This window comes from Equus quagga, chromosome 12 (genome assembly GCF_021613505.1).
Source record: "Equus quagga isolate Etosha38 chromosome 12, UCLA_HA_Equagga_1.0, whole genome shotgun sequence".
NCBI lineage: Eukaryota > Metazoa > Chordata > Mammalia > Perissodactyla > Equidae > Equus > Equus quagga.
Window position 1 is genome coordinate 66,734,466 of NC_060278.1, and position 451,349 is coordinate 67,185,814.

General features: G+C 41.6%; 1 protein-coding gene across 6 annotated transcripts; it reads left to right on the plus strand.

Annotated features, from left to right (window-relative positions):
- The first annotated feature begins 111,017 nt into the window (after positions 1-111,017).
- RALGAPA2 (Ral GTPase activating protein catalytic subunit alpha 2) lies at positions 111,018-434,385 on the plus strand. 6 transcript variants are annotated; one of them, XM_046679547.1, is made up of 41 exons: positions 122,028-122,274; positions 145,331-145,441; positions 151,393-151,445; positions 171,400-171,457; positions 180,700-180,743; positions 182,349-182,526; positions 183,319-183,434; positions 186,575-186,713; positions 188,629-188,828; positions 195,964-196,191; positions 207,973-208,140; positions 209,235-209,372; positions 212,473-212,621; positions 216,029-216,140; positions 222,841-223,078; positions 226,145-226,309; positions 229,791-229,931; positions 236,491-236,625; positions 238,130-238,227; positions 242,975-243,065; positions 244,767-244,943; positions 256,662-256,855; positions 257,909-258,007; positions 258,240-258,395; positions 289,042-289,170; positions 294,274-294,402; positions 295,258-295,316; positions 300,981-301,089; positions 306,502-306,612; positions 307,970-308,038; positions 308,316-308,453; positions 311,388-311,571; positions 317,100-317,871; positions 318,708-318,779; positions 323,171-323,294; positions 324,543-324,698; positions 330,418-330,576; positions 352,255-352,382; positions 411,051-411,172; positions 427,767-427,806; positions 430,890-434,385. In XM_046679547.1, exons 1-40 carry the CDS (start codon positions 122,169-122,171, stop codon positions 427,769-427,771), a joined length of 5,760 nt encoding a protein of 1,919 aa, XP_046535503.1. In that variant the 5' UTR covers positions 122,028-122,168; the 3' UTR covers positions 427,772-427,806; positions 430,890-434,385. The 6 variants fall into 6 exon arrangements, with proteins under 6 accessions (XP_046535504.1, XP_046535503.1, XP_046535502.1 ...); XM_046679548.1 differs by lacking the exons at positions 122,028-122,274; positions 427,767-427,806 and adding an exon at positions 111,018-111,084; XM_046679546.1 differs by lacking the exon at positions 427,767-427,806.
- Positions 434,386-451,349: the final 16,964 nt, after the last annotated feature.

Consider the following 451,349-nt stretch of genomic DNA (forward strand, 5'->3'; position numbering starts at 1 on the left):
TAGCTCAGGGCCAGTCTTCCTCAGCAAAAAGAGGAGGATTGGCAGCAGATGTTAGCTCAGGGCTAATCCTCCTCTTTTTGCTGAGGAAGACTGGCCCTGAGCTAACATCCGTGCCCATCTTCCTCTGCTTTATATGTGGGACGCCTACCACAGCATGGCTTGCTAAACGGTACCATGTCTGCACCCAGGATCCGAACCGGTGAACCCCAGGCTGCCGAAGCGGAACATGCGAATTTAACTGCTTTGCCACCAGGCTGGTCCTCACAGTCTTAAAATTTTAAGAACTAGAGGCCAAAAATGGCACTTTTGTTTTTTAATGCTTCTTTTCCCTGCTTCCCTTTATCTTTCTATGTCAAAGACTAAAATATCTGCCCAAACTCTGCTGGCTCCCTCTTTTCCCTCCTCCGCAAAGACTTTCTCGAGGGAGTGGTGAGCCGAGTCTTCCAGAGCTTTCCGTTGCAAGTGTGGGTTAGGAGAAAACGCATAACATCACCCACACCGGTGGTGGGGAGGGGGCAAACAAGCTAATGAGGTGGGGCAATGGTATAGCCACAGCAATTTGTTTTAGATTTTCTTCGGTCTGTACGAATTGAGGCTGAAATAGAAAACTGTGTCATTTCCCTCGAATGGGGGTGGATATTAGAGACACGATCTCCTGATTGCATTGAGTGTCCTATAATTCGAGGACTGTCTCTTTATTCCCCCACTAGAAATTTCTTGGGATTTTCTGGAAGTGGAAGCCTGAAACCCGAGAGCCTTCCTCTTTCACTGGATGTGCCTCTGACCTTTTTAAGAAGTTGGCGGTACCAGAAATGGAGATGTGGGTAAAACGGTCAGACACAAATACTGTCCACTCAGTGACCGCACACGAACACGCTCATGGTGATTCCGCGCTCTTGTTTTCTGCTGTTGAACAATTCTGTTCTTGCCGTATTATGTTTCTACGCCTCTGTTATTAGACGCATCTGCTCAGACAAGTTTGCTATCATTTATCTCACTTACAGTAACATCGAGCACACCATTAGTGTTGCTGAGAATAACCCCGGCTCCATGAAGATGCCTTAATAGTTTTGAAGGAAAGCCACCCAAATTACAGTGTGTGGGGGAGAGAGTTCACACCAGTGTATAAATGTGAAGATCTTCAAGCATTGTGCTGCATTCTTTTTTATTCATTTCCCCTGGAGTAGGTTAAACCTCTTGAATTAAGATTCACACTCAGATGCCAATGGGAATGAAGTGTGTGTGGAAACCAATACTTTTACTCGAATGTGTTTATTGCTTAAGTGTCATTTCTGCCTTCATCTCTTTCATTGCCTTTTTGAGCTTTCAAAAAGGAATCTGATATTTACGATTATTTTATCATTTCTCCCAAACGTGTGGTATTTGAGCCTGCTGGCAGCCATGACAAGTTTTTTCTTTCTCTTTTAAAGCTATTGCTCTAGTTAATTTGTAAGATAATGGTTATGGAAGCTTTAGCTGATTTCTGATTTTTTTTTAACAATTAAGTGATGCTATATAATTGCCTTCAGTTCCAACAGTAAATAGAACTTACATTGCTTTTTAGAATTCTGCACACGTCTCTAAGCCTGTGACACCAAACCCCACTGTCATTCCCTCCTGAGTTGGTACCTTGCAGAGGCAGGAGAGCCTTGTGGCCAATGGTAGAACCGCAGGCTGGATTTCTACGTCCGCAATGACTCTGCGCTTGTGCGCCCCCTTCTGGCTCAGTTCGTGGTAACAGCTGTTGGGGAACTAGGTCTGAGGAAACGGGTGCTCTGATGGAAAGCAGAACAGAGTGAAGAGGGGAAAATGTCTCCTACCATCTAAGCACTACGGACCTTGACTCACCGCCAAACGGGCAAGAATAAACACTTTCATAGAAATTTCCTGACTTTCAGTTGACTGTCCCAGGAAGTTAGTTTCCTGTGCTTTGAAATCAACTGTTCATAGAGCTATTTTATCATTTATTGTAATAGAGGCTCCAAGCAGGACACTTGGGCCTGGGGGAGCTGTGTGTGTGTCTGTGTGTGTGATTTAGTCCTGTTTCCCCATTTCCATCAGATCTCCCATTTTTTAAAAATATGGGCAGCTGGCATTTCCCCAAACTTATATAAGATGTCATATAAATGTGCCTTTGGAGCCAGCCTGGTGGTGCAGCGGTTAAGTGCGTATGTTCTGCTTCGGTGGCCCGAGGTTCACTGGTTCAGATCCCGGGTGCGGACACGGTACCACTTGGCAAGCCATGCTGTGGTAGGCGTCCCACATATAAAGCAGAGGAAGATGGGCACGGATGCTAGCTCAGGGTCAATCTTCCTCAGCAAAAAGAGGAAGATTGACAGCAGATGTTAGCTCAGGGCTAAGCTTCCTCAAGAAAAAAAAATTTTTTTTTTAAAGTGCTTTCAAGGCCCCCACCTCCACTGCTGCCACCTCCAGTCAGATGACTGCTTCTACACAGAACTGCGGACTACCACCCTGTTTATAGAGTATTGAGATGTATCTGTTTATCTGTCTAGTTATGTATAATGAAAATATTACCAAATGGTGATGCTGGAATTTTCTTGTGTCTCCAAAACATGGCTCATTTTCCATGACAGCCACACCCTGGTAACCAGCCAATTCTCTAAGTATGAACCGCCCACCTGCAGGTAGCAGGCCGAAGCCCAAGTTGTGTTCAGCTCTGGATTCCAGTATCCCTGGATACATCTGGAGATGCGCAGGCCGACCCAGCAGGCACACATCGGCCGTGTAAGTCACTGTTCCTTTGGGGCTGAGACCTCAGACTGTCACGATAGGAAAAGAGGAAGAATCTCCTTGGATTGGGACAGAACCAATATGGTTTCTGGAGCTTGGTCAGCATGGGCTCCAGAGAAGCAGCAGTGCCCACTGCCCTGGCAGCGAGGGCCGTGCTGTGGTGGCCTTCTGCATCTACTCCACGGCCGCACTCAGTTCATGCCACCACTGTGTCCTCTGCACCCTAACAACAGTCTCCCAACTGCTCTGGCCCTTTGTCCTTCTCTCAGCCTGAAATACCACTCTGACTCAGAGTTCCTCCAAATCCCTCACTGATCATCTTATCTTTTGGATTACAACTTTTCAAAGGTTTCCATTGCTTTTGGAATAAAGACTAAAAGCCTCAACACAGCTTCCAAGGCTAGTGGGGCCTCTGATCTATCTTCCAATCAACCTCGAGTCCAAAGAGCCTCCTCCGTTCACACTGCTTACTTTGTGAGCGTGTCTAACATCGACTCTAAGCTCCCTAAGCGTCACTGCATCCACAGTGCCTCGCTCAGAGCCTGGTGTGGTATAGGTTATCAATGAGTGTAACTATTTACTGAAGAACTCAGTGAAGAACTCAGGTGGTGGCATGCACAGCTTCAGCAGCAGTGGGAGGCGGTGCCAAGAACGGGTAGCAACAGCCTCTTCGGGACTTCGAGGAAAGCGCTCCCTTGGCAGAAACACAGTGATAGCAGCCAGCTTGTCTACTCTCGTAGCTTCTTTGGCAGCAAAATAGTCAACCACAGCCATCGCCAAATGAGGTCAGAGCAGAGATGAAGGACGATGGCGGGCACCATGCTCTAACTGGGAGAATTTGATGGTGAGCAGAGCTGAGACGCTTCCCAGACTTGTGCTGAGAAATGTTGGGAGGACTGGAGTTCCAGAAATTTCCCTGGAAAAGGCTAGAGCTTCAAGAAATGTGTTTTCTCTTCTCATTATTACTCGCCAAGAGTTTAGGAGTAGGCACGTCAAGTTACCAAGCAACAGGTATCTTTTCGGTACTAGAACATGGGGAGAGGAGCACAGCAGGTCAAAGGATGCATAACAAAGACTCAATGAGCTTCAAGGGTTTTGCCACCACTGATCCCCGGGATGCCTCCACCAGGCCTGCTTTGAGCCCTTGAGATTTCGTCTCATCTGATTGCACTTCCTCTAAGCAAATACTAGAGGCATAAAAACACTCACCGCTTCAAAACATGGCTTAAATGTATCTTAACACTCTTTATAAATCTATGTTTCTAGGACATTACAGGATCTTTTAAATGTGTTTTCTTAGAGAACTTTCGTCATTTAAATGCCACGGTAACCTTGGGGGGAGTAGGGATATCTGTGGGTTTACTTCACATGCGTGTATCATGACAGCAGCAGTGAGTCATCTGAAGCCTCAGAAACCTTGCAAGAGTCAAGTGTACACCCTTATGTTACATCAACCTCATTCAGATTTCCTAGGGAGTTTAGTAAGATTCTCTGCGCCATAATCAGAGACAGCAGAAAGAGGGCAATATGGGTTCCTCCAATGGGTTTGCTCCAAACGCCACCAGTGTAGACACTGGAAAATACCATGTCACTGCTCCTAGAGCTGCCCTAGGTGAACCCCTGTGCATGGGGCCTGCTGGAGCTTCTCCTTCTCCCTGCAAACATGACAGCCTCAGCGGCGGCCCTGCACTTCCCGGAGCCTTGTAAGAAGAGGAGCCACCCCTGCTTCTCCTGCTGCCAGCTCCAGTCAATTCCAGAATCGCGCAGGTCACTACATGTGCCCTAGGCACCAAGAAAACCCTAGGCACCAGGTGTCTGCCCCCGAGAAAACCCGAGATGACCAGGAGGCTGTAATCTCTTACACCAATCTAACCAAACTATTTAAGAGAAAAACAGAAAGAGAAGCAAAAGATGAGCGATTTGAAGGCCTTTCCAATCTTAGGAAGGAAGTTTCTGTCTACTCTAAAGAGTCATATTGCTATTCTTTCTATTAACATGTAATAACATATAATACATGGAAAATATAACATACAATAACATATAATAATTTATAAACATTACAAATGCTTTATATATGTAAATTTATATGTCTTTATACATTTATATATATTTTATACAAATATAAAATGATTTATAAACATTATGACTATCCCCTTAGAACATCAAGCTCAACATGCCAAACACTCTCATGACCTTCCGCTTCTGAACACACACTCCACCCTCAACTGTCGGATTTCAGTGAATGGCATGACCCACGTCCCAGCAAGAGGCTTGGAAATTGCACTTGATTTGTTTCTTGCCTCTTTTATCCCATCTGTCCTGTGTATAAATCCTCCAGATCTCACTCATCCACCTGCTTTTTCCCATTCCCTCTGCCATCTCCTAGAAATGCACAGGAGGAGATGGATTTCAAACCTGATCCATTAAAAATGCATCCTAATGGATATTCCTGAATTCAGTCTTTCCCTCTTGTATATGTCTGCACAAAACCACCAGATTAATTTAGCATAGCTCCTCTGTGATTCGGTCAGGCTCCCCCTTCAAAAACTTTCAATAGCTTCTCATTGTCGACTCAATATTAACTCCAATCCCTTTGCAGATTGGGTTTGCAAGACTCTTTGCAGACTGGCCACAACCTGTCTTTCTAATCCCTACGCTCTAAACGAATCTCATTACTTCCCAGGTCTGAGCCTTTCCCTTTGCAGTCTTATCTCCCCCTGATGGTAGACACCACATTGTAACTGAGAGCGCTTATGGCTCACCACCTCTAGATACCTACTGGCCAGGAGGTTCTTTACGTTTAGCTAAAGTAACCATTCCTCCAAGCAACTCCCTTGATGTCTCAGCATGAACTGCTTCCTTTGAACTCCTCAGTGGTGCCCTCTGATGGTCTTTGCGTGCCTGCCTCTCTTCGTAGAGAAGAGTCACCTTCAAGGTTCAGGGCCACAGTTTTATGTTTCCAGCATCATTATCCCTAGATCTTACTCAGGAGGCACTCACTGTCTTAATAATTGTTTGCTGAAAGGAAGAATAGTCAGTAGGCAATGCTCTGTGGTTTGAGAATCTTCCTTTCATCCCAAGAGCCAACAAAAGGGCACACCTCCAAATGGCAATGCCATCCACACAAAGGCAGGTGAATATCCTAATCCACAAATGCCCTTATGCACTGAACTAAAATGACCTCACTGGGAAAGTGAAAAGCCACATTTCCTTTCTTAGTTTTCCCCCACCCAAGAAGCTAAGTGACAAAGGCCAAGGATAAGAATAAGCAGTTTTCTAAGCTCATGAAGAAAAGTTGTAGATTGCCATGTTCAGGAAGTTCAGATGGGAAAAATATTGACTACCTTTCTGTAATAATCATTCCCCACATTTCAGAAAGTTCTTATTCAAAATGGGTCTTGTGGACATTACCCTGCTTTTATTTCAAACAAATACTTGGGTTTTATTCCCTTTGGTTAAAAATAATGATAATAATGAACCAGAAATGATAATTCAGAGCAATTATTTTTGCAGTAGGAAATCTTTTTTCCTAACATAGTTCCATTGGGAAAAAATCTCTGTATGTATAGCAGTCTTTGCCTGCACTCTTAGTTTCCATTTCTGTTGCTGTTAACACTGATTTCCAGGAATTCTTTCACCAACTGGAGGACAGTCAGCCAGGATTCAACAGAACCCTACTTTAAATATGGTGCTTGGATCCACAACCACCCTTTCTTCATAAAGGTGATTATCCCACCAATCCGTCCTATGATGTCCTGGATGCACCTGGAAGGAGCGCTCTGGGCCCGTAATGTCAAGACCCCATTGGAGGGGTCAGCATTGATGTAGAAGCCATTCTTGTGGACGAATCATCTCTGCCTGCTGCCAACCCCTCCTGATATGAAGGTTGATGGACACTCAGATCAAACCCAAGGAAATGAGTTTTTGCTCTCTCCCCATCTCTCACTTCCTCCCTGGGTTTTCCTGCAATAGAAATCTCAACTGGGATTTCTATTAATTTAAAAACTCTCAAGACAAGATGAAAACTCAGAGATTTCTTAGTTCACTTCTTGCCTCTTGGTCCAACTGCTTTTAATCCATCTGAAAGGTGGCTCTACGGACAGCTGTGAGGGATCTCCATAGACACCAACAGTAACTTTCCCTTATGCTTTGTTTTGGTTTATTTCTGATCTGAGGGCTTTTTAAACCTTGTTACTTACTTGTTTGACTGTCTTCACCTTCTGGCACTTCAGTTCTATGAGAGCAGGACTTTGTCTCAGCCACTGCTGTGTCCCCAGCACCTAGAACAGTGCCTGGCATACAGTAGGTGCTTAATAAATACTTGCTGACTGATCATAGTCAAAGTAAAGAAGCATCAGTTTTTCCTGATATTTTTGCACAAGATATGGAACAGTGCAAAATGACTGAATTAAGTACAAAAGTGTGTGTGTGTGTATATATATATATATATATATGTATGTATGTATGTATGTAGGAAGAGAGAGAGAGGGAAAGGCCAGAAGAATATGACTTACAGACCTGTGCCAGTTGTGAGCAGTAAGCAAAGTCAGTCTGTGACAAAGAAACCCAACCACCCAGACAAAGCCTTTAGACCAGTGTTTGCCCAACTTCACGCACACTGGAATCCCTGCAGATCTTGTTGGGATGCAGATTCTGTAGGGGGAGTGCTCCAAATTCTGCATTTCTACCAGGGTCATAGGGGATGTCAGTGCCGCTGGTCTGTGGACCTCATTTTGAGTAGTGAGGCTATAGAAAACCAAAGGATGTTTAAAATAATTGAATCCCTCATTTTGCCTGGAGGACAGAACACTGACCAGATAACAAAGTTGGTATTTTTTTCTTTTTCTTTTTTGCCAGATATCCTAACGTCAGAAAGTACACAATCACATAATCATAACAGAAATTATTCAAAATATGGAAATAAGCAGCTCAGTAGTTGGCAGGCTGCTTAACACACCGGGAAAAAATTAGGGTTTGAAAAATTATATGGAAGTAATTTCATTCCCATTAGATGTTTCAGCCTATTTCTTTATGACCGCTGATGTAAAACAAATATACTCAGAGTCATCTGGAAGGGAATCTCGAATCTTCACACATAGTATTCCATTGCTTCAGAGATGTCTGGAAGAGGAAGAGAAAGGAATCACAGACCGAGAGCGACTCGCCGTCAAATCTGCTCCACACAGAGTTCTCCAGTTCCTTTGCTGGTGCAGCTCACGGCCAATTTGCCTCTTTGTGGGAAATATAAGATGTATTCATCCTTTAAGCTATTTACTGTAGCTAAAATGACGCTCGGCCCTCCAGATGTTCGGGTAACGGAGAGTTAGAGAGAGGGACAAAGGAGAACAGTCTGCAGCGGAGACACTGAGAGCTCCATTCATTGGAGAAGACCCGCCGACTTCCACGTCCAGCCCAGCGATTTATTCTCAGGTCACCAGACTGTTGAAGGCGGCTTCCCCACTGCTGGATGGTCCAGGCAGGAGAAAACAGAACAGAAGGGAGTGGGCACCTCTGGTAGCCTCTGTGGTGCTCATCCCTTGCCCGGCCACAGAAGGGACACTCTTGAGTATGAGGTCACTCAAAGCTGTGGCTTGCTTTCCAGCCCGACCCCTGTGATGGCCATGACCTTATTTCCTTCCCCTACCCAGCCCCCTTTTCTGAAGAATGGGGACCCTCACCCTCCTAGTGTCTTGAAAACTCAGGCAGAGGCCCCAGAGGATGAAAACAAATATAAAACCTCTTCTGGTTTCCCTCTCTGGAGCTCTCTGTCCGGGGAGAAGGAAGTTATTTTGTTAAAGCTCATCTATTGTTTGCCCATCTGACAGGTGAAAATGAAACACAGGCAGGTGACTCCGGAGAAAATGAAAGTGGGCTCCAATTCCTCTCTTGGTAAACACAGCCCACCATCAGACGTCACACATGGGGTTATTGTTCTCCATCTTCTGGTCACCTAAGAGGGTCGTCCAAACTGCTCCTTCACATGTTTACACACTCATAATCCTGCGGGCACAGACACACTCACATATACATATCTGCACACTCACGCCCCTGTACACACATTCCCTCACACACATTCACTTTGACACACATCCTACGCACACACACAGACTGTGGAATAACAACCACCCCCCAAAAAACCACCATACTCTCAAATCCAATAATGTCCAACCGGGGCCCCCAACACAAAAATGCCCCATCTAGTTCCCCACTTCCATAGTGGACTCTTTTCCTAGTTAGTACCATGCAGAAGGCTATTCTAGGATGGAAACTTAGAAAATCCTAAGAAAATTTTTAAACAACTTCACTGTTCTGCACCCCTTAAGCTACTTTGGATTCTGTTTGCCCTCAAGAGCCCTGCCTCACCTGGAGCACAAGTTCGCCTCCTCGTACCCCCATCTCTTCCCCTGCGCCCACCTCCTTCTTGGTAACTTTCACATTCCGGGAACATCATTGCGTTCTTGCTCTTCCCATGGACTGGCATCCTATCCTTGCAGCTGGCAGATGTCCCCAGTGCCAACCCAATGCCTGGATGTCTGAATAGTGCCTGCTTGCATGGCCTGCTCTGTGTGCACATCAGTCCCCATCATCTGGACCCACGGTCACCTCTTGATGGACGTCCCCAACCCCACTGGTTGCCTAGGTGACTGCAGGTTGCCTAGCACCATATTTTACCAGCCAGATGGGCTTCCTGTCATTGGCCGTACTGCGTCTATTACTACCCTTCAACACCTGGACCACCAGATTCCATCTCCCAGGCTACCCCTGCCTCCATTCTGGCATCCATCTATGTCAGGAGATAAAATTCTTAGATAAATAACAATAAGATAATCCATTCTAACAACTTATTCAGCTATGTATAATAACGCTGCTGTATTATTTGAACCAAGCGATGTCACCTACCAAGAAATGGATCACCAAAGGTGCCCCTCAATTTCCTTTTGCAAATTTTCATTCCTTTTCCTGACATTCGACTACAACAAAGCTCATAGGCTTCTCATGATAAAGCGGATGTGACAAAAGGCGCAAAGGCATTTCTAAGAAAAGGAAAAGAACTCTAACTTCTTAACTAAGCAAATTAAGAAGATATTTTAAATCAATCTAGTAGTTATTTCAAAGAAATAACACTCAATACTAAAATTGTCACATCGCAAAATAGGAACTAGCCACTAAAAATAAACTTTTAATTGAAGAAAAGTATATATATTTACAAAATAGAAAACAAAGCTATCAATTGCTTCTACTAGAAAATATATGGTTTGTTGATCTGTTTCTGTGAATCTGAGTTATTGTCTGAAGCTGAGTGCGTGAAGTTTTTACCTAACCCTTTTGAATCCACTCTTTGACTTTCACCGTGAAAATAACAAGTTCAGGTGCTCAGCAACGTAGGCACGTGTTTGGGCCAGTTGCATCAGAAAGGAAGTGACTTATTTGGAGAGAAGGAAGAAAGCCAGGTGAATATCAACAGTCCTAGACAGCAGGAACTTGGCGGAGAGGAAAACACGGCAGCGGGGAGGCAGACAAGGGACAGGGAGAGGCTTCACCACTTAATGACACTGGGGGCTTTCCACCCATGTCCTTCCTCCCCCTCAAGGCTGGGGGGCCACTGAATACATCTGCCATATAGCAAAGAATATCACCCCTCTGGGAGCAGGAGGTTCAAACTGTCCAGGAATTTTACGTTTAAAAAAATTATAGGGGCCGGCCCGGGGGCGCAGCGGTTAAGTGTGCACATTCTGCTTCTGCGGCCGGAGTTCACTAGTTCGGATCCCGGATGCGGACATGGCACCGCTTGGCACACCATGCTGTGGTAGGCATCCCACATATAAAGTAGAGGAAGATGGGCATGGATGTTAGCTCAGGGCCAGTCTTCCTCAGCAAAAAGAGGAGGATTGGCAGCAGATGTTAGCTCAGGGTTAATCTTCCTCAAAAAAATTAATTAATTAAATTAAATTAAAAAATAAAAAAATTATAAATGTACCTTCTGGTGTAAAATGCTTCCATATTTCTACAATGATTAGAGAGACTAGTGCACTGAAAATTGTTTGGGGTATTTAAACAAAAAACTCTAAACTCTCTGGTCCTGGCTGGCAGCTCTCGTGGACAAAAAGGCTGAGTGGAACTGCGTTGTCCCCTCCCCCTGGACGTCTGAGCAGAGTCCACTACCCTGTTCCTCGACCAGAGTTTATCAACCTGCCCAGTGCCTGGAATGGCTGCCTCCTCCAGAACTCAGGCACCATGACTAAACCATGTGTTTCTTCTCAGCTTCCTTTACCGGAGGCATGAAATGAGTGCCTCTTCTGCTCTTTCCAGCTTAATAGGGCGGGGTGATCTTGAACCTGCACAAAGCATCTGAGAACCTTCCAAAGGTATGGAGTTGTTAAACGGAAGCTCCCACCCATCAACCTCCCACTCCCACTTTCTGGGGCCTCTTACCCAGAAAGCCCCCTACTCGTTTCTGGGGGAGCACACCTGACATTACAAGCTGCCAAAGTGGCTAGAGGACGGCTGAAGCTATCTTCTTAACCTGCGAAATATGCCAAGTCCAGGCAGGAAGTTTTCCGCATGTATAGGAGTGATTCTTTTTCCTCCTTCTCCTTCTTCCAGCAGTGGTTCCGAATTTTTTGTCCATCGCCAATTCATTTGGATAACCTCATAAAGTTCCCAGGCCTCTCCCTAGAGATCGCGCCTGGGCAACACGCAGAGCGCGTGTTGCAGGCTCCATGATGCCCAGCCTTGGATCCCACAGGCCCCAGGTGGAGAGTCCCTGCTCTTTGTCATCACTGTTGGAAGATGTGGCACCTCTGTCAACCTGGTCTAGGGAGGCCGCCTTGGGACCAAGTAGAAGCTGTGTCATCCTGCCGTGCTGCCTCTGCTGGTTGTGATGGGGACCTTCTCAGACCAAAGGGGGAATTCTGGATTGATGGGGGAAATACAAACGTGATTACGTGGTGGCTATTTGGGGACAAGAAGGAACTTCAGCCAGAGAGGAAAGATCTCAGAACCTTTCAGAATTCCACTGTCTAGTACATTGCTTTTTCTTTTTTTATGAAGACACTTGACACCATCTAATGACAGAGAGACATGTCTGTGTCTATCCAGCACCTCTGCAAGCCAGGGCCCAGGGCAGCCCATCCCAGGTTGCATGATTACTTTGCTGCACACTTTGGGCAGGGGAGTCATTCTTTCCAGCACAACAAACGAGCAACTCCAGTTGCGAAAACAAGTAACGTTACAAACACAACCCATAAGTCAGGTCAGACAACGCGCGCAGAAATGGCCTCCTCGGGAGCTCTCCTTAGTGGAGGGGGGATTCTCAGAAACTTCCTATGGAGTACACAACAATGACGCCTCTTCCTTCCGTTGGCCCTCTTAGAGGGTCATTTGAGGAACATCAAGGATCCCAGTCGGGAGAGGACAGAGCTTTCCCAGCTGGGGAGGAGCCACCCAGCAGAAGAGACGGCTGTCCTGCGGCTGCAGGAGGCAGGGAGTCAAGAGCAAGCATGGAGGGGCTGTCAGGGAAAAGGAGTAATGACTCGAATAACATCTGCCACTTAGTAAATGTCCACCATGGGGCAGGCCTGCCACTGGCTCTAAAAGCCTTTGGACATAAAAGAAGGGGAGGTGAGGACAGTGAGACGCTGGAGGAAAGTCTGAGCTGACCACCGTGCGGGCCTCTGAGCTGGGAGTCCAGGCACAGCTCCTGCTCCTGACCTCTCCAGGAACAAGGGGAACATTCCGGCGCCTTCAAATAGGCGAGTCTGAGCAGGGAGGAGCCTTCCGCACCTTCACGAGGCCAGGCGGCACAAGAACATTTTTGCAGTTTTGGAAGGTGAATTATTCCCAGTTCCATGATATCTTTGAGAAATGTCTAAAATGAGAAGGCTAAAACCTTGCTAATTTTCAAAATTCATACTGATGGAATATTATCTTAATACCTTGTATCAGATCTTGCGAGGTTTGGGGCTGTAATAATAAAGTGACAGCCAAAGACTGAGGCAGCGCCAGGCGTGCCCAGGCCAGGCCTGCTCTGGGGACATGTGCTGTCCCCCCCCACCCCTAAACAAGGCCAGCATCACTGGGGACATGCCTGTAACTTTCTGTTCAGTCCAGGGGTCTGAGGCTTCCTCACCCTCCAGACAGTGCTCCTAACTCCCATGCGGTCTGGAAACCTTCATAGAATGACCCAGTGTTGATGGATGATGTTTTCTTCTAGTGGGGGAGGGGAAGCTCAAGAAATATTATGTCTAAACACGTATCTAAATGCACAACAAATGCTCCATTTAATCAAGATAAAGCACCTGAAATCAAAGCCCAGAAAATGGCAGAGGGAAGGGGCACATTTTTGCTCATCATAAAACAGAAACGAGATTTGGTTTTTTAAATCATTTCTTTAATGTGCAAAATGCACATGAAATGTAAGCTGTAACACAGACATCCTCAAATTCTTCTGAAGCCCCAGTTCTACAAGGAAACATCCTGGGTGAGCCCACCCATCTCTCTCCTCCCTGATGTATGACGCCATCCCCCGAGTGGGGCGTCATCTGCACGCTCCTTAGCTCAGTTTCCCGCTCCAGCTGCAGCATAAGCTCCTCAGGTAGAGGGGCTCTATTTCGTCTTTTCTCTTGTCTTTAGCAGTGTTAGACGTTGTTTTTCTTCTCTTGTAATATACTCTCCTTATAGTAATACATTCTTGCAAGACTTGTTTCACTCAAAAACTACAGTGCTCTAACGCGGCACCTCGTAAGCACGCCATCCCTGCAGATCGGCCTGAAGGGGGAAGAAGGAGTGTCTGGGATGGTGGGCTCTCTGACAGGGGTCTACATTCTCTCATTCAAGGAAGGCTGGGTTCGGAATCAAGAGATCCAGGTTCAGCTCCCAGATCTATCATTTACAAGTCATGTGACCTCATGCCTCAGTTTCCCTACCTGTAAGATGGAAATGTAATAACTGTCCTATGTGCCTCATAGGACTATCACAAAACTCAAATAATTTCCTGTGAAAAGTGCTCTGGGTATCATGACACTGCTCCAGGGGACTTATTGGAAAGTAGCACGTTATCCTGTTGGTATAGTTCATTCAGGGCACTGCGCCCAGCCATCACCTATTTTTAATTTACCAAGAAGAAATAAAGTGCCTGAGCTTTTAGAGCCTTATAGTGATGTGAACCAGCTGTTCTCCACCTTGTATGTTACAGCCTGGCAGCGTGGTGAAGTATTTCATATCCCGGAATTCCAGACATTAACTACTGAGAATCAGGGAGGAGAGAGGGGGGCGCCACCTGGAAAGAGGAATTCAGGGTCAGGAATCCAGCCAGACAGGAAGCAGGCAGGACTGGACTCCAACCCTGGAAGGAGTTGGATATGAAGCTGGAATTCAGGCCTAGTCCAATGGCTGCACTGACAGCGAGAAAGGAGACCTGTGATGGGGACAACAGTGTCCTGAACGTATCATTGGGAATTCTTGTTTCCGCTCTAACGTACTGAAGGGGCTCTGGGGACCAGGTGTGAAAGGGGAGAGGGGACTTAAGACAGAACTCAGGTTATTAAAGCAGGTTATTATAACTGCCTCCCACAGAGTTTGGTCTGGTGCCTAAGGCAGGGCTGAACCCTTTGACTGGGGGTGGGTTGAGAAGTAGACTTATTTAAGAAACTTGAATCCGTGCTTCTGACAAATTTTGTTAACGAGGAACTGTCTACTAGAAATTTCCAAGCAAGGGTGCATTTCCCAAGAGGATGCAATGATTTAAATATCAGTGGAACACAGAAACCAAATTCCAGGCTTATGTTGCAAAAGCTTTGATCCTGAAAGCTTCCGGGAAGTTAAAGATATCATGAAGCGTAAAGAAAATATTTCATTTGCATATGAATATAATTGTGCCAGTTAAAGCTTGTCTATAGCTAGCAGTAGAGTGGGCTGCGTATCCATCCACTAGAGCGATTTCCATTAGCAAGTTCTAGGTAAAGAAATCTCTCCCAGAACTGCAGGTCAGTCGCTTTATGCTTCTGCTGCTTAACAAATCACCCCTACCTTAGCGGCTTAAAAGAATAACCATTTAGGGGCCGGCCCGGTGGCACCGCGGTTAAGTTCGCATGTTCCGCTTCTCTGCGGCCCGGGATTTGCCAGTTCGGATCCTGGGTGCGGTCATGGCACTGCCTGGCAAAAGCCATCTGTGGTAGGCGTCCCACATATAAAGTAGAGGAAGATGGGCATGGATGCTAGCTCAGGGCCAGTCTTCCTCAGCAAAAAGAGGAGGGTTGGCAGTAGTTAGGTCAGGGTTAATCTTCCTCAAAAAAAAAAAAAACCCATTTATTTAGCACAGTATTCTCTGGATTGGTAATTTAGCTCAACTGAGTGGTTCCTAGGGTCTTAGCTGGACTCACTCATACATCCGTCTACACTCACTGCCATCAGCTGGGCACTCTGCAGCTGAGGGCTGACTGGCTGGTGACCAGAGCAATGGGGACACCTGGGCCACGTGTTCCTTGTCCTCCAGCAGGCTACCCCAGGCTTATTCATGTGGAAGTTGGGTGCGGTTCCAAGGGGAATAAGAGGGGCATTCAAAACTTCTTGAGACCTCGGCTCATAACAGGCACACGATTGTTCTGCCACAGTGTACTGACCAAAGCAAGTCACAAGATCAGTCAGAGTCGAGGGCGGGAAACAGATTCCACCTTTTGAAGGGAGGAGCAGTAAAGTCACACTGAAAAGGGCATGGATACAGGGAGGGGAACAAGAGCCACGGTTTCCGGAAGCAACTTACCAGAGCCTCAACCCACCACACATCCCAAGTTCCGGCTCAGACTCTGGACTCTGCTCCCAGGCCACGAGGAAGAACTCTACCTCAAAGCCTGGAAGCCCTCTCTCTACCTCCCTCAGTCCTCCAGGGGCTGGGTCGGAACACTTCTGGCCCACTAACCTTCCCGAGGCATTCAGAAGGTCACACCCCGTGCAGGGGGCCTTCTAGCTCTCCAGAGATGTTACTCTGCTAGAGGAGGAAACCACGGACTGGGGGCCTTACACTGCCCCCGTGCCGCACAAGTGGTCAGTACAGACAGGCCTAGCCTCACAGCCCAGGGCCCTGTGCTCTCTGCCACATTGTCGTGTGCAAAAAGTTTCTTGGCTGAATGTGAGAGAATATGGAAAGCGCCTACCCATCCCAAGCTCTATCTGTGCGTTCAGGAAATCCTCTCGGGAGGAAAAAAGTAGGGGTTATGATGGTTAATTCTATGCATCAACTTGGCCAAGCCACAATATCCAGATATTTGGTCAAACATCATTCTGATGTTTCTGAGAAGGTGTTTTGGGATGAGATTTACATGTAAATCAGTGTACTTTGAGTCAAGCAGACTGCCCTCCATAATGTGGGCGGGCCTCATCCAATAAACTGAAGGTGCTAAAGATTCACTTCCCCAGAAAAGAGAGAATTCTGCCAGCAGATCACCTTTGGACTAAAACTGCAAGTCCAGCCTGCTGGCCCACCCTGCAGATTTGGAACTTTCTAACCCTCCACAATCAAGTGAGCCAGTTTCTTAAAATCAGTCTCTCGAGCTCTCTCGCCACATCCTGTGGGCTCTGTTCCCAGAGCACCCGAAGACAGGGGTGGAAACGCTGCATGAAAGAGCCAGTTCCAGCATGGTACTCAAGATTCTGAATTAGGAAATCAGCAACTGAATCTAAAAAATGTTAACATCTGCAGTATCCTGGGTGAAATACTACTTTTTCAGTAAGTTAATGGGGGAGAGAAACAGAAAATGTGCACAAGGAGGGAAGAAGATAAGAAAAAGAGCACTTATAAATTCTGCTCTCATATATTATTCCAGTTGAATAACTGAAGCAAATAGAAGCTAGGGACATTTTATACTGATAGTCATGCTGATATGTCCTACTCGTATTTTCACTATTTTATGTTTGTTCCTTTATTACCAGAATGGTTGCTTAACTAGGATTCCTTATGACATCTTTCCCAAAGGACTCAATTGTCTTTTAGTTACGTCTAAGTCAGCTGTTTTGCCAAGAACAGGGAGTCGAAGAGGAATATTTTTAAAAATAATTTGACCTTATTTTCATTTAAACCATCCTGGGAACCAAGATTTAGAAACAAATGTTTAAAAAACAATAATGTAAACTGCCCTTAAATTGAAGATGTTTTTTCCCCGTTGGGTTGCAATAAAGTTGCTATAAATCTTTGGGTTGAAGCAAAGAACAGCAAGATTGTCACCAAGGGAGTGACAGAAACAGAAGCCAGAAGGACGTGGTTGAGCCGGATGAGCTACCTAAGTCCGAGGCCAAGGGAGCTAAGGGCGCGGAGGCCACCCTGGAACCTCGGGCCTCTGAGCAGCGCATCCCCGCGGAGCTGCTCTGCCGCGTGGTCCTCTCCAGACGGAAAGCCTGGCGGATGACGTGACTCTCTCAAACCCCTGATTAGAAGGCCTTCTGCATGGACGATTGAAAGGCCTTTTAATTCAAAAGCTCTTCAGGAGGAGTAAATAAACCTGGAGTGTCTTACCCCAGAAGCCTGATCTCTGGGAAGAAATTTTTATTTTCTGGTCCACACTGCCACCTGCTGGTTGGGCCATCTCTCTACATTAACCGTTTGCTCCGGTAGAGACGGTAGGTAATATTTCTTCTAAAATTCACATATTTGAACTGTTACTTCACTTTTTTTCAATAATATTAAGGAAAGCACTTGACAAACCAATTCACTGAACACAAGTTACGCATGTCGACTACAAGTGTGAAGCGAAATAACATTCAAGAAGCTAAACATAACTAGGTGACTCTAAACACCCCAAGTCTCATTTGGATAATTAGTACCTACACTTGTCGGCTGTTTGATTGCCCACTAATTATAGTTTAAGTTAAACAGGTAAATCTGATGGGTACGTGTTTGTTTGTTGACGGGGTTAACAACGCCGTCCATGAAGCATCGCCTCGTCATTCTTTTGGCGCTCCATGGTAATTAGTGAGCTGTTATGGGGTTTTTATATATGCAAATAAATATTTAATAGGAAAATGTCTCTAGCTGACAGACAACAGGTTCACGAGAAGTGGCAGTTTATCGTTAGCATGGACTGCTCCAGGGACGGTGGCTCGTATAGGTAGTCAGGAAACTGTCAACACGTGTTTGGAAAGCCACTGCAGAGGGTTTTCAGGACCAGGACGCTCATTTAGCTGCCACATACGTCATGAGTTTGCAAAGTCCTTCAAAGGTTAATCATTCCTGTCCTCCCCTTTTAGCCTTAATTTTACTCTCTTCATCACTTCTCACCACTAAATAAAGGAAAGGAAATAAGAAAGGATGAGGGACAGAAGAAGAGAGAAAAGGAAAAGAGGAAAAACACGAAGTTCCCAGGGGGGACTGTCGTACAGTTGCAGGCATTTGGGTAAGATCCCTCACCCTTCAATAGTATGTCCTGAGACACAGGGAGAACCCTGAATTTGCTCTTCTAAGAAAAAGAAAAATCACGGGAAATGCTTTCAATGAAGAGAGAGCTTCGGATATTCTCTGGTGAATAAACAGCATGACTAACACTAAGTGCAGGGGTTGCGGGGAGCAAGGATGGGGGTTTGACTGAGTCGCAGGCTCTCAAATGATCGGAAGTCAGATCTTAAGAGAGAGGACTGCTTCTTCACCAGCTGCCCCTCATTTTCTGTGCCCTGGTGATAGGATCGCTAATGGAGCCTCTCCAACCCCACCCAACTAACCTGAATCCTCCCCCACTTGCACCAGCAGGCTGTGAAATATGCACAGCAGCAGCGGCCACACCTGGCCATCCAAAACTCACAGCTCCTCTGGGCAGCAGGGCGCAGTGTGTGGAGATGGGCACAAGGCTCCAGGACGCTGGACTTCGCTCCTGGCTCTGACCGAGAGTGGTTCTGAACTGGCACCGGTGTGTAAGCCGATCAGTGGGAATTATTGCTGGGTCCTCTGCTCTTACGCAGAGGGAATAAAGTAGGCTAAGCAGCTTCACCGCTTTTTAAATGCCTAGAGCTTATCAAGAGGACCATATTAAAATTTTCCTTCCCCGAGGATAAAAGAAATGCACGACCATGGAAAAGGAAAGGAGAGAAGAAAAGAGAAAAAATCAGTGGAAATACAATGACTCCTCCCCCAGCTCCCCTTCGAGCGAAGGCAGCCTCCCTCTTGCCCCTTCAGCAGCTTGCCCTCGGGAAGAGCTGCCTCTGCTCTCAGTTTGCTCATTTTCTCATCACAACCCTCCATTCTTTCTTCCAGGCCCCTACTCCACGTGGCTCAGTCCAATGGACATTTTGCAAGCCTCATCCATCTTGACTTTCCAGCAGCATCTCCCCTCAGCTGCTGAGGCCCCACATGCCCCTGGCTTCCTCTTGCTTCTCTGGCCACCTCCTCATCCTTGTTTGGAAGGCTCCTCCTTCTTTACCTGACCGCAGTCTGGTAGATCCTTTTCTTCCCGCTTGAAACTCTCTCCCTAAGCCTGAAGTTGTAATCCTGTCTGTATTTAGATCCCCTAGGGGCTTTTACTGTCCTCTCATCCCTGGTCTCCATCCCAGGCCAAGTAAATTAGAATCTCTGAAGAAGGCATCTGGGGAACTCAATATTTTTGAAAGCTTTCCAAGTGATTCTTATGTTCAGCCAGTATGAACTCCTGATCCTTCCCCACTTAAACAAAAACAGTCAACAAGCCACTGTCAGTTTCTGAAATAAGCATAATTCAGCAGCAGCCACATTTTGGATGCAGCAGGGGTCCAAAACTCACGGCATCTTTGGGTAGGGACACTGCTTCTCGAAATTGACTGCACAGGTGGAGTCATCTGGGAACAGGTGAGAGCTCTTAAGGGCTGGATCTAGAGCAGCTGGGTCTGAGGCGGCTTCTGGGATGCAGGAGTTTCAGTGTAAAACTGGGAAAGTCCCAGACAATCTTGGGCAAACCAGGATGAGTTGGTCGCCCTACCTGGATCCTGGCCGCAGAGATTCCAATGTAATGGTTCAGGACGGGCATCGAGGATTTCAATAGCTCCCCAAGAAATTCTAGTATGCAGCAAAGTTTGAGCTTTCCTGGGCACTCAAATTCCCTGGAAGGCATGTTAAAATACAGACTGCTGGGGGCCAGCCCCAGGGTGTAGTGGTTAAGTTCAGTACTCTCCACTCTGGCAGCCCAGGTTCCTGGGTTCAGATCCTGGGAGCAGACCGACACCACTTGTCAGCCATGCTGTGGCAGCAACCCACATATAAAGCAGAGGAAGATTGGCAACAGAAGTTAGCTCAGGGCTAATCTTCCTCAGCAAAAAAATGAAATAAATAGAGTAAAATACAGACTGCTGGCCTCACCCCCAGAATTTCTGACTCAGGGGGTCTGGGATGGGGCCAGAGAATCTGCATTTCTAACAAGTTTCCAGATGCTGCTGATGCTGTTGTCCAGAGACCAACCTTGGGGAATCTCATCTCCAACTTCAGCTCAAATGATCTCCAGTCTAGCCCTTCTTCCAGCTCCACACTCATGTAACCTGCTGTGCATTTGACTTCTTCACTGGGATGTTTTCAAGCCACCTCATATTCAATGAAACCACAATGGAATTCATGATTGTCTTCTCCAAGCCTGGTTTCTTCTGATGATCTTTCTTGGCCATAACTCAGAAAACTAGGAGTAATTCTGGAACAGAAATCTTCCTCTGTGCCTCCCCAGACCCAAGTCATCACCAACTTTTGTTGGTTTTACTACTTAAGGGCATCCCAGATTCCATCTATTCTCTCCCTCTCTACCACATAACCCCCTGGTCCAAGCCCCATCATGGCTTACTCCCTCCAAGCGCAGTGGCTCCTAATTCATCTTCCCTCACAGTGGCCTCTCCACTCTGTTGTCCACAGCATCCTTCCAACATTCAAATCCAGTCGCACCCTCCCCTGCTCAGGTCCTTCAGAGGTTTTCTGTGCAGGCCCAGATTCTGCCGCCCCCAGGCACACTGTTTTCTCCAGGCCCTCTCCTGTGCACCCACACTCACTGCTTGTCTGGCGAGAGCACTGCCCTACATACACAGTCCTCCACTCCACTCCATCCTTCCTGGGTGCCATATTCCTCAAGGCCCCTGTCTGTGCTCTCCTCGTCTTTATACCTGTCCCTTCTCACTGATGTAAAGCCCTGGGCTGGGTGGTGTGAGTCAACCTGGCAGAGTTGGGAACTGCTTCCCCAGACCCCTCCCCTATGCGGCTCCAGGTCAGTGTCATCTGAGGAGGAACCTGCCTGAGGTCTGGGAGGCAGAGGTGAGGTGGCTCTTGAGGTGGTCGTGGTGGGAGACAGTGACAGACAGGTGCAGAGGGGTCCTCTGTTCCAGCCTGGCCTGGCCCTCCTCTGCTCTGCCCAGCGCATCCTCCGGATGCCCACCTGTTGACCAGCAGCCACCCGGCACCACCAAGGGGAGACCTGCCAGGACCACCACTCCCCACAACCTCCTCATGACCCCTCAGGGGCCTCCCCATGATGCCCATGACCTCCCACAACCCCCAAGGCTCCCACAACCCTTCTTACGGCCCCCCCCCCCACCCTCCTCCAAACCCCCCCCCCGAGCTCCCCTCAAACTCCCTTTGAGGGCTCCACTTTAGCAGGTGAATGTGCTTGTTCCCAGATCCCCCACGCCCCAACTTGCCCCCCTGCCCCAGGGCTTCATGTGAACCGGTCAGTCCTCCACTGGTCCTCCCACGGCACCTTCGGTTGTGAAGGTCTAACAGCCTATCCACCCCTTGTTCACCCTTGTGTTCACGGGGCTCTGCTTGCCTGCATGATCCCGACTAAGAAAATTCCCCCGGGGCTGGGGTGGTCAGAACCGCAGGCCTGGCAGCGTCTGCTACAACCTGCCTCCCCCTCCTCTCGCACCTTTGGCTCCCAACCTACTGAGCTTTTTTGCAAATGCCTGTCACTCACCACAAGAGGGATTAGACAGACGAGGACAGGTGGCTCCAGGTAAAACCACCCCCCCTCGCAGTGAAACAAGTCGGCAGTGAAACGCCGTCTCTACTTTTTCCACAGGTCAGCTAGGTAGACCTCATGTTATACAAATTAAGGGTCCTGAAATTTTTCTCTGTAAGCAAAATTTTTGCAAATCCAACTTTGCCCAGAGGTTTTGTTTACAGGATTCTCTTATGACAACTTTTGAAAAGTAAACAGTCCCTGCCAATTGTTCTGGGGAGCATTTGGAGTTCTCACAAAGGCATAGGCATATTGATTAAGTAAAAGTCCATTAACTTCAAAGAACGATGGGTGCAAAACAGAACGTGGGCTCTCAGAGGTTCAGCGGAGCAGGCACTGGAGAGAAGGGAGGCAGGGTGTAATGGGTGCGACGGTACTGAAGGGACACTTCCTAGGGACTCTGCGTGCCCGGCTGCGGTAAATGCCATCCCAGGCTCCGGGCAGAGCTGCAACTCAGCAGTCTACTTTCAGGGTCCTCTGACTCTGTTTTCCATGTCACCCTCTCACTTTTCAGTCACCTAATATTTGCTGAGTTCCAGTGGACGGCATTTTCTGGGGCTCCTCCACTGGACCCCAGCTCTTCAGGGAAACTCTCAAGTTCTCCTCTGTAGAGGCTTACCCAGCCTGAGAACCAGGGTGTCTAACAACAGTAGTCAGCATTTGTTCCTAACAGGAATGTGGAAATGTTTTCCCTAGGGGGCCCAGCCTCAGTAAACACCTTGTGAACAGGACGGTGCTTTATGTACAAAATGTCCTGCTTTATGTACAAAATATCCTTTTCCAACTTCCGTTTCCCCTGACCCCTGTCAAATTCCTAAGCTTTAATAAATCTCAGTGTTGGAGAGAAAACAATTCTGGTAACTAAGGAGGAGCCAGGATGCAGAGATGGGAAGAAAAGAGAAGAGGAGAGAAAAAAGAAGGAAGGTGTTCAGAATTGGCTGTGTGCCAAGAATGTCCCACACCCTGTCTTGTTTGTTTCTCACCACAGCCCTATGAAGGAAACTGCAGCTCAGAGGGGTTCCAAGACTTGCCCAAGGTCCCACAGTTGGAAAGTGGAGTTGAGCCAACCTGATAACACTGGTCTAATCAAAGTATAAACAACTGAAAAGCTTAACTCCACCAAGGGGTATTTGCATCTTAAAAACAGAACCGGGGGCCAGAGTTTCAGATAACAAAAGGAATCTCCAACCGGCTTAATTAGTTCAAGGTGACAGGCCAAATGGGCTAAGCACATGTTATCCTATTAATCCTCCAAATAATTCAAGGAGAAAGGCAGTTCACATGTGAATTTATACACATATTGACAAGAAACAAAGGGGAAACGTACTGGATCAGTGTTGTTAGGCTGCTGATTCATTAACTTAGGCAATGTGGCTGCTGTGACAATGTGCCTCGCTGGGGTCCTGCTGCCGGGAGCGGAACTGACCAGAGGCTCCAGGCACTGTGACCCAAGTGCGGACCTCACCCCTGGCTGTCTGCAGGACACAAGCTGCTCTCAGCCAAGGACTGAGTGCAGTGGGGCCACTGAGGCAGGGCTGTTTCTCGAGACCCAGGCAAGTTTGGCTTGAGGACTCCCCATCAGACTTGTCAAAGCTTTTTGAGAATAACAATGCCAAGAACTTTCCTATCCAACCTTCCTTCCTTCCTTCCCTCTTTCCTCCACAGGGGTCAGCCCTGTATTTTGGTCTGAGGGGTCTGTAAGCTGCCTCCAGCTCTCCTCATTTTCTTCAATAAATCTCTTAGAAATCTAATTTCAGCTTGGCGTCTGCTGCTCAGAGGCCCAGCCTTATGCAATCAATAAGAGGAAGTTATTAGAAGAATATGGGGTACTCTATAAACTTAAGGCCCACTAAGGCCGCCAGTAATGGAGGAAATCAGAGCTCCCCAAAGGAAAAGTGGAAAAGAATGAAAGGCATGCTGGATGGACAAAGACAGCAAATGTTCTTACAGTACCTGGTCCAGAATGTTCTTTGCTGAGTACTGAAGTGTCAACGTGGAACAAGGCTCTGGTGAGTCTGTAGCAGAGTCTGGTAGTACCCTGGCCAGATTTACTTTACCTCCTTGCCTGTTCGAGTTCCAACTGCCTTCACCTGCTTTTCTTTGTCTAAGAGCTTTGTCTGGAACCAGAGCTCGTCTGCCTGTCCCCCGGCAGGCAGGAAGAGCCCGGAATGAACACAGACAGCCCCTTGTCCAGCAGCCCTCAGACAAGGACTGAAGGGAGTTGGGGGATAAATACCCCAGCCCCCTCCTCCCTCTGGGGCGTCTCTACACCATCTCCCAGAGGTACCAGCAGGGCTAAGCTCCAGTGGCCCACAGTGGTAACTTACCTGATAACACACACACATTAATGGCTGCCTTCCTTTCCTTATCTCCCTTCCTCATTCACCTACCAGGGTTTCCATCATCGCTCAGATAAACCGCTTACACTCAGATCCTTGCTCAGGGGCTATTCTGGGAGAACCCAAAGGGTATCATAGTCCATTGAAACAATGGGACACTGTCTGCAATAATAATGAGTGATCTACAACTGCATACAGGTGCGTCTTATACACATGCTTTGGAGAGAATGAAGCCAGACCCAAAAGAGGCCATACTGCCACCAAGGGAGCATCTGCTGATGTCAGAGTCTCAACAAGAAGGAATAAGAAACTGTAAATATATAATAATTCTAAAACCGAAAAAAACAAACAAAAGCCCCCCCCCCCAAACTATATGATTCTGCTTTAAGTACCCAAGAAGGCCAAGCAAATCCATGCTGTTGGTGGTCACTTTGAGGGTGCATAGTGACTGGTGGGGGTACAAGGAGGGCATCTGGAAATGTGCTGTTTATGGAGGTGAGTTTAATTTGAGAAAATTCATCAAGCTGTTGTACAGTTATTATTTTTCCACATTTCTGTACATAAAGACTCAAAATGCTTTAAAAAGATACAACAAAAAAAGATTGTGTCGCTTATTTGTCTGTCCATCTGTCCATCCATCCATCCAATCATTCATTCATCAAGTAATCAAATCTGAGCTCCAGTGAGGTATAGGCATCCCTCCCTAGGAAACTTACAGTGTAAGAGAGTTGTATTGTAACATGGAGACATTTGTTCTGGGCAAAAGTTTCCATGTGCATAATATTGAGGGAAGAGCCTAGAGAATAACACTCCTTTGTCACTTGAGAAGACAGATATAAAAATAAATTCTGGATTTGATATTAACTTACTCAGCCCCTTCAATTTTAAGACTACTTTTCTTTACCATCCCATAGGCAAGACGGGAATGGAAAGGCAGAAACCCCAAGTGGAGCCTGCTTCTGTAATTAGTGCTAATTTACCACCTGATAACAGCTAAGCACCCGAGGCAGGGGCAGAGCTGTGCACCCGCCTCCCTCTCCTGTCTCGGTATCAGGCTGGGTGATTCTTATCTCGGGCCCCTCCTGAGACCAGACTGGAGGCAGAGTTCTCCTCCCTGCCTTCTAGAATGTCTCCTGACAGCCCATGGCCTTCCCCTTTGGGGAGGTGCTGGGCTTTGGAGAGAGCACTGTGAATTCACCAGCAGAAAAAGACCAAAAACTGAAAAACACTCGTTACACATCTTTAGTAAATCGTTCTAGTTGTCCTCCAGCAGAGGGCACCAGAGGAGAGCCAGCCAAGTCTGAGAAAGGTTGCCCAAGGTCAAATCGAACAAACCAACAGGGCAGTCTCACTCCCCCAAGGCTTTTCCCTACCAGCTCGGCCCCTCCCAACTTGCCCCTTCAGGACCGCAGACCTGCTTCTCACATGGGACAGAGCAGGAAACAGACTTTGGGGCATTTTCCTGGTTTAGAAAACGTAAGTTGTTTATAAATGCTGGCGGTTGTCTTGTGGGTAAGACTGAAATTTTCTGGGCGCTTAGAGCACTTTATGGTGACCCGTGGGGCGCCCCACAATCTTCCATGGGTCACACATGCCTCTGCCCACTTCACAGTGAACCTCCCTCCCTTACCAGCTCAGCCCTTCTTCTTGTTATTGTTTCTCCTTTGGGAAAAAGTAGGGGGTCGAAAGGGAAGGTAGTTATGCAAGACAACTCAAAATACTACCACTAGAAGGATTACTCAAATCTTCACTAGTAAAGTGAGTTGTTTGATATCTCCAGATAGGATGGATATATACTACTATTATCTCAAGTAGTAGTAGTCTTTGAATTCATCCCTTACCTGAAATGTATCCCAATAATTGATGATTTTAGCAAACATTTACAAAAGGAAGGAATTTTTAAGAAATTAGCACTGTTTTCTAATTTTATTTTTTCTAACTTGTCTTTTTCTCTCTGGTGGCCTGTAGAATCTTCTAATTTTGGTACTTGAAGGGAATGCTGGGGTACACCACCCAGATCCCCCTCCAGGAGTAAGGTACTCATTCCCCCAGCTGCTGGGAGAGTCCGCTGCTCCTCGCTCACAGCTGAGACTCTGGAAATTGACCTCAACCGAAGGGAGTTGCCTCGGGGCCACACTTAGTGGCAGCTTGCATCCAATCTCTGGACAATATGGAGGTAAAAGGCTCGGCGCCCTTGCCTCAATTTAGGACGATGCTGAAAGGACATCCCAGCTCCAGAGCTCCCTGTAGGATCACCTGAGGCTCTGCCTTGCCAGACAACACCTGTCCCCTGCTCCCATGATCTGTCCAGCCTCCCTGCTGGCTTCCAGGACAAGAACTAGGGTCGAGTCATAACAGAACCCAGTGCGGGGTGTGCTGGCTCTGCTAGAGGAGGAGACAGACTATTTCAAGCTGAGGACCTGGCCACCACCAGGAGGCCAGTCAGGGGACTGCAGCCTGAGGGTGCTGGACCAAGGAGAAGAGAACAGGGAGCACTCACTCATGATATGGGATTTCACACCCAGCAAGCATCCCAGAAGGAGGTCCTAACCTGCTGGTAGGGTAACATAGAAGCCTGTAAAAAGTGATGGCCCACATTAAATGCAGTAACAATGCAGGAACCAGGATCAAGAGGCTCGGTGAAGTGAGCACGCTGGCCTGTATATACTACGTAAAGCCAGAAACCCACTAGATGACCACAGGCTGTGGACCAGCCCAGAGGACATGCCATTTACCAAAGCAATGAAGACTGTGATGCTGAGAGGGTCACCAAATCTTTGAGAAGCTAAGTGATGGCTCCGTAGGGCAGGGCCGATGGTAAGAAACGGTGTTACAGAGCTGGGCTCCCTGGCAACAATGCGAATGCGAGGATCCAGAAATAATAGAGGCCAGGTGGCAGCACTTACCTGTTGAGAAGCTGGGTGGGCACAACTGTTACAATGAGTGGCAGAAGTGGAGAGGCAGCCAGGGTCCCTTGACCTGTAGAGAGCTAAGGAGATGGTCAGTGAAACATGGTATTCTGAGGAGAAAAACAGGTGGGCGGTTGTGTCAGCAGTCCGTAAGACCCCCCTCAGGTTCAATGATTCATTAGGACTCACGGAACTCAGAAGAGCTATCATACTCACAGTCACAAATTATTACAGCAAAAGGATAAGGCTTAAAATCAGCAAAGGCGAAAGTCACAGAGGACAGAGTGCAGGAGAGACCAGGTGCTAATTTCTAGTTGTCCTCTCCCAGTGGAGTCACGTGGGCAATACTTCTTAGTTCTCCCAGCAATAGTGTCACAACACGTATGGAATGTCACCAACCAGAGAGGCTTACCCAAGCCTTATATCGAGGATGTTTGTTGGGGTTGGTCATGTAGGCGTGGAGCGCCCATGTGGCTGATCTTAGTTTCTCCGTCTCCAGCCCTTCTAGAGGTCAACTGATTGGCGTGGCCGAAGTCCCCCACCGGAAGTCACATTATTTGCATAAAGTATCTGTGACCCAAGCCCCCAGGTATGAAGACACTCTTATCAGGCAGGATTTTCCAAGGGCTTAGAGGTTATCTCCTAGAAGTCAGTCAAGGGCCAATTTCTTCGGAGTGTATGTGGTTTGAGCACCCCAGACCTGCTGAGTTAACCATTACAGCACATCAGCCAACAGATGTCTTGCTTATTTTATGCAAGCAAAAAGAAATCAAGGATGGATGATCAGAGAGTGAGAACAGGTCCCCCGAGAAAGTTCACGATCCCTTGTGCTCAGGACTTGAGCCAGTCCTGAACCCTGAAACCCACTGAGCAAAGGAGAGAAGGGCCGCTGGGAGGAAGGGCCGACCCCGCCACACTATGGCAAGTGTATATGGTAATTATTTGCCCAGACTTTCCCTAAAGAGATCTATAGTCACGTACTCAGGTAACTCTGCACTGGGGAAAAGGGAATACCCAAACTTTTCAAGGACTATTAAATACAGGAACTGAGTTGGCATTGATATCCAGGCCCAAAACCTCATCGTGGTCCCTTGTTAGAGAGGGTGCACACAGGGGACAGGCAGCAGAGAGTCCTGGAGCAGGTCCAGCTCACAGTGCATCCACTGGGCCCAGTGACTCAGGTGGTGGTCATTTTCCCGTCCCTGAAACTATATTTGGAGTGCACGTACTTGATTGTTGGCAGACTCTCACACTCCTTCCTTGAACGGTAGAGTAAGAGCTATGTCAGTGAAGGCCAAGGAGAAGTTCTGAAAACTGCCCCCTCCCAGGCCAATAAAATACATTTCATAAAATATCATATTTCAGTGATAAAGGCAGAGATTCAAGCCATCCTTAGAAATCATAAGGGTACAGTGTTGGTGGTCCCCATGAAAACCCCATTGGGAGATCCCTTACAAAAGCAGACAGGTCCTGGGGGATGACTGTGGACTAATGTAAAATTAACTAAATAGTGAACGCAATGATAGCTCTGTGCCAGACACAGTATTTTTCCTAGAGCAAATTAATCCAGCCTAAGGTGCACGGTATGTGCCTTTGATGTGAAGAATGTGTTCTTCATTCCTATTCAAAGAGGGGACAGAAACTCTGCACTCACGTGGGACAATCACACACACATTTTTAGTCTTGCCCTGGGGCTATGTTAATTCTCCTGCTCTCTGCCATGACCATCCCCTGAAGGAGTCTGGGAAATCTGGACATTCTGCAGATGATCACATTTGTCCATTATATTGATAATTTCATATTAACCAGACCAGTCAAGCAAGAAGATGAAGGCACTGGTAAGACATGTACACTTGGGGCTGGCTCTGTGGCCGAGTGGTTAAGTTTGCGCGCTCAGCTGCGGCAGCCCAGGGTTCAGATCCTGGGCGCAGACACGGCAGCGCTTGTCAGGCCACTTTGAGGTGGCGTCCCACATCCCACAACTAGAAGGACCTACAACTAAGATATACAACTGTGTACGGGGGGGTTTGGGGAGATAAAGCAGAAAAAAAAAAACAGATTGGCAACAGTTGTCAGCCCAGGTGCCAGATAAAAAGTATGAAGTCAGGATTTTGCCATATCAGTAAAACTGTTAATGGCCCGCTGGTCTGGGGCATGCCTGGACAACCCCCCAAAATAAAAGACAAACTATTACAACTTACACCCACTACCACAAGATGAAATCACAACACCTTGTAGGCCTCTTTGGGTTCTGGAGGCAGCATATTCCACAACTGGTAATTTTCTCTGATCCATTTTTTGAGTGACATAAAAGAATGCCAACTCTGAATATGGCCTAGAACAGGACAGGACTTAGCAGCAGGTCCCATCTGCAATGCAAGCAACTCTGCAGCTTGCGCCATGCAGTCTAGCAAACCTCATTGTTCTAGAGGTATTGGTAATGGGAAAGGTGCTATGCAAAATTCATGCTAAGATCCAATAGGATGATCACAATGTAGACTCCTAAGGTTCTGGTGCAAGGCCACATCATCTGCAGCAGAGACCCAAACACCTTCAAGTGGAGATCCTGGTGTGCAAACTGACCCTGGTAGAAGTTGAGGGACATGTGGCCTGAGCCGCTTACTAAATCTTAAGGTAGAGTGGCCCCAAGAGCAATCCATTATAAGATGAGAGTGGTACATATGTGATGTTGCATGCATAGGAAAGAGGGCACAGGCAAACAGTACTAGTGTGGTGGCCCACGCTGTCATGTCATTCATCTCTGTTGCATCAGCACCCCTCTCTCAGCTCACACAAAATGAAAGAGCCCTTATGACCAGCTGACAGAGGAGGGAAAAGGCTGAGCTTGGTTCATGGATGGAAGGGCTTGGAATGTGGGTGCAAGACAAAAATTGGCTGCAGATGTATACAGCTCCATTCAGGGTGCTCTTGAAGGAAAGCAGTGAGGGGAAATTTTCCCAATGGGAAAAGCTTCAGGCAGTGTGGAAAGAGAAGTAGCCTGAGGTAAGAATAAACCATGGCAGTGTTGGATGACTTGGCTGATTGGTCAGGGCCTGGAAGGAGAAAGATTGGGAACAAGGAGGTCTGGGGACAAGAGACATGTAGATGGACCTATGGGAGCAGGCGCAAGTATGAAGATCTTTGCATCACATGTTAACATCACCACAGAACATCCAACCTAGAAAAGGCACTAAACGGCCACATAGATAGAAGGGCTTGGGCAGCTGATGTCACTTCTAGCCTGTCATTGGCCACACAGTGGACTCACGTGTGGAGGGGATATGGTGGCAGGGCTAGAAGGGTATGCATGGGCCCAACAGCAAGGGCTCGAACTCACCAAGGCTGATCTACTGCTACAGCAAGATGTCCAATTTACCAACCACAAAAATCAAACCTGAGTCCCCATTCTGGCACCATCCCTCAAAGTGACCAATGAGATACTTGGTGGCAAGTTGATTACATTGAACTCTTCACTCTCTAAGGGGCAGTGATTCATCCTGACTGGAAGCAACATATATTCTGGGTAGGAATTTCCTTTCCTGTCTGCAGAGCCCCTTGGTCAGCACCACTATCCATCTTACATTATTTAGTCCACCAACGTGAACACCACTTCAGACCAAGAGATCTACTTTGCACCACAGGAGGGACATGATCATGGGATCCAGTAGTCCTGTCTGTACCACTCAGAAGCTGCCGGCCAAGTGATGCAAGGGCCTTTGCAAGGATAGCTGAGGCTCCAGCTTGGAGTTGATGCCCTGCCACAATAGGATTCCTTTCTCTAGAAGGTAGTATACGTCTTGAGTCAAAGACCATTACATGGTGCTGTGTCCCCTGTGGATAAAGCTAAGGGATGGATGTCGGCATGGCCCCACTTACCATCACTTCCAGTGGCCAATTTGGGGATTTTGAGCTTTTAGCTTTGGGCTGTGGTGATCTACAGCTGCACTGTCCAACATGATAGCCATTATCCAAATGCAGCTATTTAAATTTAAATTAATTAAATTAAATTAAATTAAATTAAACATTCACTTTCTCAGTCATACTAGCCAGAATTCTAGTCCTTAATAGCCACATGAGGTTAGTGGCTACCATGTTGAACAGGGTAGATAGAGAACATTTTCATCATTGCAGAAAGTTCTATTAGACAGCGCTGGTTAGACCTTGTTCCCAGAGGGGCAGCACTTCTTCCAGGAGAAACAACAAGAGTTCCACTAAATTTAAGCTACAGTTGTTGCCTTGTCACTTTGAATTCTTTGTGCCAAGAGACCAGCAGGCAAGAAAAGGCATCACCATCCTGGCAGGTGAACCGTGCATGTTCATCAGGAGGACATAGGGCTACTGTCAGATCATAAGGCCAGGAAATAACATGTTTGGCACCCACGTGATCTGTTGGAGTATTTCTTGGTTATCCATATCCTGCCCAGTTTTGGTGGTAAATGAGCAAATGTAGCCATGCCTGAGAAAGACTCTCTGACCAGGGCTCAGACCCCTCAGAGATGAGGGTCTTCACCAGATAAACAATCTAGGCCAGCAGAGGCGCTAGAGGTAACAAGAGGAGACGGTATAAAACAGAGGAGGGAGATGATGAGAATCAGCGGTAGCTTCAAGACCAGCCACAATGGTGGGGATGACCATCCACCTCACTATCCTTCCTCTCCTGATTTCCCAGGAAAAACGTCCAACTAGAACCCTGGACAAGCTGTTCCCAGATGGGGTGACCATCTACTCAAAGCACCTGGCTTCGAGTGGCACAAGAGGAGAGCTGTAGTGGATGCTGTGGTACACCAACAGACCGCCTTTCAGAACACAGGCCCCTTTCCCTGCTGCTGGCAGCATTGGTTGCTGATGGCCAACAGCTAAGGCCTTCTCCAGGAGTTGGCCTTGGCAGAAGGGAGCCATTCATGCAAGGTTACACGCACCCCCTGAAGGCAGCACATGTTCAATGACTGGTCAATACTGGGGCACAAAGGTCTAGCCCTCTTGAAAACTTACATCTTTAACCCTGAAGCATTTTCATTTTTTTTTGTTTCAGTACGTTCTTCCTTCATTTTTTTTTTTTTTTTTCTTTTTTGGTCTCTCTCTCTCTCTGGGCTAATATTTCAGATTAAACTTCTATGACTCTTATCTATGGTCCCATAATTTCTGAGATTTTTGTCTCTGGATCTGGGAGACTTTTTCCACTTTATTTTCTAGCCCGTCCATTGGACTTTTTATTTCTATAATCATTTTTTTAATTTCTGAGAACTTCCTTGTTTATCTGATTGTTCCTTTTACTCATAACCCCCTGTTGTCATTGTATAAATGTTATTTTTCAAATTCTTTTCTGTTCTCTAAACTATCTTTGTTTCTTCCAGCATCAGTTTTTTCTCAGTTCGTTTTGGCCTTTCTCTCTCACGCAGCTGGTTTCTCTGCTAACTGCTGAGTGGGCTAGCCCCTCTCCTGAGTGAAAAGTGTGCCTGGACGCTGTGAATGTTAATTGACAGACTTTGTTCCAGGGTATCGTGAGGAACGTTTTCCATCTGTACCTTCCCCTCCCCCGCATCTCTGTCTTCTGGCTCCCAACTGTGTTTAGTCAAGGAGGCACCCTGGCAAGAGATAAGGGGGCATGGGCTGTGGTTTGGGTATTCACTTTCCTGGCTTCCTCCCTCATGTTGCTTCAGGTTGTCTGTGCCCCCCAGCAGAAGGTCTCAGATCTTTCCAGAATGATGCTCTCACCATCCAGCTTTTCCTGACTTTTCCCTGCCCTTCAAGGCAGGGGTTGGGACAGCCTCAGTGCTTCTGGCCTCAGGTCCAGCACCATCCCTGGTCTTCCCAACACCCCACACTCACTTTTCTTATTCTGACGGGTCTTAGCCTGACCTCCCTGGGAGGCAGAGCCTGAGGCAATGCTCTTAGATGGGGTGTAAGTAGGACAGTCTCTGTCTCCAGGGAGAAACAGGCAAGAATTTATCCACCACCTCCCATCTCCCATTTGTCAAAACGTAACTGCACAGGTGTTAACTCCCCCTGCACTTTCAGGTTGCACGTGGCAGGCTCTGCACTTGATCTCATGGTGTCCCATGACTCAGTTTGCTAATTAAGCCCCAGGACAGGAGGTAAAAGGTGTGCTGTGCAGGTATGAGGGGAGGGGCTGGCAGATTGTACCAGTGCAATGCTAATAAACGTTAACAACCGGCTCTCCTGTTTCTATGGTAAAACACTCTCCATGGCCAATGTCAGTGAGGACTTGGTTAGAGGTGCTTTACATGGTGTTTACATTATAAAGTTACAAAAGGTGTAAGTAAGCTCAAGACTATACATAGTAGTAGAATAGGTAGAAAGTGATGAGTTTTGAGTAGATACTACCTTTGCTTTTAATAAAATTTATTTAATTGTAAGTTTACATAATCTAATTTTTTAGTAATGGCTGTGTTTAACCCTCCCAAGCCGGTAAGGACCGGCTCCACGCATCACTGAACTGCACTTGCGAAAAGACCGTTGGAGCCCATCAAGTGGCCACTGCAGTGGTGGCTTGACCACGAGACAGGCGAGGCCCAAAGGACACCTGAAGGGGTGCATCAGAGGATGCTGGTACAGTCCCTTGTCAATGAACCCCCCTCCATGACTCTAGTTTGAGTGTTGGGACCTGATGACACAGTTGAGAAGGTTTGGGGCAACTGTCAAGCTACATACTCCGCAAAGGCCAGAACTAGGAAAGTTTTACCTGAGAGGCACCAACGTCCCCCACGAGAACACACCTCTCCCTGGACACTCAGCTTCTTCAGAGAACGCTCCCTGGGCTCTGGTGGGGATTCTGCACATGTGAGATAGGGGCCCGTGGGAGCCGTTGTTGTGTGAACGTTCTTTCACTCCCACTGTTTTCAGCCCCACTCCTCGCTGCCCCCCAACACCAGACCTGCCAATTGCAACTGGAGTCCCTGGGAATCCAGACAACCAGCCAGGCCCTGCCTTCCTGCGGCAGTCTCTCAGGGTAACCCCGACTGCAGCTTCTTCCACGCGGTTTGTGGGTAGGCACATTTCCTGTACTTGCCATTTGCCAGAAATTTGTTGGACTCTCCCATCTACTCATCAGTCACTCCCCAGGTCTCTTTATCTTTATGGGTTAATTTCTTTTTGCTTTACTAAACTTTTATCTCACTTGGGCACTAGAAAGCATATGAGACAAACATACGTGGTAGATCATTGTTTTTAAGTGAGAAAAGGCTTACATGTGATTAAGTAAAGCACACGAGTGAACGTCCACGTGTCATCCCCTCTGAGGAAGGGAAAGTGAGCAGAGGAATCAGTGACCACCTTTGAACTCCCGATGGCCTGTGTCTCAGCAGGGAGTGCTATGAAAAACTCGAGTCAGTGAAAACAGTTCAGTGCACTTGAAACCTCAAACGTTGACTTGATTTCTGATCTATGGCAACTCATTAAACTTGATGTTCATATTATCTCCCTGTTAAATGGGCTAGTGGTACTTATGAAAGTGATGTGAAACTCAATTACAGAGATTGTCCCCAAGGATTTATTGAATATTTATTGTATATAAAGCCCTAAATTAGGACCTGACAAATTAAAAAGAGAGAGAAAGAGAGGGAGAGATTGAAATCCTGTCTATAATATAAAATATGCCTATTTTGGGGCCAGCCCAGTGACATAGTGGTTAAGTTCACGTGCTTAACTGCTTCAGCAGCCCGGGGTATGTGGGTTTGGATCCCGGGCGCAGGCCTACATACCACTCATCGAGCCATGCTGTGGCAGCAACCCACTCACAAAATAGAGGGAGATTGGCACAGATGTTAGCTCAGGGCCAATCTTCCTCACCAAAAAACAAAAAGAGCCTATTTTGAATAAAGGGAGGTTATGTTAATTGACTGGTAGGTATTATGAAAGATAACAAAATGGCAAATTTGTAAAACTTTAAAGAAAACACTATGAAGAGCTATCACCAAAAGTTGAATTGCCTTGTGTTTTCATCCTATTTTTAAAATGTAGCCTATCTTTGGATTAGAGGGACTTTTAATTATCCATCTGAACGTCTTTTTTTCTTTTAGTTTTCTTAGGAAATACAGCATTGTAGCCAATCCCTTAGAGCGCCGAGTCAAGCAAGGACTCACTCTTCCTTCAGAGCGACTTTCGTCTATTGGTGAGGGATTCTCCTAGAAGGAGGGAGCTCAGACCAAAGTTAGCGGGCAGACCCTTCCTGGCAGAGTCACTCTGATCACTACACTGTTTGTGAAAGACCTTTCTCTTCCCGGGGACTGAGGTAATATCTTCGAATTTTCACATGTTTAAAATACAGGTTCATAAGTCTGGAAGGAAGCTGACAAGTCCACCTCACCTGGGTGCGCCATCGCCGTGGCTCAGGGCGGTGCAGGGACTAGCTGGCACCCAGCAGCAGCTGAGGGCAGACTACCTCCCACCTCAGCACGTGCCTGTCCATCTTCCCTGACTCCTGGGGTATATATTGTGAAGATCATTAAAGAGGTTTTTAAAAGCCACCAAATGAAAAATATATTACTGCCTCCTTGTTTATCTGCTCTTGTTTTAGGACAAATTGAGGAAATGAGTCTGGGCAGTTAAAAATGCAGTGAATTAGCTGGACACTGGCAACGTACACAAAGGTAGGAGTTACTGTTTCAGCACAGGCCGGAAGGAACAAGCTAGTCGTCTTCACAGGAAAACTCTGGGCTGGCCTGTGTGAAAGCACACAAGGGTGGGTTCTCTCACCAGCTCCTGCATGGTTTTCAGGGCTTTCATAACCGTGTATTCTCTTGGGCTGATTCAAACATTTTTAAAAATTAAAATACTCTCTTTTTCCTCCCATCATTCCCAAATCTTAATAAACCATTTGCCACTACTTTGTGGAAAGGAAACTTAAAGCAGAGAGAAATGGAGTGTGTCTCTTAAGATTGTTTCAAATGGAATATCAACATTTTGTAGAAATGGCGTTATCCAGTGCTGGGTCTGGATTTCTAAATTCAGACCGCTTTCTACTCTCCAAATTAGTGTAATCTGATTTCCTTCCTTGAGTGAGTTTGATACTGTCATTGCCCCCCTAAGTTGCCCAAGATCTCACAGGTAGGAAGAGGTAAAACCAAAAAGTCTAGCACCAGAACTCACTTCCTTAACTATTCGAAAAGGCTGAGTGGGAGGAGAAACCAGTCTTGATGGCAGACTCTCTCTAGCAGGAAGCAGAAGACACAGATCATTGGAACCAGCATTGGTAACCCGGATAGGAATCTGAGGTAAGTGCCTATTTTGGTAGGATCTCGAGTTAGGACTGAGAAATAAGTGACGCAGGGCCTGCCCCGTGGCCCAGTGGTTAAGTTCGTGTGCTCCACTTCAGTGGCCAAGGGTTTCACTGGGTCGGATCCTGGGCGCCCACCTAGCACCTTTCATTAGGCCATGCTGAGGCAGTGTCCCACATAGCACAACCAGAAGAACATACAACTAAAATACACAATTATATACTGGGGGGTTTGGAAAGATGAAGTAAAAAAAGAAAAGAAAAGGAAAGAGGATTGGCGACAGATGTTAGCTCAGGGCCAATCTTTAAAAACAAAAAAGGAAGAAATAAGTGACACAAAAGCTGGAAAGGAAGATGGCAGCCAAGTTTGGAGATCCTGCAATGCCAGCCATATCCATCAGCAGCTGGGTCAGCAGCTGTCATAACAGATAGCCAAAATCTGTGGCTTAAATATATTAGCTAGTAATTTGCTCATGAATAAGAAGTCAGAAGGTCAGCTCTCCAGGGCTGGCGTGACAGCTTCAGGGACCCAGACTCCATCTATCTTTCTGCTTCTCCCCCTCAAGGCCACCAGTTGGCAGCAGGAGCTTCAGCCATCTTGTCCATGTTCTAGATCCAGTCCTGAGAAGCAGAAGAGCAAAGGTGAAGAGCTCACACCCCACAACTGAGTCAGCTCCGCTCAAAGAGCTTTCTCATGGAAGTCCCAATGACCACGTACAGCCCAGAGGCCACCCCTGGCTGCAAGGGATGCTGGCAAATGTCATCTTTTCAGGGCCGTGGCTTCTAGGGATAAAATCAGTGTTCCAAGACATAAGTGAAAAATGGATATCGGGTAGGCATGTTGGGTGGCAGTCTCGATGTCCCCAGCGTAAGGGGTGCAGACCATTTTCTTAGGCTGCGGGAAGTCATTGGAAGATTCTAAGGTGAGAAGTGAGGCAGCTAGGTCAAGAAGACGAAATTGGCAGAACTGTGGGAGCAAACAGAGAAGGGCGAGCAGAGGGTTATGCTGTGTGGATGTGCGGGGAAAGGAAAGTGGACACACTCCAACCTTCTCAGCAGCCCCTGGGAAACTGAGGCAGTTGGATGGCGTTGCTTTAAGAAATACCTTCCCTGCAGCGCTCCAAGTAAGAGGCCTGACAGTTGACTGAATGCTTTTAGATTGAATATGCAAAGTAAGGTCAGCTTTCATGTGATTAGCGACTTTATCTCATTGTTATGCCGGATGTCACATTTCTGCTTTAAAACAAATAACGTTCCTTCTATAAAGCTACTCGAAAACATTTTGTCTTCTCCCCTTTGCTCTCCTTTGGACACCAACATAACATTTGTAGCTGAATAATATTTCAAACCTTGCTCCATTGAACTGTGTACAACTGGTCTTGGGAATTTTGTCGTGCTTAGCACGTTGGCACCAACTCGTATTGATTTTGTAGTCACAACTGAATAGGTGTTTGTGTCAATGAGGTGTTCATGAGTGCTATGACTCAAAAAACAAAGCCCAAATACACAAAATAAACACAGCAAGTATAAATAAAAAATATGAGCAAGTGTGCACGCATTTTACAGTAAATCATAGTAGAATCCTTTGTTGATCTGATGTGACTTTTGAATACAGTCATTACAATGTTTACTGACTTCTTTCAATGGTTTGCTATCTAGATTTGGAATATCGGGATTTCTGAGACGTTCCCGTGGTTTATCGGAACAAAGGGATGGAGTATTTGAAGCTAGGTTGTTCTGTAAATGGCAGTAGCTTCCTGCCTTGGATATCTGTACTATGAATATTCAACATTTTAGGGTTTATGTTTGAATTGCAGGAATTTTCTTTCATAAAGGGACACCTAAGTGATATGGTGTAGTTCATAGTCATCAGCACTAAAAGTCAAAAGACAGGCAGGATTCAAGGAGTGGCTTGAAACGGCCAGTGTTCAGGCCACAAAACTCTCTGAGGACTTTCAGGGACTGAGCTACATAAAAACAGGCAGCTCCATGTTGGCTGCTGAGAAACTACCAAAAATAACTCAATCCACGGGATTCCTCGTGTCTGCCCTGACGCTTGCCCTCACCTTAGTGAGACTTGTTTGCTTAAACTCCATAAAGATATATTATCCTTTGTGTTTTAAAACCTAGGGCTCTTGGAAAGAACATGATTCCACTTCCAAAACGCAGATGTAGAAATAGAAAAGGACGCTGATGTTCACGTCATCAGGTAGCATTTATCCTGTGGGGAAGAGTTTTTATACAGGCTGGGCACTTTGGCCTCTTTTTTATTTGCTAATTACCAATACTAAATGTTTCTCTTTGACAATGAATTTCTGGCAAAATGTCTGTTTTCATCCAGTGCACTACTGAGAATTATAAATTCCGCACCCTCCCCCGATGGGTTGATGCCGTGATAAACACGGCCCAGCAGTTAGACAGATGGAGACAGTTCTGCAGCACCAGCAGCGGGGGAGGCGAGGGGCTGGATTGTGGGGCCTGTTCAGGGGATTTATTAAAAATGATAACAGTAAAAACAACAGATCATCTGAGCTCAAGAGTGCTGGTTATTCTTCCTAACAGAGATATAGCCTGATTTGCCTACAAAAACACATGCATTATTAAAAACAAAACTAGCAGAGGTCAGGTGAATTTCTCGTGGCTGGAGGTCAAGGTCTCCTTCTCTGGTTTTGCTCTTCCCCTCCCCTATCATATTCCTACCAAATTCTATCTCAGGATATTTTGTTCATAAGGATTAAGGGGCCAAGTGATGGCAGCCTTGAGCTCCCTGTAATATCTACCAACCCCTCCATAAAGCATCCCAAATCAACCTACAACACACGTGATAGCAAGGGGCTTGCCATACTAAGTAAGCTCTAATGCTAGCCCCCTAATCCCCCTTCCAACCAGATGGCTGTCCCTAAGCCCCGCCTGTATGGAAATTTTGGATCACTCGCTGCTTAAGGGATTAAGTTTATCCCAAGCTGACAGCAGAGGCTTCTCTAGACATCACTACAAAGCTGGTGAGTGAACCTGCCTGAGGACCAGGCACCAGCCAGACATCTGGGCAGCAGCGAGTCTGCTCATCTTTGGAAATCTAAAGAGAACCAAGCAGCCTTTAAGACCCTTATGATGCGGAGAGGGAGAGCCCTTGACTGGAGCATAAGTGAGGATCCTGCCCGACTCTGGTGAGGTGTCTAAAGTAAAGGTTTGCTTCCTGGCAGGAGAGGGCGCGATACAAAATAATGGCACAGCCCAGCCACACGGGCCTTCTACCCCAGCATCCAGAGGGAAGGCCAAGAGTGGTTAGTGTGGGGACGCTGAATGGAATTCATTGCCAGCCCTCCCCGCGGTAAGTCGGGGCAGGGGAAACTGTCGTCTTATCTTTGGAGAACAGTTGGAGTAAAGTACACAAGGAGAACCCCCAAACAAGTATGGTGGCATCTGTTCATTTGGCAGATTCTCACTGGACACTGATCTGACCCAGGCATCATGCTAGGCTCGGGGATACAGCTGTGCACGGAAACAATCCCTGACCTCAAGGAGCTCCGAGGTGGAAAGAGAAGAGAGGCAACCGAACAGTGTGGTCAACCAAGATAAGTAAGTGTTCAGTGGGAGCTCTTAGTGGGGGCCCTGAAGAAGACACCGTGTGCCACGTGCTCTCAGCCCACCTCGTGCTCACCTGCAGCTGGTGGGCAGTTTCTGTGCACACTAACAGCTTCCTACCTCCAGCACTTGCCCACCTCGCCCTTTTTCTCTACCCGAGGGCTGCAGGGCAGCTAGGAAGTGTCAAGCACTTCATGCTGTTAGGGCAACATTCAACCAGTCAGTGGATAAATGCCCTGGCTTCCTCCTGCTCTGTGGGGCAATTCTGAGGCATGCCCCATGCAGCCTTCTGGGGACCCCGCAGAAGTGAGGCCCAGTTACCCACAGCAGTAGCTCACTCATTGACTTGTCCTTTATTGACTTCCTTGCCTCACCTCCCTACTCCCTCACAGCACCACCTGGGCCTCCTCCCAATTAGCCACTTGACTTAAGCCCTTGTTTCAAGCTCTGCCCTTAGGGGGACACAGGCTAAAGATTTGACCCAGGCCCATGGCACTTTTGTGTAAGTTAGAAGATGGCACCCTCCACTGGAGGAGGCAGCTGACCCCAGGGCATACTCTTGGCCAGTAGAGAGTAACCCAGCCTGGATGTTGCCCCACCTGCTCCCTTGACCAAGCAACTGTGCGCAGGTCACAATCTGACCAGTTTTACACAGCAGTCCTGCTGAGGTGACCTCTAGAGGCTTATAAAGGACTTGGAAAGTTTATATATCTAAAACCTTTAAGATGTCCCATCTTTTTCCCACTGTGCATGGGATGGCTACCTTTCAAGTAGTGCCTGTGAGGTCACCTGACACTTCCCTCCCCCAGGTCCAGGCCTCAGAAAACACATCCCCTCACTTCCTGGAGACACAAAGCACAGAGACACAGTCTCTTATGCAAAATCCTTGGGGCCAAATGTGCTTCAGAATTTGAATAGCTCAAACATTGGAAGAGTAAAACCCTACGTATACCATATATGACACATCACTCCTGGCAGAGTCTGGGACCAAATTCCCCAATGAAACAGTTTAAAATTTCTGAATCTCCTTGTTGAACATGAGTTTGTCCCAACCCTACAAAAGTTTTTGGTTCTCAGAATATTTTGGATTTCAAATTGCAGGTAAGAGATTACGGAGTTATTCGACATCCTGCTACCCGAGCAAATCCTGTCACCTCAAGGCCCTCCGCATGCCCCTCCTCTTTTGTGACCCTTCTCTGACTTCCAAAGGACTAATAGAACTCATAGTCTATAACATAAAATACAACACTTGATACCACTCTAGTTTAAATTGTTCTCTAATTGTTTTCCATGCATCAATCCTAACTTCCATTTCAATTGTAAAAATCCTTGAAGGCAGAAATCATGTATTATGCAGCATGCTGCATTTGGCAGGACTCTCTTGGTGGCAGGAAAAGTTAATTCAAATTTGACTTTTAAAAAGTGAATTTTTGCTCTCATAACTGAAAATTTCAGGAATAGTCTCTGATTCAGGTCCAGCTGGATCCAGGGGCTCCATCAGTCCATCAGGCTTCTATCTTATTGTTCTCTCTGTGTTTCTGGGTGCTGCTCCTTCGTAGTTGGTGTCATTCTTGACCAGGCTTTCTCTATCTGGTAGACCCTAGAGGCTCAAGGTTTACAACAGCTAGCTGAGCAATCCTCAGGGAGAGACAGCTTCTCTGTCCCGATATTTTCTCAAAAACTCCCACTGGTCACTCCTATTAGCCAGCTTGGTCCTGAACCAATTTCCATAGCTAAGGGCAGTGGTGTTCTCCTTGACCAACCTTGGGCACCTATTTCCCCATGGAACAAGTGCTTTCAGATGGTGTTGGTGGAATGCAAAATCATACAGCCCCTAGAGAATGCAATTGCCCTTTGACTCAGAAATCCCACCTCTTGAAAGTTGTCCCACCAATGCAGTGGCAAACAAATGTAACATGTGTGTGTGAGGCTTTCATTGCAGAGCTATTCACAATAGCAAAAGATCGGAAATAATCAAATAACTATCAACAGGAGACTGACTTAATAAACTAAGGCAGATCCATACAATGGAGCTGCCACAAGGAGTGAAGAATATTGTGATGGTTGATTTTATGTGTCAAGTTGATTGGGTCACAGGGTGCCCAGATATTTGGTCAAACATTTTTCTGGGCGTGTACATGAGGGTGTTTCTGGATGAGATTAACATCTAAATTGATAGAGGGAATGAAGCAGAGTGCCCTCCCCAATGTGGGTGGGTCACATCCAATCAGTTGAAGACCTGAATAGAATAAAAAGGCTGACTCTCCCCTAAGTAAGAAAGGATCCCTCCTGCCTGATGGCCTTTGAGCTGGGGTATTAGTTTTTTCCTGCCTTCAGACTGGGATGTTTGACATTGGGACAGTGCGAGTAAATATTGGGCTTTGAGGTTGCTGAGCCTCTGAATATTGGTCACACGGATACCTATCAATAGTGCTTCTTGAATAAATAAATGTTTCATCCAATTAACCTACATACGGAGGTTGATACTGCTGAGGTTATTTATAAATAAATGGTATAAATCCATACGGCAGATCGAAATAACTGCTGCTTACAAGCAGGAGAGGGGGCAAGCTGAGCAAAACAGTGCTGCTCAGCCTTGTGCGATGGCGGAAATCTGAAGCGCAGAAACGGGCGCAGGTCCAGGAACGTTCAGTTGGACGTTGAGAAAGAATCTCAGGATCTGGAGCAGGGACTGGTCACAACCCACTCTTCACTTTCAGAGCGGAGCAAGCTCAGAAGCCACGTGATGCAAGCTTTGACACAATATTTTTTGAGGAATTGGACCATTTTAAACTCTTCCTACTGTTAAGCCAGCTTGCATCTAACTGCTTAAATTCCTCTGTGGCCCTTGAAATCATGAGGCTGCAAGGGATTACTCTAATGTTCTGGAGTAATCCATCATTCCACGTAACAAAACATTTCACGATAAGTCACTGGAAATATCTGTTGCTTCATTAAGAGCAGCTCTCCACTGATGCGTGCACAGACTAAGGAGGGGTAGCTTATGATGGGCATCCCATCCTGCAGATCCTCGTCAGTCACAGGTGCAGCCAACGCCCTGACTGGCACCCCAGAGCCCTTAAATGCAAGAATCCAGCCCCCTTGACCCCTCAAAAGTGGCTTTCGATGATTATGCCCCAAGAGAAAACAGATCAGACTTGCTTCTGGTACTGTTTGAGTCCATTTGTATTCTGCGATTAGCCACCAAGTCCCTGGACACTGCAAACATCACCTGCTTGTAGTGGACGGAAAACAGGTAAATGGGAACCGAGCTGACTAGACTAAACCCAGCCTCAGGGGCCAGCAATTCCCTTGCAGTGAAGCCTTGAGGGGGAAACCTCAGAGGCAAAGCCTTGATGAAGGAGGAAAGTGGCTGACATAGCACTCACCCGGAAAGTCCTCAGTCCCAGCAAAGGCTCCATTCTTTGTCCCATGGATGGGACAATCCTGAGGGATGTCCCCAGTGGGACTGTGCCTCAATTTCTCACAGTGGTAGCCCCTTCATTAACACACAGCATATTGACTGCCTCCCCTTCCTTCTCTCCCTTCCCCACTTCTCGAATTCCTGGGATGAGCTGCTCACACTCAAATGCTTTTCTTAGGATCTACTGCTCAGGAAACACAAATCAAGACAGTCCCAGGTCTGCCCACCCCTCTGAGGCCAGCAGCATGTGATAGGGGCTCCAGGCTCTCCTCCAGAGAGGCGAGCTACAAGTGGTGTTAGTGATGCAACAAGTGGACCCAGAACCGTAGAGACAGAAACAGCAAGGCCAGGAGTAACATGGGGGCTGAATTCTGTTGAGCTGGTTGCAGACAGAGAGACTGGGATTCCACATGACTGCAGGTGTGTGAGCGAGCCAAGCGGAGATCATATCAGGCTGAGTTCTGCTGGCTCATATCAGCAGGACTGGAGACTCCTGAGAAATAATGAAGGGTGGTTGTACAGACCTGTAAGGTTTGGGACCATTTGTTATGCAGAAATAGTAACCGCTACATGATGCTTGATTTTTTTATTGAGGTATAATTGACAAATAAAATGGTGTATATTTAAAGCATACAGTGTGACGACTTGATATACAAGGAAAAGATTGCTCTTAGGTGTTACCAAATAAGGAAGAAAATTGTGGAAGGAGAGCACCGTTGCCTCAAATGAGGTAGAGAGTGAGTGTTGGAGACCACAGTGACCCCCAATTTTTCACTAGAGGACTCCATACACTTCCTTCTGTTATAATGTGGCGTTGGAATGTACTGGAAGAGGCTCAAGTGCAGGACCTCCTCTGTCCTCACTCCAAATATTTGTTCTGGGGCCCTGGGCTGTTCAGATAATTAAGTCACCCACTTTCAGGCCGAGGATGAGAAAGTGTGGGTAGTGCGTGTGGTATTCAGGTAATGCTTGCCACTGCGCCACGTGGCATCTAAAGGCCCTGAAACCCTTGCGGTGGAATTCAAGGGGCTCCATGTTTCCATCTCACCGTCATGAAAGAGCCGCAAAGGAAGCTCTGGCAAGAGAAGCAGCTCCTAGAACACCGGGGCCTCCAGGATGAAGCACGCCAGCCTAGTAGCACCATCTGCCCCCTCAGCTGTGACTTCTCCATTCTCGAAATGCCTCCTCAAGGCATAAAATGGGGGGAAATATTTGCAAAACATATATCTGAAGAGGATTTGTGTCTAGAATATAGAAACAGTTCTTGCAACTCACTATCAAGGCAAACAACTCAATTTTTTTTAAATGGGCAAAAGATTTCAACAGGTACTTCACCAAAGATTTAGAAGTGGCAAATATATGCGTGGGAAGATGTTCAACATCACCGGGCATTAGGGAAATGCAAATTGAAGTAGCACTGAGATACCACTACAAATCTGCCAAAATAGCTAAAATTAAAAGACTAACCACACCAAATGTTGGCAAGAATGTGAAGCAAGGGGAATTCTCCCTCTCCTGAGAGAGACGGGAACAGAACAGCCACTGCAGAAAAGAGTTTGGCCATTTCTTACAAAGTTACAGACTTCCCGTATGATCTAGGTGTTCCCTTCCTAGAGAAAGAAAAGCGTGTGTCCGTACAAAGACTTGAACACGAGTGTTCACAGCAGCTTTATTTGAAAAAGCCGCAGACTGGATAAAACCCAGATGCTCACCCACAGGTGAATGGATGAACAAATTGTAGTACATCCATACAATGAACACTACTCAACAATAACAAGGAACAAGGTATGGACCCACACAACAACAGGCCGAATCGTAACATCATTGTGGTGAGTGAAAGAAGGTACATTGTGTGTGCTGCACACTCTGCTTCCATGTATGTAACACTCTAGGGGACACGAAACTAGTGTAAAGTGATAGAAATCAGATCAGTGGTTACCTGGCGATGGGAGGGTTGGAGGAGGGAAAGATTATGAGGGCTTGAGGGAACTTTTGAGAATGACGTCTATGTTCATGATCATAATTGTGATGTTTCCATAGGTATACGCATGTGTCAGAACTCATCACATTGTATATGTTAAAACAAAAAACAAAAAACAAAAAAACTTCTCCTAAGCTGGATAAAGGGATGCAGCACCTGGCACATTTGGTGCTCCTGTTCCAGAAAATTCTAGTCGTTACTCGGCATTCTTAGGTATTCCACCAGGCCTCTAAACTGTCTCTTGTAGACAAAAAGAAATGAAGCAAGCATGGCTTTTGGGTTGCTGGGGGCCTGGCAACTTTGGAGCCTACAGTCAACCTCTGTCCCCAGCAGATGAGGAAAATGAAAGGCTACGTGACTGGTCCAAACTCACTTATCAAATCACCACCAACCCAGTGATTTGTTCCCCTAGATCCCACCTGTGGACCTGTGCTTGGTTTGCTGGGTCACCGGGCTTCTCAAGCCCTTCAACAGCTGCCCATTGTTTTTCTGGCGTTGTGTTTTCCCTCTGCGTGCCGGGTTGAGACCATTTCCTCTGAAGTTCAGAGTTCTTAAGGATGCTCTTGGAAACCAGTCCCAGTTTTCAATGAAATGGTATTTCTCATTCCATTGTATCCCCAGATCACAGATAAACAGCTCTTTAGTCCTCCTGAGTCGCTTTGATCATTGGTCCCTTTATCCCAGATCTATACCCGGCTGGCCTCACCCCTCTGGAGCCCACAAGAGCCCAGATTCTATAAGGGTAATCTGTAAAGCAGTCCAACACACATATGCTGAACTGGAGTCATAAATGCCTTCATTATCCCGGACCACCCAGCTAAGATTTTATCTTCAATATGAATGCCTGGCCCCACAATGACCCCGTTGTTCTGCACCTTTAGGCTGTGGCGAAGCCCCACCATAATCTCCCTGTTCATAAAGGACCCCCGGGCTCAGGTTATCCTTTCTACTTTTGTGAGCACTTGCAAAATCCTTTGGGAAACCAGAGTAGTTTACAGCAGTGTCTTATGCCACTTGTCTCCCAAGCCCCTCCTGGTCATTCATGGGGGATTTCCAAACGGCCGGCACACCACACACAGAGTGGCCTCCAGGGTCAGCCCATGCCCACGTGCCAGGACTGGCACGGGGGCTCACCCCGATGCTGTGGGAGGCCTCCCCATCTCCCCTTTCCCCCGGGCTCCCTCCCCGCTTCCTGCCTCTGCTATCTCTCTTGAAAGGAGTTTGTGCTCTGCTCACATAGCAGAAATACAGGAGGGCACGAGAAGGAAAAGCTGTTGGCCAAATGAAATTCATGCAGTATGGACCCTGCACCATCCTGCCTCTATATACCTGGAGGAAAACAAGAAGAGATGCCTGTCTGTGTGGACAAAAGCCCACCCTGGCTGTTTATTTTTCCAATGAATAAACAGTGCTCTTTGCTGCTTCCAAACTGTCAGTGAAAATCCTCAGTTTTAGGAGCTAACAGAGAAGACATTTTGTAGAATTGTCCGCTGGCGCCTTGATTCTCAGCGTGGCCTGTGGACCAGCAGCACCGCCACCACCCAGCTTGCTGGAAATGCAGAATCTCAGATCCCTTCCCAGTTTTACTGAATCAGAATCCATATTTTAACAAGATCCCCAGCTGATCAGAGCTGAGAAGATCTTCTCAAAAAATGACTGCTGAATATTCCAAAGAAAGTTCTTTGCCACCTTGATACAGACTGTCTTGAAACGGGGAGGGTCACTGTTTCCCAGACCTTTTGGGCAGTTTCTAACCTTCCAGAATTCTCTAAAAGAGTCAATTCCCCAGCCACCCTGGTGAGAATTGTTCTGGAAGAAAGTGTACTGGAAGAAAGTGTTCTGGAAGAAAGTGTTTCTGAAAGAAAGGGAGGAAGACTTTTCCTCTACCTAATGTGGGTTCGTCTGGCCGGAGAACGAATTACATTCACATGAGACAGAATAGCAAGAGAAAATTAAACAAAGCTTTATAACATGTATACATGGGAAAGGTCAGGCAAGCTGAGCAACTCGCCAAAATGGCCGAAACCACCGCTTAAATATCTAAAGACAAAGGAGGATGTTGGGGGTGGAGGGGGAGTCGATCATGGGAGGTCACCACACAAGTACAGTAAACAAAATGCGGATTTAAGTCCTTGCCTTTGGCATTGATTAAGAGTTTCTAGAGAGAAGGTCATCTCCCCTTCCTGGTACAGAGAGGGAGATACCTTTACAGATGGAGAGTTCCTTTACAATGTAAATGTCTCTTACAAAGGGTAGGTAAATTCTACTTTTCAGTTGCTTTCCTGTCTGCAAAGTAACTAGCCTCAAATAATCATCATGCCAAAGAGACATATCTTGGGGCGGCCAATTCCAGTCCCCACAAAAGTAAAGAACACAATCCAAGTTGGGACATAAACATGTGTTTGGGGTGGGGGCAGGGGGCATATGGGAAGCCACAGGTGACGTCCGCCCTGCACAACTTTGCTAAAAACCACTCGGGGTCAGCCGCTCATACAACTCCTGGTGACGACAGCTATTTTTACCATTCTTAACAAACCTCAACCACATGCCATGAAAAATTTCTATCTAAGATTTTTCCCTTTTGTAGAGGTATTATTTGTTCCTTCTCGTTTTAGACCAGTTTTTCCATAACACATATAGACATGTTCAGAAAAATAGAAGAGAAAGGTTTGATTCCCATGGCACTGTCTCTGCCGAGCTAAATCGCTCTCTAGGAAAAGAAAAGTTAATGTCGCTACTCTGGGATTTTCTCCTTTCATCTGCTACATTGGCTTCCTCAGTTTCCTCCAGACCAGGGGTTCTCAACTGAGGGAGGTTTTGTCCCCAGGGGACATTTGGCAATATATGGGGACATGTTAGGTTATCACAGCTGGAGACAGGGAAGTGTGGCTGGCATCTAACGGGTAGAGGACAGGGATGCTGCTAAACATCCTACAGCCCAGAACAACAACGGCCACACGACAAAGAAGCGTCTGTCTCCAGACGTCAGAGTGCTGTGGTCGAGATCCCTGCTCTAGACAACTCCTGGTCTAACCACATCCCGCGGCCGTCTTAATGTTTATTCTACGAGTGCCCTCAACCTGCCCTGCTCAAATACAGCCATCTCTCTCTTCTTCAGAGAGACAAAAGAGATTTCATAATAATCATAAATGATGCTTGTTAAATGCTTAATCTAGTCCAGGCATGGCTCTTGGTGCTTTCCATGTGCTTTCCAGCAACTCATTTAGCCTTTAAAACAAGCTTGAGGGCTGCTAGTATTATTATGTTATTATTATCATCCCCTATTCAACAGATGAGGAGCTGACGCCCAGGGAGGACTACCTTGCCTGAGGTCTCCTAGCTAGTCAGGGGTGGAAGCAGGATTTGCACACAAGAGGATTGTCTCCAGAATCCACCTGCTTAACTGCAGCATGATGCTTGCCAAGGAACCGGAGGTAATGGAACAGCCACAGGCCGAGAGTTTGTTACACCTCAGTCAGGACTTCAGGAGCCCCAGTGCTGTGGACGAGCCCCCCTTCTCAGGAAAACATGGTCCTTTACACACACTGCCTCACCCCAGGGGCCAGGCTGATCATAGGATGTGGGAGGAAAGGAGCCAGTGGGCACTATGGGAAACTCTGAGGTGAGGAAGTTTCGGTGTCTCTGCACAGAGGTGTGCCGGTTCCCTGAAGCTGCTTCTGCGGTAGCGGCGCACGGGTGGTGAGAATGACAGTCGGGGCCCCATGGTTTGTAATTGCTGATGGACAAGATAGAGAAATATCCCGAAATCCGGCAATCTGTCCTGTAAAAGTAGAGAAGGACAAGTGAGTTGTGTCAGTGCCCACTATTCGGCCTGAGGAGCTCCATTCTTTCTAGGAGAAAAGCTCATTTGCATTTGAGGAAAGGTTCAAGAAAAACAAAGGTTTTATTTTGGAGTAGTGATTTACAAAAATCGCAGCCCCATTGAGTGCTTCATCTGCCACATGGCTAAATGGGCCCTTCCTGACGGGCCCACTTGGACCCACATCCTCTCCCCACCGACACTGCCACCAGGACGGTGCCGGGTGCTGTACAGAAGACAATCAAAAACAGCGTATAGTAAGTACAGCCATCCACCAGCTTTGATGGAGGAAAACCGAAATTCAAATATTTAAGTGATTTAACACAATTATTTTGTTGGCATGGGCAGAATTTTTCAGACGAGGCATTCCTGAAAAGAATGTAAACCAGTACCAATGATAATATCAACCAGGCGTGGACCAATTTCTGCATGCCAGGCACTATCCTCACCGTTTTATACACACATCTCATCTAACTTCACAAGAACCTCCTCACTTTATGGATGAAGAAAATAAGGTTCAGAAAGGCAAAGTAACTTGCCCGAAGTCACACAGCCATCCAGTGGCAGAGCCAGAACTCCAGCCCCGATCCTAATCACCAGGCTTTCCTGTGGCCTCACTCAGTCAACTAAGCTGTCATTAAGATGTCTGCACCCATAGGCACCCATGATGCACTGCATCCAAGTTGTAGCTTCATTCTTCTCAAGGTCTCGCAGAGTTGTTCAGCAGCATCCCCACGTTACATTATCACAAGTTCTGGCCTGTGGAGAATGAAGTCACCTTCCCAAGAAGGTAGGTCCTGCTTCCCCTCCAGCTCCTCCTGGGGAACAGCTGGTGACTAAAGAGACCCAAGAGTCGGCCAGTGTGTTGGGTACACCACTGGAGTCAGTGCTCTCAGGGGACAAGGGACACTTTTGTTTCCTGGGAAAAAAGTGACAGCACAGACAAGACTGCCTTGCCTTCAGGCAAAAGGAGTTTAAAACAAGAGTACCAAGAAGAAACTTAGAGAGGAAAGACGTCACCGTCGCTATTTTGCCATTTCTTTCTTGGGTGCTTCACCTCTCTCTTAGTCCATTTGGGCACCTATAACAAAATACCCTCGACTAGGTGTCTAACAAACAACAGAAATTTATTTCTTACAGCTCTGGAGGCCGGAAGTCTGAGGTCAGAGAGCCGGCACAGCCAGGTGAGGGCTGTCTTCGTGTCACAGACTTCTTGTTGTGTCCTCACATGGTGGAACAAACGAGGGGGCTCTGTGGAGTCTCTTATAAGGCACTAATTCCACCCTGAGCGCTCTGCCTTCATGATCTAATCACCGCCCAAAGGCCCAGACTTCTAACTGAGAGTAGGTTTCAGCATATGAACTGGGCGGACGGGGGACACAGTCAGACCACAGCAACCTCTGTGTCATGTCAGTGGCTCTCAACCAGGAGATTGATAAGCATTTTTAGGCTGGTTAATTTTAAAACGGTTTATGATGAGTATTTTTAGGCTGGTTAATTTTAAAACTACAGATGAGAAGCAAGCTCCGAGGAGTGGAATTTGCTTGCCCCTTTGTTGGGAAACATTTACATTTCTAAGGGAAACCTCTCTCTGTAAAGATGCCTCCCTCTCTGTGCCAGGAAGAAGGGGGATGGCCTTATCTCTAGAAACTCTTAATCAATGCCAGCGGCAAGGACTTAAATTGTTTACTGTCTGGCAACCTCATGTAACTGACCCCCCTCCCCCAATCCTCCTTTGTCTTTAGCTGAGGATAATATTCAAGCTGTGACTTCTGCCATTTACTCAATCCGGTTTGATTCTTATCTAAAAGTTGTGGGACCACCAAATGGCTGGACCCTATGGGCACTGATACCATTTTAACTTTTTTACATATTCTTTCCTTTGTCTTGTAAAGAGATAACTCACATACCTATGCCTTAAATTTAGCCTTACTCTCCACCCAACTTTGCAGAAGCGGCAGCAGCAACATGCTGGCAGCAGCTCTGCCTCCCCATGGGTCCCGTCCCTATGACAGCGGCAGCAGCAGCAGCTCCCCATGCCAGCAGCATCTCTGACTGCCCGTGGGTCCTGTCCCCACACAGCAGAAGCTCTGACTGCCCGTGGATCCTGTCCCCATGCTATTCTATTCTCTAAATAAAAGAGCACTACTGCCAGATCTTAAGAGTCTACGAAATCTTTCTTTCGACTCCTCGGCTCACCGACCCTGCATCAAGATGACTTACCAACTAGGGAATGACTTATTAAGGGCTATTTGGCAAAGTCAGAGAACATTGGTCACTACTGGGGGTTGAGGGGTGGGGCTACTGGCATCTAGCCAGTAGAGGCCAGAGATGCTGCTAAACATCCTACAGCACACAGGACAGCCCCACTACTGTCGAAAATGTCGATCGTGCTGAGGTTGAGGAACCCTGCTCTGTGTAACAAATGTAGGACTTCACAGCACAGGCCACGCCAAGGTGTTTGGACCCAGACTGCAATCTATCATCAGCTTTGAAGAAAGAACTCTTCACTTTTATCTGGCCCCAAATTTATCTGTCAACAAATGAACAGGGATTCAGAAATGCACAGACCCTCTTTGTTCCTGACCTCTGAACCTGGACATAAAAGAAGAGCGATTCCCAATCCAAGACTGACATGCTCACGGCCCTGACGCGCCTTGATGATTATCCATGAGGCCATGACTCGTTTACTCTTCTTCTTTATAGAACAGGGGATCAAAAGAAAAAGTTAGCCTGGCAAACTGTGGGGAAAAAGGGAAATGGGAAGATTCCAGAAAGATTTTTCAGGGGAAACATCACTCTGAGGTAGCTAACTTAAATTGTACAATTTTTAAAAAGTAAAATAAAGCAAACACCTAATGAACAACGAAAGTCACAGGTGTTGTCTTCGCAACCTGGAACTTTACAAGCTGTCTTTGAGCGTTGGGAAAGAGCGCCACCGTGCCAGCCCAACCAGGAGCTCCGGAGCAAGGACTGGCCCTTAGAGGAGCCCCACTCTGGAAGGAAGGGCCCGCCCCGTACCCGCACCTTGCTCAGTCTTTGGCCAGGGGCCCCAGAAAAGCTGTCATCAGCCAACCACACCCCCGGGCAGCACTTATTTTCCTAAAGGAGGGGCCGAGTTGTGTCTCAGGCTGGATCCCCAGAAGCAGACGCCTCAGTATAGTAAGTACAGGGGTTTGTGCGGCAAGAGTTGATGAGGAAGTGCTCCCAGGAAGAACCTGGGGGTGGGACAGTGGGGAGAGAGGTAGGCTAAGCTGGGGGAGATCACAGGCAGAATCCCACCGAGGGCCACTTTGGCTCAGCCCTGGGGAAGGGCGCACTTGGAGGTGACCAATCAGGGCTGCGGGCTCCAGTCAATGCCCCTGCACCACCTGCCCCCACTCAGCAAGTCACAGGTCCTGGCTGCCCCTGAGGGGCAGTAAATTCCCAGGCACTTCTCTCCTCTGTGCTACAAAGAGAGTTCCAGTCCTTTAGGGGCAGCCTGGACGAAGGGATTCAGGGGCTGGCTAATGGCAATGAAAACACCTCAGGAGGGTTTCCTGAAATGCAAAGGGCCCCAGGGCCCCTGGGTGGAGCTCTGCCAGCACCCAAGTTTATAACTGATTGAGGCAGAGAAGGAAAATTGAAAATAGAACCAAAAAAAGTTTGTAAATCTGTCCATGTAAAAGTCAACTCTGACGTTCTTTTCCTTAAAAAACCATTTCAGGGTGTGGATAGTGGTGGGAGAAACAGGAAGAGGTTGGTCAAAGAGTATAAACTTTCAGCTGTAAGATGAATAAGTCTGAAGATCTAACGTAAAGTGTGGTGACTATAGTTGATATCACTATGTTAAATATTGGAAATTTCCTAAGAGAGTAGAACTTAAGTGTTCTAACCAAAAAGAAAAAAAAGATAAAGATAAATCTGTGAGGTGATGGATATGTTCATTAACTAAATGGTGGGAATCCTTTCACAATGTATATGTGTATCAAACCACCATGATATACACTTTAAATTTCTTACAATTTTATTTGTCAGTTACATCCCAATAAAGCTGAAAAAAAAAATCAGGGAACTATTATGAGTCGTGGAACTTGGGAAGCACCTCATCTTGCTTCCCCTTCTCCAGAGCTGGCCTATCCGTCATGCCACGAGGCTTCCAGCAGCTCTGCCTGAGCAGTTGGAGGCGCCGGGCGGACACAGTGACTGGGTCAGACTCCTTAGCAGAGTAATATCCATGGAGAGCCGTTCAAAGGAGGTGGGAAGCCATTTGCTTTACAGAACAGGTTAAATGTATTTCCTGGAGGCACAGTAAGGAACTTTGCCTCAGTAATGCCTCCAGATCAAGAAAAACAAAGTCCGTTGAGGACTTCAACATGCACTGAAGGATTTAGTTAAGGCAAATCGGAACTTAATCTCAAAATGCTTTATCCCAAAGTCATATTGCAGCAGCTTACTTACAGACTTATTTTTCTTCCTCTCAGTATTTTTTCTTTGGGTCTCCAGAGAGAAGTTTCCAGGAAGAACTCGTATTTCTCAGGTTCTTGTAGGGGTGGGAAGTGGGTCAAAGATGTCTCCTCACCACAACTTGAAGCTCAGATTCGGATTTCCTGCCGTTGATTTGATCACTGGCAAAAGTGGAACCAGATAACTGACCCAAGTACCGCCTTCCTTGAAATCCAAGGTAGCCATCCGAACGTCTTATGTTACTTTAGCCAGAAATTGTCAGACCTCCACAGAGTTCTATGTAAGAACACGTGGTGTAACTCCATTTGCTTATTATTGTATTTACTTATTTGTTTTTTGATTGTTCAGAACAGTTTTACATCTACAGAAAAATTCAGAAGATAGTACAGAGACTACCCATATAGTCCCCTGCCCACAGATTTTGATTATTGACATCTTACACTAGTATTGTACATTAACTACAATTAATGAACCAATATTGACACCTTATTTTTTTTTTTTTTTTAGGAAGATTAGCCCCGAGCTAATATCTGCTGCCAATCCTCCTCTTTTTTGCTGAGGAAGCCTCGCCTTGAGCTAACATCCGTGCCCATCTTCCTCTACTTTATATGTGGGATGCCTACCACAGCATGGTGTGCCAAGCGATGCCATGTCCAGACCAGGGATCCGAACCGGTGAACTCCAGGCCACTGAGAAGCGGAACGTGCGAACTTAACCGCTACACCACTGGGCCGGCACCATGACACCTTATTATTAAACACAGTTCAGTTTATTCACACTTCCTTAGTTTTTAGCCTAACATTCCTTTCGGTCCCAGGATCCCATCCAGGACACCACATTACATTTGATTATCATGTCTCCTTAGGCTCCTCTTGATTGTGACAGCTTTTCAGACTCTTTTTGTTTTGATGAATTTGACAGTCTTGAAAGTGATGTGGATTAAGGCTGCCCCATGTAGAGAAGCCCAAGGCGACCTGGCCTACATGCCAAACTATATGACCCAGTGGATTTTTATGGTATGAATTAGGGCTGCCCCAGGGAGAGAAACCCAGGGCATCCTCACCTACATACCGATCTATGTGGCCAGATTCGTATCTAAAGTTATATGACGGCACAATAACCAGACCCCATCTGCACTGAAATCATTTAATGACTTTTTACATCATCTTTTCTTTTTCCAGTAAAAATAAGTCATGTACCCATGCCTTATAAAATTAGCCCTAACCCTCAACTCAGAGCAGCAGCAGGAGCTCTGACTACCCATGGGTCCTGTCCCCATGCAGCAGCAGCAGCAGCTCTGACTGCCCGTGGGTCCTGTCCCCATGCAGCGGCAGCAGCAGGAGCTCTGACTGCCCATGTGTCCTGTCTCGATGCAGCAGCAGGAGCTCTGACTGCCCATGTGTCCTGTCTCGATGCAGCAGCAGGAGCTCTGACTGCCCATGGGTCCTCCCCATGCAGCAGCAACAGCAGCTCTTCACTGCCCATGTGTCCTGTCCCCATGCAGCAGCAGGAGCTCTGATTGCCCATGGGTCCTGTCCCCATGCAGCAGCAGCAACAGCTCTTCACTGCCCATGGGTCCTGTCCCCATGCTGTTCTGTACTATTCTCTAAATAAAAGAGCACCACTGCCAGACCTTGAGAGTCCAAGAAATCTTTCTTTCGACTCCTCGGCTCACCGACCCCGCATCAAAAGTACTGGCCAGGTATATTACAGAATGTTCCTCCATTGAGATTTGTCTGGTGTTTTTCTCGTGATTAGATTGAGATTATCGGTTTTTAGGAAGAAGATCACAGAGATAAAGTGCCATTTTCATCTCTTCATATCATGAGTACATACTGTCAACGTGATTACAGCTGTTGATGCTGCCTTTGATCACCTGGCTGAGGGAGTATTTGCCAGTTTCCTCCACTGTAAAGGTCCTTTTACTTCCCTTTTCCATCCTGTGCTTATGGAAGGAAGACACTATGTACAGCCCGCCCTTGCGGAGTGGGGCATTATGCTCCACCACCTTGAGGCTGGACTATCTACATAATTTTCTTGGAATTCTGCCTGGCAGATGTGTCTGTTCTCCTCCACTTATTAATTTATTCATCTTTTACTTATGTCAGTATGGGCTCATAGATATTCATTTTCGAGCTTACTATTACTTTATTTAATACTATTTTTATTTCTTTTCTTGCTCACATTGTTGTATCTTTGGCCATTGGGAGCACATTCAGTTGGCTCCCGTGGTCCTTTGACGAGCCGCTGTCAATGTGTGTGCTATGTATTTTAGTGCTTCCTGATTTTATAGCACTACAAAACGCCCCAGGCTCAGCTTGTATGTTTCCTGACCCAGCTGGGAAATGAGCTATTTCTCCAAAGAGCCCTGGTCTTTTTTATTGACAAATGGTGTTAGAATCCAAGATCTGCACACTAGGTATGCTTGCTGCTCCTGGGGTGTCATTGCTTCCAGGCCATCTCAGCTGACAGAGCAAAGAAATACATGTGTATATACACACATATCTTAAATATTTCTCTATGTAACTATCTGTATTTACATTGAGTTAAATATGAGTTCTCATTGATATCTCTAACTCTAATCCATTACCACATGCACCATTCTAGCCTCCTCCGCTTACTTACATGTAAATTCCCACCATCACCATCCATTAGCTTAATTGTTCAGTTCCATATACATGTATGGCAGTATCAGATTTGCTAACCCATAACCCTATGTGAAGCAAGTTTATCAACTAGAGTATAGTGGTTACGTGCAGTTCCTTTTGCCTTTAGATTTACAGACTTCATTCATTCTGAAGTTACTTAGATCAATACCTTGCCCCCCACTCCCTTCAGTGAAGTTATTTCACAGATTTGCAATACAGTTAGATTCTCTTGTCATAGTCTGCATTTTCTTCCCTGGGATTCTGCTTAATTTGCTTCAGATTTATAAAGTAATTTTTCTCTCCCCCTCAGATTGTATCAAATAGAAAACTTGAGTAGCAAAATCATTTTTATTAGTAATGCAGATACATTAAAAAAAGTTGCCATCAAGTGAGTGTTTGAAGTTACCAAGCCAGGTTCCAAGAAAAATAGCGAATTGTTTAATTCCTACATGTTTCAATTTCCCTTCCGTACCACAGGATAACAATAGTGGTTCCTACCTCCCAGGGTTTAATATATCAACATCCTCAGAACAGATCATAACATATAAAAAATGCTTCACAAATGACCCTGATATTATTACCACCAACAAGTTTTCAGTGGAAGAGCACGGTGGCATGATTAACATCTTAAAAGATCATTCTGGAAGCTGAGGCAGGAAATCTAGTAAGAGGCTATTGTAGAAGTCTGAATGAGGGATGGGGCAGCATGGGGGCAGGCAAGGAGAGAGGGAGAAGCTGATGGATATGATGGGATATGAGAGGGAAAGAGAAGAGTCAAGGATAATACCTAGTTTTTGTTTTTAACAACCAGGTGTCAGGATAGTAGTGCCGTTTACTGGGGAGAGAAGACTGGGAGCTTTGGTTTGAGTAATCATGGAAGCAGAGCCTGCAACAAGGACTTTGGTATCTGAAGTTTATTTGGGAGGTGATCCCAGGAAGCTGGAGTGAAGGATGGTGAGCTGAAAGGAGAAAAGCCAATAAAGGATGTGTCATTGGGTTGGTCACTACTATGGGCCACTGGGCTCAGTCCCACTTGGGACGCTCTGTGTAGAACACGCCTCAGAGTTGTTCCTCTGAAGGACAAGAGGTTGGGATGTTTACCCACCAGCCCCTACTCCCTTTGGTGGAGGGGTGCCCCTGGAGGAATGAGCTTCCCCGTACTCCCTGCCCTTCCAGCACTTGTCGTAGGCTATGGGGGCTTCTCTGGCTTTGGAGAAAGCCCTGGGGAAGAAAAGTAAAGAGATGTGTGGTGGCAGAGGAAGGATGCTCTCAGTGTGCACTGCAGCTATAAGAACATCAGAGGTGGGTGGAGGCACCCCAAAAAGTCAGCTCTGTGGAGAAAGAGCAGGTTTTCTAAAGATGAGATGGAGTATGAATGAAAGTCTTTTCATTTTCAATTCAGTACTTATTTATTGAGCGTGTATAATACGTTAGGGTATTCTGCCTAGATGCATGGGAGATGGACATGAAATAGACACCAAAGAGAGTAAAGACATGGTCCCTTCTCTCAGGAAATTACATCTAGTAATATAATATAACATGATATAATATAATATAAAATAATATAATATTATTATAATATAATATAAACATAAAGAGCACTGGCTTTGGAGCACTGGCTTTGGCGTCACACACGTAAGGTTTAAGTCTGCCATTTTCTACCTAAGCAAACTTAGGACATGGTGCTTAACCTTTCTGAGATGATGTAGTCTATTTCCCCATTTGTAAAATGGGGAAACATCTGCTCCCTCAGAAGTCTGTGTTGAGTGTTGCACGAAGCAATGCGCTTGAGGTGCCGAGCGCAGAGCCTGGTGTAAGGACTCAGTGACTACTAGCTACTATTGTGGTGGTTGTTGCTGTTGTTAAAAAGAGAGAGAAGACATTTGCTGCAATCATTATAGGGCAAAAAGATTTTCATAAGAAGGCAAAAATTTTGCCTTTCACTCCTCTCCTAGTACTTCTAGTTACTTCTAGAATTTTGGGGAAGACAAACTAAAGTAGGTCCAATACATCATTATCTCATAAATTCTTTATGGCCAAAGAATGAATAGCCACCCAAAAGGAATCGTTTAGGAATATTTCACACACATGCAGTCCTATCCCTTTCCAACTTCAGAATTTAGTCATGGTAACTTTAGAGTCTCCCATTTGTATCAAGAAGTGGCACATAGGACAATTTTTTTCACAGGAGCTGTAGCCCATACTACCATTATTTAATTGCCCTGATGTCCTCATAGCTTATCTCTGTCATTTTTAGTTCTTCCTCCATAGATTGAAGTCAGTGACTCTCAATTTGGAGAACGTACGTCTCTGTGTATCTATGTTTGTGTGTATGTTTAAATGAATGTGTTTAAGTGTGTGTATGTATGAGAGAGACAAAAGGGGGGAGAGATAGAAAGAGGGGAGCTGTGTCAGTTGTCTACTACTGTGACAATGCTGCATAACAAACTATCACAAAACTTAGTGCCTGAAAACAAGAAGCTCTTATTTAGCTCACAGGTCTGTGGGTCAGTGATTCGGGCTGGCTAGGATGGGCAGTGCTGATTTAGTGGGACCCGCTCACATGTCTGGGGGACAGTTGGCATTGGCTGATCAGAATGGACATGGACTTGGCTGGAATAACTGGAGCAGCTAGACTCGGCTGCACACTCCTCATCCTCCAGCAGGCTAGCCCCGGCGTCTTTTCATGGTGAAGGCAGAGGAGCAGGACAGGAAGAGCAAATGGGAAAGTGCTAGCTCACACCTCTGTGTGCATCATATCTGCTGATGTCCCCTGGCCAAAGCCAAATCAAAGCATGGGAACACAGACTCGCCTCTGTAGTGAAAAAGCTAAAAAGTCACATGGCAGAGGGCTTGGGCTCAGAGAGACATGGAGAACTGAGGCTGTTCATGCAATCTGTCGAAGAGTCGGCTTCAGAGCTACCTTGGGAATGTTCTCGAATTCCCCACGCATCCTCCTCCTGCCACAGGGACTCTGGTTCCCCCTCACCCCATCCTGCTGGGTGAGAATCACTTTCTCACATGCCCTTCGCAAACTCGGCTTCCACGTGGGTCATGAGAATGTTTGACTATATTTAATAAGGAAAACACATATTGGACAATGCGTTAGTTCTGGGGATCCAGAAATAGGTCAGGGCGCCTGACTGGTGGGAGGAATAGTGTGACAAACGATTCCAATGCAACATAGCAGGGGACACAACAGAGGAAAAAGCAAAGCACCACAGTGGCTGGGGGACTTGGAGGTGAGGCTCATCCATTCGTCTATGTGTTCTGCTTGTACTTCAAAATGCAATTAAAAAAATAAATCCTGGTTTCTTCAACAGATACAGTGAAGGAAAATAAAAAAAAAAGAGAGAGGGAGGGAAAACCTGTAGATTAAAATAGCCATAGATTTAAGAGACACAGACTAGCAAGCTAACCATAGTGTGAATATTTTTTGGATCTTGATTCAAACAAACTGAAAAAATTGTGTTGTTTATGAGATAATTGAAAATTTAAATGCTGACATTAAAAAATTACTCAATTTTTTCAGTCTGAAAATGGTATTATTGTGGTTATGTTAAAAAAAAAGTGCTTATTTTTAGAGCCACATAGCTGTTTATGAACAAAATCATATAATGTTTAAAATTTGCAACAAAATAATATGGGAGAGGACGTGAATGGGGCGGAACTGACCATAGGGTTGGGAGTTGGGCCTGGTGATCAGCATATGTGTCCTTTATATGGTTCTGTTGACTTTGTGTATGTTTCAAATTCTCCACAAAAGAAAGTTAAGTAAATAAACTCATCTTCCCTAGGAAGATTGACGGGATGAACCCACTTGATTCTGATGGTTTCCAGGACCCCCCACATTCACAGTTCAGTCCACACACAACCACTGCTGAGCAATGACTTAGTGTTTGTCATTAACGTGTTTCTCTCTCATCGGTCTGGTACCCAGTGATTCCATCTGTACAAAAGCAGTATGTGCCTGCGGTCCCTTCCGGGCCCTAGAGGAACTATGAACCTGGTTCATATCCTTCCTTTCTGGGGTCCCCTTGGGTGGTCCCTACCCTTACCAACTCCTGCCAATCAAGATCTTGTCAAGAATCCTGACCGGGGGCTGGCCCAGTGGTGTAGTGGTTAAGTTCGCATACTCCACTTCTGTGGCCCTGGATTCACAGGTTCGGATCCCGGGTGTAGACTTACCACCGCTCCTCAAGCCACGCTGCAGTGGCATCCCACATAAAGCAGAGGAGGACTGGCACAAATGTTAGCTCAGCGACAATCTTCCTCGAGCAAAAGGAGGAAGATTGGCAACAGATGTTAGCTCAGGGCCACTCTTCCTCACAAAAAACAAACAAACAGAACGAATCCTTATGACTGTGCTATGTTCTCTCTTCATGGTGGAGGGCCACAGGCTCTTAGACACATTCATGCAAACATGAAAAAACATAACCAAAAAATCAGCCCACCTGATAACTCCCCAAACAGCTTCCTGGGATAAAAAGCATTCCTTTGCAAATTATTATCTTAAGATTAAATGCCTGGACCATTTCATGTTCAAAAAATGCTAACAGTTTTCTGTCTTTTATCAAGAAAGTCTTGGATAATACAACCAAATCCTTTTAGCCCCTCAGGTGGTCATCAGGTTCTTAGCCTGAAACAATAAATATTAGTTGGAATTAAAGTTTTAATAAGAATAAGCAGGCAATTGCAGCACAGCTCCAGGATGCATGAAGCCAGAAGCTGGTGCCTCCTTGTAACTAACGTTGACACTTTTAATGCTCCGTTCCTTTCAGTGTCTTTGATATGTTGTCCCAGACCATCGGTCCTGAATAAACTGCCAACTCCATGGATGCAGCAACGCAGGGAACAATGAACCATCCTTTCCTGCAAGACGATCCCCTTACCCACTATTAGTTTCCTCTACGATGCTTCTTCCTGACAAACACATGAGTTCAGCTTTTGCTGCTGAAAAATCAGAGGCAGAAAGCTGAGGATGGCTTCATGTGGAATCCAATCTAGTAGCGAGGATCATCTCAAGAGAAGGCTGACAGGTATGGGGAGGTACCATAGTACCTTGTAAACCTATAATCTCATTACTATTATCCAAATGGCTTAGCTATGTAGGCCTTCAACAATGGCTTGACATGATTAGTATAGTACCTGGATGTAAGATTCTGGGGTGCAAACACAGGCATCTTCAGGAAACAGGCAGGTAATGTCTAGGAGTAAAGTGGCCAGAGCAACACATTTCATATTAAGTGGGCACGGCCTTTGCTTTTAAAAGAATCACGCATTCCCTCATTTTTCTTGAAATACATGGCTTTCTGTATCTATCATTTTCCTTCTTTAGGGCATAAAAATTATTTTATTTCTGTCTTCCCTGTAAGTGAAATAACAGAGCAAGTATGTTGATAACTGACAATTTATTTTCTGCGTAGACCCAGGGAAGGGGGTGGGGACTGGGGTAAACAGGGGACAGTGTATTGCACCTTGTAAATGATCAACAAAGCTGAACATTGGTTAAAGTGGTAAGGATGGATTTTAATCAGTAATAACTATTGCAATTGGGAAAAGAGTCCAGGGAAAGAATTCAACTTTGACTTGTACAGAGACAACTAGGAGTTTTAAAGGGAGAATGAGGGGATATGGAGGGGGGCGAGTGGGGTCTCAATAGAGTCAGGGAAGTGAAAAATTACAAAAGCAGGAAGAGGAGTGTTGGTCCATGTGAAACCCATCTGAGTTTGCTAACTGGTGCTTAGACGTGAGGCTCCTGCCCTCCCATAGAGGCTGGGAGACAGGGGCCCTATCCTTAGGTGTTGGCTGGAACAAATAGGACATTTTCTGGTAGCTTCGAGCTTCCTCAGGAAGGCACTTTAAGGGGGATCTAGGATTGCCCTAGAGATGTGGACTTGAGCTGTTAGAAACTGTTAGAATTTGTTCAAGTCTTTATAGGCCAAGCTGAGGCCTAGTTGAGAAGTGGGCTCAGAGGAGCCTGGCTAAACCGTGGTCAAGGAGAGAGTCTCTGTCAGTCTCAAAGCTGTGTCCACTGCTCAGCTCAAACAGGTCATTAACCTCTGGGACTGAACATTGCCAAGTCTTCCAGCTGCTGAAGGAAAGCCAGAAATGCAGACATTTGCACAAAATCTCCCAATTTGTACAATTTGGTAACTTATTCCAATATATGCATTTTTAACATAGTTCAGGACAAGCTAACAAAAGCTGCCCCTGGGTGAACCCTGGCCCTCAGACCACCAGTTTGCTGCCTCTGCGTAAACTAATGGGGAAAAAATTAACCCTTGACCTTCATTCTTTTCTCATAAAAATGTCACTCTTTGGCAATACCACTTTCCCAAATCTTTATTTTGTGTTCTGTTTGATTTACGAGGCATAAATAAAAATGTTTCCTGACACGTGGACTCTTGCCTCCCAGGCAAGACAGATAGGAGCACTTTGCTATTTCAGTGCTGGATTCTATGGTTTATGAATCCTTTTCCTTTAAGAACTTTCCTTTATCTCATTCCTTTGGGCAACAGGCTACTTTGCTGAGAAAGCTTGGCAAAAGATTATGTTTAGAAAAGTGTGGAGCCAAGCAGGTTCCTCCATGAGCTGTCCTGAAACCTGTGACCCCGCCGGCCTGGCGCGGAAGCCTGCGTCCTGCCGTTTCCGTCTGCCCTCCGGAGCCTTTCATTAAATGTATGGTTGGGCACTTCTCATTTGTATGCCCGAGAGAGGTTTATGAGCACAGATTCAAAAGGGTGTAATAAACGCTTTTGGAATCATTGAAATTGCCTGATTTTATTGTTACCTTGCATGCCAGAACACTAAACAGAAAGGTTTCCATGAGTAGTAGAAGGAAGAGTTCAGCTCCTTCTCTCCTCCCCCATCTAGGCCAGAAGCTCATTTCTTAGCCCTTCTCCCTGCAGCCACCTATTTGGAAGCAGACATCACATGCTATCGTTCAAAGTGCTTCAAACTTTTAGCTCTGAGGAAAAGCTACTGGGTTGCTTTATCATCGAATAATGGGGTTTACTCTGAGGAGAGATGAGAGACAAGGGCAGCAGGAATCTCTCGGACACTTGTGCGGAGTGAGGTCTCACAGGGCCTGAGATTCAGGATTCATGTCTACAACCAAGAGGGGTTCCTGATCCCAGGAGCTCAGCTCCATCAATGAGCCAATGACCCTCAGCCCATAGGAAGAGTTCACCCATCTCTTGCCTTGATGGGGTGTTATGGACTGAATTGTGTCCTCCCTAAAATTCATATGGTGAAGTCCTAATGCCTGGTACCTCAGAATGGGACCCTCTTTGGATGTAGGGCTTTTAAAAAGGTGATTTAGTTAGAATGAGGTCATTAGGAGGGGCCCTAGTCCAATGTGACCGTGTCCTTATTAGAAGAGGAGATTAAGACACAGACACACACACACACACACAGAGAAGATCATGTGAAGACACAGGGAGAGGAAGGCCATCTGTAAGCAAAGGAGAGAGGCCTCAGAAGAAACCAACCCTGCTGACACCTTGATCTTGGACTTCCAGCCTCCAGAACCGTGAGGAAATACGTCTCTGTTGTTCAAGCGGCAAATCTGTGGTACTCTGTTATGGCAGCCCTAGCAGACTCATGGATGGGGCTCAGCTGCTTTTGCTCCTGCTGCTGCTGCTGCCACCACCCACCATTTTATCCCCTGAATATCTCCAGGCCATGGCTTGTGCTGACCCAAAACTTCTGCTTAAGTAGAGTTGCTGTGTCTTCATGGCTCGTCCTGTTGGGCAGAGCACTCAAACCGACTCCCTCTTCAGGCTGCTGGGTCAGGTTTCCTGCTCTCTCCAACTCTGTCACCAGGAGGTCACACAACATGCCCTGAAGCTGCCTAAGGCTGTTCGCCTTGGCGTGAGGCTGTAGGAAGAGACCACCCCCCCCTTAGAAAGGAGTGTGTATGTGTGTGTGTGAAATGCTTAGATTTAACCCACTTCCACACTCATTTATTCAAAAGCCAGTTTACTCCAGAAAATGAAAATTAGTCTACAGTGACAATGAGGTGGGGGTGGACGGAGGAGTGGACTGCAATGGGATTTGAGAAAACCTGTGGATAAAGAAAATGGTTTGTGTTTTGATTATGGCCTTAATATCATGGACATATTTATCTTTCAAAAACTCATGAAATCCTATCCTTTACAACATGGATGCTGCTTATTGTATTAAATTAAACCTAAAAAACCCTTCAGAACAAAGTTTGCTTTTTAAGAGGTTAGTTTCCGGATATTTGGCACCTTGGGGTATGACGAAGGAGCCTGAAGGCGTAGGCTGTGCCTTAGAGATAGCTCAGAAACTCCGACGTGAAAGTGTGATTTCTTCACCTGATTTCTTCACCTTCCTTGTCGTGGCAAACAAAGAAGTCAGTAGGCAAGGGCTGGCTGTGCTGGGAAATGAATGAATGGGCAAGGTTGGATGGAGGCCCTGGGTGACCGTGAATGAAGAAGGCTCAGCTGATTACAGTGATTATTGTTTTCATAATGTTCTGGAACCCTCTGATTCAGGGAGCATAAGACAATACCCTCTGGTCTGAGTCCTACTTTTGTTCATCCCCACTTTGCTCTAGAACTAAGTTTTCTCAGAATTCTAATGCAAACACAGCCCAGTTTCTGCTTTAGAGTGCAGGCTTTGATACTCCCCATCAGCACAAGTATTTAAGGATGCAACGATTGCAACATACCCTGGAGTCAATCCTGCTGGCATCGAGAAAAGACCTGCAGAGAGCACACCCAAGGCTTTGCTTCGCTCTTGTTGGTTTTAGCATATGCTGACGTGGGCAAGGGTAGATGGAGCCATTATTATTGCTGCTAATTCAAAAACAAGGGCTCAAATATACAGCCCAATTTTTTTTTTTTAGGATTTTATTTTTCCTTTTTCTGCCCAAAGCCCCCTGGTACATAGTTGTATATTTTTAGTTGTGGGTGCTTCCAGCATGGCCTGACAAGTGGTGCCATGTCCGCGCCCAGGATCCGAACCGGTGAAACCCCGGGCCACCGAAGCAGAGCGCGCAAACCCAACCACTCAGCCATGGCCCCATGCCAAATTCTTTTTAAGTGCTTTAAAGACAGAAAGAGATTTCACCAGATACCCCTTTTTAGCAAATCTTGTGTTCAAATTTAGCATACATAGAGAAAAATGCATCTATTATATGGAAACAGCTTGATGAATCATCACAAATGGCATAGCCTTGGTGGGTATCCAGATCAAGAAAGGGAAGATTACTAGCATCCTAGAGGCCTCTTCATGCCACCTGCCAGCCACCGCCTCCCCCACCCAAAGATAACCATTATCCAGACCCATAACAGCATTATATAATTCTACCTCTTCTTGACTTTCACGTAAATAGATTCATACAAGATGAATTCCTTTGTGTCTGGCTTATTTTGTTCAAAATTATGTTTCTAAGATTTATCTGTATTTTTACTTCTAGTTGTAGGTGTTTACTCCTGTTGCTGTGTAATACTCTATGACTATCACACCATTTATTTATCCATCTACCCTTGCTGGGCGTTTGAATTGTTCCAGGTTTGGGGCTAATAATAATAGTGCTGCTATGAATATTTTAGTACTTTTCCTTAGATGAATATATGTCCAGAATTCTCCCAGAGTATGCATCTGGAAGCTGAAATGTTGGCTCAGATGTTTAGCTTTAGAACACTCTCCCAAATAATTTTCTAAAATGGCTGTAGCAACATTCACTTCTACCATTTGTGTATGAGAGTTCCTGTTGCTCCTCGTCCTTGCCAGCATTGGATTTTTTTCATCTTTTTCATTATTCCCATTCCAGTGGGTCAGAAATTCTTTTGAGGAAAAAAAATGATAGTCTAGGAAGGAATCATCACTATAAATATTTTCTCAACATTAGGCAAATTTTGTTTCTTCCAAATTAAGAATTAACTATGTAGTAAAGTTTTCTGGCCTCAGACAATCAATTGTACACTTAATATTAGAAGACCTCCAAATGTAACCACGCTTCAGGCTCAAGTGTGCTCTGTGAACGATATTGTGATGTGGTGGTGCGGCCACGTGGAGGGTGATTTGGAAGCATCTCCCAAAGTTTTAAACATGCATTGACGTAACAACATCGCCCCGGGAAGGATAATTCAGAAACACCTAAGTATACTAACATTTTTATGCAGGTATGCGTTAGCCCATTGTTTGTGTTAGTAAAAAACTGGAAACCACCTAAATGTTTGATTTTAAGTGGTCTAATCTGAATACGTTCGTACTGTGGAATACTGTGCAGCCATTAAAAAAAATGACATTTGTACTTCCATGGAAAAAATGTCCATGATGTATTGTTAAGTGAAAAAAGACAATTTAAGAACAATATGTGTGGTATGAACTCATGTTTGTTTGGAAACAACACACATTGAAAATAGTCTGGAAGAAGACACTAAAAACTGTTAACAAGAATTTACTTCTTGGGCCAGCCCCGTGGCCAAGTGGTTAGGCACTCTGCTGCGGCAGTCCAGGGTTTCGCCAGTTCAGATCCTGGGTGCGGACATGGCACGGCTCGTCAGGCCACGTTGAGGCAGCTCCCACTTGCCCCAACTAGAAGGACCTGCAACTAGGATATACAGCTATGTCCGGGGGGGATTGGGGGAGATAAAGCAGAAAAAAAAAAGAAAAAAGAAGATTGGCAACAGTTATTAGCTCAGGTGCCAATCTTTAAAAAAAAAAAAAGAATTTACTTCTTGGAAGTTGGATTAAAAAATTGGAATAAAGAGAGATGCACAATTTTAATCTTTTGTATTTTTGCTCTTTTTGAAGTTTTTGCTATGAGCAAATATTACTTTACAATTTTTAAAAAGTGGCCTTTCCAGTATAAGGTAACAACACTAATGAGGGTGTGGTCTCGACAGGCCTTCCTCACTACGGAGGCAGCTTAGATTATTGCTCAGCAAATAACCACTCCTCCACCTCCAACCTCCACGAGAGGAGCGTGCTTCCCCACCCACTGATGTGGTCGTGGCCACAGAACTTGCTTGGGCCAATGGAAAGTGGGCAGAAATGACAGTGTGCCAGTTCCAGGGGCTAGGCCTTAAAAGACACCATGTGTTTTCACACATCCCTCTGGGAACTTCCAATTTTGCCATGAGAAAAATGTCCCCCAGGTGGACCTGCCTCTCTAGCCTGGGAGACTCACAGTGAGAAATGTGGAGTGGGACTGCCCCAGCTGACCAGGGAGAGCGTGGGAAGGCTTGCCTATTGTTGTATGCCACTGAATTGGTTTTGTTTTGCAGTATTGATGTGTGGAAAGCCTACTGAGACATTCACTAACAACTCTCTTGGTTTTTGCCCCATTGACATTGTTGATTTTTCTTTTCTTTTTCTTTTTCTTTCTTTTCTTTTCTTTTCTTCTTTTTTTTTTTTTTTTTGAGGAAGATTAGCCCTGAGCTAACATCTGCCGCCAGTCCTCCTCTTTTTGCTGAGAAAGACTGGTCTTGAGCTAACGTCTGTGCCCATCTTCCTCTACTTTATATGTGGGACACTCACCACAGCATGGCTTGATGAGAGCTGCGTATGTCTGCACCCAGGATCTGAACCATTGAACCCTGGGCCGCCAAAGTGGAGTGTGTGAACTTTGCTACGCCACCGGGCTGGCCCTGACATTATTTGTTTTTAAATGGGCTTACTTTTAAAAACTTAATTTCCTATTTAGCTCTACCATAAGCTATAATGATCATGTAGTCATAGGGTTTACGTGGTAGTTATATATTAAATACACATTAGCATAAATATATAACTATTAAAAATTTTAAAGTTGATCTTAGATTTATCTGACCCACCATCAGTAGTATAAATACCACTTTTAGAAATACTAATGTAGTCTACAGATATATTCACTGTCTTCTCTTATTTAGTAGTCCTAGGCATTTGTGCCGTGCCGGGCAGCGTCTATGGCTCTAGAACTAAGCACATCTGAGTGTCGGATGTGGGGCTAAACCACTGTCCTTGGTGTTTTTAACACTGTGCAGTCAGTTACTGGGTTTACCAGCTCAAGCTATGGGCAGAGCAATATGCTGTAATGGGAGCCATTAGTTAATTGTCAGTACGCGGTATTTGCTCCCCACTTCTTTACACAATTAAGTTAGTCCCATAGATTGTATTAAGCTCAAGGTTTTGTTATGCTCCTGGGAGCAGTATGGAGACCCCCTGAAGAGAAATGAAACAACAACAAAAACTCAGCCAATTCAAAAGCAAAACTATCTGACACCTACCAATGGCAGGTGTCACTTTGTGGTAAATGATAACTGGGAAACGATCCACCATCCCAAAGAAATTTCTGACTAATTGCTCAGCTGAGCAAGTCAGCATTGACCTTCTGTTTTTGGTCAGTTTTACTCTTGCAGTTTGACATCTAGAATTATGTTACCCACCAACAGTAGTATGAATACAACACTCACAAATACTGTCCATAAATAATGTCTTCTTGATATCGTCAATTCTTTTATATCGTTACTCAAGGATGACCTGCTACAGCTGGCATTCTCTGTGATGGCAGAACGAATGAACTGAAACTCTCAACGCATGCTTGCTCTTAGCTGGGACTTCCTGAAGTCTAAGATTTGGATACTATGCTTTTCATTTAATTCTAAAGTCTTATGTGAATGCATCCAAATAGTAGGCAAAATTTGTATTCATTTTGGCTCCTAAAAAATATTATTCAATACGTAGAACATAGGCTGCCACAATAAACTCATAAATGAAGCCCATTCATAACCGGGTTCTGCCAGGAAAAAACCACCACTGACACTCTTCAGAGCTTACTATTAGAACATGGGCTTGTCTACTGAATTTTAAAGCTGGAGGAACCCTCGGTAGGTCACAGCCTCCAATCTCCTTTCCTCAAGATCCACCAGGTAACCTTGGAGAACACTCCACCTTGTCCAGTTGGTGGTGTTGACCATAGGCTCATTGTAATCCTAGAAGTCCCAAAAGGATTCAAGAACAGCAGATTACAGTGCTTGGGCTCCTCAGTGCATGTCTGGTTTCCACATAGAGGAAGCTTCTAGATGTCAAATATGTGAATTGCCTATAAAGTATATTTTGCAAACAAATTAAAAATCCATCTTGGGAACTTCCTCAACTTGATAAAGGGTGTCTACGAAAAATCAACAGCTAACATCATGCTTAATGGTGAAAGACTGAAAGCTCTTCCCAGAAAAAGACAAGGATCTCTGCTCTTGCCACTTCTATTCAACATTGTACTGAAAATTCTAACCAGAGCAATTAGGCAAGAAAAAGGGAGTAAATTATGTTTCAGTTTGGGAAGGAAGAAGTAAAATTCTCTCTCTGTATAGAGGACGTGATTTTGCATATAGAAAATCCTAAGGAGTACACACACATGCACACACACACGCACACACATTTACTAGAGCTAATAGATAAGTTCATTGTATACCAAAAACTATAAAACATTGTTGAAAGAAATTAAAGAAGACCTAAGTAAATGGAAAGAAATTCTATGTTTGTGAGTTGAAAGGGTTAATACTGTTAAGATGGCAGTAGTTTTCAAACTGATTTACAGATTCAATGCTTTTCCTATCAAAATCCCAGTTGGCTTTTTTGCAGCAACGGACAAGCTGATCTTAAACTTCCTATGAAAATGCAAGAGATCCAGAATGGCTAAAACAATCTTGAAAAAGAAGAATAAATTTAGAGGACACACTTCCTAATTTCAAAACTACAGTAATCAAGACTGTGTGCTGTGGGCATAAGAACACACATATAATCTATGTAGTAGAATTGAGAGTCTAGAAACAAACTCATACACTACAGCCAGCTGATATTTTTTGACAAAGGTGCCAGGATAATAGTCTTTTCAACAAATAGTGCTGGGACAACTGGATATCCACATGCAAAAGAATGAAGTTGGATCCTTACCCTACACCATATATATAAATTAACCAAAATGGATTAAAGATCTAAATATGAGATGAACTGTAAGAATCTTAGAAGAAAGCATAGATTCAAATCTTCATAACCTTGGATTGGACAATAATTTCTTAGATCTGACACCAAAAACACAACAAAAGAAAAAATAGATATATTAGACTTCATCAAAATAAAACGGTTTTGTATTTCAAAGGAACTCCCAAGAAAGTGAAACTACATCCCACAGAATGGGAGAAAATATTTGTAAGTCCTATATTTGATAAGGGACTTGCATTCAGAATATTTAAAGAGCTCCTGCAACTTAACAATAAAAAACAAATAACCCAATTTAAAAATAAGCAAAGAATTTGAATTGCTATTTCTCCAAAGAAAACATACAAATGGCCAACGAACACATGAAAAGACACTCTACATCTTTAGTTATAAAGAAATACAAATCAAAACCACAAAGAGATGCCACTTCACAACCACTAGGATAGCTATATTAAAAGACCTACGACAACAGGGATTGATGAGGATTTGAAGAAACTGGAACCCTCGTACATTGCTGATGGGAAAGTAAAATGGTGCAGCCACTCTGGAAAGCAGTTTGCCAGTTCCTTAAAAAGTTAAATATAGAGTTATCATAAGATTCAGCAATTCTACTCCTGGGTATATCCCCAAGATAACTGAAAACATATGACCACACAAAAACTTGTACATGAATGTTCAAAGAAACATTATTTGTAACAGCCAAAAAGGGTAAACAACCCAAATGTCCAGCTACTGATGAATGGATAAGCAGAATGTAGTATATCCATACAGTGGAATATTGTTCAGCCAAGTACTGATGTGTGCCACAACTTGGATGAGCCTTCAAAACATTATGCTAAGTAAAAGAAGCCAGACACCAAAGGTCACATATGGTATGATTCCATTTATATGAAATGACCAACTAGGCAAATTCGTTGGGAAAAAAGTAGATTAGTATTTTCCAGGGTTTGGGGGTAGGAGTGCAGTGGAGGAGTGACTGCTAGGATATAGGGTTTCTTTACAGGGTGATGGAAATGTTCTGGAATTAGATAGTGATGATAGTTTCACAACATGTGAATATGCTAAAAAACATTAAATTGTATTCTTTTAAAAAGTGAAGTTTGTGGTATTTGAATTATATCAATTTTTAAAAATCCACCTCTTCTTTACATTGTGTTTTGTACGTATGCATTGTGTTTATTGACCATTTCAGTGACAGACTCTTTTCCATTCTTTACATAAATTCTAGAAACTTCACATTCTTTCACCTTCCAGCTCTATTTAATCACAGTGCTTTAACTTTGGCACAAAGATATTATTCTGTTAAAAGTTCTGTTGTAGTTTAAAAACTAAATCAACTACAGTCATTGTGACTCAATTTGAATTCATGTAAACTGAATTTTTTTTTTTCTGTTAAGTAAAATCACGCGAGATGTTGCTCTTCATCTGTTACTAATCAAACTTCTTAGCTATCAAAAGTACAATCTTGGCCAGTTGTTCATGTCAACCCTCACTTCATAAAATACAAATTTACACATTTATTCAGTGTTGTTTCTGTTATCCTCTATCATGCCACACTTACATACTCTCAACTAACTAAACACACCCTCCGTTAACAGACAGGATCCTTTTAATAAATCATATATCTCATGCATGATAAACATTTTTTTTGAGGAAGATTAGCCCTGAGCTAACATCCACCACCAATCCTCCTCTTTTTGCTGAGGAAGATTGGCCCTGAGCTAACATCTGTGCCCATCTTCCTCTATTTTATCTACGGGACGCCTGCCACAGCATGGCTTGAAAAGCAGTGCATAAGTCCATGCCTGGGGTCCAAACCAGCAAACCCCAGGTCACCAAAGCGGAGTGCAAACTTAACTGCTATGCCACCAGGCCAGCCCTGAAAAACATTTTTAGATTAAATTGAAATCTGTTGAAAGATAATGCAATTGTGTTTTATAGCTTAATTGGAAATTTTTGAAAAAGGAAATTAAAGGGAAGCCTGGCCCTGGGAACACCTTGATTTTGGACTTCCAGCCTCCAGAATTGTACACAACAAATTGCTATTGTTCTAGCCACCCAGTTTGTGGTCCTTTGTTAGGGTAGCCCTAGGAGACGAATACAAACTAATTTCTTTAAGGATATTAAGTGTGTGTGCGTGTGTGTGTGTTTTAAACAAATCTGGACTATTTCACACTCAAATTCCCCTCTGCTGTTTTCAGTCCTATTACAAATACAAAGAACAACATGGCTAAGTTTGTTTGTCTCATGAGCAGAGTCAACAGCATCCTGTAGTAATGTAAATGATAAGAGACTACGTCTATCCATTAGCGTCACTAGAATTTTACACCATGGTTAAAATGACTCTTTGGGGGTAATGGCACTGTCTTTGTTTGAAATTGCCTCTGTACAAGGCATAAGGACCCTGGAGGGTGCCACATAATTCTTGTATCCTGAGAAAAAGACAGCAGGACGTCCTAACCTGGGCTCTCTAGGAAGCTGAATCGAGGCAAAACTTGCTGTGCCAAGGCTTTATTGGGAGGTGCAATCACAGGGCAGCAAGAACAAGGGGAACAAGAGGAGCAAGGCAGGGAGGGTGCCGCGCATCACTGAGCTGGCCACAGCTTCATAAGAAAACACAGCTGATGGCTCATATTGCCGGTGATCTCCCAGAGAGGCCAGTGAAGTACACTGAACCTTGGTACAGGCTGTCAAGGGAAGGAAAGCAGGAGCTTTCACTGCGAACCCTTTCCATTTCTTGTTTCTCACTGATCTGTTTCCCTCACAAGATTTTAATTTCCCCGCTCTTTTGGGTGGTATTACCTTGACCCTTGAGGTAGCCATTGAGAAATAAAAATTCCATGTCCAGTGGTATTTGAATCATCTATTGCTTCATAACAAACTACTCCAAAACTTGTACCTTAAAACAGCAGCAACTTGACATTTTTTACAGTTATAGGCTGATGAGCAGTCCTTCCGCTTGGCCTCACCTGGGCTTACTCATGCGGCCGCATTCAGCCAGCAGGTTGGTGGGGCAGGGCTCAGCTGGGACAGCTGGTTTGACTAGGGTTCCCTCAATGGTGTCTTTTTTCCCAAGCTTCTTCCCAGCCGGGTGGTCTCGGGGTGGAGGTCCAAGAGGGTGAGAACAGAAGCAGGCAAGGCTCTTGAGACTTGGGTTGGGAACTTGCACACATGGCTTCTGCCACATTCTACAGCCAAAGCAAGCCACAAGCCAGACTCAGAATCAAGGAGAGGGGAAATAGACCCTAGGTCTTGATAGATAAATAGATAGATATTTAACCTACTATATACGGTGTATACTTCTATGGAGTCCAGTAGTGGCGGGAGGAGCCAGGTCAGACTGGCCCTGGGTGCCAGCGCTGCTGTGGCTCCCGTCCTGGTGGGTGCACTGCAGCTCTGATGAAGACTGTCTCACCAGGGGGCACTGACAACCTGTAGGGAAACCAGGGAATGGCTGCTGTGGCCGAACCGCCCACGTCTCAAGGGTGGCAGGAGGGGATGAGTATCTGAGAGATTCATACATTATATCCTGTCCACAGGATTCACAGATAAAGGATGGTAAATGTTGATCGAGTCAGAGGGTGTGTTGAGAAGACCCAGAGTATGATCTAGGCACTAGAGAGAGGAGTCCAGGAAGGGAGGACAGCACCTGGAAGGGGGCTCAGGACAACCTGAGTGTTGCCAAATAGCAAGATGAGAACACTGGCTGCCTGGCATGCGAAAAGGAGGGCATGGACACCTGTAAAACAAATTTTTCCCCCTTCCTTGCATTTTTACCTGCTGCTGTCTCTGAACAGAACATATCTGCGCTCAGACCAAAGCACCAACTAGAGCATTCTGCAATTCATTCCACCAATAGCCTTTTACTTCTTAGCATAATTTCAGTGTTAAACACACTTTTGGGTTTTGTGTCAGCCATAGCCTCAGTTCTCCAAGAAGAAACTCTAAGACAAGAATGAGGGTGGAAGTGTTTACTTTTGAGGTGACTTTAGGAAACCCTGGTGGGGGGAGAGGAAGAGAGACAAGGAGCAGGAGAGAACAAGGGAAAAGGAGAGAGAAAGAAAGAAGGAGATTGAAAGCAATAAGCAAACACGTTTTACATGAAAGTGTACCTTGGCACCAGTAGCTTGGCACATGCAGATGCCCTTTTGAAATAGGTATTGTCTCAGTCTGGAGTCCCTCAGAAGGTGATCCTAGGATAAGCATTAGAGTGAAAAGAGCTTCTGTGAGAAGTGAAGGTAAGGGAGCAGACGATGCAGAACACGAGGGCTGCCAATCAAAGCTGTGTTCTCAAGCCAGCTCCCCCAGTGGGCAGCTAGAGCTTAGCCCTAGTGTGGAAGACCCACCTCCAAGTTATCCCACCCAAGGTGAAGGAGTTGGCCTACGTATATGCTAACTTAGAGTGATCGTTGTTTGAAAGCTGCTCCTGAGGGTCTTAATTCTCCAGTGCTTATGGCCTGTTGCAAGGAAGTGCTCAATGGAAATGCAGTGAGTGCCAACTGGAATGAGGTCATTGGGCATGAAGTAGGGAGGCCAAGAGAATGGCGGGCAGGGCAGGCAGTGTAGGCCACAGGTATCTGCCCAGATTTTTTTCAACCTTCTGCTCTTATAAACTCCTATTATTGGCATTTCAACGGAAAAAGATATCTCCACCTGACTTGAATTTGATTCCAGCACTTTGTTATAACGTCCCAGACCAAGGCGACCTTGTGAATCCTCTGGGAGAGCATAGCTGGGGTGAACACCTCTGGGGACACAGCCATGGAGTTGCCTCCTAACTTCTGGTAAATCGGCTTCAGTTTCAATTCTCCTAAAGAAAAGAAAAGCAGCGCCATGTGTTTCATATAAATGCCTTGCAGAAAAAATTCTCATTGCTTGAGATGACTCATGGCAGGCAGATACAGTTGTCCTAAGCAAATAAGAGCAGAGAACGGGAGCTTTAAAAAATTCAATTTGTTATAGAATAGGTTGTGGCTTATTGTGGTTGTGTTTCGGGTCATAGCCAATGGAGTTCTATTACTGCAATAATCAGAGAATCTCGTGTGGTAGCCTCCCTTAAAAGGTGTGAAATCCAACGGCGTGGATTTCGAAGGCAAGTTTAACGTGTCTCTAAGTAACATATGGTCCAATGGCAGTCTCGAAATGATGACTAAATCACTGTTTAAAACACTCATTCATTTAAAAAATACTTGTTGAGGGCTGGCCCCGTGGCCGAGTGGTTAAGTTCGCGCACTCCGCTGCAGGCGGCCCAGTGTTTCGTTGGTTCGAATCCTGGGCGCGGACATGGCACTGCTCATCAAACCATGCTGAGGCAGCATCCCACATGCCACAACTAGAAGAACCCACAACGAAGAATATACAACTATGTACCGGGGGCTTTGGGGAGAAAAAGGAGAAAATAAAATCTTTAAAAAAAAAAAAATACTTGTTGAGACTCTTGTAATAGCTGGGCTCTGTTCTCGATGCTGGGAGAACAGCAGTGAGCCACACCTACAAAGCCCCCATCCTGTGAAGCTTGTTGTCTAGGTGTGCAAAACAGACAAAAAATAAATAAGCAAAATACAGAGGACGTGAGATGGTGATAAGTGCAACGGAAAAGGACAAGGCAAGTCAAAGAGCGAGATGGAGTAAGGGTGGGAGCTGCAACTTTAAATAGAGTAGACAGCAGGTAACCCTTGAGCTGACTCTAGGAGGAGGGGAGAAGGGAGAAAAGACAGGAATAACTTCATCTCCATCCTTGGTGTGAATAACTGAGTGTGCGCATTTTAGGGGTAGTAGTAATGAAAGGAACTTCTGGCAGCTGGTCAGGGGAGCAATTTGGAAAGAGTCAGGGGCTCCTCCACACCCCAAACGCTCCCTTGTATTTGGTGATTCTGGTTCACATATAGGGCCAAAGAGCCTGAGACATTAACTGTAAAATGCAGGCTGAAACTAATTTAAAAATGAGCCAAAGACCTTAAGAGACACCTCACCAAAGAAGATACACAGATGGCAAATAAGCATACGAAATGATGCTCCACATTGAAACAACAATGAAATACCACTACACACCTTTTGGAATGGCAAAATCCAGAATACTGACAACAACAAAAGCTGGCAATGACGTGGAGCAACAGGAACTCTCATTCATTGCTGGTGGGAATGCAAAATGGTGCAGCCACTTTGGAAGACAGTTTGGGGGTTTCTTACAAAACTGAAATACTCTCACCATATGATCCAGCAATCATGCTCCTTGATATTTACCCAAAAGAACTGAAAATTCACATCTACACAAAAACTTGCACACAGATGTTTACAGAGGTTTTATTCATAGTTGCTAAAACTCGGAAGCATCCGAGATGTCCTTCAAGTAGGTGAATGGATAAACAAATGGTAGTACATCTAAATAATGGAATATTATTTAGTACTAAAACGAAATGAGCTATCAAGCCATGAAAAGATATACAGGAAGCTTAAATGCATATTACTAGGTGAAAGAAGCCAAACTGAAATGGCTAGATATGGCGTGATTGTAACAATATGACAACCTGGAAAACGCAAAACTATGGAGGCAGTAAAAAGATCAGTGATTGCCAGGGGTTAGGGGGAGAAAGGGCTGAATAGGCAGAGCACAGAGGATTCTTCGGGCAGTGAAACTACTCTGTATGATACTATAGGGCGGATACACATCATTATACATTTGTCCAAACCCATAGAAGGTACACTGCCAAGAGTGAACCCTGATGTGAACTGTAGACTCTGGGTGATGATGTGTCAGTGTAGGTTCATCGATTGTTAGAAATGCACCGCTCCACTGGGGAATGTTGATAATGGGGGAGGCTGTGCACATGTGGGGATATATGGGAAATCCCTGTACCTTCTGCTCAATTTTGGTGTGAACTTAAAACTTTTCTAAAAAATTAATTCTGTAAAATAAATAAAGAAATAAAAGTAGGCTGACTTGCATATAAAAGTTCTCATTAATTAGCATGAAGGGAGAAATTGGCATTTGATGAGCTGCTCCGGGCTGGGCTCTCACTGGTTGTTTCATTGTCACCAAAGCCTTTCAGGGGTGGGATATAATGCTTCCGGGTCCTCTGTGATTTATTTTCCACCTGCCCCAACCAGCGCTCACCAGCCCTCAGGGGAGGGGTAAATCCAGCTGGTTCCAATGAGAATTTTTCTTTGGACTTCATTTCCATAAGCTTGGCTGCTTCTGGCTGGCTATAGTCAAGTTCTCTGGCGGAGACAGAAAAAGATGCCCTGAATGAAGCACCTGTGCAACAAATTCTGGTAATCCACTTGATGGAGTTTTACACAGCCATTTAGAATAACGGCTATGATGACTGTGCAGCAATATAAGAAATGCTTTGGGGAAAAATCAAACAAAATACAAAATTGAATACATGCCACAATCACCAATATATATTTTAAGAAAATAGACAAGAAAAAAAGTAACAGGGAAAGCATGAGAGGCTGAAAGTGTTAGGGATCATTTTACAAAAATGTGATAGAGCTATTATCACTATGATTATACTTTTTTTCTAAATTGTTTTGAACTCCCAGCTGCGTGATTTCTTCTTTGCTACCAAAGAAAGACCGGTTTCTGAGAACTGACAGTTTTGGAGAGTTTGAATGTCAAACTCTGGACGGCTGAGTGGGTCCACTCCCTGCGCTCCTGTGTCTGGAAGCTGAGACTCAAGTCTTGTTTCAAAAGCTCCTGTGTCCCATGTGGGAGGCCAACATTTGAGTCAGCCTATTCCTCTCAAGGTTCCTGGGAACAATATAACAATTTCCCGGCAGTAATCACTAGTGGTCAGCAAATGAAACTGACAAAGATACCTAATATTGTCTTTCCTCCTTCCTTCCTTCTCTTCAGAAAGTTAGTCAAACAGGAATTTCATCAAGGAAAGGTCATCTTTCTTGCCATGTGATTTTAATACCCTTCTAACAACCTCAGAACTTCTCTGCAAAGTTAGCAAATGAACAATTCCTGCTAACAAATGTCAAGGGAGGGAATTAAAGTTTTGAGTTTTAGCTAGAAAGGACGGTAACAAATATGATTTGTAAAGAAGTCTGAGATGAAATTCAGAATAAAAGGTTTAAGATACTTAAGTCCACACGTTTATGCCTATGCAAGGGATGCCATTTACTTTCAAATAATTCAACGTATATTTTTTGGTGAAGCAATTTATATAATGACCCAGGATCTTACTTTTCCCTTCTATAAGAAATTTAAAAACTTGCTGTCCAAAAAGGCTGCTAGCAGATAGTACAAGAGTTGTTGAGTATTCATACTACCAAAGGATTTTTGATACACTAAACAAGTTGTCACAGTGTCCCAAATGCATTTAAAGAAGGATTGGATTTGTGAAATCTTTATTTTCTAGATAAACATCTAGTAAGATGCTCCCATATAATGATTATGGGTTTTTATAGCTATTTCTCTTTCCTCTCTCTCTCCCTTCTATCCTCTCTCCCTTTTTGCCTGACTAAAAATTAAAATAATCGTTAGTCACGTGTTCGTATTACTATATTTCTTATAAAACTTAAATTATCGAGAGTATTTGACAAGCAAGCTTTTTTCTTAATTTTTGGTAGGTAAAAATGCAATTAGTTACCCTCTCCGATCTATTTCCTCTTGTCCTCCTCTCCTGCTCTGTTTTTCATACTTTGCCTTTGTCCTCTTGCAACAGGAATGTGGGAAAGCTACACCAAGATCTGGGGGGAAATCTAATGAGGCTCCATCACTAATTAATGTTCTAATTAAAGTGGTTGTTGGAAGTGTTCTCCTAATGAACTGTTGTATCCCAGTTCCGTGGGTGTGACTTCACTCTTTGATGTAGCCGTTGTGTGGCTCTGCTTCCATCCTTACAAAAAGTAGCCCCCAATGTAGGTTGGCATATGTGTGCGGTTGCAGTAGTCTTCTGGCCTGCCCACAGAAGCTGCGTGCTGTCGTTCCTGCTCTGTTCTGAGCCAGGTTGGCTTGTCCTTTCTTTCTTCCTTCTCTGGTTCTGAGATTGGACATGGCTGGCATGTAGATGACTGTGATTTGGATGAAACATTTCTAAGAGTTGTCTTTGATGTCTCCGTGGCTACCCCTGTGCCCCGGCACTTAACCACTGCACTGTCGTAACCTCAGTCTGACCGCCCACCCTTCATCTGAGCCCAGCACAACCTCTCTCAGACTTCCTCCTGTCCAAATGATGACCCAACTCTGTGGCAGAAATATTCTAGATATTTAAACCAAAAACTCAACACTTCTTCAAAAAATATATACATAGGCTCACATCTTCATCAATTTGTGTACAATAAACACAGCAGAAATTCTACAAGCACATCCAATGTGTGAATGATTCCATTTATTCTGGCAGTGGACGTCCAGAATTTTTAAACAGTGCAAACACTTTGTAACTAGATCGGTTCTCATTAAAGTACTGGTTCCAGCATAGCCATTTACTGGGAACAACACTTACTGTAAGGTTTGAAATATCCAGATGTTTGTGAGAAAAACAATTTGATGCCTCTGTTTTTGAGTAATTTACCAGTGTAGAGAAGGAAAACGTCTTCCTAGACTATCTTAGGGTCCCTTGCTGTGTCTGAAAATTAACCTGACAAAGACAGATTAACAAGAGAAAAGCATACAAATATAAGTTTTGCACGACACAAGAACCTTCCTAAGGAAACGAAGACCCGAAGAAATAGTTAGACCTGTGTACTTTCATGCTGCATTTGGTGAAGCATGGACAGTCGTGGAGGAATGTGACAGGTCAAGGAATGGGAGGGAAGGGTAGTAAACTGGGCAGACTCAGCAAGGCCTGTTTGTCCAGATTTTTCTCGGGTCCCTTTTTCCTCAGAGATAAGGACGCTCCTTTCCGCCTGGTGTGGGAGGGCTCCTCTCAAGACTGTTTGATGGCCTGTTTCAGGGGAGAAGGTCAGAGAGACTTTCCTGCTTCTGCTGTTTTCTCAAACTCCTTCAGCTTAAAATATTCAAGATGCCAAGGTGCCATATATTGAGGTATCACGACCTGAACCAATCAGCAGTCAAAACGAATGTCTTAGTTTCAGGTGTCTGCTGGAGTTTAGATTTGAAAGGGAAGAGAAAATTTTATTGAAGTATAAAAAACAAGTAACATCAAGAGTATACAGTTTGCTGAATTTCTCAAGCTGAACATACTCTTGTAACCAGTGCCCAGACCAAGAATTAGAACACTCCCTGTTCCCAAAAGCCCCTCAAGCTGCCTCTCAGACACCACCCTTCAGCAAGGGTAACTGTATCCTGACTTCTAAGAGCACAGATTAATTTTTCTATTTTTGTACTTTTTGAGTATGGTTTCTTTCACTCAACATCATCTTTGTGATATTCACCTGGTTGCACGTATTTGTAGATAATTCATTTTTACTGCTGTAGATATTTGCATTTCCATAATGTGAACAGACCACAATTTATTATTCTATTGCTGGGAATTTGGTTGTTTTGCTTTGGCTGTGACAAATAGTTCTGCTGTGAATGAACATTTTGGCATATGTCTTTTGGTGTACATATGTGCTCATTTCTAATGAGGATACCTAGAGTGTGGTTGCTGGGTTATAGGAAATGTATATGTTCAGCTTTATTCGATATTGTCAAACCATTTTCTAAACGGGGTTGTGTCAATTTACACTCCCACCAGCAGTGTATGAAGAGTTCCAATTGTTCCACCTCTTCGCCAATACTTGGCATAATCTATGTTTTTAATTTTAGCCATTCTGATAGTAGCTGTAATTTGTATTTCCTTGATGACTAATTAAATTGTGTATATCTCATATGCTCATTGACCATTTGGATATACCCGGGGAGACAGATTTTTAAAATTTTCAAGGAGTATTTACTTGTGTGATGTAAAATGATGTAGAAGAAACATTTTCCATTAAAAAATAAAAATACAAAACTAACCTCATCCTCACTTTTGATCCAGGTGTACAAACACAAGTGTGCATCAGTTTCCTGGTGAAAAACAATCTCACTTAGATGGATTGATGAAGGAACTTCTACAGCAGTGCAGGCAGGATTAACAGGGGACCAGGAAGCACCCAGGACCAACAGCAATGGGGACCCAGTATCACCCTAGACCTGAGGAGGCAAAGAGAAGGAGCAGGGTGCCAGGAGCCCAGTGAGAAGGTTTCCAGGGAGGAGGACCTCCTGGCAGAAGCTGTAGTTGTGGAGGAATACTGCTACTGCCAGAAAACATAGTCCAGAGCAGAGAGAAGATGGGGAAGAGAGACCACAACTGCTCTCATCCCCTGCCCTCCACTCTCCTGCTGGTGCCTGCCATTGGCCAAATCCAACCAGAGCCCAGAGAGCAAGGGGATCCCAATGAGGCAACCCAGGGCACAGAGCAGGAGAGCAAGGAGAGTGGAATGGACCTGCAGGGGATAGAGGTGGGACAAACAGATTAATCAGCATGTTCAGGTACTGCAGTGTGGCGGAAGGAACACGGTACCAGAAGCCCTGGGCTCTGTCACTCACTAGCTCTGTGTCTTTGAGAAGAGAAATAACCATTCTGAACCTCACTGTGCTCATCTGTAAAGGGGAGTTTTGCCCAAATGGTCTGTAAGTTTCCTTTCAGTCTCAGAATTGTTTTTTTTCGAAAATTGTTGAGTTATTTATTGAGTCGCTCATGCCATTTTCATCACCATGGTCTATCCAAGTCCCCATAGGTCCCCAACCACTTCCTATTGTGCTATACAGCCCTCATAGGCCTTTGGGTTTGCAGACAATGGCCTTAAGTTTTCTGGGTAGAATAAGATCTCAATTAAAAACCTCTCCTAAGTAAACCTTATATTGCCACCTGTAAATATTTTCCTGCTTCATTAAAGAAGTGCCCCAATGCAGCTACTCTGGATTTCAGAAGCCCCATCTTTTTCCAGCAGATAGCAGTCTAGATGCAGTGCAGGCCCATTGGGGAAGATTGATGTGGCATAAAGCCTGGGGTGGCTCTGAAGTTACCAAGGACATGATAAGGCAGAGGTCCAGCTCTATATGCTAAACAAATATGAAGGAAGGAGGAGCAGAAGTACAAAAAACACCACTGCAAAATGTAACAAGAGCTATTAAAACCTCAAACATGCACACCCTACGACCCAGCAATTGCACTTCTAGATCTCTCCCATAAAGAAACCCTCATGTCTGTAAGTATGTTTTGCTTAAGCTAATTTGAATTAGGGTTCTACTTTCTTACCTACTCATTACTTCCCTGCTTATTACCTATTCAGTGTGATCCAGGTGGATTAGCTGATTAGTGATTTATTTTGGTGTTATATTCAAGTGACAGGCTTGATTTCTGCAGCCTATTGGAGTGTTTTTATTAAGAGTCATGCCATCCAAAGAAATTCAATGGCAGGAAGTGTGGACTAATAGATAGAAGGCTGAAGGGAAACCCTGAGGGCCAACTGTACCAGCCAATTCCTCTACAGACTGATGACTGACCTTGGGTAGCCTTGCTCACTGCTCTGCTTTCTCCTATCTGTGCATGCAGCTCTTCACCCCAGACCTTGAGGTCACTTTCATCTATAAAGACCCTCATGAGGACCTGAGTCTTTCTCTGCTTCACAACAGATGAATACTTTGCAATCATCTAAAGTGGGTGCCTTATCCTTTTATCAACTGCATTGGAGTTGTTGGTGTAAGAGAAACAGATGTTCAGACATCAGCTCATAGAAACTGTTTGTTAAATGAGGCTGAAGTTAAATTGGCATTTGTAGCCTCAGGCAAGTCAATGAATTTATGCAACGAAAATTTTACTTAGCCAAGCAGCTTTTCATCTGTCTTCTAGTTTGGAAGTGAAAATGCAATCTGATTTAATAATGGATGAATAGGGAACACTACTTGAAATTATAAGTAGAGTTATTCGAAATTATTATGGTATTGTAAAACATGTTTCCTTTGACAACTTGAGATGGTGGGATTTTTAGAGGAAGTCAATCAAGGCATGGAATTTCAGTTTAGTTTCAACTCTCCAATTTTATTTAACACAAAAGATGAGCCTTAATTATAAAAGTTTTTTGAATTCTTTAACAGGAAATTATATAGTTAAAGCAGTGAGAAACACAACAACGTGGATGGATTTCACTGACGTGATTTTGGGCATAATCACACACACAAGGCTATACGTTATAGGATTCCATGGGTATGAAGTCCAGTAACAGACAACACTCATGCACGCTGATAGGAGTCAGAATAGTGGCTACTTCTCGGGGTTAGAGGAGAGGACATGAGAGAGTCTTCTGGGTGCTAGATATATTCTGTATTTTGGTGGTTTCATGTGAGTAGGCATATGTAAAAATATATCAAGCTGTATACTTGCTATTTTTGCCCTTTGCTGTATATGTTGTAACTAAAAAATAAAGTAAAAAAATTTTGAAGAATTGAGCAAAAAACCACCTGGCACACAGTGGTAGTTTAAAACTACTATTTCACAAATAATCCAGCTATAATCTAGAATTATTCTGTAGTATTTTAAGGGATTATAAAAACAACGTCATAGTGAAAAATACTTCAGCCCTTTTGGAGAACCACAGTCAAACGTTCACTCGTAAGGAGGGATCCTGCGTTCACAATATTCCTTAACGTAGATGATTGATTGGCTACAAATTTGAGCTTTATTAAGCCCTGGCGACCTTATTTGACAATCTTGTTTGTCATTTCTAACATCAACAAGAATTCTTACCTTTGTAGTTACTTTTAAAATCTCCCTGGAATAACAGGGAGGAATAGTTGGATGTGTTAGTGTAAATAATTCAACTTCTCTTTTTGTCAGTATGTTTTTACGTAATTGACCAATCAGCTAATTGTTAAATCCCCGAGGTTAGAACGGATGTATCACGCCTAAAGACAGGACACAAAAACCGGGCCATTCTCCTCAACATAATACCTTTTTCTCACAGTTCAAGGATTAAAACAGAGCTAGTTAATTGGGTTATTAATCACTGTTACAAACTAGCTTTCTGAAGAATAAATTTTTGATAATTCATGGGCAGTTCTTATCCCCTATTCTCCAACCCTGGCCCTAAAAATAAGGCAACAGTGATGTCAAAGCACAGAAATGACTGACCCAGTAAGTGGCCCCTGGTTCTAGGTCTTTATGGAACCAGGTATCTACCCTAGGGCTTTGGACATACGGATTCAGCAATGGGTGGCAGAGTTCCACCATGGATCTCCTCAAGTTCTTTTCCTCTGTTGTACATGCCTTTTTTCAAGAGGGTGTCTGTGGCTTCTAGCAGATTCTCAAATGGATTCATACTCAGAATTTGGTTAAAAATCTCTGCAACAGAATGTCCCAGTTTGGCTCACACAGGATACAACCTTTGGTCCCTACCCTTGTCTAGCCTCTTGCTATGCCAGCCTCAAGACACAAGGTGAAGGATGCTGTTGTTCACGTTGCTACAAGTCATCACAGGCAGCTTAGGGACTGGAAAGGAGATGCAAATCAAGGCTATTGGAATAGTTCTGAAATGTATATACCATGCAGTCATGTTTTCCAAGTTATTCTCAACTTAACTGTTGAAATTATGGCAGAATTCACAGCAACAGCAAAGAGAGAGTCCTAGGATCAAATCAAAGACAGTTAGTAATTGTAAGAGGCAATATAGGTGGCTTGGACCAGTACAGTAGAAGTAAGATGTGAAAAGTAGTCAGATCCTGGATGTCAGGTCCTGGCTTTAAAGGCAAAGCCAAGTTTGCTAATGAATTGGTGGAGACTGTGACAGAAGAAGGGAAGTCAAAGATGGGGTTTGAGCATTATCAACTGGCAAGATAGAGTTGCCATCAACTGTGTGGGAAAAGCTGTGGGTGGAGCTCACTCGGGTGGGAAGATCTGGAGTTCTGTTTTTGACGTGCTAAGTTTGAGATGTCTATTAGACATTCAAGAACAGACATTGAGTAGGCAGTTCATGGGAGAGGTCTAGATATGTAAATTTGTATCATTAGAATCTAGGTGATGTGTAAAGCTATGAGACTCTTTGAGATCACCAAGAAAGAGAAGCAAACAAAAGAGAGAAGTCCAAGGACAGAGCTCCGGGGACTCCAAGTTTAAGGAGTGGAGAAGATGAAGAGGAATTGGTGAAGCAGGGTGAGAAGGAGTTGCCACCAAGACAGAAGAAATGCCCAGGAGAACGTAGTACCCTAAAAGCCAGGTGTGGTGGATTATATTTTCTAAAGATGGTCTCAGCACTGTCTCCCTTACAATGTTGTGTTAGTACTGCTCCATTGAGAGATGGGGTCTTTGACTACAGTAAAAGTGAAACTGTATGATTTCCAAGGTTGGATGGCAAAAGGCAAGGTGGTACAGCTTTTGTCTGGCTCCTTCTCTCTTGGGACACATGCCTTACAAGGCCTGAGAATGTAAGAAATCTGGGTACTCTGATGCTAATGCTGCCATGCTGGGGAGACCACAGACAGACAGAGACAGAGACAGAGACAGAGAGAGATGTCCAAGGTGCTCAAGTGTTCCAGCCCTCAGGTGTTTGGGTCTTCCCAGCCCAAGCACCAGGCATGTGAGTGAAGGCACCTCAGACGATTCCAGCCGCTGGCCCTTGAGCCTCCCTAGCTGACACAGAGTCAAGTAGAAATGAGTCGTCCCCACCAAGCCCTGGCCAGTTTGCAGATTCTTGAACGAAGTAAATGCATTTATTGTCTTAAGTTGTTAAGTTTTGAGGTAATTTGTTATGCTGTCCTAGTAACGGAACACCAAGTGAAGACAGACTTTCTAAGAAAAGCAAGATCTCACTTACGTCAAAGGCTGCTGTAGATAGAATAAGACGATGATTGAGAACTGACTGCTGGATTAATAATGTAAAAGGCACTGGAAACACTGAAAAGTGGTGAAGGAAGAGCTAAAATGGAGAGGGTTTAAGAAAGAATGGAATTGAATTGTAAACAGCCAATAATGACAACTCTTTGAAGGAGTTTTGCTAAAAAGTAGATTTGAGAAGTGGGGCAATAGTGAGACAGGAAAGTGGGGTCAGGAGAGAGGCTTTGGTTGATATGGGCGACGTAATAGCATGTGTGTCAATGGGAGCGATCCAGTGAAGAGGGGGAGATGGATGATGAAAAGAGAAAGGGAGAATTGTTGGAGCCACTTTCATGAGAGATAAGAGGGTCAGGGGTCTATGACTCTGTGACATAGGTGGAGGGAGTGGCTTTAGTGGAACATGGACAGTTTATTCATAGTCACAGAAGGGAAGGCAGAGTCTGCGGGCACAGATGCAGGTAAGTGTGTAAATGCAGTGGTGGGAAGATGAATAAGTTCTTGTCTGCTTGCTTCCATTTTCTTAGTGGGAGAGTAAATGGGCTGGGGCAATATGTGGCTTACCAAGTAGCATTAGGGGCCCACTTGAGGTTCCTAACCATGAATTTAAAGGGAGACCAGTTGGTGTGGTTATGCTGTTGTCCAGCCACATTCAGTGGCCTGAGTACAAGCACAAAGTAGGTGGGGCATTGTGCTTAACCAAGGTTATAGTGTTGCCAAGAGAAAATGAATAAGAGAGGGGGGCAAGGGAGCTGAGGGTCTATGCAAGGGAGTGATCATACAGATTGACTGTGGAATTTAAGCTGGGCTAAGAGGAAAGGAAAGATGTGTGGGGTTGAGGGACAGGAAAGAAGCAGTGGGATCTATGGGATTGTAGGTCCCACTAGAGTTTAAGAATCGCTTGAGCTCATACACTTTAATTATCCCCATTCCAAGGATGAGAAAATTCCACTTAGATAAGTTAAAGTACCTTGTAAATAAAGAAGTCAGGGAGTGGCAAAGCAGGAATTCAAACCTAGGGGGTCCAGCTCCTGTAATAGCAAGAACACCTCCTTTCACAACACCATGTCTGCTCAGAAGGAACAGAGAGTAAAAAGGGCAATCAGTGTTGATTGTCACCAAGTGCTCCAAACACCAGATCTGGAGAAATCTCAAGGGGGATTCCTTCATGTCCTGAAGGCTTGATTTTAAGTTCTGAGTGAAATTATGTGCCTTTTGAAAGAGTTGTGGTTATTTTTCTTGGAAACCTGTTTTTAAGCGAGATCTCTTTAGAACAAGGATGCAGCAAGAGTTGTCATACTGGTGCAGAAACTAAAACCGGTAGTTTCAGTCCACCTTGTGTGACTGGTGCCTGTACCCTTCCCCACTGAGGTATTTCCTGCATGCCATGGACGATTTCATCAAAGGAAGCCTGTACTGGAATTACATCATGAACCCGATTGTTCAAAGTCTCTATTACAGCCAATTAATTATAATGAGAACCAGGGGGCTCTCCAGCTTGGCCATGCTGAGAAGCTTTGGCTGATGGCATCACACCACAGTTATGAGAGGATGTTTGTAAGAGGAAGTTTTGTAAGAGGAATTGACAAGCCTCTCCTGTGTATTCTGCCCTCAATTGTATTTGCAATATCATTTCCTACTGTTGATTGTCCTGTAATTCTGGTTGTGCAGCAACTCTGACATTGGCAATGTGTTTATTTCCAGAGGAGGTGGTTTGGGTGGGGACGAAGGGAATGGCTAAGAGGCTGTTCCTTATGTGTTTGAAAAGGGCAGGTTAGCCTGAGAATAATTAGCTTCTCTTTCTTTTTGCTGCAGAGAGAGAGAGAAAATGGACAAATTCTGTAATTTAGGAGATGAGCATATTAAAATGATTTGAAGAAAATTAGGTCATTCAAAGCCAAAATAAGGTTGTAGGGAAGGAAGAATTTTCTCTATCTATTGCTCAGATCATATTTCTCCCACCTCACCCAACCATTCCACCCCTACCCCCACCCACACTGGGACTATTGGGACCTCCCATGACTGTATAGATTCTGACCCAAGGTATAGGAGAAAGAAATTAAGTTTTAATCTCAGAAAGACCTGAGTTTTTGTCTCAGTTCCATCTCCTAATGAGTAGCATTGAGCCAGATAAGGCTCTGGGAGCCTCAGTTTAGTCCTCCATAAAATGGGGATGATAATGCCTACTTCACAGGGTGGTTTCTGAAGCTTAAATGACAAAGTGTGAAGAGCATCTGGCTGCTCACAATTGACACATTCTGTCCCTCTCAGCCTGTCCTTTGACTCCTCCCACCATCTTATCCTTATCTTTATACATAGTGCTTGGAATGTCTCCTACCTTCCAGCTAATTTGATGTGCCATCCCTCCCTTCCTTTCATCTGTTCATCCTCCCTTCTTCCCTTCCTTCCTGCTTTCGTTCCTTTAGGTCCCCAAATTCCAGTTCTCCAATAAAGCCTTTCCAACTATTCAGAAGATATAGTTTACATATCAAGTTCCCCTTGAAATCATACATAAGTTTCCATCACTCACACGCTATACACTTACCATGATATCAATCACATAGGTATTTATTCATCCAGTCCTCTGATTTGCATGCTGGTTCAACGTTTCCCTTCTTGTTTATGCCTCTCCATGCTGGTATCATACCTGAAATCTTATATTTTTACAGTGTTTCACATTTTGCGTTCCACGTGTTTTATCATATATTATCTCAGTTGAGCTTTACAACATCCTGTGAGTTAAGCAGGACAGACACTATCACCATTTTCTATTTTATAAATGTGAAAACAGGCTCAGCAGAGTGGCTCACCTACCCACCCAAGATTGCAACACTGGTTTCGGGAAGCCTATTGTAGGCTATCTTGACCCAAAGCCTGCTTGTGATTTCAGGAGCCACTTCCTACCTTGTCCAATCTCTCTTATGCTGTGTGTGCCCCTATTTGCATCAGTGGAACTCTCTGGTTGCAGAACCCCAGGAATGTGGGTCTCCGTGTACTCCAGTCACTTTTTCCAGGTTACTCTAGGGCCTGTTTGAGGTGCCCTCAAAATCACATGAATCCCCATTTTCTTTAATCTGAGATCTTCTTAAGTGCTGAGGAACCATAGATATTGGTTTTGATTTTCCAATAGTTTAAGGCCATCAGGAGCAATACCTTAAATCTTATGCTGAAAAGAGAAGATCTCAAGCAAAGCATTAGGTTTTGGCTCAAAGAGTTGGCGAGTATTTGAACTAGTTCTTTGCTCAAACAGGTTCAGACATCCCTAATTATAATTCATAAGTTCAAAAGCATGCTGATTCCTATTGTAGCAGAACCTGCTTATCCCTTATCTCATAAATAGTTGCAGGATGTTTAGATTAAGTTGATCATTGCTCTTTAAGTCTCAATCCTTATCCTGCCCAATCACCACATCACATCTCCGTGAACCAAAAAGTTCTTACACTTCCATATTGGCAATATAATAACCTTCTAGTGATATTTTGATTCCAGAAAAGGCTGTGTCCCTGGGGATTTAAATGGCCTCAGACAAATCTGTTTAATCTTGATGACCTTATTTGTGTTGCACATGGCCCTATTTCAAATTTGAAACCCACCGTGAGTCACATGAACAAAAGAATACAATGCTGAAAACTACATTCAACCTTTGAAGCTCTTATTAATAAGTATGTTGGCATTATTAATAAGTGAAGATTCCTTTCTGTTTTTATTCTTTTTTTTGAGGAAGACTAGCCCTGAGCTAACATCTGCCAATCTTCCTCTTTTTTCTGAGGAAGACTGGCCCTGAGCTAACATCCATGCCCATCTTCCTCTGCTTTCTATGTGGGATGCCTACCACAGCATGGCTTTTGCTAAGCGGTGCCACGTCCGCACCCAGGATCCCAACCGGCGAACCCTGGGCTGCCGAAGCGGAACGTGCGCACTTAACCGCTGCACCACCAGGCTGGCCCCTCAAGATTCCTTTCTGAACTAGGATTTGACTCATATGTCACTGGCCATTAAACATTTTCATTCCTGTGAACCTCTAAATAAAAATTATCTTGTTTTCTTTCAAATTTATCTTGACAAATTTTTAATATTTCGAGTATGTATTTGTGGTTTTGTGTTTTATCTTCCAAGGAAGCTTTAAATGGCTAACCTATTAAACATAAGGCTGAATTAAGGTGGATGTTGTTTCTTGGTCACTTGAGCTGGATTTAAAAGACAATCCCAGGGGCTGGCCCAGTGGCACAGGGGTTAAGTTCGCACCTTTCGCTTCGGCAGCCCAGGGTTCACTGGTTCGGATCCTGGGTGCGGACATGGCACCACTTGGCAAGCCATGCTGTGGTAGGTGTCTCAAATATAAAGTGGAGGAAGATGGGCACAGATGTTAGCTCATGTCCAGTCTTCCTCCGCAAGAAGGGGAGGATTGGCAGCAGATGTTAGCTCAGGGCTAATCTTCCTCAGGAAAAAAAAAAAAAGGACAATCCCACATGCATGAAGAAACATTTGGAAATGAACTTTCAATTCAGCAATATGTGTTGCATATTTGCTTTGCAATAAGCAATGGAAGATAAAAATATGTGTATAAATATGGGCTTGTTTTGGTATACATGAGATTTGTTGATAAAAATAATTAAAGAAATATTAAATATAATTCAAAATAAAATGCTAAATGGAATATTACCAACTTGTAGAAGAGGTCATCTGTGTTACATCTAAAAGAAAAGAGAACTATCAATATGAACCCAAGTCGTTGAGGAATTGGTGCCCTACAAGGGCATGCCAGGCACATTGCCTTCGGGGTTCTCAGCATATTAGGTGTCATGAAAGACGGCTAAGGAAAATTCTCATTAGAAGCCAAGAAATTTATTGAGTCTGTCTTAGCTATAGATTGTAGGAAAACCACTCCAAAACTTAGTTCTTTAGAAACAACAATCATCTTATTATCTTTCCACTTCTATGGATTGACTTGGTTCAGCTGGGGGTTCTTCTGCTCCATGTGATGTAAGCTGGAACTCTAGTCAACTATGTGGAAGCTTGACTGAACTGAATGTTCACAATGGAGAATTCATATGGTTGGTGTTTGATGCTGGCTGTTGGCTGGGAGCTAAGCTGGGCCATAGACTTCTCGGTTCTCTTCCATGTGGCTTGGGCTTCTCACAGCATGGTCACTGTATTCCAAGAATAAGGAAGTGGAAGCTGCCAGGCTTCTTAAGGCTCACGCTCAGAAGTCCCAGAATATCACTTTCCATCATATTGACCAAAGCAGTATTGACCAAAGCAATCACAAGGCCAGGCCAGATGCAAGAGGTGGAAAAATAAAAGCCACCTTTCAATGGCAGAGTGGCATGTGCGTAAAGGTGAGGGAAGGAATTTATGGTGGCCATCATTGGAGACTATCTACCACAGAGCTTAAGCAAATGCACACGACTTGCATGGCTAATGCAAGGCCTTTCTGTTGGTCAGCCTACCAGAGCCATTGCTACCAGTTCTGCTAGAGTCTTCTGTCTTCATCTTCTTCCTACCTGTTTTTCCCTTGTGGGAAATGAGCCTATGACTTCTGAATGCATTCCAAACTCAGGATGCCTGCATCTTTCTGGAGATTGAAAGTCTTCTGTCGGGCTTGCTTCCCAGACTTGACTCTATGTCTTCTATCCCAGTCCCACAGAACCATCCTTAGTGTAATGCATCCTCTCAGGCCTATGTTTAGAGCCCTGATGCCCAGTTGCCTCTGTGGGCTTCAGACTCTTAGTCTCAGCTTGCCTATGTAGAATCTGATCTCTTGCTCCCAACACTAGTCCTAACATTGATAGAGCATGGGATGGGAGTAGATGGATAGCCATGAAAGATCCCATAGATCTTAACAAGTTAAACAGGTTTTGATTGAACAGAAGGTGAAGAGTCTGAGCAGAAATGTATGATTAGAACTAAGCTTATAGAACAAAGAGGGTGGAGGAAACTTGTTTTGGAAGAGAAAAAAGGTGGGGGTGGGTGGAAAAATTAGTGTATAGGGCCAGGTGATGACAGTCAGGAAAGGAAGTTTAGATTTGATGTGATAAGAAGTAGTAAGCCACTGTGCATTCTTAAGGTGTGGCCTGTTGAAAAGATGTTTAAGCAAGATTACTGAAGTCGTGGAATATAGGATAGAGTAGAGAAACTGAAATCAAGGAGGCCAGTGGTTGCTGCGTTCATGAATGATGAGTGCTAGGATTAAGGGGGCTGCAATGGAAATGATGAAAAAAGGATGAATACGAGATAATTCAAAGGAAAAAAACCTATAAGGCAGTGACTTCTTGGATATGGGAAATTAAACTAAAGAAGTAAATTAATGAGATGGACAGTGGGAGGCTGCTGTGGGCTCTGGGGAGGTGCTGGGGAAGAATTGGAATGATTGACAGCAGGATGCAGAAAGCAACGAACAGATCAAGACCACAGTGAAGGAAAGGTCAGTTAAACAGTAACGACTTCCTCATCAAGGCTAGTGGATGCTGAAATGAAGAAGGGATGACTCAGAGGAAATTTCAATGTAGGAAGAAATGGTCTTTAACGAAAGTTTCAATAGAGAAGAAAAGTAAAAAGGGTGAAGTAGAAGTGACTCATCTGCATTTTGAAAATTTGGAGCCATTGACAGAAAGGGGGACATGGTGAAGGAAGGTTGGCTTGGGAAGGAAGCCGAATACAATGCAGACTGAGTGTAAGGAAACACTTGACACTCTGGTAGGAATGTCTAAAAGGGCAAAGAGGTAGGGTGAGAAGTTAGGTAAGGCAACCTTAAAGAGTAACTTGTTCAGAGTTGAAATCCTGTGCCAGTGCAGATGTGGTACCCACCTGTATTCCTGGACCACCTTGGGTTTGCTCTTCACCATCACAACTCGAGGGTAAAACAGCAGGGTGAGCAGGCAGAAGGTACAGGGATGGTGCAAGAAGCCCCAAGATTTCAGCTCTTACCCTTAGTCTTCTGAGTTCTCCAATGGGTTCCTTTATTGCACACCTGACCTCCATCATCCAGCATGAACTGTTCTGGTCACTAGGTCTGAGGGAACAGAAAGAAGTGTTCAAAGACATAAGAAAAAAAAAGAGCCAAAGAAGCCATGGAAAGAACCCGCAAGCAGGAGATTGGGGAAGCAGGTATGCTTACATCTACGGATCCCTTGTTGTGTGCTGGGTTCTGTGCTAATAGCCTTGTATGCATATTCCACGTCATCTTCACAATTAACTTTATGAATTATTAACATGTCCATAACTCTGAAGCATGTTCTACACTGCTTCTCAGTATTCCCGGGGAAAGGGGAGATGTTAAGCTCCATTTGGCCACAGTGACAAATTGCTTGATAAATGCAAGCTTTAATGACTTCTCCTTTCCCTGTTTACTTCCTCACTCCCTACCACTGTTTCCCAGTGTCACCTCCTAAATGAACTACTTGCACTCACATACTCGTGTCAGGGTCTCAGCTGAGTCACCATGGTTAGCAGGGCTCTGAGGTGCAGCTTTCCCGGGCCCCTCAGGGGCCCTATGCATTGAGAGCTCTGAGTTAAGAACTACCTGGGGGCAGTAATGCCTTGGCAGAGGCCAGGGTGCATGTTCAGGCAGCAGGCTGCTGGAGGACTTGGAGTGCTTTGAGGGTCTGCCATCAGCGGGGAGCTAAGGCTGTGCTGACCAGCCAGAGGAAGATGGCAGACGTTCCCTGTGGGCATGAGACAGACCCTGAGTCCCCCCGCCACAGAGTGCCATCCCAAAGACCAGCAAGGTATTCAAGAACCAGGGGTGCCAAAGGCCATCACCCCAGGAAGGAGCCAGAGGATACCATCCCTAAGGACCCGAAATCTTCTTCCCAAACATCCAAAAAGCCATCTTACAAAGGATTCTGAGAAAGAAGCAGGAGAGAGCAATCTGAAAGACTGAGCATCACTTCATAAGACAGTGAAATGATCAGATTGGCAGAATTAAAAGTTAATTGTTTTCTCTTGCTCCTGGGTGCTCAGGATCAAAGTCAGACAATAAGAGGAGCCTCCTTTTCTGGGCACTGCTGAGCTGTGTTGTGAATTAAAATGTGCGATTCCAATGGAGCAGCCCGTGGGGCTGAGCTGCAGTTGTCCACACTGGGAGCCAGTTCCTTTAGGAATCAAGTATCTTAGAGAATTATCATACGCTGCACGGCATGGCTGATGGGGAGAGATAGCAAATGCTTCACAATATCTTCCGAACATGCTTGGATTTGAACTGGTCTCTTTTCGGTCCTAGCACACTTTCAGGAATGCTCTTTGTTTGTTCTAAAGTACCTCTCCACCCATGAATTCTGGCCCTCCAGGAATAGGATGTCACACAATTAGGCCAAATTTTCCACGGGCCTCTTCTTCCATGAGGGTATCAATGTTCAGGAAGCCACTTGTTGCCGCTCTGTTTTGTATGCCCTTGGAGTGGCTCTTTCTGCAGCCTGCTAAGACAGGAGCCGGCCTCACTCAGCTCCGTGGGACCTGTGCCAGCCCAGGTCTATGGGGGCCACTGGCTTCCCTGCAAGGCTGGCACACAATTGCTGTTGAGAAACTGCCCATGAGAGGAAAGGCAGCATTTAAACCTTAAAACTCGAGCCTCACATGGCAACATAGATATGATTATTTTGGGAGTTGGGAGATGCACTGTACAGAGAAAATAGGCGGCTGCTCTAAGGAATTTACACGGCACTTTGTCTTGGCAAGAGTTTAATTATTCATTCCCAGCCAGCCAGATCACAAATACTCAGCTGACAAAGCTTCAGCCCTTCTCTGCGACCATTAGAGGAAGCAGTCTGAACCCTCTCGCTTGAGTAAACACACAGTGAGCACTGGTTCCTATGTCCTGAACAATATCTGAGAACACGGCTCCAGGCCATTTCCTTTACTGGCAGAATAGTGACTTTTCACAAGGATAAACTCAAAATGTAAGGGTCAGAGGCCCGTCTGCGGCTAACGATGGGGAGGGAAGGCACGTAACCATAGCAGCAACATGAACACCACTAATCGTAGGGATTATGCATTGAGCCCCTTCTCATGCCCGGCAGCGTTAGGCATCCTCGCTGCACCCAGAGCAGCCCCTATTATCACTGTCCCCATGTTATATTTGAGGGAACTTAGGCAAAGAGAAGGAATTTGCCTCAAATTCTGATCCTACAATTGCTAAGTGACTAAACCAAGAAGCCAAAATTACAATCCCGGTCTACTCACCATCTTCATTCTCTCTCTTGTCTTTCTGTCTCTCTGGAACTATGTTCAAAACCTTTGGTTTTACAAATCAAAAATTGAGATATGTTGTTGACAATTTTTTCCCCAAAGGTCTAAAATCAAGTCACTTCATTAATGACTTTAATAAAATAAAAGAATATTCCAAAATTCTGTAACGTCTCCGAAAACTGGGTGTTTGTTATCTGCCATGGGTTTGTTTTCCACCTTGTCACAAGGTAAGTAGAGTAGGTGGGCTGGAATTTTTCACCTTTATTTAAATGATTTTTTCAGCGCCTTTGTGCACAGTCTCACTTTCCCCTCACGTTGGCAAACAAGCATGGTGACCTTTGTTTGAAGTCACGGACATGCTGACTCTTCCTTTGCAGAACTTCTCCTCTTACCTCTTGACACTGACTCTTGCTCCAGTTTCAGAAATGTGACGGAAGAACAAGGGCAAGGCAGAAAAGAGAGCTGCCACCATCTCTCCTCCTCCTAACTAAATAAAGCATGTTTTCAGAGGCGTTTCACTGAGTGCATTTTCTTCCCTCCACATCCCAGACAAGGTTAATGAATGCCAAACTGTCTGCATCCATATAGCATTTTTAAATTCGTGAATTCAAATTGTACTTCAGACTCCACAGTGGTACCTGTGGTTTGGTTTCAGTCATATCAACTTTATCTTACATGTCAATCATACTACAAATGTATGCACATTCCATACCAATTCCAAGGATTGAAAACAAGAGGCAGCAAGGTGACTGAATGTGACCTTGTTTTCTGTAGCCCATTATTCATTAAAGTATGCCATAGGATGGTCACTTTACACTTCTTATTTCTATGTGCCCAGTGTCACCAAGCCACAGGACCCCCTCTCAAAACTGGTTCTGGGGGACTAGGTTGATCCAGCAAGGTGTTACTAAAGCGTTTGTGTATTTTAGAGAACAGTAGCCACCACCTGATGGGTTTCTGCTGGAATTTCCTCTGCTCCACAGTAACAATACATACAAAATGACTCTCAAATGTTTGTTAAGAGGTGAATTTTTTAATCATCTCAGTTGGGCTTTTCTTCATAAATCAGGTTTTGTAATAGGACCATTGAGCCTCCCTAATCCGTGTCAATCTGTATTTGTGCTAATTGCTTTCGACCCAGTGCCTGGAGTACCAGGATAGAATTCCCTCCAGTGTCAACTTCACCCTGCAGTGCTTGGTTTTCTAGTTCTTATGTTTTGCCCCCATTTATATCAGGATGCTCCAGACGTCACCCTCCCTTGCTCCCTTCAAAAGGAACTCTGCATTTGTCACTAGCCAGTGCGGCTTCCAAGGGTAATGTGAAAAGCTATGATACAGCACCACGACTAACGTTTCTGAAGTGCTTCTGACATCCTGGGTGGCAGGCCAAGTGCTTTGGGGGGATATTCATTTGTTCCTCCCAGCAGCTCTGTGTGTCCGGCAAGTACCAGGTGGCACTCAAAAAGTTCAACGGAAGGCAGTTCAGTCAAGGGATATTTACAGAGGTACGGGCAGGGCTAGAGAACCAACAGGGGATGGTGAGGCACCCATGAAACAGCAATAATGGAAAGCCTTTAGCACCCGAGGCTTGAAGGATCAGGGGAGGAAATAGTCTGGTGAGAGCTGGAGTCGCAGAAGGGGGGCCATTTGCCAAGAACGCGGCCACATGTACAGCCTGGGCCTGATGGGAGTGTGTTTGGATGTGATGCAGGCTCACAGAGCCAAGGAGTCGAAGGAAAGATTCCTTGCACTCTCAAGTTCTGGCAGTAGTGCCCTTTTATTCAGAGAATAGCATGGAGTAGCATGGGGACAGGACTCATAGGCAGCTCTTCACTGCCCATGGATCCTGTCCCCATGTTGCAGCTCCTTACTGCCCATGGGTCCTATCCCCATGCTACTCCATGCTATTCTCTGAATAAAAGAGCACTACTGCCAGACCTTTTCTTTGGACTCCTCTGCTCACTGAGCCCACATGCGGGGTGGGGAGAAGGGAGGGGAGGCGGGAGAAAGGCATAAATGAAACCAGCAAAGAATTAGCCATTGATGATTAAGTAGCTGGGAACTGAAGGTTTTTTTCCTTTTCGTAATTACTGGTTATAGCTTTTAGCTGTTTAATCCACCCATTGTTAACTGTGCTGCTTAGGCAATATGCTATCTGACTCCCACTAGGTTCCCATAGATAACATCTCCCTGGAGCCTGGGTCACCAGGGTAATGGATGTTTGAGCTGTTTTTCAGGAATTAGAACCCCTTTGGCCACCCCAGGCTGGTTGAGACCACCGACTCATCAACGGGACGCATGCAGATGTCCCATAGATGATCTTTTGACGTCAAAAGGCTAGAAACTCTCCCCTCAGATCATGCTAACGCCACCATTTTTTGAACATGCGTCCTATGAAGATCCATGAAGTCTAACCATGCTTGCATGGATCATCAATTACCTCACCTCCAATCACCTCTCTCTACATTTCAAACCATCTTGCCCCCATCCCATAAATATCCCTGAGTCTCTATTTCCAGGAAATCAGATTTGAGGCTCACGCTCTTGCTTCCTCACATGGCTGCCTTGTGATTAAATTCTTTCTCTGCTGCAATCTTGTCGTCTGGGTGTTTGGCTTTCTGGGAGACAGGCAAAAACGAACCTGGCGCAGTAACGTAAATATCCCTGACCCTTCTCTCCTGCTACCTTCTAATCTCCTACAAATGGCTCCCATTGGTCACACCCAACTGGCAGGCCAGGCTCCTGGGGGATACTGCCTGGAGAGGCCAGCCTCCTGGGCACAGAGCAGGGCAGAGAAGGGTGGAGAGTGGATTGAGGGGAGGCAAGTGGAGAAAAGCCAGCATAACATAGTTATTAATGAATTCCAGTTAATAAATGTAGAAGGGGGGCTGGCCCTGTGGCCGAGTGGTTAAGTTCACACGCTTCACTTCAGTGGCATGGGGTTCCACCAGTTCGGATCCTGCGCTGGATCTAGCACCGCTCATCAAGCCATGTTGAGGTGATGTCCCACATAGAAGAACTAGAAGGACATACAACCAGAATATGCAATTATGTACTGGAGGGCTTTGGGGAGAAGAAGAGGAAAAAAGAAAAGATTGGCAACAGATGTTAGCTTAGGACCAATCTTTAAAAAATAAATAAATAAATGCAGAAGGAATGGTGGAATTAGAAAAATCGCTATTTGGCAAACATCACAGCAATAATTACTCCAGATAAGAAACATCAAGGAAAAAAAATTGGTGACTAAAGTATGACAAATTATTTATATAGTCTCAAAGTATCTTCCCACAAGATAATCATTAATTCCAAAAGACAAAGGTAATAACTTTACACTGCAGAAACCCCGCAGACACCACCTTAATGAAATGATCAAAGTTGCCATCACCATAATGAGATATATTGGCATCTTGTACTTTCTGATAAGATGCCCTGAGAAGGGCACATTATTTCTGTATATTCTTGCAAAAAGTGTGTGACCTGAATTTAATCATTCAGAAATATTAGACAATCCCAGATTGATGGACAGTCTCCAAAATAACTGCCTAGAACTCCTTAGAAGTGTCAAAGTCATGAAAGGTAAAGACTGAAATCTATCCCAGATTGGAGGAGACTAAGAAGACAGGGCAACTTAATGTGATGGGGAGTCTCTGATTGGGTCTTAGACCAGAAAAAAAGGACGTTAGTGGGACAATTGGCAAAATTTGAATAGGTTTATAGATTAGTTAACAGTATTGTATCAATGTTAATTTTCTGGTTTTAATAATTGAACCATGGTTATGTGAGATATTGATATTAGAGGAAGCTGAGTGAAAGGTATAGGAGAAATTCCAGTACTTACTGATTTTGTAACTTTTTGGTGATTATTTGAAAATGAAAAGTTAAGAAATTATTAACTAAAAAATTAACTATTCTACTAAATACTGTTTCCCTCTACATTTAAAACATGATAAGACTTAAAAAGTGGATTTACATACCTTAAAAACACTTCCACTGCATTTATTATGCATTTCTTTTTGTCCATTCTGTACGTGATTGGTCTCTTCATTCCAATCTGCTATATGGAGGCGGATTTCCAGACTACTCATATGATAATGTCTTGAAGACTCTTCTTCTCTGCTTCTCTATCCCCTTCAGAGATATGGCCTGCATTACTTTTTCCTTCCCATATCTCTCCCAACCTTCCCAACAAAATAGATGGATGGGTGAGTAGACGGATGGATGGATAAAGCCAAAGAACCATACTCAGCTGGCCCTCGGAGGCTGAGCTGAGGCCCAGACAGGGGAAACTAGGACAGGGGAAAGAAGCTGTTTGAGAGGAAGTCTCCAGAAGTCAAAGAGGAAGGCTGACAAGGATTCATCGCCATTTGGAAGCAAAGCAGGGCGATCTCAAGGAGTTCAGAATACACGATGTAGCTCTTGAGGGAAAAAACTAGAGGGATGGAGCCCACTGGAAGCGCTGTGAGGAGGCTGAGGTGTGGCCTGATGTAGCAGAGGCTGCATGTCTCCTCCAGGTGACCAGCAGACAGTTCCACCCAGAGCTTCCTGCATCTTTGTGCCCCAGGGCCTTTTCAGGCCAGCAGGGGGATTAGCCAGCACAGGGCAGTTTGCAAGTGCCAGGGAGTTGGAGTTAATGCCCAAGGCACACACTTTACTCATTGACAAATGGGAATTGGTGGACAAATAGCTCAGCTTCCCTGCCCTTCAGCAGGACAACAGCGAGTTGTGTTTCATACTACCTCAGGAGGCTCCAGTGGGATGGAGCTCCTGTTGCCCACACTGACAACCTGCTCAGTGACACACCTTATATCGGGCGTCCTACCTTCCTTGATTACTTTCCCATTTCGTGACTGAGCTTCCAGGAATCACCTTCCAAATCAACTGCTTGCATCCAAATCCTTGTCTCAGAGTCTGCCTTTAAAGAGAACCCCAGCTAAAGACACTGGGAAAAGGGGATTCTCTACCAACGCACGTAAACCGATGCCTTAGGTTCTCTCTGTCTCTGATGGAAAGGGCCACTTCTAATTCCTTCAGAGACCTTTGGGGAAGGCCTGTGGCCCTTGATCTTGCTTACCTCCCCAACACTCTAAATCTGAGAAACAGGAGTTTGGATTCTCCCTATGATTCTGGTCCTGCCTAGCTAAGCTGTCACAGGTATACACAGCTCAGATGCTAAATAGGTGCTCAGGTCATAAAACCCAGTTGAGGGAGACCTAAAGAGCCAGCCAGGAGAGCTTTCATCAGGGTGAATTCTTTAACTTCCCAAAACAAAGAGTGAACCCAGGACCCCAAGCATTAGCAGACCAGCCTAAACTGCAGGGGCAGTTAACAACATGGAGGAGATTCCAACTGCCCTGTTGGAAGTTAGGCACGACACCTCCTGTCAGCAGCGATTAATACAAACCTTACTATCCACTTAATTTCTCTATTAAGTTGTTGGAAATGTTTTGTTTTCTTTATGGACCTGTATAGGCTTGAAAAGGAAAACATTTTAACAAAGAAGTTGAATGATCCAGGTAGAAAGTTGCCAAGCTTTACTCTTATAATTATTTTGTTTCTTTAAGAGAATGCCATTCAAGTTCTCACCTGTTTTACTTTAAATGATTTTTTTTTCTGTCAAAAGTAATACATGCTCATGTAATGAATCTGAAAAGGCACAGCTTTAAAAATAAAAATCTTTGTCTGCATAAAATCCAGGTTAACATTTTGCGGTCTTGTGTTTCCTTTTTTTAATGCATTATGCAGAATTGTAGATGCATGCGTGCATTTACATAGAGTTATAAAATCTGTGAAATCTCCAGCCCTGGTAGTCTAGTGGTTAAGATTTGGTGCTTTCACTGTGGCGGCCAGTTTGTCTCCCGGTCAGGGAACCACGCCACCCATCTGTCAGTTGTCATACTGTGGCGGCTGCGTGTTGCTATGATGCTGAAAGCTATACCAACAGTATTTCAAATACCAGCAGGCTCACCCTGGGGGGACAGGTTTCAGCGGAGCTTCCAGACTAAGACAAACTAGGAAGAAGGACCTGGCCGCCCACTTCTGAAAAAATTGGCCATGAAAACCCTAAGAATAGCAGCAGAGCATTGTCTGCTGTAGCACTGGAAAGTGAGAGGATGGTGCAAAAAGGTCAGGCAGGGCTCTGCTCTGCTATATGCAGGGTCCCTAGGAGTCAGAATCCACTCCACAGCACTAACAAAAATAAAATCTGTATCATACAATTTCCCATTTTTCTTTTTTTATCTAGCATTACAATATTACCATTTTATCTTGTTATAATACATTTGTAAATTAATTTTAGTGGTTGCATACATGATATTCCACTGAATCATACACTATAATCTCTTTATTTTCCCATTGCACATTTAAGTAAACTATAATTTTTGGGTTTTTTAAACAGTGCTGTAATGCCTGTACATAAATGGTGCTGTGATGGGTATCCATGTACATATTTCGATTTTCCTGTTATTTCCTTAGGTTGGTTCCTCTATGGGGAATTACAGGCCCAAAGAGTACAGACTTATTTAAGGCCAAATTTCTCATTAGAAAGGCCATCCCAATTTATACTCAGACCAGTGGTGTATCAGTGTGTTCATTTCACTGTTCATTCCAAAACCACTTTGCCAACTTGATAGGAGAACAATGGCATCCCAATTTTGTTTAATTTGCATTTCTTTTCTTGGTAGTGAGGTTGATCTTTTCTACACTGAACTTTTTGTTTATGTCCTTTGCCCATTTTTCTACCGGAATTTTAGTGATTTTCTTATAAAGTTTACACATGACAGAAAAAGAGGGATTTGGTCAAGCACACCTATTGCAAATATTTTTCTAGTTTGTCATGAGACTTTAAACTTACTGTGTTTAAAATAAAATTTCCCACATGTATTTCTAGTTTTGAAAAATGATTTCAATTTTTACATTTAATTCCTTGCCATCTCCAGAACTTATTTTGAGACAATGGTCTACTATTATTTTATAAGCAAATTATTTTAAGTTTAACTACCATTTAGTTAAGCATTTTAGGTGAAGAGCACTAGAACTTTTCTTTTTCATACTTGTAGCTAAAGTTGTACCTTGTCCAAAACTGAAAAGGAGAGAATCTGCAAATGCTCTTTGCTTCCTTGAAACTGTTGATTCAGATTTCAGAAAATGAAAGACCAAAAAGTGTTTCAGAAGGCCTAAATGTTTCTAAAAAAAACTATCACGGGAGAGCGGAGAGTCTTGTTCGCCTCTTGGGGTGAGTAGAGACAACCCATGCTTTCACCTGGGGATTTTCTGTGAGTGCTTGAAAACTCGCAGGCCGGCATTCAGATGCCGCTTCCTCAGCATCCTTCCACAGGGCCTCACTCAGTTATGTTTCTACTGGGTCTTAGGGACTGGAGGAAGCCCTTTTATTCAGGCAATTGTCTAATACAGAAGTGTTTTCGCTTCCTGGAATGAAGTGATGATATATTTATGTGAAAGAGGAAGCATCAGGAACAATGATCTAATGTTTGTTACCCATCTCTAGCAGGTTTTAGATGTTTCAGCAAGAAAATAAAATTGAAAACATTCCTCACACAAAAAATTCCCCAGCCCACCGAATTGGAGTGAGTTAGCTGATGTCAGTACACTTATTTTCTTGGTAGGCGGTAGAGTGAGTGGTGGCGTTTAAGAAGTTCATGAGGAGCCAGACTTCCATCTGTCATTTTGTTCTAATTCTGTAGTGGTCTCTGTGGGGTTTTTTGCTTCCTTCCACAGTCATTCACTGGACTTTGCATGACTGCCTCCAATCTTCTTTTGGGGAGCTCTCGTCCCTCATCCTCTTGCGTGAGGTTTGGTTTTCCTCCACCCACCAGCCACAGTGATTGGGGGTGCCCAATCAGGTTCAGTCCAAGGCTTTTGCTTGAGCCCCGGCTCTGCTGTGGCCATTCTGCTACAGGAAGGGCCTGCAAATGAGCCAGCAGAGAGAGAAAACAGAACGGAGCTGAAAGCCAGGGAGGCCTGGTCATCTGTTAACCTCGAACTCTGAAGCCAAGGCCATGCCTGGACTTCTCCGTTGCATGAAATAACAAAGTCCCTTCTCTTCCTTCCACCAGCTTGAGCTGGGCTTCTTCAGAGCTCCACCAGAAAAAGTCTTATTGATGCCCTTACGCTGTTTTACCCCAAACACACTCTGCTGTTTTAATTCCTCCTTGTGATTAAAGACATGGCTTTGTCTGATTGTTTCACCTGGGGATTGTAGAGCATGGGCTTTTTAAAATAACTTTTTTCACATACAACAAGATAGACAGTTCTTCAATATTCAGTTCGATGATTTTTGACAAAAGTATGGGCCTGTGGAACAATACCCAAAACCAGATGTAGAATTTTTCCATCTCACGTGGAGAGCTCTCTCATTATCTTTCTAACCAGCCTCCATGCCCTATATGAAGAACTGTGTTCTGATTTCTATGACTAGAGATTAGCTTTGCCTGTTCTAAAACTTTTTATAAATGGAATCATACAATATGTGCTCTTTTGTGCCTGGCTTCTTTCACTCAGCATAATGTTTTTGAGATTCACCCACGTCACTGCGTGAATAGCGATCCTTTCCTCTTTATTTCTGAGTAGTGTTCTGTGGGGTTGATGGACAGTTTGTCCATCCTTTTTCCTGTTGGATATTTGCGTTATTTCGGAGATGAGATATTTTTTCATATTCATGTCACACAAAATTCTGGAGCCCAGTGTGACCCCCATAATGTCACAGACATGAAAACTCACATTCCAAGATCTCTTTTTTCAAATAGATGGTCATCAGAGGGGGTGGACCCAATAAATATATCACAAGGGAGCATGAACAAACTGTAGAGGTGACAGCCTTCTCTGTCTGGAATGGGCAGATGGAGTTTATTAACTCCACACACATCTATTAAATGCCTATTGTGCGCCAAGCAATCTTCACAGTAGTAAATAAAATGAAACCCTGGCCATAGCGGAGCTCACATTACAGAGGGGCTTTCGTTAGAGAGGATTGTCCACACATACTTAAACAAGATCATTTCAGATTGTGAAAAGTGCCCCAAGGAAAATAAAGCCAGCTGATATAGAGGGCGTGCTCCTTAGTCTGGGTGAGCTGGAAAGGCCCCCAGAGGTAGTGATGTTGGAGTGGAGGTGGGATGACCAGGTGTCAGCCATGTGCAGAGCTGGGATGGGTTTCCAGTCAAGGTGACAGCAAGTGTAAAACCATGAGGTGGGAACATTCAAGGGGAAGAAAGTCAGAGTGGACTGAATGGGACAGATGAGAGGAGATTGTAGGAAAAGAGGTCTGAGAGGTTAGGGCACACCAGAGGTGCAGGACTTTCAAGCCATAGTATGGTGTTTACTGCTTAGAAGTTCCTCCCGAGTAGAAGGAAGACGTCTCTGGATACGCAGTCCATCTGGTGGGCCTCTCCTCATTTTGAATGAACAGGAGATACTGGCAGTGCCTCGTCTGAATGCCCACACAGCACTCTCCAGAGCTGGCTCAGCTTTCTCTCTGGATCTGATCTGTTTATTCTGGTGACCTCAGGATGAGGACTTCAGGGAAACTGCTCTTTACCTGCACTCAGGAGTCAGACTTGGGAAAATTTATGCAGCCTCACTTCTGTGCCCGTCAGCATTTGCCACCTAAATCTTGGGTCCTAGGTGCCTCACCCAGGCCAATTTCCTATTTGTTGCCCCATATCACCCTTGGCCATGTTAAGAGAGCTGGTTATTTTCCTAGAGAAAAAGTATCATTTGGACTTAAGTTCTTAAAGCATCTTATTTATAGTGTTCACTCCAGTGGCCCCTCACTTAACTGTTTTTGTCTTTATGCTCTAAAGCAGAAGAAAAGTCTGAATCACTTCTAACTCCAAGCCACCCAAGAACAGCTGATAATTTTGTCTTTTTTGTTTTCTGGAATCATAAGGACATATTTTACTTCCTTCTTCTAACTTTTGATCTTTAAAGACTTTGTATATGTAAAATCCGTGCTCTATAATATTTGCATTTGAAACTGTTAGCTAGTATTTCAGAGGTGGCCTGGTAATTGGGAGAAATGCTATTCTTTTATGAATTACCAATAATCTAAAGAAACACCTTGAATAAGGGCTTAAGACTTACGGGTTTTTTCCTAGAAAAGTAGTGATTAACATCTTGGGCTTTGAAAGATGACCTGAGTTAAAACCTTGGCTCCACCATTCAATGGCTGTGTGACCATTTGCAAGTTGCCCAGCCCTTGTGAGCCTCAGTATGGCTGCAGAATCAAGAACATGAAGTGAGGAGCGAGGCTGCCTGAGTTCAAATCCCAGCTCTAGCATACACTAGCTGTGCAACTTTAGGTGTTTCTTAACCTCTCTGTACTTCAGCCCCCTCTTCTGGAGGGATAATAGCAATCTCTACCTCATAAAGATATTGTGTGGATTAAATGAGATAATGTAAAAAAAAAGCCTCATACATATTATGTGCTTTATGAATTTTAGCTTTTATATTTAAAGTATTATGTCTATTGAGTAGTTAAGATTAACTACTGATGGCTTGATTATCTGCTACCACAGAAGTGCTTTGAGGTCTAATTAATATTTTAAAACACTTTGAGATCTTTAAACTAAAGGGAACCCTCAAAGGGAGAATGATTTCCTTATTCAGGGTATCACCTCTAAATGGCAGAGCCTTGCTCCCTTGGTTAGGTAACCAGTGCCCGCAAACAGCTGAGTCATCGGCCGGGTTCCGCCTGATGGAAACTCACATGGCCATTTTGCTCACTTTCTATTTTTGAAATACACCTTCATGGCGGGAATTTTTGGTGAGGAAGTGAAGGAAAACTGGGCTATCAATTCAGAAATCTCGTGTGCCATCACATCAATTTGGTGAAAATAATTTTTTGCTCAGAGTTAACTGATTGGAAGTGGGACAGGAATAATAGCCATTCCATCTAATTTCTAGCAAGAATAAAGAGGTGAAAAGGAACGAAATAAGCCAAATAAACCTCCTATTATTTTAATCAGGTAAGACGGAGCAAGCCAAATCCTGAGTCACTTTCCTGGCCAACTATTTTTATTGACTTGAAATAACAAAGGATGCAAGCCTGAAACGACCCAGATCACTTTTCTTACAGAGCTACTTGTTTTCTGTGCCCAATGGATAAAGCAGATCCTGGAATTCCCCGAGAGGTGAGGACTGTTTACACAAGTCAATATTCTGAAAATAGATTCTTTTTAAAATTGGAGGAAAAAGAAAAAACTTAAAGTCAGAGAAAAGCTTTCCGTTAGTCACAGATTAAATAATTCCTATTTTCTATTGACAGTTTTGCTAACTTTCCACAGAACCGATTCTATATTTCTTTAGTATATGCTTCTTGGAGTCATCAGTAATTACAGTGTGCTTGAGAGAAACTTTTAAAAAGTAAAGGCAACAAAGTAAAGTCAGAAAAGGGTTGTATCTGGGCCAGTTCAAAGCCAGAGCAGATTTATGCAGAGTCAGGCACCGCATAACCACACTTCAGTCAACAATGGACCGCATACATGACGGTGGTCCCATAATGTTAGTACCATACAGCCCAGGTGTGTAGTAGGTTATACTATCTAGGTTTGTGTAAGTACACTCTATGATATTTGCACACTGACGAAATCGCCTAACAATGCATTTCTCAGAACATATTTCCATTGTTAAGCGGTGCATGACTGTATTTTAAAATTATGAACAATGTATTTCAGACATACAAAGAAGTACAGAAATGAGGTCAACACTCATTGGATGATTACACTCCTTCCAAGTACCCCACTATCACTATGCCCACCACCAGAGGTAATCTCTGTTGTGGATTTGGTGTTTTCCACCCAGCAAGCCCACTCCCACATAAATATCCTAGCAACCCTGTGCGCACGTATGCACGCACACATGCAGATGTACACATGCACTGGGGACAGGCACAGACAGGATTGATCGTCACAGAATGGGCTGCAATCATAAAACGTTAGGACAGTCTGAATATCCACCTACAGGAGAATGAATCAATAAATTTTGCCATATTCACACACGTGGACTACTTTGAAGCAATTAAAATGAGTGCATATATCAATATTGAAAAAAAATCTCAGACACGTAATATTGAGTAAGAAAAGCAAGTTGCAGGAGGAGCCATGGAGAATGATGTCATCTTTTATATACAGCGTTATGAGGTTTCAAGGAGTTAGGTAGTAAAGACTGGAGACTGTCTTTCCCCAAATTTCCAGTTTGTCTTCCTCTGACCCCCTGGCTAAGGCCCAGACTGATAGGTCACATAGATGGCTGAGTCATCCTTTCCTCTGTCTGTCTGTCTGTCTGTCACCCACTTAGAAGCCCTGGGATTTGTCTTGCTTGAATCTCGTCAACTCGATTCCCTTTCATTTAGCTTATCATATCAGTTCCTACTTGGCTGAATTCATCATTGACAAAGAAAAATTGAAAATCCTAGGTATTATTCTAGCAACCTCAGCTTACTATTTCGATTGTCTTCTCTTGTGAGACTGAATGCTCTCTTGGGTTGAAACACAGATTTGAGAACAGGCAGTTGATTTGGAAGGGGATCCCAGGAAACATTCGCAGGGGAGTGGGGAAGTGAGACAGGGCAGGTGAGGTGGCCCATGTGGGTTCATTATCAAGCAGGCAACCCCTGCAAGACTGTGGAGAACATATTCCTCAGAGTTATTGTAACCCAAAGGTGGAGGAGCTGGGATCTTTATCCATCAGCTTCCTGTGCATCATTGGTTGAGGACTGCTTTTGAGAGCATTAACTCTGGCATATGCAGATTGCCCTATGCATGGACCCAGTATGCTTCCACAGTGAGAAAAAACTTATTGCGTGGTCTACCAGAGCCAGTAAAATACAAGTAACTGTTTCCTAGGATTTCACTTTCCAAAGCAAGAAATATACAAACCATATAAATATTGTATTGAATGCCACGCTTTTTATTGGAAAAATTCCTTTGTGTCAGGACACTGAACATACTTCCAGGGGTCAGAGCTTCTAGAAGATGGGGGCTCTATCTTTAGGGACTCATCTAATGTAGTGTTCTGTGGCTAAAGAAATGTCACCTGGTGAGGGGTGCTGCTTTTCTAGAGTGCCTTACAAGGTCTGAATTTGTTGGTAGGGTCGCCATGAATTTGGTGTCTGGAGTTTGGTTATGCAGGTCCAGAAACTCAGTGTTATAATGTCTGCTTGTGTCTTTCAAGCTGTGGGTAACTAGCCCATGCCAAACAACCCAATTCATAAAGACTTTGTAAACTCAGGCAAAGTCAGAACAATGGGCACTCGTGGTTCTTGAATGCTACTTCCCACTCTGCAGCAGTTTTCCCCTCTCAGTAACCATTAGCGTTATGGCTGATAGGTGCACTGTTTCTCTCCCTTCGAAGTCCTGGATAAATATTGGCAATGTCTTACTATTTAATTTGCCTTTCAATCAATCATCCAGGTCACCTTTATTTTGTAATAGGAAAAGTGTAATATAATTGTCTGTTGTATCATTCTCATTTCAGCAATTCCTTCCTAAGCACATACCTGGGTCTCTTAACAGGGACTTAGAAAACCCACTAGTATCACAATTAACGCATTTATTCCCCATCTCTCAGGACAGCCACATTCCTCAGACTCCAAAGTCCAGTGGTCTACATGTGACTTCAAAAAGGCAGGGGATACTGAAGGGTGGTCACAAAAGGATAGGCGTGTGAATGACCAGGCAGAAATATGAGTTCCTTTAATGTGGATAATGGACTGAGGACTATGCAAAGCAGCAGGTACTTCTTGTTGAAGGTGCAAGTTTCCTTTGCTTCAAGTCCCCAGGGGCTAATAATGCTACCTAATCAGACAGAAGATCCTGATAGATCCTTCAAAAATCTCCTTTTGTCCATTTTCAAGGTTGATTTTTACAAAATAACTTCTGTGGTAGATTGATTAATGGTCACAATTCTTAACCCCTCTCTATGTCCATTCCCTTTGCCTTCCTCTTCTGACTCCCAGCTGAGCCACATGAGTTACTTTGGCCAGTAGAATAATAGCAAATCTGTCACAATGAGATGCTTAAAACTGCTTGTGCACTTGGGCTTGCTCACTCCTGCCCTTTGTCATTCTCAGGAGAACAACATGCTCAGACTAGTCCACTGGTCCAAGGAGGAAGATGAGAAAAATCTGGACCAAAGCCAAGTTACCCCAGTCACCCCAGCCAAGACCACCCTAGACCAACCAATAGCTAGTGAACACCTAGACATGGAAGTGATCTCAGCCGAGATCAGCCAAGCCCAACCCAGATCGGACGAACCCCATAGACACAGGAACTGAAAAAATGTTTATTGGTGTATGCCACTGAAGTTTTGTGGTTGGTTGCTATGCAGCATTTTAGTGGCATAGATATTTGATACACCTTCTTCCCAACTCTTCTGGAGACTCCATCTATGTTCCTGCCTGCTTACCAGCTGCAAGTAACTAGTTACAAGCCAAGTACATTTTCAAGTGCTTCCTGTAATACTGGATGAATCAAAGTCAATTTCTCAAGTCAATTTCTCTTGACCTGCCTGTTTCTGGCTTGCCTGGTGCTTTTCCTATGAATATTCTGTTAATTACTCTATAAATACCTCCAATGTACTCTACAGAGACAAGCTTTGGATTTTCTTTCTTTGCTGTCCCACCCAAACTCTTGGAGCTTCTTCTATTTGCATCTACCTCTGGAAGATTGTTTTCCCTCCCTTCTTGTCACTTACATTCCTACTCTTAGGTGGGAAAAGCAACCCCTGTCAGGCTGGTCACCTTCTGCGAACAAAAATCTCTTTATCTTGTAGATACCTTGTCTGAGGTCATAGGGATAAACCAAGGAGAGAGTCACAGGCTCAAAGAATTTTAGAATCACAAGATGTTAGAAATAAGCCATTGGACACAGTGTCTGGCTTTGTCTAGCTGAGGAGATGAGTCTTTGAGATTTGTTAGTTTCAGATCCTGGGGACCACAAGCAGATACCCTCTCTGTTTCAGCTGCTTATTGCTATGTAACAAACTATCTCTAAATGTAGTAGCTGACTATGGCATTTTATTCATTTGTTCACAATCCTGCAATTTGGGTAAGGCTTAGCTGGGACAGTTTGGCTCTACATGGCTGACATGTTTGACTGGGGCTGGAGGATGCACTTGCAGGATGGCCTCACTCCCGTGGCTGGCAAGTTGGTGCAGGCTGTCATCATGAAGCTCGGCTTAGGCTGTTAGCCAGGGGCCTCAGTTCCTTTCTGCATGGCCTCTCCACATGGCTAGATTAGACTTCTCATGGGGTGGCAGTCTCTGGATAGTCAAACTTCCTACTACCAGAGTGCAAACATGAAAGCTGCCAGCCCTTTCTAAAGCTTAGGATTGGAACTGGCACCCTGTCACTTCCTCCATGTTCTATTTGTTAAAGGAGGGCACAGAATCAGTCCAGATTCAAGTGGAAAGGAAAATAACAGGGGTATGAATACTAGGATGCATGGCTCATTGAGAGCTACCATTATAAAAGATTAGCCCACTGTCCTTCCAATTTTTACTGAAAATTGAGCTTCCACTGGCATTTCTTGCCAGCAAATATGTGGTTAGATGAACGCTGTCCAGGAGTCAGGAGACCTGAGTTTCTCATCTAGCTTGGCTATTAATTAGCTTTAGAGACTTGGAGAAGTCCCCTAACTCTGCAAGTTTCCTTGTCTGGATGAATTTTAAAGCAGCCTCTGGCTCTAATGCTGAATCCTAGGTCTTTGCAGGTTTCGTAGGTTTTCAGTTCCAAGGTGAGACTTTTTATTCTCCTTCAAGAGCCTTTCCTACTCTCGCTGAACTGGTCTATCTTGATCTCCAGTTACCAGGAGACCAACCAAATCATTTATTTACTTTCTGTGCTCTATTTTTCTAAGTCCTTTCGATTTGTCATTTTGACCTGCTTCTTGTGAGCTGAACGACCTTGAGCCAGCCATACAACTTCTCTGAATATAGATGAAATGGCGATAAGAACCCTAATTCATGGGCTGTTATGAGGATTAAATGGGAGAAAGTGCATGAAACTGCTTTGCAAAATGGCATTCTGATATGATGGCATTTTCCAGCCACCTTAATGACTCTGGAAGCATCGTGTGGGGGTCAGGTAAGTGTTTCCATCCCCAGTTCGGCTAACAAGCAATTACTAACCAACTTTGGTCCTTATTTTTCCTCTTTATAAAGAAAGAATACATCCGTCAGTCAGTCACATTTTACTCTCAAAACTTTCTATGATTCTAGGATTTTCTTGGTAATAATTCTTGATGTTTATGTAAAATTATTCAACCTAGATTTACAGAAGGCAATATCACAACCAAGGCTGGGACGGAGTGAGGCTGAATTATACAAAAGCAAAACAAATGAGGGGCTTTCATTAATACTTTCTGGAAGTTAAAAATAAAAACAACTTCATATTTATTTTGCAAACTGTCATCTTCGGATAGTTTGGATAGTGAGCTCCTTGGGAACAAGGATTTTGTCTTTTTATCTTTTATTGAGTGACTAGAATAAGTGCCTGGCCCAAAGAAACTCAATAAGTGCTTGTTGAATGAATGAATGAATGAATGAGAAAAAGCTAGAATTGTGAAGAGGCTCCAGAAAAGATTATTATTTTGAATTTTAAAGTGACAGTGAAAAATGTCAATTAGAGTCTTCTGATAGATTATTCAAGCCAAACTTTTTAGTCTCTGAAGCATTACTTTGTTGTTTTTATGACTGTTATAGCTTAAATTATTATTTGATTTATTATAATCTGATTTATATTAATCTGAATTATTACTTTACCTTTTGAAAGTACTCATAAACTATTCATGGGTTTGGTCTTGCAGCAACCAAAGGAAGTAAAATATGCCTTGGAACAAACTGCTGAGTCACACATTTAGGTCCAAGAGCCCTTGGCCAGCATTCTTAATCCAGTATCACTTAAAGTCCAGAAAGAAGCAGATATTTTACCTGGCATGATGGGGGCATCAGTGAAAATACCCTTCCTTGCCAAGGAGTGCACATAACAAAAATGGGGAACAAGGGATTCTGGGACATTGCTTCCCCCTATTCTGATGGTGTCCAGTGTGGACTATGTAAAATCATGGGAAACCACAGCTGTGTAAGCCCTTCTTTTCAACACATTTAGAAATTAAGTGTGCTCACAAATGGACAATCAGCAAACAGGAATTGCCTTGTTTGTATTTTGTGGGGGTAGAGGAGAAGAGAAAAACAAAAGATGTTTATTGAACATTTTTGTACCAGGCATTGTGCTCAATTCTTTTTATGATCATTTACTTCTTAGAATAAAAAGCCCAGTGCAATTTTATCTTCATTTTACAGATAAGGAAAACTGAGGGTTGGAGAATTAAGTCACCCATTTAAGATCACACAGCTGGTAAGGGGGAAAGACCCGGCATCACAGCCTTAGCCTTTGCTTTTGCTGTCTTCGCATCCTGCCTTCCACAGATTCAACAGAAGTGCACTGTTCTCTTCCCACTTTGGCATCATCACCTTTTACTATCATTTGGCCCTGCTGTTTTTACAAAGCTACGCAAACATATACACATTTCTGCAACCCCTACACTATGCTGAATATAACCACAAGCACAAACCTAGGTAGCAACCACACAAAACCAAATTGTTTCTGGAGGTCTTCACACAGTCCATTGCATCTTACCTCCTTGCCTTGCCTGGGGTGTGTTTAGCTCCTTTCCCCAGTTCAGGTGCCATCTCCTCCTGGAAATCTTCTCTGAGCCCTCCCCACATCCCTACTGCCCAGTGCCTCCTGGTATTTCCTATAAAGCCCCACATGTATCACCATTGTTAATTACTATTGTCTAGGTACTTGTCTGTCTCCTCCATCAGACTACGACTTCTCTGGGGGTTGAGGTTGTATCCTCATTATACCTGTCACTTCATTGCTGTGCATAAAACTACAGAGTAGGTACTCAGTTAGTCTACTGACTGGATCAAAAAGATTACTAAGAAGGACAATAAAACGTGATAAATATTAGAGTGGCTCACAGAGGGGTGCTTCAATTCAGAAAGAAGAAGAAAAATAACATAAGAGAAGGAAAATATAAAGGGAGGTACTTAGCAATGTTCTCTGTGGCATGTGAATTCTTCAGTTTTGGTTAGATGAAAATTTGATTCAATTCTTTGCAATTATTCACTATGATGATTTTAATAATTGCATAATTCACATATACCCTATGTCTAAGTGAAATCATGGGTTTCCCTATTAAAATTTGGGGAAAAACCTATCAAATGTAGCTCTTCCTTAAAGATTAACTGAAAGCAGTAAGCTATCTTTCAATCATCTTACTTAAGTACAAGATCTTAATTATAAATCAGACCTATAGGTGGATACTTTCCACATTCCAGGGCACATATTAATTTATGTGAATTGTAAACAGTGATGATTCCGTTCTCTTTATTGCTCTGTGGAAGATGTATTTATTTGTCCTTGTTGTTGTTTTATCTATTTGGCATCCAACATCCCTTCCTCCAGCAAGGTACTCCATTGTTTTTGGGGGAGATGTCCTATCTTACGTAGTCTTGGTGAGAGGTAGTGCCCACCTCCTACTTACCAAGAGGGTTAGCACCTCAGATTTTCTGACCTGGGGAAGCCAGGGGGGTGGACACATGAACTGGGCATCCGACTAAGACTTAGCCAATTGAATATTCTTGAGGCTTTGAACTTGAAGATGTGAGGGATGGTGGGAGGTCATTCATTGTTATGGAAGCCATAGTGTGCTGACCCATGTGCTCTGCTCTATGACCTGTCCAGGCCTCCGAGAGGTGCCTCAGTGTCTAATTTTCTAGTATTTTCCAATCCTGGTACTCCAACCTCCCATTGATTTTGTAAGCCTGATAGTCTTTGAATGGATCCTTTTTCACTTAAATAGATAGCCAATTCCTGTTGCTTGCAACTTAGATCCTGTCTGAAATACCAGGTAGAAATAATATCAATTTAAGACATACATTTATATGTGGATTAGTAAAGAATTTGTATTCTTGTATTGTGTTTCCCAAGAATTGCTATGCTCCCGAAGAATTATTATTATTATTATTATTTTGAGGAAGATTAGCCCTGAGCTAACTACTGCCAATCGTCCTCTTTTTGCTGAGGAAGACTGGCCCTGAGCTAACATCCGTGCCCATCTTTCTCTACTTTATACGTGGGATGCCTACCACAGCATGGCTTTTGCCAAGCGGTGCCATGTCCGCATGTGGATCTGAACCGGTGAACCCCAGGCCACTGAGAAGCAGAACGTGCGAACATAACCGCTGTGCCACCGGGCTGGCCCCCCCCAAAGAATTATTTTGAGATTCATTTTTCTAGAAAATTACAGGAATTTATTAGTAAAACAAACTATGTGATGATTTTCTCCATTTTGAATGAATAGTTTCATTGACATTCCATAATCTGCATTCCTTTTTAGAAAATCTAGCACTCAGTTCTAAATTAGGAAGTAAATTTGACCTAATATTAAACCTAATGGTAGCACTTTGAGTATTGGTGGCAAATGTGAGATAACAAACAAATTTTCCCAGGCTCCTCACCTTATGTAACTTCATCTCTCTTGCCTTTGTGCATTATCTTCTATTAAAGTTTTATTTACTATTTAGGTAGTTTCCATTATTCCTCATTTTTCCAACATTATCATTCAAAGGTATGTTTTTTCACTCATAAAAGTTCTTATGGTACTTATGGGCTTACATTTTTCTAATGTTGATGTGTATCCATGATTCAATACTGAAATGTTACTACTGTTTTGATGATTAAAAAAATGAAAATATACCCAAAGCAGATGACATGATGGTTGAAATGCACAGCTGTGAAAACATCTGCTTGAATAAATTTAGAAAAATGATTAGGTTTCTTTCCCTTACGGCATTGCTTTGTCACCAGGCATTCATCAGACATATCAAAATGGCCAGTATATTTTCAAAAACTTTTTCAAGTCTGTCCTGAAGTAAAATTCTCATATAAAATGATTTATAGTCAAGTTTAATATTAAGTATTAAATCTCCTTGCTTGACAGATAGTTGGAAAGAAAAGAAACTAATGGTTTCCTACTAGAGAAGAAACTAATAGGAAATATTTTTGGAGGACAAAAATATATATTGTTAGTGTTTACAGTAATATATCATCTGGAAAACAGAGACATTGGTCTCCTGTTTCTTAAGCATTGCGGTCGGCGTTTCATTCTTATGAAGGGGCATCATTCCTTCTCTCCTGGAGTCTTAGGTAGGTGTAGATTCTCAGGGACACAAGAGGCTTCTTGAATGGATGTTAGGTGGACATTGCAGGGTGAAAGCTGATACATGAAAAACACTTGAATTTATTAGATTGTAGCTTTTTTTAGAAAATAAGAATGCAAAGGGTCCTGTGATCAATAAAAACAGACTCTGTGTCACAAGGGTCCACCAGGGGTTTGCTCTTTGTGGCAAAAGCATCCAGATGAAGACCCAAGTATGCTGACATTCTAAAAGATCTTACTCCTGAGGACAGTCACAATAAGCTTTTCTGATAGGAAAATATGTACCTAAGTTGAATTTTTCCATGTACTAAAATTGACATAATACGCACGACAATTAGGATTAATGTACAGGCACAAGATATTTTAGCCAATTTGAAAAAAACAAATTCTTCCAAACTGAAAAACTCTGATGAGTGAAAAATTGGGAAATAAAATATATCAGCATTTAGGTTATCTGGAAACTACAGAACCAGCAGGTCTAAGCATCTAGAATGATTCCAACTATGAAAGTTAAAAAGGCAAACAAATTGTCTCTGATAGCAGTGATTGAGCTTCTGGACAAGAGGTCGTAGAAGTTATATGGGACAGCCCTATCAGGCATTTCTGCTTAGTTTGTAGGGGCAACACCAATTTAGGAGGAAAGGAAGGGCCCAGAGTTGGGGGGGATAAAGTATGGTTCCATAAACAATGAATAATCTATTTAAGAAGATGGGGAAGCCTGAGGTATATTTTAGAAAGATTTCTGAGAAAACAAGGGTAGAATTTTAAAATTTGGGTGCATAATACATTACTTAAAGCAAAATCATTATACTGAACAACATTCCCTAATTATGCTGACTGAGATATTAATGAAAGAATGAGTTCATTCATTCAACAAATATTGATTGAATGCTGCCCCTGGCCCTGTCCTGGGCACAAGCGTGGCAACGATGAATTGTAGAATTGCTTGATAAATACTTAACATCAATGATGACGGGAGTTGCAGTTTTCACATAAACCCTTCAATGACCGATTTTCAGTACAACAGAAAAGAGTGGGAAAGTACAAAACTATGATCATCACAATTTAGCTACAGGAGTTGTTCAATAAATATTTGCTTGAATTTATGTAAATAGTACACAAAAACAAAAAATCTAAAATTCTGCTCCAGACAACATCTGGAATTGATGAGTGTTCCTGTTTATTCTTTGGTCCTTCTTGGTCTCTAATCTCACCTTCCTTACTTTGTCCTGGTCTCTTGGTGACTGTCTTCCTGAATAACCAAATCCCATTTGGTGTCATCAGGAAAACATGACGCTCTTCTGGCAAGTGATGAAGGGAGGGAATTATAAAGCCCTAAAGCCTTGCGCTCTTCCCTAGGTAGGATCTTGAAACACACCCAGTTCAGAGTGGGTTCCCCATTTGCTCCTGAGGAAGGGTCTGAGCCACCTGAGGGCTCTTAAATTCTTTTTTCTTTTTTAAGTCTTCCCCAAATCATCAAAGGCGCAAGAAAGGTTTTCTACTTGAAATACTCATTTAGTACGTTGAAAAAAATTTCTTTTGTACATCATATGGATACCTGAATTTTGATTTATTCATAGTGTTATAATCAATAACAGTCACTATTCTTTTTGATGAGCGCATTATCCTATATTTAGCCATAAGGAACCCCTTCCAGCTGGCGCCTGTGTTTTAGAGACTTTCCCGTTGATCTTATATTCACTCTCTATTTTCCCTGCTCCAGACCTGGAACCAGCCATTTCTTGAAAGAACTCTAATTACTTTGGGGTGGGGAATGATATTTGGAAACGAAGATATGGGTGCCGGGTGTGCTCATTGCCACTGGGTGCCATTTCTTCTGGGCCTTTTCAGAGATTAGAAGAACTAGAAAAAACAGCAGATTTTTTTTTAATAAATAGATAAATTGATTCTAAAATTTATATGGAACTGTAAAGGATATAAATTGGCAAAGTAAGCTTAAACAAGGAGATATATACTACCTGAAATCAAGACTTACAATAAAGCTTCAGTAGTTAAGACAGAGGGCTAATGATTTATGGTTAAACAACCAGATTAGTGGAAGAGAACAGGGAGTCCAGAAATAGAGATACACTTGTATGTTTGATTGATAATTGACAAAGGTACCAAGTTAATTCCATGGGGAAAAGGAAAGTCTTTTTATAAATATTGCTGGAACAACTAAATATCTCTACGGAAAAAAAATGAACCTTGACCCATGCATGTATTTTTAAATCAAGAGTTCAAATTGATATTTCCAGGTAAAATTTAATATTACAGAATTTTTATTTAATTTCTTTGATTTTGATATTTGTGTGTCTCCTTTCTTTTACATTGAAAATCTTAATTCCTAACAACAGTTAATATTTCTTTTCAGATCTTTTTGCCCTTAGAATATACCCATCTTCATTAAAGAAGATGTGGTAAATATATAGAATGGAATACTACTTAGCCATAAAAAAGACAAAATTGTGCCATTTATGACAACATGGATTGACCTTGAGGGTACTATGCTAAGCAAAATAAGCCAGACAGAGAAAGAGAAATACCATATGATTTCATTCATATGTGGAAAATAAACAAACAAATGTGTGGATAAGGAGAATAGATTAATGGTTACCAGAGTGGAAGTGGGTGGGGGAAGGGTGAAAGAGTTAAAGGGGCACATATATATGGTGATGGATAAAAACTAGACTATTGGTGGTGAACACAATGCAGTGGATACACAAACTGACATATAATAACATCCGCTTGAAATTTATACAATGTTATAAGCCAATGTGACTTCAATAAAAAGAAAGAATATATCCCTCTACAGAGGTACAATCAGGATACTGTTTTCAAAAGTCACTTGAAATAATTATTTTCTCTGTTTAGCTATGTTACCAATTAGATATATGGTTGAGTTCATTTGTTTGTTCTGTTTATTTTCAATTTTTAGATTTGTTTCCTGTTTTTCTTTTAATTTTTGAATATGTAAAGCATTTAAATGATTCAAAAGTCAAAACTATATGAAATGATGTTGTTGGAGAGGACCTTGTGCCATCTCTTCTCCTTTCCGCCCTAGCCTCCATTTCACTGAGGTAGGCATTAATGTTAGCTTTTGATTTATCCTTCCACTGCTTCTTTTTGAAAAAATAAGCAAATAAAGACATATTTTATGTTCTGTCCATTGCTTTTATACTTAACAATGTATCTGGGAGATTAGGTCAAATGAGGACATAAGTAATTTTCTCATTCTTTCTTATGGTTGCGTACTGCGTAGCACTACATTATGTGGACGCACTGGATTCAAGCAGCCACTTTTACATGTGTACACATGCACTAGATCCAATCAGATCCTGTTAGACAGTCACACTGAGTTCTCGCCAGTATCTGCTGGTATTCATTTTCCAGGGCGGCTTCAACCAATTACCACATATTATGTTGCTTAAAACAAGAGAAATTTGCTCACAGTTCTGGAGTTCAGAAGCCTGAAATCAAAGTTTTGGCAGGGCTGGGCTCCCTCTGGAAGAGCCCCAGGGAGAATCTGTCCTTGCTTCTTCCAGCTTCTGGTGGCTGCAAGGGTCACTCGGCTTGTGGCTACACGAGTTCCACCTGTGCCTCCATTTTCACATGGCCTTCTTCTCTAATTATGTGTCTTCTCCTCTTCTATCCTCTATAAGGACACTCCTTAGGGCCCACCCAGATAATCCAGGGTGATCTTACCTTGAAATCCTTAACTTCATCACATCTGCAAAGACCCCTTTTCTAAAAAAAGTCACAATCACATGTCCCAGGGATTAGGACATGGACACATCTGTTCAGCTCACTCCACTGGCTGTTATAAACAATGCTGGAAGGAGTAAACTTCCACGTGTGGGTTTGTATTTGTGGAGGTATATCTTCAGAGTAGATTCTGAGAAGTAGGATTTCTGTGTCAAAGGGCAAATAATATGTAATTTTGCCAAATTCCACTCCATAGGGGTTGTACTATTTTACATTCCTATCAGCTATGTTTTTCTATAGTTTTGCTACCAGCATGTTGTTAAATCTTGTTTTTGTTTTTGTTTTCTTTTTTGGCTAATTCAAATGGTGTTTCAGGGTAGTTTTAATTTGCATTGCAAGTTTTTGACTCTTGACTTCATTATCTTGATTTATTAATGAAAGGGACATTATTTGATAGCACTTTTATCTGCAAAATTCTTGGCACTCTGAACCTCTAGGGATAAAAAATTAATTACAAAGCAGGTGAATGTCTTTAAGGAGCTCCCAGTCCAGTAGGAAAGATTTTGGAGAGCAACAGAAAATGAGAAGTACTCTTATCCCACATTTATATACATGTGGGTGAAAAAGCATCAAAATAAGAATTTATGTTCCTTGCCTTTTTTAGAGAAGGCATTTTCATCAGTAAGTAAAGTCTAGATATGATGGATGAGATGAACCTATATGCACAAATGCCTGTTTCTGGTACTATCAAGTTCTGATAGTGTCATGTGTTCACTGTACACTGTCGTTTACCTCTTCACTTACAGTCATGCATCGCTTAATCACAGGGACACGTTTTGAGAAATGTGTCCTTAGGCAATTTCGTTGTTGGGCAAACATAACAGAGTGTACTTACACAAATCCAGATGGTGTAGTCTACTATGCACCTAGGCTCTACGGTACTAATCTTATGGGACCACTATTATCTACGCAGTTCATCTTTGACCAAAACATTGTTATGGGGTGTGTGACTGTATCTAGTTGCTCTGGCCGTCAACTAGATTGGAAGCTTTGGAGGTCAGGAGGCTGCATTTTATACATCTTTTTATCCCCAAGGTTTAGACTCATGCCTTGCACACAGTAGGTGCTTAATAAATGACTTTGATGACAGGTTGCTTTGATAGAAAAATTGAATTCCCTAAGACAAGTGCATCCTATTTTTTTCAATCAAGGTAATGAAAGGTATCTTCTTCTAAAGGAATGGGGCAGTGAATATTATGACTTACTAAGTGTAATCAGTATAGGCTAAGTTGCTGTAACAAGGACACCCAAAATGCCTTGACTTAAGAGATAAGGTTATTTCTCTCTTCTAACAGTTTTGGAGGGTTTGTGGTCCTGATTGGGATGTCATCCAGGAACCTAGGCTGGTATGGCAGTTCTGCCTTTATCCTGAGGGTAGGGCTTCCATCTCAGGGTCTGAGATTCATCCGTGTTATTGGGTTTACTAGCAGTCCATTCTTTTTTACTGCTGAGTAATATTTCTTTGTATGAATATATCCGGGTTCTATCAAAGCTATTTTGACAATACTAAAAATAGAGAGAGGCTCCAACAACTAGGGGATATACATACACATATTTTTTAAGATTTTATTTTTCCTTTTTCTCCCAAAGCCCCCTGGTACATAGTTGTGTACTTTTAGTCGTGGATCCTTCTAGTTGTGGCATGTGGGATGCGGCCTCAACGTAGCTTGAGGAGCAGTGCCATGTCGGCACCCAGGATTCCAACTGGCGAAACCCTGGGCCTGCGAAGCAGAGCACGGGACCTTAACCACTCGGCCACAGGGCCAGCCCCTAGGAGATAGTTTTTGCATGCTTGGATAAATACATAGTACTGTTTCAGTTTTTTATTCCATTTTATTTAACAAATTTTTATTGAGTGCGTCTAGAGGCCAAATAGTGTGCTCAGTGAGGAGGATACAAAGCTGTCTAAATGCCCAGCTGCACCGCCCGCCATACTTCAGCTGAATGAGATAAGATCCAATTGCGTAGTCCCAATTTGATGGAAAGCACATGACTTTAAAGATCCAGCTTAAGTACTTGCTAAAATGTTGTCAAAATTTGGAGCATGAAAGGATCCAGATGCCAGTAAATAACTCTCCAGATCTCTTGTAAGAAATCTCAAGATCATCTTCCATCTCAAAGTCTTGCCCCGGGTTACAGGGGCCTGGCCTTAAAAAGCATACCGGCCTGAGAGTCAGGTCCCTCAGGTTCTATTTCTGGTTCTGCTACTATATTGCTATGTGGTCTTGCACAACAGAACATGCACTTCCTACAAAGCAAGACGCAAGAGCCTGAGGAGCCCTCCAGTGAGGGACTCCGTGAGGTTGGGTCCCAGGAACCAAGGGTACTGGCTGGACTCCTCACCTAGGCATGCCCTGCTGCTAAAGCTATTCATTTTAGCGTGAAATTGGAGCTCCGATTGTGGTATGGTCAAAGGCATTCCCACTCGCTCCCTGCCTTCCTAGTGTGAAAGAAGCCAAAACTTAAAGCGGCTTGCATTTGAAAAGCCTTGAAACTTTTTTTACTGAGATGTTCCTGTGGTTCACGTTGCACTAGAGGGAACTGGGGTGGGCGCACAGATCCGAGAATGAAGGTACGGGAGCCCCGGGCCTCCGGGGTACGGGGTGGGCGACGGTACCCAGCTGCTTAGGACCCTGGGCAGGGGGTCGCAGCGCCTCGCCTCCTCGAGAACTACATTTCCCAGCAGCACTTGCGGCCTACGGTGGGGTGGGGACAGAGGAAATACTCAGAGCCGGCCCACTGACTCCCGTTGTACGGAAGTCACGCCAGCCTAATTGGAGGGCCCTGTCGCGATGCATCCCGGGACGGGTAGTACAGCGAGGGCAGCGTGCTGCAAGCTTCTTTGTGATTCGCGGCGCCGGCTCGGCGCTCCCGGCCCGCCCCCGTGAGGCGGGTCTGGACCGCGCGCGCGTGCGCTGCATCCGAGGGGCTAGCCGGCGCCTCCCGCAGGGCGGGGCGGTCGGTTCCGCGTCGACACCGCCTTCCTGCCCCGCCCCTCGCCGTGCTCGGCCCGCCCCTCCTTCCTGGAGCCACAGCTGAGGCGGCGGCAGCGGCGGCCCAGCGGGGGGGCGGCGAGTGGCCCGCGCGACACGCGCCGGCCCCGACTCTATGTGGTGACTCGCGCGGCGCAGGCGTCTCCTGCCCCGCCGGCGGGGCCCGGGATTCCCGCGGCGGGATGTTCTCCCGAAGGAGCCACGGGGATGTGAAGAAGTCCACCCAGAAGGTGCTAGACCCCAAGAAGGACGTGCTGACCCGCCTGAAGCACCTGCGGGCGCTGCTGGGTGAGGCGCGCACCGGGGCGCGGGCGCCGGGGACACCTGCACGGGCGCGGGCCGGGTGAGGGGTCGGGGCCGGGATCCCGAGGGAGTGAGTGGGGGCCTCAGACCCTCTTCTCCAGGTCCGGGCATTGTTCCCGGGAAAGCGGGCACTGCTCTGTCGTTCTCGAGTGTAAACTTAGCCAGATTCTCACCGGGTGACCGCGAGGCCGGACACAGCCGTGACTCTCCCTTCCCCAGCAAATACTGGACCCCAAGTGGTCCTCTCGCACACACACTGAACTGTCTTCTCCCCTCCCATTTTTTAATTTTAATTTTTGAGTCCGAGACCCTAAGTAGACTGAGACCCGAAGTGGTCCTGGCATAGAATTAATTGAACTGTCATCTCTTTCGCGCCCTACCCCCCTTTTAAATTTTATTTTTACTTTTGAGTCTGAGTCCCCAAATAGCCTGAGACTCCACGTGGTCCTAGGATAAATTTAATTTAACTGTCATCCCTCTTCCCATGCCCTTCTTTTAAATTTTATTTTTGTTTTGGGTCTGGCTGCTTCACTTTCTTTGTGTCCTTAGTGTCAAGGGGGCTCCTGGTGTCTCTTGGAGGGAGGAGTGACTTTCTTGGGTTCAAGGCCTCGAGGCTGCTTCTCCTTTATTGCCAGGATGACCGTGATGATTATATACCTTCTTCCGTTTTTATGAGACTGCTGGGTGGAGGTTCTGCAGAGTCCAGGTGGGCCTGCAGTTGACCTGAGATGAAGCTCAGCCCTGTGGGTGTGAAGTGTCCACAAGGCTTCCTGTCACCTGCTGTGTGTGATCTGTAGCTAGTTTGCTAAGCTATGTTTTGTTTTCTATTTTCTTACTTCTTTGGTCTTAACTTTTGTTTAGGATGAAAACACCTTTGCTGTCTATAGACAGACTTGTCTTTGTGTATTTGGGCACTGAGAAAAGGACACCTTAGGTTTCTTTGGGATGTCTTTTTTATTCTTAAGATGAGCAGCATCACCTAGTTTAGGGCATAGAGTCTTAATATGTCTGTCATTTGAGGAAATACGGCATAAAAGAATTCATTATCTTTGTGAGAGTTTTAAATAAAGATCTTGTTCATGAGATTAAAAGTTGCAAATTATTTCTATTTATATCCTGTGACGCACCTTTAAGGAAAAAAACCCCACATACCTGGTTTTGCGAAGTGAAGTTATACCCAGTCTTGGATTTCTTGAAATTACACTGTTTTGTTCAGTTGGAATGAAATGTAAATTAGTTACTGTTAGAGGGGTTAGTTCTTGAGACCTTTGAAAGTGAAATGTGGTGTTCTTGGTAAACTGAACTTTCTACTTCCTGTAGTAAAATACCATGTACACACAGGTTGCATTGTGCAGAGTCCTAGTAGTGACTGATTAACACCTACTGCAGGGACATTTTTGATAAAGGAGAGTTGAGCAGTATTTTAAACCATTTGATACGTTGGGACTTTTTCTGAGGTGGAGAACTTGAACTTCTGTCCAGGTCTACAGGATTAAGTTGGCCTCATTTTATAAAGGCAGCCTCAATTAAACCTAGATCGGTTTGGTTTCTTAGAGACACAGAGTACATTGTTACCATTCTGAGAAAGTAGTTAGTTTTCAAGGCTGTGTAATTTGGTTTCACTTTAAGGTATGTGTCTTATTTTGAGGAACTTTCTTTTATCATTTCATTGAGCTCATGATGACCTCAGTTTTGTAACATGGAGAAGTTCCGTGATATTTCCTTAGGTCTGTGTTGTTTTTTATTGATGTGTGCGTTTGTGGAATGGCCCAGTTTACTTTATTACTGTAATCTTTATCCGTAAGGACTAGATTTTTGGACATTTGTCTGAGGAGTTCTAGTCATGATGTTTAATGTAAACTTTTGCTTACAACTGTGGTTTAAAGACTTTAAAGGAAAATAGTACATCAATGCACTAGTGCCTACCACATTGCATACCTTGTTTGCTACTTTAAGAAAAGTCTACTTAGAACAAAAGGCCTCTTGATGTGAAAAATAGGAATTAGTCAAAATCAAGAAAACTATTTGAAGGAAATGAATAGAAATTATTATTGTATTTTTACTTGTATATTTATATAATACTCTTGCTTTCCACATCTTTTATCTTCAGGTGATAATAAATGTTATTTTTTATGTACAAAGATGATGCTGCCGTCCTGGATTTGCAGCCCGCAGCTGTGTGGCTTTGGGCTAGTTACTTAGCCTGTCTTTGAACTTCAGCTTTTTTGCTCTGTGAAATGGGTATGGTAATGTCTGCCTTGTAAAGGTTGTTGTGAGTAGGATGTATAAACTACTTCAGCTTGGAGTAGGCATTTAACAGTTTCCTCTCCTGTTGTTACTTGTCTCCCATCTTTAATGAGATAGAATAAGCATTTTGACAGGTAGTCCCCCCCTTTCTTATTTTGATAATTGTTGTGTGTTTGTTCTCTTTTCATAAAAATTAGTCCGTATTTAAGACAGTTGGCTGAGAAACACACAATTAGCTGTGAAGAGTAGAATATTTCTTATTATCATGGTAATGACTCCAATTAGAACTTGCTTAGCTACTTTGACTTGGCTATATATTTTAGATTGGCCTGATAGTATTAACTTTATTTTACAGAGGGGGAAATTGAGGCACAGACAGGCCTTACAAGGGACCAAGCCATGTACTAAATGGTTTATATGTATTATGTTAATTAGAGGAAGAACAGAGAGCTGTTCATTCCCTTGACTTGAACTTCTTCCTCCACTGTTGAAATCATCATTGGGAAAGTAAATGAGTAAACAAAAAACATCCTGCATATTGCTCCAGTAAAGAGTCCATGTCTTATTAAAAGTTGAGTGCCTACTATGAGTCCCCAAATAGGGTATGGAAATGACATTGGTATAGCAGGAAGAACAGGTATAAAATAGTAGTAAATGTAAAGTGTGTTATGTAATTAGATAGTGGCTCATATGGTAGACTCCATTATAGGATTTCAAGAGGCAAAAAAGATCATTAAGAATGGCACAAAGCTAGGGGCATGTTGAAGGAGGTTTTCCTCATGCTGGGCCCTGAAGAATGGTTAGACTAGCTCTGTCCAAAAGAAGTATAACGTGAGCCACCATTATACACCACAGGCCTGCCTCTTCTTTGTGTCCAGTGGGGGTCTGGTGAGGGTAACATTGGGCACTGAGGGTAGGGTACTCGAACCCTGGCCCTGAGGGCGTCCACAGTGTCAGATAAGTGACTAGAGTACTGTGTACGCCAGCAGTAGGGGCAGGACAGTGAGTCAGACTGGTGGGTATTAGCGGAGGAAAGGGGTGGTGGCCTGACTGGCTGAAGCTGAGGAAGGTTGGGGCTAGATTCAAGGGCCTTGTTTGCCTTAGTTAGAAGCTCAGATCTTATTCTGCAGGTGAGAGGGCCAGTTTGGAGAAATCTTAGCAGGTCGAGTGATAGGATTTGAGACCTGCCTCTCTACCAGCAGGGGGGAAACCTGGATTGGGGTTGATGGGAGGGGTGGTGCTGAAGACAGGAAGACTGCTGAGAAGATTGGCAATGATGAAACAGACAAATGACAAGGACCTGAAATAAGACACTCCATGACTGGAGAAGGGGTGGGATTATAAAGGACCAGTGCAGCAGGAACTAGTGATTCTCTACATGAAGTCCTGAAAGCGATGTTTGCAGAAGCTAGGCGAGGAAGGATTAATGTGAAGGAGAAGAGGTTTGGGGTCAGAGGCCACAGTCAAGTCAACTCAAGTGACACCAGAGTTTGGACCAAATATTTGGAACCAGAGAGGAGAGAACAGTCTCTCACAAATGTCCTATATACTGATAAAGCAAAAAAGACCATTTTGGTATATTTCCATTTTGTGCCTCTGATGCTTTAAGTAGGGACAAGTTCACTTACAGTTTTAAATGTTGCCTTTTATTATTAGCACTTCCCCATATTTTGTTTCTCTCATTTTTATTAACCGCAAACGTTTGTTGAGACTATGTACCATAATTGAGCTTACCGTTTCTTAGATAAATTGTTTCCTTCCTTTCTTTCTCTTTTTCTCTTTTTTTCTGATATAAATAATACTGCTGTAAACATCTTTTTCTTTTTTTCTGTGAAGCACTTTCTTCTATAATTTGCATTATTTCCTTATAATAGATTCCACTGAAGTTGAATTGCTGGGTTTGAGCAAGTTTATGACTTGATTCACAGTGCTTTCCTGAGTGTTGCTCCCATTGGCCCTGGAAGCAGCAAGGGTTGAGACTACCATCTCCACTGTAGTCTGACTAGCAATAAACACGTTTTTATAATTTGATAATTGGTGGTTAGGTATTTGGGAGAATGGGAGTGTCGTGGATAGAGCTAGAAGAGTTGGGAGGAGATGCTGGCTAATGATGGGGCAGATGAGTTTGAGAAAAAGGTAAGATCCAAATGGAAATGTCTAGGAGGTTGCTGGACATGGGGTCTGGAGCTTAATGAGAGGTTAGAAAGCTATGATAAGGTTGTTTATTATCCTCATGATCTCATTTGAATCTTCTTGCAACCTATGATTCAGGAGATGTCCCTGCACCCAGCCTACAGAGGAGGAAACTGAGGCTCAGTGAGGTGAGCTGCTTGTCTGCCAGCTCCCAGCTGATAAATGGCAGAGCTGGGATTCATGTGACTACAAAGCCCATGTTGTGCTTCTGCTAGTTATCTGACTCAAAGCATATTTACACACCAGAAAAACATATTTACCCACCAGAATGAATGTTACCATATAAACAGAAGCTCATCAGCTTTTGCGTGTCTCTCAAAAATATTGCTTTGAGTGTTGCTGCTCTCTTCCTGGTCTGTTTTACCATATTCTTTTAGGGAGACTTGAGGTTCTATTTGATTTGAACGTGGCAGAAGCTCCTTCTGTGTATTCATGTTCATTGGCCTCTCAGTGCCCTTGGCAGGCCTAGCAGGTGGTAAAATATTTGCATGGCCATTGGTGCCACATGGACATTCTACAACTGGAACAAAGCTGGGAGGTGTAATTTCATGCTCTTCAGATGGTCTTGGTATGGTCTTTCTCAGTTGTTTGAAGCAAAGTAATTTTGTCGTATGCTTGTTCCCTTTGCTAATTTTTAATCAATTACTGACATCTTATGTCTGTAACCTCTGGAATATAAAATGAACTTTGGACACACATGTGTAACACAAATACCTGCTTCCTGGGCTTGAGATTGTCTAGACTTCTGACATGAGAAAGGTGAACCTGGGATAAAAGTCTCGTTGAGCTCAGATGTTTTGTTTGAGATTACTGACAAGGGCTGGCTTCTACCTTTTATCCTGGGAAGAGGGAGAATTGGTACGTGCAGAAGATTTTGATGTAAACTTCTGTAATTTTTATTTTGTTTTGTAAGTGCTTTATTTGCAGATGGGCGTAAATACTTTTACTAGCTGTTTAGAGTACTGATCTTTGGTCTTCAAACTGAGTACCATGGATAAAACTGTAGAGAATTGTTTATTTTTTAAAAAAAGCTGACTTTCAACATAGCAAATTGATTCAATTTAAATTTTAAATTATTTTTAAAAGAAGGGATATAAGTTACTGTACTGTAAAATTAAAAATAGTTAATATATAAATGTGGTAAACAACTATCTTGTCTTTGGATTTTAAAAAAAATTTAGCTTCACAAACATTTTTTCGTGTGTGTGTGTTTGCTCAGTAGGGCTGTGTCTTCGGAGATTAATGAGAAACAACCTCAGGAGTTATAGTTTGGTAGGAGAGACAGACACATAAACAACTACATTTGCCATAAGGCTCTAGGTGCCTTGGTGGAGTGGGATGAAATTGTAGAGGTGGCTACAAGTTGCAGAGGAGGCACAGCAGAAAGGCCTCTTGGAGTGGTCCCTCCTGAAGGCGGTTGGGTCTGAGGTGGGTTTGGAATAATGAATACGGCAGTTTTCCAGGTGGACAAGTTGAGGATGAGGGGACTACAGAAAGAGGAGCTTGTGCAAAGGTAATGGTGTGGCCATCATGGAGTTAAGTGTACAGTGACTTTTATCCTGTGGTGTAGGTAGATGCTGGAAACCCGGGGAAGAGTTCTAAGCAGAGGAGGAGCCAAATTCACTTTCTTCCTTTGGTGAATGGTCCGGGAGTCCCAGTCTCCCTGAGATTTGAAACATGGATGCTGGGAGAGTGAGAGCTCCCCTTCTTTCGGATTACAGACCATGAGGATGTAGCCTGGACTGCCAGTGTTTGTCTTTCCTCTCATGTGGAGAGCACCTGCCTCAAATTGAGTTCACACTCAGAGGGAAGCAGAGCAGAAAGATGGAGAGTGAGAATAGCCCAGTGGAGGAATTCAGCCATGTCTATTCCATCTTCACCTTGAGCTTCTCAGTTGCAGGAGGAAATAACACCCTGTTTTTGCTATAGCTAGCTTGAGTCGTATTTCCGAGTCTTGCAATGGAAAGAGTACAGATTAATATACCAGGAAGAGAAGGGGAAATTCCAGATCAAGGCTGGATGAGTGTGTGCATGTATTTGTGTGTGTGTGTATAAATATGATTTTTATATTTTTTAAGACCTAGGTGAATTTCAGTTTATATTTAGGAGAAGGAACTAATAAAAGAGTGAAATTGAAGAAACGGTAGAGAGAAAGGGGATATAAATGGAGAAAGGTGTTGTCTGCAGTGGGATCAAGAGTGTCGGGTAGGAGATCAGGCTTGACGATAGGGACGCATTTTCCTCTAAAGCCATTTGGAGGAAGCAGGAATGGGGATGCTGGATGACTGGGATGTTTAGGGAGCTCACACGATGCTTCTGTTTTTTTATATGTGAGAAGAGGCCAAGTCAACTGCTGAGCCAGTTTTCATGCTGGTGTGGTGATCAGGAACTGAGTATGTCTTGCTCCTCTTCTGTGTCAAGTGTCCCTTTAAAATAAAGGAAATGTTGTAATCTGTGAGACTTTGTTGTTGTTCTTTTGGGGAGTGATCTCATAAATGCATTTAACTTACATATTAAAAGCTTGGCTGGAAGGGGGACGTATATATATATAATCAGGACATTTTAAGTAGTGCAGATGTTGCCTGCCCTTCTGCTTAGTGACCACTCTCCTCATAATGGCGTGAAGTGCGACAAGGGTGCTGTGTCCTCAGTGGTCTTCTTTTCTTTGTGCCTCTCATTGTGGTAGCATCTTCCCTGCTGGGCGTGACTCTAGTGTTTAAGAGTGATTTTGACTTTCTCCATTTTGCCTTTAATGTGCCTTAACCCACATGAGATGTAGCTCTCTTGTATTGTTATCTCATATTCATGTAGCACGTTACACTTTGCAAAATGTTTTCTCGTGTATCTTTTGACCAAATTGCTGCTTTAAGCAATCAGTTCATAAGGGATCTACCGTCTAGATTCTTAGTAGAGCTTTGTTTCTGCATGAGTTCCGTATCCTTAATTCAGGATTTTAGCTTTGAGTTTTAGAGAGGAGATGTCTCATAACTCTTTTTATGTCTCTTGTGTTGTTTTAGAAACTGAAACCACATCTGGAAGATATTGAATACTATTTTCAAAGTAGTTGTAATCTTTAAAAGTGAATATGTACTTTCATTTTGCTATTACAATTGTGGTTTAGTTAAAAAATATCCCTTTTGAAAAAGATAAGGATCCCATTGATATTGTCTTGTGTTTGATTTTAAGTGACGGCACATATTTGTTGAACCTTGAACCTCAGCCATGCTTTCAAGGACACATAAAGTACGAGCGACATCGCTTGTGCCCAACTGTGGGAGCCATGAGAATGCGCCACTTAGATCTCCCACTTCAGGGAGCATGATTGACTGAAGGCTTCGACTGCTGCCCTCTGAATTTACCACCAGTGCCAAAGCCTAGTTTCTCTTGGGCTATTCCCAGCCAGTTACTGAGCCAACAGGAGTATTAATGTGGCCCATTCTTTTGAGACCCAGATGCCTCTGAAGGGTGTCTTTGGCTTGAGGACTCCCTATTGGCCTGGCCAACACCTTCTCAGAACTGAGTTGAAGTCTGAGACTCTTCCTTCCCAGCCCTCGTTCCTTTCTTTTCTCCTTCGCAGGGTCAGACCTGTATTGTGGTCTGAAGCCACTCCCTGCCTGCTCAGCTGTTTCCCCTTTATCCTTCACAAGTAGTATCCCCAAGAAATCTCTTGCATGTCTAATCGTGACTGGGCATCTACTTCTCAGAGAACCCGCTAATACATCATCTCTTTTCCTAGAAGGTGTTGCCCATCCTGCCATCTAAAATTCTTCCAGGAGACAGCATAAGCATGTTACATCTTCCATATAAGCTTTCTTCATCCCTCTGCCCTGAAGTGATCTTTCCTCAGAATTCCTATAGCATCTGTGCCTCTCGTTTGTCTTTTAAAGCCTTTGGCTTTGTCTTCTACTTACTTATGTTCCCTGATTTCCCCACTAGATGATAAGTACATTGAGAACGTGAATAGCTTCTTGTTCATCTTGATTCCTCTTAGTAACAGACTTCCTCATTTGTAATAATAATAATAATAATTAGCATTTAATCATCATTTTCCGTGTGCCAAGCACTGCCAGAGATACTTCTATGTGTATTAACTCATTTAATTCTCTCAAGTGAGTTAGGTAATCTCATTATCCCCATTTTATAGATGACACACGGAGAGGTTAAGAACCTTGTCGAAGGTTACACAGCTAGGAAGCGGCAGAGTTGGGATTTGGACGTAGGCAGCTGGGTCCAGAGTCCTGTTATTCATTTAAAAGTTACTTTTTCTCCAGTACCAATCATGTGTTGGGCATTGTGCACAGCATTGGGATTCCAGAGCTTGTAGTCTAAGTCTGGAATAAATAACTCTTTAAAAGCCCCCAAAATGTGATTTCCAAATAGATGGAGCTAAGTCTGTGGGGGAGGGGCAGCCACCTGTGTGGATGTTTTGAAAAACTCCTGAAAGCCTTCCTGCCACAGAGATTGTTTTCACCAGCTGGAAGCTCCTATCATTAAAGTAACGATTCAAGAACATGATTTAAGGTCTCCTGAAAGATCCCTCTAACCTTCTCCTTTGTCTCCGTGCACTCATCATCAGACCCACCCCTTGGATCCCAAGGGGAGTAACTGTAAGAAAGGACTGTTTCTGTGGACAAAAGGGAGAAGAGATTGGAAAACCTTGACTGGGATATGGGAAGAAGGGGCAGCAGGGCTGGAGGGCTGTTGCTGAGGACAGGCTTGGTGAGGCTTGGGCAAGTGCCCCAGATATTCTTTCATGGTGCTGACCTCTTGGAGTGGAAGTAAAATGTCACCTAATCTTCCTTTGTGTGTGTGTGTATCATATTGCAGGTATTTATTTTTGAGAGAATGGAACCATTCTTCTCTTCCTGCTCCTAAAATAAATACATACACAAACAGACACCTCACTTTTTTTTTTTTTTGAGGAAGATTAGCCCTGAGCTAACTACTGCTAATCCTCCTGTTTTTGCTGAGGAAGACTGGCCCTGAACTAACATCCATGCCCGTCTTCCTCTACTTTATACTTGGGACGCCTGCCACAGCATAGCTTTTGCCAAGTGGTGCCATCTCCACACCTGGGATCCGAACTGGTGAACCCCGGGCCACCAAGAAGTGGAACGTGCAAACTTAACTGCTGCACCACTGGGCCGGTCCCAGACACATCACTTTTAACTCAAGTAAAAAGTAAATAATGAACTGGAAAAATATTTGAAACTTACAGGAGAGGAAATAGTTATAGCTTCAATATATAAAGAGCTCCTAAATATTAACAAAAAATTATGATAAATGTTTAAAATATATGTATACATGTCACAAATGAAGAAATACCAAGACCCAGTGTTTTAAATGTCACTCCTCACTAATCTAAGATATATAAATTTACAGATTAAAATGTATTTACCTATTATGTTAACAAAGTTGCTGTGTTTTTCTGATGACAATATACTGTGTTAGCTCTCTAACACACCTTTGATAGGACTATAATTTGGCATGATCTTCCTGGAAACTAATTTGTTAATATGTATCAATGGTCTTAAAAATGTACATATCATTTGACCCAATTTGCTCTTCTAGGAAATTATGATAGATATACTGAAAGACTGTTATATTAAGAAGTACATTGCAGCATTGTTTGCATGTTAAAAGTCTTTTTTATTGAAATGAAATTCATAAAATTAACCATTTTAAAGTGATCAATTCAGTGGCATTTAGTACATTCACAATGTTTTGCAACCACCATCTCTATGTAGTTCCCAAACTGAAATTTTCATCACCCCAAAAGAAAACTCTGTAACCATTAAGCAGTCACTCCTTATTCCCTCCTTTGTCCAGGCCCTGGCAAGTGTGTGTGTGTGTGTGTGTGTGTTTAACCGGCCTGGGCCTTCTTTTTGTTTCTCTTAATTCTTCTGTTCCACCAGAATCAGAATGGTACCTGTTGAGTGTATTGGTATTTGTAAGGACTGTTAGTTGCAAGTGGTAGAAACCCTGCTCAAATTAACTTAAGCAAAAGGGGGAATTTAATGACATATGCAACTAGCCTAAAGGAACGTGGCTTTAGGTATGGCTATCAACAAGGATGTAAGTGGTATCTCCCACTCTCACGTCCACTCACCCACTCTCATGTCCACTCACCCACTCTCACATCTACTCTCTTTTTCCATCTCCTCCCTTGGTGGAAAATACGCCTCTCCACTCTTGTTCTGTGTTTGTTTGTTTGTTTTCTGTGCCTCTGCTTCATTCTCAGGCTGACTTAGCCAGGTGCAGGAGAGATGGTCCCGGCCATGACAGCTGGTGACCCTTGAGAAGAGTGAGGCCTCTCTCCTAGGGCTCACACCAGTACCTGAGAACCACTCTGATTGGCCTTACTGGGGTCATGTCACCTTTCCTGTGCGGATCACTGGGTAAGGGAGATGGGGACTCTGATTGGCTAGCCTGGATTACTTGCCCTGTTCCTATGAACTGAATCTCATTCTGGCTCATATATGTCTGAGCACGTACTTCTAGAAAGGCATTCTGGCTCATTCCCACACAAAATGACACTGCTTATATCTCTGTCCGTGGCCGTATATACTACAAAGTGAAGTTTACTAACTTTTGTGTTAATAATCCTAGATCATTGAGAAAACCTTAAGTGACATTCATTAAGTTCTATTTAAGACTGCAGAGTTACATTTGAGGATTTATCTAATTTGAGGGAAGTTAGGGTTACTCTTTTAAGATATGGATTGGCCACTCTTTGAGTTTGCCTAGATTAGACTATCCTTATTGTTTTTAAGCCATTCTATAAATAGTTATCGAGTGCCTGCTGTGTGCCAAATGAAGCCCCAGCTTCCATTCTTTTGGGGGTAGATGGACAATAAACAAAAGACAAGCAAATGTATAATACCATTTAAGATAATATTATAGGAAGATGAAGCTTGATTGTGTGTGCTGGTCTAGAGAGCAGGGTCAGGGAAGGCCTCTCTGAAGAGGGTTTATAGCCAAGTCTTGGGTTAAGTGGGGAGCAGCTTTGTGATTATTTTTGGGAAGAGTGTTCCAAGCAAAGGGAACAGTAAGTGCAAAGGCTCTGAGTCATGAATAGGCTTGGGACTCTCGTAGAAGTCAGTAGAGTTGGAGGAGAGAGGGAGCGGAGAAAGGACGGGGAGGGAGAGGGGAGGTAAGGGTTAGACCAGGTGGGGCTTACAGGTCTTGGTGAGGACTTGGGATTTTTCTCTAAGGTAAGATGGGGAGCCCAGGGGGGCTAAGAGCAGGGGAGTGACCTGAGTTGACCTTTAGGTTTAAAGGAATCACTATGATTTCCACACGGAGAATAGACTTGCTTGGTTAGGCTACCAGAGTCTGGTTTTCTGACTGCAAGCTTTCTTTGTAAAGAAAGCTTCCTTTGGCTTACGTTTTAAAAGGTCAGATCCTTTGCACAAAGACTGAACAGTGGCTTGAGACGGAAGAGAGAAGAGGGAAGAGAAAGAAGTGCTGGAGAAGAGGAGTGAGTGGCTATGGAAGCCATGGGAGGCACAGGTTTTGAGGAAGACAGGGGACATACATGGCCTGTGTCTTTCCTTACAGCAGCAGCAAGTGGTGATGAGAAGACAGGCTAGGAACACTGTGGGCAATGGGACAGGAAAGCTGGAGTGCAGTGGGCCATGTAATGGGGCCCACACAGCGCCTCCAGCATGTAACAGTGTGGAGATGGGCTTGCTGTTTTTCTCTGAATTCTAGTAAGACGCAAACTGCAGACATATTAGAAAGAGCTCCTGATGTTGACAAAAAAAATGGAGATCTGCTAGTGGCTGAAAAAGAATGAGCACAGAAAAATGTTGATGGGTCAGTACAATATTAATTTATCAATATAAATGATTTCAAAAGGCAGCAAACGCTGCAGATTGGCTCCATTTCATGTACCCAGCTAAATTACATCCCCGTTTGTGCTTTATATTGTGTTTCTTAGTGGAAAGGCCCTGATCTTTGGCTCAGTGTTAATGGAAAAGATGTGATTTTTATGAACCAGTGTTGCTCACTGAGCATGCACTGAAGGGAATTCTGTTGTGGCAGCTTAAACCTGTCGTGTTTGAGCAGAATGAGGAACGGCTGACTTATGTGGGCTAAGGCTATCAGGTCATATGAATGAATCCTAACATGATTGAAAATTTCATCACCTTTTTGCGTTCAAAGGTATCACACGTTTGTTCGTTCTCATTCAGTGCAAGCTACTGAATGACTGGACAGAGACAATTTCTTCTTGCCCAGTTCTATTATTTTTCTATATTTTTCAGTAAACAACAACTAGAGAAACATAGCTTTCCCTAAAGACAGCAAAACTCCTTTATAACTAGATCATTACAAGGCATTCTGTACATTTATGTGTTATTACAGAAGTTTAATTACAGTGTTGGACAGAGGAAATTTAAATTACTTTCTGTTTTTAGGGCATTTTAGTCTTGGTAAAGATGCTATTTTATATTGTTTTGGTCTTGAGTGTTCTTCAAAGTTGAAAAGTAAGACAAGTTTGGAGAAACTTATGGCCTAGTGTCATGTCTGATGAGTTGTTCTTTTCTTTTTTATGGTAAGTATTCAGGCTTTGGAAAAAATCTCTTTCTAAAATGCCCTGGCAGCTTTTTTTTTCCAAAATGAAGACTAGCTTTATATTTTTTTCTGGTTATAAAATTTTACGTACTCGTTATAAATATTTGAATAATATGAATAAGCGAAAAATAATTTAAATATGAAAAAGCTCTTTAAATTCTACAATCCCCTGATAGCCATTGTTCAGATTTTGGTAGACGTGCTTTCTGTGCTTGTTCTTGCTTGTGTGTGTTCTCTCCCTCTCTCTATCTTGTGTGTGCACACATACAAACACAGTTTACATGAGTAGTCATTATACATGGTTTAACACTGTGTTTTTGACTTAACATGCCTTGGACATTTTTCCACATCAGTAAGTGAAGACTTACATAATACTTAAATGGCTGTATCCTGTTCCATTAGACTCATGTAACAAATTATCCACCACACATTCTTCAGGTTGTAAATTTCAGGCCTTCCCCTGCTGTCAGCAGATTGTGGCCTGGGAGTGAGAGGAGTGGCTGCCCAGCAACCAGAAGGGCCTTTGGTTTCTTATGTAAGGGATAAAGCAGCCGTGACAGTGTTTGTGGCAGCCGACAGGACAGGGAACAGTGTGGTGATTTTCTGGAGATAAAGACAGCCCGTTGGGGTAGGCCATTTAGTCTGTGCTGAGTTAATATCACAGAAAAGCCTTGCTTTTAACCTGTCCAAGGGGAAGATCATTCTGCTTGCAGGCTGACTCTAGTGTCCTGAGTAAAGCAACTTCCAGGTCCTCTTTCGGATTTAATAACTATTTAGTTCTGTGACTTCTACCAGATCTCTATTATGTACTTAAAAAAAATTATTTTCAAAGTATGCTTTCCTGCACCTCCTCCATCACTTTCTGTTAATGTTAGGCTTAATTAGGTGAGCACTGTGGGAGCCTAACTGCCTGGGTTCCAGTCCTGGCAGTGACTTAACTTCTCTGACTTGCCACTGGTGATAAGGACGGTACCTGCTTCCTAGGGCTGTTGGAGTTTTAACTGAGTTAATATATGCAAAGCTCTTTTGTAGGCCATTATTAGAATTATTAATAATTATTTGACATAAGGAAGACTGCTCTCTCTGCCCTCATCACCACTTTTCTGCTTCCTTCGTTGTTGGAAATGGAGGGGTGGAGGTTACCATTTAGCTCCTGCTTCATTCATTTTATTTCTGTCTCTGACTCTTTCCCTAGTGAGTGGTTTTGACTATAATGTAGGCTAGCCCCAATTCAGATCAAGAAAAGTAGAAGCAATTGTGCATTGACTCAAAAAGTCTGATGAAATGTGATTCCTATAAAAGGAATAAATATATTAAAATGTATATAAAACATATTTGATTTGAATATTATATTTCATTGGTATATATATTGTGTTTTATAATATTGATACTTAATATCTGTTAACAATAAAGTTTTGGAATCCTGCGTTTAAGAAATGTGTATCAAAAATGTTTAAAATAAAAATAGCTCTACTTTTTAAAAGTTTCGCACTAGATAGCTGGAGTATATCTTCATACAGAATTACTTTATACATGGACTATCAGTCCTGGATAACAAAGTTTTACCTTTCTGACTTCTAAGAATTTTACTTTCTACGTCTAGTTTCCATTGTAGGTATAAAGAAATGAAAATAATACATCTTAGGAAATGAAATGGAGGAATATAACTTTCTTGACCTTTTCAATTATACTAGTATTTGTTTCCTGTTCTGCTGTCAGATTTTATTTCAGTATCTACAGGATGTTTTTGGTTGCAAGTAACAGAAAACCCAAATATAAATGTGAATAATAAGGACTGTCTTTTTCTTCTATGAAAAGCAGTCTCAAGGCTGGGCAGCCCCAGAGTTGGCTAATTCAGCAGTTCAGTGACGTCAACAGTCCGGACTCTCTGCCTCCCTGCTCTGCTGTCCTTAGTGTCCTCAGTGTGCCAGGTTTGTCCTCAGGGTGGCAGAATGCCTGCAGACATTGCAAGCATTGTGCCCAGGTAGAGCAATGTCCAGAGACAGGAAAAAAGAAGACGTTTTTTCTTTGTGTGTCTTTAAGAACAATGAATCTTTTCCAGACATCTCCATCAGACTTCCTCCCATTTCATATTGAGCAACGTTGGGTCACAGGCTTGAGCCTAAACAAATCATTGGTAAGTGGCATGTTGCCACCATAGTTGGCTTGACAGCACCAGGTCCCACCCTCTGGGGCTAGGGACAGGCCAGCCTCTCTGAAGGGCACAGCTTGTGGAGGAGGATGATCCTTGAACAAATGGGGGCTCTGTTTGGGAGAGGAAGGGTCAGTTTGTGGGAGTGAGTGGGGTGAAGGAGCCAGAGGGAAAGCAACAGTGTCTGCTCCAGGCTACTCTCACTTTTTAGTTTAAATGCTATGAAGAACACCTATGGAAATAAATAGTCAACTATGATGAAGTTTGAATATATGTATATTTTTAGGGAAAAATTTAAAAAAACTTTAGAACAGTATAACTGGTAGGTACAACAAGGCTATAATGTATGTAAGAAAGAAAACTATCAGTGAAGCTAAAAGATGAGTTCATTTCATTTCCTGCAAATAGGAGTATGTAGTTTAGGCCCCACATGCTTCCAAAGTACTATCTGAGGGTTCTAGTCTCCTTTTCCTTCTATTGGGCCAGGTTAGTGGTCTTGGGCACCAAGTACAGGTGTATCATCAGCTTTTGGCCCTGGAGAGGGCTGAAAATTGGATTCACAGTGTGGAACTTCTTAGAGTGATGGGGCAAAAGCCTGATTGTATTAGATGCTTAGTTAGGTGGCTGGGTCTAAAGTGTTTATTATTATGCATCATAAATTACATGCCATGCAAGGCCTGAGGAGACATCCCTGTTGTGTGCCTAGGGAGTGGCCTATGATCACTTCTAATTATAGTCTCCTTATTGAGTCTGGTTGCTTAGGCAGCTTGTGGTGGGGAGGTAAGGAGGAGAGGCTGGGTGTCTTGTAAGGGGCAAGGGGAGGATCTCCCATCAGTCTGATGGGGTGGGGTAGAATAAGGGTTATCTTCAGTACATTATTCTTTAACTTCTGGATGACTCCAGGAGTAATTCCATGTCAAATATGTTCAATGATGTTTATACCTAAAAGTGGATATAGATTGAAAACATGGCATTTGAGAGAGGTTTTCTGAAATATGAAATCTCCATGGCATTAGAAAAAGTGTACTTGTAGAATGGACTTTGATCTTTTAGTTCTTAAATCTTTGCAGAAATTCTAGAAATAACTTTGCCTGTTGAGGTGGGGGGTTGTTGTGTTAGGCAAGGTGTTCTTACTTGTGAGCTGACTTTAGTGGGTGAGTAGGCCCACCTCCCAGTTCATCCTCTACTCCCAGACTTCTCATACCACGTCTTCAACCAGACCTCATGTTTCAGAGCCCTGATGCACTGGGGTTGGAGCCTTTTGTTTGCTGTGTAAGTTAGTATTTCCATCCACACAAAGATTTTATATTTGCATGTAATCGTTACAGGGGGCATTTTTAGGTCTGTATTTGATGCATTTTTCAGATGTGAATTTCTCTTTAACAATAATGATAAAAGTATTGATTACCATGGAAGCACAGTGAACATACCTGTTGTGTTATCACCTGATTACCAGCTGAGTCTTGAAAGGGCTTCATTGTGTAGATTTTATCTCCTCACCAGGAAGGCTCCAGGGTTTTTACCTTCCCTTGGCACAGTACTGCACACACAGGAGGTTCTAAACCTACTGCCTGCTGTCAGGAAAAGGAGTCCCTGCCTACACTCTTGTTAGCATGTGTCACTGTTGACAGAAAGTTTGTATCAACAGGCAGCCTCTGTTATTTGGATCCATTTTTTCTGCTTTTCCTTCTTTAGGGGAGGCAATGATGTGTTATACTTGTGGGCACCTCTTCATGGGCTTGTCGGCCCTCATGGCCCGTGAAGCTGCTTGGTGATGAGTTTCTTCTTTTTCTCCACCAACGTTTCTGTAATAGTGTTGCCTAACAGCCCATCCCAAACCTCATGGCAACAAGCATCTATTTTTCTCCCTCACCAGTCTGCATTGGTTGGGGTGGTTCTACCTCTGGCTGCAGGTTGCCTGGGTTTGACTCCACTGTGGGCTGAGTCCAGCTCTGCTCCATGAGTTCCCTCATTTCCCGTGCACGAGAGACTACCAGAGGCTCTCCAGCTGCTGCTGGGTCATATTTCTGATGACTGATTGACCAAATCAAGTCAGGAGATCAGCCCCAAATCACTGTGGGTGGGTGTTATCCAAAGGTGTGGATGGAGGGAAGGAATAATTTGTGGCGTTTTTACAAACTGTCACAAGAGGGAAAGTGGGCAGGGATATAGGCAGTTGTTAAAAGTGAAATCACCAGACTCATATTAGCCTTTAAGTAATGGTACATTACTAGTGACCTTCGTCCTTGTCAGCATTTTCTGTCTTGTGTCTGAATAGTTTATTTTCCTTCTTCTCATTCTTTCTAAATTATGTTTTATTAAGTTGTTAAGGTCACCTTGAATTCTTCACCTACCCCTTTTCCCTATCACCAGGTTGTGATCTTGAGCATCATGCCTCAGTGCCATTCTCTAGGGAATATGGGTAAAAGAGTAAATGACATGGTCTTCATCTGTACAGATGTGTAGGCAGGCAGGATGGCCCCTGGCTCTGGCCTGGGGCTGGGGCTGGGGCTGGGGGATGGAGGGACAGGGAGGGTTGGGGGTTCAGTCCCCACTAGGGAGGAGCTGAACTGAGCTCCTTCTTCCTCTTGACAGTTTCCACTCGGGCTCCCGAGCGGGAGAAAGGCTTTTTCTCTTCCTTTGGTTCTTTCCGGGGGTCTGCTGAAGCAGGTTTTTGTGGGATTCTGTTCTGATCCTTCCAAGTAAAAAGGAATAGAATTGTTATTGAAAAGGATTATATGTGGAAGGAAATGGAGGGATCATCTCTCTGGTTTTGTGGGTAGTCCTTACTGCTGTATTGGGATTGAGTGCCATTTAATAAGGGACGGTCTCATTCAGTGTAAGAGTTTCATGAGCCAGAGTTTTATGGCTTCACAGGTAGATGAAGCTGGGTTATTCCCACCTAGTGAGAGGGCCTTTGCCAGGAGCTAAATAGTTGTAAAACAACCAATATTTATATAATCCTGGCTGACAGTCTTATAAGCACCTTGCGTATGCTCATTTCTTTGTCATAGCAGTCCTGTGATGAAAGAACCATTGTCAGCCCCATTTCTCAGATGAGGAAATTGAGGCACAGGGTGTTCAAATAACTTGTCTAAGGTCCTGTAGTTTCTGAACTTGAACCCAGGCAGTCGACTCTGAAGGTTTTGCCCTCAACCTTTGCTGTTGCCTTTCAGCTGGATGTGGAGAAATAGTCGTCAACAAAAGGTTCAGCTGGACAAAGGGCCGGGAGAGAGTAGGTTTTAGTGTGGAATCTAAAAGATTATTTTTGAAATGTAATGGGAAAATAATAGAAACAGTTTATTGGCTTTTGGTTGATGGTGAAGGAGAATGAGAAATTAAAGGAGATTTCTTTGAAAATTCAGGAATGTCCCCTAGCTCTGCTCAGCTATCTGCTGCTTGCTTCCCTGTGGTTAACTTGAACTCACTTCCTTGAGTTTTGTGATTATAGTGAGGTGGTGGGCCCGTGATGTGCCACCCACACTGAAGACCATCACCTCAAAGGCGGCTCACCATCTGGGCTCTGGAGTTCAGGGCTTTCCCTTCTCCTCTCTTCCTTACTGGCTCCACGAGGCTGTGGGGAGGTCACTGTGAGCTCCTTCTTGGGAGTTCCCATCTTCAGTGCTGCTCACTCCCCTCGTTTCTTACGTGTCTTCTTTTCCTCCTGCTCTTTTTCATCTGGCTTTCCTGCACATCCCCAAGGTGATGACTTATTTTTTTATATTCCTGACCTGATTTCTTGTTTTCATTTATTCCCACTTGTCTCTGAGGCCTTTGTATAGCTTAGGTTTGAGTCAGAAGACCCAGACAGTTCTGCCCACATTCCTGGCTGGCTGTGTTGCCTCAGCTTCTGAACCTCAGGTTTCTTTATCTTGATCACAACTGCCCCATCTACGTCACGGGGCTGTGGTGAAGGTCAAATAAAATAAATTCACGAAAGTGCTTTTAAAACATAAATGTATAGCATTATTAATATTCCCAACCTCCCCATGTGGCCTTGTCCACTTCCTGCTTTGATGCCTCAGCTTCAGTCATGGTGCCTTTCCTGTTACTTATTTGTTTACCTGTGTATTCTTGAGGGCCCTGTGTTTTAATCTCTTTGAATTTCCTTGCACTTTGCACAGGGCTAGTTGGCATGGGGAGGGCCTCAGAAATATTTGAATGAATAGGTGAAGAATGTCTAAAGGAAGTTTGTGGTCATAGTCTTCTTTTTTTTTCGTGAACAAAGCATTCCTACTATATCCCTGAACAAAGTGAAGTTAACCTTGTTAAAAAGCAGCCCTTTGATGCTTTCTTGTGTTCCCTTTTCCAGGATGCTAAATTCCAGTGCCTATGGTTGCCTTCCCCAGGATCTATGCTTACTTTATAAATAATCATCTGATGAGACTTGTGCTTCAAAAGTAAGACAAATCAAGGAATCATTCTAGATTTTGAATTAGAGAAGTAAAATATTTGATATTTACTTTTTGTTTATTCATTAAACAAATATGTGTTAAGTACCAAGCTCTGTTCCTGGGGCTGAGACTACAGCAGTGAACAAAACAGATGAGATTCCTGCCCTTATGCAGCTTCCATTCTAGTAGAGTGCCAGTCAATGAAGAAATAAATGAATAAATAAGATAATTTCAATTGATCTTAAGTGCTGTAGGGGAGAATCATGTGAAGAGGACTCCCAGACCAATGAGAAGTTCTCATACTTGTAAATAAACTGAGTACATTACAGATGTTGTGCTCTTAGTTTCACTGTATATTGGCTTACCTTGAAGGTGTCTAATTGTCTTGTTAGTATTTTAAGCTCAGCACCATCCATGCCTCATCCACAAGAAAGATAGTGAATAGCTGAGGAAGAAGGCGGCTGTTACCTGGACTTTTGGCTTCATGAGAGCATCTCAGTCTATAGGAGGGCTGCTCAACCTTGACAAGGACCTTCTTTGTTCGGGTTGCTGATATTTAAGTGTCTCTGAGGGACCAAGGGAGGCGTGGGGAAGATGGGGGGGTTGTTGATTGCCCAGTGACCTTTCTGTACCATCTTGCTCCATCAGTGCACCCACATCCTTGATGCCAGGGAAATTCTGTGTCTGAGGCCCACTCACTGGTGAGCAGTTGGGTGTCTATCTGTCGCAGAGTCTATAAAGGAAGAAGGCAGGGTGATATGATGAAATGTGAAGAGGGACATAAGGGACATCTTTAGATTTCTGTGAGGAGGTGATGTGTGATCCCAGTTCTGAAGGATGAGAAGGAATGAATTGTATGAAGATCTAGGGGTGGCAGCAGCATACTGGAGGTGCCCCAAGTTGGGAACACATTTGGGAAGTTTGGGGAATGGAAAGACGCCGCAGTGGTTGGAGTACAGGGTATAAAGGAGACAGTAGTGTGAAATGAAGCTGGCATTGAATGGAGGGAATCATGCAGGGCCTTGCAGGCCTTGGTGAAGAGTTTGCATCTTATTTTAAGTACTCTTGGAGGCTGTTGGGAGGTTTTGAGTAAAGGAATGATCTGATTTGATTGATACTATTAAATTTTCGTTTGACTGCAGTGTAGAGAATGGACTGCAGAGAGGAGGAGTGGAAGCAGGGAGCCCAGGCAGTGGGTGTGGTTGCAGCCTGGGTGAGAATTCACGGCTACGTTTGCCAGGCAGGGCTTTGGAGGGTGAGAAGCGGCCCAGGACTGGAACCTGCTGGAGCTGACACACTGCAGATGGGTTGTGAAGGAGCAAGAAGAACCCGAGATGATGTCTAGGTTTTGGCTTGAGCAGCTGGATGGATGGTGGTTCCTGAGGGAAGAACTGAATTTGAGGGGGAGAACAATGTTTCCCTTTAGACATGTTTAATTTGAGAAGCCTTTGGACCCTTACGTGGAGAGATCCAGCTGGTAGCAGGCTGTGAGAGTAGAGATCGCCAGGGGCGAGGGGAGTGTCAGGGCAACAGATAGAAATCGGGAGTCTGGGGCAGAGGTATGAAATTTCTCTCTTGATAGCCCCAAGGATTTGAAGGAAGATTAGGCCGTTTCTTTCCTGTAGGCATATGATCTAATGGTTTACAAGTTATGGTTATTATCCTCTCATTGTATGTTATAGGCTGTTTCTTTTATTCAATTCATTCAAGAAATTATTGAACTAAATACTGTACTACATGTAGGGGACATAATTATGCATGAGATAGACTGGGAATTCTGTGAGGGTAGGGAGTATCTTTGGCAGAGAAGACAGATCATTCCAATAGGAGTAAGTCGGAATTCCATCAGGAGTTAAGTAAATATGACACCTTCTATGACAGGGCAGAACAGTGGGGTGGGGCACATAGCAGAGGCAATGACCTAGTCTTGGGGTGGGCTGGGATGTTTGAGCTGACCAGCAAGTGGTGAGTAGAGGCCAGCGGGGTGAAGCGTGCTTCAGAGGGAACAGTTAGTGGTGGATGGGCTAGCGGTGTGTATCGGAGCGAAAATGAACAAAACTCTTTCTTGGAACCGGCACATTCTGCGGAAGGCACTCAAGGATTGCTTGGCAAGATTGTGTGGCTCCTTAGAATGGTAATATTCATGTGGGTTAATGATACTAGTTTCATTGTTACTTGCTTTCACACAGATCAGTTTGTTAGTTACTAGGAACTTCCACTGCTCTGTGCTCGGTTCTGTTTTAGGGCAGGAAATCGAATGTTAAATTGGCAGCTCATATGACTTTATAAAACACCTTATGTGCATTATTTCAAAGAACGAGGGCAGATTTTTGCATGAAAGACCCCATCTGCATATCTAGAGACCTTTACTTCTCTAAAGGCCCTATCTAGCTAGTTGTTTTCAAAAACGACTTTTTAGATTCACCAGCATGAGTGTTAACTTTATAGAATTTAAAAAATAGTAATGGGTGTGTTCACATATATTCACAGTATTAGACCCCAAAAGCAACTGATACCATTCTGTTACAGATTGAATAGCAACACATTTTTTCCTTGAGTAATCCATGTAGAATTTTAAGGGAAGCTGTTTTTAATTTTCCTACGGTTACTAGTGTATTCTTCCAAAGAGCTGACACCTTGGTCAGGACCCCATTGTAAATGGCACGAACAACTTGTTTGCTAAGGAAAATGTACAAAGGTGCGTTGACAGTGGATAACTGCTCTGACCCGAGTTGCGAGGAATGATTGGGGCCCCTGGAAGAAGTGGCTGTATTGCTGCCTGGCCCCAGCAGGAGTTGTCACTGGGCTAAGTTCCCTGCACAGCCTATCTACCTGAGGAACCTGGTTTAGCAAATCTGGTGCAAGAAGGAGAAACGCTGCTCAAGGCGACTCTAGGAACATGTGCTGGGCCCTGCGTGTCCAAACAGAGCAGAACAGGTCACCTAGAAGCTGGAGGGAAGGTGGTGACCAGTGGCCCAGATGAAAGTGGGTGGGTATGGTGGGGAGCACCTGCTGGTTCTCTTCAGCTGGTTTTATGTCAGCAGGGAGAGAGAAGAGACTGGGCCATGTGGAACTCCACCTGCAAAGTTGTTTTTCAGACAAACAAACCCATACCCCTTGTTGGCCTACGTCAGAAGCCACGTCCTCCATGAACTTCTACTTTCCCATTCCCTAACAGGAAGTCATCTTGTCCCTCCCCAGACCCTCACTTACTGCTGCCCCTCTAGCTGGTCTGTCAGTGCTATGCCCCTGTGGCTCTGATCTTGAGTCAGTCTCCTGCAGGGGTCTGCACATGGAGGAACGGCGCCTGGCCAATTCAGAGCTCCCTTAAATGAATGGAAATACTGTTTTCTTGTTTTGTTTTGTCTCATAAGAGAATAAAGCTAGTTTTTATTTTCCTTAATTTCTGAAAAGGTTGTTTGTGAATTCTGATAATTGTATAAGGTTGTTGTCATAAATGAAAACTTTTTCTTTTCAGATAATGTGGATACAAGTGATCTTAAGCAGTTTTTTGAGACCAACTATTCTCAGATATATTTCATCTTCTATGAAAATTTTATAACACTGGAAAATAGTTTGAAATTAAAAGGTAAGCATTTCTACAAGGTTTTATATATACAAGGTTTTTTTTTATATACAAGGTTTTTTAAAAAAAATATTCAGGACGTTTTTGGAGGTTGTATGTGTCCAGAGCCACAAGTGATATGCTTTGAGCCCTCTTTCTTGCCAAGCCCTTAGCAGAGCTGCGAGATCACAGTGGCTGGCATCTGTTTCCCTTGAGCTTTCTCTTCTACAGGTGTTAATTGCACGGCAAATGGGTAAAGGGAAAACAGAACAAGAAGAAACCTACAGAAGGCATGAATTCCAAAGGAATAATTTACTCAAAAAGAAAGAAAGAAAAGTAATATATGCACACTATAAAAAGAACTCAGACTCTGTTAAAGGATTTGAAATGAAAACTGACGTGTCTGTTTTGCCCAGACCTCCAGTCCTACTCTTCAGAAGCAACCACTATTAAGTTTCTGTATTTCTTTCTATATATGTTATTAATGTATTATGTTTGTATATGTTTATGGTTATGCCCATGTATACTTACATAAAATATTCTTAGAAAATCAAGCCAATAAGGTCACACTGTGCTTTCTGCTTTGTATTTAGGTGGCAGGACAGTGTAGCCTGGGGAGCCAGACTGGGTTTGATCCTGGCCCTACCCTTCCAGCTGTTTTTCCCTGGGCAAGTTACTTAACGTCTTTCTGAAGCTCCCTCCTGTCTGCATTAAACGGGTCCTGGGGTTTTAGGACAGAGTATGGCACATCATATGTGCTCAGTAAGTGTTAGCTGCTGTGATCATCATCTTTCGTTTTCATGTAGTCTGTTTTGGAAATTCTTACATGTTAGCACATTTATTTCTACCTCAGTTTTAAATAGTTACGTAGTACTGCATTGAATAGAAATGCCATAATTCTGGATAAGTGACTTCTGAGTGACTGGGTCAGAATCAGAGTTTTAAGGTTGGAAGGGGCTCAAGAGATTGGGTTGTCCACACTCCTCATTTTAGATTTGAGAGAACCATGTCCAGACAGGTTATATTACTGGCCTAAGGCCACACAGATTATTTAATTGCATAGCCAGAAATGCAGCCAGGTTTCTTGATGCTAAGTTCAGAGCTCCTTCTGTACCAGTGGTTCTCAAAGCCTGGTTGTTGCACTAGCAGCTTGGGTATCACCTGGGTACTTGTTAATAAGCCTACTGAATCAGGAACTCTGCAGATGCAACTCAGCACTTTGTGTTAACAAGCTCTCCAGATGATACTGATGTGCTCTCAAGTTTGAACACCACTGTTCTGTTTTGTATTTCTCCTATTAAAAAAAAAACACTGATGCTAGGTCAACAGACAGACGCTGAAATGTCATCTTTGTTGTCAGTAGTCTGTGTTGCTCACCTACAGATAAGAGTGTCTTATACCTGTGGCATAGACCATACGTGCTTTAGCATCTCAAAGCATGCCTCTGCTGCTGGTGCCTCTCAGGGCTCAGCCTTTGGACCCTGCCTCTGGCAGCTCTGTGTCTCTCTTCTGTTTAATCCTTCATTTATTCACCCATCCAGTATTTGAATGCTGACAATGTTCAATGCACTATGTTAAAGTCCTTGAGAAATCCAGAGATGTATCAGATGCTGAACATGTTTCATGGGGGAGTGGTGGTGGTAGAGATTGTGGACTGGTCTCAGAATAAGCCATATGCGTAGTTAACTATGAAACAAGTTAGAAAGTGAGATGTTCTATAAGAGAGATATACACAAAGTGCTATGGTTGTTGGGGAGAGGGAGAGATGACTTCTTGTTGAGCATATGAGTGAGGCTTTGGGGACAAGGTGACCTTGGGGATGGACCTTGAAGGCAATGTAGGATTTCAAGTGGAGGAGAAGGGCACTGCAGATGGAGGGTAGAAAATGAGCGAGAGCCAGGAGGCTGTGTTTAGGGCATGTGGGGAGATAGCATTTTTTTTTCTTGCAATGTAAGATGTGTGAAAGAGACTTGCAGGAAATCAGATTATGCTAGACTTGCAAGGAGCTTTGAATTCCAGGCTAAGAAGTTTGGACTTTGTTCTTTAGGTAGGTAGAGCTTTTGAAAATGTTTGCTACTAAGACAGTGTCTTATAATGTGGTAAGTGGACCAGAGGCAGGAAGACCAATTAGGAGGCTGATGCTGTCATCCCTGTGAGAGCTGGTGATGCCTAATCCAGGGAGGTGGCAGTTAAGAGCAGAGAAGGTGTTGTGTCTCAATGGGTTCACCATTCATGAGACTTGAATATAAGGAAAAGGAATACAGGAGGGAGAAGTCAAAGATGCTTCAGGATGTTGAGTCTGGTTCATAAGCTGCCATTACAACAGTGGGAACCCTGGCGGGGAGCTAGGTTTGGGAGATGAGAGGATGAGTGCAGCTTTGAGCAATCTGAGTTTGAGGTGCTCTGAGTTTGAGGTGCCTGTGGGACACCCAGGTGTTGGTTGTGGCTGGGCAGTAAAAATATAGGCTCTGAAGTTTGGGAGAAGAGAGATGCAGTCATGCTATTGCCAAGGGAGAAAGGATATGTAGAGAAAGAGAGTGATAGTCAGGGATTTGGGGTAACTCCTTCTTTTACTGGGTAGATAAAGGAGAGATAAAGGAGTTGTGGGTGTGGTTGTGGGTGTGGGCGTGGGCGTGCTTGTGCCCCAGGAAAGTGTTTTGTCGCAGAAGCCCAGAGAAGAATTTCAGTGAATGAAAGATCAGCAATGCCTGATGATGCAAAAAGTTGAGGGGCAGTGGGACTAGGAAATGATAGTGCGTTGAGGAGGTTGCCACTGACTACTGAAAGAAAAATTCTAGGGGAGTAGTAGGATCAGAAGCCAGACAGAGAGAGATGGAGTAACTGGATGGTGAGACAGTGAAGGCTATAGGTGGGAATACCCTCCTAGAAGTTTGGTAATGGAGACAAAGGATTGTATCTCAACGAGTAGCTTGATCATGGGAAGATTTTAAAGGATGTGTTTGCCTGTTTGCGGGCTAAGGAAAGGGAGATAACTGATGGTGCAATGGGTTGGGAGAAGTGGGTTGAGACAGGATCAAGTGTAAAGAAGAGAACATGGAGAGGAGTGTGTAGATGCTCTGATTGCTTCTGTAGAACCTGAGGCGAATGGCAAGCTGGAGGGGAAGTTAATTTGGGGTGAGGCACTGTGGTGGTCTCTGACGTATAGCAGGTGGCTCAGAGTCTTACAGAATGCACCAGGCTCTAGTAGGTCATCAGGTCATATATGGGCGTGTGTCCAGGATGCCAAATGTTTTTTTAATGAGTTCTTTAGCTTTTTCTCCTGTGATTTATAAATTTATGTAAATCTTGAACTTAAATTTTTTCCCCCAAATTTGCAGATATTTCATATATGAAATGATCTGGTTTTTATTTTGCTTCCTAATTTTGCTCCACTTCACTTTTGTTTGAAAGTGTGTGGAGTAAGAAAGTGTGATATTTTGTGTAGTCAAAATAGCAAAGAAAAAAGTTTAAACCCCATATCTGAAAACCCAAACCTCTACAGCCTAAAAACCTTGTTTTTAAAGAGCCCTCCTTCCCTCTTCCCCTTTTTGTTCCCTCTATCCTTTTCAAAAGTGTAGCTGTTCAAGACTGTATCGGTTAGTTTGTGATGCATAACAAATTACATAACAAACCATTCTAAAACTGAGTGCCTTAAAACAACAACCAGTCATTTAGCATATGATTTTCTGGGTCTATTGGGCAGTTCTTCTGGTTTAGGCTGGTTCATGCCTTTGATGGCAGTTGGTGGCAGATGGTCTTGTTTACGTGTCTTGTGGTTGGCAAGCTATTGACTAGGGCACCTTGGTTCTCCAGGTGACCCCTTTTCTCCAGCAGGCAGGCTATCTTGGGATCCTTCACATGGTGGCCTTAGGGCTCCAAGCTCAGTAAATGCATAAGGCTTTTAAAGCTTGTGCTTGTCTCACATTTGTTAATGTCACTTTGGCCAGAACAAGTCACATGGCATGTCAGATTTAAGGCATGAAGAAATAGACATCTCTTGATGGGAGGGGAAAAACTCTGCACTTTTGCAGTCTACCACAAAGAATCATAATGAAGAACCAACAAAAACAGAGTGAGATTTTGAAGTTTCTTACTTTTAGTAAAATCTGTGTTTTGATTAGAGTGTATGGCAGAAAGTGTACTAAAACAAAAGAATAAAGGAAAATGTTTACTAGGAATAGTGAAATAATCATGTGATAACTTCAGCCTTCCAGTTATTCAGGCCAAAACCTGAGTTACTGTCTCTCCCTTCATAATACATCAATCATCACTGGCCTCTTCTCATTGCCTATACTGGAAATGCTGAAGTTCTCATTATCCTCCTCTGGATTACTGCAGTAGCCTCAGAAATAGTCTTCCCCCCTCCGCATTGCATCCCCCTACCCAAAATCTCTTTAAAAGAGCAGTAAGAGTGATGCTTTTAAAATGTGAGTCAAATCACAACTCTCAGTGCTCCACACCCTTAAATGGCTTCTCATTCTTGAAGTCGTTACAGTGATTTCAGACCTTACCTACCTGCCTTCCTTTACCTCACCCATTCTCTAATCTCACCTGCCACAACTGTCCCCCTTTGTTCCAGACACAAGGGCCTTCTCGCTGTTTCCTGACTGTGCCAAACCTGCTCAGCTGTAGGGAATTTGCACTGTCCAATCCTTCTGCCTGGGGCACATTTCCTCTAAATTTCCATATGGCTTCTTTCCTTATGTCTTTTAGATCTTTGCTCAAATGTCATCTTTTTTTTTTAAGATTTTATTTTTTTCCTTTTTCTCCCCAAAGTCCCAGTATATAGTCGTATATTGTTCGTTGTGGGTCCTTCTAGTTGTAGGCTTGTGGGACCCTGCCTCAGCGTGGTTTGATGAGCAGTGCCATGTCCGCGCCCAGGATTTGAACCAGCGAAACACTGGGCCACCTGCAGCGGAGCACGCGAACTTAACCACTCGGCCACGGGGCCAGCCCCGCTCAGATGTCATCTTATCAGCAAGATGTTCCTGGACTTCCCTAGTCAAAACTGCAAACTACCCTTTTTGGCATTCCCCATCTGCCTTCCTTCGTGGTTTTCTCACTTACTCATTATTGACTGCCTCCTCCTGCCAGAATGTAAGCTCCCTTGGTGTAGGGGTTGTTCTGTTTTGTTCTCTCTTGTATCCTCAGGTTCTGGAATAATCCCTGACATAGAGACATTCTTTAGTACTTGTTGAGTGAATGAATGACATCCACTTTATAGAGCTGTGGGGATTCAGTTAGATTAGGGGTCCACAGGTTATAGGTCGCTGCCTGTTTTTATAAATAAAGGTTGGGCACAGTCAGCCCCATTCATTTGTGTATTATCTGTGGCTGCTTTTGTACTATAACAGCAGAATTGAGTGGTTGCAAGAGAGGCCTGCAAAGCCTAAAATATTTACTATCTGGCACTTTACAGAAAACGTTTACTGATTCCTAAGTTAGGTGATGTGTGCCAGGCACTTAGCACAGTGCTTGGTACATAGAGACTGGACAGTAAGTCATAACTGCTGCTATCAGCTTTGTAGTTTTATTATTGTTATTATCAAAAGGACAGTGTGCAATTGCCTGAAGAGGTATATGACTTTTTATAGTTATTACTGCTCTATGCCTCTTTGTGTCACAAAGCTAGAACTTTTTATTTTTGTTGGGTGTTCTATCATAATCTGAGCTCATAAGTAACTAATTGAGAAATGAATAAATTACCTGCCACAGGTTGTTAACAACTTGGGAAACATGGAATCTGTGTTAAAACACTTAGCAAGGAGCAGTTCTGCTGGATTCTGGACCCAGACGGTCTGGCTCAGTTGTCCATCTGCATTCCTAACACGGGCTCCACATTACCTCCTAGTATTTTTTGAATAAATGAATGTATGTTGAGGCTTAAATGTTTTAAGATACCTTTTAACATAATTTTTAATATCCTAAAATTTACACATTGTCATGATAACTAATTTTTTTTTCCTGTATTCCAGGGAATAATAAGTCACAAAGGGAGGAGCTGGACTCCATCCTCTTTCTTTTTGAAGTAAGTTTTTGTTAATTCATTTAGCTTTTAAGATTCTTGTCAAAAATATGGTATTTTAAATCTTTAACTTGCAGACAAAACAAAAATGATGGACGTGTGTTTCCTTCCTCCTTCCTTCCTTTTGCTTTTACAAGCAATGCTGCAAAGAAGGTTCTTGTGATTTTTTTTTTTTTTCTGCAAATGTGGGAGAATTTTTCCTGTAAGGATACCTAGACTTGAAATTATTAGATGGAAATGTATGCACATTTTAAATAACTGATATTGACAAATTGCTCTTCAAAAAGGTCATATAAGCTTACATGTAAACTTATATGTAAGTCTTACATCATTTTCTGTAACCAACAGTGGAGATGATTTGTGTTTGTAATATATGCAAACTGACATATAAAAACTTACTGTTTTTAATAAATGTTTTTCTGACTACTAGTGAGGTTGCAATCTTTTTATGTGTTTGTGTGTCCTTGTGTGTAGATCGTATGTTCTCTTCAATTTGGAATAGTGTTTGGGTGTGGTTTTTGATCTATTAAGCTTAAAGTCTCTCTTGTCCAAATGTATTAGATCAGTGGCCGGATTACCCATACCTTGAAAACTACGCTAGAAGCAAATTATAGGTTCTGAAAGTTAATTGTTGGTTACCTAGAAATTATTCATTGTTTGAAGAGACATGTACTTAGGTTGATGCGGGATCAACTTTATGGCTGTGAAGGAAAAGCCTAATATGTATTTGCTGCAGAGCTGGCTGGAGAGGGAGGCCATGGCTTTCCATGGGCTTTCTGGGTTTGTGGAATAAAACACATATGGAAACCTCCAGCCCAGGACTTGGCTCATAGCTGGAGCTTGATAACTATGGTTCCCTTTTCTCTCCTTTGAGGACTGTCCTCCTTCACCAGAATAACCGACATTGATTCACTGCGTATTTTGCGGTGGTTGTTGTGTTTCCTGTGGTAACCCTCCTGTGAATGAAACCTGTGCAGAGGAGTTGTTTTTAACAGAAGCTTTAATTAAGTCTGTCACTTAAATGTGTATCTACTGACCACCATTTGTTTCAACTATTCTATTAATTTACTTTATTTGTGTAATAGTTGATGCATTTACTAAAGGATCTATAACACATGCAAGTTTTGAAGCATGATGATAAAGCCCATACTCTTTTTTTTTTTAAGATTGGCACCTGAACTAACATCTCTTGCCACTCTTTGTTTTGTTTTGTTTTTCCTCCTTCTTCTCCCCAAAGCCCCCCAGTACATAGATGTATAATCTAGTTGCAGGTCCTTCTAGTTGTGGCATGTGGGATGCCGCCTCAGCATGGCCTGATGAGCGGTGCCATGTCCACCCCCAGGATCTGAACCGGCGAAACCCTGGGCCGCCGCAGCGGAGCACATGAACTTAACTGCTTGGCCACGGGGCCGGCCCCTCTTCTTTTTCTGTTGTATAAAATAGTTTGTATGAGATTGGAATGTTCTGTGCCTAGAATGTTTTTCAGTCGTTGCTGTAAAAACCATCTGAGACTGGTGCTTTTTTGTTTTTGTTTTTTTAATGGGAGGATTTTAACCACTCATTCAATTTCTTCAATAGTTTTAGAATTATTTTAGGATTATTTGAGTTTTCCATTTTTTCTTGATTTAGGCTTGGTAAATTATATGTTTTTCTAAGAATTTGAAGAATTCTAAGAATTTATACTTATCACCAAAGTTTTAAAACTTATTGTGACTCTTCATAAATCTCTTCGGTTTTATCTGCTCTGTATTAATTTTTGCTGTATTCAAACAATTATTTGTATTAGACACATTATGAGTAGTAATAGTAATAGAAGTGATAGTATTTGTGTCACACTTTGCAGGTATTATTTTACTATCTTCCAGTTGCCATTGCAACAGTTTTAAACCCTGTTCTCAGTCTAATTGTTGTCCCTTTAAATGCCCTTTCTCTCTGGCTTCTCTTAAAATCTTTGTCTTAGTCTTTGGTATTCTGCAGTTTCACCACAAAATGTCTAGTTGAAGATTTCTTATCGTGCTTGGTGTGTATGTGCTTCCTGTTTTCTGGATTCAAATCTTTTATCATTTCTATGAAATTCTCAGCTGCTGTCTTCTCAAATGCTGACTCATTTCTATTCTTTCTGGCCATACTTTCTAGGATTCCTACTTAAGTTTCTTGATCTATCCTCGTGTCCATTAAGCTTGCTTTTATCCTCTCTTCCCCTGTCTCCTTGTGTTACATTCTGGGACATTTCTTCAGTTCCTTCTTCCAGTGCACTCACTTTCTTCATTTGGGTCTAATCTGCTTCTTAACTATTCTATTGAGTGTTAAATTTCAATGACTTTTTTTTTTCATGTTTTAACTTCTTTTGGTTTGGTAGTCACGTGTGGCTGGTTGCTTGTGATAGTCCCTGATCCTTGTTCATTTTTAGACATCTTTTATTTTCTTAAACATTTAACATAATATTTCATATTCTGTGTCTGATTATTCTAATATCTGAAGTGTTTTGTGGTCTAAATCTGTTGGTTATTTCTGCTGTCTCTCACAATGGCTTCTTCTCTTGCATGTTATGTAATAGGATTTTGAGATCAAATTTAATTGAACAGAGATTCAATCTCTTTTAATCTTGGAAGGCTTGTCTTTGCTTTTGGTGGGAGTCTGAGAGTGCTCTTGATTGGGATCACTTTGGCTCCATTTGAGGGTCCTGGTTTATCAATGGAATCTCAGGTTCAGTTCCTCAAACATATGATGTGGTAGGGAGTGGGGTCTGGAGGGCACAGACATTTATAGATCCTAATGTGGAATGGGCATTAGCTCTCTGGCACCCTGCGTTGATTTTCTTGAGCTTGTTGCTTACAGATAGGATTTTGGGTTACTTCTCCCACCTTCCTCCTTCCCTCCTACTTTCTCTCCAACTGATTTTTAAATCTCTTGTTAGTTTCCCTCTGTCCTCCCAAGCCCAGAAATGTTTTGAGAATTACATTTGCTGTCACTGATCTCAGGTCTAGTTGTCCTGCAATAGGAAAGTCCATCAGAGACTGTGGTCCTCTACCTCCCACAGAGGAAGTTTCAATACCTTCTCCTCATGTCCGGAAATTCTAGATTAGGGAGGATGTTATTACTGATACATTACTAACTACAGAGGATTAGTTGCCTATATAATAGAACAAATATATATTATTCAAAGCTTCGTAAAACTTTCATTTTGCATAGTAAATATGAATGAGTAATGAACTTACATTACTTTTATTTATGCTTATGTTCTCTCTCTGTCTCTAGCTTTAGAAGGTAGGTTGTAATTTGTATGGTTCATTCTGAGAATTCAGTAACTTCATTACTACTTTCTACAACTTAGTGCCATATAAAGAGATGGTTTATGAGGATTTGAAGGTAAATACTTACCAAGGTGTAAATAATTGGGAGAGGTTTCCTTTAGAAGAGGTAGAATTATTAAGACATGCTAAATCACAGAAGGGATACTGTGTGAAGATAGTCTGTAAGTACGAAATGGATTGGAAGAAAGCGTAGAGGTAAGAGAGTTCAGAAGGCGTGAAAGAAGAGTATGTGAGGAGACCTGCTGCCCGCCTTTGTAAGTCAGGGGCAGTCTAGAAGGGAACCTTTTAAAAGGCAACAGTAGTTTTCAGATGTAGTGAGCTACTGGAGACATGACAGTGCTCTGATAAAGTGAGTGATGTGCACTCGAGGCTGCACGCCTGGTCCGAGTCGCGGTTTCAGGCAGGGAACAGACCTTTCTGTCTGCCTTTTTATCTCCAGTGGGAGCACTTGTACCCCTTGGAGGTTGACCTCCAGCCTCCTTTGCCTATAGCTTCAAATCTGTGTACCACTTAGAGTTTCTGTTGTTGCTGGTTCATGGAGATGTTTATCACGATTTTTATTGAGGTTATCACTCTTTAATTTTACTCTTCTTTTAAAAACATGTTTCCTCTATCATTGCTATGTGTTTCAAATGGGAGTGTGGGGATGATGGTGTGGGACCCTGTAAAATGAGTTTACATTGCCGTCTTGACCAGAATGTAAATGTTTTACGTGGCCATCCTGTTTACTCCTTTCCTTCTGAGGTAGATTCTGTCTTCCCAGTTTTTATTGATGAAGGAATGGGACCTTTGTCATGTTAGGTGATTTATCCAAGACAGCACATCATCAAATGATAGAGATTTAACCTCTGGTTTCACTCTAGAACCCATTTGCTTAACTTGATGTCATGCTGCTTACCACTTAGGAGTCCTGATATTCTCCTGCTTCTCAAGCTATAATCCACAGGCCATCTATACCAATGTGTACCTATTCTTGTACAATTTATTCATTTATTAGACACATTTATTGAGTACCTACTATATGTCAGGCACACTTTTAGGTGCTGGAGATATGGCAGTGGGTAAGATAGAACTCTCTGCCCTCATGGAGCATATGTTACATTTCATGGTAAACTGAAGAGTCCACTGGTAAGAATGGACTATGTCAGAGCTCTAGTAATGACCTTTGGAGTCACAGAAAATTCTGCATAGCCCTTTTCAGAAGTGACACTTTGGTAGTGGCCCTTGAGGTGGCTACCTGCATAGGGGAAAAAGAGGGTTGATGTAGAAATGTAAGGCACCTCGTGAGTGGGCTTCAAGGTCAAATAATTCACTTGACTTTGAGAACCTTCTGGATTCAGCAGTTGAGGAATTGTTTTAATGGTCCATGGGATTTGTTTTAATCAGGTATGGTAAGACACACAGACATGAAAATGATTAGCATGAAGGAAGAAGTTTTTATTGTACTCACGGTGCCAGATAAACAGGGGGTGTGGCATTCCATGCAGGGCTGTACAGAGAAGCACAAAGGTAAAATGAGCAGGCAGAGAGAGAGATTGAGGGTGGGAACCTTTATTGTGATTTTTACACACATGGGCAATAATGTGGGAAGTAATGGGCAAGGCAGGGTAAGCGATCTAAACAGGGTTAGGATTGGATAGTTTGAGTAATATCAGTGGGCTCCAGGCTGTAGGGGTGGTCCCTAGTTCTTCTGTACCTGGTCCCCCTGTGATTCAGGCAGGGGGATAGTGTCCCAGAGTGTGAGAGTCCATAAAAGAAGGTGGTTGGGGGTATGGGTTTGGGCTGGGATTGGTTGGTTTGCATATCAAAGGCATGCTGGTAGGTACTATCTCTAGGAATTAGCTATTCCTGGGAGGGGGCACTCCCTCCCAGCTCAGCAAGGCCCCAGGTGTCAGAGCATCACGAATACAGAAAATAAGAAAATATAGTTAATACAGAGGTATTGTTTCAAGCTGTCTGTCATGTTATACGTCATCCTTCTTTAGTAGAGAAATGGAATAGTTTGGAGTTATTTTATGGTTAAGAAAGCTTCTAGATTTTGATAGCAAGGTATTTCGTTAGCCTCCCACACCCCAATTAAAATATACATGGACAAAAAAGGTTTAATTTCAAAACTTACACATGTTCTGGCCTTGGAATGCTACTCATTCAGCTATTTTTCAAATATCACAGAGTTAGAAATCACAGATACACAGGGCATTTGATTTCTAGACTCCTTATTTTTAAATTTATCCAAATTGCTCCACCAGATTGTATAAACTCTGTTTTTTTGTTTTTTCCTTCCTGGAATCTTGAACAGGTTCTTTGTGGCCTGCCAAGTGTGGCCCAAGCTGGTCTAAAACTCAGAACCACCCCAGGGTCCCTGTGTGCTTTCTTGCCCATTTGGTTGTTGATGTTGCTCTGTCACACGCATACTGCTTTGTTTGTTGCCTCTTTACCTCTTTTCGAATGGTTTCACTTCTGCCTCTTGGTTTATGCAATTCTTTTTTCAGGGTCTGCCCTTTGCTCTCCTCCTCATCTGCTCGTTCTTTCAGGCTCTGTTCACACTCACTGATTTCTTTTGGCAGCTCAGCTAGAGATGCCCATTCTTTTCTGTGAACTCATACAGTACAGCTCCCGCTTGTTACCATTTGGCTGTAGCTGGGTGTTCTTAGTTTTCCCTTAAGGTGGCTCTGTCTTAGCTGCCTAATGAGGCTATAAAGTTCCTGAGGCCAGCAACCGTTACTTATAATTCTTTGTGTCCCCCTCAGTGATTTGCACCTATTAATGTTTATTGTTGTTTTTAAAATTCTACATGTAAGTGAAATCATGCAGTATTTTTCTTTCGTCTGACTTATTTCACTTAAGAATACCCTCTAGGCCCATCAGTGTTGTTGCAAATAGCAAGATTTCATTCTTTTTAATGGTTGAGTAGCATTCCATTGTATATGTTGGATTAAACCCTCTTAAATTCTCAGCTTATCTCTCATGGGGTTGTTTGGTATTTTTATATTAAAACCATTTTCTTTTCTCACCTAGATAAAAGAGATGGGAAAAAGATAGCAGAGGAACTGGCTAAGTTTAGATAGGGCTTTGACACTGACAGGCTGTGTGGTCTTAAGGTCTTAACCTTTCCTTACCTTGGCTTACATGACTATAAAGTGAGGGAATGGGACTGGATGAATTCTGGGGTCTTTTCCAGCTCTACCAACCTAGGATGCTACAAATATGGCTTTGTTTGAAGTCTCTGAACAAGAGTCTTCAAAACAAGAAGTTCATGGAGAAATCTTTTTTAGCATGAAATTTAATTTTATGCTTTCATTTAGTCTTAAATATTAAACTGATTTGACTCTGATTAGCTTTTGCATATCTAAACATCTCAGTTGCTTTTTTTCTCTAGAGTAGCTCTGTTCAATAGAACTTTCTGTGATGATGGGAATATTCTGTATCTGCTATCCAGTTAGGTAAGCACTAGCCATATGGGCTATTTAGTGCTTAAAATGTGAGTAGTGTGACTGAGTGACTTAAATTTTAATTTAAAGTAATTTTATTTGATTTAAATTTTAAATTTAAATAGCCATATGTGGCTAGTGGCTACTGATTAGACAGAGAAGCTCTGTATTCTTCCAGCAGAGCCTTGTTACCTCATTTGAAAGACTTCTTCTTTGTCAACACTTGGTTAAATCCTCAGTATGTTGCATATCTGTTTCCTCATGGGGCAGGGGACTTAAGGTTTAGGGTTTTACTGAAATGGTTTCCCTAGGCTTCTCAGGCGTTGTTACCAAAGTGCCCTTGGCTGAGGGGAATGCGCATTTACCTCCATGGGTTAGGGAAACATGGCTCCGAAGTGGCCTTCTGAAAATTGAAAAGCCATACACAATTTCATTCTACTCTTCATGCTTGTCCTAAGATAGAAATAATATTTTAAATAATGGTCAGTCAAATTACATAGTACTTCATCTCCCCATCATACCTTCCACCTTCCCTCCACCCCCCGCTCCCTCCAAGATAAAGAAAACACCTTCAGTGTCATTTCCGGAAAATGCATCTGTTTCTCCTTCACCCCTCCTTTGGTGGGGAGATGTGGGTTGGAGAAGCATGGACATAAGAGGCAAGCTGTAGCAGGTGAGCCACCCAGAGATGCAGATAATATGTGGGCTTCTTCAGAGGCAGACAGAGGAAGAGGAGTAATACTATGGCCAATAGTTTTTGTTTCTCTTTTACTGTTGAAGATGACAGTTTGGTTGTTTGAAATTTACTGTAGGCTCCTGCCTACTGTCTCCCTTCCCTCCCTGCAGTGTGGACATAGTGCTGGATTGGAGGCAGAATTTTATGTGTGTGGAGTCTTGCTGGGTGTAGTTATGTTTGGGAGTCATAATTGATTGGCAGTGAATCCAGGGCTGTAGTGGAATCTCTGTCTTACTTTAATAGAATTCAACACTGGGTCTCTTGTTCTTCATTGTTCCAAGTGAGCTTATATAGATGGTGGATTTAGCCTCTAATTCTTTTTCTCAAAATAGAGGGAGAGGACTTTTAATAGTTTTCCTGATAATAATAACACAACTGGATCCAGTGCAGTGCCCGGAATTGTGGAAAAGAAGGTGAAACAAACGACTGGTTTTCACTCTTGTTACAACTACTTTGTATATGCCATCTGATAATTTGAGTATTGACTTTATTTCCCATACAAATGCATTTATTTATGACTTTTCACATTTAATAGTACCATTCTACTTCAGATATTAATAATGAAGAAGAATTGCCTGAAGAAAAACTAGAATTATGAATATAATAGGATTATAAACAGTTCTGAGATGTTTATTTGCATTTTCCCCCACACCTCTTTTCCCCTCCGCCATCTTCCTCCTCCTTTTGTTGGGACTGTATATCTTTTATAAGATATACAGTGAATGAAAACAAATTAGAAGCTTCTGCAGAGGTTCAATGGAAATGCTTGCGCTGAATCATAGGTAAGTCAACACGTTCAGGGCAGGTGCTCTACAGGATTAAGTCACAAGCTTTTTTCTTTCTTCATACGATGACTAATGCCTTTTCTTATGAGCAAATAACACATGGCAAGACAGCAGAATTGTACTTTTACAGTTAACTAGTTTCCACAGCCCCTGCCTTCTTTTGCTTCATTTGTCATTACTTCTTCCAGATTATCCATTGTGCAGAAATACTTCCATGCTCCTCCCTCCTCCTCACACTGAGGTAAAGGACTTTATTCCATAAACCTCTCACACTGTTATTGCTTTTTTATTTCTTGTGCCCATAAGATATAACTTTACTGTTATTGAGTGGAGGAGGGACAAGAACAAATAAAATGAACAAGAAATACAGATTCTTTCTAAGTCTTTGGAATTTAAGTTCTTGTTGAGGGTTTCAAATATTTGGATGCTTCAGTGAATTTTTTTCTTTTAAAATAAAGATTCCAATTTTGAATGCAGCTCCTGGGTCACTCACATAATTCTAAATGACTGATTGCAACTGAAAAAAAGCCTGAGTCAGTTCAAATTTCCTGGAGAACATTTTAAAAAGAACTGAGCTTACAGAGACACCCATCTCTCATCCCTAAACATGTCCTGAGTTCCACTTGGCAAGCAAAATCAGTGCCACTGGTTGTTATGACCAGCATATTGGGTCACCTTTATGACATCAGGAGTATATTTTAATGTGTTATATGTTTTTAAATGATGATAGAGATGTATAATTATCATGGCTTTCTTCATAATGTTAACCATACTTGTTTTTCTTAATGTTGAGCCCTTGGTTGGGAACAACTCCAGATGATAGCGTTATTGTTATGGCTTAGTGGGATGATTTCTGATACTCCTTGAGACCCCCTCTGCAGGGATCACAGTAGAGGGCTGGGTAGCCAGTCCTACCCTTTCTCACTGGTCTCATGTGTTGCCTCTGATGGTGAATTAGCTCATTACCCGCGCCTTGGTGCCATGCCCTATACTGGATACCAGGGAAATGATTAAACACTGGGCCCAGGTCTTTTATTTCTATAGCATGAGGTTATTCTGGTATCTGCTTTTGGTCATGAAAAGTTTATAATTCTCTGCAAACAGGAAGATGGAAACAAAACATAACATCTAGTTCTTTCTGGAGATTCTTTGAATGCATTGTTTGTGGTTAAAATTTGATTATCTTATTATAGCATATTAATAATTTGAATTAGACTACAGGTGTCTGAGTTAAAAGGAGCCATTTTCAATGGGCATTTTAACTTATAAGTTTAATATTCAAGTCTACAGTTTTCCTTATTCCTTGAGACTTATAGGTGAGAAACTCGGGATTGACCCAACAGGGTGTACTGAATTACTCAGTTCACCTTGAGGGAGAGAAAACTGAAGACAAGATGTTTGTGAAAGTCTGAAATTACATTCTTATGATTATCTCTGCAGCCCAGGTGCCCTGAGTTTCCTGGCATGCTGGCCCTTATCACGTAGTGTGCCACTCGACTTGTCGGTAACTGACACTCTTAGGAGCAGGTCTCTTGGAAGGCAGCACTAGCAAATGCTTCCAAGAACCCTTTAAAGGCAGATGGTAGAAACCGCATTAGGGCTAAATATATGGAAAATTCACAGTAAGACTTGAGCATGTTGTATTTATTGTTAGAACAGCAGAAGATTTGTAAAGAGCTTTCTCTCTCCCTTTAAATTAAATGGAATTAATGGGTTAACACAATTTAGATGAGTTTGTTTGTCTTTTTATAAATTTAGGAGAGAGTTGTACAAATATTTGCTGTGTTGTAAATTTTCTGTGGCTTGTTTTATTTGGATGTGTAGTGTGGCTGTCACAGAGTGACACCTAGTGTTTGATGCGCTGTGACACTGGGCGGGTTGGAAGGGACAAGTCTGGCTTGAAGCGTGCAGTGCACCAGCTGCTCCTGCAGACCTTGGACACTTGCTGAGTGAACTTGGCGGATTGGCCAGTCCTGAGCCTGTTACAGGTCTGCGACACTAATTGTGCTGAGTCGAGCATTTCAATCCTCTAAGTTTCTGGGATGGTGGGAACAACCTGGTGGCATCTCACTGGGGCTTTGTTATTTCTCTACTCATCACTTACCTGGAAACTCTCTGGAAGTGAATTTTTGTTTTGTGGAAAATGGCGCAGAAAAGACAGCCAACTGGTTGTGCTGGTACCAAAATTGAAGAGATATGAAAAAATGCCATTTTTAGCCAGAAAATAGAAGCTTCCATTAAATGAAGAAGAGCATGGCAGATTTGATTGTGACAGATCTCCCATGTAAGATGCTTGTGTGAAAAGAAGAAGACTGTTGAATCTGTTTCAGTGAGTGCTTTATTAGGGGCAAAACCATGTATTATGGTCAGGATTATATGCTACTAATTAGGGGATTTATGAAGGTTGCTGGATGTTCTCTCATTAAAAATGAAGAGTCTAGTGCAATTTGATTTTCTTTGAAAAGACATTAGACCTTTGCATGATCTTAAGCAAAGTGAAAAAATAAACTCTTAGAATCTGTCAACTGCCTATGCTTCCAAGTTTTTGAATATTGTATGTTTAGTACCTAATAAAAATGGTTTCCTATCTGTATCTGTCTGTTTATTTTGATCAATACTGATAGGGTTTCCACTCCGTGGTTCTGCCCATTGTGTGCTGCTGTTCTTTGATACCCTCTTCTGTGTACTACCTCAGCCTTCGTTCAGAGCCTCAGTTTCTCCTCTACTGGAGCATCTTGATAACTAGACTTTTGGTCTGTGATATTCTGCCCCTGCTGTCTCCCTCACCCACCTGGAATGCTCTCTGTGTAATGTAATTCTGATTCCCATGGCCTTTAGGTCAAAGGTCGAACTCCCCAGCAGGGCATTCAAGGCCCTTCCTTCTCTGACCTCTGCCTCCCTCTCCATCCCTTGTCACTCGTCTTGCTTCTGTCCCCACTGGCAACCTTTTGAAGGTCCACAGACAAAGCAGGGCTTTTTTTTTTTTTTTTGATGCTCCTGCTGCTTAAAATGCCCTTCTTCTGCCTAAAAGGCCCTTCTTTTCCTGGCTCGCTCAAGTGTGCCCTTCAGGAATCAGTTCAAGGATGGTCTCCCTTTGGAAGTGTGCCTTGTCTGTACTTCCTTCCTTCCTTTGCAGGTAATGACGTCCCTGATGGTCTTGCCTTTTTTCCCTTAGGGCTGTAGCTTTTAGAGCAGCAACAGTGTCCTTCTTTCTCTCTCTCTCTAATCCCTTGCATGGTATCTGGCACAAAAGGGGCCTTAGTAGGAATATTTATTAACCAATCAAATAAACGGTTGATTCAGGGGATGTTTGTTTTAATTATCTACACTACTGCCAATTCAAATCCCTATCTATAGCTTAGCGATTTGCAGTACTTGAAGAGGATTTCATTATTATGAAAGTTGCTTTTCTTTTTATTGATTTCTTCCTTAAAACACCTTTCTCAACGTTTTGATTTTAAAACCTGCTTTTGTTTTTTGCCTCTTGTTTCAGCTTTGACTAATTTTTGTTATACAGCATTTACATTGTTGATGACTTTTAGTCTGTAATTATAGTTGTGTATGTGTGTGTGTTTTTAACTTGAATGTTGCTCAGGAGAGTGTTTTACAATCTCCAAAGTAATTGAGAATTTTTTAGTTTAAGCTCTCAGTGGTGGACTTTCAGTGCATTGAGTTTACTTGTGGCCTGTGCAACTCCTACACTGAGGGTTTTAGTCACAAGGATTAGAAAAAGAAATTTTAGTAGATGTTTCATGAACGTTAGGATCTGTGAAGTGAAATTTTCTCTCTCTATATATGTATATCTATTAACTGGCCTTACTATATTCAGATCAGCTGTATTCTACTCTGTTGCCTGTTTTATCTGTCAAAGATAGAATACGTTAAAATCTCCCATTATAAATGTTTCCCCCCTCAGTTTCTGTATATGTTTCATTTTCATGTATTTTTGTATTTGTTTTGTTTTTATGCTATGTTATTTCTTGCATAAAGGTTCATGAGTATTAAAGCTAAATTGTGAATTACATTTTCACTGTGTTTGAAATAGTTCCTTTTGTCCCACTTAGAGTCTTTTCACTTGATGTTGATCCTGCTTTGCTGTGTGTCTGTGCCAATGTGCACCTGATATGTCATTTTCTGTATTTTATTGTTAATCTTTCTGTTTGAAAGCTGATTCTGATTGACTTGGTCTGTGGTAGGGGAATCGAACCTATTTATATTTATTTTTTGTATGATAATCAACAATTTTTGTTTTTGTTCTACTTTTGTTTTTGGAGAGGTCACTGACTTTCACTTTATGGAATATGCTTTGTGATTTGGAAGATGTACTTCCTATTTTCTGTCATTCCAATAATTATCTCTAACTTAACAAAATACTGTTTGAACCTTTTCTTCTAATTATCCATTTCAAGAATAAAGCAGTATTTGATGCATTTACTTTAATCTCATATGTCTTCTGTACTTCTCACTTCTCAGCTACTTTAAGCATTTTAGATCCAGATTATTTTATTATAATAATTTTAGAATTTTAATCATTCTCTTATTTTAATCATTTTGACGACTTACTTGATGTTTTATAATCACACTAACTCCAATTATGTAAATATAGCTCACTGTCACAGTGTTTGTACCCGTGCACCCTTGTTTTTGCATTGTTTGTGTTAATCTCTGTATTTGCTGGAATATGAATCACTTAGTATGTTGAGGAAGTGAGGTATGTGGCTGTATACTTCCAACTCTAAAATATCTTTCTTTTGACTTCAGACATCCATAGCTGGCTATATAATTTTTGAATCATAATCTTTTAAACTCAAAACTCTGAGTTTTTTTTTCCAAAATAGCTATAGTTTACTCTAGCAGTCTGTCATACATTGGACTCTTACATAGGCACCTTGTCTGCTTTGAGGCTTCTATTCTCCATGTGTGTATATGTTGTGGCCATTCTACTCACTTTGGCCTGCAATGGGTAGTTGACTACATTATCTCCTGGAGCTTAATGTTGCCGAAGGAGAGACTGAGGTCTCCTGATCTTTGTTCCTTTGTGGATAATCGACTTCTTCTGTTTAGATTTGTGTAGGATTTTTAGTTATATATTGAATTTACATCTTTAAATGTGCTATGTCTAAATATTTATCTCTCCAGCTTATTTAGTTCTAGGGAGGCCTTGTGATGTGCAGTGTCTCATTGCAGGGTTATGGTGGCGGACTCTGCAGCAGATTCACTAGATTCATGCTTTCCATCTTTTTCATCTCCATGTAATGTTTTCTGTTATCAGAATGTTACTCACTTGTGCATCTGCTTTCTTTGTTTTCCCAGATCTTAAAAAAGATTCACTGTCTTCTTGGATCTTTTAAGAATGTGAATAAAAAATACTAAAAAATTACCCTATTCTTTTAGCACATCTATTTCAGAAGGAAGAATTTTCGTTTCTCTTTAGGATGGTCTCCTCCTTTGCTGCATATTCTAGATATGTTCTACCTTCATGGGAAGGGGACCACCCCCACCTTCTCATGTCTTTGCAGTTGCGTCTGTGCTTTAAGGAGCCATTCCTCTAAGTGTTTTGCTTGTAGATGGGATCCTTTACCCTTTCCAAGTTTTCATTGCTTAATGAGGTTTTCCAACACTTAATATTGGTTGATTTCTGAAATACAGGAGGGAGAAATTAGATAGCCCTCCCTTTTCATTACATTCCATATTTCTTTTAGATGTCTTTGCCTTGTATTTTTTTTTAAAGGCTTATCTAGTCTTCAAAGGGATGCATTTTTTTCTTTTAAGGTATGCTTTTTGGTGAGGAAGATTGGCCCTGAGCTAAAAGCTGTTGTCAATCTTCCTCTTTTTTTTTTCTCCCCAAACCCCCAGTACATAGTTGTATATCCTAGTTGTAGGTCATTCTAATTCTTCTACGTGGGGTGCCACCACAGCATGGCCTGATGAGTGGTGTGTAGGTCTGCACCTAGGATCCGAAGCTGCAAACCCTGGGCCGCCAAAGTGGAGCATGCAAACTTAGCCCCTATGCTACTGGGCCAGCCCCCTGCCTTGTGTTTTAAAGTCTCTCTTTTGCAATATTTTTATTAATTTTTTTGTAAGAAGAAATGGTAAGCCATTTTTGTAAGCCAAGAAAAGTATTGCCTTTTGAGTGATCATCTAATCAAGAATGAAGATTAACAGTAATGTTTGGAAGCACAGTTCCATTCTCAGTTATCTTTATCAAGTGCCTACTTGCCAGGTTCTGTGTTTCTACTATGTTACGGTACAAGTACCTTCCTTAAACTTGGGCGTTTCTGAGTGTCTGCTGTACATGTGAACTAAAATTAGAATTCCTTTGTCTTCCTTTTTTTCATTTTTCATTCATTCCTCTATTTGTGCATGCAGTGCTTGTTAGCAAATGTTATGTACCAGGCACTGTTCTTGGTGTTGGGGATACTAGATGGCTAATAGAGGGTCCCTTCTCAAGAAATCCAGTTATCTAGTGATGGAATGGGCCCTGTGGCCGTTTAGCTGAGAAGCATGCAGTGAAGGATGTGGTGAGAGGTGTGATTGTGGTGGGCTTTTCTCAAGAGGTGATGTTTGAGTTTGGTCTTAAAGACTGAAAGGGATATAAGAAGACAGAGCTGTGCTTCTCTTACTCAGGAACAACATGGCTAGTGATTAGACAGACAATTTGTACTGTACTGGAAGAGATTGATGGTACAAGAAGAAAAGCATTACTTTTTAAGCTAAAAATGTAGTGATCTTATTTTTTAAGATTATGTAATTCCTTATTTTTGCTCTCCTTCTCTTAAATTTTAAGGTTCCAAGCAAGCGTTGACACTCAGAGTTCAATGAAAATATTTTGTCCACGTCAGAAAGTCTAGTCATTTTTAAAGAGATGAATGGACAAGACAGTTGAATAACGAGTTGCCCTCTCCATGGGTCTCCCCGGAAGTGTCCATGCTCCTGGGCTTCTTCTCACATTGGTCCTTCTGAAACCAGTCTGTCCTTGTGGCACAGTCATTCACAGAATATTTCCTTTAAACCTAACTGCCCAGTTCTCATCATGAGTTTTTGAACATTTATTACTCAAGAGGTCAAGTAACTAAGACTTCTATTCTTTTAAACCAAACTTTGTATGTTCTTTGTGGTCAACGTTTTCTTTACCTAGTGCTCTTTGTCATGCAGCTAGTGTCAGGGAGAGTTGCTCCTCACATTCCCTGTTTTGGATGTAACAGGTTTAGTTGGCCATTGTTTTAGTAGATTACATTACATGAGTTGGTATATATTTTTCTTATTCTTCACTGTACTACCTTTCTCAGTGGAATTGAAATCAGTTGTGAATCTACTGGGATATGTTGCAATCATCTGCCAATAATTTGAAAAGAAAATGTTTCCCATACAAATTAAACGAAGATCAGCAGTTTTAAAGTACAGTGTAGCATCTTGTATAAACTCCAGCTTACTTTTCGCATTATTCCTGGTCATGTAGTCGGTTCTGAAGAAAAAAGAACTATGGATAATCAGTTACAAGAATGACAGATTCCCTGATGTGCTGATCAGTAGTAATACCTAATTTCGATTTCATGTGCTATAATGGATTACCATATAGATGCAGCCGAGTACTGAGCATTAAACAGAGCCATGTGTTTTTCAGAAAAGTAATATTTATTCACACTGTGTGGCTTTCCTGAAAATTTTTTTTGGTTTTACTCTCCAGTGAAACTACAAACAAGATGTCAATAGCTTATGTGGCATTCACAGTAGTGTAGCTTAGACTATTGGCTGTATTGTATTTGCTTCAGAAAAGATAGGCTTCATCTGGGACTTTCTGATGGACAGGCTTAGCATTTAGACACAGATGGTTGTGTGGGGCTTTATTTTTATTGACTACATAGACTTTAATGCATAAAAAATGGCCCTTGAAATATTTAGGTGTGAAAAGAAGCATCAATGTGGGTGATGTTTTAGTCTTTGAATTGTTGTGTAAGATTCTGTCTGTTTGGGAATAGTTTTAGTAGCTCAGACATTGGGCATGGCGTTTCATATCCAAACGTTATTGAATTTTTCTTTTGAGTGTCTTTAAAGTCCATCCATTTTGTAAATCTGAAGACTTTTATCCAGAAGTGGTGATAATGATAGGCCTGCCCTCAGAACAAGGTGGAAACTACTTGTGGCCAACCAACAGTATCCAAGCATCTAGATACACACCATTGTGCTATATTCTTTATTTTTCATTATATTAAAAAGACATTTTTCTTTGTTGCCTAATAAGAAAAGAAAACTAAATCCGATAAGTAAACCTACTAAACCTAAGACTGATAAGTATTTTTGAAAGCTGAAAAGTGTGATTCAGTGTCAAATTGGTTTCCTGACTAAAGTAAAGATCTGAAGAACAGTGGGCATGCCAGGCATTCATCTAGTGCAAGATAAGATGTATCCTGATCTTTAGAGTAATTTTCTCAGCACCTTCTATATGACGTTTTAAAATTAAGTGGCAAGATGGGATCAGAATATGATCCTGGAACATACCTGGGTTGCCAGGTCCCCTTGGAGGAAAATGCATGAGAAAGTAGGATACCAAGTTACAGTTATTCACTCAGAAATAGTGAACTGCGTGGAAGGAGGCAGAAAACATATGGGAAGGACTCAGTGGGCCCAGGCTTCTATCAACGTGAGGCTGCAGCCAACTGATGAGAAACAATGCCAGCAGAGACTATGTCCCTGAAGTAGGGTACACTTCCCCCAGTACTTCAGCCTCTTAATATGATGAGAATATTCTAATTAGTGATTGAAGATTATTGTGGGAGACATAGAGATGTACTGCTTACATCCTCTTTCAAGAAAGAATTTGCTGCCTAGTTGCAAGGAGTGGGGTTAGCTGGCACCCTCCAGCTGTTAAGGTCTTCAGCTTTCTAGCCTTGGTCATGCTCTTCCATTGTATTCAGCCAATGCCTGAGCAAGGCACTAGTATGAGGGCCTAACCATCTTCAGCCTCTTGGGGCTCCTCTAATGGGCTGTGTTTGCTCCAGAATTTCTGCTAGGCTGGCAGAGATTTGTCAGCTCTGTGTGATGGTCTGATTCTCCCTGCCCAGTCCTGCTTCCTCATTTCACTTTCACAGATGTTACTGTCCAGTAAACCATTGGCACTCCTAACTCCACCACAGTGTCTGTTTCCCAGAGAACTCACCCTTCAACTATCATTGTTCATTTGTTATCAAACATACTGAACTTGGAACTAAAGAATTGGAAAACTAGGTGCAAATGGAGGCTGTCTTTCTCTCTTTAGCTTGGAGACCTCCCAGCCCACCCCCTGACTATGCTTATTCTGGGCTCTAGGGTTGCTTGTTTGGCTTGGCAGCAGCCTGACTACTGAGACCCTCATCCTTATTATCAGTTCAGTCATTGGTTTTCTTGTACTAATCTCCTGGCTTGTGATGTTTTCCCATAATCTCTGGACAGCTCTCTGGGATCTTACCCCTGTCTTTGTCATCTTCTACAGCTCATGGGGATGTTCAGGTTTACATTCTGTTGGTAGGACAGTGCTTGTGTGGGTTCTTATTAAAATATTCTATAGAGAACTTTCTTTTTAACTGCTGATTCCCTTTTAATGTACTGGAGCTTAAATATAACCCAGTTTTTACACTTAGTTCCTTTTGTGTGTTGTCCATCTAAACTTCATGTTAGTGTATATTGCAAGGTGAAGACCTGTTTTGATTTTTTCCCCGCAAAGAGCCACTTGCCTCTGCACAATTTGTAGGTGAATCCATCCTGCCTGGCGTTTGGTGTCTGACTGACAAAGGTTGTGGGTTACATCCACAAATACCTGGGTAACTGAAGTCACTTTGTTACGTGGCATCAGTTTTCCCACATTTTCCACCATCTTTAACTTTTTGTAACTAGTTGTACATGTAAATAGTCGTATTTCTAATCTTTAAAAGAAATAAACATCTAAACAGCAAAAGTATCGCATCACAAGTTTCTCCTTTGACCTGTGCATGCTTTTCTCTGGCTTCTGCTCTACCTTCTTAGGGGAACCTCAGTGCACTGATATCTCTAGGGTTTCATCTCATTTTCTCATTTTAAGCTCTTCCCCAGAGGGATCTCATATACACACATCTTCAGCTGCTACCTATATTCTGTTACCATCCAAATCCTGGTCCTGCACTCTACACCAATAAATCCACTTGCCTAGAAGAACATCTCTACTTAGTCCATTGACACCTCAAATTCCTGGATGTCCAGAGCGAAACTTGATACGCTTCAATTCTGATATTCTTTCTGGACTTGATGCCTTAGATAAAGGTATCACCATCTACTAAGCCATTGGGGAATCATTCTTGAGTCATCCGTTTACCACAACTGCTCTACCCACCCATCTCGACAGTTTTACCTCCTGAATATCATTGTCATGTGCTTTTCCTCTTTCCCTTGCTGATCTTGGTCCAGGCCATTTTATTCCTTATCTGGAGTACTATCATCGCCTCTTCTCGATAGCTCTGCCTCTCTTCTCAGCCATCTTACATTTACCTCCAGCTGGAACCTGTTCAGGGACTGCAACTGCTCCGTGAGAACATCAACCTGCGGCCTCCCCTGCCTCTCCAGTCCCATCTCCTCCCCTCCTCATCCACCTCCCAGCCAAGTGGACCCTCTTGCTGCTGCTGTTCCTTTAAGGCACCAGGCTGTCTTTGCCTCTTGGCCTTCACGCATGCTCTTCCTTCTGCTTCTGTTCTCTGCTAGGCTAATTTAATTAATCCTATAAGTCTCAGCTCAAGCTTCCTCTTTTTCAGGAAGCATTCCATGAAGACCCTACTGAGATAAGGTGCTTTCCCCCTCACCTCTGTAGCACCTCAGACAAACTTCTGTCAGGCTTTTTTTTTTTTTCCTGGATGATATTTTCTTTTCTTTTTTGGAGGAAGATTAGCACTGAGCTAACTGCTGCTAAGCCTCCTTTTTTTGCTGAGGAAGACTGGCCCTGAGCTAACATCCATGCCCATCTTCCTCTGCTTTATATGTGGGATGCCTACCACAGCATGGCATGCCAAGCGGTGCTATCTACGCACCTGGGATCCGAACCGGCGAACCTCAGGCCGCCGCAGTGGAACGTGTGCACTTAACTGCTGCGCCACTGGGAGATAGTTCCTTTACCGTCTCTCTTGCCCATTAATCATTCAACCCTTGGAAGTAAGAACTAACTCTTTTATTCATATTTATTTTATTTCTACATTTCACATGCCAGGCTTGATATCTAGTATGTTTTCACTAAATGGGATTTGTCTCACCTGTGCACATTGTGTGTGTGTGTAAGTGTGTTTGGGAAGTAGGAATGGAAGTGGAAAGTGAAATGGGAAATGGAAAGTGAAAAAGAAGAAACCTGAGGAATCTGGCATTTGAGAAGTTATTCTTTTAATGTTTAAGTAATGGCTAGATTTAATTAAGATAAAATTATCATTGTAGTTTTTTTTCTTGTTTTCTTTTATGATGAGTTAAACTTGGAACAGTAGTCTCTATAAAACATTCAGAGAAGGAAGCTTATCTGGGGCAAGTAAAAACTGTCCTATGGGGTACAGGATAAAGTACAGTATTTATATTATTACAAAGAGTTTTTCTTTTTACTTCTAAAATATGTATATAGCAAGTTGTATGGGCCTATCATGAGAATGTGTAATTTCATTTGTAGTTTATGTTCTCTTTATGTATTATTGATTTTCTTTTGTTTTATAGAAGATACTGCAGTTTCTACCTGAACGAATTTTCTTTCGATGGCATTACCAGAGTATAGGTAAGAACAATTAAAAAAATTTTTAAGTAATATGGATTTCTTCCAGTTGAATCTTCAGTAATGTTTTATGTGATTAAACCCATGAAGATAGGTTATAGCAAGGGTATGCTAATTAAAACTGAGACAAGTCCAACCTGGACTGTGGAGGAAAAGATGGTGTCTCTCTCTCGCTCTGAAAGTGCTACTTAAGGTGTAGTTTGTAGACCAGCAGCATCAGCCTCAGCTGAGAGCTTGTTGGAAAATGCAGAGTCTGAGGCCCCAGCCGGGCCTACCACATCACGGTCTGCATTTTTAACATTTTCACAATAAGTTTGAGAAACATTGATGTAGGACCAGTGCTTTAGAATGCGGCAGCAAAAGGAAACTTGAAATAAAGCAAGTTACCATGGCTGCCTTTTCTGTCTGCATTTTGACGTCGAATAGCATTTCATCTCAATTTAATATTCACAGCACAACTGGCATAATTTGTGGTGTTGATTATGTATTCTCTTGTCTGTTTGAAGAATGCTTGGCTTAATCTTTCTACCTTAGAAGACTCTGATATTTCCTACAATTTTTCTTTTTTACCAGTTTATCTTTTTTATGATCATATTTTCTTCCTTGCCGGATGGTCATATTTGAGGAGAGCATAACCTTATACTGGAATCTTAACTATTTGATCATTCATTCATTCAAATATTTATTGAGGGAGAGACATTCGTGTGCAAAGTTCTGGGGCAAAAGCAAAGAATCTCTCAGTAGCTTGTATTGTATACGTTGATTGCCTAGTGAGAGGTGAGAAAAAGTAATTACAGTATAATTGGCGCTGTGAAAGAAGTGTAATGGTTGCAAAGAAGAAAAGTTCAATAATTCTATTCAGAGGAGTTGAGGAAGGGTTCAAGAGAGGTAATTTCGATCTGAACCTTGAAAGATAAGTATGGAAAGTGTGGAAAGTTCTTTCTAGGTGGGAGATCAATGTGTAAAAGACATGGAGGGGCCGGCCCCATGGCATAGCAGTTAAGTTCACCCATTCTGCTTTGGTGGCCCGGGGTTTGCCAGTTCGGATCCCGGGCGCAGACCTACGCACCGCTTGGCACGCCATGCTGTGGCAGGCATCCCACATATAAAGTAGGGAAAGATGGGCATGGATGTGTGCTCAGGGCTGGTCTTCCTCAGCAAAAAGAGGAGGATTGGCAGCAGATGTTACCTCAGGGCTAATCTTCCTCAAAAATAAATAAATAAATAAATTAATTAATTAATTTTAAAAAAAAGACATGGAACCTGAAAGAACATGGCAGATTCAGTGGATATTCCAAAATTCAGAACCTTAAATTTAATTTAGGATTATTTATGTGGAGAATGTAACTGACCCTTATATAAACTGAATTATTTTGTTATATGTTATAAATGTAAAGAAAATAAAGTATATATAGTAAATACATCTATTGAAATGAATGAATAAATCTTACTTTAAGATGGTGCCTTGGTCTTTAGATCTTTCAAACACATAAAGAAAATTTTCCTTTAAATTTTAGAGAGTTGTCAATAGCATTTCTGCTTAATTGATGCTTTGGCCTTGTGTATTTAAATTAAAGTAAAAACATAAGGAGCTTTTTACCCAGTTTAATAGTGTCTTCCTGAGCACAGTGACTCTTGGATTGGGATTACAGAGTGCTAGGTCTCCTGAGCCATCATAAGAGCTGGTGTTGTTTATCTGTGCGTAGAATAAACTGGCTTTAAGCATGGTCAGAATGAGTCATATTTCATAATGCTGAAGTATGGCGTTTGCTATAAAATCATCCTTATTATTGATGCTTATATACTTAATGCTTGAATCAAATAAGCAAGTAAAGCTCTTTTCGGATAAACGTATTTTTGCATGATTTGTCAAACTGGATAGAAGTTGGTGTTTGTACAGATCCACATCTCTTTTATGGTGATCTTCAGGCTTGATGTGCTTTGGAATCAGAATTTCTCATATTTTAGAAAGGCAGTGTGGTGTGTTGATATACAACGACCATTAGCGTGATGATATCACGTCCGTAGGTAACAGCCTAGGGGTCTGGGCGGTACCCTGTAACCAAGAGAGTTCTTATTTCTGTAGCCTATGATGTGAGTATTCATCATCAGTGCGATAACTAAACCCCAAATAGCCTCAGTCAGGTTAGTCAGGTGTTGCTGCCACGTGAGTTCAGATCAGGTGAGGTCCTGTCCACTAAGGAATTACACAAAAGAAGCTTCAGTTTTCATGGGTTTTTGGGTTTTGAAATTGCTGATAAGGGATTATGGATTTGTAATTCTACACATTTTTTTTACGTGCTTCACTGCATTCTTCCCAGTTTATTTGGATTTGTGAAAACTGTTACCGTTTGTCACTCAAGGTCTTGTCCAAGTTAGTTGTAGAAGCTAAGAAACTATAAGGAAACACTAGATTTCAAAGGAAAGGAATGTGCCTTAAATATCTCTCTAACATTGGCATCTTCTGAAAAGCCTCTGAGACTAAGGCAGGAAGCTTTTTACTAGTCAGTACCTGACATTCCAGGTATCTAATATTCCTCACTTTAGGCTTTTTACAGTCTAGACATCTAGTATTCCTTACCCAATAGGAACAACACTGCTGGATAAACTTAGTAATTGAATGTTATTGCAGCTGCTAGTGGCCAAGGTACTCTGAAATATCGGGTTAGAATCTTGAAGCTTGGTTTGCCGCCACTGATTCAGTGTGCTTCCTGTCCTGCACTACAGATGACAGTGTTAGTAGGCGTAGAAACCTAACATCAGAGCAACTCCTGTATTCTGCTAGTCTTAACAGCTCTGAGACCTACCTGATAGCCACATTTATCCTGAGAAGGAAGAAAATAACTTGAAACAGCAACTGCCAGTGTTTGAAGTCTGTTTCTTATCATGTCAACTTGTTTTGTTTGTAGCAAAGAGAGATACTCTATTTCTCTTAAAACTGTTTTTAGAGGGAAAAAAATAGTCTGTACGTTTCTCTTTGTTTAAGGTTTTTAATCCTGGCTCCTTGATACAAATCATTGAATGAGAAAGCATATTTGAACTCTAAGTTTTGCCATGTGAAGTGAATACTGGTTCATTATTCCAAGCATCTAGAGATACTGCTTCAAGTGATGTTTGGAGAGTAAGAAGATCAGGGAAGTGGCTGACACAACACTCATGACTCTGTAATGTATACTAACCAGCTACTCAACTATTTGTAAATTTCCATTGTTGATTAAAATGGAAAAAATTGGTTTGTCAAACTATTCTTAAAGTCATTTTTAGGCCAGTCAGTCATGGTGGATGAAGGTGGCCGCTTGAAGTCTTATCTCTTTGCGATAATGAGAACTGACAGGGAGTGAGGAGATGACGAATGGCACATGAGCAAACCGGGAAATTTGGTGCAAGGGCAGTCAGTGGCACCCTTTCTTGTGCCCATGTGTTATCAGTACAGGACTCAAGTTACATGTGTGTTTGCTTTAAGAAGGTTTCCTGCTCACAAGCCTCTAGAAAGCAGATTTCCTGTCCCATTCAGTGTACAGTGCTGAATACAGAATACAGTATTGTTCATATGTGTTTTTATATATGTCATTATTAAATCTAGTTTGCTCAACTAGCTTTTTCTTATACATAGTATAAAAACTAAGTGCATAACTACACTGCAGATTTGTTTATGACTTTTTAAGTGTCCCTGGCTTTATGCCTTCGGCTCTTCAGTGGCCTCACATTGCCTGGGATGTAACGCATCCTCTGAGCAAACTCGGAGCAGCCTCGTTTCTCATTATACTGCTCCCTGGGCTCTAAGCTTTCCTCAGGAGCTTGTCTGACAGCCCTCCCTGGGGCCCTCACAGTCAGGCCGCCCCACAGTCCACTCTTCCTGAGGAAGCAGGTCTCCCCATCCACTTCACACTAAGACCCCTTCAGAGGGACATCACAGCCAGGCTGAGCTAAATCCAGTGACCCTGCATGCGTCTGTGTCCACCAGGGGTGGCTTGGCCTAGTGCCCCGTCAACTCACTTGGTGTCTTCCCAGAGTCCTCTCTGGGGTGCTTTCACCATCATTGCTCTGTGTTTTTTCCCCTCCTTCCCCCTTCTTTGTGCTCTGCCCTCTGAAAGACCTCTTCTTGAGTTAAGCAACAGCCCTACAATTTCTGCCTTTTGCCTTCGTCTCCTTGGCTACTAAAACCTGGGTTTTCTTTGAGGCTCCTCTTCTCTCTCAGGGGTATGGGGATAAGATCGTCGTCTTTTTTTTTTCCTCCAAGGTCAATTCTAGACATCATTGACCACCCCCTCAGTGGAAATCTCTCTTCCTAGACTATGCCACCTTATCCCTCCTTGTTGCTGCCGTGTCTCTGATCTCCTGCTTACTTGCTTTTTTTCTTTTTTTTTAAATGGCTGAACCCTCTCCCAGTCCTTTTCCTTCATACCAAGTTACCCATCAGCCCCTTGACCCCCTCACCCTCTGTGATTTCCTGACTTCTCTTCTGGATCCTCATCATCATGCAGACCTCAGACCATAACCTCCATCCCTCTGATGTTGAACTCAGTCACTGCCAGGCCACCTGCTCTATTATTCTTTTGTTAAAAAAACAATTTTTTTAGAGTATAATTGACATACAATAAACTGTACATGTGTAAAATGTACATTTTGCTAAATTTCAACATAGGTATACACCTGTACAATCAAGATAATGAACATAGCCGTCACTCCCACAAGTTTTCTCTTGTTCCTTTCCCACTCTTCCCCAACTCACCCCCCAGTCCCCAGGCAACCACTGATCTGCTTTTTGTCACTATAGATTTGTTTGATTTTCTAGAGTTTTATAGAAATAGAATCGTGCAGTGTATACTCTTTTTTGTTTGTTTTTTTCACTCAATATAATTAGTTTGAGATTCATCTGTATTGGTGGATATGTTAATAGTTCATTCTTTTTTATTTCTGAGTTGTACAGTATTCTATTGTATGGATATACCATAGTTTATCTCTTCACTTGATAGGCATTTGAGTGGTTTCTAGTATTTCACTACATATAAAGCTACTGTAAACATTTGTGTACAAGTCTGTATGAACATGCACTTTCGTATCTCTTGAGAATGGAGTGGCTGAATCATACACAGGCATGTGTTTAAATGCCAGACTCTTTTCCAAAGTGGTTGCACCATTTTACATTCCTACCAGCAGTGTGAAGGTTCCAGGTACTCCACATTCTTGTCAATGGTTAGTATGATCAGCCCTTTTATTTTAGTGGTAGTGGTATCTCATTGTGGTTTTAATTTGCATTTCTCTAATGACTAATGATCTTGAGCATCTTTTCATGTGCTATTTGCCATCTGTATATCTTTGGTGAAGTGTATGTGATAATCTATTGCCTGTTTTTTTAAATTGAGTTGTTTTCTAAATATTGAATTTTGAGAGTTCTTTTCATATTCCAGATATAAGTGCTTTATGAGATATATGAATTGGAAATATTTTCTTCCCATCTCTGGCTTGTCTTTTCATTTCCTTAATAGTGTTCTTCAGAGAGTCAAAATTTTTAATTTTAATAAAGCCCAATTTAACAGTTTTTCGTTTATGGATTGTGCATTTGGTGTCCTGTCTAAGGAAATTTTGGCACTCAGGATCACAGTGATCTTCACCTGTGTTTTTTTCTAGAAGTTCTATTTAGGTGCTTGATCCATTTTGAGAAATTTTTTGTTTATTTCACATGCTTAGTGTAGATGTGGCAGTGCGGAAAGTTCTGTGCTCCTGTTCCCCCGGCAGCTTTGAGCAGACCTTGCACCCCACCAGCCCAGAGGGTCTCTGTGTTCTTGCCCCTTCCCTGGTGGTGTTCTGCCATTGCTTCTTAATTGATTCGAGGCATGATACACAAAGGGAGCTTTCAAAGAATTAAATACAGTTTTATAATGTGAAAGTTAGATTTGAAATATCTTTGTGAACTTATGGCCTTAAAAATATCTTTAAAAGATTGCTACTTCATCAGGAGAAATTGTCAAGCATGGCACTTCTCACAATTGAAAAAGGAGATAAACAAAGAAGTAGATTTTTAAAATATTGATGAATTTGCTTCCATTAAAGCCAGGAAAATAAAATTATAATATACTCTGTGTTACAAATAAAATGTTTAGACTAATGTGAGTTTTAATACCTTTTGACTTTTCAGTATTGAGCCTTTAAATTTTTTAATATTTTTTCAACTACTTTAATGTTCTGGAAAGATAAAAAGACATGAAACCATATAGATAGGGATACACATTTTTCCTTTTACCTCAGGCTCCAGTGTGGCTCAGCTCAACACTGGTACTTACTTAAAATTTTAATATTGTTCATCATGGGTTTTTTGCACTGATTTTTTTTTTTTGTTTTTTAAAAGCTATTGCGTTAAATATTATTTGATTACTGAGTTTTTTGGTGCCCTCTTAAATTTTGTGCAGAGCCCTCCCTCTTCTCATCCTAGTTCCTGTCCTGGTAGTCTTACTGCCTCCTCAAAAGTAGTAAGATTTATGGGGCTGGCCCCGTGGCCGAGTGGTTAAGTTCTCACGCTCCGCTGCAGGTGGCCCAGTGTTTCATTGGTTTGAATCCTGGGCGCGGACATGGCACTGCTCATCAAACCACGCTGAGGCAGCGTCCCACATGCTACAACTAGAAGGACCCACAACGAAGAATATACAACTACGTACCGGGGGGCTTTGGGGAGAAAAAGGAAAAAATAAAATCTTTAAAAAAGAAACAAAGTAGTAAGATTTATGTTCAAAGGATATTTATTGTTAAAATACAATAAAAGTTAGCCAATAGAAGTTAGAGGTTCATAGAATCAGTCCAACGAATTAGATTTTATTTACTCGTTTATTTATTTTTTTCACTTGAGTCAATGTAATGACAACCAGTAGGGTTGAAGAGGCACATAAAAGAGATGGGGTGGGTATGATCATAGTTTGGATGAAGAGTTTAAAAATCCAAACAGGAATGATATATATAGAGAAATCTCTGAGATTAAAATGAAAAGGATTTCATAATGGTAAAGTTAGAGTAGAAATATCTTTGTGAACTTAAGGTCTTAGGGAATACCCGAAGTGGCCAGGCAAGGTTCTCAGGTACTTATCACCAGTTCTCATGTTGAAACCCTCTGCTATGTACCCCCACTGCACAAATTTTTCTTTCCAGTATTGTTCTTATTTAAAAAGAGTTCCTTAGAGAATAGTTGATGTCCTATCTTCTGAGGAAAATGTGCTTTCCATGTACCAGACACTGTTCTAAGCATTTATGTATATTAACTCATTTAAACCTCATTACAATTCTCTATGGTAGACACTGGTATTATCCCATTTTACAGATGAGAAAACTCAGACGTGGTGAAATTAAGTAACTGACCCAGATTACTCAGTAAACACAGAACCTAGATTTGAACCCTAGCAGTCTGCCTCCCAAATCTGGCTTATAACTGCTAAACTGTACTGCTTCACATGTACAAGAGTTTCTGAGTACAAGAGAATGGAATAGATCAAATATATATGTATTAGTTTTCTATTGCTGCTGTAGCAAATTACCAGATTAATTTCAAAAAGTTGGGGATTATTGACAGATACGGGACATAGGTTCTGTATGTCTTTTTCTAAAGTCTATTCTTTTTCTGTGTATTTTTCTCCTCCCTGTGTAGGGAAGAGTTGGTATAGACAACTATGGGTAGGTTAAAAGTTAAAAATGTTGGACCCATTCCAAGAAGGGGAAAGACTGACAAGCCTCAGCAGTCGCACCCAGTGATCAGGAGAAAGTGTTCCCCAGAATATGTTGCAAGATGATGGATTTGCCAGATGTTTGGGAGGAGAACTGTCTGTGTAGACTTTATCCCGAGTCTCCTGGGAGGTGAAGTGTCTGTTGGCCCTGCCAAGCGTCATGAGGTCCACATAGGCCTAAGGAAGCAAATACTGAGCTGAGGCAGAATGGACTTTTTCCAAGAATGGATGAATGTGGAGGCAAGGGGCAAGACCCTAAGTTGAAGAAAGGTGTGGGATAAAACAGTCCTTGAGCACAGGCACTTGAACCTTAGCTATGAGAGAGCCCAGCCTGCTAAATACTGACTCTAGACCAAAAAATACTGGGCATGGTTTGGTGACTGGAGAAGAAGAGGGAAGAGGGCACTTTAACTTCCTTACTCAGCAAACCAGTAATGTGTTAATGCTGTAACCTAGTCATGACAATGGTGAATTTCCACTGAGCCCCCGTGTTAGGTATTATAAACAGTACAGCAGTTAGAAAAGGTTCCTTCAGGTAACCAGTGATTTTGTTCTGGCTAATGAATTCCTAAAATGTATGCGTTTAACTGACATGCATGTATCTGTCGACATAGATGTGACCTGTAGCAATCGTTGAGACACTGCCTCTATTTCTTGGTGCAACATGTCTTTGAAATAGGTTGGTGGAGTAAATGTGATGTGATATTCAGTTTTTAAAAATTGCACAAAACTTTGCATCAGGAGATCTAATAACTTTTTTCCTCAAAATTTGATTGGGAGAAAAGATTTTCTTGCTTAAGACTTTCAATATATTTTTATTTCAAAGATTACTTCCCTTTCTTGAAGTTAAGATCCCGTTTAGAGTCTGCATATGATATTTAGGTGGGGTTGCCAAGCCATCTCCATATTAAGGGCATGAACACACTTATAGAGTAATAGGTACTATGTTTCCATCCTCAGAAGAGAGACTTTCCTCAGTGCAGTGGGACACACCACCAGTTTTTGCAGTTGGCTGGTGTAGTTTTGAGTAAACCTCGATTCCCTCTCCTTGACAAGTGACCAGAGTGCTCTGCTAGGTGATTTATTGATGGACCGAACCCATAAATGTGGTCGTCATTGCAAGGAGAGAAACGTGATGTCCGGAATATTTGTAAAATGTTCTTGTAAAAGTGTTTTATGAGTGGTGGTTTTATATTATTTTTACTTTTAGAGATTTTAAAATCATTCATTTTATGCTTGACAAGAGATATGTGCACATAATCCACTGTGGGCATTTGGCTTACCTTAATATCAATCATTTTGACTCTTTTAAAAGAATTTTGAAGAGGTTCATACTTAAAGTACTTTTATCTTAAATATGTCTCTCCCTCTATGACATTGCTTTGCTTCTGAAGGTCAGCTTTCTTCCTTTTATTTTTTAAAAATTATATGTTTTTTCACAAGTACACTTTTTCTTTGTAAAACTGATCTTTTAAAAATAGATCTTAAATATGCTTTCATATACTCCATTTCTAATTCATTGTTTTAAATTTTCAGGCTCAACTTTAAAGAAGCTTCTACACACTGGAAATTCTATTAAGGTATTTATTTTAAAAGAAAATGTAATGGCATTTTTTCATTACCCTTTAATTTATTAATGCCATAAAGTGACAAAATTAGACCATTTTGGAAAAAAACTGTAAAAATCACTTAGTTTTTTATTTTTAATAGAGATATTGTATGACAAATATTGTTAGAGTTTTTATTCTTGTATTGTACCTTATTGTGATAGACATTTTAAATATTGTTAGGAGAAAGCAGCTTGGGTTTAGAGTTTGGAGTTTGGAGTTCTGAGTTGTCATTTTGATTCTGCTGTGTACAGCTCAGGAACCACGGGCAAGGTGCTAACTGCTCCTGTTCCATTATCGGAAAAGGGAAGAGGTTGAACCGTTCCTCTCTCAGCTTGAAAGCTAACGTGCCTAATTCTGTCCACCCCAGTAGTTATTTTCCCTGCTTGGGGAGAGGAGGACAGTGTCAGTGGGTGTGGAGGTTTATGCAGAGCAATGGTGAGTCCACAGCATGTCTGAAAGTGCACTGTATAATCCACATGAGGAAGCACTGTCACCAGACAGGGTGTCTATCTTGGTGTAATTGACTTCTGTGGGGAGTCAGCCAAACTTTTTTTTCTTTTCTTTCTTTTTTTTTTTTTTTGCCTCTCTTGGCTTTCTTGCAGAGCCTTGCAGAGCCTTTCCTTGCAGAGTGTTTGGCTTGAACACTTGCTCTGGAGGAATCCGCACCACCTGGGTGTAATTGAAAAGCTATCAGGCAGTCCGTCAATTGCCTACATTTGGAGCTTTCTACATCTTTCAGCCGCATCTGACGGTTTTTCATCTCTTTTGCTTATTTAACTTCCTTTATTGACATTATCTTTTCAGCCATTTAGGAATATAGAAATGGAAGTACCTGTGTTTATGAATTCTAGGAATGGGATGAAGTTGAAAGTAAATGTAGAAGAGGAAAAATAACACATCTGCCTATCAGAATGTTTTCTACCAGGGGATGCCGACCATTCGGAGCACAGTGACGATGTTGGAGAGAGTAGAGACATAAGGCAGGGAAGCTGAGAGCTGCCCTATCCCAGTGAGCCAGGTCTTCATGGTCTTATTTAGCTCCAGGTGTTCTGATTTTCAAGAACGTGATACAAAGCATAGTGTAAATTCGGAGGCGGATTATCTTTGCATTGTTTTCATGGATAATTGAGCATTGATGATATGGGCACTGTTGCCCGATGGAATAAAATACTATTAATAGGAAATATGTAGTGCTTAGCATGAGTCAGGCACTGTTTTAACTCACTTAATCCTACACCAGAACTTTGTCATAAATTCTGTTATTATCCCTATTTTACAGATAGGGAGACTAAGGCACAGAGAAGTTAAGTGGTTCTCCATGGGTCACAGCTAAGCTAGAAAGTGGCAGAGCCTGCATTTGAACCCAGGCTCTCTGGCTCCAGAACCCAAGCTCTTAACTCTTGTGCTGCATTGCAGCATCCTTACTTACTTGTCACTAAGTGAAAAACTTGGTGCGATACTTTAACAATGCCTTTAACTTCTAGTTTTTCTTTCTCAGAACTGATGCTAAGTTGCAATGCATTTCTACAAATACACGTAAGTATTTAATTTCATTACCTTTAATTTTATTTTTAGATAAGATGTGAAGGAATCAGACTGTTTCTTTTGTGGCTTCAAGCACTTCAGACAAACTGTGCAGAAGAGCAGGTGCTGATTTTTGCTTGCCTCGTGCCTGGTTTCCCAGCGATCATGTCATCTAGAGGGCCCTGCACGCTGGAGACACTCATCAATCCTAGCCCTAGTGCGGCTGATGGTGAGTGATGTTAACCATCTTACAGGCTGAAATAACTCTTCGAGTTACATTGAAGAATTCCTTGGTTTGTCATTTTCCTGAATAGAAATCTTGATTTCATAGATACGTTCTGAAGAGGAATTATTCCCTATTTGTATTCACAGTAGATTCTTAGAAGTCTTGAAAAGACTTGGAACCTATTTTATATGAAATGATGACAGGAGAAATTTACTGAAGTGATAGGAACAGGAATGGAAAGGAGGAGATAAATGTTGGCGATAGCAGAAAGTAGAGACACATGGTATGTCTGGAATGCTTTTGTGGTGATTTAAATTCGCTATCCAAAACTTCTGTCTGTTGTCCTCATCACTATTGTTTCATAAGTGGATGTAAGTGCTCTCACAGGCTCTTTGTTGCCAGCTGTGTATTTTCATGCAGCATTCATGGAAGGACAGTAGTGGCCTCATGGGACTATTAATGGCAGCCATTTGTGTCCTGTGAGTTTTCAAGGAACTTGCCTGTTAGGGCCATTGATTGATTGCTGCTCATCACTTTATTGCCCACTGACAGATATTTGATCTTAGGCTGACTGAGGTGGAATTTGAAAGCGGTGAAAATGGTCCAGTGGGAGAGGTGGCTTTGTGGGCATCTGTACCATTTTTCCAAGCCCTTCGTGTACACTGGCTTGGAGTTCATTCTGAAGAGTTCCAATGGATGGGTAGATGCATTTCAATAGAGGCCTCTTTTTTTTTTTAAAACCCCATTTAAAATTTAACTTTGCCGAGAGAGCTCTCATTGTTTTCCACTCTGCAGCAAAGATATATCCAGAAGAAATTACTCCACTCCTGCCAGCCGTATCAGGGGAAAAGATCGCTGAGGACCAAACGTGCTTTTTTCTTCAAATACTGTTGAAATATATGGTTATTCAGGTAAGAGCAAAATTGTAGATAATTCAGTGATAGTGTTATTCTCGGTAGGAAAAAGAAAACCTGCCTCTTTTCTTCCCATTTGTTCATATTTTGTTTTTTTGCTTTTTTTTGAGGCTGTTTAGTGTGATATTTCACTAATCATAGAGTATGTGCCAGGTCACTTCAGCAAAGGCCGGGCATACATACTGTTTTGTGTGAGTGTGTATATAAAGGAAAAAATTCAGTTCTCCATCTGGGTGTATCCTTTACTTTCATATTATTACCACATTCACAAGAACACTTCACTTCTGACGCTTCTAGTCAGGAAATGCATGGGTTTTTTTTCCCAACACCAAGCAAATCTCTGTGATACCAGCTGGGTGTTCTACCATTTAACTCAATTCTGACACTGTCTATCTGGAGATAGCATCAGATCCCACAAGTTAAGGGCTCAGTCCCATAAGACTGTTCCCACCCCATTCAGATGCCAATTGCAAGTAGCAGGTCCTAAGTTACTCACAACTTCTGTTATTAGACTTGGTTACAAATCAGAGTTTCCCATGACTCCCTCCTCAGATTGGATTAATTTGCTAGAGCAGCTCACAGAACTCAGGGAAACATTACATTTACCAGTATTAGAGGATATGATAGTATATGATAAAGGATACTAATGAGCAGCCAGATGAAGAGATACATAGGGCGAGGTCTGGGAGGGTCCCGAGTGCAGGAGCTTCTGTCCTCATGGAATTGGGGTGCATCACCCACCTGAGAGCTCCCTGAAACCTCTGCTATTGAGATTTTATGGAGGCTTCCTCACGTAGGCATTACCAATTAACTCCATTTCCAGCCCCTCACCCCTATCTGGAGAAACTGGAGGGGTGCTGAAAATTCCAACTTCTTATCATGGCTTGGTCTTTCTGGTGACCAGCCCCATCCAGGAACCCATTCAGAGTCACCTCATTAGAACAAAAGATGCTCCTAATGCTCTTGTCACTTAGGGATTTACAAGGGTTTTAGGGCTCTATGCCAGGAACCGGGGGCAGAGACCAATATGTATATTTTCTATTATCTCATAGTGTATGAAACTATTTTTGCCTCCTTATTGCTTCCCTAACCCTGATCTCTATGCCTGCGAGACAGGATGGAGAAGGAGGCAGGCCCAGAGGTTGAAAGGGTGTCTCAGGAATAGGCAGGGCAGGCAGGGAGGTTTGAACAAAAGTATGTGTAATTATTTCATCGTGCCATCAGCAGAGGCCTGCTTTGTGTTACGTATTCCTTTCTATTGTATTTACCAACTGGAATAATACAATCTCTGAACTTATTTTAGAATGAAAGCTCCTGTTTCCACCCCCAGCCCTGGCCCACTTCAATTCAGAAGTCTGCAGGGGGATGCAGAAGAGGGGCGCACAGGAATACAGAACTAAAATCATTGGTTTATGATTTCCTTAGGTGATTTATGTCTCTTGGTCTATATTTCTGAGCATGATATGGTTCAAAAAAACGCTACTGAATTCATCTCTCTTAGCAAACACTTCTCTCATCCCTTAGTTCCTCCTGGGAAGAGTCCAGTCTCTGTCCTCCCCTTCACAGCCAAGTTTGTTGACATAATAATCTCTGCCAAGTGCACTTCCTCACCTAGTCTTCCTTTGACACTCACTGTTACCTGCCTGTCACTGCTAAGAAGGAGGCCCAAGACCGTGAAGGGGATCTGGTGGTCACGTCCAGGGGAAGGACATGCTTCACTTTCTGCTGTATTGAATCTGTCAGCTGGTTTGACAGTGACTGCCCCTCCTTCATGAGATTCTCTCCTCCCGTGATATTTTTTTCTGGCTTTTCTCCTCCCTTTCTTTTATTCTTTTCAGTTTTCTTTAGGGGACAGTGTTTCTCTCTGCTGTCCCTTAGGATTCAGTCCTTGGCTTCCCTTTTTCACTACTCTGTCCGGGTGATCTCTTCTGCTCTTCTCTCCCCTGGTTCCGTTAGCCAGCACCAGAAACACAAGGACTCTAAAATCCTGAGAGCTGACTGGGGTATTCTGTTGTCTTCTGGAAGCCCCCATTTTAGCTCTATCGGCCTGTTCTATGTGCAGCTCAAATTTTATTTGTCCAGAAGTGGTAGAGCATTCCATCTGTCCCAGGAGATCAGCATAGAGTATCTAGAACTTGGATGTGTTGGGGGACTTGGGTGTTTATTCTAGATGTGTCACTAATAAGCTGTGTGACCTTGGATAAGTCACGTAATCTCCAGGATTCCAGTAGAAGAAGGATGCCATTGATAGAGGGTAGAGGTTTTAATGCAGACTGTGAATCACCTAAATTGTGTACAGAATTGTACGTGCGTGTCCATCCTTCTGTCCTTCCCTCACCTGTCTGCTGAGGTGAGTCCTCAGAGCAGAGTTTCTCTCTTGGATCACCCTGGAGAACTTCTAACAGGTTACAGACACTGAGCCCCTCTGCCGCAGGGGCGGCCAAAGCCCCTTGTCCCTTTACCTCAGGTGCTGCACAAATGTCATTATTTTCTAAGTGGGCTGTATCATGAAGGAATTGGGAAGTTTTCTTTAGAGTGCTCTGGGGTCTAGCAAGTATTAAGAACCACTAACAGGTGTAGCTGGACTGGCAGGCTTGGTTTATCTTAGCCTGTGGATTGCTTTTAATGAGGAAAATGCGCTTTACAAGGTTCCATAGCTTTGCCTTTTGATATTGATTTTGCATGTAGGTAACATTGGATGAAATCCTTGCTAGGGGTTGTTTCCGTAATTCCTGTTTGTTATAAATGGCCTTTTTTGAGTTTAAAAAAATAAAAGCATCTGATTACAGCTAACTAAACATTTTAAGGCACAAGGAATGTGACATCATTACACAGAACGTGTGGGAAGAAATGTGGGCGTGATGCAGTAGAGCAAGTTCAAAAGATATGCCGTCACTGGGTCATTTTTTTTTAATACTCAGTAAAAATGCTGTTTTTAACATAGTTACCATTTTGTTTTAAAGTATTCATTCTCATCATCTTTTGAGTTTTAAGCTATGATTTCGTTACATGATTGTCAATGTTATAAAGTTTTTTATTTAGGATAGGAATTTTAATAGTATAAGAGCATTTCAGTTTAGTATACATTAATTTGAAATGTAAATATACATGTGTTCTTCTCCACTTATTATCCAAAGGCTGCAAGCTTGGAGTGGAAGAATAAGGAGAATCAAGATACTGGTTTTAAATTTCTTTTTACATTGTTTCGAAAGTATTATCTTCCTCATTTATTTCCATCATTTACTAAGTTAACAAACATCTACAAACCTGTGCTTGGTAAGTACTGATTGAGCCATGTATAAGGGATGTCCATAGGGAGGCTGTACAGTCTCTTTCAGAGAGGCCTTTGTATTCTGAAAGTAAAATAGTCATTTTATTCCTATATTTAAAGATAACTTTATTGTAAGAGGTTTAAGGTTTTCTAATAAATGATTTTAACTATTTGTACAAACTAAGATGTACCTCAGCTCACAGCAATAAGGAGAAACTGTGGCTCCTATACTTAGAAATAATTTGAAATGTATTATGATTCTTTGGTGTAATTATATTTAAAATCGTTTTTTTTTTAAAGATTTTATTTTTCCTTTTTTCTCCCAAAGTCCCCCGGTACATAGTTGTGTATTATTTTAGTTGTGGGTCCTTCTAGTTGTGGCATGTGGGATGCCGCCTCAGCATGGCTTGATTCGCGGTGCCATGTCCGAGCCCAGGATTCGAACTGGTGAAACCCTGGGCCGCCGAAGCAGAGCACGTGAACTTAACCACTTGGCCATGGGGCCGGCCCCTAAAATCTTCTAATGTAAAAAATAAGCTTGCATTTCCTTAAGTCCTCTCTTAGAGTGGTGGGATATGGTGACCCCAGACCTTGCTCATTGGCCAGGCAGGCCAGCCCAGGCCGCATAGCTGCACACAGTAAGCCCTTACTTTTATATTGGATCTTTTATCCAGCAGGTTCTACTTACAGCTTCTTATGAAAGGACAGATGTTTGGGCAAGTGGGTAACCCAGGGACAGTAAGCGCCAGAGGGGAAAGAAACATCAGAGAATTTCCAATTTAGCTCCTAAAGTTTTCCTTCTATAAGCAATGAAGACTCATGAGACAGAAGCATTCCTTAGATTTGTGGAGGTGGGGGGGGCAAATCTTCCTGTCCTTGTTATTTTGAAGCAGGTTAAATTAGTTAAAATGAATAATCAAGAACTATTTTGGAGGGGAAAAGGTCACAACAGATGTTAATCCATCTGGGGAATGTAGACAACTAATTCAGTCGTCTCTGGGTGTGTGTTTGTACCCACACGCTTGAGCAAGGGGAAAACCATGGAAGCCCAGTGCACTCTGAAAGATGTGGAAGTGCTGACTTGTGGGGGTACTGGATATGTATTTTGTTAGCTATATCTCTGTGGGTATTTTTTTAAAAAATTCTGATTGCATAAGTAGTCTATATTCATTGTAGGAAACATAGTATATTGTTAATATTCTGAAATTAAAAGTTATTTTCTGAGAATTTTTCTGCAGGTACATGCAGCTACCTACAGGTGTAAAAAAATTAGTAAGAGAGTTGGACTTACAGCAAGTAGTATCTCAAATCCAATGCCATAGAATTGTCATATTGATTATGGAATTTAAAGAATGAGAAATGGACCTCCTATTAATTCTTTGAAAATTGTGGTGTCCGACACCTCAAAGATGAAATATGACTTTCTGAATTCTTTCAGACATGAAGTAGATTATACTGATTCTGTTTCTTTGGATTCATTTAAAGGGAAAAGGATTTGATTAGTGTAGTGTTGGATGTTAAAATGCCTAAAATGATGAAAATGTCTATGCATGCTTTTACATTTGTTCCAGTCATAAAGTAAGATTAAATTAGTTTTAACATGTAAAAAGATTTTCACTATTACAGTCACATGTAATTTCTCAAATTTGTTAAAAAGATCAGCTTAGTTTTTCCACAGCTATATATCATAGTTGTAAGTGAACAGTCACTATTACCACTACCTCGTCTTGGTCAGATCGCAAGGTGGAACCAGAAATGAGTCGACCACAAGATGCCACTTTTAATCCTTTCTGGTTCTTTAATCTTAGTTGGTATTTAAACAACCAAATATATGTCTATTTAATTGGAAACTGAAACATTTATAGGGGCTATATAATGTTAAGATCCACTAACCTAATCATGTGTTCTTTTTTCTTCCAGACATCCCCCATTTGAGACCAAAGCCAGTGTACGTTACTACAACTCGAGACAATGAAAACATTTACAGTACAAAAATTCCATACATGGCAGCTCGGGTTGTTTTTATTAAGTGGATTGTAACTTTCTTTTTGGAAAAAAAGTATCTAACTACAACACAAAACACTAAAAATGGAGTTGATGTGTTGCCTAAAATCATACAGGTATGTCACTCATCATCTTTTTATCTCCTAATACTTTTGTAATAACACACTAACATATACCAGAGAAATTGATTATTAGGGTTATTGGTTTTTACAGGTTGTTGGTTATAGGGACTTGATTTTATTGGTGTGCTGTGTAATGCTGAGGTTTCAGAGGAAGCTGTGAGTTACAAGCACTTGCTGTGCTCTCTTGGCATTGCCACGATGAGGCAATCTTGTGGCGAGGGAGGCGTTCTGAGAAGATGGCTGTTGTGTGCACACTCTTGGCCTCCTCTCATTTTCTCTCCTTCACTCAAGTACCAGTCACCTTTGAGCATAAGACCAGGGACCTATTTTACCTTCGCCAGTTCCCAGCACCTGGAAGGCCCTCAGGAATCATGCAAGTGGGCCATAGAGAGCACCTGTGAGACTGTCAGGTGCCCTTTGGATCTCAAGGGAAGGAGTGGATTAGCAGCTCAGGGTTTCAGGGTGGTTTTTGAGCCATGATGGGGGTCCCTGGAAGAGAAGGCTGCCTCTCCTCAAGGCCTTTGGTGAAGACCTCTTCTTTATGGGGCCTGTGGTGCCTTCTCTCTATGGCTGGCCTTGGTTAGACACAAATGGGGCTTTCCCAGCAGGCTGAGTTGCTGCGGGACTTTGCGCTGGGTAGAGCGGGACCACTTGTGGAAGCCAGAGAGCAGACACTGCACAGAGGGGTTGTGGTTTTGTGTGCTTTTTATGTTGTTCCCAAGAGCAGGCATAGGAAGTATGGGCCACTTAGTGCAGGTTTGCTGATTCCTGGAGTTTCCAGAAGTGTGACCTTGGCCCTAGCTGAGAGTACACACACCTGAGGGGTAGTTAGTACCTTGAAGGAGGAGCACGTGGCTCCATTGACAAGAATTGACTGAAGAACCGGAGGAACTTATTTTCAAAGAAGTCTGAGGGAGATAGAATTGCAGTAAGAACAAAACACTTGCTGAAAGAAAGTTTAAAACCTTAAGTTTCTTAATTTAAAAATTTAGTAGGTGACCTGGAAAAGGTAATGATCACTGCTGAGAACAAAATTGGTTTTCTGAAGAAATATCCCACAACACTGAGCAAAAATTCAAAGAGATGGAAATCAGGAATTAATAAATAAGACTGGAGGACAGGTCCAGACTTACAAATATTGTGAGGGCAGAAGAAGAAAAGAATGAGAAGTAGTAACTGAACTAATAGAAAGAATAGTTAACCCGAGCTGAAAAAAGGTGACGCCTTAGACTGAAGAGGTCTTTGAGTCCCAGGAAGAATTAGCTAAACAGACACAAACTTAAACAGACATTTGACTTTCAGGGATTAAGGAAAAATTATACAGACTTCCAGACAGAAACCAGAGGTTCCTTCAAGGGAGTGAGACTGAGATTAGCATTGAATATCTAATCTAATTTATAGCCCTGAAAGCTGAAAGAACCTGTCTGTCTGTCTCTCTCTTTCTCAGAACCTTGCTTCATTTTACATACATAAACCAATGCCAGATAGATTTAAGGTCTAAATTTATTTAATGTCTAAATATAAAAACAAAAATATGAAGAACTTAGGAGAAAATCTAGGGGAATGTATAAATTTGGGAACTGGGAGACCAACTTAGGTAGAGATAAGACCCAGAAGCCATAGAAGAAATGAGATTCAGCTTTATTTAAAAAAATAGAAGAATACTTACGTGTCAAAAAGATAGCATAAAGCCACACCCATGCAATAGACTGCGAAAAGCATTTGTAACATCATGGCTGTTAAAAGAGTTCATATTCGTGCTGTAGAGAGTGCCTAAAAATTGATAAGAAGACAACCCAGTTGAAAAATGGACAAAGGAGATGAAAGGGAAGTTCACAGAAGAGGAAATAAAAATGCCCCCGATTTCACCAGCAGTCAGGGAAACACAGTTCTGAAGCATGATGAGAGACCTTTATTCATGCACCAGGTAGACAAAAACTAAAAATCATCACGCAAACACTTGCATGAAATTATATATAAGACATTCAGTCACACTCTTTGATAAACTTTACATTACATTTCGTGTGATTGTTCAGTCAATTCAAAACAGTCTATTTAAAGGATGTAACTTTTTCCTACCTGGTTTCAAAATTTCAGAAAACCGTCACCTGGATTTATTGAAAATAAGTTGCTCATTCTTGAAAAATATGTTTAGATGATGATAAGTAGCAAGAATAGCAAATTAACCACTGCTTTAAGCTTCTAATTTTTTCCTGTAGTTGACTCTTCACACTTGTGAGTCATCTACTTTCAGTGTCGTAAGGGCCTGACCTCCTGAATCAATTAGGATGGTTCTATTATCTTAACAGAAAAAAAAGATCCCAGAACTCCAGCTTTCTTAAATATAAAAGAAATATTTTAATCTCATGAAAGAAGCTCATGATGAGGGTGGCTGAGAATATGGTTCACTCATGCTCTATGATTCTTCGCAATCTTCTCTTCTCTGCCCTTTTCCCTCTGGCTGGTTTATCTTCGATTCCCCCATGATTACAAGATGGCTGCCAGCAGCTGGGGCACTGCTATTTTTGTTCAATTACAGAGACAATCTGAAATATGAAGGCCTTCCCTTTTGTCTGAGTGGAAGAATTTAGGTTACTTGGCCTCTCCTAGGACAGTAACAAGGCACTGATTGGCTTACAGCTGGCTATTTGAATGGCAGAGGAGGGCTGTGATTGGCTTCCATGAAACAGAATGCTCCCCTGGTACTTGGATGGCGTCAGCTTCCTGTGAGTCAGGTACGAGGAGCACTGGCGTTTTGTTAGGGAGGGGGCATGGATGCTAGGCAGACAACCATCTGTGCCCAGTGCTACCATGCCCTGCAGGTGGCTGCACCTAGAAATGGCCACTGCCATTGTAGAGACTGTTGTTGTATTAGTTCCCTATTGCCACTGTAGCAAGTTACCACAAACTTAGTGGCTTGAAACAACACAAATTTATTATCTTGCAGTTCTGGAACTCAGAAGTCCAAAATCAGTCTCAGTTGGATAAAATCAAAGTGTGGGCAGGTTTGTGTTCCTTCTGGAGGCTCTAGAGGAGAATTTGTTTTCTTGCCTTGTCCAGCTTCTAGAGGCTGCATTCCGTTGTTCATGGCCCATCATCATATCACCTTTTTTTCCCTGTTGCCATCTTCACATCACCTTCTCTGGGTCTGATCCTCCTGCCTCCTTACAGATCCTTGTGATTACACGGGGGCCACCCAGATAAACCAGGATAATTTTCCCATCTCAACACCTTTAACTTAACCACACCTCCTAAGATCCTTTTGCCAGGTAAGGTAACATAGTCAAAGGTTCTGGGACTGGGGCAGGGACATCTTTGGGGGCAGTCATTATTCAGTGAACCAGTTGTTTCCTGTATTCCTTTCTCTGCCTTGCTGCTGTGTTTCCCACCTCATCTCACGTCTCTCCTATGTTCTACTCTTCATTTACATTGTATGTGAGAAAAAGCAGCAATTTAAACAATTGAATATTAAATTTTGGAAATGGAGTTACAGGAATAAAAAGCACATATAATTGCATTTGTCTTCTGAAAGTTTTTGTTTGAAGTTTCAAATTTAGTGTAATTTTACTCATGTAAAGTGAATATTACTGTCCAAGTCAGGCAATCTAAAATCTCTTTTCAAAGAATATGCTGCTCTTATAAAAGCCCTTTAAAACAGTCTTTTAAGTACTGTTTCCAAATAGAGTTCACACGTTTGCCACTATTACTACATTAAATGTCATGTATGAGGTATTTTTTCCAAAGTGAATTTACTTCTTTTTGATCTAGAACTAATAACTTTGACAATGTTTTTCACCAGGGAGAAAAGGAATTAGTGCATCTTCTAGACTTAGCTTACTTACCACTTGGACAATCTGTTTTAACAGATTTTCTTGTTCAGTGGTGTCATTCATGAGAGAATGAAAATACAGCTGCTCATACATCCCATACTGTGTTGGCAACAAGAGTCCTCCTCTCAAATCTGCACTGATGCAGAAATTCTTCGCTCCTCAGATGAAAATGTTTTCAGTGAAGTATTATTCCTTAGTAATTCATTTTGTATGAGATAGTACATTAGAGAAAGCAGAGTGGTGATTTAAAAATTTTAGCAGTAACTGTTTTTACCAGTTCTGTATGCACATGAATTAAACATTAAAACTCAAGTCCGTTAGGGAATGGAAAAGAAAGTTTGAGATGCTAAGACAGTTGATCACATTTACCTGCATAATAACTCTTTAGTTATATTATTAAAGTACCGCTTTTACTAATTCTGAACCAGCCCTTCAATGATTCATGGGCTGTGGGTTTCCTGAAATTGTATTTTGTGGGATGAACAGTTAGAAAAAGGGAATCACACAAATTGACAACCCTACAGGAGTTTGTATATTGTACAAACTCATTTGTTTGTTGATTACCACTGTAGTGCTCTCTGTGTTCTTAAGCTCTACCAAGGCAAATGTGTGCTGCCCCCAACAATGTAGGTGAGTCACCACTGGGGGATTGAGTGACATTAGGCATCACCAACAGAGTTACAGTTACATCCTCTTGTTTCACACCTGCTTTGTGGATCTCCTCATTTAACCTGACCCTGAGGGTGAAGAAGTCTCAGTGTGAGCTGTGGGTTGAGAAGAAACCAGGGTGGTAGGGAGGGTAGAGGGGAAGGATTAAGTGACAGTTTGTATCATGCAATTTCCTGAGCCACGGCAGCGCAGGCCTGGTCCAAGCAGATATGTCTGTTTCACTGACTAAGGTTGCTTCATACACCAAAGAAGTGAAAGTCATCTTTGCGTTTACCACTGAAATCAACTAATACTAAATAGTCATTGAGAATTCCAGCTTGAATGTAGTGGGCACAAAACGGACCTCTTTCTGTGGTTAATTCTTATTCATGCTCGTACTATAAATCTTCGTAAAAGAGACAAGAAATGAGTAGACTTGGATTATCAGTTTGTTTTTACTCTTATTACTTGCTATAATTATCAGTATCTGTCAAAACATATAGATGTTTTTGGAAGGCAGCCTTTTGTAGATGAGTGGACTAGGAGAGGCTAAGAAAAGCATCCTTTTATCAAGAGAAGTAGTTTTCAATTTATGGCATGATGAGAAATCCGTCTATGCTACTGCTATGTTCTGTTTGGATAACAGCTCATTGTTTGAATGACTTGGTGCCTTTAAACTTCATTCTTTATGTACATTATTTTAGTTTTATTTAATTGTTATGTTATCTAAGTAGTTATCTAATGACCTCAAAACTCAGTAGCTTAAAACAACAATCCTTTCTTGCCTCTTGTGGCACTAACTGAAGTCAATGGATGGTAGTCTTCAGCTGGCAACTGGTTGGTCTGGAGGGTCCAAGATGACTTCATTCATATGCCTTTTACTTTGGTGGGTGCAGTTGGAAGGCTGGGCTCAACTGTGCCTCCCTTTCTATGTCGTCTCTCTAGCAGGCTAGGTAGACTTCTTTCCTGGCTGCTCAGGGCTCCAAGAGCAAATCTTCCAAGAGATAGGAAGTGGTAACTGTCTACCTCTTGGTCCTGGGCCTGAAACTGGCACAGGTCTCTTCCATTCTATTCTACTGGTTAACACAGTTGCACAGTACATGTGGGTCAAAGGGAGGGGATGTAGATTTTGGTTCTCTAGGGAAGGAGTGTCAAAGAATTTGTGGCCATTTTTAATTTGCTACATATGTGTGTATGTACATGAGTTTTTTTTTTCTTTTCTGACCTGTGGGGAAAATGGGTAGGACTTATTGATCAAAAAGTCACAGGTTATTGAGCTGCAAAAGATGTTAGACTTAATCCAACCTCCATGCTTTACAGATGAAAAAAACATGTATCAGTAAAAATGAGTAAAATTTTATTTTTCTATGGAAGATAGTTGATCCATCAAAAAGATGAACTAATTTTAGGGGCTGGCCCCGTGGCCGAGTGGTTAAGTTCGCGCGCTCCGCTGCAGGCGGCCCAGTGTTTCGTTAGTTTGAATCCTGGGCGCGGACATGGCACTGCTCATCAGACCACGCTGAGGCAGCGTCCCACATGCCACAACTAGAAGAACCCACAACGAAGAATACACAACTATGTACCGGGGGGCTTTGGGGAGAAAAAGGAAAAAATAAAGTCTTTAAAAAAAAAAAAAAAAAAAAAGATGAACTAATTTTTATAGGATAGCTTATCTCACAGTGTGACATGATAAGCCACACAGGCTTAGTAGATAAGGCAGAAAGAGAAAAATTATTATAGATTTAATCTTCCATTAATTTTCCCAGAGATTACTATTTGGATATCTGCTTTGCTTTGAAACGGTCTTTGGTAGTCACTGAAATTACTATTTTATATTACTCATATCTTATCACTTCTTGTACAAAATATTCACCGTGGGTAGAGTTTTAGTGGTATTTGGAGTATATATTTTTGACACTTAAAAGAATAATAGTAGAATTTACAAAGATGAAGCATAATTATACATGTATTATGTTTGGTGGAAACCTTTAATTCTATGGAGGAATGAGAGCAGAACAGTGTTAAACTTTGTGAGTCATTGCATGAATTATTTTATTTCTTTGTGTTGTTAAAGTCTTCTAAATATTTAAGGTTTTATAAATATATTAAGTTTGATCTGAGATTATGAATATAAAACTCAGATCAAGGTTCTTCTCATAAAATACCCTTTAAAGATATTGGCATTCCTCCATCAAGGTGTCACTTTGTCTTAAGAATCAAATGATGCTTCCCACATTGTGGCTGCAAAAAATCCACCAAGTTTTCAAATCTTTGTGACCATAGAGTAAGTGCTGAAGTGTAGAGACCAAAGGTGATGATAATATAAATTTATTTACACATTAATCTATTCTGTGATTCTACAAATGTAAATTAAACTTTCCAGGTTGATAAATCTTCACAGCCTTCCTCCCTGCAATAATTTAGTAGTTTTCCTGTTAAAATAACTGAGTCAGGGAGGGGTTAGTTGGTGAACTGTAAAATTGGTAAATATAGATCCTGGAGCCCCTTGTGCTTTGAGTAGCGCTGGTTTCCAGCTTGTTGTCAAGTTGATAGAAACAAGAGTTCTTTAAAATAAAGCAAGTCTTCAGTTTTGGTAGGTGTTCTTGAGTGTCAAAGAGGGTCACTCAGAAGTGGTAATGACTTTCTTCCAGACTGTTAGTGGTGGTGCGGGGCAAGAGAAGGCGCCGGAGATGGATGGTGGCGGGCCCACAGAGCAGGACAAAAGCCATTCTAACAGCAGCACCTTGTCTGACCGAAGACTCAGCAACTCTAGCCTTTGTAGCATTGAGGAAGAGCACCGAACCGTGTATGAAATGGTGCAGCGGATTCTCTTGTCAACACGAGGTTATGTCAATTTCGTCAATGAAGTATTTCACCAGGTTAGTGTGTGTATGTGTGTGTTATAAATTCATGAAATTGAAGAGATATTTGCTCTTGTTCTTTTAATCATAATACTCCAAGAAATACCATTGATGAATTGGGCTAAATTACAGGACAGAATAATGATCCCTCTAATCCTGCTTTTAATTTGTCATGTAGAGTGTTGTGGTTTTCATTCTTTTGTGATTTTTTAAATTATGTTTTTGGGATAAAAAACCAAGACTGGTATATATGCTGAAAAAAAGAGACACACTTCAGAACTCAGGACACTTATAAACTCAAAGTGAAAGGATGGAAAAAGATACTCCATGCAAATGGCAAAGAAATGAAAGCAGGGCAAGCAATACTTATATCAGACAAAATAGTCTTTAAAACAAAAACTGTAACAAGAGACAAAGAAGGGCACTACATAATGATAAAGGAAACAATCCAACAAGAAGATATAACGCTTGTAAATATCTGTGCACCCAACATAGGAACACCTAAATATATAAAGCAACTATTAACAGACTTAAAAGGAGAAATAGACAGTAACGCAATAACAGTAGGAGACTTTAACACTCCACTTTACATCAATGGATAGATCATCCAAACAGAAGATTCATGAGGAAACACTGGCTTTAAATGACACTTTAGACCAGATGGACTTAGTAGATATATACGGAACATTCCATCTAAAAACTGCAGAATACACATTCTTTTCAAATGCACATGGAACATTCTCCAAGATTGATCACATATTAGGCCACAAAAAAGTCTCAATAAATTTAAGAAGATCGAAATAATACCAAGCATCTTTTCTGCCCATCAAGGTACGAAACTAGAAATCAACTACAGGAAGAAAATCAGAAAAGCTGCAAAAATGTGGAGATGAAAAAAAATGCTACTGAACAATGATTGGGTCAATGAAGAAATCAAAGGAGAAACCAAAAAAAGACCTAGGGACAAATGAAAATGAAAATACAACATGCCAAAATTTATGGGATACAGCAAAAGCGATTCTGAGAGGAAAGTTTATAGCAATTCAGGCCTATCTCAACAAAGAAGAAAAATCCCAAATAAACAGTCTAACAGTGCACCTAAAGGAACTGGAAAAAGAAGAACAAAGAGAGCCCAAAATCAGCAGAAAGAAAGGAATAAAAAAATCAGAGCAGAAATAAATGAAATAGAGACTAAAAAAACAACAGAAAAAATTAATTAAAAAACTAACCAAAAGATTAACAAAATTGACAAACTTTTAGCTAGACTCACCAAGAAAAAAAGAGAAAAGTCTCAAATAAAATCAGAAGTGACAGAAGAGAAATTACAATAGACACCTCAGAAATACAAAAGATTCTAAGAGAATACTATGACAAGCTGTATGCCAGCAAATTAGATAATCTAGAAGAAATGGATAAATTCTTAGAGTCATACAACCTTCCAAAACTGGATCAAGAAGAAGTAGAGAATTTGAATAGACCCATCACCAGGAAGGAGATTGAAACAGTAATCAAAAACCTCCCCCAAAATAAAAGTCCAGGACCAGATGACTTCCCTGGTAAATTCTACCAAACATTCAAAGAAGACTTAATACTTATCCTTCTCAAACTGTTCCAAAAAATTGAAAAGGAGGGAGACTTCGTAAGTCATTCTATGAAGCCAACGTTATCCTGATACCAAAACCAAAGAAGGACAACACAAAAAAGAAAATTACAGGCCAATATCACCATGAACATCAATGCAAAAATCCTCAACAAAATACTAGCAAATTGAATGCAACAATACATTAAAAAGATAATATATCATGATCAAGTGGGTTTTATTCCAGGAATGCACGGATGGTTCAACATCTGCAAATCAATCAGTGTGATACACTACATTAACAAAATGAGAAATAAAAATCACGTGATCATCTCAGTAGATGCAGAGAAAGCATTTGACAAGACACAGCATCCATTTATGATAAAAACTCTAAATAAAGTGGGTATAGAAGGAAAATACCTCAACATAATAAAGGCCATATATGACAAATGCAGAGCAAATATCATTCTCAATGGAGAAAAACTGAAAGCTGTCCCTCTAAGAACAGGAACCAGACAAGGATGCCCACTGTCACCACTCTTATTTAATAACATAGTGTTGGAAGTCCTAGCCAGAGTAATCAGGAAAGAAAAATAAATAGAAGGGATCCAAATTGGAAAATAAGAAGTGAAACGGCCATATTTGCAGGCAACATGATTTTATACATAGAAAACCCTAAAGAATCCACTAAAAACTTTCAGAAATAATAAATGAATACAGTCAAGTCGCAGGGTAAAATATCAACGTAAGAAAAATCGGTTGGGTTTCTATACACTAACCACGAAGTAGCAAAAAGAGAAATTAAGAATACAATCCCATTTACAATTGCAACAAAAGGAATAAAATACCTAGGAGTAAACTTAACCAAAGAAGTGAAAGATCTGTACACGGAAAACTATAAAACTTTGTTGAAAGAAAATGAAGACACAAAGAAATGGAAAGATACCGTGTGCCGTTGGATTGGATGAATTAACATAGTTAAAATGTCCATACTTCCTAAAGCAATCTATAGATTCAATGCCATCCCTATCAAAGTTCCAAAAACGTTTTTGACAGAAATACAACAAAGGATCCTAAAATTTATGTGGAACAACAAAAGACCCCGAATACCCAAAGGAATCCTGAGGAAAAAGAACAAAGCTGGAGGTATCACACCCCCTGATTTCAAAATATACTACAAAGCTAGAGTAACCTAAACAGCATAGCACTGGCACAAAAACAGACACACAGATCAATGGAACAGAATCAAGAGCCCAGAAATAAACCCACACGCTTATGGACAGCTAATATTCGACAAGGGAGCCAAGAACATACGATGGAGAAAGGAGAGTCTCTTCAATAAATGGTGTTGGAAAAACTGGACAGCCACATGCAAAAGAATGAAAGTAGATCATCATCTTACACTGTGCACAAACATCAGTCAACTCAAAATGGATTAAAGACTTGAATGTAAGACCTGAAACCATGAAATTTCTAGAAGAAAACATAGGCAGCATGCTCTTTGACATTGGTCTTAGCATATTTTCATGTATCATGTCTGACTGAGCAAGGGAAACAAAAGATAAAGTAAACAAATGGGACCACATCAAATTAAAAAGCTTCTGCACAGCAAAGGAAACCATCAATGAAAGGAAAGGACAACCTAACAATTGGGAGAAGATATTTGCAAACTGTATGTCAGATAAAGGATTAATATCCAAAATATACAAAGAACTCATACATCTCAGCAAGGAAAAACCCAACAAGCCAATTAAAAAATGAGTAAAAGATCTGAATAGAGATTTCTCCAAAGAAGATATATGGATGGCTAACAGGCACATGAAAAGATGTTCAACATATTAATTATCAGGGAAATGCAAATCAAAACTGCAATGATATATCACCTCACTCTGGTCAGAATGGCTATAATTAACAAGACAGGAAACAACACGTTTTGGAGAGGATGTGGGGGCAAGGGAACCCTTGTACACTGCTGGTGGGAGTGCCAACTGGTGCAGCCACTATGGAAAGCAGAATGGAGTTTCCTTAGAAAATTAAGAAGAGATCTGCCATATGATCCAGCTATTCCACTGCTGGGTGTTTATCCAAAGAACTTGAAAACATAAATGCATAGAGATACATACACCCCTATGTTTATTGCAGCATTATTCACAGTAGCCAAGACATGGAAACAACCTAGGTGCCCATCAGGGGACGGATGGATAAAGAAGATGTGGTATAGATACACAATGGAATACTGCTCAGCCATAAGAAAGGATGAAATCCAGCCATTTGTGACAACATGGATGGACCTTGAGGGTATTATGCTAAGTGAAATAAGTCAGAGGGAGAAAGTCAAATACCATATGATCTCACTCATAAGTAGAAGATAAAAACAACGACAAACACACACATAGCAACAGAGATTGGATTGATGGTTACCAGAGGGGAAGGAGAGAGGGAGGAGGAGGAAAGGGGTGTTGAGGCACATGTGTGTGGTGATGGATTATAATTAGTCTTTGATTGGTAAACATGATATAATCTACAGAGAATTTGAAAGGTATTATGATGTACATCTGAAAGAAGTTATATAAGTTATAATCCAATGTTACTGCTATAAAAACAAATTAAAATTAAAAAAATAAAGTTTTTGTAAAATTCCTACATATGGAGGGAAAATTCCATAGTTGAGCAAAATCATCCCACAAATACCCTCATGTTTCCATAATAAACTTTCAACTGAGAGTTACATGGGAAGAAGGCCATTCTTGAATGCTCATCAATAAATGAATGTAGCAAAGAAGAGCCTGAGGCTGCAGTGTTTCCCGGGCCTTGGGGAGCTCTCTAATGAGCTGCAAGTTTCTGCAAACAGTTCTACTTTCGCTGCAAAGGAATATGGCAACACACATGATAGAAGTATTTATGTCTTAAGAGGAAAAAGGTGAGTGAGAAAAGGAATAAAAGGGAAGAAAGGATTTGAGGCCGAGACATTGAAATAACACACCTATAGTGGAAACTGGTGGGTAAAAGGTGTTGGGAAGAACAAGTGCAAACAGCAAAACGGTTCAAGCAAGGGAAGAACACAGAAGAGATCAGAGGCTGGGGCAATGATTAGCAGCCATGGGTGACAGCTCGGCCTGATCTTGCCCCCGAGGGGACATTGGGCAATGTCTGGAGACATTTTGGTTATCACAATGTCGGGGTGGGCAGTGCTACTGGCATCTGTGGATAGCAGCCCAGTATGTTGTTAAATATCCAGAAGCACAGTACAGCTTCCCCCCAACCCATGACAAAGAACAATCTGGCCCAAACTGTCAGTAGTGGCTGCTGTGGAGAAACTCTGAGCTATAGCCATCTGACAGCAGAAGCAGAACCCTTGATGTAGTTGAGAAGACAGTAGCTCTGTAGCCTGGGCTGGAGCCACTAACCACCTGCATCGTGGTACTGGTGTCCCGGAAAACAGAGAACATGGCTCTTTTGGTGGGGGCTTGTGTATGATAGGGGAATGGTTGTTTAGTCTATGCGCTAGAACAGAAGGTGACACCCTCAAATGGCAGAGACGTGTTATTGGTGAGAGCAGGAAGACTGCTGCACACATACGAGCGGTGCACCTGCACCATGAAGACCTTTTTACAGAGAGGCAAGATTTCCAAATAGTGAGTAATGAACCCTTCGCTTCTGAGACTTTCATTAAAAAGAAGTCAACCAGGAATGAAACTCCCAGTAGAATCCACAGCAATCTAGAGGTTTTACCATATTTTGTATTTTAATGAACACGAAAGTTTCACTTGAGAAAATGTGTTGAATCTGCAATTAAAATTCCCCTTATGTAATGTTTCCCTGATGTTTGTGGCACAGCACTGCTTTGGTTCTTCTCACTCCCTGACAGTGTCTTCTTCTGTTTCATTTTTTGGTCCTTTTTGTTCACTCCAAATTACCAGAGTTAGCCAAGATTCTGGCCTTGAACCTCTGCTTCTGTAACTCCATACTTGCCTCCTTGGGGCCTTCAACTGCTTGCCCGGTGCCATCAACCACTGTGGCATATGATTCCCAATCAAGCCTTTTGTCCAGATCTCACTTCTTAATTTCACACTTGCCCTTTAAAATGCCCACTTGCAGTCTCATCTGTCATTGTTGTGGTATCTTAATGATAACAAGGCCAAACCTTATCTTGTTTCCTTCCCTAACATCAGCATCTCCTCTTGATTTGACTGCTTCTTTAAAGGGACCTGTGTTCTTACGTACATATTTATTTTTGCCCTTCTGAGTTCCTTGTCAGCTTCTCTGTGAGCCGTCACTGGGCAAGTCATGCAGGGGGCTCTCTCACTCACTTTCTCTCCTTTTCCTTTGACCATGGTTAGCAGCACACTCCTTGGAGCCGCACAGCTTCTGTGTCCTCCCTTTTAAATCTATACACACTGTGCTGCCAAAATATTCTTTTGTTATAATAGTCCATGATTTAAAAATCTATCCTATTCCCTCCATTAATGTTGCTATAATCGTGTTCCTGTTGTACACATGGAAGGTAAAGATTTAATTTGAATTGAAATAGTCGAGATCCTAGAGGACATATGATAGAGATCAGAGGTCAGTACACTTTATTACAGTAAAGGGCCAAATAGTAAATATTTTAGGCTTTCTTGATCATATGGACTCTGGGTTGCTCTCTGAGTTGCAACTACTCAATTATGCCTTTGTAGTGAGAAAGCAGCCATAGATAGTATGTAACAAATAAGCATGGCTGTTTCATATAAAACTTTATTTACAAAAATCAAGTGGCAGGCTGGATTTGGATTTTAGATCATAGTTTGCTGACTCTGTTCTATAGTAATGTTTTAAATTCTTGGATGAAAATGCTTAAAATATAAGACTAGATATCTTTGACAAAGCTTTTCAGTTTTTTGCAGTGTGCTAAGTTGATATGGTTTACCTTTATTGTATAATTGTCAACTTATCATACACATAGTTCTATCTGCATCCATTATTGACATTCTACTCATGACATTAGTGTGCTCTAAATTCCAAATTCAGTCTAAACCCTAAATCCAATCTAAATTTAATTTGGAAGTAGCTGAGTCATTGAGGTGACTGCAGACTACTTATGACTGAAGTTATGAGACATCTATGTGCCATGAAGCTCAAAAACATTTTATTTACATTTTATATTTATTCTTAATCAAATCTAGTTTAAAAGTGTATATTTGAACTTTAAAATATGAGTATTATACATTGTTAAAATACCGAAATAGAGACATTTAGGAAAGGGGGCATGGGTTTTAACACTGCATTCTATTGCCCTCCCTTGATCAATGAAGAATTTTTCTTTTATGGAGCACGAAATGTGACTTCTTTTCTAATAGTCTTTTTCAATTTTAAGTTAAAGTATTCAGAGACTATTTAAGCCTCAAGGCTATTAAAGTTTAAAATGCATATTCAAGAAGTGCATGTTCTCAGTGGGGATGTAAGTGTGTTCTCACACTAGAGAACTGTGTGAGACAGCAGAAGATCAGATGTCCACGTGTGTGACATGGGAATAAATGCAGATGAGTGGCCCCTGGAAGCAGGGAGGCTCACAGCAGGGACAATGGTGCAAGTCATCTTGGACTGGATGGTTCAGTGAGATGAAGATGGTGGAAATAGTAACTGATGGGAGATGAGGTTCTGCAAGGTTCAGGGCAGCCTCAGTTTACTGCCACCCCCAGCAGGAGGCCAGCAGTGGTGGAGTGCTTCAGGTAGGGCAGTTCTAGTCTCTGGGTTGCTCCATTGGAAATTTGTCTTCTATCTGGTGTTTTTCAGACTGCCTGTTGTGACCATTTGTAGGTCATAAAATCTACTTAGTGGGTCAAAAACTAGTATTTTAAAAAAAATAATGGAATAGAATAAAATAGACCAAAACATTTCATAGTGCAGTGCATATTGTAAGGATTAGAATTTCTTCGTGAAACTTCTGATTTATTTATGTATATACTGTATATACAAAGGCAGCTATCCTTCTGTAAAATATCTTAGTTTATGGTCTGAAAAGTTCAAGGCAGTGCTCTAAAGGATCTTTATTCATTAGGTTGTTTTGTTTTAAAGAACAACTTTATTTTTGTTAAAGAAAGATGAATGTTCATTAGATAAACAATCTCTCTCTATATGTAATTGTAGAGGAGAAGAAAGCAAAAGCAAATCACTCAAAACACTACCATTTAAGTAATTTAAGTAACCACTATTAATGTTAGAAGAGCTCATTCTAGGTATTTCTATGTGTATATATGGCTGCTGGCCTGGCTAGATAGATAGGCAAGAAACGGGCAAAGGGGAAAGGGTAAGACAGGATGTAAACAGAAGGCAGCCTGACAGACAGACAGGAAGGGCTTACAGATGAGCTGATAGATATAAACTGGCAGGCAGGCGTAGAAGAACAGACAGATCGGTAGAGAAAGGCCAGCTGGCAGAGGTGGAAATAAACAGGGAGGTGAAGATGTACAGGTGGGTGGGTTCAGGCAGACAGGCAGACAGAGAATTTGGCAGGCAGATCTAGATGGACAGGCAGGCAGGCAGCCATGGACAGAGACAGGTAAAAGTGAAACCAGACTAAGCAGATTTGAATAGGAAAAAATAGAACTTCTAGAAGTGAAAAAAATGTAATAATTGAAATAGTAAAGGAAAACTTCAAAGGATAAGTTTAATAGCAGATTAGATGCAGCTCAAGAGAGAATAAAGTAGATGATAGATCTGAAGAAATTATCCTGAATGCACCTCAGAGAGACAAAGAGATGAAAAATCTGAGAGGTTGAGTCATGGAGGATAGATGGGAAGGTATGAAGTATGGATTCAACTCTCTGCTCTTCATATTTTTTGACTGCTGTTCTACCAGTTACTGAGATTATTCTACTATGGCTGTAGATTTATCCACATTTTTCTTCAAAGTCTATCAGTATTTGCTATATATATATTTGAGGCAAAATTATTAGTTGCAGTACAGATTTAAAATTACTATATGTTCCTTTGAAAAGTTTTCTCTCTTTATCTCTAGTAATGCCTTTTTGCCTCAAAGTCGATCTTGCCTGATCTTAATTTAGCTCCACCAATTTTCTTTTGATTTGTGTTTGCATCATGTATCTTTTCCTGACTTTTTACTTTCAACCTCTCCATATTCTTATGTTTGGGATGTCCTCTTATAAATGGTGCATAGTTTTTAAAATTGAATTGTTTTAAAAATTTATTTAAACCATATAATTTCTGTCTGTTGATTGGAGCATTATTCTATTTACATTTAACATGACAACTGCTGTAATTGTATTTAAGTTTACTATCTTACTTTCTACTTTCTAGTTGTCTTGAATTCTTTCAGACTGATGGTTTTTAGCATCCCATTTTTCTCTTCTAGATTAATATGTTTATACTCATTTGTAATACTTTAATGGCTAACAACGTACATCTCTAACTTGAAATCTTGCGTCAATTTCAAGTTTTACCCTCTTAATATGCACTTTAGCTCCATTTGCGCCTTGTCAGTTTATATGCCATTATTATGTATTTGACATCCATATTATGAAAATATAATATATGTATAATCTATTTCAGAACTATAATTATTTTACTCAGGTTTTTTCTTTTTATTCATATATATTTTATTCATTTAGATTTATTCAAATAATTACCCTTTTTTGTTGCATTTTTTTCCCTTCCCAAATCTCTGACCTGGCATTATTTTCCTTCTGCCTAAAGAATAACTTTTAGTATTTCTCTTAGATCAAGTCCCTTGGTAACAGATTTTCTTATTTCCTTATCTGAAAATGTCTATATTTTGCTTTCGTTTTTGAAGTATATTCTGTGTGGTGCTAAATTCTGCATAGGTACCTGTGTTCTTTCTTTACATTGACTATTTCATTCTTTTGTTTCTGGCTTCCATTGTTTCTTTGAGAAGTTATGCTAAGTTACATGTTTGCTCCTTTGGAGGAAATGTGTCTGTTTTCCTCTGGCTGCTTTTAAGACTTTCTGATTGTCTTTGGTTTTCAGCAGTTTTCCCATAATATACTTTGTGTTTATCTTGCTTGTATTTCTTTGTGATTGTTGAATCTGTGGATTGATATCTTTTATCAATTTTGGCAAGATTCTCAGCCATTCTTTCTTCAAATATTGTTTCTGCCCCTTCTTACTAATCTTCTTTCCTTCTGCATCTCCAACCATAGGATAACCTTTTCATTGTATTCTCTCTCTTACCTTAGCTTTTGATTTAGCCATCCTTTTGTCTCTCTGTGCTTCATTCTGGATATTTTCTTCTGTTTTCTCTTCAGCTATGTCCATTCTGTTGTTAACTCATATACACTGTTTTTAGTTTTGGTTATTTCATGTTTCAATTTCATTTATATCTTTTTCTGGTTCTTTATCTAGATTTCATATATGTTTAAACTATTGTCTAATTTTTATTGTTATTGTGTTAATATTGACTTCTTTTCTCATATTTCTGATTTTTTAAGATGCTGTATATCATACTAGCCAGACTGTACAAGTAATTTTGGTTTTACTGTGATTTTATTTTCCTCCAGAGAGGATTTATATTTGCTTTCTGGGAGGAGTATAACATGATATACCTTGATACTGGATTTGGGTTACATAGTTGTCTACATTTGTCAAAGCTCATCATCCATTTAAGATTTGTACATTTCATTGTTTATAAATTTTACCTAAAGTACAATAAATAAATTTTGAACTCTAGTCAGTGATATGCATGCTGAAATGTTTAGGAGTGAAGTGTACTGATATCTGCAGCTTTCTTTGACATGCATCAAAAATAAAATGGATTGAAAGAAGGTTAGAGAGGGGTAGGATTGACAGATAGCTATGTGGTAAAGCAAATATACAAATGCTAATGGTAGAATCTAGAGGGTGGGTATATGGATGTTAACTGTAAAAGATTTTCAACTTTTTATATATGTGAAAATATTTGTAATAAAATTTTGGAACAAAACTAAAATGAGCACCATTGTACTTTGTCATATTCTTGTCTTTATTGATCTTTATTAAGATGTGAGTCCAAATATTTGATATATGGATACATTGCAGCCTTGTTATAACACAAACTCCTCTATTCTGAAGTTTGATGTGACATGACCACTATCTATGGAAAATGTGTATATTGCACAAAGCCTTGTTACAGTGAAATCTGCCTGTAACTGGATCCTGTAGCATGAACCTTGAGGACGATATTAAAGCAAATCTCTGAACCTTGAGTTCAAGACTTGGATTCATCACTAACTAAGTTTGTAAGCTTGGGAAATATATCAGGTATTATGAGCCTGAACTTAATTCTTCATCTATGGAATTAAAGCAATTATAGGAGTGTTGAGTACCTCTCCTTTGTGTTCACCCCTCGTATAGAAATATTCCTTAAAGCTGGCACTCAAAAAGCAAATGCATTTCCCCTTTACATTTTTGTTTACATTTTTGGAATCTTATCACATTAAATCAAAATTCTTATTCTATACATTAATTCAGGTGTGTAAGGGGATTCTTGAATGATAAAAAGTTCGCATAAGTATGCACAGTGCTACAGCTGGCCAGTGGCTTTCATTACATCGGTATCTGTCCTCATTGGTGTGCTGGTAAATGTTGAACAACTGGATCTCAAAAAAGGATGGAAAGGAGGGAAAGAAGAAGGAGAGAAAGAAAGAAAGAAGGAAGGGAAAGGAAGAAAGAGAAAGATAAGGAAAGGAAAAAGGCAAAAAAAGACAAGAAAAGAAGAGCCCTGATTGGTAGCACTTGCCTACTTCTATGGTATAAATACTCCTGCCGTGGCGAATTCAGGCTACCAACGTCATGTCACTGAACCTGGAGTTGGGAAGAGATGTGGCAATTGGCTGCAACTGGCTGTACTAGTGTGTCTGTTATCTTATAATCTATTTCTGATTCATTGGGAAAAGTTCCCAGTTGTACACTTATTATTCTTTATATAGCCAATTAAAATATCTGCATAGGTGTGCATTTTGATTATTCTTGTGGAAAAATTATTCAGAAGATAGAAGTTATTTTTAAATTGCATTATGTTTTCTGGCCCAATTATGAAAATACCTTTTTTTGTCAGATAAGTTTGGTGTGCACAACAATATGTGGCTCTGTGTAGTATATTCACAAGCCTTATGTTTCAAAGGAAAGTCTGAAATTGGTGATGGCCAATGGAAATGTCTATTTTGTGGCTCTTTATTGATCTGAGCTTGTGTGGAGTTAAAGGAAATTTTCTCTTTTCATTTTAGGCGTTTTTGTTGCCTTCCTGTGACATAGCTGTAACAAGAAAAGTAGTTCAAGTGTACAGAAAGTGGATCCTCCAGGACAAACCTGTGTTTATGGAGGAACCAGATAAAAAAGAAGTTGCCCAAGAAGATTCTGAAAAATTAGAATTTTCAGAGACTGACAACAAGGAGGTAATATTTTATCATTTATTGTTTCAGTTGGGAGTCTATATTTTTAAGCAAAGCATACCTGCTCAGTCAAGGGTCCCAGTCGGTGGGACATAGGCAGTTGGATCTTTTTTTTTGTTGTGTCTAATGTTCTCTAGTTGCTGAGTTCCGTGAGGACCTGCCTCAGTGAGGCTGCTTCTGTGCTCTATTCAGGATTGTCTGTCATCTCCTAACCTGCAGGCTAGGCTCACATGTGCATTGAAGCTTTGTTATTCACCATGATGTGAGAGTTGTTTAATAAACCATCATATTTTACATGTTTCTATACGAGACTAAAAGTGTCACTGCCTTATCGTTGACATGTTAATTAGCATTTGAGAAACTAAATTTAGAATGTTTGGGCAGCCTTTTCTTGTGCAGTGGCCTGTACCAGAAACAGTCAGTATGATACCCACTTGAAAGGACTAACCCAGTGACGAGTGTTACCTTCCCCATTGGTAAGCCTCGCTGTGTGGCTGGGTGCTCCTCAGAGAACCAGTGCTGCTGGAATGGGCCTTTCAGTTCATGTTGGATAAATCTAGAGGCTGGGTAAATCTAAAACAACAGAGTGGGACCTGTTCCTGAAACACGAAAGAAGCTTAAGTCATATTTATATATGTATATTTACACATTCTGTTTTGGAATCTAGTCTGAGAAATTATTTCTAAAAGTCAGGGTTTGTCACAGCAATTAACAACAAACATTTAAACATATTTGTAACCAAAGACATATCACTTTTAAATATCTGTATCAATTCCATAATTTTGATTTTTTAATATTGGTGAAGTCATTCTAATAACTAGTCATGAAGTTAAAATGTAAAATAAGCAAATGGAATTTATCATACATATTAAAGGTCAGTACTACATGCTCATTCAGTCATTGGACGTTTGTTTATTTCTTCAGCACATCCTGAATACTAGAACTATTTTAGGTGCTAAAGGTAGAGTAGTGAACACAATGGAAAAAGACTTGTCCTCCTAGAACCCATATTCTCATAAATTCTGGTGAGTGTGAGGAATTAAATATGCGAATGTGTGCTTCTTCCCCCTCTGTTAACTGGTTGTTATTTTCTAAAGACCTCGTCTGAAAGTTCCGGTCATAAGCGATCTTCCAGTTGGGGACGAACCTACTCCTTCACAAATGCGGTGAACAGAGGGTGTGTGGCAGAGGAGGAAAATAAGAATGTGAGAGCTGGGGCCCAGGCCATGCTGCAGGTACGTGTGCAGCCAGAGACGACATGCCCCCAGTTGGAGTTGGTTTGAACATTTTGTTTATTAGGGTAACATTGTATAATGTATGGTGGTATTTTTAACCATCTGTCAGTAAACAGCTCTTAAATTCTCGTTCTAAGTTTTCTTCCTAATTTCTCACTTTCAATTTGAAAAAATTTTTTTTTTAGTCAAAGGAGACGTAAGAACTGGTTGCAGTTTTTTAAGAGGAATTATTATATAGTGAATGTAAAAGGACTAAGATTTAAATCTTAAATGTATCTTCTGAACACATATGGGTAGTTAGTTACCCAGACTCTAATTTGCAAGACCAGCATGGTGATTATTTAATCTTACAAGTAATAATCCTCTTAAAAATTACCTGTGTTTATGAAGAATGATGATTAATCCATTAATTTTTAGATATTTATCTGAATGAATATATGAAATAGAACCGATACCATTTAAGGACGTTTGAAAGAACAACTTTGGCTCATCACTTAATCTCCCTCGACTTCAGGATTTTATTTCAAAGATGGAGATTGGGAGATTACTTCTTGGGTCCCATTCAGCTTGAAGGTTGTTAAGAACATAAGTGAAAACACAGGCTGCCTCTGTTTCCCCTGCTGCCAGGCATGCCCTCCATCCCATAAACATGTTTGTAGCAATGTCCAGTTAGGCCTCCCACACAGAGGCCAGGCATGGAGTCTTGGGATGGCGAGGGCATGGCATGCATGGTACCCAGTTTTAAATGACACTATATTTCTAAAATCTGTCTCTTGATAGGATTCCTTATCATGGTATCCTTTTTATTTTTAAGTTACTTAGCAGTGTAATACACTAACTAATGAATTTTCTCATTTTTCAAAAATCAAATCAGCAAATAATTTAAAATTAACTTAAAAAAATCAAGATGATTTTACTTAAGTAGCTTCAAAGAACTTTGGTGCAGCTCATAATTATAACCTGTGTCCTCACCAGAGAAATACTTGCAGGGTTCCCTGCCCTGTGTCGCTCGGTAGCCCCCTTTCTCCAAGTCGATTGCCAGATTGCCATCCTCAGCCATCCCACTATCAGCCAGTGAGATTGTGGATGCCAGTTATCTTCCTGGGTTCAGAAGAATGTTATTTGTTTTCTGAAAGGATAAGTTACATCTGCTTGGATGAACCAAGAAAAAAATTTTCTACTTGCTTATAGCTCTAGTTTTAAAAAATATTTAGTTTGGATTTAAATAGCTGTTTTTGTTCTCATTGTATCCAGTACCTTGGTCCTTTATGTGGTTCATTAGGAGAAAGTGGCCAAATGGAGCTTTGATAAGATAGTACTCTTCTGTAGTTGCTTTTGACAAGTCTAATTTGGACATATTAATTTTATTTATTTTTACCTTAACTGATACTAATGTGGTAATAAGAAATTACGGAATTACCATGTTGATGTTTTTAACAAAGCAAAGTGAACGAAGTGTGATATATGGAGACTCTTCACTTTTACTTGGGAATATGCAGTAATTTCAAATTCAAATCAAGAAGCTAAAGACGTTGAATTAAACTGATCTGCATGGCAATATGTCATCTATGGCATACATCTTTAAAAAATAAAGTCAGTAAAACTGCTGTAGTTTGTTAGTCAAAAAATTCTTTTTCTTGCTTGAAGGCTAGTAAATTCTTCATGATTGCTGTTATCTATTATCCACTATTATAGCACTTATTTAGTAATTCTTCCTAGAAAATTGAGACATGATACTTTTTTAAGGTAATCTTAGAGGCTGTCAACATTTTAGTTCACCCACTTGACTTTTAAGCGTGTTCATTTTTTTTTTTAAAGATTTTATTTTTCATTTTTCTCCCCAAAGCCGCCCAGGACATAGTTGTATATTTTTTTAGTTGTGGCTCCTTCTAGTTGTGGCATATGGGACACTGCCTCAGCATGGCCTGATGAGCGGTGCCATGTCCGCACCCAGGATCCAAACCGGCGAAACCCTGGGCTGCCGAAGCGGAGCGCATGAACTTAACCACTTGGCCCCGGGGCTGGCCTCAAGTGTGTTCATTTTAATTTCTCTGGTCAGTTTGTGCATCTATTTTGAGATGTTGTGTTAATGGATTTCCATCCACAGGTGAGCCAAAGAGGCTCTGTTTGTTCCCAGATTTTTGAGTTTGGATTGTTGAACACAAAGGAGACCTAAGAGAGAATATAGCTGTAGATAGATGGAGCAGATTTACCCTCATCTAGGTTGGCAACTCAAAATCTCCTAAATTGAGGGGTCGCTAGTGTCATCTGTGTAAATGGTAAAATATTGTTATTTTACATGCCCCTAAACAGTAACTTACTATATCATAACCTGAATCAGCGCTTCTCACAATCTTCTACAAAAATACCCCTGATGGTAGAGAACAGTGAACTTTATCCTAAAGGTCTGAGGCACAACGTAGAGCAGTTGGTTGTTACCTAAGATTTTTTGAAATGTTTTTATATTAAGAATTCACTTAGATTTTATATTCTACTGCATAATATAGTTCTCATATTAAAAATACGTGTTCCTGGAAGATGCGCAGTGTTGATCATGTGGCTTTGGCTGTTTCCTGGCGCGCCAGTGCTCCTAGAGGCCCACCCCCTTGTTGGGTGGTGCTGGCCTGGCTGTGCTTCCTGTCAGCAAGTTGTTTATGTGCTGGGAGATTCAACAGTAATCAGATAGTTCTTTCTAGCCACTGTCTGACCACAACTCCTCTTCCTCTCCCCTTCTCCCACCCCAAAATTTCTCACCCAGAAGTGGTGATCTTATCTTACCTTTTTTCTCTCTCCCTCCACCCCTTTTTTTTAAGCAATGTCAAAAAGAAGTCCCCAAAAGCTTTTTTGATTCATGGAATTTCTAAAGTTGCTATATAAATAAGTAATAGTAATTTTTTTCTAGGAAAGGTCTTTCAGGTGTCTCAGTATTTTAAGAGGTGAACTAAAAAAAATCTTAAGTATATGTTGGTACCACTTGCCTTAATTGAAATAATACAATGGTGACATTGGTAGAGTGAAATTAATATTATCTTTAAGCAAAATTTGTTCAGATTTATATGTTTTAATTATGTTTTCTAATGTAAAATTTGTTGATTTTAAGGTGTTTTTGACAAATGCTGCAAATGTTTTTTTGTTGGAACCATGTGCTGAAGTTCCCATGCTCTTGAAAGAACAAGTTGATGCTTGTAAAGCTGTTTTGATTATTTTTAGGCGCATGATAATGGAGCTTACAATGAATAAAAAGACATGGTAAGTTTATTCCAAATTAATATTGTAAAATGGACGTTTCTGTTTTTCAGCATAATAATTAAAATGTTAAAGCTTCCATTTATTAAGTGGCTTTATGAAGTTAACAATAAAGTGATGATTAGTCTTTTGTAACAGTTTCTGTGAATTATGAAGAAGGTAAGTGTCCAGTACTTTGATAGTTCATTTATTTTCATTATTGGTTTCAAAACTATTCTTGAATTAAGGGTAAGTAGTCATATTACATAATAGTAGATTTTTCCATTTTAACTATCATCAAACAGTTTTGTGAAAAAGTATAACTGGTGTTTTACAGTATCATTCTTCTGAAACCCAGGAGAGTTTGTTAATTGCTCCAAAATGCTGTTAACTGATTTTTGTTGCTTCAAACTTGAAGTTTTAAATTCATTTTGGAAAAATAATTACTTTAAATGATAAATTGTCAAAAGTGGCTAAATAAATAGTGCAGTCAAAAATATAGTGGTGTCAGGGCTGGCCCTGTGGCCAAGTGGTTAAGTTTGCGCGCTCTGCTGCAGGCGGCCCAGTGTTTTGTTGGTTCGAATCCTGGGCACGGACATGGCACTGCTCATCAAACCATGCTGAGGCAGCGTCCCACATGCCACAACTAGAAGGACCCACAACGAAGAATATACAACTGTGTACTGGGGGGCTTTGGGAGAAAAAGGAAAAAAATAAAATCTTTAAAAAAAAAATATAGTAGTGTCATTAAAATATACTTACACAAAGTGTTTTCATTTTCATCCTTCATTTTTGTTTGGTGTTTTTGTGTTTATTATATCCCTAAAGGTAAACAATGCATTAAGTTTTTTCCATGCCCTTCTCCCATAATGAGTGTCTTCATATCACTCTGGTTTTGAGGTGTTTTCAGAGGTTCTCGGCAACAGACCAGAGTGCCTCATAGCCACTTTCAAATCCTCTCTTCCTTCATGCATTGGAAAGGCAGCCTCTCTGTTCTGCCTCTAAAATGCCTCTCAAGTCCATCCTTTGCATGCTCCCCCACCCAACCACTGCCCTCAAGCAGACAAGACGCCCTCACTGCTTGCCCGGCTGTGGTCAGCACTCTTCCCAGTGATCTTTGGGCTCGGCTCTCAGTATGCTGAGGCCACTGCAGACCTGCGCTGGTGGCACACTTCTCTCCTGGAAGTCTTCTGGTCCCCATTACCCAGCTGTGTTCTGGATGCCCTTTCTGGACGTCTCTGCGTCAGCAGTAAGGGTGCTCTGGAAGGATCGCTCTGCAGTTGGTGGTAACCACAGAAATGAGGCAGGACTGAGCTGGCAGGACCTCCGGGGCCATCGAGTGGTTTTCTTTCTCAGTTGAGGGAGGGGAGAGCCTAGAGAATCCTGTCATGCAGGAAGTTCACTAATATGGAAACCACAGTATCAAAATGATTATTTTAAGATGTAAATTTCAATGTCATTCTTTCCCAGATTTTTAAACTTAGCACCATTTGCCAAGAAGCAGTTGTTAAAGCTGGAAATATTACTGTGATGAACAATATGATTTAAGTCAAGTTAAATGTTGCATCAGTAATAGTGAAAGTAATGAAAACTGCTAGTATACTTTCAACTGAAATATGTGCTCCTCAATACCACAGTTATATCAATAGTGTTTTTGATGGCTTTTTTTTTTCTTTGGAACTCTATGAATTCAGCATGCCATTGTATCAGCACTATTTTGATATTTTTGATAATCTTTTTTGGGTGAAAATTCTAGGAAATAAAATTAAGCAATTCTTCTCTGTTCTTTAATCAGAAATTTTCAGATAAAAGTATAAAAAAACAAATTATAGAAATAGATGAAAATACTCACCAAAAAATAGTCAGTAGAGCATAGAAAGGGATGTGATCTGTTTCCCTAGCAGATTTTCTTACGTATTTTAGTACCAGACAATCCCTCTATGCCCTCCTCTCTGTCCCTCCCTTCTTCCCTCTAGTAAATAACTACTTAACTTCTGTGAAGATATAGGGTGAACTAGATAGACAAGGTTCCTGCCCTCATGAGATTTCCATCCTCACAGACTGAGAAGTATAATGAACACAGAAGCAATTTTAGTAGGATCAAGTGCTAAGAACAATGAAGCTGGGGAAGGGGACAGTGTGGAGGGTGGGGGAGTTTTTTTCATCAGGTGTCAGGAAAGGCCTTTCTGAGCAGAGGCCCGAGGGAAGAGGAGGGGAGCCATGGGAGATCTGTGGGAAGAGCATCTTGATAGAAGGAGCAGCAAGTAACCAGCATGGTGTGTTCCAGGCAGGACAAGATGACAGCCCATGTGGCAGAGCAGAAAGAGGGAGGGGAAGAGTGGGAGGGGATGACACGGGGGCAAGCCAGAGCCAGGTTTCTCGGGGCCTTTCAGGTCTCAGGAAGCACACTACTACCTGTCTGTGTGTGCGCCAGAGTGATGCAATCTAATTTATGTTTCCAAAAGACCCCTCTGACTGCCATGTGGATAAGAGACAGTGGGGAAGAGCACGAAGTCTGTGGCCATTGATGATGGTGGCTTCGACCAGGGCTTGTAGCCAGAGAGGTACTGAGAAGTGGTCCTGAAATAGTGATAACTGGTGTGTGAGTGAGTAACAACACCATCTGTGTGAGAAGATGAGGACAAAGTAAAGAATGAAGAGTGCAGGAAAGTCCTGTGCCTCTGCCAACACCAGGACAGCACGTGCGCATCGTTTCATGTGCTCTGATAGGAGTTGTTACACTCTTCGGGCAGTTCTCCTTTGAGGAGGAGTCACAAAAGTCAGCGTTTCACAAAATAGGAAGGAACAAGTTAGAGTCAAAATTGTTAGGAAAGATTTTTCCAAACTAGAGATAATTTTTTACCTTCATTTTCTTTCAGAAGACTCTGGGAATTTCATGACTTTCCAAGCTTCCATAGGTTCAGAAATTAAATTAACCCTGTGTCTTTGTCAGTTATTGCTTTGATCAGGTTTGCATTTTTTGATAGTCAACTTTATTTTCTATCACAAAGATAGATAGGGAGACCTTACAGGTTAATAAAATAATGGATGTGAAAATTAAAGGTTGCTGCGTAAGTTCAAACAGGCACAGCTACTCACTGAGTGTCTTTACGGGACTGGCACCGTTGGAGAAACAATCTTGCCTCCCTTTGTGCAAGGGGAGAAAATCAGGCCAGGATGATACCTGTTTTATCCTGCCTATTGATATGGGCATCAATAGTTGACATATTTTTAGAACTGTTGTAACATAAGGTAGCTTGTTTTGATAAATTATAGTATTCATTATGTAATTGGCGTTTGGATTTTTAATACTTTTGAGTAATACACGATTATCAATGTTACTGAATTCTTAAGAGAATTTCTTGTACACATAAATTAAGGTGCTTTGGAGATGTGATTAATAATATGAGCTTTTATTTTGTGTGACCCAGGGAACAGATGTTGCAAATACTACTCAGGATAACAGAAGCTGTCATGCAGAAGCCAAAGGATAAACAAATAAAGGACTTGTTTGCCCAGAGCTTGGCAGGGTTACTGTTTAGGGTAAGTCTTTTTCATTAAAACACTGCAAATGCAAGAAATGAATTAGATTTCACAGCAAATTAGTTTGAATCATTGAGAATTTTGAGTAAAATTTAACTCACTTTAAATTTCTAGAAATTTTTCTTCTTTGCTTTGTCCTGAAGGTTCTAATCTATTCCTTACTATTAGCACTGGGCTTCTTTTAGGCTTTCTCACCTCTCTGCCATCTACTTCCTCTTTTGATGTGCTTGAGGTTTGTAGAAATTTGGAAGATGAGAACAGCTGATGGCCTTAGTGGAGGACCAGGTAGATTTGAAGAGGTAAAGGATGAATGGAAGCCTGGGAATGGGAATAAGGTCAGGGAGTGGTTCAGGCTAGAAATAAAAATGCAAGAGCCATTGCTGTGTTGGTCAATTGTGTTTAAAGACTAGGTGCGATCACCTAGGGAAAGAATAGTGCCATAGAGACAAGAAGACCATCTCTATAATTGGTGGAGGAGAGGAGGCAGCCAGAGATGCTGAGAAAGAGTGACCAGGGAGCTAGGAGGGAAACTACAGGGGCATGTGTCCTGGATGTCTGGAGAAGAGTGTTGGGTAAGAGGAGAACTGCCAGTTGACCATTGGCTTTGACTAGATGTAGATAGTTAATGTTCTAGGGGAATGAGGCTGACTTGGAGTGGATGGAGGAGAAAATGAGAGCTGGGCAGTGGAGGTAGCAAGTATACTCAAGGCTTTGCAAGGGTATTGATGTAGAAGGGAAAAGGGAGCTACCTGGAGTCAGCAGTATGCATGGAGGGCAGAGTTTAAGGTGGGTGGTATTATAGTATGTTTGCTTGCCAGTGGAGATGGTCCAGTGTGAGAGAGAATAGGATAGTGTAGGGGAGAGATAGGAGAACTGCAGAAGTGAAGTCCTGGGTAAGGTGGGGACTGGGCTGGCCTTAGGTAGGAGCAGAGAGCCAAGGAGATGGCTGTGTTTCTTGCATCTCACATGATGAGAAAGGTCAAGAACACAAGTACTCTGACATTGCCCTAAGGGAGAGAGAAGAGAAGGCAGATGATGAACTAACTGCCTGGGAAGTAAAAGTTTTAAAGGGTCTTGAGGGCAGTAGCCTATTGCAACATTATTCTAGAAAACACTAATACTTATGGGATGTGTAGAATTTATAAAGCATTTCTGAAAAAGAACAGTGTGAAGGGCTCTGGAAAAATGTGACATCCTCACAAACAAAGGCATCAATACCATGGATAGACCTGATTTTGAATAATTTGATTAGAAGAAAGCGTGGTAGATCCTGAGCTGTAAGTGATGCTTGCAGGGAGAAGAAGTTAACTTCCTTCCTCGGTTGACTCAAAGGTGGTTTTGGAGGATATATATTAACAGCATATCTAGAATACAGGTAGGATGTGTAGGTGAAGATGACAAAAAAGGAAATTAGTTCTTTAAAGCTAAATATGCCCATTGTAATATAAGAGAACCCGATTCATATCAATTTTTAATAATTTAATATGATTGAATGATCTTGACTTGATGAAAAATGTATGAGAGGCTGAAGAAATAATTGGCATGCACTCACTTACCTCCGAAATGATATAATCACTTTTACTTTGATTGCCTTGCCTAGTTATTGGGTACATGAAGTGGACCACCACATCCTTTCATGTTGGTCCAACTTTGCTGTGCTCTTGCCTCGAGGATGGTACTGACCACTTGCTTTGCTCCTCATGTGGACACACAGACACTCTCCTCACTTTGCTCTGAGTCTCCTGGAGCATCTCACTTTTGGCACCTTCCTGATCTCCCAGTTCTGATGGGACTGGGACTGCCAAGTGACATGGACTGAAGCCAGGCTCAGGATCATTCCTGGGCCTCATTCCGCACCAATTGCCTGGCCCTGCATCTGTTGTGTGTGTTGGAATTAGAGCGAGAATTTGTTACTGAATTAAGCAAGAATCTATTGTGGAGTTGTGGTTTTTGTTTGTTCGTTTGGTTTTGGGTTTGGGAGGGGACATCCCCCTCATTAATGGAGAAATTTTGTCAGATCTCCCTTGAAGATCAGTTTTGAATCCATGATCAGTGATTTTGATGTCATTGTTATTATTATTATTTTGGCAGTAGTTAGATGGAGCAAGAAGAATGCTTACATTAAGAACTAACCACAAAATAGTGGAGAAAGAATGATCTTTTTTTGGAGGTAGGCAGTTTCTTGGTTCTGATCCCAGATCTGACACTTCCTGACTGTGTGGCCTTGACCAAATCACGTCACTTTTCTGAGTCTCTGCTCTAATCTGTCACAATCAGGAAAGGGTTCCTTCCTACCTTGCAGGGTTGCCGTAAGAATCAGAGAGGAGTCTTTTGGGATTTATGATCATCTGTTGACCTTCCCAGTCCTTTTGTGAGATCCGAGGAAGGAGAAAAATATGAAAAGTCTAGACAGATCTGCCAGACAATCAAGTGGGCATCATCCTAGTCCTATACTAAAATTAAAATGTGCCGTCTCATCATTATTCATCTGGTCATGTAGACCATCTACAATTGCCTCTTGATACTTGATTTTTAAAAATTTGAATAAGGAGACTATTAAAGGGGACAGGAAATTTTAAGTTGCCATTATCCTTTTATTTTTTTCTAATTTTTCCTTTAGTGTTTAGTTTTTTCTCTGTCAGTAGATAACTTGGTTTGGCAAATTTTCTTCAAATGACAGTTGAGTTTTAATTAGTTTTAAGTATTACCAAATAATGATGATTGCCTTAAATGATGTGTTAATCTGTTGTCAGTGCTAAATATGACCTTGTGCTTGAAGCTCTGAAGGTACATCAGAAAACTCGGACTATGGTCCTTCTATTTACAGTCTGAGCCATTACTTTGAAGTTGTGTAGTCCCCTAACATGTCGAGTAGAGAAAGGCAGAAGGTGGCTGGTTAGGAAAGGTATATAAGAAAAGGAGCAATTTACAAGTGAAGCTGTTCTTTTAATACAGCTTGTGTGCCAAGATGTATTTGATAAAACAGGAATTTCAGTGCTGAGGGAACCTTGGGGATACTTTTGCTCAGCTTTTTATTTTTAACGAGAAATATGACTCCAGAAAAGTCAAGTAAATTGCCAAGGTCACAAACCAAGTTAGTGACAGAACTGAGTCTTGGTGCTGTCTCTTTCCCTGTTCCTCTTAGAAAAGGGTAACTTATTAAAGGGATGTCCAAAGGTGCTGCCCGTCACCCGCTGACTGTATTTCATGGTTTTGCTCTGTATGGAAGTATTGTTAGTTGTGAATAATGATGATGATTCCACAAGTCAGTGTACATGTTTTTAAGGTTAGCTAAGATGAATTTTATAAGCTGAAGGAAGTCATCGTTCTGTCCTTGTTTTATGATTAGTCAATAAAGTGAAGCCAATGCAAGATTCCCAATACAGGTATCTTCCCCCACCAAAGCATGTGCCTTTAAACCTGTAGCCAGTGCTATAACCAGATGTGAGGCTGAGTCCCGGTAACGTTGCCAGTCTCTACTTTCTCCTCTTACTCTGCTAAGATAATATTTTTATCTACTATTTATTAATTTTATTGTATGTATGTACTTTATGGTAATGGCCTCAAACTCATTTTGAAAATAGGAGTGTAAAAAGGAATACACAGAAGCTGGCATTTTAGTCATAATAAAAGTATATAGTAAAATATTAATAAATGATAAAATTATTTTAATGTTTTATTTTATATTGTCTTTAATTTTTTAAAAAATTCATTCACCTTGGAATCAGATTTTAAGTCTGAGTGTTTAAAACCTTGTTTTCAGTGTACTTAAGTATTTTAGCTCAACTTTAACATTTTTATCCCTTTAAAAAGTGTAGTAAACATGATTTTGAAGAATCTTTTCGGACACTATAACTCCTCAGCTGAGGGAAACAACAGAAAGAATAAACAAATGGGACTTCATCAGACTAAAGAGCTTCTTCAAGGCAAGGGAAAACAGGATTGAAACAAAAAAACAGCCCACTAATTGGGAAAAAATATTTACAAGCTACTTATCCGACAAAGGGTTAATCTCCATAATATACAAAGAACTCACACAGCTTAACAACAAAAAAAGAAACAACCCGATCAAAAAATGGGCAGAGGACATAAACAGACATTTCTCCAAAGAAGATATAAGTATGGCCAATAGACACATGAAAAGATGCTCATCATCACTAATCATCAAAATGCAAATCAAAACTACACTAAGATATCCCCTTTAGAATGACAATAATAACTGAAACAAATAGTAACAAATGTTGGAGAGGTTGTGGAGAAAAAGGAACCCTCATACACTGTTGGTGGGAATGCAAGCTAGTGCAGCCACTATGGAAAACAGTATGGAGATTTCTCAAAAAGTTAAAAATAGAAATACCCTATGACCCAGCCATCCCACTACTGGGTATCTATCCTAAGAACCTGAAATCAGCAATCCCAAGAGTCCCATGCACCCCTCTGTTCATTGCAGCATTATTTACAATAGCCAAGACATGGAACCAACCTAAATGCCCAGAAACTGATGATTGGATAAAGAAGATATGGTATATGTACACAGTGGAATACTATTCAGCCATAAAAAAGGACCAAATTGTTCCATTCGCATCCACATGGGTGGACCTTGAGGGTATTATGTTAAGCGAAATAAGCCAGACAGAGAAAGACGAACTCTATATGACTCCACTTATAGGTGGAAGTTAACATATAGACATGGAGAACCAATCGGTGGTTACCAGGGAAAAGGGGGGTTGGGGGGAGGGCACAAAGGGTGAAGTGGTGTACCCACAACATGACTAACAATAATGTACAACTGAAATCTCACAAGGTTGTAATCTATCATAACCTTAATAAAAAAAAAAAAGTGTGGTAAACATGATTTTGAAACATAGAGGACAGGTACATTACAAAAGGGTCACTTTAAATATGATTTTTCAAGTGGTTAGAACAGGCCTGCCTAATTATAGACTGCTTTCTGTTTCTCATAGTTTTCCTATGTCTATGTTAAAGAACAATTTCTCTCTTAATTAAAAAGCAAATTCATCCGTAACCCGTGCACAGTACAACCCCCGAAGACAGTGGGATCCAGTTTGCATCTGGGTTGGGCAGAAATATTTGCAAGTTGGCACTTTAAGAAGTACATTTAGCTCTGACAACAGATCAGGAAAGTTACACAGACTTTGGATATAAAGATTCCCTCTACTGAGATTGGGAAGGGATCTGAGGCTCATCTGAGATGGACTTGGCATTTCTTTCAAGGGAGACACATTTTGATTTGAATTTTGAAGTATTTGGAATATTTTGGCAGAGGTAAGGAACTGGGCAATTTCAAGGTAAGGAAATATCTGGAATATATGCATAATTGACCACACATGTGACCAGTTGTAGTGCTGTGGACCATAAGGCTAGAGAAGGGACACAGAGAAGTGAACAGACTCCTAAGGAAAGGAGTGATAAGTGCTCTGAGGGGAACATGCAGAGAGCTGTGGGAACTGAAGGCTACTTACTGGAGGCTGGGATTGAGGTGGCAGTCAGGGACACCTTGGAGGAAGTAATGTCCAAGTTATGACCTGAAGAATGAGTGGGAATTAAAGAGGCAAAAAGGAGGGAAGAGAGGGAAGGAAGAGTATTTGCAAAAACCAGGAGCAAGACACCAGGTCGAGGAATTGGATGCATCTCAATGGAAGAAATCAGATTCTTTTTACTATTATGCTGTATTACAGCTGCTTGCAGAACATCCAAGTAGAGCTATTGAGTAAGCAGATAGGTAGGTCAGGAAACCAGCAAAGAGGCGTGGGCTGAACATGGAGATTCAGAAGTCAGCGCTATACAGATGGTAACTGGAGTCATTAGAATGGAGACCAAAATTCAGGCAGAAGGTGGGGTGGGTAGGAAGGGAGAAAGCCAGAGCAGTCAGTTGACTGGGAGGTGAGGAAGTGCAGATGGAGGGAGTGCAGAAAAGTCTTTCAAGAAATTTGGCTTTGAAATGCGAAGCAGAAGGACTCTGCTAGAGGGGGGAATCTGGGTTCAAGGGAACTTTTTTTTTTTAAGATGAGGAAGAACTGGAGCATGTTTAAATGCTGATGGCGAGGAACTGGGCGAGTAGGATAGATTGGAGATAAAGGAGAAGTGTGGTTAATAGGAACATAGAGACTGTGAAGGAGAGGGCCAAAGCAGAGGTGGGGACAAGGATAGAAGAGCAGGAGACTGTCTTTGCTTACACCCTCCACATGGAGAAGAAGCTGGGTGAAAAAATGAGTCTTGTGGGCAGAGGTTCAGGGCATTCTTGTTTAATGGGTTCTATTTTCTCTGAAGTCTGCAGCGATTTCATCTGCTAAACGTCAGAGAGGAGTTGGTGGGGTTGGAGGTTTACATGTAGAAGAGAAGGTTTGAAGTAGCCAATGTGGAGAATGAGGGAAAGAGCTGTCTCAGGAGACAATAGTTGTACAGAGAGCTTCATCTTCTCCCCACTTATGGCCAGGACCAGCCATAGACACTAGAATAATTTTGAATCGGTAGCTTGTTCGTAAAGATAACTAATTTCACAGTAGCTCAAATCCTGATTACAGTTGATCAAATGAATGTTGAGAAATTAAAAAAAAATCCAAAAGCACTTTTTATTTTAAAATTCATTTTATTATTAGTAATTTAAAGTATCTTGTTGAAGATTATACTTCTTCCAATTGAAGATGATTGAATCCTCTTCTTGGTTGGTTGGTTTTAGACGCTCCTTGTGGCTTGGATCCGAGCAAACCTCTGTGTGTACATTTCTCGAGAGCTCTGGGATGACTTTCTTGGTGTGCTGTCCTCCCTCACGGAATGGGAGGAACTCATAAACGAGTGGGCCAACATCATGGACTCCTTGACAGCAGTGCTTGCGAGAACCGTTTATGGAGTTGAGATGACAAACCTACCTCTGGACAAATTAAGTGAACAAAAGGAAAAGAAGCAACGAGGCAAAGGTATTTCCATTCTTACAGGGAAACACTAGATGTCTGAGACTGTGGAGGAGTGTGTATTTACACATGTCAGCAATTATTACATGAATTTTCACAATAAACTGAACTAGCCATAGACAGTGTCTTTTTAATGGTGGCATTAGATTGTGTCTCATAGCACTCTGTCCCCTTAATGAGGATGATGAATTTATAGAGAGGCTGTGGAAGGAGGAGGAGGATGAAGGGGAGCAGTAGCAGTGGTAGTAGTAGTAGTAATAACAGTAATAATAGTGGCTACTGCCGTGTATATGTTGTCACTCTTCACCCTCCTGGTAAACTCTGAAGTAGACACTACTATTCCCACATCACAGACAAAGAAACTGAAGTACAGAGAGTCCACAGTGATTGACTCATTCAAGGTCACATAACGAAGAAGTGGTGAAGCCAGAAGGGCAAGTCCAACTCAAGACGCCACACCATTAAAGACGTATTCTCTGCTTCCCTAGGAAAGGTGAAAAAATTCTGAATGCTTCAGATGGAAGTCGTTTTAGTTTTGTTGTGTTTCTGGGTAAAAGTTGTTTTGAGACCTGGAGTCAGATCAAGGTGAAGAACATCAGTGGTGTCTGTTGGGGATGACAGTTTGGCAGCCTCTGTCTTCATTACTGTTTTTAAGGCTATGACGCAGTTCTTGGATTAATTCCGTTGTACTCAAACTTACTGTGTAAAGGTTTTGAGACAACTCATAGAAAAACATATAATACAATAGATAAAATACATAAGGACATTGGGGCAAAATGAAAGGGGCTGGAACTACAGGCATGATTAAAATGCCAAAATGCGTGCCGAAGAGCCTCATGTGGTTGCTGGAGAGGTGGGAAGGGGACAGCCTTGGATTTGACTCTGATCTTCACAGGATTACTTCAGAGAATCATCGAGTACAAAAGGTAAAACCAATCCACTTGCTTAGGTGATACATAGCTTTTCCTGGTCCTAAGACGTAGGGGGAATCTCCTCCAAAGACTCAAAAAGAGTACATTGCTTGCTAGGGCAGACTACAGCCTCAATAATAGCCTTATTATAGATTGTCAGTTAGCTGTTACCATGTGACAGATTACTTCAAAACATAATGGCTTAAAATAACCCTGTATGTAGGTCATGATTTTTTGAGTTGACAGTTTGGGTTGGGCTTAGTTGGGCAGTTCTTCTGCTGGATTCACGAGGCTGTGAGATAGTCAGCTAGGCAGCTCTCCTTCTAGGGGTTGGCTAGCTGTCAGCTGGGACAGTGGGAGTGACTGGGCCTTATATCATCACCCAGCAGGCTAGCACAGACTGTTCACATGATGGTTTAGGGTTCCAGGAGCAGCAAGAGGGCAAGCCCAAATTTTCAAGTGCATTTCAAAACTCTACTTGCTCAGTTTTGCTTCCAAAGTAAGTCATGCGATGAAGCCCAGATTCAGTGTGGGAGAGGACAACAGAGGATGTTGATATGTGGAGGTGTGAACCAATTACAGTGATTAATTAACCATAGAGAAATGTAATTAACATGACTGATTCTTAAAATACCCTCATTGCAGTCTGTGAGTACCTTGCCAAAGAACCAGTTGATAAAAACAAGTTAGGAAGAAGCTAAAACAAAGTAGTTTAAGTACATGGCATTCCAGTGGAACATTTTAATCCCAGTTTAGATTTAGACTGTTTAATGCAGTGACTTTCTAACATATTTTAGCAGCAGATCCTTTTTTCTCCCCAGTTGAAGCTGTACAGAGCCCCTTCCTAAAAAAATATATTAGTCTGGAGATTTGGGATTGAAGTAGGGACAGGGAGCCAAGAACCTGGGCCCTTGGCCTCTCTGTTGTGTCCTCTACAGCCGCTCTGAGGGCCTCTGTGTAAACCCAGAGCCTAAGAGAATCAAGATGGTTCCAGCCAGGAACTTGGCTCTCTAAGACTGTGGTTCTCAGCCCAAAGGAGAGTCTACCTGACTAGGGGCACCCTTCAGGATGGAGGGTAGTTGCTAAGACAACCATCCCCAGAGGTAAGGACCTTCTCAAATTAAATGCATATCTTGCCTCCTAAAATTCTTGTAATCTACCCTGCCCCTCAGCCCCCGCAATGTTCTCTTCCCTCTCACTGTGGGAACACAGATTCATGGGAAGAGATAGGCTCGTCTTAGGAGGTAAACAACTTTAAAAACACTATTTTCAGAATGATACAGGACAAATTTAATTATTTAATTAATGGCTATGGTAAATATTTTTGATTGATTTATTATATTGCTTTATTATAAAAATGGATTTAAATAGCCATTATAGAAATACTTGCCTTCTAAGCACTGGGCACGTGGAAACAAAATATACTCTTGAGGAGCCTGGGTGTAAAAACAAGCCACAGGTGGCAGCCACCAGCCACATCACACCTGTGCAGAGGTCTCTACATGACTCATTCTCTTTTCTCCTATATTTCTTTTGGATCCTTGACCACTCATTTGAAATAAGTAACCAGAGCAATATGAGAGGAAAGAGGAGAATTTGAATTGCAGAGCTGCAATATTTTATTGTTTTGGAGCTTCACTAAAATAAAATTTTTTATTGTTTGTAGATTTTCATTGTCCTTGCTCAATCGACTGACTCTAGTTAGAGTTTATAAGCATAAACTCCTTTTGGGGATTTATGAAAAGGTTGACGTCTACAGGATGGAACACTATTCAAAATCAGGCTCTCTAATTTTCTGGTCTATAAAAGTAGTTTTTGGAGTGTCCTGGGAGCAGTGGTGTGACTTCATTTGACATTGTTTTTCTGTTGAGAAAGGTTTATTAATATGTTTTTTTTTGTATATTGGAGTACTATGAAGAGATGATAATTTTCATGAGACTATTGAAGATGCTTGAAAAATACTTTGGCAACAGGAATTTTTAGATTAGCAATATATGAATAACTTCCTAAATTGCAGTATAAGGAAGCGGTACCTAATTTGCAACAAGAGAACCTGCTGGTTATATATAATTGTATGTGTGAAATTTGCTGAGCAACATAGGCTATGAAATGAATAATAATTCAGCCTTTAGATTATTTTTCTTGCCTTATTTTTTATCAGGCTGTGTTCTGGATTCTCAGAAAGGAACCACTGTAGGGAGATCCTTTTCTCTCAGCTGGCGGAGCCACCCAGATGTGACGGAGCCAATGCGGTTTAGGAGTGCCACCACATCAGGGGCGCCAGGAGTCGAGAAAGCAAGAAATATTGTTCGCCAAAAAGCAACTGGTAAACATTTATTTAAATATTTCTCAAAGGTCTAGTTGCTATCTAAATGGATTTGTAGTAATAAAATATTTTAAAAGTTTTAAAATTCCACTCAGAACTTAAATACTAGACTTTTTATTAAATGAGATATCTTTATATCTTTTTAACTTTCTATCCTGGTTACTTTTCAAATTGTTTTTTTGATGCTTATTTCTAAATTCTTCATTGTGAAAAAGAACTTGAGATGTTAATATTGAGTGAAATATTTGTGCAAAAGAGACAAAATAGATTTTTTGCTTGAACCTTGAAGAAAATAGATTCATAGTAATCACACAAGTAGTTGTGTTATTATTGTTGTTAAACAATATTAATCTTAAGAGAGAGAAGCAACTTGTTCCAGCAGAGAAAAGGAGAATAATGTACTTAGTTTTCAGGACTGGACAGAGACATTTAACTTTTTTGCTTCTTTGGAAAATTGAGCTTTACATGCCTGTAGATGACCTTACAGTCTGTTAGAATTAACAGGGACTCGACCAAGAACCCCCAGTTAATCAAACTGCTTTGCTGTACTTTACCCTTAAGACGAAAAGAAATCTGTCAAAAGTAGGCCTATATCCAGTATTTAATAAGAACAAATAAAGCCCCTTCCCCACCCCCGCACCGTGACTTTGAGGCTGTAACTTAAGTTTAAAACAAATGTGTCTCAGTTTCCTGTCATTATTCACATCAGTAGTACCATGCAATTGTCATGGATACTCAGCTTGTTGACTGCAGAGAGTCACCATATCCTCCGGTCCTAAATCAAAGAGTTATTTACACTCAACATATTCTACAGTGCTTAGTAAAGGCTTAATACAGATGTCTTAGAATCTTCTTGGAGTTTTTATGAAAGTGTATTGTACCGTAGTCCAAACTGTCTCAGGCTTTTTTGCCTGTAGCTGTAGCTTTTATTGGTAATTATCACCTTATTTACACACGCCTCCTATTCTGCTTCTGCTTTCCTTTGTCCTCTCCCTTGAGGAGAGATCCAATTCCCAATAACAGACAGTTTTAGGGGAGGCTTATTCACTGATTTCCTTTCTCATCCCAACTCCTAAGAACTCCTTTTTTCCATCACTGGATACTTGAAAGGGATCAGAACAGAAGTTTGTGACAAAGATGGCATCATGCCTGAGCTGCCCGGACTTCTCCTGCCCCTCATAACCCTTGAATTACAATGATAATAAAAGTGATGGTTCAAAACACTCCTTAAAACTTTATTCTCACATTTTAATGAGCAGCAAATTATTGTATATTGCATGTTCCATATGCTACTACTTGGCCAAAACACAGCCATAGAAGAGACCACATCTTAGTTTTTCAACAAGTATTTTAGACCAACGGTATGGTAGAGGCACTGATATGTTTTAGAAAATCCTCGGGACATTTGTGTCAGTGAGGTTCTGTTTATCAGTGTTCTAAGTTGTCTGAAAAGCTATGGTATTGCAAAAATAAGAACTTTTACAAAATCATGTAAAGGCATTTGTAGGGTATGTCACTTAAAAACCATAAACCTAGCCTTTGTAGGATTAATTAAATTAAAAACACTTGGAACCAAAGCCTTTAAAAGATAATGAAGATGAGAACTGTTGAGTTGGACAGATGTATTACCTTCATGGATTTTACACATACATGTATATGGTTACGTATGTATGTATTTTTTATTTTATTTTAGATTCTTTAAAATTATAAAATATTATTAATCTTTTTTTGTTGCCTGTGAAAACAGTGGTCTTTGAAGATTTTATTATATCATGCTGTTTTATAAATTAATCTATATAGACTAAATATTGGTGATTTTACTCAGTTCTGTTATTTTTATGTTGTATAATAATTCACCTTTTCATCTTTTAAAAAGGCCCAGAACGTTTTCATGGTAGATTTTGATTTGTGTAGAGGCCACCTTTTAATGAGAGAAGAGCAGCTCATGAAGAAGTTAGTTTTTGCTACTTTTAACATTAAAATATTTATGACGGAAGACCCATTTGAAAGTGACTTTTTTTTCCTAACCCAGGAAGAGAATAATTTAAGATTATTATACTATGATATGCCCCACGGTCTACATTTAGGTTGAGAAAATGTCAGTGATGGTGGCAAGAGGGAAATGTAAACTAAGGAATCGCAGAGTTGGGAAATGACTGTTCATTTAACAGAGGATGCAGTAGTTTGCAATTTAAACGGACTGGCAAGGAGAGTCTTACAGAATTATAAAGTAAAAGTTTGTTCCTGAATGTGAATGATGCTCCAATTTTAGATGTCTAAAATGAGTGGTTAAAGCAAATCAATTTCCACACAAAATAATTATATTTTATTATTCCTAAAATACCTGGTGATCAATTTTGGAAAAATGCACAGTTGTTTGATTTGTAAGAAGAAAATTTTTTAAAACAGCACTCAAGTGAAATATCTCTGACATTGAGAGGTGAACAAATCTTCTAGGAAGTTTGAAATAAGTCAGTTTGACATTTACAGGGAAGTTGTTTTCACTTAAATATTATTAGATCTGTGAATTATATTGTAACACCTTGCAGATAGTCCTTTAGAGCTGGAAATTCTGATAGCTAAAGTTTGGGGGAAAAGACAGGAAAGTAAAAACTTTATTTCACTTTTTGTAAATGTGTCACTACCATTTGTAGTTCTATTTCATTAATGTTCAATAAAACCAGGTAAAAATAATAAAACAGCAGGTAGTAATAAAACAGTATATTTTTGTTTTAAAGATAAAACTGATTTTACTGACGGTGGTTTCATATATATGAGGCATATTCTCTTCCTGTGTCCCTCCGTTTTCCCAAATGATCATTTGACTAATGGTATATAATAAACTTAAGAACATCATAAAGTTCATGCTAAGAAATTATGGCTTTATTAAGCATGAAATGTGATATAGAAGGATGGGTTTCATGAAGATTTTTACTTTTTTTCTAGATACAAAATCATTTAATGTTCAACTTGACTTTTATGTGTTCTCAAGCTTTTAGGATATTTAGTTTACTAAATGATTTGCTTTTGAATACAGTCAGCTCTCAGCAAACCAATTTTTGAATCATTTATGATTTACAGAACAATTTTAATCTTAGGCTAGATTTCCCTCTCTCACTGTGGTCATTTTGTTTGTGTCCTTTAGGAAGAGAGAACTAATTATAAGTTCTGTCCAAACAAACTAGCAACTCAAATGTGAATCTGATACACAGTAGAAAAAAAGAAAAGACTAAACCAATAAAGCATTCTAAAATAAGATTATCAGTGAATTATCCATTCTCCCATGTCATCAGAATGACTGAAAGTTGGCTGTATTTAGAGACAATGATTAAATACAGTGCTCTGTACTGACGGCCCTTAAAGTTTAAAGTGACCTTCTTTAAATATGTAAGGAGAACTCAGAAAAATAATTATAATAAAACAAGAAGTGAAAGATCCTGATGTTCTTCTGACGTAATTATTACTTTATCTTTCCTGGAAGCTAAGCGAAGCCAGTCTATCAGCAACTGTGTTCACCTTTCTGAGGCTTTGCCTGCCACTAAAAGCGTCCCGCTCCTCCTTCACACCGTGAGCGCTCTCTTCCCTGGTCTCTCTTACTCCTCTTGTTCTCACAGGCTGTCAGGTACTGTAATGCTGTCTCATTTGTCCCTCAATGTCCCTGGGCTTCTCTTGCTTGCCTCTGGGCCTTGCTTCCTTTGTTAATGTGCCCACATCACGCATGCGTGCCTGGCCATTGCACTTTGCATTTATTTTCAGTGAATATTAGTAATTGTTTTTTATGTAGTTAGATGTTTAACAGCAATTGAAGTGTCAAGAAAAATTTCTGTAACACCGCTGGTCTTTGCATTCCCAGTTAAGAGAGCTAGAGGAGTTTTTGGCCCTTCGTTTATTTATTTATTTATTTATTTTATTAAGATTATGATAGATTACAACCTTGTGAGATTTCAGTTGTACATTATTGTTAGTAATGTTGTAGGTACACCACTTCACCCTTTGTGCCCTCCCCCCAACCTCCCTTTTCCCTGGTAACCACCGATTGGTTCTCCATGTCTATATGTTAACTTCCACCTATAAGTGGAGTCATATAGAGTTCGTCTTTCTCTGTCTGGCTTATTTCGCTTAACATAATACCCTCAGGGTCCATCCATGTGGATGCGAATGGAACAATTTGGTCCTTTTTTATGGCTGAATAGTATTCGATTGTGTATATATACCATATCTTCTTTATCCAGTCGTCATGGCCCTTTGTTTTTAATAGGGGAAAACAGTGATGCCTGCCTCAGTGTGCCTTCTATGCAGTGTCTAGAATGGAAGGGAATTTTCATGAAGTTTTACACAAGTTTTGAGCATGTCAATGTTAGAATGCTTGCTGTGCCCCTCAAATGAATAAACTGGAAAAAATTATGCAGGCAAGACTGCCTTGGAGTTAATAAATCATAATGGTGTAAAAGTAATGATCAGTTTATGTAGATTCATACTGATTATTGAGATTTGAGTTAAAAATGCAAAAAAGTGCTAATTTTCAAAACAAAGAAACATTGTTTCTGGGCTTCAGCCACTTAAAATTGAGTTTAGCTACATGTGGTTTACACAGTACATTTCCTGGTTTATTAAGATATGATAGCACCAAAAGTGATTTTTGGCATAGAGACCTCAATAAAAGAATTTATTTTGCTCTACAGTGAATAATTAGGTCTATGTCTACTTATTTTTCAGTGATTCCAAGATGAGCTGAATCTTCTTACTAAAGAGGGAAATATTTTCATGTCTTTTTTATTTTCAGAAAGATGACATTATAGATTAGTATTTGTTTATTGTGGCTTTCTGTAGCACCATCATCATATTGTGGTTTAGCAAAGCCAAATTAAAGCTTAATTTTCCAGATAAGTATGTAAAATATCATATTATTGAACTTACAATATATGGGGGAAGAAGTTAGTTTTATTGAGACTGAGGACTGTGTTTCTTAGAAAACTCATTTTCTCTACTCAATACCAAAGGTGGAAAACAATAGGAATGGTACATGGGAAGATGATCACCAGTCAGTTAAATTACTGGTGACCCTCAACTACTTGATAATTTGGTTTGCAAAAAAAAAAAAAAAACTACTGTCTAGAGATGGTTAATAAATTATTTAAAATAGTTTTACTTTCTATTTGGCTGATATATACCCAAAAGGAATTTTTTTTTCATGGTGAAAAGTTTTCTTTTTTCACAGTCCATTTTTTCCCCCATATTGTTTCATTTAAGTGTTTTACTAGTTTATCCAGAATGTGTTCTCACAAGAAATCTCTTCCTGTTAGTAGTCTCATTTTGGAAACTTTTTTCTCATTCAATATTATATTTTAGTTTACTCAGAGTCTTGATTCCCATATATATGTACACAGTTCCAAAGAAGTTGAATATGATTTAAAGCAGTGGTTCTCAACTGGGAATGAGTTTGCCCCCAAAGGAACATTTGGCAATGTCTAGAGACATTTTTGCTTTTCACAACTGGAGCAGGGCCACTGACACCAGTGGCTGGAATCCAGGGATGCTGCTAAATATCCTACAATGCACAGGACAGGCCCCACCACAAAGAATTGTCTAACCCAACATATCAATAGTGCTGAGGTTGAGAGACCCTGATGTAGAGTGAAATGTAGCAGGCCATGCTGGGTCTGTGTTTTCCTGTCTTTGCCATCCCTATTCCTGGTTTTATAGTGCAAAGGATAAAGGGACTTGGTGGTATATGACTTTGAGAACAATCTGCTGTTCTATCTGTTTCCTCTGACAGCTACAGTAGCGAGCTCCTCCTTAGTCTGATGCCATTTGTTCTTTACTATTAAAAGGATGCCATTGTCATTTGTGACTGTCCTATCAAGAGATTTGGCCAAGAGCAAAGCATATCGGTCCTCAGTTTTAGATGATAAATTCTTCACTGGTTGAGGCACTAGAGTATTAAATTTGTGCTCCAATTTAAATCCTAGAGTGTTGGCATACCTGGCTAACCTCTTGCTAAGTATGGGTATAGATGGGTGTATATCCACCTGTACATAATAAGCAGACACTTTTAATGTTGACTTTCTGGCCACAAGTTCTTTACTATAAAAATGATTGTACTTTTCTTTTCATTTGTTAACATTTCTTGTTTTTGTTTGTAATCTATATGACTAATCAACCAACCAAAATTGTTTTAATAATATAAACAATAGAGAATTACTTACCTTCACCTGCTACGTATGTTATTCTGATCCCTTTGGGACTCTTCATTTGGTGGCAGCAGAATTTTGGGAAAGTCACACCACCTCTATTCCATTAATGGGAAGAGCTACATAAACACGCACATGGGAGGCAGAACTGGCACTTTCAGTGATTTCTCTTTTTCTCCTTTGTGAGAACAGTTCTTTACAGCTGTTTTGCAGTTTTAACTGCTTTTACCTTGGGACATTTATCAGTCTGTAGTGTTTACAGGCTGTGCAGATGGTAGATTTTATTTTTCTTTCAGGAATATTGTAAAAGTAGTAATTAGAGGACCAGTGATCTTCTCTCTTCCTGCAAGAGACTTAATGGGACCTAACGGAAAGCCTCACTCAGCTTTCTCTGCCTCATTCTCCACCTTCCAGGCAGTTGCTGATTGTCAGGACCTGGCTGTTGTCAGGGTCTGGGCTGATTCACCTTTGGACCTGTGGGAAACCTTAAGATGTTGAGTTGATTTTCATCTCTGGCATTTTGTATAGGGTCAAGTTGGTGCCATGCACAATGCTTTAAAAGTTAGGAAATTACACTGTTAATTTCGCTTATGCAACCTTGTGTGAGGCGTAAATGAACCCAGAACTTTGGTAATTGAAGAGTGAGTCTTGCTCCATTTGGATTAAGGAAGCCTTAGATTAAAGAGTGAAATTGCTTTGAAAAATAGTGAGACATATGGAATAAACAGAATTTTCTGAAGAGTTTACACACTTAATTTAATTTAATCATATGGATTCTTCTCTCAGTGGGGAAAAAATGAAATTGAGTAATCCTTATTTGATCATTTTTCTGGTGTTTTGAATGGCGCTTTAGAAAGCAATGATTTAGTAATGGTGTTGTGTAATTTATACTATCGAGAAGCTAGAAAGGTAGTGCTTTTAAAATTTGAATTATTGGGTTTGCTATGCTTGAGAGAAAGTGAATGATTTGATGAATCTGAGATAGAATTTAGCCCTCTGAAGTGATTCAAACAGAAATTGTATGATATTCAAACAGAGAGTGCCTTAGACCTTCCAGAATTTATAATGTAATTTTTATGTAACTTAGATTGTTGTTTTTCTGTTTTGAATATCAGATAATCCTGTATCTTAATATTTGCATAATATTGTTAAAATGGTTTTAATTTGTTATGAAAGAGTAATGGCTACAGCTGACACTGTAGGCTGGGAGCAGCTTTAACATTAATTGCTTTCTTAAGAAATAAAGAGCCAGCAGAGGGAGCTCAAGAACTGTTTAAAAAAATAGGGAGACCGAAAAGAAAATGTTTTTGGTATTTGTTCATTTACACAAATCATATATTGAGTATATACTTAGTACAAAGTGTGAGAGAAGGCCAAGAAATGTACACTTACCAATCAGGAAATTGTGTTTAAATTGTGGGGTAAGGAGAATTTAAAATTCTTTTTTCACACTGTGTCACGTAACAGTCAACTGCAGAAGAGGCTCAGGGCATTGGTAGCACAACAGCCCTAGCAGCACACTTGACACACTGACTCTCCCCTTCCTTTCTCCCCCTCATCATGGATCCTCCCGCTCTCACCACTTCCAGTGAGTTCTACAAGCTTGGACTTTCTCCATGTAAGTCCCTACCAACAGTTTTACAAAAACAAAGGCTTAGAGCTACGTTAGGCCAGCCTGTTGGGAAGGCAGACCAGCTGGTGGTGGCAGGCTCTTCGTCCGTCTGTTGTGTTGAGGGCCAGTGGGGACACTCGAATTTAGAAGCCATGATGCTGTGGCTGTATTGCATCCCGCCAGATGGCAATGTTCTTTATCTTTAAAAAGATGCTGCCAGTGTTGGCTCAGCTCTTATTTGTTTCTGCTCATAGCCCAGAAACCAATATCTAACGGTTTTTGGCATGAAGTTGAAGTGAATAAAGCCCACTCTTCCCACTGTCCATAAAAACTGACACTTGCCAATTATTTTCAGGGAATTAGGAAGCTCTTGGGCTCCCTCTACTGATCTTGGGTTAACAAGTAGGTTCATTAACAAATATAAAGTCTTCCCGGACGGTTTCAGTGTTTTGCATAATTAGAATAACCAATGAAAGAAGACAGCCAAATGGGGCTGGCCCCATGATATTATCTGGCTTTTGTTGCCTCATGCTGAAGAGCCTAGAAGCAGACCTGTGAAAAGGGCCTAGTCTAAGCTCTGGAATGAGTGGATAGATCACAAATATGTACATATGCCTTGTATTTCTCTGTGAGGAAATGAATGGTTCTTGGCTATTCATGACACGAGAAGAACAAAGACTACCTGGGAAGGAGGGAGCTTTAGTGGGTCTGTCTGCTTTTGCTACCTGGGCCTGCCTTTGCTTTTATCCTAAGTTCAGCTTCCCGTCAGTATCTAAATTTAGATTATGGCCCCGTATTCTGAATTATAAGGGAAGGAACACACAGATTTCATAGTTCTGAGGTCTTGTAACTTGTATCAGTGTACTTGAAAATGGGATTTTAATTTGGATAGTAAAAATAAAGCAGCAACCCTTTGTTGAAATCCTGTGTATTATACTTAGAATCTTCCTACATACAACTTCTTGGTTAGGGTGAGCTAGCACTTTCACATGTAGCTTGGATTAAAGGGTTATACAGAGTGTGGCACATTGACAGCGAGTCTCATTGCAGGAATTGGGTGACACTGCGAGGTAAGATAATATAGGCTGAATTTTGATCACTCTCTTTTTAGAAGGAGTGAAACTTTAGCTAATTAAAATTTTTGGAAAATATGATGTTATAGTTATATGGATGTAAAGTTTCATGACTACATGAGTGAGTGTGGAGTCTGGTGAGGGATTCACACATGGCAAGTCCTGTAGGAGGGGTGCCCAGGCAGCATGGGAGAGAGGGGAGAGGGAACAGATCTGAGGTTGGGATAGAGGAGTGAGCAGCAGGAGGGAGAGAGCAGCAGATGCCAAGTAGGCTAGGATTGCTGGAGACTGACGTGAGTGAGAGCTCCTTGTTGGGGGTCAGATCTGTGGGGCGAGGTCAAGGAGAGCGCTGTGTGCACTGTGAGGAGCACAGGCGACTGTACAGTGAAGGAGAGCCCCAGCAGGAGAGCAGTGGCACAATAAGATCTTTATTTTAGAAGGACCTCTCTGGGACCACAGAGCATAGGGGGTGGCAAGAAAAGGGGGACAGTGACCAGTTAGGAGGCTATTATAATGACCTAGGCAAAAGATGATGCAACCCCAAAGCTGTGATTCTAGAGAGAGAGGGTGGGGTGATTCTTCCAGTGCCTTGGGTTGTCTTTGGAGATTAAAATGAACCGGGAAGTTTAGAAATGAGCTAGAAGGGGACTCATTCTCTAGGAGAATATGGTTGGTAATAATGCTGGCTGAGATTATCCAGTGGTCAGTACTCAGCTATGGTTTTCTATTTTATGACACATATGTATTGATTCTCTAAAAATACCAGTGAATCATTTTTGTACTTTAGTGACTAATTCAACATTGCATTTGGTGATATAAACCATTAAATAATTATAATATTGTATTTTGGACAGCTGTGTGTTTATCTGTTAAAAGGGATAATAGAGTTGAAATTCCCATTTCTTTTTCCTTAAGCATGTGTGTGCTACTTTTTCTCTCCTCAAATGTCAATTGCCTATTCATGTATCTCCTGATCTCTCTTTCCTTGGCCTGCCTGTCCTCAAAATTCCAAATGACTTGTACAGTTCTCGAACGTTTCTGGGGCTTTTCTCTTCTTTTTTTCTTCACTTTGATTGAAAAATAAATGCTTTCTAGAACTTAAAAGGAAAATGTATTCTTGGAGTGGAATATTACTGTTAAAAAGTGTGGAAAACTTTATGATGTAAATGCAGAATATCTACCTGCATAATTTTTGTGGAAAAAAGTATCTAAAACTACATTTTTAGAATCAGTGGTTTTAAGTGGTGAAATTATTTTTAAAAATCTTGAGATTCATCCATGCTTGTTTTGTGTCCACACCCACAGAAGTGGAAGAGTGTCAGCAGTTGGAAAACGCACCCGCAGTTGAGTCTGGCCGCCTGGCGGCCGAGCAGCAGCAGCTTTTCCGGAGCAGCAGCTCGCCTGATGTCGCTGAGCCCCTTTGCTCAGACTCTTCTCAGGGTACGGAGGGGCTCCAGTCACCAACACAGTACTGTAGATTCTGACTGGGAAGAAGCTGCGTGCCATATTGCTTTCTACATTTCTTCCAACTCTATTTCAAGGAAATTTATTTTAGAAGTTGATTGCAAGCATAGATTTCTGACAATGAGATATTTTCACTATTTTACTATAACTATCTAAATTATCTATACACATGTGCACGTTTTTCAAATGTGGCATGTTTGAGGACTAGAAAGAAGTTCACAGTGGCTAGAGTAGGTGGGAGGCAGAGAATGTTACACCACAAGGTCAGGGAGAGCAGCAAGTTAGGCAGAAGGCAGGGCGGCGGGATAAGGAGGATGTGGAGAAGGGTTGTGAGTAGGCATAAAAGTTATCAGTGAGAACAGAAAGCTGACCAGACTGAAAAAATTTATTCGCGGCTTGTAGACTCTGCTGAGGTTGAAAATTCCAAGTTGTAACAGCATTAATCTGCGTGGTTTCTCCAACAACTTTCAGCAACAACCGGGCATGGAAATCAAAGAGGCAGATGGTGAGACTTGTAAACAGTGAATAATGTATTTTACGATGAAAGCACATGTTTAAACTGTGTCTGGTGTCAATGAAGTTACTTAGTTTTAGTTTCATGAGTTAAGTAAGAAATAAACCAACCTTGTTTATCAACAGGTTATCTCATAGTTTTTAATGTCGAGATCATGCTACCTCATCAAATGAAAAGGGAAGGAGTCCCTCTTAGAAATCCTCTTGAAAGAAGAAAACACAGTAAAAAATAGTTTGAGAAATGTATTATCTGAAATATTTTCTCTTCCACAAAACGTTTTGTAAGGTTGTTGTGATTTTTCCCCCCTGAAATCTTTGATAGAATCCACCAGTTGCCTGGAGTTTTCTTGTAGGACGATTTTAAAATATCATTCAAATTTAAAAATCATTTTAAGACTATTCAGATTTTCCTTTTCTTATTTTGATTTGGATAAGTTGTATTTTTCTAGGAATTTGTTCAGTTCATATATTTTTAAAAAATTTGTTGGCCCCAGATTATTCACAAAATCGTCTTACGATCTTTTTATGTTTGCAGGCTTTGTAGTAATAACTCCCTTTTTTATGACTGATGCTGGTTCCCTGTGCTCCCTCTCATCAGTCTTTATTCTCAGGCAATACTGAGCTGCCTTCCTGCTCTCTTCCTGTCAGCTCCCCTGGCAAAATCAGGCAGCTGTTCTCTGAGATCCCTTCCCCACGGCCCCCAGGACAGGTCTTGTTGCCCTCGCCTGTGCTGAGTGGACCCATTGGCTATAGTGAGTGGCATTCAGTCTGCCCTCTGAGGAGTTCTTTGAGGGTCAGAGGCTGGGGCTATAAAGTAGACTTAGCCCACAGGCTACCAGTTTGTCGATCCCTGATTCCTGTGTTTACATGTCTTAGGATAGCTAAATTTAATAATTACCTATCTATAAAAACCTGTTTCCAATTTTGCCATCTGAAATATTCCTTCTCTTGATTTTTTTCCCCAAAGCTCTAGGTCAAAAAGTAGAAGATGGAGAGAATTTGAGTTCTTCAGAGCCTAAGCCTGTTCAAGAGGATAAAGGACATGTGAAGAAAGAACATGAAGGGGTAACAGTAAAATGTTTTCAAACTGCATCAGTTTGTCATTAAACATATAAATTAGTGGCACAATAAATAAATTTATTAGTGGCATTGATGCATTCTTTAAAAAACTTTTTCCGTTTAGGTGGGTTATAAGCCTAAATGGCCTTGAGATCTTTTAAAGTCATGCTTGCTTTCTGTGTAAACTTACAGTCCCATTGCAAAAATAGAAAAAATTAGCATGAAAATGGAATTTACCACCTGGTCTGTATATGACACCCTGTTTTTAAACAGGTATCCTTGCCTGTCAAGTGTATGTTCAGATTCCCTGTTCTCGACGTCGCTTTGGGTGGTAGCTACTACCTCACAAGAGTTGCTAGATAAGTGAGTTTTTGCAAAGATCTGTCATGGGGTTCTTTTTTAAAAAAGTGTAAAATAACATTTTTTGTTTTTTTAAAAAACAAATGTAAAGTATTAAGAAAATAATTTAAAAGTAGCTCATAACTCATTCATGCAGATAACTCCTATTTATTCAATTTTTAAAAGTGTAGTGTAAATAGAAAACTCAAGCATCACAGAAAGGTACAAAATAAACAGAGAAAGCCTCTCCCTATTCCTCCCTACCTGGAAGATGACCAGTGTTAAGTTTCTTCTGTCTTTATTTTTTAAAAGGACATTTACTAGCTTATATGTATGTATATTCTGTATATATGTGTTTATTATTTGTATTTTTTTAGCAATCAAATAAACTCCCACAAACCCATCACCCAGCTTAAGAACTAGAATGTTTCCAGTGTTGTTGCTTTGGCCTGTAAGTGCCTTCCTTGTCCCCTCCGAGATCTGCATTATGTTGGCTTTGAGTTTCTCATATCCTTGCTTTGCTCTAGAGTTTTGTTCTATATGTGTATATTTCCTAACAATATATCCTTTTGTTTTCCTTATTTTTAAACTTTATAAAAGTGGTATTATTGCTTTGTTCATTCAGTTATGTGTTTCTAAGATTCATCCATGTTATGGCTTGTAGCCGTAGTTCATTAAGTTTTCTCTGCTGTATGATATTCCACTGTGAATATTCCACAATTTATTTTTCCATTCTCTTGTTGAGGGACATTTAGATTGTTTCAGGTTTTCTTTTTTTAATGGAAAATGCAGCTACTATGTACATTCTTGTATATGTTTTGTTTTAGGTTTTCTCTATGGTGGCTGTCTAAGAGTGAAATTAATGAGTCATAGAGTAGAAGAATGTTCTTCTTTACAGGACAATGTGTGTTTTCCAAGGTGGTTGCACCATTTGTATTTCTGCTAGCAGCGTACAAAGAGTTCCCATTCATCCACGTTCTTGCCAACACTTTCTATTGTCAGATTTAAAAATTCTTATGAGTCAAGTGGATGAAAATGGGATTCCATTTTATTTTGCATTTCTCAGGTCTCTAGTATAGTTTAAAATCTTTCCATGCTGATTGACCATGTGTGTTTCATGTGTGTCTGATGTCTTTGCAATTTTCCTATTGATTTGTTTGTCTTTTCTCTTTTATTTGTGTTAATTCTTTATATAGTCTGAATACAGACCTATTTTGGTTATGTTTCTGGCAATTATTTTCTTCTAAGGTGTGCCTTATATTTTCACTTTCTCTACGGTGTCTTTTGATGACAGAGGTTCTTAATTTTGATATTCTTGATTATCAGTCATTTTTTATGGTTAGGTTTTATGAAAATTTTAAAATGCCAGTTCTACAGGGATAAAAGTATTACCTTGTAAGTGTTTCAGTTTTGTTCTGCACATTTAAGTCTTTCATCTGTCTGGAATTGATTCTTACTTACAGAGTGAGTTAGGGATCCAGTTTTATTTTTTCCCCACGTGGATAACCACTTGTCCTAGGTCACATTGTATCTATTTTTCCTTCATTGATCTGAAATGCTACCTTTCTGTCATATATACTGTTTTGCCAATGTGTAAGGCTTTATTTTGTGCTTCTTATCTTGATTCATTGGTTACTTTGTCTCTCTGGACAGTATACCATCTTAATTACAGTAGTTTCCCCGCTTCTTTCCCCCTTAACTTCTCCCTTCTAAGGGAAGCTATTTTTCTGCTATCTTTTGTCTTTCATGGTTGCTATTGAGAAATGGTTTTTCCATCCTATTTGTTGTTCCTTGCTGTTGTCTTTGTCTTTCAGTTTCACTACAGTATATTTAGGTGCATTTTCCTTTGGTTTATACGTTTGTCCTTTTTTGTATATGCTATGTGACATGTATTCGTGAATGCTTGTTCTTCTATTGTTTCTGGAAAATTTTTTGTAATAATTTCTTCAAATATTTCCTCTTCTTTGTTCTCTCTGCTCTTTCCTTCTGTGATTCTGGTTAGAAATATATTTAGACTTTCTCATTCTGTCTTCCATGTCTCTTAAGCCCTCTTTCATATTTCCCATTCTCCTTGTCCCTCTGGGTACATAGATAATTCGTCAGATGAGTCTTTCATTCAGTTCAATATTTTTCTCTTTAGTCATAGATGATCTACTGTTTAATACTTCTATTGAGTTTTTTAGTTCAACAATTAAACATTTTGCTTCTGAAAGTTCAGGTTAATTCTCTTCAAGTATATCTTGTAATTTCTAATAATCTCTTGTTGCTTCCCCATTTTTGTAGTTCCTTTCTTTTATTCTTTTAAAATAGTCACAATTTGCAATTCTCAATTCTTTATCTGATTATCTGAAATTCTTGGGGGGGGGGTGGTTCTAAATGTGATATTTGTTGTTTCTGCAACTCTTATGTATGCTGATTTATTTCCTTTGGTGTTTGGTGATCTTTGATTGTGAGTTCCTAGCTGGCTGATCTCAATCTACAGTACCCTGGATATCTGAAGTGATGGAGTTTCACCAGGACAGGATTTGCATTTGTTTCTTCTGGGAACCATGGAATGCTACTTTAATCCTGGGGTCCTTTTGCCTCTGACAGTGATAATATTAGATTTACCCTTACAATAGCCCTGGTTTCTGTTCACTTTTGGGGACAGAGGAGAGTGTGGATCACTTGGAGGTTTACTTTACTTCCTGTGAGCCTCAAATTTTTGTGTAAGATCTAATTGTATAGCTGGAGGATATTTTGTCTCTCATATAGTCAGAAGCAGAACCCTGCTTTTCTATTAAGGAAATATCCTGGGTATATTAGCATTATCATGTTAGATATATCATCCTTCTTTAAGGCTGAGTAATATTTTTTCATATACTGTTAGTCTTCTAAATATTTTATTCATCACCTACTTCTGTGTTTTAGCTTAATAATTATTCTATCTTTTATTATACATTTTGGTCCCCCCTGTTCATTTGTTTGCTTGTTTAATGTTCATCCCTTTAGTTGGTTCATTGAATCCCAGGGTTTTTATGCACTCTGCACTGGAGGACCTTAAATTTACACCTTCATTCCTGCCTTTATCCTGTTCTCGCCAGTTCTGGATTTTTGTCCTCCGCTTATAGGACATTCTCTTTGGATATTCAGCCCAAAGATGAAAAGTAAAATTTCAGAAACTTTCTTAAGTTCCTTTGTGTGTTGACCTTCCTTCCATCATCACCCTCATTCTCATGGTCCCCTAGATTCATATCATTTTGTGATTTAATTTTCTTCCACTCTCATTTACAGCTCTTATATAAGCTCTCATATAAGCTCTTGTCTGTCCTTCTGCAGCATTTTCTTATCTCTTATTCTCCTTTTCCACCATCAAAAGCGTTGTCCACTCATCCCTGAATCACCATGACAGTTCCATAGCAATTTTCTTCTTAACTCTAATCTGTCCCACAGATAACTGACTAGACTTATCTTTCTAGTTATGTTTTTTAATCACAGTAAGCTATTGTCTGGAACATACAGTTGCTCATTTTGTCAATATTGGGTGGAAATTCCTAAGCCTGATGCTGAAGGCCCACTGGCAGCTGCCTCTTTTGGAAGGTGGTCGACATTTTCTTCTTATCATTTTCCCTCTTTACCTGACTATCCTGCATGGCCTGCTATAATCAGCTTCTTTTCCTGCACATAGAACTTGCTGATTACCACTCAGTGCTTCCTGCCTTGAATCCCTCCTGCCTTCTCTCTACCACTTCATGTCTTGCCTTCTTGAACAGCTCTCCTGTAACTGTGAGCCAATTAAGGTAACGCTTTATTCTGCATACCTATAGAGAGAGTTTACGTGCATATTTTGCTTATGTACGTTGTAATCATTTTGTGTAATTTGTGTATGTTTTGTCTCTCCAAGCAAGTTATACATTGTAGAGGATGCAGATTGCCTCCAAGTTTTTCATTCACTGTGTTTAACACAAGGTCCAGTGTTGAGCAGTGTTCAGGAAAGTCTGTTGCACATTTAACAAGGAAGGCCCTGAGTGACCTTTAGAAGTCTAGGTGGAGTTTATACCTTCCCTGCCAGCACACTCACCGTTTGTGAGTAATTTAGGCCTTCTCGAGACCTGTATTCACTATATACCTGTGCTTAAGCAGAATAAGGAATAGAACTTTAAAATAAAGTATTTCCGTATAATTTGGCATCCTTTCTCAGTAGACCAATTCAATTGGATGTCATTTAAGAATGCAGAAGCCATAAATTTCAGATCTTGAGTAATTTATGATTCAATTATAGTAATTTGTGAACACATATCCTTCAAATGGAAAACATCATTCGATTTTTTGTTACTATTTTTCTATTTATTTAGAAATGTGAACTAGAAACTGAACAATATTTTAAAAATTAAAACTTTCCTGTAGCAAATGCAATATTTGTTTTTGTCTGAAGATCTTAGTTCGAAGAAGCAGCAGCCCTGCTGAATTGGATTTAAAAGATGATTTGCAACAGACGCAAGGAAAATGTAGAGAAAGACAGAAGAGTAAGTTCCAGGAAATGTGGTCTGTGTTCATCCAGCTTCAGAGCTCCTGTATTTTGTTTTCCTTTTACTTTCTAACTTGAATGATATCTTAGTATCTGAAGAGACATGGTTGTGAAATGTGACATTTTTATTCCTGGAATCCCAGGATTGATGGACGGTTAGCCTACACATAGAATAGAACAGTTCCAGTCACTCACCTGTACATTAAAGGCCTGTCTTTCCACCCCTGGGCCTTTCTCTAGGTGAGAGGCACAACCAAAGTTGATGGCTGGGTGAGGAGACCGACCCAGAAGGAAAATGATCTTCCCTAGAAAGTTCCCATAGACTAGCAGCAAAAAGCCTCAGAAGTACATTGAAGTCAGTAGTATAAGTATTTAAAAAATAAAATTTGATTGGAATCCTGTGACGTGTTATCATATATACTGTAAAATGTAGCCCTAATACTCTACTTCCCTGAAGTAGGTGCCCGGCCACCTCCTTGTCGGAGTAGCATAGTAAACACCCCTGCAGATCTAGGATGGTTCTGCATGGAGTGCAGAGGAGCTCCTCTTAGGCTCCACCTTCAGCCCCTGTTGGCTTAGAGTTCTGTGCCAGATGAAGTTAGAGACCTTACAGGTTGATTACTAGAACAACTTTCAGTTTATCTGCTAACTGGGACAACTTTTAGTCCTTTGCAAGGGAAGAGAGGACAGGAGACTAGAAGCAGCAAGGCTGGCGACTGTCACCAGCAGATAGAAAGAGCAGCTGGGGGGCTAGCCCCATGGCCAAGTGGTTAACTTCGTATTCTTCACTTCGGTGGCTCAGGGTTTGACCAGTTCAAATCCTGGGTGTGGACATGGCACCACTCATCAGGCCATGCTGAGGTGGCGTCCCACATGCCACAACTGGAAGAACCCACAACTAAAATTTGCAACTATGTACTGGGAATTTGGGGAGAAGAAGCAGAAAAAAAAAAAAGAAGAAGATTGGCAACAGTTGTTAGCTCAGATGACAATCTTAAAAAAAAAAGCAGCTGGAACAGTGAGCACACAGAAAGGGGAGACACGTGGAATTGTTATGAAGTAGATAGAAGACTTTGAGGAGTAGACTGGCTCGGTCTGTTTTGTTGTCAGACTAAATAGCCCTAAAAGACTGAATCGTCTTTGAAAGCATCATTGTATTATGACAAATTAGAACTTTTTAGTGTTTAAAGGGGAGAATTTCTGTTGGAGGAAATCTTCTGCATGGGCCACTTCATCTGCCAGTGATCCTGAATGATTGACCCTGGGTTTAGGTCTAGACATTGAGGTCAAGGAATAAAACATCTTGAGGCTCTTCTGGCCAGCAGAATAAACTTGCATTTGTGGTGGAATAAATTCCCACCCTCTTCCTTCACCCATCCTCATTTTGTAGTTGAATAAGTGGCAGGAGAAAACTTAACGACTTGATGTGATCTTTTGGGTACATGGGATAAATGAGCTGAAGACCCCTTGAAAAGAATGCCTCCTGAGTGATATGTAGTGGAGCTCATGACTACTATTAATGCCCTGCACTTGAAAGCTTTGTTTCATTGACCAGGAACCCCAGACAGGCACCTTTTGAGCCCCTATTCCTGAATGACTCCTGCTGTGTCAGCTGTTTAGTTACTGTGTATTGGTAATTGTGAACATTCTGATTCCCAGTTATTAGTTATCTCAGACTTTGGTTCTTCCATTGTGCCAGGTGAAAGTGTCAGCAGTGACACAGCTCTGGGCTATAATGGTGAGGCCGAGCTGTCCATGAGCCCATGGCAGACCTATGAGGAAGACCCAGAACTGAACACTCCTACAGATGTTGTGGCAGACTCCGATGCCCGCCATTGGTTACAACTGAGTCCCACCGATGCTTCAAACTTAACAGGTAACTGTGTCTTTGAAAAGTAGGCACCAGTATTAACCACTAGGAGATCCCAGAGTTTCCTAGTTGCAAGAACTTCAGGGTTCCTTTAGCACAATGGTGATGGAGGTGCCGCCTCCAACCAAACTGGCATGGCAGCCCCAGCCACTTGTTCATAATTAGTTCTTAATTCCCAGAGTCCTTTTTGGAAAGGGTTCTAAAACAGTGGCTGGATGTGGGCAGAAGTGTGCCATGCCGACAACCACTGTCCATCATGGGAGGAAGTGCTGATATTCGCGCCAAGCTTTTGCTGTCCCTGACCAAATTTGCTTTACTCTGGAAAAACAGAAGAGTGGTTTATCCAACCTACGTGTGCCATAAATCCAGGATAAGTTAAAGAGTTTGAATAGCTTATTGATTAATATTTTCTTTAATTTTTACTGTAAAATATTTGATACATACAAGATAAGTTGCGACATATACATAAGTTATGGGCCATTATAATAAAATGAGCATCAGTGAGCCTACTACCCACCTTAAGAAATAAAACACCTCCCAAACCAGTAAGGTTCTTGAAAGCCCCTTCTCAAGTTCCTTTCCTTTTCCTATCATTCTGTGATCTTATGCCCAATTTTTTAATATAATAATTCTCTTGATTTCTCTATAGTTTTACCATATATATCTGATCCTCAATAATATATCTTTTAATTTTGGTCTTAAACTTTTGAAAAATGGTGTCATATTTTGTAATTTTTGCAACTTTCCCCCCCTGAGTATTGTATTTCTGAGATGCATGAATGGACTACAGAACCAAAGTTTCTGGGTCTCTATCTGGGCTCTGCCAAGGAATTGCTGGGTGACCTTGAGCAAGTTAATCTCTATCTCTTTCTATTCCTTTTTTGGAAAATGGGAATACTAATAGTCTCTGTTATAGGGTTGCTGGGGGAATAATGAGTGAACACATGAGTCAAGTGCACTGAACAGTGTGTGTGTAGGAAGTGCTCTGCAGTTTTAGCTATTCACATGCACACACATGCACGTGCACATTGACTGTGGGTAAGTGAACCTCTCAAAAGCTCAGCTCCTTCACCTGTATGACAGGACTGATGAGAAGGGGGACACCAAAGACAGGTGGTTTTTTATTTTGATAGTTGTCGAGAGAGACTAGTGTTCTGAAGAACTCAGTGTGGGAAATGCTGACCATAGCCAAGTCCTTCCTGGTCCACCATATCCATGCTTACATACAATATCTTTTATGAAAACAACAAATTAGCCCATGTTGAGTAAAAAGTGTTATTAAAATGCTAAAAGTTAAAATTATAAATAAAGGCTAAAAATTTTACCTTAGTTCTTTTTAACTAAGCAAACTTTGGTTTCTATTAATTATGATATAAAATTTAACCAGTCTTTGATGTTTTTGGAAATCCCTGATGGAGTAACATTAAAACTTCATAAAATTTACATAGAAAAATGGTATTAGATAAAATCTTTTATGTATGAGATAGTTAAGACCAAGAAGCATGATCTTAATGTGTGTTTAATGTGTGCATTTTAATTAATTAAGAGTAGAATAATAAACAAAGAAAAACAAACCAGTCAGCTGTATGTGAGTAATGTATTATTGCCTTTGTAGTGCTGTCTTTAAAAGACAATGGACATTTTTTGGTCTATGTATTCAAATCTGCCCATGGTAGAAACCTTGCAAAGTCAATGAGAAAATGATTAACAAAATCGTGTGCTTAGTTTGATAAATTATTGGGTAGCAATTTATGCTTCTCAAATTTTTGGTTCTTTTAAAAATGATTTAAAATTCTCTCTATATATAATGATGTGTAGATACATATAATGATTTTGAATAATAATACTATAATTTATAAGAGATTTAATAGTTTACAAAGAACTCTAAGGCATCCTCTTTGATTCTGTATGGTAAACAGGCCAAGTCTTACAAATTCTGTTTTAAAGATAGAGAAACTAAGACCCAGAGAAATCATATGGTCTAACTAGAAAGTAAGTGCCAGAGTTGGAACTGGCTTCCACAGTGTGTTGACTCCAATTTCAGTGTTATGTCTACTCCTTTCTACTACGTTGCTGTTAAAATTACAACTGCAGACCCCTTTAAACTATTTGAGAATCATTAATACATTTATGGAATAAACGGCTTCTTTGGGTCCAATATACAGATTATCCAAGGGGAATCCTCATTATGGTACTATCAAAGGCAATACTGAATTTTTAGTAAGCTGAATTTACTTAAACAAGAACTAGTTTTAATTATTTTTATTGAAAAGAAAAAAAAATTGGGTGATTACTTCTTTTGTCTGTCCTTTGGAAAGATTAGTTTTGATCCCATTTCAGAGTATGCATGGGACAGCTCAATTGAATAAACTTCTGTGAGGTAATTTTATATGATGCACTCTATAGTGTGATTAATTCCTCCAAATACTTAGTTCTTCTTTGAAATACTAGTATAGAGAATCAGTACGCTCAGTTCAATAGTTCATCTTGTCATCTGTGAAAAGGACAAACTGTAATATGATAAGGTTTAAGGATTATCACAGTTCTGAATTTAACTTTCTGTTCTTAAGAGAACAATTTCTTCGTAAACGTACAAAATAAAACTTGTGTGAGCCTAATCTTTAGGACATGCAAAGAGACTGATCAAACAATTTGAGTGTATCTCTTGTTTCTCATTGAATAATCCTGCCAATTATCAAATGCTTAGAATAATAAACTGCTTGTAAAATCTTAAATTCCTTCATCACTAGCAAACTAACAGTTTAGTTTTATATTTGCTTTCTCATTTAAATCACTTCACGTTTGCTGAAAATAGCAGCTAAATTTATTGCACATTATTTCAAAATGTACCTGGGATTTGTCTTAATCAGGTATGGCAAGACATGCAGACATGAAAATGATTGTCATGAAGGAAGAAGTTTATACTCACAGGTCCCTAGAAACAGAGGCATAGCATGCCGTGCAGGGAGACCACATGGGGAAACACCAAGGCTGGTCAGGAGGCAGAAGGAGAGAGGGGAAAACATGGGGAACAACGTTTATTGTCATTTCCCTGGGAAAGACAAGGCAGAGCAGGCTAAACAGATTTAGGATTGGCTAGTTTGAATAATTTCAGCAGACTCTGGAGCCTATATAGATGCTATCCCTGGTTGCCTGGTACCAGACCCTGGGGTTATTAGGGCAGGGGGGTTGGGGAGGATGTTGGTTTGCTGTGTAGGCACTAGATAAAGGAGGTAGTTGGGAGGTAAGATTGTGGATTGCTGGGTTTACATATGAAAGGCACACTTCCCGGTGAGTTGTTTGCTATCTTTAGGAATTAGCATACTTCCCGGTGAGTTATTTGCTATCTTTAGAAATTAGCTAACCCTGGGAAGGGCAGTCCTTTTATTGTCAAGGAGGCCCCAGATGCAAGAGCATCAATATAGAAAATAAGAAAATATAGTTAATACATACATAAATTTTGTTCTGTTGAGGTAATGATTTTGGAGAAGGGAATATTTATGACTCTATACCTAAGAATCAGGATTGCTGTTGACCTTATCTCTTATTTAGCAAATAAGCTTACAATCTAGAATACTGATTTTGTTGCTGTAAGAAATAAAAAGATGAATAAACCATAGCCACGATTGACTTAAGAGCTTAGTAAGAGGGCAGAAGATAAGACATTTATGCTGATAGCCACAAATAATGTGATAAGTGCTATGTGGTTTATTTAAAGAAAGTTTTAACCACAGGGACAGACAAATAGACTAAAGGAATGGAGTAGAAAATAGATACTGAATCCACACAGGCTTGGAGTTGTGATAGATGAAAGGTGGCACTCCAGATCTGACAAGGAGAGAAAGTGCTGTTCAACAGATGCCAACGGGACAAGTATTTAGCCATATGGAAAAAAATGAAATAGAATCCCTACCTCACTCCATGCCCACCGTCAATTCCAGATGGATAAAATCCTTCAATAAGAAAAGGAAAATTTAAAAACTTTTGGAAGAAAATATCTTCTAAAAATATGTTTGAGACCTTGGATTAGTGAAAGTTTTCTTAAATGAGACTCACACACAAACAAAGCTACCCATAAGAAAGGTATCAATCATTAATTCAACTTCAGTATAATTAAAGCTTTCTTTTCATTATCAAAGAAATCTTTAATAATTCCATGGGTTAAGGGCCAGCCCGGTGGCATAGTGGTTGGGTTCGCGTGCTCCGCTTTGGCGGCCCGGGGTTCACAGGTTTGGATCCTGGGCATGGACCTGGCATTGCTTGTCAAGCCATGCTGTGGGAGCATCCCCCATAAAATAGAGGAAGATTGGCTCAGATATTAGCTCAGTGACAATCCTCCTCAAACAAAAAGAGGAAGATTGGCAACAGATGTTAGCTCAGGGCCAAACTTCCTCAGGAAAAAAAAAAAAGAATTCCACGGGTTAGCAGAACCCTGAAGGGTAAAAGCCAGTTTTGGTGTTCTTTCCTTTCCAGATTCCTTTCAGATCAGTGCTACATTTTAAGATAAGATTCAGTAAGAAATAGTATCTACCATTTTGGTTTAGTTAGGAGAGGGTCAGTGGTTTCCCACCACTGGAATATAAGCTTGTGGGGTGGGGGGTTGTCGTCAGTCGTGTTCCTAGCTGATTCTTGGCTCCTAGAATGGTGTCTGCATGGCCAGAGAAGAACATTCAGTAAATACCCAAATCAATGAATGAGTAAGCTTTAAGCTGTAGGCTATTGTTTTATTTAGCTAAAAACAGCAATTAAATTTTAACCTTTTTTTAGTAAAAAATACGTAAGATTCAGTTTTAAAATCTCTTTAGTATGTTTGTCACAGCCCTGCCTCCAAAGATTGTTACAGAAATCCTTTTACCACTTCTGCTTTTAATTGTAGCTGTGCACATGAGTTGCATTCACTGTTACCTGCCACCAAAATGGTTTTTGCAGGAGTGGTTTGTCGGTGTTCTCTGCCACTGTACACATTTTTGGCATTTTCACCAAGCTTTGAAGGCTTTTGTCTGCTTTGAAGACATGAATATTATAAAGAAAAATAACAGTAATAACTATCACGGGATTGGTTGCTCACCTTTAGAATCTTTGAAATGAACCACGTATGTCCCTGGAAAGCAGATGAGGAAAGAGAGGACAGTCAGGCCATAGTGGTGGTCAACAGAACACCAGCCTGGTGCTTCTCTACTTTCACCATCAAAGTGTGTGCTTGATTTTTCTGGTCCCGCAATTAAGGTGTTTCAACTGAGCCTTTGGGTTTGTGCCTTTTGTTTAGTTTTTTTTTTTTTTTTTAAGATTTTATTTTTTCCTTTTTCTCCCCAAAGCCCCCCGGTACATAGTTGTGTATTCTTCGTTGTGGGTTCCTCTAGTTGTGGCATGTGGGACGCTGCCTCAGCGTGGTCTGACGAGCAGTGCCATGTCCGCGCCCAGGATTCGAACCGACGAAACACTGGGCAGCCTGCAGCGGAGCGCGCGAACTTAACCACTCGGCCACGGGGCCAGCCCCCCTTTTGTTTAGTTTTCAAATCAAAAGAGAAATTCATTTCCAAAGTGCCGGCTATGTTTCTTCAACATTCTACCAAACCTACATAAAATTGCAGTCATGTGAAATCATGATTTGGTCACAAGTGCCTGTTTTACCACTTACCAAGACTTATTTCATGGCTAAAATCCTTTGCATATTTTCAATGTTCTAAACTTTAGATTGCTCTGTTAAAATCATGTATGTGATTTGAGAAAGATGATATAGTTGTATTTGTTTGCAAGACTTTCCACTTTAATAAAAATTTTTATATGCCCCTGTAGCATTTAGTAATAATGAAATGAAAAGATACTAGGCTAGCATACTAGCCTGCTCATGAAAAAGAAAATAAACTAAATATTTGGCAGTTTTAGGGTGAACATGAAATTTTCTGGAATCTCTCAAATCCCCATTTTTAATTAAGTGCTGCTTCACTGAGGAGTCATCTACATGTAAAATGTCAGCATCTGTTCTGTTACTTATGCCATCAGTGGAATAATTTTGGACAAAAATATACAACTCAAAAATTTTTTTTCACAGTAATATTGAGTGTGCAGTCATTTCAAATACTTCTAAAGACTCAACATGTTTTGATAATGTGATGAAGGATGTTACCTAGGATTTTATCATTGATGTATAAATTTTCCTGAGAACAAAGTAGTATTGAAATAGATTTTCTACATGGGATCTTTGCATAACTGAGAATGTATTAGTTGGCAGGTAACAAGGAGGTGCAGGTGATGAGATACGTAGCCGATGTTTACTTGGAGTTGCTACTCAAGCAAGTTCCAGCATGATTGGAACATTGGGGGCTAGTCTCTGTTTTGGATGGCTGCATTTGGGGGATGGGGATAGGGGATGAAACAAAGCTGTAAATCATCTAATCCTCTTACATTTTTTTACCCCTCAGGGGATTAAAGACATCATGGCATTCTTTATGAGAAGACTAAATGCCATATTATACTTGAGGGCTTATGTTGATTTATAAGCATTATTTAAAGCTTCAGCATACCCTCTCAGACTGACAGATGCTTGATACTGCACTTATTTTACAGATCAAACATTAGGAGGACAAGTCACTCTTCTGAGGCTTGATAAAACTCAGAGAACCCAGAAGGCTCATAATTAAGCTTTTGTTCTCTATACCTCTTGTCTTTCAGGCACAGTGTGTAGGAATTCCAGCTCAGATTATAGCTGCACATTTTAATTTGTCTTCCCAATTCATTATATGATACTTATGTGTGAAATACAGATAGGCTTTCCTCTAAGAAGGAACATGCTCCTGTGTTTGGGAAGGCCTTTCCGTGACACTGTGTGCCATCCTTACTGAATCCTTTGTTTCAGGGTCTTGGGATCTTTCTATAACTAATATAGTAAGCTGTTAGCATCTGTTGTAGGTGCAGTGTTGGAAGGATACAGAACCATTCTTGGATCTGCCTTGGCTGCTTGTCACATTCACTCCTTCTTGCTCCTTGTTGGCTCTTGTCATTCCTCTTCTTGAGTTCCTCACTTCCATAGATTGTACTTCAGTTTCTTTGATTGGCCTTAAAAACACCAACAACATATATACTCAAAATGACACTCAGTGAAGGTTGGTAGTTGCCTAGAAATCAGTCTCTCTTTATTTGTGTGGGGTGAGGAATAGAACTTTGAGAAAGATTACATTAATAACAAAGGGTATAAGGTAAAGGAGATTAGTGGTGGAGGTGGAATACAACCCTTTAAACTCCCTCCAAAGATTCAAAAGAGAAGCAAAGCAAAGGTGACTTAAACAGAAAGCCTAAAGTAAGGTGTTGGAAATAAAATCAAGTAAATCAGCAACTACAATAAATATAAACAATTTAAACTTGCAGTTAGATTGAAGAAATAAAATCCAGCCATATGATGTTTATAAGAGGTACCACTAATACATAATGTATAGGGAGATCCTAAGTGAGTAAATAAGAACATTGATAGATATGAAGAAAGGAAGATAGATCACTGGTCTACCTATATCTATGTCAGTCACATAAACTTTAAAGCAAAATCACTTATTAGTGAAGCAGTAATTCTGAATTTATAATGAACTTCAAAGCCTCCAGATATATAAAGTGAAATTTAGCAGAATTACAAGGAACTACTGGTAAAACAATAATCATAGTAGGACATTTTAATATTAACTCTCATTAATTGATGAGTTAAGCAGAAAAAATGTTAGAATAGGGAAGACTTACACAATACAATTAATCTTGATTGAATAGAGATATGAGAGTATATATATATAAAACTTTGAACTTAATTTAAAAATATGTGTGATTTTTAAATGCAATGGAACACTTACAGAAACTGACCAATTAGATTGTTAAGCAAGTCTCAACAAATGTCCATGATTTGAAACTATACCACATTCTGTGAATGTGATGAAATAAATTAAGAAGATAAGAAAAATACATTAAGAAACTAAAAACCACTTCAAATAAGGTTCAAAAAGAAATCAAATTGTGAATTAAAAAGTATTTCAACCTGAACTGTAGTGAAAACTACATAGCAAAAGCTCTAGAATGTAGCTGAACTTTATGTGAAGGAAAATATATGGCTTTAGGTGTTTATATTAGAAGAGAAAAATATTAATCTGTGTGTCCGAGTCAAAAAATTAGGAAAAATGGCAGAATAATATATAAAAGTTAATAAAAAAGGACTTATAAAGCTAAAAGCATATATCTATAGAGTAGGTTACTTCAATAGATTTATAAAATAAAGTACAATTCTTAGTTTTACTGAAGCTTCAAATAAAAGAGAAACTATCTTTTCCAACCTATTCCAGGCACTAGAAAGAAGGAAAGCTCCCTAACTTCTGTTATTTACCTTGTGATATCTTGATAATAAAACCAGACAAGGTGAGTATTAAAAAAGGAAAATTAGGGTCCAGTCCAGTGGCACAGCGGTTAAGGTCAAATGTTCCGCTTCAGCAGCCAAGGGTTTTGTGGGTTTGGATGCTGGGTACAGACCTATGCACTGCTTATCAAGCCATGCTATGGTAGGCGTCCCACATATAAAGTAGAGGAAGATGGGCATGGATGTTAGCTCAGGGCCAATCTTCCTCAGCAAAAAGAGGAGGATTGGCAGCTGATGTTAGCTCAGGGAGAATCTTCCTCAAAAAAAAACAACAACAAAAAAGGAAAATTAGAATCCATCTCACTTAAAAGCATATAATAGTAAAAATCCTAAATAAAGCGTTAGCAAACAAAATCCAAGAATACTGGAAGAAGTTCATACATTAGAGCTAAGAAAAGTTCGTTTCAGAAATGCAAAAGCAAAAAATATATATAATAATCCATCATGAGAAAAACATCAGACAAATGCAATTGAAGAACATTCTACAAAATATACAATCAGTACTCCTCAAAATTGTCGGGGTCATCTAAAACAAGGAAAGTCTGAGAAACTGTCACAGCCAAGAGGAGGCTAAGAAAACATTACACTGAAATGTAATGTGATATCTTGGATGGAATCTTGGAACAGATAAAAGTCATTAGGTTAAAAGCTCAAGAGATCCAAATAAAGTATAGACTTTACAATAATGTTTCAATATTGGTTCATTAATTGTAACAAGTGTACCATACTTATGTAAGATATTAGTAATGGGGAAACTGGATGTGGAGTATATGGGAACTCTCTGTACTATCTTTGCAAGTTTTTATAAATCCAAAACTGTTCTAAAAAATAAAGTTTTATTTTTAAAAACGTAATTCAGGAAAAAGTTGTCAAATTTAAAATAAATGCATTAAAACTAAAAATGATCAAATAAGAAAATGAAATAATTGACTTTTAAAAATAAGCTAAAGAAATGACTGACAGAGGCGTTTAAAAAATCCAGTCAAAGATAGTAGAATGGACAAACACAGATAGCCCCACTTGTTCCCCAAACCTCACCAACACCACATTAATGGCCTTATGTTAAATTAGACATAATCTACAAGGACAAAGATGGCAGGAAAAACGATAGTAGCAACCAACTGTTAAAAGTTCCAAACAGATGACGTGGTAAAGGAATCAGCAGACCCAAGAACACTGAATCCTATGTCAGTCGTGGGAAAGCTAAGAAGCAACCTGACTACAGTTATTGTAGGTTTCCTAAAAGGGTTAGAAAATTGCCCATATGAGATGGTAGAAGGTAATGGGCTAAAAACAGGAAGACTGTTTGTTAAGTCTATTTAAGTAATTAAAACTTTACCCTAGAAGATGGAGAGAGTAAATTAGGAGGTTTCTAGCCTCCAGTCACCAATGCACAGCCCAGTCTAGAGGTGTAGTCTTGAAAACAAAGGGACTAAATTAGAGTTTGCATACTCTGAGCAGGATCAAGTCTTTTTCCTGGAATTTGAGTTCTAGGAAAAAACCCTAAAGATACATATGTCTGAGATTCTCCAAGAATATGGTGAAACTCACCAAAGACCATGCCTGTGGACTAAGCTTCCATTCATCTCTTTTGTGGACTGTTCTTAAATATGAGCAGATAGCCAAAGATCCCCAGCCATTTGAAGAAGACACCTAATATGAAAATATGAGACAAATATGAGAATATAGGGGTGAGGTAGGGTGGACAACATCTTAAGAGACTGCAGGAAGAAATAAAATTTTAAAAGCTGTTAATATCTTTAGAGAGAGAAGATTAATTGCATCCATAAAATGAGGACCAAGAGTATCAAAATGGACTGAGAACAAGAAAGAGATTTGGGGTATTAAAATATGACGGCAGAAATAAAATCAAGTTAATGGATGGATTGGAAGACAAAGTTGGAGACATCCACTTTGCATTTACAGAGTAGAACAAAGACCAAAAACATGAGAAATAAGAGTGAAAAGATCAGAAAATAAGGACCTGTGTGAGACATTGAACCTCAAATAGAAGGTCAAGAAAGAGAAAAAATGGAACTAAAGAACATGAAATCCTCATGTAGTTGACAAGACCTAATGAGTGCCAAACACAGTGGTGGAAAATGGATAATACCCAGGCCCATCATGAGGTTTCAGAATACTAGGTGTAAAAAGAGGATACAAAAATTTTCCAGAGTTAATAACTTTTTATTAAAATATTTCAAGTGTCAGAATGCTGCTGACTTTAAAATTACGAGGGAAACTATAGGAAAGTGGAGCAAAGCATTTCCTACACAGAATTCTATACCCAACCAGACTAGGAATCACAAGTTAGGGAACAAACGTTTTCAGATACGTAAGGACATGCCTGTCTCTCAGGCAGCCACTAATTGGATGTGGTCCGAGAAAAAGGAAAGAATAAGCAAAGAAATGATGTATGCCATTTTGTGATTCTAGTCTTAAAAAAGAGAAATGTAAACATATCACATAAAAACCTGCAAATGAATGTTTATGGTAGCTTTATTTATAATCACCCAAAGCAGGAAGCTATCCAAAGGTCCTTCAGTGGGTGAATAGATAAACTATGATACATCTGCAAAACGGAATATTGATCTGCAGTGAGAAGGAACAGACTGATACGTCTAACCACATGGATGAATCTCAAATGCATTATGCTAAGTGAAAGAAACCAGACAGAGAGGCTACATACTGTAGGATTTCATTTATATGACATTCTGGAGAAGGCAAAACTATAGGCACAGAAAACAGCAGTGGTTGCCAGGAGCAGAGAATAGGGGTAGGGGCCTCACTATAAAGGGGCACAATTGTAGTGATGAGACTGTTCCATGTCTCAATTATGGTGGCAGTTTATAGTGACAGTTACATGATTGTATACACTTCTTAAAACTCCTTGAATCTAAAAAGGATAAAATATATTGTAAACAAATTATACCCAAATAAACCTGAGTTAACAATAACAACCACCACAAATGTCGCTTTGGCAATGAGACTTTCCCTGGTTGCCTGTTTTTCACGGCCTGGCTCTCTACCCATGCTGCTCACCGTTCTCCTCCTTCCCCACCCCTGTTCTGTAAAACCCTTCACAGGGTCTCCAGAAACTGTTTTTGTCATCTCTAGGTGGTTGCCCTTTTTGTTTGAAGAGTCAAAATCATTTGACCTCTCTTCATTGATCCTGCTTTTCTGTCCTTTCAAATTATCAGCCATTTCACACTTTTCATCTTAATTGGTTTACTCTGAATACTTAAATTTTCAAACATAGGTAATTTGCATTAAAGAAGACAGGTTGTGATGATGGAATCAAGGTTGTGTTTATGGGGTTGGCATGTTTCCCTCCGCAGATAGCAGCGAATGCCTTGCAGATGACTGTAGCATCGTCGCTGGAGGGACCCTCGCTGGTTGGCATCCAGACTCGGCTGCTGTGTTGTGGAGAAGAGTCCTGGGAATTCTTGGAGATGTGAATAATATCCAGTCACCTAAGATTCATGCCAAGGTTTTTGGCTATCTCTATGAACTCTGGTACAAACTAGCAAAGGTACGTCCTGCTGCCACGTCACCTTCTATTCTAATAGGGAAAATTAATTTATCATTTCACATAAAATCCATGTTGCAGTTAGCTGCTGAACATATCCTGGAACAAAAATTAGGTGATTAGACAAAGTACATTTCATTATCAAAGAATAAATGATAGTACTACAGTTTAGTCGTTTTATAAATGCAGAAGTTATTTCATTTAATGCATATGTAGAATATTACTACAGGATGTTAAAGAATAAGGTGTTAAGTAGTTTTAGTTACTCTCTTTATAAAAATGATACTGGTTTAATTATACAAAATATGAAAAATGTAGAAAAATAGAAGAGAATTAACATCACCATCCCATGGGGATAACCAATATTAATATATAGTCTTATTTCTGTGGATAAATACATTTTACAAAAGTATATACAATTTTCGTTCTGGTTTTTGTTTTTGTTTATAACAAAAACGTTATTACAGGAGCTGGCCTGGTGATATAGTGGCTAACTTCGTGTGCTCTGCTTCAGCAGCCTGGGGTTCGCAGGTTCAGATCCCAGGCATAGACCTACACACTGCTCATCAAGCCAAGTTGTGGCAGTGTCCCACATACAAAATAGAGGAGGATTGGCACAGATGTTAGCTCAGCAACAGTATTCCTCAAGCAAAAAGGAAGATTGGCAACAGATGTTAGCTCAGGGCCACTCTTCCTTGCCAAAAAAAAAAAAAAAATTACATTTTTCTTCAAAAACATGATTCATGTTTATACAGTATAACTTGTTAAACCATTCCTTATCATTTTGAGTTCAGGACCTCTCCAGGCATTAACATTCAAGAAAAACAATGCTCTAGTTTTGTGTTAAATCTAATATCAGGTACAGTAAGTCAGGCACACAATTCAAAGGAACAGGAAATCTCATGATAAAAGAAAAACTTGTAAATATTATAGGTTCTCACTCAACTTATAAAAATTTAATTGGAGGCAGCTCTTTGCCCATGGGACACAATATTGAAGTATCATTGGGATAAACTGTATAATTCCTTCCCTAAAATTCTCCTCTCTGTGAATTAGATACGGGATAATCTAGCAATAAGCCTGGATAACCAGTCTTCTCCATCTCCCCCGGTCTTGATCCCACCGCTCAGAATGTTTGCATCATGGCTTTTTAAGGCAAGTGAATATGTGTTTATTCCTTTATTGTAATTTCCTCTTCCTTTCTGAGATTGAGTTTAAAATATGCAATCGCCCAAGACTGCATCTTTCAAAGACAGGCTGTCTAACTAAAGCCAAGGTATCCCACAGCTCCATAAACAACTCTTATGGAATACTGAGAAGTAAATGAAATGCTGAAATGCCCTGCACCTGGAGTTGGTTAACTCTTTAAACATCATCTCCTTGGCAGGCGACAACATTGCCAAATGAATATAAGGAAGGCAAACTACAAGCCTACAAACTGATCTGTGCCATGATGACCCGACGCCAGGACGTGCTGCCAAACTCGGACTTCCTGGTGCATTTTTACCTTGTGATGCACCTTGGATTAACCAGTGAGGATCAGGTATTCTGTGACTCCTTTATCATGGTGGTCCCTTATTTGGAAAGTGCATTTCACACTTTATAGGTTAAATTGAGGTTTATGAAAATACATTAGAAAGGTTGAAATTCTCAGTAGTTTCAACTCTTGCACACAGCAACAACAGTGGTCTTTCAAAAATGTAAATCAGATTTTATCACATCCCTGCTTCTTCTCCCCACTGACTTTGCATTGCACCAACCAGATTTGAATTTTATTCCATGGCCTATACAATTCTATATGATCTAACCTCTGCCTGTGTTGTCAGCCTCAAAAATGCTATTTCAACCACTTTTTCTTGGGATTCTACACTAGTTAATATTTGAAGAAAATTATTCTGGTCATTTAATAATGTTTGAAAACTATTTTTTTAGGAGGTAAGATGTTTTTGTGAATGACCTCACCCATGAATCAGGGGTCCCGACATTACTTGATGAGGACCTATTTTAATTTATCCACCAAAAATATGATTTGTGGTTAAGCTGAAGCAGAAAGACCAAAGGAGCCACTAACGACAGCCCCTCATTGTAGCCCCTGGGTGGGATATGGCCAGCCCCTGGGCTCCTCCCTTGAGAAGACGCCAGCCAGTGAGCAGAGGGTGGGAAAGTGGGACAGGGACACTCTGACTCTTGACTTGCTGTCTGAATATCAAGCAGGCAAATGATGTGATTAGTTTATACTTCACAGGGATTATTCTGGACACTGTCTGGAGGATGGATTTGAAAATCTGACAGTGGTAGGATAGAGTAGGAGGGTGGGCCTGGAGACAGATTAGTTAGGAAGTGATTAAATGAATATGGATTTAAAAAATGATGAGAAGTAAGATGGTAGCATTGGAGATGGGAAGAGGAAGGAATAGGAAAAATTCAAGAAATTTTAAGGCATTTACTTTTATCACGAGGTCTTCTTTAGAAATTAGAGATATAGAGAATGTTTTACAATTTACCCTTTAACTTGTAGATACTTAACAGTGAACTTGAATCATTCATGAACTACCAAGTAGCCGTCCTTTCTGTGTTTCTCTTATCCTTTGTATGATGCAGACGCACAGACCTTTTGATACCCCTGGGGTACATGTAGGAAGTCATTCTCCTGATTGGCCAGCTTTCCTTGGCTGCTTCAGAATACACTTGAACCTTGCCAACCTTTGGGCCCTATTTAAAACTCTTGCGATATGTTCCCTGATAAACACTTTGAGCTTTCATCATTGAGCTTTTATCTGAAGTAATAACCATACTGTCCTACTGAGTTGACATTGTTAGATTTTGCTCCAATTTCAGCAGTGTGTAGAGGACATCTATACAGCAGGCTGGACTTACACCCATCGTCTCGTTTATTTCCTAAATAAATGTAGAAATAGAGATGTGAGAATAGAACTGTTTGTACTTCGTGCTCAGATGGAGCCATCTTCATACAGCCATCATTGATGGTGGAAGCATCTTTAACAGAATGTTACAACTCAGGGCATGTGGAAGATTAAGGGGTATAAAAAGGGAAGAGAATTAACTCTGACAGATAATAATGAAATCCCTCAATGAGAGAACCAGAGGAAGAATGGTTAGTTAACACTGTTGTACTTTAAAGCAATATTTTGCTAAGGTTTTGCAGGAAAAAAATTTACTTGGAAATAGTAATCAACTGTAGAATCTTCTGATTTAATGAAAACAAGTTTGAAATCAGCAGTAAACCCTTAGTATTCCTAGAATGAATTTTCTAGAAAGTCACATAAATAGGTGTGAGTTTAGAGTCATCTTTCTGTTTTAAAGTGTGTTGGAATGAAAATGAAACAATAATATGGGGTGAAATGAGTATATTATAACCTTTGAGAACCCAAAAAACTATTTCAAAAAATAAGATTTTACGGTGTAAAATAAGGAGTTTTCAAATTTTATGCTTAAAATCATTTTCACATTTTAGTGTATGCCATGTTTTTGCTTAAGTTTGATCTTTTGTTGTTCACTGTAAATTACATAAATCTTAAATGATGGCCCATTGCTAGTAGTAATCCCAACCTACAGACTTCTAAGACAAAATGAGGATATCATAAATCTCTACTTTATAGTCAGCCTATTGTTTCAGCTATTAGAAGCTTGAATTTTTGTGTGTTTAATAGAGTTGACTGTTTTGCTTTAACCTTAACAATTATTGGTGTATGTCTTAGAAGCCCTGACCATTTGCCAAACAGAATTACTCTAAATAAAATTTATTCCTTTGACAGAAGAAAATTACGCAGAAGACCTTCTAAGGAAGAAAACTTTTCTCGTTTAAGTAAGAAAAGTCTCTGATAATTAGTTTAACTTTTGGTGCACATGTCTAAATAGATTCGTGGTGGTTGTTACAGAACTTATATGTAAACACGTTATATTAATTATAAAAAGAAAACATCTACCATAGAGAATACAGTTAAATTCGATTTTTTAATTGGTGAACTAGTACCGTCTCAGGGCTTGTTTTCATCTTGTGGGAGTTCTCAGAGAGCCACACTTTTATGTAGCCTGGCACTAAAAGTCTTCATTCGTGCAGGGAGAACCCTAAAAAGAATTTCCTGTGTTTTTTAAATAAGTAATAACAAATAATTTAAAAATTTTTGACATTTATTAGTTTTGTCTTACAAATAGAATCCAAGGTGAATTTCCTCCTTTTGCCTCTGGGTGGCAAACTTGTCTGCACAACTCTGCCTTGTGTGGCTCATGGGCCACCAGAGCTTTAAAACTGTGGCAAGACCCAGGGCCCCGTGAGCATTATGCTGTGGCCTGGTCACTTTACGGATGCTTTCTGAAATCTGACCGTATCAAAATTATGTCAGTAATGACTAATAAAGTGTGGAATTTGAAGTAAGCAATCGCTTCTCGGTCTTTTGGCTAAGATCAAGTGAAATAAGCTCCGAGATGTTCCAGACAGAAGAGTGTTTATAGTAATTGAAGACTTTTTTTAATCAAAAAAAAGAAACTATTGGGGCCGGCCCGGTGGCGCAGCGGTTAAGTTCGCACGTTCCGCTTCTCGGCGGCCCGGGGTTCGCTGGTTCGGATCCCGGGGGCGGACATGGCACTGCTTGGCAGCCATGCTGTGGTAGGCGTCCCACGTATAAACTAGAGGAAGATGGGCACGGATGTTAGCTCAGAGCCAGGCTTCCTCAGCAAAAAGAGGAGGACTGGCAGTAGTTAGCTGAGGGCTAATTTTCCTCCAAAAAAAAAAAAAAAAGAAAAAAAAAAGAAACTATTTGTAAACTAGATGTCTCACAGATTATCCTTGGTTCTGTTCATGTTCTTACAATCACATAAAATCATGGTTTCATCTGATAGGATAGCAAATTCATCATGTAAACAAATATAGTCATTTCTATACTTAAAAAATAGTAATTATAATACATATACCAAGTAGCCAGAATTTAAAATGTGGTACGTTCCTAACCAACTGTTTTTAATATTGTTTGGACCAGTTTTAGCTATCCTAATAACTTAAAAAAATTTATTTTAATTATTTTATTGAGGTCATGTTGGCTTATAACACTGTGTAAATTTCAGGTATACGTTATTGTATATCAGTTTCTGTGTATAGACTGCTTCGTGCTCACTACCAATAGTCTAGTTTTTATCTGTCACTGTATATATGTGCCCCTTTAACCCTTTCACCATCCCCCCACCCCCTCCTCCTCTGGTAACCACTGATCTCTTCTCCTTATCTATGTGTTTATCTTCCATATATGTGGAATTTTTCTTATGTTATGGCTGAGTAGTAGTCTTAATAATTTAATAGCTAAAATAATGACCGTATCAAATAGTATTTCCCACGGTACATGTACACTGTGAGTTTATGGTTTATTAGGATGATTGAGAAAATGCTTTGAAATAGTTTATTTTTCCTCAACAGTGAATTTTTAAAAATTGATCCTGTTACTGGCTTAGAAAATAATTAGGATCATAAAGACCTTCAAAATAACTGTAAATTATGTGGAAAATTTGAGGTGATTCATAGGACTGCCCAGCCTGCTTGTGAAGGGGTCTTCCTGTGCTTCCCTCTGCCCACCTGCTTTGTGTCTGTTTGGGATAGAAGATCCTCGTTTCCTTAGCACCTGCAGTGCCGCTCTGTCGAGAACTGCAGTATGCTGTCCCATGGATTCTTCTTCGCAGTTCAGTTAGATAAATAACATGACCCATTGTATAAATATCTAAGGTTCAAAAAGTATTGGGAACACTGGCCTAATGCCACATGTTGAAAAATGCTGTTAGAGTTCACAGATAGGCTTGGCTTATTCTACAGGCAATGTCTTTCCCATTGATTCACCGCTAACACATGGGTCAAACAAACAGTCTTTGGTCATACTCCTCCCTTTTGTCTTATTTCACCTGGGCTCTTGCCTTGGTCCTGCTCTGCTTCAGAATACTCCTTATCTGAGTACCCTCCCATCCCCAACCTGCAGACACTTTTCCGTGATTGCCTTCCCATTTCACCATCTTTCAACCGCTCTTCTAAAGCTGTTCCTGGTTGTTCTTAGTTTTTCCTAATGCTTAAGCAGCTTTTTCACCTCAGTCTTCCGCAAAATATTTGGACATGAAAGGAGCTATGATTCGGATTTCTTAAAAACAGTTCCTGTTAATTTCATCATTAGTTAAAACATGGAAAGATCAATATGTGTGAAATGGAAAAGGACAGTTGAGGAAAGGAATTTTATTTTCATGTCTCTAAGAACATATATCAAAAACTGGAAAGTTTTCTTTACTTCAAATAAGTAAACTGTTTTTAACAATGACTTACAGATTTAAGGTCTTGATACAATTTGTCTGTTATACATCAAAGTTAAATTCTCTTTAAATGCAAAGCTTACATTAATGCAAAATTATTGTTGCAAATTTGCATATAGAAATTTTGGTAACTATGTCTTTGTCATTGTCATCTATAACGTGGTAGTATCATTTGTAATGCACCAAAAAAGCATGAGGCTCCCAGGTGGAGAAATGTGTATTGTTCTGCCCTGAGGCAACCATCCAGCTACAGATTTGAATCATAACAGTATAAAGTTATGATTTAGTGTGATATAGTGTGATATAGTGTAGCAGTTCAGAGCATGAGCTTCCAGACAGCCTGGCTGAGCTCCAAACTTGGCTATACCTCTTATTAGCCATGTCGTTTGACCTCACCGTGCCTTGGTTCCCTTATCTGTAAGATGCAGATAATTACACTGCCTACCTCAGAGGGTTCTTTGAAGACTTGGAGGAGGTAAAACATGTAATGCAGTCAGTTCAGAGCTGGGGCACGACAGTCCCCAGTGAGCGTGAGCCCCTGTAATGATGCTGAAGAGGATGAGGAGGACAAAACCAGCTCCTTGAGTAACTGAGTGTATTTTATTGTTCTCATATCCTAAAATGTTGGGTTTTTTCTGTTCCCCTACATTTTCTTACTTTTGAAGTAACGATTTGACTGAAAAATATAACTAGCCATTGTGGAATTTCAGAACATATAGAGAAATAACCACTCCCATGCTGTGGGTCAGACATAAGTAGTAAATCTTTATTTAGCCCTTTTGTAATTCAAAAATGTTTCTTCTGTGTCCCTGGCCGTTGGCTCACTTTCTACCTGCTCCTCACCCCACCCAGTGTGCCTTCTGTATGTGAAAGCTAGAAAACTAAACTCTGTGTGTCCCCAACTCCTTGCAGCTCGGTGGACCTTGCCTAGGTCCCGTCCAGCAGAAGCATCTACGTGGCACTAGAAGGCAGACGTAGGGAGCAGTGGGCAGCAGCTGTCAGGGGGGTTCTGCTACGCAGGCGACAGGAGCAGGCAAGGGAGCCTTCACAGGAACTGCTCTGTGGCGTGGCTGGGCGTTTCTGCTGCTGCCTTGTTCCTGGCTGCGGAGGGTTCATGCTTGGTTCCCTGGCACTTCTAGAAATTTTATAAGCCATCTAATGCCCTGATATAAATCCCTTTCCTCTTAATCTCAGCGGACTGGATTCTCTTGTCTGCACAGAAGAAACTGGCTTCGACAGTGACTACTCTGCAAAGTGCTGTGCTGGGCACTAGAGGTGCGGGATCAACATTGGTTCATGTTTCAGCTGCTGAATGCACTTGTAGCGTTTCTTTTTTTCCCCTTAATTTTAGCCACTTGTTTTGTAGCGAAGAATATTTACTTTTTTTAGGAACATTTTTGCTTCCATTTAACTTTATATTTTAATTAAGCTTTTGCCACACCAGTGTTAAAGAAAACATAATTTTAAACATATGTAGAGTAATATTCTATCATAGAAGTCAAAATAGTTCATGATTTTCTTAACGGATGTTACAACCTCCTCCCATGAGATATATGATGGAATAATATAATAATAAACAGTCATTTGTAAAAAGATCCCAGGGGGCCTCTCAGTGAGCATAAAACTCAGCAGTGAGCTGTGAAAGCAAGCTGCAGGGGTGATGCTTGTAAATTGGTCATACCTGACTCTTTTAATAACCCCAGACAGCCTGTATCATGCAGTGATATGTAATAATTGCATCACCTTTTCTCAGACAAAGAATTTCTCTTTGCTGAAAATTTACACTTATAACTAGAACCATATTTTTTAGATACTCATTAGTTTATAAATATATTTAAGACTAAGCATAAATGAGTATTCAGTTTCAGAGAAAGTGAAGAATTAAGATGGCAATTTAGGGACCTTGTTTATCTCATATCCAAGGAAATAATTCTAGTGCATCGCTAAAGTGCTTATTCTGTACAGCAAGTGATTTTTACCGAGGTTTGAAGTCATGGGATTTTAACTAAATGCTCCCAGGATAAAGAGCATTTTTATAAATTTAAAGGTCCAACTGATGTTTAAAGAATTAAATAATAACCTTGATGTGTATCAGTGGAGTCACTTTAGAAGGCCAACTTAAAAGCTTCATTTAAAAACAATTTTAAAAAACTATAGAGTTGTACAGTGAGTAAAAATAGGACTAATTCCAGGGCTTATTCTTAAGGTTTTTAAGAATAGGGAAATGTGTCTTTCAAGACTTCAGGATATAACCAGCTTCAGGATATAGTCAACATTTGACGTGTATGGACGACAAGCCTCATATTGGGAGGTGAAAGACCTTGGAGCTGGATTCAGCTTTGTCTCCCACGGGCTCTGGGGCCCTTGCCTGACTGCAGGTGGTCAAGTACATGAGTTGGACTGGAGGTCTCTAAGGCCCCCTCCTACTGAGCATTCTTGGATCTTCTGATTTATTTTCAGGCATTTTATTATTGGAGTCACATCATTCTTTTCTAAGACAGCCAAAGGTTCAATAAGTTTTTCAAGTTGAATATTTTTCCTCAACATAGTAAAGACCTGGTCAGGTTCTGAGAGTATGTACAGTGGCATGATGCACATAAATGAGTATCTGTAATTTCCATCAGCTTGGCAAAGGGCCAGATGAGTGATATACACATTATAGGAATTGAACTTGGTTGAATACCCTGCTGGTTGAGTTGGTTTGAAAGTAGCTCACAGAGGTGCAATTTGAGCAGAACTTTCAGAGATGGATAGGATTTAGATAGCTGGATAAGAAGCAGGATGAAATTTCACATGTCAAATATACAGACCTTCTCAGGCTATGTTCAAGGAACAGAGTGGTTTTGATTTAGTGCCAGATACAGGCATGGAAATAATGTGTGGATAGGAATCCAGGCAGCACTGTAGAGAGCCTTGATTCAGAGCCTTTTTCATCTCTTGGGTAATGGGGAGCCGTTGAATGTTTTAGAACACAACACTCAAAATTACCAAAAAGCATTTTAAGAAGCATAAACCACAGTGGTTATGTGGGATAAATTATAGTCAGGAGAGAATGATGACAACAAGCACAGAAAGGGAATCGTAATATAGCCCAGGGGCAAGGTAATGAGGGCCTAACAAGAACTGAGGCACAGATGGGGTTTGGGCGTGTAAATTTATCTATTTATATGTGTGTATATATGCACATGTGTATATTTATGTACATGTGCACATGTATGTTTTGTATATATATATTTGTGTGTGTGTATGAAGTATTTTGAACAGGTGGGATATAGTGCTGAGTGATAAGTGCCCTGAGAAGGCAGAACCTCCTGGCACAATTCCCATTATCTCTCAGAGCAAAAGTCAATTTAGAAAGCAAAAAGATGAATTGAGAAAAGGCGGGGGGTAAGGTAGGATGGGACCCCTCTCTTCACTGTGGACATTGTAACACAGTGGCAGGCTAATCAAGTGTATGGAAGGTGTCCTCAAAGAATCCTTGCCTGTGAGGAAAGTAGAAACGTGTGGGAAAGATTTCCAGGCACATTGTCTCTCCACTTAAGAGAATGTATTTTCTAACCCTGTTGGAATTCAAACAGGGCGCAAACCGTAAATTTATTTACAGTTATTAAGCTAGAACTTCCAAAGTTCTCTGTTATTTTATGGTTTTGTTAGCCAATGTTGTTACTATTTTTTTGAAAGTAATTTGACAAAATAATTCTTTTATTTTCCTAGAAATATAATTTTTATTAGCTTGAATTTACTTCATTCAAATTATTGGGATTTTACTGAATATAAAGATTTGCTACAGCAATAAACAAAACTTTCAAGTTTGACTTAGGTTTGATGGAGGAATAATATTTGCAAGGTTAGGTGGTGTATGTCGCCTCTCCTGACTTGTATTGTTAAGTTAATGGTAATTCTTAGTTTGTGCTTATTTTGCAAAATCAGAGTAATAACATGTAGAATCTATCATATAGTGTTATACCATCAAGTAACATTGGTTTCTGAATGTTTCCCCTAAGGTTTCATGAGAATGTACAAGCCGTAGATTACTCATTTTATCGAAGAAAATTTTATTATATTTTTGTTCAGCCATGGACTCTTAAGATAGATGATTGCACCAAAATAATAAACAGGAGTGTTTTTTCTTTTCTTTTATAGCTGTAAAACCAATAATTATTTTCCATTAAGCTATAGACTGAACCCACTTACACCTAAATAAGAAAAGTAGAAATATATAGAAGGTAACAGATGGTGGAGGTTCCAGTTATGAGGTTTTACACGTGCAGTGAACTCGCTTCACAGCTTTAACAAGTGTAAGTGATCGCATGGGAGGCTGATCTGAGAGGAAAAAGTTTGCCTGGGAGCCCAGAAACTAGAGTTTTGTTTGATTTCCATTTTTGAAATTAAAGTATAAAGACTTTCTTTCAAGTAAATGCTATCAGTGAAGAATATGAATTATATGTATTTTGCCGTGTTTAATAATCACATGCTTTATGAAATAAATTAAAGCATAAAAATGCAATATAATAGCAACTCAATATTTATGGAAAATTGAAAGATTTTGTTCTCAGTAAACTGTTACCATATGATACAATGTATAAGCTGGCCTACATTTTTCAGTAGAGAAAATATTCTTTTGCCCCTCAGGTCTCTCTGAAAGGAGACTCTATTGTGGCTTCTCACAAGGTCCAAGTTATCAACATCTTCCTCAGTAGACTCTCTGGAATACATCTTGTCTTTTCCAAGACAGTAGGGAGTCAGTAAATGTGTTGATTGATAGAAAATCGAAGACAAAAAGAAAGACCTCCTTAAATCCATGGGGAAGAATGGGTGACCACAGTAGCTGAGCTGAACTCTTCTGGTTGAGACTTTGGTTCCAACTGTCAATTTCAAAGCAGGCATTAACTTTCTATAGTGATGAGCTAACCAGTGTTCATTACCCTAGAGCAGTGATTCCTGGGATGCAGGGGGATTTTGACACACATCCCCCACCCCTCTGGGGACCTTGGAAATGTCTGGAGACATTTTGGTTGTCACAAGTGGGGAGGGGAGTGCACTGGCAGCTAGTGGGTAGAGGTCATGGATGTCATTAAACATCCTACAACCACGACAAAGAATTTACGATCCAAAGTGTCAATAGTGCTGAGATTGAGAGACCCTGTCCTAGAAGAGAACCTGTGTAGACGACACTAGACTAGGAGAAGAGCCAGACAATATAAATTAAATGACAAAACTCAGTAATCAAAAAAAGTATGAAAGACTAGCTCTCTCAACTTAACAAAGGAAATTAAACCATGCAAAAATGTAACCAGGGAAATTTAAAGAATTGCAAATGTTTTACATTGAACTATATGAAAATTGCCAATATTGGACTATTTTTCAAAAAGGGGGGTGTGATTTCATATGATTCAAGGTATTTTTAAAAATCAATTTAAGAAGTAAAACATTGTGTGATCTGATTAATTCAGAGTTAACATGAAAAATATCTGAGTTGTATTTTGTCCAAAAGCCCAATCTGAATGACTGGTGTGGTCTGCAGTAACAAAGCCCAAGGCACTACAAGCATGAATGGAGGCCAGGAGGAAGCTCAGGGTAGCTCTGCTACCCTCATCCCCACTGCCCAAGTAGCTAAGAGGAAGAAGGATGGTGAGAGAACAGCTTGCCTGGTAAAGAGTTGGCACATGGGTACCAATCATTGCTTTCTTCAAATGTCTAGAGCCATGCTTGTGGGGAGAGAGAGATCGGGCTGTCTTACCTCCAGAATGGGGAACTGATGGTAGACACCAGCTCACCACCAGAGACACTTTCTAACCCGATCCTATCGAGGCATAGCAGATGATTGATTAGGGGTTTGTAAGCCTCTCAAGCTCTGAAGTATCCATTCAGGCTATCTGGCCTGGCCCCCTCACTGGCAGCCTGGGGAAAAAGGATGTCCACTTTAGAGCTTGAGCCCTGGCCTTGCAGTTAAGTCTCTGCATCCTTGCATCAGTGACCACCTAGCTTTCTCTGGCTTGAGCTTCTTGTTCTGTGAAGCGGGGTCCTAATGGCTCTCTTTGGGGCCTTGGAAAGGCGAGGACAGTTGGGTCTTTAGTAGGCACTGGTGCTGCCACTACAGTAGGGATTCCCTGTTGTCTGGAATATCACTTGTTGACCTACAAGATCGTCTTTCTCCATTTAGAATTCCATGAAGATTTAAAGAACATTCACTTTTTTCTTTAGGCAGAGAAGAACTGAGAGACAGAGCGATGGCTTCTAGAGGCATGTCAAGTACTAAATTGTACTAGGGGCAGGGGGATGCTGCTAAGTCCTGTTGAAAAGGAGTGATTTTTGAATAGAAGAGATTTTTAATCATGACTGTGGTTTATAATCCATAAAGGATAGGTTTAGATGCAAGGAAATAACATCAAGAAGAGCACTTTAAATTGCAAGTCTTGTTTCTGTGAGAAAGTACTCTCCTTGTGGGGAATAATCTCTTTTTGTCTGTTGATTTCTTTTTAGCACATAACAGTAAGTGGTAGTTGGTAATGCAGCTTGTTAAGCTATTAATGCTATTTAGTGGAACACACTTTGGAGAGAACATTGTTTTCTAAAGAAACAATAAACAACAGTTTTTCTTTTGTTCTTCCATGGAAAAATATTCTTTGATAGGTATTTGTGGGCTGGAGAAAATCTTAGAAAAAAGAGAACCTTTCAGTAATAAGACATTAACATAAAATACCTACCATTTTTTTCTGTACGGGAGTCTTGCATTGAATGTGTGCAGCATGGTCCTTTTGTCAAGACCCATTGCCCTCTGTCACCTGTTTGCTTCTCACCCTTGAGTCCCCATGAGTACTTGCTGCCCCCTGCAAAAACCCTATGCTGTTGGCCTGGCTTCACCCTCAGCTATGCATAGCTGTCTCCTTACCCCTCAGAGGTCATTGCTGGAAGGCAGGAGCTGTGCTTTATTCTGCCTCAGTCCCCTTACAGTGCTTGACGTGGTACCTTCAACCCGGGTAGCACCTGAAAAATTTGTCAACTTATCGTTAAATGTTTGTGTATTAAATTAGTGGAAGGACTTGATTTTCATTTCACACGCTTTTTTAATTAGTAGATTTTTAATCAAATCTGTTTCATCTTATTTTTTAATCGATGCTAGAAAAAACTTATTTTAATAAGATCATAATTAATAATACTGCTATAATTTAATAAAAGCTCTGATGAATGAGGCTTTAGAACTTGCAAAATGCTCTCAGATCAGTCTCCTTTGCCCCTTGCAAGAGCACTGTGGGATAGCTTTCTTGTATTTTCACTCCCATTTTACACATCATGAAATTGCTGCTCAGGAGACAAAAGTATCTGCCCAAGATCAGAGAACAAATTAATGGTATCTTTTAGGAGTCTTATCTCCACATCCCTCCTCTTCCTGCTTCATCATTCTCCCCAATATCTGCCTGAAAGCAATTCTGTTTAAAGAAAAAAAGAAGGTACTTTTTAAGCCCCCAAAATGAATTTCACTATGTGTAAATTAAAAATGAAAATGTTAAAGAGGTATTCCTAGAATTTGAAGCAGTGAGCCATTTGTCGACTCTAGAGGTCGATTAGTTCTTCTAGACGTCTGATTCCTTACCTTTGCCTCTTTCCTTCCTGCTATGGTGGGCTTCGAGTGTAATGGGCTCTCCATCATAGGATTAGCAGGCCAGGTGATGGCTCAGGTTTGTCAAAACTGCTGCTTTGTTAGTGGTTCTGGCCTGAGGTTTCACTGGAAGTAGGCTGACAGAGCTGGCTCCCTTTGGGATTTTTCTCTTAAATTTCAGCCATTCTTGGGAGCTCTTTGTCCAAACACAAATTAAATTACAAAAAAGAAGAAGTTGTAATTCTGTTGCCCAAACAGAGACTAAAAACATTATCTGTCGGGACTCCTCTGTGTATCTTATCCAGACCTCCATTCCACATTGGTGGGATGGTCTCTAGACTCCTAGAATTAGATGACCACTGGATTGCCCTCCTTTTTTTAATTTTTTTACAGAACACAAAAATGTTGGAAGCTTCAGTTTTGCTTGTATGTGCTGAGAGAATAATTTTACATATAAGGAAACAAACTAGGGAGCATGAATTTTGTGTTATCCTAGAATGAAAAGAATGAGTATAATCATATTCCAAAATTCCTTTCTTTTCTGGTGTGAGAATGCACCAGAAGACATGGGAAGCTCCAACAGTAGTTTTTCCTCTTTAACCTGCCCCTGGTCATAGGCTAGGAAACAGCCCAGCAGAACTCAGAGCCACCAAGTGAGAAGGAAACAGTTTTGGTTTTTTATTTTTTTTTAACTTTCAGGTGTACATCGTAATATATTTCGAATTCTGTGTAGATTACATCATGTTCACCACCCAAAAATTAATTATAATCCATCACCACACATGTGAGCCTAATCACCCCTTTACCCTCCCCCATCCACCCTTCCCCTATGGTAACCACCAATCCAATCTCTGTTGCCATGTGTTTGTTTGTTTTTGTTTTTATCTTCTACTTATGAGTGAGATCGTATGGTATTTGACTCTCTCTCTCTGACTTATTTCACTTAGCATATACCCTCATGGTCCATCCATGTTGTCACAAATTTCTGGATTTCATCATTTCTTATGGCTGAGTGGTATTCCATTGTGTATATATACCACATCTTCTTTATCCATCCCTCCCTTGATGGGCACCTAGGTTGCTTCCAGTTCTCGGCTATTGTGAATAATGCTGCAATGAACATAGGGGTGTATGTATCTTTATGCATTTATGTTTTCAAGTTCTTTGGATAAATACCCAGCAGTGGAATAACTGCATCATATAGTAGATCTATTTTTAATTTTCTGAGGATACTGCTTTCCGTATTGGCTGCACCAGTTTGCACTCCCACCAGCAATGTACGAGGGTTCCCTTCTCTCCACATCCTCTCCAACACTTGTTGTTTCCTGTCTTGTTAATTATAGCCATTCTGACTGGAGTGAGGTGATATCTCATTGTAATTTTGATTTGCATTTCCCTGATACCTAATGATGTTGAACATCTTTTCATGTGCCTGTTGGCCGTCCATCTATCTTCTTTGGAGAAATGTCTGTTCAAATCTTTTACCCATTTTTTAATTGGGTAGTTGGGTTTTTTGTTGTTGAGATGTATAAGTTATTTGTATATTTTGGATATTAAGCCCTTATCTGATATATGGTTTGCAAATGTCTGCTCCCAATTGTTAGGTTGTCTTTTTGTTTTGTTGATGGTTTCCTTTGCTGTGCAGAAGCTTTTTAGTTTGATGTAGTCCCATTTGTTCATTTTTTCTTTTGTTTCCCTTGCCTGGTCAGACATAGTACTTGAAAATATGCTGCTAAGACCAATGTCAAAGAGTACACTGCCTATGTTTTTTTCTATAAGTTTCATGGTTTCGGGTCTTACATTCAAGTCTTTAATCCATTTTGAGTTGATTTTTGTGCATGGTGTAAGGGAATTATCTACTTTCATTCTTTTGCATGTGGCTGTCCAGTTTTCCCAACACCATTTATTGAAGAGACTCTCCTTTCTCCATTGTATGCTCTTGGCTCCCTTATCAAATATTAGCTGTCCATAAATGTGTGGGTTTATTTCTGGGCTCTCGATTCTGTTCCCTTGATCTGTGTGTCTGTTTTTGTGCCAGTACCATGCTGTTTTGGTTACTCTAGCTTTGTAGTATATTTTGAAATCAGGGAGTGTGATACCTCCAGCTTTGTTCTTTTTCCTCAGGAATCCTTTGGCTATTCCGGGTCTTTTGTTGTTCCATATAAATTTTAGGATTCCTTGTTCTATTTCTGTGAAAAATGTTTTTGGAACTTTGATAGGGATGGCATTGAATCTATAGATTGCTTTAGGAAGTATGAACATTTTAACGATGTTAATTCTTCCAATCCAAGAGCATGGGATATCTTTCTATTTCTTTGTGTCTTCTTCACTCTCTTTCAACAATGTTTTATAGTTTTCAGTGTACAGATCTTTCACTTCTTTGGTTAAGTTTATTCCTATGTATTTTATTCCTTTTGTTGCAATTGTAAATGGGATTGTATTCTTAATTTCTCTTTCTGCTACTTCGTGGTTAGTGTATAGAAACACAACCGATTTTTTCTATGTTGATTTTGTATCCTGCAGCTTGCCTGTATTCATTTATTATTTCTAAAAGATTTTTACTGGATTCTTTAGGGTTTTCTATATATAAAATCATGTTGCCTGCCAATAGTGACAGTTTCACTTCTTCTTTTCCAATGTGGATCCCTTTTACTTCTTTGTCTTGCCTGATTGCTCTGGCTAGGACTTCCAATACTCTGTTAAATAAGAGTGGTGACAGTGGGCATCCTTGTCTGGTTCCTGTTCTTACAGGAATAGCTTTCAGCTTTTCTCCATTGAGAATGATATTTGCTGTGGGTTTGTCATATATGGTCGTTATTATGTTGAGGTATTTTCCTTCTATACCCATTTTATTTAGAGTTTTTATCATAAATAGATGCTATATCTTGTCACATGCTTTCTCTGCATCTATTGAGATGATCATGTGATTTTTATTCTTCATTTTGTTAGTGTGGTGTATCACGTTGATAGATTTTTCAATGTTGAACCATCTGTGCATTCCTGGAATAAAACCCACTTGATCATGATGTATGATCTTTTTTTTTTTTTTTTTTTTTAAAGATTTTATTTTTTCCTTTTTCTCCCCAAAGCCCCCCGGTACATAGTTGTGTATTCTTCGTTGTGGGTTCCTCTAGTTGTAGCATGTGGGACGCTGCCTCAGCGTGGTCTGACGAGCAGTGCCATGTCCGCGCCCAGGATTCGAACCGACGAAACACTGGGCCGCCTGCAGCGGAGCGCGCGAACTTAACCACTCGGCCACGGGGCCAGCCCCGATGTATGATCTTTTTAATGTATTCTTGTATTCGATTTGCTAGTATTTTGTTGAGGATTTTTGTATCAATGTTCATGCTGATATTGGCCTGTAATTTTCTTTTTTTGTGTTGTCCTTGTCTGGTTTTGGTATCAGGATAATGTTGGCTTCGTAGAATGTGTTAGGAAGCCTCCCCTCCTCTTCAATTTTTTGGAAGAGTTTGAGAAGTATAGGTATTAAGACTTCTTTGAATGTTTCGTAGAATTCACCAAGGAAGTCATCTGGTCCTGGACTTTTATTTTTGGGGAGATTTTTGATTGCTGTTTTGATCTCCTTACTGTGATTAGTCTATTGAAATTTTCTGTTTCTTCTTGGTCCAGTTTTGGAAGGTTGTGTGATTCTAAGAATTCATCCATTTGGTTGGTGTACAGCTTTTCATAGTATTCTCTTATAATCTTTTGTACTTCTAAAGTGTCTGTTGTAATTTCTCCTCTTTCATTTCTGACTATTTATTTGAGGCTTTTCTCTTTTTTTCTTGGTGATTCTAGCTAAGGGTTTGTCAATTTTGTTTATCTTTTCAAAGGATCAGCTCTTGGTTTCATTAATTGTTTCTATTGTATTTTTAGTCTCTATTTCGTTTATTTCTGCTGATTTTTATTATTTCCTTCCCTCTGCTGATTTTGGGCTTCGTTTGTTCTTCTTTTTCCAGTTACTTTAGATACACTGTTAGATTATTTATTTGGGATTTTTCTTCTTTGTTGAGGTAGGCCTGAATTACTATCAACTTTCCTCTTAGAACCACCTTTGCTGTATCCCATAGATTTTGGCATGTCACATTTTCATTTTCATTTGTCTCCAAGTCTTCTTTGGTTTCTCCTTTGATTTCTTCATTGACCCAATCATTGTTCAGTAGCATTTTGTTTAATCTCCACATTTTTGTGGCTTTTCTGATTTTCTTCCTGTAGTTGATTTCTAGTTCCATACTTTTGTGGTTGGAAAACATGCATGGTATTATTTCGATCTTCTTAAATTTATTGAGACTTGTTTTGTGGCCTAATATGTGATCACTCCTGGAGACTGTTCCATGTGCATTTGAAAAGAAGGTGTATTCTGCAGTTTTTGGAGGGAATGTTCCATATATATCTACTAAGTCCATCTGGTCTAAGATGTCGTTTAAAGCCAGTGTTTCCTTATTGACCTTCTGTTTGGATGATCTATCCATTGGTGTAAGTGGTGTGTTAAAGTTTCCTATTATTATTGTGTTACTGTCTATTTCTCATTTTATGTCTGTTAATAATTGCTTCATATATTTATATGCTTCTATGTTGGGTGCATAGATATTTACAAGTGTTATATTTTCTTGTTGCGTTGTTCCCTTTATAATTATGTAGTCCCCGTCTTTGTCTCTTGTTGCAGTTTTTGTTTTAAAGTCTATTTTGTCTGATATAAGTATTGCTATCCCTGCTTTCTTTTCTTTGCCATTTGCATGGAGTATCTTTTTCCATCCTTTCACTTTCGGTTTGTGAATGTCTTTAGGTGTGAATTGTGTCTCTTATATGCAGCATATATGTGGGTCTTGTTTTTTTTTATCCAACTGGCCACTCTGTGCCTTTTGGATGGAGCATTTAGTCCATTGACGTTTAAAGTAGCTATTGATAAATATGTGTTTATTGCTATTCTGTTACTTTTTTTTTCTAGGTGTTTTAGTAGTTCTTCTCTGTTCCTTTCTTTTTGTCTTGCTCTCTTCCCTTGTGATTTGATGGCTTTCTTTAATAATATGTTTAATTTCTTTCCTCTTACTTATTTGTTTATTTATTATAGATTTCTGGTTTGTGATTACCATGAGGTTCCTCTATAATATTCTACGTATATAGCAACCTATATTGAGTTCATAGTCTCTCTAGCTTGACCTCTTTCTAAAAACTTTACTTTTTCACTCCCCTCCTCCCACATTTTATGTTTTTGAAATCATATCTAATCTCTTGTTTTGTGTGTCTATCTATTACCCTCTTATCATTGAAATAGGTAATTTTAGTACTTTTGTGTTTTAACCTTCATATTATCTTCATAGGTGGGTGATCTGCTACCTTCACTATATTTCTACCTTTACCAGTGATTTTATTGCCTGTTGTGTTTTTTTTTTTTTTTGATAATTTACTTATCCCTATTTGTGGTCATCTCTTTCCCACTTAAAGAAGTCCCTTCAGCATTTCTTGTAGAACTGATTTCTTGGTGATACGCTCCTTTAATTTTTGCTTGTCTGGGAAGCTCTTTGTCTCTGCTTCCATTCTGAATGATAACCTTGCTGGATAGAGTATTCTTGGCTGTAGGTTTTTTCCTTTAAGCACTTTAAATATGTCATGCCATTCTCGTCTAGCCTGTTGGGTTTCAGCTGAGAAGCCTGCTGATAGCCTTATGGGCTTTCCTTTGTGTCACTTATTGTCTTTCTCTTGCCACTTTTAGGATTCTCTCTTTATCTTTAATTTTGGACATTTTAATTATAATGTGTCTTGGTGTTGGCCTATTTGGGCTTATCTTGTTTGGAGCTCTCTGTGCTTCCTGTACTTGGATGTCTGTTTCCTTCCTTATGTTAGGAAAGTTTTAAGATATTATTTCTTCACATAGGTTTTCTGCCCCTTTGTCTCTCTCTTCTCTTTCTTGGACACCTATAAAATGAATGTTAGTGTGCTTGATATTGTCCCAGAGTTCCCTTAGACTGTTCTCATTCTTTTTTCTTTTTTCTGTTCAGCTTGGGTGATTTCCTCTAGCTTGCTGATCTGTTCTTCTGTATCATCTACTCTGCTATTGGGTCCCTCTAGTGAATTTTTCCTTTCAAGTATTGTATTCTTCATTTCTGATTGGTTCTTTTTTATATTTTCCAATTCTTTGTTGACATTCTCACTGTGTTCATCCAGTCTTCTCCCAATATCAGTGAGCATCCTTGTGAGTTTTTGTTTGAACTCTTTGTCATGTAGATTTCTTATTTCTGTTTCATTTAGTTCTTTTTCTGGGGTTTTGTCCTGTTCCCTTGCTTGGAATGTATTCCTATGTCTCCTCATTATGCCTCTTTCTCTGTGCTTATATCTGTGTATTAGGTGGGTTAGCTGTGTCTCCTGATCTTGGACAAGTGGCCTTATGTAAGAGATGCCTTTTGAGGCCCAGCAGTGTGCTTCTGTCTTATCATCAGTCCAGATGATCCAGAAGTGACCCCTGTTTGGGCTACTTGTGTCCTTCTACTGTGGCAGGGTTGCTCTTACTACAGGTACCCAGGGAGTCTAGTCTTTCCCTCCCTGGCCAGCTATTTGTAAATGTGGTTTGGGGAGCCTCAGCACCATTGGCTGCAAGGTCTAGTCTCACACTCCTGTTGCAGTTTTCCTGTTAATTGGGTAGGTATCCAATGTAGCTGGTTGCTATGCTCAGGGGCTTATATTTTCTGTAGGCCTCAGGCCTGCAAGGCTGTTGTCAGTTCTCTTAGGAGCACAGCTAAGTGGGGCTGGCCCTAGGCATGGGAACACCCAATTGTTTCAGGCTTTGGAAGGTGGGTCTGATCCTTTTTATGGCTATTTTTGAAGCACAGGTCTTCTGCCCCACCCCCCACAGGGCCACACACAACATTAATGCAGTCCTGGTCTGTGCACACTTCCCAACCTCCTGGAGTGTACCCCATTGCAGGGACCCCCACCTCTCCACCAATGCCCCCCACAGTTCACCTGGTCCTCACACAGGCCATGCCCCTCAGAGGCAGACACATTTGCCTGCCTGTAGAAGATCAGGGCACCCAGTGCATGCAGGACGACAAGTAGCCTGAGTGCTTGCTGTTGGGTGGGGCCAGTCCCTAGGGTGGGCTGCCTGTCCTGGCTGAACTGGATTAAATCTGGACTCTAGTGGGAGTGGCAGACCCCTGGGCTAACAGGCCAGGGGAACAACTTCAATGCCGTCTGCCAGGGTTTATGGCAGCATGGCTGTATTAGGTGACAGCAATGGCCACCACCAATGTCTCAGTCTTCAGAGAGGTCTCACTGCTCACTGATATGCACCCAGTGCCTACCAGGTGAGTCTCTTCACCAAAGGACTGTCAGCTTTCTGTCTGATGATTTTAGGTTGCTCTCTGAGACAGGTGAGTTTGTCCATGGGCCCTTTAAGACCCAGGCTTTTTTTGGCTTTTGTCTGATAGCTTTTCTAGGGGTGTCCCCGCTGCAGTTAATAGCTGGCAAAGCCGGGTAGTAGGACCCTCGTCTCAGTTGTGCTGACTCTGAAGGATGCTTATAGCGGTAACGGGACCCCAGCTCAGAACCTCACTCCTCTAGGGAGGGCTGTGTACCTTAGGGTGGCTCCCACCTGGCTGGCTGTGAAGCTTCACAGCTGGAGAAGGTGGCTTTTTTTCTCTCCAGAAGGAATTTCTGCCTCTTCTGCCTCAGTCAGGACTGTCCCTTGTTGTGGGGGTTCTTTTTATCCAGTTTTCAGTTTTCTTTCCAGGGTAATTTTTCCAAAAATAGTTGTAACCTGTTTGTGTTTGTGGGAGGAGGTGAGTTCAGAGTCTGCCTATGCTGCAATCTTGATGAGATCTCCCAGGAAACGGTTTTAATTGCATCGGATGCTAGTCTTTAACAGCGTCAGAAGCCCTCAGTCTTAACAGAGCTGAGGCTACCAGTAAGGGACCATAGAAGCCACAAATGGTATGTGTTCTCTGGTGTTCATTTTGAGGGAAAATAAAAGTCCTGATTTCTTGTTGGAATCCTGGGAAATGTCTTGGTGTTTTCCCATAGAAGCCTTCAAACTACCACCCTCCCACAGCTGTGCCTGCACAAACGCACAGACACAGACACAGACGTTCTGTGCAGCAGTTTCCTAAGAAGAATACTTTGGTGGGAGGCTCAGGGATTTTTTTGAAGATAGCATTTATGACCTAGTTCCTGCATGTAATAATATTTCTGTGAGAGTAAGAGTTATATGTTATTTTGGAAGCTCGTTCTTAAGCCATGGCAGTCATTTATTGACTTCACTTGAAAGTGTAGCTTTAAAAAGTATTATTTGCATTTTCAAGTGAACATTAGGCAAAGTGAATGAGATGAAAGAATAATTTACACTTCAGAGATAAGTAACATCCTCAGGATGGTGCTTTGCTCTATATATGAGGCCGTTATTCACAAATGTCAAATGGTGCTCCATTGACCCTGAGTTAACGTTTCTCTTTCTATAAGAAGAGGAGCACATCTGGGTTTCTGTCCAAACCTTATGGCAATTTCTGGCCTTGATTGATCTCCTACTTTGTGTCTATAAAATGAAAATATTGAATGATGATCTCTTAGATCTTCTCTAAGTTTTCGTAGTTCCAAAGAACCAAATTAAATACCCTCGTTACCCACATTCATTAGAGGTGTGTTTTTCCTTCTAAGTTTCTATACTTCATTCTAAGGTAACACAAGTGTGCAGTCGGATCCTGATCTGAGTTCCAGCACGAGTGAGAGTGAGATGATTATTCTGTTTTGCATCACTGATGTTGATTAAACATTCACTGCGCCTTGCAGCCACTGTGTTAGGCAGCACCTGAGTATGTTAAACCTATGGTTTTATCCAAGAATTTCTTTTCAATATTCTAAGAAGAATGTATTTCTAACTGATGCATTCCTGAGACAGGACGAACAATAATCCTGGGGACGGTATGGCTGCCTGTCTCTTTAGTACCTATGTTAATTATATGTGTGCATATTTTACTCATTGCAGTAATTCCTATCTTAGTGATATTGCTTGCATGATTGATTATGCACTGTAAGCACATTTATAACCATTCTGTTATCTGTGATGGCAGTGACTTTCTGCTTTTGCTTCTGCTCCAGAGCAGTGTAAAAGCAGTAGAGGGGTCGGGTGGAGGAGAGAGTGGAAAGACTTGATTCAGTTTAGCTCTTCTGAAACCGGCAGCTAGTTGCCTCAGGAAAAACAGATTTTAGTATCCTCCTATCCTACCCTATCTACCCCGCGCCCCAGCCCCTTGTAAATTCTTAGGACGTACAAATGCCTTTCTGTGTAGTCTTGTGTCTCTCAGCTTTGGCCATCAGGTTTGGTCCTCTTTCAGAGTGCTCTGCAAGCACTTTACACACACCTGAGTCTGATTCAGCCTCAACACTCCCACTGTCATCACTTACCAGTAGTAACTAGTTGAAGCCCTCATTTGCCAGATCTCATTGCGAGTGGTTAATAACTGCTCTAGAGCATCTGCATCAACCTCATTAAACCAGCCTGCTGTACAAACTGTAATGTTGTGGATTTGAGGCTTATCAGGGTCACGACTAAGACAGTCATTATATAGGCTGTGGTGTCTTCACTGATTGGTGCAGCTGGTTAAGTCACTTCTCTCTAGGACCCTCCAACAGTTTCCCTTGTCTTATGAAATCATAAATGTGGCAGAACTTCCTGATAGCTTTGCCATCTCCCTGTCAGTCTCCCAAGTGAGCTGTGAAATATCTATTATAGGAAGCATACATGAAAGCAGCCCCTTGTGATCTGTGGGCTGCAAGCAGCGTGTTGTATTGGTCTGAGTAAAGGGACTTTATGTTTTGTTTACATTGCTGTGGACTTCGGGCTGAGGGGATGAGCCAGTTCATGTGATGGAGGGTAAGTTCTTTCTTCATAGTACCCTGAGCATCCTCAATAGAAAGCACTAATTCGCTGATCTCCAAAAATATTTTGAGAAAATGTTGCTCTGGGTTTGGATGCCACATCATAGGCTCTGGCTTTCTTACCACCAAAGAAACAACAGGCATTTCCATTTTAAACTTCCACATTCTCCTGAAGATCAGGAACAAGATGTGGATGTCCGTTCTCACTGCTTCTAATCAGTGGTGTACTGGAGATTCTAGCCAGGGCAGTTAGGTAAGAAAATGACAGAAAATGCATCCAGACTGGAATGAAAAAAGGAAAGCCATCTATATTCACAGATGACATAGTATTGTATAGAGAAAACCCTAAGGAACACACACCACACACAAAAAACCCTATTAGAACAAATAAATGAATTCAGCAAAGTTGCAGGATACAAGGTCTATATACAAAAATCAACTGTATTTTCATATGCCACAATGTACAATTTGAAAATGAAATTGGGAAAACAGTTCCATTTACAGTAGCATCAGAAAGAGCAAAATATTTAGGAATAAATATAACCAAGGAAGTATAAGATGTGTACACTGAAAACCACAAAACATTTCTGTAAGAAATTAAAGAAGACTTAAATAAGAAAATATCCCATATTCCATCGATTGGAATACTTAGTACTGTTAAGATGGCAATACTCCCCAAGCTGATCCACAAATTCAGCACAATCCCTATGAAAATTCCAGTTGTCTTTTTCACAGAAATGGAAAAGCTAATCCTAAAGTTCACATGCCAATTGCAAGGGACCTCAAGTAGCCAAAACAATCTTGAAAAAGAAGAGCAAAGTCAGAGGACTTCCAGTTTCCTATTTCAAAACTTACTACAAAGGTACAGTAATCAAAACAGCATGGTACTGGTAAAAGACTTGACATAGAGATTAATGGGATAGAATTGAGAGTCCAGAAATAAACCCATACGTCTGTGGTTAACTGATTTTCAACAAGGGTGCTGGGACAATTCAGTGGGGAAGAAGTAGTCTCTGCAACAAGTGGTGCTGGGACAACTGGATATCCACATGCAAAAGGATGAAGTTGGATTCCTACCTCACACTGTATACAAGAATTGAGTCAAAATGGATCATAGACCTAAATGTCCGAGCTAAAATAATAAAACTCATAGGAGTAAATTGTTGTGACCTTGGATTTTGCAGTGGATTCTTAAAAATGACACCAAAGCACAAGCAACAAAATAAAAAAATGGACAAATTTTACTTAATTAAAATTAAAATCTTTTATGCATCAAAGGACACTATCAAGTGTATGAAAAGATAACCCACAAGATAGTAGAAAATATTTGCAAATCATCTATCTGGTAAAGTCTAGTGCCCAGAATATATAGAGAAGTTTCACAACTTAACAACAAAAAGACAAACAGCCCAATTTAAAAATGGGTGAAGGACTTAGACATTTCTCCAAATAAGATATAATAATGGCCAATAAACACATGAAAAGATGCTCAGCGTCCTTAGTCACCAGGGAACTACAAATCAAAGCCACAGAGAAATACCACTTCATACTCAGTAGGATGACTATAATAATACTTTAAAAAAACAGAAAACGTTGAAGAAGAAAGAGACATTGGAACCTTCGTATGTTACTGGTGAGAATCTAAAATGGTAAGGCCACTCTGGAAAGCAGTTTCGCCATTCTCAAAAGTTAAACATAGAATTACCTTATGAACCAGCAATTCCACTCCTAGGTATATACCCAAAAGAATTGTCAACGGGTATTCAAATGAAAACTTGTACACAGATTTCCGTAGTGATAGCATTTACAGTTGCCAAAAGGTAGAAACAACCTAAATGTCCATCAAATGATGAAAGGATAAATAAAAATGTGGTATATCAATACAAAGGAATATTATTTGGTCATAAAAAGGAATAACGTATTGCTACATGCTGCATTGCTACATGCTGCAACAGGGATGAACCTTGAAAACATGCTAAGTGAAAGAAGCCAGATTAAAAAAACTCCACATATTGTATGACTCCATATTCTGAAATGCCCAATATATGTATATTCATAGAGACAGAAAGTAGATTAGTGGTTGCCTGGGGAAGGGGAATGGAGAATGACTGCTAACTGGCAGAGAATTCCATTGAGGGATAATGAAAATGTTCTCAGATTATGGTGCTAGTGCACAATTCTGTGAATATACTAAAAGCTACTGAGTTGTACACTTTAAAGGGTGAATTTTATTATGTGTAAATTATATCTCAGTAAAGCTGTTACAAACAACAAAAAGAAAAAGAAACAGTTAAGACAACCTGGTGACATATCAACTCTAGCACAAAGTAAAATTCATTTAGTGTTTCTTAAAATCAATCAATCCATCTCTACTTTTCCTGAAGCAGTCAGACAGTCTTCATCAGTTTAAAGGCCAGCAGAGTTTTTCCTCACAGATGAGGGATTAATTGTAAAGCAATCGTAAGAAATATTCATCACTCTTCTTTAGGGCTTGAAGCTTGGAGCGACTTTGCTGCCATCTCCCCCCTTGTTCTGTCACTCTTGAATCCTGATCCTGCGGATAGTCGAAGCAGCTCCTGTGACCATTAGAAGTTTGTTTTACGTTTCTCACTCCCTTTCTCCTTTGCACACTGCTGTCAAGGAAACTCAGTGTCTTCTCGATGGCATTTTTTGCAGTGATAAGTACTAGGTGGTTTTATTTTTCAAGCCACAGAACCCAGTTACTCTGTCTTGTCATATTTCTCCTGGTCTTGGTAACATAGTTACAGCCACAGAAGTCACATTTGTCCAGCACTTAGAAAAATCTCACCTTTTTCTCCAAACAGATTATACCATACTTGGCCATTTTAACAGACAATGTATAGCACATACCACATATTCCTTGGCTCAGATCTTGACAGTAATTTTTAGCTTTGTCCTGCAATGTTTTTATTTCCAGTGACTTTCTGGAAGTGCAATGCTGGTGACATGATCTGCTGTGCTTCCTCTTAAAGGCCATAATCATAAAGCCTTTATTTTTATCAACAAACATCCTACCTGAACCAATGTAGAGCATGAAGAGGCCAGGTAGCAGCTTGTGGTATGTAAAGGATGTCTTTGTGCACCGGGATAAAGGAGCAAAGACCCACTAGCGGAAACGAGAGGACCAGGCCTTGGGACTTTGAGGGCTCTTCAGATCTGTTCTTCTGGTAACTGAAACTTTTTTGTCACTCAGCATTTCTGCACTTTGTCAATAAGGTGATAATTGATACAAATCTGCCCTCAATCAAGGTAGTACAGGATTGTGGCTGTCTTTTTAATTGCTAAAGAAAGCTTAAATTATATCCCGTTTTGGTGTTAAAGGTGTCCCGTTGCATTCAAGTTTTTTGATAATCAGTAATTCCACTTGAGTGTGGAATGAGTTGTACCTTTTGATTAACTAGCTTAATGGGACAGCCAGATCTGAATGCTCCCCATTTTACCAAATAAAAGAGTATCTTACAGGATTTTCTGATAAAAGACAGGTATCTTCTTTGAAAAATAGTGATGGAGTCATTAATGGTGTAGTGTTTTAGTTTTCTTAAAGTAAAAAGAGGAGTTCAATGATTTTGCATAGACAGGTTTTGTTTCTTTACAATTCTATTTGGCCTCCTGGAAGGTCTGAATGACTTTAGGTGGAATAACCGGATCTGTTTGCTCCTGAGGAGCAGGCGTGAGTCTGCTAAGGAAAGGCAGGAGACAGATGGCCGGCTATTGTGTTACAACCATCATCTGCTGGGCCGTGAGCAAATATTAAGTGAATAATATATACGTAATTGGCGTGAAAGTACAGTTGCAACATTTCTAATTCCGTTTGGAGGATGGCTACTTCTTGAACATTTGTATTTCAAAGAATAGTATATTAAAATGTTTTTGTTTACAGGGTTAATCCATTTTAAACAGCTTTAGAGTGAGCATTTTCCCCCATTTTTGACACCACTGTGCAATATTTTGAATTGAAATGGCCTGTAATGGCCCTTTTTTTATTTTCCATAACAACACGAGCTCTAAATTATAGCTGTGCAATTATGTAAACAATGGAAATGCTTCCAGAATGAATCCTTCCTTTTAAATTTTCATTTTGTGTAATTGTTGGAAGGTTTGGAGCCATAATAAACAAAATTATTTTACACATTTATCGTTCTAAAGGTCAATTATAAGAGAACTAAAGAAACAACACTATGCAAAATGAATAAACCAATTTCTATTGCCATCACCATATGTTTTTCTTATCACTTATGGTTTTTCCAGTTGCTGTGTACATAGCATTCAATTAAAGCGATTCATTTACCAGCCTGAATGCGGTTCATGTTTATAGAACTGTGCTTTGGAGGAGAGGAGACAACACGCCTCTGTTTGAATTACCTGATTTTTGTAAGATCAGTGAGAAGAGACAGATGTTCCCACTAGTTACTTTCTCATAAACCTGAATCTTCTGATAAGCTGCAAATTTGCAATTATCATCTCACAATCTAGTTTTCACACTCAATGTGTAGCATGTGTGTGGACTTTTAACCAAAATAAAGAGGAAAAATACTAGTTTGGTGGTCTGTTCACTATATTACAACATTTTGCAGAATGAATTTTATTTCCTTTGAACAAAAGCCTGTGAAAGAGTTTTGTCTGTGCTTCATGCTGGTCAGTTTTCAAGAATAAACTTAATTATTATTTTAGAGCCCGTTTTTCGTTGAGCTTATTGTTTAGCTTATTGTTTTTAGACTGTTTAGAGTGTGGAAAAGAAAGTAATTTTTGCTACCACACTCACTTATTTGGGGTAAATTCTAGAACTCTTTAGAGGAATGAGACCTAGAAAATGCAAAAAGATCATTTTCCTGTTTTTATTTCATTATTTACCTTATAAATTATACGCACTTTGACTAATCTCTGTAATTCTTTGCTAAGGATGTTATTTGAGAGCATTAATTTCTAGAGTTTTTTAACTTCTAGGGTAATGTAATATGAGAGGCTTATTGTGCCACCTTTGAAATGTCTTAAAATGCTGTTTCTGTAGAGCAGCAAAATAATAGTTCACTGAATTCTAAGTATACCTACAAAATAAATTCTAGAAAGTAAAATTCTTCAGAATCCTCCCTTTTTTGAAAAAAATTTTTTTACTTGTCACTCTGATTATTTCCGTATGGCTCTTTTAAGTTTACTAAGGCAAGTGTTCACATCTACTATCCGCTAGATACAACTTTGTAAGAGGGAATTACCCCAGTTTATGGAGGTGGAATGTGGAGCTCTAGGCATGACGTGATCTGCCGCAATCACACACTCTAGGCCTTGGAACCAGGCCTTGTGGTCCCAGTTTTAGAGTTCTATTCACCACACCAGAGTTTGAGTATAGGGATGTCTCCTGGTGGTCACAATGGAGGCAGCACTGAATGGCATCTAATCACACGGTGGGAACGATGACCCTTTCTCATCTCTGCCAGTCCTCGTGACCCTCAGCAGGTGGGCTGGAGCAGGTATAGAACTTCTGTCACACCATCCTGAGGATGCAAACTGCCGTTTTTAACAAGGAGAGCCTCCATCAGACAGTGATATTTAGCAAAAATTCAGTAGGCTTGGTTTACCATTATTGTATTGATTTAAGGGTTTTCTATTTATGACACAGGTTACGTGTTTTCCAGAATAATCTTATTTAAGTTCAAAAAAGTGAGTTGCTTTGAAGACCAAATAATGTTCACTTTGGATGTGGATATGACAAAAAGTATGAGAGTTGTACATGAATAATTGATGTTTGAGAAGCGCCATCTTGGCCTGTCTATATAGAAAATCCTGGGACTGTGAAGAAAATTTCAGAGTCTCAAGATTTTTATTTTTCCAGAGATTCCAGTTATAGCTGTGATCTTAATGTATCGAGGAGAAAGTGGAAGAAGGATTCTACTAGAAAAGCGTGGAGGACTTTGTAGATGTCCTTCTATTGGGAATATGCAACTGCTCTCTTTGGAGCACCATGCAGTTATTCCTAATTTTAAAATGTTATCAGAAAGATATAATCTTTGGGTTGTTCCTTTTCAGTGTGGATGAGCAAAATAAGCAGGCATATGGCCATAATTTGGCTGACTGGGCATATATTTCCCTCTTTAACCCCCACATTAACCCTACCCCAGTGCTGTCTTTAACTGGCGACAACGGAACAGGCCCCGTTATCCTCGGGGCTCTGTCTTACGTGGGTGGCAGGGTAGGGTAGGCTAGCCATCTGTTATTTTGCCCTCTCTTTCCAATCTTCTTACCCATAGAAACAGGTTCCGTTGAAGTGACTGGCTGAGATCCAGGGGGTGGGGAGCTGTGTGACTTTATCTCGGCTACAACTACACGCATTTCTGCTATCTTTAGCATCAGTGGCAACTTAGTAATTTTTTGTGAATGCTCCATTTACAGATCGTTGCCTTTACACACATATGAATCTTAGGAAGCAAAATGAATTTTGTTTACAAATTCCAGCTTTAGCTTCTTAAAGTATTTAGTGTATAATTCTATAAACTTATCACAGGAAAACATTTTTAAATTAAAACTCTAAATTCCAGTGGTGAAAATGGCTTATTTGATTTACGTATGTGCTAAAGATTTTAAAAATCTACAGAGTTCAAGGCTTAGTTCCTCATCTCAACAGATGGAATTAACACAAACATAACCAAGTTAACATCATGGTTGTTTGCGTTATTAATCTTCAAATGCATGGCATTCTGCTACCTTGCTAGCCAGGTTTGCCCAAATCCTTTCATTGCAGCATATGTCAACAGAAATGCACTTCCATCTGCTGCCGGATAGCTTGGTGCCTGATATTCCGAGACAAGGCCCAGCACAATGCGTACCTCTGTGAGTAATTACAGGTGTGTGGTGAGGAGCCCAGGGCATTAATCAGAGGCTTAATTATGAAAAAGGTGGATCTTTTGTTCCACTCTTGGAGCATGAGTTTACCACACACTTTCTAAACTGCAGCATCCATCTGCTCACCCCCTCAGAGTGTTTGCCTTGGCTGATATGGACCCTAAAGTGTATCAAAGGACGTGATTAAAGCAGGTTTAAACATTAACTTGGAAGAAGCATGGTTAGGGTTTTCTTTACTTTTTTCCTTCCTTCCTTTTATCTGTCTGTCTATTTATGTGTCATTTATTTTTGCTATAGGAAAAAATCTGCTGAAATTCTAACTTCAAATTAGTACTTGCTAAACTATTTACCATGTATGAGCTCTAGCAGAGTAAGCATTGTACAGTCATTTTAAGGTTATAAACAATACGACTTGTGGAAACTAAATGAGGAAAAAAATAAGTCTTTACTTAGAAAAAATGTTTTGTGAACACACAAAATTTTTCTTTTAGGATTAAAAGTTGTTAAGTGAGGTTACTTTTATTATGATCTTAACACGTTAGAATTCAGCGTGTTGCTACTACTTTGCTCTAATTTAATGAAATTAAATTGGGATTATTTTAAAGGATTTTCCAAATAGCCACACTGAAATCTGAGAAAAGAAACCAGATTTCTTTTTGCATTTTGCTTCTTCCTTATATTTTGAGACTAACTATATGTTGTGTAACCACAAGTCACATACTAACGTACCTCAGTATGTTTGATTAATGTGCGTGGCCTAGAACTGCATAAAAGAAATTTGTGGTTTTCTTAATAATCCCCCTTGCACACACACTAACACAGATGGCTTCAGAGATGTGGCCTGGCCATGGATGGCATGAACACTGTCCAGTAGTGGAGCTCTGGTCTGCCACAAGCTGGAATGAGTTTACTGCCTCAGAACAAAGCCGGTGGGCAGGGGCCAGCCAGCCACTCACCAGTAAGAAGCCATTACAGACACAGGAACACCAGGTGTCTGAGCAGTTGACGATCTTCATGCTGTACCTTGTGCAAACGGTGACGGCTACACTTTATACTTGCACCTCATGATCACACTCAGAGCCACACCAACTGCCTGACCTTGGAGTATGAGCAGTCACCTTACCGTGGCACTCCATACATTCCCGTTGTTTAATACAGGGAATCACCCAAAAAGTGAAAGTCCTCATCTGTTTGTCTACTTTAAGTTTTTTTAATGTAACAGTATGCTTTAACTTTTGAAAATTGAAAGTTATAGATGTTTAGAGGTTTTATTTATATATCTACCTCAATTCTTGTAGCTTGTCCAAGAGGCTCACCTTTAGGTGGAAGATGGAAGAAGTGTCTAGTCCCAGTGCCATGATTTGGATTTTGGACAAGTTGTCTTATAGTTTAGTGTCGCCGTTATCTACCCTGTAAAATGGGTACATTAGTACCCCTTTCACTGAAAACTTTCTGTCCTCTGTGTTGTCTTAGACTATCATACAGTAGTCATATGTATAGGCAAACTGACTACTTTGGAATTTTGGTCCTGAAAATTACACTTGTGTTTTCTTATCTTCCCTTTTAGGATATCTTAAATACCATTGTAAGGCACTGTCCACCCCGCTTTTTCTCCCTGGGTTTGCCTGGCTTCTCAATGCTGGTGGGGGACTTCATCACGGCCGCTGCCAGGGTCCTCAGTACAGACATGCTGGCGGTGAGTATGACAATGCTCAACATCCAAACTCCCAGGAGGCTTCACAGGCACTAACAAGGTTCAGATTTCTCCACTCTTAACAGGTGTTGACTCATTAGTGCAATGTGAAACTGGGCTCTCGGGTAGATGCCCTGGCAGCTGATGTGTGAAATTGTAGGATAAGATGACACACTCGTATTGGAAAGGCGTTTCATCAAAAGGCCAGAGTGTGAGAAATCATATCCTCACTAATATTTCAGCACATTTACACAGTCAGAAGCAGGACTTGTCTCTTAGAATCTTATTAGCATTTTCCAGTAAATGGTGGCATAGATGCCTGTAGTAAAGAGAGAATTTTAAGTGTACATTATCAATGAGGTTTTCTTTTTATTATTAAGTCTTGGTTATTGTAAGTCTAATGGAAAATATTTCTTAAAATGTTAGAACACTAAAATTTTAACAAGAAAATGAATATATATTTTCTTAATAATGTGCAATAAAACTGGCAGAATTCTTATTCTAAAAATTAGAAGCAAATAGAGTGTTAGGGCTACAAAAAACATTTATTTGTAATCTCTGCATTTACCTCCACTATTAGGGCAATGTCCTAATGCCTTCTGAGAATACTCTTATACTTTTAAATTTAAAGGGCCTTTCCTGTTTGTGTTCTGTACAGCCATTATTTGCTCAGGCTCATCTTTTTCCTCTTCAAATGGTATAAATAAAATTAGCTTTACCATTTGCCAGGGCCTTGTATTGAAATCAATATGAGTATCTAGCTACCTAAATTTTGTTTGACACATTGTTACGTTTTAGTTCTGCTTATTTCTTTGGTGCCGGGTATATTCAAACTCTAACCCTGAATTTTAAATTAAATTGTTTTTTAATATTTTGTATAGCTGGTATTTCATGCTGGTATTTTCAAGCACTCATTTTTCCTTGTAAGGATAAATTAAAAAACAAAGGGAAAGGAAAAGAGGAGCAAAAGGGAAGCATGAGAGAAGAAAAGGAAAGTAGAAGAAAAATGTTGAATTTGTTCAGCTGTTTTTTTGGTAGAGGATATGACAACTTTCATATTTCATTATTTCTGAAAAATATTTTAGGATAATCATTACCAACGAACTTTCAAATTTATTTTTAACCATTCAAAACAACATTGAGAAAACTTACAGGATGCAGGAAGGAAAGTCATACTTCTTTACTGAAATTTTCTTTACTCGCTATGAGAGTTTCCTGTGAAAATGTTGGCACCTTTTCTAGAGATAATATCATGTGTGGTGGTCATCCTCTATGAAAATTTATCTTTTGGCTAGATGAGCTATTAAAGGAGCCTTCCGAAACATTTTTTAAAAAGGGAGAGAAAAAATATTAAAATGTGAATGTCAGAGTTACATAAGGGAACAGTGACTCTTTGAATTACTTTGAGTTACTCTTTTACTATAAACTTGAGGTTTAAAATTATAGGAGAACTGGTGAGAGGTGTTTGGGTAGGGCATATCTGCTCAGTCAAAATTTTTGGTTAACACAAGTTAATCACAAGTTTGGAGTGCCCCTTCTATATAGATCTGCCCTGCTGAGGCAACGAGGGAAAGAGAAATGCAGGCACAAGTAACCAAAAGATGGGTAGGAGCTTGTGCTCAGGAGACATTTTAGTAGCCAAAAACTGGAACCACTCCAAATGTCCGTCAATAATAGAACAGGTAAATTGTGGTGTTCACATAAGATAGAGTATTACAGATAATTCCTTTCCTGTTCCTGACCCTGTAGCTCCATAGCGTCAGACCTGGGTTGAATCCCATCGTTGCTTTGTACTATCCTTGGACGATTATATATCCTTGGGCGCAATATACTTAAGCATGCAGGCCTCATTTTCCTGTCTGTTAATTGGGGCTCACAATAGGCTCAGTGCTTAGGCAAAAATATTATCTAGATTTACTACATTCTTTGAATAAAGCTGTGTAACAACTCTTTATTTTATTTAAGAGCTAATGTTTGTATCCAGTTATTATATAGTCTCGCATTCAATCTAAAAGTCCACAGTGCAAGCCAAGTCACAGGCTACATCGTAGTTCAAGTCCACTCAGGGAGACGAACCCCAGCGAAGTCTAAACCAAGACTGTCTAGTGGGTGAAGGACAGCAGTTAGTGAGGACTGACAAAGCAAGGTGTGTTCTAGAAACATTTACCATGGACCTACTATGTGCCGGATCCGTGCCCTCAAGGAATCAGACATGTAAACTAGTGTTACTGTTTGCACATAAGTTTCTAGCGGCCACAATAGAATCACATCCAGAACCCAGAGGAGCACCAAAATAGGAGTAGTTAATTCTGCTTGGTGAGAGGTGGAAGGGAAGACACACGTTAGAAAAGTCTTCCTGGAGGAAGTGATGTTGAAGCAGAGAAAGGTGATCAGGATTCACTCAGTAAATAAGGACAGCAGCAGCCACCCCTTATCTCAGGGCAGTGTTTATTGAGCATCCAATGGGGTAGAGAAGTGATAAAGACTGTCTAACCCCTTCGCCTCACAGGGGACACAAACATTAAATGAATATTTAATGTATCAGGAAGTGACAAATGCAAAGAAAAAACCCAAAGCAGGGATGCTGAGAACACGAGGTGGAATGACACAGTGTCTTGAATTTGCTTTAAAATATTGAAAGTGGAAACTTTTAAGTGAATATTTAATGTTGGAATGAAAAAGTGAAAAGGAGATAGATGAGGCAAGAGTGGTAAAATCATGAATCTAGGTGTTGCATACTGTATATGGATATAACCTTCTCTCTACTTTTATGTTTAAAATTTTTCTTAAAAATAAAAGTAAAGGCAGCAGATGAGAGGACAGAATGATGGAGGTGAAGTAGTGTTACACAGAATTACAGAGCTCCGTGGTAAGGTGGAGCTGTCAGTATGAGATGCCTACTTGACCCCCTAGTGGAGACGTCAAACAAGCAGCTGGATCTACAAATGCGGACTTCAGGAAGGAAGTCTGGGCTAGAGAGAGATGCCGGCGAGTCTGCAGCCTGTAGGAGGCTTTTAAATCCATGGATCTGGATATCCCTTGGGAGTGAGTATAGATTTAAGAGAGAAGAGGTCAAAGAACTATGCCCAGCATCCCAGAGTTTAGATCCTGAGGGAAATGAGAAGTTCCAGCACAGAGACCATCAGATCTCCTTGAGAACCAAGAAAGGTGTCCCAGAGGCCAAAAGATTAACGTGTTCCCAGGTACAAGAGAGCCATCAGCTGCATCCAGTGCCACCAAGGGGTCAAGTGAGATAAGGCCTGGATGGTGACCACTGGGTTTTGCATTGTGGAAGTCATGTAACAAGAAATTCTTTACTCACTAACTGACTTTGGCAAATCCTAACATTTTGCTGTAGTAGTTTCAAATCTTTATATTTAAAAAACTAAGTAAAGCATTAAAGATATAGTGACTTCATCCCTGATGCCATTGCCCCATTTGGAGCTGTCATCACTCTTGCCTAGACTATACATCAGTGACTGCCTGATACTCTTCTCTCCCTGAGAGCATCCATTTGCACCACACCGCTGCTGGGGTTAGGAGTCTGACAGCATCACTCCTCAGGCAGAATGAGATGAGGACTGTGCCATGTGGCCTGTGGGTCTTTCCAAGGTGGCCCCTTTCTCAGACTCCTCCTACTATAGCTTTCCCAGTTCCTGTATGCACACTCACATGTTCTCTGGGCTCTGTGTACGTGGTATCTTTTACAGCTCCACAGGTGCCCTGGGTGCCTTTGTCTTTTCTATTCCCACTGTCTTCATCATGCCTCTTGCCTCCTCAACTTACTCCCTAGCTCTCCACCTGCCTGGCTGACTCCTACTCTGCCAGATGACTCTTCATAATAGTCTGTTTTAGTGTTTACAAACCATCTGAACACAACAAATCATTGCCTCGCTTGGGTTCCCATAGAATATCTCTCTCTGTGTTTTATATTGCCTTTTATTTATGTGGTTCTGGTGAGACTAAGCGAGGTAAAAAATGAATCTACTGGGATCTCGTCATATCCTCAGTATGTGGCTCTCATAGCACATGTTCCATTGAATTGTACATAACTATTTGCCTCTTCTCCCCAACCCCACACACCAGCTGTCATCTCTCTGAGGGAGGGAAGCTCTCTGTCATTTCATACCCCAAGTGCTTAACAGTACAGGCCCAGTGTGGACTCCGGAGTTAGATGGCCTCAGTTCAAATCAGGGTCTGTCACTTGAAAAGCTACTTAATTTCTCTGAGCCTTAGTTTTCTTACCTGTAAAATGGAAATAATAATAGTATCCACTTCATTGGCTTGTTGAGGGCATTCTGTGAGAAAATGCTTGTATAGCACTTGGAACAATGCCTAGCACAGAGTGAGAAGTCCTTAAGTGTTAGCTGCCATTGTTGTAATTATTAGGTACAGTAGATAGAGGGATGGATGGACAGGCGAGTGGGTGGATACACATACCTTTGTAGTCCTGGTGCCCGCCCCCATTCTTGGGTAATCATAGCTGCTAGTAAGTGGTGGCTGAATTGAAATCTAGTGAAGTGCCTCCTTTAATATATACCTAATTCCAGCAATGGACAAACAAGTGATTTTGTATCTCAGTAGATGTCAAATGCTATGTTATTTTGCAAAGTAGTTCTTGGTGAAACAGGACATATGGTAGCTGGTGTCTTCTCTTCTTCTCTACTTTCTGATAGTTAGCCCCAACCCCTCTTCCTTATAAATTTTCATTAACTCTCTTCACAGTAAAAACAATATTAAGTTGATATCACTTACCCTGTTTTGTCAAGATTGACTAAAAAAAAAAAAGGTAAAACACTCAAGACTGAATTATTTGCTTTTCTGACTCTAAATGAATCTGCAGACCAGTTTTCACAATGCTTGTTTATATCCAAGTATAGTGATCTTTTCCATTCCTTGGAAATTTGCTTTTTTCGTTTAGGAAAACCTCTCGCTTAAATATTCACCTAGTGGAAAATAACCAGGCATAGTCTGATATTTCTTAGCTAGGATAAGATAGTTATAAAGATTCTCTCTCAAAATCGTGAAAAAGTAAAACATGTTGTCACTTATCTAAAGTTTCTAACTTTCAAAAAGAAAAATGTGTTTTACTTTTTTTGTGTGCAGGCGCCTCGTTCAGAAGCTCTCACCATTCTTGGTTCTCTTGTCTGTTTTCCAAATGCCTACCGGGAGATCCCTCTACTGCAGTCAGTGCCAGAGGTTAATGAAGTCCTTACAGGAGCCAAAGATGTCAAGGTACATGATGTTTTGACTGAATCTCAAGCTTAGCGTTTTATAGCTCTAGCATGGTTCTCTCTTCCGTTATTATACATTGATCTACTAATCCCTGAAAGTTTTGCTATATCATTTAATGTTTCAATGGTTGTTTTTTCAGAAGGCTGTTTTAGGGGGATTAAATATATTAGACTCAGAGCATATTGCCATTATAACTGATAGGTTCCTTGGGTGTTTTTTATTAGATCTGTTTGTCATCCTTACAGATCATAAGTATGTAATGAATCCTTCTTTGTAATAATTTTATTAATTATGCTGCATTAGTGCATTAGTTGAATTTATAAGAAATAATTGAAATAAGCTAACTATTCAAGCCCATTGTTGGCCTGATTAAATACTGCTAATAATTTGAAATTCCACATTATTCCTTGGAGAATAAAAGTAAGCATTTCTTCTCTTCTCAACTGACTTTGGGGCAAACAAAAATGTTTTTCAAATCCCGGAATCAATCAATCAGCCTACCTGTAGTAGGTGGTTACATTATGTGATTCAGGGTACAATAGATAGTCCAATTAAAGTAAAAGGAAACTGAGATTTTCCTATCTGGAAGCCTCACTTGCTTTGCTAGGTTTTTCTTATATCCAAGAAGCTCTCTTTTCTAGGCCAGCTTCATTGCCCAGGGCGGCCCGCCTGAGACCACCTTCGTCATGCTGTTCCTCCGAGCCTTCTGTTTCCTTCCCCCCAGGTTCTCCCCGAGGGAGCCTCTCAGAGCTCCTTGGTCCTTCACTAGCTCCTGACTGCCTGGAACACGGTCAGAACATGTGGGAAATCAACTGTGAAACAGAGTTTTTATTTTACTTAATTTTGTGTTTTTAGCATTACCTCATAAATATTTTACTGAAGAATGCCACAGAGGAACCAAATGAATGTGCAAGGTAAATGTTGAATAAAAGGTAAACTGTTTTAGAATTTTAAGACACACATTTATGTGTAAACAGTCGATGTTAAAAAACACTTATTCTTCCACATTACTCTTAGACATACTAAAAAGTATACTAAGAATTATGTCAGGAAGATGTTGTACTTTATTTTTTAAAAAGGTGTCGTTATTAAGTAAATATAGTAAGATGCAGAAGATTATACATAGTATGCTACCTTTTATGTAAGAAAAAGCAAGATTACGAATGTATTCACGGATATTTTTAATAAGTAATAAAATGGAAGGATAAACCACAAACTTACAAAAATGGTATACATATAGGGTAGCGATTCTCAACCACAGGTGATTTTTGTACCCTAGGAGACATTTGGCAATGTTTGGAAACATTTTGGTTGTTTCTGCCAGGCATCTGAGGTTGCTAGCAGTCTGTGACCAAGGTGTGAGGCTTTCTTGGCCACCTTTTGTGGTTAGTGCCATTAAGTAAATTCCAACTCCTGGCGACGCTGTATACAGCAGAGCGGAACCCTGCATAGTCTTTTTGCGCCATCCTCTCACCTTCTGGCACTGTATCAGACAGTGCTCCACTGCTGTTCACAGGGTTTCCATGGCCAATTCTTTTCAGAAGTGGATGGTCAGGTCTTTCTTCTGGACTCCTTTCAGCAGAGTCTAGAAGCTTTGCTAAACCTATCCACCATGGGTGGCCTTGCTGGTATTTGAAATACCGGTGGCATAGCTTTTAGCATCACAGCAACATGCAGCCGCCACAGTAAGATAACAACAGATGGGTGGTGTGGTTGCCTGACCAGGAGGCAAACCTGGGCTGTGGAGGTGAGAGCACCGAATCTTAACCACTAGATTTCCCCAGGTCACCTACATGATGAAAAATTTCTACCTCTTCTCCCAAGGTAAAGCCCAAAGCTGGGTGCACTGGTGAAAGGGAATTATCCTTTCTGATCGTTAACCTCCAACCCCATGAGGTCCGCAGAAGCCCACCTCAGCCTCCTGCTGCCTCCTAGGTATTGGCTCGTGCCCTACTCCCTGGTCTAGGCTCATTCCAGTTTAGCAGCCTATCGCCCGTCACTGTCTTGTTAGCTCTTTGATGATTTTAACGGATTCCTTCTTTTTGTATTTTATCTAACTTCTTCAGTTATCTTCAGTGGATGGTTTAGTCTAAATTTTCTAGTCTGCCATTACTAGAAGCTATAAATTCATTATCAGTTTGCTAATATTAAAGTAACTTTGCGTTTTGGGATAAACCCAGCTTCATTTATACAGTACTGGATCTGGTTTGACTAATGTTTTGTTCAGGGAAGTTGCATGTACATGCGTGTTCGTGGCCTGTAGTTCTCTTTTACCATCCTGTCCTCATCAGGCTTAATTGCAAGGTTATATAGTCTCACAAAATAAGTGAAGTATTGTTTCATTCTCTTTAGTCAGCAAGCGTTTTTGTAAAATTAAAGTTCTTGTGTATTTAGTAGACCTTAATGGTAAAACTGTCTAGGTCTGGTATTTTCTTTATGAGAAGGTTAACCACTGACTATTTTCCTCATTGATTTTAGGAATATTGAGGTTTTCTTCTTTTTTTTTTTGACAGTTTACATAAACTAAAATTTTCTAGAAGTTTGTCCATTCCAAGTTTTGAAATATACTGGCATACAGGATGTGTCCATTGTCTTCTTACAGTCCTTTATCTCTTTCACTTTGTAACTATATGCATTTTTTAATCTCTAACACTTTTTATGTGTTCCCTGATTTTCCTCACTAGACTTGCCACAGATTTGTCAACTTTATTCATCTTTTTAAAGAATAGACTTTTGTCTTTGTTCAGCCTCTCTGTTCTATATTTGTTTTTATTTCCTACTTTCTGCTCTTTTTTATGTTCTTTCTCCTACTTTCTTTATACTCCATTATTCCTTTTCTTTTTAAGTTGCACATTTAGTATATTCTCAGCCTTTCTTCTTTACAAATACAAACATTTAAGTCTACATGTTTATTTCGAGGTACAACTTTATCTGAGTTCTGTAAGTTTTGGTGCGTAATATTTTCCATTACAAATTTTCTCCAACTTCCATTATGATTCCTTCATTGAGTCATGGTTTATTTAGAAATATATTTCTTAATTTCCAAACAGCCAGTCATTTCTGTTTATCGTTTTGCTACTGATATGTTAGTTAATTGCATTGTGGATCCAAAATGTTGTCTGACTGATAACAGTCTGAAATTGTTGAGATTTTCCTTATGACCCAATATGTAGACAGTTTTTGCAAATATATCATATATGCTTGAAAAGAATGTGTACACTGTTCTCCATTTGTTGAGTGCAGTGCTCCAGATGTGTCCATTAATTTTTTTAACCATATGCTTCAAATATTTCATATCCTTTCTAATTTTTTTCATCATCTTAATAATTTACTGAGAGAGAGATGTTAAAATCTCCTACTATTATGGTGCATCTATCTATTTCTCCTTGTATATCTGCCTATTTTTGTTTTATATATTTTGAAGCTATGTTATTAGCTGCATAGAAGTTTATAATTATCATCTCTATAGTGGATCAAATCTTTTATATTTATATAGTGACACTCTTTATCTTTAAGAATGATTTTTTTATGTTAAAGGCCACTTGTCTGATATTGATTCAGCTATTTTTTAATAATATTTTCTATGTTTTAAAATTTAACCTTTTTATATTGTTCTTTTTAAATCTCTTTGCAAAAACTGTACATACTTGATTTTATACATTTACCCTATTTGATCTTTATCTTTTAACTGAAGCTTTAGTTCATTTACATTTATTACAATTACTGAGATATTTGGATGTATTTCTTACATCTTATTTTATACTTTGTTCTTATTCCTTCTCAATATTTCTTTCATTTTCTCCTTTTTCTTTCGTTTGGTTTTTTATCTTCTTTTCTTTCTCTCGTTCTTTCTTTTTTCCTTCCTTCCTTCTTTCTTTTCTTTCAGATTGATTATATTTTCTACATTCCATTTATTACCTCTATTTTTGGAATTTGCAGACTCTCAGTTCTTTTAGAGGTTACCTTAGAAATTTTAATATGCGTACTTCTCTTTCCTAATTCTGAAGTTAGTCTGTCTTTACCCTCTTCCTGAATAATGCCAATTCCTTAGAACATCATCTGATGTTGCTCCTACAGCTCTACAGCTGCTCCTTCCTGGTATCCCTCCTCTACTTAACCCCTGAATGTTAGAGTGACTCAGGGTTCAGGGCTGGTCTGCTTCTCTCTCCATCACTTTCTTAGGTGCTCTTATTTATTCTAACCAGACTTTAAATACCACCTACTAACTGATGATACTGAATTTATTTACCTAGACCCTTCTGTGAACCCCCTAGATATTCAGGCTTATATATTAAACTGCCTACTTGACATCTCAACTTGGATGTCTTAGCACATCCAAACTTAACACAACCATAACTGAACCTTGAGTCTGCTGTCTGACCCCAAACCCTTACTTTCCAGTAAATGGCACCATTATCTACCCAGATTTTCAATCGAGAAACTTGAGGAAAATCCTTGTTTTTCCCATACCCACCACATTCAAAACTTCAATAAATATTGACAATACTTTCCCCCCCCTTTTTCTTTGGCGTAGAAAGCCAAATTTCTCGGGGAGTTAAAAATGGAATAGAAATGTGTGATATTGTCAGTCTTCCTTAGCTGTGTATAAAAGGAGTTAGACAATGAAATTAAGTCCATGTAAGTGTATGTAAGCAAGCAGACTGAAATATGATCAATGTTGCAAATAAATGGAGGATAATTAAGTTAGAATATAGTTATAACTATGTGATAATTTAGAAAAATTAAGGAAAAATAATGCATTTTTGTTATATAAATTGGAGTGATATGAGGTAACAACAAATAGTATCAAAAGAGTGTGTTGGAATACAGAATGAGAGTGAAGATAGTATTGCCGTTAGCTAAAAAAAGAGTCTTGGTAGATAAAACTCATTTGGGATCACAAAGGACGTATTTGGAATATGGAGAACCTTAATTGACAGGAATTCCTAGACATGAGGAGTAACAAAGTATTAGAACGGGAAGATACTAAGTAGAATGTTAAATGATAAATTTCAAAGAGATAAAATTGTATGAAAGAGCCGTTTATAAGCTAGCGTGGTTTAAAACTCAAGGCAAATAAGGGTCGTTTAGATTGTAAAATCATTTTATGGGTCACAAACATTCTCCATAGTGCCAGGCTAAATGGTTACAGAGTAATGCAGGTGTTCATAGACATGAGAGAGGTTTGTTCTTAACAAATTATATTTAACAAATAGGTTAATGGGTTGTAAAAAATAAATGTGTAGTCTTAAAATGGTGAAAATATGATTTTGGATATAATTCCAAGTTGTATAGATTTTAGTGGGTTGAACAATCAGTTTGAGTTAAGCTGAGGGGGGAATAAAGAGGCTTTTGGAAAGAATATAGAATACATGGGAATTACTGCAAAGATAAGAATGCAAAGTGCAGTTTCTTGACTGAGAATAAGGGTAGGAGTTAGGCAAGAGAGATAAATTTAGACAATTCTACACAGTGAGGAAGTCGAGGATTAGGGTTGTGTGGAACTCCGTGCTGCTGTTAGAAAAACAAAAGGGCCTGGCACACCTTGCACACTGCATTGCCCTGCTTTTACTGAGTAAATTTTGGTGGATGGTGACATGGTCTCCAAAGGGTTTTTAATTCATTTAAGTAAACTAGTTATGAAGCACTTTGTCTATCTTAATTTAAACAGATGAGAATCCAGTGGAATATGGTGGTTTTAAAACCTCAAAGTATATTGATTTTAATTGCTGAATTATATCGAATACAAAGGAACTTTCAGTATGGAGAACTGGACAGTATTTCTGGTTTGATTGGCACTGGATGTAACCTCTTCTTACAAAGAACAACATGTACATATTACAGCTAATGTCTGCTTCCAGGTTGTAGTTTGAATCCTGCAAGTGAGCACATTTGGGAGCAAGTATTTTAATTTTATATATGGGCATTCAGAAAAAATTAACAGGAATATGAGTTTTTGATCATTGCAAAAGATAGTGGAGTATATCAATTTCAAAGAATTTTACCATTTAAAATTGATAATTAAGATAATTTTTAAACAACTGTGCAACTTAAAGAATATTTTTTCTTAACACATTGTTTAAAAGAAATAGCAGTGAAATTTATTTTTATTTTGAAAGTTGTATTCAGATATTCTTTACAATAAAATACAGGATTTGTCTTCTGTTTGTGGTAGGTGTTGTGTATTTTATTGTAAGGAAAACCATTACAAACTCAGCTTCTAACAATTTCCTAAGATTCATCCTCAAAAATATCTTGAAGAAATAAAATATAATAAAAATTAGTTTCAGCAAAAATAAGTGATATATGGGCTGTGACAAGTAACAGAAAATATACCATTTATTTCATTAAGTATTTATGTGCTAACTATTACCAATATTTCTGTTTGTCCTGAAAATACTATTTGAAAGCCTATTGAGAGTATCTCATCTTCTCTCTCAAGAAGACATTCTGTTAATGTATCTATAATTTTTGCTACTTTATATAAAAAGATTTAAAATATTTTGTCATTTGAAAAAAACCAAGAAAATACATTAAATTTCATGAGCATTTTCCTCCTTTTCCTTCTCTTTCAAAAGATGCATTGCCATTTGCTCCCTTGGGGTCTGGATTTGTGAAGAACTTGCGCAGTGTACAAGCCATCCTCAGCTGAAAGCAGCCATCAATGTGATAGGTGTCACTTTGAAGGTATTACCAGTTTGTGATGTGTACTTGACATTAAACTAGATCCCATTTTTAGTTTGAATTAGCCCCATCTTTATTTTCCCCTACCTTACAGAGAGGTTGGGATTCAAAAGTTCTTTTTATGAGAGCCATGTTGAATGTGTTGTGAGGTTCCCAGGAGAGCCCACCAACGGCTGCTTCCCCTCTGGCAGCCACAACCCGGCTGTCCATAGCATGAGCACTCATGGCTTTAGCCTGAGCCCAAGCCTGGTGGCCAGATGGGGTTCCTCTGGTGACTGGGCAGCTCCTGTGGCAAGCAAGATAGCTGTCACCTGCTGGTGGGAGTGACAAGAAAGTGGAATTTCATGCTCTGGTGTCTTCAGCAGGACTTGGAGAGACCTGGCAGTCCCAGTTAGCGGCCCTGAGTGCTCACTGTCCAGCTGGGCTGTGGGCACTTTTAAGACATCTTTTTCCCTTTCTTTATTAATGAGAAGAAGGGCTACCATTTACTGGGCACTCCCGCTGGGCCAGATTCATGGCAAAGTTTCTAAATACTTTTGTTAATCTTCACAACAGCTCTGCAGAGTAGATGTTATAATCCCTTTGACACGCCAGAGGAAAGCAAAGCCCAGAGTAATCAGGTTGTGAGCCCATAGCCATGTAGGTATAACGATGGAACCAGCACTGAGAGCAGAGCTGTGTGACAGTAAAGACACACCTGAACTTCTATATGCGCTGTTAGGCCACTTCCTACAACAGAGCTCAAATCCTGCTGTGTCCTTTCTGGCTCCTGCTTAGAAATGGTGGTAATAATTAGCATTGCTGTCGTTACACCTTCAGAACCAGGGAGTGCCCAGTCCCTGCGAGGCACTGTGCTGACAGTTTGTGCAAGTTCTCAGTTGCAAAGTAAGTGCCCCATTTTACAGTGGAGGAACTCAGGTGCAGGAGAGTTAAGGACCTTGTTCCAGGTTCTGGCCTGCCCTTCTCTGCTGCCTGCCACGTGCTGCTATAATAGTAACAGCCATTGCAGCTACCCTTGGGATAGTTATCCCCAAGCCAGCAACAGTCCCTATGCCACCCTTTGTGCATTATCTGCATCAGCCCACAGGATAACCAGCCAGGGGCGTCCCCTACCCATGCCTTGGCATCCAGCCCCTGCCTGCCTTTGCAGCCTGATTTCCTGGCAGCCCTCCTCACCCACCCCTCCCCCTGGCCAAAATTGATGCCTCCAGTTCCCTAAGTGTGCCCTCTGACCACTCTACTTGTCACCCCATCCTCCACAACACCTGGGGATGCTCGTTATATCATGAGAGCTGGAAAAACTCTTGCTGCTGATCCCTGTGGTGAGGAATGGAAAATTGCTGAAACCAAGGTATCACTTAGGGGTGCTCCCTCTGGCCTGAGCATGGTGCCGACCCCTGACCTTTGTTATGTGTTTAATCCTTAGAATCATCCAATGAGATGAAGGGTTACTAGCACCTCCACTTCACAGATGAGGAAAATGAGCTGATTGGGAACTAAGGAGCTTCCCAGGGTTAAACCCAGGATGCTCTGGCCCCACGTTTGGGCTTTTGCACAACTGTGGTGTTCAGGACACTCCCCCTGACTCCCAAAGACCTGGAGAAATATTCACATATAATTATTAAAGTGAAAAAGGTTGGATATCAATTGTATATCTATAGCTTCCAATTCACTTTTTTAATCCCCATTTTTCTCAATTCTAAGATCTATTTCTCAAATTTTAATTTTTCTTAAATCTAGAAATGTATATTTTATGTGATATGGTTCCTCCACCTCTACACCTTTCCTGGAAAAGGTGTTAATAATTTAATGGTATCTTAGAATGAAGATACTTCTACATATATGGTTTTATATAGTATAGAAGAGAGAGAGGGACTTTGAAACAAGAGTAGAAGGATGTAAGATGGCTTACATTTTTTCTTTGTATTTCCACAAATTTTCAGGAGTTTTTGTAGTTTTTCTATAATCATGAGGAAAAATATAATGGCACCAGAAAAATGTGACTGCCATGTATTGAGCCCTTGCTCTGTCAGGGGTGTGCCAGCACAGTGCATGGACTGTCCATAGAATCCTGCCGCTCCTGGGCCGGTGCTGCTGCTCTCCCCATTTAAGAGATGAAGGAGAAAGTGACTGACTGAGGGAGGCCAAGGAACTTGCTCCAGCTTGAACTGCTGACAAATCAGAGGGCCAGGATGAGCCAAATCAGTCTCCCTTTAACCATTATTAAGAGCAGAGGAAGACTCGTGACTTAAGTCCTGGTCTCTGGGACAGCACCCACCCCCTCTCCCTCTGATACCTCTGTTGCTGTGCCAGTTGGGTTTTTACCGAAGGACTTAGTGCATAAATCTGAGAGAACCAAGGACAAGAAGGGAAACGGTCGCCACAGGAGCAAGGGGACAGCAGCCACTCTGAGAAGAGGGGCCTAAGGGAGGCTTGGGGCTCTGCCAGGAGGGAGAGAGGTGGAGGGAGAGGAGGAGGTGGCAGAGCAGGCAGTTGGGGGCACGAGCCCTGGAAGGGTTCCTGCCTTACGGGCTTCACACAGCTCCAGGCACTGCTCTGCTGTAACTGTGTCCCTCAGAAACAATGGGTGCGGTCAACCCAGGTGTTCCCTCGGTTGTGGGAAGAGCATGGTCAGCATGGGCTAGGGAAGTGTTCCCCAAGGGGTGTAGATGAGAACCAGCCTGCCCCTACAACAGTGAATGGGAACAGTCTAGCTGCGCAGCTGCCTGGAGAATTCCGCTGGGCTAGTTGTTTGCTTCTGGTGGGGTAGCCTGTCAGCAGTGGAGGTGGGGAGTTGATCTAAGCTGAAGCCAGACTTATACACTTAGCATCCCATTGAGGAAGAGGACGTGGGCTGAGGGCACTAGAGTGGCAGCATGGGCTCAAGCTCAGGTGAGTTGCCTCCCAGGCACCTGAGTGAGAGGAGGCCTGACCTGAGCCCCCGCCCTCAGTTCTACCTGCTTCTCCTTTCTCTTACCCCATCTTATGAGACATCATTGACCTTCTCTCCTCCTTACCCCACCACCCTCTCCAGTCACAGTCTTGCTGCCCCAGGGCCATCTTTTACCTGGGCTAGCTCCCTGTACCGGAAACTGAGCTTCCTAACACCTCGCCACGCCATGGCCCTGGTCTAACCCCCAACAGATCTGCCCGCCATACTGCCACCGGAGGGATCTGTCCTTCAGAGTAAGGACTGTATCTGCCTGGTACATCGTGTGCCCTGTGCTTTTAATTCAGTGCTGGCACATTGTCAGTACTCCATGAATATGTGCCCAATGAGTGAGTGAGTGAATGAATGATTTATTTCATCCTGCCATTCCCCACAGCACTCATCTGTCAGTAATACTACCCCACTTCTGACCCTCCGCACTCACCTTTCTTGCCTAAGTGCCTTGCCCTGCTGCCCACTGCCTGAAAGGAAAGACTCTGGCTCTGCATTCCTCCAGTCTTAGCCCAGCTCTTCCCTCCCTCTTCGATGCTTTCTCTCTGCTATCTGCCCCTCTCTCTCTCACATCACCCCTTTCTGTCCATAGCCTTTTTGTCTTGTCTGCCATAGCTTTCATTTCATCATTTTCCTCTTGTCTGTTTCTAGCCTGATGTTTCTATGACTTGGCCATGACTTGACTGCTCTGATGCAACAGAAACACACCCAGCGCCCACTCGTCTTCTTCCATTCCCTCCATGTTCTATCCTCACCTCAAACACACAATGCATTTTCCCTCAGGGGGCTGTGCTGGACATTAGGAATATGGTGGTGAGTAAGATGCAGGAAAATAAACACACAAAAGAGCAAGCAGACAAACACAAAAGATCAGGTCTGATAGCTTTTGATACCATAAAAAATCTATTACAGGGGAACTGGATGGAGCTGCAGACCTGGAGGGGGTAGACTGCTACTCCTTTGGATGGGCATGGTGGCCCTGTGAAAGAGAGAACATTTAATGCCATGATTTAAAAGATATGGCAGTGCTGGCCAAATGCAGACCTGGGGAACAAGTCCCAGGCAAAGCAGGGAGCAGTTGCAAAGGTCCTGGGACAGAAACAAACTAGAACATTTGAGAGATGGGAAGAGACCCATGAGGATCAGGTCGTCTGGAACCTCGATGGCCAGAGGAGGCTGTGAAGAGCCCCTTGAGTGCAGATGCTCTTGCCCTAGGTTCACCTTGTGCCTGTCAGGGAGGGGCAGTCAGTAACTGTTTATTCTGTAGAATTAAAAAATTGATCATCTTTCCCTTACCTTCTTCCTTATCCTGTACATTTGTCAGTGAGATGCTAAATGTTGTCTTTTCCTTGGTGTTTATGTGTTGCTCATGTCAGCTGGCGTCTGCTTCATGTGACTTGGAGTTCTTGGTGTAGAAGTACCTAAGCTGCATATCCAGAAGTTTCCCTAGAGAAAGATACAGAATCAGTGACAAACCTCTCTTCTCTAGATAATGAGATATGGATAGCAGGGTAGCCCAGGTTCTGACCAAGGAGAGAAACACAGGATGCCCTCATCCCTCTTGTGCATCCCCAGCCAATGGTCCTTACAGGTACTGCCCCTTAGACATACCATCTCACAAGAAATAGAAGCAGCCAGAGGATCTTGGACACAAGCCAGACTCAGAAAACATGCTCAAAGTAATTGAATACGGTGTTGTGTTGCTTAACGACAGGAAGACGTTCTGAGAGAGGCGTTGTTAGGCGATTTTGTCATTGTGAGAACATCATGGAGTATACTTACACAAACCTAGATGGTATAGCCTACTACATGCGTAAGCTACGTGGTACTAATCTTATGGGACCACTGTCGTATATGCAGTCTGTCGTTGACTAAAACGTCATTGTGTGATGCATGACTGTGTACCATAACTTATGAATTATGTTCTCATAGTCCCAAATTTTTCACATTTCTTAGTATCTTATGCATGCAGATTAAGTTTAACTTCATAGGATAGAAAGTCATTTGATTGATCCCTGTTTCTCCATGTGTAAAATGAAGATACCATCTCCCGTGCAGAGCTGTTAATGAAGAGTTATCAAGGTGAGAATGAGTAAAATCCTTGTAAAAGGTTCAGCACACAGGGGATAGTCAATAATTTGCTAAGTTTTAATTTCCTCTAATTGTCAAAACTATGATTTATATGATCTGAAGGCTTTTGAAATTATTGTTTTAATTTCCAAGTGATTAAATGACAGCTGCCTGTTTCTGTATGTTATGTAAACTAGTACAGCTAGTCTAGACAAGAGGCAGTCAAGAGTGGGGGCTGTGTATAAACTATCTGGTAATAGGATACATGTTTCATAAATTTCATGCAAAACAAGGAAGTGTATCCCTATATGGAGCTGGAAAGAAAAAACTGTTTTCTTCTTCCTTAGAAATAATGTACATGTTAAATTGGGTCATTTACTTTGGGGTTTTGTTTCTTTCTATAGTTTCCTAACAAAATCGTGGCTCAGGTAGCCTGTGATGTTCTTCAGTTGCTGGTTTCCTACTGGGAAAAGCTTCAGATGTTTGAAACCTCTTTGCCTCGGAAAATTGCAGAAGTAAGTCTTTTTCTTGTAATGCTAAAATGTAAGCATTTCCTTTTTAATATATTTGATATTTAATTAATTATAGATACTCAGATAATTATTAGAGAACTGAGTATTAAATTGCCATATGAGTCATTCATTTTAAGATTAAAGTGCACTGGATCTTCTCAGCTGTGATTTCAAGCACTACGTAAAGAAGCCACCAGTGTTTCAGGGCAGAGCCTTACACTTGGGGAGTTTGAAAGGCAGACACGATCACAACAAAGAGACCTTTTGTAGATTGGGCTTCATTCATCAAGAGTAATTTGGATGGTGCCAACAAGAAGTAGGCAGCTGGTTATGATGCCCTCCGTGTGGGGGCGGGGCTGGGGGCATGGTTGTATAAAACAGGAGTCTCTCCCAGACTGAAGCCCCTACCATGCGCTCTGCCGTTGCATGATTACTCAGCTGTAATGAGATTACTACTATAATACCCTCTGTGGGGTAATTGGTGGAGTAGAAGGACAGAAGGAACAGGAAGAATCATCTCAAGGATAATGTCCTGGAGGTCAGCGACATTTCAGGGTGCTCTGTGTGTACAGGAGCAGGGACCGTCATCCTGTGGGTGCCTAGTGGTGAGGCACAGCCGTTCCTGCCTGTTGGTATAGCTGCACTTTTTAAAACATGCTCTGTTCTTTACACATCCAATGGTACCTCTTCAAGGAAATTTGATTTTCCTCCATGTGGTGTTATAGGGAGAAAGAAGAGAGATTGATTGATTTTCTCTCAACCCTAGACAGATTTCACCAGTGAGACCACTTTGGTCTCTCAAAGATACATCAGAAATCGTAAGTGATTTTCGACCTTATGAGACCTAGAGTGAAATAGAACTTTGGACATAGCAATATAAGATTCTGAAAAATGTAAAGTTGCGTTTTAGGGCAACCATATAATTTATCTTCCAAACAGCAATACCTTTGAGAATGAAAGGGGTGCTGTGACACAAGGATGGCAGGTAGAGAACTGGGGTATTTATAAGATAATTAAATGGGAGCATTTTCATAATTATTTTTGAAAATACTTTTTGCTTTCATTGTGAAAGATGTGGAGGCCAATGATGGAAATTGTCTGACTACAGAAATATTCCTTTCTCTGGGGCCCCCAGTTTGACCATCAGTAAAGTCGAGTAGAAACCAGGCAAGGCCCCATTGCCTTCCCCGATTTTCGAGATCATGCATCTCTCTAAACTGGCTCTTTGCTTTTTGTCACCTTCCTCTAGGGAATTGACACCAAGCTGGATTTAGTTGCAAAGCTGTCTTGGGACTCTTATCATATGGCTTCTAAAAGTATTACTATGGTCTGTTTGATTGGGGATTTGTCTTTTATGCAGATCCTTGTGGCCACAATTGCATTTCTTTTACCAAGTGCGGAGTACTCCTCAGTGGAAACAGATAAGAAGGTAGGTGGCATATTAACTAAGTTTTCGCTAGAGTTTGTTTTTAAATATGTAAGACAGAATGATGAATGATGTTACGTGTAGCGATATCCTTTATAATAGTTTTCTGCATTGGCTCTAACAGTCTCTCCTATGCAAACTTTGTTCATTCATTCATTCCTTTTGCATTTGTGTGTCCATTGAATAATTACTTTTGTGCAGCGACAGTTCTGTTTGTTATTACATGTAGTGAAGTTTAAGAGACTGCAGTATATGGTACTGGGCCTGTTTCCTCTTCCAGTTTATTGTGTCCTTACTGCTCTGCCTCTTGGACTGGTGCATGGCGTTGCCGGTGAACACCCTTCTCCACCCAGTGTCCACAGCGGCCCTGGAGGAGCAGCACTCAGCAAGAGCCCCTTTGCTGGATTATATCTACAGGGTGAGTTTCCAGCTGGGCCTCAAGGGTGTGGATTATGGAATTAAGCATTGGAGAATTACCAAAATACATTTTATGCATTTACTTCTTTATCTATGCCCTTTTGAAAAGGATTTATGAGGCTTAAACATTTTAAAAGAAATGAATAACTTAAGGAGTGAAAACAGAACAGATATAATTGTAAAGAACTGGTTAACAAATGCAAGGTGCATGCATTTTTACATGACTGTCATCTTTAAACAACTGCAGTTTGATCAGAATCCCCCAATTTTCATGTAACGTGGTCTTTTTAAAGACCGTGATCATTTAAAAAAGAACTGTTTATATTGTAGGAGTATCCAGAGCCTTAGTTTGACAAAATCTGTTAATCAAAGAAAGAAAAAAATATTAATGGTTCCAGTAATCTCTTTGCTTTAAAAGACCTTAAGAAATAAATTAAGAAAATATATCACATGAAAGTAATTAGCCTCATTTTTTATAGTACTTAAAATATTTGAATTTCAAACCCTACTGATGACCAGGTGTGGTGTTTTGCTCTGGACCCTTTATTCTACCCTTCCCTGTCAGCCTTACAGGCAGTCCCTCCTGTGAAAGCCCAATTTGGTCATTATTTGTCTGTTTATCTCTCTATCTATTTAGCATTTGTGTGTTCATTGAATAATTACTGTTGCCTAGGAACAATTCTGTTGTTTATGTTTTTAGTAACAAACTTTTAATAATAGTAAAAAAAAAAATATTCCAAGTCATTAACTAATTATTTTGTTGCTTTATTTTAAAATATATTAAACTGAACAAAACACCACTTAACCATGGTTAAAATTCTACTAAAAAGTATTGTGTATTTTTAAATGGTTTCTTCAGTGGTCAAAGATTTTAATAACTATATTAGGATTAATTAGATACTTGTGGCATACTTTTGGCTTATAAACCTGTATAAGGTTTGGCTTAACCAACTAAAGTAGCCACAATCATTTAAATTCATCTTTTTTCTAATTTATTTCTTAAAAGATTTCTCTTAAAATTGCTTTACCAATATAAAAGTCACCTCATAGTTAACATGATTCATAAATTTATTGAATAACTCTTTATTGCATTTTTAAAGGAAACTTTTTATTGAAATATAATATGCATCCAGAAAACCACTTCAATCATAAGTGAAAGCTTGATGAATTTTTGCCAAGTGAGCACACCTATAAGACCAGATCCCAGCTCTGGGAACAGAATATTCCTAGCATCCCTGAAGCCTCCACTGTGTCTCCTCCTAGTCACTACCCCCATAAACATACCCAGGGTAACCCCTATCCTGTCTGACAGTATAGATTTGTTTTGCCTATTTTTTAACTTTGTATGGATAGAATTATACAGTGTGTGCTTTTGTGTCTGACTTCTTTCACTCAACATTATTTTTGAGGGATTCACTCATACTGTTATGAATAGTCGTAGATTTTTCACTGTCATTGCTGTTTAGTATTACACAGTGAGAATAAACTATGTTTTATTTATACTACTGTTGATGGACATTGGGTAGTTTAGAGTTTGGGACCATAAAATAATTCTGTGAACATTCCATTCTAGTATGTCTTTTGGTACACAGATGTATGCATTTCTGTTGGGTGTATACCTAGGAGAGGTGTTGCTAGAATACATGTGTTCTACTTTAGTAATGAACACTAAATAATTTTCTGGTGTGGTTGTGCTAATTAACACTGTCACCAACAGTGTCTGAGAATTGCAGTTGCTTTACATTCTTGCTGACACTTTGCTATCTGATAAGTATACCAAGGCATTGTGGTTTTAATTTGCATTTATTATATTTATTGCATTTGACTAATAGAAATTAATGCTCTCAATGACAGAAGCTCAATTTTTATGTTAATAAGAAAGCTACCATAAGGATTTTCCTATACTGCCTTTTTGCTTGGAAGAAGATGTATACAGTTGTCCCCTGCTGACTATAATTCTTGGTCCTTTTTAGCCATGTGCAAAGGTTGCACACACCTAAATCCTCCAGTCCCCAAGAGGCACCACAAGTAGAAGGAACTAAATCAGAAGATGTCCAACCTGATCACAAGGCCTCCTGCCACGTGGGCAAATCAAAGCCAGTCGTCTATATGTGAATTTACTTTGTATAAATATATTTAACCCAAAGATATGTCCTTAGTTTCTAAAATATTACCTTGATTTTCATAAAAATCAGGTTTTTTGAATTTATGATCAAAAAGTAAAATTTAGTGCAGTTATTAGTTCCTTTATACATTTTGGCATACTCAAGATGAATTGTGTGTACTTGGCTTGTACGTGCACAAAAGCACAAACAAGAGTAGTTAGAGCTTTAAGTCAACTGCAATTCGTAAATAACCAGTGAGTTTGGGGGAAATTAATCTTTTAAAAATAAGAAAACTTTAAAAATTTGTATTAAATTACTTTCATTAATTGTACTTTTAAAAATTAAATTTGCCCTTCCAAGTCATGGGGTCACAAGTTACATTAATTCAAATTCATGAATGGTTATAAAGTATACTAATGGTCTCTACTTATTGGTTTCATTCTGCCTTCCACCATGGGTGGTGGTTGTGTATTCTGGAGCTCACCCCACAGCTACTCTTCATCTCCTGATTTAGTTTCTTCCACTTGTGTTGCCTCTGGTGGAGTGAAGCAGGATTTAGGTATGTGCAACCACATAGAATGGCTCAAGAAGTGCTTTTTCACTTTTGCCTTCCTTTTTCCTTGAGAATATATTTATTGGCATTGATGTGAAAAGAGCAAAATTAACTTGCTAATAGCACAAAGATACTTTGGAAATGGAAAGAATTCTCTGTTTTCAATTATTACCAAGGAGAGGTCCTGCCTTCTGAGTGCTGTTGTAGTTTTGACAGATTGTCAGGGGACGGGAGGTTAGTGTCATCCATGGCACACATTCCCTTCTGTTTTTCACAGGTTCTGCACTGCTGCGTTTGTGGCTCAAGCACATACACCCAACAAAGTCACTACACGTTGACCCTGGCCGACCTGTCATCCACAGATTACGACCCCTTCCTGCCGCTGGCAAATGTGAGGAATTCTGAGCCAGTCCAATATCATTCATCAGCAGAACTGGGAAACCTGCTTACTGTTGAAGAGGGTGAGATTCTTCAGAATATTAATTCTTATGGGCAGGAAAAGGAAGGATTGTAGCCTTTTGTCCATGATTGCTGTTATTTTTTTGAAATCTAGTTGTTGAAATCCTGCTAGAAAAAGTCCTCTGTGATATCAAATTCTGCCTTCCTTGTTTCTTCCTTTTTTCTCTGTTTCTTCTCCTCTCTCTTTTCCCATCTTAGGTGAATTTTGTATTATTGAGGACCTGTATGTTTCAGACCCATTGGACCCACAATAAAGGCTCATTTTCTGTCCTCAAGGAATTTTACATGTAATAGGAGAGACAGGATTAATGCAGAAAGATGAATTTGTGGACTGGTGGCTCCATGGGGGCCTCCCATGGTGAAGGACTTAAGCCAGACTTAGAAGGATGGGCTGCCTTTGAAAGAAGCTGATAGAGTATTCCCGACCAGCAAAACATCATGATGAGAGAGATGGGAATTTACATGCCACAGTTTGAGGATTGCTCTACTCATAGCAGAGGTCCATTTTAGACTGTGTGGGTATTGTCAGGACTTAGGGACTGTTGTATGTCCTCCTCAACCACTCTTCTCCCCAAAATGACAAGAGCTCATCTCTGGGCCTTGGAATGTGAGTGAAAATGTGGGTCTGTCATCCATACATGTGAAATAATTGCATAGAACCAAATGCACACACACACAAATGAGTGCATGTAAAACTAGTGAACTCTGAATATTGATGAGTTGTGTCAGTGTCAATTTCCTGATTGTGATAGTGTACTGCAGCTTTGCAAGATGTTACCATTGGGATGAAGGATATTTGGGATCTCTCTATTATTTCTTACAAGTACATGTGAATCTTCAATTGTCTCAAAATTAAAAGTTAAAAAAAAATGTGGGTGTGGAGTGTTAGATCATCCATGAAAATTTTATAAACTTTACAAGTTAAACACCTGGGCCCAAGAATGGAAACTTGTGGGTAAAAACGTCCTTAAAGAAAAAGGCATGAGGGAATGTCACCAGGAAAGCAGTGTCAAGGAAATAGAAAAAGAACCAAGGAAGAGTCATTTTTAGAAAGTCAAGGGAAGAAAGTGAATAAACAGCCAGAAAGGTCACCACTGCCAGGTGCTTCAGAAAGCTCAGGGACGGTATGAACAAACAGGAACCGTTTTATCTCCCAACTAAGCATTTGGTGGTGGGGTTTGCCAAGTACTTTGGGTAGAGCAGTTGCTCTGTAGCCACATAGCATAAGCAGGTGACCTGGGGGATGACCACTCAGAACCCTGAGACAGACCTTCTTGTGGGGCCTTTGGTAGACAGAGGAAGCACACAGCAGGCAGAAGCTGAGTGAGGGGACGAGGTCCAGGGCTTTGCTTGCATGATTGCAGAGTCTGGAGTGTGGTTCAGGCTAAGGGGAAAGGGGATGGGTGAGGTGAGGATGAAGAAGACAGGAAGCGGGGTACCAGCTGGGAGCAAGGGCTGTGGAATCAGCCAGTCCTGATTTTAGCTCCGTCTTATAGACGAGCAAACAAAAGTGAAGGGATTTTCCCAAGGATGTACAAGTCAGAAGTAATGGAGGTGGAATTTGAATTTAAGATTTAATGACCAAGTTCCTGAAATATCCTTATTATTTACTCTGAGATTTTGCCACAGAGTGGACCAAGGACTCATTTTAGTTGTGTTGCTGGTGGATGCTACATGGCACATTTTCACATTGCCCCCTTGGTTGACCTGCACTTAGTTGTCTTTTCCTAGAGTTCCACTGTACTTTTACTTCAATATTTTTTTGCCCTTTTTTCCCCAGAGTTGTAAATTCAAACCCTATGTTTTTTTAACTGAAGGCGTAATAGTTGACAACATTGTGAAATTTCACTTGTACATTATTATTTGTCCATCACTATATAAGTGCTCCCCTTCACCCTCTGTGCCCACCCCTCCCAGCCCGCTTCCCCCCTGGCAACCACTGTTCTCTTTGTCCGTGTGTTTATCTTTCATGTATGAGTGAAATCGTATGGTATTTGTCTTTCTCTGTCTAAATTCAAACCATATTTTAAAAAAATAATCAAAATGACCCTTCATCTATTTCTTTTCTTGTTTCCTACCTTGCAGTTCCTGTCTTAGAAGAAAATTAACTTACTTTTTCCTAAAGTCATTAATTTACACTCATCCCACATGGCTATCCCTAAAATAGGTTCACCACTTATTATGACTTGTCACTTGAAAATAATGGGAGATTAATAAGTTAGTGGAAAAGAATAAACCTAAAAATGCACATTTAAATTTTGGCAGTGCTTTTCTTTTGATGTATAACACTCTTTGACTTGAATATTCCTTCTCCAAAAAACCTCAGGACCTTGTGCAAAATTGTCCTAATGTAGTTCTATAAAATAATTGTTTAAACTTCTATGGCAAAGGAGTTTTAAAATTTACTAACATTTTAACCAAATAAAAAAGCAAAGAAGCTTAAAACGTTGTCATGCACTCTCTTGCTGAGTGGTTACAACCTGTTAAGAGTGAAGGGGAAAAAATAAAGATGATAGCTTACGTGTTTTAGGTTAAACAAATATGCTCATATTTGAGGGATTTTTTCCATTTAATGTCATAATTCATCATTCACAACCAGACTATTCCTCTCAGATAATGTTTCTGATAAGCAATGGTATATTTTTATCTATTATTCTTTCATAGGCCAATGCTGACTATTTGATGTAGTTAGTGCTTTCAAATAGAGTTACAGGGGCTGACCCCTTGGCCGAGTGGTTAAGTTGACACGCTCCGCTGCAGGCGGCCCAGTGTTTCGTTGGTTCGAATCCTGGGCGCGGACATGGCACTGCTCATCAGACCACGCTGAGGCAGCATCCCACATGCCACAACTGGAAGGACCCACAACAAAGAATATACAACTATGTACCGGGGGGCTTTGGGGAGAAAAAGGGAAAAAATAAAATCTTTAAAAAAAAAACAAAATAGAGTTACAAACAAGAGACACCTACAGCTGAGGTGGCTGCTGACCCAGCTCAAGGAAACGCTGTTCAAGGCACACACAGGTGCTCAAATTCCTCATCATTAATATCTAAGTGAAGGGGAGGGAAGAGCCTTAAAACATGAAAGTTAAAGGACAACCTAAAATTACTGCTTTTATATTTCCTCTCTAAATTTGGGAAAATAAATATTTGAAATATATTTCTTCATAGTTTGTTCAAGTCATGAGCTTGTTTTTTCAATACTGGAGTCTAGATTTTCTCTTTATTTCTGAGGGAACTCACAGGCCTTTGATTCAGCTGAAGTCTTCCAGTGAAGAAAATTCTCATTTCATAAATAGTCCCTTTCCTTATGTGGGGGATCAGAATTGGCCGCCCCAAAATGTGTCTCTTTGATATTTTTAAGAACAAAAGACTTTGAAAAAAAAACTTTGACTTTCCCCCAATTGCCTAAAAGAGTTTAAAATAGAAGGGCCTATTCCAGAAAGAAGCTAATACCCGTAAGATAACTGTAATGTAATGTAAAATGTGTCTCTTAGGTCACATTGTCTATAGTTGGCCCAGTTTCATTTCCATTTCCATCTCTAAATTGCCTTCCTCCTCCTTGAAGTCCCAAACCACTACCCCGACACCCTCCTTTGTCTTCAGTTAAAAATGGTATTTAGCGTGGCAGCTTCAGCCATTTCTGGCGAGTTGCTCAGTTTTCCTGGGTTTCTCCCATGTATACATGTTACAAAGTTTTGTTTGGTTTTCTCCTGTTATTCTGTCTCATGTCGATTTAATTCATAGCCCAGCCAGAAAGACCTAGAGGGCAGAGGAATTGTCTTCCTTCCCTACAGTTACTTTTCAGTACCAAAGATACTTCGGGTTTTTACTGGATGTGTCTTGGTTTGTGACTTGATTAGTGGACTCCCAGTTAATTTCCCATGGTAGAATTCAAACATAATCATTAAAATATAATGCATCTCAAATTGAAAGCACAACCTACGTAAGTAAAAGTAGAAGAAAGTTGCTTTTCCAGTTGTTATTTTCTGCCTTGGGCTTTATCAAATTGGACCTTTATCCTTAGTTTCCTAGCCTGCTATGTCTTCACCATGCAGTGTCTTACATTGTGGACTCCTGAGCTCCCAGCTGGCTGCACCTTTGTCGTTGGGGACATTAACATTTCTGATGGAGCATATATTCATATGGAATGATAAGCATGAATAAAAAGCATCTGTAACTTTTGAAAAAGTTAATATGGACACAAAAGCAAAGGCATTCATAACTGTGATTTCAAGGGAATTAGTTGAGGTATTTTAAATTTCTCAGCTGTATGGAAATCATACACACTTCAATGCGGGCTGGGAGGAAGAGTTTAATTTCAGAGACAGATGTAGATGACCTCCTTTGCTTATAAAAAATGAATTTTTTTAATATAAAGTTTTATGTTACATTATTGAATGCAGGTGATTTCTTGTTCATTGAAAAGAAAAAATTAGAAGAAAAGTCAGGAAAATCTTGTTCCCCTCAGTCATCACACAGAATTTCTTAGATTCCAGGGTTGTTTCTTTCTGGGAATTAGACATCATACAATTGATGCTGTATAAGTCAGTCACTTGGATTTATAATGCCTGAGAGGGAGGGTGTTTAGCTTGAAAAAGCATACTTACAGTTATTTATGTTTTAATCAATATTTGATTTTTCATGTTATAAATTTAAAAACCAGGTATTTCCTAAATCTTTAAGTCCAAATTATAAATCTTAGTTTATTTAAATATCTAGTGATTTTTGTTGTTGAAATCAAGAGGTTTAATTTTCACTTGTTCTTAGATTAACGCACTATTCTTTTATGAATTTGGCGAATTAAAATTTCCCTAACTACTCTCAAGCTTAAGTAGTCATTTCAACTCATACTTAGGGATTTGGTTTATCTGCTTTGCCCTTACGCCTCAAACATTTTACAAGGCCTGCTTTTACATGCTATAGTCAAAGTCTTTCTAGATTTTTGAAGTCTTAAAAATTTTGTAAATCAGTTGCTCTTGGGCATTTTATCAACTACAGATTTCATTAAAGCCTTCTAAGTATTGCCATGAATTACAAATATATCAGATTCTGTTAAATATTTCAAATGCCCTGACAACAACGTAAATTGTCACAATGCTTTGGATTGCTTCAATATGTTGAAGCAGTCACAGGCTTTGTTCACTTCCTTTTCAATGTCTACCTTTACCTCACTGAGGGTAGTGAGGTCGCCTCTCTGGCCCAGGCCCCCAGCCCCCTCTCCATCCTCTCCAGCTTCGGATTTTGACCTCCCAGAGCTCCCAGAACCATCAACTCTAAGAACAGGGACCTTTCTCTTTTGTTTATTACTGTGTCTACAGATATTTAAATTTACTTTTCAGAATGAAATCTTCAGGTAAATTGGTTCTTTTATCATTCTCTTTAAATTATGCTTTTAAATTCAAATAGAATTAGTGTCAAAAAAGAAAATAGGTGAAAAAAATTCCCAGATTGAAAAAATCAAACATTCTGAGTACAGATTTTAATCTTTGTTCTCCATGGTCTGTGTATTTCTTTCCTGCTGTTCACAGAGAGGAGGAGGAGAAGTTTGGAGCTGATCCCTCTGACTGCCAGAGTGGTGATGGCCCACCTGGTGAACCACCTGGGGCACTTCCCCCTCCGTGGGGGCCCTGCTGTGCTACACAGCCTGGTCAGCGAGAACCATGACAATGTGCATGCGGAAGCCTCTGAGCTCTCCTCCGAAGTGTTCAGGAGCCCAAACCTGCAGCTGTTTGTATTTAACGACAGCACCCTCATCTCCTACCTTCAAACGCCCTCGGAAGGACCGGCAGGCGGATCACCAGTGGGCGCCCTCTCGGATGTGAGAGTTATTGTGAGGGATATCTCAGGGAAGTACTCTTGGGATGGGAAGGTTTTATATGGACCTTCGGAAGGCTGCTTAGCACCAAAAGGCAGAAGTCCTGCATTTCTGATTTCAGGCTGTCATCATCAAGCAGTTGGACCTCAGAAAGATTGTTCTCAAACTGAGGAGGGAGATGATGTCCTCGACAAATTACTTGAAAACATTGGCCACACAAGTCCTGAGTGCCTTTTACCATCGCAGCTAAATCTAAATGAGCCTTCCCCACCCCCACGTGGAATGAACCGTGACCAAGAGAAGGAAATCATCAAGGCCATTTTGCACCAGAATGCACAAGAAGACGAGTATGTTCAGAGGTGTAACTCTGATTTGGCCATGAAAGTCACCAGCCAGGAGCAGCCCTCACCAGTGGAGCCCCGAGGACCCTTTTATTTCTGCAGGCTGTTGCTTGATGACTTGGGAATGAATTCTTGGGACAAAAGGTAACAATCCCCTCTAGACTTTCAATTATTTTATTGTTATTTTTGTGTGATTGTTCTTTTTATCAATTTGGGGTTTGGGAAGCAAAGAATAGAAATGGAGATTTTTCTCTATTTTAGCATTTACAGCTTATTTTCTGCTGTTAAATTAAAGCTAGGAATGAAACTAACTATGCTCTACTGATGTGCAGATTGAATTCCAAACATCTCTTGAATATTTTGAAGGGTATCAAACATTTTCTGTGTGTGTATATGTGTTAATTACTGCCCTGACCATTATTGCTTCTGCCTTCAAGAAAGATGTGAATGGACTATGAAGATAAATAAGCCACAGTCTCACCTTAGCTCTGGTGAGGGAGGTAGATTTAATACAACTCTCATGAAAAGTAACATGACACAGGAGCTCAAGGGAAACAGTTAATCCAATAGGAAGTGTTGGACAGTAGAGAGGACTCTGTGGAAGGGGCTGGGTTTGGCTGGACTCTCATAGTGGAGTGGAGGTTTTAAGGACAGAGGTGGGGAAAAGAGATTCACAGCAGAGCTGATAGTGAAAACAGAAACATAGGCACACACTCACAAGTCACACACTCATTGACCGCAGAGCCATCCAGCGTCACTGGATAGTAATAGGATGCAGTGGGATTTTGATGCCTTTGAATGTATGTCTTAAAGAGAATGGAGTTTATTCTGTAGGCTTCAATCACAAATCTTTTGTGAATGAGGCAGGTTATGTGTTGGTAGATGGATGGACGGAGAGTAGATAGGTTTGTTAATTGATTGGAAAGGGCAAAATTGGTCTGTGATTACACAACTTTTCTTACATCTTTTTTTCTTTATAGGAAGAATTTTCATCTGTTGAAGAAAAATTCAAAATTATTGAGAGAGCTAAAAAATCTGGACTCCCGTCAGTGGTATGTGAAAGTATATCAAAGCACTTTATACTTGTTTATCTTTAGGGGGTGTTTGGATGACAGATATAGATGGAGAAATGAACACACCTACAGAGACATCCAAGGGTAGTTTTGTAAGCTGGAATCCGGTGACGTTTGCATGTGCCATACCTTTGGTATTTTTACCCTTGAGGGATAAACTTACATGTTTGCTACACTAAGTCGTCATTGCTCCCACCTAATCTGTGCCTTTGATTGAGGACTTTTCCACATGGCAGAGTGGGCATTCATTCTCATTGAATCTCTGCAGCCACCTCTTTTTCCAGGGAGGAACACAGGCTCTCCTAACTCAAACAGCCTGCCTGTGCTCACACATACCATGTTGTTTGAAGCAAATGAGTCTGACTTCATAACCTCTGCTATACGCTGATGCACTGGCATTCTGTGGTCTCTGCTCTGCGGTGTTGACAAAATTAAAACCAGTGTGTGATAACTAGTAACTCCCTGGTAGTAAGCCTCACTCTCCAAAGCAGGCCAAATCTCAGATCTGCCCTCTTTCCGTACAATCTTAGAAGCAATTCATAAGATGAGCTCACAACCAGTTTTTGATTTGGGGAAATGTGTGCTTCCAAAAACATCTCAGTCAAGAGTTAAGTGTAGTACTTGGTACATAACAGGTGCTTGAAAGTCTTGAATAAACTGCTTCTTTAATCTTTAGTTTTTAACAAGCTCATTTTAAAAATTTTTTAAATTTCTCATTAGAGAGGAGAAACCTGAAGCCATCATTCCTCGCATTGCCCTTCATCATAGTCAGTTTCCCCATTGTTGTTGTGCTTCTTTTTCTCTAGAGCAATAGAGACCGAATTCTCTGTGGAAATTCTGGGAGGGATTTCTTCTGAAGGACTTAGGGATTCACTTTTCTCTCTCTTGTCCTCCAGTGTTAAGCAAGCAGTCACTTGGGCTCCAGACTCAGCTTTTCGAGCGTATGCTAAATTATTCTGTGCTTCGCAGTCTTAAGTGAATATATTGGTGTCTTGCAATTGTGGCCAATTTGTTGAGTGTTAATGCACTTTAGTTGCATGAGGTACAATTGAATTAGCTCCCTGGGGTGCTGTTGCAGTAAAATATGGCTTCGGAGAGCTGAGTGGCAGATCCTCTGCCCCTTGATTAACCTTTGCTTGAAACCCCAACGCCTGGATTTAGTGTCTTCTTGACATCTAAAAAGGTATCAACTTATTTTATTGCAAAAGGTGTTTTCAAGGTTCTTTTTGAAAAACTAGAAATAAGTTGGGGACTCTACCTATGAAAAATCTACACTGTCCCGTGTATCGGTCAGTTAGCAGGTAATAACATATCTTGTCCCTCAACTTTCAATTAGTATGTTTCTATTTATTTCTGATATCAATTTACCTCCATGCTGTCGAGGCATAGTTCCTGCTTAGCATGTTCTTAGGACAAGTAGAGACTATCTTGCAACTATTATCTATATACTTTGAAGTTAGCAGAGATGTAAATAGTATTATGAATGTACATACAGACTACGATGGTCTTCCCTTTTAAATGTTAATGCCTCTTGTCACCACATGGTAAGGTGAAAGTTAAAATCATGTTTTTTCTTTGTTTGGCTTTTTAATGGGACATCACGAGGAAACTGAACTATTCTGGTCTATTCCTTATAAGAGAGAAAAATGTATTCTAATGAGGGAGAGGAAATTGTTGATTTTATGTGTGTGTGTTCCTGAATTACCTGCTCCTTCATGCGTTGGTCCTGTAGCTTATGGTTATGAAGCGCTGTTGGTGATGCTAATTATCATTTCAAAAGCCTGGCTCTAATAAGGCCAGACCCAGCATCTGCATCCTAGCAGGCTCTCTGTGGTGCTAACATTTTGGAGGATGTGAAATTTGATGAATGTGTACAGCTAAAGGTCACCTTTCCTCACACCTACACCCGTTAGGCAGTCGTTGGGCTTGGCTCTATTTTGCTCCACATTGAGTTAATGAGGACCAAGGACCTCTGAGCAGCTACAGTGTAAAAAGCGGGGACTAGAAGGAGAATAAACAAACATTTCAGATAAAACTAAGATTGTTTTTATATATGTAAAGTGTATAGAATAGAGAAAAATTAAATGCTGAGGACTTTTAAATATATAGAAAGAGCTACAGAAAGAAATCGAGTAACTATACTATTTTCTCCTTTTGTTGAGACTTAGGTTATGGCCTCATAGGTTATGGCCTCTGTTACCATCCAAGCCCCTAAATTATTATAGCTCTAGAATAAGCTAGTCAGAGTCTAGACTGCTGGTGTGTCCTGCCTGTGTCTCAGGGAGTAAATGGTGTTGCCATTTCGGGACTCTCTACTGCATGAGGACGAGCTTTCTGACAGTCTGAGAGCACAAGCTCTCTACCAGAGCATTGGCCCCCTAGGATCCATCACCACGAAACTCCCCTCTCCTCACAACAGCTGTTCCTGTTAAGAGAGGCACCCCCAGCAGTGTGCTTATGCCACACCAGTCAGGGCATCCAGGATGTCTACCTTCTCCAGGGGCAGCGAGAGACAGTGTGCATCCCGAAGCCTTAAAGATGGGCAGGGACCAAGATTCCATTTTTATGAATTTATTTTAAGGACATATCAAAGATAGTGTGAAAATGTCTTTAAAAATGGAAGCAACCTAAATGTCTAATAACAAGGATTTGGGATATGGTATATTAATATAATGGAAGGTTACACAACCATTAGTAGCTTTGTTATACAAACACATGTTATAAAAGTGTTCATGCTCAAAAATGGTTTAAATAGTGACTTTTGTATTATGTATATTTCACACAATAAAAAAGTGTTCACAAATATTTTAAGTGAAAAAAATCAGTTGCAAAGCAGGATATAGTAGCCTCTCTTTTTTTATGCAAAAATGCATCCTAAAATGGTAGCAGTTGTGATTGCAACCTATGAGCAAAGAACATAGTGATGTTTTTATTCTTCTCTTCACTTCCTGTATTTTCTAATTTTTCTTCTAAGTATGTTTATTACATGTAAACTATGGGGGAAATGAATAAGCTATCTAGTAGAATAGAAGGAGAGTACTTTCCTCCTTGATTTATTTTTATGATTTTTTAGTTGTGTTCCAATTCGTTCTGCTTAATAAGTAGAAAAATAACTCCTGCAGAAGGACACATTTGAGAAAATGTTAAAATATGGAACCCAAATTCCACCAATATAGATGTCTAATCAGATTATAATGTTGAGATATTGAACAATTGGACAGTAGAAACATTTCCATATTGTTTAGGCACTTGATAGTTTTTCTTATGAGATTTTGAAGAATGTAGTGCAAAAATAAGAAGAGTGGAACTGCTCTGTAAGTGGTAATCCGAAATTTTAGAAAATTGAAATGAGAGTAAAAAACTCTTGGTTGATGGGGCTGTGGAATGAGCAGTTCTTGATTAAAGCCCTGTTTGAATGAAAACAATGTCTTCATCTCTAAACTATAACCAGATTGCTTGGTGTAGATCTAGTTATTTTGACACTTTAATCCAGGGTATAATTTGTAGAAGTTGGTTATTAACATATTCAAATATATCATCATACCTCTGGTCAATGCAGGAGAGATTTAACTGAGCACCTACTATGTACCAAGGACTATGCCAGATGTGCAGAAGGTGAGAAGGCAGGGCTCTTTTCCTCAAAGTGCACATCACATGTGCTTGATTTAACAGCAAACTGCCCAAAACCCATTGTGGAGGAAGTGAATGAGGTTTGATATGGCCAAAGAGATTTCCCTGGACAGCTGTCCACCCTCCCAGGCACCTTCAGATTAGTTAGAGCACATGGTGGGTATACCCCTCACAAAGAAAGTACCTAAGTATGTTCTGCTTAGAAGAAGTTTCTCTTTCTCATAAAGTCTCAGCATATTTTATAGTTCCAGTCAGGGAGCTCCCCAATATCCTTATCTCAGAATGTGGAAAGTGAAGTACGGGTGGTCACATAGATCTATTCACAATTGATATCTATTTGAAATGCTTTCAAAGATATTTTTCACCAAAGATGGAGAGAATTTGTCAAATGGTGTGCTCCGACATGCTGTTAGGTATATCATATGTCTGAGAGAGTGATCTCAAGAGCCAGACTACCCTGCTTTAGTCCCCACCGTCCTGCTGGCTGTGTGTGCTTTTGGTTTACCTTTCTGTGCCTTCTTTCAGCCACCTCTGCAAGGTGGGTGATGATCATGCTTGTCTCATTAGGGTGATTGTGAAGAGTAAATGAGATCATGCGTCGAAACAACTTAGAACAGTGACTGACCTCTAGCAAGTTCTCAGTAAATGTAAGCTCTATAGTAGGAGTCATGCTGGTGGTAGTACTAAAATAAAATTTTACATGTAAGAATTCTAACTCCTTTAAATTTAAAAATTTATAGCCGTGAAACACACAAAATTGCAGTATTTTACATTGCTGAAGGTCAAGAAGACAAGTGTTCAATCCTTTCCAATGAAAGAGGAAGCCAAGCATATGAAGACTTTGTTGCCGGACTTGGATGGGAGGTAATTCATTTCATCCAGGAGGTGTTTTATTGACCAGCACTATTTAAGGATGTATATAAACTAGACATTGATTGTGTAAGTTTTTACATATGTTTTTACATTCAGTAGCGTGGGTAGAGTTCTGGAGTTGAAGAATATATTGAATTTGACATCTTCTATTAGTTGCCTTCCAGTACTTTATACGTGAACTTTTGTTTCCTGTTAACTTTCCTCTTACTATAATTTCATTTGCTTTTTCTAAGAACTGAATAGTCAGATTAGCTCACCCAGCCATAGACAGTTTATAGTCAAAGAAGTCACCTATGGGCAGAGAAGCAATGGCTTTGGCCACAATATGGAAATTGTAGAAGAAATCAATGACTTGATGGGTGAAAAAATGGAGAAAGAGTTGGATGAAGTCAAAAGTTGAAACGAAAATAGAATATAGTAGCCATGATGGTTTAGCTATCAACCTATTTCCATAAGGTAGATCCCAGGATGATTGATATTGAAAGCATTTGTTTTTTCTTTACTAAATGGTACTCAGACAGACATATATACCTTTATACACATGTACACACACACACACATGTATCTGTCTCCAGGAACATAAATGTAAAGGAAAGTATATTCCTAGAATCTGAAAGAATTGAGAGTAGCTCAAATGGAAATCAGCACAGCTGAATAATGTTCTTACTTTTTCTTACTTTTGGTTTCTTGGTTATCTGTGCTGTGGGAAACTCTGGGTGTATAAGTAAGACTTGTCTCTGAGAGTTGAATGTTAGCAAGGGGACTGACATGGAGATAGGGACAGGGTAAGGGTACGTTAAGGTCAAGAACATATACTTTCTAAAATATCATGTAGGGTTTAGTCTAAAAGATTTATTGCACTTCCAATAAATCATTTTATATATATATATGTGTACACAGCATACCATACATGTTATATATACATGTATGGTGTACATATAACACCATACATGTACATATATGTGTGTATAAATATACACACACACATAGACGTACACATCTAGAGAAATATGCACCAAACTTTTGATAGTGGTTTTCTTAAGTGGGTAGAATTTTGGAGCACTTTCATTATTTATGTTTCTTTAATATTTTATTTTGTCTAGCTTTGTATTACAGTTGTTTGTAATCAGCTATAAAAAGGAAAATAATTAGATCATTTGGAAAAATCTACATTCCTGCTTAGTGAATAAGCACAGCTCGTGTCTGACCCTCACTCTTCCTCTCTATGACCTGCATCAGGTGGATCTCTCAACCCACTGTGGGTTCATGGGTGGACTTCAGCGCAACGGCAGCACAGGGCAGACCGCCCCTTATTATGCTACCTCAACCGTGGAAGTGATTTTCCACGTTTCAACTCGGATGCCGTCAGACTCAGATGATTCACTCACCAAAAAGGTAAGGGGCCTCCTGGGAACCATTCTTAGCTGCCCTGGTTTGTAGGCGAGGCGAGGCTCTCCTAGAGCAGAATGAAGGTCACGGATAGCATGCAATAGCATGCACGGAGACAGGTTTCCTCTGGAGGCGGCCTCAGGGTCGCTCTTCTTAAGGTACAGTTGTAGTTAATCTGAAATATCCAGCTTGGAACAAACTAGATAAAGAAATATGTGAAAAGCAATCAATCGTTTGAGTCTTAAATCCTGAGATTAAGATTTATGGAAAAGAAGGGTCTTAAATGTTGTTAATTATGGATCTATCCTCACACGACTACTAACTAACAGAAAGTAATGGTGTTGCCCTCTCAGGTTGGTGAAAGTCGTAAGATGTAGTGACCTTGTGCTGATGGGGATCTGAGAATGCAGGCATCTCTCAGGTTTCCCGTGGGGCGATTTGGCAGTGTCTGTCAAAATGCCAAGTGCAGGTGTGCTGCTGCCCAGTGGGCCTGTCTTTGGCACTTACCTTGTGTTCTCCTTCAACTTGGGCCCTGTGGGCAGTTTTTTCTAGAATTCAGAGGAAACCTCCTGTATCTCTGAGGAGAAACCCCCTAGGGGAACACAGCCCTGTACTTTCCAACGTGCAGGATGTTCACTTCAAGTGATCCTCCGTTAGAGGTGAGGAGCGCCTCAATAGAAGAGGAATTTTATTCTGGGACAGAAGCCTAGAAATCGGAACCACTTCTGTGAGTTCACACAAGAAGTACAACTGCAACTTAGCCTGCTAGTGGGTGGCAGAGCCTGGAATCATTACTTCACACCTACTTTCTCCCTGCAAGGATGCAAGGAACTGAGGACAGTACCTGGGTGGTTGGAGAACAGGTCATTCAGACGGCGACTGAGGCTGGCTGATAGGGGATCTAGTCTGGTGGTTATAGCCAAGGTCTGGAAACAGGCAGACCTGGGCTCCAGTGTGTATCCAGTTACTTCACCAGCCTGTGCCTCAGTTTCCCCATCTATTAAAGGAGATTAAAAACACGGCCTATGTCACAAGGTTGTTGTGAAGTAAATGGATACTGCCTGTAAAATTGTTTAGCATGGTGCCTGATAGGATCTCTAACCATCGGCCTTCATCATTGCCCATTGGTCTATTTGATTCTTTTTTTCCCCCGCCCCAATAGGCAGATAGTATTGGCTGATGGGCCTCACTGTACCTGCCTCTTTTCTCTTCTTTGCGGTTTTGCTTTTTCATTACTACAGCCACTGACGTCTGGGCCATGTACATGGTGGGCAGCAGTGTTCATGACACCTCAGAACTCAAGTTACAGCACAATCACAGACAACTCTTACAGTGACCAAGTGTCTCAGATATGCAAAGCACTATTGTCTGTCACTCCCTAGCTTGCATGCTAGCATGGCCTCCTGCTAGCCATGTGCTAGCTCCTACGGGCATGGAGGAGCTGACTCTACGTCTTAAGTACTAATACTGTAGTGTTCTTAGTGAAGGGGACCCTGCTCTCAGAGAAGCTATTTCAGATTACCAAGACCCTAGATAAGGCTTACACATCCTTTTTATTTGCAGTACCTTGTAAATTGCTGCTACTTTGCAAATGTGTCACTATATTCCATGATTTTCTTTTTTTTTTTAATTTTACTTTTTTCCTTTTTCTCCCAGAGCCCCCTGGTACATAGTTGTATATTTTTTAGTTGTGGGTCCTTCTAGTTGTGGCATGTGGGATGCTGCCCCAGCATGGCTTGACGAGTGATGCCGTGTCAGCACCCAGGATATGAACTGGTGAAGCCCCGGGCCACCAAAACAGAGCACGCAAACTCAACCACTCAGCCACGGGGCTGGCCCCTCCATGATTTTCTTTTTTTCTTTTTTTTATTGTAAAGATTGGTACCTGAGCTAACAACTGTTGCCAATCTTCCTTTTTTTTTTTCTTTTTTAACTCCCCAGATTCCCCCAGTACGCAGTTTTGTATATCCTAGTTGTGGGTCCTTCTGGTTGTGGCATGTGGGATGCCACCTCAGCATGGCCTAGCGAGCCGTGCCATGTCCGCGCCTGGGATCTGAACCCTGGGCCCTGAAGTGGAGCACGTGAACTTAACCAGTCAGCCATGGGGCCGGCCCCTCCATGATTTTCTTATGACTGAGCACTATTTTGTTAAAAGATAGATTTATATTTAAAATATTTTTAAAAATTATTTCCTAAGTAAAGTAGGATTGTCTTTTTTTTTAGATAAGATATAGTGTTTTCTTCATAAAATGCCATACTATAAGTAATGTTCCAAGGCTTGGCCTGGTTGGAAGATTCCCTACTGTAATAATCAAAATTCAGCTGATACCTTTTGCAGCTCCAAGATTTAACATCATTAATGACAAGTTCTCTTTATCAGGATGTCTCACAGCTAGACGAAAAATCAGTCACAGTAACAGCACCCCACAGTTCCTTGTCTTATTCTCACTAAATTGTCCCTAACAGCTTAAAAATGCGCTGCAAAATTCTAAAGTGATTCATGTTTTCTTCTGCCCCTGTCATGGGGCCACTTTTTCAATTCTGCAATCCGGTTGCAACCCCATACTGAACTCTTGATCCTTCACTGCAGAAATTTGTTAGCTCTAGCTAGATTAGATTTTTCACAGCTAATCTAACTGCTGTAGGGGTTTGCAGAGTGGGGACAGAGCTGTGCTATTGGATTTGTCCAATTCATTTGACTCCAGGACTATAATTGCACTTATGTCTTACAAGGCTTTTATAGCCTCAGGCTGGCCAGCCGCATAAAAAACAAATTGGCAGTGATACAGTATGAGTGAAAAGGGATGAAAGGCCCACATTATCAGTCTCCAGGCAGCACTGTTCTGGCAGGAAGTTTCTTGGTTAATTTGCAAATAAAACTTAGATTTTAGGATGGGCACACTGTCAGCTGAACAATGGGGATGTCAGGCCTGACTGTTACTTAGTAAAAGTAGCAGCCGGGCCCACTGAGGAGCAGGAATTCTTCAATCAAACAGACGACTCCTTCTGGAGCCAGCTGGCGATGTAATGCAATTAGTCGGGAAAGGAGGTCAGCCTATTAGGTGTGTACCATGACCAGTGTCACCAGTGCGTGCCGCCTGGCAGCAGCATGCAAAAGGACCCAGGCAAAGGGACTTTAAAACTCTGTCAGGACAAGAAGTGTCAGGACATGGGGTTGATTTCTTAAGACTTAAGAACAGAGCATTTGTTTTGAGCCTGTTAAGCATCCTCGAATTCTGGAGCCTGTTGTGAGGTTGAAGCAATAGTTGGCTTGAATGACAGCTCCATTCCAGGATGTGACTTGTCAGTCTCCTGCCAGATTATGCATGAGTCAGATCAACTTGACTTGTGTGCATGGAACTAACTCACTGGTAGATTTCTAATTTGAGGACCTCTAATCAAAATTCTCCAAAACTCACAAAATGCCATCTCTGTAGTTTCCAGAGTATTCCCTTATGTTCTGACATGGTCAACAATTTGACCAGGTTAATTTTATTTGTTTTACCTAGTTGTGTTCTTGTCATAGGCAGAAGAGGGTGTATTTTTGCTCTTTACTCTGGATTTATCAGCCAAGTGGTCCTGGGGCCTTAGCTCTTAGTTTTGTGAGTTAGCTAATTAAATTGTGGTGTGTCCAGAGGTCTGAGGCACATGACATTGAAAGCAGCTTTGAGATGATGAATGTTGTATTATTTTCACACAAAAATAGCTCTTCCTTAATTACAGAAGTGTCACACTGGGAGGATGGCTGTATTAGTGTGATACTATTCTCGCTTGCTCTAGTTCTGAGAATACAGTTGCAAACAGAATTAGGAGAGACTTACTTGGGTTATATAATTGAGTAAGCTAATTTAGAAAAGGGAGAGTAACTGCAAAATTTCAGTAATTACGGTATTACTTCAGAGTTAATGCCTTGTGACTGAAACTTCTGGATGATGGATTTCAGAGTGCTCGTGTTAGGTGGTTTGGATCCTGGGCACGGATGTACTGGGTAATTTTACATTTAGAAAGTGATAGACACCATTAAGTTGTTCTGGATCACCATGACTTGTGCTTGACACCCGTGGCTGCATTGTCCCAGAGCCTGTACTGAGGCACAGTGGAATCGTGTGCCCCTCACTATAGGGGCTACTGTACTTGCACCTGTACCTCACTATAGGTTCAAAGGTACAGGTGCAAGTCTCTTTTTTAAAATTTGACTTGTACAGGTATTCCCAGAAGTATAACAGAGTGAAGAATAAGAAGACATTGCAGTAAACCAACTTCCTGTGTATCCTTGTAAATGCGAAGGAGACCATGTTGGGGTCACCTCAGGTTTTCCATTTGTGGTCAAATAATCTATAAAGAAAATTGTATTTCTACTAACCTGTTTTAAATACAGAGTGTTCCAGAGCATCCTTTTTTATATTTTAACATAAAACTAAAGCATTAGCTTTGACAGAACCTCTGTATTTCGTTAAAGTGCCTCTGAATTTAATCATTTTTCAGGTTCATCTATTAAATAAGCTAGGAAGCAAGAAATACTTTCTCATGGTGCATAGTGTCTTCTGCAGCAGGGGAGAGGACCAAAATCTCAAATTCTCGACAGGCGTCAAAGGACGTTCCTAGTCAACCTTTATTGTTTTAGCACTTCAATTTTGGCCAACATTTTTTAATTTTTATAAGCCAGTTTCTTTTAGTCACACTTTCAGTCTTACTCAGATGATTTCATATGCAGCCCAGGCTATGTAGTCATTATGCAGGGGCTTTATTAAACAAGGGTTTTCTTGCATCTGACAGAGCTTGGCCCTAGAAGCACTGTCAAGGGGTCCCTTCCTGGGAGACATGCTAAGCCCTTCTCAGAAAGCCCAGGAGTCTCTGACTTGTTTTTGGACTCCAGGGCCTCTTTATGATAGTACAATTAGCTCTTGGCGCAGGCTTAGATGGCCATGAACAGTGGAAACAGCACTGGAGTAGAACCCCAGCCCAGCGTTGCAGGCCCATTCTGCCACATACTGTTCATACGCCCTGGGTAGGTGGGACCTTTGCCTTCCTGAGCCCCCTTCCTCCTCGTTAGATAACATAAAGATGATGTTGTTACCTCAGAGAGTTAGTGGAAAAATTAGACAAAACAGTATGTGTGAACATACTTTCTATGGCATTCTTTAAATGTTGGGTACTAGTGTTCTTATTAAGTTTAAGCAATATTTATTAGTTTCTTAAACAAAGGTAATTTTATGCATACTTTTTCTTAAAGGTTTGTGACAGTCTGGTTTTTATACATTTGGTAACAGTTGGTTTTAATGACTTATGTTCTCCTATATTCGTATTCTTTTTATCTTTAATAGCCATTGAATTAAGAGTTTTATGAAGCTTTACTGTAATATGGAATAAAAGACTCATATTGTTAATTGTTTAAAACATGCTCAGCAATATAAAGCATCAGGCTTTGATGCAGGAGTAAAATTCAATTTTAAGAAATCCTTGAAAAGATCTTGTTCCCATCCAGCCGTAATGTACCTGTGATGCATACGTGCATCATCTTAGTACCAATGCGTTTCATAGAAGGCAAGCTGTGTTTTCAGGCACATGTGCTTTTTAAAATCCTCATAGAAGACATTGGTGGTGTAGCCTTTTTGGGGAATGAAATATTTTTGCCTCTGAGTATTATAATTCAATTTGTAAGCCATGACCCCTCATAAACTGCTGTTATCACTCTGATTAATAAAGAGTCGATTTGCTGTTGCAGCTCCGTCACTTGGGGAATGATGAGGTCCACATCGTCTGGTCTGAACACTCCAGGGACTACCGCAGGGGCATTATCCCAACTGCCTTTGGAGATGTTTCAATCATTATTTACCCAATGAAGAATCACATGTTCTTTATCGCTATCACGAAGAAACCCGAGGTACGTTTTCACCACATTATTGCTCTGACTCATACAACATTTGCCATATGATTCACCATTATTGACAGCAATGATAGTAATATGCTAAAAGAGAATTTTTTCTAACTGATGAATGTCTGACGTGTATATGAATCACATATGCTATATAGAATTAAATATGAGTTGGGATTTTCAAAGAATCTTTCATCATGAGTACAGAAATCTGTATTTTATTACTTAGGCTCTTTGAAAGTTATAATGTAAAGACATTTAGGATTTTTTTAATGTTTTAAATTTTTAAAAATTTGTAATTTAAGATAAAGTTATAATTTTAAATTTGAGGCACATTGATTAATAACAGTAAGAGTTGAACGAAGCCCATATTACATCTAGCATTTTGTGCATGGCTGTGAGTATATGATCCAACATTGCCTGACAGATGGGCGCTGCTCACCAAGCCTCTGCCTGTGCTGATCGGGGTCAGTCCTGAAGAACTGCGGCATGTCCATGAAGAGGCCGGACCTCTGTAGCACAGCCCGTGTGGTGATTTTCAACAATTGAAGTACCTTGACACAGAATCAGTCTGGCTGTGTCAATTGCTATTGATCATGGGAACGGCTAGAACAATCCAATGGTTGTGTGCCGTGTGCTAAACTGGCTGCAGTTTCCATCCTTACCATGCCTTTACTGGTATTTTAGGGGTGCTTTATATAGTGACTTGTTTTCATTTCGGAATTATTAATATAAGGGCTTTTTATTTTAAGTTTTTTAATTAAACATTTAGCTTATTAAGTCACTCCTCTTCAAGAAGATGACTTTGCATCTTTCAGCTTGATATTAAATATAATCTTCATTTTCATGTCAAATTGTTCTCCTGAAGAAAGTAAAAGTTACCATTCTAAATACGCTCTCTTTTTAATCTTTAAAATAACAAGTAACTGAGATTTTGATATTTATAACCTAATCTAAAGTGTTAAAGTTGTAAGGATTAAATGAGTGGAGAATTGAAAGGTGCTCAAACAGTGCCTGGCCCAGAGCAAAAGCTACTTAAGCGTTAGTTGTTGCTGTTGTTACCTTTTTTTTTGTTATAGTTACTACATTGAAAATAGATTAAATAATGAGACCCAGGTTTAGCATGCTTATTATTTCTCAGCCTAGATTCAGTGTGGGTCAACTCCTGAATTCACAGAAGTGAACCACTCTGGCTGGTGAGGAGCCTGACATAAAGGAACTCTCTTTTCTGTTCCGGGAGCAAAGATGCCAAAAGTTCTTCATTTTAAATATATATCTTATCGCTCATTCAGGTTTCTGTGTATGTTAAGTTTTCACTTTTGTATAAGAAAATGTCTCTTCTGCTAATAATATTTGTGTTTGACCATGAAGAATACTGCTTTAATTTTAAGAATTAAACTGAAAATTTTAATATTAGACAACGAGTAAATTTACTATCCTCTAGCTTTCAAAACTGAAAAGTGTGTTTCTTTAATATTTAGTATGGATTAACTGGCTTTATTAGTTCATTTTCAGCATGGCCCTCTAAAATGCCATTTAGTGTCCTAAAAATGTTGCTTATTTTTAATAGTAAATAAAGAACATGAAAAAGATATTTCAATTCACTTTCTGGTGTCTAAAGTGATTTTTAAAAAGGTATTATTACACTTATAATGCATGAAAACAAGTATTAATATACCTTTTCAAATTTCTTTAAAAAATGTGTGTCTTATAAATTTGGTCATAAATTCTGACAAGATGAATTGAGCAAATCACTTTCTTAATATTTCAATTCAAAAAGCCTAAAGGGAAGAAGAGAATAATGGCCAACTGGAAATTTAGTGTTATCCTCACGTTTAAAGTACAAACCATTACAATGTAATAAAATTAATCCCGACATTTCCAGGGCAAGTGTGGCTGACCTTTTGTTCACCAACCACTGACCCCAGGGTGAATGCAAGAGGCTTGTGGAGGGAAAGTCTGTTTGTTTGGCTTCAGTCCCTGGTATTTAAATTGCATTCCCTAATCAAATGAAAAGGCTGTCCTCTCTATCAGGTTACAGAATCCATGGCAACATTTGGCCTTTTATATCCATAATGTTAGCCTTTTTGTTTGCTTCTAAGTAGAGACACCTGGAGCAATGTTAACATTAACCGATTTAGCATTAATAGCTTCATTATATAAGAATTTCTGATCAGATAGCTGTTACTTTTGTTATATTGCTTCAGCTTGTATTGTTGTCATTTTTTATCTCCCTGCTTGGCAACCAGGCAATGATTTGCAAATTTTTTTTGTCTTGATTAATTAAGCAATATAATTATCAGTAACCGTGATGCAGTCTTTGCTCAACAAAGCTTCTGAGAGAAAACAATGGTAAGTCTGTTAGTATGAATGCATTCCACGCGTCCCAGATGCATGAGGATATTATGGACAATGAGGGGAAAGGCCGCCTGTGAGCGAGGACAAAGGGTGCCACGCAGACTCGACACACTGCACATACCGCCAGGGACATGCTGCGGGCTCCCTGGGACACAGACGCCTCGTTAGATTACAGCTAGTCAGCAGAGATTAATTCTCAGCCATTTGGTGCCATAATTTACCCATTCCCCAGTCTTTTAACTAGTGCTTCTTACTATGGAAGTGAAGGCTTTGTACTCAAAAGGTTTATTTAACCTTGTCTACTTTTAGGGATCTCCACCAAAATCACTATTTTTGCTTAGAAATTGTAATGACACAGCTGCTTAAAGTTGAGGAATATTCCTTTTGGGAGGACGGGATATGCACAAGCTTCAAAAATTGTAGGTAAACTCAAAGGCATTCTTTTAGCACCTGTATGTTTCATCTGAATATAGTGTGACTCTGTGGTCTAAGTACATTTATTTTACTGGTCTCTGAGCAGCCATACTTCTGTAAGAATAATTTTAATCCTTTTTTAGGAGGAAAAAAACCTCATCAGTACACAAAAGTCCTGCTCATTGGATAGAGTCATGCATATTCAAATTGTACTTTCATTCACTCAGCCTCATTAATAGCGTATGTAATAATGTAGGGCCATTTGTAATACAAGCTCACAGGCAGCATTGCTTCCAAGTCCTTTGAAATTTAACATATTTCGCTTTTTCATTCCATACACCTCCCTTAAATATACAAATTATGTGCCTGGCAGAATCCGCCTCCTCTTAATAATACACAGCATTTGTGAAATGGTATGTTGGAGAAGTGTGGGTGTGCTTGCGTGAGCTCATAAAACCCTCACATCTCAGAAACCCTGCTCACTTTTCTAGCTTTTTATTGAACTTTTTTTTAAATAAATAAATAAAAATCAGTGGACTTAGCAACATGATTGTTACTTTTAAAATAAGTCAATCTCCATAAATATTGACACAGTGGTCTTTGGTCACGGAAAAGAAATGTGCTATCGTCAGACTTCTATTTCTTCCTACTTTTCTCACTAAGTCAGTGGTCAGGGAAGACTTACATTTAGAGCAGAATATGAGTGATTTAAAGGTTTGTTAAAATGCCTAGTTTGGTCTGCAGAACATCATTGGTAAAGCCTCCATGTTGCAGTGAGTACCCAGGTTTCTTTCCTTCTTTCAGTAACTGAAAATAATGTTGGTGTTCAGAACATTTGCTTTTATGAATTTGTGAAGGTAAGTTTTAGTGTTTTTGCCATGTTTCTCTCCAGGCACATTAGTTGCTGGCTGGTGACTGTCTGACCAAAGGGTAGACTTGCTGAAGCAACCTTGACCGGGAGCAGTTAAGACAGGAGGAAGCTTTGATGAAGTGTCTTCCTTGTCACCTCAACCAGAGTGTCCATTTCATAAATGAAAAACACGTTTATGTCCTCCAAACTCTACTTACTTGGCCCTGGTAGATATGGACATGGAAGAAAAATGGATAACGATGCAATCGTTTCTGAGAAGCCTAGCTGGAAAGAGTAATAGGATAGAAGATAGGACCCCAGGGTTCCAGTTCCTGTGCTGCTACAAGTGGGTGGGTGTCTTGGGCAAGTCTCTCTATTTCTTTGGACCTTAGCTTCCTCAGCTGTAACATTCAGGTTGGGACCAAGGTATCTATGCAGTCATTTCAGGGATTCTAAGGGCCCCTTTAAGTCAACGGGCCCTCGCTGGATCCTCTTGTTCCTAGATGGCGCATCCTTTCCCTAAGTTGTCCCTACTCACCAGGCTGCTGTTGAGGTGGTGTCTGGTTCCCTTACAGACTCAGCAGCCATTGTGAGTGTGTGTGTGTGTGTGTGTGTGACCCTCTTCAGGATGATGGCTAGCCCAAAACTTCCACCTGAAGCAGATGCCCAGAAATGCTGGTTAAGGCTGATGCACCAGAAGTCACAAGAGCATTTGCACATGTGAGGTCGAGAGGAGCCAGTATTGGCACCTGTGTTTGAAAGGAAATCGTTTAATAGTGTTATAGTATTATGTAGGGAGTGTGTTTGACTGCAACATGGCTATGTACATTTCTTTATTTTTATTTCAAATGTGCAATTTTCTTAAATATTTATCTCAGCCCCAACCAAATAACCTTTTATAAGATTAAGTCATACACTTTAAAATACTCTGGGAAATTCTCAGGGAAAGGTAAGTTGTTAACTTTTGAATACGTAAAGAATCGTTTATTTTGAAAAGGTAATTGAAAATACTGAATAATCAGAATTTACTAAAATACATTATTAAATGCATTACTGCAATATGTTGTTTTGATAACTTATTATTATTACTGATTTTTTTAGTAAAGGAGTGACACTGAGAACTTTATGAAAAGGCAGCTGTCATTTGCAGATTTTATAGCAAAATCAAATTTCTTCTCTAATTCATTGTCATTCCTAATTAGAGGAATTCCCTGGATACAAGGGATGTATATTGTTCCTTTTGTCCAGTTTTTGAAAGACTATCTGAGTCACCCACAAGCAGTTGCCAAAGAATAATAAAGAACATTTATTTTTAAGATAAGCCTCAATACAGATGGAAAAAAATCTATGACCTATTATTAACTTCTAGCTCCTGATTTATCGTTCATGACAATTTGGCTATTGAAAGTTCTTTCTCAATTGATTTTTCTCAAAAGTTGACATTGTTTCCCCCTTTTTTTTAGTTGGTCTTTGATATAAACATCTTCCACTTCTTTGCTTTAGCCTCCCTACTTTTGCCAGCTAGAACCAGACTGTGTAAATGTACACTGAGTGGCAAATAGTAGAGCCTGCTTTGTGTCAGAAAGCAAGACATTTCCCGTCCTCTACCTCTGAGCTGCCTCAGCAGGAAGAGCCTTCTGGCCTAAGGACAAGCACGTTCTCCTGACCCTTCGGCACATGCTTCCTAAGTTCCTGCACACAGTTGCTCACGCCATTGGCAAAGCTGGGTGGGGCGGGTGGCCAGGGTGTCAGGAGCACAGAACCCCTCTGTGAGAAGGAAACAAGGCGCCTGGCCCAGGAATTAGAGAATTTATCCTTAGAGATGTATTTTCTGTGCTATACTTGAAATTCATTATTTGTTGTTGTTGGGGTTTTTGTTGTTTTGTTTTCTTCATGCATACTTTCATCATAACTCCATCTCACCGATTGCTGGACTGCTTTTAGTGTGCCATAGGAGGAAGTGCACTTATTTTTTTAAGGAATGTATTTTAAGTAAACTTTTTAAGTGTGGTATTGCTAAAATAGAAGGAAAGAGTTATTCTTTCTTATTTCCTTATTTGTTTGTTTGTTATCACTTTTGCCTGTTCTAAGCAACACTGAATGATTTTAGACTGTGAATCGCTCCTTGATTTTCCCCTTTGGAATTATGATGCCCACTCTCCCCCCCCCCCCCACGCACCCCAGTATTATCATAAGGGGGAAGCACTCATTATTTGTCATCACTAGTAGAACTAACAGTCCCATCCTTCTTTGCTCCCATTTGAGTTTCCTGAGGTCTGAATGCTTCCTCTGTGCTATAGGTGCTGATCTCAAAATAGGTTTATCCAACTTTGCAGTTTTACATCTCTTGTTTTAACTCTGGAGCCCTTTCCTCAAACTCGCCAAATGGAAGAAGAGGTGTGGCAGCAGAAGCCTGCTCTGGACCCCAGGACCTCCCCTGTCACCCCTTCACCCTGGTCTTTCAGGCATCTCCATGAAGCAAGAGACAGATGGTCACAACAGATCTTGTTCTCGAAATGTGAAGAGGGACAACAGACTTAGTTAATGTCTGGCAGTCAGAGCCTCTGGAGACAGAGGCCTTCACCCAGTCATTCAAGCAACATTTATCTGTTGAGGCTGCTTCATGCCAGACACTATGTCAAGGGGATCTTTACTCCTGGCATCTAAATTTTAGTGAGGGAGACAGCCAACAAATAAGTAAGTAAACGGTTGAACTGCAGACTTTCAGACAGTAGAAGGTGTTGGAAAGAAAATAAGACAGAGTGATAGGATGGCAGGAAGGAAGCTGCTTTAATCCAGTTAGGGGATCTGGTTTCCAGTTCAGCCTTTAGGGATTTTGGAAGTCATCACTCCCACCCTCACAACAAGAAAAAAGCTGAACAAACTGAAAATCAGCATCGTCTTTGATCTATCAGAGAATTGAAGTCACAGGGCAAACCACTGCCTCAGGAGTTGGAGGGTCAGACAGGCAGGTACAGAGAATCACAACTTGCCAAGCAGAAGCCCAGGAGCAGAAACCTCTGGGGAAACCAACACCAGGGTAGGAAAATGTCAGCTGTAATTGACTGATTGCTAGAGGCTCAGTATACAAAAAGTTGAGAGTTAAAGAGTCAAGAGGGGACTCGTCTTAGGGAGACTCCCACACTTTTGTGAGTTTTCCCTCTAGGAGCCCTACTGCATTCTCACAGTGAAGACTGGAGGAAAAGCCCTCAAGCTTCAACAGAGGGAGGGGAAAGTAGCCATTTCAAAATGCACCCAGAGCATTCTGCTTCTTAACAAGGTCTGCCCTCAAGAGAAAGTGTTTTACCAGAGCCTTCCCTGCTGGGGTTTTACCAGCACCTAGTCAATCTGGGGGAAGGGAAGTACCCAACTCAAGTGCCCTCTAGCCTTGCTGTCTCACCTAGGGAGGGGACCAGAAAACAAAACTGAGAAGACCTGTGAAGGTCACAGCCAGGGACACAGGCTCACTAAAGGACTGGGATGCAGTCATAGGTCTTTAGAGCACTGCTCCTCCCTATCAAGCCGCTACGTTAACAGAGCTTTGGTAGTAACGGGGTGCAACTGAAAGAACTGCACATCCAAGATCTTATTGGAGACGTCTCTAGGGAAACCCAAAGATGGCAGAGGAGACAAAAACAAGGGCATCCAAGGAAATTTTAGCCTCTGGCGCCTTCATCTACAGCTTCAGAAAACAATAAACACAGCCTAACTCCTAGCCAGACAAACACAAAGCCTCACACAAAAGGCCTATTTACTTTGGTTCCTTGTGCCTGGTTATCATGTCCAGCTTTCAACAAAAACTTACAAGGCATACTAAAAGGCAAAAACCACAGTTTGTAGAGACAGAGCAAGTATCAGAAGCAGACTCAGATTTGGCAGAGATTTTGGAATTATCAGACCAGGAACTTAAACTAACTATGATTAATACACTAACGGCTCTAATAAAAAAAGTGGACGACATGCAAGAAGAGACAACGAATGTAAGCAGAGAGATGCAGGCTCCAAGGAAGAATTAAAAGGAAATGCTAGATATCAAAAATACTGTAACAGAAATGAAGAATGCCTTTAATGGGCTCATCAGTAAACTGGACAGCCAAGGAAAGGGACTGTGAGCTTGAAGATATGTTAATAGAGACCTTGGAACTGAACTGCAAAGGGAAAAAAGGGTGAAAAAACCTAAACAGAACATTTAAGACCTGTGTGACAATTACAAAAGGTGTAATATACACCTAATGGAAATACCAGAAGGAAAAGAAAGAGAAAAGAACAGAAGAAATATTTGAGATTATCATTTAAGTATTTTTTGTATAATATATATTTTAATATATGAAAATTTTCCAAATTAATGACAGATGCCAAACCACAGATCCAGGAAGCACAGAGAATACCGAGTAAGATAAATACCAAAATATCTATATCTAGACATACCATATTCAAATTGCATGTTATGACCTGAATGTGTATGTCCCTCCAGGATTCATATTTTGAAACCTAACCCCCAATGTGGTGATATTTGGAGGTAGGACCTTTGGGAGGTGGTTAGGTCATGAGGGTGGAGACCTTAGGGATGGGATTTGTGCTCTTATAGAAGAGGCATCAGAGAGCTCCTTTACCCTTTCTGCCACGCGAGGACACGGAGCGGAGACAGCCATGTAGGAAGGAGGCTCTCCCCAGTTACTGAACTCTGACATCTTGATCTTGGACTTCCCACCTCCGGAACCTGGAGAAGTAAACTTCTGTTAAACCACCCAGTCTATGGTACTTTGTTATAGCAGCCCAGACAGACTAAGACACTACAAAAAATCAAAACAATCTTGAAAGAAGCCAGAAAAAATAACAACTGTGGAGGAGCAAGGATAAGTTTTATGTTGAACTGCTCTTCAGAAATCATGCAGATAGGAAGCATGTGGAGTAAAATATTTAAAGTGGTGAAAGAAAAAAAAAACCAACCTAGAATTGTGTATCCTTCAAAAGTGAAAGAAGAAATACTTTCTCAGACAAAAATTAGGAAATTTGTGGCCAGTAGACCTGCCTTGCAAGATAAGTTAAAATAAATTTATCAAAAAGAAGGAAAATGAGATGAATCAGAAGCACAGATCTACTTAAAAAAGAAAGAGCTTTAGAGAAGGAATAAATGAAGGTAAAATGAAATCTTTCATTTTTCTTATTCTTAATTGATTTAACAGATAACAATTTGTTCCAAATAATAATAGCAAAAATGTATTCAATGATTATACCTCAAGGATAAATAATGAATGGCAGCAGTGTTAAAAGGAAGAATTGGAATGCTGTACTCTAAGGCATTTGCACTACCTGTGAAGCAGTATAGTGTTATTTAAAGGAGGATTTGGATTAGGTATAAATGTATGTGTTAAACTTAAGGGCAACCACTAAAAGTAAAAAAAATTATAATTGATATGCTAAGAGCAGAGAAAAAAATTGAACCATATAAAATACTCAGTTAAAATCAGAGAAGGCAGAAAAAGAGTAGGAAACAAAGAGGAACAAGAGCATCAAATGAAATACAGTAACAAATATGGTAGATACTAATCTCACTATATCAATAATCACTTTACATGTCAGTGGTCTAACTACGCCAATTAAAATACGGAGACTGTCAGAGCAGATAGAAAAACAAGACCCCATCTATATGCTGCCTACAAGAAACCCATTTTAAATATAAATACACATTAAAAGGGATAGAGAAAGATATACCATGCTAACACTAATCAATAGAAAGCTGGAGTAACTGTATTAATACCAGACAAAGCCAACTTCAGAGCAAGGAAAATTGTCAGGGATAAAGAGGGTCATTACAGATGGGCACAGAAAGCTCCCCAAGGAGGTGACATTTCAGCTGATCCCGAATGGAGCAGGAGAGCCAGCCCTCAGCAAGCTTCAAGCAGAAAGGACAGTGAGGGCAAAGTCCTTGCAGAGGGCTTGAGCTTTAAAGTCTGAAGAAAGGAAGACACCTGCTGTGGCCAGAGTTTCAGGAGCAAGGAGGAGGGCTGGAGGAGCTGAGGGAGGCAGAACAGGTCATGCAGAGCTCTGAGTTGGTGGGGAGGAGTCTGGGCCTGAGTCCTGACCTGGAAGAGCTTAGACAGGCAGTAAGCCAGTCTAACCTTCATCTTTTTCCCTATAAAGTAGGGATGAAGTGTCGGCTTCATGGGATTGCTGTAAGAATTACAGATTGTACACTGAGCGCTGAGCTGAGAACCTGGCCGAGCATCGGGAGCTTAGTAACAGTTGTAACAGCAGCCACAGCCATTGGGCTCATCATCAAAATCGGATACTTCTGGGTTTTTTAACCCCTTGTTCTAAGATTCTTTTGTTATTATGTCTTAATATAACCTCTTAATTAGTCCAAAAATAGATCAATTAATTATGTATATTACTTTCATCTCCAATTACTAAGAATCATAGACTTCAAAGGCATCAAAGGAGAATGACTTATAAGCCCGATTAAGTGATCAGCCACTTTTAAAAGCACTCATAGAGATGCCATAATTGTTCCCTAAGGGGACTTTCTCACTATTTGGAAATTCTTTTTCTGTGTCTATCCCAGGTTCTGCAAAATAGAGTTTAAATCTGTTTTCTCTCATCTTTCAAGAAAGTTACCCGAATCTAATGAGCCATTTCCCGGCTGCCCCTCCTCAGAGAGGGCCGCCCTGCAGATGCCCTTGTGGAGTTGTGCATTCCTGGTGGACAGTGCCACGCCCTCCCCTGTCCACATCCCACTCTGAACTGCAGAGCGCATAAGTGCTTAGAATTTAACACATTTTACTTTTTATAAAATTTTCAGTCCACAGACTCCTCAGTCTTTCTGGCAAATAACTGGTGTTATTTTCCAGTAGGAAAGTTGTTGTACTTCAGTGCAGTTTTTTAACCAATTTGTCTGTCACTGACTTTGACACCTCGGGCATAAATCCATGGGTCCAAACACACCCTTGCACTCCGTAAGTTCATACTGTGGGATTGTGAACGTCCCAGGAGGGGAAATCGTAGCAGGTCCTGGAATCGTAGATTGCAGAGGTGAAGGGCCCTTAAAGGTCGTCTGTTCTGACCTTACTTGTGCACAGATACCTCAGGAAGGCCCTGTGTCTGTACACCCGGCACCCCTGGAGCGTGAAGTCCTGTGAATAACCACTCCCAGAAATGACTTCTTTCCTTTTGGGCCGCTCATTTTGACCCTTCGTTACCTGGCGCTTGGTTCTCTCATTGTTCTTTTTGACTTTTTGATTATTTTAGATTTACTTAGGGGATCTGCTCAGAAATGTGAGAAACTCTGTTGTTTGTGGATTTAATGAAATGCCCCCCAAGAAGTTCTTTTCCCCTGACTTTGTAGGCAGGGTTCAGGGTGATCGCTGCGTATGGTCTCTCCGATTGTGAGGCTGCTCTCTCCCTTGTGCCTCGGTGCTTTTTTGTTGGCAGATATGAAGACCTGCCCCTCAATGTGAGGTTCAATGGGTCTTGTATGGATTGAGTCTTGATGGATGGTCCTGATCCCTTATTGACGAGGTAGTTCAGGCTTTGGAGAAACTGGAGCCGAGCTTCTCTGGAGGAATGTCCTTAGCCAGGCTGTTAATGGAAAGCCAGCTCTGGCCTGCTCAACCCACTGGCAACTCCCCACATGCCTGTTTTCCCATCTGTGTAGAAGCTCTTCTCTTCAGTTTCTTTCTTTATTGATCTCTTAATCTAAAATTATTTTCTAACTCAGAATTGCACTCTTCTTTATCATTGACATTGATCCTTTTATAGAGATTGTGATCATTATTGCGATTATTATTAACCTCACAGGACCTTTTTCTTTTCTTTTCGTTTCTTTTCGTTTTTTTTTGGTGAGGAAGATTGGCCCTGAGCTAATATCTGTTGCTAATCTTCCTTTTTTTTTTTTCCTCCTCAAAGCCCCAGTACATAGTTGTAAGTCCTTCTAGTTCTTCTATGTGGGATGCCCCCATACCATGGCTTGATGATCGGTGTGTAGGCCTGCGCCCAGGATCCAAACTGGCAAACCCCAGGCCACCAAAGCAGAGCGCATGAACTTAACCATTCCGCCATGGGGCTGGCCCTGACAGGACCTTTCTTTACTCTCATGATTTTATATTATGATATTTCCCTCCGGGTATAAAAACATGCACTCTTCCCTGCCTTACTTTAGCATTTTGATTATGTATTTGCAAAGACAATCTCAAAGTTAGGTCTACAACCTCCACACTTCTCACCACCCACCAGGTCTTACCTCCTAGTGACATACACAGACTTAATGAGTGTGCTTTCGTCTTGGCCTCTGTGTTTAGTGAGGAAAGGTAAAAAGTTTACCTGGTGCTCTGTGTTGCTTTCATTTGGATTACCAGGTCGTGAGTGGGTGATAGGCTGGGAGTCAGCAAATAGAGCAGGGTGGAGTCAGGGAAAAAGAGCGGATTATTTCCGCTGGGCGTTCGTGGAGTCCAGCATCGTCAGCTGAGTTCCCATGGTTGTTCTTTAGTCTTTTCATTTATCTCTCAGTGATATTGACGCTCCATATATTTCCCAATATACCTATTCTGGAGCTTTCCATTCCTCTCAAGTCCACAGTCTAGGCCTCCCCTCCTGCCTTACTTCCTCCAGTGGCCCTGCCTCTGACTTCCCCACTTTCCTACAGGAGGTCTCTCAGCAGCTGTGTGCAGCCCTTTGTCTTGTTCTAGCCAGTCTTTCTCTTTATTTATCTGTAATGCTTTAATCGTTAACTCTAGGCAGGTGTTTTCATATGACACTAACTAATGCTCAGCAAAATTAGCCCCTCCTAGAATACATCGTGGGGCACTGCCTTAGCACAGAAAGCCAGGGATGCCTCATCCTTTCGTTCCTGTTCTGCACCATTCGCCTGGAGTGCTCCTCCCCTTCCACCACGACTCTCTGCCAACATCCATGGTCATGACCACCTGCAAAATCAAGCCACAGCTCAACTATAAGAGGACTCTTGCTTCAGAACTTTCTATGTGTACCCACCCTAAAGTTTTTTTTTCCTTTTCATTTTTTGCCTTCTTGAATACATAGTTTTATCTCCCCTGCAAACTGCTATGGGTAAGAGCCCTGACTTATTTGTCTCTGTATTTCTCTGCAGCTCTTATTAGGGCTTTGACCAAAGCATGCAAAATACGTAACTATTAAACAGATGAAATCTGAAATCCCAGCCCCTTTTGACCTAGAAAGAGTCTATGCAATCTTCAGAGTTTTCAGGCAAAATTTTAGAGTCCTCTGATTATCCCTTTTTCCCCAAAATTATTTTGATAATTCAAGAACCTACTTCTGCAATATAGAGATAAAAATATATAGAAATAAACATTTTCTTTCTCACAAACATACATTTCTCTTAAAAGTTTTCACCTTTATGTCAAAAATAGATGACTTTTCTACCTTGCCTCTTATACTACAGTACTACTTGCAACACACTTTAGGGGCTAATACAGCACTTCAACATTTCAGCCAGTCTGAGTGTAGTAGGGCAGCACGCTGCTCCTGGGTTCCAAATACGTCCATAGTTGGTGCATGTGTAGTAGTTTATCCAAGGGGACGTGGTTTCTGGGCAGCCAAATCAGGTCCAGAATTCCAATTCCAGTGTTCTCAATCTCTTTAATAGTAGAAAGGTGTTAATTTTCACACCTGTATGCAGATGCTTATTAATGGAGGGCTGTTTATACTTGTGTGGTTCTGTGTACACATCTTCTGTACACTTTACAGGCATATGTGTGGAGTTCAACAGAAACTCAAATCCTAGACCTTTGCATTAAGTCACCCACCTCTTGCAGAATAAAGGCAGTGCCAAAAAGCTGGGCACAAAAATCATGGCCATCTCTTTGTTACGAACGCATGACTAGTTTTTAAAAAGGGATGCATAACTGACCAAACTGGGTAAGTCGGCCACCCATACTCTGCATTTATGGTTTTCAGCATGGCCTGGATCTCAGTAGGCCCATTCATGGCAATATTCCTATTCTAGAAACTGGAGGTTCTCCGTGAAGAACTTGAACAGAGCTCAATTGTTCATTACCATGCTTTGGAACATCAAGATGTCTCGACTGAGTCCTTGAAAGATTAATTCCCACAATCAAATAGAGATTTCAGATCATTTTCGTGTCCCAAGGATTCTCCTTTGTCCTTCCTTTGTCCTTGTGCTGGCATGCTGAGCCATTATTGCAGCGTGAACTTCAATGTCATCACTTCTCTGCAAAAACAAAACAAAACAAAAGAAAAAAACCTTTCTCTGCTTTCACGGTATCTGGCCAAGAGAACCTGAGTGTGACAGTGTCTTTACCTGGACCCAGGCCTGACAAGGAGAAAATCGTTTGAGCTACACTTTCTAGGTTTGTGCTTCCTCTCACAGTTGTACTTCCTTTAGTCTAGGAGTACATGATAAGGGCTCCACATGTATCTCCCAACTTGCAGCTAGTGAGGAAATCTAGGTTGTCAGCAGTCTTGGAAAATCTTATTAATCTCCAGACTTTGGTCATCATGTGTCATGAGGGCAGTTACAAATCATTCAGAATCTTTAGTTGGTTGTGAATATTCATGCTCAATAGGGGTGAAATGCTGAGTTAAGGTTCTGATTAGGACTAATGGTTGATGTAGTCTTCATTAAATTTACCATTGAGCCTGGGAGTGGGATGGGGTGGCCCAGGAGAATCTCTTTTCCCCGTCCCCATTGTGTAGCAGCAGCACTATTCCCCTGGGCAGGGCCACTCACCAGTCCACCCTGGAGCCTCTTTTGCTGCCTTGGTGGCCAGTGGTCTGGGGAGCCCGATAGCCAGTGGCAGTTTCCACTTCCAGTTGAAGGGAACCATTGTGTCTTATGATAGGAGTGCTGCTCCCTTAAGTACTAAAAACTAATCTCAAAGACTAGCACCGTAGGAACAGAAGAAAAAACTGCACATGGGTCAGGAGAAGTAAAGTGAGAGGCACTACCTTTCCCCCTATACCTAGACTTGAGTATTCTGGTTATAGAAGAAATGCCACCATATAGTGATCCTGGTTCCAAGGATATACCATATCTTTTAGGTCAATATCCCCACTTCACAAGGTAGTATATCCCAGTTAGCACCAGAAATGAGTTTTCAACAGTAGTCATACATGCTGAAGGCTGTGCCTATGCTCCTCCATTCAACTTCACTGGTCCAGTGTGCCTCTGTCACACTGTCTTACTACAGCTCACCGTATATCTTGCTATAAGGTAGGGCAAGTCCCTACCCTGTTCTTGCTCAAGAATGTCTTAGCTTTTCTTGACCTCTTTGATTTCCATGTACATTTTAGAATCAGCTCATCAAGATACATATATGCATTGCATTGAATCCATAGATCAATCTGGGAGGGGAAGTCACAAAAGTGTTGTCTTCTAGTCCATGAATAGATACATCGTTCCAGTTATTTAGACTGCTTTACTTTTTAGACTACTTTAATGTCGCTCGGTAAAATTTTAAAACTTTCTGTATACCTTCCTTGTTAAATCTATTCCTATGGACTTCATGTTTTTCTGCTGTTGTAAAAAGTATCTCTTCATGTCATTTTCTAACCATTTTTTGCTGATGGATAGAAATGCAGTAGGATTTTTGTTAGTTTATTCTGTATCCAATGACCTTGATAAACCCTCTTATTAATTCTGACCTTTTTCTGTAGATTCTTTTGGAGATTCTGTGAATATAATCATGTCATCCAAAATAATGACAGTTTTGCTTCTTCCTTTCTACTTCATAATCCTCTCTTTCTATTTCCTGCATTACTGTATTGGCAAGGATCTCCAGTGCAAAAGTTGATAGATGTGATCTAAGGGACATTCTTCTCTCCGTTACAGTCTCACACGGAAAGCTTTCAACATATTACCCTTGGGTTTAGTGGTTACTGTAGGATTTGGTAGATATTCTTTAACAGATTAGGGAAGTTCCCTTCAATTCCAAGATTGCTAAGAATTTTTTTCTCATAAATAGATTCTGAATTTTATGAAACAATTTTTTAAGCATCTGTTGAGGTGATCATCTGACTTTTCTCATGTAATCTACTAATGTGGTTTAGTGTACAGATTGATTTTTAATGAAAACCCACATATGTATTCCTGGAACATACCTAACTTGGTCAGGATGTTTCATTATTTTTGCACATTATTGAATTAGTTTGCTAATGTTTTGCTGGGATTTTTGCATGTATGTTCATGAGTGAGATTGGCCCCTGATTTTGTTAAGACTACACTAGCCTAATAAAATGAGTGGATTTGTTTTCTCTTTTCCTAGACTGGAAGTTTCTCTAAAATAATAATTATTTGTTCTTTGAAGGTTTTGTAGAATTTGCCAATAAAGCTATGTGTGATGGCTTTTGCTCGTCAAAATAGCTTTTGTCACTGTGATTCCATTACTTTAAAGCTTATAGAATTCTAGTTTTTATATGTCATCTTGTATCTGTATTTGCTAAGTGGTGTTTTACTGGGAATTTGACCATTTCATCTACATTTTCAAATGTGTAGAGGTAAAGCTGTACATATTTTCTAAGCATCTATTGTTGTGTCCCTCTTTTATTCCTGATGTTATTTATTTGTGCTTTCTTCTTTTCTTGATTCATCTTGCCAAAGATCTATCAGTTAATTGTATTGGACTTTTTTCAAAGAACCAACTTTGATCTTGGTTACTACCTCTATTGTGGTTTGTTTTTATCCCAAAATGCCTACTTTTGTCTTTATTTCTTCCCTTGTACTTTCCTTGAGTTTATTTTATTCTTTTGGTTTTTCAGTACTACTTGAGATGGATGCCTATCTCCTTAAGTTGCAGCCTCTATTCTTTTCTAAGCATTCAATCCCACACGTTCCCTCTAAGTATTGCTTCAACATATAAGTTATAGTATCTACTATTTTCATTATTATTTAGCTCAACATATTTTAAAATTTCCATTCAATATTTTTGTTGACCCTTGAGTTATTTAGAAGTATGTTTCTTAATTTCTAAACATAGAGATTTGTGCTAGTTATCCTTTTGTTGTGGATTTTTAACTTAATAGCTCTTTGGGCACAGAATATGGATTGTATGATTTCCATCCCTTGAAAATTGTGGAGACTTGCTTTATGACCTAGAACAGGGCTCAGCAAACTTTTTCTGTGAAGAAATATTTTAGGCTTTGTGGCCCACACAGTGTCTGTCACAACTACTCAGCTCTGCCATTGCTGTGCGAAAACAGGCACAGGCAATACATAAGTGAAGGAGTGTGGTTGTGTTCCAGTAAAAGTTTATTTTTGGACTGATTTTGAGCTTTATATAATTATCATATGTCACAAAACAAATTTTTTTCAATTGTTTAAAAACATAAAAACCATTCTTGGCTTGCAGGCCATACACAAAAAAGGCACCAGGCTAGAATTAGGCCCTGCAGGCCATGTTTGTGAACCCTTGGCTGAGAATATGGTCAATTTTTTAAAAATATTCTATGCATGCTTGAAAAGAATGTGTCTTTTGCAGTTCTTGGATGAAGTATTTTATATGTATCCATTAAAATGAGTTTGTTGTGTTGTTCAAATCTTCTATAGTCTTGCTTGTTTTTTTAAAAATACTTTCTTTGAAACATAACAGTAATAAAGGCACAAATTTTAAGTGTACAGTGTGATGAAATGTTTTCAAAGCAAACAATTTAATACTACTCATATCTAAACATAGGATGTTACTAGCCCCCAGAAATCTCCGTTATGCCCCCTCCCAAGCACTAATTCCCCCCAAACGGGGCCACTATTCAACTTCTGTCAGCGCTGATTAGTTTTACCTGTTTTTCAACTTTCTATGAATGGAATTATATAATATGAACTTCTATGTGTCTATTTCTTTCACTCAGCATTATATTTGGGTCTTTTCTGTGACGTTACATGTAGTTGTGGTTTGTTCATTTCATTACTATGGAAGATTCTATTGGGTGAATAGACCACAAATTTTTTATTCATTCTTCTGTTGATGGACATTTAGGGTATATCCAGTTTGGTAAATATGTGTGACTTGCAATTTCACTTTCAGGATGAATAGAATTTTTAAAATTTTTATTAAGTTCAACTTATTTATTTTTTATTTTATGGTTGGTGCCTTTTGTACCTAAGAAATCTTTGCCTAACCCAAGGTTGTGAAGATTTTCTCACATGTTTTCTTCTAGAACCTTTGTGATTTTAGCTTTAATATTTCAGTCTATAATCCATCTCAGTTTTTGTGTGTGATATGAGGTAGAGGTCAAGGTTCGCTTTTCAATATGGCTATCCAGTTGTTTCAGTGTCTTTATTGAAACAGACTTTTCTTTTCCCGTAAAATTGATGTGCTGCCTTTGTTGCAAATCAGTTACCATATATACATGGCTCTATTCTTGGACTCCATATTCTATTCTCTTGATATATTTGTCTATCCTGGTGCTAATATTATGATATATTAATTATTATAGTTTTATAGTATGCCTTGAAATCAGGTAATCTAAACCTTCTTATTATTGCATTGGCTAATTTATGTCATTTAATTTCCATATAAATTTAGAATCAGCTTGTCCATATCTATAAAAACAGCTTGTTAGAATTTTGATTTGGTTTGTGCTAAATCTATAGCTCAATATCAGAAGACTTGACATCTTAACAATGTGGAAACTTCCAATCCATGAACATTGTACATATTTCCATTTATTTAGGTTGTGTCTAATTTATCTCAGCAATGTTTAGCAGTTTTAAGTACAATGTCTTGCATGTCTTTTGTCAGATTTATTTATACGTATTTGATGTTTTGATGCAGTATTTTTAAATGTCATTTTTCAGTTGTTGGTTGCTAATATTCAGAAATCCAATTGATTTGGAGGGTATATTGTATCTTTTGACCTTTCAAAATTCATTTACTAGTTCTAGTTAAATTCCTTTGGATTTTTCATGTACATAATCATGTTATCTGTGAATAAAAATAACTACTGCTTTTTAATCTATATGCTCCTTTCCTTTTACTTCCTTTCTTTCTCTTATTTTTCTTTATTGTAATGACTAAAACCTTCAAAAATATTGAATAGAAGAGGTGAGCATAGACATTCTTGCCTTTTTAGAGCTTAGAAAACATTTAATATTTCACCATTAATTATGTTGCCATAAGTTTTTTCCTCTAAGATTTCGTCAAGTTGAGGAAGTTCCCTTCTATTCCCAGTTTGCTAGGATTTTTTTTTTTTGTCATGAATGAGAGTTGAATTTTATCTGCGCTTGTTATGTATTTATTAAGAAGATCATATGATTTTTCTTCTTTATTCTGTTAATGTCATAAATTGCCTTGATGGATTTATGAATATTAAACCAACCTTGGTTTTTTATGGGAAATACCACTTGGTCAAGATACAGTGTCTTTTTTAAATGTTGCTGGATTTAATTTGCTAAAACTTTGTAAAGGATTTTTGCATCTTTTCTGAGGGATGTTAGTCTGTAGTTTTCCTGTGTCAGCTCCTATGGGCAAAGATAGTCTTTCATTTACCGTTGTATCCCAAGCCCCTCCCCCACTGCCAACCACAGAAAAGATGTTCTCCAAATAAATAGTCTTTGACACAAGTCAGAAGACTTAGGTTGGAGACCCACATTCATTAATTTATTTAAATTATTTAAAATATTAATTAATTTCACTCATTTGACAGGTGTTTGCATTCCAACTGTGTGCCAATTACGGTGCTGCTCATTGGAAATTTGTCTCCTCCATCTCCAGTCACTCCTTCTCAGTCTTCTTTGCTAATTCTTTCTCATGTTTCCAACCTCTAAACATTGGAGGGCCACAGGATGTAGTCCTTGAACCTCTTTTCATGCTTGTTCAATCATCCAACCTCACGGCTGTAAACATCATCTATAAATGATTAACTCTTAAATCTCTAACCTGAGCCTCTCCCTTGACTGCCAGCCTGTCATATCCACTGCTGCCTCCATGCATCTCCACTGGATATCTAACAGGCATCTCAAACTTAGCATGGCTAAAATTGAGCTAATGACCCTCTCTCTCAGTCGTCTCCATTTCAGGAAAAGGTGGCTCCAACCTTCCAATTGCCAACAAACCGTGGCATCATCTTGACACCTCTCTTTTCCTCCTACTACGTTAATAATCCTTGGCAAATCCTGTCAGCTCTTCCTTCAGAGTATATCCAGAAACCAATCTCTCCCCATTTCTCCTGTTTCCATTCTGATCCAAGCCACCATCATCCCTCCCCTGGGTTATTCAGTAGTTCCCTAAGTGGTCTCTATAATGCTTACCCTTTGAAGTTTTCCCAACACAGCAGCCAGAATAATACTTATTTTTAAATGTAGTTTAGATCCTATTCCCTGCTTCCCTAAACCCTCCAGAAGGCTTTCTTCTTACTCTGAGCAGAAATCCAGAATCCTTAAAACTTCCTGCAAGGCCCCTCTTATTACCAGTCCAACTTTATTTCCTTCTATTCTTTCTCTTGCTCGCTCAGCTCCAGCCACTGTGGCTTCCTTGCTGTTGCTTAAACATAGTAATTCCACTTCCACCACAGGGTCATTGTATTTGCTGTTCCTCTGCCTGGAATGCTCTTCCATCAGATGGCCTCATAGCTTGAGGTTCATTCCTTCTCTTTTGTCAAATCTTTACTGAAATGTCATCGTCTCCTTGAAGCCCTCTCTGGTCATGTGATCTAAAATTAGAGAACTTTGCCCCTCAAAAAGAGTCCTATTGCTGTTCCCCGCTTTATTTTTCACCTTAGCAGTTTTACTACCTTTGTTGTCATTAGCACTGTTGAGTCGATTCCAACTCCCAGTGACCCTGTGGACAGCAGAGCAGAACCCTGCCCCGTCTTTTTGCACCATCCTCTCACCTTCTGGCACTATATCAGACAATGCTGCACTGCTTTTCATAGGGGTTTCGTGGCCAATTTTTTCAGAAGTGGGTGGGCAGGTCCTTCTTCTTAGTCATAGTCTGAAAGCTCCACTGAAACCTGTCCACCATGGGTAACCCTGCTGGTATTTGAAATACCAGTGGCATAGCTTTCAACATCACAGGAACATCACAGGTAGCTTTCAGCCACCACAATATGACAACCGACAGATGGGTAATGTGGCTCCCTGACCAAGAAACAAATCTGGGCCAGGGCAGTGAGTCTTAACCACTAGACCACCAGGGCTGGCTTTTACTACCCAACATATCATATATTTTATGTATTTAAACTGTTTATTCTCTGGAACCTCTAATAAATCCTAAGCTCAATGAAATCAAGAATTTTTTCTATTATTTACTGCTGTATCCCCAGTGAATAGAACAGTATCTGTTACCTAATAAACATTCCTTTTTGAATAAATGAATAAGCAAATGAGAGAGTGAATAAATATAAGTTACAAGGCAGACCCAGTCTTTGACCTCATGGAGTTGACAATCTCCATATTAGTGACTGGAGTCAACGAGATTCTAATTGAAAAAAAAAGTGAGAGAGAGAAAGAAATCCAAAAAAGACAGGCACAAAACCTTGTGGGTTGCCCACATGGTAGAAGTGGGTCCACTGAAGGAAACTCAGGTCTCTATTAAAGAAGTAGAAGGAAATGAGGATAATGCAATATCTTAGAAGCAGAGAGAAAGAAGGTTAAGAATGAGCACTGTAAGACCTTATAGTTGTTAACTGGAATAGTCATCATCTCCTTTGAGAGTTAATATGCATCAGGATCCATGCAGAAGTATTGCCAATTCCAAAACTGGTTCCAAAAGGATGAAAGGTTAGAGGTGTGCAGTGAGGCACAGCTGTGTATTGTGCCTAATCCATGCAATGTAGGCCCTTAGAAGAATAATACCATTTCTGTAAATGGCAACACAAGAAAAGAAAACAGTAACCTAGTGATAATTTGTTGTTAGATGTTTTGCTGGAGAATTTGTAGTAGAGGAGCATTGTGGAACAATCCTGTTTTGCTTGATTGGAAAGCCCTCGACCTGTGTCCCATTAAGTTCAGCATTTATTCTGTGAGTGACAGCCTATGTGGTCATGACAGGTCTGAGTCATCAATCAGCTGTTCTTATGCCTTTGGTTTGACTTTTACTGGTTTTTGAAGATTGTGTTTTTCTGTTTTGAATCAACAGGTTCCATTTTTTGGGCCTCTGTTTGATGGAGCCATAGTGAGTGGGAAGCTACTGCCAAGCCTTATATGTGCCACGTGCATCAACGCCAGCAGGGCTGTGAAGTGCCTCATCCCACTCTACCAGAGCTTGTATCTTTTTGCTTTAAATGTGTAACTTATTAACCATCCCAGAATCCAGATTCCTGGCAGTTTTTCATGAGAGGTAAGTGTTCACCACTGGGTTGAAGAAGAAAGAGAATTTTCTTCAATCTGTATTGAAAATAACAGTGTGATTTTCATACTGTTTTCCGATTTATATTAATAATTTTGTGCTGCGTCAAACTTAGTAAGAGTTTATTTTCATAATCTAGTCACGTAAGTTTGTGCTGAGAAGCTGTGACTATCAAAAGATGCTCATATCTACTTGGGTATTTTTCCCCAAGTTCAGTCTCTTCCTTCATCCATCCCTGTTAGTCACAGTCTGTTGTGGGTATAAGGTGGGATGCTGAGGAAAATGTGACAGGGTCACTCAGACTGCCTACCAGAAACCGACAGCAAGTGAAATGACTCTCGTAAGTCAAAGAACGTAGCAGGTGCCACCAGAGAAATACAAACAGTGTTCTCGGAGGTGAGGGGAGGGAGAAATTGCATGTGGTGGGGAGGACAGGGAAAGTTGCATTTGAACTCGTAAGAGTGGCTAGAAATTCTTTTGTAATTTTCCCAAATCATTAATATCTCCTTCTCTAATTCCTGATGTTATCTCTAAAAACAGAAGACATTTCACTCCGTTTAATTTTTTCCCAAACATTAGCTGGCATGCTGTAATCTTTAAATCCAGGCGTGATTTCTGATTATAAGAAAAGAAGTTAAGGTGACTTCATAAAATTTCTGCAAAAGACATCTGACTACCGAATAAAACTTTAGAATCTCTTTGTTTCTAATTGGTATTGCTAATGATTATAAACATACTGTGCTTGACCTCTCTATACTTCTCCCAACCTAACCATAGTGATGTGTTACTGGGGGGTGGAGGTAATGAGTGGGTGAGAAATATCGTGTGTGGATAGATACAGTTCATGAAAAATACCTTTCATTAAAATCCTGGTCACTTCATTGAGTGATATTCTGTCTTTAGATTGAAAAAAAATACATATGCCATGTGGCAACTTGGAATTATCATAGAAATTAGTAGTAGAAAAGAGCTATTAGGTCCCATCTGGTCCCTCCCCGGGGGCCAGGCAGCATTATTCCCTTCAGCGTGCTCCCTCGTGCTTTGTCCAAGCTTGTGGTGCGTGTTTTGGAGATGGCATTCTTTGCAGTGATTTCCACAGCACTCTAGACTTAATCTCAGGGCTGGTGTCGATTCAGCCTTCAGCATGGAGTTTTTATTTCACATGCTGTTAAAAAGAGGTTCTTGGCAGAAATGAGAAAGAACTAGTTAGCGATTGGCTTGTCAGTTTGCATGTCATCTAGGATGAGCTGGACACTCATCAGTCAAGTATGTTGGACCAAGGCAAGAAAAATCATTTGCAAACAAGAAAATTCTGTTTTATATAAGTCCATTGTGATTTTTGTCACGTCACCTTCTCCACTTATCGAACTTCTCATTACGAAACACATGCTTTGTTATTTTGTTGGACACTGCTTTCTCAAATAAGAATTAATATGGCATCAGAATAATCAGGTTTAGGAAAAACAATGGTTTTAAAAGTTCAGAGGATTGGATTCAGTATCACTTTAAAAACTTTTTAAGCAATCATATTGGACTAATGTGGATGCCAGCTAGAGCTACTGATGCTAAGCGGTTAGTAAATGCTGTATTCTAAAATAATTTATAAAATAGCCAGGTTGACATCTTGGAAGATAACTTAGAATAGAAATTAGGAAAGAAAAAATAACAAAACCTATTATGTTCATCATTATCAAAACTTAAAATATTCTTCTTTTGTCTTATACCTTGAGAAGATTTAATTGATACTATTCAGATAAATTAAAACAAAAAACAAAGGTCCAGCCCCTTGGCCACGTGGTTAAGTTCGCACACTCTGCTGCAGTGGCCCAGGGTTTCGCTGGTTCAGATCCCGGGCGCAGACATGGCACCGCTCATCAAGCCATGCTGAGGCGGCATCCCACATGCCACAACTAGAAGGACCCGTATCTAAAAAATATACAACTATGTACCGGGGGCTTTGGGGAGAAAAAGGTAACATAAAATCTTTAAAAAAAAAAAATACTAAATTTTTTATACAGATGTAATCAATGGGGAAAACTTTGCAAGCATTAACTACTCTATTCTTTAATTTCTGCCTGCAAAAGGGCTAATAGATCAGAAACCAAAGGTATAATAAGATGAAAAGTGGAAAAACTAAGAAAAAAGAGAGTTTTAATAATTACTAATTTAGGGGCTGGCTCCGTGGCCGAGTGGTTAAGTTCGTGCGCTCCGCTGCGGCGGCCCAGGGTTTGGATCCTGGGTACGGACATGGCACTGCTGGTCAGGCCACATTGAGGCGGCATCCCACATCCCACAACTAGAAGGACCTGCAACTAAGATATACAACTATGTACGGGGGTTTGGGAAGATAAAGCAGAGAAGATTGGCGGCAGTTGTTAGCTGAGGTGCCAATCTTTAAAAAAAAAAAAAAACTGATAAAAAAATATTAATTTAAAAAATTTTTAAATACATATGTATTTAACCATGAATTGCTCCCTTAACATTTCTTAAAACATCCTGGTCCTCACATACTTTGGCAAAAGTCTAAACTAGTTTGTGTCAAAGCTGATATCTGGAACTCGCTGCTTCATTGAGATAAGTCTTAGATTTGAACTTTGAAAAACACTGAATAATCTAACACATCCTGATCATGAGCGTCTCCTTCCATTTATTCATTTACCAAACCAACAGTCAGTGTGGACGTACAATCTGCCAAGCCCAGTGCTAGGGGTTTGAGATACACAGGGAACAAGGCAGACGAGGTTCTTGCCCCATGCTTCGTAGAGAAGACAAACAACTAGATAGAGGGGGGTCATACCACGTCAGGAAAGACCTCTGTGCAGAGATAGCTTGTAGGCTGAGATTGGAGGAATGAGAGAGAAGCCGTGCCCAGGGAGCAGAGGCAGTATGCCAGGCAGAGAACACAATAGCAAGTACAAGGACTCAGAGTGTTTTCAAGTGTTGAAATTGGGTTTTTTAGGATTTTATGCATCGTCAAGTTCATCAGAGTACCTGTGACAGACACAAGCGCGAGCTTCCAGCAGAGATGGTTTGCTGGGTGATACCCGAGGAAGCCTGGCTTCCCTAATCCTTTCACCTCAGGGCCCACCTTGAGAGTTCTGGTACAGCATCAAGGCTGCCTGTTGCCAGGACAACAGGTGGGAAGGGAGTCTGGGGACCACCACCCCAAGCCCTTGCAAGCCCCTACAAGCGCTGGAAAGATCAGTAATACTTTGGCTACACCTGAAACCAGGGCCTACTGTATAACCTGTGGGTCCCAGTGTGAAATGGAAATGTGGAGACCCTTGTTCAAAAAGCAGGAAAAAGTGCCTCCAAAGATGCTAAAATATAAAGCTTTTTCCATTCTTCTGCGGCTTTTCTCTTGACTTGTCATGGTGTTTTTTATTTGCTATTTAATGTCATTTTAAGTAAGGAAATATTAAAAATTAAACTTAGTAGTATTAATTTTATCATTCTTCTTTATGTTGTGCGATGCCAGTTTAACATGCAAATATAAAAGCATTTAACTCATATGTGGAATCAGCAAAGTTACACAGCTCATAGTCATAACTCATATGTGGATATATTTTGTTCTTACCAGAACAGTGGAAACACCGAACAAAGCTAACTTACCTATTTTTATTTTACTCTTCACATATTGTACCAACATTCTACCTTCAGTTTACTGATGTAGGTAAGGAAGGACTGACAAGAAAAGGAACCGTGGGTCACCTGTTTTTTCCTTCCCTTCTATATCATCCTTTTCAGAGTAAGTTGTTGGCTAATACAGGGAAGTAACACAACTAGGGATATGTAGGATTCCTTGGTTATTCATATTTCCTGGGACACCATTGATTTCCTTCTGCCTTAAAGCAAGTTCTGGTTCAGAAGGAGTGTGATAGTTAACATCCCGCTTACTCAATCATAGAGGTAACACACTTCTCGTGTGTTCTCTGGGTCTCTCTGAACTCCCAGGCATTGTGGGTCCACTGGTATTCCGTGCTTGTGGGACATTGCTAAGACTGTGTGTGAATGGGGCAGGTGGCAAGGAACCAGGAGACCACATACTGTATGTATCTCCTCTGCCCATTTGCATGCTCCATTGTCTCACCAGACTTCAAGTGCAAAACACAAGATCAAAGATAAATTATTAAGAATTTCAAGATGGCAGCAGCAGAGCATTAAAGCAAGCAGGCCCCGTTATAAGCACAGGGCCCTGTGTAACTGCTCAGTTCACACACCCGTGAAGTTCTACCTGAAACTCATCCCGAAACCCCCCAGTATGAATTGGGGAACTCTGTTTTTGGGTATTTAGTAGATTTGATTCCCTTCCTAAAGCCGTACAGTGTATCCCTTGGCAAAACTTTATTGGCTTATGAACCAAGACCCTTTAAGAAATGAAGCAGCTTGTGTGCATGGCCCTAGACGACACAGTTCATTTAAGAGACCAAAAATCTGAGAAAGAATTACCATTACCTGTTTCCCTGAGATATTAGGTATAGCAGTGGGTGCTGACAAAGAAAGGGAAATTTCTTTATCAACACAGACCATTTTATAAGGGCAATCCTATATTCCCTTTTTATTTCTAATATTTAGATTACAATTGTTAAGTACAACATTCCCAAACTGCTCATTTCACCCAAATGTCACTCACTTTCTAGATATCAGAATGACTATTCTATGAACCAGGGAACATATTGTTTAGTTCAGACCTTCTAGAAATCCTTTAGAGAGGGAGCACTTGCTTTTCTGTATTGACCATAAATAGCCAAGCATTGAACCTGATGACAGAGGAAAGAGCCAGTGGAATTGCTTTGCAGTACTTATTCTCCCATCCCCTCCCCAGCTAATGATTGATGCTTCACTTCCTTAAAGTAGTGTCAACTGGGATTCAGTTTTATATATTTAACTAAATGTAGCAATGGGGGCAGTTCCATATCAAGTTTGTTCAGTAATATTCAAGAAATGCAACATTTCTTATTAGGTTGAGGACTAGGGGCATTGTTGGAATGAATTTGCGTTTTTTAGGATCTTTTTGAACAGCTTAGAATCAATATCAAAGGATTTCTTTTTTGGGGTACCCTTGGCTAAATGATCAAGCAGTTGGAACTGAGTGGTGAAGGAACATGGCAGACTGAAAATACCGTTGTCTTCCATGATCAAAAAAAAGGGAGCACAGTAGGAATGTGCTTGGAAAGCACCCTCAGTAGCATTTCAGCTTAGCCCCTTTATCCCTCCTGGGTTTTCTGGGAACTTCCTCAGCGGGCTAAATCGAATCTGTCAAGTGGAGCCTTCGTCCTGTGGCCACTGCTCTTCTGAGTGATGAGGGCCCACTCACCTGCCATCTGCTTTCTCTGTCCCTCGTGGGCAATAGAAGGGCCTTCCTGTGCCTAGAGTGTTGTAAATGAGAAGCTTGCCACATGTTATGTTTATAGTTCCCAAGCCAACTGAAGATTCCAAAATCAAACCCTGGTCAGCTGATACAAGTTTCCAAAACCATTTCAGCTAGGGCTTTCATTCTCCTCCTCAGATAACTTGTTTTTAGGGAAAAAACTGCCACACAATATGCAGTGTGCCCATTAGAAGGAGTTCACCCCAAATCAAACAGATGGTAGCTTTTTAAAATAAACGTCCACTTCAATAGAACAGTAGTCTCAGTGGCATTTGCCATCTCTCCTCTCTGGAACTATCAGCATTTAATGGACAGAACTGGGCTGTCTAAGAGAAGGTAATTTTGCACCTCATTCTTTCACTAGTGAAATTTAGTTTCATTTTCAATTAGCAGATGTATTTGATAATACTGGAGCTTCTCTCTTAGACTCATGACTTCTTAATATCATTGCTAAGTTTTCCTCAATTTACACAGTTTTGAAAATGACCCCTCTCTCTAAAGCTGTAACAATCCTGTTTCTTTCCTCTCTAGTGTGATCTTTGGTTCTTTTTCTTGGGAAGAACTTTAATTTCCTCCGTTTGTCTCCATACACTTAAAGTGTATGAAAAGTAGTCAGATGGTACCATGTGGTTTATTTTGCCATGTAGAACTAGTTATGCATCTGTCAACATTTGCAGTCCCTGCCATGTGCCAGGCACTGTCCTAGCCATTAGGAATAGAAATATGAATAAGATATTCTAGTGAGGGGACAATATTTGCTCATGGACTGAGCTTTGACAGAGCACATCACATTGAGAACCACGGATGCTTCCATATGGCAGAGTATGAGAGACAACACACACATAGCCAGGGTGAATGGAGGTGATGAAGGCATTTAAGGGGCACCAGAGGGAGTTCTGAGAGATAGTGAGGGCCAGACCTAAGGCAGTGGCAGCGGGATGGACTGGATACCTACGTAAAGTGGGTAGACTAATTCAATGTGGGACCTGCAAGATTTGCTGGGGTGCGAAGAGTGATGAGAAGATCAAGGGCAGAACTCTCTGGAGCATCACATTTGAAGAGTAGGTTTGGGAAGAGGAGGTAGAGATAGAGAGGCAGAGGAAAGGAGAGAATAGTTTCACAGAAAAGTGAGAAGGAGAGAAAAGAAGGGTTACCGTCAGCAGAGTGGTCAAGCAAGACACATCCTCCTGGCGGGGGGGTCTCAGTCACAGCTGATTCTAGCAGTCTCAGTCTTCACCTGGAGAATCAGGTGTATGAGGACCTAGAACTGAAGTACTTCAAGGAAAGAGGCAAAAACATATCAGATAACAGCAGCTCCGAAAAGAAGTAAAACACTCCGGGGTGGGAGCCTGACTGCCTGAGAATGGAAAATGCACGGGAGAGGGCTGGATTTAGGAGCAGCAGCCAGAATGGAGTCATACTCCACATGGGAGGGCATGCACAGTGCTTTCTAATCCACATTTCTAAACAAGCCCAAAGGAAAAATATAGTTATAATAGGAATTTACACAGCTCAGTATTAGCTTCAAGGTACATTCTACTAAAGGCAACAAGCATGCGATAAATTCTTGGCTGGCAAACAATCTCATCTCTCAGAAGACAGAGGAAGCAAACGAGGGGAACTATGGTTTTGGATCCATTCCTTAGCAATTTTAAAAGATTAGATTTGTGACTTTGAATGTTGCAGAAAGTAATGAGTTTGTACTAGAGTTTGTATAAGAATGGGAGAAAATGCAAGTAGACCTGTACCCTGACACTTGGGAAACATTTCGAAAAGTAGAGTTCAGAGAAAGAAATGGCATATCCCCATGGGTGCATTGAGGCTGTAAAAGGGAATAAGAAATGAGAGATTTTTTATTATAAAATTAAAACTATTTGTCTGAGAAAGAAAAAGGGGAGGCATGGAAGCCAGTGTAGGTGTCGAGTGTGGACTCTGATGAGTTCATATTTGAAATACATGCATCAAGGGCTGGCCAGATGGCACACGGGTTAAATTTGTGTGCTCCACTTCGGCAGCTTGGGGTTCGCGGGTTCAGCTCCTGGGCATGGAGCTACACGCTGCTTACCAAGCCATGCTGAGGCAGCATCCCACATACAAAAAAAGTAGAGGAAGTTTGGCACAGATGTTAGCTCAGGGTCAATCTTCCTCACCAATAAAAAACATAATAAAATAAAATAAGTGCATCAAGATTAAAAGAGGAACTCCACCCCGTGCTGGTAGAAGGTCGTCACTGTTAACCCACATCCCAGTTGTCCGCCCTCTTCTTCGTATGGGAGGGGACAGAAAAGTGTCTTAGAGGATGAATTAAAACTCAAATCACTGCGAACACTATAAGAAAAAGAAGAATTGGCCCTTGAAGGTAAGGTCTAGCCTTCAAGGCCACATGTGTCAAGTTGTAGAACAAATTTACAACAGTGGTCTCAGAACCACAAGAACTATATCTTTAGAAATCATGTATAATAAAAGATGCACCCAGAGCTGAAGACAAGAAAATATTTTCCTTGTTTTCAAATACGATTAAGGATGAATTTTGGAATGTCATGTGCAACCCTTGTAAAATTGTTAGGCTAGGTTATTAAACAGCTTGTGAGCCATCAGAAAAGAATGAGCTCACAAAGAATAAAATACCGCAAACACACTCATTGTGTTTTTTAGATAAAATTACTATTTTCAGAGATTAGAGAAAGCTTATAAATGTACATTCTAATTCCAGTAAAACACAAGATAAAGTATGATAATCATCTGGCAGATAGGAGAGAGAAATATGGGCCCATGGGAGCTGGGTGACTTCACTGTGGCCACACCGAAAATGCATTGATTCATAGACCACCAGTCAACTGGGCCTCTCTGTCTCTAGCGCAGTGTGTGTACCACAGCTTGGGTCAACCCCTCTTCCATTCATGATCTTTTTTATAAGCAACTTTCACAAAGGTCTAGAACACATGTTTATCAAAACACCATTAAAAGAAAGCTAAGAGGGTTAACTAATTTGACATAAAGCAAAATCAGAAGTTAGGATTCTCTTAACAGATGAGACTTTGAGGCCCAAACCAACAAGATGAGCTTTAGGAGGTAGACTGTAATGCCAGGCGCTTGGGTTAGATGCTCAGCTATGTAAGTACAAGGTGAGGGTGCTATGGCATGACAGCAGTCACTGAAAAACGTTGCTTGAGCACAGATTTGAGATGAGAGATGAGGGTGATGCAGCAGCCAACTGCACTAGTGTCCTTGGACCACAGCACGAGGACCGTGAGGTCTGGGTCACAGGAACAAGGCGTCATCTCCATGCTCCTACAGCCTCAGGTTGCACTAGAAGTGTTGTGTGCTGCTCTGGGGGCTACACTATAAGAAAGACCTCGGCCAACCTGGAGCAAGTCCAGAGAAATCGTGACCCTTGCTCCTTAGGTGTCAGGGAGCCGTTAAAACCGAGAAGTTGTTGTTTCAGGAGCCCAGGGGTTTTAAAGAGGAGATGGGCGACAGAACTGGCACCAGTGAACAGAGGCAACCAGGAAGCAGCTTTTAGCTCAATGTCAAAGCAAACATTCACACTCCAGAGCCGACAAACCCGCTGCCTGCAGGCCAAGTCCAGCCCCCAGACGGGCTTTGTTTGAACTGCAGCTGGCCTCCACCATTACTCATAAAAGTTCAGTTTGTCAGCCACTTTGAAAAATTGGGAGAGTTTGCGTTTTAAGAAATCTAGATTTCTAGGTCCAGCCCCATGGCCAAGTGGTTAAAGCTCTGCATGCTCCAGTTCTGCAGGTCGGGATCCTGGGTGCGGACCTACTCCACTCATCAGCCATGCTGTGGAGGCCTCCCACATACAAAAAACAGAGGAAGACTGGCACAAATGTTGGCTCAGGGCTCATCTTCCTCAAGCAAAGGGAAAGAAGAAGAGGAAGATTGGCAGTGGATGTTAGCTCAGGGCAAATCTTCCTCATCCAAAAAAATAAAAAATCTAGATTTCTGACTTCTCTTGAAGAATCAGAACCTCTGACCCCGCTGAGCCTCCTTCCCTGCTGGCAGCAGCCAGCCTCCTTACAGGCCTTGTGCTCTCCTGTTCACCACAGCCCACCTCATCCACGTGTCTCCCCAGCACTGAGACTTAACGCCAGGCACTACCATCAGTGAGGCACCCCTGGGTGATCTCCCTCTGAGGATTGGTGAGTGAGTTAGTAGGTCAAGCAGGTCAAACAGTGCCTGGCCCTGGTGAGAACCCAGTAAGTGTTCCCGAGTTTATCCTTATCACATTACCAGCCCGCCCCGGTAAGTGTCAGAGTTTTAAACCTCTGTTATAAAAACTGGAACCACCCAACTGGAGTCAGGTCTCGGGAAGTATTTACTTTTTACCATCACAGATGTTAAGATAAAGACTGGAGACTGCTCTTCCCTCAGTGACTTGTAGAAAGTTCTCCTGACTGTGGTTGGCTCCCTAAGGCCAGAGCTGCCCTCTACCCTGGGTGCATGGAAATGAGGCCTGTGAGAAGCACACAGTGGTGCAGGGAAAATCTTCGAAGAGGGAGAAGAGGAAATCGTTTTGCTATTTTTGCTGTGAAGTGACATATAACTGTTAGACAAAAGACCATGCCTTCAGGAAAAGTTATTGTAAGTCTAACAGTCTGTGCAAAAGCTAGGCCTACACTGTGCTTAGGGAAATTCAGTATCAGCCCCAGCTTTCCTCTCTTCCCACTGTTACATCCGTGGTTGTGGGGTCGTCCCTCTCATGGCTAGTCCTTCACAGGGGGTGTGCTCCTTCCCATGGGGGCCTTTGGTATGATGACCGCCACCTCAGGGATTCCCCCCTTGGCTACTCTGCTGCCCCCTCTCCAAGCCCTCTCCTTGGGTCTCTCCTGTGACAGATCCCTCAGCCTTCTGCAGCCATCTTGCCCTCTGAGACGCTCCTTGCCAGACTGGGCCTGCCTCTATCCTCCTCTGTCTCCTAATTAGACTACGAGTTGCCCAAGGGGGACCTTGTTTCCATTCTGTTGATATCCCTCCCACATATACTTCCTAGAACATTATGAATATTGTGTGCGTGTGTATACAGGGAGAAAGGAAGGGAGGGAGAAAGTAATTTGGTAAAAAACGTTTTGGAAAACAGAATTAGAAGACAAAAGCAAATCATATTTGATAAAACTGCATTTTTAAAAAGTTGAAAACCTTAATTGTCCAAGAAATACACGAATACACTCTACAAATAGAATATGTACCTATATATGTATATATAGCTACATTTTTAACTCCTTTTTATTCCATTTTTGAAAGTTTAGTTTATAGCTGGATCCCCATCACTTAGAACAGCACCTGGCACATAGCAGGTACTCAATAAATAGTTCTTAGTGAGCTGTATTGGCAAAAATACATAGTAGTATTCAAGGGAAAAATGTTAGAATTTTTACTGAAAAATTGTATTTTGTTTGTGTTTTTCTTTGTATTAAACAATATAGTGTTTTGTGCATATTACTTTTCTAGCACATTCTAAATAATAATCCTTCCATCACCACCCGAAAAAGTTCTCAAAGGACATTTATGTGGAAATTCTAACAATGAGAATGGTGGCTTTATATTTGATTTTGAAATTAATGGACTCTTATTGAGAGCCTTGAAACGTAAATGAAGGCTATTCAGTAATCCCATTTTCTTAAAGTGATACATTTATTTAGTTAGTTTTTGAGAGAGATATGGAATTAAACAGTGTTAAAATCAGAAAGCTTACAGACTAGAAAGAAGTGAGAAGGAAAGATAATGTTGCCTTAAAGCCATGGTCCCCCTGGAGGGGGCTGACCCTCCGGTCCGGGATAAGAAAGAAGTGTCTGGAAAGGCCTTAAATAATGTTAGTGTCAGAGTCTATTTCTAAATCCTAGGGACGTAGAAGTAGGGTGTTTTTTTTAAATTCTTAATTGTATGTAAATTTTATACACGTAAATAAAACGCCTGCAATGCCTAAGGGAAGCTCTCCACATGTCTGAGACCTGGAGCAGGCTGGGCCTGGGCTGCGCATGCAAATACTGACAGCTGAAGTCACTTGTTGGAAAGTCTGCAAACTCTGGTTACAGCTGCATTTGTCAGTAGCTTTAAGGGAAGTGTAATCAGCCAGAGAGATTAATTTGCATCTCAATTAGAAAAGAGTCCGGAGGAAGCACTAGGGTCTGGTGCGGGAAGGTTGTGGAAGAAATCTCACCAAGCACAAAAGCCTTCGTTGCTCCGTCCTCCAGCTGAGTGGAGGACAATGTCTGAGGTTTCGTTTCCATAGGGACCAGAAGCCTGCTGGGCACCAGAAGAATCTTGGGTTTGCCCCGTAATCATTTGGTCATGATGACACACATTCCACTCTTGTTCCCAAATACATTTTGCTATTAAAAAGCTGTTAGAAAAGTGGAAGTGGTCATCATGTCAAAAGCATGCAAGACGGTATTTGCTGACCCTCCTTACCTTTTTTCATAGTGCTGCTAGGATTTCCAGGCATTTTAACATTTATTAATGTCTGAATATTCAAAGAGCAAAAGGTCATTCCATAAATGACAATATTTCTTTAGCATTCAGTTGGTTACTTTGGGAATGACACAGCTTCAAAGGGAGCCATTATTCCTGATTCTCCCACATTCTTCAGCAGTAGGCAAACAAGATTAAGAATTAAAAAACACAGGCGAGGAAGAAACATAGAATCCTCTGACTGTGGAGAGTGGAAAAAATTCTGGCCATTACAGGCCTTTTTATAATCCTCACAAAACTTAAAGAGGTGTCCCGAACCTTAACTTTAAAAAGCACAAAGTAGTATTAATTTTACGTTTTTCCTTCACATATTATCTTGTGGTCATTTTCACACACTTTTATATTTATACCAGACAAACCCTTTGTTTTTAGAGAAGGTCTTAATATTCTCAATGTTCTGCGCATGAGCCTACTGAAAGCTGAAACTGTCTGAACCGTTGACCCACGCCAAATTACTGTATTAGAACCACGAGGGCTCAGTGTTGGCATTTTTGGAGGAAGACTTTTATTTCTGGTTTATTTAGTTCTCTCTCAAATAGTTAATTCATTGGCTCCAGCTTCAAAGTAAGAAAACAAACAAGAGTGAGAAAAAACGGATCCTTCATTGCAAACTGTTGAACACAAACAGCATTCTCTTTTTAAAAAATCAGGGTTTTAAATTCATCTTCCCATTCTGAAAAGGGGAAGGAACAAGTTTCCTAAGGACAGTCTCTTCCAGTGCCCACAGACTGAAATGACACATTGCAGCGAGACATCAGAACCTCTTAATCCAACATTAATCAAATTTCAGTTTACTAATTATCGCTCCCATTTCGAAAGGAACATAATGCCATAAACAGCATCCGCTGAATGTTTAGTAGACTCTGGGATTATAAGCAATATATTTGAAAGTGAGACTTTCTGTTATTCAAATCTCCGAAAAGGATAATACATGCCTTATTATAATAAGAGATTGTGCAAAGCCAAAGAAGGACAAAGCAGGCAAGTCCAAATGGTGATCCCTTCTGTGCCCGTCTGCCTTAGTGTACGCAGCGAGCTCCCAGCAGGTTTCAGCGCTAGAGTAATTTGCAACACGCTCAAGTAGATTTTTTAATCAAAGCAGAATACTTTTTTGGTAATCTGTGGGTGAGTACAACCCAAATGCCATCAGGTTAGCCTTGAAAGGGTGTTCTTTATAGTTTACTACTGTGGAATTTTACCAAACTCTGAAATGAGTACTTTGATGTTGTGCTTCAGATGTATTGCTGGGGTTCTGTGCCTTGAAAGCATTTGACTTTATGCCCTGGTACTTGATGGAGACCATGGGGCCCGGGTCGGGGGAAGATGGACGCTCTGAGGATCAGTTCTAATGCCTACCCCGCCTCTCCCCTCCCAACCCCCCACAATCAGGTGTCCAGGGTGCAAGCGACTAGGGAGTCACTTGAATGTTTATATTGTATTTTGCACATGCCTTTAACATAGCCAACGTGAGAATAGGCAGCTGCTTTAGTTTCCAATAGGAGTGGCGTGTTTCCAAAATCCCATAATATTTTAAACAGATACCTCCCTGGATATTGCTCATTATTAATTACAGACCCACATCTAGAATTATATATGTCCAAATGCTCTTCTTGTCACTTTCATTAGAATCACAAAAGTGACACAATACAATACTTAGTAGCTTATGATATTTATCTTTCTTCAGCTTATTTCTTCTAATGCTTCATTTCAGTCTTCAATCTTCTGAATTTGGTCCTAGGATGTAAAAGGTACAGAATATGTGTCCCTCTGCCGTGTCCACTCATTTAAACTCTGCAGCACAAAGTTTTGGTTCTTAATCCGTCAATGATCAATGAAGGGGCTGCCTCCTAGAAACTTGGGGTCTGCTCCTCATGGAACAAACCAGCCCTTAAGATGCCAAGTCCCTTTGGTTCTCTCTTCATTTGCCTATGAAGTGGGATGTAAGTATACCAGCGCATCCCGGCTTTGAGGCAGATGTGTGCCTGGAAGAGCAGGCTCATACCTCCACAAAGGGTACACAGGCTCGCTAGCTGATGGGATTCTGAATTTATAAGCAGAGTTCCAGAATTCCCTCAGGGCCTACTTTTCAAAGGCAAATTAGTATGTTTGCAACTTGATCCCTGGGCAACTTTTGACAGTTGTTCTAAGAATAATAAAACAGATGGACAGAATAGATTTTGGGGTATCCATCCAAACTGCCATCCTTAGTGGAATTTAAAGAAGGCATAGAGTTGAGGGAAAGAACTGCTGCTACTTACCATTGTGTTCTCTGCCTTTACCATCCGAGAACCATAACTTTGTCCCAGGAGATGAAAATTGTCATCACTTTATATTCTCCTGATGAGAGTTCAGTGTGGCTGGGAGAAAATAAGTAGGATGTGTGTTTTCTTCACATATTTAAAATTAAATGAATTCAACTTAGTTAAATTTACACACCCAAGAAACCAATTTTAATATGAATATGAGGAAGAAATGTAAATTAGTTTTAAGTTTAAGGAGTATTTTCATAGGATTTTAACCCCTTTAAATAAAGGAGAGCCTCTTTAGAAGGTCAGAAATACTGTCTACTCATTAATTTGGGAAAACAGAATTTATTCCTTTCTAACAGGATAAACATTCTCTGCATATAACAACATATATGCACATCAGAAGTCTACGTCAGAAAACAGCATTTAAATTATCTGAATGAAGACAATAGATTACTTCTATATTTATGAGCTATAATTTCCTCAAACAAGTGCCGGTATATTTGTGCATTAAACACTTCACATACACTACTCCCTGTTTTGTAGAATTTCCGACTTCTCTCAGTATTGGTTTTAGCTCAGATCCGATCAGGATGGGTTGTGCTTTCCTTTTAGTTTACTGTCTCCATCTGAGATAGATTTCCACCCTCTTTAATCATTCCCTTCCTCTGGATTCATTTGCCCAGTTATCACCTTTAGACCATAAAGATTAAGTAAGGTAGCAGATCAGCTGTGCTTCTGGAGCTGCAGAGCTGCTCGAGCGGCTGCTGAAAGACAGGTACTGGGGCCCCCAGTTGTGCTAGGTTTGTTGTGTAGACCAGTGGTTAAGTTCCACTGGTGATAACTCAGTAGGGTAGGAAACTTTTTTTTCTGAGAAGACGTATGAAAGCAATTGAAACCTTTTTCTAGATCTCGCATTGGGCGGTATCATTGATACCCTGACAGGGGACCCTCCTGGTCCAGTCTCGATTCTCACTGAAAGGCGCTCAGAGACATCCTCTTCCCTCCTAAGCAGCAGTTTTCCTACAAGTTGTCAGGTCAATTGTAAGGTGGATCTTTTTGTTGTAGTGCTAAAATTAGCAAGCAACGTGTGATAGCTGGCCTCAGAGAGACCCTGGGTTTCAATTTACCTTTAAATAATAACTAGCTCTTTGGCTTTTAACAAGTGTCTTTACCTCTATCAGTTTCCTTATCAGTAAAATGAGGAAAATAATCCCTCACAGATTATTGTAAGGATTTATGGAATGAATATGTATAAACTTAATTACTCCATGAAACCTAACCCAAATCCAGCTGCTTCTTACTGCCCCATTTCCCCACCCTGGTCTGGGCGCCCTCCTTGCTCCCTGGGCTAGAGTGGCAGCCTCTCCCTAGTCTCTTCTCTCCCTAGAAAACTCTCGGCAGCCAATCCTTCTAAAATGGAAATCAGCATGTCGTAGCTCAAAACCCTCCAATTACTTCCCATTCTCACCCACCGAAAAGTCCAGAATCTGGGCCAGCCCAGTGGTGTAGTGGTTAAGTTCGCACACTCTGCTTCAGCGACCTGGGGTTCATGGGTTTGTATCCCAGGTGTGGACCCAGCACTGCTTATCAAGCCATACTGTGGCAGCGTCCCACATACAAAATAGAGGAAGATTGGCACAGATGTTAGCTCAGCGACAATCTTCCTCAAGCAAAAAGAGGAAGATTGGCAACAGATGTTAGCTTAGGACCACTCTTCTTCACCGAAAAGAAAGAAAGAAAGAAAGAAAGAAAGAAAGAAAGAAAGAAAAGGAGAGGGGAGGGGAGGGGAGGGGAGGGGAGGGAAGAAAGAAAGAAAGAAAGAAAGAAAAATCCATAATCCTTATAAGGACTCACAAATGTGTTCCTGGAAAGAAAGAAAAAGAAAGAAAGAAAGAAAGAAAAATCCATAATCCTTATAAGGACTCACAAATGTATTCCAGCCTCAGGAACTGCACATTGTGCTAGGAATCCCCTCCTCCCCCTTGCCTCCTCCACCCCGTGCCAATATCTAGATAGCTTACCCCTTCCCTTCCCTTTGGTCTCTGCTCAGAAGTCACTCATCAGAAAGCTTTCTAAAATAGCAAGCACTCTGGGCAGTCTCACCCGTGTTCTCCTTAGCACTTATCATTTATTTAATGTCTCTTTCTCCCTCTAGTATGTAGACTGCATGAGAGTAGGAATTTGTTTAGTTTACTGCTGTATCTCTAACACCTAGAGCCCAGGGCAAGACCTCATAGGAGCATGCTCTCCCTAAGAATAGATTGAGAATGGTGCATGAACAAACTGATGGACGCTCATAAAGTGTAGAGGAGGGCCTGGCACCCTGCATGTTCTCTATAACCTGAAGCAGCTGCACCACACCCCCAGCACAGGAGAATGAGTCAGGTCCCAGACTCTGCCACACACACCATGGTAACTCAGGGCAGTTGGACTTCCATGTTCCTCCTTCAGCCAACATCGGGGGTGGGAGGGAGGCCCTGGCAAGCACTGGAGGATGCAAAGTAAAGTGGCCTTGCTCTCAAGAGGCTTGAGGCTTCCTACCCTATAGGGGGATTGTAACTGTGACATAAAGGAGAATGTGACCCGGGCTTGAGGAGACATGTGCAGTTAGTGCCGATGGGCATCTGTTGAGTCGTTGAAACACAAGATCCAAAAAAGAGAATCAGAAGGTCATGGAAACTCTAGGGAAAAGAGTATTTCTAGTTGCATCATTAAATTATTCACGTATTTTTGTGTGTCTCTGATCACGTGTAGTGTATGTTATCTACAACTCAATAGGCTAGAAATTTCACAACGATTTTATTTGTTTTACCAAAGGGTAGCCGTAATCTAATTACAGTTGATGACACAAATGCCCGCAGCCTATTGCCAGATGCTGAGGCGTTTTTTTCAGTGAGTGAAGTTCCTGAGCAGTGTTGTTGGTGCGCAGAGCTGCTCCTCCTTCCATCGCAGAGGAGAGGTCTGCCGTTACCTCCTCACTTCGGGGGGTAGGGACTCCCGCCTTGAACACGCTTCCCACCTCCATTGTCTGGTCTTTTTCTTATTACATACCCCATCAAAGGCCAAAAAAACAACTTTTAAGCATGCCGTTCAAACATATATATTGATTTATGTAAAGTATATACAGGTTCTACTATACTAATATATTAGGAAATTATAAAGTGTACTCAGTAATGAGAATTTGAAAGAATGTGATAAAGGTGAAATAAACAATAATTTGAAGTATTTTATATTTAATAGTATAAAACTGTTTTGCTTTTACTATGGTCTTAATGGTATTTTAGTGACTACACTGGGATTAAATGTGCTACATCATTTTTATAAACTTGATTTAATATTCTGTGATTCAGTGATTCTAAGGAGTTTAAACCCAGTTTGTTGTGATACTTGGTTTCCTAGCTGAAAACAAAAGCTTGCAGAGATGCATAGAGCCTCAGGAGCAAGGGGTCACCGTCTTGGCCTGCTCAGTCACAGCGCTCATGCTCAGGTTTCATTCCCAGCCACCAGTTCTAGGAAGGCTCTCACTGACGTTTGGCTGGAAATGTCCCGTCTTCCCTGATGTCGTACCGGTTATTGCACTGTTATATTTTTTAAGAAACACATTGAAAACAGATAGTAAAGTCTCCAATTGGAAGGTTAGAAACAGCTTACAGAATTCTGTTTGTGAGTTTTTTTGTGGTACAGATCTGTGAGCTTTCTGAAAACATGCACCATCTTCCACAATAAATTACCATGCTGAAGCAGGCATTTCCTAACATTTCTATTCAAGGTGTTCTCTCCATGGCACGTTTCTTTCAAGTAGCAGTTATTCTCTCATTCAATGTCAAAACGTCACTTCTACCTCGAGAGAATAGACGGTATCATTTTCCTAAGAAAACAGCTAAGGGTGTACTGCTGACCATAGTCTCCTGACTTTATCTCCTGCTTCCACCCCACCTCTACCTCCAGTCTGTACTCAGCCCTGTAGCCAGAACCAGCCCACTGAAACATGAGTCGGACCACATCTCTGCCCTGCTTGCACTCTCCGGGCCCTCCCCGCCCCCTCCCACATCCCCCCCCCCCCCCCCCCCCCCAGCCGACTCAGAGTCAAGGCCAGAGTCCTACAGGGGAGGCCCGAATGCTCAGTGCCCTCTGCCTAAAATGCTATCCCCCAGCTGTCCACCTGGCTCATTCTCTCACCTCCTCCCAGGCTCTCCCCAACCTCCCTGGGGAATAGCTCACCCACCTGCACACACATGGACACACACACCTCCCACTACCTCCTGTGGCACACCTGCACTCTTTGTTTCTCCACAGCCCTTGTCACCCTCTAATTTACTATATAATTCACTTACTTTATTCATGCTGTGCCCCCTTCATGAGTGCAGAGATTTTTCTCTGTTTTGTTTACTGATGCCTCCAAGGGTAATAGTTGAAATATTTAACATCAGGTACCACAGGGGCACCATTTGGACGCTGGCCAGGATGCTGCCCGTGCTGTATTTTCCAGGTGGATACAACCCTGGGTGCAGCCCTGGCACCTGCCGCAGAGCAAACATTGGTTCCATAACTGCTTACTGAATGAATGAATAAATTCAGCCCCTTGTCATCACAGAAGAGGTCACCAAATTTAGAACATTTGGTCTCCTGTAAAAAAGAAAGATGAGTAATTCATCTTTATGTTCAAGAGCTTTTACGAACTTTCCTATGAGATAAAGAACAAACCTTTATATGCTATGAAAGATTTTATAGTCATGACCTGCCTCAATACAACATATTGGAAAGATGATACTATTATAGTAAAATTCAAAACTTCAATATGGAGGGTCATGTAAACCATGATACATCACAATGTGGTGAATGAGGGAGCTGCCGTCAGCACATGCATGCGCACGCACGCGCGTGCACACACACACACACACACACACACACACACACGGTCTCACCCTCAAGACTGAGCCCAACCCAGGACAGTCTGATAAATGACCGAGCAAGGAGGGTGTTAGTGTCAGGCCATGTTGTAAATCTCAGTAAAGTTTAATTTCCTTCTTAAATTTAGATTAAAAAATAAATATTAATGGCAGTCCTAGCATTTCCTCTCACCTTGGAGACCTGCAGGATAAAGTCTAAAGACTTTTGCAGAGGTTCTGAAGGAGAGCTGCTAGAGGGAGGATCTGGAACAGTTGGGGATATCTCTCACTCTCCGGCTCCCTCTCCACTTGGTGAGCTTGGGTCTTCTCACAGCAAAGTAAATATAGCAGTTGGACTTCTTACTTGGCTGCTCAGGGCTCCAAGGGACCCAAGTGGAAGGCACGAGGTTTTTCACAGTCTAACCTTGGAAGTCCCAGAACTCTTGGCCAAGGCAGGTCCCAAAGCCAGCCTAGATTCAAGGGAGGAGAATCAACCTGTAGAGGGGAGCAGCAGCCTGCCTGTGCAGGGAGGGGAGGCGCCCAGGGACATCTCTGCCTTCTTCCACAGACAGCGTGGTGCAACGACACTGTGTCAGGGCTCATTCTGATGTGCCTCCCTCTCCCCTGAATAGCAAGCTCTGTGAAGGCAAAGACCATGCCTTAATCATCTTTCAGTCTCCCACATCCCATGTAATAAGAACTCAGTAGGTGTTAGTTGCATTAAAGTCTGAGATGCAAACATTTTAAGGAATTTTTAATTAGGAGAAAGTAGACTCTAGTACCATGTATTTAATGGTACTTAAAAGACACTGCTAGATGTCTTTATGCATGCATAGGAGGAAATGACTTATAAGGGATACCATAAAGAGATAACTGATTTTAAATAATGACTTCTTAATCCAGAGAAGTTAATCATAAAAGCAAAAAAGTTGAGCTAACACTGCTTCCATGTCCACAGAAACACACATTCAAAGGGTGCATTTGGTTCTTAGCTTGATTTCCTTGGTTTTCACTTTAGTCTGCTCTCCTTAATCCTTTATTTAGTTTTATATTGCCTTCGAGAATCACAAATTGTGATGTACCTCATAATTGTATTTGACTTTTCAGATGAGTTTATGTTTTTGTGCCTATGGAAGTTTGTCTCCATGAAAATCTTTTGAAAGCTGTGTAGATCATATCATTGAGATTTCCTTGAGAATGTCCATTTGGGCCAATTTTTAAAATGTTCATCTTTAAGTGAGGGAGGGGCCAACTTTTAGTAGGGGAAAAGGTTTTTGTCTTTTATAAAAGAGCTGACTTTGGGCTTTAAGGAGCCTCTCAGACAGAGGGAGTTCTTAAAGATGCATGCACATTACTTTGACAGTTTTTTGACATGGCCTCTGGCATTTCTCTGTGGCAGTGGGCAGGCTGCCTTGCAGGAATGCATGAATGCTCATCCCAGGCTTCTGTTGCAATGTTTTTTGGGGTTTTTTTTGTTTGTTTCTTTTGAAAAGTCCAAGATTTCACATGGCATCCTTGGCTTCTGCTAGAGATAGTGCAACCAGCTAATGTGACGAGAGGTGGCCTCAAGACTCCCACGTTTGGCCCTGCTCCCCCTTCCGTCTGTGCCTGGATGCACATCACAGTAACTCTCCTAGGGTGTGTGAAGGAGTGCTGACCCTCATTTGGAAGCGCAGCCCCCCGCCGGAGCAAATCAATACTTGAGCTGTCTGTCTCCACCGCTTACCTTCCTTTCGCACAGTGAGACCCTTCTGTAGGGAGCGATCGATAGCTCTAATCTGCAGCAGCCTGCAGCAAGTCATGCGAGGCGGAGCGCTTAGGTGACATTACACGGGACCGCGGAGGCAGCAGCTTTTGTGGCTCAGATTCATAGCAACCTTCCTAGGGGCACATTCCATTTGGACTATGTGCTTTTTGTACCCTCTTCCATGGATCACCATTGCTCTGAAACTTGATTCAGGGAAATGGACTGCTAGGGGGGTGGTGGGGGGGTGAATTTCAGACACATATTTTGCTCCCTTCCCAGATTCAACCACCTCTCCCTATTTTGTGCTGCTCCTGATCATAACTGCATCCTGGCAGTTTTGTCTAGACTTGAGCCTTGTGCTATAATTATTTCTATTCTGGGTATTTTTCAAACATAAACAAGTTTTTCTTTTTTCATCTTGGAAATCTCAGTGTCTGAAGAGCATTTTTATTCTAGCAACTACTTTCCCACAAAAGATCATTAGAAGATCATGAACATTATACGTCACTCCCATCTTTGAATGGCTGTGACCAAGTGAGAGACTCAGGGATGAAGACCTGGCTCTTCCAGGACCACCCTTGTCTCAGGAGCTGCTGCCTCGGGATCAGCTCTTGAACTGCCCCTGTGCATCCTCTGTAAGCAGGGTGGGAGTCAGGAAAAGCCCCCTCCAGTTCTCTACCTGGCCTTCCAATCTTCGTTTCCATACCTAGTTATCCTGATTTTGTCTGTGGAATTCTGAATAGAACAGGAAATTAAGGGCTGGATATAAAAAAGCAAATACATGGGAGACACATTTAAACAAGGGTCAGAACTGACCGCTGTGTAAGCCTCCCCTCCGAGGAGCAGACAGCCAATGGCAATAGAACTGAGTGCAGCGCCCGCCGCCCCCGAGAGCACCAGCAGCTGCTGCGTGGAGAGAGCTAAGGCTTCCTCTGTGAACACAGTTTTCCGAATTAAAACATGCTTAAATTCATCAATGATTTCCATGCTGTGTTTTACAGGAAGTTCCTTAGGATGTTTATCATTGCACTTCTTTAAATTTAACTCTCCTAGTATCTAATCTTTATAGCCTTTTAAACTGTGGCAGATCATCTCACTGATCTCTGTTCCACAGGCAACTGCATGCTTTCTGTTTTTCGGAAAGTACAGATGTCACCTTTGGAGACTCTCCGAGTTGAGCTTACCTTGCAGGAAAACTTGGAGGAGAGAAGATTTCCTCTCAAGTATCACTTCTCTCGTTGTGTTTACACACACCCAACCCGAGGAGATAGAGGTGGAAAGTGCATTTGCTGCTGGAGATGATCTTTCAATAAAGTGTCTTTTACTTAGAGCTATAAAAGAATCTTGGCAAAGAAGTGATCAACATTCCGATAATCCCATTCACACTCCCAGACACCAGTTCTGAAAATGACATGTCCAAAAGCAATGTTTCCATTAGTTTACTCTTTCAACAAAATATCCATTGGCTCTTTCTTGTCTGCCAGGAACTGTGCTGTTGCTGAGGGTGCCCAATGGAAGGCACGGCATCGTTCCTCAAGAGGCTCCTTGCTGAGTATGGAAAACATTAAGGAAGAGATAGGGGGCTGCCCAGTGGCATAGTGGTTAAGTTCACATGCTCTGCTTTGGTGGCCCAGGATTTGCTGGTTCGGATCACAGCTGCAGACCTATACACCGCTTGTCAGGCCATACTGCAGCAGCGTCCCACATATAAAACAGAGGAAGATTGCCACAGATGTTAGCTCAGCAACAATCTTCCTCAAGCAAAAAGAGGAGGATTGGCAACAGATGTTGACTCAGGGCCACTCTTCCTCACCAAAAAAAAAAGAAAGAAAGAAAGGAAAGAGGGGTCCACACAGTTTCATAATGACTGTGATGGAGAGTACAGCCCAGAGCTTCAAGGAAGGCATCCCAAGGAGGGACCTTTGACTTGGCATGTAGAGGGTTTCTAGGAGTCACGGGGACTTGATCAAAGGAAGGAGCATTCAGAGAAAGCAAACACCTTTCAGCAGAGCAGAGCCTTCAGTAAACCTAGAACCATGAAGGAACTTAATGTTCTGGGGACTCCAGATGCCACTGACAGCCCAAACCCACCTATCACAGGTAGTCGGTCCCAGGGTCCACAGGGCCCCCATCCCCACTTCCCTCTTCACCACCATCTGCTCATTGTGTCTGCTAGTCACCTTCTCCCAGCCCCAAGTAGTGGACCCCTGACTCATAAGGAGATGTGTTCCTGCCTTACCTGGGGAGAAGAACTGGGAGGCTGAGCACCTTGCCGTCGCTGTGGTTCCAGGACGAGTAATGGAGCTCTACTCTCCGGTCACCTGGAGAGACAGCAGTTTGTTAGCTTCACCACCACTTGCTGTGTCCAAGACACTATGAGCTTCACGCGTGTATTCAATACTTTGATCTTTACAGCAATGCTGTGAGGAATGTACAGTTACTATCCTATTTTAGTATATTATGCAAACACAGTACAATGTCTTATATAGTACAATCTGTTATGTATTTTATTATACCTGAAAAATATAGTTGAGGGCGCAGGGGTCCAAAGAGGTTAAATAACTTGGCTGGGGTCACACAGTTATGTTAGTGGTGAGCCAGGACCTGGAGCCAGCAGCACCTGCTCCCCACTGCCCCCCACTCCCCGCAGTACTAAGATGCCTGTGGAAATTGTACATACGTTCAATGCAACTTTTTAAAGCAGATTAGATCTGTTGGGTGGATTTATAAGTTGTGACTTACAAACAATTTTGATAAGCCACAAATACCAGTGTTGTGTTTTAATGAGACTGAAGGCATGAAGGAGCAGGCTCTAATCTTGAGGCTGTTGTGGGGACGCGTGGACGTTGCAGTTGCCCCTCTGAAGGCCGGCATTGTCGCCAGGCTCATTAGCATCCGCGCTCCTCACTCAGCCTCTGCTCGCTAGCTTACCAGCTGTTCCTGCTGCTCCTTACAATGTCGGATGTGTTCAGCTCACTGGGTTCCTGTCCCCACCGCCGGGAGGAGACAGCCCTTCCGCTGGGGATACCCACGTGGCTGCCTGTCAGCGGTGGCACCGAATAAAGTAATAGGCCTTCGCATGGCATATGGTGTCTGGATTCGTACAAGATGCAAAACTCTTCTGCTGCTAATGCATGATGACTCATAGCATTGCTAATTTTTCAAACAAAAGCTGACTTCCACACCCACACTTTTAACCCCTCGGGCTAAAAAGTCTAGTTGCAAGGCTCCAGAAAGGTGGCTTCTGGATGACTATATAAAATGTGTTACACTTTTGGACAGCATATGAAATATCTTGCTTTGCTTTGGGGTGAGGTTATTTTACATTTCTGGGCCTTTCTTTCCCCTCCAGAGATGTGGAATTTTTAAGCTTTAACTCTATTTCTTTCTCACAATGGAATTGTCCAACACTTGGGTAAACTGATTTTTTTTTAAGCTATTATTAAAAAACCAGCCACAAGGCATATAACTGTTGTAAATTAGAACTGTTGTAAAGTAGAACACTAGAAACTGTTTACAAGTCAGCTTTTTCTTTTAAAAGTTCCGTACAGACTACTGCCTGATACTGTGTCAACTCAAGTGTGGAGCATTTCAAGCACTTCGCATTAGAATATTTTAATGTTATAAGAGAATGCTGATTCTTCTGTGGAATATGATATTGCACCGTCTCTCCTAGTGTGCTAAATACATAGGATCAGTTGTGCTAATAGATGTCTAAATTTAATCTGTATTTATGTACTAAAATACAACTGTTATTTGCATTTATGCAATCAGGTCTCCCGTTGAATTAGTGATCAAAATATTGCTTCTCTTATAAATAATCCTTTATTGAACATTTTATTTAAACATTTTAGAGTCAAGAATTGCCAACATAAAATGATTAGACAGTTTTTAATTATGGACCTAATCACTAAGTGTTTTAGTCAGTCTGGCACATGAGAGCTTTTGCAATCAGACTTTGGCAAATGCATGAATTTTTAAAGGAACTTCACCCTAGGAGGATGATGCGGGTTTTCTAATAGGTTAGTCTGTGCCGCCGCTGAAGGTTTCTTTGGAAGAGGGAACTGGAGACTCATATTCTCAATATTGATAGTTCATTTTGGTTCCATTTTCAAATCCAAAGTTTTTATTTATCTACAGATAGGAATTCAGATGTGAACCTACCTTCTTATAAAGGGCATTCTGTTTTCAGAAAATGAAACAAAATATATAAAATTCCTAGATGTGCCTCACTTTCTAGATCCTAGTGTTTGATGCTATTTTTCTAGCATGTTCTCTAATGTTCTTGCCCTTTGCCATTGGAAATAAGCTGGTATGTATTCGGTGAGCCTAAAAATTCATTAGACACTTAAAATTCACCGTGACAGTTAAATTGAAATTAAATAGATACTGAAGTTTTAAAAACATTTTACTTGAGGTTACCAAGTAACGAATTTCCAGTTTGCTGCCATTCCCTTGAGTTTGAGAGCTATGTTTGTTGTTACTAATGTCAGTGCTTTCTTTTTGTCGTATTTCCACTCATTTTTATGAAATGTGAGTGGAATGCAGTGGAATCTCCAAATAATTGCATAAGGATAGAGGTGGGGACACTACTGAGACTGAATTCTTGGTCAGTAGTTAGTGTCTGCATGTGACCCGTAAAATGCTCTCTCATCATGGACCAGCAACCAAACTCAGCATCCAAAGGGCAGTTTGGGACAGAGGTGGATAACGTGCAGAAGCACAGGCTGATCAAAAGCACCCAGAAGATGAGGACCATTTGTCCATCACTCCCACTCTTGGTGACAGCCCTGCAGAATAGGGCTGTGTTAATCCAGCTCCCCATATGGAGAGAGTGAAGCTCAAGGAAGCAGGGGTCTTGACCAAGACCCCACAGCCATGGCAGGGCTAGGATGGGAGCCCAGGCCAACGTGACTCTGAGGCCCCCCTCCTGTTTCTCACTGGTTCAGCACTTTTCACCTGAGAACAGGAAACCATCAAAATTATATAGCTTTGAGAAACTGCAGCAATTAATTTTAGTCTGTTCTAGCATTATTGTTACCAAGAGGATTTTAGTCTTTAAGCCTTGATTTTATGGAATAAAGATGAAAACATAACTGTTGTAAATTAGAATGGAAAGTTTTCCCATTTTGATACCATATGTACATCCCTTATGCCTAAATACATGTAGCTTCCAAATTAAAAAGCAATGAAAACATTAAGCTTAAATATTCTCAATGACATATCTCACAACAGAGTCTAGCTCAAAATAAGGACCAGATTGGTGCTTTTGCCTTGATAAATAGTTGAGAACATGGTTCCATCATGGTGATATTTCTGGTCTTGCAATCAAGGCATTTATTCATATATGTTGAATCTATTTTATTCTACCTCTTTCAAAAATAGACTTGAAGGAACTTACAGTAAGGGCCATGTGTACTGAGAAAGAGAAAAATCGAAGCCAAGGAAGTAAGGATCAGGCATCACGACATGTGGCTTCCTATTGGGGACCTCAGTGACATAAGCAAGGGGTCCCTGTTAACTACTGCTGACCTCTACAGCTTCACTATAATGTATAGCTAGCCTGTGTCTTCTGTGTATCCTTGTGCCGAAGTTTTCAATTACTGTTAATGAGAGTATATTATATCTAAACTGGAAAATGTAATATATCATTCCAAAGAAATATATTCCTAATTTCAAAATTTTATGTTCCAGACAACCAATATTTACAGCAAATTTTTAATATCAGAGTAAGTTTCTGTTCTCTGTTTTTTGTTCCAAAAAATATCTTTTGAGTTGATACACAATTCCACGTGCCGCAAAGGCTAATTAGGATGAAAAAAAAAAATTTAAGGGTTTGACATAGGTGAAAAAGTAAAGAATTAATTAGTGATATGGGGAAAAATATCATTAAAAAGTAGTCTTAATGTGCACATTTTCTGGATGCTGCCTTAGCCTTTTAGTTTAAAAAGCCCAAGTGCCTGGCATTTTACATCTGTGTTTCTATAAAGATAAAAGGAAACTTGAGTGTCTCATTCTCCATAATGCATTTAATATGTGACAAAAGGTTTCTGTTCCATTGATTTCCATGGCCACGCAGTTTCACAGTATTGCTCCACTAACTGTCTTTTTGTGCTTAACTCTTTGTAGACACGTACCACTTTCCTCAGCCCCTGGGATGGTCTAGGATTGAATGACCTCAAAGGCGTTTTGTGTATTAGATACTTCCACTCACGTTAGTCTTCTTGTTACCATGTTGCAGGACTTGTTGCCCTGATAATCTAGCTCTTCTGGCAGGCTTGTTTACTTGTGATCACTATGTAATCATTCATTTTATGGAGCCTCATTAAGGACTGCAAACCTCTGTCCCAATTTAGCGTCATTCGAGCGTAGGTAGCATCCATCTGCTCCACCCGCACTGTTTAATTAATGAACTTCATAATGTGTTCTTTGCCTGTGAAAAGCTCTCCGTCTTCTCAGGTTGTTGAATGGGACTTGCATTCCAGGTTTTCCATGTTGAGATTCTAGAAAGCCCGCCATGGTAGGTGCTAATTATGGACGACCCAAACTTCTGTTAAGTCTTACTTTGAAAGAAAATTTACTTTTTCTTTCATTATATATTCATAAACCCAAAGTGAGATTACTTTTTAAGTAAGTAAATTGTTATAATTTCTTTCTCTTCTCTTAGGTGAGAGTAGACTATGTTTCACATAAAAAGGCTGTCTTTCCTTTCAATAAAGTAAAAATATGCCTGTTATTTTGAGATTTTTCCCTTCTGAAATTAAAGTTATAGATGAAAGTCAAAATGTTATTTCTGTTTTCCAGTATCTCTGTTTTATGGAATTGTCTAAGAAACTTGGTAGCATAGATTTTATTAAAAGTAATAGAATAGCGACTGAGTTTCTGTTTCTTCTGGGAAAATAGTTAAGACTCAAGTAAAATATTTTTAACACTTCAGTATCTTTTATTTTTAGTGTGTTGTAAAGTTCCATCTGGATTTAGAGGTGTTTTGTTAGCATCTATTCAAAAACCTGATAAATTTGATATTATATGACAAATGGTGTAAAACTAGCCACGCTCATTTATTTAAAACATCTATTACAAACTAAGACCAGGGGTTTAATACCGATTTTTAAAATCATACCTATGGTTCATGTGCCTTTTCTTAAAGACTATTTAGTATTGAGATTAAACTCCACTCAACCCTGTCAAGTGCTCTCAAGTCAGAGAATTTCTTTCTATCTTGGAACGTGACAGCATCCCACATTCATATTATATTCATTTTTCTTCATCACAGTATTAACTCATTTCTATAATGGTGAGGAAAAAATACGGCTGAATATTCATTGCTTCAAAAAACATTTTTACCTACACGCATCAAAATTGGAAGGGTAACTATATCTGTGTTCCCGTTTAATCATTCTAAAGTTAATAAATTTTGAAAATCAGTGTTAAAGTTCTTACAAACGAAATACCTCATGTACAGTGAGTGTAAAAGCGAAAGGGATTAAGAGTTAGAAGAATAACCGGAGCGGAGGGCAGCTGGAATGATGCTACGGGACGGTCACATGTGGGTAAGTGGGGGTAGCACTTTTAGAAGATACCACCTCTTGCTCTCCCTTCTCTAACATTTGTGGAGGAGAACGTAGTTGGGGATGTGGTACCCTCCTTGGAGACATCATTGATAAGGGGCAATGATCCTGAGACTCTTTTGATGTGGCCCGATCTGGAACTGTCGCACTCCATCACCTTTAAAGGTGCTCAGAAAAATAGCATCATGATCACAAAAAATTAGGTAACAGGATGAGTTCCACCTTGCTTTAAATTGGGTGGAAGTACATGAAATTGCTCATATTTGACTATTTTTGACCTAGTAAAAAGGCATTTTCAGATACTTCAGCCTAATTTTTTGCATTATAAAAATGTATGTTGTGTATGAACATCAACTCCCTTAGCTGTGCAGAGAAATCCGTGTGCATGGGGTGCTCTGCAGAGGCTTTCACTGCCTAACAGAGCGAGGGCTGCGTCTGCAAGGCTGCTGCTTCCAGGGAACCCCTGGCTCTTGAGGTGGCTACATCTTGAATTGTTTTCTTCTCTTTGGGGCCATCCTTTTCCTTTAGCCTTTGTGTTTGTGTAGCTGGTTTCCCTGGGCATTGTGCCCAGTCAGTGTTATTTTATTATTGTTATTATGTGCTGTGTCTCCAATCCTGTTTAGTAATAAGGATTTTAAAAATCAATTAACAAATGAAATACATCTGTACCTGGGAAACTTTTGAATTGACTGCCAGCTTAGCAAATTCTCAAGACTGCCACAGACCCCAACTGTTAACCACCTTCTAGTGTGGGGCAATGAATAGTCCTCTTTCATTTACCAGCCAAGGGAGTCGAACTACCTTTATATTAATGCAATAAAAATTGTAAATCGAAAAGAAGTATCTTTGCCTCATATGCAATTTTTATTAAAAGTATAAAAATTTACAAGCAGATAATTAAAATGCTATCCCTACCAGTCATCTGGGAGACCAGTTTAAGTGGGTTTTGAATCATGACAAATAGGCCATGAAACTAAAACTTAGCAGAACCATGGCAGCCAGAGAGTTCCAGAGCAAGATTTGGCCTTTGAGGGCTTCCTGAGTGTGAACTGAGGCACAGCCAGTCAAAGCAGATCAGTGACTCGTCGATGCAGAGAAGTTGTCAATGTCCCCACCCCATCATGGCCCCAGACACGTCTTGATGCTGCAGGACCTAGTCCAATCCAGTAAGTCACTTTAGCATTTGTGGAAAACCATTGGCCCCAATGGAATGTTTGGCCCCTGCACCATACCTGTGGCAGCCCAGGTCAGCTTTGTTCTGTGTCACCCAGGGGCAGTGCTGGCCAACACAATTTCTTTCTTTACTGTATTAATTCGTTTAGTTCCCGCAGCAGTCCTGTGAAGTCAGGGTGCTGTAATGTGTTTCCGCTGGCTGCTGCTCCTCCTTCTCTCTCCCTCTTCCTCCTCCTCCTCCTTCACATCAGTTTCAAAACCCGGTTTGAAAATTTACATCTCTCACAGTAAGAAGATGTGGTGCTTTCCCAAAAAAGCTTATAACCTGCACTGTATGTGTTTAATTTATAATTAGTTTAGTATATTTCTTCATTTCTCTAAATGGTTTTCACTTGGGAAGTAAAACCCTCAAGATGTAGAAATTGAGAGGTAAAAAACCTCAAATTTTTCTGTTTTTTAACTATACACACCTATTAACTGGAAACATATATTCCAAGGAGGTCACAGTTTTGATTTCTGTAAAGAACATACAGTTAAGTAAGAAGGTGAAATTTTACTGACCACAACTCCTGTTAAAGGTGGGGGAAGGCCCCGCACAGGAGAAATGATACTTTGGCTCTAAGAAGAAAATGGACTATGTTTGTAAATGCAGTCATTTAAAAACATTTTTTTTCAAAACAGATGTGCCTTGTTCAGGGCTAATAGAATGCATTAATTTTGGCTATGTCATGATTTCAGCTTTTCAGAAAGTGCTTACAAATTCAGATCTTCTTATCATGTCTTTTATAGCAGTTGTTAGATTTTGCCAGTTTTTCTTTCTGAGTATCCTTCTTTTAAGGCTAGTTCTAAGAATGGCAAAGGCATTAAACAAACTGATTAAATCTATTTGTGATTAAAATCGTGCTGACCTGAGAATCTTAAAGGCCGGTTTGACCGTCAGGTCATGGAGGCGTCTGGCGCTGTGAGGGGCGGCACTTTGGAGAGGCTCCTCTTTCTCAGCCCTGCCGGTGGCCATGGGGAAGATAGCCTTGTCGGGCTGGGAGGAGTTCGTCATTTTTGCTCTCGGTTTGTTTTTAAAACAAGATCTTGCAGGAGCAGCCTTTTCCAGGTGCTGTGGACTAGTCAAGGCCATGAGCTGAGCCAAAGCCAGGATTAGGTTAAAGGCTTTCCTGAGCTTCCGACTCTAGCAGCAAAGAGAATGTCACTCAGTGGCCCTCATACTCAGAGCCAACCTCTCACCAGTATGTTTGTCCTGTCATCTGCCCTTCCGCCATCCTGACTTCAGCCCTTTGGGTAATAGGCTTCTCTGTCTTTATGAATCTCCTTTCAAAACTCAGACACTCCTGAGATAGCCAAACATTAAATTAGAGCTTCTTAAATTGGGAGCCAGGCAGTGAGCCAGGTTATAGGCAGGTCCCATGAGAAGCATAACGTATCTTTGCAGATCATCAGCAGTGCTTGGTGGTTAATCATTTGCAACATTTTTTAGTAAACATGAGCCATGAATTTGCATTATTTTTAAGATAAGAAATCTCACACATTTCTTGCTTGCAAGTCTGTTAGACCCAGCTTCCAGGGCTCTGGAGGTCCTGCCCTCCCATTCTCTGCCCCTCTGCAGAGTGGGAGGACTCTAGGGGAAATATTTGTGTCTCAGGGCTTTCAGCCATAGTTCTCAACTCTAGAATCACATAGAGAATTGCAATATAGACTGATGCCCAGGACCCACTCCACAGCTTCGGGTTAACTTGGTTTGGAGTGGGGATTAATCAATGCTGATTAATCACCAGATGGTTCTAATGTGCAGCCGGGAATGAGAGCTGCTGCCATAAGGTATTAAGCAGTCCCCTTAGTAGGGATTCATGAAGCCCCAAGGAATAGGATGAAAAGATTGCTAGTGCTTTGTGGGAGATGGAATTAAGAACCTCCGTGGTTTCTTCCAGAGCTGAGAATGGTAGCTAACAACCATCTAGGGCTGAGCTTGTGCTGGGCACTATACTAAGCACTTTATGTGGGACCACTGTTTTCCCCATTACCCAGGAGGAAACTGAGGCCCAGAGAGGCCCTGACTCTCTCAAGAGTACACAGCCAGATGAGGGGTGATGGTAGGCTTGGAGCATGGGCAGTCTAACTGCAGAGCCTGGGCTCCGTCTCAGAAGAATGTCACGTGGTAAGACTTGGACTAAGCATCCTGGCAGGCAGGAGGAAGTTGGGGATGGTGGAATGTTGAGGTGGCTGGAAACTGAATGACAAACAGCTCTAGCCTCACACTTAGGGCACCTGCTATGGGACACCTAAAGCTTGAGAGAGACCCAAAAATACAAGGAGAGAAAGGTGGCAATCAGGAGGCATCTGAGGCACCATTTCATGGTATCCCCGAAATAATGCAGTGTCAGAAGAGTCACTGCCTAGATATCTCAGGCCCAAGGCATCTGTTCGTTGGAGAACCATCTCCCCCATCTCTACCCAAAAAGGTGCTTATTCTGCATCCTTCATCCAAGAAATGAATATGATCCCCTTCAAATCACATCCCTGTGCCACTGTAATCGTATAAACCCTTGTGATATTACCATCTTACCTTTTTAGACTTTTGTTAATTGATCAAAGGGTTAAAAGTATAAAAACTGTACAGCTTTGAGGAAAATGTAGATATTAATATCTTTCTTTAATCTGTAATAATGGCTGGTTTTAGTCAGAATGCTTTAAATGCAGCTATTGTCAGATCTATGCCCTGTATCAGTGGTTAAGTATCCCGGCCCATTGATATAGCTTTAAAAAGTTCAAAGGCTATGCTAGCATGTCTTTGTCTCCTTGTCTTTTAACTGTAGAGAAAAAAATGTCCTTGTAGCAAGCCTTAGCATTTATGTGAAAAATGAAATTGGGTTCAGTTTGTGCATAGATTTTCAGAGAGATTAAAGTGGGCATCACACAATTTTTCTCGATAAAAGGCCGCCTTTGATGTGCTTTCTGTCTATTCATACAGAAGTGTCAGCCATTGTTTCTGAGCCACAGAAGAGCATCCGCTTGTCATTGGCATATTCTAATACTTTTGTGTTGGAGCCTTGTTCAAGGTGGATCTTACAATTCAGAGATAATGTTACTAAAACCGTACATTGTGACCAGACACCAGTCTGCCTCGGAAAGATAAATGCCAAGGCGAAGCCAAAGCATTTATGGAAAATGATCAGGAAGCAAAACTAAAACATTTGTTTCTGAATGTCCGATTGTAATCTGCTCTTGATATTTCATCAGCCCTATAACAGAGAGTTATTCTTTGGTGCTTGCTTTGTTCTGGCACTGGGTTCTAATTTGCTTTTGCTTTTGAGTTTTTACTGCAGAGGAAATCAATGAAGTGGTTACACTCTAGGGCCGAGCGTGCCTGAGTGTGTGCTCCCAACTTGAATCAGGCAAAGATGATGGAGGCTAGAGTGGAGATGCCTTAGCGAACTGAAAGTTGAGAACATTCTCACAAAATGTCTGCTGGCTAGTCATCCTTATGTGAGCTCCTGGAATGTGTACAACGTGCTGTTTTGTGTGCATTTAATCCTAACTGGGAAGTGAGGTCCTTGCCCTGTTCTACAAAAGAGGCAGCTAAGGCACAGAGAGAAGTTGAGTGACTTGCCCAAATCTCTCTGTCAGTAAGTGGAAAGGAATTCACACCCTTAGCCACTGTGCTCATGTCTTCCAGCTTCCCGACTGCAGTGTCACTAATTGCTAAAAATATTCTCACATAGTACTTTGAATTTGCATATCAACTAAAATTTTCACCTTTCTCCCTACATTTATTCAGACGGTCTTCTTCATCTCTGAAAAAAAAGCAGGGCTTTTTTCCTTAAATGAAAGTGAAGTCCAGTAGAAATTTTTTCTTTGCTTGGCTTATGTCCTTTTGACAATATGTGTTTCAGGATAATCTAACTCTTTGTTGATATTTTTGTTAATGCTACCTCTGAATTTAAAAAAGAAATTCTCTTTTAAAATTATGTCCCAAACAGCGAAGGCTAAATCCCTATGCCAACATTATTTAAATGGCTATCTGATCTCTCTATACCTTTGTTTTCCTTACATTTCTTCCACTTCAAGCTTTCCCAGCACATTCAAACTGTGCAGCCATGTGTCTGAGGCTGCTGGCCTGGCTGTCTAACCATAGGAAGCCTAAAACCTCTGCTGGGAGGAGAAATGGAGGCTCCTGCGGTGACCCCCTCTCAGTACTTGGGGGAGAAAAGCAAAGGAGGAGGAGGGAAGGGAGGCTCCTTTCTGCTGCTGTCCTGCCGTGACCTTCCTTTGCCCCATTGAGGCCTGCAGAGAGCAACTCTCTGGTGGGGTGGGGGGACACGTCTCAGCTGTCCATCTAATTCCACTACTGTGTGTCCACAGGTCCACCCAAACTCACCTCCTCAGGACCACCTTCCCCCTAAGCAACAGTTCCCTGACTTAGAGATTAGCAGCCATTCACACTTCCTACTCTTGTTTCCTCCTCTTTCATTTCCCATTATGAAAATAGTGATCATATGAAAGACCCAAAAAAAAAATCTTATGTAAACTCATGCCAACATATTTGAAAGTCCTCCTGCAAAAAGAAAATTGGAACATGAATTCTGAGTTAAAATGAGACATTGTTTTCTGGCCGCTCAGTTAAATTCTGCTTTTGTTTGTTTTTTATTTGCAAGTTAACCCATGTTAAAATGAAGTCAAAGCTACGCTGTGCCATTCCGAAGAAGCATTTGGCCACTAAATGAGAAAAGAGCCAGGATCTATGTATAAATTATTCAGAAATTTAGTAAATAAATGTGCAAACTTCTAGCTGAGGCTATCGCTATTGCATTATTCAGTCCAATAAAGAGAATTTAATTTAATGGATTTTCAGCAACATCATTCAGTGATCAACAAAAGGCATACTGTCCTTTATGAATAACTGATTTTCCCAGGGCATTCTGAAGAAAGTGGGTCCTCGTTAACCCTAGAATGGCTAGCTAATGTAATTGAAGCGCAACCACCTGGCAGTGAGGTTGCCCGTCAGCTGCCAAGGAAGGCCCGGGCCGGGAGGACCAGGTGCTCTGCTCGGGCTGTCTGATTGTTACAGTGGAATAAACAGCGTGATTGCACAGTATGGCCGGGGGCGAGGATCCAAGACTGCTGCCAACCGGAGAGCCTGCTTTCTTCCCTGGTCTTTGACAAGGGGGCTGAAAGTGCTTCTATTCAGAGCAGGTAATGCTGACAAAGCTCTGATGCTGTCTGCTGCAATTAGGACAAAAAAAAAATCAGGCTGGCCTGAGAATGAAGCAGCAGTGAGCCTCAAGTACCTATTTCCGCATCATAGGAAGCCTCGGCCCTTTTAGTACAGGCTGTGAAGTTTAAGCATAAAAACGTAAAAGAAATTTAAGAAAACGTAAATACTGAGTGACCACTGTTTCTTAGAGCACGTGGGCTTAATGTGCTGCCTGCTTGGAAGCATAACGCCGAGTCGTCACCAAACGATAAACTTTATTTGGGCCTGAATTCCATGGCAACCCAAATTCTCTGGCTCTTTGATTATGCTTAATAAAATGCTGGGCCAGGTCATTCCTCTTTATCTTCCTTTGTAAAGCCCTACAAGCATCTATGTTAACTAACTGAAATAGTCCTCACTCTATGCTGTTGTTCATTCTCGGTAATTTTTTTTAAAGCACTGATCCTGTGTGGAGATATAAAAGAAAATTAACATTATTTAACTTTTAAAAAATTTAATTAAGAAATAGGCATTATGACCTTTCTAAGGGGTTTTGAGTGTGAAATGGTTCATTAAGTTCATGTTAATAGAAAAGTAAAGAGCACTGCCCCCAAACAGCAAGGAAAAAATCACTCTCTCTTAACACATTGATTTATTTCCTTTGCTAAGCACGGGAACCATGAAATGTTTCGTCCCCAGCAGCACATTAAATATGTGCAGAAGTAAAATTACAGCTGAACAGTACCTTGTACTTTGTACTTGTGGTGTGTACATTTCAATAGGCTGGGATGGAAAAAACAAACTGTAGAAAGATCCTTTTATGAAATTAAATTACCTGTTTTTTGTATTGCTCTGAAGCTGTGCATGTGGCTTTTGATTCAGAGGGAGCTTAACTGTTGCCTGTAGCTTTTCTGTTGGTTAATCCCATCCTCCCTGCCCCCCCCCCCCCCCCAGTCAGTATCTATCATTAGAAAATAGAAATGAGAAAAATGTTTCCACTTGGGTATTTAGTCTGTCCAGTGGTACCTAACTGTGAATAGAGTTACCAGGATTGCTTAGAAGGACGAGTGTTAGGTCGGCAGTGTTTCTCAGTATATTATCAAATAGCAGTTGGGCCACTTAGTTATAAATTGGGAGACTGACTTGAGCCAAGCTGGGTCATGTCTCTTAGCCTCAGTTTCCACATCTGTGAAAAGGAATGGTAAACACAATGGTACGTGAAAAGCTGTTACTGCAGCAAGGTCTGCCACAGACAGGGGCTTCATAAATGGAGTTTCCTTCCTCTTTCTCACACAGTGGGTTTTTTCCCGTGGAGAATGACTCCGTGTCATGCCTTTGTTTCCTAAAGGATTTATTTTTCAGACTCCATTTTGCATAAGTACTCTGCAAGGACAAAGTAAATATATATAAATTTAGTTGTTGGAAAAAAGAAATATATATAAAATTTATATATATAAAAGTACATATATTATATATTTATATTAAATTATGTATATAATTTATATATATATTTAATTTATATTTATATATATAATTTATAGAAATTATAAATTATATATTTATATATATTTTTTTAACCTTTAGTCTTCTAGCTTAGAATTCTATTTTGGTTTGCTCAAACTGGAGAGTCTTATTGGCAACCCGTCCTTGATGCTGTCTTGGCATTTGAGCTAGAAACCTAGATTTGAATCCTGCTCCTAGTTGGGCATCAGCATTGCCCACCACTCCGTGGCTGTTTCCCATCTATAAGATGGGCTGAAGGCAGTGCCGGTGATAGAGAGGTTGGATGGATTCAATGGTTAGCGTGTGTGCAGCACAAACCACACTGTTAGTGGTCCCTGGAGGCTGTCACCCTTATCACTGCCTCTGAGGCTTGACCTTGAGCTTACGCTAGAACTCGACAGGACCATTAAAGGCGGTCCCACTGCCGGGGTCTCTGAACCGTCTTTGTGCTGTGGACCTCCTGCCCTTCTCAGTATGTTTATAAATGAGAAAATAAAACACATAGGATTACAAAGTAAATCATTTACAGTAAAATACTTTTTAAATCAAGCACAGATGTAGTAATATATGAATATCTTTATTCATACGTTAAATACTAAGCTGTAGTGGTGGGTGTTATAACTTCTGTAATTTTGAAGCAGTGATGAGCAAAACTGATATTTTGAGACATCAGCAACAACATAATGTGATGTGAAAATATCTGCGATTTCTGCTGGCGATACAGCCACAGGGATTGCCACTATGGTTCATTGTTCATATTCATAATGGAAAGAAAGGCTTAATTTCAGTTAGAAGATAGTGAAAAAAGATGTAGTTTGTGTCATCCAAGTTCACGGACCCCTTGAATTCTGATCATCACCCAAAAGAGACCTCTGGGGTCCGTAGACCCGGATTAAGAACCACTCTTTGGAGAATTCACAAGAACCACAGTCAGGATTCCCCTCACTCTGGCCTCAATTGGATGCTCTTAACTGAGATAAAAAGCCAGTCACTCACTGAAGCATTCCTCCAGCCAGCCAGCCATGCAAGGAATTATACTGATGCCTGTAGGTAAGGAGGCCCATTGTTATGGGTTCTAGGGCAGAGTCTGATCAAGACAGACCACAGTGTCTGCCTCACAGAGCTTCCATTCTAGTCAGGGAGACAGACAGCAAACAAGGTGAATCATTAAGATGCAGCGCATGTTAGAGTACGGTGAGTATAGAGAAGAGCAAAGGGACTGGTTGCCTCCCAAGAAGGCATCATCTGAGCAAAGAGCTGAAGGAGGTGAGGGAGGGATCTTGGGAGAACATTCCAGGCAGAGGACACAAAGAAGGCTCCAGAGTGTACCTGGAATGCCAGAGGGGGACTGAGGTCAGTCTGAGATGATTATGGTGGGGGCATGGTTGGGAAGGGCCTCGCTGGCTGCTCTAAGGACTTTGCTTTTACTGTGAGATGGAGGCCATTAGAGGGACACCATACCATGAAGACTCTGCTTGGTACATAGAGGCTGGCAGACCAGGTAAGGGGCTGTAGCCATAATCCAGGGAAGAGATCATGATGGCTTGGCCCAGGGGTGGTGTGCAGTGGTGACACATGGTTGGGTTCTGGATAGATTTGGATTTTCTACCAAATGGGATGTGGCATGTGAGAGGAAGTGGAGGCAGGAGTGTCCTAAGTCACCAGGTTTTCAGGACATTCAGGGTAGTTTGTGGTCACACGTCTGACTTAATTTCCCCATTTACAAAAGGTAAACATCTATTTAAATTAATAGTAATAACCAACATTTATTTAGCTAACATTACATTATCCATATTGTATACTACACATATATTAACAGATGCATTCTGTAATATGCCTATTTTATAGAGGAGGCCATGGGTCTCAGGAAGGGTGGGGAACTTGGCCAAGGTTCTGCAGGTAGCACTCAGAACTCTGAGCATCCCCTCAGTTATCCTGGAGCTTGGTCTCTCTGACATGCGGCAGGGCCCTTCCAAGCTCCTCGCTCAGACTGAGAGGCCACAGGATTGTGACAGGGACTAGGTTCGGGCATGGCTATCAAGATAATAACTCTGCTCTTTCCCTCACAGGAGCCTCAGGCTCAGCAGGGCGCATCTGCTTCCCTAGAACTCGACACCCTGGCAAGGCCAGGTCTTTAGTCCTTCTATTTAAATGACCCTTCTGCCTCTAGTTTTATGGCAGCAGAGTCAACGGTGTCCACCCATTGTAACCTTTGAGAGCCATCCCACTGTTTACCTCCCTGGGGGAAGTAGGCAGCTGCTCTCAGCTACCATACCTCTGTTTCTAGACCTCTGTGCACTGGCCTGGGCCAGGTGCTGGCTGCCTGGTGGGGACACTCTGCCTTGTTACTCATTTATTGCCACAGCACTTAAGTACACCTTCTCTCTCAGCCATCACTTCATTCTTCCTTCCTGTTAGGAACTGCATTGGAAGGAGGAATAGATAAATAACACCTTTGAGCAAAGAAAGATCTATCTTATTAAATTGTTTGGCTTAGTAGGGATGGTATTGACAAATAGACTGAGATCTGTTGAGAAAACTCATGCAAACTCATCTGTAGAGGTCTTGAATTGATTTGGTGGGACCTGGAGGCACTAAGGATTTCAGGAGCTCCATGGTTCCTTTGTGGGGTTTGTTTGAAGGGTTCTGAGAGCACTGCACACTGGAGGCCACCTACTTCCCTGATGAGCACGTGACCTGTGGCCTGAGAGAGAAGGAGAAGTATCCACAAGTAGGGTTGTGGCCCAGGCCAGCTCAGGGGAAATGTCTGGGCCTCAGGGGCCTTCCAGACTGATCAGTGACTCTCTGAATTAGGTACCCACATGAAATTGTGATTCTTTTAGTGTAAAAATCTGTAGTTTTGTATGATTCAACTGAATACGTAATTCACCCCATTTTCAGACTTCAGCAGCTGTAGTATTTCTGGGATTATTCATTTCAACAGAATTTGGAGCAAGAAATCTCCAAACACTTTTACTAATTCTGCCCACAGACTTAATCTTGATTCTTGTCCATGTGAGTTCAATCCAGAGCAGCCCCTGGAGAGGGGCTGCAATGCCACTCCTGCCTCTGGGGAGGTCTGGAGACCTGTCGCCGCATCGAGTCCCCTCATTCCTTCCCACATGAAGAGAAAAAGCCCCGCATTTCACCACACTGGGACTCCAGGGCAGCCTGTCAACAATTCTGCCATCAGCCCTTCTCTTTGCTAAAAGTGGTGTCATGCCACATCTCTTTTCTCCTGTCCCAGAAGAGACACTGCTCTGCCCTCCTCTTGCCTCAGCGGGAGCTGAGAGAGTTCTCAGCTTCTTGTACCACAGCCTTTACAGTAAGGAGGTGACCCCTATTTCCTAGTCTTGTCCCTCAGATATAATTTAGTGAGCTTGCATTTGATTAAAAAGTTAAAAAACAAAAAACCCAGAGAGAAGGCTATTTGGAGAGAGATCAGAATTTGTTCTTTCAAAATAAATCGTTCTAAGTAAGTAAATAATTCTTTGCTTTCTCGTGTACATGTAAAGTGGTGGAATCTATTTTCCCAATGTTGAATTAGTCTGCTATTTAGTGTCCTTTAGCCAGCCTGGTGGTCTAGTCATTAAGATTTGGCGCTCTCACCACCGTGGCCCGGGTTCATATCCTGGTCAGGGAACTACACCACTTGTCTGTCGCTTGTCTTACTGTGGTGGCTGCATGCAGCTGTGATGCTGAAAGGTATGTAAATGGGATTTCAAATACCAGCACGGTCACCCATGGTGGACAGGTTTCAGTGGAGTTTCCAGCCTAACACAGACTGGGAAGAAGGACCTGGTCACCCACTTCTGAAAAAATTGACCGTGAAAACCCTGTGAATGGCAGCAGAACGTTGTCTGATATAGTACCAGAAGGTGAGAGGATGGCACAAAAAGACAGGGGGGGGTTCCACTCTGCTGTACGCAGGGTCCTAGGAGTTGGAATCAATTCAACAGCACTAACAACAACAAAAACTTGGTGTCCCTTAAATCATTAACTTTACATAACAGTTTTCTAAGGAAATGCTGTGGCCTTTATTTTAAATTCTTTCTTAATCAAGGGAATTGGATGGCATTACTAAGTGATAAAGAGTCAAGGTAGGTACCTTTAATTTTGTCCTCCAAAAAGCTCAAAAATAAAAGCTCATTAGGTGACATTGCTCACTTTTAATAAGATTAGTATTGTCACAAAGCTCAGGGGAACCACAGATTGGTAACTTTTGACCTTTCCCCCAGTTTTTGTCCCATGATGATCACCTGGCTTGTGACACCACACAGCTAATTATAATCACCAAAAGAGCCCTGGTAGTCGCTCATGGACAGAGTCAACAAGACAATCACATTCTCGGACCATATCTGTAGAAAATGACCCAGATATTTTATTCTATAATGGTAGGATCATCAAGGGGAAAAAAAGGCTTGCTCTCATGCTGAATTCTGACAGTGACATGCTACAAGATCCAATAGCCACTGCCCCGGCCACGAACAGGCACTCTGCTGGCCCCGTGCTCAGCACACCTATGGCATCATCCCTCCTCACTGCACCGCGGTCCCTCAGATGAGCTCTGAATCCGCTTCCCAGATGAGCAGCCAGGGTTCTGCTAGGCAAGCTAGTTGCCTACGGCCACGTGGACCAGACCCCGAGGAGCCTGCATCTGAACTCAGGCTTGACTTAGACCGTGCCATCCACAACGACATGTGGAATGTGAGGCCTGTGTTTCTAGTCCCTCTTTTGCTCAGTCATTGCACAGATGATTTTACCCTCTTTGGTGTTTTTTAATGACAGTAAGTGGCCCATAATTAAAAATAGGGATTTGCCAGATGCTTTATTACCCTTGAAGATAGCAGTTGGAGATTAACAATCTATTCTTATTGCCTCTCAGTGTTTTGATGGTGGAACAAAAGCCAAATGGATCTTACATTGCGAAGCTCTGTTGTTCTCCAGTGCTGAAGCATGTTATAACTTCAAAATCCATATCTGATGATGCTAAATCAATCTCTCATCAAAAATGTCCATTCTCAATAGTTAATTAGTAAAACTTTAGAATTCTATACTGGTTATCTTCAAAAGTGACCAGAAATAAGCACAGTAAGATCAATTTTGCTTAAATGGGCTCATTTAGATTTCCCAATCTCTGTTGCATAAATGAAAGCATTGAGTTAATATAGTTTATTACTCTAAATTCTGGCTTCTTATGTCAATCATACATATAATAATTCAGCTAGGAAGTCACCATTTATGCCATATTAACTATAAAAATTGCCAATTTATTTTACACTCCTCTTGGTTCTGGAGCGAGAGAAAAGGATCTAATTTGTCTATTCTCATCCTTCCTCTCAGCACCAAACAACAGGATTTATGAATTAACTTAGCATGAACATTACAAACTCCTAAATAAAATAATATTCAAATTAAACTGAGACAGTATAAGAGAGTAGAAGGGGCCAGCATTTGGAACAAATTGGCATGGACTTGAGTTCACGCCCTGCTCATTACTAGCTGGGTGCTCTCAGAAGGATCATTTCTGCTCCCTGTTCTGCTTTATCATCTGTGGTTTGAGGTTTGCAGGAGGATCCAGTGGGTTCATGGCTATGAAAGGGCAGAGCATTATGCGAACACTGGGTAGGTTGTTCTTACTTATTTCTTAAAGATTGTCTTTTATTCTAAGTGAGATATTGCCCTAATAGAACTCAGGCTAATTATACTGTCACCTCACCATGATGTGTTTTAGAATCCCGCCAAAACACTGTAACACTCAGCGTGATGGTTAAGAATTGTAGAAACCAAGACTTAGAACAGAGTTAAGAAGAAGGAAGTACTTTTCTTATATCTGAAGGAAGAATAATGGATACATAGGAGGCACTCAGGAGCTATCAGTTGGATGGATGGAAGGAAGGAAGGTTGGATGGATGGAGGAAGGAAGGATCAATAGATGGATGGGTGGATGGAAGGAAGGATGGATGGATGAGTGGATGAAAGGAAGGAAGGATGAATGGATGGATAGATGGTTGGATGGATGGATGGATGGATGGATGGAGGACACAAAGGAAGGGTGTGTTGATGAATAGATAAATGGATGGATGGATGATTGGAAGGGTGGATGGATGGATGGATGGATGGGTGAGTAGCAGGCACAATAATAGGAGGAAATAATGAATTGAAGGAAGAACCTAGGGTCTCTGGTGTGGATGGGCTACCTCTTGGGGATCAAATCTAGCCTTCTGGGCTGGAGACCTGTGATACAATTCTGCTTCATATTTGATTTGTGAGAAACATCTCCAACTGCCTTTAAATAAAATACAAAATGGCTTCAAAGGTCATTTTCCTCATCTGGGCCATGTCTCATGTCATTAATATAAAACTGCTGATTTAATGGAGCTGCTTTTGATCTGTCAAGAAAAGACACACCTAATTCAATTTGGCTATTTTTCCAAGAGTAAGTGTCTTAATTTGCAAGAGAATGATTTGATTATAATTTTAAGTAATACCGCAGTTATATTTTTAGTCATGAAGATGATATTGAGTGACTCTATGAGGCTCAAATGTGGAAAGTCCCAGAGAATTGTGTGATTTGGGAATTTTATCTTTAACAGCATTCAGGGTTGTGTCTGTTTGTAATGTGACAAATATATTTTAGTCAGAATGAATGGGATCTCTGACACGGAATTTTGCATATAAAATATAAAAGCAGGTAGTTTTCATTTAAAATGTAAAGTAGAATAATCCCAGAATATAAAGACATATAAAATCACAATGTAAACACTCATCACTTTTTTATCTGTACATTGTCACTGTGAAGTGTGTGGTATCTTGAGAGAATTTCTAATTCTGATCTGTGTTCCCACCGGATCAGCCTTGTTTCTTGATTTCCTTCTGCATTACTCTTAATTTTTAAAATGGAAAATTTCTAGAGGGCTGGGCCGGTGGCGCAGCAGTTAAGTTTGCACGTTCCGCTTTGGCAGCCTGGGGTTTGATGGTTTGGATCCCAGGTGTGGACCTACGTACCGCTTGTCGAGCCATGCTGTGGTAGGTGTCCCATATATAATGTAGAGGAAGATGGGCACAGATGTTAGTTCACGGCCAGTCTTCCTCAGCAAAAACAGGAGGATTGGCAGCAGATGTTAGCTCAGGGCTAGTCTTCCTCAAAAGAAAAAATATATATATATATATATTTCTAGATACCTAAAGGTACCTACTGAAATGTAGTATAGATGCTAAATCTGTTGTACAAATATCAGACTCAAATGGGACTAAATATCCACCCTGCACCTGATGACGTGTGTTCTCCAAGCACTAAAGAAGACAAAACAAATCTTCTTCCTCCCACAATTCACCCTGAGCCAGCTGTAGCCATAGCTCATGGTGAAAATTGGTTTCCTGTAACTGACGCCTATGGGGTCATTGGCATGACACTGTCCAGTATCAGGTTGAAAGCCATGGAGGATACTGCAGCAGGTAAATGGAAACAACACCAAAAGCAAGAGGACACAAAGGATGCACATGGCCACCCCATGCTGTTCACCATCAAATACCAGGTGCCAGGCCGTGGGGGGATGGGGACAGCATGTGGGTGAGCCTGGAGGGGGGCATTTTACTTAAGGAACAGTGACAGAGGGAAAGAGATGTCTGCATTGATAAGTGCAAGGATGGAAGGACGTGGTGTGCCCATGCTGCAGAAGGCCCACCCTGCGAACGCCAGTGGGATTGAGTGAGTCACCTCATCCCTGCTCTAACCTGCAGGAATTTCTCTCACAGACACGTGATGGCCAGAAGTGCTTACCTGAGATCCAAGCATTGAGACTGACTTAATTGGCAGGAGGAGAAGTCTTTTTTTTTTTTTTAAAGGTTTTATTTTTCCTTTTTCTCCCCAAAGCCCCCCAGTACATTGTTGTGTATTTTCAGTTGAGTCCTGGTTGTGGCATGTGGGACGCCACCTCGGCATGGCCTGATGAGCAGTGCCATGTCTGTACCCAGGATTCGAACTGGTGAAACCCTGGGCCACCGAAGCGGAGCCCGCGAACTTAACCACTTGGCCACGGGACAGCCCCAAGAAGTCTTTTTGAAACACAGTAAGTTTTCTTTCTCCTGAAGTTGTTAGGTAATACAGTCTGACTTGGAGGGAGTGGGAGAAGAACTTCCATTTCTTCCTTCAGGTTTCCATAAAAACACCAGTGAGTGGATGGAGCTGGGTTTTCTGTTAGTTGTGGCTCCCCCGATCTTTCCTCTTCAGGGGAGAATTCCGATGTCAAGGGGCAGGGCTGGGCTGAGAGCAGGGCTCTAAAGTCAGACTGCTGGGCTTTGAGTCCAGGCCCTGGCATTGACCATCCTAGAGGCCTGGAGCAAAACACCTCTGCTCTCTGCTCTTCAGTTTCCTCCTCTAATGAAAAGGTGATAATCATACAAACCATACGATGTGGTTGTGAGGATTAAATGACATACAGCCTATAAAACACCTAGCACAGTGCTTGGGCCCCGGAAAGCAGTCGATCATTTTAGTTGGTATCACTATGTAAATATAACCTGTGATTGACGCCTCATCAGCGGAGGTGCCTCTTGCCTGGGGCAAGCTTGCACTCGTGATGCAGTTTGATTCATATGCCACAAAGAGACACCTCACCCGAAAGGCTGCCAGGACAACTTTTCCCTTTGGAGCACATTCATAAAAGGGCGTCCTGTACCCCGCATGTTGCCCATTGTCTCTGAGAATATGCAGTGGCTGTGCCTGAACCTCACCCTAGACTGTTCCCTAAGGCCTCCTCTGGTTTCATTACAGGGAGTTTCCCTTCCTCCCTAGGAAGCAGGAGTGGCACAGGAACGCCTGATCCCCTTGCGTGGTCCTTGGCTCAGTGCACTTCAGCTGGCACTTCATTAGGAAACAGGTTGTCTCTCTACTCCTTTCGTTGGAAGGCACTGCAAGAACATCTCCTAGTCCACTCAAGCAGCTAATCCTTCATCCAGACACAGAACTATATGTGTGTGTATTTGTCTTTGCACAGCCTAGAACTAAGATTAGCAGAGGGTTGTAGGACCACACAGTGAAGTCTCCTATGAAATCAAAGTCATTCCAGCAGCCCCTGGGACTTTTTGTGAAATTGAAAGCAAAACATAAAAATGTTCCACTACATTGTTTAAATAACTTTTATATACTTCCTAATCATTATTTTTTTTTTTAACCTAACACTCAAATGCTAAAACAAGTGTAGAAGGAGTAAAAGAGGTGCTTTTTGCCCTCCAGCTACCTAAAACCACTTTCATAGTCACAACTTTAATGAAACCAGTGTTCTCCATGGTCATCTGACCATCTGGGGTTTGCACAGGGCCCGTACCTGTTGACAGGCCTGGCCATGCCTACAGAGGAACAGCTCTTCAGAGTGTTGATCTGTGCTCGTCCCCACCTTGGGCCGCTCAGCATGACATCTCAACCCGTGTGTCCACTTAGTGTGGCTTCCGCCCCAGTGAGCCGTTTGCATCACACACTGTTTTTAATCACCAGAAATCAGTGCTTTAATATTAAGTGGCAAACATAGTCTTGCTACTTCTGAGCATGGAGGAGCTTTGTATTATTAGAATTCCCCCAAATTTCCAGTTAGGTTTCTATAACTGTGGCCATATTTTTTTGCTCTGAGAAGTCTGTGGGGGTATTGAGTTTCAAGTGTGGGTCAGCAGTGGCAGTTGTCACCCCAGGTGTGCTCTGATACCCTATTTCACCCACTAGACCAGAGTCTGAATAGGCCACTTCGACCCCTTCACACAAGCTGCTTTCCTCGGTTTCTAGGTCACTTGCATTTGGTAAACCCCTAACTTTTCTCGGAGTTTCTTCTTGTCATCTGATAATTTGGTGTAAATACAAGTATCTTCCTGGAAAACTCAGACACCATTAAGCCATTATTATTTTATAGAAATATTATTTTGTTTTTAGATAAATTGATGTTTGTTGTTTTTAAATGTGCAGAAGAAAAAACAAATATAGCTTAAACTTATAAACACCATAAGGAATATTTCCCCAGAATTGTTTTCAGAAGCGAAAAATAAAGAAAATCTATACAGAGCTTGGTGCAAATACCCTGGACCACAAAAACTTAATTCTGCCGTCTCTGAGCCCAGTCCATCTTCGTCTGGGTCCAGTGGGTTGTTGATGGGCAACAGTTGAGAATATTTCAAGAGTGTGATAACCAGAAGATCTGCCACAGAAGATGTTTTTGTCCTTGTCAATTTTGTTCTGTTGTTATCTATCATAATCATCATGAATCTATTTTATTTTTAGAATCAACCTGGATATAAACTGACCCGTAGGTCAATGGAATGGGCTTTCACCTCCAAAATGAGAGTGGCTGAAGAGGAAATATTGGATGATTCGGTTCAAATCACATTGCTCTAAACAATATCTGTAATGTGTGTAGTAATATCTTTTCTCTTACAGTCAGTGATGATAAAGTTAGAGTTTAAAATCCATGTGTACTGCTATTTAATTGTCTACCCTTTTTATACCTTGCCACAAAGAGGATTCAAGACCTTTAGAGCCAGTTCTGTATTTCTTATTATTCTACAGTTAGTTGTAACTTCATGGATATTAAATGACAATGAAATGTCAGCAATAGCCATTCCTATAGCTAAGGTTGAGAGCACATTTTTTAGCTCTTTTAACCTACCATATCTTTAGGATGAATGAAAATCTGTGAGAGAAACAGTTCGAGTGACAGTGACTCCCTTCCCCCAGAAATCACGTTATGGGCACAAGCAGGGCAGAGCTGTCGGGCTTTCCATTGTTTGTATTGATTTGTCCTCTCTTGGTTCATTTTCATCAGCGAAGCAGCCTTGGAATCTTTGCTCACTCATTTGACAGTGCATCCTCTGGATGTGAAATAGGCCAAATGGCTGATTTTCTTGTCACTTATGTTTTTGCTGATGTGAGACTTGGAGTGACAGTGGAGCCCTTTCTCACTTGCTGATTTATAGAAGGTGAGGTGCACTAGGAGAAGACGGGAATGGAAAATGCTGTAATCATGGGTGTACTCCTTCACAAATCAGTCCCCCTAGGAGGAGCTGATTTGAACGTTTCTAATAAAAATATAGATCAAATCCATTGCACCCTTGGAGCATCTCCGATTCTGAGAGGGAGACCTTCTGTTCTTTATACCGGAAGGACATGGGAATATGAGAGCAGACCTTCTCCAAAAGTCTGTAATTTAATAGCTTGAAGAAAATCTGTTTTTTCCCATTTCCATTTGCTCTTATCATTTCCTCAGAATTCCTCTTAAACTTGGTTATATGGTATTTTCTTCTTTCTTAGCAGTAGTGGACTGTTTTCCTCTCTAGGAGTGTATCATTAAGGTTTGGAACCTAATCTAATATCTCATACCTCCATGTGTTTAATTTCCTTTTCCAAAACATCCATTTTATTTGGTTACGTTGTTCAGTAAAGTCATCCTCTTTATCCATTACCAGGTTGTGACATTTACTTTGAATGATTCATTTATCTGGGGTCTTAAACAGTCCTAGAATTTAAATTTGCATTATACCGAAAGACAAACAAAATCTTTGTAAAAATCATGTGTGGCTTCAGGCTGTAACTGGCGTCTGTTCCTGTCTTGATTATTATGGAATTCCGTCCACTTATGTAGGATTGTTAAATGCCAACCCAGCCCACCTATGGCGTATCCCTCCGGTTGGCAGGTACCAGGAAAGATGTTAAGGAAATGGAAGGGCATCTGGCAGAGTCTCCTCCTTCCAGAAACCCTTCTCCCAGGGTTCTGTGATGGCTCTCCCCGGATGCCGCCTCCATGTCCCTGTCCTGTGCGTTTACTTCTGTGCCCCTGTGAAGTGGGCAGGAAGGAGTTCCCAGTGTTGCATTCTCCCTGTTTTTCCTCCAAGATCATCTCCAAACCCATGACTCACAGCTCTGGATCTCCAGCACAGGCCTCTGCTGAAACACAGTCATCACCTCCCAAAATTTCTTCCTGGATACCCCTTTAGGTCCTCCAGACTCGACTCAGCCCTGCCTTCCCTCCTCAAGTCCCTCTACATCAGCATCTGCACCGTTTGCCTGGTCACCTAAGCCCTGGTTCCCACAGTTTTGTCCTGACTTATCCCTCTTTCTCACCAAGAGTGAGCACCCCCATGCCCAGCTGGGTCTGCCTGCAGAGCAACCCTACAATCAGACGCTTCCCCTTCCTTCCCTCCATCACTGCTGTCTTGAGGCCCATGTCACCTCACTCTCTCTCTGACTAGTTTCTCTTCCTCCATTGTCTCTCTTTTCTAGGCTCTCCTACACAGGCCCTCCCCCACCATTATCTCTCAAGTACAGGTCAGATCTTACTGTTCATCTGTTTAAAAACCTTCAGTGATTCCCAGGGACTCTTGTTGCTTCTCCTGTGTGATAGGCCCTTAGCACCCTGACCTAGACCACTCCCCACCCACAGGGAAACATGCCACCCTCTGGGTCCATTTGGTGCATGGGGTACTTACCAGTTTGCATGTGATAGCTTTGTGTCTGTCTTTCCATGTAAGTTGTGAAAGCTGTGAGGGACAACACTATCTCTTTTTCATCTTGCTCCCTTCAGCTCCTAGCATAGTCCCTGGCACATGGTATGCTCCTCTTCAGCTGTCTTCTATGAATAAATGATCCAGCAATAGTGCTCAGAGGGCTTTATCCTCTGCCAGACCGCCTTTCCATCTGTTCCAGAGTGTGGTCAGTGAGGACCTTTTTATGAGAAGACCATCCCCACAATACATCGTGTGTACTGCATACCAATAGGCATTTGAGGGAACAGTTTTTCATTGAGATATAATTCACATACCATAAAATTCAACCTTTTAAATTGTCTAATGTAATGGTTTTTAATATATTTACCAGCTTATGCAACCATTACCAACATCCAATTCCAGAACATTTTCATCACCCAGAAAAGAAACCCCATACCATTAGTAGTCAGTCCTCATTCCCCATCTTCCTCCAGCCCCTGATAATCACTAATTTCTTTCCTGTCTCCATGAATTTTATTATTCTGGACATTTATATTAATGGAATCACAATATGTGGTCTTTTGTATCTGACTTCTTTCATTTAGCATAGTGTTTTCAAGGTTCATCCATGTTGTAACATGTGCAGTATCTCATTCCTTTTTAAGGCTGAATAATATTCCATTGTATGCCTATGCCACATTTTGTTTATCCAGCAGTTTATGGACATTTGGGTTGTTTTCACTTTTTGCCTATTATGAATAATGCTGCTATAAACTTTTGTGTACAAGTTTTTGTGTGAACGTACATTTTCAGTTCTCTTTGGTATATACCTAGGAATAGATTCTCTGGATCATATGTTTAACTTTTTGAGGAACTGTCAAACTATTTTCCGTAGTGGCTGCACCATTTTACATTCCCACCAGCAGAGTATGACAATTCCAGTTTCTCCACATTCTCATCAATACTTGTTCATCCTTGTCCTTTTGATTATAACCATCCTAGTAGGTCTGAAGTAGTATCTCATTGTGGTTTTGATTTCACTTCCCTAATCACTAATGATATTGAGCATCTTTTCATGTGCTTGTTGGTCATGTGTATATCTTGTTTGGAGAAATGTCTATTCAGATCATTTGCCAATTTTTCAATTGGGTTGTCTTTTTATTATTGAGTTATGAGAGTTCTTTATATATTCTGGATATGAGACTCTTATCAGATAAATGATTTTCAAATATTTTCCCTCATTCTATGGGTTATCTCTTCACTTTCTTGATAGAGTCTTTTGAAACGCAAAAAAATTTTATTTTGATGAAGTCTCATTTTCCTATGTTTTCTTTGGTTACTTGTGCTCTTGGTGTCATTTCTAAGACCAGTAAGCATTTTAAAGCTTTATCCTTTGATCACTGTTCAAAACATTGCCCAAGAAGTGAAAATGTATTATTATCATCCTCTGCATCCTGTATTCCAAAAACTACTGGTAGTGGGACTAACAGAAGAAATCAGCTCATTAATTTCCTATTTTTGCAAAATGGTCTTAGCCCTTCCTTCTCTGAGCTCAGATTCTCTGCCACTGTTGACTCATCTTTTTACTGGGTTTAAAATATATCTGTGGATGTACTTCAAGCATGTGATTCAGGGAGCATTCCTCAGTCCATGGCTGTCTTATGTAATCTCATTTTCACCAGATTTCTGTGAGCCCAGTGTGTGTCCTTGTGTGAGGAATGCACCCAGCCTCTCATCTGTAATGCTTTGTTCTCTGCCTCACCTAGAGGGGGCTGCTTCCACCCCGGCATCTGCTCCATTTCCTCTTCCCTCCAAGTCGGGTGTGTCACTCAGCCAGCCTTTCTCTCTGTTGACCACTCTCAGAGGTTCTGGTCATTTGACACCTGCAGGTAACCTTCTTACCTTTTCCACTTGCCCAAAATATATGTGTCATTTGCTTCTGAAAATAGGTAAGAATAAGTATAAAATATTGAGATGTTTGGACAAGTCCATTTATTGAACATAGAGATGCAAGTCAGCACTGGCGTCTTCAAAGCTCGAGGGCACTTTGGACTCTGCTTAGTGGTGGCAGACCTTCTAAGGGCAATCTGCAAACCTAAGTGAGATCGTATTGCTCCCTTGCCTCAGACCCCCAGGCCTCCCATGAACCAGCACCAGCTCCTGCACCTCCTGCCCTCTCTTGCCACCCTGTCTTCTTTCACCTCCTGAAACAGCCCAAGTTCCTTCCAGCTTAGATGTCTCTGTGCCTGAAATGCTCTTACTACTCCCTATCCTCACCCTCTCTTGATTAACCCCTTCCCTGCCACCCCTTCAGAGACTTCCCTGCTCTTCTTGTCCCCTCTTTCCTACCTGACACTAAGGTAAGGATAGTTCGCTTTATTCTTTGGACTTGTCCCTGCTAGAATGCAGGCTTGACGAGGGTGGGGCAGCATCTGTCTTGTTTCCCAGGTGCATGCCCATCACCAAGCACAGATAGGCACTCAGCAATGGTCCTGAATGGATGAACACTTGAGTGAAGCTGCACTTGCTTTTGGAAAATGGCAAAGTCACTTAAGATCAAGTTTTCTGAGCAGAGTAGGATAGTGTATAGAAATCATACACATAGGCCCATGTATATATGTAGCATTTTGACCATTCTCTAGTTCAGTCCATTTTGTCATTCTTAGTGCATGGTAATTCTAGCAAAAGTATTCTTGTAGAAAACCTATTTTTTTCTGGAGCAGTACCCCCCATGAATGGCATTTGTGTCCATGTTTGACTTAAACTCTTAAAATCCCCATCTGTCAAAGTGCTCCATGACTTTCTGAAAATTTTGAGCTCTAATATTTTGGTGTATTTCTGGAACTAAGGCCCTAAAAATAGCACTGCCCCTTTTCTGCTTTCTCTGTGGCTGAATCAAATGGACATTTCTGTCATCATTATCTCTAACAACCAAACTTATACCTTTTATATCCACCTTTGGCTTGAAGAAGCTCCTTCTGTTCTTCCAAAGGGTGAGAAAAGATCCATTTGATTAGTGCTATATTCCATTCTCACCAGATTGCTTACTTTTAAAGATGTATGAAATATTTTATACAAACTAGAAAACATATAATATTAACATAAATTCTAAAGAATAATAAAAGATGTTCCTGTACTGCCCCTCCGTATGTCACAAAAAATGTATTTGAGACCCTCCCATGTGCCACCTCCTCCCTCATCCCAGAGATAATGCTGATTATAGTTTCACTGTATATGTGTGTATCCCTAAGCAATGTGTTTTCACTTTGCCTGTTTTTAAAATTTATGTAAATAGAGTTTCAGTGTACATGTTCTTCAGTGACTTGTTTTTTTTCATTGAACATTGTTTTAAGTTTCATCCATACTATACACATACCGGTAGTTTATTTTCACTGCTGTGTAGTATTCCACTGTGTAACTATATTTGTCAGTAAACGTTAAAAATGACTTCTCTCTCTTTTTTTTCTTTTTGCTGTTGTCTATAGAATATTATAAACATTCTTACGTGTGGAATTGCTGGCCCACGGAGTATGCACATCTGCCCTTTCCTGGATAATATCAAATTGCCTTCCCAAGAGGTTGGGGCAGTTACCTCCCGCTAGCAGGCTCGGAGAGTTGCTGGGCCCCAGTCTTCTCTGATGTTTGACATTATTAGATTTTTTTGTTTTGCAAATCTGATGTATATAAAATGGTATCTCATTGTGGCTCTAATAATCCCTGATTATTAATGATGTTGAGCATCTTAATGTCCATTCATAGTTTATGTTCTGGAAATGCTTATGTCTTTTGCCCGTTTTTCTAGTAGATTGTTTGGGGTTTTTTCAATTGATTTTTAGGGGTTCTTTATATATTCTAGACACCAACCCTTTGTCAGTTATGTGTTGTGGATGCCTTCTCCCACTTTGTGCCTTGCAGCTTTACCATCTTTAAGGTATTATGGTGAACCATCGTTCTTAATTTTAATGTGCCCAGATGTACCAGTTTTCTTTATGGTTCATGTTTTTTGTTTCCTATTTAATAAATCATTCTACATCCCAGAATAGTAAAGAATCTGCCACACACTTTCCTCTAGAAGTTTTGTATCACTTAGTTTTTATCTATGCAGAATTTTACTTCAATTTGAAAACTCTCTAACCTCTCCTTATGACCTGCGTTTGCCTAGAATATGTCTAGTTGTATCTTAGCCCAGAGCAATGGGCACAAATCCTAGGCAATCATTTATCCATTCAATAAATATTGTGTAAAGCACATAGAAGCTGGGTGGTGTGAGTGATGTGAGGATGACCCTGACTCATACAGTGTCCTTAAGGAGTGTAGTGGGCTAAATGGTGGCCCCCAAAAATACGTATCCACATCCTAGTCCCAGAACCTGAGACTGTTAACTTATTTGAATAAGAGTCTCTGCAAATGTAAAGTTAAGGATCTTGAGATGAGGAGTCATCCTGGATCATTCAGGTGGGCCCTAAATCCAATGGCAAGTGTCCTAATAAGAGACACACAGAGAAGAGGAAGAGGCAGTGTAACCAAGGAGACAGGGGTAGGAGTGATGCAGCCACAAGCTCAGAATGCAAACAGCCAAATGGAACTGGAAGAAGCAAGAAGCGATTCTTCCCTAGAGCCTCTGGAAGGAGCAAGGCCCTGCTGACAGTTTGACCTTGAAGTTATTGGCCTCTCAGAACTGTGAGAGGAGAAGTTTCTGTCGTTTTAAGCCACCCAGTTTGTGGTCATTTACAGCAGCCACGGGAAGCTGATAGAAGGATGTTTAAAATGAGATGGTCGTACATGGTAACTATAGCCAGAGGTTCTCTTTTCTCCACCCTGATATACTCAAGGGATAGAACAACCAATGTCAGCAAAACTTGGGAGCGCCACAGCTTACGAGAGGGGCATGGGTTGGCCCAAGTTCCCCTAGTAGTGCTGAAGCGTAGCTTCCCTCCTTTGCAGGTCACTGCTGTTGGAAGTAGTCTGTGGAGTCACGAGAATGGCTAGCTCTGGGCTGGCTTGTGTCGGCAATAAGGGGTGTGTAAACTGCTACAGGACACACACGTGCTCACATCAGGGGGCAGCCTCCTCTAAGGCTGCTTTGTTGGTTTGAGTATGGTGTCCACTCTTGGCAAATTTAGAGAAGGTCCGGGCAAGAAGCGTCTCAAGGGTTGAAAAAAATACAATCTGCCAATGTAGACTTTCAAACAGATCCCTTTTTTCTTTGATTAAAAAAAAAATGGAGTTATTCCAAGGTAGAAGTTACTGCAAGATAGAAGGTTGACAGTACTAAATGACAGTCAAAAAACATATAACCTGAATAAGTAAAAAGAAATTAAAATGAAGTCATTGGTATTTTTATGAATTTATGAAGTCAGCATGGTCTGTGGGTATAGATGCAGCTAAAACCTATGTACTCAAGTTTAAATTGCAGGTTGATTTTTCTACCCACACATATTTAAGTCAGTTGCTTTATTCTCATTTGGAGTTTAGCTCCCAACCTTGCACAAGATCTTGAACTTAATCTCATGTATTCTAGAATTCAAGATATTAGCTGAAAGCAGTAAAGGTTAGAAGACCTGGATGCTAGTCCCAATTGCACCACTGAGTAACTGTGACTCCAGAAAATCACTGGAGCTCTGAGCTTCCGTTTCCTGATCAGTAACGTGGAGACCATGGGACTCCCCCCAGCTCCTGAGGGTCTAGTGTAAAGGAGGCTTGCTTGTCGTAAAGCCCAGGATTCCCCTGAGCTTATCCACTATGTTCTTTCTGGAAGAGGAACCCATAAGCCCACGTTAAGGGGGTAGGGGGAGCAGGCAAACCACTTTTATCGTGCTTCTTGTGTCCAGGAACCTGGGTCGATGCTTCATCACATGATTCCATTTAATCCTCCCAGCAGCCATGAGAGCAGATGTGAGCGGCCCAGTTCACACATAGGGCACCCAAGGCTGAGGGGTTGGAATAGCTTGCCCCAAGTCCCCCAGCTGGTGGGGGAGAGAGCTGGACTTCAAACCTAGGCCGTCTTCCTTCAAAAAGCAAGCTCCTTCCTGACTGTCATGCTGCTGCTACCATTTCTGAAAATTAAGACACATAATAATCAGAATAAAGCTGCGGGGTCGGGTTTGGATTCTCAGGCTCTTGCAGCACAGCAGAGTGTGTCTTGATGGTCTTGGAAAGTTCTCTTGGAGGTTTCTGATAAAATGTAACCAACGAAGACATAGGGCCTCTTTATTCCAGTAGAGCCATGTTGATAATTGATAAATCCTTGTGTGAAAATGTAGACAGAGTGGGTCACTAAAGAAACTCAGAAATATCCAGAAACTAAGATGGGTTTCTAGTTAATAGTGTGAATGTTCTCTGAGTTGAACAATCAAGGGGAAAATTGCTCTTTAAAAAAGTACTTTACTGTGTGTGGGTTTTAATGAGAGAGTAATTCAGAAAAGAATTAGGGTTCACATTTGTTAGTGGACTTTCTGAGAGAACAAAAAGGCAATGGCTAGTATTGAAATGAGTATTGGACTTGTGACCAGGTGCCTCTTTAGCTACCTGTGTTCAGTCAAAGGCCACTGACCGTCCACTGCCTGGCGTCATTCCAGCATTCAGTTCATATCTTAACGTGTCTCACGTGTGAGGAAAAGAACCTTCTAAGTGTTTTGATGTGGAAATTATAAATGCCTTTTTTATAGAAGGCAACCAGCATTGACACCCTGAGGATGTTAGGTAAGAAAATGTCAGATGAGACTGCTTGGAATTGCCCTTGCCAGTAGTTCTACTAATAAATTCAGTTAAGATCCCAGAGCTACGTTTTTTAAAGCTACTAAAGGAAATGGTTTTTGGCACCCATGAGCTCCTTGGCTGTTTCTAAACACTGCCAGAATTGGGGGGATGTTTGTTTTCTCTTTGTCCTGGTGTTTATACGCCCTGGCTTGGGCCACAAGTGATAATGCATTTGATGATCTCCTGGCCTCACCCCAGTCCCTAGTGGATGTTTGTCTGAATGACAACACCCAGTTTAGTGCTACAGCTTAGGGCCAGCCTGAGCGTGGGGCAGTGTGTGCTTCGTGTGACAGTTGGGGGCTTGAATCGTGAGATCAGGAGCCTTCTATAAAGTAAACACTTCCTCCCCTAATACTCTGTTCTGGAAGCACCTTTTTTTTTTTTTTTTTTTAAAGATTTTATTTTTGCTTTTTCTCCCCAAAGCCCCTCAGTACGTAGTTGTATATTCTTTGTTGTGGGTCCTTCTAGTTGTGGCATGTGGGATGCTGCCTCAGCATGGTTTGATGAGCGGTGCCATGTCCACGACCAGGATTCGAACCAACGAAACACTGGGCCGCCTGCAGCGGAGCGCACGAACTTAACCACTCGGACACGGGGCCAGCCCCTGGAAGCACCTTTTTACATTGTCTCCCATAGTGCCTTAATTTAGAGTCAGATCATAAATATTCATTGAATCAGAGCATCTCAAAACTTAATGTTACCCCCTATAACTCTAGTGCTGAACTTGGTCTTAGGAGCCCACATCTCTCAGCCTTGACAAGGACAAGCTTATGACAACCAGATAGTGTCATCCATGATGAGGATGACAGACTGCTGTCAGGGGTTCCGTTTGCATGGTATTATACACGCATCCCTGTGTGGGTTTGATGGTGACGTGATTAACATAGCAGCCACTCTTCCAGATACACGGCTTCCATGGCATATTTAGCAAAATGCATTCGCATTTCTGTTTTGTTCACCATTGTCCCGAGCACTGTTTGTGGATGTGTTAGACGCAGTGGGGCCTTTCAGGAAACAGCAGGACGATTCTAGGCAGAGCATGACAGGTCTTTAGAGGGACGCGCCTGCTCTCACCCAGGCCCACAAGCAGACTGTGGCCTGAAAGGGGGAGCCATGACTTGAGCGTTGACAGCGGGCCACGGCTGTCCAAAGGCTCAGGTGGTTGTCAGCCATAAGTTTAGCTCAGCTCTTTGAGTAATTTGTCACGCCTCGCTCGGCCCCTGCTGGGCCAGCACGTGCCAGCTTAGTGTCAGAGTGCCTGTTCGCCAGACGGCCACTCAGGCCTAACGTCCTGCTGTTCCCCGGACCAGCGGCTTGCTGGGGCCATGCACGGAGGGCTGAGGCGTGGCGACAGCCAAGTGCTGTGCAGAATAAGCGTGTTCATAATGAGACGTGAATGGCATTAGTGGGTCCCTCTAGAATTGGGCCTGAGCGGATGCCTCTCGCTGAGGAAGTTTGGCAGTCTGTTCGTTAAGGCGAGTCACCAGGAGTTCAGCCTGCAGTTGAGAAGCCAGCTCAGGCTCACGCTGTCCAGGCCTTAGGCTGTTGTGACCATCTCTATAAAAGATTATAAATCATCAGAGGGGCCACTTTTGATATCTTCCAACTCATTTTCCTTTTTTAAAGTTCCACAGAGCAAGCCTAAAGAGAAATTCTGAAATAGTGCTGTCCAATAGCTCTTTCCACACGATGGGCATGTTCTGTATCTGTGTAGTCCAGGACGGTAACCCCTAGCCACATGTGGCTGTTGGGTGCTTGAAATATAGCTAGTGGGACAGAAGAACTGAATTTCTATTTTTTAATTTTAATTAATTTAAATTTAGATAGCCACATGTGTCCCATGGCTGCTGAATTAGACAGACAGCCCTAGAACGCCCCTGGTCTCCTCCTGGCAGAATGCCTCTCTCTGAATGTAGTTAAAGGAGGAAGAAGAGCCTGCCTGGAGAAATCCATGTGCGTACGTTGGCAAAAGAAGAGAGCAAAACATTTTCCTGTTTTAAAACACATGCTTATTGAAAGCTAATTGGAAGGACATAATTTTCACCAACTTAAATTTTTAAGTAGGCCATTTTGAAAAGATAGTTTTAAAATACAGTGAGAAATGCTAGAATTACTTTAACTCTTCTGGAGCTGCAAAGAATAAAGTGATGGTGATCCACATTCCCTATATTCCTGGGGGAATTAGCATGATTTTTAACTTTTGCGTTGATAATGAGGAAGGGGAAAATGAGATGGAGTGCCGACTTCCCCAAGTGTTAATTCATAAAGTTGTAAGTGCGGTGCTTCCATCCGCTGTTGAATTGTTCTGACGTTATCCTGTTATTGGAAGTGCATGATTCACCTTCTGAGGAAACAGAAGCCACACACAAAAGGGGAAGATTTGCTTTCTGCCATATGAAAGGCTGCCACACGCAGGGGTCCTATTAAGACAGCTGGAAAGTTGCTTCAGTGTGTTACGCTTGTAAGTTTTATTGGTGACTGGTTTTTGATTACACATTTGAATGCGTGTGTTCCAGACTGCAGTTTTAATTAAAAGGCAATAGTCTTTTTTTATTGCATTGTACACTCTCTGCTAGATTCTCCCACATATTGGTTCTTATTTTCTAACGCTCATAGCCTATCTTGTCTTGAGGCTCTGGTCCCCCTTCAGAGCATACCTTCCTGGCCTTCCCTCTTCCCAGGGATGTGCTTTGTCTTATTTTTTTTAAAGTATGTGCGCCATCCTATCACCAATTCTTGCTTGAAGTTATCAATTCATTTTATCAGGAGACTGAGAAGAACATTTATCCTCTGAACTAGGAAGGGAAGATCCAAAGTCGTCCCACAGTTGTCACTGAAAAGAAATGTCACAATCAGCATCTCTGTTCTGTGTGTTGGATCAACCTTAATGATCTGGATGCACCTCTGTGACTATTGGCGTAGATATTTCTTAGTGATACTAGTGTTGGATGCAGTTAAAGTCTGAGAGAATTTAAGTCTCAAAATCAGAATTGTATCATTAATTATTGACTAATATTTCATTCTTTGGCAGGATGTTAACAGACTTGCAAGGTACTTTTTTCCCCACACAAATGTAAAAGTTGCCTAACTATTTAAACAAAGTGAACTATGTCATTGTTATGGGTGTCATTCTGCTCGTGCCGTCTTTCCTTAACCGATCACTGCAGCTATGAAGAGCGAGCTCTGTATCTTGAAGCAGTAATTCAGAACCACCGTGAAGTAATGACATTTGAGGATTTCGCAGCCCAAGTCTTTTCTCCCTCTCCCAGCTCCTCCCTCGGTGGAACGGGTGAGTGTCTATATTATTCTTCCCTCACGCGCCTAAGACGCACTCGAGCAGCAGATGCACACCTGTTTTTCACAGATAAATGCTTGCAAATTTAAGAAGAGCATTCTCCCTCTGAATCAGCTAATGAATATCAAAAGGAATGATGACATTCATTTTAATTTGTTTTGTATCTGAGCTGTTCACTCAGTTCTTTTCTTCAGCTATCCTGTTAACCTCCAAATCTAGCAAGGTTAATGAACTTTTTCTCAGTAATGTGCTCCGGTTCATTCAGAAGTGTGGGTTTCTTGCTGAGCTGGGAATATGTTGTTTAAAAGCGATGCCCGAATCAGTGCTTACTTATCAAAAAAGAGTTCCTCACAGTCGAAGCCGTTGCTACTAATGCTAAATGGGGATTATGCTGCCGAGATACACGGGTCAGGGATTAATGCAGGAGAAATGGAAGGACGGTGTTCCCTGGGCCATCATTACAGCAGTGCAGCGTGCACGTTCTCTCTCTGGGGTGGTCGGTGTCACATGGACAAGCCGCTGACCAGAGCAGCACCTGGTGTGGAACCTGTTTAGAAACTAGCTTACAATCATTTTCATTTATTATGCCAATGGAAATTTCAAAAATTTCCGTGAATGTCCTTGTTTTTAGTTTTTGCTCTTTTTATATTTCCAGTTTGAAAAAAAAAATTTGTACTGCCACTTAAACTGATTATATGATGGCTGTGGGGTTTTTTCAAAGTATAGAATTGCTTGTAAATTTCTGCATGTAATTAGAGATTAATTGCCTTTCAGAGAGTAAATGGGATATTTAGTCAATGCATGTTGAAATTCTCAATGAGGGGCTTCCTTCTTCCACCAGTGTAGACACAACTGCTAGAGAGCTTAATAGATTTCTAACCTGTGTCAATTGTCTCTAAACACCGCCTTACTTCTCCTATTCTGACTTGTTAACAAATATCTTACACACAAAGTGAAAAAAAATTAAATTCAGTGAAATAAATCACTTACAAATAAAATCAGCCATGCATCATTGTTTAACATCGCTGGCTTCCGTCGGTGCCTCTCGGAGCTTTGTTGGGAGATAAGAGGGAGAGGCTTGCACTTGCACAGGGAGCCAGGAGCAGCAGGCAGAAGGCCTGGGAGATAAGCAAGCTGGCCGAGGTGGAGCTGCATGATTTACATAATCACGCCGCTGCTTCCTGGTGAGGCGTCAAGAAACACAGGGATGGCCTCTATTGATCTTTGTTGAACTGGAATACTAAACAACATGAGAAAAGCTTATAACTTAAAGCTTTGATTAATGTTTCTTACATTAAAAAAGTAGAACAGCTGTGAATTGAATTCTTTTATACACTCTGCCAACATTCTATCTAAAATGAAAAAAAAAAAATCAGTTTCAAGGGAAATGAAGATTTCATACCCAGTCTGGCTAGAGGTTTAAATCGTTTCTAATTTTTAGGTGAAAGAACATGAAGGATCTGTAGCAAAGCTAATTTTTTAAAGATCTCATTCAGCTTTTTCCCATAGTCATGAGATATTGGAACTTAATTTTTCAGTGCAGTGTTTTGTGTTTTGTAAACTCTTGATAAAGCTTTTTGTTTCTTAAAATTAAAAGAAATGAAATAGTAACTAACTATTTGCATTCCTTAACTCAAGTGTTATATCCTTAAGGTTCATGGTTAAGATGTTATTGAAAGAAATATTGATAAACTTTATTTTCTACATGTATTTTAGCCTCTGTATAAATTAACTTGATCTTTTCCAAAAGTTCATAATTATTTAAACCAATTTAAATGAGTCAGTGTGTAGGTAACATCTTAAGTGAGACTCCAAGAAGCGATTGGATTTTTTAAGCCCTGCTCTTTGGAGAGGATTGCTGACAGGCTTCTTCAAGAACATCGCATTTGCCAAACTCACTTAGCAGATAAAGGTTCTGACAGCTCGAAGAATGGGCATTGGAGCCTGTGCGAAAGGAACGTGTAACCAAAGATCGGGTAGCAAGACAAATGCTGGTCCTTCCTCTTTTCAAATTGTTAACATCAGTTTTAGGGTATGTTCAGGGTTTAGGGTATGTGGTGTTGAGTGATAAAATTTGTTATATGCATATGACATCAATCCATGACTGTAATTTTAACTCTGGGCATAATGTTCTCTTTTAAGGCTTTGTGTATCCGCCCACAACAATGAATAGGAAGAAACTAGAAATGAGCTTGATTTGAACTGAAATTTGGGGGCAGTGCAATGAGGACGGAGCATTTTTGTACCATATACAGGCACGTTTTCAGAACCACATCCTCTTCTCATTTATGAACCAATTTTGCTTTTGAGGAATCCCTGTGCCTGTCTGTTACCACTTTAACAGATGAAAACATTTTTCATTTATTCACGGTGTTTTTTATTTTTTTGGGACAAGTACAGTCAAACCCAGATGAGCCAGTCAGCTTAAACTAAGAAATTGAAGTGAAGTCTCCTCTTCCAAGCAGCAAGCCAACTGGAAAAATTGACCCTGAGCGGCTTAAGCTCCCACAGTGCACTTAGGACCCAATCAGACCCTCTCGGCCAGCAGTGTCATCAAAGCAGGGCCTTGGGCTCCTGCTCACATGCATATGCACAATCGGAGGAATTAGGGGCTCCCAGGTTTTCTTTGTATCCTTGCAACAAGGGGCTTTGTTGTTAATGCAAAGGGAGAATAACCTGAACACTGTATTCATTCCACACTCTGTGTAACAGCGCACCGCCCTCCTTTCTAGAGGGAAGGCCTCTCATATCAGCCTTTAAGTCCTGGATATAAGTAAGAGATGTGCTAAGTGGGAGTGGCCTGTGCCCAAAGATGCCCTCTCCTCAGACTCTCCCTGCCCCTGCACTGTTGCTTGTCACCCAAGGCAGCCACAGAGGGGCACACTGGCTAAGTGAGCGGGCTTCTATTCATGATGCACTGTCACCCCCAAATGAGGAGATACGGTCTTTTGTGTTAGGCTAATAATGAGTGCTCAGCTTTTTTAAAAGAGGTTTAAAAAAATTTTTTTTTTCCAATCAGAAAATGTTATTTTAAAACACCACCTGCCTCATATCTATTCTGCCCATTACTTGTATTGATGATGCCCCATGTGTAATAGGTATTTGAGCTGCTTTTTTACCTAGCCTTATAGTTTGCGTTCCTTTTAATTCTTTCCTTATTTACCAGCAATAAGTAACCAGTGTGAAAATATTGGCTGCAATTAACACACACACATTGGGATGAGGGACTAGGGTTGGGGGGCTGGCAGAGAGGCCTTTCAAGGGTTAACTGGAACGGGCACCCTCCACTGCTGGGAGGGACTGATGTAATCACTGCAGCTCACAGCCAAGTGCATCTGTTCACCATGAGGTCATTCTTCTGCATGCTAATGATCTGGAAAATCAAGTCTAATGTTTGACATTATCGGAAAGGATATAAATAGTATAAATCTTTACTTTTGGAAGCTACTCTTAGAAAACAAAAGAAAACAAAGAAACTTTATCTTGGACTTCAGGTTTTTTCCCAGAACTGCTTTAAAGATTGTATCTGGACCTTAAAATCTTGGCGGAATCCACTGGTGTCTGTTGATAAATGAATCCCCAAATCACTATTACAATCACAGCTAGCAATTTGGTAGTTGAGGACTATAGGTATGTATAATTTGATGTTGCCTTTTAAGAATTTCCAAGTACCTTCGTCAGAAGTCGATAAAGATGGATTTTTCTGAAAGAATGTCTGAAACCAAGTTACATGAGTGGTTCTTCTTGAGTTGACTGCGTTTGCTGAAGATGCCAACACTGTTTATGTTTCCCTTCTACTTTAATACTGCTGAAGGGAGCCAGCAGAGGGAGCACAGATCTTTGTTTATTTCTAAGCCCTACATAAACACAGCATTTGATTTCTCCAAGATATGGTCAGAAACACTTTCTCCTTCATGATAGGCTAGATTGTAAAGGCTCTAGGATTTAGAACAAGTGGGAGAAAATTCCTCACTAGGCTCCATGAGATTCTGCCACTTGTAATGTAGGTCATATTTGGAGCTTAAACCAGATTAGTCTCAGTCAGTCTCAGGATGCTGCTACCACTGCTGCTATTGTACAAAACTGCACACTTTCGTCTTTCACACTCAGGAATTGCACAGGTGCCCTCTTGCTCACCTACCTGATAAAAAAGACTTTTATAATTTTTTTCTAGAAAAAGTCATTATATTAACTTCACAAAAACTATCAGAAGACTCTGCCTGATGTCACTGGGTCATTCTGGTGGCCAATAAAATCTCTTCATAAGACTGTAGACATGTTACACATTGGTCCTAAAGTGAATCTGGCATGTCGATGCTACACAAACTACTTTTATACCTCACCAGCCTTTGCCTGGAGGAGTAAAGCTACACCCAGCATTCGCTTGCTAAGATCTTCGAACCAACCACAGTGGTTACATGTGCCAGGATATTGCAGGCTGTTCATTCTGCATACAGATCCTGATACACCATTTCACTGGGCAGTTAGCAATCAAGTTGATCCCCAGAAACAGCACAAGGTAGACCCTAACTCTAACCCCAAAAAGAAGAAAGATTGTCCACATTGATTGAGAGTGGTCATGTCACAGAGTCATTCAGTGTTTCCTTTCTCTCTCTGTCTCTTCCTCGCTCCTCTCCCTTCCTCCCTCCCTCCTTGTTAAAGTGGTCTTAATAAGGTTTTTATTGGTATCACTCCTTATGTATTTACCTTCCTCATAAATTTGCCAAAACCAGCAAAGAACATCATAGAATGTAGAGCTGGAAGGGGCTTCAAGAGATATTAAGTATGACCTCTTCACATCAATTTTGAGGCACAGGAAGACCAAGCCATGAAAGGACAACAAAGGCCGTGGGCAAATGACAGCAGGGCCAACTCACCCCTCACCCCTCATTCCACACTCTCTTTTCTTCCACAAGGCAGAGTCAATGCAGGTATTAGTGACGTCATCAAAGGCTCAGCTGGTTACCAACTCCCCTACTTGGTGAACTGTCACCAAACATTGGTTGTCATTTACGTTGGTCACAGAGTTCCTAACTAGCCAATTATAAGAGAATTTTTAAATGCACACAAACCATGTAGTGTCTCTCATACAGCCTGCTCAAGAAAGCTGTACCTTCCTCGTTTTTCTCGTGAGCCAAGCGTGCTCATGAGACTTCAGGAAGTCTTCATGAGATAAGAATGAAGTTTGGGAAAGACATTAACATGACCAGAAACATAGCAGAAACTCAGATTACAGAACTTCATATATGATGTTGTGGTTATGGTTATTCCTATCAAGGTGACAATTTATAAATTCATTAGCCAGTACACTCATGTGATTGTGATAGTGTGTGGAGTTACCTAGTAGTTGTGGCTGCAAAATCTTTTAAGGAGTCCTCTCATTCCCTCTTCTAACCAACTACATTGAACAGATGAGGGAATTGAAGCCCAGAATATACAGTGATTCATTTAGTCAACAGACGTGCATCACAGGCTTCCACATGCCCCTGGTAGGTCAGGCTTCAGGGGTTCAGGCAGATCAGCCCAAGGCCTAGAGGGCTTCTAAGGTTCTGGGGGGCTAGAAACACAGCCCAGAGCCTGTGCAGCCACACATCACAGCTGAACCCTGGAGTAAAGGCCAGTAGCAGTGCCCATCAGCAGACCTTTGACTCTTCACTTCCCATTGCCAGGGCTGGCACACTTTCCTCCATTGGTACTTAATACAGCCCAGACTTGCCTTCCCTTGCTTTTCCTCCTCACACACGGCCAGTCCAGTCTCTCAAATTCCTCTGTTTTCCTGTCCTCCCTTGCTCAACAAGGGAACAAGAACCTTCCACCTGGAGCCTGCCTCCCCAGCTGCCTTAGAGGCTCCTCACGGGGAGAATGTATTCTCAGGAGAGGCCTGGGTTCTGCAGATAGCCAGTATCTTCCATGCTTCGGCACGTGGCCTCAGCCAAGTTACCTGTCACTCTGTGGCTCAGCGTCTGATTCTGTAAAACATTCCTGACAATAGTACTTCCTTAAAGTGCATTCATAAGGATTCAGTAAGCGAGTATGTGTGAGAGATGAGAACAGCGCCTGGCACACAGGGCGCCTTCAGCAGATGATCATTCTGCTATCATCCTCGCCTCCCACCAGCATGTCCAGGTTTCTCCTCACTCCGTCCTGTGCAACCCTCTGCCTCTTCCTGCGCATCTTCCTTCTGTCTTCCATGGTGAACATGTTCCTCCCCATTTCTTCTCTCTCGTCCTGGAATCACTGCTGCCTGCCTGTCACCCTGTCTCCTAGAATGAGAAGTGCAGGCCGGGGACCTTGACATGTAGAAATGCTAGCCCAGGGCCCACCCTTAGCTGACAGTCCCATAAATCAGAGCCACGGCTGCTGGCCTTTTATTAATACTAGTTAAAGACCAGGATCGAATCTCAGAACTCCATTCAGATCATCTAGAAGTTTCCCTTAAATACAAGCTCTCTATGTCACTGTCTGTTCAAGAACTCAGGATCGCCCCACTCTGCATCCTCAGCACGCTTGGCTGTTACCACGCACCCTGCAAACAACTGCCCGCCCCACACAGACACTTCTTCCCCTCAGTAATCCCTCCCAGACCCCGCCCAAATCTTCCTCCCACGTAACCCACTTAATTCTGACCCCCGTGCATATGACACTTTTTTTTGAAACCTAAAATGTATTCTTCCTGAAAAGATGATGAAGCATCCATAGGAATTTTTTTAACTACCCGTGCTCCCATCACCTGAACCCAGTGGTGCTGGCTCCAGCTGCACACTGGATCACTTGTGGAGGCATAGGGATCCTGATGTTGTGTCCCTCCACCAGAGATTTGGGTTTATTGGTCTGGGGTGTGACCTGGGCATGGGGACTTTCTTTTGAAAACTCCTGAGGGCATTTTAATATGCAAGCATGACTGAGAACCACTGTCCTAAATCAAGGCATCTCTCTAATGTTTAGGTCCTCATTTTAGTGCCATCTAACCTGTCGTTACTTATATCTTGATTTTTCTTAGCATATGTCTTTGTCCTCTGTGTGTGTGTTTCTTCTATCTATAATAGGCTGTAAATTCTTTAGGGAACGATGCATATAATTTCTTTCTTATAACGTGAACAACAGTAAGAGAAATGCAGACAGAAAAGACTCAGGCGATTGCTTTAAGAGGTACAGGTGTGTCTCCAGACCACAGATGTGTGCTGCGCCTGATGCAAGATGCAGAGCAAACACCTGTAATTGTTTCATCTGTCTCCCTCCCTTCCCGGTCTCATAGTGTAAGGCCAGTGATGAGCAATATGGCCAAAACTGGGTGTGGAGAAAGGTGGGGGAAGCCAGAAGCCTGGTTATCCACAGACTGGATAATGCAGTTTGAATAACTGAAACTTGATTTGAGATGCTTTTGTAAATGCTGTCGGGGGTATTAAAGAGAATTCTCAGTTGTCCTGGTTAGCACCACATTTTGCCTCATGCTTGTTCATCCCTTTTTCCTCTTAACACTCTTTTACTCTCCTCCATGTAAGCTCTGGAAGGGGGAAGAAAGAGATGAAACAAACATTTGTTCCATTTGATCCTCTAGAAAATGATGGTGCTACCTGTCAAATGTTGCCGTCTCTGAATTGGCCCTCCCCTCTCCTCCCCTAGGCCGCTGCCACCAAGCAGGACTGTGCTGGGCATTTTAAGGGCACGGAGGCTCTGGAGACCTTGTGCTCTGTCTCTCCTCTTCCGGAGCTTTCAGTCTCGTCAGGCAGAAGCAGATACTCGTGAACCACCAAAAATGGCTAATTGTTAATAATCCCAGATTAGTTAGCTCCAAACTATAATTCCATGTCAAAAAGATAACAGTTCAAAAACAAAAAAAAGATACAAACAGCCAATGGTTTGGGTCAGTTGGGTTGAGATTTCCCTGAGATGGGCCATGCCATCTGCCTGTGAGCCTGGGAGAGAATGAAAACTTGCTGAATATGTATTAGATATACTCAGCATCCTTCCAGTTGCTTTTGAACTTTCCCACATTGGCTAAGAGTTGGGACATCTGAGAGCTGGGAGGCCTGTGGACAAGAAGAGGAAGACGAAGGATAGTAAATGTGGGAAGAGCGGAGAGGAGGAGGTGACTCCTTTCAGAGCTGACATGGGGACCCTCCTGCCCCTGGGACTTGTGCAGAGATCGGGGGTGTTCACAGGTTCCCAGAAAAATAAGGGACTTGAGATTATTCATTCTAAAGTATTGACATTACATTTAATTTGTTCCTTTGGAAGAACTTGAAGATACTGCTTTTTCTATGAAATGCTGCATTGAGTTAGTTTTGGTCTCTCAGTCTTTGCTGGGTTTTAAGTGCAAGTGGCTTCTTCCTCCCTGCCTAACTGTTGATTACAGCTCCGGGGACACGAGCAGTTGCCAAGAGATGGGCAGCAGGTACCAAGAATTTTTCTCAGCGACAGTTTTTGGAAGTGACTCTTAATTAAAGCTTATTTGGAATAACTTTCAGAATTTGTTTCAGAAGAACCTGGAGCTTCTGACACCCAGGTTCACATTCCTTGTAAACCGTGACTGTGACCTTCATGGTCTTCTGGATGTCCCAGGTAGAAGTTGTACAACCTAAGCCATTAGGGTGGTTTCCTGGAAGACTCAGTGGTTTTGCTTGAATTTCTATTTAGCAACAACCAAACCAAAGCAGAGGCCAAAAGGAACCTCTCTTACTAGCGTTTAAGTCTGCTGATGAAAAAAAGAAAGAATATTTTATACTCTCCTTTTCCAGAAGGATATATGATGATAACCAGGAAATAAACCTCTAAATAGCATAATGAAGAGAAAAGCTGGTTCTTCTTTTCCCGTTATCTTTTCAAGTCCCTCAAAGGGCTGAAAAGAAAACCCTTAAAAATGGGAAACATGCCAGTCAACTGTATAAAAAAAAAATACATAAAGTATTTACAGCATTGACATGGCCATGTCATTTCTCAACAAATAAGAAGGCTAGTGGCATCATTGTGAAAAGTGCTAAGAAAGAATAAGCAAAAGGCTATTTTTCGACCACTTCAAGACTATGAGACACTAAGATGCCAGATGCACAGAGAACACATCCACCTACCTGTGCCCCACACCAGGTCCCTCTTCCCGCCCCACAGTGCTCAGCATTACCTGTGGTGGGAACCTTGGCCCACACCATCCCCCAGCATCTCTCTTCTCATGTGAGATGGCCTGAGGGTGAGGAAGCCACTGGGGTCTTCCAGGACTCACTGGTAAAGTCTCGTCCTCCAGCCCTAATCGCAGACAGAGCTGAGAAGCGCATACTGCCCTTCCGTTGCTACTGAAGGATGTTAGTGCAGACTCTGCGGCAGGCAGTCCCAGGGCCGTGCATGGTAGTTAGGGAAACCCTGCTCCCTGGCTACGTCCCTAGGGCTCCAAGGAGTAGCTAGAGAAACCGCCCCACTCCAGTTAGCACCAGAGCCCTCCATAACATCTGGGCCTGCGGCTCTCCAAAGCCAGGCGCTCCTGACCTGGGGGGTGGGGGTGGGGTGGTTAGACGACCCAAGAGCTTCTGGGGTGAGTCCCAGAGGAAGGGGTCACCACAGAGAAGAAAGGAAGAAGCCGGAAATGGGGCTCCACAGGCCACTCTGCTCTATCGCAGTTACCCAAAGCTGGCAACTTGCTAGAGGCCATATTGAGATATTAATACTAGTCCTGGGAGCACACACGCACCTTTGGTACAGCTTAGGTAGATGAGAACGCAGCTTTACCCTGGACATCACATCAACCCTGCGAGGGCCGAACCTTCAGCATGCATTCCATAAACATTTACTAAATACTTCATATGGAAGACACACAGATGAGCAAAACCACAGCAGCTCCACCCTCCCTGAGGCTTCTCCTCTAGATAGGCAAGAAGGACGCTCGTTTCCTGGCAGGCGCTGAGGAGAGCTAAGAAGAAAAAGACAGCAGGACGGAGGATCAGGGGTGCTGCTGAGAAATGTACACTGGATGAGGTGCCCTTTAAAACAGGGAGTCAGGGAGGGCCTCACTGAGAAGGTGATATTTGAGGAAAGACTTGAAGGAGGCGAGGGAGCAAGCCACTTAGCATTTGGTGGGGAAGGTTCCAAGGAGAGGAACAGGAAGCACAAAGGCCCTGAGGCAAGAGCTTCCCTGGCCTGTCAAGGAACAGTGAGGAGTCTGCGTTGGTAGGGCAGAGCAGCAAGATGGGGAGGAGGAGGCAGGTCAGAGCGACCTTGCAGCCGTGCAGGCAGAGGGAGAGGCCTTGGTTCTTACTCTAGTAAGATGGGCAGCTACTGGAGGGGCGTAGGCAGTGCGGTGACATGATGTGAATTTTGTTGTAACGGGTCACTGTGCTTCTGTGGGTAGGATATACCGTGGGAGGGCAGGAGGAGGACCAGTTAGATAATACTTCGTCGCCACGTATTCCCATCCCCTGGCGCACAGCAGCCATGTAATGCATGTTTGACTAGTGAATGAATGTTGTGGCGATTCAAGAGATGTTCTCCCCAAACATTCCCAATGGGGGCCCACTAGAGGGGGTCCCCTCACACCAGTGCCGCAGAACGCAGCCCCTAAGCTGGACTGCACAGGTGAAGGGAGCATGGTGCCACCCGCCTCTTTATAGGGGAAGGTTTGCATGGTAGGAGGAAGGTGAAAAGGAGATGGACAGAACTCCGACCTGCAGGCACATCTCCCCACCTCGTTAAGACCGCCAGACTCACGCCAGAATTCAGTGGCCTTGAACCCGTGCGCTGGCACGCAGAACCATGGCGGATAACTATCCCTGGTGCACAGAACACTGCAGAGAGGAAAATGGCCCCCAGTATCCGAAGAGCTCGCGTGTGAGGCTGAGCTTCCTTCGCATTGTTTCACTTTTGTAAAAATGATCTCTAGGACAACCTGTGAACAGTAGTAGCTCTTTACATATGTGTGGAGATTTGCAGCTTACCGCACACTCTCCTCACAGTCTGCTTTCTGTAGGGCACGATTTTTTTCTTTGGCAGTATTGGAACTGAGAGCAGCTGGTTTTTTTCGTGGTCAAGTGGCCAAGACTAGGGCTCAGGCCCTTAGGTCTTTCTGTTCCCAGATAGGACTCACTGCCCCTACCTGAGAGGCCCTGCCTTTTTCGGTGCCTGCTCGTGGGCTGGAGGGGAGGAACCCTTCTTTTGTGGCAAAGGTAAAATGTGACTTCCCAAAGGCAGAAAGGTCTGTTTTATAGATGGCCTGTACAATTTTTACAGTGGCAAACGCACACCCACTGTGACACAGGTAACCGAGAAATTTAACTGAAAGTTAACCAAAGTGTTTCTACTTCAGGATGCAAATTGAGTACCGTAGAAAGAATTCACATATAGAAAATATCTTAATTATGGACTAGAATGTCTTCCTTAATTTCTGAAGACAACAGGACAGCTTGTATCAGTGAAACTACCAGATGGTTCCACTGCTTCTTTAATGTCTGAAGACAACTCAGACAAATACCTAGAACTCACTGTCCTCCCACAGGTCACCACAGACCTCGCTGCGCCTGCTAACATCTGCTACGTTTCCTTAGCTGTTGATTGTTAGGGAGTTTAAAAAATAGTCCTGAGCTACACACAAAATCCCAGTGTGTCCCGGGGAGTCACACTGTAATCCCACCTTATACTCTTGAGGTTTTTTATGACAGATGAATTCAAGTTGCAATAAACCCAAGAGACAACGCTGAAGAGAAGAGAAGAGGGTTGCCTGAGGGGTAGCCCCATTTTCTTTGCTTTGAGGATAGTTAAAGTCTGTAGCGTGAAACAGAGGGAGAGTTGCTGGTGGCATCTGCTAACCTTCACAGCCAGCCCTGTGCCCCTGCCTCCCAAGGTGCCCACAGGGGATTTTGTTTTCCTGGAGCTCGGAGGCCCTTCTGTTGTGTCACCTTCGGAAAAGTAGTGGCAGTAGTGCGCCCAGACCACCTTCTAGTCGATTTTGCCATTTTTACAAACAGTGTTATCGAGATTAATTCACATACCATACAGTTCACCCATTTGAAGTAAAGAATTCAGTGTTTGTAGTCTATTCACAAGGTAGGGCACCCATCACCACAATCTAATTTTAGAACATTTCTTTTCTCCCCAAAGGCCCAGTACATAGTTGTATATCCTGGTTGTAGGTCATTCTAGTTCTTCTATGTGGGACACCGCCTCACGATGGCTTGATGAGCAGTGTGTAGGTTAGTGCCCAGGATCCAAACTGGCAAACCCCAGGCTGCTAAAGTGGAGCTTGTGGACTTAATCACTTGGCCGTGGGGCCAGCCCCTAATTTTAGAGCATTTTTATCCCTCCTAAAAAATAAAAAAATAATAGAGCCCTGATGGCCTAGTGGTTCAAGTATGGTGCTCACCGCTTCGGTAGCCTGGTTTCGTTTCTGGGTCACAGAACCACACCACCCATCTGTCAGTTGCCATGACGTGGTGTGGCTCACATAGAAGAACTAGAACAACTTACACCTAGGATATCCAGCCATGTACTGGGGCTTTGGGAGGGGGAAAAAAAAGAGGAAGATTGGCAACAGGTGTTAGGGCAAATCTTTCCCTGCAATAATAATAATAATAATAATAATAATAATAATAATAATAATAAACCCACTAGTAGTTGATCCCCATGCCCCCTATCCACCCCCAGCCCTAAGCAGCCACTAGTCTACTTTCTGTCTCTACGGAGACATTCTATTCTGAACATTTCATTTGAGTGAAATCCTACAATATGTGGTCTTTGGTGACTAACTTCTATCACTTAGGATGTTCTCAGTGTTTGTCCATGTTGTAGCCTGTATCATTATTTTACTTCTTTTTCTTGCCAAATAGTATTCCATTATAAGGGTAGGCCACATTTTGGTTGTCCATTCATGAGTTGAAGGACATGTGAGCTATTTCTACTTTTTGGCTTTTATGAATATTGCTGCTACAAGCATTTGTGTGCTATTTTCCCATTTTGAGATGTGGATTCAGTCTGGTAAAATGAACAGCCTACCATGGCCAAGTTGTAACTGAGATCTTGATATTCGTGTTCTCTGAGACAGTGAGAGGGTCTGGAAACCTCCTTCTCCATGAGGGCCTTAAAAGAAAGTTGACACCAAGATATTAATTTTTAATTTATAATTTAGTTAAATTTAGTCATAGATCAATAAGAGTACATTATAGTTGTGGAAGGGAAGAGAAAAATACCCGAAAAGTTTTTTCATGAATGTTCCACCCGCTCGCTTAGCCCCTCACACAGGTCCATATGCACATGCAGGCACACAATACATGCACTCTCTCTCTGCCTGCCTGAGAGAGAGTGGTCCAGCTGTCCTAGCTTTCTGCTTCGGAACCAAAGTTGATGAGCAAGACCAACAACCAAAAAGAGTAAGCTGAGCCCAGAGCCAGGGCTGGGGCCAGGACACAGCCACTGCTGCTGGGTTGGAAATACTGGAAGCCATCCTTGGGCCATTTGGAAATGTTAATTAGGCTGGCTAATTCCCACTGGTCTTGGGTTGCCAGTGTTGAGTTGAGTGTGTAGGCTTACCCCATCCACTGCTGCACCTGTTCCCTTCCTCAGAGCCATTCCAAGAGGTCTGAATAGCCCAGACAGCTCTCTGATCTCCCGCTCTGTCCGCCTTCCTGCTGGGAGGATATTTAGCACTTGCCTAAAGCTGGAACCCTAGTCCACTATTTCTCTCCCTCATCCATGCCAGCTCTCAAAATCATTCCCTTCCCTAATTATCTTGAACCAGTTAATCATTTTCCACACTGACTGTTCAGTAACAAGGACCCAGGGAGAGGCAGCCACTTTTCTTGTCTGACCCTGCCCAGCATTATCCCAGGTGGCAGTTCTGGATGTCAGCCTTTCCTCCGAGAGAAGCAGCTCGGTTCAAATCCTTGCTCTTTTGCTCCCCTAGTGAGTACAGCCAGAGAAAACATGCCATAAAAAGACCCACCAGTTCTTGAAAAACCTCCACTAGGCCGAGCTGTGCAGAACACAGCAAATCCCCAACCGAGACTATTGTTTCCTGTGTTTTCTTAAATCCTTGCTGATACCCAGAGCATCAGAGAAGTCACAGGAGACCAAAGATGTAAGGCATCTTTCTCCAAAAGCGACTTCCGGATTCTTGGGGCTCCCACTCTGCATCTGAGCTGCTAAGTGGCCACAGTGTGGCCCGTCAGTATCTTGAGTTACACTTCAAGGGCTCTCCCCAGAGGTGTCTCACTCAGCTGCTCTTGGATGCGAGCTGGGCTGACTCCTGATCCCCAGCACCACTAATGTATAAGAAACACCTTGAATTAAAGACACCTATTAACCCTACCATTTAATGTTCCTCAACCTTTTTCTCATTATTGCCTCACTGTGGAGCCTTCTAAGACATGTTTGTTCCCTTTATCCCCTCCCCTGAAACACCACAGAAATACTGTGTGTCTGTTTATTCACCATACTTCTATCTGAGCTTTATAGATATAAAGAGTAAGATATTGTTCCCCCCCAGGGGTGATATCATCCTGTTAGAAGGCATGCCGTAACTCCTCCACGAAAGGCCGTCAAAGGCAGGAGCCTCTCTGCTGTGTTCACTGCCGTAACCCAGAGCCTAGAACAGCACCGGGCACAGATCAGGGGCCCAGCAATGAAAGGATGACATAGTTATGCTTTGTGTCTCTCCCCCACACCTGCAGGCATCACATGCCTCCTATTCTCTTTCCATGCCTCCTCTCCAAGCACAGTGGTCTCTTCTGGTGCCTTCCAACACTGCCCAGTTGGTTGGAACCTCATGCTTGCCCCCAGGGATGTATCAGGAAGCTGACAGCCCACTCCTCTGTTCCAAGAATGGGGCCCCCACCCCTTGGTAGCATTGCCTGTGTGTCAAGGGCAAGTGACATTCGAGCCCCATGGAATAATTAAGGCAGCCCCCAACTGTCTGTCTTTGTATCTCCTTAACTCAGCCATGGATTGGCAGTTATCGAGACATTCTGTTTGGTCCAGCACACCACACCAGGCTGCATCTGGGGACGCACTGGGGAGAGGAGCAAACCAGTCCTCATCAGCAATTACAAACAAGCCCTCCATTGTTAGCTGTACCATCTGTTTTCTTGGTTTCTACCAATCCAGTGCCTGTACGCCCAGTATAACCGGGGCTGAGGGGGCAGCCGGGGAGGGAGACCAAGGAGCCCCTTCATGAAGAGACCCTTTGCTCCCACTGGAGAGGGTCAGTAGCATGGTGCCCTGAAAAACTGAACTTCCTCAACTCCAGGAAGACCCACGCAGGCTTCCTGTATGTTTGCATCTTCCATAAGAGGAAACGGCCCCACAGCACAGTGCATTGGGGGAAAACAGGAAATCTCGATAATCACATTATCTAGAGGATCCACGGAAAACATTCTAGTCTGTTACCAACAATCACCACCAGCCCAAGAACTTCTTGTGCCCCTAGAGCACAATCAACATGTAGACAAGGAGCAGTTAACAGAGGTTGGAAATCAAGTAAAACAGGATGCTACAGGATCATCTGTGATCGCTTATTTATCCTGAAATTCTTACCCCAAATAATTTTTTTTTGGAGGGAGAGGGAATGAGTTTTCCTCAGCAGATTGGAAACTATGGCTTCATAGACGTCCACATTTCTTTCAGAGAGCCCCACCTAAGAGTATGGCAGTGGTCCTTCCTCTGACGGCATTCTGAACCACCATCTTAGAAACTGGCCCTGGCCACTGTGCCAGCCTTGGCAGGTGGGGTCAGCAAACAGTCCAAGTTTACACCTGTGGCCATGCACACAACAGTCTGTGTCACTGATAAGTGTCCTTTGTCCCAATTTGATGGTGGTCCAGTGACGCTGAATTCAGGAGTGTTGTGGCGTTTGGGGTGAGGAGCTATTGCCTGATGCCGACAGAGGCTGCGTTTGCTAAGGCAAACCGACATAGGAAATAGGATGGCTGTGGGAGGGCTGGGGGAGTGGGAAAACTTGTCACAAGGTTGAAAAGCTCAGATCCTCTCTCGGGTTTGGGGTAACTGCTAAGATCCACTGCTCTGTGAGGGTGACCTTGTGTCCCATTTCACCACCGAGGGTCCCCTTCCCAAGCCACCCTCTGCACAGCACACTGTATACTTCCTCCCAGTCTGTCACATTGAAGGTGACACTAGTACTGAATTAACACACTGTGTACCACTCAGAAACCTGAAAATGAAACTTGAGAGACATGTAACATGGCACGCTTAAAGGGTATCAATTATTTTTTCAGGTCATCCTTTGAATTCTAAATGCTTGTCTTGAAAACTCTTATCTTTGACCATATTTTAGACCCAATCAGTCAGGAAATATTGGGCAGCAAGGAGAGGATACAGTGGTCCATGCTGCCCAGTGCCTGTAGGGCTCCCAGCAGCATCTGCGTCATACATCCTAGGAACGCTAATGTCTGTTCATGTCGCATTTATCAATGTGACCGCAGCTAGAATTCTGTCCTGCCAAGTCGAATTTTAAGTGAATTTTCAGTTTGTAATGATCTCCAACGCTGCGGCAGCACTCAGGCAGCCCAGCAGTAATGGATGGTTAGCACTATGTTCATTGTCACGTTGGGCTGTGGGTGCTGGGCTTGTATTCATTTGGTATTATGTTCTTTTCCTTCAGATTAAAATACATAAAGGTCTCATTGCAATATTTGAGCAAGGTAAGACTGACATGCAGCAGATTTCCCCAGGCAGCCTGCTCTGAGAGAGGGTGTGTGAATTCACTAACAGCCTCCCTCCACGGCTAACACCGCGCTGAAATGCCCCTCGGGTTCCTTGCCTCCACCTCCCTCCCCCGGGGCCCTGCCTGCACTCCTGCCCCTGCATGTCTGCGCTGCCCGGGGAAACCCAGCCTCGCCTTTCTTCTGCCCCGTGCTGTCTGGGCGGAATCTGACACCAACACCTGCCATCCCGGAAAATGTCTTTGTCGCCCGCCCTTTTGTGTGTGAGGCTGCAGGGAGCCAGTGGACCCGGGCCGCCTCCTTTTTTGTTGCCCAAGCCGGAGGAGCAGGATCTTGAGATGGGCTGATAAGACGAGGCACGTGCTGGGCCGGCCTCTGACCGCTCGCCTTAATGGAGGCCTCTGAGAGGGGAGGGCAGGTTGTCCAAGGGGCTGCTGAATGGAACAGCTGGGGGAGGAAGAGCAGACAAAAGCTAGGGGAGTTCAGAGGGTGGAGAACCCGGGGATCGGCTGCGGTTTAGGACCCAGAGGGCAGGCCGGCCGTGGCAGGTGTGACCCCCGTGGGCCTCTCCTTCTGCCCAGGTTGGGGTTTAGGTCCTTCCCCCCCCGTGGCATTGCTGGCTGGAAACCCTCTAGGGTGGCCCAGGCTGTACCCACTCATGGGCTCACAGGTGGAAGGGAGATCAGATGATGATGATGATAAAAATAATAATAATGGAGAATACCAGTGAGTGAGCTGTCATTTATTACACTATCGCCCACAGTCTGCGTGGCACAGAGGGCAGTCACTGTCTCAGTAAATATGGAAGTGGGATGTGAGGGTCCAGATTTTTTGGTTTATTCAAAACAGCGCCCCCCTCCACCAGGCATGGGCTTTACACCTACAGGCCAGACGAGCAGCCACTACCCTCTGGCCCGCTGCCCTTTCTTTTCCCCTCAGCCTCAGCTTTGGCCCAGTCCCTGAATTGTTCCAAACTGGGCTCACTGACGTCAGCCCCCAGAAGCGACGTGACCCACAAAGCCTAGGTGCTCTCTTTGGGTGGGACGGAGCAGGGCTTTTCAGTCCCCACCAGCAGCGGGAATTCATGCAAAGGTCTTTATTTTCTGGGCCCCCCAATCCATTCATGTCCCCCTGCTCCCGCCCCAGAAGCAGTGAATTGGGACTCAAGAGTCCTTTGAACAGACCCCCAGCTTCCAGCACAAGGAAAGGCCAAGTGAGTGGAGTGGCTGCCAGCAGCTTGCGAGTGGAATGCCCTCCTTTGTGCTTATTCCACATCTGCTGCCTCCCATCAGTCACCGGGTGCAGCAGGCAGGCAGGAGCCATCCCCAGCTGGGGATGTGCCAGCAGGAAGCTGGGGACTGGAGAAATGCAGGAGGCACCGTAGTGCAGGCTCCTGCTCAGGTGTGACTTTCCCTTTGCCCCACTGGTTGAGGACGCTGCTGTCAGATGCGCAAAGGCGGCTTTGCTGCAGAGCTTCATGCAGCTTGTCAAAGCTGGCGGCACCCTGTCCACCTGCCGTCCTGCGGAGCCGTGAAGTGCTCCCCTCTGTGCCCTCCCTGGGTGGGGGCGGAGGGGTTAAATGTTTCCCCTTCTGATCCAGAATTACTCTTTCACTTAACATCAGATCTTTGAACATCACTTTGTCTCTTTCATTTACTTACTTTTTCTTGGCTTCCTTCTCCCAATTGATCTGATTACAATAGTGAATGGGGTGGTTCCTACTTAATAATGTGAAATCTTATACAATTTGAAGTGAAGTTATTTCAAAATGGAATATTATCTGAAATTAAATCAGGGTCATTCCCCAATGTTGCCCCCACTCCCACCTCCAGCTACCCGGGGATGGAGAGATGCCTGTTACCAGTGCTGTTTCTGCTATGGGTGATGGTATAGCTGTGCTGCCTTTGTCAAAAGCAGCCTGTTTTCAAAGGCAAAAATAGCAGGAGAGAAGCCGCGGCATTTCCTCTCCCTGCCTGACCTTCCTGGGACAGAAGGAGGAGACAGCAGAGCCCCAGCTGTGGGAGTCTTAATGCTGGATTTTGGAACACACTGGGGAAGGTTGGCCTCCTCGGGTCCAAGCATGTCTGCAAGTATAGATTTCAGAGACTCTTCCTAGAAACAATAAGGGAAGGTCAGAAAATGAAAAAAGAGGCTGTCTGTGAATAAGATAACTTACGTAAATTAATTTCAAATGCCATTAATAATAAAAATTTCAAAGGCCAAACTCCTGGAAGTGAAGCATGTTGGGAGGAAGATAGAAGCCTGCTTTTGAGGTTCATTCCAAGCCTGGAAGCTTGGGGTGTAATACAGCAGGGTTTAAAAATAGATTACGAGGGGAAGGGTGATGAAATGATCGTCTCCCTCGCAGAGCGGCCCCCGGGAGAGCAGACTCCACCGGCAACAGCGGCTGGGTGTTGCAGCAGGCGTTCCTGGATCCCTAGGAGCCCGGGCAGCCTGGGGAAGGGGAGAGCTGCAGCCACGCGCACTTCGTTTTACTCTTTTCTCCCTCCAGTGCTAAATAGAGGTGTGCTCATCTGGACTCATTCAGACGGGCAACCTAGTCCTGACCTCTTGTCTCAGATCCTTTGGGGAGTAATCAAGTTGTAACTCACTCTGTAAAGTATCAATATGTAAATACGTCTAAATAATAACCCCCACAGAAATCCACAAAGCTGCCTGTGAGGCTTTACTTGCTTTTTCGTTGACTCTGGACAGTGTGCTTCATTGGCTCCTCCTCCCTTCAATCAGATGCCTTTTCTCTTCATTCTTTACTTGTGGATTGGACAGTAAGGCCGAGTTAATTTCAGAAAGATTCATAGTTTCTTTATGCTTCAGGAAAGTCCAGAGCAAAGACTGGGAAGAAAGACGTTCATTTGCTAATTCTCTCAACAAACATCCTTGCATGTGCCACACAGGGAAGTCGTCAAACCCTCTTCTTGGGGACATGGTTCCATTTCTTGTGAATGCCACACACCCCCCCCCCCCCACGCACCCCCGTGAATCTGTACCCAGAAGGGCCTCGCCTGGCGCCCTGACATGATCTTTCTCTGCTTTCTCTGCAGGGCCCTAGCCGCCAGCCCACCGCATGGCGCCTCTTGGTGAGGAGACTGCCCTACCACGCCACCTCAAACCCCCAAACCCAGAGACTCCAGGACACGTTGCTTTGCTAGCACCCTCAGCAAGTGTGCTTGTTAACGGCCTTCTGAAGTTAGACGTGAACCCCACCGAATTGTTGTGGATTGAACCTTCAAATGAGGCGGTGTCATCTTGCCTGAAACCTCACGAACCTTGGGCTTTGAAGGAAGAAAAGAAAAAGTCACCAACAGAGAGTCTGCCCCGCTCTCCCGTGGGCGTTGGTGTGGCTGGCCCGGGCAGAGCCAGCAGGAGAAGATTCTGGGCTTTCAGGGAGGGCAGAGGGCAGCTGGTTTCTGTACCCGAAGTTACCTCCTCTCATTTATAAACTCAAGTGAGATTAACAGAGGGACCAGCCAAACAACTGTCACATTGTTTGAGGAATGTTCTCTGCATTGATTTTGCTAGTTCTTCCTATGTTAGGATTTGTGATTTACTCAAAAATTTCATCATCATGGAAATTGGCTCTCCCTGGGGTCTTGAGCCCATGAGAAGTTTTACCTCAGTTGCTGAGTGTTTTTCCACCTGGTGCCTGAGGCCCACTAACTGGGGAGAGGTTTTCCTGACCATCCTGGAGGCCCTCCAGGTTGTGACAGTGATGCTCCTGTCACAGAACACTCAGGTGGTTCTAGAAGTGCAGGGTCCTGTCCCTGCGAAGTTCCCGTAGGTCAGGAAACCTTCCAAGGCTCTACTCAACACAGGGCCACGTCAGCACAAGGTGCCCCCAGCTCGGGCAGTGGACTGAGACGGGCACCCCAGGAATGTCTGTCTGCCTCCGAGAGCTTCCCCTACCCACTGCCGAGAGAGTGCCACGGCAGGGGCCCTAGAAACCCTTCCTGTCACGTGGAGTCTTAGGGTAACAGATTCCAAGCAAGAGACAGGATCCAAGAAAGGCATGTTGAGCCTGTTTGGAAAAAAATGACAAGCTCCCCTTCCATCTGTGCTTGCCCAGCACCCTTGCTGGGGTCTGTGGGTGTCAGCGACAGAGAAGTCAGATAACAGAGAAGTCCTGTTTGGTGCAGGCCCTTGGCCTGTCTCCATAGCAAGCCCTCGGCCCACGACGGAGAGCAGCACGAAGAACACTGCCACTAACCAAGGGCCCAAGAAAGGCTGGCCCATGAGGATGTTCTCCTGCCTCTCCCTGCCCTCTGCCTCTCTACTCTTGTGCCCACTGTCGTTACCCCCAGCCTGCTCTGCTCACCTTTCTGGTGAGCCCACTGAGCCTAATCACCCTGTCACAGCCGCCATTTTCACTGACCTGTCAGTTCTTTCCATCAGCCATGGAGTTGGTTTGGCTGGTACCTGACCTTTGCAGGAGAGACGGGCAGACCCAGGAGCCAGACTTGCCTTGGGGACAAGTGAGAAAGGATTGAGACAGTCATTTCTATTAGAAGGATGGACCTTCTAGTTCTGGAGAGAATTTGTTTTTCTCCTTTATAGAGGGTTGCAAGCAGGGCTGGAGGCCCAGGCCCAGAGACAGAGCAGCCTGAGCACACTCCGAACATCAGAGATCGAGGGGCAGTCCAAACAGAAGACGCGAGCCGTGGGTTGTTCTGTAAATGGCCCGATCTGTTCACTTATTGAGGGGCTCAATGGCAGTATGGAGGGTGACTGAGAGTCACAGCATTTTCCGCTCTGTCAGCAAATGTCATGATTCTTACCTTCCCACCCTCCCCCACTTTCTGATGACTTGAGCTTTCTGGTCAGCATGGTTTGGCCCATATTGCTCAGACTCGAGACTCTGGTCAAGCTGCTTTGTGTGACATTTACAAAGGACCCCGACCTCGTTCCTGCAGAGAAGGGCATCACATGTTCCTGGCTCCAGAGTCCCATGTAGTCTCTGACACAAGTAGCTTCTGGGAGAACACTTCATCTTCAGGCTCTAGAAACCCCCGTTGCAGAATTCTTGGATTTAGTCCAAGTGTCAGAAGTTGGAAGTCACACTGGACTCTTGCTCCATGATTCCATTTTCTCTATGGGAAGCAGTCTTCCTGACCCTGGAGTGGGAAACTCGGTTGTAGGTAGCAAATATCCAGACCTTCCTGTGATCCCTAATGATTTTAACAACTCATGACCCCAGGTTACTGCCAACAGTTTTGTGACTGGAGCTTTCTCTAAGCCGACTCTTCTCAGTAATGACTCTGGTTGGGAGATTTGGGATGGGGGAACAGGGCATCTGGCGACAAGATTGCTCATAATCACGTAGACTTGAATCATTTTGTTATTTGGGGTGGAAAATTGAAATGATCAAGGTTTTTTTTTTTTCACCTAGAAAAGCAAACATTGTGCTTTTGTAATAAATGCCTTTCAGCAGAATTGCAGAGGGTCACTCACCCGGTGGGGACCCGCCTGAGTCACAGTGCTGACTCATCATTAGTAGGGCAGCCATCTGTAAACAAGAGTGGCCCTAATTGGCTCAAAATGGTAAGACCCGTTGGCTTCCAGGCTGGGCCAGGCCAGCCCCCTCACTTGTCTACACGCTGATGTCCATCTAAAGCAAAGCTGATATTCTGTAGTCTCAGTGAGTAGGTTCTTGTACTTAAAAGAGCATAGTAATTCTACAAAATGACTCTTTTTTAAATAATAAAACCTTAAGTAAACAGAAATGAGGAAATTTAGCTTGGATAAGTGACTGTCCCAGTATCTTCATCCAGTTAAGGCTGCAGCTCCTCAGAGCCGCTGAGAGGATGGGGTGGTTTAAGCCTTGACTTGGTGACAGGGGCTGACCGATGGGACCCTTAGCCTTACAAGCAAGAGATCGCGCAGATCCGTAGACAATGCAAATCACATCCTCCTGACCTTCCTCAGGCGTGACCACCCGTGCTTCCTTTATTGTTATATTTGTATCATCTGAAGGGTTGAGGGGTCCTTTAAAACTTACTGTGATGTCTTATATGTAACTGTGTTACGTTAATACCTAGTAAAGGGGAATGTCCGCACTGAAGGGAAATTCAACGTGAGACAACCATCGTTTTAGTTGCACTCAATATCTATGTATGACATACACATTAAGTGAATGTTTTCAGGTCTACAATATTTAGTACATGTAAATAAGGAAACAATTTGATAAAAATGGTAAATTAAGTTATAGTGTGTCATTTGATTTTTATTTTGCTATCTCTTGTTATTTAATTTTCCTAATGCTCCACATCTAGGTTTATGTCTGGGTGGGATAGGCCTTTACGTATAAGCCACTTTTGCAGGCGGGTGTGTGCGCCACGACACACTGCAGCAGAGCGTGCCACGCCCGGAAAAGCACACTGCTCCCCCGATGACCGCCACTTGCCTCCAGTTTACCCTCTTTTTCTCTTTAATTCTGATTTACTGTGATGATTTAATAAAGTAGAAACACAGCACTTGAGTGCCATATGTTTCATTTGTTTTCATTATAGTTTGCAGGAAAATAAAGTTTATCCTGGCATCTAACACAGATGGTTTGCATTATTATCAGATGAAGCTGTTCAAAAGCATTCAAAGCCTAAGTACGTGTCCAAAATGGTAGCCAGTACCAATCGGGAAGTTTACAAATGTGTTCATGTAGAGTTGGCCTCTCAGTTCCTAACATAGAATACTAAGATCCACTCATAAGAACGTTTGAGTCCAAGCTCCATCCATCTCATATTGAAGTCCATCCTGTCTTCATGATTACAAATAGCTGGGTCCGAATCTCCTGTGATTTGTATCCAGGCGCACAGTGGGCCCTGGCCCTGACTCTCATCTCTCCAGGGCAGCTCTCTGCACTAGCCACCCTCCCAGAGGTCTGGAGTCCCTGGCCCTGAGGAGCAAGAGGCCAACTTTGAGGGTTTGTCTTTGTGAGTAAGTGATAGACAAGATGTTACAACAACCTCGTGTTGGTGTGGCTGAAGCAGTGTTGATGGCCCTGCCTCAGGACTCCAACCATCACATTCTGACAACCTGGCCAGGTGGCCTCTACCAGTGTCCTGGGCTACTCCTGTGCTCTGGGCAGCAGGGAGCTTCCAGGACATTAGGCAATCGACCTTTCTAAAATCATCCATTTGTCTGTTTAGCAAATATTTGTTGAGTACTTATCACTTACAAGACATTTCAGTGACCTCAAAAAGGGTCCAGATGCTTTCTTGGTAACCAAGTAGAGCCTGAATCAATTTGGCGCTTTTTTAGCTTTTGACTGGTAGCAAGAACTTGCTTGAAGGTATGTGGTGCTTTTAATACTTGGTTGCTCATAGAATGAAGCTTCACACAGAGTTTTAGAGCTTCCTTGCCTAGAAGCAGTGGTTCCCAGCCTTGTGCATCAGAATTGTTTAGGAAGCTCCACAAGATGCAGAGTGCCACCCAATCCCCACCTAGATTCTGACCCACCAGGCCTGCGTAGGGCCCCAGCATGTCTATTTTTCTAAGCTCCCCTGTCCCCTGAGGACTCTGACCTGCAGGTAGACTTGGGTTGAGGCACTTGGAGCAGCCCCATTGTGATGCTTTGGGCAGCCCTGACCTCCCGTCCCGCCTGCGTGTCTACCCTGGAGTGGAGAGAACATGAGCGAGGACTCCCTGAGGAGCAGCTGGGCCCTCTGCAACCACTCAGTGTAGTGTCCCCCTCTCATGATTCCACTTTAGAGATGCCCGTATAACCTCCAGGATCAATTATGGATTCTTTTCGGTTCTAGAAACAATCATTTGAATTTCACAGGATATTATTATGAAAAATCTCATAGAGCAGTTTGTCTTATTTATAACAAAAAGTTGGGGGGGGGAGGGGGCGGTATTCCAGTCACTTACACTTCCTGTGAAGGATCCTGGTCATCTTCAAAAAATACTCACCAAATTTTAGGCCATACCATCCAAGACCTTCAGCAGAATTCCAAAAAGATTTCAACTCCCAGTGGTTCCAAAAGGACCATCGCTACAAACAGTGCTCTCCTTGGCCTTTCTTGGCTTTTGCTAGGTGCCATAATTTAAAGAAGGACTACCCTTAAGGTACACCCTGGCCATAGTATAATTCTCTAAGTATTCCAGGAAAAGTGCCGGCGTGTGCTATGTTTGCTGCAGTAGAGAATCACTCTTGGCGATAAGGCTCAGACATTTGTATATTTTCACTTCTGTGCACATTTGAGCTAGTGCATGGTCCTGTGTATGTGTAGAAACTAAACTGAGGCCCCTTTTATTTATTAATAGTTTTGTGTCAAGGGGAACTCTTCTCATTTGCTCATCCTTCTGTAAGTGAAAGTGATTTTAATTACGTTTCATTTTCCAAGTCAAAAAGTGAAGGTCATGGAAATGGAACACACGGTAAACTTCATCCCTGTGTATCTGGTTTACCCAAGGTGCAGACTTCTAGTCAGAAAGGTCGTCCCCCGACTTCCAACCACCTCTTTCTATGGATATAGAAGATGCCTCAAGACACTGGCTCACTGGGCTTCCCAGAGGTAGAAAGTGGAGCTCCAGGCAGGAGCTGAGTTTCCTGGGCCCCATTTCTTGATGACACCCCCATTTCACAGCAGTCTCTGTTCTTAACCAGAGCACAGACTGTTTGCTGATAACGTAGTTTCCATGGTTTTTTGGCTACTGTGAAGATTTCCCTAAGGTCAAGTCTGAAGCCACCCTGACCCTCCTCTCACGGACCGGGCACAACACAGGCCAGGATCTGCCAGCACTGGGGAACGTGTTTTGACTGGAGACGCCCACCTACTTTCCCTACGGGCACAGAAGAGGACACTGGAAGTGACTTTTCTCTATGACTCTGGAAACCACTGGATAATACATCTATGAAAAGACAAATTGCTCATGTCCTCAGATGTGAAAAATAGACTTTGACGCAAAGAAACAGGAGCAGGCGCAGCTGCACGTGGTGCTGGTGGTAAGCATGGGCAGGCCTGCCACGCTCCAGGAGGTCCCCCTCTGCTCTCTGCACACACACATCCACAGAGTGACTTAGCACTTGCTACAGTTTGGCCAAAATTTTCTATTCATTGTCTCCTGAAAAAAGTTTTATGTTTCAGGAGTTTAAGAGAAAGAAGGTGAAGACACATCAATGTCCTTACAGACCCCAAGGACCACTCTTGAGTGAAGTGGAAAGAGATTTGCTCCCAAAACCGAGGCCAGAGGGTCCTAGGGTGTCGCCCCCTGCATCTCCAACCACATCTTTGCCCTCAGATAACATAACAAGACCAGATGACAACCCAGGGAGTCAGGAGCATTTTAAATAAGAGTAATAGTCTCTCTGCCCCAACTATCCTCTCAAATGTGCCTCCTAAACAATCAAACAGCAGCAACAAAACCTGCAGGAACTCTGAGGTGATATTCTTTCTGAGTAATATAAATTGGAATTGGAGATTGCTTCTTTTTTGTTGTTAAAATTTTAATTAAAAATACATTTAATACCTAAATTTCCACTGTCTTAAGTTAAATTGGATAAGATGAAAGGCGTGAGAATTTATAACAAGCTGTCATGTTAAGAAATACTAGTCTGGAAGATTCTGCCTCTTACAGAACAAAAGAGAAATTCGGAAGGCCCAGTTAGCCTCTTCCCTTCTGTGCCATGTCAGACATGAAAGACACTGACTAGGTTTTTTTTTTTTTTTTGACATTCACACCAAGATATTCCTGCCTCAGATATCAGCGGACATTGTATTTGTGATCAAAAATTCTATTTAAAACATTATTATAGGAAATAAAGGATAAATGAATAGATTCTCTCTAGGACAAGAGTACTCTTCCCTATGTGTCCAGGTGTAATTTTTAATCTTCCACTTATAGGCCCCACCTCCCACCTCTCCCTCTAGCAAAGTGCTTGTTGAGTTTGACAGAGAAGATTTAATACAAAGAGGTCACACTTGTCAGCTTCCCCCTTGACACGAGGTCCTGGGGGTCTGAAAATTGGAGTGCGCCTCTCACCTAGGGTGTGAAGTGGGAAGGGGCTTGCTATTATAGCTCCTGAAAGGATCTTTTTGACTTCGGAAAATAGCCTGGCAAAGAAAAGCTTTTTTCTAAGAATACTGAGGGACTGCATTATGCTCCTCAGATGGTGGAGGTGAGTACTTCTGATCAATATTCCCTGAGAAATGGCCGCTGGGCTAAGTGCAAGCAGAGGGCCTCAGGAACAGGCCTCCCCCAGACCTGCAGAGCACTTGCAGCAAATCTCTCCCGAACAGGCGGACCCAGGGAGGACTGCACATTAATGGCATCATCTTCTCCTCCCTTTAAAAAAGTGTCACCTCATTTTGTCTTCCGTGTTGATAGCTGATTATGGGCCCAGTAGAAACAATTGTTTCTGTAGCCTTCCTTCAGGGAAATCTTGGCATCTTCACTTTAGGCACCAGGAAAAGTGAACTCCTGGAACCCTTTCAACCTGAAGAAGAGAGCACAATGCTGCGAGGGAAACTCAAAACAGTAGCTTCTCTTAGTCAAAGAGGATTGAGTTACTAATCGCCATTGAGATGTTAATGAAGCAGCCAAAGTATGGATGTGTTCTTTACACCAGGTACTCTATACTTTTCTTTCTTCTAGAACTAATGATCTGCCCCCATTCCACACCCCCTCACCAGATTGACAAGCAGATTATTCGAAAGAATATTTTTCTACCCTTCTCTCCAAATTAATGCAAACACACACAATACAGGGTTTTCTGTTTTACAGAAATAGCATCATACAATACACATTGTTCTATAACTTCATTTTTGAATTTAAAATCTGTCATGGGCATCCCCCTCTGATTTGTCCTTTTTAATAGTTGCGTGTTATTCCTTAATATAGATGTACCTTTCTTTACTCAACCCATCTGTGGACATTCTGATGGTTTCCAAGGTTTGTTATAACAAATGCCCCGGCAGCGAGCACCATCACACCTATAGCCTGATGTCACACTGCTTTTATTTATGTGAGATAAATTCCTAAAATGAAATTACTGAGGCAGAGAGTTTATGTAATTTTAGCCCTAATAGACTATTTGATCTCTTCAGAATTCAACAAAGTCAGCTTTTGAGGTCTATAAAAAAAGTAAAGTTGGGATCCATGTTTTCCCATGTTTCTTCAGAGGAACTCACTAAATTACCCATCAGCTTAAGAAATGAAATGTTTTTAAAGGAGAGCCCTGGGTAAAAGGCAAGATTTCAGACTGGGTAAAGGGGGCGTTCATAGGCTGAAGAAAGGCCGCCATCCAGCTGGCCCATGGCACACACTTCTTTTCATGATAGCATTCAGAAGAATTTCCTGGTTTTGAAGAAATTTCTGAAAATGCTAACATAACTGCATCAAAATAAACCATAAGTCCACCTTTTCCTGTAGATGGAGAAGAACATGGCGTTGGGAATCAGATAGCACTGGCTTCAAATTCTGGCTGCACGCTGCCCTTGTGGCCTTTGAGCCCTTGAGTCCCAACCATTCTGTGTCCTCTCCTGTGAGTTAGGGGAACAGCACTGACTGCAGGGGCCACCTCAGAGAGGGTCCCAGCCATCCTCACCTCCTGGTATTCACACCCACACATGGCCCCTCCCCCTGTAATTCAGAAATGACCTGCAGGACCAAGAAAACACAGCAAAAGGGATGGTGTGTGTCTTCCAAGATCATGTCATAAAGGTCTTGCAGATTGTGCCTTGGCCTCTTGGATCACTTGGTCTGGAGAAAGTCAGGCACCATGCGGTCAGGACACTCAAGCAGTGCTGTGGAGACCAACAGCCCTGGGAGGGAACCATCCTGGAAGTGAATCCTCCAGCCCCACTCAAGCCTTCCCTTGACTGCAGCCCCAGGGCACATTTAAGTGGAATTTCATGAGGGACACCAAGCCAGAACCACCCTGCCAGGCTGCTTCTGAATTCCTGACCCACAAAACAATGATACAATAAATGATTATTGTTATCTAAGCCACTAAGTTTTGGGATGACTTGTTACACAGTCATAGTAACTGGGACGTTGACCTAACGGGTGTTTTGAAGATGAGATGAAGACAATGTGCAGACGGCACTTACATGCAGCAGTTCATTATAATAGCACTGTAAATGGCACGGTGGGTAAAACGATTATAAACCCTATTTCTCTGGACCCTGACCACATCACTGCGTAGAGAGTGCTGTGCCAGGGAGCCAGAGACCTGGGCTCTGACTTCTCTGTGTCTCAGATGAAGAGCCTTGTAATGGAGGGCAAGGCATTCAACAGTCAGACATGTTCTTCACATCCAGATTAGTGAATTAGAATACTTTCCATGCAGGGTTGATATGAAGACCAAATAGAAAAGTTCACATTGAAGCATTGTGAAAACTAGGCAACACTCTAAAAACATAAGGTATATTCCACTTATCTATTGCTACATAACACATCACCCCAAAACTTAGTGACTTAAAACCACAATCGTTTTCATACTGTCTCTCACGGTTCTGGGAGTGCCAGGGCCCAGCTGGGTTGTTGTCCCTGGGCTCTCTCATGCAGGTGTTCTGAGATGATGGAAGGGGCTGGTGTCACCTCGGGGGCTCACCTGCCCCCTCATATGTCTGGGATTGATTCTGGCTATTGACTGAGATCTTGTCTCGAGCTGTCAGCAGAACACCTGCATGTGGCCTCTGTGTGTAGCCTGGGCTTCCCCACAGCGTGGAGTCTGAGACCACCAGGAGAGCCCCAGGCAGAAGCCGCAGAGCCTTTTCTAACCTAGTCTCAGAAATCACACAGTGTCACCTCCTCTGCATTTTTCAAGGAACACTCTCAAGGGTCCACTCAGTTTCAAGGGGGGGACACAGACGCCACCTCTCAATGGAAGGCATGTCAAAGAGTTTGCAGGAATGTTTTTGCGGGTTTTTTTTTAAGATTTTATTTTTCCTTTTTCTCCCCAAAGCCCCCTGGTACATCATTGTATATTTTCAGTTGTGGGTCCTTCTAGTTGTGGCATGTGGGATGCCGCCTCAACATGGCCTGATGAGTGGTGCCATGTCTGCTCCTGGGATCCGAACCTGCGAAACCCTGTGCCACTGAAGCTGAGCACATGAACTTAACCACTCGGCCACGGGGCGGCCCCTGCAGAAATGTTTTAAGACCTGCCCCAGGCGCCATTAACATTATGTAAAATTTCGAATCAGTATTCTCTCACATCTTGTAGATGGAAGTGATGGGCATCAAAGAACTCAAAAGAACAACGAGTGAGTTCTCACGAGCACTGGACCTGAATAACTCAATCTCAACAACAGGCCAGGTCAGTACTTAGTTGCAGACGGCCAAAAGCACTTTAGCTGGCTGAAGTTGATAAATCATCTATTAGAAGTTCTTGGCTACCTCACAGGCTGCCCAGGAGGGCCAGGCAATCAAGCTTTGGGGCTAAAAGAGCCAGGAACAGCACCTCAATCGCCCTGCCAGACAAGTCCAACTGCAGCCCCCATCAAGGCACTGGGCCTTCACCATGGCCCCCTCTGAGGGACCAATCCCTCTCCACTCCCCTTACCAGTGCTGACCACACCTGGCACCACCTCCTCTGCTCTCTCCTCTGGATTCGTGTTTCGTGGGTGCCTCTGATTAGAGGTTGGGTGCCTCAAATCCAAGTTGTGAGGGCGACCAGACTGTAGGACACTGATCCTTTTCCATTTCCTCACAGCAGAGCCTAGCTGCAAGGGAAGCTGAAAAGCAAGTTTCTGGATTCTACCTTGGGAAGGCAGGACTCCTCCGATGGGAAATTACCAGAGCATAGAAAAGGTGTTCAAAAGGTGTGGGGTAAGCAGAAAGCATTATAAATGTGTGCCACAAGTAGGTACTACTCCCTCCTCATTTTATCATTGAGGAAACAGAGGCAAAGAGAGGTTACGTAATTCACCCAAGGCCACACAGCTCTTAAGTGGTGGAGACAAGATGATGAAAGCAGTCACATGTGCTCCACACCTCTGGCACCTAACAGCCACAGTATGCTGGGGAAGAGACAGGGTCCCTCTGAGCTCATGACATCCACCCTAGAGGGAAGATAAAGGGAGTGACCTGCCAGCATTATCAGAATCCACTACTTGGAAGCCACAACACTGGCACTCTCTTTGAGGTATAAAACTAAATTTTTTATTGAAACGTTTTCTTAAAAGTGACTCGACTGTAAGTCTCAGATTTGGGGTTTGGGATTGGCCCATCTTCCTCAACATTGGCGTCCCTTTGCCTGCCCTTGTTTGAGACCAAGCAGGGAGCGCTTAATGACCTGTGCTCGGGGATTTTTTTCCTTGTTGTACTCTTGCCGGTTGCCATGGTTCTGGGATGGCCTGTTAACTGGCTTGCAGGTGTAGAATAGTAAGTGATTTCCACAACCAAGTGCTTTTAGAACCGAAGTGGAAGGTAGAGAACTGACGGAAGGCGGCACGGGCACACTAGCTCGAAGAGATGTCTTCACTGCAGTACCACCTGAAACGCCATCATTTACGATGAATTCGTAGGGGTCTCCCTTTTACAGTTTGCATCTGCAGCATGTTCACACAAAGCAAAGGTGCTTCAGAATCTACGAGCTTCCTACTGCAAACGTGCCAGTGCAAGAGCCTTAGTTACAATCGCGGCCTGCTGAATTAACCTGTTTCTCATGAGTACTGGTTATTTGTGTTTGCAGGTTGGGTTGTGTAGAAATAAGAAGTTTCTCGTATGTATAAGATAGGAGATAACTTGAAATGATGCTATACTTGACTCTCTCTCACCCAGGTGGAATTTTCAGGCTATCGTTCTGGAGTCAAATTGCTGAAACACAAATCAGGGGTTTCCATGATTTGGGGTTAGAACTGTATATTTCCTTATACTGTCACATCATGCTCCCTGCTTTGGTAGCCCCTTGTCAACAAGATGGAATCAAGACTCTTGTATTTCACTATCCATTTGAGTTCTCCTGCACTGGCACATTCATCCCTTTAAGGGTTTCTCTCTATGAGCCACTTTCCTTCTTGCTCTCAACTAAATTTCTCCACTTACTGGTCATGTCACCTCTTAGGGCCTTTCATTTCCCCATCTGTTAAATGGGGGTGACCACTACAACCTCGATGAATTTCAGCTGTTAGTACTTTTACAACTCCATCATTAGTTGGGGTTAGTGGTTGCTGGGTAAGACTGCAAGACATAAACTCTTCCCGGGCCAAACTTACTGTCGGTGGCAACACCTGGGAGCACTCTACATATGACCAAGATCTCAAACCCTCCACCAGAGCACATTAAACATCACAGTGCACACAGATCCCGTGGGGATCTTGTCAGAATGCAGATTCTGATAGGTCTGGAATGGCGCCTGCAATTCTGATCTCTAACCAGCTCCCAGGAGATGCTGATGCTACAAGTTCATGGTCCATAGTTTGAGTACCAAGGCTCTAAAAGTTACACGCTGGGAAAGTACAACACGTTCTCCATTGTTGTTGCCATAACTGGGTCAGAAACCTGCCTTAGAAAAGTTTCAAGTAGAGCTTGGGAACTTCTAACCAGAGCTGACTTCTCACAGTTGGATATTGATCTAAATGTCCCAAATGCTCAAATATTTGCACAATTAAAGGAGGTCAGCAGTGGTCAGAAAAGTGCTTGTTACTTTTGAAGTACTATTATTTTTAAACTGATCAATGCTGAATTAAAGTTATCTTCTGTCTTTAACTCAATTTTTAAGCTAATGGTTACAAAAAATCCTTAAAATGTTCGGTTGAACCATACAAAATTGTTGATATTAAACTTTTTATTTTTACCTATAAAAATGGTAATTTCTTACAAGTCAACCTGAGCTGCCATTTCACTCGATGAATTCAGCCATTATTGCAATGAGGAAACACCCTTCACACCAGAAGACAATGTTCCTCTTCCAATTAGATTTCTGCAAGGTTAGAAATTGTATGTATCGCCTATGAGCCGCGATAATCGACAAGACAAACATGAGCAGTTTCAATAAAACCATCTTGGAGGCAGCTTCCTACTCAGTAAACTTTCCAATTTAAACAATCAAGATTTTAAAAGTGGTACCTGAGGTGGTGACACCTGTAAAAATAGTAGTACTCAATTTTGCGATTTTTGAGAACATATACGCTGAGTTGTTGAGTTTGTGGCACTCAACACACAGCTGAACAAAGTACAAGTTCCCGTCTAATCAAGGGCAGGATTAGAAAACATTACTGCGTGACTTCATTACTGCCCAGGGGTGGGCAAACTTTCTCTATAAAGAGCCGTACAGTAAATACTTTACATTCTGTGGGCCATGCAGTCTCTATCTCAATGGCTAAACTCTGCCATTGCAGGATGGAAGTGGCCGCAGGGAGTAAGTGAGTGGGCGTGGCTGTGTTACAGTAAAACTTTACTTACAAAGATAGGCTCACGCCTGGTTTTGGCCAGCGGGCCTTAGTTTGCAGACCCCTGGTTTAGCCTTTTCTGTTAAAATGATAGAGATGGTGAAATACTGCAATGGTGGCAATAATTCTAGAAACTCAGTATAACCTTGGAAGTTGTAAGATCACTGTTGCTACAACAAACAGATCAAAGTAGTTATAATATGTGTCTAATTTTTTTTTAGTTCTCTTTAGTATGAATTATGAAATTTTAAAAATACAAAAGGGAAAAATCATGATTTTCTCTGTGGTTAACAGAGCAAAAAGTTTTCTGATACAAATCTGAAATCTTAATCATGTAAATGTTTCACTAAAACGATTTAAAACTATAATTGGTGTTTGGTGATTTATCAAGATATTCATGTGAAGACGCCCAGAAGATATCAAGGATAATAATACTGTTCAGAAGAAGCAATAAAGGTCTTCTGTGAAAGAGATGCCTGAAAAAAGAGTGTGTCCCTTTGTGGTGTAAATATTTGATGAGATCTGACATGATTCTGTCCCGATTTGGACACCCAGAGACTGCGATTTGGTTCATCCCCTTCTGTCCCTGACAGTTCTCAGTTTGATCATTTTCATGTACACTATTCCTATCAGCTTCTCCCCTGATAATAACCTTTTTGTGACTCTGTTCTAGAATGGTAAAGGCTGATTTTACATAATACGGTAGCATAGACAGCAATCGAAAAGAACTGCAATCAGTTGGCGTTACAAGATTTTACATGGCAATACTGTACACGTATTCCAGCCTAAATTCTCCATCCTTTTCTGTTCTTTGTGCTCAGAGGAAATTTTAGCCTAATTTTTTTCCTCCTGTAGAAAGAGCCTTCTCTGAAACCCTTCCATGCACTAACACCTCCTCTGCTTTCTATCAGATTCGACAGACAATAGCCTCTTGGCTCACTCTGTTCATCCTGTCACCATCAGGTGTGACTGTCATCTGGCCATGGCATTTGAAAAGGGGCATTGCATCAGGGCTCTGGTCCTGAACAACAGAGATGAAGCAGATGTTTCATTCAAATAAAAGGGCCTTCTTTGATGAGTGAAAGAGGAGAATAATGCATTCAGGGTGAAGTTTCCGCCATCATTATTTCCTCCACACCATGCCTAGTCTACTGCTTCAAACCAAGTAGAAGGAGCAGTGGACACCTGGGTTCTGACGAGGGGAAGGCAGTCCTGGTAAACTATGAATGCAAACTGTGTGGCCAAGCTTCCTATAGATGTTGGTGACACTGCACAGCATGAACATGACATGCTTGAAACACTGGCTGTCAATAATCATGCCTTTGAATGTGCTCTGACTGGCAGTAAACATTCTTTAGGTTTCATTTGAGTGTGGCAAATGTTCTAAGCATGGTTTGTCCCAGTAGCACAGGCTTACATGATGAGCTAAAGAAAAAACATAAGTATGGATGCTTTTGTGGAAATGCCACCAGGAAGACCACACAGTATAGAAATCTTCAAACAAGACAAACATGGACATGTTTACCCCACAACCCATCTGCTCACCATATATACTGCCAGAGGAAGCATGCATGTCCCGAACATTCCACTTTCCAGATGCAACAGAATCAGCCCACAATAAAAGTATGTGGTAGACAACTGATGAGAGTTGGGGCTTAAGAGATGAAGGGGTGTGTGTTTGGATTAGTGAAAATATGTTAACTGACTTCAAATCATATGCTCAAATTTGTTCTATGATTCTAAGAAGCACAGGCATTAATGGTGATTAAAAAAAATAGTTATGGACGGTAAATTTGTAAGCCAAGTTGTTTCTCTCACCCGGCCATAAGAAGTCAATTCCCTTCCCTACAAAGGTCCATCACAGGTTCCTTGCTGGTGACACCTCTCATTGAGCTCTGTTGCTTTCGAGACCCAATCTGGCCTATAGTAATTTCCCCCTGCAGCTCCTCATCAGAAATGTCCAAAGAAACAGGATTCATTTGTCTTCAGAAAATCCTCTTGGTTGGGAAATCGCCTTGATGACACTAAAATCTGTAGCTGGTTGTTTGCACAAGACAATGAGATGTTGATGAATCAGTTGAAAATTATTTATGTTTCCCAAGCAATCTCAGAGGAGGCAGTTCCCTAGTTCTCCCGATGAAAACAAGATTTCCTTATTCATGGAAATCCTTGGGCAGGTAGGTGACGTCTTCTCTCGCCCCTTCTTCCTATAGACTCAGTGTACCTGGCTTCACTTGGGAGCCTTGGCCAACCGAGGTGCTGGGGGATGGCAGGAGGCCCCAGGAGTAGAGCAGGCCTACAGAGGATGGTCTTCCCACTCTGGGTGCGTAGGAATAGTTTTTTCTCCAAGGGCCACTTGGTGGGAATAACCTTGTGGGCCCCGTGACTAGGTCTCATTTCTGAACTTTTCTCTGTGTTGCTCATGTACCTGTTAAAGACGGTTGCCACTTACAGCCCAGGAGTAACACGTATTCCAGACTTTCTCTGTGAGTGTGGGTCACTTAATACTGCAGGTTGGTGATAAAGAAACAATGTTTCTTCAATATATAAGATGAGCTGTAACTTAAAGATGCACTTCATTGCTCTCTCAGCCAGTGGAATTTTCAAGCTATTACTTTCAGGTTATATTGCCAAAACATTAATCAGATGCTTCCCTAATTTAGGATTCGAATCCTAAATGTCTTTAGACCACCATATTGTGCTCAGTGCTTTGGCACTACCTTGGCAATCAAACAGAATCAAGATCCTTGCAGATTGCTCTTCAGAGGGTTCTCTCACACAGGTGTGTTTCCCCGCCTTGTGGGTCTCTCTCTACAATTCAGTTTCCTCCTTTATTTTCTCTAAATCCCACAGCTTGTACCTTTAATTAGCAAACATTACAGGTTTCTCCAGACTTGCCACCAAGAGACTCCAACTTAACCTGGCCCTGTAACAAGCTAACTAGTGACACATACACTATATGGATATATGACATGTGACTGACTCCACACACTAGGGCCTATTGGCCAGAACATTTCTCTACAAGGCCAAAATGTTCCTTCTGCAAAAACATAGCAAGTTTTTCTCAAAGCCTGCCTGCCACAGGCCAGTGGATTTATAACTAATCTAAAATGCCGTAGACCACCCCCACCCAGAAAGAGGTTTTCTCCTGCTTGTATGAAGAACTCCACTCCCTTTGGGGTCCTTACTGCCTTTCATCTCAGTCGGAAATCCTCCTGAACGTCTCACTGTGTCTCACAGAACCCCATATTCTCTGGTTTGCAGACGAGGAGACAGAGGCCTGTAGGAAGCTGAGGGGCTTGGCCGAGCCCGTTACTAGACCCTTTGCAAGCCATTTGGTGGGTGAAGAATTCCTATGCTGTTACCTTTTCACTAGGATTGCTAAGAGGTCCTTCTGCTTTGTTTTGTTTGAAGGCTTTGTGGATGGCTGTGGGATTAGGTCCAAGGGGATGGAGGGGTAGCTGGTGGGAGGAGGCCGCTGCTCCGGGAAGTCTGCAGTGGAGCAAATGGAGGCAAACGAGAACCGGGGCATCCCATCCTCCTCAGCACTACCTGGGCGCAGACACGCCGGGCCACATCCCCCGGTGACCAGCGTTGCCAGGCCCAACCTTCTGCACCCTGGCCTCTGCGGGGCACCTCATCATACCCATACGTGCCTTTGCGCAGCCAGAGTCCAGCCAGCCTCCAGGCTTCTGCTGTGCTCTGCGGGGTCATCATGGCCTGCTGTCGAGCCTCCGGCCTTGCTGACTGTGCTCATAGGTGACCTTGGAGCGGCTGCCTCCAGCCTGAACCCAGCCACGGCCGGTCCTGGGTCATGTGGAGGCGGAGCACGCGGCGGCCGGGACTCCGCAGAGGCACGTGCGCCTCTGCAGCGCTGGCCTCGGAGTAGCTGACCCAGCTTAACCCGTTTCACTACGACGTTCCCGCTCTGAGGGCTGTAAGAGCCCGGTCTTCTCCGGGTCCCCAGGGAAACGCGCCTCCAGAGGACATTACCAACTCTGAAGGAAGGGCTACCCCGGCGTGTCTGGCAGCTGTTTCGGCCGCGGGCTCCCTTCGGAACCAGAGTGCTGAGCAGCCTTTGGCTTTCATTACACCACATTTGTGGGGAAGTAGAGAAGTGTGGAGACCGCTGGCAAAAATTAAATCCTTTCCTTTATTTGTTCCCTCTTTTAGCTCCGCCCTCCTTGATCTTGTTAGTTTCCTGACCCCTCACCCCTCCTACCACGAGTCGCTCCCCGCGGGGAGGCTGGGAGTCTGGGCCGGTGTCCGCTGATGGTCCCAAGCCTGGAGCGACCTCGGACGCCCGGGATGTCCTCGGCATCCTTTGCATGTTTATAAAGAAGTGAATCCGTTTCCACTTGGTATCCTATAATAGGAGCCCTTCTGAACTTATTATCCAGGGAAGGTTAACAAAAAAAGAAAAAAGAAAAGAGAAAGAAAGAATCTGCATTGCCTCCTGTGCAATGTCCTAACTCATAGGGCACGACTTTGAAATAAATTGATCAAATTTTTCTATTTTTTCTACACTGTTTAGTTAACTTCAATATACTCCATTTACTATACAATTTCACTTACTACTTCACATAAATGAAATGTTGGTTTCTATTTTAGAAAAGATATATTTGGTCAATCGAAATAAATTTCCACAGGGGATATACGAGCACATTTGCAAACAACCAAATTTTATTTACCCTCGTGAAGGTGGATCTCAGCATTTATGTTTTATGACTATGGAGAGAAAAGCAAAGCCAAACAGCTAACAAGGTACAGTGTCTGCAGACAGGCCTCGACTCGTTGTGTGTGGCCAACCATCAGGTTTTTAGGGAAACTTTACTGGGCACAGCGCATACACTGGCTTCAGGATGAGGGATCCATTAATGTGTGGTGTGACTCAGAGAGAACATTTTAAAAACACTCATATTGTTGTTGCTCAGAGGGAGCAGCCATTAGCCCACACATTTGAGTTTTTCCTTGTTTGATTCAAAGTTTTCAGGACGTTATGGACGCTGCTTTGTCCCTGTGCTTTCACGTTGTGCTGGCACTGAACTTTCGTCTTCCTCTGTTTCCCAAACTGGTAAATGTGTGGTCATTGGCGATAAAAGGCGACACGCAATTTGTCCCAGAGGCAACTTACCTGTAGTGGCTTCTCCTTCTTTATTACTGAGTCTGTTTCAAGACCCTCACAGAGGGAGAAATATGTGTTCCTGACAGCTGAGCCTTTTACCCTCTCCCACAGGAAGCTTAGCTTCCAAATCTGAAAATGATCTCTTTCGTCAATTTTTCCTTGCAAGTTTCTGGTGGACTGCCCCTCCCACCCTCATTCCAGCCATTGCCTTTCCAGACGCAGCCCCTTACTGCGCAGATTCCAACATCTCTTTGCTGGGCAAAAATTAGAAATATAGTGGGCTTCAGGAAAAAAGTAGCAAAAACAGATCAAAAAAGGAAGGGAATGTGCAATTATGGTGTTTAACACAGCTCCATAATCAACTGTTTCAAAGACGGAGGAAAAGGATTCAAAATACTAACTGGTGAGCATCAGAATTGTTCTTCTAAGAGCTGAGTGACACATAACGGAAAACATTGTAATTACCTGTTGTTACATTTAATACCCCAAACAGATGGTGTTCCATTTCTTCCCCCAAAATGGATTGCTCACCTGACTGGAAAATCATTTCTGAGACCCTACCCCAAAGCCAGTTGCTTAATTTCAGTTGCATCCAAGTGTGAATTGGTTTGCTTCCCTTACTTTGGAAGTCTGACCATAAAATCATTTCTTTCCTCCAGTTGATACTTAAGGATCAAAAACTACCTGCTTAATTTACTTCCGGAATTACTGTTACAGAGCCCCAGATCATCAGGGAACGAAGTCGCCGCTAAATTAAAGCAGTGTCCCCACATCTTGGTTGAAAGGATAGATTCTTGTGGAGACTTCTCTAGATTTCTCCGAGAAACATCAGCACAGCTTTCTTTCTAACCCCACCTTCCGGTACATTCCTGAGGACCTTGAACAGGCCTTCAGCTCCAGGCAGCATTTTGAGGCTACACCCTCGAACCGTCAGAAGTGCAGAACCTAGCAGTGCGGGCTGAGCTCTAAAAACCCACGGTCTAGTGATGGTGGCCGGGTTTTTTCCTTAGTAAAAAAATAAAGGGACATTTGAGAAATCATGGGAAGCTCTATTTTAAATCCTTGCTGAAACCACGTGATGCAGAAATAAATCCACCTTACTTTGACTTTGAAAATATTTTATTTGAATAGTAAATAGTTATACAGTTGAAACAGTTCTATTGAAGCTTTCTATAAATAGCTAACAATTAAGAAAATAATGTATGTAGAAAAGAGATTGCATTTAAAAGTAAGAGCTGTCAGTTGTACAGGGCCTCAGGGCCCTCCAAGCAGAATAAAATGGTAGGTTGTCTGTAATTCGCTCAGATAGGTATAAAAGTTAAAACTTTTAGCAGATCCCTTTAGAAAAAGGCTCTCTTCTAAAATGCACAGTGAAATGTCAAGAGTGGCAGGGGAAAAAAGCTCACCAAAAAAAAAAAAAAAGATCTGCAATCAAATAATATCATAATCTTCATAATTAATATAAATAAATAAAGAATAAATAACAATTACTCATAAATCAACATATACATTTAGAAGGAACTCATATAGCCCTACCTCAACAAAGATGATCAAACCAAAAAGGCTTACATGAAATATTGAGGCAGTTTCTACAGCATCTTCTGAAAATCCCTTCCCCCCCCCAGAAAAACAATCCCAAACAGACAACAGTTCAAGGCATTTGTGGCTATGCTAAAGAAAACTCTTTTTTAAGCAATTTGATTTGTTCACATACAAAAAGGTAAAGCCAGACTCCAGCAGTTCACAAGCCATAATAAAGCTAATCGTGTGGGAAGTTCAATTTACAGCCTGTGAAATATAAAGGCATTTCTTCCTCAAGATTCACCCAAAACAACCCGTACGCTACAGACACAGAGAGCAGAGATTGGTAGGCGAGAGCAAACCGCGCTTCTAGACCATGAACACAGCGAATACTAGCAAGAAAAACAGCTCTCATCGCCAAGGGGAGGCTTCCAACCACGAGACAAACGCGTACAGCTCTTCTCCCTTGTACAGAAAGAGATTGGCTCCTGTTGCGCCAAGAGGGGAAGGGGACGTAACGC

Excerpts from the sequence above, each read along its gene's own strand:
- RALGAPA2 (XM_046679546.1), top strand. The coding sequence starts at position 122,169 with ATGTTCTCCCGAAGGAGCCACGGGGATGTGAAGAAGTCCACCCAGAAG. Across the intron at positions 180,744-182,348 it reads ACACTGGAAATTCTATTAAG|ATAAGATGTGAAGGAATCAG; the intron begins GTATTTATTTTA and ends TTTTATTTTTAG. Across the intron at positions 212,622-216,028 it reads ACAATGAATAAAAAGACATG|GGAACAGATGTTGCAAATAC; the intron begins GTAAGTTTATTC and ends TGTGTGACCCAG.